The following is a 576,716-nucleotide window of genomic DNA, read 5'->3' on the forward strand; positions in this document are numbered from 1 at the left end:
GTGGCACTTAATGCAGCAGGCATACATACACATAGTCCCCCCACTGGCTCTTCAGTCCGTGGGTGAGAACTCCATTGCCTCCATTACATATTGCTCTGAGTGGGTATGGAAATTATACCCTGGAGTGTGGTATGATGTCTTAATGCTAGTGTGCTGATTAAAATCATGGAACAATTTATGTATTGGTCAGGCATATTTCCATATTAAAGAAGGTCAGATGATGTTAAAAGAATGCACTGCAAAATGACTGCTTTTGAAATAACAAGTCAGTAAAGATAAAAATTACCTTGCAGTCCTGAATTTGTAGTTCTTCATCAGGAAGATGGCTCAAATCAAGTAATTTAAATGCGATACCAAGGTGATAGACATAAAAGATATACATCATAATATAAAACTGACTTTTCAGAAATCCAAAGATTGTTCTTAAGAACAAATAGGGACTTGTCACTAATGCTCACACCTCATGAAGAAATAAAAAACGTTATGTCATGGTTACCACATACACTGCTTTTATTATCCACTGTCTTTTACGCTCCTGCTTAGATTTCATTTTCAGTGCATGTAGCTTGTTAGAATTGGCTACATGGTTATATTAGACCGGAAGTATTTTTCATCTGCTTTTCCCTTAATGCAATGCCATTGTATGACTTACTATAAAATATTAGACTGATTATATTCCCTTTGGGCAGAATTTACCTTTTTTCAATTAAAGTATTCTTGATTAACCATTCTCTTTCACTTTTGACCATGTCTATAGACAACTGTTGATCAATTATTACTGGCCCACTGTCTTGGTCATCATCTCTATAATATTTAATGGTAATTATTGAAGATCTTGGCCAGGCATATAGTTGCCTTCTCTGTCAAAAGTTTACTTTGAAAAAAAAAACCAAAGACATATTACTTTATATTGATTGGCTGCCTTGTCAGTGGAATGGTAAGGGGCCAAGCATGTGCAGGTTCACTACAGGACATGAAGTTCTTGTGCAATTCCTGTTTATATTAATCATTATGTCTGGAGGATAACCTTTAATTGAATGACCACTCTGATTTCAAAGTTTTCATTTTCAAAGCTGGGACTTCTACCTTCCTAAGAGATTTTGCCTCCCCTTCTCTTTTAATCTTATTGATTTTTTTACGTCTTCTAAGAGGAAGTAAGCAGTTTACTCCTCCACCTCTCCCAATTTAAAACAAGCATCAAGTAGTGAAAGGCTTTTCCTGGTGATTGTTGCTATTTTTCCTTCCCTCTTGCAGCAAAGTATGTCTCACTGAAGTTATTTCAAAATGGCACAGCCAAGACCAGGAGCCAAGCTTGGTGCAATACCACAGTACACTTCGGCACTACTGCATTGTGCTACTTTTACTTATTAATTGGCAATAATTACAATTTTTTTCTAATTAATCATACATACAGACACAAATGAGTGTTCCAATTAGTGCTTTTCTTTGGGTTGGGGAAGGAAATATATACCTGGACAGAACTAATAAGTCTCGACTATGATGCTGTCTGTGCATTGTTTTTCATCCGATGCTTTCTTCATTTGTGAACAATTTATCACCATCACTAGGGATTCTCCATGAACAAAGATGGTTTTTAAGAATGCATTTATTGTGCAAAATAATCAATGATTCAGGGTAGAACAAACACTAAAAACTTAATTAAGCTGGGACTACCTAAAAATCTGTAATTTATCTCAGCCATTCATTGTACATAATAAGGTGGAAGTTCTGCAGGTCTTTTGAGGGTGATCACTGATAGGCAATGACCAGAGTGGTGACTGCCAGCTCGGGATGGGACATCCAAGGCCCCAGTCACACCTGAGTAAAAAAGTGCTGCTTCAGCTATAAAAAGCCTCCCAGCCCTCGCTGCTCCTCATCGGATGTCAGAAGGATAGCCTTGCATTGTTTCCACACCGCGCCTCTCCCCCACCCACCCCCCCCGATAATCCCTGCTTTTTGTGGCCATGTTCCTTCTGTCCACTGTTTGTCTAAATGAGTATCTGGAGCAAACATCTGGTGGATCTACATCCACTTCAATTTTAGCCTTTTCCCTTGGAATTTTGCCCCAGTCCTCTTGCCAAACAGTTGGAATTTTCACCCCAAAATGTATTCAGGTTGATGAATTTCTATTTCTGCAAGTACAACATTTAATAGGATGACCGTGATTGTCAGAAATCTGAACAAAAAAAATTCAACATGTAACCCATGAAAAGAGTTTACGATTGCAACAGATGATCCTTTCTACTCATCAATATTTTATGCAATAAGCAGATTAAATGTAAAACAGATTTATTCAATGGTTGTATTTATAGAGCTTTAATATTTTCATACAAAATCAAGTAACCTATTACCTTTTGCTGCTTAACATGTACTGGTTGAGATTCATGTCTGAAACAGCCAGTCTTTTTCAAATGAGTAGCACCCACATAATTATATGTGCGAAAATAATGTTAAGTTTTACAAAGTACAAAAGCAGCTTTTCAAAAATTCTACAATTGAAAGACTTGGGTTAAACAATCATTTTAAAGTCAAATGAATTGGCTAGATAAAATGCCAAACCTTGGAATATATTAACAAGCTTTACGTTGAATACTGTTTTGAGGTAGTAATTATTTTCTATGAAGATTTTTGATTTGCTTAAGATTAGGTTGATGTTACAATAAGAGTTTCTGACATGGTCTCAATCAGGAAATACTGCCAGAATTGCCCATGTTTCCACTGAGCAGAAAGTCATAAAGTTATCACTAAATTTTATACTGCTGTTTTTGAAACGCATGCATCGTTGTGATGATATGCCGAGCTTTAATGACCTATGTTATTTCCGTTTCACTTTGGAACCCCAAACATGTTGTCGGTTTCGATTGTCTCAAATTAATGTGATTCACCATCACACTAATGATCGAGACATTGAGAGTTTAGAGCTACCAGTCTTCTTTCTACTCGGGTCCCTTGGGGCAATTAATATTGGGATCCAACTGCTTTCTTTCTGAAAATGTCATATGGTGGGAAAAGCCTTATTATTATGAAATGATTGTTAACTGCTTCAGCTTCTGTGGAAACATTGATGTAGAGTGGTATTAAAGCAGCATTTATATACGTATTAATAAAACAACCTGAACGTCTCAAATTCTGTGTGTCGGTTACTAAAGAATAAGTTTTGCCATTTGTCGATATTGTGAGAATGGTTCCAGGCTCATTCTAATGCACACATTTGACAGAATCTTGTAAATTAGTATAATTCTTTAGAGAAAAGTCACGAATAAATTCCTTTTCCAGTGATTTAAAAGATGATGAACATTGAATGGAGCCGATTTCAAAACTGCTACTGGACCGTTACCTATTAATATTTAATCAAAGCAAACATTCAATAATAGTGATAGTAAGTTTAAATGTATTCCTCTTCATAACATTTAATCTTAGTGAATGATTCTGATAACAAAAACTTCTTTAAAAAATCCTCTTGAATAAACTGGTTTAAAACTAATATTGCAAATTAATATCTCTCTACAGCGTTATTAACACATATTATTCCTGGATTAAATGCTTTTGCCTAATGGATGCTTAAAAACCTTTAGAATTAATTGGCTGCTTCACAATTATATGTATTTTAATATTTGACAATATCATCATCTAGTGGCCGTTTGAACAATTACAATTTATCATTTGCAGGCTAGGATGGAATTGCCTTCACAGCTCAAGTCCTCTTAGCAATCATAAAACAATCCTATCCCCAAGAAGAAGTTTCATAATCCAAAATGTTAAGTTCAGTGGATTGTACTGTCAACCAAAAAAACATACACACATGCAAAAATATACCTACGTTTGTGTCTAGCATGTATTTGTTAAAGATACATTTTACATACATATATTGTCAAAAATGTTAAAATATAGAAAAAATATCTGACATTGATAGCCTGACTTCTTTTACAAAGAGTTCAGAATTTACATAGTGTTACAAATGTAGAGCAACTTCCCTTATTGATAAGCCTCTGGCTGACCTCAGAGTGCTGATTTCCTCACAGCTGTGGCCTTAAACTTACTGAACAAGTATGAAACAGCAATATCTTAGCAACTATATCAAAGGGCCACATTCTAGATTAGGCTCTATCCAGGAACAATGCTACAGGTGAAATGCTATTTTCACTAAATTGTCCCCCTTTTTATTGCAAGTGCCATTTTTTCACATTCCCTAAGGCTGGTAACTTTTTTTTATTAATTAATAGGATTTGGGCATTGCTACCTAGGCCAACATTTATTGCCCATCCCTGAGGGCATTTAAGACTCAATCACATCACTGTGGATCCAGAGCAGGTAAGAACAGCAGATTTCCTTCCCTAAAGGACATTAGTGAATCAGATGGGTATTTCTGACAATTGACAATGGTTTCATGGTCAGCATTAGACTTCTAATTCCAGGCTCTATTATTGAATTCAATTTTCACCATCTGCCATGGTGGCATTTGAACTCGAGTCCCCAGGGCAATACTCTGGGTCTCTGGATTACTAGTCCATTAACAATGCCACTACACCACAGCCTCCCCTAAATACTTTAAAAAAGTAAAGATTCAAATATGCAAAGCAACATATGTAATTAATATTATTTCCAGACACGCCTTAGAAACAAATGGATGGAAAATGTCACTTTTTTTTGTACAATGTATAGTTATGTCATAACTATTTCAATTTCTTCCAATATGGAATAAATGTGTATGCACAATAAATTTTTAGTTGGACTCACATGCCAGGATTAGGCTGGTATTCACTTAAAACAATTCAACAGTATTGCATCTAGTCTGTGTTAAGATACATCTTTTCTGGCAATACTTTTGAGTAGAGAACTCACATGAGTAAGTGGGACAGAATAATTTACCATCGCCTCGAACATTTGCTTCTTCTGAAAATTATTAATTTTAAAATAGTTTTTAAAAATTATTTCCCTTCCTCTTTGCACCTATTTTTTCTCCCTCGCCTTCTCTCCTGAAGGCTGACTTGGGTAGGTTGGCTAGGTTCCATGGGTGCCATTGCCACTTACCATATGGACCATTTTTCAGAGATGGCCCTAGATGTTCACTTTTTAGCAGGTTATTCAAGTACAGAAGAGTTAGCTAAGCCTACTTATGTCCTCCACCTAATGACCCACATATGTACATTTTGATTTGATTTATTATTGTCACATGTATTAACATACAGTGAAAAGTGTTGTTTCTTGCATGCTATGCAGACAAAGTTTATAGAGAAGGAAACAAAAGAGTGCAGAATGTAGTGTTACGTCATAACTAGGCTGTAGAGAAAGATCAACTTAATGCAAGATAAGTCCATTCAAAAGTCTGGCGGCAGCAGGGAAGAAGCTATTCTTGCAACGGTTGGTACGTGACCTGAAGACTTTTGTATCTTTTTCCCGATGGAAGAGGGAATGTCTGGGGTCCTTAATTATGCTGGCTGCTTTGCCAAGGCAGGGGGAAGTGTAGACATTTCCAGAAAGGTTCAGTGGCTAACAACCAAGAGCAAGGATTCTGGCTGAGTGCCCATCCTAATGGAAGACATGGAAACTAATTATAGCATTTGTACATGGCTAACTCAGGAGAAACAACATTTTATGTTCCAGGTCAGTATTGCTCAATTGGTGATCTCAAAGGATCCACCTCCACAGACAATTAGCGCCCAGAACAGTTTAAAAATAAAAAGGAAACAGATTAAAATAATATTAAACTCAATAAAACAAATGTCAAACAGTACTAATGTAATAACGTGCAAAAATCAATTTATGATTTTATAAGGGGTATTACTTTTACTTGGCAGAATGTATTTTCAGAACTATTTTAATTAAATTGCAATTTTTAGGATGAGATGAACAAAGAATGATGAAAAGTACAGCACAGAAACAGGCCCTTCGGCCCTCCAAGCCTGCACCGATCATGATACCTGCCTAAACTAAAACCATATGTGTCATTTAACATTTGTTACTATCTCTGTGACCAATCTGAAACCATTAAAACTGTAAAATCAGACAAGTAGGAGAGTCAGCTGCCATTGGCCCTAACAGCTTGTTGACGGGTGGTTCAGCATGAGGCTCTACACAAATGCATGGAAGTTATTGATAGATATGTATGAAAAATAATTTATACGACTCAGGCAATCCTAACACCAGCATGATAGCAACAGATGATTGAATAATTCTTCTGCACCTTGATCCTTGTAGCCACAATTGGTTTATCTGCTCTAAGTTACCATCTATTTGATTGATTTAATTTGATTTATTATTGTCACATGTATTGGGATACAGTGAAAAGTATTGTTTCTTGCATGCTATAGAGACAAAACATACCATTCATAATGTGCATAGGGGAGAAGAAAAGGAAAGAGTGCAGGGTATAGTGTTACAGTCATAACCAGAGTACAGAGAAAGATCAGTTTAGTGTATGGTAGGTCCATTCAAAAGGGAAGAAGCTGTTCCTGATTTGGTTGGTACATCATCTGTTAGGGAGGATATTCCAGGATTTTGACCCGGCAACAGTGAAGGAACAGTGATATACTTCCAAGTCAAGAATGGTGAGTGACTTGGAGGGGAACCTTCAGGTGGTGGTGTTCCCGGGTTTCTGTTGCACTTGTTCTTTTAGATGGTAGTTGTTGTGGGCTTGGAAGGTGCTGCCGAGGGAATCTTAGTGAGTTCTTGCAGTGCACCTTGTAGATGGTAGACACGGATGCCACTGTTTGTCAATGGTGGAAGATTTGAATGTTTGAGGAAGGGGTGCCAATCAAGTGGGCTGCTTTGTCAAGCTCCTTGAGTGTTGTTGGAGCTCCACTCCTCCAGGCAAGTGGGGAGTATTCCTTTACACTCCTGATTTGTGCCTTGTAGAGGGTTGATAGGCTTTGGGGGTCACAAAGTGTGTTATTCACTGCAGAATTCCTAGCATTTGACTTGCTCTTGTAGCCACAGTATTTATATGGCTAGTCCGGTTCAATTTCTGGTCAATGGTAACCCTAAAATGTTGGTAGTGGGGGATTCAGTGATGGTAATGCCTTTGAATGTCAAGGAGCAATGGTTAGATCCTCTATTGTTGGAGCTAGTCTGAAAGCGGATTGTAGCCATTTGGTTTAGCTGACTATCATTCAAGATGCAGACTGTAAGTGAGGACCAAAGGACACAAACTCCAAGCTGTTAGTTAGGTCTCAGATTGTAAAAACAATGTGGGATTGCTGACCATTTGTTCTGACAGCCAAATGGTCTAAAAGGTAACATAGGAAGGTAACACTATCTGCAGTTTGAACATAAGAGTTTGTTTATTAAACCTCCCTAGCCTGAGAGAAATCATTAAGCCCTAGGAGCCTTAGATGGAAAGATAATTGATATCCACAAGTCAGATACAAGTTTTTAATCTGAAGAACAAGTTGTAAATGGTGGTAAATCAGACTAGGTAGTATGTACAGCCTTTATACTGACTGGATATTGTATTAAGAAGTTTCACAACACTGGGTTAAAGTCCAACAGGTTTATTTGGAATCATGAGCTTTGAGACCTGCTCCTTTCTCAGGTGAATTTATTATAATCAAGTAGACATGCACAGGTTGCAATTGGTTAGTTGTATTTAGCTTATGCATGATGTAAACCTGATCAATAACTGAGTGGATAGAGATAACATCTCTGCAAATGTACATCTCTGATTGGTGGATTTTAATCAAATATGGAAGTATAATCTGTGTGATCCTGGATTTAGGGATCTTGGCTGTGCCAGCTGGTGTGCTGAAACCTGAGCTATAACTTGTAATAAAGACCGATTTTAAAACTCAGAAATTCTTCATTTGGTCACATAAAGGGGACAAAGTTCAAAAACAGCTGGACAGTTACTTTTGTCCAGCAACATGGTTATTGGCAAAATCAGATGAAGCAGGAGAAGACGGGAGAGGATCTACCACAACACAAGCCCCTCCTTGAGTACAAGGGCCTCGGAGCTTGCAGGTGTTGAACAGGACTGAGCCATTGTGTCATGCAGAGCTGGGCCATTGCCTTCCACTGGATAAAGATGCTCCTGTTGAATGGGGCCTTGGGCTGGAATGTGCCTCCGACTCTGCCTTGGAGGCAGCTGATGCTGTCACTGGTGGCCTGCTGTCTCACTTGTACAAGGTCACAGGAGGAAGAGGAGGAGGATCCCATCTTCATCTTCATCCCCAGCCTCAGCTCCAGCACAGCAAGAAGGCAGGATAGAGTGCAAAATGGTGCTCCTCACCATTTGAGGCATCATTGTTTTCAATTGCATCCTCCACCAGCTCAGGTACATGCAGTATGGTGGGTATTAGTGATAGAGTACAAGTTGGATCATACCAACTGGTGGTTATTGCATATACACGTGTCTGCAGCAGGACAGGGCAAATTTAACTGAGCTCCCACAGCTTTCAGAAGACAGATGAGGAAGAGGTACCCAGTCTGATGATCAGCCTCTGGAATTGGTCTGCCGACTATTGGTGGAGAGTCTGCAAAAGGCTGAGTGACATACGGATCTGTTGGCTGCCACTAGCAATGTGGCATGCCAGTCAGAGGAATCCATCTGCCAGCTCTTTAAATGGTTCAGTTTTGCACATTTTGAGGATCCACTCCCATCCGCTCCCTTTCTCTATTCATCCCCACCCATTTCCCCTTTCCCTCTGTTGTCACTCACCTCAGTATTCATGGCCTTCAATATCCCTCATTTTTCCCTCTTAACATTTTTCACTACCATCATTTCCCAATCATTTCCTTTATCATCATCTAACGCCATTTCTCAGTTTGTCATGCATTTTTCTCCCTCTCCTTCCATGCATTCCTCAACCCTCTCTGCCTCTTCCTTGTGTTTGACTTGTGTTCCACCATTGTATTAAAGGCTTTGCTCTCTGTCCCCTCCCATTTCTACACATACACTTTCCCCTCCATGGCAGCTATTTCAACCACTTACTTTGAACCCAGCCCATTGGCTAATACAGCATGCTACTCAGCTACTCTGCTATGTATGCTTCCAACACTACAGTCCTGAACTGCCAACTCTGCAAACTAAAGATGGGAATTCATGTTTTCAGTAAAGATTTCACCTCCGAGGGTATTATGTCAGTTCTGTTAACCAGGACCTTTCTGCTTCATCTTGAGTTCTCTGCCAAAAACTGGGTCTAACCCACAATGCCACAACCTCTATCATGGGTAGGGCACGATCTAGGTTTCCAGGATGCGGTGTTTGCTGTAGAGCTGGCGTATAAGGTGATTGAGGAGTGCGAGAGAGGTGCGACAGCAAAGTCTCATCTTGATGTTGATGGTAGTCATGATGTGGTACGGACTCTACCTTGGTTTCCAGGATGAGGCGTTTGCTGTAGAATTGGTATATGAGGTTCATCAACACCACAAACTGCCGGCTCCAAGTGGAGAGGATCTCCAAGAAGATTGCGCATATTGACACAGACATCAAGTTTCTACAAAGATGCAAGAAAGCAGACACGATACCGAAAGGATTACAGATCATGAACCCACTCAGGTCAACCTATAACACAGACTACGCTGAGGGACATTGCCACCGCACCTCTCTCACACTCCTCAACCACCAGCTCTATAGCGAACACTGCATTCTGGAAGCCAAGATAGAGTCCATATACTAACTGTCCTGGCTGGAGACAATACACATCTCTTGCTTAACCCTCTCTCCACTCACATTGTCTGTACCTTTAAGACTTGGGTACCTGCAAAGACTCACATTCCAACCATTATTTGTAAATTGAGTTTGTGTCTTTGTATGCCCCGTTTGTGAACTGAAATCCCACTCAGCGAATGAAGGAGCAGCACTCCAAAAGCTAGTGGCTCGTGCTATCACGTAAACCAGTTGGACTTTAACCTGGATTTGTGAGACCTCTTACTATGTGTAGGACAAGCAGTTATGTCCTGAATCCACCCCAGCTGGAACAGGGATTAAACTCTATGCTGTTTCGGCATCAATCTGATCCATACCAGCCATCAACCAACTGGTCCTCCATGAATTATGAATTGCTGTGGCGACATACATTTAATGTCTATGTAGCCCACAGCTATGGAAAGCAAGGGTAATAGCTCCAATTTCCTTCCTCATTTCGCTGACCAGGAATCTGTTTTGCTATTAAGGCTTGCCATTGGTGTATGTTGGAAGGATTTACAGGTTGGGTATTGCTGAAAAAAAAAGAGACATGCCATCAAAGCTTTTTGTCTTGTATTCACCAGGACAGCTCGCAAATAATTACCGAACAATTTGTACTACATGAGAAGAGAGTGCTGATTGGTTGGCAAGTAGACTTTGATTGGTGGAAGACTGTTGTACAGCAATATCAGGGATCTTGTCTTTTTTATATTTTAATTTATATATCCATTCATATTTTATTTAATTTCAGTATAATACATACAGGGCTACATAGAGCTAGCCCAGAGAGCCAGGCCTCACCAGAGGGAAGTGAACCATTAATGCAGATAGCTAGGGGTCTGCTCTGCCAACAGACAATGATTAACGCATGCTAACAACTTCTGATGTGCAGGAGATCATTCCAAATTATCACGCACTGGGAAAGCCAGCATTAAGACAGCCATGTTCCATATAATTTAGGGAGGGTATAGTCTTTTGTAATACATGATCATCTAGCAGAGGTGGGGAAACAATTAACACATCAGTGCAAATCGGTTGGGCAAATACAACACTTTGACATTATAATTGGGTAAACAGAACTGTCCAATAACTGACTAATGAAGTTGTACTGAACAATGCAGTCTGCGTAACAAGATTACAAGAACCATCTTGTATCCAAGTCGAGGAATTAATATGCTAATATCAACCTTTGTGACTTGAAAAAGTATATAAGCAATAACAATCTACCAGGGTAGACAAGGTCTCACAGGAAACTTGAGGTTTCAGGCCCGAGTCCGGATCTCCCTCATGCATGTGGAATAAAAACTTTTCTTGAAATTCAACACAGTCTCCAAGACTCGATTTGCTTTATTTCCCTCCTACAATTGGCGATGTGAGCATGGTACATTACCGGATGACCGGCAACTATGTGGCTCCAAGTCAGGTGAGTACGTTTATTTTCCCACCTATAGTTAAGGGAGTGATTCCACACTAGTCGTTGGCCAGCTGTAAGTTGCAGTACTAAAAGAACTATATGCAGGAAGAGTCTGACTGTGTGAGCTTGAGGAAATCAAAGGATAATACCATGTGCCTTGGCATAGTATTGATGAGAAAACCTAAGAAGTTTTAGCAAAGTTTGCACATAAAACCCACGCCAGGGAAAAAAAAAGCAGAGAAAGGATTGAAGGGTCTCGCTTGCAGTGAGGAGGAGTAGCCACTTCGGAGGATTCCGTGAGAAGGTAGAGCCACGGGGAAAAGCAGCCCACGAGAGGGTGAGAGTGCAAAAGTGGCCAAAATGGCTGGGTGTAATAAAACAGGTGCCGGTACAGGGGATTTACAATGGGGGACCCAAGGGATCTATCGTACAAAGAACAAAGAAAATTACAGCACAGGAACAGGCCCTTTGGCCCTCCCAAGACTGCACCAACAATGTTGCCCGACTTAAGTAAAACCCCCTACCCTTCCAGAGACCATATCCCTTTATTCCCATCCTATTCGTGTACTTGTCAAGACGTCCTTTAAAAGTCAGTACCGTATCCAAATCCACTACCTTCCCAAGCAATGAGTTCCAGGTAACCATTACTCTCTGTGTAAAAAATCTGCCTCGTACATCTCCTTAAAAAAACTTGCCGTTCACACCTTAACCCCATGCCCCCTAGTAATTGACTGTTCCACTCTGGGAAAAAGCTTCTGAGTACCTACTCTGTCCATGCCTCTCAATCTTGTAGACTTCTATCAGGTCTCCCCTCAACCTCTGTCACTCAAGTTTTTCCAACCTCTCCTCACAGCTAATACCCTCCATACCAGGCAACACCCTGATAAATCTCTTCTGTACCCTCTCCAAAGCCTCCACATCCTTCTGGTAGTGTGGCGACCAGAATTGAACACTATATTCCAAGTATGGCCTAAATAAGGTTCTATAAAGCTGCAACATGACTTGCAAATTTTTAAATTCAATGCCCTGGCCGATGAAGGTAAGCATGCCGTATGCCTTCTTGACTATCTTCTTCACCTGCATTGCTACTTTCAGAAACCTGTGAACCTGTACACCCAGAAACCTTTGCCTATCAATACTCTTAAAATTTCTGCCATTTACTATGTATTTCTTATCTGTATTAGACCTTCCAAAATGCATTACCTCACATTTGTCCGGATTAAACTTCATCTGCCATCTCTCCGCCCAAGTCGCCAACTGATTATATCCTGCTGTATCTTCTGATGATTCTCATCACTATCTGCAAATCCACTGACCTTTGTGTCATCTGCAAACTTACTAATCAATCCAGTTACACTTTCCTCCAAATAATTTATATATATTACAAACAGCAAAGGTCCCAGCACTGATCCCTGAGGAACACTAATTGTCACAACCCTCCATTCAGAAATGCACCCTTCCACTACTACCCTCTGTCTTCTTTGACTGAGCCAGTTCTGTATCCACCTTGCCATCTCATGTTTGATCCCATGTCAAAGGCCTTACTGAAGTCCATATAGACAACATCCACTGCCCTACCCTTATCATATTTGTCACTTCCTCGAAAAACTTGATCAAGTTCGTGAGTCATGACCTCCTGTTTACAAAACTACATTGGACATATTAGTGAGAGGCACTTATTTCCAAGTGGGAATAAATCCTGTCCCGAAGAATCCTCTCCAATAATTTCCCTACCACTGATATGAGCTCACTGGCCTGTAATTACCTGGATTATTCTCGCTACCCTTTTTAAAGAAAGGAACAACATTAGCTATTCTCCAATCCTCTGGGACCTCCCCTGTCGCAAGTGAGGATACCAATATTTCTCTCAAGACCCCAGAAATTTCCTCCCTTGCCCCTCTCAGTATAATGGGGTATATCCATCAGGTCCTGGAGACTTGTCTACCTTAATGTTTCTCAAGTACATCAATCCTCCTCCTTTTTGATCTCAACATGACTCAAACTATCTACACACCCTTTTCCAAACTCATCATCCACTGAGTCCTTCTCTTTGGTGAGTACAAACTATAGTTGATCATAATATAAAATTGATGAAGAAAATGAGGGGAAAAGGTATTTTATTTGGATGCATCTGTGGCCAAGGAGAAGTCCTGGTGCAGGGGGCAAACTAAAGACAAGCATGGGAAAGGGGTAGTAAGTCACGATAGCTGTTTAAAAAAAAACGAGGGGCAAAAGAGCAACATGAAGTGAGAGTTGCAGTTAGAAGGCACACGCAGAAGGGGGAGAGGAAAACACAGCACAGACCATTTGAAGGGACTGTAATCACCAACAGAACCAAGATAGGAATCAAACTGGACTAAAATGAGCCCCCATTTCCTTGGAGAGAGCACTGCATTCTTCGCTAGAAGCTGCAAAAGACTCCCATTGATGTTTAGAAACTCTAATTCAGAAGCACCAGCAGAATTTTGTGCCATATTTTTCAGCTGAGACACAAGACTGCCTGATATTTTCCAACTGTTTGATAAGGCTTAATGTACAGTTTAAAGATGCTGGAAGGTGAGGAGATGAGTTGGCCAAATTCAGCTTAATGAATTTGAACCGCACTTTCTTTATATAAAACAACCAGTGGTGTAGCCAGGTTTGAAGGAGCAAGCACACAAAAAAAAAGGTGCCACGACATAAAAGACTGCCCCCTCATTACTATTCTGCCAATCCCCACCCACCCTGTCCAGGCCCTCCCCCACGCTGACATCATCACATTGCACGCAAAACGGAAAAATAAAATAAACACCAAAAAAAATTAAATACATTTATAATTTGTATGGATGCCCCTAAAAACCTAGCCTGTTGATCAACCTTTTGGTCACCTGTCTCTTTTTCTTTTTTGGCTTGGTGTCAATTTTCTTTTCTCAGTAAGTTTTAGTTGAAATATATAAAATGCAAGTTCTTGGTATTGATTCATCCTCTTCCTATTCCAAAACATTGAAACTCTAAGTCAAATTAGTTGATGTGTCATATTGACTGCGATCAGTCAATCAGGTGCTGTGTTGTATGCAATTGTTAAGCAGTCAAGTTACACTGAAGCAAGAAAAGGGGCAGACTGAATTTATCTGCCAACTTTGTTCAGAACAAACTCCTTCCACTGGTACATCAGGTGGACTTGCAGGCTTAACAGCATTTCAATACATTTTTGTTCACGGTTGCTGACAGCTAACAGAATACCTTACCCTGACCTGCACAATATTTGCTGTGAATGTTAAAACATTACCGCTTCTGAAAAATGATGACTGCTGAATCCCGATGTTCATCCACAGACAGAGCCATCACACTGATGGAATGGGGCTGAGGAGCCATGACCAGATTGGCAGAGCTTGTAGATGCGCCGTGCTGTGATTAGTGAACTCAGCTGTCAGTTAGCACTACGTGAGGTCCCGTGTACCGGATCGGCGGAGCAGGGGGTGATGTAGCATCCTAGAATTGGTTTATTGAGTTGTCAGTCAGAAGGTTGGGTGTGTGTGGGAGTTATTGAGTATATTTATCTCCTTCGCAGCCTCTGCAGGGGCCCGTGAGGAACGCCTTGTTGAAAAGATGTCACTTCTGAAAAAATGTGCTTGGGGGAGTGGTCGTTCGTTATGCAACCTCCTAGCTATGCCACCGAAAACAACACCTACAAAAGCATTGTTTTAGAATAGCCCAACTTTGCCTTTTTTATAGCTCGTGAAGTTTAAACTTGTCGAAAACATTGTGAAATTGTCACATTAATCAAATGTTTGAGATTTCAAAAAAACTACACTATGCCCTTAATTAATAGTTTGACACTCACTTCCTAGTATTACATGAAGTTTCTTTAACTTCTAGCAAAGCCAAGAATCAGCTTAAGCTTTGTCATGCATTCTTGTTTGTCTGGCATTATGGCAGATAGCCATGGTATATTTATCCTAATTTGCCAAAATAACATGTAGACCAATCTTGTGAGATTGAATCCATTTGATAGGATAGAAAACTTCAATGTGCACAGCAGAGGTGTCAAAATTTGCTGATGACACCAAGATTGGTGGAATGGCAAATTGCGCGGAGGATGTGGAGAGTCTGCAGAAGGATCTAGATAGGCTGGGTGAATGGGCCAGGAACTGGCAAATGGAATTTAATGTTGGCAAGTGCAAGGTGGCCCACTTTGGTAGGAATAATGGTAGGAAGGACTATTACTTACAGGGCGACGGTGCAGAGGGACCTCGGGGTCCTTGTGCATGAGTCGCAAAAACCCAGCCTGCAGGTGCAGCAGGTGGTCAGGAAGGCTAATGGGATGCTGGCCTTCATAGCGAGGGGGATTGAATATAAAAGTAGGGAGGTCTTGCTGCAGCTGTATAGGGCATTGGTGAGGCTGCAGCTGGAGTAGTGTGTGCAGTTTTGGTCGCCGCACTTATGCAAGGATATTTTGGCCTTGGAGGGAGTGCAGAGGAGGTTTAATAGGCTGATACCAGAGTTGAGGGGGTTGAGCTATGAGGAGAGGCTGAATAAACTAGGCTTGTACTTGTTAGAGTTTAGAAGAATGAGGGGAGATCTCATTGAGACGTATAAGATGATGAATGGGATGGATAGGATAGAGGTGGAGAGACTCTTCCCGCTCAGAAAGGGCAGTAGGACTAGGGGGCACAGCCTCAAGATAAAGGGTGGACGGTTTAGAACAGAGTTGAGGAGAAACTTCTTCACTCAAAGGGTGGTGAATCTCTGGAATTCTCTGCCCGTTGAAGTGGTGGAGGCTGCATCGCTAAATATTTTTAAGACGCGGGTTGATGGGTTTTTGATAAGAGAGGGGATTAAGGGTTATGGGGAGAGGGCGGGAATGTGGAACTGAGCCACGACAGATCAGCCATGATCTTATTGAATGGCGGGGCAGGCTCAGAGGGCTAGATGGCCTACTCCTGCTCCTATTTCTTATGTTCTTATTTGCTCTCTTCTGTCTCACATGTGATACATCTTGTTTGTTACAAGATGAATGTTTGAGATAAATTATATCCTGAAGTCTTTGATTGAACTTTATGCTGACTGTTTGAATATATTTACATTTCTCTGGTACATCAGTAGTCCAGTGATAGGGTAGTTAGATTTTTTATTACATTCTTGACATTTGTTTTTCCTTCACACAGCACTTGTGCCTCTGTTGTTCTGTTAACAACAAAGGTAAATTCAGCTCCTCATTCTCAAGGAGAGTGGTATTGAGAGAGGGCAGGATGAGAGAAGGTTGGGGCATCGACTCCAACCACAGGGGCTATGGGAACAAGTATAGGCAGACTTTTCTAGATTGCTCCCACAGACGCAGAACAAGTAGTATTACTTGGTGCTGATAGATAAGTTCACCCAGTGGGTGGAAGTATTCCCTGCAGAGACTGCTCAGCCAGAACAGTGACCAGGACACGAGCAGAGGAAGTAATCCTGCAGTGGGGTGTTCCACTCCAATTAGACTCAGACCAAGGCACCCATTTTACAGGGAGAGTAATGAAGCAGACTTGTGCTCTACTGGGAATCAAGCAGCGATTCCATGTCCTGTACCACCAGCAGAGTCCAGCGATGATAAAAAGGACAAACAAAGCTCTTAAAAAACTGTCTGACAAAGGCCTTAGTGGAGACAGGACAGGGTTGGGTAATAGTCTTGCCCGCTATACTCATGAAAATGCGAGCAACCCTGCTAGAGGGACAGGACTGATGCCCTTTGAGCTAATGACCGGAAGGGCCATGGTGCTTCCCTAGGATGTAGTGACTGGCAGCACAAAAAGATCTGTAAATGCAAGTGAGAAGGTGTTCAATTTGTCCAGCACCTGGCTATACAGTTTAAAAGGGGAGGTGGTAGATACACAGAGATTCAGAGACTGGGAAAAAGAGAGAAGGAAAGTATCCAAACCCAGAACCCCAAGGCAGGGGATAAGGGTAATGGTCAAAGTTCTACCTGAATGAGCAGGTTTGCAGCCCATGAGGTAATTAACACATCTGTGCAAATACAACACTTTGACATTATAAATCGGGTAAACGGTTCAAGAACTGATTAACAAAGTTGCACTGAACAATGCAGTCTGCATAACGAGACTTGAAGAACCATCTTGTACCCAACTCGAGGATTTAATATGGTAATGTCAACCTTTGTGACTTGAAAAAGTATATTAACCTGTAGCAATCTACCAAGGCTATTCATAGTGGTGTATATAACATCTGCATGGGGTGGGATGTAAACTGCCATCAGGATATTGGAAGTGAACTTCCATGGAAGGTAGTAGTAGCATCAGGTATTCTAGGTCTGGGGAGCAAAAACTTGCCAGTGTTGTTACATCTAGGCACCACGAGGTGTTGATTAGCAAGCAAACCCCACCTCCCCTAGCCTTGCCTGTGGCCGCTGCATGGTCCATTTGACGGATTGAGAAGCCCTTTAGTTGTAGGGTGCAGTCTGGTGAAGCAGGAGTGAGGCATGTCTCTGCAAAACAAGTAGCAGTGTGCAGTGGCTAGCTACTGGGCACTTTTCAGGACTAAAGTGGTGGCCTCAGGCTCATTTGTGAGTTTGTGTGATATATAGTGAACGACGATATGATTCCATGATTGGGGCAGCACTTGATAAACAATCCTGATTGTGCTCAGAGCTACACTGAAACTAATTTAAGATGGTCAGTCAGGCTCACAAGTGTGGCTCACCTACGCACACTAGAAGCCACATATATTCACACCAGGTTCTTGTCCATTGCAGACAGAAGGAACATGTGCATACCTTCCACTAAATGGAGGTTTTCAATATTCCCTGGTTCATTTCCAAGGAAAATGTCCTGACCAATAGATTGGCATGCCCAATTTGAATTTAAGCAAAGCTGAGCAGTTGACTGTTCCGTGCTACATTCACCATGACAATGCTTCCACAAATACTTCATTTACTTTTAAAATTAAGATAGTCTCCTTTATTGGCTTAGTATTCCTCGAGTGTAGTTGAATTCCACAAGTGAAGCAATTGGTGGGACTGTAAGCAAGCTGTGATGTGAAGCAGGATTAATCTGGGCAGCAATATATGCAGCAGAAGTTTGGCTTAGATAACTCACATTTGAATCGCTGACTATAACACAGTTTAGCAAGAGTGATACTTTACCTGAGTGGAATTATCAAAAATAATTGGCAGACATTTTGCAGTTGAAACATAATTATCAATTCCACTCATATCAACCATTGAACAGAAGGTCAGTTATCCAGAGAAATATTCATAAGAAGACTTTAATTGCTGTTTCATCATGTGATAGATTATATTGTTAGTTCCTACTTTTTAATATGATATTCAGTGTCTTGCCATTGCAGATTTAGTGACTCTATGTTAATATATGGAGGATTTTGTTTTTACAGATGTCTTGTGAATTATACATTAAGTAAATAATTAACTGTTTTATACTTTGAAATCACCGTCCAAAATAGATTTTTCACATAATGAACACAAAAGAAATTCCACATGTCCACAATGACTCTCACCAATTTTTACAGATGCACCATAGAAAGTATCCTTTCGAGATGTATCACAGCTTGGTATGGGTCCTGCTCTGACCAAGACCACAAAGAAACTACAAAGAACTGTGAACGCAGCCCAATGCATCACGCAAACCAACATCCCATCCATTGACTCTGTCTACACTTCCTGCTGCCTCAGAAAAATAGCAAGCATAATCAAGGATCTCATGCATTCCAGACATTCCTCCTTCCACCTTCTTCTGTTGGGAAAAAGATACAAAAGTCTGAGATCACGTACCAATCAACTCAAGAACAGCTTCTTCCTAGCTGCCATCAGACTTTTGAATGGGCCTACCGTGTATTAAGCTGATCTTTCTCTACACCCTAGCTATGACTGTAACACTATAATCTGCACCCTCTTTTTCCTTTCTCTCCTCTGTACTGTATGTTTGTCTGTATCGTGCACAAGAAACAATACTTTTCATTGTATCCCAATACATATGACAATAATAAATCAACTCAAAAAACATGCATAGAATCATAGAATCCATAGAACTAATAGTTTCCATGTTATATTTATGGAATGTGAAATATTTATATCTGCAAATAATATGACTTAATGAGTTTCATTCCAAATTAATTCCATCAAATAGACAGTAGACTTTGCTTACGAAAGGTTTTCATCTCATTCTCCCAGTTTCTGTGCCTTGTCGCATCTGTTTCGATGATGCTGCCTTCCAAAACAGTGCTTCTGACATATTTTCCTTCTTTCCCCTACTGTGGGTGACAGGGTTCTCAACAGTCTACCCCATCTCCCACACCTCAGCTCTTGCTCTTGCTCTTACTCTTACCCTTCCTCTCTCTCTCTTTCTCAAATCCATGATAGATTTCCCCCATTTCACCCACCAGCCCCAGCCAATACAGTCCCATGTTCCCTGTCTGGAATGGAGCTACATCTGATATAATCCTGTGTCCCGTGTTTCCCCTTTGTAACACAGCAGCAGCTGATACAGCCTCGTGTCCCGTATTCCCTGTTTGTAACACAGCTGTCGCTGATACAATCCTGTGTCCTGCCCTCCCTACTTGTAACGAAGCTCAGCCGATACAATCCCATGTCCTGCACTGCCTGATAATAAGACTTGTTTTCCTCACCACCCCGAGTGCATGTGAGGTAAGAACCCACCTCGTGTAAACCAGTAAGAGCAATAATTCGACTCACAAAACACAACATTGCAATGTATGAACTAGTCTTGGTCACATTAGTGGCGAATAGAAAGATTACTGCATTCCCAGCCTCAAATGAAGGAACATGCAAACTCTATGTATTTCTATTTTTGCTATTTTTAGTAACACACTTTGTAATAGATTCAGTTTGGAGCTTTGTGATTATGTACTGATTTGTTTAAAAATGTATCCTGCACTTCTACAGTTAAAACGGGTAACGTGTCTCTCCTTTGTTTGTTTATTATATAAACTGTGAGGGGATGCATGCCAAAATCATGTTTTTATAAAATTTAGATTTGATTTTAAAACCCCTAACATCAGCATGCTATTGTACCTGAGCACCGTAATTATAGGACTTCGCGGAGAAGGTACAACAGCATTGAGAGCGAATACTGAGCTAGCTGGTGTTTCACACTCATTACATAGAGCAAAACAAAAGCTAGAAATGCTCAGCAGGTCAGGCAGCATCTGTGAGCAGAAAAACACTTAATTCTGTGTCCCCCGGGGGGCCGCCCGCACATGCCTCCATTCTCTACAGAGACTGCTACTCCAAAATGTATACTACGTGCATGATTGCAAAGTGTTTACTCAAACTCATGACCTGTTGCTTATGAATACAAGTTTGTTTTAAACATTGGAGTTGATTGTTATTGGATATAAATTGATGGGAGCAGAAATGACCTGCGCTGGAACATCTGACTGTTCCTGTTTCTACCACCACTGATTGCAGCGGAAAGGGACCTCCATTTGCAAAGGAACAGATTCATCAACCCATTAATCACCTTTTCACAACGTAATCAGTGTTTCCTAAAAATAGCATAGGTACCAAGCCTAGAGCACTGTAAAGGCAAGCTCATTAAACATATGTCAGATTCAACATGAATGCCAACAGATGCGGTGAAAGTGTTTAGCCACATTACAGTTTACTATTAACCTGACAGATGAGGTGAAAAACATAATATTCCAGGTGTTGAAAATTTGCAGCAAAAACTAGTCGGGACGCACAGCGGTTCAGTCAATATTTCAAGATGTGGAGTTGCCGATGTTGGACTGGGGCAGACACAGTAAGTAGTCTCACAACACCAGGTTAACGTCCAACAGGTTTATTTGGTAGCACGAGCTTTCGGAGTGCTGCCCCTTCATCAGGTGAGTGCACGATTTGGCTCACAAACAGGGCATATATAAACATAAACTCAATTACAAGATAATGTTGGAATGCAATATCGTTCAATAAACAATATTATTGAATCAATGTTTCAAGGAGGATCCATACCTGTGATGCAATCATAGAATCCCAATGTTTACAGCACTGAGCAAAGCCATTCGGCCTGACATGTATATCTGGTTCCATATAAGAGCAACTTAGCTTGCCCACTTGTAACCTTTTCTCCTAGCCTTACAATTTTTTACTCCTCAGGTGCCTTTTGAAGGTCACTGTTGAATCTGTCTCCACCATCCTTTGTGGCAGTGCTTAGCAGATACTGACCACTGGCTGCATAAAAACCTTTTTCCTTATGCTGCACTCCTTTTGGGTTAACCAGATAAAGCAAATTAACAAATTGAGGGATAAGCTAAAAGGCAGCTGTATAAAGGGATAACAACAGAAGAATCATAGAATCCCTACAATGCAAAATAGGCCATTCAGCCCCTTGAGTCTGCACCGACTCTCCAACAAAACATCTTACCAGGCCCTATCCCCATAACCCACATATTAACCAGCCAAATTTCCCTAACCTATACATACTGGGACGCTAAGGGACAATTTAGCATGGACAATCCACCTAACCTGCAGGTCTTTTGGAGTGTGGGAGGAATCTGTAGCGCCCGAGGAAACCCACGCAGACATGGAGAGAATGTGCAAATTCCACACAGAGAGTCACCCAGTGCCAGAATTGAATCTAGGTCTCTGGTATTGGGAGGCAGCTGTGTTAACCACTGTGCCACCATGCTGAAAACAGAATCTCAAAGGAAACTTAAAAACATGAAAACAAAATGTGATTAAAGGTGTTGATAAGGCACTTTGGTACCTACATTGTCTGCCGGTAATGAGAGGCCTCAATCGTGCCTTGGTGGTGGACACTGTCGCCACCTGGCAGTGAACATAGCTGTCAAAGTGGCAATGCTGATCTTCAAACTGACAAGCTCCCATTTATTGAGTAGGTGTGTTAGCCAACCAAGTGACTGCACTGAGGCCTTTGCTCATGTTGTGCCTGATCCTTTTGCCAATCACTTTGAATCAACATGCACTGCTTCTCATCTCTCCAGCCAATGGGATCAATTCAATGGAACATAGAAACTAGGAGCAGGAGTAGGCCATTCAGCCCCTCGAGCCTGCTCCGGCATTCATTATGATCATGACTGATCCTCTGTCTCAAAGCCATAATCCCGCTTTCTCCCCATACCCCTCGCTTTCATTAAAATCTAAAAATTATCTATCTCTTTCTTGAACACATTCAGTGAGTTGTCCTTCACAACCTCTGTAGTAGAGAGTTCCACTGTTCACTACCCTTTCAGTGAAGATGTTTTCCCCCAGCTGAGTCCTAAATGGTCTACCCTGTATCCTAAGACTGTGTCCCCAGTTCTAGATTTCCTAACCAGGTAAAACATCCTCCCTGCACCTAGACTGTTCAGCCTGGTTAAAATTTTATAAGTTTAAATCAGATCTGCTCTTATCCATCTGAACTCCAGTGAATAAGAGCCCAGTTGAACAAATCTCTCCTAATTGGACAGTTCTGCTAACCCTAGTATCAGCCCAGTGAACTCCCACTGCTCTCCCTCCATGGCAAGTATATCCTTTCTTAGTTAGGGAGACCAAAACTGTACGCAGTACACCAGGTGTGGTCTCACCAAGGCCCTGTCTAACTGTAGTAAAATGAAATTCTCTTGCAATGAAAGCCAACATACCACTTGCCTTTCCTAATTACTGGCTGCACCTGCTTCTCCACTTTCATTGACTAACCTTAGAATCCCTACAGTGCAGAAGGAGGCTGTTCAGCCCATCATGTCTACATCAATTCTCTGAAACAGCATGCCACACAGCCCTCCACCCTATCCCCGTAACATTGTACATTTAGCATGCCCAATCCACCTAACCTACATATCTTTGGACCGTGGGAGGAAACTGGAGCACCTGGAGGAAACCCACGCAGACATGGGGAGAATGTGAAAATTTTACATAGACAGAGAGCCAAGGCCAGGATTGAACCTGGGTCCCTGGTACTGTGAGGCGCTATGTGTTCAAGGACACCTAGATTCCAGATTCTGTCCAGCCCTCATGATTTTGAACCGTCTGTTAAATCTCCACTCAATCTTCTCTGCTTTGAGGAGAACAATCTTGGCATTGCAAATCTATCTACGGTACTGTTGTCTCTCATTCCTGTAACCATTCTGAATCTTTTCTGCACCTTCTCCAATGTCTTAATTCACATCCTTCTTAAAGTATAGTACCCACACTGGACAAATCAGTGTTTACAAATATTCACTATAATTTTCTTGCTTTTGTAATGTGTGCCTCCTCTATAAAGCCTAGGACCCTGTATGCTTTTTCACCCTGCCCTGCCACTTTCAACAATTTGTGCACATGGGACATTTAATGACCAACCAAAATTATTTCCAGAATCTTCTGACCACAAGGTTGGTTGCTTAGTGCCTGTACTCTTAGCGCTAAGAGTGCCTTTACAAATCCAAAATGGCATCCAACTGCATGCGTACACATCTGGTGCTGTCCTCCATCCCGATGGCATCACCAGTCTGCCCCAAGTGGCCATTTAATTACCACTAATTGGCTACCTGCCATTGCTGGGCAGTTAGCCAGTTCCAGCTTGACCCCACCTCCAGCGAGAATGCTTGGAGGTGGGATTGCATCAGGTAGGTGACCCAATATATGCATTTTTCTAAAGGTGCACTTCTAGATCTCCCACTTCCAAAGCCACCTCCAGATGGCTGACAAGTTGTTTCCTTATTTTCTTGCTATTGAATAATCTTTGCCAGTGTTTCCAATGGTAACTTCCAATTCTGTTCTAATGACCCACAAATGTGTCTTTAAGGGGACAACATTGAGACTTTTTCTTCCAACTTCCCATTCCACAGTCACAAAATATTCTAATTAACTCATGAGCAGTTAGAACTCATGAACCAAAATAGATTTGGTAAGAATATCAGTACTGTAACCACTGAGCTAATATCTACAGTAGCTTTATAGAATTATAGAATCATACAGTGCAGAAGAAGGCCAGTCAGCCCATCGAGTCTGCACCAACCAATCCCACCCAGGCCCTAACCCCATAACCCCATGTATTTACCCTAGCTAGTCTCCCTGACACTAAGGGTCAATTTAGCATAGCCAATCCACCTAACCCTCACATCTTTGGAGTGTGGGAAGAAACTGGAGCACCCGGAGGAAACCCACGCTGACACGGGGAGAATGTGCAAACCCCACACAGACAGTGACCCAAGTCGGGAAAGACATCAACCCAACTTGGGAAACAAGCAACTGTAAGTTAACAAAGTTAGTACCTATGATCATATTTGCCATTTAGGTTTACTGGTGGATTCTCATAAATAAAGATTGAAAAGAACACAGATAAACATTCTCACTGTAGCACAGATTTAGTCTGACTCCCAGGGTCAGCATTGTACTGGGATTTTGAACTGGGTGGCACAGTGGCATAGTGGTTAGCACCGCTGCTTCATAACACCAGGGACCTGGCTTCGATTCAAGCCTTGAGTCACTGTCTGTGTGGAGTTTGCTTGTGCTCCTCATATCTGTGTGGGTTTCCTCCTGGTGCTCCAGTTTCCTCACACAGTCCAAAGATGTGCAGGTTAAGTGGATTGGCCATGCTAAATTGCCCCTTAGTGTTCCAAGATGTGGGGCTTAGAGGGGTAAATGCATGGGGTTATGGGGATAGGGCGTGGGTTAGACGCTCTGTTGGACAGTTGGTGCAGACTTGATGGGCCAACTCTGCGTTGTAATTCTACTCCAACTGTATATTTTCTGCCCTCTTAACCTCTTGACTCCAAGATTCTTTCCAGACATGTTGTATTTACTATTTTACAGGACTGGTTTGCGTTGCCTTCATTTCGAACATATGCTCGGATTACAGAGTGCATTGATTTCAGCTGTCATTTCAGAAATGATCCCTCAAGGCTTTAGCGCAGGCAGCAGCTGCATCTCGGAGATTACATTGCTGAGGTTTTTCACATTGATCTTCCTTGAAGACCCTGACTTTTGGCCCTTTGCATATTTTGTCCTCTCAGGCCGTGGCAGATGGTGGTGTTACCATGTTACTAATGTTCAGAGATTGGAGCAGCTAATGAGCAGATGTCAATAGAAAATATCATTTAACGGAGACTCATAAAGAAGGATAATCCAAACGGATAATCAAAGACTATCAATGTGCCAGGCTGGCATATGAGTTGAAAAGATTAACTTTTGAACGAGAGAGTAATTTTAGTCTCAATGTGAAGCAGAGCGTTTAAATTAATTCAGCTAAAGCTGTAGCTCTATAATCTTTTAATGCTATTCCTGTTCCAGTCCTACTAATCCATGACTCCAGGTTTTGATCTGGAGTACGGTCACCCAGCATCTCCCTTGAGGCAGGTAGCTGCACACTGATTTGCTGTGTAAGCCTGACTCAGTGTTAATAGAAATGAGCAGAATTTCACCAGCTTTCTGCTCACATTTCTAAAAATATCCCAAAGTCACGTTTCCCCTGCCTAAAATTATATATTTTCTTTGAAAGGAGGTGTTGAAGATGACTGCAGATGCTAACAAAGGATCAGAAATAGCTGCAATAGTGCCAGTGTCTTGAATGGAATATTGCTACTGGGAGTGGCACTTGCCTTTGTGTGCTTGAGAAGATTCTACAGGAGCAGCTGTAGGTTTGGTGCTGAGGACAGTGAGATGCTTCTCTGTCTGAGGGAAGAAGAGATGTCACTTCAAGAGCTCACACAGCGACTGGTCAATGTTATCACTCATGTCGGTAAGAAGCATTGTTTCAATCAATTCATTGTATTTAGTTCTGTGTGAAGGCTACGACAAGGTGACCAGCATTATAGAAGGATTCAGTTCAAACCTAATATATATGGCTGCATAATCATGTTTCAGCAAACACTGTGAAAATGGTCGAATTTGGGGAAAAGGGTTGTGAGATATTTGTCGAAGGGGTGTAAAATATGCTAGGAATAACCTTTTTAATAAGATCCCATCCAGCATCACAAAATAAAAAGCACATACCCAGGCGAGTAATTTGCGGCTAATCACTAAAGCACTCTCCTCTCACTCATGGCACCTTTGTTCCAATTCAGAAGGAGAATTATGAAGGAATTATGATTGATATGCGCTCTGTAAAATGAATGAAAGGAGTTTGGGGAATCCTTGCTCCTGTGCCAGTGAATCGTATCGATGGAACAAAAGTGCTTTCATTTCATTACTAATGTGTACCTACCCAACAATCCTGCTCTGAGGGACAGCATGGAAAGACTAACATGAAAGATAAATGTTGTACAGGTGCATATGACAGAGGCAATAACACAATGTTTGTGTACATGGGGAGGGATTAGATAGCTGATCTATGCTTGGTTTAACTTGATTGTTCATTAGATAATTGGGTTCAAAGGGAAACATGCCAAGTTTCTGGAAAAATAATATGTTTTTTCTCTCCCAGAATGGGCCCTTGTGCACAAGCAGAAAATAAAACATTAAATGTTTGGTTCCTTTGCTGAATGTCCTTTGTCATTCAAGTGATGATAATTTTCTGCAGGTGATGGTTTGCACTTTACTCTAGGTGCTTGTTAGAGTTTAGATGCTAAATTACACAATTCAGGTGGATCTTATTAGCCAAGCATCAGGACAGAAGAATATTGCAAAGAGAATTAACTTGGTCAAAGTCCACAAGTTACGAGTTTCCTTTTCTTTTGCAACAGCAGTAAAAGGAGAACAATGGATGGAGGATAATAATCAGTAAGCAGATAATCTATCAAGGGATTCAGATGATGTCATGAGATTGAGTAATTTGTAAATGTCCTTTGAATTTTAAGATTGGAGTATTGTCCTGAAATCACTGTGGTGTCTGTCACACTTTATAAACATTGATAATATTTCTCTCTGCTCACAAATGAGACTGAAAAGGTCAATGAAGTTTGCAGTGTTTTATATGTTCACATTTATTTGCTCCCAATACTAATCAGCAGGAAAATATAGTTAACGATATTATAACAATCTTATCCAGTGGGTTTTCAATTTGTTGTTGAAATAATTTTTTGTGAACCGCAACTTGTGTGATGTGTTCCATGTCAAGATCATGCATAAGAATTAATCATTTATTCATATTCTATGTCCTGTAAATAATGTGCAGAGAATTTAGATTACTGAATGCTAAATCATCCAGTGATAGCCAGCCCATAAATCCACAGAACTATGTAGGTCAGATTTACTTGTGTTTTTTCCATAAGTAATAGCTCCATCAAGTGGGATTGGCTTGGTGAGGCTATTTCAGTGTTACTAGGAACTGATACGATGGAATGCTTTCTTATATTAGGAATTGACATTACACATTTGTTGTTGCTGTTCTACTCTGCAGTCATGGAACAGTTGGGTTCAATGAATGGGTGGAAGTATTGAAAAAAGAACAATATTCTTCAAATATCTCGAGGCAAGATAGATAACTGTATCTAACAGAAAATGATTGTATGATGGAGCACAATACAAAAGGTAGCCATGACTGTCTTGGCACTGTCAACCATGACTCAGTACTGGCACTCTCACCGCTGAGTCAGATGGTTGTGGATTCAAGCACCACTCCAGAGACTTCAGTTAGGTACTGAGGGTACACTGCACTGGATTTAATGCCTTCCCCCATGGTGGGTTTTATGTTCATGGGGCATTTAATTGCATAGGTGGGTGGTAGGTCTGAATGCTACCACCTTTCTGCCCCACCTGCCCGCCCGATTAAGTCCCTGGCAAGACAACCCACAGACAGTCTTCCCACTGAGCCCTTCAATGCCCACTTTAGGAGCTCACCCTGGTGCCGCTGATATTAACCCAGTGTACAGGGGGCGCGAGGGGTTAAAATGCAGAGAACGTGACAGGTAAACACGTGGGGTTGTTTGTGGACTCACTCATTTAAACACACTTGGTGCCTGATTGAGGAACCTGGCATTAGAAGTGGGTGGGGGGAGGGAGTGTTGCCTGATAAGAGAGCCACACCTTGGCTTTGCTGCTGACACCCTTTCCCATTATGAATGCTACCTCTCCCATCATTCATTTGTGGTTTGGGATGCAGCAATGACACTGGGCCTCAGGTGGGTGTCATAACAGCAGCAACCACTGTCGCTTCAGTGGTGCTGTTGTCCAATGCTGGGCTCTGATGGGGTCAGTCACTCTCAGTAGGCAGCACCTCCATCCCTGGGTCCTTGACCTTGGGGAAAGCCTACCACTGTTCAGCTAAGTGCCTGAGTGACACTTCATGTGCTGGCTTTCCTGAAAAGAGGGAATGCGGGGCTCCCTCAGGCAGATGAGACTCAGATTACTGCATTAAACCCAGCTTACTGTCTGTGAAATAAATTAAGATCAGGGGGATGCGGACTACCCTACAGTACTATTTGAAGAAGAGCTGGGCAAGCATCTTGCCCAGTACTTTTCTCTCAAATCAATACCAGCAAAAGATGACCTGATCATCGATTTTATTCAAAGCATTCCAATGGTTGTAAAATTCTTTGGGGTTTCCTGAGGTTGTGGGAGGTGTTTATATAAATACATTTCATGTATTATAAGATTTGACAAATCATAAATCAGTGACATAAAAATGTTATCAAGAAAGGCCAAGAATATCAAATCATGTCATACTGCTTTAGAAAAAAATCTACTGAAGTAAAAAGTCAGATTGCAATATAAATGTTTCTCTTACCCGATTTTGTGTAATAAAACATAATTCTTCACATTTGAACTTTTAGAATTGATCAATTCAGAACTTTCTGGAATTTAATTGTCTGCTAATTATTTTATTCCAAATCCATTTATTTAGCAATTTAAACCACATTTTTATAAAGAACATAATTGGATAGATAAATCAAGAATACTAAACCATCCCAGTGGTTTAGTATTCATCATGGGTAATAGAAATAATTCACATTTACATTTTTATGCAAACTTATCCTTTCCTGACCAGAAATGTTATACTTCCATTTGGATTTATTTCAAAACGTGCAAGAATTCATTCAGTAACTAATTGTGAAAGTAGGGTTTGCAGTGAAGCCTATTGATAAATATTGTGATATCATCTGAAATTGTAAGGGCATTTGGGAGGTTTGATTGCAGTTGATGGAGTTTGAAAGGCAAAATGCACTCACGATAATGCCTGCTGAATCTGTGAAGTAATTCCATCATGTAAAAATTTCCAGGGTTAACTTTATTTTCCAGTAGTCTGAGTATTTTATGTTGAATCAATGTACTCGAGGAGGCTGCACCAGACAGGATTGTACAAAGTCTTCTGATGTAAACGTCAGAAGGGCTTAGCTAAGAAATTACAATGTAGTAACCATAGCAACATTGTAGTGAGTACAAATCATTTGTGATATGTATTAAATCAATTGTAGCAAGTTGTGTGGTTTTACTTAGCTAATTTTTGCTGTTTTGTATATACCAGAAGATTATTAATACTGACTATCAAATTTCAATCTGGAACCCATGCAGACATGGGCAGAACGTGACACTGATAGGCACCCAAAGCCAGAACTGAACCCAGGTCCCTGGAGCTGTGAGGCAGCAGTGCTAACCATTGTGCCACCATGCTGTTAATCTTAGCCTTCATGTAATTGCATGAATTCCAGCTCTTGCTGCTTTACTCTTTAACAACTGCCAATTATAAGTGGTGGAACAAACAGCTAACACTCTTTCTTCTGCCCAGAACTAACCATTGCAATTATTAGAAGTCACCAGGGACTTGGGGGTGATTCTCCTATCCTGATGTGCTGATTTTCTAGTGCAGTGCACCGGGAGAATTGTGCGGGGATGATTTGCGGGATTCCTGTAAGTGTTCACGCGCTGCTAGCAACTCCCAGTGCCGGATTTCCAGGGCGGTCCACTCCATGCTGGAAATCAGTGGGGAAGTGGGGCTAGTATTGAAATGATATTTTACATATCATTTAAATGCTATTAGCAAGCCCAGCCCTCAATTCTCTGGGCTTGCTAGCCTCTCCCACCCCACTAGATTGTTTCAATCCAGCGGGGATGACACTAGCTCCACACTTTTGATCCCGCTGGAGTGAAGGTTGGATGGCAGGGGGAGCCCTCTGGACTTGGGCATCCTGGCACTGCCAGCCTGCACCCTCGACACTGTCCAAGGGGCAAAGTGCCTATGCCTAGGGAATACCGATGGGCAGTGGGGGTGGGGGGGGAACATGTGGAGGTGGTATATAGGGGTGGGAGCTATTGGGGAGGGGCCTCAGTGAGGATGGGGTTTCCACTGCCACTGCACTGGGATCAATGGGGATGGGAGGGAGGCCCTCATTTGGGGCGTGGTGGGGGGTGGGGTCTGCCGGGTGGAGTGGGGGGATTGGCGCTGCAGGGGATGGGGGGGGTGCTGGAGACTGGGGCAGTTGGTCCGGAACAGGTGGTGTTGGGAATTTTTGGGGAGCCACGAATGGGCTGTGGGGGAGTTGGGGGGTGCAGCATTGTGGGCGTCCTGGGCTGGCCAGCAATTGAGCTGAAAAAACCAGCGTGAATTACTCCAGTTTTCCAGCAAATTCAACACTCAGAATTTTTCGGGAGAATTCTGCTCTTTATTTAACTACATCCCTCCAAACTGTGAGAAAACAAGGTTTGCCAGTGTCCTTTTCTGAATGTGCGATCATGACTTTGGTGTAGTGGTGCATAAATCCCAGGAAGTTATGACATTGTGAGAATCGTGGCATTACTCACTAACACAGTTATTTCTAGGGTTCTTTATGGCTGTGACAGTGGTGCTCATTATAATGTTTCTATTGCTGTGACAGTATGACTCAACAAGTTGCTGGTCTTTATTGTGGTTAAGCCAACGGTTTAACAATAGGGACCCTGCATCCTGAACTGGATATTGCGCCTTTCACACACACTCCATCATTTCTTCATCTTTTGGAAGGAGCATTGAGAAAGATTTTGGGCTGGAATTTCACACTTCCGTGTTTATAGACAAGGTGAGAGTGTGAAATTGAAGAAGTGGGATTCCCTCTGGGTTCCTACCCATCCTGACCATGCAGTGATTTTACACTGGAATGGCCAAGGACGCAGATGGGAAGAGGTGGTGTTGGTTGGTGCCTCCATTTAAAGCCTCCTTCTGAAGTTGGGCACCCTCACCCCCTAAAGTTTGGCAGCTGCCAGGCCTCCTTCCAGCCTCTTCCTGAGATCCCTATCGCTCCATTCTCTCACCGCACCTCCCCACTCCTTCCCCCGCTTTCCCTACTTTCCCTGCTTTTTTTATTAGTGTGACAGGTAGGCTTACATTAACACTGCAATGAAGTTACTGTGAAAATCCCCTAGTCACAACACTCCGGTGCCTGTTTGGGTACGCTGAGGGAGAATTTAGCATAGCCAATGCACTTAGCCAGCATGTCTGTTCTGAATGCTCTGGGATCCCTTGAGCTTTCCTTGGCCTCTCCAATTCACTGCAGCTCTTGTCAATGCAGCAACTTGGGAGCTGCAGGCCAATCAGATTGGTCAGTCAGTCTCGAAGGCTGGATTTTCCATGCTCAAGTGATTGTTAAGTGGTTCCAGCCCGTACTCGAGAGAATGATAACAGGGAACTCAGAGTTGATGGGGATGCGTTCCCCGCTGACTGCTCAGATTGCAGCTTGGGACCTGTCTGACATCAATAAGATCCTGACAGCTCCCCCAGTCTGGCCCAAGGGATCAGTTTCTTGCCACTAAATTGGCTATCCACTCCTGCCGGGAGTATCAATTCTTTCAAAAAGAAGATTTCTAATTAAAGGGATCTCGGAGCATGTCAGAAAGGATTTCCTAAACTTAGATTCTTTAGGCTGCAGCAACCATTACAGCAGGAATGGAGAGGAGATCTAAATCACACAAGACTAGGAACAGGAGTAGACCATACATTCCACCAAGCCTGCTCTGCCATCCAATACAATCTTGGCTGATCTTGGCTTCAACTCCTTCATTCCCGTGTACATCCCAGCCTTAAATATATTCAACAATGAAACATTTATAATCCCCTGGGGTAGAGAATTAAATAATTTTCCTTCATCTCAATCCTAAATGATCAGCCCTTACCCTAAGACTATGCCCCTGTGTTTTAGATATCATCTAACCCCTTCAGAATGTTGTATATTTCTATCAGATCACCTCTTGTTCTTCAGAACTGCAGAGAATATAGAGCCTAGTTATTCAACCTCAATGTAGTACAACCCCTTCATCCCAGGAACCAGCTTAGTGAACGTTTGCTGTACCAGCTCCAACACAAGGATATCCTCTCTTAATTATGGAAATGAAAATTGTACACAAAACTGCAGATGCAGTCTCACCAAAATCCTGTATAAATCTAGCAAGATTTCTTTAATCTTGTACTCTAATCCACTTGCAATAAAGGGCAACATGCCATTTGCCTTCCTATTTGTTTGCTCTACCTATATGCTGACTTCCTGCATTCCTCATATGAGCACACCTTTTGCAAGTTTCTCTGAATGTAAATGTTTACAAGTTTCACACCTATTAAAAAATATTCTGCTTTCCTAATCTTCCAAGTGGATAACTTTACATTTCCCCACATTATACTCCATCTGCCTTCTTATTGCCCATCTGTCCATATCTCTTTGCAGCCTCACTTGTGTCCTCCCAGCAGTTTAGTTTTGCACCTAGCTTTGTGTTATCAGCTTAGATACTTTACTCTCTGTGTCTTCATCTAAGTCAGTAATCTAGATTGTGAAGCTGAAGCCCCAGTACTGATCCTTGTGCTACTCCACTCATCACAACCTGCCAATTTGAAAATCCTTGCTTATGCCCATTCTTTGACTCCTGTTTATTAGTCAAGCCTCTGTCTGTGCTAATACATCACCCCCAGTTCCATGGGCCCTTCTCCTGCCTAGTAATCTTTTGTGTGATATCTTATTGAATGTATTTTAGAAATCCAGATATACTACTGGTTCCTTCATTTACCTTACTAGTTACAGGCTCAAAAAAGTTAATTCATTTCTCAAACAGGATTTAGTAAAACCATATTGACTTGTTCTAATCATTCTATACTTTTTTAAATGCATTCTTAAGGCTTCTTTAATAATGCATTCCAGTATTTTCCCAATGGCTGATAATTAGGCTAACTGGCCTGTAATTCATTGATTTCTTATTTCCTCCTTTCTTGAAATGTTTAGTTTATTTATTAGTGTCACAAGTAGGCTTACATCAATTTTGCAAAAAAGTTACATTCGCCAACTTCTCACTCCCAACAGACCTCTGCCTGAATGCCAAGCGATGGAAAGGACCTCTTCACAATGGGGGTGCTGGGAGAGACACGGATATAAGGGGGGAGGGATGTTATGATGCCACAAGGGGGTCATCAATAGATCTATCTGTGACTTTGTGGAATAGGCTCTGTCTTATTGAATGAGCGGGTGTTTGTCCAATGGTGAACAGTCAGCTGGGGTTTTACTTCACTAGAATCAGTATTGTAGGCCCTGAGATGAAGACTACCTGACTGTAAGCTGCGAGAGCAGCCTTTTCCTTTGGTTGTTTGGTGTCTCGCATAGAGATCTGGAGGCTTCTATGGTTGAACATTAAGAGATTTTCCATTCTTGCTCTCCAACAGAAACTTCCGTCAAAAGCCAAAACCTTTTGTTAGTCCATTAAATTTTTCATCCCATGTACTATGATTCCCGAGGGGGAGGTATGCTGGAAAATTTAGGCCTAAGTGTTTATTAACAACTCATAACTTTATACATCTCCAAGGTATGACCCTGCATGGGTAACGTCTCCAAGCTGGCTTCTGCCAGACTACTACTATTCTCAATTTGTATATATTTTCTGATGAATGAATTTAATGATGATGGTGGTGTCGAAACTTGTGCCTGATTTGGATTAAAGTGAGGGAGAGTTGCGCAGCGTCAGCCTCACTCTCTCTTCCCAATTCCCATCTTGATCCAGTGGCAAGACAAGAGTTGAGGCTGGTGATGGGACTAGGCGCAGCGGATGACTAGGACGTCTTCTGTGTCTTGTTCTGCTCTTTGCGTTCCATGACGCTTGCAGAAACCACCTTCTTGATCGTTGGACCTTCCACTGGTCTTGTCCGCTCATTCCGCTGGAGTCTGTCTTCACATGCTGGGATAGACATCTCCCTATCTCACCAAGGGTTGAAACCCGTCGGCTACCCTCACCTGGTTTAGCCAGTTTGTTGAAGCTGTTGCCTGGGGTGTGGCTGCTGTCACATGTAAACAGCTACAGGGAGCCACAGGTGAGAGCTGAGTGCTAGGTGGGGACAAAGGTAGACAAACTGCCCTGAAAAGGACGCGACATGTTCTAATATGGAACGTGGAATTTAACAATATACTACTTAAGGGAACCACTTGTTTCAAGGAGATGTTGAACATCCTTTTTGTAAAGCATTCCATCACTCTCCTTTTTGCAAGAGAAATGTTCTCTAGAATTACATGGAGGCAGCTTTGAAGGTTACGTGTGATTTATAAAGAATTAGCTGGTCCAAGACGGCCAAAAACATATCTGAGACCAATCAGAGATCTGGCTGGTTTAAATTGTTACCAACTATTTAAATTTTTTAAAGGAAATCCATAGTTTGACAGCACTGTAACCCAGTTAAAATGTCTTTTTTGATTTCACAAAGAACTGTTTTCTATTGGGTGAATGATTAATAACACATCAAAGTAGATTATCTGATGGGACACTGACTTTATAACAGTTACTCCAAAGGGTGTTCCCTTTACATTGTATTTTGGAGTATTTTGTGGCAACTGGTGAGAATTAAGATCTGAAAAATCTTCTTTCTGTAAAGATGATGATCAAACATTTACTGGCAATGGGTCAGAAGTCGGTCAAATGTATAAAATACCAGAATGTTAGAGTTTGTTGATTCTGACAGTTCTTAAAAATTGAAAAGTAATTTTGGAAGATTAGGACCTTGGGAGCCTTTCACAATATTTGTGTGTGGATAATTTAAAATAACACATTAACATCTGTTTACTAGTACATTTTTGAATCATGCTGTGCAATTAGGATGCTCAAGCAAACAGAGCAAAACAAAGAAAATAATATGCACTTGTAACTTGTACAAATAACCATTAATGCTGCAACATTCAGCTCCACAGTGCTGTTCGTGCTGGCACTACACAAGCCAGCAGCAGCACCTTTCACCTTTGCTAGTCATCCACTACAATGGCTGGCTGCTTAGTTCCATGAACTACTCGCTTTACACGTGACCCATGACTTCCCTCTGCTTCCATGTGTAGCTAGCACACCACCACCCTGAGCCCAGGAACAATGTGAAGCAAATGATTGGCAGCAGTCTGAATCAGCAGTTTGGCCTTTTGGAGAACATTCTAGGATTGTTTCCAAGCTCGCGGTGATCTGCTGCACCTTCCTTGCTCTCAGGTCTACCTGGTTGCTGTAAGAGGAGGGGACATCCATAATCCCTTTGTTCTGGAAGGGATTTTCCATCAATGGCAGCACGGACTCCAGTTCCCCGCACCTAAGTTCCCATCCTCACACTATTATTTCATAATTCTCCACCTTTCTATCTTCTTGCCCTTGGATCGTCACACCATCTTCTTGATCAAAATTCTGAAATAAAAACATCATTCCGTAACAACCTTATCTAACGACACTTCTAATAATCCTTAATAACTATAATTATTCACCCTTGTACATTCCTTTAGTAACTGCCTTGTGGGTACCTTTGCTTGTCGCAGTGCTTCTATGCAGTGCTACCCCAGTGGCTGCAGTATGGCTGTGGGAGATTGGTGACTTTCAGTGGGACATGCTGCAGATTGCCCAACAAAACAACCTGAAGTAGCTCTGAACTGTAATGGTCTGACTTTGAACAACACCACATTGGCACAGTCTGGGTCATTTGGATGAAAGGCAGAGCCTGACATGTACTTAATCAATCTGTGCTTGTAAAAATCTGAAGATGGTGTCCAAAGATAGATGTTATTGTGCAATTAGACAGCACTTGCTGAACAATCCTGTGGGTGTGCAAAGAATTACACTGACAACCAATTTAGTATAATCAGTCACGATGTGACTCTATTACATTTGCCAGAAGCGACATGTTTTCATATGCCGGGACCTGTCCTCTGCAAACAGAACTGGTTTGATATTCTTGTATCTGTCCTGATGAGTGCAAGATAAGAAACTTCAACAACCTGTTTCTTTTTCCGCAACGCTATCATATTCTTGCTGTTTTGAAATGCTGTTTTAGGAAATGAAAGCTTCATAATTAAAATAATTAGCTAATATGCAGAAAGGCTCCTGGACCAGAATATTAAAGGAACATTTAACAAAAACATTTTGCAGTTATATATCAACTGTATTGTAATAAAACGTCCCAAGATGGTTTCTACCCTTGTGTGAAACGCCACTTGACATAAAGGCAGATAAAAAAGTAGATTTCAAGGAACATCTTAAGAAATGAAAGAGAGGCAGAGAAGTGGAACTTCTTGAATCAGAGGTGACAGTGTTCCAGAGCTTAGGGCTTTGGCAGCTGATCACACAGCCACCAGTGGTGGAATTAATAACACTAAATGTGTTCAAGAGATAAGAATGAGAGGAGTGCGAATAGTTTGGAGGATTGTGCAGCTGGAGGAGATTACAGAGATGGGGAGGGGTTAAGGTGAACTTCCTCCTGTTATTTTGAGCTGATATGTTCAGTTAGACATTTTTGTAAACCATTAAGTTGAAGCAATAGGATAATATTGGGAGGAATTCTACCATTTTGAGATGGAGAGCCTTGATGGGCAGATCCATCAGTGTCTGTCTATTTGGCCAGAATGTTGGGATCCCGCACCAGAACCTCATTAATTCTGCACAGGCCAGAACTCCTCCTGCTTTCCTGGTGAGCCGGCAGCTGATTTGTTTACCCGCCCTCAGCTGATGGTTTATGGATCCTGGCACCATATTTAAACACTAGCCCAGTGCACTCATATCACTCTCTCCAGCCCATCTGAGTTTGGTGGTGGGCAGGAGCAGAGAATTTAGCGGGAGTCATAAAAAGGGAAACCCACTGATGTAAAATCATATTGGAATTTTTCCAATGGTGTGTTAAAGGCAGAGCGGACTTCTCGTTGCCTGGTGGCACGAATGTCATCTCATGAATGCTCATTGGAACAGCTGCCTGCCGGAATCCCATCAGCCTTTTCAATCTTGTGTCAGATCAGATTGCGTGAACTCACATTGCCATCAAAATTGATTGTCAAGGAGTGGCGTGCATAAGATGGTTCTCAGTTGGCAAGAGACTTGGGGGTGAGTGCAACGAAGCTTTCTGCCACAGTGCTGCAGGACTCCTGCTGTACTGTTCACTATTCTGCCAGGGGCAGACTGGTTCCTGCCTCCATCTCCATGTCGAACTGCCCTTCATAGACAGTACTGTGCTGCTGGACTCACGGACCCTCCTGTGTCACTGAGTTGGATCAGTACGTTGCCTGAGGTTGGAGAGTATTGGGATCTCCTTCTCCCTGGTGCCACACACCAGTGTCTATCTGGACAGAACTGTGCTGCAGGAGACAGCAGCCCCCACAACAAAGGTCTGAAGTTCGATCGGGGTGGTGTGCGAGGTGAGGTGAGGTAGTGGTGGTGCCTGGTCTGAGGAAGACAAAGGTGGGCAATGTGGAGGGGGGGCTGTGCAAAGAGGTGGTTGGGGGAAGGGTAAGGACTCACAATGGCAGGCAGAGGGGCAAGGAGGTGGCTGAGGATGACGAGCAATGGAAGACAGAGGGAAGGGAGGCTGCACGAAAAAGCTCACGTACAAGGGGATCAAAGGGATACTACATTGGTTACTGGGAAGAGATGGATGGAGACACTGAATGTGGTGGTTGGAGGTCGATGAGGGGCACGAGTCTTTGCAGGTGATGGGCTTGGGGAAGGGTGGCAGAATCAAGGAATAGATGTCTTCTTGAGGCTGTCGACCTTTCTGTTTTGGTTTGCTGACATCCTGCACAGTCTGGTGAAGATGAGATGGGTGAATCCCGCTCATTACTATGATATCCCTTTAAAATGTCCAAAGTATATTCACTAATACTACCATTTCTTCTTTAATACTTTGTATCTGATTGAGGATCCTCTTACAGCGACCATTATATCATGTTGGCTTTATGTTCATAGACTGCAAATTTGATGCTTTGTTTGAGATGAAACCATGCCCAGTTATTACATTTGTTATGAAATGGTGTGATATGGTGGACACTGGACATTAAAGCAAATCCTTTTTTCACTTCGGTTCAGCTTTGGAAAACTTCATCCCTTTGAAGTTTATCTGATTTATATTATTCCCAGCTGAAAGGCAACCAAGTGATCTGGCAACGCTAATACAGCAGGATGTATGTGAACAAACTTGTTTAACTTGCGTTGTGTAATTTACTGTTCCCTCTGGTGTCTTGGCTAATATTGGAACCCCATTAGCAGATGGTTATACTTTTACTATTAAAATGAGCTCGTGATATTTTGTAGAAGAAAAATGGAATAAACGTATTTACTAATAAATAGTACTTTGCAACAATGATTGTTAGACGTATATGGTTTAAAATTCTCAGAAAGAAGGTTTTACTTTTCAGTAAGCATTTTTCTACATTTAAAATCACTTTTTTCAGTTGTTTTACAGGATGATAAAAATATATTTTGAACTATGAAACACAATTATTTGCTGTAGCTTCCAACAGGGGGAATGCTTTTTTCTGGTTAAACCTCTAGGGAAAGGCTGTATGTGGTCAAAAAGGGGTGTTCGGGGGTATAGCTCAGTGGTAGCGGATTTGACTACAGACCATAGTGGTCCCTGGTTCAAATCTGAATGATGGCTTTAGTAATTGCTTGACATGCTCAAGGAGAAAATAATCAGTTATGATTTAACTGAGTGGCAGAACAGACTTAGGAGCTGTTACTGACTGCAATATAAATACAAACATTCAGAATCTTAGCATGTCCACAGAATCTAAAACAGTTTTATCTTCAATCTGCAAGTGAATATATATATATATTATCAGATGCACTTTCTTAAGAATTCCTCTCTACACATTGATGTCATGCAAGTGCAGGCTAACAGCAATACAAAATTTGAGTTATCTTCCATGTGACTAAGTGTTATAATGGAATATAAAAGCAGAACTTTACCCTATCTGGATGAGGGGGCCACATATAAGCAGTATCTTGATTACAATGCAATTTCTGATCGACTCTCAAATTATTTAACTAGTCTCATTTCTGTAGTCGTGGTAACTTATGAAGAATCTTCCGATTAATGATGACTTCAAGAAAATTGATGGGAAAAATACATGTATTGTGAAACCCATGTCCTATTTTCTATATATAATTGAATCATTCTACACAATGCATTTAAACCACACCCTAGGCCTCTTTGTAAGCCCTTTCATGTTCTGATGATATAAATGAATGGGTCAGGCATCACCATAATTTCCCATGAAAGTTTTCCTTGGGGCTGCTATCTTAGATTACTTTGTCTTGGCAGGTCCTTCTCGTAGAGGGGGGATGACTGTCTCTGAAATGTCTAGTGTTAAGAAATGCCAATGTGGCAAGTGAACCACTTTCAACTATTAAATTACCAGTTTCCCAGGATAGCAATAACAAAGCAATGTCCTCTCTCCATTGGTTTTACACCTTCAAAAATATTTAAGCTATCTATGTGTTAATGATGTCTACATTATGGGGTACTGCTTTCAGTATTTCCTATGCAGTGCTTTCTTACTGATTTCTTATCCAGGTGGAGGTACATGTAGACCAGTTTTCGCCTATCTGCCATACAATTTCCACCTATATATTTGTATCTTCTCCTGTGAAAACTTTTATATAACAAAAAATCCTTAATTTAGCTGAGTCAAGTTTATAGCATGATATTTTTGGTTCATTGTGCCAAGATCATGTTCATTGCTGAACGAGGTAGTTTTTCCCCCAATCTAGTTCTCGTAAAAAAATCCTATAAGCCGTCGAGCTTTCCTTTTATTAGGTTGCTGTTAATAGTCAGTTCCAAGCCTATTCCCTTATTTCACCAGAAGGTTCTGCCTTAAAATTGTTATTGTTTATTTCTCTCCTCCTGCTTTTAGCCTGTGACGTCTCTGATAAAAGAGTCCCAGGCAGTTGGCTGTATCAGAGTCTGTGCACACCAAACAAAGATAAAAAAGAACATACATCACTGTTCCCACTCACCCTCCTCTCACCTCACCTCTTTACTCCCACTTCAACACTTTACTCATCTCTCCTCTCCCACTTCTGCACTCGTTTCACATTTTTCCTCCACTTCCTCACTTTATTTACTCCTTCACTCCCACTTCTCCTGCTCTCTTCTCCCCTCTCTGCGCCCTCTTCTCCCCTCTCTGCTCCACTTTCCCTCCAGCTTCCCCAGCATTGGGAACTGGCCCACAGATTCCAATATTCTGGAGCCTGAACATAAAACAATTGTGGTATGAAAAGTTTATTGGGTCAGCAAGTCTGCAGCATTCACTTTGAATACCATGCAATGTGTATAATTAGTTCACAAGTATTGACACGTATGACCCTGGAATACAATATTTGTCACCAAAACATGGGACGGTGCAAGTCGTCTCATTTGAGTGGAATTCATAGAACACACCCAGAAGGAACAATTGTAATGTCTTTCCTGTAGCATTGAGAACAGGATCGATGGTCACAATTGGACAACTTTGACACAACTTCACAAATGCTGTCAATGCACTGACTTTATGAGGCTTCGAATCCATCAGTATCAGATGAAGGTGACATGCTGCTGGCACTGATTGTCACTGAGGGAATACTGGCAACAAAACTCACAAGCCAACTGCCAGGAGTGATATCCATCAAAATCCTGTTGGCAATTCCAACAGCGACTAGATGCCTCTGGCAAGGTGGCTCATTATTGCAGGATTTCCTTCAGGTTTCCCAGATACAGGTTTGTTAAGACAGCTCGATGATCAAACCTAACTGTTTGCTATTGAATGGTGTTGAGCGTCTTCAGTACTGCCAAAGCTACACATCCAGGGCTTAATACGGTTAAACGAATCAATAAATTCAGTGTGAACTATGCAGAGGAGTAAGCGGAGTAAACTGGTTACCTCTTTTGGAAATATTTCGTTTTACAGGCATCTCATGACAAATATTACCATTATCCACAGAGTTTTGCTTATTCTAAATTTCCATAACCACTGCATTATTAGTATTCCGTGAATGCTCTTCATTTTTTCAGTTAATGCATCATTAGGATGCATCCTCTGTGTGCTGGCTGTAAAATCATTATCCCAAAAATCAAAGAAAATGAAAGACTTGCATTTATGCAGCGCCTCAACTTCAACCACTGAGGTACTCTCTGAAGAGTGAAGAACAGGTTTATGGATTTCCCCACACATCAAAGACAGACAGAACAAATCATCTGCTGATTTCCCGTTAGATCTGAAGATTAACTTTACACAATTTTTGTGAGGTGCCGTTTAAAGACAAAATGGCAGCCCTTGATCATTGCATATGCGAAGAAGCAATGTGGAGCTCTGTGCCAGTTTGAAGAGGTGCTTGATGAAGATTGTATGTCTCAGCTCAGTGGGGTGTCTCTGCTTTGCACCTGCTTTATTGAAATGGCTGCCACAGGTTCTCTGGGGGGAATGCTCATCAGTTGATCTGCGTACAATCGGAGGCCATTATCAGTGCCTCAAGGTGTTCTGTACAAACAGGAGCAGCTGGGCTGACTCGATGAAGTCACACTTCTGGCAGCAAGCTTCATATCCTGGGAGCAAATATCAGAGACTCAAATTCGTGTGCTCTGTGCTGAAGCTTGGGGTAATTTATTTATTTTATTCATCACAAGTAGGCATACATTAACACTGCAATGAAGTTACTGTGAAAACCCACTAGTTGCCACACTCTGACATCTACTTAAGGAAGGAAGAAATTATCACGGCCAATGCACCTAATGAGTGCATATTTCAGACTGTGGGGGGAAACCTGGGGAAAACCCACATGGGGAGAGCATGCAGATTCCTCACAGACAGTGAACCAGGAATCGAACCCAGGTCCCTGTCACTGTAAGGCAGCAGTGCTAATCATTGTGACACCATGTTGCCTCGGTATAATAGAGTAAAATTGGTTCTTAAACATACGCATTTCCCAAGGTCAGGGATGTACAACTTCATTTTGTTAAGACCCACTGAGATTTGCAGTGATTTTGCATGGCAGAATTGTATCAACAATTAACAAGGTATTTCAGACAAAAACAAGTTCAGTCCAAAGAATGGGAAAAAAAAACTTTTGGTTGTTTTTTTCATTTGAACAACTCCTGTTTTTTATATATAAAAACACAATGGCTGAACGTTCAGGCTCACCATTGTTTTAACGATGTTATTGTCAATATGGGAGACCTTGGGGGGAAACTTCCTCCCTTATGTAGCACTGCTGTGTTATCACAGCAATACATTCCCAAGCATCCTGGAGTGAATTTAGAGGAAGTAGTAGACATTGTGATTGTAACAATCTGACTGCAAGCCAGTCTCGGGTCACCTGCTGAATTGTGGCACATTATTGGAGATCAGTTCCTGCCAGATTGTAGCAAAAATCAGAACTCATTCACCCACCTGCTACTCTGATTTGGTGTGGCACAAATATGACTCCAATTCTATGATAAATGCTTGGCTGTCAATTGGGGGGGGGGGATTCACAGCCCCTCTCCACTGGTGGCGGGAATCCCGATTGTCGGTGGCAGGAATCCCGATTGCCCATAGCGGGAATGCCAATTTCCTGCTGAAGTGGGCATAGGGGCTAAAATCAGGATTACTGCTGGGCCTAAGGGCTGTTGGGATTCACCTGATTTCCCCGATCAGGGTCCCACCCAGAAAGAGTGACAACCTGATAATTGTGCAAACCCACTCATTGTAATATATACTTAGCGGGTTTGATGACCCATTCACAGGTCCCTGCGATGCACCAGTCCCCCAGTGGGAATGGTACCAGGCAAGCTTTGATGTTGATCATCACCAATGTGGACATGGTGTGCTGGACCCCGAGGTCTAACCTCTCAGCAAATAGGGGCATTCCCCACTCCCCAAAACAATTACGTTATGAGTCACCCCTCTCCACTGCACCGCACATGCATGAGGGTGACCCAAACCCTCCTCAGGCTCCCTCCACCCTCAGACCTCCCACTCAGCCCACCTTCACCCTCAGACTCCCATTCTCATATCCCATCCTCAGACCCCTCACACAGTCCCTTCCCCCTCAGAGTCCCCCCAATCCACTTCAAGGGGGTAAGGCAGCTGGTTCCATTATCCACAGCTGTGTATCCAACCCCAACGTATGCACACGGCTTTGATTTGAAATCTCTGAACTTTCCTAGTAAGCTGAAACCTTTGAAACCCTCTCCATTCCATTGGGAACCTTTGATCTCTGTTAGTTTCAAAGTGCAGTGCATTGAAAGAGGCTTCCAGTGACAGTAGGATGTATTTCTACATAGGCTGTATTGAACTGTGTTTATTTACACTCCCCTTTGTGCTTGAATGCACCTCAAGTACCTCCATTGATCCTAACCGTAATGTAAACAGAGACTCTAAGCCTGATTGACAGCTGTGGTTTCTTCAAAAGGAATAATTGGTCTGCAAAAGAGGAAGTTGCATTACGTTCCCTTGGAAGAAACTGCACATTTTTACAGGAGACAGAAGAAGTGCAGAAATTGATCGCAGGACTGCCTGAAAACACCAAACCAGGAAGCCCCTCTTTTGTGAGGGTTGGGTGGTGCTCCCCTGTTCAGTGGGAGATGGGGGGGTGGGTGTCACCATTTCCTTTCTGGGGGAGAGGCAGCTTGTCTCCAAGGAGATCAGGGTGCCAATTTCTGAAGAGCAGGGCTGGCTGGCGGGTTCAGTGAGATGGCCTCATTTACATCTTTTGGATCCCACCTGACAGACGCTGCCAGCACCAGTGGGAAACACTCCTGTTTTCCCACTGGTATGGAGGCACTTAACCTGAAAATGGGAGAATTCGCACAATACCCTTTAAAATGCTATAACAAGTTATCCAGTTCAGTGATAGGTAATGACCAGTGGCCTTGCTAATGGCATCTAGAACTCAAATCATAAAATTGTAGAAAGAAAGTATAGAAAGAGGCTATTCATCCCATCATGTCAATGCTAGCCTGCTGCAACACCAAGTCAGCAATCCCACACCCACAAATGAAAGAAAATGTGCCTTTGTGTTACATGGACACTCGGGGTTAGAATGTTGGAAATAGGAGCTGGGAAGGCTCCATGGCTCCTTGAATCTGCCCCACCATTTGATGGCTGATCTTCTGCCTGAACCCTACTTTTCCATCATTGTACAAATCCTGTGATTCCCTTGCTTTTGACAGTATTAATGAGCTGATAGTGACAGACCTTTTGCCCTGAACTGTTTGAATTTAATGACCCAGGTCTTCAGGGGGGTGGCAATGTTGGCACTTTCTCTGCTAAATGATGCTCTGTATTTCTGATCAAAACTTCTGAGCCCGATTTGTGCATGAACACAGAACATACAATCTTTGGAAGAACTTTATTGTGGTGCTGTCACAACAGGGGAAGAGAAGGCAAAACTCCCTTTTACCCCTTCTTTACAGCACTAGTCAATGTTTTTGGATAGCAGAGTGGATGGACAGAATGGTAAGATGGCTAGGTGGTTAACATAGGGCTGGAAGTAGATAGCTGGGTAAACGGGTAGGGTAGGAGGCGGGTAGAGTGGTAGGTGGATAGGGTGTTAGTTGGGTAGGGTAGTAGGCGGGTAGAATGGTAGTTGGGTAGGGTGGTAGCTGGGTAGGGTGAATGTGGACAGGGTGATAGTCGGGTGAGTGAATAAGTGTGTGAGGTGGGTGAGTCAGTAGGTGGGTTGTGCGGTAGTATGGTCAAATGGGTCAATCAGATTGGTGGCTAGTCAGGTGGGTTGGAGGGTTGTCAGGTCTGGTCAAATGGGTCATCAGAAGGTAGTGGGGGGTTTGGGGTTAGCATGGTGGACCGTCCCCCAGGCCCTGGCTGTCCAGGGGAGAACAACCAACCCCTCACCAAAGAGCGGCTTCCTCTCCCCAGCACTCAAATAACGGGTCTACTCCACACACCAGACAGGGAGATGTTGTTGGGTTAGGTTGGATTTCGCGGGGTGGGGGAGGAGGGGTAATTGGGTAGTTGAGGGAGGTGTCTGGTCAATGTGAGTGACTCAATGGGTGGGATTTTATGGCCTTGTTCATCCCAAAACCATTCTTCATCCCTTGCCTGCTCCGATTCCCATGTGGGCAGGATGGTAAAATTCCTGCCCGATACTCGGGAGTTAGAGTTGGGTTTCTTCCCGGGTAACTATTCAGGTAAGTACATTGGAACTGTCCAAATTGTCTAGCTGCGAGTTGGAGACTTTTGCAGAGACTTCCAGGAAGCAGGAGAATTGTGCTTTGGAAATTCAGACTTCCCAGGGAATTCCCATGGAGGTCAATGTGTTAGGAATTCCAGGTCCCAATGAACATCTTGGGTCGCACATGCCATCTCCAATGATCCAGGGACTGGAAAGATTTCTTGTGTAGTGTAAAATCAGGGTGAGAAATGGCCATGCTAGTTTCTAACAGTTTATCCACTAGATGGCATGCTAAGCAGCATTGTGTATTCTCTATGGCATAAATCTATCTGGATCAGCAAAATATCAGTGAGCTATCAAGATGGATTCTTCATCAAGCATTGGATTGTGACTGATCACTGAAACTGTCAGTATTTGCGGATAGTGACCCTCTTTCTTTAGTTGAATTGTAAAGTGTATTTTTCAAAGCTATGCCATTATTTAAAATGTGGCACAACAACAGCCTCAAACCAATCAGCAAGAGCTACAAAATTAAGACTATGGGCCCGTTTTTACCATTGCGTCTCGTCTGTTTCCGGGTGGAAAAACTTGGTAAAGTCAGACATGAGGCGATTAGTGCGATCCGCACCTGCGTCTGTGCAAATCCCCACTTTACCAAGGCCCGAAAATGGCCACGATCGGAAATGGCGCGACGTCAATTGAAATGCATTTGCATGTATTTAAATTGACCTAATGAGCTGGACGCCCAATTTTACCTGCATTCCTCCCTTTACCATCGCATTCACCTGTCCAGATTCGGCACAAAACAGACATGCTCGGCAAAGATCTGTTTCGGGCACTCCAGCTTCTGAAGGGGTAAGTTCAGAGCTTCTAACAGCTCGCTGACTCAGATCGGTGGGGGTGGGAGACAGGGGGAGCGGGACAGAGGGAGGTGGGCCTGATCATTCTTTGGTGGGGGCAGAGGAGGAGGAGGAGGAGGAGGGTGGGCCAATGGATCTGTGTTGGTGGGGTGGGGGGTGGGGGGGGGGTGGCTGCAGGGGCAGGGGACCCACGGCCACTCTGTGGGCGATTGGTGGGAGGGAAGTGGGTAGTGGGGAGGTGGGTGAATAAGGGGGACAGTTATGTTGTGGAGATGGGCGATATCTGTGGGGGCCATTGTTCCTGCTTTTTGCTCCCTGGCTGCTTTATCTGCTTTTTTGCGGTGCTGGAATGATGTGACAGGGGAATGTTTTTCAAATTTGTTTTCACTGCGCGTGCACAGTTGAAGGCTCCGATTGGAGCAGCAGTGTTTTGGGCCCGATAAGCCCCACCCACAGTGTGATTCAGACCTGTGGTTTTCTTTTCAGGCTAAGTGCGTATGGGAGTGCCTGAGAACAAGTTTCCAAGTTTGATCTGAACTGCGCCCAGATTCAGCGCGTAGAATCGAAATGGTATAATCACCCCTTGTGGCCCTTATTTTACCATTTTGATTCCAAGTGCTGGGCGGACTTGAAACAGGGTGTGTTTCAGATGTGAATTTCAGACCCGTTCTGAGGCATCCCAGACACACTCTGCCTGAAAAAGTATCAGCAATTCCGAATCGCGTTGCAGAAGCCTGTGGGCGGGGCTTAACACGCCCAAAATCCTGAAGCTCCAATCGGCGCCTCCAACTGTGCGTGCGGAGGAGAAAAAACTGTGGCCGCCCTGCCACATCGCTCCTGGGCCAGATAATGCCTCCCCCTGACCCCCACAAACATTGCCCCACCCCCATAACATTAGTGACCCCCTTATCCCCCCCCCCCACCTCCCCCACCCCCCGGCCCCCTCTACCACCCAGAATGACCGTAGGCCCCTCCCCTCTGCCCCTCACTGATCACAGGCAGAGTGGCAGCAGACACCCCCCTGCTTTTTCCCCCGCTGATCTCTGGCAAAGTGGCAACGGATCCCCCTTCCTTCCCAATGATCATAGGCAAAGTGGCAGCGAGCCCCCCCTTTACCTGCACTGATCAGGCAAAGTGGCAGCGAGCCCCCCCTTTACCTGCACTGATCAGGCAAAGTGGCAGCGAGCCCCCCCTTTACCTGCACTGATCAGGCAAAGTGGCAGCGAGCCCCCCCTTTACCTGCACTGATCAGGCAGAGTGGCAGTGAGCCCCCCCTTTACCTGCACTGATCAGGCAGAGTGGCAGCAGACCGCACCCCCCCCCCCCCCAATTCCGCTCCACTGATTACAGGCAGAGTGGTAGCGGACTCCCCTCTCCAATCTCAAGCAGAGAGCCATCAGACTCTCTCAGCACTTAGCTCCTCACTAACTGGAGTGCCTGAATTGGACTTTTGTGGAGCATATTTGTTTCGTGCCGGGTCTGGATGGGCGAGCACGGTGGTAAAGGGGGAAGTGCTGAAAAGGTTGGGCATGCAGCTCATTAAATCAATTTAAACGCATGCAAATACATGCGCCACGATCGGGCGAGGTCCCAATTTTGGCCATTTTCGGGCCTTGATAAAGGGGGAACCAGCGCGGAGGCGGGCACGGATCGCACCACTTGCCTCATGCCTGACTTTACCACGTTTTCGTGTCCGAAAACGGGCACAACATGGTAAAATTGGGCCCTATGTACTGAATGTGAAAGAGTTTTGCAATGGTGAGGAACTTCCAGAGGTCAGCAAATTCATGCAGGATAGATGTTTTTCTTCAATTCATTCATGGGATGATTGAGTGGCTGGCTGCACCAGCATTTATTACCCATCCCTCACTGTCCTTGAGAAGGTGCTGGTGGGCTGTCTTCTTGAACCACTGTAGGTACACCTACAGTGCTGTTAGGAAAGGAGTTCCAGGATTTTGACTCAGTGACAGTGAAGGAATGGTGATGTATTTCCAAGTCAGGATGGTGAGTCACTTGGAGGGGAAGTTGCAGCTGGTGCTGTTCCCATAAATCTGCTGTCCTTCTAGATATTAGAAGTTGCGGGTTTGAAAGATGCTGCCTAAGGAGCCTTGGTGAGTTCCTGCAGTGTATCTTGTAGACGGTACACACTTCTGCCACTGTGTGTCAGTGGTGGAGGGAGTAGATGTTTGTGGAAGGGATGCCAATCAAGCAGACTGCTTTGTCCTAGATGGTATTGATCTTTTTGAGTGTTGTTGGAGCTGCACTCATTAAGGCAAGTGGAGAATATTCCATCACACTCCTGATTTGTGCCTTGTTTTAGGTAGTGGACAGGCTTTAGGGATGAATTACTCACCACAGGTTTCTAAGCCTTTGAGATGCTCTGGTAGCCACAGTATTTATATGGCTGATCCAGTTCAGTTCATGGGCAGTGGTAATCACCAGGACATTGATAGTGATGTAATGACATTGAATGTCAGGGATTGATAATTAGATTCTCCCTTCTCAGAGGACTCTGCGACCACCCACATCCCACATCAGTACATCAACAGTAGGAGATGCAATCACATTGCTGCACATTCTGTACAGACAATATTCTCAGAATTGAGAACCAAGTGATGCATACATGAAACCTGCCCACTCTGCATACACAAAGGCTGGTCTGTGCTTGAGAATCCGAATGGCAGAATATTCTATAATCACAATGTTGATAATGTGAGAGAAACAATTCTATAGGTGGACATTACCTGATTCCGGTAGGGGACAAAGTTCGCTTTCCAGAAATGCCTGCAACCATTGAAGCAATTGGAGATAAGATGAGAATCCAGGACATTTGTAAATGGTGCAAATGAACATATTTTCTCAAAAGTGTACACGATGGTTTGTATATCCGTGCAACCTTGGTGCCTTTAAAATGTCTTTATCTTTCTTTTCCTATGGCTATGTATAGGTGCAGCTCTGACATTGATGACTGAGTCTGAGGCATCCTGCTGATTATACCCTACTGACTGTAATGACATTAGCAGATGCTCTATGGTGGCCTGAGGCTTAGTGGGTCCTAGCCTGTTTAAGGGATTTCTGTGCAGATGCTAGTGCTTGACCTGCTGGAGGTAATGGGGCCGTTTGTGAAGGGGAAGTAGAAGGCAGGGAACACTTTGAGTGTCCTGGGATGAAGCCGCTTGGGTGCCACGCTAGCGCTGGTTATGAAAACCAGCTTACCATCTCATAAAGAGCAAAGGTCAGGAATTATTGTAGGTATTCTTGACCTACAGACAGATAGAAGGATTGAGTGTCATCTGAGTGGGTACATGAGCAGTTTAGGAGCAACATATCTATAGCAGCTCCTGGTCCAGGATCATAATGTACTCCTCCTCCCTATCTGTGCAATGACACCTCCCTGACTCCTTAAGGAGATGGGCACCTGGAAGAAAGTTGAGATTGCTCATCCCCCTGTCACTTAACCACTTTGGCAATGCATTGATGGCTTGAGTAATGGAGTGCAGTTCCCAACACATATCCAGCAACAAGTATGTGTTCTGTTGGACTTGACTCTCCAAGGTGGTTGCCACCTTTCCATGGAGGTGGCCATGTGCTTGCATTCCAGAACCACGACAACAGACAGAACATGGACAGATTCCTGCAGCTTTAAGTCTAGTTTGCATATGGCCTTTGACATTTCTGCCTGATGTTCCCCTGCCTGTCTCTGGATCTCTGACATGTCTGTTATGACTGAGTCTAGAGGCTCGTCATATGCATGAGGGACCTGATCTTCAGCACTCCTCTGAGTGACAGAGGCATTCAATGTAAGAGCAGGGAGGTTCTGATGGAGCTGTTTAAAATGCTGGTTAGGCCACAGCTAGGGCACGGTGTGCAGTTCTGGTCACCACACTATAGGCAGCAGGTGACTGCACTAGAGAAGGTACAGAAGAGATTCACCAGGATGTTGCCTGGGCGTGACTGTTTCAGCTAACAGGAGAGACTGGATGGGCTGGGGTTGTTTCCCTTGGAGCAGTAGAGGCTGAGCGGGGACCTGATTGAGATGTATAATGAAATGAAGAAAAACTTTTTCACCCACTAGATTCTAGTGGGAATCTAGAATTCACTGCCTGAAAGGGTGATAGAGGCAGGAACCCTCACAACAGTTACAAAGCATTTAGACGAGCATTTGAAAGGCTATAGCATACAATGCTGCAGGCCAAGTGCTGGAAAATGGGATTAGAATAGATAGGTGCTTGATGGCCAGTGTGGACATGATGGGCCAAATGGCCTTTTTCTGTGCTGCTAAACTCTATGACCTTGGCTGCCACTTCCTCCATCAGCTGTGTATCGATATCTGAGGTGCTGAGCTTGTGACCAAGAGCCTGCTCTAAAACAGGCACTCACCAAGGTGGATGTCTCTCTATGCTGGTAAATCATCATCCTCAGAGGTGGGATTGGAGATGGAGCTTTGGTGGTCTGCTTTATTTTCCTTCTCCTTTTCCTGTTAGTTCCTGGAATGGTGGAAAGAAAATCTACTGGAAGTGGTGGCAGGCTCCCTCCTTGAAACTCTAAACAAGGGCGGCACAGTGGTTAGCACTGCTGCCTCACAACGTCGGGGATCTGGGTTTAATTCCTGGCTTGGGTCACTGTCTGTGTGGAATATGCACGTTCTCCCTGTGTCTGCGAGGCGCTACTCCATGAGACCTGGTTTCCTCTCACAGTTCAAAAGACAGGCTGGTTAGATGGATTGGCCATGCTACATTTCCCTTCAGTGTATCCAAACAGGTGCCGGAGTGTAGCAACTAGGAGATTTTCACAGTAACTTCATGCAGAGTTAATGTAAGCATACTTGTGACACAAATATTAAATTAACTTTAAAATAAATTTTAAAATGTTGCATTCTGTTGATGCAGATTGCAGCAGTCCTCAGTGGCTTGCTAGGAGACTCCTGTTTTAACATTGATACAGACAGGGTCCTGCTCCTCCACAACCATTTCTGCAGCTTCCTCTTCAAAGGTGGTTAGGACTTGAATATCTGGAATGCCGCTGCCTGTCTTGACCCGCTCCCTCTTGTTCTGTGGGTTCTTGTGCTGCAGACAGACAGAAGGGTTGAGTGCCATCCTAGGGGGTACATGAGCAGTTTAGGAGCATGTATGCCTAAGGCTTGGACTTGCCTCTGTAATCGATTAACAAGCAGCATGTCCTGCAACTGATGAACATTAAGAATATGAAGTGACTGCTACATACTCAGTGCAAAATATCCCATCTACTGCTAAGCCCTGCAACCAACCTCCTGTCTGACATGCCTCTGCACTCGCACACTTACACTGCCTGATAATTTTGAGCATCGGTTTGCAGTGAGCAGACAGTTCACTTACTCTGGGAGAGGGTAACAGATCATTCATTGTTTTTCTACACCTTTGGGTGTTTCTGTGCTAGCACCCATGGGTGATAATAATCATGGTGACCAGTGTTCAGGTTGCCATGGTCAACTGGGAGGGTCTGCTGCTGCCATCTTTGGTCAACAGGACTTCCTACCTTCCCTGAAAGGAGAATCTGCAGGGGTCATTACTGAACCATGGAGCCGAACCTTGTTGGCTCTGGGACATGGCGAGAGATTCTGAATCTGGAGCACCTGGCCTGCAGTGAGTGAATGGCTCTCCAAGTGCCCTTTAGGTATGGCACCATGTTTCACATGGCTGTCTGTTTCCATGCAGGTTGCACAGATAGTACCTAAATATTTTCTCTGATAACATGGTTGTAAGATCCTCATACGTGAAAAAAAGTTAAAGCGATTAAGGAATCACCTTTTAAGGAAGTCATCTTTTAATGACTTATGGGTCTGATGATCAAAATGTTCTTCGTGTAGTTGGGGTTATATTCATAAAATCCTTACTGTGCAGAAGACAGCAATTAGGCCCATCAAGCCTGCACTGACAACAATCCCACCCTTGCCCTATCTCCATAACCCCACATATTTACCCCGTTAATCCACCCATATGCTAAGGGACAGTTTATCATGGCTAATTAACCTAATGCACACATCTTTGGCATGTGGGAGGAAACCCACACAGACATGGGGAGAATGTGAAAACTGCACACAGTCACCCAAGGTCAGGATCGAACCCAGGCCCCTGATGCTGTGAGGCAGCAGTACTAACTACTTTGCTGCCCATGCACACCTAAGCAATGGACATTTCATTAGCTCCTAATGATCCTGTGACTACCAATTATTTCTGCAATGAACTTTAATGTTTCCACCAACATCAAATATATGCAGATATACATGTCTCAGAGTCCTTTATAATTTTAAAATGATTCTGATTATCTTTCAGATTAATTGTTATTTGTACATAAAATAATGTTCACTCTTCAATGTGATCTAAGCTTATGTTTCATGTACTTGTATCTGAAGCTTGATACAGACAGTTGGATGATATTTTTTGTATCCTTACATGAATCAAAAGGATTATTTAGATTAGACTCATATTAATCGTACCTATCTCAAATGGCTGTCTGTTTCCATGGAGATTACTGTCACCACATGACTGCGGATTCTTCAATCCTTTGCCTGTCACATTAGCTTTACACTGTGCAATGATATTGATGTCGTCGACCAGTTAAGACTTGCTCAGAGGATGGAAAACAAAAGCCTGCATTTTCTGATGGTCATTACGTTCATAGCCAGTTAACTAATTCTTAAATTTGTTAAATATGTTAAAATGGCACCAATTGGAAAATCTGTGACTTTCTCAGTCTAATTTAGCTTAATAATACAATTTATTTTGTACAAACTGCTGCAATGTTTCCCCGGTGCTGCCTTTAAATTACAGAACAAATCAAATGAGTACATTATGAAATCTTGCATAGGCTTATCAAATAATTTATTTGTCAAATATTTGTCAAATAACCTTAAAACAAGAATTTGATGAGTGCCAAGCCACCTGATTTGAACCAAGGAATTGTACGTTGCTACCACTGCTTGACCATCTTTTGGTGAAGCAAGAAAAAATCTATTTTCTTTCTCCTAAGCAGAATTCTGTGAAAGTGCACAAATTGACAGTCTATGTTATAGCATGAAGAGTTTATGAACATGTATCTATCATGGTAAAGAACTGACATCAATTGTGAAATTCTACCTTAGTAAGGGTTAACATCATAGAAGTGCAGAGTATCATAGGGATAAACACAGCAGCACAGTGGTTAGCACTGCTGCCTCGCAGTGCCAGGGACCTAGGTTCAACTCCTGGCTTGGGTCACTATCTGTGTGGAGTTTGCACATTTGCTCTGTGTCTATGTGGGTTTCCTCCCACAATCTGAAAAATGTGCTGGCTCGGTGCATTGGCTATGCTAAATTCTCCCTCAGTGTACCAAACAGGTAGCAACTATGGGGTTTTCACAGCAATTCCATTGCACTGTTAATGTAAGTCTACTTGTGACACTAATAAATAAACTTTAACATTGGCAGAAAAAAATAAAGCACAAAAGTTTGATTTTGCAGCTCTTTCATTGACATTGTATTAGAAGCATTATCCTGATTCATTTAATACGATACCCACCTCTGAATGGGAAGATTTTGAATACTAAATGCCTTTCTAGTATTTTAACACTCAAATAAGGCTAAGACCATTCCTTCCACACTGATCTATATGTTTTGAGACATTCCTGTTAACAGTAGTGAAGCCTTGTGTGTAATGAAATAATGTACAAATACCTAAAAAAAAACACTCTGGAGAACAAAGAATAAACAAAAGAAATACATGTTTGTATCCTAAGAAATATTTATAATCCAAATAATTTGCCGGGTGTAAGCGATGGAAAGGTGGTAGGACTGGAGGGTCTTAATGACATTACTGTTACTAGAGAGGCGGTGCTCGACAGACTGGAGGGGCTGATTGTGGACAAGTCCCCAGGACCGGATAGAATGCATCCGAGGGTTCTGAAAGAAATGGCGGAGGTGATAGTGGATGCCTTGGTGGTTATTTTCCAGACGTCGCTGGATTCCGGGGAAGTGCCGGATGATTGGAAAACGGCTAATGTTACGCCGTTGTTTAAGAAGGGTGCCAGGCAAAAGGCGGGGAATTATAGGCCGGTTAGTTTAACGTCTGTGGTAGGTAAAATGTTAGAATCTGTCATTAAGGAGGAAATTGCAAGGCATCTTGAAGGGAATTGCTTGATAGAGCAGACGCAGCACGGTTTCCTTAAAGGGAAGTCGTGTCTGACAAATTTACTGGAGTTCTATGAGGATGTGTCTAGGGCGGTGGATAGAGGAGAGCCGGTGGATGTGGTCTTTCTAGATTTTCAGAAGGCGTTTGACAAAGTACCTCACAAGAGGTTATTGCAGAAGGTCGAGGGACATGGAGTTGGGGGTAGGGTGTTAGCGTGGATAGAGGATTGGTTGTCAAATAGGAGGCAGAGAGTGGGGGTCAACGGGTGCTATTCGGATTGGCGGATGGTGACTAGTGGAGTGCCCCAGGGGTCGGTGCTGGGGCCTCAGCTTTTTACCATTTATATAGATGATCTGGAGGAGGGAACCGAGTGTAGGGTGTTGAAATTTGCTGATGACACCAAGATTGGGGGAACGGCAAATTGTGCGGAGGGTGTGGAGAGTCTGCAGAAGGATCTAGATAGGCTGGGCGAATGGGCCAGGAAATGGCAAATGGAATTTAATGTTGGCAAGTGTGAGGTGGTCCACTTTGGTAGGAATAATGGTAGGAAGGACTATTACTTACGGGGCGAAAAACTGCAGCAGGCGGCGGTGCAGAGGGACCTCGGGGTCCTTGTGCATGAGTCGCAAAAACCCAGCTTGCAGGTGCAGCAGGTGGTCAGGAAGGCGAATGGGATGCTGGCCTTCATAGCGAGGGGGATTGAATATAAAAGTAGGGAGGTCTTGCTGCAGCTGTATAGGGCATTGGTGAGGCCGCAGCTGGAGTACTGTGTGCAGTTTTGGGCGCCGCACCTGCGCAAAGATATTTTGGCCTTGGAGGGAGTGCAGAGGAGGTTTACTAGGCTGATACCAGAGTTGAGGGGGTTGAGCTATGAGGAGAGGCTGAATAAACTGGGCTTGTACTCGTTAGAGTTTAGAAGAATGAGGGGAGATCTCATTGAGACGTATAAGATGATGAATGGGATGGATAGGATAGAGGTGGAGAGACTCTTCCCGCTCAAAAAAGACAGTAGGTCTAGGGGGCACAGCCTCAAGATAAAGGGGGGGCAGTTTAGAACGGAGTTGAGGAGGAACTTCTTCACTCAAAGGGTGGTGAATCTCTGGAATTCTCTGCCCGTTGAAGTGGTGGAGGCTGCCTCGCTAAATATTTTTAAGACGCGGGTTGATGGGTTTTTGATAAGAGAGGGGATTAAGGGTTATGGGGAGAGGGCGGGAATGTGGAACTGAGCCGCGACAAATCAGCCATGATCTTATTGAATGGCGGGGCAGGCTCGAAGGGCTAGATGGCCTACTCCTCCTATTTCTTATGTTCTTATGTTCTTATATGATGAAAATACGGTTGTGGAATATAGAACAAATAGTTACTTCAATCTTAATCAAGTTCTGTAAAGTGTAAAATGTAATATTTATAATACCATTACCTATGTACAATGTGTATCTTTCAATATAACACGTGTAATATTGTCATATTTTGAGAAGTTTACTCATTTTTAGAATCATAGAGGTTTACAGCATGGAAACAGGCCCTTTGGCCCAACTTATCCATGCTGCCCTTATTTTAAAAACCCTTAAGCTAATCCCAATTGCCCGCATTTGGCCCATATCCCTCTATACCCATCGTACCCATGTAACTATCTAAATGTTTTTTAGAAGATAAAATTGTACCCGCCTCTACTACTACCTCTGGCAGCTTGTTCCAGACACTCACTACCCTCTGTGTGAAAAAATTGCCCCTCTGGACACTTTTGTATCTCTCCCATCTCACTTTAAATCTACGCCCTCTAGTTTTAGACTCCCCTATCTTTGGGAAAAGATATTGAATATCTACATTGTCTATGCCCCTCATTATTTTATGGACCTCTATAAGGTCACCCCTCAGCCTCCTATGCTCCAGAGGGAAAAGTCCCAGTCTATTCAGCCTCTCCTCATAACTCAATCCATCAAGTCTCGGTAGCATCCTAATAAATCTTTTCTGCACTCTTTCTAGTTTAATAATATACTTTCTATAATAGGGTGACCGGAATTACACACACTATTCCAAGTGTGGCCTTACCAATGTCTTGTACAACTTCAACAAGACATTCCAACTCCTGTATTCAATGTTTAAGCAATAAAACCAAGCCAAATGCCTTCTTCAGCACTCTGTCCACCTGTGACTCCACTTTCAAAGAGCTATGAACATGTACCCCTAGATCTCTTTGTTCTGTAACTCTCCCCAACTCCCTACCATTAACTGCGTAAGTCCTCACCTGGTTCAATCTACCAAAATGCATCACCTTGCATTTGTCTAAATTAAATTCCATCTGTCGTTCGTCAGCCCACTGGCCCAATTGATCAAGATCCCATTGCAATTGGAGATAACTTCCTTCACTGTCCACTATGCCACCAATCTTGGCGTCATCTGCAAACTTACTAACCATGCCCCCTATATTCCCATCCAAATTATTCATATAAATGAACAATAACAGTGGGCCCAGCACTGATCCCTGAGGAATACTGCTGGTCACAGGCCTCCAGTTTGAAAAACAACTCTCTATAATTGCCCTCTAATTTTGTATCCATTTAGATACCTCACCCTGGATCCCGTGAGATTTAACTTTATGTAACAACCTACTATGCAGTACCTTGTCAAAGGCCTTGCTAAAGTCTATGTAGACAACATCAACTGCGCTGCCCCCATCTACTTTCTTGGTTAGCCCTTCAAAAAACTCAATTAAATTTGAGAGACATGATTTTCCACTCACAAAGCCATGCTGACTGTCCCTAATCAGTCCTTGTATCTCTAAATGCCTATAGATCTTGTCTCTCAAAATACCTTTCAACAATTTACCCACCACAGATGTGAAGCTCACTGGTCTGTAGTTCCCAGGCTTTTCCTGCAGCCCTTTTTAAACAAAGGCACAACATTTGCCACTCTCCAATCTTCAGGCACCTCACCTGTGACTATCAATGGTTCATGTATCTCGGCTAGGGGATCCACTATTTCCTCTCTAGCCTCCCACAATGTCCTGAGATGTACTTCATCTGGCCCCAGGAATTTATCTACCTTGATGTGCTTTAAGATTTCCAGCACCACCTCCTCTGTAATATGTACACTCCTCAAGACATCACTATTTATTTCCCCAAGTTCCCTAACATCCACGCTTTTCTCAACAGTAAATACTGATGAGAAATATTACTTTAGGGTATCACCCATCTCTTGTGGATCTGCACACAGATGACCTTGTTGATCCTTAAGAGGCCCTACTCTCTCCTTTGTTACCCTTATGCCCTTTATGTATTTATAGAAGTTCTTTGGATTCTCCTTTGCCTTATCTGCCAAAACAAGTAATACCCATGGATTTTATTCTATAAGCACGGTTTGTAATTAAGCTTTTCAGATTTGACTTGTTAGGCAACTAACAGATAGTTAGAGATACTGGAAATCTAATGTGTGTAATTAATTTAGCAAGATATGGCAAGTTGATGGTATTTATATGGTTGATTGTATAAGGGAGTTTTATCGCGCTCTCCAATGGCTCAATGAATTCAATATCCAGTGGATAGCTGAGTCATCTGAACCACAGAGGTCCTAGAGTGAACCTGTGGTCTTTAGATCACTTCAGGCAGGAGCACTACCGTCGGCTGAACCTATTGGTTAATGGGAGGGAAAAACGGCATGACAATCCGAATTCTGGGATCGCATTAGACTTCGTTGGGGTGAGGGGTGGGGCAAAGTCAGTTGAGATGCTGAAGAAAGTATCTATGAACCATGTTCCAGGAAAATAAATACTTTTCATAAGAATGTTAGAAAGAAACTGATAGAAAGAGAACAAAATATAGGAAGAAGGTAAATGACATGACTGCATGAACAAAGGTAATATATATTGGTTCATTTTTGATACACAGATTGAATTTTTAAAAAAATCTTTTGTGGGACAGATACATTGATGGTTAGACTGGCATGTGTTGCCCATCCTTATTGCCCTTGAGAAGGTTGAATCGCCATAATCTATGTGATGTAGGTACATCCACAGTGCAGGTAGGAAGAGAGTTCCAGGATCTTGTCCCAGTGACAGTGAGAGAATGGTGATGTAGTTCCAAGTGAGTGTGGTGTGTGGCTCGGAAGGGAACTTGCCTTTTCAGTGGCAGTAGAGCTCAGTCCTGGGAGGTAACTGTAGGCTCAGGAGACTACAAGAGTGGTAAGATAAGGCCCTAATCCACTTACCTTGGCAGTGATGGCAGGGTAAATTGGAGGTCATACAGGGACAGAGGGCAGTGTTCCAAGATGACATTGCAGTTCAGAAAGTGATGTGAACCAACAGGAGCAGCTGATTGGTGAATAAGTCCTGGTGGGTATTTTCAAACTATATTAAGTTCTAAGTCATTGTTAAAGCAAGGGTAGGGACTTATTTGATTTATTTTACTTGATAAACCATCTTCTAAAGTTGTTAATTTAAAAGTTTAGTCATGGCAGGAGAGCACAAAGCTATGCTTTGCTCTTCCTGTTCTATGTGGGAAGCTGGGCAATTTCCAGTGCTCAGGACCAGTGTGTCTGTCGGAAGTGTATCCAATTGCCACTCCTGGAAGTTTGAGTTTCAGAGCTGGAACAATGACTGGGGACGTTGCAGAGCACCTGCGAGTCTGAGGGGATTGTGGATAGCACATTTAGGGAGATGATCACACTGCAGCTGAAGGGACTTGAAGGCAAAGGGAATGGGTGACCACCAGGCAGCCTGAGAGCAATGGGCAGGTAGTCAGGAAGTTCAGGAGTTCCCTGGAGTCCCACTTGCAAATTGGTATTCCATTTTGGAAGATGATGAGAGTGTTCATTCCTCTAAAGAATGCAGACAGAGCCAAACTTCTGGCACCACAAGTGGCTTGTCTGTACAGTTGTGGGGGGGAGAGCAATTGATATAGCAGATTCTATAATCAGGGGTACAGAGAGGTGCTACTGTGGTAATCAACGTGACTCCAGATGGTGTGTTGAGTGCCAGGATCCAGGATGTCACTGACTGGCTGCAGGACATCCTAAAGTGGAAAGGTGAAAATGCAGAAGTTATCAATGACTTAGGTAGAAAGAGGAATGAAGTCTTGCATCAACAATTCAGGGAGTTAGGCAGTAGGTTAAAAAGCAGGACCTCTTGGATTGTAATCTCTGGATTACTCCCAGTGCCACGTGCTAGCAATAGGAGAATAGTGCAGATGAATGTGTGGCTTCAGAGTTAGTGCAGAAGTGAGAGTTAGATTTCTGGGTCACTCAGATCATTTCTGGGGAAGGCGAGACCTGTAAATATAGGATAGTCTACATCCGAACCAGAGTAGGACCAAGATCCTTGTGGGATGTTTTGCTAGTGCTGTTGCAAGGAGTTCAAACTAATTTGGCAGTGGGAGGGGACACAGACCATTAGCAGAATAAGGACGCAGCATCATACAGTAAAACAATCAAGTCAGAGGGAGTACAGCTGGATTAAGTTTCGGGAGAGTAAGGCAAGGCTGGACGGACTCTGCTTTAATGTCAGGAGTACTACAGATAAAACGGATGAGTTAAGGGTGAGAATTGATGTGGAATTGTGATATAGTAGCCATCACAGAAACATGGTTTAGGGAGGCAGGATTGGCAACGAACCTTACATGACATATAATATTCTGGCAAGACAGGGGAGCGTGGGTAAAAGGGGTGGAGGCATTCATTATTAGTTAAGGACTCAGTCACTGCAGTAAGAACGATATCTTGGACGGGGCATCAAATGAAACTTTTGTGGGCAGAGCTTAGGAATAAAAAAGGGCAGCCACATTGCTAGGTTTTTATTATAGACCCCCAGATAGTTAGCAGGAAATAGAAGAGCAAATGTCTGCACTATTCACAGAGGGTGGCACAGTCGTTAGCAGCTCCAACCTCAGTTGCAGGGATCCAGATTCAATTCAAACTTCAGGTGATGGTCTGTGTGGAGTTTGCCTGTTCTCCCTGTGTCTGCGTGAGTTTCCTCCAGGTGCTCCAGTTTCCTCCCATAGCCTAAAAATGTGCAGTTGGATTGGCAGGGTTACAGGGATAGGGTGGGGAATGGGCGTAGATGGAATGTTTTTTCAGAGCATCGGGGCAGACTGGCTTCCTTCTGCATTGCAGGGATTCTATGAGATGTGTATAAACAATAATAGAGTAATTATATTTGGTGATATCAATTTTTCCAACATTAATTATAATGATAATCAAAGCTTTGTAACTTAAAGAATCGTGCTCAGCATAAATGATAACAAATGTGGAAACCTGAAAGAAAATATAGCAAAAGCTGAAAATATTTAGCAGGTTGGGCAGTGTATGTGGGGAGGAAATTTGAATTAAGGGGGATGTTCAAACCATCATTATATTACAATCTACAAAATTCAACTTTTCCTTTCTTTCTTCGTATCCTCCTTATTGAAACCAGTTTTATTTCACAATCATGGTAAATCACAATCACACAACAGGAGAATGTGGAATGAAGCCCTTTATCCTTATCTTTCTAATTCAAACATGTAACTGGGTCTGGGATCTACTCTGCCAGGTCCGCTGCCCATTTTGAGGCACTTCTTTTTCAGAATGAAAGGCAAGAGTTTGGGAAAGTAAAGGATATGCTAATGTCATCTATGTAGTTCTCAGAACCCAGAGTGCACCCAACAACAAAGTCCATTCTACAAACAGGGTAGTAGAAGGCTACAAAAATTGAAACATAGGAACTAGGAGCAAAAGTAGGCAAATTCGACCCTTTAAGCCTGCTCTGCCATTCAATCAGATCGTGGCTGATCTCTCCCTGTTTTCAAATCCACTTTCCCAGCAGTTCCCTATATCCCTCTTTCCCTTTTGTTTAGAAATACGTTTATCTCTGTCTTGGTATCCCATTCAACCAATCAGACTCCTCCACGCCATGTGGCAATGAGTTTCACAAATGGACCACCCTCTGCGAGAAGTAGTTCCTCCTTACCTCAATTTTAAATATGCTGCCTCTCAACCTATACCTGTGACCTCTTGTTTCAGAATCTCCCATAAGAGGAAACATGTGGTCTATATTTATTTTATCAATCCCATTTAAAATGTTATATACCTCGATCAGATCCACTGTCATCCTTCTAAACTCCAGTGTGTACAAGCCCAAACTGTTTAATCTCTCCTCATACGTCAACCCCTTCATTCCCAGAATCAATCCAGTGAACCTCCTCTGTACTGCCCCCAGTGCCACCACATTCTTCCTTAAATGAGGAGACCAAAACTGGACACAATACTCCAGATATGGTCTGACCAACATGCTGTACAATTGTAACAATACTTTTATACTCCAGTCCTTTTGCAATAAATGCTAACATCCCATTTGCCTTTTTTATTACCTGCATACTGACTTTCTGCAATTCATGAACATAAACACACAGATCCCACTGCGTGGATGCGTTTTGAATCTGCTTTCCACTTTGGTAATAAATTTCTTTTCTTTTTTTTGGCCAAACTGGATAACCTCACACTTACCCACATTAAGCTCCATCTGCCAAATGTTGGCACATTCTCCTAGCTTATCCATATCCGTCTGTAGAATCTTTATATTGTCTTCACTGCCTGCTTTCCCACCTATTAAGAGTAAGTAATAGTCCTTCCTACCATTCTTCCTACCAAAGTGGACCACCTCACACTTGCCAACATTAAATTCCATGGGCCAGGAAATGGCAAATGGAATTTAATGTTGGCAAGTGTGAGGTGGTCCACTTTGGTAGGAAGAATGGTAGGAAGGACTATTACTTACGTGGCGAAAAACTGCAGCAGGCGACGGTGCAGAGGGACCTCGGGGTCCTTGTGCATGAGTCGCAAAAACCCAGCCTGCAGGTGCAGCAGGTGGTCAGGAAGGCGAATGGGATGCTGGCCTTCATAGCGAGGGGGATTGAATATAAAAGTAGGGAGGTCTTGCTGCAGCTGTATAGGGCACTGGTGAGGCCGCAGCTGGAGTACTGTGTGCAGTTTTGGGCGCCGCACCTGCGCAAGGATATTTTGGCCTTGGAGGGAGTGCAGAGGAGGTTTACTAGGCTGATACCGGAGTTGAGGGGGTTGAGCTATGAGGAGAGGCTGAATAAACTAGGCTTGTACTCGTTAGAGTTTAGAAGAATGAGGGGAGATCTCATTGAGACGTATAAGATGATGAATGGGATGGATAGGATAGAGGTGGAAAGACTCTTCCCGCTCAAAAAAGACAGTAGGACTAGGGGGCACAGCCTCAAGATAAAGGGGGGGTGGTTCAGAACGGAGTTGAGGAGGAACTTCTTCACTCAAAGGGTGGTGAATCTCTGGAATTCTCTGCCCGTTGAAGTGGTGGAGGCTGCCTCGCTAAATATTTTTAAGAAGCGGGTTGATGGGTTTTTGATAAGAGAGGGGATTAAGGGTTATGGGGAGAGGGCGGGAAAGTGGAACTGAGCCACGACAGATCAGCCATGATCTTATTGAATGGCGGGGCAGGCTCGAAGGGCCAGATGGCCTACTCCTGCTCCTATTTCTTATGTTCTTATGTTCTTATGTTCTATTTTAGTATCATCTACAAATTTTGCTGTTACACTGTGACCCTGCTTGCAGATCATTTGTATAGATTGTAAACAGTTGAGGTCTGAGGATTGACTCTGCTAGTTACATTTTGCCAGCCAGAAAAGGACCCATTTATCCCAACCCTCTGCTTTCTGTCAGTCAGCCAATCCTCAATCCAATCTAGTACTCTATCTCTAATCCCCTGGGATCTCGCCCTCTGGATCAGTCTTTTATACTACATCCATGGGCTCCCCACTATTCACCTGGTGGGTTATGTCCTCAAAGAACTCAGGCAAGTTTGTCAGGCATGACTTTCCCTTCATAAAACCATGCTGACAATGGTGAATTGAGCTTTGTCTTTCCAAATGCTCAGATACCTCCTCCTTAATAATTGATTCCAGCAACTCCCCCACCACAGAGATCAAGCTAACCACCCTACAGTTTCCTACTTTTGCCTCGCTCCCTTTTTGAATAGGGGTGTCACATTAGTGTGTTTTCAATCCACTGGGACCTTACCAGAATCCAAGGAATTTTGAAAGATCACAACCAATCCATCCATGCTGCTACCTCTTTTATTGTCCTAGGATGCAGGCCATCAGGTCCTGGAGACTTATCTGCCTTCAATCCCATTAGTTCATTCAATACCTTCTCCCTAGTGATGGTTATTGCACCAAGTTCCTCTGCATTAACTACAGTTTTTGGAAAGTCTTCATTATTCTCTGCCGTGAAGACAGAGGCAAAGTGTTGGTTTAGTGCCTCTGCCGCCTCTGTGTTCCCCATTAATGCCTCATCAGTATCGTCTGCTAAAGGGCCAACATTTACTTTAGCTATTCTCTTCCTCTTTATATACTTATAGAAGCTTTCAGTATCTGTGTTTACGTTTTCTGCTAGTTTCCTTTCTTGGTTCATCTTAGCCCTTTTGATTCTATTTTTAGGAGCCTTTTGCTGAACTTTAAAGTTCTCCCAATCCTCCAGCTTGCTGCTAGCTTTTGAAGTTTGGTATGCCCTAGTTTTTATATTTATGTCCTCTTTGACTTTCTTGTCTAGCCATGGAACTTTGTTTTTTTCTTTTACAATTCCTCTTCCTTTCAAGAATATACTTGAAGTGAGAGATATTCAATATCTCGCTGCCCATCCACCATTCTTCCTCAAATGTCCTGCCCTCGATTATTATGCTCAGTTTACTTGGGCCAACTCTTTCCTCAGGCCTGTATAGTGACCTCTGCCGAATGCTAAAATTCTACTATAGCACTCTGACTTGTCTCGCTCGACCTGAATCTGAAATTCTAACACATATCGCATGAGTTTTATAATACAGTCAGTGCAAGTGTCAAGGAGAGCAGTCATGTGCTGCATGCTACATAACCTTGTGGCCTTCCATAAGAAATTTTCCATTCCATGCAATACCTTCCACCAAATTTATCACCATATAAGAACATAAGAAATAGGAGCAGGAGTAGGCCATCTAGCCCTTCGAGCCTGCCCTGCCATTCAATAAGATCATGGCTGATCTGTCGCTGCTCAGTTCCACATTCCCGCCCTCTCCCCATAACCCTTAATCCCCTCTCTTATCAAAAACCCATCAACCCGCGTCTTAAAAATATTTAGCGAGGCAGCCTCCACCACCTCAACAGGCAGAGAATTCCAGAGATTCACCACCCTTTGAGTGAAGAAGTTCCTCCTCAACTCTGTTCTAAACCGCCCCCCTTTTATCTTGAGGCTGTGCCCCCTAGTCCTACTGTTTTTTTTGAGCGGGAAGAGTCTCTCCACCTCTATCCTATCCACCCCATTCATCATCTTATATGTCTCAATGAGATCTCCCCTCATTCTTCTAAACTCTAATGAGTACAAGCCCAGTTTATTCAGCCTCTCCTCATAGCTCAACCCCCTCAACTCCGGTATCAGCCTAGTAAACCTCCTCTGCACTCCCTCCAAGGCCAAAATATCTTTGCGCAGGTGCGGCGCCCAAAACTGTACACAGTACTCCAGCTGCGGCCTCACCAATGCCCTATACAGCTGCAGCAAGACCTCCCTACTTTTATATTCAATCCCCCTCGCTATGAAGGCCAGCATCCCATTCGCCTTCCTGACCACCTGCTGCACCTGCAGGCTGGGTTTTTGCGACTCATGCACAAGGACCCCGAGGTCCCTCTGCACCGTCGCCTGCTGCAGTTTTTCCCCCCGTAAGTAATAGTCCTTCCTACCATTCTTCCTACCAAAGTGGACCACCATGATTTCTGTATAATTCAGATGAAGTACAGTTACTGGGTAGGTGACATTGGAATAGGGCAAGCAGATAGATTTTTTAAGTTGATTAATATTAATAATCTCACCACACTGAAACTGATCAAACAATTTTCTAGATTAAGATAACTAAGACAATTAGCATACATCCGTCTCGATAATTAGTTGTATGGCAACTCTGACCTGCATAATGAATTATATGCATATTAGAAGTTAGATTCCCTCCCTGACCCAATAATAAGTTATATTTGTTATTCGAGTATAGAATTACTTGAGTGTTCTGTATGAATCATTACCAATATTATATTGTGGAATTGCCTCAGTTCTCAAACTAGTAATCAATTCTGCTTCATGTTACGTAGAATTATCTCCATTTTTGGCATCCCTGATTCATTTTTACAGAGAGTTATATTTTTCATCATTCTTTTCATTAAGAGGCTTACCTTTTATAATTGGGAGAGAAAATCACACCTTTTTTTGGAAGAGTTAAAAAATGGAATCTTATCTCGCTCTGCAAAAAAAATGAAGCAAAATCTTGTTCTTGCCTGCAGGGGGAGGGGGTGGGGCCTAAGCTCGATAAAAGCCGGCAGAGGGCACCACTGCACATACTCAGATCTTTGTGTTCTGTGAACAAGAGATCTATCATTCACTGTCTCCCCCCAGCTACTGCTGGCCTCTGGCTAATTAACGTGAGGCCAGGGCTGATCAACTTCTCCCACGCATGGACCATCTGTTCACTCTACCCCCATAAGCTATCACAGGGCTCCATGGCTGAGCTACCCCACTACCAACGCATGGACCAACCAATCGCTGGTTGCAGAGTGCGCAGCGTGTCGTTTTCCCCTGATCACTGTTGCAATGTATCCTCCCCAATTAGCCTGCCCCTTGGGTCCCACCCCTCCCCATAAGCCCACCCCTTGGGGGCCTGCCCCTTGGCATTGTTCAGTGCCCGGTGGATACTGCCAAGATGCAAGTCTGGCAGTGCCAATGTCCCAGGCTGGTAGTGCTAGGTTGCTATACTGGCAGTGCCCAAGGGGCACCTCCTGTCCCCAACCTCCTGGGGGAGGGGGGCCTCAATGGCCTCAAATTCTACTAGTGAGATCATCACATCTGGTCCACCTAGATGGGGACCATACATGATCTTCTCCAGAGAGAACCTTTACAAGCAAGGCTTCAAAGGCAAGTGAGCCCGAATGACCGTGTTCTGGGCTCCTTTGTAATATTTGAATTCAATTTTAAACAGAATTTAAATAATGAGATCAGCCTCACGCCTGAGAAGGGCACGAGGAAAATCTTGTCGGATATCTGGTGCCGGTAAGATTGCGAGAGGCACTATTGCAATCTTATTGGTTCACCCTGGCCATCAGCCAATGGAACAAGGTCGTAAGATTGCAGTAATTTTTTCACATTGAGGTAACAGGGGTGACTCTGTGCATAATGATAATCTTGCCTGATGAAATTTGGGATAACAACCCAACTGACAATGAGACTAATTGGAGATCTCGGTAGGGTTCCTCAGTCACCTCTCCATTTTGTTTCTGCTCCCTCTCTCTCCTCTTGCTTACCTGTTTTGGCATTCTCATTAACTGTACCTTTTATTTATGTGGAAAAATACCCTTTTCTCAGTTTGACTGGATAGCAGCAAAATATTTATAATAATGCTTCTAAATAGCGTTAGAAACAGCTGGCTAATATTCACATCTTGATGAACTTTTCGATGTTGATAGCTAGAAATAGTTAAACTTTGAAGGGCAAAATAAAAATGTTGTAAAAAATCTATCAGAAATAAATAATTGTTGATTATGAGCTTTTTTCACTTCATGCGTTTTTTTTAACCGCAATTTTATTCCTGATGTCTATTTCATATATATTTATTTGGAACAGTCATACTTTGATATACCACCTGACCACTTTATGGCTGGATATATTTGAACATTGGTCCCTGCCTGTCCTATAGATCACCCATGCTTTCCCATGCTCAATATATATTGGCAGCATCACATATTACTTAAGGGAGCTATATTGGAATATGTCAAATCGTTTCTAACAAAAGTGTCAAATATTTTCCTTGCAGCAACTGTAACAAGAATTAAAAAAGGTCTGAAAGATAGAAATCTGCCTAGCAACAGTAACAGCATTTCCAGCAGCAGGCAAGCCTCTAAAAGTGATTGGGGCATTCCAAACATATGATTGCATCTAAAGATGATCAGATGTGAATTGCTGTAGTGGTAGAAACAGATTACTTAGATGACTGCTACAGGAATGTTAAGTTCCCCAAACAGAAACATTTTACCTAACTGACTGGGTGATTCAGGGCTATAGAAATGCTAAGCTCCACAAAAAGGAAATAATTTGAGATACGTAGACAGCTGGCTCTCAACTTTGAAATAACAAAAGGGGAGACAGTATAACTGTTACCCATCTCAGAAGGAGACTGGCCAGTCCGCAGCTCACATCCAGAAACCAGTCTGGCATTCACAGCCCGAAGGCTAGAACCCATTTCACAGCATGGGGTCCCGTAAGATCTTTTACTTCTCAGATGCTATAGGGTTGCATCTAGGTCTTAGAGTTTTGGCATTGCAGAAACCTTTGTAAAGGCAGTTTAAATATCTTCACTAGACCAAGAAAAAATAATTACCAGACCTGATCATCAGCTTTGTATTGTGTGGTAACTATAAGCTGGAATTGAATAATGGGAGTTATTTAATTTGGATGTTGTTTGGGAAAGAGAAGTCTTAGTGAATTCAGGGATCGTAGAAGTATTTTGGAACAATTTGTACATAAACTGTGTGTGTGTTTAGTTATTCATGTACTTAAATGTCTTAGAGTATTATTGTCCTTTTTGTTGTGGATTTTTCTTTTCTTTTTAGTTAATAAATGTTCTCTAATAATTGTTATGACTGGGCTGATTCCTTGCAGTAGTTTTACATGACTCCTTACAATAGGCCAAAAACACCATATGCCACCATGAGCTGGTATTTCAAGTTGAGACTCTTGCAGCTAACACCAGCATGGTTCATGACAAATGTGATAGAAAAACAAATACTTGCAGCTACAAGGAAAAATACAAACTCCTTAAAAAAATCCAACATAAAGATATAAAATATATCAATCAGCAGAAGGTGCTGGCTGTCAAACCCAGAAGAAACTGTGCTTAATGTAGAAGATTTGCCGTGACCTTACTGTATGGAACAGCAGGCTCCAAGGCCAATAGTCCTACTCCTGTTCCTATTTCTTACATTTTACAGACATTGAGGTCAATTAGAGTGCATTGACTGTTGAAAAGAAGCTCAATATAGACATTGAATTGACTTTGGAGCCTTCTAGTTTGGAAGACTCAGTATCAGAGGATTTTACATTTTCTACTCAACAATGTAAAGGTGCTTCTTGGCACAAATGTGACATAAGATGAAACATATAGAAATAATGTGGAATGCTTTGGCAGAGATCTTCTAATTAATATATGATACAACCAATATTCTAAAAGCTCAAATTATTTTATTAATTACTGTATACTAAGTGCTGTGTAAAGCCACAACTGGGCCTAACTATTTGCTGGTAATTTATAATCAATGATTGCAGCTGATATAATTTAGTAAAATGAATACCATGATATATAATTTTGTTAATGAACCACTAGTTGTTATTTTGATGAACTACACTTCAAAGATTACTCTTTGTATTAAAATACTCAACTATTTCATTCCCAATTATATTCCTGGTCAATGGGTAGAATTTTATAATTGAAATATATTGCAATAAAAAATATTCTGGATTCTAAAGTCCAATTGTATGAAAAGATAAAGTTTTGATACTGGTGAATTATATCTGTTGTTTTCTGGAGAACAACACGATTTAATGAAATGTTTATTTTCTATACTCATTACTTATCTAATGGACATCATGGCCCATTTTGGAAGTGCATTATGTTTGTGCTTTGATTGAGTCATTCTTTGTCCCTCCCTATAATTAGATTGGTGACTTTTACCTAATGGTAGTTTTCACTGAATTCAGAACCTGACTGTTTATTCAAAACCAATTGCGACAAATATGGAGCATTTTAAAATTTGTTTCTAGGTTTTCATACAAACATACAACTTTGGAGCAGAAATTGGTCTGTTTTCTTCTATACCGCTCTTCTTATTTTAAAACAAAGTTATCCTCAGAAGGAATCCAATTCCAGAATGGCTTTGCAGGTGGCTGTTGGAAATACAGTTTATGTTCTTTTAGTTTGCATGAAGTTTGATCAGGAAATATCTTTATGCCAAATACAGTAATTGCTAACAAGTACATGCAAGTGTTAGAAATAACTGACAAATCACCAGGGTATTAATCAACAACTTCCTTGATTAGTGTAGCTTTAACACAAACTGCTGTTATTACACCCAACAGGTGGCCATCCCTTCTGTGTGTATCTCATGATCTTTTGTCTATGTCATTTGAGTAAAGTGTTTGTCTTGTAATCTGACTCTGTAAAAATTAGAGCATAGCGTATTATTTTAAAAAATGGATGTGCCATTTTTGATATAATACATGATTATGGCGTCGACTGACACAACAGATGTGGAGGCAAGATGCATCTCAATAGATAGGAATTCCTACACAATTCCCAGATAGATCACAACAGATGGAAATTTATATGCTCACACCTTTCTGAGATGTCCATCCATCTCTCTTGGAAAAACCAAAACCAGTTAATTGAAAGATCTTAGCTCATGTGTTTTTCTACTTATTTATTTATTCGTCACAAGTAGGCTTATATTCACACTGCAGTGAAGTTTCTATGAATATCCCCCAGTTGCCACACTCCGACACCTGTCTGGGTCCATTGAGGGAACATTTACCATGGCCAATGCACTTAACCAGCATGTTTCTGGACTGTAGGAGGAAACTGTAGCACCTGGAGGAAACCCACGCAGACATAGGGAGAATGTGCAAACTCCACACAGACAGTGATCCAAGCCAGGAATTGAATTTGGGCCCCTGGCACTGTGAGGCATCAGTGCTAACCACTTTGTCACTCTGCTGCTCCCATTTAACCTTTTCGTGATCTGTTGCCTTCTTTAAATAATTATCTGCAAAATAACCTTTTGATAGCTCATTCTGATATAAAACATGCCCAAGAATGATAGGTATTAACATCTTGTGAAGTTATATGGGTAAGTGTCATATGAAGTCAAATGGGCAAATTGGTCATCCTGCCTTGAAACATTAGCTCTATTCAATCTCCACAGTTGCTGAGACTTTAATACATTTTCCATTTTTGGTTCAGATTCCAGCATCCATGGTAAGGTGCACACATCTCAGGAATCCCTTTCTCCGGAGTCTCCAATTTTGTGATTGATCTGGGCCTTGGATAAGTCAAAATTGATTTGGATCCATGTTTAAAATTTTTAAATTGCAACTTCAGCTTTCATGAAGTTTCAAAGATGGTGTCATAGAATCCCTACGTTCAGCCAATCGAGCCTGTACCATCACTCTGACAGTTTCATACCCAGACTCTCTCCCTGCAACTACCCTTGCAACCCCACACATTCCCATGACTAATCCATCTAACCTACACACCTTGGGACACTAAAGGGCAATTTAGCTTGGCCAATCCACCTAATCTGCACATCTTTGGACTGTGCTAGGAAACCAGCGTACCCAGAGGAAACCCACGCAGACACGTGGCGAATGTGCAAACTCCACAATTAGTCACTCAAGGCTGGAATTGAACCCGGGTCCCTGGAGCTGTGAGGCGGCAGTGCTAACCACTGTGCCACCATGCTTCTTCATAAAAAGGTTTTCCTACACTTGCCAGTTTTAGCAGGCTCCTGCAGTAATATCATTCATAATCTCAGCATCTACATTATTTCAACAATGGCTGTCAACTGTTTAGAGTTTCCTTTGCCTTAGCACAATGTTCTCTGGATTTAGTATTAAATTCAACATTGGCTGAGTTTTTAAATCTGTCTACTTAGTTGCAATTCATTTTAAATTCAGTAGTATTTTTTCTTTGTTTGTGTGAGCTTGGCCACCACATTTTTAGGTGCTGACTCAGGAGTTGATTTCTCGGATTGCGATTTAAACAACAAATTTTGATCACTGCAATATTTAAATTTTTCTGGACTGGTGTTGTCCAGGAATTTTTAAATTTTCGCTCACCCCTGTTAGGTCTGCTGCCTCTGTATACTCTGGGTAATGTACCTGGACTTCCATAGGATTCAATGAAGTCTTCTGCTGCAGTGAGGAATTCAATTTTTCCTGCCGCTCCCAAGCCTTTCTTTGGAACTTTTCTTTGTTGATTTCCTTATACACCTCCGGTTCTTCAGCTTTCCTTCAGGACAGGGTGTTTCTTTGATTCTTTTCTCTTCAATTTTCTAGAATTTTAACGTTTTTTTTGCAGTCTCTGCAAGGTTTTGACTTGCTCCATTCGCTGCGACCATGTTGTAAAAGTGTTGGGCATCATTCAGTAAATCTTATTAAGGTTTTTGTAGTCTTGGGTGGTTCAACAGTGAGTATTTATTAACCACCATAAACTACATATATAGGTACAATAAAAATCCAAGCTAAAAGCTGTCTCCATGCTTGCTTCTATTCATGTCTTTGTTCAACACTATACTGACACATTGGAGCAGGTCATGTGTTCCCTTGCATCACTGTGTGGAGGATGCTATGCAGACTCTCACTTTAATGCTTTATGTGCTAGATCCTTATACGACAGTTAACATCTGTCAGAAGCATGCAGAGCATTAAGATCATGATGTCAATCAGTGTACGCTTATTTGTCATCAAAGCTGCTAATTAAGAGCTAGTGCTCCCTTATGTTCACAGAGCTGAACACATGTCAAACAGCTTGAAGGGCCATTCTCCTCTTAATTCTACCTAAAAAGGTCACAAACTATTTACAGGTTAGTTGCTGGGAGTTTTTTCCCTGGATGTTGCAACAATTCGACAGGTTTTTGGTGCTTTCCAAAGTTGTTTCAAGTTCCAAAAGTGTGTAGTCACCCAACAGGGCAATAAATATTGGCTAGCTGCAGAGTTTGTAATGATGAGTAGAAGGAACAAAGATACCATGCTGTCTGCATCATATCAAACACGTGTGGGGTCATCACACATCACGTGCCCTCTCCCCTTTTTGAAGGATATTCAATACGGCTCCTTGAAATCATTATTTACTCACTGAGCACAAGTATAATTTTTAGAACAATGTAATTCTCCTAAATTTCTTTCCTTGCTCTGTTACCAGCCAAATATGAGATGCCACTTTGTGAGGGCGGTGGTGGGGGAAGAAGCCTCATTATACATCTATGTCACTGTAATGACTCTAAAAGATACAAAGCCTAAATTATATTTTACTCTACCTGGTTGGTGCGCTCGCAACAAATTCCTATTTTAACAATGTTGATAATCTGTTAATGTAAATGGGTTAATGTGTTTGTGCAAAATGGTACGTACAGCAATTTGATGCTCATGTATTAATCGATGTACTAAAAATAATGGAGGGAGATTTTCAATCCCTTGAGTACTCCTGCCACTGGTTTTGCTTTCCACTGTACATGAAAGAAGTTGACCTCCACTTGCTCCTTCACACTGCAGCCCCAGCAGAGATGAGGAACCTGTCATGTGGTGCAAGGTAGCCAAAAGCCTACATAGCTCAATACTCCAATAAACTGATTTGCTGACCCAGTGATATACATTTATATCAGGAATAGTTGCACTGTCACCCACAATGGAGATAAAAAGGTAGTCAGTGCACTAAAGAAAGGGAGATCCCAGTCAGTGAGTTTAATAATATTTTGTGTTCCATAAAATCTACTTTATAGTGGGCAGGGTTGTATTGCGAACATGGTGGCGTTGTAGTTCTGTTATTGGACTTGTAATCTCAAGGACAACAAGAGCAGAAAATGCTAGAAAATATCAGTAGGTCTGATAACGGCACATTGCCAATGATTAGCATTGCTGCCTCCCAGTGCCAGGGATCCGGGTTTGAATCCTGGCTTGAGTCACTGTCTGTGTGGAATTTGCACATTCTCCCCGTGTCTGTGTGGGTTTCCTCCGGGTGCTCCGGTTTCCTCCCACAGTCCAAAGATGTGTAGGTTAGGCTGATTGGCCATGCTAAATTGCCCCTTAGCGTCCCAGGATGTGTATATTAGGGAGATTAGCGGGGTAAATGTGTGGAGTTGTGGTGATAGGGCCTGGGGTGGGATTGTTTTAGGTGCAAACTCGATGGGTTGAGTTCTGGATTGTAGGGTTTCTACAATTCTATTCTACGACAGCGTTTGTGGAGAGAGAATAGAGCCAACATTTCTAGTCTGGATGACCCTTTGTCAGAGCTGTAATCTCAAGACTTTGATTCAAATCCCACGATGGTGAGTGGGGAATTTAACTTCACTTAATTAAAAAAATGGAATAAAAGCACCAATATCCTTTGTGGTGACCATGAGCCTGCTGGATTGTGATGGTGCTCACTGTGTTCAATACTCATTAGGGAAGAAAATCTGCCATCCTTGCCTGGTCTGATCTATGTGTGTTCATACAGTAATGGTGACTTTCAACTACCCTTTGAAATGGTCCGGCCAGCCACTTAGTTGTTTTAAATCACTACAACAGAGTCTAATAAAAATAAACCACCCAGCATCAACTTGGGCACCTGACACATCAAAGTTCCACACAAACTTTCAAAGGCCTCCTCTGGGCACTTGCGCCAAAATCAGGAGGGCAATTCCATAAACTAGTCAAGCAGCAGCCTGGCCTAGCGGGCAAGATATTCCTGCTGCCGTCTTAATCCCATTGTCGGGCCCAGAAGCCTGCATGGTGTGGGGAAAGTCACTCAATATGGTGCAGCCCGGAACAGCCAATTAAAGGCCAGAGGCTGGGCTCACTGTTCAGTTCAGCATGATGGGGTGGGCTCTCAAAGCTGGAAGCCAATCAGAGGGCTTTATGTTTGCCCCTCTATTCTGCCTCCAGGAAAATGGCTAAGGGTGGGATGGATATGGGAAATGGCGCTGAGGTTCCTTTGACCAACATACAATTAAATTCTGCATTACTTTCAAGGGCAGTCATTCTTTTTTTATTCATTCATGGGACTTGGGCGTCACTGGCTGGCCAGCATTTATTGCCCATCCCTAGTTGCCTTTGAGAAGGTGATGGTGAGTTGCCTTCTTGAATCACTGCAATTCAGGTGGGAATGGGGAAAACGCTCCACACTTTTGTGTCCTGGGCCCAACCACCTTCAAATGCTTCATCGTCCCTTCCGTCATAATATCAGATGTGGGGGCATTCACTGTTGGTGGCATGGTGTTCAGTACCATTTGAAACTTCTCATGCTGATGTAATCTGTGCCCACATAATCTGAACAATATTCAGATTTGAGCTGAGAAGCAGCAAATAACATTCATGCGATGGAAGTGCCAGACAATGGCCACCTCCACAAGGGAGAATCTCACCATTCCCTTTGATATTTAACAGCATTACCCTCACTAGATTTCTCTACATCAGTATGCTGGAGATCATCATTGACCAGAAACTCAACTGCACCAGCCATTTAAACACCAGCTATAAGGCCAAGTCAGAGGCTGGCTATCCTGCAGTGAATAATTCACCATCTGACTCCCCAAGCGCTGTCCACCATCTACAAGTCATGTCTGTGACTTGTAGATGGTAGACTGAATGACTCACTGAAACGCTCCAGACAAAGCAACCCAGCTGATTGGCATTGCATCAGCCATTTTAACCATTCATTTCCTCCTGTATCAGTGTACCTTGGCTGCAACAGCACCTCTCAAACCTGGGATCCCTACCACCTAGAAGGGCAATATCAAATAAGGCAGAGAACACCACCATTTGCAATCCAATTTGCACATCATTCTGATTTGTAAATACATCACTGTTCCTGGATTATAATCATGGAACTACGTACCAAGCAGTACGATGATGTATCTACACAGGGAACGCAGCAATTCAAAAAAATCAACTCACCTTCACAAGGGCAATTAGGGATGGACAATAAATGCTGACATTTCCAGAGATGCTCAGATCCCAAGGATGGTTTTTTAAAAAAAAAAATTAACAGCATTACCATTGCTCAAATCCCCTTCATCAGCATGCGAGGATGAGGGGTTTGTCATATGAAGATAGACTGAACATTTTAGGCCTGTACTGTCTGGAATTTAAAAGAATGAGGGGAAATCAAATAGATGTGTAAGATAATAAAAAATATGGATAAGGTAGATGTGGAGTGGATGCTTCCTCTTGTGGGGCATTCTAGGATGAGAGGACTTAGGATAAGGGGTAGCAAATTTAAAACAGAGCTGAGGAGAAATTACTTTTCCCAAAGGGATGTGAATCTGTGGAATTTGTTACCCCAAAGTGCGGTGGAGCTGGAACAGTGAATAAATCGATAATGGATTGAACGGTTATTGGGAGAAGGCAGGAAAATGGGGATGAGGAGCATATCAGTTAAGATTGAATGGCGGAGCAGACTTGATGGGCCGAATAGCCCAATTCTACTCTTATATCTTATGAACTTATGAACCACTGACCAGAAACTTAACCCTTCTGAACAGTTAATCACATTCTCAAGGTTATTTCAGGACGGGAGATTAATGCCAGTCTTGACAGCAATGCTCACACGAATGAAAAAAGCACGTGAAAATAGATTTTGATCACTATTCTCAAAAATCGGAAGATCCGATTAAGCATAAATAATTTGAGAAGCAATTAACAACATTTAAATTATTAACAAAGAATAAGAAATGTTAATATTACTTGCTGCCAGTTTTAATCTCCCAACATTTAGAGACGGCAATGTGATGTCTGGACCAGCAGGGAAAAGGCCATCTGTGTTGTCTGATATATAGCTGTTGGTACAGTGACACAGCAGGATAGGATTCAGAAACGTGAACTAAAAATAATTTGGTAAGAATATTACACTGTCATAGCCACAGTCACTCTCGAGTTACTCAAGTTCGACTTGATGAACCAAACTTCAGGTTTAAAATTGTACTTCACAGATTTATAAAAATCTAATTGTTTAAGCCATCATTAGTGATGGACAAAACTGTTGTCATCTCATAATTAAAGCATTTGTAAAGAATATATCTTCATTTGAATACAGAGCTTTAAATTAGATTAAAACTTTGTTGAAGCTTCCTTAAGTATTTACTCGTTCCAGAACTTTGGATCAGTTTCAACTTGCAAATGGAAAAAATCTAGTCAGCATTACATATGTTGTAATGGACCACAGTATGTGGTTACAGCATGTATATGAAATATGCACTTGGGAAATTGTTAACTAGCTTAAAAATCAGGCCATACATTTTTAAACAATTTTATAAAAATATTTGCAAAAACATTGGCTTTTAACTATAGGTGCCTTTAATCTTCTAGAATAAAAGGTAGGCACGCAGGAGAACAGCTAATTAGAATTAGTCTCACAAGCCAATAAGCTTTGCTGGTAAGATTTCCTTAGCGTATTGGCTGCTGTCATGAGGCTAATACACGACCTTGAGTAAGACAGTAAGGAGTCATATGACCGTGTAGCATTGCAATTGTTTCCCTCAAACAGGTACACTAAGGGAGGACATAAGCTTTGAGTGCAATCGATGACTTACCGATATTGTGACTGTGATTGTTGTGGGAACTGGGCTGTGCCTTTTAATGTTGTCCGGATCTCTGAAGGGGAAATGAGGTCTTACTTCCACTTTGTACAAACATGTCGACATTTGGAAGGCAAAAAGCAGAAACGTATGTATTCAACTTTTGACTACCATTTAATGAGAATTCCTACCTTTTTATGGTATACTTTAGGTTGATTAAAACTAAATATATTTCCAATGGTCCAATGAAGATCATGTATTATACATTGTGAAGTAGAGTAGGGATGGAAAATGAGATGTTGCATTTGTATTTCTGAAATTTAAAGTGGGGTGCATAGATAAGAGACGTTTTTTTTAATTTATGCATAATTCCAAAATATAGATCACTTGGAAAAATAAGTAGACAGGTTAAAGCTGTTCAGTACATTGCAGAATAATTAGTAGCAGTGTAATGTTATTAATTAAGTTTGGTTTTAACCTACTTATTAGTCCCTATTATTCTGGGTACTCATGAAATTGGATTTGAATTGTGACAGCTTGTACTTCCGCTATCGAGCAGATTAACTCTCCCATCAGTGGTATTTACAAATAACGAAGCAGACAGGATTTAAAGAAGCTTCTGCTTTACCTGTCAGTGGCTGCTGGATGAAGCTAGTCAGGTCCAAGCAATAGTGATAGCACCAGAAGCCAATAGCTGTTTGATCCTGTGGTTCTGTCAAGGCACTGGAATAATTGCTGATGTTTCTAATGCCTTGAATGTGTGATACGAATCTGTAATGCCATTGGAGATAGTGCCATGGAAGCTAGATGTGCTCCTAATGGGATACATTGTACCAGGTATAGTCCCTGTGCACACCATGGTGAGAAGGGCACTCACCTTGCTCCCCTAGCGTGGACTGGAAGCACTGATCTGGTGCTGTCATGATGTAAGGTTCAGCTTTCAAAATTTGATGACACGTTCATTGTATGTATTTGGCCGCCACTTACCAAAGTTTTCAGCTGCAAGAGGGGCCCAGCACTGATGTTACATAAAGGGCCGAGCAGGCAAATGACAAATATTGTAATTTGGTACAAGTTCTATTATAACAAGGTCTCTGGAGGGTGATTTTGGAAATGTATAGTATATTTTTGGATTCAGCAAGGGGTGTTACTGCCGGGAGGGTAGAAGATTTAGTGATCTGTTAATACAGAAATGTGTCTGTCCATCTACATTGCCAGGATCTCCCATGTTGTGACTGTCAATCTAGAACCCAGCGTCTTCCTGATGTTCCATTTTGCTGGTTTACAATTGCTGCAATAGTCAACAGCAATCTCCTGCAATTCAGCGCAGCTTCTCTACCAGAGGAATTGATTGCTTTTAAGATCAGAAGGCAGTCTGCTCCACGTGGCTTGATCAATTTTCTGAACACAACCTCAAGTTTTAGTTTGGCAGGAGGAATTCCCACATGGGGTAGGGGGTAGCCCAAAATTACAGCTCTTTAGGGCAGGACGTCCTCCCAAGTGAAGGGTGGAAGTCCTGCCTGCAGCCAAGTGATGCTCGTTCAAGCATGAAATTGTTACAGGGCAGGCAGTGTCACCAGGGATCCCAATGTCTGAAAGATTCTGGCCGTAGAATCTTATGGCATGGAAGGAGGCCATTCGGCCTGCTGTGTCTGTGCTGGCTCTTTGAACGAACTTTTCAGTTAAGTCCCTTTTGTCTGTATTTTTCCCATAACTTAACAATTTTTTTTAATGCATAACCAATTGCCTTTTAAAAGATCGTATGGAATCTGATTCCACCAGGAAGGGGCGGCTGGTGCAAAGGTCCGTTGACCTCAAGTGGGATTTTCCAGGTTTGGGATGAACATGGGCAGGAAATTCTGCCCATCATCTCTCTTTTTCCCAAAGTGCAATTATTAACAATTATTAATAATTATTCACATTAAATTGAATCTGCCTTATTTCTGGTATTGCTCGCACCGTTGCAGAGGTGGCTATTTTAGACCTTCTGTAATTTTCATGGGGTCCAGCCAGTTTTGGAAGGCAATGTGACTCATATCGTAGCACATGAACCGTGGTTTGAGTTGGGATCCATATTAAAGGTAAGTTCAAAAGGTGTTGCCAACTCAATATTTCATGATAAAATATTATATCCTAATTTATACACATTTTTAATAAAGTGATAAGATTTTGTGTTGAAAAATATGAAGTAAATATTAAATAATGTAGTCGCCCAATTGTCATTTTGACGTCAGAAGCTGTCAAGGAACTGAACAGCATTCAGAAAGCAGAAAAACGTTCAGATGCATTAGAGTATATCATTCACTGGATAAAATGCTATTCTGCATTTTTACAACCACAAAATGCAGAGATGGTGGTGTGAAATAAGGTATCGTGTATTGATATTTTCTTGAAGTACAACTCAGCCATCAGTTTAGCCATTTCAGATGGATGAGCCATTTTCAAAAGCTCAGAAGGGATAGTTGACCCAATTGTTCAATGGAATTTCATTATGAATGTTCAGCTGACTTCAAAATTTACTAATGTATTCAGCTCGGCAGGGGTTGTTTATACAGTCATTCAATGGAATTTCACTATGAATGCTGTGCTGACCTCTATGCTCATTAATGAATTATTTTCAGTAAAGGTCATTGACAGTTGTCAAGGGAAAAAGAGATTGTTTATTTTAGCAGATTTATGAGCTTCCCAAGAAACTTTCCAATGTTATTAGAGGGGTAATGAGTTCTATTTACATTGCATGTTGGGTGAGTTGGATAGGGGGATTTAGAGGGGCTGACAAGGGAGAGATGGGGCTAGGGGCTATGGGGTTGAGAGGTGTATGTGTTTGAGTGGGGGCATTGTGCTAAAGGTTATGGGGCATCACACACATCTCCAGAACTGGGCCAATATCTCAGTAAATGGAGGCAGATCTTGTAACTTGGAGGCAGGTTGATGCCAAGGTGGCCATCTCTGTTGGGGGGCTGCTGCCAAGGTGACAAGTCTTGCTCTAGACCATTCCTGACTCCTCACCATGAAAATTGCATTGGCACATAGACCAGTCCAGAGTTGGGATTGCAAAGTTGGGAAATCTCTTGAGTCCGGATTCCTGTCTCTAAGGTGAAAATCCATCTCCAACCACTCTGAGCCTTCCTGATTGCTTGTTGTACCAACCTACTTTGAATCATTTGTGCACCTGGTTTCCCTAATCTTATTGCTCCTCAACACTGTCTAATTTCTCATTGTTTAGAAAATACTTCAATTTATCTTTCTTGGGTCTGAAGTTGACCACCTCACAGTTTCTCACATTGGACTCAATTTGCTATGATTTTGCTTACTTATTTAATCTATGTCCATTTGAAACTTCCTGCTTCCATCTGAATTACTAATATTCCTCGGATCCTGCGCTAACTAGGATATACAGATCTTTATATCTTCAAGTCATTAATAACTATGGTAAAAGTTTGAGGCCCCAGAAGGGATCTCAAGGGAACGCCAACATTTCCCCTTTGTTCCTTCTTTCTCTCATACCACCTAACCAATTGCCAACCCAAGTAAAAAGGCTACCTCCAATTCTGTACACTCTTATTTTTGCTAATACTTGCTTTATCGAACCTGACCTCCACAATTAATGTTGGAATCTTGGCCTAATTCTTGGGAATTTTCTTTATGTAGTCCCTCCATTTCTCTCTCCATGTAAAAACCTTCCCAAAATCCATCTTTGTTATTTAATTGATCAAAAAGAATTAAACCCATCATGACTACATTCCAAACCAATATATGATGTAGCAAAGTAATAAAAAAACTTCTGATGATTACTAAATTAATTTAGCTACATGTCCTGCATGGAACACTGGGCTGTTTGCATTCTGGCCAGTTCTAGATTATAGTTTATAGTTGATTTATTAGTGTCTTAAGTAGGCTGACATTAACAATGCAATGAAGTTACTGTGAAAATCTCCTAGTCACCACACTCCTGCACCTGTTCAGGCACACTGAGGGAGAATTTAGCATGGCCAATGCACCTAACCAGCACATCTTTCAGACTATGGGAGGAAACCAGAGCACCCGGAGGAAATCAGATACGGGGAGAACATGCAGACTCTGCACAGACAGTGACCCAAGCTGGGAATTTGAACCCAGGGCCTTGGCACTGTGAGACAGCAGTGCTTATCATTGTGCCAACATGTCGCCCTCAATCATTCAAGTTATCGAGTAATCATTCAAAATAACACCACAGTTCAATATTAATTAATTAAATGAAACCAGATGAATTTCTAGTAAGTGAACATTTCTTTAAAGGAACTAAAAAGAAAAGCAATATGTTAACTAATGTGACAAACTATTGTAAGAAATACCTTTAAAAACCTTTAAAAATTGGTTTGTTTGATGAAGTCAATAGAAATAAAAATTAGAGAGATCTAAAATAGGCTGCTGATTCACGATCACCTGTTTTATATTAACTCAAAAAAAATCAAAATTCTCCCAAGGATCTGCAAACATATATAATAGTCAATCAAAATGCCATCTTATATCACCTTAATTTTGTTTATAGTTACAATACGAAATGTATTGCACATTCAGGGAGCAGAGAAGTAGATGTTGCTGGTATGTGGATATTTCTCTGCAATGCAGTTGAGTAGCTGAGAGGTTCAGAACTTAGTGCCCTTGCCGGGGGGAGGGTACAACTACAGCATGACAAAGTTTCATATGCAGTCTTCATGAGCAATGTGGATGTAGGAAGTTATGTAGGAAAGATTGATGAGAAGTGAATGGAGATGTAATTTTTAAAATATATTAGCCATTAACCCAATAACCTTTAAGATTCAAATATGAATACTCATTATGCTTCCTGACATTTTATGATTTAGTACCTTCTACAGCTGAATTCTCTGGATGATCCAGTGCAATTACTAATTAAGATATCAGCAGTGGTTAGCACTTCTGCCTCACAGCGCCAGGGACCCAGGTTCAGCCTCTGGTGACTGTGTGGAGTTTGCACATTCTCTTTGTGTCTGTGTGGGTTTCCTCTAGGTGCTCTGGTTTCCTCCCACACTCCAAAGGTGTGTGGGTTAGATTGATTTGCCATGCTAAATTGCCCCTTAGTATCAGGGAGATTAATGGGCTAAGTACGTGGTATTACAGGGATAGGGCCTGGGTGGGATTGTTGTCGCTGCAGGCTCAAAGGACTGAATGGCCTCGTTTGGCACTGTGTTTCTGTGAGAAAAACAAGCCATACATATATCTTTAAAATTATTTGAGGACTGAAGGCAATGTGGTGAGGATTTTCTTTATTGTAGCGAGATCCATTTTTCGTTTCTGAGTCAGGGTCACATAACTGATCTGTGAGTCACTGCAGCACTTCAGACAATTCCTGCTTGTTTGGCTGAACATGTTATCTATCTGTGTTGGGGGAGAGCTCAGAAAAGAAGCACTGTACTTTTATTTGAACAGAGTACTGTGCTTGTATCAATTTGTTTTTGGAGTCTCTTTCTCTCTAGCCTTAACTCGATACAGCAGCGGAAACAAGGTGCACGCACAATTAAAATTACCCAAGTTATTTACCCACTATGGAGCTGCTAGGAGACAATTGTTTCCAATCTGAATCCATTCCGCCAATTAGGCAATATATACAAAATACATTGATGTTTAAGGCCCTGATATTAACCAGGCCAGATTATGTAGATAGTGGGGAGAGGTGTGAGGGGGATGGGGATGTGTTTCAGACCAAAATCTCTCAAGTCCAGCTTTCTCCACAATGGGGTCTTTAAGCCCTGATACCTGCCCTGGCAGTGCCAGAGGTATGTGTGAGTGTGTCTCCTTTTTGTTGTCAGAGATCTCAGGATTCTGGACATTGCCAGCTTTTTCAAGCCCCAACCTGTTAGCATGATAGGATGGGCCACACCCCTCTTTTTGCACCGACTGCTAGATTATCTGGCAAGAAATGCCATCTATGTGGCTGCTGAGCTGCACGTTGGTTTCCTCGTCTCAGGTAGCACTTGGTGCAAACATGATAAAATTCCGCTGGTAATGCATTGTTTCCCCCGAACTGTAATCCTCGAGCTTAAAGTTTTCTTGTACCAGAACTCTGATTTGTGGTTGCTGTGCTTTCTATGGGCAGAATAAAACTCTAGACTGTTCTTTAAAAATGAAACAATTTGAAGTGGCAGAGGCTACAATTAATGAGATCCAGCTTTAACTCTCAGACATAACCATGGAAAGTTGGTAAATATAACACTTCAGTTCAATGCCAACTGGAAATACAGTAGTCAAATCTGTATGGATTGTATGCCATCTTTTTGTGGCCATCATCTTCTTAAAAAATAAAACCATCTAGTATTTTTCCATTTAAAATGTGCTGTGCATGTTAACACAGGGCATTTAAAAGTTTTCTTAATACCTTTGTGTTGGCTGAAGGAGAATAGTTGACAAAGCCGTACTGTGCCAGAAGAGTAGCAGCATGTGGGCTTGTATCCATGATCAACATCTGGTTCGGGTTGTTGAAAATGTGAAGTGGAGAGTGAACAAAGGAGGAGGCTCTTCTGGACAATTCACAGGAAGTAACAGAGAGCGTTGTTGGAAGAGACTAGACGACTAGGACACTCGGGGTAGTTTTTTTTAATGTGAAGGAGCTGCAATGTGCTTTTTTAGCATTTGAATCCATCATTGAATTGACTGTAATTTTCACACCAGCTTGGTTATCAGGGACCCGTACATCCACTAAAATAAAAATTGTTAACTTTTATTTGGTAAAGGAGGATTCTGTCCCTTTGCACTCTCTTCTTGCTCAGAGAGAATAAACAAATATACAGGTGGAGGCTTGAGCAGCAAGTAGGAATAGCAGCCTGTCCGCCTCCCTGTCTTAACTAATTGACTTGCCCATTAACATTATGTGGGTGTCAAGGATTTGCAGAACACTAATCAATCCAAAGCAAAACGTAGTTATTGTCTCCAAGTTAAAATAATTATCTTGACATGGGACAAAAACAGTTTTAGAAATGTCAGTGTTGAGCTGAGTCATGCAGGATTGAAAGTTCATAAGAAATAGAAGCAGGAGTAGGCCATTCAGCCCCTCGAATCTGCTCCACCATTCAGTAAGACCATGCTGCCTTCATTCCAATTTCCTGCCTGCCCCCCATAACCCTGAACCCTCTTGTCAATCAAAAATGTGTCTAACTCAGTCTTGAATATACTCAATTCCACTGTTCACTGGAGAAGAGAATTCGAAAGCCGAATGACCCTCTGAGAGAAGAAATTACTTCTCATCCCCCACATAGGACACCTCTTGACCGGAATTTTCCCATCCCACCAGCAGCTGGAATTTTAGCGGACAGGTTGTGGAGAATGTGAAATGCCATTGACGGTCAGGTGGGAATTTCCAGCTTTTAGACCAGCGCAGCTGGAGAATTCCACCCCTTATCTTTAAGCAGTAAGAAGTCTCACAGCACCAGGTTAAAAGTCCAACATATTTATTTGGTAGCATGAGCTTTCAAAGCACTGCTCCTTCATCAGGTGACACTCACCTGATGAATTTTGATTGGTAAGCTTGCGGATGACACAAACGTTGGTGGATTTGCAGATAGCGATGAGGACCATCAGAGGATACAGCAGGATATGGATCAGTGGGAGACTTGGGCGGAGGAATGACAGGTGGAGTTTAATCCAGACAAATGTGAGGTAATGCATTTTGGAAGCTCTAATACAGATAGGAAAGGTATAGTAAATGGCAGAGCCCTTCAGAGCACTGATAGGCAGAGGGATCTGGATGTACAGGTACACAGGTCACTGAAAGTGGCAATGCAGGTGGAGAATGTAGTCAAGGCATACAGCATGCTTGCCTTCATCGGCCAGGGCACTGACTTTAAAAATTGGCAAATCGTGTTGCAGCTTTATAGAACCTTAGTTAGACCACACTTGGAATATAGTGTTCAATTCTGGTTGCCACACTACCAGAAGGATATGGAGGCTTTGGAGAGGGTACAGAAAAGATTTACCAGGATGTTGCCTGGCATGGAGGGCATTAGCTATGAGGAGAAGTTGGAGAAACTTGGTTTGTTCTTGCTGGAATGACGGAGGTTGAGGGGCGACCTGATAGAAGCCTATAAGATTATGAGGGGCATGGACAGAGTGGATACTCAGAAGCTTTCTCCCAGAGGGGAAGAGTCAGTTACAAGAGGGCATAGGTTTAAGGTGTGAGGGGCAAGGTTTAACGGAGATGTACGAGGCAGATTTTTACACACAGTGGTGGGTGCCTGGAACTTGCTGCCGGGGGAGGTAGTGGAAGCAGATACAACAGTGACTTTTAAGGGGTGTCAGGACAAATACATGAGTAGGATGGGAATGGAAGGATATGGTTCCTGGAAGGGTAGGGGGTTTTAGTTCAGTTGGGCAGCATAGTTGGTGCAGGCTTGGAGGGCCAAAGGGCCTGTTCCTGTGCTGTAATTTTCTTTGTTCTTTGTGTCAGTAATTACGAGAGGTGATGGCCTAGTGTTGTTATTACTAGATTATTAATCCAGAAACTCTGCCAATACTCTGGGGACTCGGTTTCGAATCCCACTAAGACCAGATGGTAGAATTTGGATTCAATGAAACATAACTGGAATTAAGTATCTACTGATGACCAAGAAACTATTGTTGGAAAAACCTATCTGATTCAATATTGTCCATTAAGGAAGGAAATCTGCCGTGCTTACCTGGTCTGGCCTACATGTAACTCCAGAGCCACAACAATGTGGTTGACTCTCAACTGCCCTCTGGCAACAAGGGATGGGCAATAAAGGCAGGCCAACCAGCGATGCCCACGTCCCATGAATGAATAAAAAAAGGATCACCTCTCATTTTTGTATATCTTCTTCCATAATCATTGAATTGCAGAAATCACCGGATGAAAGGAGGACATTCTGTCCATCATTGTCAGTACTGGTACTGGATCTGTTTCTATCTAATGTAATTCCATTTTCCTCTCTTTCCCCATATGTTGCAATCTTCTCCCTTTTCAAATTCTTAATAATATTTAGTCTCTATCCCAAAATTCATTTATATTAGAGCAATCCATGTCCATACTCTCTGTATGGCAAAAAAATGTTGGAACTTCCCCAATGTTCTTTTAGTTATTATACTCCTCAGTCTGTGCCCTCCTGTTATAGGTCAGCCAAGCAACAGAAATAATCTTTCACTATTGACCCTGCTGAAGTCTTTTTATTATGTTGAACTACATGAGGCTATTGCAGTTTGAGACACATTCCTAGTGCATTGCCATTTTTGATTGCAGGCCAGTCTTGAATGAAACAGACAGGAGTTAACACTCAACCCTTCCCACCAAAAGAAATTGAGCGTAAAAGTGTAATGGAAACATATTGGAAGAATTATATACTTCTAATTTAGTTTTGATACTACAATCATTCAATGGCACCAGATACAACAACACTGAGGCCCAAAGTAACTGAAATATGTGCCCTGGAATTTCTTGGATTGCATGCACACAGAAATTATCTCAAAACTTTTGTCAGTTTCTGCTTTGATTTTATGAGTGAGAAGCTACACCCAGATTTCCTCCAGAGCCTCACTGCACCCAAACATTAAACGCAACAGAAAGTAAGTGAATATTCTATGGGATTATCATACATTCTAATATCTGTATTCTAAATGGCTGGAAAGAGGCTTAACTTGATGAATAATTTAAGCATATCCTAATAAAGTTCATCAAAGCAAACACTTATATGGTAACATTTTTACTTCACTGTATGTTAGAAATAGTTAAACACATTAATAAATTTAACCATATATATTCACTGATTGTTCATCCTTAGTTAATGCAGTTATTACAGGGAAGTCCAGATGTTAACCTTACAGAAAACCAAATCTGAGTGGTAGCTATAAGTGGATCATATGGTTTTGTGCAATAAACTTTAACATTTTTATTGCTGAATTGGACCAAAGTTTACTTATGTTAACAAAGTTGTGAAATCTCGCCTATCCAATGCATCAATGTCTATTTTAGCAAATCAGATTTGTGATTCTAAAGACAGAAATTGAGAAAAATTGGAGGTTGGAGTTGAGGGGAGGTAAATAAAAATCAAGATTGTCATTGTGATGATCTATCAAATACTTAATGGAATGGTCTAATTGCTCAGAAACTGTAGGAGTAACAGACTGGAATTATAAAGCACATTTTCTGTCAACTGGGGGAGAAAGTTGAAATCAAGAGCTCTATAGAGTCATAGAGGTTTACAACATGGAAACAGGATCTTCAGCCCACCTTGTCCATTCTGCCCCTTTTTTAACCGCTAAGCTAGTCCACAGTGCACACGTTTGGCCCATATCCCTCTACACCCATCTCACCCACGTAACCATCTAAACACTTTTTAAAAGACAAAATTGTACCCACCTCCACTACTACCTCTGGCAGCTTGTTCCAGACACTCACCACCCTGTGTGTGAAAAAACACCCCTCTGGACCCTTTTATATCTCACCCCTCTCACTCTCACATTAATCAATTTTTAAAAAAAACAAATTCAGTTAGGGACATGGTCTTGATTTTATTTATTGGCCAGAGTTTTGTTAGCTACAAATGTTCAGACTTCATTGAAATTTTATTTGTGAATTGGCTTCTTCCAAGCACAGCAAATTGATTCTTAGTTATTTTTGGGCCTGACTAGCACTCTTTATAATATTACGCATGACCTGTCTGATGACCGCTCGTTTAAAAAGTGCCGCACATTAATGGCTCAGCACCCCACCACAAAGTAGCTCTTTTATTTTCTTGTTTAGCCTGAGCTCATTACTACTTAGAAAGCCACCAGACTCAGTCAGTCACAGACTGTTGCTCTGTGTAGTCCTGAAAAGAGGGGCAGGGAGATGTGAACTTCTGGATGTTTTGCAGACAGATGAAAATCCAGGCAAGATGAGCAGTGAAATATTTTATCAGTTTGCGGAAGAGATTGAGGAGTTTTTATCTTTTGGAAAATGTCTCGGTGTGTATTTATTTTGATTCAATTTTGAGCATAAGTAGTACAGGAAAAGAAGATTTAATCATTGACTCAGGCAGACTGCTGTGTCATATTTGGTCAAATTTGTGTCTGCGGTTCTGCTCTTCAGCAGATTCTTGGCTTTGTTTTCTGTGAAGTAAGTTGAAAATTCATAACTCAAACATCTTTCTGCAAATGTTAAATGATTTTTAAAGAGTGGAGCTCTATATAAATCTTTCATATTTATATTAATTTTCATTTCAGAATAAGTAGCTCAGATTTTGCTCTCAATGATGAAGGAACAGCTTTTGCTGTCTCCCTTGTGTATAACTGCCCACAGACTATTCGAGAGCTAGTCAGCAGAGGTGATTACTAATCCACTGCCTGTTTCAGTATTGTGCATTTACTGTGTCTATAGACAGGGCAAGCAACAGTGAGGCTCTTCAACCAATCAGATTGATACATCCACATTAAAGTAAAGTTTAAAGTTTATTTATTAGTCACAAATAAGGTTTACGTTAACACTGCAATGAAGTTACTGTCAAATTCCCCTTGTTGTCACACTCCAGCGCCTGTCCAGGTCACCTAACCAGCGCATCTTTCAGAATGTGGGGGGAAACCGGAACATCCGGAGTACACCCACACAGATATGTGGAGAATGTACAAACTCCACATAGTTAGTGACCCAAGCGGGGAATCAAACCCTGGCACTGTGAAGCAGCAGTGCTAACCACTGTGCTACTGGGCCGCCCCAATCATACAACTGAATTGAATCTGTATTGAGTCGTGCAGACTGAAGAGCAGGAAGTAAAATAATAGAAAATAAAGATTACATTCACATCATGTATGGGAAGTTAAATAAACGGCAGAATTCTCCCATCTGAGGATTAAGCCCCACGGTAAGGTTGAGGACCTGAAATGTTTCCCGCTGCAGCGGCCATTGGGAAACATGCCAAATCTTCCGGCCCAGACCTTATTAATTATGGACTCGGGTGTCTTGCGCCATATTCCATGGTAGGACAGGCCTAATGGCATGCCATCCTATCCAGGTGCCATATTAAAGAGACACCCAACATCACTGATCCATTAGTGAAGGAAGAAGATAGATCATTTGAAAATGAAGCTAGATTTCCAGGAACATTCTGAGGCTGGAAGATGAACCTTCCCAATCCTTGACATACTGATTTCTAAAATCAATAATTGCCATGGTGTGCCTGCAGCATTGCCCAACTGGGCAATTAGCTATATCCCCTTAGAGAATTGGCAAAGGTACACTGCCCTAGGAAAGGGTACCTAATGTTTGGCTGTGTGCTAAGATTACTGACAAGTAATTCCCATTGACCAGTTTGAGTGTCAAGCCTTGGAGTAAAGATAGGGACTAGGCCTGCAGCTGTGATGAGAGCTCAGCATGCAATAGAGTGGCCAAAGTTGTGGCCACTTGGCCATGTAGAGTGGGGCAAGAGTGACTTGGACTCTTGCTAAAGCAGGATGCAAAGTAAGAACTGGGCATCAATGTTGTGGCCAGGGCTTGAGTCAGTGGGTATTGAGAGGCAAATCAGACAATGAGTGGAAAATGAGCAGTCCTTAGGAGACAAAAGCAAACCATCAAATCTCTTGGCCAGAACTCCACACCCTACTGCCTTGTGTAGTTTTAGGCAAGAGGAGAGTGTGAAAATGATTCCCTTCGTGTTCTCGCCTCCCCAACTATGCAGCAATTTTATGCTGGGTGAGTGAGGCCTTGGATGGGAAGCCTGCCCTTGCACCATTTGAGGGCCAATTATTGGCCATTTAAGGTTTGCTGACCAGCTCAATTTTTAGGTTGGCAGGAGGAATGACCATGTGTGTGGGAAGCGTGAGGCTTCCTTCTGAAATCGGACACCCTCCTCCCTTAACTCTCCTGCAATCAGTGAATGCTGGTTTGAGTATGAAGTGGCTGGGAGGCACTCGGAGTTGGTGGGGAAAGGAAGTGAGACACTGCCATCTGAAAAAATTCAGGCACTCGAGTTTCTGGAATGTTCTTGCTCGGGAATTCATGAACTCATTAGAAAACAACATCAGTTGAAAATCAAATACTTGGCTGGAGCTTCTATTTCCCTTAGTGAAAATGAAACATTTCACACATCATAATGAATATGGACACAAAACTATTTTAAAAAATTAAAGAACAATTGCAATTGAAACTTTAACTAAAGTGTAAATACAAGTCATAAGAAATATTTTTGTGGTAACATCTTGTTTTATTGCTAATTTTATATTTATGAATTTGTCAAATTTAATAAGGATGTTTGTTTGCAATAATTATTTGAATAATGGTTTAGTTATTTGAATCCTCATTTGAATAGTGGATGAAAGAAAGAAACAGCTGCACATTTACCTTCACAATGAAATTCCAGGTTCCTTTATTAAAAAATTCTGAAGTTAGCTAAGCATTTCAGATAATGGTGACTGGATTAAACATTCTGTAATTACGTGTAGAGAAAATAAATAGTAAGGATGGGTATGTTATTTAGAAGAGAGTTTTTCAGATTAATTTTAGTTATTTATGTGCTAATTTGAGTTAATATTTCAGATTTGCCATCCAAACCCTTAGGAGAACAAAGAACAACCCAGCACGGGAAACAGGCCCTTCAGCCCAACAAGCCCGCGCCGCCGCATCACCCTACACCTATTCTACCCTGCGTGTCTACAAATAGAACCCCTGACTTAGCCAGATTCAGGGGAGAATAGTGTCAATTTGGTAAAACCAATCAGCCTAAGAGCACATCTTTGGGGTGTGGGAGGAAACCGGAGCGCCCGGAGGAAACCCACGCATCCACAGGGAGAATGCACAAACTCCCACAGACACAGGCCCAAATCCATGTATCTGCACAGCTAGCAGTGCTAGTCACTGATCTGTTGCGGCGCCCGTCTACCGGTCCATGATCAAGCACACACACCGACACGAAGTACTAGGCCACTCCAGGAACCTCCAAGAGCAGCCCACGCACGACCCACCGTGTGCATTCTTTACTACAATGAAGTGTATTCTGCTCCCATGGTGGCACAGTGTTTAGCCCTGCTGCCTCACAGCACCAGGGACCTGCGTTCAATTCCAGCTTTGGGTGACTGTCCATTTGGAGTGTGCAATCTCCTTGTGTCTGCTTGGGTTTCGTCCAGGTGCTCCGGTTTCCTCCCACAATCCAAAGATGTGCAGGTTAGGTTGATTGGCCATGCCAAATTGCACCCCCCCCCACCCACCTTGTGTCCAAAAATGTGTGGGTTAGATGGATTAGATATGGTAAATTTTGTGGGGTTATGGGGATCAGGAGGGAGTTGGGCCTAGGTAAGATGGTCTGCTGGAGAGACGGTGTAGGCTGAATGGCCTCCTTGTGCATTGTAAGGATTCTGTGGTCACGTTCCTCACATTGACACATCAATTTCACCAGTTTTGCAAAATTTGGGGTGGTTGCCAGTTGCAATCTGTCTCAAAGAGTCGCAAGAGCTGAACTGACTGGAAGCAGACAGTATCATTGAGAGGGTAGACTTATCAGCATGGATATCGAATTCAGTCATTGCACAATGCAGAAATAGCAACCTTAAACTCTACATTAACCTTAATGCAGTCAACAAAGCTGTCATTTCAGACAAGTATCCACTTTTTACAACCCAACTGTCAGCAGCATTTCAGGACACAGTCGTCACAAAGCTTGACAAGTGACAAGTGTCTTCAGATATCGCTAACAGAACAAAGCCCATATCTTACAGGTGGATTAGCCATGGTAAATATGTGTGGATACAGGGATAGGGTGAGGTTGGGAGGGGGGTTGGAGCTGGATAAGATGCTCTTTCAAAGAGTGGATGCAGATTCAATGGACTGAATGTCCTCCTTCTGCAATGTAATGATTGTATGGTTATGTAAAGTGCTGCAACTGGAACAGAATTAATTCTTGTGAAATTTAAAATAAAAGCAATTGCTCCTCAGCATCCACTCTGTGACTCCTGGTGGCAAAGGGACCTCAGATTGACTCCACATGTGTGAAACAGAATTGGCCTCGGCTGTAATGGTTCTTGTTGTCAAGAAAGTTGCTTATAATCAAAATGACAATGGTCTGTTAGACTTGTGACAGCCATTGAAGTAAATGATAAGGGAGGAACTTTCCCATTTTTTGACTAAGTGTCAACTCCGATAGGAAAAGCAGTAACCCGCTTGCTCCATGCATATGTTTTGACACTTGGTCAAAAATAATCTTGGAGGAGGGGTCTTACTGGATCACTCTGAATGAGCCCACCCGACCAGCAATATTGCCCTCGAGATCAGAAAAGGGCACCCTGATCTAAACAACATAAAAATAAGAAACAGGTTCCAATCCAGGGACACGGGAACACACTTCAGCCCTTCGGTCCTCACCTGCAATGCTGCCCCCATGGCCCTCCCATGCACTTCATGCCTTCCAAGATTTCCCCATGCTCCACCATACCTCACGCCATCTCTTTGCCAACGCACTCATTTTCCACCATGGTCAGGTCATCCGAATCATGCAAAGGTGAAAAACAATCTAGTACAGCGTTCACCCCTAAACAGTTCAGAAGGAACAAAAACTCCCATTTGACAAACCCTCATTTCCTCAAATGATTAATCTCTTGTAAAAACAGATATCATTTTAAAACCCCATCATTTGGATGGGTGGTGATGTGCCCCCTCTCCTGCCACAATAACCAATGCATGCAGTAATTTGTAAGCTGTAGTCTTTGAATCCTGAAATGGCTATTGCCTATATGTTCATGCAGAGTTTCATATGATGTTCCCATTTGAACTACATGTGCATAGCTGTTTGAATTTATTTTAAAACCTATTTGCATTGGCATCTGCTGCGTTTTGTTAGACTGCATTGATTGAGATTATGATGTGTGCATGAATTTTATTTGGTGGTTTTTCTGGCAGCACTTTGGAGCTACAGTATGAGTTGACTGTGCAGCAGTTTTACAATGCGATGTAATTTTCAACATAGAACATTCCACACTGGGTGTTTTAGGTCCATGACTAACTTTCCAGTTACTGTCTTCCTGAGATATTTGGCGGTGGGGAGGAGGGCTGGGATGATGGTGCTGCTGCAACAAGGGTAACAAAAGCTGGGAGATGGCAACACTTTTACAGCAGCATTTTCCTGCCACTGTACACAGTAAAGTTATTGCCAAGGTTCACAAGTATTGGATTGGAGGAAGGAAATTTGAAATTACATTTCCGCTTCCAACTTTTGAAGTATATAAAAGGAAAATCAAGCCTGCTGTTCTTTTCTGAGTTCAAGTGGAAGAAATTTTTATGTGTGTATTTCACATTACTGGTATGTACCCGATTTTACTATCTTCATTTTGTAGTTCTAACAATCTCGGTCATAGGAAAGTTATTCAGTCAAGAAACAAGTATAAGAAATTAATTGTAGTGTTAAATGTACTTGTCTTAGAACTCTTTAAAAGCATATGCACAGAGACTATTTGTCACCATTAGAAAAGTATGAACCTTTCTCTTGGCTAAGTATAGTTCAGCTGTTGATTTATTTTCCAGGAAATGCCCAAACTGTGGTGTAAATTTCCACATGACGAGTTTACATAGAGTTAACCTCATTTACTATATTCCTGTTAATGCACTTCAGTTAAGTATTTTTAAAATTCCTAGTCATAATTCTACATCGTAGGGAGCCATGGATTGAAAATAAAAGCCTTCACAGTAAAATTGTTTTTCAAATTAATTTTTGAAAAACTGACATGAGTGGAGATGGAAATGTTTGTCCAATAATGGGAAATTGAGCTCCAGAAATGGAAAAATGCTTTTAACAAAATTTGCATGTGGTGGATCTTCTGACGATGATGTTGTTTTGCTTTATATAACGAAGATTGTAAAATGCCAAACCTTATTTGAATTTACAAGTAGTTAGTCATTGTTCCACTGGTTCGAGGTACTTTCTAGAATAAATATCGTGGGTTAAAGTTTAAAAATGTTCAAAATATTGCTTGAAGTTATAATTGCTAACATTGTGGGAGCAGATGCTGTAAATATTATGGACTGATCCTTTAGCTGGGTGAAATAACTTTTTGAATAAGGCAGGTGTCAATAACTCTATGTAAAGGATTTTCATGTTCCAATAAACATGTACATGGCACAATTAACCATGAGTGGCTAGTGAAACCCAATTGTGATATTTAAGAAGGGCTTGGGTAAAGACATGCAGACATGTGCAGAAGGCATTGAAATGAGCAAGGAGATGGGATTGAGTCGGTACCCTTACGGAAAACCAAATGGTATCTATTTGCAACAAAGGTCTCTCAAAATAGTGGAACAGTCACTTACATATTTTGTTGGTTAAATTCAAGGTTAAAGTTTACAATTCAGCTCTTTTTTTTTCAATAGCGTCATTGTGATCTTTTATCAACAATAACATAGCAGATGATTTCTGAGTTGGGATGTATGCCACTTGAAAAATATATTTGTGAGGATCTTTTTATAGCTTCAAACAAGCCCTTATGAAGTGGCATAGTGGTTCTTACAGTATTCATCTGTGGTCTTTTGTTGTCTGTATCATCCTGTGTAAACAAGCATTTCCTTAGGAAGATTTTGAAGCAGCAACATTGCTGGAACTGTGCAGATATTTGAATCATTATTAAATGTTCATTTCAGGACATATATTTTGGTTTAGTTTTGGACGTCTTTGCGGGTGATTTGATTGAAAATCACTTGCTGTTATCGAATACAGTCTATTTAACCTAAACTCAAAGCCAATTTTTCTATGAAAGGAACTGAATCATGCAGTAGTGCAAACAAACTGAGTTTAAAGGATTTTCAATAGAAACATATGTTATAGAAGGACTTTAAAATCTCAGACAATGTCAAACAATAACAATTGAAATGTCCATTGTAGAATGTTCATTACTATACAAGAAGTGCAATGTACATTTTAGCCATTTTACAGAAAATGCCTGACAGTTTATTTCCTGCTAACAGCACATGTATTCAGAAAAATCTCCTGGTCTACATCATGCAGAGAAATTGTTATATATTTAAATGGTTGCATGGTTGCTTTAAGAGCTGATTACATGATTTGATAGTGATGTCATTGGAGTGTTCCTGCTTTTAGTTTCAATTTGTAATCTGTATGGGCAAGAGGTCCTTGAATGAATCTTTTGTTGTTTGTCTGAATGTACATGTGCAAACCACGGGGGCGATTCTCCTATCCTGACACGCTAATTTTTTAGCGCGTTGGGCTGGGAGAATCATGTGTGAGCCGATTTGTGGGATTCGCGCATGCATTCCCGACACGTACATGTCTCCCAGCTCCGGATATCCGGCACGGTCAGGGCCATGCTGGAAACTGGCGGGAACAGTAGGCAGGTTATTTTAATCTTATTTTAATGTAATTCAAGTGTCATTATTGGGCCCAGGACTGAATTCTCAAAGCCTGATAGCATCTCCGACCCCGACAGTACAATTTCATTCTGCGATTTAGAGTGGCTCCCCAATTTCAGGGAACAAGTGGGAGACCCCACTGGAATAAAGGGGGGGCAATTGGGGCCCCCCCTGGGGGGGGGGGGGTCGGGTGGCAGGGGATGGTGCCCCCTGGGCATCAGCACCCTGGCAGTGCCAGCCTGTACCCTATGGCACAGCCAAGGGGGAAGTGCCCATCCCCAGGGAGCACCTTGGCACTACCAACTGGACATTGGGTAGTACCAAGGGAGCAGGGCGTAGGGGCAGAGCCTAAGGGGCGGGGCTTAGGGGTGATCAGTGGGGGTGGGGAGTCCCGCTGCCACTCTGCCATTGGGATTGTTCAGGGCTGAAGGGAGACCAGTGATCAGGGAGATGGTCTGGCAGCATGGAGGAGAATCATCAATCCTGGGGGGGCAGGGTGCGCTGGAGATCAAGGCTTTCCTGGACAGGAGGAAGGTTGGGGCTGACCTGGGAATGGCCGGGGGGGGGGGGGGCGTGATCGGGCTGTGGGGGGCACCTGGATGAGCAGCACCGCAGGGTGGCCAGTGATCAAGCTGGCCAGCAAACTGCAGGCTGACAGATCGGGACCACTGTGCATGGGCAGAGTTCCAGAACTGCCAGACTCTAGTATGAATAGGCCCCCCCACCCCCAACCCCGAGCTTTTAATGATATTCACAACTGTGATCTCTGCATTGCACAGAGTGTGGGAGATTCGAGTCTGAACTCCCACTGAAAAAAAGGCGTGAATTACACCATTTTCCCCTTAAATTTAGGGAATGTTTTGGGAGAATCAGGCCCGCTCTTTCCATCCTTGAAAATACTCGACAAAGTTTTCAACCACGTAGGATGTGATTTTATCCTTAAGTAGAAAGTTGGAATAATTAATTTTAAGCTTTTTAAAGCAATGATTCAAGATCGAATCCCGATTTGTATGGAAAATAAGCTTTTTTAATTATTTGGTACTACTGTGGCACAAAATATGTGATCTAGTAAAACATATGGGTACATGGTTGATTGGGAGAGGTGAAAGCTCTCTAAATCATCTGCTAAAACAATTGCAGTCAACATGACAGCAACAGGAAGTAGCCCGAAATAGAATAATGCATTCCCAGAGATGGACAGACTCATGTGAAACTCCTTCAGTGATGACGGGGAGAATAGCTACTTCCATGTCAAACTGGTAAAATATTCCAGAGACTGGAACCATTTGAAAGGAATTGTGTGAAGTTATCTTAGCAGATAGAACCTTTTCTAATATATTGTGGGTGCATAAAACCAAAATAAACTTTTTACAATAAAGACAATCTTTAAGGATGACATCGTTTTGTAAATCACAAGGTTGCACTTTCTTTGAGGTAATGCATCACGGACAAAACTTTCCCACTGGGATTATTAAATTGTGAACTTAAAAATAAGCATCTTTAATTTTTACACTGCAAGAAGTTAAATTTGATTCAGGTTCCAGTTATGATTGGTTCTCAGTATATCAAATTACAGGAGAATACAAAGGCAATCTGGAATTACTCCTATCATCTATCGTTTAGTATCAAAATGATTTCATTTGAATCCCTGATGTAGGCTATTTTGAACTTGTAAGAACAATGATGGAAGTACTCAAAATACCTGGTCTAAAGATATTGCAGATTCCAAAGAACACATACTATATTCAACTCAGCAATCACAATTTGATATTCTCTAAAACCATATTCATTTCAGCCTACTGGCTTCCAGCTCCCAACGGACTATAATGTTGAAACCTTCTATCACTATCAATAGCTCTCAATGCTATAGGTTGAATATTACAAATCGCGCAGTGTCCCTGAGTCAGGAGGCAAACTGCATGAACAGTGCAATGGGAGCCCAGCCTCCCAATTTAGAATAGAATAGAATCTCTACAGCACAGAAGGAGGCCATTTGGCCCATCAAGCCTGCACTGCCAACTATCCCACTCTATCATCGTAACCCCACATACTTTCCCTGCTAATCCCCCGAAACCAGAGTCAATTTAGCCTGGCCAATCAAACTAACCTGCACCTCTTTTGAACTTTAGGACAAAACTGGAGCACCCGGAGGAAACCCATGCAGACACAGGGAGAACGTACAAACTCCACACAGACAGTGACCCAAGCCGGGAATTGAACCCAGGTCTCAGGCACTATGAGGCAGCAATGCTAACCACTGTGCCACTATGCTGCCCTTACGCAGCCAATTGAAAGCTTGCTTGAGAAGATGGCTCATTGCATGAGGAGTGCAAACTCCCATCAGTCAACAGTGGTGGCTGAAAAGAGAGTATTTGTTCACAATTGATCAAACTGTGAACCCCTCATTTTGTTGTTTGAATATAAATGATTTGCTGCCATATACGAAAGCAAAATGAAAACTTGGAAGTTTTAATTATTTACAATATAGATTCTCTTAGTCCTCAGAGTTTAGTTTTATTAAAAAAAGGATTTAATTTGTGATTGTAAATATAATACTTTTTAAAAGTAAATTTAATATTACGGACATTAAATAAGTTTGCTGTGCAGATAAAACAAGGGATTACTCGCAAACAAACATGAACAACTGAATAGCTACGTTGGTTCTATTGTTAAGATAATTATTTTCACTGCCTGCCATTTACAGTGTTACCTGCTTTTATCAATCAATGCTGCACCTGCTCGATCTTGCAATTTTAGATACTGATTAAAATATTCCAACAATGATATTTCCAAAATAAATTGGAATGTGTTATTTCGTTTAAAGTAATAATGCTCTATATTTTGAGAGAACTTCTTAGGCATAACTGGATATTTTTGGTTTGTATGCAAGTAATCTCTTGTTTTATCTGCAAACCAAACTTATTTATTGTCTGTAATATTAATCTACTTTAAAAAATATATGTAATTATATTTACAGTCACAAAGTAGAGCCTTTTTAAAAATAAACTCGGAAATCAAAGAGAATCTATCATGTAAATAATTAAGCTTCCACAAATATGACCTATGCAGAAACAACATCCTGTAGTATAAATGAACAAACATTTATTTTATCAAGAAGGAGAGAAAAGAGCTGATGTTTTAAGTCCAGATGACCTTACGCCAGCTTTGACAAAGGGTCAAAGATACAAACTTCAGCTCTTTTCTCTCCTTACGGATGCTGCCAGACCTGCTGAGATTTTCCAGCATTTTCTCTTTTGGTTTCAGATTCTAACATCCGCAGTAATTTGCTTTTATTTCTTTTATCAATTCTTGATTGTATGTAAAAATTACTAGTATGCAAAGCATCTAACATGTTCTTTATATTATTGACTGAAATTCCTTCGCTAACTGTCTAGGAGGATTCACTTTTCATTCATTCATTCGAAATATTGCACCAAATGCGTTTGCTTGTTTTTCATTTTCGACTAAAACTAGAATCATAATGCCAGGGAAAGAACCATTTTTGATTTGATTTATTATTATCACATGTATTAACATACAGTGGAAAGTATTGTTTCTTGTGCACTGTACAGACAAAACATGCCGTCCATAGAGAAGGGAACGAGAGAGTGCAGCATGTAGTGTCACAGTCATAGCTAGAGTGTAGAGAAAGATCAACTTAATGCAAGGTAAGTCCATTCAAAAGTCTGACGGCAGCAGGGAAGAAGCTGTTCTTGAGTTGGTTGGTGTCTGATCTCAGACATTTGTATCTTTTTCCCGAAGGGAGAAGGTAGAAGAGAGAATGTCCGTGGTGCGAGGGGTCCTTAATTATGCTGACTGCTTTGCCGAGGCAGTGGGAAGTGTAGACAGAGTCAATGGCTTGCGTGATGGATTGGGCTACGTTCACGACCTTTTGTAGTTCCTTGCAGTCTTGGGCAGAGCAGGAGCCGTACCAAGCTGTGATACAACCAGAAAGAAAGCTTTCCATGATGCATCTGTAAAAATTGCATTATTTAAAAAAAATTATTTTTCCAAACATGGGAAAAAGAATTTCAGGGGGGCTCATAATTCTGCGCATGGTCACATCAAAGCTGCACAATCGTGTTTATATATATTTTGCATGAGTATATTACAGCTTTCTGCACTTAAAAACAGAGACTTTCCAAAAAACTATGAACACAATGGGTGTGATGTTCCACAACCCCCGCGGTGTGTTTCACAGCAACGTAGGTGGTCTGCCGTTGGTCTACAGCGGGATCTTCCCACATTGTCAACGGGGTTTCTTGCTCTATGCCACTGCACCCGCCACCCCCCACTCTCTTCACTTCCTCCCCATGCCACCAGGTTGTTCACTCTCAGTGGCACTGAAAGATCCTCTCGGTGAGAATGCCTGGAAAATTCTGTCTTACATTCCTTTTAACATACAGACAGCACGATTTCAGTGGTTAGCACTACTGCCTCACAGTGCCAGGGACCCGGGCTTTGGTCACTCAGTTTGAAGTCTGCATGTTGTCCCCGTGTCTGCGTAGGTTTCCTCCAGGTGTTCCGGTTTTTTGGGCGGCACAGTAGCACAGTGGTTAGCACTGCTGCTTCACAGCTCCAGGGACCTGGGTTTGATTCCCGGCTCGGGTCACTGTGTGGAGTTTGCACATTCTCCTCGTGTCTGCATGGGTTTCCTCCAGGTGCTCCTGTTTCCTCCTGCAGTCCAAAGATGTGTGGGTTAGGTTGATCGGCCATGCTAAAATTGCCCCTTAGTGTCCTAAGATGCTTAGGTTAGAGGGATTAGTGGGTAAAATATGTAGGGATATGGGGGTAGGGCCTGGGTGGGACTGTGGTTGGTGCAGACTCGATGGTCCAAAGGGCCTCTTTCTGCACTGTAGGGTTCTATGATTCAAGTTCTATGATTCAAGTTCTTCCCGTAGTCCAAAAGATGTGCTGGTTAGGTGCATTGGCCATGCCAAATTCTCCCTCAGTGTACCCAAACAGGTGCCGGAGTGTGATGACTTGGGGATTTTCACAGTACTTTCTTTGCGGTGTTAATATAAGCCTACTTGTGACACTAATAAATAAATTCAGACGGCCCTCAAAGAAGTGATTCTATGTTTTTGTGCAGTTGCAGGAATAACCAACTTTACTTGGTATATTTTTGAAGACTTGGATAATTTAATTGTGCATTTTGTTTTGCATAATTGAAATGGCCAATCCAAAAGCACCTTTGTGATTGTTATTTAGACAGATTAAACACATGGTCAGTTACTGGTGAAGAGACTATTCCTGGGGAAAATGGAGGGATGCAGAAGGCAGGATTTGCAAGTACCGCAGTTCAATCAATGAGGAGGTTAGATCAAGTGGTAATAACGCTGCGTCGTACATGGCAGCAAATCATTTCCATTCAAACAGCAAAACAAGTGTTTGGATTGATAATCTTTTGACTGGAAAAAATGTGAACTAACAACATACTTCACGGGTTAAAATAATAAATGAGTAAAGACCCAAACTGGATCCCATCATAGAGGAAACATTTAGTGATGTGGCGACTCTGTAAATGACAAAATGTTACTTCCTTATGAATACAACAGCTTTTCTTTCAAATCGAAGATACCAGCCATTAATACTGAACCCAAGCAAAGCTAACAAATGCTCTGGAGAGATGAAAGCTCAGCAGAAAAATACCATGATAGTTGATGATAGAATAACTGGCATTAAATCCTCTAAGAAAGAGAAATAAATCCAGGAAGTGCTAGAAATGCTCAGCAGATCTGGAAACATCTGGGGAGAGAGAAAAACAGAGTCAACATCTTTTTCAAGAACTTCAGAAAAGTATTTCCAGCACCTTTTTGTTTTTATTCCTTTTTTTTCTAGCATCTTGCTAGTATTTTAATTCAGTGATAAAGAAGAGGAACTGGTTATTGGGAACTGCAACCACACCCCACCCCAAGCACAACCATTTTCAGGGAGGTTTCATTCTGCATGTAACCGACAAAAAGCATGAATGATTGGTGCTGTCTTTGAAGAGCGATTGTGCTACAGTAATTGACTGAAGCATGGCATCACAAGCCATGAAGATCCTCTAAATTGTTAATGGCAGCATAGGGATGGTGATCGGAAATTTACCGGCACGTCTGTCCCGATTCCAGGGCAGGTAAAGCTCACAGAACGGCATTCTCTGTTGGCCTTGGGCAGCATTTACGAGCCTCGAATGGGCGAGGCTGTAAAATTCCAGTACATGTGTTATCCCTACATCTAAGAGTGACGTAACTAATGGTTTTACCACAATACAGAATTCCTATGATCCCACCATAAGATGTTGTTTGTTACTTATGCTTTGAAATAACATAAAGAAAAGGTTTGTAATTAAACTATTTTCACACATGATGCAGTTGTACCATTTTCATTGGTTGTTCTGCATCCATTCAAGAGAGGACAAGAGAAAAATCATGATACATCGCTGTGAACTCCTCCCACCAGACACAGTAGATATCTGATATGACTGAGGATACAATGCAACACTCATGCATTCAGCTCTTTGCACATATGAGTTCTCCATAGCTTCTGTCAAAGACTGCAGTCTTGCATTTAGTGTTGATAAGAAGATCCTAATATCCAAATTTCCAACCAATGCAGGAATTGTTTCTCATTAACAACAGCTGCACAGCAACATGAGGCAAAGACCCAAACATATAGGGGCGATTCTCTCATCCCGCTAATTTTCTAGTGTAGCAGGCTGGGAGAATCATGTGAGGTGGGGGAAGTGATGTGTGGGATTCCCGTGACTTCTAACACTGCGCGAGCGTCTCCCAGCGCTGGATTTCTGGCGCAGTCTGCTCCACCCTGCAAGTTGGTGGGGAGAAGGGACTAGAATTTAAATGATATTTTGGATATCATTTAAATGCTCTTAGTGGGCCCATTCTCTGGAGTGTCCTCTGGGGATGGGAGGTCTGCTGGGTGGGGTCTGCCTTTGTGGGGGAGGGGGGTGGTTGGCACACCCGTGGGGGTGGGGAACACTGGAGTTTGGGGTGGTCTGAAATGGTGGGGACCAGGAATGATTTGGGGGGTGGGGAGGGCGGCCGTAATCAGACTGTGGGAGGTTTGGGGGCCAGCACTGTGGGGGTCCCGGGCTACCAGTGATCGAGCCAGCAAATGGGAGGCTAACTGTGCAGGGCCACTGCAAGTGCACAGAGGCCTTCTGGATGGGAGTAGGCCTCACCCTTGATGTTCAAGCTGGTGACCTCTGCAGTGCCCAGAGTGTGGGAGATTCTAGTGTGAACTCCCAGTGAAAAAAAGTGTGAATTACTCAAGTTTTTCTGCAAATTCAACACTTCAAATTTTTTTGGGGAGAATTCTGCCCAGCATCTCTGTAGTAATGTCTGTGAAAAGTGATTTTGAAAATGATGATCTTATAAAAGCCCTAAGTCTAAAGTAATAGTTTTTTTAAAAAATCTATTTTACTTTGCTTCTATATTCCAAACCAAACAGTGATAATGGTTTTGTGTAAGAGGGTGACTCTAACCTTTAGAGTGCTCAGAACAGAAAATCTGAGTAAAGCTAAGAGTTAGTGTGCAGATTATGATAAATTGACTATACAGGTCATTTTCTCCTCCATGGAAAGAATTTTGAAAGGAAAGAGAGGTGGGTTTGGATCTATGCACTGAGTTAAATCCCCTAAAAGTGATATTGAGCTAGAATCATTCTGCCTCTGCTGTGTTTCATCAGGGTGGGTTTGATGACAAGCAGAGAACACACTGTCAGGATGATAACTGGAAGGGTCTCTTTAACTACAGTGGCACAGTGGTTAGCACTGCTGGCTCACAGCACCAGGGACCTGGGTTCAATTCCGGCCTCAGGTCGCTGTCTCTGTGGAGTCTACACATTCTCCCCGTGACTATGTGGATTTCCTCCGGGTGCTCCAGTTTTCTCCCACAGTCCAAACATGTGCAGGTTAGGTTGATTGGCTGTGCTAAATTGCTCCTTAGTGTCAAGGGGATTAGCAGGGTAAATATGTGGGATTGTGGGAATAGGGCCTGGATGGGATTGTGGTCAGTGCAGACTTGATGAGCCGAATAGCCTCCTTTTGCACTGGAGGGATTCTACGGATTCTATGAACTCTGCATTCTGGCTCTAATAGCCAGAGGATGTATTTGCTGAGTTGTCAGCAAGTCAGCCAGGGTCACGCGAATGAATTGACAGCAGGGAGAGCTTATGCCAGGCAAGAGTGAGGAACCTGGTGTTAGCCTTTCCAGGTCCCCTGACTGTTCATGTGATTGCTGCAGCCTCAAATTTCTGAGTTCTGATGAGCTTTTCTGAAATATGCTTCAGTCACATTAAACAGAAGACTTGCCTTTTTCAGAATAGACATGTCATCCCGTTTCCCCCCTCCCCCTTAATTGGTCAGGGAACCTCGAGGCAGACTGTAAATTTAGCTTGATTTGTTAAAGGGTCCCTGCTTGGATTTGCCAAGCAGGGAATCGGGTTCCAAATCCAAAGAAGGTCCTGTCATTGTGCCAGCAACTAAGGTGATAAAATTCCAACCCACACATCATGTATTATCCTGTCCTTGCTGGATGTTGTATCAATTGGTACGGAACAGATGTTTAGCTTTCTGTAATGCGTTTCAGAATTATTCGGAAGTCCTAACATTCTGGGTTCATTAAATTGCTACAGATTTTGATTCATGCATTAACCAGTCTGTTCACCCATCCCCTCTATGCCAGACTGCCCGCTTCCACACCCCAGTGCCCATCTGTTTGACCAAGGCAGTTTCAGGACCAGGCAGAGCTAAAGTTTTTATATAAAATTTAGAAAGCTTATTTATTCGTGTCACATGTAGGCTTACATTAACACTGCAATGAAGTTACTGTGAAAGTCCCCTGGTCGCCACACTCCGGCGCTTGTTCGGGTACATTTAGGGAGAATTTAGCATGGCCAATGCACCTAACCAATACATCTTTCAGACTGTGGGAGGAAACCGGAACACCCAGAGGAAACCCATGGGGAGAAGATGCAAACTCCACACAGACAGTGACCCAAGCCGGGAATTGAACCCAGGTCCCTGGTGCTGTGAGGCAGCAGTGCTAACCACTCAGCCACCGTGACTCCCATACATTGTGTTCTTCACAGTTTACAATACTTCCAATTTTAGTATCATCTGCAAACTTTGAAATTGTCCCCTGCACGTCAACATCTAGATCACTAATATATATCAGGAAAAACAAGGGTCCTGATCCCAACCCCTGGGAAACACCATTAGAAACCTTTCTCCAGCCCAAAAATATCCATTGACCATTGCTCGCTGCTTCCTTTTAGTCAGCCAATTTTATATTCACATTGTTACTGTCCTTTTTATTCCATGAGCTATAACTTTTCTCACAAGTCTGTCATTTGACACTTTATCAAATGCCTTCTGAAAATTCAGGACTATATTAACAGCATTACCATCATTAACTGTTTCTCTTATCTCCTCGAAAAACTCCAGCTAGTTAGTTAAACACTAACCCTTTCGCCTTTCCCAACTAATGCCATCTCTTCCTAATTGACCCACATTTTTCCATGTGACTACTTATTCTATCTAGAAGCTTGCCCACCACTGTTGTTAATCTGATTAGTCTGTAATTGCTAGGGCTGTACATGCAACATTTTTTGAACAAGTGTGTCAGTCCTTATGGCATTTCCCCTGAGTCCAGAGAAGAGTGGAAGATTATGGCCAGCACCCTGTTCCTTACCCATTGATGCAGATTGCTGCTCCTCTCAAGTTGGAAGGCCTCTGAGTGATGCTCCAGCTTCAAGAGCCCTCCTTTCATCTTTAGTTGGATAGAGAACCTGTCTTCTTGCCAGTTAAAGAGACGCACTCGTGAAAATTCCAGGTCAGCGACTGTCCCTCCCCTGGAGACAGATTTGGTGTTTGGAAACTATCCCGACTCCTGTTTTCTACCCCAAAATGAAAATCAGCCATATACGTCAATGGAAAATGTGCTATAGTTTGCAATCTTCCGGTGCTGGATTCCGGGGAAGTGCCGGAAGATTGGAAAGCGGCTAATGTTACGCTGTTGTTTAAGAAGGGTGGCAGGCAAAAGGCAGGGAATTATAGGCTGGTTAGTTTAACGTCTGTTGTAGGTAAAATGCTCGAATCCGTGATCAAGGAGAAAATAGCGAGGCATCTTGAGGAGAATTGTTTGATAGAGCAGACGCAGCACGGTTTCGTTAAGGGGAAGTCGTGCCTGACGAATTTATTGGAGTTCTATGAGGATGTGTCTAGGGCGGTGGATAGAGGAGAGCTGGTAGATGTGGTGTTCCTTGATTTTCAGAAGGCATTTGATAAGGTGCCGCATAAGAGGTTATTACAGAAGGTCAGGGAGCATGGAGTTGGGGGTAGGGTGTTAGCGTGGATAGGGGATTGGCTGTCAAATAGGAGGCAGAGAGCGGGGGTCAATGGGTGCTATTCGGATTGGCGGTTGGTGACTAGTGGAGTGCCCAAGGGGATCAGTGCTGGGGCCTCAGCTATTTACCATTTATATAGTTGATCTGGAGGAGGGAACCGAGTGTATGGTGTCGAAATTTGCTGATGACACCAAGATTGGGGGAACGGCAAATTGTGCAGAGGGTGTGGAAAGTCTGCAGAAGGATCTAGATAGGCTGGGCGAATGGGCCAGGAACTGGCAAATGGAATTTAATGTTGGCAAGTGTGAAGTTGTCCACTTTGGTAGGAAGGACTATTATTTATATGGTGAAAAACTGCAGCATGCAACAGTGCAGAGGGACCTCGGGGTCCTTGTGCATGAGTCGCAAAAACCCAGCCTGCAGGTGCAGCAGGTGGTCAGGAAGGCGAATGGGATGCTGGCCTTCATAGCGAGGGGGATAGAATATAAAAGTAGGGAGGTCTTGCTGCAACTGTACAGGGCACTGGTGAGGCCGCAGCTGGAGTACTGTATGCAGTTTTGGTCGCCGCACTTACGCAAGGATGTTTTGGCCTTGGAGGGAGTGCAGAGGAGGTTTACTAGGCTGATACCGGAGTTGAGGGGGTTGAACTATGAGGAGAGGCTGAATAAACTAGGCTTGTACTCGTTAGAGTTTAGAAGAATGAGAGGAGATCTCATTGAGACATATAAGATGATGAATGGGATGGATAGGATAGAGGTGGAGAGGCTCTTCCCACTCAGAAAGGACAGTAGGACTAGAGGGCACAGCCTCAAGATAAGGGGGGGCAGTTTAGAACGGAGTTGAGGAGGAACTTCTTCACTCAAAGGGCGGTGAATCTCTGGAATTCCCTGCCTGTTGAAGTGGTGGAGGCTGCCTCGCTAAATATATTTAAGATGCGGGTAGATAGGTTTTTGAAAGGCAAGGGGATTAAGGGTTATGGGGAGAAAGCGGGAAAGTGGAACTGATCCACTTCAGATCAGCCATGGTCTTATTGAATGGCGGGGCAGGCACGAAGGGCTAGATGGCCTACTCCTGCTCCTATTTCTTATGTTCTTATGTTCTATAGACTGTTAAGTGTTGGCCACCAGTCTCTACAAACTTCAGAACCATAGGTGGAAAACATTTGACTCTTCAGAGGCCAGCCTTATGGAAAATAAATAGTAAAGAGAATACATTTATGCATTCTTAGTAGATCCCACTGGCAATTGATAAACACTTTCAAAGTGTAGTCTTCAGCCATAGAAGTTTACAGCATTAAACATGAAAATGTAGTCCATCCAGCCAATGTTGGTTCTTTGCTAGAGAAATCTGAAACTATCCACTTCCTTTGCTTCACATATTTAGTACCTATGAATTAGGGGCAGGAGTAGGCCCCTCGAACCTGCTCTACCATTCACTAAGATTGTGGCTAATCTGATTCCTGCTTACAGTCCTGATAACCTTTCACCCCCCTATTCAGTTTTCCATGAAAAGATTATGCCCTATGATTAAAGCCACAAGAAAACATTCCTCCTCCTCATGCTACAATGGTGGCACAGTGGTTAGCACTGTTGCTTCACAGCACCAGGAACCAGGTTTCGATTCCAGGCTTGTGTCACTGCCTGTGTGGAAAGATGTGCTGGTTTGGTGCATTGGCCATGCTAAATTCTCCCTCAGTGAACCTGAACAGATGCCGGAGTGTGGCGACAAGGGATTTTCACAGTAGCTTCATTGCAGTGTTAATGTAAGCCTACTTGTGACATTAATAAATAAAACAAAGCGTAAAAACACAAAGGACAGGATTTTCCATGTGCCCTGGGGTACGTTTTGCGGTGGCCATTGGCTGATGATGGAATCTACTGGTCCCACTGCTGCCAACCCGCAGTGGAGGGTAGCCATTAGTGGAACTGGAAGATCCCACTTGCGGGAACAACTGGAAAACCCCACACATGACATTACATATCCATATAACATCTGGAAGTTACATTTATTGTTTCTATATTCCACAAGGAACTACAAATCACAATTCATAGTTATAGGCATGATCATGCAAGCTAAATTGTGCATTGTTCTTTTTGTATGGCCTCTCCTTCAACAACTAATAGGCAAATTTGCCAAATAGCAGTTAAACCTTGCAACAGTACGCACCATGGATCTTTTCTTAACAATGATGTTATATTTGATGTAAAACACTGAGAAATAATTTTTCCATTTGCTTACAAACTAGCCCATAATTATTTAAATTAATTAGAATTAGGCTTACATGCCCCTGACATGAAGAAGATCAGCATTATACTGATTAATTGTGACCAAATGCGTTATTCTCCTTTGTTGAAGGGTCAAACTTAGTCAGGAATGACATGTTTCCTTGCCCATGGGAAAATTGGCTAAAGAGTGAATCCATACGCCTTTTTAAGCTGATTACAAAGAACTACTAACCTACATTCTGTCATTTTTATTTTGGGTTCAATGCACTTTCTGTTGTATGATAAATTCCATGAATTTGCTGTAGGGTTCCACATGGACCAGTAATCTTTCAGTACCTCGTTTAAGAGAATATTCTTCATTTTGCACTGAATGGTAACAGGCTATTTTTTTTCAAATTGGACATTAAGATGCGAGCAACACTGACGAAGTTATATTTATTACTGATGCCTGGTTGCACTGAGAAGGTAGTTTGTGGACCTTCTTGCTACGATGCTTGGTGGTCAAATCAAAAATGCAGTAATGACGAATGAGTGGCTTAGATGGTTGATGTGCAGTTCAAAGTAACGCCAGCATTGTGGGTTCGATTCCAGTTCCAGCTGAGATGGACTGGGGACCTATCTCTTTATCATGCCCCTGAGAGTGGAAGGCGAAAGCAAACTACCACTGACAAAAAGTGACAAGAAAATAGCTCAGGACGAAACATCAACAGACAGTGAGTCTTTGGGCAGAGCTCACACAACATGAATAGACAGCGGCGATCTGTGTACAATTTGGTTCCAACACTCTCGTGTACCTAGAGTGCCCAGTTTTAGCCTGTTAGATCTTGGTTTATCATCTTTATCAAGATGGTAATTTGTGGTACACTGCACAATGGAGGACATTGTCCAAACTGACTGCAGTGGTCATTAATTAAAACATTAATCCATAACCAGCCAATGCACTCTGCACCAAGACAACATTTTACCTCGCCTATATTAGCAAGAATAATTAATGTTGATCCAAAACTGGATTGACCTGCACTACAGCTTTATCATAAAATCTCTACAAAGCAGAAGGAAGCCACCCGGTTCATCAAGCCTACTCAGACAAGTATCAAACTGAGGCTCTATTCCTGTCACCCCACATATTTACCATTCCGTCTATGACTCCTATGGACTAAAATGCCTATGGCAAATAAATTGAAGAGAACAAGTTGAACAGATTACAAACTTCTATTTGATTAATGAGGGAGTATCACAGCTGACCCTGACCCTGTGTTCATAGATAAACAATTTTTACCTGTGTAACCATCAATAGTCACAACAATTGGCATTTATCGAGCACTTTTAACATTGAAAACTCCTAAACTGAGCTATTTTTAGAAAAAGGGACCTTGCCTGAATTCTGATGAACATCCTCACTATTTTAAAGATCAATTGTAATGTCCCTCTCACTGCCTTATGACCAGCCAGCCATGCCAGCCCAGTTGCGTGTGTGGCTCAGTAGGATTTACCACTAATTGTTAGAGGGAACTGCTAAATTGCCTTTTAGTGTCAGGGGATTAGCAGGGTAAATATGTGGGGTTACGGGAATAGGGCCTCGGTGGGATTGTTGTCGATATAGGCTCAATGAGCCGAATGGCTTCCTTCTGCATTGTAGAGATGCTATGATAAAGCTGAAGTGTAGACCAATCCAGCTTTGAATCACCATCAACTAATTTTGCTAAGGTCGGTGAAGTAAAATGTTGTCTTGGTGCAGAGTACATGGGCTGGTTGAGTACTAATGTTTTACACCCATTTTTTGGGTATACAATGAGGTCCAAATCTAAAATTGAAACTGACATTCTGTAAATCACATGAGAGATCACAAATGGAAGACTCAAGTCTGGGCCTCTGCACTCAGGGGAAAAAGACAGGTACTGAATAATAAACAGATATCGTTTCATATTATTCAAATTGTGACTTACTTTATTATTCATTGTTGTATTGGAAAAGATCCAACTCCAGCAGAAGAAATGACTTTTTTCTTATTAATATGAATGTAACATGTAGGAACATGATTTGCCTTATGGTATCCACATAACAATGAAGCAGAGCATTTTCCTCCTATTGTGCGGCACTGATTGATGAGAGCTTCCAGATATAAGCACAAACATATTTTTAATTCAGCTAGGTTCCTGATATTTCTATTCACCACTTTCACTTTCTACCTTCTGCCTGAATTCAATTTTCTTGGATAACCACGTGCATATTTCCACAGCAATTTATTCATTTATCATTTTGAGTGACATGCAGTCTTGCAGCTTTTGCAGTCCATTGTGTCATGTTGTAAGAGGTTACACCATGCAGCATTTACTAATTTAAAATCTAGCGTTGCTGCATTTCAAATCACATGGTTGAAAATTCTAGTTGTCGTGCTGCTCTGCATTTAATCATCCTCTTGGTCTTAACAGTAGCCATTAGGGCAATTATTTAGATTCCCAGCACAGTTTGAAGTAGCAGCTGAACAAATGCAATTTTAACAAAAGCAGTATCTTGCTGCGGTGTGTATAATTACCGATAAGAGCAACCTGTAATTTATGTATTTATTATGTTGCGTGGATGGACATAATCTATATTTATGTTTAATAAGGTCTAATCAAGGTTCTAAGTTGTGTTCCCTTTTTCTAGTACTTTCCTTTTACCAAATGAACGGGTTTGGTTGCTCAGGGTAAAGAATGGCCACAAAGAGGAGATATTCACAACCAAAGAATGACCTTTATGTCACACACAGCCACTGGAGGGAAAAGGGAGCCATAGATTCTGATAGTCTTGTAATGAAAATATGGGTATGCAGGATGTTACAAGGAAGGCAAATGGAGCCTTTGCCTTTATTGCAAAGGGTCTTGAATATAGAAATAGATAAGTATTGTTACAATTATATAAGGCATTGGTGAGACCACACTTGGAGTAATGTGTTCAGTTTTGGCCATCTTCTTTGAGGAAGGATGTGGTGGCACTGGAGGTGGTTCAGAAGAGGTTCACTAGATTGATTCCAGATTTGAAGGGGCTGTCTTATGAGGAGCGGTTGAGGAGCTTGGGCTTGTACTTGCTGGAGTACAGAAGAATGAGGGGGGATTTGATTGAGGTATATAAAATACTCAACGGGATCGATAAAGTAAATGTTAACCAAACGTTCCCTCTTCGAGAACAGTCTAGGGCAAGTCTAGTTGTAGAGTAAGAAGCGGGAGTTTGAAGACAGCAATACTTCTCACAGACAGTTGTGAATCTATGGAACTCACTGCCCCAGAATGCAGTGGATGCAGAATCAATCAATGGATTCAAGAAAGAGATAGATAAATATTTGGCCACTAGGCAAAGTGGTATTATCATTAAACAATTAATCTGGAAACTCAACTGGAGACCTGGGTTCAAATCCTGCCATGACAGTGGTGGAATTTGAATTCGAGAAAAAATATCTGGAATTAAGAATCTACTGATGACTATGAAATCATTGTCGATTATTGGGGAAAAACCCATCTGGTTCACTAATATCCTTTAGGGAAGAAAATCTGTCATCCTTACCTGGTCTGGCATATATATGACTCCAGATCTACAGCAATGTGGTTGACTCTCAATTGCCCTCCAAGGGCAACTGGGGGATGGGCGATAAATGCTGGCTAGCCAGTGATGCCTATGTCCCATCAATTAATTTTTAAAAAATTGATTAAAAGTGGGATAAAGGGCTATGGGGAAAAAACAGGGAAGTGGAGTTAGGATGGGATGGAGATCAGCCATGATCATATAGAATGGCGGAGCGGACTCAAAGGGCTAAATTGTCTACTTATGCTCCTCCTAATTCCTATGTTCCTAAAAGATGTTTTGTCTGAAAACAAAACATTTAGTACAATCTGATTGAAAAATTAAAGTACGTTTTTGATCAGAGAACAGCAGCCCAGGCTCAGCTGATTTACTCGCTGCACATATTCTTCAACTTTGAAAGCACACTGAATATGTACCAAGTATGTGTGCTGAAAGCAGTGAGATTTTCTTTCCAAAATATCAGAACACTTTTGAGTAATAAGATAGCCCCCTAACTGAAACCTAAGTAGTGTCTTGGGAATTTTTTGTTGTCTTTGATGCCTGAACATTTCTCTTACTTGACAATGTAACTCTGTCTCAGTTCTGAACTTGACTCACTATGAATTGGACTTACTCTCTCCACAGATGAGATCATGCAACAGGAAATCAGACCCTTGTTAGCGGTTGATATCGTTGAACAGTTACAGAAGCAATTTGCTATCCTATCGGGTAGGAAAATTAGCTTTATTTTCTTCTTTCGTGTTGTTGGTGTTGTCTGAACACGATCAAAAAGTTTTTTAGTTCTGAATTTGATGGTTAATGCAGTTCAGTGCTACAGGCAGTCAGCTAAACTCATGATCTGCTTGGTCTCATGTCTAACGAGCAACCCTCGCAGAAAAAGATATCTATGTTGTAGTTACCTAAAATAATGCTGAATGGTACTCAATAGAGAATTTCAATGATTTTGCAATTCTTCTCCAGTTTTCCCATTTTATGCTTTAAGCTTCTTTAACTGTTAACTATGTGTTAAAAGAAAGACAGTAAGATTTTCATTTACATAATGGGGTGAATTTTTCTGTTCCACCCGCCGTGGGAATTGGAGCAGGGTGAGGGGCGGACAATGCAAAGGTCCATTGACCTCGGATGAGATTTTCCAGGTTGGGGGTGAGCATGGCTGGAAAATCCCACCCCATGTCTTTCACAATCTCAGAACAACGTGAAGTGCTTTACAGTCATGAATTTATTTTTATTGGTTTAGTCACGGTTGATAATGTCGTGAACAGAGCAGAAACTTGACGCCATCCAGGAAAAAGCAGCCCACTTGATTGGCATCTCATCCACCACCTTTAAATGTTCGGTCATGCCACCACAGTGGCAGCCGTGTGCCTCATGTACAAGATAATACTTTAGAAACTCATTGTGTATCAATTAACATCATCTTCCAAATCCGCAATCACCCGCTACCATCTAGCAGGTCAAAGGCACTAAAAGCATGGGATCGCCACCAGCTACAAGTCCTTTCCAAACCATATATCTTCCTGACTTGGAATGATATCACTGTTCCTTCACTGTCACTCGGTCAAAACCTGCAACACCATACCTACCAGTATTGTGGGTTTGCCTACACCAGATGGACTGTAACAATTCAAGAAGATGACTCACCACCATCCTCTGAAGGGCAATTAGGAATGAGTAATAAACACTGGTCTTGTCAGCGATGCCTACGACCCATAAAAGGAAAAAAAAGAGATAACTTGCTGGCCCACAAACAGCAATAGGATCATTTGTTTCTTACTTATGGTTGAGGGGTAAATATTTTGCAGGACACAAGGGAGAATGCCCCTTCTCTTATTTGAAATAGTGTCATGGCACCTTGTACATTTACCCGAGAAGACAAATTTGGTTCAATGTATCATCTAATAGACAGCTGAAAACTCTAGATTTACTCCTAAAAATAGCTGTGGTTCTGGTAATATGAACATTCTACTCATAACATCATGCTTTTACGGATACGATTTTCTGGCCATTTGATCAGTGGAGCAGGAGATTCAACATCTCTCAGTCGCCATCCACTATTCCATTAGGGAGAGGTCACCGAGGCTCTGTATCACAAAGGGTTTCTGATTTTATGCTGTCTAATCAGAGGAAAGCAAGATTGCCTTGATTCTGTTGCAGCTGCATTTGAGACACCATGACAAAACAGAGAAACAACCACTGGGTCACAAGGGCTATTGTTTGATGAAATGTCCCCCCATACATAATCCCTACACATGTGACAGTACTGCTCCATCATCACTGTCTTCGTGTTCTTCCATCTCCTGCTCTCCACTACTACCTGGCCAGCTTGCAGTTCTCTGGAAGGGAAAAGGCACAAGATGATGATGCCAGGAGAGAAGAAGGGAATGCAAGAGGAACATGTATACAGCATCTGCAGCTAGTTAAGCAGAAAAGGTTGTGGGATGAAGGGGATGTTGGATGTGAGGAAGATTAGGTATGAGGATACTGTGGCTCCAGTGAAGATAACCACCACCTCATCCACTGGAGTAGTCACATGCAGCCATGCTTGACCTCAACATTGCTTAGCTTCTGATGCCTCCAGTTATGCATCACCATGAACTGCAAAAGAGAGGGAAATGCATCAGCGAGTGTGAGATAGGTCAGAACTCTATCACCTCTCTCACCACGGAATTAGAGCAGGCAAGGGTCTGACAAGGGAAATCTTCATTGAACTTGGGTGGAAATTTCCAGTCTCACCCGAGCAAAGCCGTAAAATCCCATCCATAATCTGAATAGATGGCAGTGTGTATAAACTCTGAGCCTTCTCGCGGTGCTACGGTCAAGAGGGTGATGAAGCTATGAATGTTAGCTATGAGTCATGATTGTTGGATATGATGTGGTGATGTCGGTGTTGGGCTCGGGTAGACACAGTAAGAAGTCTCACAACATCAGGTTGAAGTTCAACAGGCTTATTTGGTAGCACGAGTTTTCAGAGTGCTGCCCCTCCAGGCACTCAGTTGATGAAGGAGCAGCGCTCCGAAAGCTAGTGCTACCAATAAACCTGTTGGACTTTAACATGATGTTGTGAGACGTCTCACCATGATTATTGGAGATTGGTGAAAGGGTATGGTATATTGAGCAGTGTGCGAAGTTAATGGAATAATTGGTGGGGTATGGTATTTGAAGATACATTGACCTTGTCCATTTATGTGAGGGCATTGAACTTCTTGGAGAATTGTATCAGGTCTTCTCAACCAGAATCAACCGCCACTGCTCTCTGGGCCCATTGCTTTTGCAAAGTTTGTTTAGCGAGCCTCCTGTTGTGGATGGGGACACATCTCTTAAAGTTACAGTTGAAGTTTATTTATTAATCACAAGTAAGGCTTAAATTAACATTGCAATGAAGTTACTGTGAAATTCTCCTAGTTGCCACAGTCCAGTGCCTATTCAGGTCAATGCACCTAACCAGCATGTCTTTCAGAATGTGGGAGGAAACTGGAGCACTCAGAAGAAACCCACGCAGACCTGGGGAGAACGTGCAGACTCCACACAGACAATGACCCAAGCCGGGTATCAAACCCAGGTCCCTGGCACTGTGAGGGAGCAGTGCTAACCACTGTGCCGCTGTGCTGCCCCACCCCCTCGCCAGCTCTTGCAGCAAGGCTTCCAGTTGAGAGTTGGGGAATCTTGGAGGCCACTCTAAACCATGTTATTACATTCCTGTGCCTTTTCCAGATATTGTATAATGACTTCCAGTACAGTGCAGCTGCAAGTACAGTGCAGTCTCTCAATGTGCTTGGTGCCTTCCCCAAAGAGCTTTCTCCATTCTGATGAGTCACAATCCCAGGACTCTCATGGGTCGGCAGGGATGCTTTGAGGACATCCCTAACGTGTTTCCACTATCCTCCTGGGAGTCTCTTGCTGTGACTGAGTTCCAAGGAAAGCAGGTGCTTTGGGAGATAGGAGTCAGGATTTGAACCCAAGTTTGTATTGTCAGCAAATTAATAATTGCGTCAGGGCAGTCCCAGCATCTGTTCTGTAAACACACACAAAAAAATGCATGCTAAATATGAACCAAAGAAAATATTAAGAAAAGAGGTTTGTTGTAAGAAGTAGGTGGCACTGGATCCAGCAAAAAGGGGATGTGATTAAAGTAGCATAGAGGAACTACTTCTGGAGAAACCAGAATTTTCCATAATATTATTTGATGATAATGTTCAGCAGAGTTTTTTAGTTGGGTAGGGAAATTGGGAGTAGGGTAAGAATTCCAGAGTGTGAGATCTAAGCAGCTTGTTTTAAAGTGAAAGGGAGAAAGTATGCATAAGTGTCTGAGAAAACTGGAGCGGTTGAGGGATGGGTATTGCTCATGGAAGTTACCCTGAGAGAGAGGGCAGGCCAGTCAGGAATTTAAACACAGAAGGGAATTTTTAAAATTAGAGGTGTGGTGGGACACAAGGACAATGTAAGTGGGTGAAGGTAGAGATGTTGGGTGAATGGGGCTTGGCATGGCGTAAAATGAGTACACAGAGTTTTGGATAAGCTGACACGCGTGAAAGGTGGAGATTTGAATAAAGATGCTAGTCAGGAGAGAATGAGATTAGTCAAGTTGTGGAGGTGACAAAGGCTTTGCTGATTCTCTGCAGCTGAGGAAGAGATGGGGGAGTTACAGAGACAGAAATAAGTAGTCATTCCAATGGATAATTCATGGGGTCGGAAGTTTAGCTGAGAGTCCAAACAAATAGAGTTTTGGTTCTGCCAGGGCCATTCAACTCCTGACTTCATTGCATTCTTGGTCCAAATGCAGACAAGAGCTGAACTCAGGAGGAGATGTGAGACTGACTGCTTTTGACATCAAGGCAGCATTTGACCAAGAGTGGCATAAAGGAGCCTGGCAAAATTCAAGTCAGTGATAATCGGGTAGGGCCTGTGGGGGGAGACACTCATCACTGGTTGGAGTCATATCTAGTACAAAGGAAGATGATTGTGATTGTTGGAAGCCATCAGATCAGGAGTTCCTCAGGGTAATGTCCTAGACCCAAACATCTTCAGCTGCTGCATCAACCTTTTTTCAATCATAAGGTGAGAATTAGGGTTATTTGATTGTACAATATTGAATACCATTTGCAAATCCTCAGTTACTGAAACAATTGGTACCAATATGCAGCAAGTCCTGAACAATATTCAGTATGGGCTGATGTGATAAGTAGCATTCACATCACACAAATGCCAGTCAGTGACCATCCTTAACTAGAAAGAACCTAACTACTTATCTTTGGCATTCAATGGCATTAGCATTGCTGAATCCCCCACTATCAAATCTTTGGGGTTACCATTGACCAGAAGCTGAACTGGACCAACCATATAATAACTGTGGCTACAAGAGCAGATTAGAGTCTGGGGATTCTAAGGCAATTAACTCACTTCCTGATAGCTAAAACCTGTCCACTATCTTTAAGGAACAAGTGCAGAGGCTGATGGAATGTTCCCCACTTGCCTGCATGAGTGCAGCTCCAACAACACTCAAGATGCTCAACATCCATTTGATAGGCACTCCATTCATCTACTTACACTTACACTCTCTCCACCGCCAATGCACAACAACAGCAGAGACTATCATATACAAGATGCACTGCAGAAATTTACCAAGGCTCCTTTGACAGCAGCTATCAAACTTCATATTTTATAGTTAAATTTAAATTTTATAGTTATTCTGTAAAAACCACTCTTGATTTTGAACGTCGACCAAATCTCGGTTCAGCCTCAAAAGGAGAATAGCCCCAGCTTCTCCATATAAGTGGAGAAGGGTAATGACTGCAGTTGCATGAGAACATCACTACTCACAAGTTCTCTCCAATTTTCACACCGTTCTGATTTGGAACTGTATTGCTGTTCCTTCACTGTCTTGGGATCAAATTCCTGGGATGTCTTTTCCAGCAGTCTTGTGGAGATACCTACACCAGGTGGACTGCCGCAGGTCAAGAAAGCATCTCTTCACCACCTTGTCAGAGCTAGTGAAGGATGGGCAGCAAATACTGACCTTCTCAGTCACACCCACATCCCGTGGAAAGATTTAAAAATTCCAATTGCAAAAATCCGTATTGTTGTGCGGGTACTGGGAGCTGACTGTCCTTTTATTTTTAACATTTACTTTCAACAGCTTCTGTAGGATGACTAAAGGCAATAAAGCAGATATTGTAAACTAATACAATTCAACAGAGATTGCTGGGAGCCAGTTTTCAAAACAGAGACAAAAATAAGCAGAAACAAATGTCAAAATTTATACGTGTCAGAACTTAAACATGTTAGACCTTTATCCCACATAGAAAAAAACAATTTTGTAACCTTGCCAACTTCCCACATTTGTCAATCTGTAAAATGCATTACATAGAATCATAGACTCCCTACTGGTGCAGAAGAACCCACTGAGTCTGCACCAACTCTCTGACAGAGTATGTTACACAAGCCTGTGCCCTACCCTATCCCTGTAACCTCACACATTTCCCATGGCCAATCTACCTAACCAACTCATCTTTCGGGGCATTCAGGGGCAATTTAGCATGGTCAATCCATCTAACCTGCACATCTTGTGGGAGGAAACTGGAGCACCTGAGGTAACCTGTGCAGACACGGGGAGAACGTACAAACTCCACACCGACAATCACCCAAGGCCAGAATTGAATCTAGGTCCTTGGCGCTGTGAAGCAGCAGTACTAACCACTGTGCTACTGTGCTGTCCTCAGAGGTGTTTGGAATTTGTGGGATTGGGATGGCATGGGAGAAGTGGGAAGGAGGAAATGCCATCAAAAGGACAGCATGGGAAGGATGGATTGGCATGGAATAAAGGTGCCAGGAAAGAAATGGCATCAGTGGTGGATGCAACAATGAAATGAATATTGACAGCAAATATCTTGCAAGTCTCTGTTAGTTTTGTAAGAATCTTTCCAGGAGTTCTGAGGTTAGAATTAAACACAAAATAAATATTCATGAATGAAGTGATTAATTTTGTATTTTGATTGATGTTTATTATTAGTCCCATTTTCTAAGCTTGTGTGATCTCTCTGCTTCAGAACCCTATTTTTCACTTGACAAGACGTATACAAAGCATTTCCATTATTCGTCTGTGGAACTGTTTCCACAGATGGTGCAGCATTTTGAATATCATCTTTTTTACAGTAGCTATTATCTCTACAGATGGTGTTGTCCATGAATTAGAAAATACCATCAAAGTGTGCGATTTCTAGGATGCTTGTGCTGCTGGTGACCGAAGGAAAATCAGGAATAGGCAGTCTGTAATGTGGAATACTTAAAAAAAAATAACAACTTTCCTCTTATTGACGTTTGACTGATTGCCTGTTTCTGATTTATGTATTGCCTTGAACACTGGACATTCACATTCACTCGGGGTGAAATAATTCCTGCAGATTAATGTGAAAGAATGCTCAGTGGCATCAGTTACGCCATTGGATCTTCTCAAATGGGCAGCACCATGGTCAACACGGTGGCACAGTGTTTAGCGCTGCTGCCTCACAGCTCCAAGGAGCTGGGTCCAATTCCGGCCTTGGGTGACTGTCTGTGTCTGGAGTTTGCAAGTTCTCTCTGTAACTGTGTGTGGTTCCTCCAGATGTTCCAGTTTCCTACCACAGTCTAAAGATGTGCAGGTTAGATGGATTGGCCAGGCTAAATTGCCCTTCAATGTCCCAGGATGTGAAGGTTGGAGGAATTAGCAGGGTAAATATGTGAGATTACAGGGATGCCCTGTCTGAGAGTTGGTGCAGGCTCGATGGGCCGAATGGCCTCCTTCTGCACTGTAGGGTTTCTGTGATTCTATCTGATAATACTTAGAAAAGCAGCCAGCATAATTAAGGACCTCACACACCCCACACATACACTCTTCAGCCTTCTTCCATCGGGAAAAAGAGACAAAAGTCTGAGATCACGTACCAACCAACTCAAGAACAGTTTCTTCCCTGCCGCCATCCGACTTTTGAATGGACTGACCATATCTTAACCTGATCTTTCTCTACACCCTAGCTGTGACTGTAACATTATATTTTGTACTGTCTCCTTTCCTTTTCCCCTATGTACTCTATGAACGGCGTGTTTTGTCTGTATAGCATGCAAAAATCAATACTTTTTTCACTGTATCCCAATACATATGACAATAATAAATCAATCAAATCAATAAATCTTAAAATGAATTTAGTTCCTTTCCTTTGTTTTAGAATCAATTTCCTATATTAATCTTGCAAGAAGTCATCGGATTCGATTTTGTACTGAGTGGCAAGGGAACAACACAGGCCTATCACTACACTCTCACTACATGCTCAGTTACCCACAGACTTTCTGTGGAATTTTTGACTGGATCTAACATTCTGATGCATTGGAGGGAATCTGGGATCTGTATGAACATCTGTATGGCAAGCAAATAGGAATCTCCTTTGCCAATCAGATTGGAAAATCTTTAATGATCGACACAGGATCTGAACAAGGGTGTGTCAGTTGGAATATTGAATTCTATGTCAAATCAACGTAGAAAGCATATTAGATAAAAACAGATCTGATTATGAGAGGGAAAAATAACAGGAAGAAAAGATTTTTAAGAAGTTTCATTTACACTTCTTTTATTTTCTACATCTCCAACAGTAATTAAAACCTGAATCAGACATAACACTAGCAAAAGTTAATTTTCAATGCCAGAGGGGTTGTTTGACAGTAGTTAAGATTTATCATGCCATTTAAAAAAAAATTCATTTTATATTGGGTAAGCCCAGCAACTTCATGTTGCTCAAGGTATTTGTATGGCGAGTCACGTTATGAGATACCACTATATTTTTGTTTCTTCATTTATGGGATGCGGGCATTGCTAGTTAGGCCAGCATTTATTCCACACGCCTAATTGCTCTTGAGAAGGTGATGGTGAGCTGCCTTCCTGAAGCACTGTTGTATAGGTACACCCATGGTGCTGTTAGAGAGGGAATTCCAGGATTTTGACACAGAGACAGGGAATGGTGATATATTTGCAAGTCAGAGTGGTGAGTGGCTTGGAGGGGAACTGCTGCCCTTGTTGTTCTGGAATGGAAGGTTCTGCATGAGGAGCCTTGGCGAGTATCTGAAGTGCATCTTTTAGGTGGTACACATTACTGTCACTGTTTTTTGGTGGAGCGAGTGAATGTTTGTGGATGGTACCAATCCAGGAGGTTGTTTTGTCCTGGTGTTAATATTCTTGTATATTGTTGGAGCTGCACTCACTCAAGCAACTGTAAAATATTCCATCACAGTCCTGAAATTGTGCCTTGTAGGTGGTAGATAGGCTTTGGGGAATCAGTAGATGAGTTACTCACTGCAGTCTGCTGACCTGCTCTTGAAGACACAGTATTTATGTGGCTAGCTCTGTTTTTGGCTGATGGTAACCCCACAATGTTGATAGTGGGGGATTCAGTGATGGTAATGCCATTGAAAGTCAAAGGTACAATGATTAGGTTCTCTCTTTTTTGAGATAGGATGGTAGCACAATCCTATTATCACTGGACCCATTATTCAGAGACCCAGGATAATGTTCTGGGCAACTGGGGTTCAAATCCCACCACGGAAGATGGTGGAATTTAAGTATGATAGAAAAACATCTGGAATTATAGGTCTAACAATGACCATGAAACCATTGTTGTTTGTCGTAAAAACCCATTCCATTCAGGGAGGATACCTGATGTCCTTACCAGGTGTGGCCTACATGTGACTTCTGACCCATAGCAATGCCCTCTGAAATGGCCCAGCAAAGCTGTCGAGGTCAACTAGGATAGCAACAGATGGGCAATAAATGCTGACCTAGCCAGCAATGCCCAAATTCCATTAAATGAATGAAAAAAAATGTTACTTGCCACTTATCAGCCCAAGCTTGAATATTGTCCAAGTCTTGTTCTATTTGGACAAGGACTGCTTCAGTATCTGGGGAATCACACATGATGTTGAGCATCAGTAAATATCCCCATTTCTGACCTCATGATAGAAGGAAGGTCAATGATGAAGCAGCTGAAGAAGATTGGGCTATGACTCTGAGGAACTCCTGTAGTGATATTCTGGAACTGAGTTTTTTTTACCTCTAACAACAACAACCATTTTCCTTTGTGTTGGGTATAACTCCAAGCGGCAGAGAGTTTCATTCGCCCTCGATTCCCATTGACTTAAGTTTAGCTAGGGCTCCTGGATTCCACATTCAGTGAAATGCTAGTTGATGTTAAGGGCAGTCACTCTCACCTCACCTCTGGAGATCAGTCCTTTTGAATAAATGCTGCAATGAGGTTAGCAGTGGAACCCAAACTGAGTGTCAGCGAGTAGGTTATTGTGGAGTAAATGCTGCTTGATAGCTCAGTTGATGGCTCCTTCCATCACATTACTGATGATAGAGGGTAGACTAATGAGGCAGTAATTGGCCGGGTTGGACTTGTTCTGGTTTGTGTGTACAGGAGATACTGTTGCTTTTGAAGTAACAGTTTGTCTTGGGCAGAAAATTCCAGTTTATCATGTTTAACTTGGCATGAGATTGTTAAATTTGGCTGATTTGCACATAAATAGTTGGTGAGTGCCATTAGTTTACCACAGCATTTAGCAGTTTCTTTACAATGTGATAATACTTTAGTTGCTTTTAGAAGAGCAACAATCAAGATAGCAGAAGTATTTCATGACAGACAGTAAATATTTGATGGTAAATATTCGTCATGGAGTTCAGTTACGAGTGGTGTGCCTCAGGGATCTGTTTTGGGGCCACTGCTGTTTGTAATTTTTCTTAATGATCTGGATGAGGGTATAGTTGGGTGGATTAGTAAATTTGCTGATGACACCAAAGTCGGAGGTGTGGTAGATTGTGAGGAAGGGTGTCGTAGTTTGCAGGGTGACTTAGACAGGTTGCAGAGCTGGGCCGAGAGGTGGCGGATGGAGTGTAATGCGGAGAAGTGTGAGGTAATTCACTTTGGTAGGAATAACAGGTGTGTTGAGTATAGGGCTAACGGGAGGACTCTGAATAGTGTGGATGAACAGAGGGATCTAGGTGTATGTGTACATAGATCCCTGAAAGTAGGGAATCAAGTAGATAAGGTTGTTAAGAAGGCATACGGTGTCTTGGCATTTATTGGTAGGGGGATTGAATTTAGGAGTCGCAGCGTCATGATGCAACTGTACACAACTCTGGTGCGGCCGCACTTGGAGTATTGTGTGCAGTTCTGGTCCCCACATTATAGGAAGGATGTGGAGGCTTTGGAGAGGGTGCAGAGGAGGTTTACCAGGATGTTGCCTGGTATGGAGGGGAGGTCCTATGAGGAGAGACTGAGGGATTTGGGGTTGTTTTCGCTAGAAAGAAGGCGGCTAAGAGGGGATCTTATTGAAACATATAAGATGATTAGAGGTTTAGATAGGGTGGATAGGGATAGCCTTTTTCCTTGGATGGAGAAAGCTAGCATGAGGGGGCATGGCTTTAAATTAAGGAGGGGCAGTTATAGAACATAGAACATTACAGCGCAGAACAGGCCCTTCGGCCCACGATGTTGCGCCGACCAGTTAAAAAACAATGACCCACTAACCTAAACCAATCCCTTTTCGTCCATAAACCTATCCACGGATCTCTTAAACGCCCCCAAACTAGGCGCATTTACAACCGCAGCAGGCAGGGCATTCCAATCCCTCACCACCCTCTGGGTAAAGAACCTACCCCTGACATCCGTCCTATAACTACCCCCCTTTAATTTAAAGCCATGCCCCCTTGTGCTAGCTTTCTCCATCCGAGGAAAAAGGCTATCACTGTCCACCCTATCTAAACCTCTAATCATCTTATACGTTTCAATAAGATCCCCTCTTAGCCGCCTTCTTTCCAGCGAAAACAACCCCAAATCCCTCAGTGTCTCCTCATAGGACCTCCCCTCCATACCAGGCAACATCCTGGTAAACCTCCTCTGCACCCTCTCCAAAGCCTCCACATCCTTCCTGTAATGTGGGGACCAGAACTGCACACAGTACTCCAAGTGCGGCCGCACCAGAGTTGTGTACAGTTGCAACATGACGCTGCGACTCCTAAATTCAATCCCCCTACCAATAAACGCCAAGACACCGTATGCCTTCTTAACAACCCTATCTACTTGATTCCCAACTTTCAGGGATCTATGTACACATACACCTAGATCCCTCTGTTCATCCACACTATTCAGAGTCCTCCTGTTAGCCCTATACTCAACACATCTGTTATTCCTACCAAAGTGAATTACCTCACACTTCTCCGCATTACACTCCATCCGCCACCTCTTGGCCCAGCTCTGCAACCTGTCCAAGTCTTCCTGCAAACTATGACACCCTTCCTCACAATCTACCACACCTCCGACTTTGGTGTCATCAGCAAATTTACTAATCCACCCAACTATACCCTCATCCAGATCATTAATAAAAATTACAAACAGCAGTGGCCCCAAAACAGATCCCTGAGGCACACCACTCGTAACCGAACTCCATGACGAATATTTACCATCAACCGCTACCCTCTGTCTCCTATCTGCTAGCCAATTCCTGATCCAATTTCCTAGATTACCCTCAATCCCATACATCTGCATTTTCTGCAGAAGCCTACCATGGTGAACCTTATCAAACGCCTTACTGAAATCCATATATACGTCAACTGCCTTACCCCCATCCACCTCTTTGGTCACTTTTTCAAAAAACTCAATAAGGTTAGTAAGGCACGACCTACCCGCTACAAAACCATGCTGACTATCTCCAATCAATTCTTTACTCTCCAAATAACTATAAATCCTATCCCTAATAATTTTTTCTAAAACCTTGCCCACAACAGAAGTGAGACTCACCGGCCTATAATTCCCGGGGAAGTCTCTGTTCCCCTTCTTAAACAATGGGACAACATTCGCTAACCTCCAATCTTCCGGTACTATACCAGAGGCCAACGACGACCTGAAGATCAGAGCCAGAGGCTCTGCAATCACTTCTCTTGCCTCCCAGAGAATCCTAGGGTAAATCCCATCCGGACCAGGGGACTTATCTATTTTCAATCCCTCAAGAATATCCAGCACATCCTCCTTATCAACTGTAATACTGTCTATTCTACTCCCCTGCAACCCAGTGTCCTCCTCAGCTATATTCTTGTCCCCCTGCGTGAACACCGAAGACCGAAGAGGACGGATGTCAGGGGTAGGTTCTTTACCCAGAGGGTGGTGAGGGATTGGAATGCCCTGCCTGCTGCAGTTGTAAATGCGCCTAGTTTGGGGGCGTTTACGAGATCCGTGGATAGGTTTATGGATGAAAAGGGATTGGTTTAGGTTAGAGGGTCATTGTTTTTTAACTGGTCGGCGCAACATCGTGGGCCGAAGGGCCTGTTCTGCGCTGTAATGTTCTATGTTCTATGACAGTGGAAAAGGAAGAATAAGAGAATGTATTAATATTATCAGGTCATCAAACTGTCGATAATGATGAAAAAAGCTTTCTGCTACATCGGACCACAAGAGGGCAGCAAACTCCCACTCTCAAGAAATTTATCTTAACATAAGCAATGTGATATAATTAGCACATCAGTATGTGGATATACACTAGCACGTCATTTTTAAATTGCATCCACTGGAACGATCTTTCTCGGTGATTGATGCAAACCTAACCCCTTTCTCTGTTATAAACTTTGCTTTTGGGTGAGCCTGTTATTGATTCAATACCAGAGTAAACCTTAAACTGGGAAAGTTAAAGCCAGCGAAAGGGTGTTGTGGTGGGACGGTTGCAGCGATGTAGTAATAATGTGACATTTAACGAAGGTTCTGCTGTTACTCTTTGCTGTTGTTGCAAACACGGGACAGCCTCCCTCATGTGCAACAACAAATTGCACGAATAAAGCACCTTTAATGTAATACAACATCCCAAGGTGCTGCAGAGGAGCATTAGAAAACAAACTTTGACGGCAAGCCATATAAGGCAACATTAGGGCAGATGGCCACAATCTTAGTCGAAGCGTTAGTTTTAAGAAGCATTCTAAAGGAAGGAAGAGAGGCGGAGAGGCATAGAGAGGGAATTCCAGAGGTTAAGGACCCGACAGATCCAGGCACACCTATCAATGGGGAGTGATCAAAATTGATAATAACACCAAGGTCAAGAACTAGATGAGTGCCAGTGGAGGATTGTAGGGCTGGATTACAGAGATAGAGGGGAGGATCTGACTATGAGGATGAGAATTTTAAAATAGAAGCATTGTTCAACTGGGAGTCAGAGTAGTTTTGTGAGCTCAGTAATGTAACAGTGTGAGTAAGGACGGAGACAGCAGAGGTATGCATTAGACCAAGTTTACAGAAGTGCAAGAATGTGGGATGCCATCCTGGGGTATGCTGCAGTGGTCAAATTGAAAGGTAACAAAGTTTATTAATTTATTCACCAGTGTCACAAGTAGGCTTACATTAACACTGCAATTAAGTTACTGTGAAAATCCCCTAGTGACCACACGCTAACACCTGTTCGGGTACACTGAGGGAGAATTTAGCATGGCCAATGCATCTAACCAGCATGTCTTTCGAATGTGGGGAGAAAGCAGAGCGTTCGGAGGAAACTCACGCAGACACAGGGAAGATGTGCAGACTCTGCAGTCAATGACCCAAGCTGGGAATTGAACCCAGGTCCCTGGTACTGTGAGGCAGCAATACTAACCATTGTACCACCATGCATGTGAGTGGAAAATCACTTCTCACAAATTTGATTGAGTTTTTTGAAGGGGCAACGAAGAAGGTAGATGAGGGCAGTGCAGTTGATGTTGTCTACATGGACTTTAGCAAGGCCTTTGACAAGGTACCACATGTTGGGTGGTTGCATAAGGTTAAATCTTACAGGATCCAGGGTGAGGTAGTTAAATGGATACAAAATTGGCTTACCAACAGAAGACGAAGGGTGATTGTAGAGGGTTGATTTTCAAACTGGAGACCTGTGACAGTTGGGTGCCTCTGGGATTGGTGCTGGTTACACTGTTATTTGTCATTTATGTTAATGATTTGGATGAGAATTCAAGAAGCATAGTTACTAATTTTGCAGAAGACACCAAGATTGGTGCCATAGTGGACAGTGAAGAAGGTTATCTAGGGATCCTGACCAATTGAGCCTCTGGGATGACAAATGGCAAATGGAGTTTAATTAAGATAAATGTGAACTGATGCATTTAGGTAGATTGAACCAGGGCAGGTCTTACTCAGTTAATGGTAGGTCATTGGGGTGAATTATAAAACAAAGAGCTCTAGGGGTACATGTTCATAGCGCCTTGAAAGTGGAGTCACAGGTGGGCAGGGTGATGAAGAAGGCTTTCGGCATGCTTGGTTTCATTGATCAAAACATTGAATACAGGAGTTGGGTTGTCTTGTTGAAGCTGTACAAGATATTGGTAAAGCCACATTTGGAATACTGTGTACAGTTCTGGTCTTCCTATTACAGAAAGGATATTATTAAACTAGAAAAAGCGCAGAAAAGATTTACTAGGATGCTATCGGGATGTAATGGATTGAGTTATAAGGAGAGGCTGAATAGACTGGGACTCTTTTTTTCGGGAGCATAGGAGGCTTTGGGGTGAACTTATAGAAGTCTATAAAATAACGAGGGACGTAGATAAGGTAGATAGTCAATATCTTTTCCCAGAGCTAGGGGAGTCTAAAACTAGAGTATGCAGAAGGCAATTTCCCTACCAGCAGGGTCACGTTAAAGCTTCATTCCATGGTTTACTAACATTCTCTCTCTGGCAGTCCCTCAAAATGAGGAGGTTGCTTGCTTTGAGTACTGCAAGCATCCTTCTCACTGACAAGATCTTGCACATGAAATGTTTTAACGCAGGGGCGTGGTAGGCTGTTCTGCAGGAACAACATGGTTCTGACTGGCTAGGAAACTCTGCTGCTCTTACTGCCTGCTATTGGTATATTGCAAAGATTTACACGTTATAATGGCATCTTTTGTGGCCATCAAGTCCTGGGACGGGACTGCCCTGCCACGCCGTGCTTCCCAGGCCATTTAAATTGCCATTTCCTTGGGCAGGACATAATATCCCACCAGGCGGGAAGGAGCTGTAAAATCCTGGCCCTGGGGATAGGACTTGACCCCAGGGCTTCTGGCTCAAAATAGGGGACATTGTGCACTGTGCCACAAGACCTCCTGTTCATGCTAATAATTTGCTACATGTTTATCCAGAATGAATTTGACTTCCCGGTTATTTAGAAATTGTGAACCAAAACAGGTATTATCAGGTTACTGCATATATTACAGGCAGGTATTATATTTCAGAGATATCAAATGGCAGGTTTTAAATGAGCACTTTGCGTCAAGCTTATTTTAATTTGTATGATTTGAAGTAGCTTGAAAGTGGCATCAAGAAGTTGCAATGATTATTTTTTGCAATGTGTAGTTCGTGCATTTTTCCTGAATTGTCAACCATAGCAACAGCTGTCCACTTCTCTCGTAGCAACGGGAAGTCCGCATGTAGGAAATCCTTTAACCATCTGGACGTATGTCGGGAATGAATCCTAGCTCTGGGAGATTCACCTTCATCGACATAAATTGCATGGCTCAGGACAGTAAAAATAGAAATCTGCATTTGGAAGCCGAAGTATGAGCTCTAAGGATTGCCTGGAATGTGGACAAGTGCTTCCCACTGTAGGCATGTCATGATGGCAGCTTGAAGCTGCTTTTCCACCACCACAACACATAAAATCATTGAATCCCTACAGTCCCTGATTTACAGCTATTGCTGGGAAATTACTGGTGTCCTCCACAGTGAACTCCAATTCAAAATATCTATTTAATTCATCTGCTGAAGCCCTACTTTCCATTTCCAATTCCCCCCCCAGAATTTTCTGTAGGGCCAATCCTCACCTTGATAAATCATTCCTTATTTAAATATCTATAAAAACTCATTATCTTTTTTTGTATCACTTTCACTCATAACCTAGCTTTTCCTTCCTTATCAATCTTTTTGTCACTCTTTGATCTTTATATTCTTTCCAGTCTCCTGCTCTGCCACTTGTCTTTGCACTAACATATGCTTTTTCTTTAAATTTAATGCTTTATCTAACTTTTTTAGTTGACCATATATGATTGGATCCTTCCTTTGCAATTTTTCTTTCTCATTGGAATGTGTCTATTCTGTGCCTTGTGAAATATCCCTTTAATGCTGGGAACCTCTGAGCTCGTTCATGGCTGGGATTCTCCAGTGCCGCTGCAGTGAATAGAGCTTTGGCTGGGCGCCAAATTCTCCATTCTTGCGGGGGCAGAGCGAATGAGATTGGTGAATGTCTGCCACTGAACCTCTATTGTTTTATCCCTTTAGCACATTTTCCAATCACTCTATCTAGCTTCATAATCCATAACCACTCCAAGATGCACTTGAGATTACCAACCATAACAAGTCCAAAGATGTGCGGGTTAGATTGATTGGCCATGCTAAAAATTGCCCCTTAGAGTCCTCCGGTCCGTAGGTTAGAGGGATTAGTGGATAAATATGTAGGGATATGAGGCTGGGGCCTGGGTGGGAATGTGGTCAGTGCAGACTCGATGGGCCAAATGGCCTTTTTCTGCACTGTAGGGTTTCTATGATTCTATGAAGTCCATTGCTAAGGTGATTATGGAAATGGTAATCATTAACAGCCGATTTACATGAGAGGGGATTTAAAATACAACACAACAGGTCTGAAATGAACTAGTTATACAGGCCCAAAGCAGGAACTGGCATCAAGTTACTCAAATATTTGAATACGATTGTAACAAAGAATGTTCTACCTATTCCACGTAAAGATTTACATAATTAGAATTCACATGAGTCCCATCTCATTATCCTTATTTGGAGGAAGTGAGAAGTGACAAAAACTTTTTCAACCAACAAATCTCAAATTTCTTTCTGTTTCATTGACCTGAGATGTTAATTTTTTTATCGCTTCCCAGACACTGACAGACCTGCTGAGTACTTACACAATTTTCCATCTTTAATTTCAAACCTGTCCTCATCTGATTTGGAGTACTGAGGGACAGGTTTAAGATAACAACAAATATGCATTTTACCTCAGTACAATTGACAACAAGTGATATATATACTTGTTATGGTTCAGGTTAGAAACTTCAAAGTGTTTTATAAAGTCCGCCGGAATCATAAGTTCTGCATTTTGAATTTGGCTAGGATAAACATAAGATGGTTCACTTCAGGTATGATTCAAGTGACCCACTACGGGGCTTTTATCAAACAAAGTTTATTTAAGAATGTAGGTAACATGTATAGTAAGAAAATTAGCAAGTACTTTTACCAATTACAAACAATAACAAGACAACCATGATAATGTATTAGCCTTAGGATAGCCAACAACACCACCTCCACAATCATCCTCAACACGTGTCCCACAAGGCTGTGCTCACAGCCCCCTACTATACTCCTTATACACCTATGAGTGGTGGCCAAATTCCACTCCAATTCAATTTTCAAGTTCGCTGATGACACCACAGTAGTGGGGCAGATTTCAGATAATGATGAGACAGAATACAGGAATGAGAGAGAGAATCTGATGAACTGGTGCAGCAAGAATAATCTCTCTCTCAATGTCAACAAAATGAAGGAGATTGTCATTGAATTCAGGAAGTGTAAAGAAGAACATGCCCCTGTCTACATCAATGGGGATGAAGTAGGAAGAGTCAAGAATTTCATGTTTTTAGATGTCCAGATCACCAACAAGCTGTCTTGGTCCTCCCATGCCGACACTATAGCTAAGAAAGCCCACTAACGCCTCTACTTTCTCAGAAGACTAAGGAAATTTGGCATGTCAGTTATGACTCTCACCAACTTTTACAGATGCACCATAGAAAGCATTCTTTCTGGTTGTATCACAGCTTGGTATGGCTCCTACTCTGCCCAAGACTGCAAAAGAACTACAAAAGGCTGTGAATGTAGCCCAATCTATCACGCAAACCAGTCTCCCATCCATTGACTTTGTCTACTCTTCCTGCTGCCTCAGCAAAGCAGCCAGCATAATCAAGAACCCCACGAACCCCGGACATTTTCTCTTGCACCTTCTTCCATCGGGAAAAAGATACAAAAGTCTGAGGTCACGTAATAACCGACTCAAGAACAGCTTCTTCCCTGCTGCTGACAGACTTTTGAATGGACTTACCTTGCATTATGTTGATCTTTCTCTGTACCCTAGCTGTGATTGTAACACTACATTCTGCATGCTCTTGTTTCCTTCTCTATGAATGGTATGTTTTTGTCTGTAAAGCACACAAGAAACAATACTTTTCACTGTATGTTAATACATGTGACAATAATAAATCAAATGAAACATGGCCATCCTCCTAACAATGCAAGATTGGAAAACTAACCCCAGAGTAAGCACAAACAACCTCATTTACCACTTAGGAAGCAATAACAGCATTCATAACTATCCCAGCAACAATGACATCACTGAAGCTATGAGCTGCAGAAACCATGTTTTTTAAAAAAAACTTTCTTAAAGATACACTGATGTCACACACTCTGGCTGCTCAGGTTGCTCTCCTATGTTTACATGTTTCAAAACATGTACCATCAGCGAAAGCTACCACCATGAAAAGCAATTTCTCCCATGGCTTTGCCACTCTACTGGGCAGATCTTGAAATCAGTTACCACGGGAGTAACGTTTGCAAAAACAGGCAAGATCTGATTTGGTGTCCATCAGTGCAAAAGCTGGGCTATTTTTTTAATTACGTGAAAACATTGAGACAGAATTTTCAATTTTCATCATTTATTGCAATGTCCATCCCTCCACTTTTTGAATTAATCTGGCATGGTGTTGGCATGAAGGTTCAATCGTTTTCCTTTTACGCTGCAGACATCAAAGCTTCTACTTTGCTCCCTGCATTTGCTGAAGAAGACTCACATTTGGTATGCTTTTTCTATTTTTTTTCTGAGATGTGGGTATCGTTGGACAGGTCAGCATTGACTGATCATCCCTAATTGCCCTTGAGAAGGTGGTGGTGAGTTACTTTCTTGAACTGCTGTAGTCCGTGTAGTGTAGGTGTGCCTACAGTGCTGTTAGTTGTGGAGTTCCAAGATTTTGGCCCAGCGACAGTGAAGGAACAGTTACGTATACCCAGGTTTGTAAAGGAACAGCCAGGTGATGGTGTTCCCATATGTATGCTGTCCTTGTCATTCTAGATGGAAGTGGTCATGGATTTGGGAGGTGCTGTCTAAGGAGACTTGGTGAGTCACTGGTTTATAGCTGTCCACTGTCACTTAGTATTATGTCAAGTTGATAGTCTTTATGGGTGAACCTAGAGGGTGAGTGGTGCCAGGATGTTCAACCATGGGAGGATATTTTAGCTGAATCAAATCATGTGTTCCCAGCAAGTGTCCACGAAATAGCAACCCTGGCTATTTTCTCACATCATTCAGGGAGGCTGAGTGCACCACTGAGGTTCCTGCTGTGAATAGCTGATGGGATCCAGACGATAGCCAGAACATGCTTCATATTTGAAGCACAATACAATGCATGCTAGAAATTTGAAATCAAAGAGGAAGTGCTGGGTATAGTCAGAGGTCCAGGCAGATTTTATTTTCAAATTTCCAGCATCATCAGCGTTTTGCTTTTGTACCTGGTCTGTATGGTTCAGTGTTGTGCCACACATTTACCAAAGTCAGTGGGAAAATGTTAATAGTTGTTTCACTCTGTACTATTTGTAAATGTTATTACTGTGAATCATTGCAGATTTTTCACTCCTTTAATTACCTTCTACATCCAATAACTTTAACACAGGGGGACGAAGCGGAGATGGTGCGCCAATCATCACTTTCCCAGAACACACGGCCTTTGGCGATCTTTCTGAAGAAGATTTTCTGAATGTTGTAACATATTTGACCAGCATTCCAAGGTGAGCTGTGCTTCTGCTGCTGTCAAATTTAACTGCAAACTTTGTATTTTATTCCACATTAAATCATAAGACATAATTAATACATTTTTCATTAGAGTACAAGTGCATTCAATTTATGTCTATGGTTCTTGGCTACACAAGTTTGGGGCTTTCCATTTTGGAAGTTTATATCAAAGCAGGATTGGGAAAATATCCATGGAATGAAAAGTTCACTGGAAAATCCTGCAAATAATATTTGTACTTGTCATTTCCACGTGCATTGTGACAGCAATTTCACATTCAAAACATTCCACTCAAATGGAACGAATGCTGCTTTCATCCTATTTGCACCTGTTTTATCTCATTTTCCTATCTTGTTATTTAAATGCTATCTTACAGCAATTTTGCAGATGAAGAGTGGACATAGTTGATGGGTAGGAATTTCTTTGTTGCCAGGAGGCACTGCAAAGTCACTTCAGGCAGGAGAATATAAATACAGGCCAGAGTTTTCCAGTCTTGCACGCCCTGATACTGCTGCCAGCGAGAACGGAGAATTTGGCACTCAGCCACATCTCCATTCACAGCAGCGGGACTGGAGAATCCCAAGCATGGGCAAGATTGGAGGATCCTGGCTTGTGTGAGGAGAAGATAGAAGACATTCTCTTTACAAACATTGGCAGAATTTGTGTGACATTATAAATGTAGGCATAGGAAGTTCCAGTGGAAAAAGCTGATGCAAATTATGGGAAAAGGTATCTACAGCTTTGGAGATAAGGGCTGAAACTTTCCGGCCGTACATGTTGGCGACATTCTGTAATGAGCTCTAAATTCTCTGTCCTTACTTGTAGTGGCAGTGGGACGTAAACGGCTTGAACATTCCAGCCAAGAATTTCACATAAAGCCAAAACTTTAACATATTGATATTTAATGCAATCTTTTATCAGCTTATACCCCTCAAAATTTCTTTATATTTAATAATCCAGTTTTAGAGGAAAGAGAGTTAACTAAATGAAATCATGGTAACTATTATCAAATCCTCATGTTTTTAATAACATCCTATTTTTAAAAATATAATTGAGTTATTAATCCCCAAAAGCTATGGGCCATTCTTCCAGGGATGGCGAACTGATGTATGAGGAGAGATTGACTAGGTTATGATTGTTTTCGCTTGAGTTCAGATGAATGAGGAGGGATTTCATAGAGACTTATAAAATCATAACAGGATTAGACAGGGTAGATGCAGGGAGGATGTTCCCAGTGGTGGGGGAGTCCAAAACTGAGGGTCACAGTCTGAGGATTCAGGGTAGACCATTTAGGATGGAAGTGAGGAGATATTTCTTCACCCAGAGAGTGGTGAACCTGTGGAATTCATTACCACAGGAAGTAGCTGATGCCAAAACATTGAATATATTCAAGAGGCAGCTGGATATAGTGCTTGGAATGAATGGGATCAAAGGTTAATGGAAAAAAAGCAGGATTAGGCTACTGAGTTGGATGATCAGTTGTGATCATAATAAATGGTGGCGCAGGCTCATAGGGCCAAATGGCCTCCTCCTGTTCCTATCTTCTATGTTTCTATATTTCAAACGTTTTGTAAAGATCGAGTATTCCATAAAAAGGTCTATCCTGTTTGTGTTTATAGTTTTCACACTAACATTCAAGAGCTTTGTGATAATATGATGTGGAATGAAAATCTGTTGACATTTCTTGCAATGACATTAAAGGGAACAATAACTATGTAATTATTAAAATTCTGTTTTCATACTGTGACAGAATCACATTGCTTAATTCATTATTAATCTGAAAATGTTCAGAGCTTGCAGATATACCCTTGTAAGATGAAAAATAGAACTGTCCTTAACTTTTAGATTTGTTTCAGTTAACTATGATGGTTAATTAAAACAAAAATATATCTTTTATTACGGAACTAGTATGATGTACCTTCATACATACTGATTGATCACATAAAGAATAATTTCTCCATCTGAAGAGAGATGATAACCTCTAATGTTTCAAACAACAGGATATTGATCCAGAAGGAATTCTTCTAGTGTAGGCAATAAAAATATAACAAAACTTACTCCAAGTTATAAATCAAAGAAAAGATTTAATAACAAAACTTCATTACTCCAAATTTGAGGCTTCACCCTGGGCCATTCTGAGCACTTTAACAATTCCCAGCAGGTTCTTATTTATACTGAGTCAGCTAATCATCCCATCATTCTGTCATTGGTTATATGGTTTACTGTGTCAGTTGACCCTTACAGCTTGTTACCATTGGTCACATTACAATAGATCCAATATTATCACTGGTTACAGCCTAACAGAGGATTTTATTACTAGATCAGACAATTGTCAATTGTAAGTGCCAAGGGTAGAGGTATTGCTGTACCTGACTATGAATAATTAAATAAATTGGAAGAGAGAACTAAATTTGGGTGAAGAATGTGGGAGAAGCGACCACAATATGATAAGGTTTAGATGCTGATTCTCTTTAATGCTAGATTAAACACCAGTGAGTCCATGGGGCCTAGGTTTCCTTTCACTGGATCTCCTCACAGATTACGTACAAACACCTGGATTACACAGCCAAAATGGTGAGATGTGATTTGATATATTTGCTGACATGGAGGGTAAGCGCCAGCATAAACAGGTTTGAGCTGAATGGCTTGTTTCCATGAAGTAGCTTCTCAGAATCACAGCATTGGTACGATGCAGAAGGAGACTATTTTGGCTAATTGTGTCTGCTCCAGCTAAATAAGCAACTTGCCTAGTTCTACTCTCCTGCCTTCTCCCCGTAACCCTGCATATTATTCCCTTTCAGTTAATAGTCTAATTCCCCTTTGAATGCCTCAGTTGAGCCTGCCTCCACCATACTCTCAGGCAGTGCCTTCCAGACCCTCACCATTCGCTGCATGAAAAGGGTTTTCTTCACATCACTATTGTTTCTCCAACTAATAACTTAAATGTTGCATGCAAATATTAGAAAAACTGTGAAAGATCCCAAACATATTGTGTTGAAATTTTTATAGACTTGGCATTTTTAAATTGAAAAGAAGCATTCACCAGACAGGAGAAATTTCCTGATGATTGCAATTTGTCAGCAGGTTTCCTGATGATTGCAATTTGTCAGCAGGTTTGTCAGTGAAGCAGGCAGTGCTGTAAAACTAGCATCACACATTAGGGCAAGTAAGAAATAGTTTGGAGTTAGTACAGTGTAATCTTTTGCACTGCGTCAACACCTCATGTTTAATTGAAAAAAAATGTAGACAACTGTGTGCACTTGAAGGAGTTGATCCCATACCAGAGCACTGGTGCACACACGATGTTGAGGTTTGAAGGTATAAAAAGAAATTCAGGCAGCCCCATGCAATGTCAGCTCAATTTCCATTGATAGGAAACAGCTGACTATCTGCCAGTTCTTTTCTATTGCCTATTCTAGAAGATTTGTCCTAAGCATCAAAAATTGCAGCAACAAATGCAAACTGATTGATGGCAGTCTGTGCATGGGCTTTCAGCAGAAATAACTAGAACTTTGCCTCTTCCCATTCAGCAGCAAATGAGATTTATCATTCGAACTGGATATCTGCTCAGTCTGCTGTTTAAAATGCAGAAAAAGCTGCACAATATTTGAATCAGCATCTGTAAAGAGGAAAAAGGAGCTGATACTTAGGGTTTAAGATCCTTCCTCAGAACGAAATTTTGAAGGTTAATTAATTCCCTTTGGCAGATAGGAGAGAAAAAATTACAAACCAGAGGGAATGTTAAATAATACGCTAATATTCCTGCATAACTTATATAATCACTGAGAAAAGGGAAATGTAATTTGTATGGCTTCACAATTCATAAGGGCCCAGTGGTTAGCACTACTGCTTCACAGCTCCAGGGACCCAGGTTTGATTTCTGGCTTGGGTCACTGTCAGTGTGGAGTTTGTATATTCTCCCTGTGTCTGCTTGGGTTTCTTCCGAGTGCTTCAGTTTCCTCCCACAGTCCACAAAGATGTGTGGGTTAGGTAGATTGGTCATGGTAAATTGCCCCTTAGTATCAGGGGGACTAGCTAGGGTAAATGCTAGGGGCTATGGAGATAAGGCCTGGGTGGGACTGTGGTTGGTGCAGACTTGATGGGCCGAATGGCCTCCACCTGCCCTGTAGGATTCTATAACAACACAACTGCTAGCCAAACCAGAATCTGAATTGAACTATGACCGCAGTCATTTAGTTTTCTTCTGAGGCTTCCCCATTTAATTATTTATTTTAATTACACCAGGAAATGATATCACTGGAGTAGAGATCTTGAATTTGGTCATACAATAAAATTCTAATAAAGGGTTTTTTTTTAACAGATCTGAATAAAATCAAAGATAGAAGCCTTGCAGAGACACAAACAATGTCTTAATAATAGGCTCCGCCCGCCCCCCCCCCCCCCCCCCACTTTCAAATAATAAACATACTTTTAATCAGTTACAGGACCAACACAAACACGTGCTTTATGGATGCCTTCCGGTTAAAAGGTTGGTCTCTTATTGTAAGCTTATGTTGGGAATCATTGGATCCTTTTTCTTGAAGAGATCTTGCTGGAGGCAATAGTCTTTTGGTCAAACCATGCATTTACATGCTAACTGTTTACAAAGATTAAACAAGACCAAGACACAGCTGGAGATGATCTTTGAGATGCTTCACACTCATCTTCTCTCATTGGGTGACACCAGTATGACATAGCTTTTTACTCACATGCTCAGTGGTCATTGTAAGTGTTATCCCTTATTTTATACCTCCCTGACTCCTTATCCCCATACTATTACACACACATTATCCTGTATCCCCATACTGTTACACACACATTCTCTTTTATTCCCATATATTACACACACATTCTCTTTTACCCCCATTATATTACACACACGTTCTCCTATATCCCCATACTATTATGCAAACATTTTAATTTACTCCCATATTATTACACACATTCCCCTTTATCGCCAAACTATTACACACACACTCCCCTTTATTCCCATTCTATTACACACATTCCCCTTTATTCCCATTCTATTACACACATTCCCCTTTATTCCCATTCTATTACACACATTCCCCTTTATTCCCATTCTATTATACACATTCTCCTTTATCCCCTCACTGTTACACACACATTCTCCTTTACCCCTATACTATTACACACACATTCTCCTTTACCCCCATACTATTAAACACACATTCTCCTTTACCCCCATTACATTACATACACATTCTCCTTTACCCCCATACTATTATACACATTCTCCTTTGCCCCCACTATATTACACATACATTCTCCTTTACCTCCATACTATTACACACACATTATCCTTTATTCCCATACTTTTACACAGACATTTTTCAATGTGTGGGTGGCATGTAGCACATTGGTTGGCATGCTGCCTCACTATGCCAGGGATCTGAGTTCGATTCCCAGCTCGGGTCACTGTCTGTGTGTAATTTGCACATTCTCCCTGTGTCTGCGTGGGTTTCCTCTGGGTGCTCTGGTTTCCTCCCACAGTCCAAAGATGTGCGGGTTAGGTTGATTGGCCATGCTAAATTGCCCCTTAGTGTCAGGAGGACTAGCAGGGTAAATATATAGGGGTATAGGAATAGGGCCTGGATGGAGATTGTGGTCAGTACAGACTCGATGGGCCAAATAGCTCCTCCTGCTCTGTAGGGATTCTATGATTTCTTTACCCCCATACTATTACACAGACATTTTCCTTAATCTCTATACTATTACACACACATTCTCCTGTATCCCCATAGTGTTACACACACATTCTCCTTACCCTATTCTCCTTACAGTCGCTTACCCTATTGGCATCAGTCTCCATCTGTATTCTCAGCTCTCTTTTGAGGACCTATAGGATGTATGCTCTGCAGAATCTTCTCCTTGGAAGACAATGACCTCCTCAGACAGAGATTTCTGCTTCTGGTCTGTAATATAAAGGTGATGAAGAGATTTTTTTCTCTTTTTCTCCTTTCCCTTTTTGGTACTTTGGGAAAAAGCTGGACTTATGGTTGATCTTGGGTGAAAGAATGAAGCCCACTCAGCTCCTGTGAAGACTTGTACAGCAGTAGAGTGTCGACAAACTTCTACCACTGCGAGGAACAAAACATTATGTAAAGCCTCATCCATGTGCAAATCCAATGGGCAAAGAGAAGAATGAAGAATATACCAAAGAGAAAATGAATGTCCTGCTAATAGTGCAGGAATTTCTTTTTCTGTAGGCAGTCGTTCAGCTTGCACACTCTCTCTGGTGTGAGTTTGTTCCGCAGTTGGCCTGAACAATTCTGGCATTTCATCAGAACGTATCAAAAAGTAAAGCAAAATTCAGCATCTCTTCCTGTGACAAATCATTGATATCCATGACATTTTGGTTACTATTCTCTTCCACTATTTCCCAAAAGAGAAAATTAAGGCCTAGAATGTCAGCTTGTTGTTTGTCGTCTTCATCCTTGGTGCCCCTGAATTCTATTGCATCTAATCTCACCCCGAAGAAAAATGAAACATCAGCGATGTTCTTCTGTGGCCATAGGGACGGATATTTAACTATGACAACTGATTCACAGTGATTTGAATCAATGTGAGTTTCTTGGATAGAGGTTACTTTTAACAGGTTTCTCCTTCTGTCTGGCAAGTACAGATATCCCAGAATGGCAGATCACTTTAAAATGGCCCAAGTTGTTACACCCATGGCATTGTGTGATTCAGGTGGGGCATTCTATAATTGACATGTAAAAAGACTTTGAATACTCATTTCAGGACTGATGGCTGCTGAACAGAGTTACGATGTGGGTATGCTCAGAGCACCCTCCGTGCTCTCATTCCACGTACTCCCCGCATTGGAGATCTCTACTGCCTCCCAAAGATACACAAGGCAAACACACCTGGCCGTCCCATTGTATCGGGCAATGGGACTCTGTGTGAGAACCTCTCCGGCTACGTCGAGGGCATCCTGAAACCCATTGTACAAAGAACCCCCAGCTTTTGTCGTGACACTACAGACTTCCTACTGAAACTCAGCACACACGGAACAGTTGAACCAGGGACACTCCTCGTCACAATGGATGTCTCAGCGCTCTACACCAACATCCCCCACAACGATGGCATTGCTGCGACTGCCTCAGTACTCAATGCTGACAACTGCCAGTTTCCAGATGCAATTTTACAACTCATCCACTTTATCCTGGACCACAATGTCTTGACCTTCAACAACCAGTTTTTCATCCAGACACATGGAACAGCCATGGGGACCAAATTTGCACCTCAATATGCCAACATCTTCATGAACAGAGTTACCACAGAGCATTGACAGAAGCAGGCCCACAGCAAGATGTTAATACCCTCAGATGAAGGGAAGAGAGGGCATAGAGAAAATTAGCAAGGAAAAGAAAACATAATCAATAGCCCAAATCCTATAGAGTGACTCCCTTATGTTATTCCCCTGCTTTACTGAAACACTACTTGAACTGAATTCATTAGAGGCAATAATGATCAGGCAACATGTTCTACACCAGAATTTAGGGTTCTATTAAAAGCAAATTACTGCGGGTGCTGGAATCTGAAACCAAAAGAAAAATGCTGGAAAGTCTCAGCAGGTCTGGCAGCATCTGTAAGGAGAGAAAAGAGCTGACGTTTCGAGTCCAGATGATCCATTGTCAAAGTTGTCAAAGGGTCATCTGGACTCGAAACGTCAGCTCTTTTCTCTCCTTACAAATGCTGCCAGACTTGCTGAGATTTTCCAGCATTTTCTCTTTTGGTTTAGAATTCTATTGTCTGCATGATATTGCTTATTTTTCACACAATGTATTACCCCTGCAAATTGGTTGTTAATTCTTTCAATGTAATGCAAAAGGTGTATTTCAAAGAAATGGAAAATTCTCTTTCCTACAATTTGAAAGGTCTACTATGTCACCGATTATTTGTTTCTATTTTATTGCAGTCTGGATGCTGCCAGTATTGGATTTATCATAATTATTGACAGAAGGCGAGACAAATGGAGTGCTGTCAAAGCATCTTTAATGCGTATAGCAGTGAGTAGAATTACAGTTACTATATTTAAAATTATTCTGAGATATGTGGATCTTTCTCGTGTGCCATTTTTCAGAAATAAGGAGTCTTCTGTAAAGCAATTACTGGTATCTGTGTTTTATTATTAGATATTCAAAGTTTACATCATGCACATTACAGTGTGATGTATCTAATTAGGATCATCCAATTAATCAACTAGCATCACCAAAAAAGAGATGTGATATCAAAGCTTTTCATCTTACACTCATCAGGATAAAGTGCAAGGAATTACCAACAGTAATGGTGCAACAACAATTTGTACTGCATGAGAAGAGAATGCTGATTGGTTGGTACGTGAGCTCTGATTGGTGGAGGCATTGCCATGGAGAATGCAGCATGGAACAGTTAACTTCCCAGCTTTGTTCAAACTTAAACAGGGCTTGTTGACTCTGATTGGTCAAGGCATTATCCTGAGCAATGCTCAAGTTAGATATTACCTAACAACTGTTAATCAACTAGCTAATACAAGTAAGGTGAGAATGGTGAGGCATAAACATGAACATTTGGACTCAATGGGCGGGATTTTCTGGCCCTCATGTACCCCAAGGCCAGAAATTCCTGCCCGAGGTCAACAGATCATTGCATGGTCCGTGTCCCGCCTGCTATGATTCCCATGGCGGGCGGGAAGGGAAAATTTTGCCCAGTATCTTTTTCAAAGATTTACTTTATGGTGTAATTGGCATCAACAGCACACAATTTCTGTTAATAATTAAAGCTCATATAAAATGTTAGTTGTCCGTCCTGTCAATTGTGGTTAGAGAATAAAGCTAAGAGGAAGTGGTGATACTAATGGAGGCTTTAATAAAGCTCCATTTTTAAATTCACATTATTCATTAATAATTAATCTTTCCTTCCAGATTAGTGCACTGATTAACTTGTGATTATTTAATTAGTATATACAAATTTTCTACTATGCAAAATGTAATGTGAAACAGCCAATCTATTGCTTTCTCATGTGAATAGTTCTACTATTCTAACTTATTTTTCTGGCAGGTAAATAAGAGTATGTCATCGTACACTGTGATAAATTCCTGCAGTTAATATATAATGGCATTGAAATAGTGACGTAGATTTGTACAATCCCTACAGTGTAGAAGGAGACCATTCAACCCATTGAGTCTGCACCGACTCTCCAACGTTGTATCTTACCCAGACCTTATCTCCGTAACCCCAAGTATTTACCCTGCTAATCCCCCTAACCTACATGTCTTGGGGCATTAAAGGGAGATCAGTCGACATGCCCCCCTCCCCGATAGCTGGCCATGCCACCGCCCCCTCCCCACATCCTCCTGATGGCTGGCCCCACTATTAGCCTTCACATGCCTGGTAATATCACGTGATTGAGTCACAGAGTTCTGGAGGGCAGAGAAGTTACAACCTCACGCATACTTCCCAGAGTTCTTTTATTCACACCAACCATTGGCATTTATGCTGGTGCTTTCTTTCATCTCTGACCCTCTCCCACCCCAGTCAGTTAATGTTGGTGCTTCCATCCCTCAGCTATTCTGAAGGCATTGCTCCCATCTTCTGAGACTTCTGTCTTCCTTTCACCATTATTTTTCCTCTTCCCTTCAGAAACAACTATTTCTTCCCCTTTCATTGCTCCCATTCATCTATCTTCATTCCTACCAATTTCTGCTGGGTTAAAAAAGTACAATGGCTAAGAGTGAGAGAGGGGGGATTAGTTTCTTCTCCTTTCGATGTGACTGTTAACTCTTTTATATTGGAAAGGAGGCTTTCCCCCTGCAGTGTACAGAGGCTGTAATCACTACTACTTTTCAGAACAATGTTATGGCGAGATGGATCCGACCAGCAGCCAAAAGGGGCTGAGATTGCAAATGTTGATTGACCCCTTGTGCTGACAGTTACATGTAAAGCTCCAAGGACACTTCCGAGCCTATCCCTTCTTTTCTTTTAGGGAGCATTTCCAGGGAACCTGCAGCTAGTTTTTGTCCTGCGCCCTTCCCGTTTCATTCAGAGGACCATTGCGGACTTTGGCATCAGGTTTCAGCGAGATGATTTTAAAATGAAGGTACCGGTAAGCATAGGCTTTTATCTTGTATTCTTATTAACTTTCAAGTATACTATTCGCAGCATTTAATGTGTTACATAGAATTGTACAATGTTTGCAGCACAGAAATAGGTGGTTCCATGCAGATGTATGTCATCCACAGCAGCCCTCTCCCACCTACTTAATCTAAGTTTATCTACGTATCTTTCCATTCCTTTCCCTCTCAAGTTATTAGCTAGATTTCTCGTAAGAAAATAGTCAACAAAGGAGGTTTTTATTACTGATGACTTGACATGTTTAATATTGATTGGTGCTGTGAAATGTAATGGTCAATTTGATTATAAGGATTCAAAGATTAACTGTTCTAATTGATTGAAATTGATAGAAAAGTTGCTGCTGTAAAGTTCAGGCACTTCTAAGATAGAAGGAAACTATTATAATTGATTTGTGATGCAACCATTATTGATTTATTGTGGCTTTGAGTTACATTTGTTGAATCAGTCAAAAAAGAGGAACAAATAAATGGATGTCCAGACTAGATGTCTTATAGAAACCTAGAAAGTAGGAGCAGGAGTAGACCATTTGGCCCTTCAGGCCTGCTCCACCATTCAGTATGATCATGGCTGATCCTCTATCGCAACACTATACTCTCCGCTCTCCCCCTATCCCTTGGTCTCAATCTGTTTTCTTATTAAGTATATTCATTGATTTAGCCTCCACAGCCTTTTGTGGTAGAGAATTCCATAGGCTCACCACCCCTAGTGAAGCGGTTTTTCTTTATCTCAGTCCTAATGGCCACCACCATATCCTGAGACTGTGACCCTCTTGTTCTGGACACTCCAGACAGAGGAAACATCAAACCTACATCCAGTCTGTCCAGCCCTGTCAGAATTTTATATGAATGAGATCCCCTCACATACTTCTAAACATTGGTGAATACAAACCTAGTCAACCTAATCTCTCCTCATACAACTATCCTGAGATCCCACAGTCAGTCTGTTGGATCTTTGTTGCACTCCCTCTGTGGCTAGTATATCCTTCCTTAGATAAGGAGACCAAAACTGCACACAATATTCCAGGTACAATGTGGAGATGCCGGTGTTGGACTGGGGTAGGCACAGTAAGTAGTCTCACAACACCAGGTTAAAGTCCAACAGGTTTAGTTGGTAGCACGAGCTTTCGGACTGCTGCTCGTGTCCGAGTGAGTAAGGGATTTGTTTCACAAACAGGGCACAAAGTCAATTACAAGATACTGGTTGGAATGTGAGTCTGACCAGGTAATCAGGTGCAGACAATGTGAATGGAGAGAGGCTTAAGCACAGGTTAAAGAGGTGTGTATTTTCTCAAACCAAGACAGTTGGTGAGATTTTGCAAGCCCAGGCAAGTTGTGGGGGTTGCAGATAGTGTGACATGAACCCAAGATCCCGGTTGAGGCCGTCCTCACGTATGTGGAACTAGGCTATCAGTTTCTGCTCGGTGATTCTGCGTTGTGTGTCTTGAAGGCCGCCTTGGAGAACGCTTACCCTTAGATCAGAGGCTGAATGCCCTTGACTGCTGAATTGTTCCCCGACAGGAAGGGAACACTCCTGCCTGGTGATTGTTGAACGGCGTCCATTCATCTGTTGTCATAGTGTTTGCATGGTCTCCCCAATGTACCATGCCTTGGGACATCCTTTCCTGCAACGTATCGGGTAGACAATGTTGGCCGAGTTGCCAGAGTATATACTTCATCTTCCAGTACTTCCCTGGAGCGAGAAGCTATGACATCTTCTCTGGAGCCTTCAACATGTCATCAATGAAGACGAACATCTCGCCAAAGTCATCCCCACACCCCCACTACTTGCCTTCAAACAACTGTGCAATCTCAAACAGACCATTGCCTGCAGCAAACTACCCAGTCTTCAGGAGAACAGTGACCACAACACCATGCAACCCTGCTACAGCAACCTCTGCAAGATGTGCCAGATCATCGACACAGATGCCATCATCTCACGTGAGAACACCATCCACCAGGTACATGGTACATACTCTTGCGACATGGTCAATGTTGTCTACCTGATACGCTGCAAGAAAGGATGTCCCGAGGCATGGTACATTCGCACCTAATTTTGCGTTATCTGCAAACATAAAAAAATTACATTTGGTTCCATCATTGAAATTATTGGTAAATATTGTGACTAGCTGGAGCCCAATCACTGATCCCTGTGGTTCCCCATTAGTCACCGCTGGCTGCTTGGAAAAAGACCCATTTCTTCCTACTCTCTGTTTTTCATTGAAATGTCATAATCAGGATTTCCATGGGATATACTTTTGGGATTTTATATATGGTGGAAGGACAAGGGCAGCAGGCATCAGGAACAGGCCAGAGGAGCACAAACTGTTTGGAGCTGGGCGCGATGTTGATTTTTAGGCCAGCACATTGTTCTCCAGCAGCAGCGTGATCTGTTAGTAGCACAGCAAAGCCAGAGAATCGCTCCTAAAGTATCTATTTCTTCCTACCCCATCGCCCAACTGGATTTGTGGGAATTTCTTTCTGGATTCATCCATCTGTTTACAAATTTTGTTACACAATATTCTAGAGATCCATCAATTTGTGTTACAAGTGCACCAGAGAATTACACAAATGATATTAGCTTTATGTTTTGTCAAATGTAAGTTTCTGTAGAATCTAGTGGTGTGGAACATCTTTCCCCGTCCAGGGTGTGAAATGAGACTTTTGTTTCTGACTGGATTTGGATTCCTTCATTCCAAAATACTATTGTATAGTTCCCAGTCTGGAAGACATAGTTTGTTGAACATAATTATTTCTCAAAAGTTGTAAACATTTTTTGAGAACATTGGTTAACTGACATTTTCCCTGTAAAATGCTAGTAAGACGATTTTTAACAGCTCCCAGTCAGATGATCTTGGATTTTGCATATTATGGTTTTAGCAGACCACAGCCTGTAGAGGGCATCTAAACTAGACAATAAAGAGTGAGCACGTACAATGTTAACACATTGAAGGATTATCGTGCATTTACCACAGTCTGATGTAATGAAAGGGACACGACTTAATCTGAGCCCTTTTATACACATGGTCTTACAATTAATATCTAGGTAAAATTTCTATTGAAAAATTGGATTTTTCTGCTGCATAAATTAATAATTCAATAAGAATGGTTGTAGATGGTGTCTTTCATACGTCAAGACAACTATAAATGTTTTTTTGTATACTTCTGATGGGTCTTGGAACAGAAATCTGATTTGCTTGAGATACATTTCTAGAAATGGTGTGGGGGTTTATAAAATCTTTAACACTTAATTTGCTTACTTTACAAGTACCATAGCTATTTGTAAACTATATTGCATTAGGACTAATCCATTATACGTATGCATGGCTTATTTGCATCAGATGTAATGGTGTGTTTGTGTTTCAGATATTTAAACTAGTTTTGCTGCTTTGTGGAAAGTGAAGAATGGTTTGATGGCTCAAAATGCCATTTCTTAATGCTTCTGTTCCAGATCATCATGTTGAATACTATAGCGGATCTGCACAGATACATTGAAAAAAGTCAGTTGACAAGAGATTTAGGGGGCACTCTGGAATATTGTCACAGTCAGTGGATTCACCATCGAACTGTGAGTGCAAAAATGGAAACTTTGTTCTTTACTTTCTTTCTGGTCTTCCTTCCTCTTGATTTTCTATTTTTCTTTTGTTACTTACCTAACTATAGTAAGAAATCTCACAACACCAGGTTTATTTGGAATCATGAGCTTTCGGAGCGCTGCTCAGAGAAGTGCTCTGATAGCTCATGATTCTAAGTAAACCTGTTGGACTTTAACCTGCTGTTGTGAGATTTCTTACTGTGCCCACCCCAATCCAACACCAGCATCTCCACATCCTGGTTACCTAGCTACAGTACTGATTTTTTATTAAATTGTTAATAGACATGTTTTAGATCACCATTCCCCCCTATTGCCGCAGGAAGATGACTACTTCCACAAACCATATTCCAGTAAAACTGACTGCAAACACCAACAGTGGTTCTTCCTTGAAATGTTGGATAATATCTTTTTTATGCCTTTGCCTTGAAGAAGTGCAAAAACTATAACTTCTTCCCATTGCTTGGAAGTTTGAAAGCCACACGCACATTTCCCGCTGTCCAGTTTACAGCTCATGCCCAAAAATTCAACTATCATTTGCAGGGATCTTTCAATGTAACTGCTGTTTACCTTTCCTTGACACATCAAATACTGTCACCTCATTCCTATTAATCATATCAGCTGCAGGCAATCTGATCAAAACCCAAGGCCCTTTACTTCCTAATTTTGTATGTATTATTTTAACCCCTTGATTACTACAATATACATTAACGGTTGCTGACTTTGTATTTTTCAGTTAACTGAAACTTTTATGCATTTGTTTTAATAAAGACAAATTATCATTCATATTTAGCTGTATCACTGACTTCCAAGACTTAAATATTTAACATAAAACAGTCGTACAGCAAGTAAAGCAATTTACAGTGAAATTGAGATAAAATATATTGGCCTGTGCTTTGGTTGTCTGGTCTTACTGAAATTTCAAACTTTTCTTTTCAGGCCATAGAAAATTTTGCAATGACAGTGAAGGCAACAGCACAGCTATTACAGTCATTTGGCACAGAACTTGCAGAGACTGAATTGCCCAATGATGTCCAGTCCACAAAAGTACTGCTCACAACTCACACCGAAAAACGCGATGATCTAAAGGTACTAAATGTTACGTTGGCATGTCAATATCATGAGGAGAATGAGAAACACTTAATGTCTGTGAAAACAGCTCTGGAAAACCAGTATTTATTTTCTTGCTTTCTGACAAATGCTGGTGGTATAATACTTAAGCCTAGAAATTACTGTTAACAATATTAGCCGATAATGCTTCATACATTCAAAAAACAAAACAAAGAAACAAAGAAAATTACAGCACAGGAACAGGCCCTTCGGTCCTCCAAGCCTGCACAGACCATGCTGCTTGTCTGAACTAAAACACCCTACCCTTCCAGGGACCATACCACTCTATTCTCATCCTATTCATGTATTTGTCAAGATGCCCCTTAAAAGTCACTATCATCTCTGCTTCCACTACCTCCCCCCAGCAGTGAGTTCCAAGCACCCATCACCCTTTGCATAAAAAACTTGCCCCATACATCTCCTTTAAACCTTGCCCCTTGCACCTTAAACCTATGCCCCTTATTAATTGACTCTTCCACCCTGGAAAAAAGCTTCTGACTATCCAGAGGATGTACTTTGGCTATTGTAGTATAGCTATTACTCCATTCAAAAATTTATACCTGCTGTAAAATAGCTGACAGAGAAATACAAGAACACAAGAAGTAGGAACAGGTGTAGACCACATGGCCTGTTGAACCTGCTCTGCCATTTAGTGCAGTCATGGCCGATCTTGGGCCTCAGTGCCATTTTCCCACTCCCCATATTTCTTAATTTGCTGCAAGACCCAAAATCCAACTATCCCAGCTTTACTTATATTCAATGATGGACCATCCACCATCCTCTGAGGTAGAGAATTTCAAAGATTCATAAAGCTTTGAGTGAAATGATTTCTCTTCATCTCAGCCCTAAGTCATTGGCCCCATTTCTTGAGACTGGTAGCTGTATTTTGGACCCCCAATCAGCAGAAACAATGGCCAGAATTTTCCATTGTCTCTACCGTGGGAAAAGCGGTATGTAGCCCATTCGCTGCACTGCCAGCTTTTCCTACCAAATTTTTAAACACTTTGGGGGAAAAAAATTGCTGAAGGAGTGTCGCACGACAACACCCTCTGAATAGGGCCCCCTGTTGTAAACTCCATCAATGTGACATCACATTGACTGGGGGGAGAGGGGGTGGAATCCTAAAGTGGGGGTGATAATGGAGTAGGGAAGCCCACAATGATATTAAAACATATGGTAATAGGGGTCCCATTATTGCATGGTGGGAACTTGATTATGTCATTGACAGGAGGCAGGGACAATCCTCCGAGGAAATCTGTCCGATGTAGGAGTCTGTTTTGGGAGTCCCTAGAAAATCCCAGCAAATCCCGGCCTATCTCATTTTGTAGATATTTTGTCATGCACGTACAGGAAACATCTATTATCATTTGATGACTTATGTATTTAATTGCAACAAATAAGTGTAAACATTAGGAAAAATGTGGAATTCTGTTATTGCAAATGACCTCAAAATTAGTTGGACACTGCAGAATTTTGCAGTCTCCAATTGCTTAATGAGAATTGAATTTTAAAATGGATTTAAACAATATATCTAAAAATGACTTTGCTTATGAAAGAGAGCAGTTGAAATCCAGTTTAACAGCAGAATGTGAATTTGCCACGTTTTGTGAATCCCAGTGGGTGACCTTGTTCTGCTTCTGTCTGCATTGAGGTCAGGCCCTAGCTCCAGGTTTAGCATCAGTGTGAAATAGAAATTGGTTCACCTCAACTTTCAGTTTATAGGTTAATGCAACATTAGTAACAAGGTTGAATTAAGATTACAAGGACTGTATTTGATAGGAACATCCAGATGACTTGATAGATTGCATGTAATGTTTCTGAAAATATTTAAGTCACCAATGCTCTTGGCAGTTTTATTTATTCCATTTTCCCCATGAATATAAGACCATAAGATATAGGAGCAGAATTAGGCCATTTGACCCATAACGTCTGCTCTGCCATTTGATCATGGCTGATGTGTTTCTCAACCCATTCCCGGGTCGCCGTAATCTTTGATCCCTTTACCAATCAAGAACCTATCTATTTTTGCTTTAAATACACTCATCGACTTTGCCTCCACAGCCATCTGTGGCAATGAATTCTAAAGATCCACCACCCTCTGGCTGAAGAAATTCCTTCTCATCTCAGTTCTAAAGGGTCAACCCTATACTTTGAGGCTGTGCTCTTGAATCCTAGTTTTCCCTACGGAAACATCTTCCCCATGTCTAGTCTGTGCAGGCCTTCAATAATCTTAGAAATACTGCATTCCAAAAATTAGCGAACAGTAGCTGTACCTTTTAGCTACTGATTAGTTTTGAACTTTATTAAATTAATGAGTCACGAATTTTTTGATAAATGGGAAATATATTTGATATGTAATTAAGCCACGTTAAGATGAATTTGCCAAGGAATATCATGCTTGGAAAAAAACATGTTTACAACAGGAATGAGCAGTAATTAACCATTAAAATTGTGTACAGAATTACCCAAACCTTCTTTTGTATAGATAATTTGGAATTTCAGTTGAGTACATAAATCATAAAGAATGCAAAGATTCTGCAAATCATGGATTTAATTTAATTTCTGGGAAAACTTTGTCTTGTGCCTTTATCCATAGTATTGCCAAAGGCTGAAGGCTGAATCAAGTGCAGATAGAGAATGTTAAACCATTAGCTTCAGCCCACTGGAATAAAATAATGAGCTTTTCATCGATTTGTATATTACTTTGTCTGAACGAATGTGCATCAGACAAACAATCTAAGAACTGCATTGATGGCTCGGAGAAAAGAAAGAGTGTGGAAGAGAGCCATACTTCTCTCTTCCAAATCCCTAGTCTGGCACATTTAAGGTGACAATGGATTGTCCCATTGTCTATAGGTTAAGGAGGGTAAAATAAGCAAGCACTTTCACGCAACATCTTCATTTATTATCCTTTGCTGAAAATGTGAATGGGTAGACACTGGATGAGTATACAACTGGACTCAAATGTGATGTTTCCCTCAGAGTAAGGCCTCTCTGCAAATCAGCCTATTTTTCTTTAATGTTGCTTACTTTTTAGGACCATTTTTCAGTTTACATTGCTTTTTTTTTGGTATACTCACCTGCACGCTGACCCCACTGCCCCCATCACACTGCTGGGCGATCCGTCACCATGTTCTGAATTTTCTTTTATTAATGCATGCGACATGGACGTCACTGGCTGGCCAGCATTTATTGCCCATCTCTAGTTGCCCGATGGCAGTTGAGATCAACCACATTGCTGTGGCCTCTGGAGTCACATGTAGGCCAGAATGGGTAAAGATGATTGAATTCCTACCCTAAAGGACATTAGTGAAGCAGATGGGTTTTTCCAACAAGTGACAATGGTTTCATTGTCATCAGTAGATTCTTAATTCCAGATTTTTTTTGTTGAATTCAAATTCTGCCATCTGCCGTGGAGGGATTCGAACCCAGGTCTCCAGAACATTAGCTGAGTTTCTGGATTAATAGTCTAGTGATAATACTACTCAGCCATCCCCTCCATGTGGGTGTGGGTGTGGTGTGTGGTGTGTGCGCGCGCAGTGGGGTAGCGGGAGGAGTGGGGAAGGAACAGCCCCTGCCAGCTTCTTCTGTAGCTCCCATTCCCCTCCACCCCGCACTATGTCCTTCCAGGTCCATGAAGATTCAGGTTTGTGTTGCAACTTTGAATTAATGACAATAACCTTGTGCATTTATAAAGTACCTTTGCTATAAGAAAAAGGCCCAAAGTGCTTCATACAAGTGTCATCAGATATCATAGAATTCCTACAGTGTAGAAGGAGGCCATTCAGCCTATCGAGCCTGAATCGACAATAATCCCACTCAAGCCCGTAGCCACACGTATTTATCCTGCTAATACCCCTAATACTAAGGGAAAATTTCACATGGCCAATCAACCTAATCTGTACATCTTTGGGTTATGGGAAGAAACCCAAGCTCCCAGAGGAAACCCATGCAGACACGGGGATAATATGCAAATTCCACACGGACAGTCACCCAAGGCCAGATTTGAACCTGGAGTCCCTGGCGCTGTGAGGTAACTGTGCTAACCACTGTGCCACCATGCTGCCCTAGATATAAATTGAAACTGTGCCAAAGACAAAGATATTAGGTCAGGTCACGAAACATGTGGGCAAAAACAAGGAGAGGGCAAGATGTGCAGATTGAGGGAGGGAAGTCCAGAGCTTGAGGCCTAGGAAGCTAAAGGCACAGATCTTCTGCAGTGAACTTCAGCAGAACTGTTCAGTACAGTAGATCCTCACTTAAAGTTGTGATTGTGTTCCTGAAAATTGATTGTGAATTTAAGTAAAGCAACTTTATATGAATAAAAGGTTCCCATAAGAATCAGCGTTAAAGTTGGAGTTAGGTTTCTTCAGACATTTCTTGCTGGAAAAGCCAATGTACCCGCTGAAACACTGGGCGAATGTCTCTAAACTATAATCCAGGTTGTGGCTAATCAATTTAAGCCCAACACCAGATTTTAAAAGAAGTTGTAAGAAACTACATGTAAGGCAGCCATGTTGTTCTCCTTATTTAAACATATAAGTGTCATTTGCATAATCTGGTTCACTAACGTCCTTTAGGGAAGGACATCTGCCATCCTTCCCAGCTCTGGTTTACATATAACTCCTGACCTTTGCTGTGAGCAAGACCACACATTCACTAATTGATTTAAAGATGTTCAAAATTGCATTTTAAAATAAAAGATTTGCACTTTCCCTACCTGCCCAAGTGACTACAGTCCAACAAGAAGCCGCTTTCCCAGACTTTGACAATATCACCAGCAGTAATGTGTGCACAGCTTCAGAGCTGTTATAATGAATTAAAGGGTTAAATTGTGTTCCTTTGATGTATTCCCATAACTTTGAGAATTAAAGTTCTTAGCCCCTGAAAACATATCTTATTCAATTTAATAATACATTATCATTTGAAATTAAAACTTGTTCGAATTTCTTCAACATAATGGAATGGCTACCAGCTTTTATAGAAATTAGCAAGGGTTCAAAAGGAATTTAGATCTATTTCTGATTCAGAAAAGATTAAACGATGGAGTTACACAGGATTACATTGATTATACAGAAACAGGCCGTTCAGCCTAAACAGTCCATGTTTGTGTTTATGCTCCACTCGAACCTCCTCCTACATTTTGTCATCTAAATCTTCCATTATAATCATTGACTCCCTTCACCCTCATTTGCCCGTCTAGTTTCCCCTGAAATAGGTCCATAATATTTGCTTCAATGGTAATGAGACAAGATTTCTTCTGAATTACATACTGGATTTCTTTTTATTGGGATGTGGGTGTTTCTGGCTGACTAGGCCATCTCCACAGAATAAAACTTATGACTCTAAATCCCTGGAGGTTCAGACTGGCATCAAAACCCCTTGCTGAGATTATTCCCTCATGACTGCTCAAAACAGTTTCCTTCCACAGTCCAAAGATGTGCGGGTTAGCTTGATTGGCCATGTTAAATTGCCCCTTAGTGTTAGGGGGATTAGCAAGGTAGATATGTGGGGTTATGGAGATAGGGCCTGGGTGGGATTGTTGTCAGTGCAGGCTCGATGGGCCAAATAACTACCTTCTCCACTGCAGGGATTCTATGAACATGTTCCAGTTCTCACATCAGTCTCACACCATTTATAATCAATCATTCACAGAAAATGCAAAAGCATTTACAAGAAATGGCAAAGAGTTTACAATCACATCATACATCCATTCAGAAAATGCATGGCTTTCAGTTAATGAATGTAAATGCTGCCTATTGCTTTTTTTTTTGCAAAGGATTACAATGAAGGCTTCCAATTGTCATTTCAAAGTGAAGATTACTAACTTTTTATTTTTACTTCTCAGGAGAAATTGAAACTGGCAGTAAAAGAAGGCAACACTTTACTACTATGTATTAAAGAACCACTTACTAAAAATCCCAGTTACACTCTGAATTCTGATGAGCTGGAAAATAATGCGACTGTCGAAAGGTTAGTGACAGAATCTTTAAACATCAGAACATTTTCTTCACTATCCAACTGTTATCTGAAACATGTGGTAAAATGTTTTAGCAATTAAACAATGCTAAGTTTTGTTTTTGTAAAGATACGTTACAGTTCAAATAATTTTTCAAAGTTTCTTTATCGCCTTTGGATTAAAGTGATTCCATACCAGAAACATCAACATTCATTTTTATTAAGGATAAAAGCTGACTTATTATATTTGGTCCATCGTGCATTAATTCACTACACAAATTTATATATTAGAATCATAGAATCCCTACAATGCAGAAGGAGGCCATTTGGCCCATCAAGTCTGCACCAACCACAATCCCACCCTGGCCCTATTCCTGTAACCTCATATATTTAACCTGCTAATTCCTCTCACACCATGGTCAATTTACCATGGCCAGTCAACCTAACTTGCACATCTTTGGACTGTGGGAGGAAACCGGAGCACCCGAAGGAAACCCACACAGATATGGGGGAGAATGTGCAAACTCCACACAGACAGTGACCAGAGGCCGGAATTGAATCCATGGCGCTGTGAGGCAGCAGTGCTAACCACTGTGCCATCGTGCCGCTCACTACTACTTTTCAGACCATAACTACAGCAAGGGTTGCTAAAAATATAAGATTCCCAAGTTGAGAAAAGGATTAGTGTTCCATCCAACAAGTATCTAACAGGACTGGTAGACTGAGTCTCTTCTCTCTTGAAAAAAGAATGCTGAGGGGTGACCTATAATAAAGGTCTTCAAGATTATGGGGAGGTTTTGATAGAGTGGATATAACAATGTTTCCTCTAATGGGAAAGTGCATAACTGGACGCTATCAATACGACAGTCAGAGGGGAGGCAATGACGTGATGGTATTGTCTAAAGAAGAGCACGTTAGGTGGATTGACTAAATTGCCCTTAGTGTGGGGGGGACTAGCTAGGGTAAATTCATGGGGGTAGGGTCTGGGTGGGATTGTGGTCAGTGCAGACGTGCACTGCAGGATTTTATGATTGCCACTGGACTAGTAATGCGGAGACCCAAGATAATCTCTGGAGATCCAAGTTCGAATCGCACTATGGTAGATGGTGAAATTTGAATTTAAAGAAAATCAGGAATTAAAAGTCTGATGATAACCATGAATCCATTGTCGGCTGTTGTAAAAATCCATCTGATTCACTAATGTGTTTTTGGGAAGGAAATCTGCCACCCTTACCTGGTCAGCCAGAAACACCCACAAAGACTAAACAAAGAACAAAGAAAATTACAGCACAGGAACAGGCCCTTCGGCCCTCCAAGCCTGCACCGACCATGCTGCCCGACTGAACTAAAACCCCCTACCCTTCCGGGGACCATATCCCTCTATTCCCATCCTACTTACGTATTTGTCAAGACACCCCTTAAAAGTCACTACCATATCTACTTCCACTACTTCCCCCGGCAACAAGTTCCAGGCATCCACTACTCTCTATGTAAAAAATCTGCCTCGTACATCTCCTTTAAACCTTGCCTCTCGCACCTTAAACTTGTGCCCCCTAGTAATTGACTGTTCCACCCTGGGGAAAAGCTTCTGACTATCCACTCTGTCCATGCCTCTCATAGTCTTGTAGACTTCTATCAGGTCGCCCCTCAACCTCTGTCGTCCCAGTGAGAACAAACTAAGTTTCTCCAAACTCTCCTCATAGCTGTGCCCTCCATACAAGGCAACATCCTGGTAAATCTTTTCTGTACCCTCTCCAAAGCCTTCACATTGCAATAAAAAAAAAGTAGGTAATTCAGAAGAAATGTCTTGCTGCCATTGAAGTAAGTCGTATAGACCCATTTCAGGGGAAATTACACAGGCAAATGAGGGTGAAGACAGTAGATGGTTACAATGGAAGATTTAGATGAGAAAAGGTGGGAGTGGAGCATAAACACCAACATGGACTGTTTAGGCTGAATGGCCTATTTCTGTATAATCAATGTAATCCTGCATAGCTCAATCATTTAATCTTTTCTGAATCGGGAATAGATCTAAATTCTTTTGAACTCCTGGTAATTTCTGTATAAGCTGGTAGCCATTCCATTATGATGAAGAAATTCAAACAAGTTTTAATTTCAGATGATAATGTATTATTAAATTGAATGAGGTATGTCTTCAGGAGCTAAGAACTTTAATTCTCAAAGTCATGGGGATAAATCAAAGGAACACAATTTAACCCTTTAATTCATTATAATAGCTCTGAAGCTGTGTACACATTACTGTTGATAATACTGTCAAAGCCTGGGAAAGTGGCCTGTTGTTGAACTGTAGTCATTTGGGCAGATAGGGGAAGTGCAAATCTTTTATTTTAAAATGCAATTTTGAACATCTTTAAATCAATGGTGAATGTGTGGTCTTGCTCACAACAAAATTATTTTTCATTCATGGAATTTGGGAATCACTATCAAGGTCAATATTTGTTGTCCATCTCTAATTGCCCTTGAACTGAATGGTTTGCTGGATGCTTTCAGAGAACAGTTAAGAATTAATCACATTGTTGTAGGTCTGGAGTTACATGTAGGCCAGACCAAGGAAGGACAGCAGATTTCCTTCCCTAAAGGACGTTTCTATACAATCTATGATAATTTCACGGCATCATTATAGAGCTAGGTTCTCAATTCCAGATTTTTAGTTAATTGAATTTATAAATTCATTGAATTTAAATTCCACAAGATGTTGTGGTGGGATTTAAACCCATACCTCCGAGGCCTTTGGACTACAGTTTATAATAGAATTGCGTTGGAGAGTAGCTAACAGGTGGGTTCAGTATGGGGATGGGGGACAGAGCAGAACAGACGTTGGATATTGTCACGGGGATGCGCTTTTTTAAGATATGGGGTGGAATTTTTCCAAAAGATTACAATAAGCATCATTCAGGAAAACCAGTGTGATTCATGCCAGACACACCAACATGAATCAGATTGCAATTTTCCCACACTTAAGTCACTTCTTGGAAGAATAGTGAGTTTTGAACTGGTTCTGAGAGAGGTGGGCGTAAACACACCAATAAGCCTGGCTGCAGAGAAATCAGGTGCTGTTTTTAAAGGGCACCCAAACTCAAAATTGAAACTGGGAACACCCCTCTCCCACCACTCCCACCACCCCTTCCGCCCTCTCCTGCCCATGGACATTGGGGCCCCACCCCCTCCCCCCTCCCCCCTCATTGAAGAGGTGTTTACCCACTCGCTCCCTGAAAAAGATCGCTGGCATCGGGGCATTACCCTCTTCATAACCCACCTTCATGACGCCGTTATGATCATCTCATACCCTGGCCGCCTCAGGATCCACCTCCTCAGGTGACAGCTCTGTTGGCATTTCTCCTGGCACCCTGGAAGTGTCCACCTGGCAGTGCCCTTCGCCAGAGCTAAAGAGGCATCCCGACTTGAAATGTTGGTTCTATTCTCTCTCCACAGATATTGTCAGACCTGCTGCATTTTCTGTTTCCATTTCAGATTCCAGCATCCCCAGTATTTTGCCTTTATCTCGGCACTTCAAAGGAATCCCTGTCAATCAAGAGAGAGGAAGAAATGAACGGGACAATGGTCTTGCTTTATTCAGAATTTTATGCTTAATATTTTGTTCAAAAGGAACTATTATATAAGTATTTAATAACTTAAGGTATTTTATTCATCTATATCCACTGAGGCACAAGTTTTAATTCTTTTCTATCCCCAAATTTTCTTTGTGATAGATTACTGATACAATTGGATGAAACTGAAAATGCCTTCGACCAGTTTTGGTCAAAACATCACCTCAAACTTGAACAATGCCTTCAACTGCGACATTTTGAACAAGATTTTCGGGAGGTATTTTTCATCTCTTATAGAGGATATAATTTCTTTGTTGTGAAATGAATTGGTGCTTTTCCATAAATTTCAAGTGTTGAATTACTTATATCAAATTAATTGAAACAGCAGATATATTTCAGATTGAAACAAATTAAGTTTCTTCCTAATTAAAATTAGAGCAATTGTCATTTACAAGTTTGGTTTCTTGTTGGGTTGGGAGCAGTACAAAATGCACTCATCTTGTGTTGGTGGTGTGGAGCCAATGTGAAGTTTGGTGGCAGTGGATGTCAGAGGGGTTTCAATGGGGCTTGGGGGTTGATCAGAGTTTGATCCTGGTTGGGAGGGTGTGTGCAGTGTGGATTTCAGCGTTCCTGTGAGTTAGAGTGTTTGAAGGCCTCATGGTGAAGCTGGGAGATCAGTAGTGGCTATCAGCGAACTGTCAGCTACCTGGGTAGGATTGGGGTGTAAAGAGCAAGGAGAGCAGGGTTGTAAAGAACAAGGCCTTAACGAGGAGAGCAGTGCATGAAGAGTGAGAATTCAGTGAGGAGAGCAGTGTATAAAGAAACGCTTCAAGGACACCCTCAAAGCCTCCTGGGAAGCCCTGGCCCAAGTACATCCAAAGTGGAGAAAAGCATCTGGAAGGGAGCTGAAAACCTCAAGTTTCATCACTGACAGCAAGCTGAAGCCAAGTGTCGACAGTGAAAGGAGCAACTTGGAGGATTGGAGGAGCAGCTAGGTGTGGCAACTTGGGTACCACACCTATCTGCTCCTCCAATCACCTTCTCCCGCACCTGTGACAGATATTGGACTCATTGGATTCCTCAGTCACCTGAGCACTCATTGTTAGTGCAGAAGCAAGTCGTCCTCGACTCTGAGGGACTGTCTAAGAGAGTGGGATTGGAGACCTCATGTCCCCATCATGTGGGGAGGTGGCAAATGGGGCTCAGTGGAATGAGGATTAATCATTGATCTGGGGTTATGTCATTGTTGGGCTGGGGATCTTTATCTATGGAGAGGTCAGAAGGATCTTGTGGCAATTAGATCAGTGACCTAGGGTGGGGGAGGAGAAACAGAGGCCTGCAGTATATGGGAGGCTCTGGGGAGGGTGGAGGGCTTGTGGGGTAGATCAGTGTCAGACTGGAAAGGAATGTTGATTGTCCAATGGTGGGCGAGTGCCTGGGGAGGCATGTTGGATCCAACAGGTCATTGTAAAGGCATTCACCTCCCTGGTTCAGCAGCCCTTGCATGGATGTAATTTCCCAAGGCCATCTGTAGTTAAATGCAGAAGATGGAATCCCATTGAGAATTACAGCCTTGATATAATATTTATCCTGACTTTGGTGGTGAGGAAAATGCTGGAGTCAATTTTAAAGGATATAATAACTGAGTATTTGGAAAGCGGCGACATGGTCGCTCTAAGTCAACATGAATTCACTAAAGGGAATCATGCTGGACAAATCCTCTGGAATTTTTGAGGATGTGACCAATAGAATGTACAATGGTGAACCAGTGAATGTTGTATATCTCAACTTCAAAAAGGCTTTTGACAAGGTCCCCCCCCAAGAGATTAGTGAACAAAATTAAAACTCATGGTATTGGGGATAGTGTATTGACATGGATAGAGAATTGGTTGGCAGACAGGAAGCAGAGAGTGGGAATAAATGGGTCCATTTCAGACTGGCAAGCTGTGACTAATGGGCTACCGCAGGGTTCAATACTGGGACCCCAGCTGTTCACAATATCCATTAATGGTTTGGACGAAGGAATTGAATGCATTGTTTCCAAATTTGCAGATGATACTAAGCTGACTGACAGTGTGTGCTATAAGGAGGATATAAAGAGGCTGAAGGGTGACTTGGACAGGCTGACTGAGTGGGCAAATAGTTGACAAATGCAATATAATGTGGATAAATGTGAGGTTCTCCACTTTGGTGGGAAAAAGAGGAAGGAAGATTATTATCTGAATGGTGGCAGTTAAAGAAAAGGAGAAGTGCAATTTGACCTGGGTGTCATGATGAGAAAGTAATTGAAGGTTGGCATGCAGTTACAGCAGGTGGTGAGGAAAGCTAAAGTTTTAAAGTTTAAAATAATTGTTAGTGTCACAAGTAGGCTTACATTAATACTACAATGAAGTCACTGTGAAAATTTCCTAGCTAATGGCATGCTGATTTGAGTATAGGAGGAAGGATGCCTTGTTTGATTTGATTTGATTTAGTATTGATTTGGCTTATTATTATCACATGTATTAGTATACAGTGAAAAGCATTGTTTCTTGCAACTATACAGGCAGAGCATTTCGTACATAGGGAAGGAAAGGAGAGAGTGCAGAATGTAGTGGTACAGTCATGGCTAGTGTGTAGAGAAAGGTCAACTTAATGTGAGTTATGGCCATTCAAAAGTCTGATGGCAGCAGGGAGGAAGCTGTTTTTGAGTCGGTTGGCACATGATCTCAGACTTTCTATCTTTTGGAAGATGGAAGAGAGTATGCCCGGGTGCATGGGGTCCTTGATTATACTGATTGCTTTTCTGAGGCAGCAGGAAGTGTAGTCAGTGTCAATGGATGGAAGGCTGGTTTGAGTGAAGGACTGGGCTTCATTCATGACCCTTTGTAGTTTCTTTCACTCTTGGACAGAGCAGGAGACATACCAAGCTGTGATACAACCAGAAAGAATGGTGAGATTTGCAGCAGGCATGCTGAATTTCCTTAATTTTCTGAGAAAGTAGAGGCATTGGTGGGCTTTCTTAACTATAGTGTTGGCATGGAGGGACTAGGACAGGTTGTTGGTTTTCTGGACACCTAAAAACTTGAAGCTCTCGACCATTTCTACTTCATCCCCACTGATGTAGACAGGGGCATGCTCTTCACTATGTTTCCTGAAGTTGATGATTATCTCCTTCATTTTGTTGACATTGAGGGAGAGATTATTGTCATTGCACTAGTTCAGCAGATTCTCCATCTCTTTCCTGTATCCCATCTTGTCATTGTTTGAAATCCAACCCACAACGATGGTGTCATTAGCAAACTTGAAAATCAAGTTGGAGGGGAATTTGGCCATTCAGTCAAAGGTTTATAAAGAGAATAGTAAGGGGCTGAGGACACAGCCATGTGGAGCTGCAGTGTTGAGGGTGATCATGGAGGAGGTGTTGTTGCCTATCCTTACTGGCTGTGGTCTGTGGGTTAGGAAGTCTAGGATCCAGTTGCAGAGGGAGGAGCCGTGCCCCAGGCAATGAAGTTTGGAGATGACCTTGTAGGAGTGAGGCTACACTTTGAGTACTGTGTGTACTTTTGGTCTCCTAGTCTAAGCAAGGACATTCTTGCTATTGAGGGAGCCCAGTGAAGGTTCACCAGACTGATTCCCAGAATGGCAGGACTGACATAAGAAGAAAGATTGGATTGACTGTGCTTGTAGTCACTGGAATTTAGAAGGGGGGGATTTAAAGGGGGGAATCTCATAGAAACATATAAAATCCTGATGGGGCTGGACAAGCTAGATGTGGGAAGAATGTTCTCAATGTTGGGGAAATCCAGAACTAGAGGTTACAGCCTAAGAGTAAGGGGTAAGCCATTCAAGACTGAGATGAGGAAGAACTTCTTCACTCAGAATTGGAATTCTCTGCCACAAAAAGCTGTTGGGGCCAGTTCATTAAATATGTTCAAGAGGGAGCTAGATGTGGCCCTTGTGGTTAAAGGGATCAAGGAATATGGAGAGAAAGCAGGAGTGGGATACTGAGAGTGCATGATCAGCCGTGATCATACTGAACGGTGGGTTAGGCTGGAAGGGCTGAATGGCCTATTTTCTATGTTTCTATGTTTATTTGAAATGCCTAGCCATCTCCTTACAGTAGATGGTTACTTACCCCCCATTAAAACCAGAAAGGGATGGTTGGAGTCAGGATTCTGATTTTTAAGACTAACCTCAACGCCTGACCCAAATCTGCCCAGTTTTTATGGTTAAATTGCTCCCCTTTGTTATGTATGATTGGCCTGTACAGGTTTCTGTGCTGTTTCATGTATCCAGGAGACAGAGGTGGCAATAATCGTTGATCTCCAGAACATTTCATACTAAGCTATTGATTTCAGCTTGTACAGTAAAAGAATGCTCTTTAGGTTATATAATAATACCTGTAAGCAGTGTTGATTTGGCAGCTAGACAGAGAGCAAATAAAGCAGGTAAATAAACAGAAGTATTAGCTTACAACGGACTAAGTAACTGATTCGAATTTATACTCAGCCCCGTGCCACTATCGGTTGACCGAGACCCCGAATAACCTCCTGTTTCATTACAACACACTGCTGTTTCATGCTTGCATTAAAAGTTCAACGTTCCCATTTCAACACTCAGTGTACACTGGTTCAATGTACAGTGTATCAGTGTACAGGGGTTCAGCGTATAGCTGTTCATGTGTACAGTGGTTCATGTCCACAGTGGTTGAGTGTGCCAGTTTGAAGGTAAACATGACGACAATATGCATATCTGTGCTGTACTGTATGCCCTTTCATACTGATTTCTGAGAAGGGAAGGGATCTTCCAGCCGTTCACACTGACGGGATTCTCTGGTCCTATTACAGTGAATGGAGATTTGTCTGAGCACCAAACTCTGTCTTCGCTTGCAGTGGCAGTGGGGTGTGAGCGGCTGGTAAGATCGTGCCCTTAGTATTGTGGTGGCACAAAGGTATAAGTCAGAAGATGTGGATTCAAGTCCCATTCAAAAGAGAGAAAAATCTTTAAGTTGAAATTCCAGGGCAGTATGGTGGAATGCTGTAGTGTTAGATGTGCTGCTTTTTTGTAAACACATAATGGGTGGGATTTTCTGGCTGCGCTCACCCCAAGACCAGAAAATCCTGCCCGAGGTCAACGGATCTCTGCCTGGTCTGCCCCTGCCTGCTATGATTCCCGTGGCGGGCGGGACAGGAAGGGTCCGCCCAGTGGCACTGTTATCCCTCAACCAAGATGATCAGAACCATTTGCTTATCATGACATTGCTGTTTGTGGTCGTTCCTACATTATAACAGTGCCCAGACTTCAAAAATGCTTCTTGCCAGGAAATACTTGGGAACAACCTGAGGTCATGTTATATAAATACAAGTCTCTCTTTTTTTCTTAAAACACATTAGTTTCACCAAAACAAAGTAACAATATTGACCAAAAGGCTTTAATCAGTGTGTGCAATGTAAAAGCCCATTGCTTGCAGATTTCGCTAAACTGTCTCTCCCCTTTATCACATCTCTGGTCTGAGCTCAGAATATACCTTAAGAATTGTACCTTCTCCCTTCCTATTCCCACAATTCCCAAAACATCCTAATGTTCTAGCACTGTGATATTCATTATCTCAACCACCCAATCCCATTTTCTTTACTCCGCCTCTCCTGAAAAATATTCTGACCAAGTATTTTATGAAACAGAAGAAGTCTGTTAATATTTTACTTCAGTCGTGTTTTCTTACAGGAAGCTCCAATGTTTACTGTGGGCTTTCAATTTCCTTCTCTTCCTAACTGCTCTTAGTGTTCTCATTTCAAATCAGGAAGCTTTTACGGAAGTGCTTTACGGCTTCTCCATGTGAAAGGGGGAGTACAAATTCCTCGGCCTCCTGCACAGAAGAAGTGGGGGGAGGTGAATATCCTAGCATATTCAAGAAGGGGACTAAATGAAAATTCCAGTAAAATTCTCAGTTGCTGAACTATTAGTCAGCTTGTTCCCTCGTTCACTCTTAGTTTTGAAAATATCCGTTTTCCAGAAACTTTCTCTGCAGCTGAACAAGCTAGTGCTATCAGCTATCAAGAATCTTATCTCTAAATTATTCATTTTCTTCTGTGTCTTCCTTCCTATCTGATTCAGCTTATTTTCATCCTCTTGTAACTCCTCCGTTAAACATGTCGGTGAGATTCTCTGGCCTCCCAGCCGCGGTTTCCCGCTGGCAGGAGGTGGCCAGGGGCAGATTAACTACCACCCAGACCTCTAGCTGAGCTTTAGTAAGGTCCCCTGCCCCCGCCCCACTCTTTGTTGAATAAAGTGACGTTGGATAACTTATATCGTTGTACTATGTATAATGTACTACATGTATAATATCATAGTTATATGAATCAATTACAGTCCTTTTATTCATTCATTTTTCATTTTCTTTACATTTGTACTTCAAAAAGCTTCCGTGTTTTTGGGTTTATAAAAGTGTCGATAACAGCCTGTAAATCAACAGGTCAAAGCATGTCTGATTCAATGGCATGAATACCAGATGACTAAGTTTCTCATTGCTCATTGTTGACCGCAAATAGATTTTGATCCTCTTCAGTGCCACAAAAGGTTAAACCAATTTTCTTTTTGCCCTCGGGGCCCCCCTCCCTTCCAGACTCCTAGGCTTAAGCCTACCCAGCCTATGGTTAATCCGCCACTGGAGGTGGCGCATTATTTGCTATTGGTGGGATCCTCTAATCAATAGGAATTCCCATTGACGTCACCCCATGCCAGCGGGAAACCAATGAGCATGGGTGCACTGTAGGCTGGACCAGAGAATCCCACCAGCGTGAACGGCCAAAGAATTCCGGCCGTCATTCGTGGAATAGGGCCATGGCAAACACTGAGTGCTATAATAATCTTGGTCCTGTCCTCCTGAGAAACTAACATCTTTCAACTGCTTACAGTCTTTCCTGAAATCTTTATTTGTTGCGGAAGGTTAGGTTCTTCTTTCCTGCAGCAGACGGAGACCCATCCTGTTTGGGTTTGCTCAAGAATTCCTTCTGCAGTTCTTCTTCAGTAACCCTCCATGAGGTGGCCAAAATGTGGATGGGGGTGGGTGGTAGGAGTGTGTGTTTGAGCTATATAGTCCTCTAATTTACTTATTGACTTTACGTCCACAAGGAACATATTTATCAGTTTTACGACTCTACTGGTCTTATTAAATCAGAGCTAGCTTGTCTCTTAATTTGACGTTAGGAACTATAAGTTTTAACGCCTGGCAAACTGTTCGATAAGTTATTGACCCTTCAAGCTCTCCAAGCTCCAAATTCTCTTTGAGCTGCATTGATCACTTTGTATTGTGCAGTAACTGGATTCCTCATCCAAGGTGAAGCCAATGCTGTGTGCGCTGCTGTAGTCTACAGCCCACATAACAAGGCAGTCACTACCTTTCTTTAGACAGCCCTAAGTATCTGCACTTTCTAGACACCTCATTCCCTCTAACTGCACCTTTGGATAATTTGCAAACTGTTTGCATAATTCCTGGAAATCTAATGCTACATGTGTTGATGTTTTGTCTCTTTTACTCTGCAGGTGTGTTGGTCCACCTTGTTGTCAAACGAGGGGCATGCACAGAGTGGGTCGTGCGTGGGCTGCTCTTGGATGTTTCGAGAGTGGCCTAGTACTTTGCGTCGTTTGTGTATGCTTAAAACTGGACCAGCAGATGGGCACCACAACAGCTCAGTGACTATCGCTGCTAGCTGTGCAGATACATGGATTTGGGCCAGTGTCTGTGGGAGTGTGCGCATTCTCCCTGTGGTTGCGTGGGTTTCCTCCCACACCCCAAAGATGTGCTCTTAGGCTGATTGGCATAACAAATTGTCCCTAAATTATTCTCCCATGAATCTGGTTTCCAATGGGGGTACCATAAGCATAGACACGGGTCAAGGGAGGTGTAGGAAAAATACATTGTTAAGATGGCGGCGCGGGCTCATTGGGCCGAAGGGCCTGTTTCCCGTGCTGTGTTGTTCTTTGTTCTTTGTTCATCATCCAACAAGTCTCTCACATCCACTTTCTTTAAGTCAACAGGTAACAATGGTATTGCCATCATCACAGCAACTTGTTTGAAATAATGTCACTACATTTGGCCTCCTGACATAAAATACCAATCTGAAAAACCAAACCATATTCCCCTCTGATTTCCAAGTTTATTCTTAGCTGAACATAAAATTTAGTATCTTTATAATTTAATTCCTTTTTGATTCTGCTTTAAGTAGAAAGCGTCCATGGGCCTTTGAGATCAGTTGCTGTTAGTAGTGCTAGGGTTCTGATATTATATCTATGCCTGTCCCTGTAATTGCTAAAAATAGTCCCTGTAATTACTAACAGATTGGGCAGAATATCCTGCCTGAGTGTCAGGTTCAGAATGAAATGTATCTCTATAGATCCACAGCTGAGTTTTCACTCCAGAGTTCTGGTATTCAGTACACAGAGAATCTGAGGGGCATGGTTTGCTCTGGTGGGACCCGATATAGCCAACAAGGCTGGCACCACAGAGATCAGGGTGCCATCTTTAAAGGCACCTTGATCTGCAATAAAAATAACCTTCCTCCCCACCCCACCCTTAGACATGGAGAACACACTCTCCCCCACAAGCATTGGGGCAAACCCCATCCCTCTACCCACCCACCACACAAGGATCTGGGCACTCCCTCCCACACCCCCCAACCATGCAAGGATCTTGGCATTTTTCCTCCCCATGGGGGCAACCCTCCCACCATGCAAGCTATCAGGACAGTCCATCACAGGCATAGGTATTCACCCCTCATAGGTATTGGAGTGCCAGGTTGGCACTGCCAAGGGACAGTGCAAGGGCACTACTCGGCTATGTCCTTCACCATCCAGGTGGTCATCACAACTGGTTTTCAATTTTGAAAACCAGTAGTGATTCCCTGGCATGACGTCATGCCATCTGGCTGGGACAATGCAGGGACAGAGGAAGTATCAGTGTGAAGCCCTATAATTAGATGTTAATTTATTTTAAAATAAGTTGACTTGTGTGAACCTGATCAGGGCATCAGAGGGGGTGGTTTGGAAGATCCCAAACTGGTACAAACCCAGATTTGGGCCACTTGTGGGATTTAGCGGCTATCACGGGATTTGTGCCCACGGCTAGTGCAGTGAGAGATTGCGGCCACTGTTTTTATACCTTTCCTGCATTCTGTTTATGCCAATTCACCTGATTTTCTTCTTGAATTGCATAGAGTAAAGACGTTTCCAATTTATCTGCACAGTACTTGGGTCCAGTATGTCAGAAATTTGGAGTACAAAAGGAAGAGAAAATTTCTGAATTGCACATCTCCATCAGTCCATAATTTGCTCATTCTTCTTCATTATCCTGTTCAGATTTGTTTATGCTGCATATCAGATCCAGGTTTTTCCATCTAATTTGACTCTGATGTTCAAACAATTGATGAATGCTAACTTAGCTGCCTTCATGGTATGATGATGTATGAGGAACATATGCAGGGGAAGGGATGGCCTAGTGGTATTATCACTAGGCTACCAATCCAGAAAATCAGCTTATGTTCTGGAGATCCGGGTTCGAATCCTGCCACAGCAGATGATAGAATTTGAATTCAATGAAAAAAAGTCTTGAATTGAGAAGCTACTGATGTCCATTATCGATTGTCATAAAAACCCAATCTAGTTCAGGATGGGAAATCTGCTGTCCTTATCTGGTCTGGTCTACATGTGACTCAGCAATATGGTTGACTTTTAACTGTCCTCCAGGGGCAACTAAGGATGGACAATAAATGCTGGCAGCCAGAGACACCCATGTCCCACAAGTGAATAAAAACAAATAAAGGTTAATATGCATGAGCAATGCATGAGAAAGAGAAGTAATGAAACACTCTGGTACCTCCTTCCTAACTAATCACAACACAATCTGTCTCAGCAGCAAGGAACATCCATACCATAGTTGCAATTTAAAAATAATTTCAGTCTTCATACATGATGAATTTAATCAGAAATTAACTAAATTTATAATCCATCACATCCTTCAACGACCAAAGGAATTTCTCAGTGTCCTGACCAACTATCTTTAGGATTACTATCACCAAAACATTTAACACACTCATGGTACCTTGGTGACAGCAAATTGGCTGCTGTGTTTCCTCAGAGTACAATGACTTTATTAGCTGTGTATCCCTTTAGGATGTGATGCAAGAAGTTTCTGTACAAAATGCTAGCTCTTTATAGTGTGAGCAAAGATAAACGGATCTGATAGCTTGAAATATAAATCCAACACTGGAAAAATTTGTGAAGTTATATGCATTTAATGGTTTCTAACTTCATATGTATCATGGTGTTATTGTTGGAATGCATTAGAGCATCCCATTTACAGATTTTACTTTATTTTCCTGACTTTTGGTACTGCAGCTCAAGTTATGTTATACTAAAACATGAGGTGTGCTTACCTTAGCTAATCATATAGTGTCATCTGAGTACTAACCATTATCAGAATCAAATAACAACCACCAGAGATCAATTTGGAGATATATGTTCATGCTGCACACTGTTGAAATTCAAGCAAATATTGAATGTATGAATTTCTAGATGTGATGATAAGATTGAAATGAAAGGCTGTGAAATAGCTACTACTTGTTATTTATTTGCAGGTGAAAGTTATTCTGGATTGTCTAATAGAAACACAGGCTGCATTCACTGACATTGGAAACAGTGTAGCCTGTGTGGAACGCCTTTTAAAAGAACTACAACTGCAGGAAGAGAAAGCACAGGTAAAATGGCTAAAACGCCATTCAGACTTCCAGAAGTGAATCTCTACACCATATTTACTCTTGTAAGGTCCTGTAATCCTAGAACCAAGTGGAGCAAGTCGTTTAAAAGTCAGTTAAGTCGCTAAATTATTTAATCTGTCAGTTCTACGTTGCAAATATATTTGATTTGTGTTTTATTCACTTATTGCTTCACCATCTAGTGCAGAATTCCATAAACAGGCTTGGTTAACCTATTTTCTGAAGGCCCAGTGATATTTCTAAGTTTGCTAAAACATTCTTTACAAACAATGGTGTTCTGTGATGCTATATCAGTGATGTTCTCATGAACCTTTAGTAAAGTTCCTAGATTTGCAATTTCTTTCACATTAGGGAATAAAGATTGAGTCTTGACAACATGGCAGTAGGAAGAATGTTTAGAACGCCGATTTAACTGTCGTTAGATTGTTACAAATGTTGCATTGGGATGCAAAGCTGACAATGTCATTGATGAGTCACCAATTCAGCCCTCGCCATTCGTTCATATATCTAATTTGGCAATTTAAAAAGTAAAAGCAGATTGGAAGTTGACATATTTAATTGAAGATGTCAATTTTCTAATTATACCTGGACAGGTGACAGTGCATTTTGGAAAATGATGTCCACATTGGTTAGCACTGCTACCTCCCAGCTCCAGGAACCTGTGTTCAATTCCGGTCTTGGGTAATTGGCTCTGTGGAGTCTGCACATTCTTCCTGTGTCTACGTGGGTTTCCTCCCACGCTTCAAAGATGTGTAGGTTAGGCGGATTGGCCATGGTATATTGTCCCTTAGTGTCCTGAGATGTGCAGATTAGATGGATAAGCCATGGTAAATGTGTGGGTTTTCAGGGACAGGACAGGAGAGAGGGCCTAAGTAAGATACTCTGTCAGGGTCGGTGCTGACTTGAAGGACTGATTGATCTCTTCTGCCTAGGTAGGGATTCCATGTTCTTACTTTTAGTACAACAAATAGGGATACGTATTTTTCCGTGATTATGAAAATCATATTTGCAAATGCAAATTAAATGAGCTTTATCACAATAACTATCCAGTGCATTCAATGAGACATTTTAAAAAGATATTTCTATCATTGTAAAAGTTAGAAATACAGGCTGTATTAGCAAGGAAACCAAAGATATTCGGAGGAATCCCCACTATAATCAGGATATCTTATTGGTTTTTGAGGGCCATTGTTCTTGAAGTCCTGTAATGGTAAAATAACATGCAAGACATTGTCTCACAAATAAATTTTGTCCTCAAATATTGGCACAGAATTTCTAAGTTTAAAACGAGTAGCTTGTTTTACTGCTGATCGGTTCAAACAAATTGATTCTGCAGCTCACGTGTTCTCGCTTTGTTATCTCATTGTCCGATATCTTTCCATCTTTGTTCATAGGAATCATTAGAAAAAGCCCAGTTGTTAGCAATGCGTGGAGACCAACTTATCCAAAGCAACCACTATGCCATTGACTCCATCCGACCCAAGTGCAATGAACTCAGGCGTATATGTGATGATTTTACCAACGAAATGAAGAAAAAGCATGACGTGCTTGGAAAATCTCTTGAAGTCCACAAGCAACTGGACAGTGTAATGAATCCATTAGTCTTCAACACAATCACGAAATGAATAACTTTATTGAGAATATTTTTTTTTAATTATTTCATTTTGTTCTTTAAGGCCAAGGAATGGTGTGAAACGGGAATCTATCTTCTGGCATCTCAAGCAGTTGATAAGTGCCAAACACAAGAGGGAGCGGAAGCTGCACTCCAAGATATTGAGAAGTTCCTTGAAACTGCCAAAGATCACAAACTTACCAATCCTAAAGAATTTTATAAACAATTTGAACTGTTTCTTACTTCAGAAGTTAAGGTGAACTAGAAACATTGACTAAATCAATATTATGGTATTAATTTTTCTGGAATCATCTGTTAATAAACAAAAATAATTTAACATAAAAGAAAATGCAAGTATTTTTCAAAGCATGTCAGTAAATAATTCTGGGTTATTTCATTTTTGAAGGCATTAAGTTCAACACATTCAAACATATTGGGTGTTTTTATGTTTCAGAGTAAAATATATATACACATTATAGACAGTTCCCTTCAGCAGTAACCATCACCATTAGAACTCTTGGAAAATTGAACAGTTGTAAAGGATTGCCATTACCCTTAACAGCCAGGTTTTATTTTAATAGTTTGAACAGTGACCGGAGTTATATAACTGGCAGGTGTGACTAAGAGAAGTGAGCTTGATACTTTGAGGGGAATGATTGGAGATTTGTATTGGAATTTCTTGGTTGATCTGGAAGTTTGAAATTAAAAGTCTGCGGTGGTTGGGTGGAGATATTATTAGTCACAAAATTAAAAGATAGGTGAAAATTGTGTTGTGGGTGATCATTGAAAAGAATTGTTGTTTGAGGTTTAACTGTAATAAGGTTTAATCATAGGAGATAGTAATATCCCCACAATAGACTTGGACATGCAATTGGGATAATCTGCATACAATTTTGGATTCACTAAGTACTTATCTTTTATGAAGCAATAGGTCCTCTCCATAATTGGGAGAGAAGAATTGGATTTATTACTAATTAATGAGTAATAAATATTCTTCTTCTTGGAATAAGGGTAATGTCTGCAGTTTAGTAGACATGGTTCTACTTTTATGGCTGAAAGGAGGACTGAACAGGTAATAAGTCTATGAAGAAAATGCATCTGATGAGAGCAGATTTTGGGAGGAAAAACTTACAAAGAAAATGTGAAGAACAAGTTAAAAGGGAAGGATGTAGAGGTAAACGGAATTACTTTAAAGAGGTTGGATCACATTGCAGAGGCACTTTATTCCAGAGACACGTTGTGTTCAAAAGAGTTGACATGAAGGACAAAGGAAGTCAGAAAAGGCATTTGGGAGATAGAAATAAAGAACCTAGAAGGCTAGGGATTGTGATAACTTCAGAATCAAGTTGCAAAATGCTACACAATGATAAATATGTAGAGATGTCAGGAGTGAAATATAGTGGAACATGTAAAAGTAATAACAGTGTTCTGTAAATATATCAAGAACAAGAGAAGGTTGCAGAGGGGTATTATATTGTTTACAACTGTCAGTGAGGATTGTGAGGATGGAGGCGAGGTGGAGAGGGAAGTGGCAGATTTGCTGAGTCATTATTTTGTGACCATTCTCACCTCTAAAAAGCAGGAACCAGCTGCCTAACATTAGGTAGCAGGCAGGTAACATCACAAATAAGGATACATTAGATAGGGTAAAAAAAAGCATAGCACAAATAAAGGTTTGAATATCTTCATTCAAGGATACCAATGGAATTGCCAAGCAAAGTGATTTTACAGGCTACATCAGTGGACAGCAAGGTGTCAGGTGGAATTCAGCTCTGGTAAGTTTAAAGAGATAAGATTAGTTCTAAGGGTCAAGAATGTGGATTATATATTGACTGCCTGAGATAATAGAACAGGAATTAGATCTTGATGATTTGATGGAAAGGTCAATATATAGGATTACATAAGGTATTCAGGACAGAAACAGGCCATTCAGCCTATGCCAGCATTTATACTCCACTCGAACCTCCTCATTTCCTTCCTTATCTAATTCTAACAGCAAAACTGAAACCATAACTGCCACCTGAGATCAACAGATTTTTCCATGTTTCACCCCTCACCTGCTCTGACTCGCTTTCTCTTTCAAATACTTATTGAACTCCTTTAAATGCACCTATCTTATCTGCTTAACCACTTCCTCTGGTAGCGAATTCCACAGTTTCACCACTGTCAGATGTTACATCTAATTTCTGTGTTTGGTTTCTTAGTGATACTGATGGTCTCTAGTTTGGTTCGTTCTTACAAGTGGAAACGCTCTGGGGGTGATTTTCCATTCCCACTTTTGGGGGGCTGGGTGGGAGAGGAGCGGTGGAAGGGGTGAAGGATTGAGCAGGCATCTCATAAAGGCTTTTACAGCAGTGGGATTTCCCCACTCAGTTGTCCGCCTCCACCCCCACCCCCAATCCCAATCCCAATCCCAAAACAGGAATCCCAACATTAAAAGTCAGGATCTCAATTTGCATCTGTTTAACTATGCACATCAGGACTTTATTCCTGATAGATCCCCCACATTAAATTGTGGGCTCAAGGGGGGTGTGGAATGGGGAAATAGCTTGCATTTTTTTTTAAAAACATCGGGGAAGACTCACCCCTGCAATTTCTTTCAAAGTGTCTACAAATACACTGAAAAAGCCAGCAGCATAGTTGATGGGCTACCTTTCACTTTTCCTGCCTGAGTTGTCATTTGGATAAAACATTAAGTAAACTCTGCCCTCTGTCAAAATTCTTAATTTTAAAGACCTCTAATAGGTCACCCAGGGTGACCAACCGGGCTAATGACTGAGAAAGAAAAAGGCACGAGGAAGAATGTGCATTCACGGACATGCTGTGCATGGGCAACAAAATAGAAGTATGTAACTACTCGACAAATAGCATGAGACACCCTGGGACATGGGACAGGAGTTCAAATACAGATTGGTCCCAGAAAATCCAGGATGATTAGTCACCCTTCAGACTTCTCTTGTCTGTCACTCTTTTCCAATAGGTATTACCTCAATTCTGGTTATGAATCTTTTCTTCACCCTCTTCAGGGCCTCTGTAGTCCAACAATATTGTTGGGATTATTCCCTTCTGTGTAACTATTAAGTAGTCCTCTTCTGATTCATGCTCCTTTAACATGCAGGGTAACAGACTGTGGGAATTGTGTTAATGCAATGGATGTGGAAGGATAGTTGTAGGCCTTGCTATCTTATTTTCTTTCTCCGTTGCTGACGACTGCATGGTCATCCATTGTGAGAGGTGCTCAGACATTGTGCACCTTAGATCCTCTGCCCAGCCCTTCTAGAATTGGGGGAATAAGAGAAACTTAGGAATTTGCTGGTTTTGGAAAGCAGCCAAATGCTGGTCATAGAAACTAAATGAGTGGATAGAAAATTAGGTGGGCCCCATTGGTGTTTCTATCCCTTCCTCTCCAATTTTCTTGGATACACTGTGCCCATGTGATCTAATAGCAAATGACACAGGAAGAAAAAATATTCCACAATCACTCAAAAGCATCAGTCACAAATGTGTTTTGATCAGTATCCCAAGTGGATATATGTATATGATTTTATCACTGACCATGACCCATATAATATAAACTGTAAACAAAGATTTTTCTCATATTTCAGTTCTAAAGCAATGAAAAATAGCCTCCACAGTTCCCAAGTCAGACATGTGGCATGAATTAAAGTCATCATTTTATTTTGGTCTGATTATCTTTATGCATGTTGTTGAGCTGGATTGAGGGGATTGGGAGGAGAAATGAGGAAACTGGGAGAAACATTTGTTTGGTTCAAGCCATTGGGGATCAGTGTTCACAAGCAGTCAAGAAAGTATTAGGGTTTTTAACTCCAGCTTCTGCTTTCTAAGTCAAAGTAAGACTGGTTCATGTGAAATTCCATACTGAGTAGTGTTCAATTTTGGTTTCATATGGGCTTGAGTTCAGTAGAAGATTACAAGACTCTGTGACTGTAGCATCATTTCCTCTTTTTTTCCCCAATTCCCTTGAGATCAAAAACATTCCAATGTCTATTTTGTAGATATGTGTACTAATCTTCAGTGATCAGTGCATATAGACCCACACATGCCTTCACTTCACTACAGCTCCTAGACTTTCACCATTAAGGAAATATGCCAATAATTTTTTCTCCATTTAAGGCTGATCAAATTACACATCCACACATTGAACTCTATTTGCTAGACTATGCCTTTCATTTCATCCATCTAGATTTCAAAACTAAACTTTATTTATTAGTGTCATGAGTAGAATCCATTATCACCGCAATGAAGTTACTGTGAAAAATCCCCTAGACACCACACTCCACGCCTATTCGGGTACACTGAGGGAGAATTTAGCATGGCCAATGCACCTAACCACGCATCTTTCAGACTGTGGGAGGGAACTGGAGCACACGGAGGAAACCAATGCAGACAGGGGGAGAACATACAGACTCTGCACAGACAGTGATCCAAACCAGGAATCGAACCCGGGTCCCTAGCACTGTGAGGCAGCAGTGCTAACCACTGTGTCACCATAGCTGACCAATTAATTCAGTGAGAATCTGAGCTGTAATATTAGGGTATCAAAAAAAAATGAACCAGTGTTGCCTCCTGTAGATGTGTCTTGGGGCCAAAGTTGAATTGCACTAGCTGTTTTAAAAAAAAACACACATCAAACTCAGATGATGCACAATACTTGAGCAAGGAGTAAAACAACAACTCGCATTTATATAGTACCTCAATGGTGCGAATGGCCCCTCAGATAATTCTAGAGTAGTAGCTGGAAGTGGTACAGAGGAGAAAAGTTCTGTTGAACCTGAATATATAGTCCAGACAGATCTAGCATTGGATGGCTGTACTTCTTGTGCTCAGGATTGTATGCCTTGGAATGGAGGAAGCAATTGTGGAAGTTCCAAATGAAAAAAGCTAATAGGATACAATTGTCTATTGCGGATAAGGACTAGAATGCTGGAGGAATGAAGTGACAGCAGAATAACAGGGTGAATGTAGAATGGAAAGCCAGTCACAGTGGTGAACAATGTGGAAGCAGAGAGAAAAATAGCAAAGGAGGTTGAGGTAAAATAATTTTGAAATCAAAAATGGAGAGAGAAAAGCCAAGGTATGGAGAGCAGAAACTTGGTGACATAATGTCAAAGAACAAATGCTTTAACTCTGCTTTCATTTCCAGGCCAACATACAGACAATCCTTCAGAAACTGGGAAATGTCCAGGAAATGTTTGAAAAACGTCAAGCTAGTTTAAAGAAGTTAGCAGCCAAACAGACTCGACCTGTTCAACCTGTGGCCCCACGTCCTGAGTCATCTCCAAAACGCTCTTCACCCAAACCAGTCCGAGCACCTGTTCTCAGTAAGTGGCACGCAAGCCCTTTCATTCCTCAGCAGAAAATAATTGTGATGTAGCAGTTTAGAGTTCAAAACAAGGTGAACCAAATATCTGTTTGGCTTTATAGATTTTGACATCCTTACTATCCCATTCAGCAATGAAATTCAAGTGAAGTAATTGATCTCTTTTATTTCAAGCCATCAAATCTTGTATCATACTGGGCTGAGTTTACAGACATGTTTCCTGCAGGGAGCATGTAAAATTGCAGGAGCACCCACCCCCATCTTCTCATTGACCCTGAGCTCAAGCTCATATGTGATGCAGGCAAGCACTGAAGTCAGCTACGATTTTTAACCTCAAATGGTTCAAGGGTGGGAAAGAAAGAGGGAGTGAGTGTGGCTCTTCAGGGCTTGCCCTTTGTGGGATGGTTCCCCTTACACTGAACACCCAGCCCCTTCCTTCCTTCCTAAACCCACACTTCTCCCCTCCAGTTTTCCCTTTCCCTAATACTCCCAAATCTTCCTGGTCCAAGATGCTGGATTTTCCTACTCCAGGGATCTTCGGCTCTGGGCTCCTCTCTTCAGCTGCAGTCCAGGCAGCTGCCCTTGACACCCTCCTGGTACTGATGGAGCTGTTAGCCAATTGGATTGGCCAACAGAAGCTGGGATTTATCTAATCAACGCTGATTAATGAGCCCCACAGCACTTTATTACTGTGGAGCTGCTCTGCCTCTAGCTGGTCAGCTTCGCACCAGTATGGTTTTCAGGGGTCATGTCATCCGCCCTCCTGTATTATTCAGCCCATCATTAAACACACAACAATTCACCTGTAAATAAACAGCAAAGGCTTTTATCTCATCACTGAATCTTTCACTTCCCCACTTATGTCTCTGCAGTGTTTTATAATTACCCTGTAACGCATTGCAGCATCATAAAAAGGTTGCTTTTTAAAAGCAGACACAAGAACTATTTATTAGAAAAAAACCTGGGTTACACTTTACCACAGTCTCTGTTCTATAATATATTTTGGACAAAATATGGGCCAGAAGTTTCCAGCTGCCCTCCAGCAGGCTTTTCTGCAGCAGAGGCAGGTGGCCATCAGAGAGATCTTCCAGTCAGTGCCAATTTACATAGTTTGCTGGTCCTACAGCAGGGGAGTAACTTTCTACCAATGGAAAGTGCTGAAAAATCCCATCCATTATCTTTACCATAATCCTAGTACAAGTATATTATACTACAATGGTAGTGTCTACAATTTTCTGATATGATGGGCAATGTTCCATAATGTTTGTTGAAATAAGGAATTGTTCTCAGTTATTTTTGAACACTGAGGCACATTAGTATAACAGACCTCTCCCTTCTGTGTTTCACCGTTTGCTAATTCTAATGCACTCTATCATAGTTGAGATCCAGTTGTGTTACTCCTTTGCTTTTTCAACCTTGAATGAAAATGAAAGTCTACTATACCTAAATTACCCTAAAAGTAAACACATTCCATTCTTATTCTGTGCAAGAACAAAAAAAAATGAGACAGCTGGATTTTGTTTTGATGCACAATAGCATCAGGGACAACATTTTTAATATTAAACAAAATCCTGGTGTCCCAAGGCAGCTCATCTTGAAGTCAAATTCAGTTATTGTGGTTTCTATCTTATCTGTAGTCAGTAATACAGAATTTAAACTTTGGTATTTTCAATTGGATATGAAGCTATCTTTACTAGAACAGTTCACCCAATCTACGTCTTCACATAGCTCTCAGGTTAAACAAAGTTATCATTTACCACTACAATCGGCAGTAGCTTTCTTAACACTGCCCTCAGCACAAACAGCTGGATACAGAAAGGTTATGTCATTTGTGTCAATTTTCTAAATTCAAGAATGCAAAATTACAGATTTTTCTGTTGGTGAACTGTTGGGAATATTTGAGAGGTTTTACATACTTTTCTTAAAAAAAAAGAATGGTTTTACTTACTGGTTCAAAGTAGAAATCTTTATTTGGATGAGATATGGATGTTCTAGGGCTTATCTGTTTCTTAGATCTGAAATGGCAATTCTATACTGCTTGTATTATGAATGGTGGGAGGAAATTTATCTGGAGGATAAACATTTGTCTATATCTGTTGGGCCAAATAGTCTATTTGTAATCTGAACATTCTTATGTAGCATATGGAGAAAGGCCAAAAACGGATAAGAGTTATGTTACAGACAGAGGGAGATTAATTTAAACTGTACTGATTGCTCCTCTCATTACCTGTACATAGAGGTATTTTGATTTTCTTCCCCCTTTAAATGGTGGCATATTTCCCAACGCCTTAGTTTTGGTGTGATCCAATTTCTATTAATAACCCCACAGAAAATCGTGATATACGAACTCAAAAGGATGGTTAATTTGCACACACTTGAGCGGTCACAATATCGCCCCTTTGCATTCATACGGCAAGAGAAAGATGGAGAAAATAAAGTAAAGATCATAGAAAAGAAACGGTGTTTTACTTGGCTTCCAGTGTCCAGAATCAATGCCAAATGAAGTATTAAAGTTTATTTATTAGTCACAAGTAGGCTTATATTAACACTGCAATGAAGTTAGTGAAAATCCCCTCGTCACCATACTCCTATGCCTGTTCGGGTACACTGAGGGAAAATTTAGCATGGCCAATGCACCTAACCATCACACCTTTTAGACCGCAAACTGGAGCACCCAGAAGAAACCCATGTAGACATGGGGAGAACATGCAGGTTCTGCATAGACAGTAACCCAAGCCAGGAATCGAACCCAGATTCCTGGTGCTGTAGGGCAGCAGTGTTAACCACTGTGCCATCCCTTCACAGAGGTCAGCAGGCTGAAAACCATTGCTGTATATTTCAAAAGATAGGCATTCAGAATCAATCAATCTTGTAGGTGACAGTACAAAGGTTCCAGCAGAAACAGTACAGATGTGGCTGGGTTTTCAACCTGGGCAGAGCTTTTTTCTATGTTGCTGCTAGTTAGATAGTAAAACAGCAGACTAAGATTTTGCAGCACAGCGAGCCAATATTACTAGTTGGAAAGCTAAACATCCATGTCACATGTCTCCCAACTCCTCACAAAGTCTTTGAGTAAGGGTGTGCATCCCCCATCTGGGTGCCAGAGATGCTCAAAAATCTCAACCATTAAAAAACAGAAAGGCATGTGATTGGACCTTTTGGCCTAGCAGATAGCTAGATTCTGGTTGGCCAGCTAGGTGAAGAAATGCAGATGTTTGCATAGCTCACTTTGAATTTGGTTTCGGCAGCCCATAACATATCATTACTGTCTCTTTAGAGATAATGGGGTGAAATTTTCTTTGATACTACCATATAGCTCCTTTTCTTTGGGGGTCACCGACATAGATTCAGCCAATTTATAAAAGAGTCTTTGTCCAGCTTTCAAAATGTTAGCAACAGCCAGGAAGATATCTACATTTGATCTATTAACGGTCTTAGCCTCGCACAATGAAAGATGGTTCATGAAGAAGACATAGCTGGAAACACAAAAGTTTGTTCAACATTGTAACAGAAGCAAACCAAGGTTGCAATGCAGAGGTGGCCCACTAAAAATGATAATTGTAAAGTGATGTCTGAATGCAAACAAATTGCTGCAATACTTAACCATTATTTTCAAACAGACTTCCAAAAGGAATTGTGGGGTGGAATTGCACATGGAATGCCAAAACTGGGGAGCAAGTAAAGCGATTGTTGTCTAAAAATAGGTTTTTAAATAGAGATATAGCAAATATTGCTCAACTTTTCTCCCATGAGAAATCAGCTCAAATTACAGGATAATATCTGTAAGTTCTTTCACTGAGCTCAGGGTAAAGCACAAAGACTAAAACATAAGCCTTTGGTTTGAAGACAGGAATCAGTGTTAAGGGATAGAGCCATCAAGTAACGGACTTGTAAACCTTCTCCCAGGTTAGGAATGCATTAATAGGGGTAATACAAGGAAGCATGTTGAGGGTCATGAGCTAATTAAGGTAACAGCATGGTTTTGGGAGTGAAAACTCATTCTTGACTAAATTATTTAGTCTCTTTGACATTCACTCCTCCCCTTCTCCTAAATCTGTCAACTTTTTAGTGTTCCACATAGTAAGCCATCACATAAGACCCATGCCCATGGGATAGATGAAAACACAATGAGTAGTAGGCAGTTATCTGGTTAGAATTATTAAAACTTATAATAATTAGGAGCAGTAACAAAATTCAGAATGATGGTGAATCACTTCTCTTCACAGGATGTGACATTTGCGCATATGTATTGATACCAGCTTCTACTCTTTATATTCTATGCTTACTGTCTTCCCTGAGGAAAAGTTAAGCCTTGTTGAATGAGGTCAAATTGTGTTAACATAATAATTGAACAACCTTAGGTTCTAACATTTGTGGAGCATGTTGCTCCCTTAACCAAATATCTAATCTGTCACTAAGATCACTTATTTCCCATCTTTGTAATATCACCTATCTCCACCCCATTTCAGCTCTTCAGCAGCTGAAAGTCTCAATGTCTTTGCAGAATTGACTATTCTGGCAAACCCCTGGCTAGCCTCCCAATACACTATTCTCTGTAAAACTTGAACTCATCCCAAAGTGCACCTTTTTAAACACCATGAAATTAAACATCCCACCATTGTAGCCTTCAGCTGCTTAGGCCCTAAAGTTCCCTCCTAAAACTTCTCTGCCTCTACATCTTTAGATCCTTTGGCCAAACATTTGGTTCACTTCCCTGGAGTTTCAGAGCTCAGCGTCAATTTTGTTGTACGATGGTTCTGTGAAGCCCCTACAGGAGCTATAAATACGATTTGTGGCTCTCCTGTCCATATTTAAAACAACTCTAGAATTTGAAAGTTTTCTAAGCTTACGGTCCATGTGTACCTCCCAGGTTTTAATTCATTTTCTAAAATTGAAAAGGATTTAAATTGCTGGATAGAAGTAGTCACTTCCAGATTTGCATTGAAGTTTCTTTAATGCAATTAGCTGTGTAGCCTGCTTGATAATTTCATTTTCACTGAATTGCAGCGATCCCTGATAGCTAGCACGATCTGGTTTGCTAATGTCCTTTGGGGAAGGAAATCTGCTGTCCTTACGTGGTCTGGCCTACATGTGAGTCCAGAGTCAGAGCAATGTGTTTGACTCTCAACTGCCCTCCAAGGGATGGGCAATAAATGCTAGTCATCCAGAGATACCCCATGTCCTACAAAATGAACTTAAAAAAAGAAATCACCACATTGAAGAAAGCTGCCCCAAAGAGTTAGTGAGCTCTATAAGATGAATTTCACCTTTCCCAAAGTCAGCAAGGGCACCGCAACTGTCCTCAGGATCTAGGCTGCTATAGGCACAGGGGTGAAACAAGAAACCTTATTAAGTTCAAGTAAAAACTAAGAGAAGCTCCTCAACATCTGTGATTCAGGGTTAATATGAAATGTACCAAGGGACTATTGTGTTGTGAAAACATGGGCTAGATGCACTAATTGTCTCCGGTGTGAAATGGTTACTATTTATGCTGTTACATTGAACTGCTGTGAGGCAACGGTGCTGGCCTCTGTGCCACCATATCCGCATCTCTTCTTTTGTGTGTTTATCCAGCTTCCTTCAAATGTAAATCTGTCTCAGTGGCAGCAAATTACAATTATCAGTACACTCAGAGTTACTGAGTCATCTTGGAAAGGAGGAGGCCTTTCTCTGGTTGAAGCAGTTTCTCCTCCTCTCCCCCACCTTGGTTCAATACCAATGATAATCAACTCTTTCCAATTGAATATGTGCACAGCCAAAGTTAGCAAATGTTCCACCCATTGTGGCTGAGCCTTGTTATGTTTACAGTGATTCTAACAGGGTCCAGTACTGAGATGATAACGTCCAATCAGGGATAGGTAGGTTGTTAATTTGATCCCACTCGCGCTATGGAGATCTGATATCATTCATCCATGACTGCATCCTTGCTAACAACACAACTGGATTCAGTTCAGAGAGAACTTATCCACTTTGGCAGGGATAATAGTAGGAGGGATTACTATTTAAAGGGCGAAAAGCTGCAGCATGCTACGGTGCAAAGGGACCTGGGGGTCCTTGTGCATGAGTCGCAAAAACCCAGCCTGCAGGTGCAGCAGGTGATCAAGAAGGCAAATGGGATGCTGGCCTTTATAGCAAGGGGGATAGAATATAAAAGCAGGGAGGTCTTGCTGCAACTGTACAGGGCACTGGTGAGGCTGCAGCTGGAGTACTGTGTGCAGTTTTGGTCGCCGCACTTGCGCAAGGATATTTTGGCCTTGGAGGGAGTGCAGAGGAGGTTCACTAGGCTGATACCGGAGATGAGGGGGTTGGACTATGAGGAGAGACTGAATAGACTGGGTTTGTACTCGTTGAAGTTTAGAAGGATCGGGGGGATCTTGTAGAGACGTATAAGATAATGAAGGGGATGGATAGGGTAGAGGTAGAGAGATTCTTCCCGCTCAGAAAGGACAGCAGGACTAGAGGGCACAGCCTCAAGGTAAGGGGGGGGGGGGGGGGGGGGACAGTTTAGAACAGAGTTGAGGAGGAACTTCTTCACTCAAAGGGTGGTGAATCTCTGGAATTCTCTGCCCGTTGAAGTGGTAGAGGCTACCTCGCTAAATTTATTTAAGACACGGGTAGATAGGTTTTTGGTAGGCAAGGGAATTAAGGGTTATGGGGAGAAAGCGGGAAAGTGGAACTGATCCACTTCAGATCAGCCATGATCTTATTGAATGGCGGGGCAGGCTCAAAGGGCTAGATGGCCTACTCCTGCTCCTATTTCTTATGTTCTTATGTTCAACTTTGTTTGGCAACTGGATGGGTACATGAATAGGGACGGAGTAGAAGAATATGGACAAAGGGCAGAAGTTTTTTTCCAGTTTAGGTGGGGCATCATGATCGGCAGAGTTTGAGAGTCAGAAGGCCTGTTCCTGTGCTGTACTTTTCTTTGTTCTTTGTACAGGAAGCTAATAATGAATCAGCTGACTAGTTTACACATGACCACTGAAACCGTATGATTAGAGACTGGAAGTTTTAGTGGCGTGTTGGGTTCTATAATTCAATATGCAGCAATGTTAAAATTATTACTCTATGTTGTTCATTATTTATGTCAACTGTGCGAATGTACAAAAATTGTCAAATCTGATTTTATCTATATAGCTAGCCAGTTTAAGGGTCTTTTTTAAAAATTACAGTACACAATCAACATTTTTGCAATAAGGTGCATTGTTAGCAAAAGGGAATAATCAGCTTTTCATTATTATTCCCACAGCTCCCAGCAGAAGGAGTTTAGATAACATTAGCAACTTAAAGCCACTTACAGAAACAGAATTAGCAAAGAAAAGAAATACAAAGAAACCAAAAGGAAATTTAAAGGTAAGGAAGTACCTATTGACGTTTGCAGATTAATGTCATGACAATATTTATACACTGAAACATATACAAGAGGGTGTGATAAAAATGAACAGTTTCAAGCAAAGCATGACTGATTCCAATATTTATCTGAACATATTTCTTCAGGATAATTTTCATTGTTGAAGAGAAACAGCAGTCTGATAACGGATTAGATCTACTACCAACAATTTAGTAAAGGAGAATGGCAAGTCTTATTTCATAACACTTCCCTCAAATTCACCTTTGAAGGTTGAGCAGTCAAACCATAACAAAGTCAGTTTTGAGTTGAAGAGAAACAGATCTAAATGTAAATGGAGACAAACGTCTATTATTCAAGCAGAAAACTGTTTAGGTCTCCAGGCTATAAAAAACTGGCCTCATACTTACCCACTCATGAAGTGGCCATGCTAAATTGCCCCTTACTTATCCTGCAGGTTCTGCTGACACTATGTGGGGTTAGGGCCTGGATGGGATTGTTGTCGGTACAGGCTTGATGGGACGAATGGCCTCCTTGTAGACTGGGGATTCTATTCTAAAATAGAAGCAAAATACTAAAAATGCTGGACATCTAAAAGCAGAAAATACTGGAGAAGCTCAGCAGGTCTGGCAGCATCTATGGAAAGAGGGAAACAAGGTTAACATTTCAATCTGTCTCTCTCTCTCCACAGATACTGCCAGATCTGCTGACTTTATCCAGCATTTTGTACCTGAAATACATAGGTTATTCCTTTCACTTTCTTTTTAACTGCAAGTGGCAACTAAAAGAATTTAGGTTAGAAGTGTAGCTAGAAGTAGACCATTACATAACTCATGAAATACAAGTACTGACAAATATTCGAATAGCAAATGAAAAATAGTAGCCTGCAAAAACAAAGAGGTGGTTCTGATGTGATCTCATTTTTGTCAATAAAGAAATACTTTTGAATTGTATAAAAATGCAATCCAGCCTGACGTTTGGACTACTTGAATTTCTGGATAAACATTTCTAAATTGTCAGTAAAGACAGAAACTGTATTAAGTATAGTTTAATATCATCTGTTTAGTATGATAGCTATATATTTATTGAATTCAGCCAGCGTTAAGTCCTTTGCTGCTTAAGGGATCTATGTAAAAAAAAAATGCTGCCATGACCTATGCTTCCCTCTCCTTTTGTCACTTTTAGATTGAAGTGATGCATGAAGCCAGTCAGGGAGGATCCAGTCATGTTCAAGTAACAGCTGAAAGTGAAGAGAACTTGTCAACAAGGAGAAGGTAAGATAACTATCCAAATGTCCTCATGTCTGTGTCAGTCTGTGCTGGACACACTTATACTTTGTGTTTTCCAAATAATTTTGTCCATCTATATTGTAGGGCAAACATATAAATGGTGAACTGAACCTTTCATAAACATTAAGTTTTAGGAAAAGAAGTGCCTCATATTTTAACTTGCTACTCAGGATAACAATAGTTCATACCACAGAATAGTTGTCATAATTTAACAGTTTTATGTGGTGCTTATTAATGTTTTAGAGCAGCACAGTGGCAGTAACGCCTCTGAGCGCCAGGTTCAATTCTGGCCTCAGGTGACTGTATGGAATTTGCACGTTCTTCCCGTGTCTGGATGGGTTGCCTCTAGGTGCTCTGGTTTCATCTCACACTCCAAAGATGTGCAGGTTAGGTTGAGTGACTGTGCTAAATTCCCCTCAGTTCAGGGGCATTAGCAGTGGAAATACATAGGGTTACTGGGTGGGATTGATGTCAGTGCAGATGTGATGGGCCAAATGACCTCCTTCTGCACTTTAAGAATTCTATGAACAAACAGGAGAAAGAAAAGCGTTGAACAGAAACATCAGGATGATATTTTCCAACTCTTCTTGTCAGCAGGATGTTCCAGTTCTGCTGAAGTCAACCCACATTGCCAGGGAACTCTCAACAGGGTGGGTGGTCTGTGCAAAACACCACAAATGTAAGTGCAGCCAGGTGGCCCCACTATCATCCAATGGCAAACCACCTCTACTGTGGGAAAATAAGAACATAAGAACATAAGAAATAGGAGCAGGAGTAGGCCATCTAGCCCTTCGAGCCTGCCCCGCCATTCAATAAGATCATGGCTGATCTGTTGTGGCTCAGTTCCACTTTCCCGCCCTCTCCCCATAACCCTTAATCCCCTCTCTTATCAAGAACCCATCAACCCGCTTCTTAAAAATATTTAGCGAGGCAGCCTCCACCACTTCAACGGGCAGAGAATTCCAGAGATTCACCACCCTTTGAGTGAAGAAGTTCCTCCTCAACTCCGTTCTAAACCGCCCCCCCTTTATCTTGAGGCTGTGCCCCCTAGTCCTACTGTCTTTTTTGAGCGGGAAGAGTCTCTCCACCTCTATCCTATCCATCCCATTCATCATCTTATACGTCTCAATGAGATCTCCCCTCATTCTTCTAAACTCTAATGAGTACAAGCCTAGTTTATTCAGCCTCTCCTCATAGCTCAATCCCCTCAACTCCGGTATCAGCCTAGTAAACCTCCTCTGCACTCCCTCCAAGGCCAAAATATCCTTGCGCAGGTGCGGCGCCCAAAACTGCACACAGTACTCCAGCTGCGGCCTCACCAATGCCCTATACAGCTGCAGCAAGACCTCCCTACTTTTATATTCAATCCCCCTCGCTATGAAGGCCAGCATCCCATTCGCCTTCCTGACCACCTGCTGCACCTGCAAGCTGGGTTTTTGCGACTCATGCACAAGGACCCCGAGGTCCCTCTGCACCGTCGCCTGCTGCAGTTTTTCGCCACGTAAGTAATAGTCCTTCCTACCATTCTTCCTACCAAAGTGGACCACCTCACACTTGCCAACATTAAATTCCATTTGCCATTTCCTGGCCCATTCGCCCAGCCTATCTAGATCCTTCTGCAGACTCTCCACACCCTCCGCACAATTTGCCTTTCCCCCAATCTTGGTGTCATCAGCAAATTTCGACACCCTGCACTCGGTTCCCTCCTCCAGATCATCTATATAAATGGTAAATAGCTGAGGCCCCAGCACCGACCCCTGGGGCACCCCACTAGTCACCAACCGCCAATCCGAATAGCACCCATTGACCCCCACTCTCTGCCTCCTATTTGACAACCAATCCTCTATCCACGCTAACACCCTACCCCCAACTCCATGTCCCCTGACCTTCTGCAATAACCTCTTGTGAGGTACCTTGTCAAACGCCTTCTGAAAATCCAGAAAGACCACATCCACCGGCTCTCCTCTATCCACTGCCCTAGACACATCCTCATAGAACTCCAGTAAATTTGTCAGACACGACTTCCCTTTAATGAAACCGTGTTGCGTCCGCCCTATCAAGCAATTCCCTTCAAGATGCCTCGCAATTTCCTCCTTAATGACGGATTCTAACATTTTACCTACCACAGACGTTAAACTAACCGGCCTATAATTCCCCGCCTTTTGCCTGGCACCCTTCTTAAACAACGGCGTAACATTAGCCGTTTTCCAATCTTCCGGCACTTCCCCGGAATCCAGCGACGTCTGGAAAATAACCACCAAGGCATCCACTATCACCTCCGCCATCTCTTTCAGAACCCTCGGATGCATTCCATCCGGTCCTGGGGACTTGTCCACAATCAGCCCCTCCAGTCTGTCGAGCACCACCTCTCTAGTAACGGTAATGTCATTAAGACCCTCCATTCCTACCACCTTTCCATCGCTAACACCCGGCAAATTATTCACGTCCTCCTCCGTGAAGACAGAAACAAAAAAGTTATTCAAGACCTTAGCCATATCCCCATCCCCTACCACTAGCTCCCCTTTCTCATCCTCTAAAGGACCAACGTTCACCCTAGCCAGCCTCTTCCTTTTTATATATTTATAAAAACTCTTGCTATCCTTTTTTATATTAAGTGCTAGCCCAGCCTCATAGCTTCTCCTACCCTCCTTTATCAACTTCTTTGTCAATCTTTGTTGACATTTAAACCTTTCCCAATCCTCTTCTCGCCCACTACTCTTAGCTACTCTAAATTCCTCTGCTTCTAATTTAACACTTTCCTTCACCTCCTTCGTTATCCACGGCTTATTACCTCTCTTCCTACTGTCCTTTTTAACCATCGGAATAAATTTCTGCTGAGCACCAAGAAAGATCTCCTTAAAGATCCTCCACTGCTCCTCAGCAGACCTACCTTCCAACGCACTCCCCCAGTCCACATTCGCCAATTCTTCTCTCATCCTACCATACTCCCCTCTATTCAAACAAAGGACGCGTGTCCGGGAACCCACTTTCTCCTCCTCCATCTGCACCAGAAACTCCACCATACAATGATCACTCTCTCCAAGAGGATCCTTCACCGCAAGGTCCCTAATTCTACCCGCCTCATTACATAGCACCAGATCCAAGATAGCTCGCTCCCTCGTCGGCTCCAACACACACTGTTCAAGGAAATTATCCCGGCAGCATTCCAAGAACTCCTCCTCGAGCCCACCTCGTCCAACATGGGTCGACCAATCAATATGCAGATTGAAATCTCCCATAACTACTGCCGTCCCATTCCTGCACGCCGCACTTATTTGCGTGTTAACAGCCCGCCCCACCTCCAGATCATTATTCGGGGGCCTATAGACGACACCCACCAGCGTCTTCCTCCCTTTGCTGTTCCTAATCTCCACCCACAACGATTCCACGTTCTGCTCTTTGGCTCCGATATCATCCCTTGCTACCACCTTGATACTATCCTTAATCAGCAGAGCTACGCCACCCCCTCTTTCCTCCTGCCTATCCTTCCTAAACACTTGATAGCCCTGTACATTCATCTCCCAGTCCCTGTCACCTTGCAGCCACGTCTCTGTAATGGCCACCAGATCGTATCCATTTGTGTCGATCTGCGCCACCAGCTCATCCACTTTATTCCGAATGCTTCGTGCATTCAGATAAAGCGCTTTCATCCCAGCCTTCACCTGGGTCCTATTTGCCGTAACGCCACCAATTGGGACATCCTCGGCCTCTTCCCTTACCTGTACCCTATCCTTAACTTTAGACCTCGTAGCGTCACCTACCCTCGCACCCTCCCCCCCCCTAATTAGTTTAAAGCCCTGTCTACAGTCCTCTTTACTCGATTCGCCAACACTCTGGTCCCAGCACGATTCAGACCAACCCCATCCCGCCCGAACAAGTCCCACCTACCCCAATACTGGTGCCAATGCCCCATAAATTCGAACCCATTCCTCCCACACCAATCCCTGAGCCACCCATTCACTTCCTTTATCCTGTCAACCCTACGCCCGTCTGCACTCAGTTCAGGCAGTAGCCCAGAGACGACCACCTTGTCGGTTCTACTTTTTAATTCCATTCCCAGCTTCTCATACTCCCTCCCCAGATCCTCAGTCCGCACTTTGCCTACGTCGCCGGCACCCACATGTACTACAACGACCGGGTTCTCACCCTCCCACTCCAGGTTCCTCTGCAGCCCAGCTGCGACATCCCGGACCCGAGCACCAGGCAGACAACACACCCTTCTGTGCACTTTGTCATTGTGACAAAGGACAGTGTCAATACTCTTCACCCCACTATCTCCAATCACTACTACGTTCCTTTTCCCCTTCTCTTTGCCTATGTCCTGCTGCATCACTGTACCGTGTGCAGTTTGCTCACCAACCTCACCTGCCTCGTCCTCTTCCAGACTGGAAGCAAGAACCTCAAACCTGTTATGCAGATTAAGAGGCTGAGGCCTCCGCTCCTCACCCCCCTTCCTCCTCCCAGCAGCCCCCTTTTGTCCCTGACCCTTAGATTTAGACAGTCTAGGGGCACCCTCTCTCCCCCTGATGAGCCTCAGTGTCTGTAGCTCAGAGGCCAGCTCATCCACCTTGAGCTGGAGCTCCTCCAGCAACCTGCACTTACTGCAGACATGGTCACTGGGAAGGACCCTGGGGTCTGCCAGTTCCCACATCATACAGAAACCACACATCACATGCCCCTCCATTATTCACTGTAATTTTTTATGGGGAAAAAATTTTTTTCCTTGTTTCTTGCTGTAGTAGTTTTGAAAAATTTTTTTTTTCCTTGTTTTTTTTTACAAACAAACTCACCTGGCCTTTTTTCCCTCAAGCCCTTTTTGATATTAAGCCCTATTAACTCACTCTGCTTCCCACTCACTCCGCTGCCCGCGCAGACGCTGCCCGCTGTCTACACCAGGCCTCCTTTTAAACCTGGCGCTGATTTAAAGCAGGCTGGTCCACAAATGCCTTTTCACCACACCCTCAGAATTCTTAAAGCAGTAAATACAATAAATAAATGCTTTAAACAGTTCTACAAAGAGTAAAGTGCTTTAAACTTATTTTAAACAGGTTTTTAACAGGTAAAATCTTAGCTCTCTCTCTCTCAGCTCCAGCAAACAATGGAAGGCTTCACCGTGTGGCCCCTTGATCTAACCCACCAGTATATAGTGAAACTGTATATACACTGACAGTCCTGAATGACTTCAAACTCATAAGATACAAGATGCAGTGAAACTGTGACAGTCTCAAATTATGAAAAATGGATAGTTTATTTGTGGGACATGTGTCACTGGCTGGCCAGGATTTATTGCCCATCCCTAATTGCTCTTGACAAGATGGTGAGCTGCCTTCTTGAAATGCTGCAGTCCACATGCTGTGGGTTGACCCACAATGCCAGGAGAGAGGTAATTCCAGGATTTTGACCTAGTGACTGAAGGAATAACAGTCCATTTCCAGGTCAGGATGATGGGTGCATTGGAGAGCAACTTGCAGGTGGTGGTGTTCCCATATATCTGCTGCCCTTGTCCTTTCAGATGGAAGCAGTTGTGGGTTTGGAAGGTGCTGTCTAAAGATCATTGGTGAATTTCTGTAGTGCATCTTGTTGCTAGTAGCAACAGTGTGTACTTAGTATTGGTGGAGGAGGGAGTGGATGTGGTACTAGTCAAGAAGGCTGCTGTGTCTCGGCTGGTGTCAAATTTCCCGATTATTGGAGCTGCACTTATTCCAAGCAAATAAGAACATAAGAAATAGGAGCAGGAGTAGGCCATCCAGCCCTTCGAGCCTGCCCCGCCATTCAGTAAGATCATGGCTGATCTGTCGTGTCTCAGTTCCACATTCCCGCCCTCTCCCCATAACCCTTAATCCCCTCGCTTATCAAAAACCCATCAACCCGCGTCTTAAAAATATTTAGCGAGGCAGCCTCCACCACCTCAACGGGCAGAGAATTCCAGAGATTCACCACCCTTTGAGTGAAGAAGTTCCTCCTCAACTCCATTCTAAACCGCCCTCCCTTTATCTTGAGGCTATACCCCCTAGTCCTACTGTCCTTTCTGAGCGGGAAGAGTCTCTCCACCTCTATCCTATCCATCCCATTCATCATCTTATATGTCTCAATGAGATCTCCCCTCATTCTTCTAAACTCTAACGAGTACAAGCCTAGTTTATTCAGCCTCTCCTCATAGCTCAACCCCCTCAACTCCGGTATCAGCCTAGTAAACCTCCTCTGCACTCCCTCCAAGGCCAAAATATCCTTGCGTAAGTACGGCGACCAAAACTGCACACAGTACTCCAGCTGCGGCCTCACCAATGCCCTATGCAGCTGCAGCAAGACCTCCCTACTTTTATATTCAATCCCCCTCGCTATGAAGGCCAGCATCCCATTCGCCTTCCTGACCACCTGCAGGCTGGGTTTTTGCGACTCATGCACAAGGACCCCGAGGTCCCTCTGCACTGTCGCCTCCTGCAGTTTTTCGCCCCGTAAGTAATAGTCCTTCCTACCATTATTCCTACCAAAGTGGACCACCTCGCACTTGCCAACATTAAGTTCCATTTGCCAGTTCCTGGCCCATTCACCCAGCCTATCTAGATCCTTCTGTAGACTCTCCACACCCTCCGCGCAATTTGCTGTTCCACCAATCTTGGTGTCATCAGCAAATTTCGACACCATACACTCGGTTCCCTCCTCCAGATCATCTATATAAATGGTAAATAGCTGAGGCCCCAGCACCGACCCCTGGGGCACTCCACTAGTCACCAACTGCCAATCCGAATAGCACCCATTGACCCCCACTCTGTCTCCTATTTGACAACCAATCCTCTATCCACGCTAACACCCTACCCCCAACTCCATGCCCCCTTACCTTCTGCAATAACCTCTTGTGAGGTACCTTGTCAAACGCCTTCTGAAAATCAAGAAAGACCACATCCACCGGCTCTCCTCTATCCACCGCCCTAGACACATCCTCATAGAACTCCAATAACTCCAATGGGGAGTATTCCATCACACTCCTGACTTGTGCCCTTGTAGATGGTGGGCAAGTTTTAGGGAATCAGGAGGTAATGCACCAAATCAGTTTGCAGGGCTTACATGAGGCAGAGAGGGTGAAGAAAACCTCTTATCCAACATCAACATCCATAGTTAATCAGGCAAAGAAGCCACTTTCTGGGATTGAAATGGTTTTTCTGTTCCTCGGTAAAGTACTCTATTGCACAAAAAACAAGAAGTGCCAGTTGGGAAGCAGTCCTGAATGATTCAGAAATTATGAAGGACAAGAGGTGGTGGTGAATTATACTGGGAATTTAGAGCTAGGCAGCAAGAAAGAAATGGAGAAAGTGGTTCACAAATAACCTTTCAGCCCTTCTCACACAACAGCTGATCCAAAATCAAAGATTCTCAACTACTGTGCAGGGACACAGCCTATAAAAGAAAAGGCAAATCTAATATTATTTGAAGACATGATTGTAACATAGCAAAAAATCAAATCTCTAGGAATGTCTCCAGAACTGATCATCCATTTCCACTGGAAAGTCATGTTCAGAGAGTAGCTAGCAGCTCACTTTACCACCAAGAACATTAACATTAGTCACTGCAGCATAAAGGAAAAAGGGTTTGAGACAGGGCTCTGCAGGACTTCCCCCTTATTTAGCTGGGATCTTCTGGGCACTCTGTCTCTAGAGTGTCCACATCACTTCATTGCAGTGTTAATGTAAACCTACTGGTGACACTAATAAACAAACTTTTTAATATTGTCAAGTAACAGATTCCAGGATCAGAACATACCTCCTGCTGTGGAAGAATACTCCAGGATGACACTGAATTGGAAAATCTAGTGAACTGAAATCACATTCTATTGATGGAGCTACAAAATTATCATAATCTAGCGGCGTGAAAAAAGGAACACCACAGGAGATGTAACTAACTCCCAAGATATTTGGTTTATCCAGGTTACTACACAGACAACTGGCATTTTAGAAACAATCCCTGCAAATAAAGGATATCCAAGCCCACATTCTTAATTACAGAATTCACTATGAAAGTTATTCAAGACAAAAAGTTTTTAAGTGATTTGCTCAAAGATACAAAGTCATGGATTCCTTCCCAAACCCCAAATTCTCAAGTCCTTATAAAACACTATCCCAGATCTAACCTTCTTTCCAGGATCCTTTACCAAGTGTTTGATTTCCTGTAGTCCAGCTTCTGCTCTGCCCAAAAGGAAAAATCTGTCAGATCCACCAGTCTCAATTCCAAGTTTCAGGCTCATGGCCACAATGATATTAGTCCTTCAAAGCATTATTCAGACTTGATATCAAATAATATCTAAAAGTTTGATAATTTTCTAAACAATAGCTACACAGCTAAATGTAATTTTGCTTTGGCTGGAGAATATAACTTTAATTCTTTTGTTCTTGTCTCTAAGAATAGTGAAGGAAAGTGCAATTTCTGGACAGCTCCACACAGCCATCCCCTGAAAATCAATTCCCTAATACGTTTAATACTGAGATTATAGGTTACTCTTATCTGAAAGATCACTGACCACATGTGCAGTATTCCTTGCTAACGAAAGACCTCTAATTCCAGGAATTTCAAACATTAGCAAGTAAACTTGATTTTATTTCCTTGGTGCAAGTCTATAAACTAGAATTTCCAGACCTTGAAGTCTCAGGTCAAATAGTCAGTGAAACCCCCTGATAACTACTTGTCTGACCTCCCTCCCACCCTTTAGTTAATGGATCAATATTCCATGCTAAATGCAAATTAAGGTAGCGTTGATGGTGACAAAGGCACTGTATTTGGGTGGAGACTGTCACCTAGGGTGGTTCAGTAGTACCACTACAGACTGAACTGGCCAAATTCTAAAAGACAACTGTCAGAGGGAACCAAGAGGGACAATCATACTTTAGCTCATCTTCACCAACTTCCCTAATGCAGATGCATCTGTCCATGAATGAGGAAAGTCCACCATATAGTCCTTGGAGATCAAGTCCCATCTTCACATGGAGGATGCTGCCTGCTGTCTTGTGTGGCACTAGTGTTAAATGGAATAATTTTGAACAGATTTAGCATCCATGAAGACCCATCTGTACTCAACCACAATTTGTACCTCATGGCTTGATATGTCCCCCACCTCTACCATTACCACCAAGCCAAAGGCTCAAACCTGGTTCAATGAAGAGCACAGGAGAGCATCCCAAAGCAGCACCAGGCATACCTAAAATGAGGGGTCACCTTAGTGAAAGTGCAGTTTTGATATGCTGTGCTTGGTTGAAGTCATTAGGTTATATTTCTGCTTCATTTGAAGCAATTTTTAAAAGCGGCATCTTGGCCTTTAAGCTCAGATGCAAATGAGATCAAGCCTTGGAGGAGGAGCTATGCCTACTCCAATCAGCTTGGAGCATGTAGCTCAAGCTTAAGACAGGTGAGAGCCCTGTCTTGTCAGCTTGGATCAGGAATGTCTCAACTTGTTGAGACTCTGAATTGGAATTAAAAAAAACAAACAGCATTAGGTAGAGTTAGAGTTAAGCAGTTCCACAACCAACATGAGATCTAAAATCTGCATTCTAACCAGAGCCATAAAATGTCAATCAAAAAAGGTCAGAAATGGGGATGTTCAGCACTATTTGATTCCACATATACTAAAGCAGTGTCCAGATACAACAAGAGCCTGGACAATACCCAGGGTCAGGATGACAAATAACATTCATGCCATAGTCAGGCAGTGCTAATCTCCAACAAGAGAAAAAAATGTAATCATTCCTCGGCATTTAATTGCAGTATCACTGCCAAACCCCCCATTATCAAGGTCCTGGCAATTACCATAAATTGAATTGGACCAGTCATAATACTATGGTTACAACAGGTCAGCAGCTAGGAATACTGCAGCAAGTAACACCTGACACCTTAAATCTTGTTCACCATCTGCAAGACAGTCAAGAGTGTAATGGAATACTCTCCACTTGCTTCTATGAGTGCAGCTCCAACAACATTCAATTAACACCATCCAGACAAAGCAGCCCTCTCAGCACCCCAGTTGTAAATAGTACATACTGCTTCCACTATCTACAGGATGGAAGACAGGGACCAAAGATCCTAGATAGCACTTATCAAACCCACAACCACCACCATCTAGAATGACAAGGACAGTAGATATATGGGAATACTACTGCCTCAAAATTTCCCCTACAGGCTACGCACCACCCTGACGCAAATATATCGTTCCTTCCCTATCACTGTCAAAACTTTGGAACAACCTCCATAAAGAGCACTATGAGTGGACACACACCACATGGACTGTAGCAGTTCAAGAAAGCAGCTCACCACCACAGGGGCAATTAGAGATGGGCAATATATGCTTGCCTACTCTATGAAAGAAAGTGAAAGGAAAGCAGGAAAAAACCTCATGAAAATAACCAATCCTACATTGAAAAATGGGAGGTCAGTCAGGATTTTCAATCTGTAAACTATAATTAATCCAAAACTCCAAAGCAAAACCATGATCATTCATCATTGAAGTGATGGCATAGTGGTTGTGTCAGTGGCCCAGTTATCCAGAGACCAAAGGCAATGCTCTGAGGACCTGGGCTCCAATCCCACCACAATAGGTGGCGTTGAAATCAATAAATATAAGAACATAAGAAATAGGAGCAGGAGTAGGCCATCTAGCCCTTCGAGCCTGCCCCGCCATTCAATAAGATCATGGCTGATCTGAAGTGGCTCAGTTCCACTTTCCTGCTTTCTCCCCATAACCCTTAATTCCCTTATCTACCCATGTCTTAAATATATTTAGCGAGGTAGCCTCCACCACTTCAAACAGGCAGAGAATTCTGGAGATTCACCACCCTTTGAGTGAAGAAGTTCCTCCTCAATTCGAATCTAAACTGCACCCCCCCCCCCTTATCTTGAGGCTGTGCCCTCTAGTCCTGCTGTCCTTTGAGCGGGAAGAATTCTACCTCTACCCTATCCATCCCTTTCATTATCTTATATGTCTCTAAGATCCCCCCCCTTCATCCTTCTAAACTCCAATGAGTACAGGTCCAGTCTATTTAGTCTCTTTTCATAGTCTAACCCCCTCATCTCTGGTATCAGCCTAGTGAACCTCCTCTACACTCCCTCCAAGGCCAAAATATCCTTGCGTAAGTGCGGCGACCAAAACCGCACACAGTACTCCAGCTGCGGCCTCACCAGTGCCCTGTACAGTTGCAGCAAGACCTCCCTGCTTTTATATTCTATCCCCCTCGCCATAAAGGCCAGCATCCCATTCGCCGCCTTGATCACCTGCTGACTGGGTTTTTGCGACTCATGCACAAGGATCCCCAGGTCCCTCTGCACCATAGCAAGCTGCAGCTTTGCCCTTTAAATAGTAATCCCTCCTATTATTATTCCTGCCAAAGCTAACATTGTACTCCATCTGCCAGGTCCTCGCCCACTCGCTCAGCCTATCCAGATCCCTCTCCACACCCTCCGCACAATTTGCTTTTCCACTCCTGTGTCATCAGCAAATATATCTGAATTTTTAAAAAAATCTAGGTGATGACCATGAAGCTGTTGTGGGGAAAAACATTTGATTCACTAATGTAGAATGGGAGATTTCCTTCCATAAAAGGACATGTGACTCCAGCAATGTTGTTGATTCTTAACTGGCCTACCAAGTCAGTCAGTCAGTTCAAGGGCAATTTGGGATTGACAAAATGTTGGCTCAGCCAATGAATAATGAAAAACTCAATAGCAACTTTGTGGATCTCCATATTTGCTTGCTGCGTCACTGGCAGTTGTACTTCGTTGCTAAAGCTGACTTTCTTTTCTACACATTAATATCTTATAACTTCTGATCAGATTTTCAGCCTCACCTCAATGCAGTATCTCTCCCATGAAACTTCTACACTTATAGGGATCATTTCTATTTCCCCCCCCACTCAAAATGTTTTCAGAGGTGATCAGTCTCGCTATTCCTTCTGAGCATGAAGCAGGTTAGCAGTATTGCTTTTGGCAAAAGTTACTATGGGTCATCATCCAAATAGGAGGCAGAGAGTGGGGGTTAATAGGTGCTATTCAGATTGGCGGTTGGTGACTAGTGGAGTGCCCCAGGGGTCGGTGCTGGGGCCTCAGCTATTTACCATTTATATAGATAATCTGGAGGAGGGAACCGAGTGTATGGTGTCGAAATTTGCTGATGACACCAAGATTGGTGGAACGGCAAATTGCGCGGAGGGTGTGGAGAGTCTGCAGAAGGATCTAGATAGGCTGGGCAAATGGGCCAGGAACTGGCAAATGGAATTTAATGTTGGCAAGTGCAAGGTGGTCCACTTTGGTAGGAATAATGGTAGGAAGGACTATTACTTACGGGGCGAAAAACTGCAGCAGGCGACGGTGCAGAGGGACCTCGGGGTCCTTGTGCATGAGTCGCAAAAACCCAGCCTGCAGGTGCAGTAGGTGGTCAGGAAGGCGAATGGGATGCTGGCCTTCATAGCGAGGGGGATTGAATATAAAAGTAGGGAGGTCTTGCTGCGGCTGCATAGGGCATTGGTGAGGCCGCAGCTGGAGTAGTGTGTGCAGTTTTGGTCGCCGTACTTACGCAAGGATATTTTGGCCTTGGAGGGAGTGCAGAGGAGGTTTACCAGGCTGGTGCCTGAGTTAAAGGGGTTGAGCTATGAGGAGAGGCTGAATAAACTAGGCTTGTACTTGTTAGAGTTTAGAAGAATGAGGGGAGATCTCATTGAGATGTATAAGATGATGAATGGGATGGATAGAAGTGGAGAGGCTCTTCCCGCTCAGAAAGGACAGTAAGACTAGGGGGCACAGCCTCAAGATAAAGGGGGGGGGGGGCGGTTTAGAACGGAGTTGAGGAGGAACTTCTTCACTCAAAGGGTGGTGAATCTCTGGAATTCTCTGCCCGTTGAAGTGGTGGAGGCTACCTCGCTAAATATATTTAAGACGCGGGTTGATGGGTTTTTGATAAGAGAGGGGATTAAGGGTTATGGGGAGAGGGCGGGAATGTGGAACTGAGCCACGACAGATCAGCCATGATCTTATTGAATGGCGGGGCAGACTCGAAGGGTTAGATGGCCTACGCCTGCTCCTATTTCTTATGTTCATCGAGGAGGAGGAAGGAGGCAGAATGCATGTTATGTGACGTATCAGCTACCTTCATCCTCATGACAGCAGTGGCAGAATGGTTATCACTGGTACCTCACAGCACCAGAGACCAGGTTCAATTCCCTGTTAGAGTCATCATCTGTGTGGAGTCTGCATGTTCTCCCCATGTCTGCATTGGAGTGTTTGGGAGGACCAAGGAAACCCAAATCTAAAAAAGGTATGCCAGTTAGGTGCATTGGCAGTGCCAAATTCTCCCTCAGTGTACCCAAAGCAGTACCAGTGTGTGGCAACTAGGGGATTTACACAGTAACTTCATTGCAGTGTTAATGTAACCCTACTTGGGACACAAACTAAACGTTCAATACACTCCCTCTATGGCAGTCTTGCACCATTTTCTAAACTTAATGTGTCATCATGGCTAGCAATGACTATCAGAGTAATGCCACTGCATTATTATAGTGTGCTAGGAGCTGGTCATTTCAGATTCCAAATTGTTAGCTTCAATACTTTTAATTCTGGAGAAATAATCTTTCATTTGCTAGAGTGAAATGGAGCAGACAAAAACAAAATGCTGGAAAAACCCGGTAGTAACTGTGGAGAGAGAAAGAGTTAACATCCAGTCTTACGTCATTATACTTGAAGCACTGAGCATGATTTTATTGGTATGACTTTCTGGCCTTTCCTTATCAGGATCTTCTGGTCCCACTGAAGTCCCTAGGCTGCAGAATGGACAAGCCATGCAAATTGCCACTGTGCTGTGGGAAAACCTGTCAGAGGAACTGGAATTAACGCAGTTTCACTCTCCACATATGCTGCCAGCCCTGCATTTTCTATTTTAGATGCTAGATCTGTCCACCCACAGTAGTAACAATGTGCAACAAGCACATTGCAATGGCCTCTCCATGATAACAGTTGAGGAAATTGAAGGGGAAAAGAAGTAGAAGGGGAAAAGAAGTAGAAGCACAAAGAGTCAAGATGTTAATCAAATCACAATGCAGAAGTAATTCAGATCAAAGTTCAAGACTTCTGGCAAGAATTTCATTTTATAGTTTTATTTTTTCAGACAAAATAACCAGAAAAAAATTGAAAACTTCACATATAAAAATAAATTTTCTAAGAAGCTAGCAAACAAACAGGTGCAAAATTGGCATGAGGCTCAAAACTATTTAACAAAAAACATCAAATCACTTTAAATACAAGTAGGTCTACCATAGAGTAAAAATTCTGGTAAAGTACACATTTGTTACAGAGCTAGACAAATCTCTATCTTAATGCATTTCATACCACTGTTGTGCTACTATAAAAACTACTTGGCTTCAAAAAAAAAACAAACTTTCAAATTATCTATCCCTGAAACAAAGCTTGTGCGAGGTAGGTCACAAATATCAAAAAAGGTGAAAGAAATTCTCCTGTTTTGAGTGCAGTCCTTTATCCCTGCAAAGGGAGTGATAAACAGCTAACAGTACAAATAATCAAAATCCTTTGCTAGCAACACGTCTGAAGGATGTGTACATACGTACAACTGGTAAATTTGAAGGGAATATAATGTAAGCCTTTAGGGGCACGAGGTCAATAGGTTAAACAGCAACAGTGGTGGGAAGTGCTAAAATTTAACAAGTGGCAATTTTAATGTTTCTTGTTCCAGAATCAGTGACAAAAATGATAATTTATTAGGCTTAGAGAATTTAAGGTACAATTCAGAAGTTCTTTGATCTTAGCTGACATATTCTATTTTTAATTACCCATAAGCCCTTTTGCACAAGTAGCAAAATCATTTCACATGGTATCCCTGTTCTGACTATACTGTAGCACATGTACCTTATTCAAGGCAATTACTTGACTAGACTGTTCATATTGCTGATAACCAGTTCATATGTGAATTTTTTGCATGGAAAGGTACCAGTAATGCAGAAACAAATGTATATTTTGTTACTGAGAACAAACCTCAGTCTTACAATTTAATGCAGGGGAAATGCGAGGTGACTTCTAATTGGATGTGCCAGAGATGAGTTTGACTTAAAAGCCTCATGTAGGGCATGATAAACTTAGGAATTTCTAGCATGCAGAGGCACTGCATATCCATTCAACACTGGGCTAGGTAGTTGGAGTTTATACCGCTATGGGGATTCTATTTCATAAAGAATATGTTAAAGTTACCCATGAGAGAATAGGTTAAAACACAAAGACCTATGTAATGAGAGAAATTTATAGGTTTTACTAATTAGACCCAACTTTCCCAAAAATCAAGAATGTGAAACAAGTCTGGTGGCTGTTTAGAACTGAAGTAAATGCATGTGGTGGTAGGATGCTAGGCATATATTCTACTCCATACATTTGAGGGTAAATTAGATTTTGTCACCAGTACACCTTTAAATTTGATTATGTTTACTAGTATCATGCATTTAAAAACAAGTGTTAATCAGGTTACTACCAGGAAACCATCATTTACACAGTTTAATGCATGCATTAATGGAAGATTGGTTGTACATAAAGTTTTTCTATAAAATGTGCTTTAAAACTTAAAATCTTGTCAGCTACATTAGAGGCTAAACAATACAACTCAGTTGTCCAAGAACTTATCAAATCTGAAAGTTTAGAAATGTACATCTCTTGGCTATTCATTGCTTGAAGTACCAAATGCTTTACAAGCATAAACTTCAAACTGCAATCATCCTGCCGTGCTGACTATCAAGTAACCATTGACCAAGACTGCCCAGCTCTTCATGATGGAGAAAATACCATAAAACTGTACTTTCCTTCCATTTTTTAAAAGCCTTCATGGAAATAACCATAGTTTTCACAGTTGGAACGACTGGCTTAGAAGCTATTTTATGGCATGTGGAAATCAAAGCAGCAATGATAGGTACAACATTTAGAACTTGGCATAAATCTTAACATCCCTCAAATGAATCAGACTGTTTACATAGAACTAGTTTAAACAAATTATATTAGCTAAATACCAAGTTTTTTTTTTAAAGACTTTAATCAAGAATGCAGACCTGTTTACCAATAAGTCCATACATTTAGGAAAAATAAATGTTACTACCCAGTTTTAGTGTTACAACACCAGCAGATTGGAAGGGTGTAGAATTCAATGTAAATTATCCTCTAAAAGAGATGTGATCACACATGAAAGGAGTTACTTAATATTTGCACCCTGAATATGCCAATCAAGTTAATACAGGAGTTACTGGTCAGTTTGTTACTAGTCAAAAAAATGTAATGTGCTTTATTCAGATAAAGTCTTGTACTGTTATGCAGTAGAATTAAGCATCTTTCTTAAAGAATGAGCAGAAAATGTGCACAATTTAGAGTTTACAGGCTAGTTGGTGAAATGCTTCATAGTAGAATAATTTGAGATGGTCAGATAATGCTGTCAAATTTCCCTACATTTGTTCATTACTCACCATTTCCCCCAGCTAGATTTTTCAGATGCAACTCTCAAAAAAATACAATAGACTTACTGATAGCACACATTTTTCAGCCGCTTTTACCCTTTGCCATTCTCTTCACAAGTTATGGGTGGACAAAAACACTGGCAAGAATAGTTAAAAGTTAATTGTCCAAAATGACAACCGTTTCCTTGGAGGCTAATTTATTGCCAGCTTGCTCCCACCCCCAGAAAGTAAATCAGAGTGCTTTTTTTTGTACAGTTACTGCACTAGGAGAATGCAGCAATACAAGGATATGTGTCCACAAAGTATGGTTTGCACAGAAGAAATACTTTGACTAATCGACAATAAAATTGTCCCCAAAATCCAGAGGAGAGAGAAGTCACTTTTGCATGCGTAGCCTCCTGCCACAAATGGTGGATATCATTCACGTGGCCATGAGAGGTCATCATTTTATTATAAATACAAGGATGATAAGGGGTCTTTCCTTCACCAGCAAAATAAATGTGTGGTTGTGGTGCTACTCCCATTTTCTTGGCACATAGACCCATAAAAACATCATCTATATAAAGACTGCTGTTCAGGGTCATTACAGCCTCATAGACTTTTGCTGCCACATCCTGGGAAACAACGTATGCAGCACCTGCAGTATAATCAGGATATGATGGCCACCGATACATTTCGTAGGAAACATAGTATTTGCTTTCTTTGTTCCTTATAGGAGGTGCACCTCTGTGTACTCGACCAATCCAGAAATTACTTATCCCTTTATCCAGCTGTAGCAGGTAGTTCACCAGATTTGGAGTGTGCACAAAAACATCATCATCACAGGACATGACAAATTTAGCATTTTGGCAGAAAGAATTTGCCCATTTGAACTGGAAGATTAGTTTCAAAGTCAGATTGTGAAAGTCATCATAGAAATCCTGCTGGATAAGGTCAGAATGTTGTTGATCTTCCATCAGTAACTTACTCTGTAGGAGATCTCTTTGGGAGAGATCTTTATGTACACCTAAAACAAAAATCACTTTTATAGTCGCTTTTAACTCTGAATTTATATAGTGTTCATTGCCCCATGTCTGACGAATAGCATCCCGCCGCTGATGATTTTCAGGAGCAGTTTTCACAAACAGAAGGAGCAACACGTCCTGATTTTGGCATTTGTCTGCATGGGTTATCAAATACTGGTAACTGTGAAGGCTAGAAGCTGTCTCCTTGTCCAGAGTCAGGCTATCATTCAAAAAAGTATATTTATTAATGAGATATCTGTACGAATAAGACTTCACATGACTAAGAACATTTGCATCCAGCTGCTCCCAATAAATTAGAACAAAGCAGCAGAAAAAACAAGTAAAAATTACTTGCAGAAACTGACGTTTTCTTCCTCTTCTGTGTATAGTAGTCATTCTGCAAGTTTAATTGTTGACAGCTATGAAGAATTCAGGATGTTTACGTGCATTTTTCTGAGAACTTAGTGATGTTGTGCAAAGCTAATGCAACCAGAGATCTGAAGTAGAACACTATACAATTAGACAAAACTATATGCAAATTGAATTATATAAATCAGGGAATCACTTCCTGTTTTTGGAGGTGCTTTATAGAGGTTGCATTCCAGTTCCCTCAGGTAGGAAGGCCAGGCAAAAAGTCAAAGTCCATGTCCACAGTCTTTGTTGCAAATGTCAATCATACCATTTCACTTCTGAACCATTCCAGCATTAATCACAGAACCTGTCAAGTAAACAATTAATGAAGTTTAGAAAAAAACTGATAGAAGTTATTAGAAAATAGCCAAAAGTTTAATCCAGTATAATACAGTTCTTGGAAACATTCCCTGGAATATTAGATCTAAACTAAAGCATTGCTTATTCAAAATAAATCATTCAAACCTGTAATCTATATTTTTAGTTTTACAAAATACCCACTTCTCGGGAGGGCAAATATTTAATTTGAAGGTACATGTTATGCCAGTAGCTCAAAGCTACAATTGCTGACAGTAAGGAAAGAAAAAAATCAATGAAGTGCACTTGTGTTTATTATGAAATTTTAGTCCAACGAGGCAATTTTGGACTCATTTCACTTTTGGTACATGTAAATTGTACACTAGGAAATAAACTACATAGCTACAAGGATTAGAGTGGGAGAAATGGCCTACTTTTGTGCAATTATAATTTTGAGAAGTCACCCAGCACCCTCAATCTCATCGCAACTAATCCACTTTCACAAGCCTCATCTGACAGTCTTATATACACACAAGACAATTTCCTCCTGCTAAACAAGGGGCAAGACTAAATCTACAAGTCCAACTGCAAATTCAATACCTTTATCAATGACTTTAGAATTTCCCCAAATTCCTCAGCTTCACATCCATCCCTCCCCTGCAATTGAACACTATTACAACTGACTGATCTGTTTTTTTTAAAATTATGACTGCAATTTTTATTTTTGATTATGCTTTAATTCAAATTCCTTGTGAAAATACTAATTTGTTGCCTAAAGCTCGCAAAAGCAGCAACTAACCTGTCATTGGATGAAGGGGAAAAGTTTGAACTCTGCAAACTTTGAGTCAGAATGAGCTAGTTAGTCACTCCTTTTACCTCCCTCCCCCCTTCATTCAAGCTGTCACTGTTCCAAATGTGCATCTATAAGCAAAATGTCATTCATGCATGCATTACAGGCTCATCACTATCAAGTTAATGAAACTGATGAGTCAACTGTTTCAGACTTAAGTTTTCAATTTGGATAGTCAATGTTCTAAAGTCCTTAGGTGAAGTCCAAGTATCTTTAGCTCAATTGTAAAAATGTTTATCTAAATAATTAGCTCCAAGTATAAGAACAATTACAAGGGATACCAATAAGTTATTTGGATTTGTTGTAAGCAGTTAAATAAATGCTAACTCAAACAAGCATTTTTACTTTAAATTTAGACTGTCAGAGATAATGTCACATTCTAATTTGCTCAGTCGACTCAGAGTGCATCTGAATTTATACCAGATCTTCACACTGACTCCATGATGAATTGCAGCAACTTAGGCAAGCAAATGACAGCAATTCAATAAACCCGATTTCAAAACTGATTCAGATTATAGTTAGGAAAGGTGAAAAATTCTCCCAACAGTACAACTCACTTTATCCTGGAAATATTTCCCTGACCCTCAACATTCAGTAAATAGTTTCTTAGCTCCAAGCTTATAAAAAAGCCAATGATCATTGGAAAGAGTCTGCAGAGAACAGCACACATTTGCTAGTAACTCACATCTGCTTTATGAATATGTGAAAGGAGAAAGAGTACATAAAAATGATAAGTTTAGTGTTACAGACAGACTTAATTAACACTGCAATGAAATTACTGTGTAAATCCCCTAGTTGCCACACTCCGGTGCCTATATGGCCAATGCACCTAACCAGCACGCCTTTTGGACTGTGGAGGAAACCCACACAAATATGGGAGAACATGCAAACTCTGCACAGACAGTAACCCAAGCCAGGATTTGAACCCAGGTCCCTGGCACTGAGGCAGTAGTGCTAACCACAGTGCCACTATGCTGCCTGACTGTATAGTGATCAGTAAAGTGACATTTTCTATTAGAAAATATCTGTGTGGCTAACAAAACCCAAAATTTATAGGCTCATCGACCCAATTAGACACTAATACTATAGGAACAAGACCCATTTCAAATTTAAAAATTGCAAGTAATTTAAACCAAGGATACTTATAAAATGTTCACATCTCCCAAAGCCAATTTCCATTTATTGTACAAATACTTTAACAAAGCCAAGTTTTAATTTGTACACAAGAACTCACGTACCATGTTTCTAGCCTGTTTGGTTTTGCTCTCTTACTTCAAGAACTTACAGAATGTTTACATTTAAAAATGAATAGGAGACTTCAGTTTTGACCATGACTTAGAAAAAGAAAGTACTAAAACAGCTGGTAACTTACAGAACAACTTGAATTGCTGAGTTGGTATTTTGGAAACAGTCAGACTGCAGTTTCCATTATCTGGCAACAACATGCCAACTCGGGGAGACAAAATAGCAAAGCTTCAACAGAATGACAATTTTATTCTGAACGTTATATAGAAATCAGCCAAATTTCTAGACACCCCCCACCATCACCATCCAAGGGCATGTCCCACTAGCAGGGCAGATCCAGGGGTGGTGGCACAGTAGCCCTGGGAATCTTCATTCCCACAAAGTCAAAAAGGTAAGTCAAACACAGACCAAAAAACTTCCTACTGATTACCACCTTTTATTCTTTGTTAAACACCACAAGGAATCACTCACTGAAGAATAGCAGGGTGCTGATTATGCTCTTAGTCATGGACTTGAATGTCCATCACCAAGAGTGACTTGGTAGCAATAGCATTGACCAAGTTGGTCACGAATTGAATACAGCTGGCAGGTTGCTCTGATAGCTGCCAAAACTCAACAAGTGGCAATGGCTAGAACACTCATCTCGTCTTTAATCACTAACCAAGTTTCAGAACACAATAAGCACACAATGAAAAATTTTGAAAGCATGTCTTTTTCTTCCCTGACAGTTCTGTACAATCAAGCAGTTGATTAGAATCATAGAAACTCTACAGTGCAGAGAGAGGCCATTTAGCCCACTGAGTCTGCACCAACCACAATCCCACCCAGGCCCTACCCCCATATCCCTACATATTTACCCGCTAATCCCTCTAACCTACACATCTCAGGACACTAAGGGGAATTTTAGCATGACCAATCAACCTAACCCATACATCTTTGGGCTGTGGGAGGAAATCCACATAGACACAAGAAGAATGTGCAAACTCCACACAAACAGTGACCCAAGTTGGGAATCGAACCCAGATCCCTGGTGCTGTGAAGCAGCACTGTTAACTACTGTGCTGCCCGCCAGTTTTTAATGTTGTGTCTCTTGCAACTAATGTGCATCTCTAATAGCCACATTCCCTTTTAAACAAAAGGGGTATAGAGGAGCAGGCTTACTGTTTCATGAAGGAGGGTCACTAACAAAAAGAACCATTAAATTTAAAACAATATAGCAAGAAGAGATAATGCACTTCAGCCCCCATGCATTGTGGAAGATCCTGCCTCTTGAGAAGTGAGTCATCCCCTAATAATGTGCTCTATCTGAATAGAGATAACACTATAATTGATATACAACTAACAGACAGTGAAAGAACTAAAATACAAGGGAATAACCCACTTGACCTTATCCTCTGATCTACTTTCATGGATACATCTGCCCCTGACAGTGTTGGTAACAAGGACTGAGTAGCATGCAATGCTTGAATATCAAGTCCCTTCCTTAAAGTAACATTGATAAGTTGGATAAATAATAGGTCTAACAGCTCAAAAGCTGGTGACCTACGAGACAAAACTGTGTGGAATTTGTACATTCTCCCTGTGCCTGTGTGGGTTTCCTCCCAGTACAAAACATGCAGGTTAGGTTGATTGGCCATGCTAAATTGGTCCTAGTTTCAGGGGAATTAGCTGAGTAAATGTCATGTTACAAGAATAGGGTGGAGCTGTTGTCAGTGCAGACTCAATGGGCCATATGACCTCCTTCTGGCCTGTACGGATTCTATGATTTCATCAGTCAATTTATACTGCACCAAAACACACAAGGCCATGTGTATCACTCCAAACCAGGTCAACAAGCCTGGTTCAATGAAAAAGCATTTCAGCAGCAGCATCAGGCATAACTGAAAAGCTATGGAGCTGCATACCATTGGACAGAGCAAATCAATTCATGACAAACAGGTCAAGGATAAACCCAGAGGAGATCTAATTGTGTACAAGGGGGATTCCTCTTATAGGGCACTCTGGAAAAAGACATTAGCTTTAGGATAAAGGGTGGCAGATTTATAACAAATATGAGGAGAAATTACTTCAGTGTTGCAAACCTGTGGAATTCACTACCAAGTGCAGTGGATGCAGGAACATTAGGGAGCAGTGAACAGATTTTTAACTGGTAAGGGTTTGAAGGGCTATGGTGTGCAGTCAGGAAAGGGAAGTTGAGGCTGAGATGAGAGCCATGATCGTATTGAATGGCACAGCAGGCCCAAGAGGCTAAACTGCCTACTTCTAGTTCTTAATCCAAGTTTCCCTCAAATGATAATTTCCCACAGCAAAGCAATCCACATCCTTAACATCTTTGCGCTGTAGACCTCTTATGATTATTATTCTCATTCCTCCATTTAGAGGAAGAATCATTCAGACTCATGAATGGTTTCCCTCCAGAGATGCTGCCACTCCCACTGAGTTTTCCAGCATTGGTTTTATTCCCTCAAGTATTGTTTGGCCTGGTTTTAAACCTATACATCTTGAAATTTCTCTATCCACAACTGTTCTTTGAACATCATGGAAATGCAAAAAATGTTTGATATTCAAATGTAGCACTTCTGAACAATGATCTGACTTGTTAACTTATGTCTGGTTAATCTAGGCCAGATGTCTTCTAGTATTATTTTACAAATCAGTATCCTTAATGAGCATTATGAATTAGTCATGCTCCTGCCTTTCACAAATAGTGATATAATGCCCTCAAATGCCTCAACTAGACTTCCAGGCAGTGCATTCTAGGCCCAAACCACTCACTGCAAACTCACCATCTACTCTGTCCAGCTCCCACAATTTTTATCAAAACACCTTCTACACTCTTTGTTGCAGGAGAAGTTTCAATATTTCCTATCCATCCTCATAATTGAAGTTTATCCCCAGAATCATTCTTGGACACCTCTTCCACACTATGTGTTCACACCTTTTTTATAGAATGGTGCCCAGAACTGGACAATACTCCAACTGAGGCCTGATAAGTGTCTTGTATGTTCAGCATCACCTCCTTGCTCTTGTACTCTACGTCCATATTAATAAAGCCCAGAATAGTGGATGCTTTATTAACTGCAGTCTTGCCCATTATCTAAAAACCACTGAAGATATCTACTTGCAGGTTCCTCTGCTCTGTGACCTCTTAAAAATTGTACCGCAGGCAGCACAGTGACAGTGGTTAACACTGCTGCCTCAGCTCTAGGGACTGGTGTTCAACTCTCAGCTTGGGTCCCTGTCTGTATGGAGTTTGCACATTCTCCCTGTATCTGCATGAGTTTCCTCTGGGTGCTCCAGTTTCCTCTCAGCCCAAAGATGTGCAGGTTAGATGGATTGGCTGTGCTAAATTGCCCATCAGGGGGCACTAGCTAGGGCAAATGTATGGGGTTACATGAATGGGGCCTGGATGAGATTGTGATTGCTGCAGATTAATGGGCCGAATAGCTTCCTTTTGCCTGTAGGATTCTACCTACATCTCATTTCTTCACACTGAGCTTAACTTTTGTCTTTTTGACATTCTACACTGGCTCCTCAGTTTACAATGCTTCCCAGTTGTGCCCTGCACACCAAGATCATTCACATCAGGAAAAGCAAGGGTCCCAATACTAACCCCCAGGGAACTTAGCTACAACTTTCCTCCAGCCCAAAAGATATCTACAGATCATTAGCATTTCCTATTACTCATCCAATTTTGTACTCATGTTGCAACTTTTTTAATCTATGAGCTATAACTGTCAGGTTTGTTCTGTGGCATGGCATAGGATGGACTTGCAAAACACATCCAATGTACATGACATCAACAGCACTATCTTCATAGATGCTTTGTTCACTCTTCAAAGCTCTCCAGCAAGTTAGTTGAATATTTTCACCTTTATTCATGCTGCATTTCCTAACCAACCTGCTAATTCTATCCTGAATAATTGTTTCAGGAAGTTTCTTCACCATGGAATTTAAACTGATTGGTCTGCAGTTGTTGGGTTTATCCTTGTACCCTTTTGAAGAGTATAATGTCTGCAGTTGTCCAGTCCTCTAGCACCTCCTGAGTCTAGGAACAGATTACTGCCCTACAATTTTCACCCTCAAATCCTTAAATATCCTTGCATGCATCTCATCTGGTGAATGCTTCATCAACTTTAAGCACCAACAGTCTAACAAACATTAAAGTGAGACCATGGCATAGTGATATTGTCACAGGACCAATAATCCAGAGCCCAAGGTAATGCTCTGAAGTCCTGGGTTCAAATCCCACCACAGCAAATGGTGAAATTTGAATTCAATAAAAAAATCTGGAATCAAGCAGTCTAAATGATATCCATGAATACATTTTCAGTCATCATAAAAACCCATTTGGTTCACTAATGTCCTTCAGGGAAATGAATCTGTCAGCTGTACCCAGTCTGGCCTACATGTGACACCAGACCCACCAGCAACATGGTTGGCTCTTAAATGCTCTTTGAAATGGCCTAGCAAACCACTCACTTCAAGGACGATTAGAGATAAGCAACATCGCCCAGCAGGCAATGCCCACATCCACTGAAATAAAAAAAAACTTCAATTTTGAACCCTTTTGACACCCAATGCATATCTGGTCACAATGTCCTGGATAGCATCTTATTGATGAAAATTATTCATTTAAAACCTCAGCCAAATTCCCCAACTCCATGTGTAAATTCCTTTCTGGGTTGCTAATCAACCTTATTCCTTCAACCACTTCTATTTTGTACTATTTATATGCCCACAGGAGACTTTATGCTGGGTGCCAGTATTCTCATTTCCTCTTTGCTTCTCCACCTCCCCTCAGTACTTTCTGTATTCCTTGATTCTCAACTTTATTTTCTACCCAACATCCATGAGCATATTTTCTTCATCTTAATTTCTATCTTTTTCATCCAGGGAGCTCTGGATATGTTTGCCCTAAACTTAGTGTCACAAATAGGCTTACATTAACACTGCAATGAAGTTACTGTGATATCCTCACCTTGAGGAAATAGGCCAACTGTGTCCAAAGCACCTCTCTGAAGACAGCAATTATTCAGCCATGGTTTTTTCCACAAACCTTTTGTTCCAGCCTATCCAGCCAGACTCCATTCCTGCAGAATTGAAGTTTGCTCTCCTCTAGTTATTCTTGCTCTGGATTGGCTTTTATATCTTTTTCTACCACCACCCCCAAAGGCTTATTTCCTTGTTAGACCACAATCATTATTCAAGCAACAGTCTTGAATGCTTTAAAAGGGTTTCCCACTTGGACCACATGCATTCACTTTTATTCTAATCTAGATAGTTCAAATGATCCAATCATTACTCTAGCCCATTGCTCTTTTAGATCTTTCTGACCTTATCAGATCTCCTTTCTATCCTTTTTCCACTTTTCAGTGGTTGGTTATGCAGAAGGATTTTTAAATTCACTATCCTATTAACAAGGGATAATGTAGTTGTCTTAAGTGCCCTCTGAAATGGCCTGAGTACAGTAATGATGCTGACTTCAACAATACCCAGCTAATGTCAAGAATAAAAAGTTACAAATCCCAGTGAGACATGAATACAATCCTCTGCCTGGAGATTAATCACCCAAAGTAGAACTAGGATTTCCTTATTGCAGTCTACACTGACTACTGATTCATAATTCATGAAACAAAACTTCTAAAGCAGCTGTGGCACAGACAAAAAAAAAATCACAAATGCTTACTGTGTCTTAATGGAAGGTCTGTAGGAGTTTTTACAACCATGGAACTGATTAATGTCAAAAGTGGCTTTAATCACATTTTTACCACTACAAACCTCTTGAACTAGAGTTTGAAATAAACATAATACAGAGCGACCCCACCTGAAGGGCAGGTTTCTTAAAGCCAATTCAGACACCACCAAAAGACACAGATGTTATTATACCAAGACTGCCAAAGCAATCTGCTTCCTAGTTTAATGGTCACACATTAAACAAATATTTCAATTTCAAACTCAAAGATTGTTCTTTCATGGAAAGTACTCACATAGGAGAAGTATCCACACTTTTAAAGTTATACAAAACCTTGTTGGGATGGAGGTGGGAGGGTTGAGTTTTAAAACTCAACTTTTGTAATCAGATGAAATCTTGTGCATTAACAATTGTGAAATTACATGCACTGTTTCTGGAAAACAAAAAAGTAATGCAACACAACCACTTTGGAAGTACACAATTTACACCAATTCTTTAATGTAGAATATGTCACAGCACATTTAACAAGCATAATTAGACAAATTAATGTCAAACTAAAGCACATGACAGAGGGTGAGAAAGCTTGATGGAAGCAAGTGCAAGGTGGGTTTTCAAAGGAGTAGAGGACCATAGAGAAGTTTTGCAGTAGAGCTGCCTAATAGACTGAAGGCAAGACCAATGACATGGCTGCAAGAAGTGGGGATTGCAGAAAAGACCAGTGTTTTTGCTATGTTCCAGACAGGGATGAGAACTGAAGCCTCTTCACTTCTCTTACTGTCCATAATCAATGTTTTTTTGAAAAGATGAGCATTTATTAACCAGTTGTGAACAATTTAAATAAACAGCAGCAAACTGTTCTATTTTGATCCTAAAAATATCATACTACATCACCCACAAACTTGATGAAAATACAGTTAGTAATTCACATGATTGGTCTGCCTTGGAAAAATCTTCCTAGCTACTGCATTTGCAAAATTTTACATACTTTCAGTTGGTTACTGTGCATTATACAAGGTCCACAACTGACTTATACAAGTGTATCACGAGCTGGATAGAAACATTTTAGAAGGAAAGAAAAATGAACACATTCTGCATTGTGAATGCAAGTATACCGTGAAGTCCAAGAACAATAAAGTTAATGTAGGCAAAAATAAAATGCAGGAAATAAATAAAGCTTCTTAAAGTTTAAAACTGGCTACAAAAGTCAATACAAATGCAAAGATACAAGAGAGACAGACTGGTCAGAGTAATCAATGAAAACACCCACATTGCAAATAAAAGGATAGGAATAGATCTTTTAAATATATGTCAGGCTGCCAGAAGATGGTACAGTTTGAATATTTGCCTCATTCTATCATCCCAGTAGTAATGTGAAATAATGGTGTTAACAATCAATCTACATGGATGCAGATACAGAGGAAAGCACTATGTTCCATTTTGTACATAGACTTACCTAAATGATCTGATCCTTCATGCATTGCTCCTTAAATGTATATTTGCCAGTATTTACCAAAGAAAAGTTTTTGAATGGCTTCACAGGAGCCCACGGGAAGCAAGCATTTCTGATATTACTCAATTGACTTGACTTATGGTTAACGTACCACAAAATGTTTGCCTTTTAAATGGATTGAATTAAAAAAATTTAACTGCCAAAGCTGCTATACTTTTTCTTACTATCCAGAAGAGATAGCCTCTCCAATCAGCATGATGTATCACTATAGCTTTTAATCCTCAATAACCCTGCAAAGACCATTATTTCACAAGGACAAATATACTTAGATCACTAAGGTTGTTAGAACATACTTTTTTCCTCCAACCACCCCATTTTAACCAGGTGAACATTTTATATTAGGTCAACTGACGGTTTTGTATTCATATTTAATTCAGAATAATTGAGTCACCATCTGAAACCAAAATCCTTTATCTAACCCAGTGATCCTCTGCCCTTCAAACAAGTGGATTCACTCATCCTGTACAAAATATCTGTAAACCCCATGTGAAAGTCCATCTCTACACCAACGTCAAAGTCAAATAGAATCACAGAATCCCTACAGTGCAAACAGAGGCCTGGAGGATAGCAAACGTTGTCCCCTTGTTCAAGAAGGGGAGTAGAGACCATTCTGGGAATTATTGACTGGTGACCCTCACTTCTGCTGTGGGCAAAGTTTTGGAAAGAATTATAAGGGATAGGATTTATAATCATCTAGAGGGAAATAAATTGATTAGGGATAGTCAACAGTTTTGTGAAGGGTAGGTTGTGCCTCACAAACCTTAGAGTTTTTTGAAAAGGTGACCAAAGAGGTGGATAAGGGTAAGGCAATTGATATGGTGTATATGGATTTTAGCAAAGCATTTGATAAGGTTCCCCGTGGTAGGCTACTGCAGAAAGTGCAGATGCATGGGACTGAGGGTGGTTTAGCAGTTTGGATCAGGAATTGGCTAGCTGATAGAAGACAGAGTGGTGGTCAATGGGAAATATTCAGCCTGGAGTTCAGTTACAAGTGGTGTACCTCAAGGATCTGTTTAGGGGCCACTGCTGTTTGTCATTTTTATAAATGACCAAGACAAGGGTGTAGAAGGATGGATTAGTAATTTGCTGATGACACCAAAGTTGGAGGAGTTGTAGACAGTGAGGATGGATGTTACAGTTTGCAGAGAGACAAAGATAAGCTGCAGAGCTGGGCCAAGAAGTGGCAGATGGAGTTTAATACGGAAAAGTGAGAGGTTATTCACTTTAAGAGTAACAGGAGTACAGAATATAGGGCTAATGGAAGGACTCTTAGTAGCGTTGATGAGCAGAGAGATCTCGGGGTACATGTGCATAGCTCCCTGAAAGTTGGTACCCAGGTTGATAAGGTTGTTAAGAAGGCGTATGGTGTGTTAGCTTTTATTGGTAGAGGGATTGAATTTCAGAGCCGTGAGGTCATGTTACAACTGTACAAAACACTGGTGCGGCCGCACTTGGAGCATTGTGTACAGTTCTGGTCGCTGCAGTATAAGATGTGGAGGCATTGGAAAGGGTGCAGAGGTTTACCAGGATGTTGCCTGGTATGGTGGGAAGGTCTTATGAAGAAAGGCTGAGGGGCTTGAGGTTATTTTCATTGGAGAGAAGGTGGTTATGAGGTGACCTAATTGAGGCATACAAGATGATCAAAGGATTGGATAAGGTGGACAGTGACTGCCTTTTACCTCGGATGGTGATGGCTAACACGAGGGGACATAACTTTAAATTAAGGGGTGGTAACTATAGGATGGATGTCAGAGGTAGGTTCTTTACTCAGGGTAGTAAGATCGTGGAATGCCCTGCCTGCAGCAGTTGTGGACTCACCAACTTTAAGGGCGTTCAAATGGTCAGTGGATAGGCATATGGATAACATTGGAATAGTTTAGGTTAAAGGGGCATTAGATTGTTTCCACCGGTCAACACAACATCGAGGGCCTGTACTGCGCTGTAATGTTCTATGCATAAACGCAATGGCAAACCACGTCAGTACTTGCGAAGCATAATCATGGACTAATCCAATAAAAATCCATCGTTGCCAATGCCTTCTTAGGGAATGGTACCAAGAGAAAGAGGAAGAGTCCCGGATTAAGCAGAAAAACGGTAAATGGAATTGCAATACAGAACAGCCACATTTGAATGTAATGAACCAGCATGAGGGCTTATCACTTCCTAGTTCAAAGGGTCAGATACCAAGCTTGCCCATGCTTAACAACTTTAACTTTGGAAAAAGAAAGCAAGGGTAAATAAAGCAAGGGTGACAATGAAAATGAAACCAAGGATGTGCAGAAATGGAGACACCCAATGTAGATGCACACAAGCACAAAAGATTGCAAAGTAGTGTTTTTTTAAAAAATATAGAATTGTCTAAAAGTACAAAGCAGTTACACTAACTAAACATTTAGCTCAAGTATATGCAGTGACTGAGTATTTTGTGTTCAGTTCTGGCCAGCACACATTAGGAAGGAAAGGATACAGAGATTGACTGCATGGCCAAAAAGAATGAGGGACTTATGTAGAAAAACTGGGATTGTTCTAACAGCAGAGAAGATTGGACAGATCAAGAAGCTTAGTTTATCCCCATTGACAAAGGCTGGTTACCAGAGAACACATTTAAAATAATTTACAAAGGAACTAAAGGTAACAGGTTAAAAGAAATGCCACTAGTTCTTGGGATCTGGAATGCACTGCCAGAAATGTTAACAGCTATTTGAAGAGGAATGCATTTACAGAGCTACAGGGAAAGAGCCAAGAGTCAAACCATTAGGATAACTCCTTTTCATGGGTCCCCTATGCTAGATCACTTAGTAAAAATTTTCAAAATGACAGTGAAACAAAATTAACCACTCCCCCCCCCCCCACCCTCTCAAATTAGGAGATCAACCACAAGGTCTCTAAAATATCAGCTCTATCCAAAATAATTCATTTTTATCAATTGGTCCTTAAATCCAGTTCCTTTCGGATTGTGCTGTTTCACTTTGATACTATGTTGCTCAACAAATGAAACTGAGCTCAATTTGGCCACTGGAACACAGGAGCACAGGTACAGCGTTCAGCCCATCAAGCTTGTAGGACTAGGGGGCACAGCCTCAAGATAAAGGGGAGGCAGTTTAGAACGGAGTTGAGGAGGAACTTCTTCACTCAAAGGGTGGTGAATCTCTGGAATTCTCTGCCCGTTGAAGTGGTGGAGGCTGCCTCGCTAAATATTTTTAAGAAGCGGGTTGATGGGTTCTTGATAAGAGAGGGGATTAAGGGTTATGGGGAGAGGGCGGGAAGGTGGAACTGAGCCATGACAGATCAGCCATGATCTTATTGAATGGCGGGGCAGGCTCGAAGGGCTAGATGGTCTACTCCTGCTTCTATTTCTTATGTTCTTGTTCTACCATTGAGTAACATCCACTTCGCTACCTCACCTCATGCACCCCCCTCCCCCCCCCAGAAATCTGGTCATTTCTATTTTAAAACAACTAAACAACCACAGCCCTCTGGAGTACAGCATTCCACGATGTGGAGACGCCAGCATTGGTTCACGTCACACCATCTGTAACCCCCGTGACTTGCCTGGGTTTGCAAAACCTCACTTTATGTACTGTCTGGAGACAATACACATCTCTTTAACCTGTGCTCCTTCCACTCACACTGTTAGCCACTAAGACTTGAATAGCAGGTTAGGTGTAAAGATTTGCGTTCTAACCAGTAATCTGTAAACTGTCTGGGCTTTATATGCTCTGTCTGAGGCCAGAACTCTTCATTCACCTGACAAAGAGGGAAACCTCGCGAGTTTACTATCAAATAAATTGGTTGGACTTAAACCTGGAGTTGTCAGACTTCTTACTGTACAGCATTCCAACCAGCAGAAACATTTATGCTTTTTAAAAAATTTTGTAGGTTTCAACAAGATCACCTCATTCTCTGAAGAACTCAGGCCCAGTTTCCTCCATTTCTTTGTAGGACTATCCTTTCATTCTAGAAATGAAGTCTATTGAACTTTTGTTGCACTCTCTATGGCAATAATATCCTTCCTAAGGGAAGGAAAAGTGCATACAGTTCTCCAGATGCACTAACCAAAGTTCTATACAACTGATGCAACATTTCACTACTCCTGTACTCAAACCCTGTGATAAGGCCAACATACCTATTAGTCTTAATTGCCTGCTACACCTACATGTTAGCCTTTAGTGACTTATTGATGAGGACAGCCAGGTACTTTTATAGATCTGCATTTTCCAATCTCTTACCATTTAAGAAATACCCTTGCACATCTGTTCCTCCTACTAAAAAGTGAATAATCTAATTTTTCCATATTAGATTTTATTTGACATTCTTGCCACTCAAGTCTGTCCAAATCCTCTTGAAGCCAGTTTACACCTTGCTTATATTCCTACCCAGCTTGTCTCATCAGCACACTTGGAAATATTACATTTGATCCCCACATCCAAATCATTGTTTTATAGGTGAACAGCTGCACCCCCTCCTTCATTGATCCCTTCAGTACCCCACAAGACATAGCCTGCCAACTGTTTTCTGTACATTAATCAATTCTTAACCTATGCCAGTAAAATACTTTTGTGCTGCAATTTTGCTAATCAACTGCCTAGGGGGAATTTTTCAAAAGCCTTCTAAAAATCCAAGTGTTCTATATCCACCAACTCCCTTTTTATCAATTCTGTTAGCAATAAAAATGCCAACATTTTTGTCAAAAATGATTTCCCATAAATCCATGTTGACTATGCCCAGGTTATGCAAATGTTTGTTTATCGCATCCTTCATACACAGATTCTAGCATTTTTTCCCCACTACTGATACAAGATTAACAAGTCCATAGTTCCCCATTTTCTCTCTCCCTTTCTTCTTGGAGAGAGAAGTGGCATTTGCTACCTTCCAGTCTGCAAGAACCTTTCCAGAATCTACAAAAATTTTGGAAGATGATCACCAATGCACCGCTAATCTCCATAATCTCTTAACTCTCTGGGATCTAGGTCATCAGGGACCAGGGAATCATCCTTCAACCTCTTCAATTTTTCCAAAACAACCATATCCTTGGCCATTCGAGAGAGAAATCTTACTTAAAATTGTTAAACCACATTATTGCCTTAAACTTAGTTTGCTCTAATACATAGTAATCAAAGACAATTGTAATTAGCAGTTCCAGAACAGAGCATAATCGCTACCCCAAATCAATGTTTTACACTCGATGTGGAGATAAATCAGTAAAAGTGTTCACATAATATGGTTTTAAAATTGAGGCAAAGCTAAAGGAAATAATTTTTGAACATATTTTAAGACTTGAAATTAGTTCCAGATTTAAAAAATAAGGTAATGCTGTGGCTATCTTATCAGGTTTATAAGACAGAGGCTTGCAGCAGGAGTAATTGTTCAGAAACCAACAGATAAAAATGACGGTTTGACTATCTGAACTCAGTTAAATATGCTGGAAAATAAAATACTGGTAGAACACGACCACGAGAGTTTTCGTAATGTCTTGTAACCGGGTTACTAACATCCTTGCGGGAAGGAAAGGCTGCCACTCCATTCCTCCTGGCCCCTACACACATTTAACGTGCTCTTTGAAGTGGCCTCGCCACACCCGTTCATTTCCATTTGGGTATTAAACAAAAAGGGGGTGGGGGCAATTAAGTGTTGATAAACACACTCGCAATACCCAGAGCTTGCGAAAGAAACCGGCACGGGAGAGAGAGGAAATCTCACTCAGGTCGAGAGGGCTGACTTTTTGAAAAACAAACAGTTCCTGTATTGAGAGATCACTAGTCTGGTAATGCCGCTCTTACAGGTTGGTTCCGAGACATGTACTCTGCAGCAAACAATCCCAGATCCTGCTGGCAGTTAAACCCTACTGATTTCTAAATAGCGATACGCCCAAACTCCCGAGCCGGCTGCACACTGGCTTGGTTACCGTTTACATTTCCTCCATCACCGGCCTCGCCCCACGACAAGTTTTCCCCGCTAAACTTCCAGCCCACTTGGGGCATTCCCGATTTGCTGAGATCCTACACTCGGAGCCACACAGGGATTATAAACACAAACGTAAGCGATCGAAGCCGCTTTCGGCAGACAAAGATGCCGTGTGGGAGGTTGAAGAGAGACTCGCCAGTCCTTACCCGCGCTCTCCCGGTGTCGCTGTGTCAGAGGCGGCTGGAAAGCGGCGCCTCAAATAAAGATGTCCGCCCCACGCCGATAAGCGCATGCGCGGGCCGGGCTGTCAATCAAAGCGGCGCCCGCTGTCGAGTTGCAACTCGACTTACAGCAGCAGCACAAGCCAGCACGTGGAAGCACAGCTCCACTTCCTAGCAAGTCATACCTGGCAGTCCCCTGCCCCTACAAACAGGATCTTTCCAATTCTGTGCAGAACGGTCCACCAAGATCCTCTAGCCTATGTTCACTTAGCTCTGCAATTTTCCCTCCTTGCATTTCTTCTTCTGAAACAGAATTTACCGTTTCTCACCAATCCAAAAGATTGACAGTTTAAAAAGCTCCCACCACCCATCGCACGTTTTTAAGCCGCTGCATATTTCTCACCTTAAAATGTTTCCGATAAATCGTACTACGGTACCAGATGAGGTTGAGAACCTATTTCTTAACCACTGATGAAATGCTTAAAATACTGAGTCCAAAACGATTTGGGGGTGGGGGTGGGGGAAGCGTCCTTTCTTTGTGAAAGTGCAAATTTGCAATGTTTTGGAAACAATTTATTTTGGTGTTTATATCCTTACTGAATTACCCATTGAAAATCAGAAGAGAGGTTTATGGAGGTAATTCCAGATTTTAAAGCCTATACAGATGAAGGCATGACTACCAGGGGACAGGAGCTAAGGAAGTGAGAATGCCCAGAAAGCAGAGGTGGACTTGCAATTTGTGAGCCCTCGGGCCCTCGCCTTCATTTCTGGGCCCTCACAATGATGTCAATGCCACCCCCATGATGTAATGCCCACTCCAATGATGTCTCAGAGTTTCAGTTTCAAGTAAGTTAACTTCCTTATATCTTCTGACAAAATCAAAGAAGTTTTCTTTGGTACCTTTCGGCGCTTTTATTCTAATCCAAAAAAAAATTCAAATGAAGTCCAATCATGGTGCCCACGTGAGGGACAAACCAGATCCAAGCTGACAAGAGGTTGCACCCCATCTTGTACTCGATCAAACATAAGAACATAAGAAATAGGAGCAGGAGTAGGCCATCTAGCCCTTCGAGCCTGCCCCTCCATTCAATAAGATCATGGCTGATCTGTCGTGGCTCAGTTCCACATTCCCGCCCTCTCCCCATAACCCTTAATCCCCTCTCTTATCAAAAACCCATCAACCCGCGTCTTAAAAATATTTAGCGAGGTAGCCTCCACCACTTCAATGGGCAGAGAATTCCAGAGATTCACCACCCTTTGAGTGAAGAAGTTCTTCCTCAACTCCGTTCTAAACCACCCCCCCCGCTTTATCTTGAGGCTGTGCCCCCTAGTCCTACTGTCCTTTCTGAGCGGGAAGAGTCTCTCCACCTCTATCCTATCCATCCCATTCATCATCTTATATGTCTCAATGAGATCTCCCCTCATTCTTCTAAACTCTAACGAGTACAAGCCTAGTTTATTCAGCCTCTCCTCATAGCTGAACCCCTTCAACTCCGGCATCAGCCTAGTAAACCTCCTCTGCACTCCCTCCAAGGCCAAAATATCCTTGCGTAAGTACGGCGACCAAAACTGCACACAGTACTCCAGCTGCGGCCTCACCAATGCCCTATACAGCTGCAGCAAGACCTCCCTACTTTTATATTCAATCCCCCTCGCTATGAAGGCCAGCATCCCATTTGTCTTCCTGACCACCTGCAGGCTGGGTTTTTGCGACTCATGCACAAGGACCCCGAGGTCCCTCTGCACCGTCGCCTGCTGCAGTTTTTTGCCACGTAAGTAATAGTCCTTCCTACCATTATTCCTACCAAAGTGGACCACCTCGCACTTGCCAACATTAAATTCCATTTGCCAGTTCCTGGCCCATTCGCCCAGCCTATCTAGATCCTTCTGCAGACTCTCCACACCCTCCGCACAATTTGCCGTTCCACCAATCTTGGTGTCATCAGCAAATTTTGACACCATACACTCGGTTCCCTCCTCCAGATCATCTATATAAATGGTAAATAGCTGAGGCCCCAGCACCGACCCCTGGGGCACTCCACTAGTCACCAACCGCCAATCCGAATAGCACCCATTGACCCCCACTCTCTGCCTCCTATTTGACAACCAGTCCTCTATCCACGGTAACACCTACCCCCAACTCCATGTCCCCTGACCTTCTGCAATAACCTCTTGTGAGGTACCTTGTCAAACGTCTTCTGAAAATCAAGAAAGACCACATCCACCGGCTCTCCTCTATCCACCGCCCTAGACACATCCTCATAGAACTCCAGTAAATTTGTCAGACACGCCTTCCCCTTAACGAAACCGTGCTGCGTCTGCTCTATCAAGCAATTCCCCTCAAGATGCCTCGCAACTTCCTCCTTGATGACGGATTCTAACATTTTACCTACAACAGACGTTAAACTAACCAGCCTATAATTCCCTGCCTTTTGCCTGGCACCCTTCTTAAACAACGACGTAACATTAGCCGTTTTCCAATCTTCCGGCACTTCCCCGGAATCCAGCGACGTTTGGAAAATAACCACCAAGGCATCCACTATCACCTTCGCCATTTCTTTCAGAACCCTCGGATGCATTCCATCCGGTCCTGGGGACTTGTCCACAATCAGTCCCTCCAGTCTGTCGAGCACCGCCTGTCTAGTAACAATAATGTCATTGAGACCCTCCAGTCCTACCACCTTTCCATCTCTAACACCTGGCAAATTATTCACGTCCTCCTCCGTGAAGACTGAAACAAAAAAGTTATTCAAGACCTCAGCCATTTCCCCATCCCCTACCACTAAGTCCCCCTTCTCATCCTCTAAGGGTCCAACGTTCTGGTCCAAACCAGACCCAAGCTGGCAGGATGAAGCATTAAAGTCCCTCCCGGGCTTGATCTCTGCTTCATCTTAGCCAAAAGGCTGAAATTGCTTTGAAAACTTGCATCAGGTAAAGCCTCAGTTTAATCTCATTGGCTACCCTGACCCTTTACTCTAGCTTGGGCAAACCACGATCGCACACCCCAAGTGCATTGGGCTAGCCTCGAGCCCTGCCTGATCATGGTTTCACCCCTGCCAGGTTATTGCTATAAATTCATATCAGTTCGGTGTCCAATGAATCCAGGTCCAATACGGCTTTGTCTGGCAGGATTCTCTTCTTTGCCCAAGAGGGGACTCTCTGAAGGAGATTGATGAGCAGTGGTGATTAGAACTATCTGCATGTGACCAGCAGCAATTATATCAGACTAGCAAATGGTCCCTTTTGAAAAATCAGAACTTAAGCAAAAGAATATGGAAGAGGGACAGATTTTTAAGATTTTTGTGCTTTATCCCTTGTTGGCATGACAATTTAGGTAGCTTTTCTGCTACATTTTTCTTCACAGCCTTGCTGCTGGTTCAGACTGGCTATGGTTTAGCTTTGTCCTCACCAGCCAGCCTTCCTCAGCCCTGCCCTGGTGTCAAGTTACTCCTGCTGTTGCTCCCTCAATGACCATGCTCGGCTCACTGCTAGCTCAGGCTGCCTGCCTGGCTATCTGACCTCTTGCTTCACCCTCAGTTGCCCAGCTCACCTTAGCCCTGGCCTAGGGGTCAAGTCACCCCATTGCTTCCCTCGACAAGCGCCAGCGCCTTCTCCTCAGCCCTCACATCTCACCTCAAGCTCGATGACTTTGCTGTGCTGGCTCCGGCTACTTGCCTGGCTATCTGACCTCGCCTCACACTCAGTTGGCCAGCTTCCTCATCAGTGGCCTGGGAGACAAGTTGCTCAGTTGCTCCCCTCGATGATAGCTGTCACCTCCTCCCAGGCCCTCGCATCCCTCAAGGTCAATGACCCTGCCTGCCTATCTGGCCTCCTCAGCCCTGGATCAGAAACCTGACTGCTGTTTTTTTAAAAACACTTTTAAGGAGATCTTCGCTACTGCTTTCTCTTCCTCCATGTCATCTTCACATCTCAACTACTTCAGACAGTGTTTTCCAGCTCTAAGGGGACTTGACCAACCAGAGCCCAGTGTTGCTCTGCATTGTCTGCTGATAGGCTCATTTGTATTTCTTGAGCCTATCAGAACTTGAGCCAAGTTCTGAGCTATCAGTCTCTGACTGGTGTCCCCATAGCCATCCGCTAGCATCATCCATTGGCTGGGCCCTTTGCCTAGGCACAATGTGTTTCAGTGTAAATCCACCTCTGACACAAAGCTAGAGTTGGAGAACACAAAGTTGTAATGGGATGCAGGATGTTTCAGAAATTAGAATGGTGAAGCTGTGAAGGAATTTGAACTCAAGGGTAAGAATTTTAAATTGGAGATTTTGGGGGACCGGGAGCCGCTGTATGTCAGCAAGTACAGAGATGAAGGGTGAGAGGGATAGTAGAGATTATGATATACGGAGCAGAGTTCTGGATGCGCTGAAGTCTATGCAGGATGGAGGATAGGAGTCCAATCAGAGAGTTGGAATAGTCTGGTGGTTCAATATCTCATCAGAATTACGGCAACTCTAGAGCACAATAATCTTTCAGTATTATACCTATGTTTCAGTCTGGATATTGGGCTCAAGTCTCTGGAATGGAGATTAAAAACCCTGCTGGCTCAGAGATGACCAGTATTGCCAAACTAAAGTTGATATGAAGCCACAACTTATTTCTTGGCAGCAGAATAATTTTGAAATGTGTTGTGTATTGAACACTGCATTGTGTGTTTTGTCCACTTAAGGCTTTTTTTTATTCCTGGGATGTGGGCAATGTTTGTTGCCCATCCCTCATTTGTCCCTGAAACATCTTGCTGGGCTATATCAGAGGGCATTAACAGTCAGTCATATTGCTGTGGGCCTTGAGTCACACTTAGGCCAGACCAGGTAAGGATGGAGAGTTTCTTCTCTGAAGGACATCAGTGAACAATATGGTTTTTTTCACAACAATTGATGATAGTTGCTATGGTGACCATTACTAAGTCACCATTGCTTTGTTTTCAAGATTTATTAACTGAATGCAAATTCCACTAGTTGCTGTGGTAGGATTTGAACCTGTCTCCTCAGAGCATTAACCTAGACCTCTGGATTACCAGTCCAATGGCATTACCACTCTGTCATTACATTTCCCTGTAACACATGTACCAGCAGAGGGAGTCTGGAGGCAGAATAAAGGAATCCGTGTTTTGTAAGCATGTGCTGCAGTTCTGATTCATATTGAATCTTGCTAAATCTTACTATTTCTTCCCAAGAACTACACAAAACTCTTTTCAGAAATATTCAAAAATCATTAAAAAATTCAGTTAAATTATAGATCAGAAGATTGTTTTCATTTCCATTCCAGCTGGCATCTTCATATCCTATGATAAGAACATAAGAACATAAGAAATAGGAGCAGGAGTAGGCCATCTAGCCCTTCGAGCCTGCCCCGCCATTCAATAAGATCATGGCTGATCTGTCGTGGCTCAGTTCCACATTCCCGCCCTCTCCCCATAACCCTTAATCCCCTCACTTATCAAAAACCCATCAACCCGCGTCTTAAAAATATTTAGCGAGGCAGCCTCCACCACCTCAACGGGCAGAGAATTCCAGAGATTCACCACCCTTTGAGTGAAGAAGTTCCTCCTCAACTCCGTTCTAAACCGCCCCCCCTTTATCTTGAGGCTGTGCCCTCTAGTCCTACTGTCCTTTCTGAGTGGGAAGAGTCTCTCCACCTCTATCCTATCCATCCCATTCATCATCTTATACGTCTCAATGAGATCTCCCCTCATTCTTCTAAACTCTAACGAGTACAAGCCTAGTTTATTCAGCCTCTCCTCATAGCTCAACCCCCTCAACTCCGGTATCAGCCTAGTAAACCTCCTCTGCACTCCCTCCAAGGCCAAAATATCCTTGCATAAGTGCGGCGACCAAAACTGCACACAGTACTCCAGCTGCGGCCTCACCAATGCCCTATACAGCCGCAGCAAGACCTCCCTACTTTTATATTCAATCCCCCTCGCTATGAAGGCCAGCATCCCATTAGCCTTCCTGACCACCTGCTGCACCTGCAGGCTGGGTTTTTGCAACTCCTGCACAAGGACCCCGAGGTCCCTCTGCACCATCGCCTGCTGCAGTTTTTCGCCACGTAAGAAATAGTCCTTCCTACCATTATTCCTACCAAAGTGGACCACCACCACCACACTGCTTCATATGTTTCTAATATATTCCTCCAAAGTTGAAAGATGAAGGTGTGAGAAGTCATGAGAAAACCAGTGTCTAGATCAATCCTGTTCTGGACAGGGGCAACTTCAAAACAGCTTACAACACCCAAAAGTTTAAAATCAAGCAGCAAATGTCATCTCTCACAAATCTGCTGCAATAGGTGTTGATAATACTGGGAGAAGGCGTTGCAGGAGTGAGCAGGAAGAAACTGTTGAGGTCGGGGCTGAAGGGCCGTAATAGATCAGGTGGTTGGGACTTGTGAGCAAGTAAGCAGAAGGATGGGAGCTGGAGCTTGAGAGAGAGCAAGTAGAAATATGATGAAGGCAAGCCTGTGTGGGAGTATTTGCATATGGACACATGGGGAGAGATTTTCCCAAAAAAATTCTAAGTGTCAAATTCACGCAAAAACAGAAGTAAATCCCATTGTTTTTTCAGTAAGAGTTTCAAAATGGATCGCCCACGTTCTGTGCACTGCAGAGTGCACTAGTGTGAATCACGTAAAAATTCAGTGGACTATTCCCACTGCCAAGGCTGACAGCATAGTGCTGAGCGGGCCACTGCGCATGTGCCAATCGATTAGGACTGGGATCAGAGCATACATAGTGGCCCTGCATTACCAGCCTCCCAATTGCTGGGCTGCTCCTCATCATGGCCCTCCAACTCCCCCACAGCCCAAATGTTGGCCTCATGGACATGTCCGGGCCAGCCTTGACCTCACCCGACTGCGGCCTGCCTTGATCTCCATCCCCCCACCCTGGTAGCCCCAGTCTCCTCACTCTACCCCTCCCCCCCCACCCACAAGCCAGCAGCCCCAACCTCCCCCCTACCTCCTGCAGTCCTGACCTCACACTGGCAATCCTGACTCCCACCCACTGTCCCGACAGCCCCCAGCAGGCCGACCCTCCCCCCAAGCCCCCAATCCCAATGCCCAGCCCGATCACTGGCCTCTTTCCCTCTGTCACTGATCACAGTGCAGAGTGGCAACGGGACCCCCTACCCCCACCGATCACCCCCATCAAAAGGCCCACCCAACATAAGACCCTACCCCCATCAGGCCCTGCCTTCTTGGCACTGCCCACTGCCTGATGGGCAGTGCTGAGGTGCCCCCAGGCTGTCACCGCCAAGATGGCAATGCCCAGGGGGCAATACCCATCCCCTGACTCTCTGGGAGGGGCCTCAATGGCCCCCCCCTTCACTCCAGTGGGGCCGGGCCACCAGCTGCAAGTTGGTAGGGAGCTATTGTAAACCCCGCTGAAGCGAAATACTCCTGGCAGGGAGGGGAAGAGGCTAGCAGGCCCGGAGATTTCAGTCCTGGGCCCGCTAATGATATTTAAATTGTATTTAAATGCTTGTTTAAATAATTTATGCAGGTCTGTGCCAATTTCTGGCATGGTGATGTCCGCCCCAGAAATCCGGCTGACAGAGACTTGCAGAGGCCGTGGCACCCAATGAGAAGCCCGTGAAATGGCCTCCATTTGGGTCTCCCAATCCACTGTGCTGCTAAAGAGGCGGGCTGGGAGAATCGCCCCCATGGCGTGGCCGTGGGCATTGGAAATTTCAATGTTGGTGTCTTGTCAAGCAATTGTGAGACTATGGGACCTGGTAGTGGAACAAACAGCTCTGAGACCACTTGGAAGTTAGGCTTGAGGCACTCAGGATACGGGCGCAGGGACAGCAAAGGTAAATTTAAGAGCTATTTGTGAGAACATCTGCGGTGAGCACGGGGACGAGGAACTTTCAAGGTGGATATGGACGTTGGGAGATCTCATTGAGTGTGAACCTTGGACGTTTTTGCAATAAATGTGTGAGTGAAAGAGGAACAGTTGTACTTGGGAGTATTTGATGAAATTTAGGGCCTGCTATTATCATAAAGGAAGTGAAGCCAAACCAGCCAGGTAGAGCAAGCTGCAGAGAAAAAAAAGGACCCTGGTCATTTGGGTGAGGTACAGAAACAGAGAACAGAGTAATGCACCTTTTGGGGGAGCAGGCAAAAAGGGGGAGGAAGGCTTGGAGTTACCCAAGGTAAAAGCACTTCAGAAATGAGCAGCAGAGTGTGGCGTTGTTTGGAAAGAAAGCATTCAAAATCAGGGGTTGTAAGGAAAAGTAAGGAGAATGGGGATGAGAAAAATATCAGCTATGATTGAATGGTGGAGCAGACTTGATGGGCCGAGTGGCCTAATTCTGCTTCTATGTCTTGTGGTCTTATGAAAGATAGGAACAGGCCCTGAAATTACCCATTAGATGTAAGATCATGACTGCAAAGCTCAAGCGCTCACAAAGGAAGTCACTTTACCACACTTTGCACAGATGTCTTGGTCATCAGAACAAGAGAGTATGGGACTCAGCATGGGAGCGACCAGAGAAACAAAGAGTTCAAAACCAATCAGGAATGGAAAGGAATAGTACTTTAGCGAAGGATGGCTAGAGAGGGAGAGATTGAGGTTGCAGTGCAAATGTAAATATTTGTCCCTGAGATCTACATGATGATCATGCATGCATAGTCACATAGTTAAGATGGGGCAATAGTTCTCATTTTCTGAAATTAGCTTCAGAAGCTGATTTGCAATGAACATTCTGATTTGCCATAAGGTGGGTGACGAATGAGATAGGAGGTGTGTTGTTGTTATGGGTGTTGCATTCCTGCAGCAGCTTAGTAAAATGGCTGAGCATTACCTTCTCATGGCCAATATATGCTGGCCTTGCTAATAATGCCCATACTAAGAATGCTTATTTTTCACAAACTGTTGCATGTTTCCACCTGTTCCCAAGCAAAAGTACTCTGCTGCTCCCTTTAGGGAGGTCCCCAGAAATGCATAAGGAAATATGCATCACTGAGGACAGAAGAGAGAAAATTGGCCCTGATGTGTTGCTTAAGGTATACCAAGGAAAGCCTTAAAGTGTTAGAGGAGGAAGAAGTAAAGAGATATGGAGAGAGAATTCCAGCTCTTAGGGCCTAGGATACTGAAGGCATGGTATTCCATGATGGAGCTATTAAAATTGTGTGGTCAAAATTAGATGTGTGAAGATATCTGTGAGAGTTGTGGGACTTCTGGAGATATAGATGTAGTGAGAGAAGAGGGGTAAGAAAACAAAGATGAAAATTTTAAAAGCAAGAACGTGCTTTTCCAGGAATCAATGTGAGTCAACAAACACAGCATGTCTATGTCGCCTCATCTCATGGTTTAGCTAGCACTTGATGCAAAAACAATCTGTAGGCGTGGCCCATGCCATCACAGTGGTGAGGCAGGGCAGGAATCTCTGATAAAAAACAAAGCACGCACCTGTCCATGTACATGGAACCTCCCTGCCTCCGCACCCCCCCCCCCCACACACACACACACACACACACACACAGGGGGAAAACCCCATCCCATAGATACAACAGCCCCCCCAATGGAGTTCCCCAGTGGGTCTCCCCCTTGCCATTACCCCCAGCACTGCCTCTTGGCACCTCAATACTGTCAGAAGACAGTGCCAAAGGACAGTGCCAGGGTACTGCCCGCGCATTTCCCTTCCCCCTGGGAGGTATAGTTACCAGTGCATTCCCAGTGAGTTCCCTTTGCCTGGTTCAAGTTTTAGAAGACCTGTAGTATTCCTTGCTGAAATAAGAGGGACAATACAGTGGGAAAGCATGCCAATTATATTTAAACTTATGGAGGAGAGATTTCCCAATATTCCTGGGCGCCCGGTGGAAGGCAAATATGGGCAGAAAATCCCAGCTAATGTCTGTGGTCTTCTCTATATCTAATTGGAATACAATGCTGCTAATTCTGTACTGGATGTCAATTAAGTAGGCTGATAATTTAACAAGCGTGATGGAGTCAAGAGAGATTCTGGTGATTTGGAGCTGAGTGTCAGGAATCTGATGAGAGCAATCCCACCCAGTCGGACAACAGTGGAGAGGATTGGAGGAGGTTGGTGTGATGAACACATTGAGAGGATAAGAAAGAATATTTTGTCTTTGTCATATTCGCATAGGATATCATTTGTGACTCTGATTAGTTTGGTACTGTGGCAGGGATGGAAACCTGATTAAAACATGGGATTCCGAGAAATATAGACACAGGTTTAAGAGGAGACAAAACAGTCAAGGACTTTGGAAAGTAAAGGGGGTAGGGCAAGGAGAATGGTGTGAATGGTTGTTTTTTAGCAGAGAATACTACTGTTGGGCATTCCTCTAATCCTCACTGCTATGACAATTGTGAATAAGAAGCATCTTTGGAGGTGCTTTGTTTAATTCTGTGAACTCCTGAGAGGAAGTCCCAAAGTTGCAGAGGTATTTAAGACAGCAGCACCAATGAGGCATATCAAATTGAAGCCCCATGAGATATCCAGGAGATGTTTGTTTATAAAAGAAATCAGGCAAGTTCTTTACAGTGCAAGGTTATGATAAATTATGGTAAATGTCATTAAAATTGCATGTCCAAGTTATGATTTGCATTGTTGATCATTGTCATACGCACATAAGAATTCTGGACCTGTATAATTTTGCCACTTTGTCATGGGTGGATGGGTTTTTGATAAGCGAGGGGATTAAGGGTTATGGGGAGAAGGCGGGAAAGTGGAACTGAGCCACGACAGATCAGCCATGATCTTATTGAATGGCGGGGCAGGCTCAAAGGGCTAGATGGCCTACTCCTGCTCCTATTTCTTATGTTCTTATGTAACATCACAGGTGACCATGCAAACCTTAACCTTAACCTGGTTCCAATGAAGAGGCATTGAAGTTCCATGGGTAGACTGAAGAAACTGGGGCTGCTTTCCTTAGGGCAGAGTGGTTAAGATAAAATTTGTGGAGATATTTAATATCATGAAGGGTTTAGAAAGAATAAATAAAAACTCGGGCTGCAAAATTTTACTCTGTAGTGCCAGTAAATTCGGTGCTATGGGTGCCAGTTCTTGCACAAATTGATAGTCATCCCTTGCCTGATCATGTCCAGTGTTGCTTAGAAACATAAAAACATAGAAACTAGAAGCAGGAGTAGGCTACTCGACCCTGCGAGCCTGCTCCACCTTTCATTTTGATCATAAGAACATAAGAAACATAAGAAATAGGAGCAGGAGTAGGCCATCTAGCTCTTCGAGCCTGTCCCACCATTCAGTAAGATCATGGCTGATCTGAAGTGGATCAGTTCCACTTTCCCGCTTTCTCCCCATAACCCTTAATTCCCTTGCCTACCAAAAACCTATCTACCCATGTCTTAAATATATTTAGAGAGGTAGCCTCTACCACTTCAATGGGCAGAGAATTCCAGAGATTCACCACCCTTTGAGTGAAGAAGTTCCTTCTCAGCTCTGTTCTAAACTGCCACCTCCTTATCTTGAGGCTGTGCCCTCTAGTCCTGCTGTCCTTTCTGAGCGGAAAGAATCTCTCTACCTCTACCCTATCCATCCCCTTCATTATCTTATACATCTCTATAAGATCCCCCCTCATCCTTCTAAACTCCAACAAGTACAAACCCAGTCTATTCAGTCTCTCTTCATAGTCCAACCCCCTCATCTGTGGTATCAGCCTAGTGAACCTCCTCTGCACTCCTTCCAAGGCCAAAATATCCTTGCGCAAGTGTGGCGACCAAAACTGCACACAGTACTCCAGCTGCGGCCTCACTAGTGCCCTGTACAGTTGCAGCAAGACCTCCCTGCTTTTATATTCTATCCCCCTCGCTATAAAGGCCAGCATCCCATTCGCCTTCCTGATCACCTGCTGCACCTGCAGACTGGGTTTTTGCGACTCATGCACAAGGACCCCCAGGTCCCTCTGCACCATAGCATGCTGCAGCTTTTAGCCCTTTAAATAGTAATCCCTCCTATTTTTATTCCTGCCAAAGTGGATAACCTCACACTTGCTAACGTTGTATTCCATCTGCCAAGTCCTCGCCCACTCGCTCAGCCTATCTAGATCCCTCTGCAGACTTTCCACACTCTCCGCACAATTTGCTTTTCCACTTATCTTTGTGTCATCAGCAAATTTCGACACCCTACACTCAGCCCCCTCCTCCAGATCATCTATATAAATGGTAAATAGTTAAGGCCCCAGCACCGATACCTGCAGCACTCCACTAGTCACCAACCGCCAATCAGAATAGCACCCATTGATACCAACTCTCTGCCTCCTATTAGACAGCCAATCCTCTATCCACGCTAACACCTTACCCCCAACTCCATGCCCCCTAACCTTCTGTAACAACCTTTTGTGCGGCACCTTATCAAACGCCTTCTGAAAATCAAGAAACACCATATCCACCGGTTCTCCTCTGTCTACCGCACTAGACGCATCCTCATAGAATTCCAATAAATTCGTCAGACACGACTTCCCCTTAACGAATCTGTGCTGCGTCTGCTCTATCAAACAATTCTTCTCAAGGTGTCTCGCTATTTCTTCTTTGATTACGGATTCAAACATTTTTCCAACAACAGACGTTAAACTAACCGGCCTATGATTACCTGCCTTTTGCCTGCTACCCTTTTTAAACAGCGGCGTAACATTAGCCGTTTTCCAATCTTCCGGCACTTCCCCAGAATCCAGCGAGGTTTGGTAAATAATCACTAAGGCATCTACTATCACCTCTGCCATTTCCTTCAGAACCCTGGGATGCATTCCATCCGGTCCTGGGGACTTGTCCATATCAGTCCCACTAGTCTGTCGAGCACCGCCTCTCTAGTGACAGTAATCGCATTCAGGCCCTCAACTCCTACCATCCTTCTATCTTTAATACCCGGCAAACTATTCGCGTCCTCCTCCGTGAAGACCGAGGCAAAAAACTTACTTAAGGCCTCAGCCATTTCCTCATCCCCCACCACTAAATCCCCCCTCTCATCCTCTAAGGGTCCAACATTCAGTCTTTAATGATCATGGCTGATCATTAAAATCAATATCCTGATCCCCTTCCCCCCATATCCCTTCATCCCTTTAGCTCCAAGAGCTGTATCTAATTTGAAATCACACAATGTTTTGGCCTCAACTACTTTCTGTGATAGTGAATTCCACAGATTCACTCCTCTCTGGGTGAAGAAATTTCTTCTCACCTCAGTTCTAAAAGCTTTATCTCAAACTATGACCCATAGTTCTGGTCTCCCCCACCATCGGGAACATTCTTTCTGAATCTACCCTGTCTAACCCTGTCAGCATGTGCCAGAAGTATGCCAAGCGGCTAGACTATGATGACAATCAGCATCTAACACTGATTTAGAGTCTAATCTGCTATTTTGGGCAATGCCAATCAAGTTAATACCTTTTTAAAACATACATTAAACAATGTGGGGTCCCTCTATCAGTGCTTTTTAAAGACATCACCATCCAACTAGCAGATCAGCTGCTTTTTAACTATCTAATTGCTCATGCAGGGTTTGTAGAAGTATGGGATTGTTGGGAGAATTGTGAAAAGTTGGTTAAGTCTTTAGGAAGATGGTGCTGGACATTGAGTAGGCATTGTGTACTTCTGAAAGGCTCTGAGCATGCCAGTTTCTCTCAGTCATGGTGTGACATAGGTACAGTTCCTCTTGCACTGCAGCATCAGAGGGCAGAGACACCAAAAAAGACAAGTCGAGGGCAGAGAGAACTCTGAAGGAGGACTTTGTTACATAGGGTCTTCACGGAACACTTCTCCTATTTCCACCTACGGCAGGTGTAGGGTTTGTAGAGGCTGCACTTCACCAATGAAGTGGTCAGAGAATTTTGCCACCTCTTGGAAAAGACCTGCAACCACAGAGTAGGGTGAGGGGGGCACTGCCAAAGGGTGCAAAGGTGATTGTAGCCCTGAATTTTTCCACCAACTGATCCTTCCATCGCAAGCGTCTTGCAGCCGACCATCCATTGCTGCATCAGGGAGGTCACTGAGGATCTATGTGCCAGGAGAATGGAGTTCATTGTCATGTTTCTAAACAGAGAAGAGTAGAAGGAATGGAGAAATGGCTTTGCCAGAATCGTAGACATTCCCATGATGCATGGAGCCATCAATTACATGCCTGTGGCTTTACTGGTGTTGCATTTCAATGTAACAAATTACAAAAGGGTACTACTATCCATTCAATTTGTGGCCACACTGAGAACACCTTGCTGGTGAATGCTTGCTGTTCTGGTGTAGCCAAGATGTTTTCATGGTTATGCACCAGTCTGCAGTTGCAACAATCTTCCCAGCCACGACAAGATCAACTCTCCACTGGCTGGTGACTTCCCTCTGCAAGCACCTCACATGTGGCCAACACTCAAGGAATGAGAGCCATGTTGCCACAATGAACATCATCAAACAGACGGGTGCTGAATTAACTGCTGTATTGCCTTGTACACTCAGGGGCAGCCCTCTAGTACTGGCTGGAGCAGGTGTTTACTACCTGACCAAAGTGAGGGCACAATCCTTGCCACAAAGCATTGGGCAACCAGATCAGGAGGAGGAAGATGAGGAGTAGGAGGAGGAGGAGGGAAAGGGCCCACACTTCTAGTTTCTGGATGGGCTTTCCACAAGTGCATCATTAGCCTCTGATTCATCTGAATGAAACTCAACGTTCACATTGCTCAACACATCCTTGCCTTAGTATCACGCTGTTAGAGTCACTGCATCCTCTTAATCACAATCTGAAACAAAAGACAACCAACATATCTCATGTGTGGGTGATTTGTTAAGTGCAAAATCTTTCAAGTACAAGTGCAGTAGCATCAATGGGCCGACTTGTGCACAGTTTGTGCAGGAAGTTTCAAGTTGCTGGGCAGCCATATAGCTTAGGGAGGGAAATTGAAAATAACCACACCACACTAACTTTATCCAATGACTCATCCAGTAGTTCATACAATACTCAACTAATGGCCCTTGTGTATTTCCTTAGTATCTGTCTTGCTGGTCCCTTTGTGTAGCATGCTCCATATGCTAACCCAGCGTTTGCAGCACAGTTGTTAGAAAGTTGCTGACTTTCGAGTGTGACACAGTAGATAACTTTGTAGGATGCCCTCCCACAGCTCTCGGCCCAGAAAGGCCAACTTCAGACAGGTATCTGTATATGACCTGTTTGAGAACACAATCCTCACTCACCTGATGAAGGAGCCTGAGACTCCAACAGCTAATGCTGCCAAATAAACCGTTGGACTTTAACCTGGTGTTGTGAGACTTCTTACTGAGGAAACAACATGGCATTGGTAGATAGTCAGTGGTGGGAGAATGATTGCTGTCATACTAAAAGAGGAGCACAGGTTTACCACGGAGCCTCAGTCACTCCCTGGGACGGCATCTGTGGAATCCTAGTAGTGATTGCTACACAGCTAGGACAGCCAGTAAGCCTCTTTCCCCTATGGACATTAATATTGCAGCCTGATGCAGCAGAGTGAGCCGGCACAGCACCAAACTGGCCTTGCATGGCAACAAGTAAAGATCTTGTGGTCTCAGCGTTCCACTGCAGCATTTGGATATTGGGTGGTTTCTGCTCATTTTGCAATGGATGCAGAGACTTCAGCATCAGTAGTGGCATCAGCGTCAGGTCCACAAAACGTCTCAAGGATTTAACCACCACTGGAAAGGTTGGAGTCCAAGAACAGCATGAAGCCTTTCAAGTTGGAGATGGAACCTTTCATCCACCTTGACAATGGAAACAGACCTGCCAATGCATACTATCAAACTTTCTCTGTGTGCCACTCCACTGAGTTCCTGATCTCATGTGTGACCTTACCCTCCTGCGAACTGGCACTTGTGCTGTGCTTCCTTTCTAATCTTGCAGCTGACCATTCCTGCTCATTGACATGCCATGTGTAGATTCTGCCTCAATATAATTCTCTAAAACACATGCACTGCTGGTGCATCAACTACCTCAGTTTGGTTTCCCTGCTGCAACCAAAATGCACTTCCCCTTTAAGGTGTACCACCTGCCTTTAAGTACTGCAGGTCTATTTTAAGCAGTGTTACTCTTTTCATGAACCTGTGTCCCCTGCTTGACATCCACACCTTATTGGGATCATTTCCCTGCCTCTGCTGCATGTATTCCTGGTCCATTGTTGTTTTTTCTCCCTTCCCCTGTTCTCCATAACCTTTATCCTTCTACTTGTCCCAAATCACCTTCCCACTTATTCATTTTCCACCGTCCTCTCTATCCTCTCCTATTCCATCTTCTGTAAGCAAATAAGATTAATTGATTTGACTTTGTTACCTCTTACTTTTACTTTTAATGAAGTCTTATTCATCTTTGATAACCTAAGTCACATGATCAGATAGAGTGTTTATTCTTGTGCTAAAGATGGAAATTAATTCTAATAATAAGGATTTCTGTTCAAACCCCACTGAAAGTTATATTTTGGTTTACCATGAACAGAAACTTATTGAGAGTGGCATTGAGCCCAAGAGAATTATCTAACTAGAAGCCAATGCAGACTCAATGGGCTGAATAGCTTCCTTCTGCACTGTAGGGACTCTATGATCTGGTCTATGATCTGGTCGCCAGGACCTACAGCATACCCTGCCTACACTGTCAGAAAACACGACATTGGAGGGGGGAATCTTGCCCTTGATCTTTGTCCAATCTCTTTCCAAGATGACTTAGTTCAGGCTTCAAAACTGACTTTGGGAAATACAGGGAAAATTAACTCACATGTAATAATGACATTGGGTACTGATGCCACCCACTGCAAGCTTCACAGCTCCAATGCTTCAGGAATTATGGTCCAATGATGAAAAGTTAAATTTGAAGTTGGTTCCCAGAAAGGATCTGTGATTACTGTTAACTTTTGAAAATATTTAATTTCCATTTATCAATCAATCTGACCAGTAGATGTTTGTGAACTGTACACTAAGATACATTGGAATTTATATGATGGCGTTGCTATCTCAGCATTGTGTGATGTTGATAATTGTATCACTGTTATGAAAAGCAAAATGTAGAAGGACAGTGACTAGAATTTCAGTCCGTTGCCTTCTACATAATTATAATTTATTAATGATGTACAAATTATAACACAAAATTTAATACCATTCATCCACTTCCCAGGCATATCATGAATGAACTGATTGAAACAGAACGGGTGTATGTCGAAGAGCTTCTGAACATCATTGAGGTAGGGAAAACGGCTCATTCAAAATTCTGAAAAATGTGATCATGTATTTTTAAGAGCTTTGTTTATCTCAATGTTTCATCTGGATGACAAAACTTATTGTAGTAATATTTGACATGGCTTTCCTCATCAGTAGGATAAACTGAATTTTGACTCAAGTAGGGATCATTGGCACTGCTACCTCACAGCTCCAGGGATCTGGGTTCAATGCTGGCCTTGGGTGACTATGTGGAGTTTGCAAGTTCTCCCTGTGTCTGTGTGGGTTTCTTCTGGGTGCTCCAGTTTCTTCCCACAGCCCAAAAATATGCAGATTAGGTGGATTGACCATGCTAAATTGCCCCTTAGTGTAGGTTAGTTGGATTAGCCATGGTAAATGTGTGGGATTACAGGGATAGGGCGGGGAGAGGGTCAGGGCAAGATACACTGTCAGAGATTCAGTACAGACTTGATGGGCCAAATGGCCTCTTCTGTACTGCAGGGAATCTATGATTCTGTGATTATCCGTTATAAATAGAAATTTTATCTGAACAGTCATTACAGTCAGCTTTTAATATTTCTGAATTATGAACCCTCAGGTATTGTTTGAATGCAGTGAAGTTAAGTGTCCTCCACATATTTACTCGTTAAAAAACCAAACAGCGAGCAGAATTTAAACCAACTTGTCACAGCAGGAAACATAGCAGCCAATCCAAGTTAATCATTGGGAGAGGCCACACACCAGTCTGCCAGTGGAGGGAAAATTTCCCACAATTAGTTCAGAGGTGGGAAAGAGCCAAGGTAATAAATACACCTGCTTGAAGTGGGATGCCAATGAGACTCTCAGTGAATCAATAGAAACCAACTATTCCTGAGCCCACTGGAATTTACTGGTGGCTTCGGAATTAGATGGACTTTCCCTTCCCTCCTGAAGGCCTCCCAGCAAACCCTGTTGGGTTTGGCAGTGGCCTATGGGGGTAGGAGCGTGGGGTGGGGATGTCATCATTGTCAGGTAAGCAGTGCCTGCTTGAAGGATCCAGCATTAGGAAGGGGAGGGTAGACCACTGAAACCCCTTTGCCTTGAACTCCCTGCCCCACTTCCTTGACCCATGTCTGTGACTCCCATCCTGCCGTCACTCATCTGTGTACAGAGATCCAATGATGGTCTCTTGTGAAACCTCCCATGGCTTTTTACCCACTCCTGGTGGGTAAGTGAATTTTGGCTTGAATAGGGGTCATTAGCCCTAGTGCTCCAGCAATGGAGAGCTACCATCTCTGATAGGCTGGCACTTGTGATCCTGGATTCCACATCCTGGGACCTAAATCCTGGGGAACATCCGACACTGGCCACTTAAATGCCTCAGTAAGAAGTCTCACAACACTAGATTAAAGTCCAACAGGTTTATTTTTAAATAATTAAATTTTAAATAAACCTGTTGGACTTTAACCTGATTTTTTAAGACTTCTTACTGTGTTTACCCCAGACCAACACTGGCATCTCCACATCATCACTTAAATGCCTGACAGGCACTTAGTTTAATCAGGCCTCCCCCATGGAAGTGATGCAAGGTTCCCACTGGTTCTCCAACAAGAAGACCCCCTTTGCCAATGATAAATCCGCCCCAGCATATTTTATTATCATTAATAATTGGTCATGGCTTCTTTCACCTATAAATATGTGAAATTAAAAGAGAAATCATAATAGTTTTCTCTTTGATATTACAGTGTTTCTCTTTGAAGCCAGAAATCATTACTGGGAATTAGGAAAGTCATTTTATCTGAGGGTGGAATGGGAACTTCCGTGCAGTTTTTCATCGCTCTGCAGGCTTATCAGTTTTACTCTGTTGCCATGTTTTGTTTCGGACAAAACCAATCTTTGGTAAAGAAGTATTAGTGAAAGTGCATCAAATAGATCTTTACCTTTTCACTGTAACTTATCACCAAATAACTAGCTGGAGGAAATGCAGGAGAAGTTGAATAGAGGCTGTGTAGCACTGTTCTCATGATCAGGAGTTCAGAAAAGTGGCTGAAACTAGCTTCTGTCACACATTCAACATTGCTCTGGTGACTGCTTTAAAACATAACATGAAGACAAACTACATGGTGGCTGTAAATCTAAAATAAAAACATAAACATGCTAAAAGTGGATCAGGGACAGGTAGTTTTGAGGAAGCGGGGGCAGGGTGCTGCAGAGGACTTGGACAGGCTAGGAGAGTGGGCAAAGAAGTGGCAGATGGAATACAAGTGGAAAAGTGTGAGGCTGTACACTTTGAAAGGAGGAGTGGAGGCATAGACTATTTTCTAAAAGGGAAAATGCTTAGGAGATCAGAAACACGAAAGGACTTGAGAAGTATTGTTCAAGATTCTCTTCATGTTAACATGCAGGTTCAGTCGGCAGTTAGGAAGGCAAATGAAATGTTAGCATTTATGTCGAGAGAGCTAGAATACAAGAGCAGGAATGTACTTCTGAGGCTGTATAAGGTTTGGTCTGACCCCATTTGGAGTATTGTGAGCATTTTAGACTGACCCCATATCTAAGGAAGGATGTGCTGGCCTTGGAAAGGGTCCAGAAGAGGTTCACAAGAATGATCCCTGGAAAGAAGAGCTTGTCATATGGGGAACGGTTGAGGACTATGGGTCTGTACTCACTGAAGTTTAGAAGGATGAAGGGGGATCCTTTTGAAACTTACAAGATACTGCGAGGCCTGGATAGAGTGGACATAGAGAGGGTGTTTCCACTAGGAGGAAAAGCTAGAACCAGAGGGCACAACTTCAGGCTAAAGGGATGATCTTTTAAAACAGAGATGAAGAGGAATTTCTTCAGCCAGAGAGTGGCGAATCTGTGGAACTCTTTGCCCCAGAAGGCTGTGGAGGCCAGGTCATTGAGAAACAGATAGATTCTTGATTAATAAGAAGATCAGGGGTTATGGAGAAAAGGCAGGAGAATGGAGATGAGAACAAAATCAGCCATGATTGAATGGAGGAGCAGACTCAATGGGCCAAGTGGCCTAATCCTGCTGTTATGTCCCATGGTCTTTTAGGCAGCATGCAGAGAGAAAACAGGGTTAATGTTTCAGGTTGATGATCTTCCCTAATTCAAACTCTGTCCCTTATAAGCCCACTAGGAAGACACTCCTCAAATAGAGGATTTATGGTCACCACCTGAGAAATTGTGGATTCACCTCCTTCTGCCACCATTTCTCTGAGTCCTACAGTGATTACCACATCTTAGCTGAATCTTTTGGTAAGAATTCACCGCACTTGACCATGTTGCCAAACACTGGAAGATTAAACATGCACAACTCATCAACTATGCTTCCAGCAATCTGTTGTTGCCTTTAATTGTTGTACCTTCCGTGCCCGTTGGGCACCGCAGGGGCTGAGGTGCATTATAGATGCTGACAATCACATTTTGATTTGACGTGTCTTAATTTTCCTTTGTACTTTTGTTTCTGTTCGGGCTGTTCCCCCTTCCTTTTGGGAAACTGCCCCTTTTTCTTTGTCCTAACGTAATATGAGTTTGTTTACTTGGTTTGACCTGAAAGAACCCCCCCCCCCCTTTAATTGTTGCAGTAATTAAATAGCACAGGAACAACCAGGAACACCTGTTTGGTTTATGTAAGATTTAAGTTCCTTCCCCACAAGTCATCATTTATTCAAATCCTAGTTTCTCAGAGTTAACTCACTGATGGTCAGAAATTGCTATAGATTCCATAGTTCAAAACACTAAAGCTAGTTTCAGGAGCACTGTGTTGTTTGTGAACTTAAAGCTTAGGATGAAAATCACTCCAGGTTCCAATGTGTCTGACTTCTGGAAGGTGGCTTTTACCTTGCATTTCTATACAGTATTAATATGCTAATACAGTTCATGTCCAAACGCAACGAGACCTGGACAATATCAAGACTTAGGGTGCGATTTTACCTGCCGTTCACGCCATGCTCCCGCTGCAATGAAGTCAGAGAATTTGGCAGCCACCCAATTCACTGTTCACTGCGGCGGGATGGGAAAATCTTGCCGGTGTGAACGGTGGTAAGATTCCATCCATGGACTGGAAGTGGCAAGTGACATTCATGCCATGCAAGTGCCAGGCAGTTACTATCTCCAGCAAGAAAGGATCTAACCATTGCCCCTTGACACACCAGGGCATTACCATTGCTGAATCCCCCCATTATCAATATCCTGGGGGTTACCATTGCCCAGAAACTGAACTTGACTAGCCATCTAAATACTATGGTGACAGAACAGGTCAAAGGCTAGAAAGCCTGCAGCGAGTTTCTCATCTTCTGGCTCCCCAAAGACTGTCCACCACCTACAAGTCAGGAGTGTGATGGAATATTCCCCACTTGCCTGGATGAGTGCAGCTCCAACATTCAAGAAGCTCAACACCATCCAGGGCAAAGCAGCTTACTTGATTGCTATCCCTTCTACAAACATTCAATTCCTCCATCACTGACAAACAATGAGAGCCACGTGCACAAGTTGCACTGTGGGAACTCACCAAAGTTCCTTCGGCAACACCTTCTGAACCCACTAACATCTAGAAGGACAAAGGCAGCAGATACGGGACAATGGGGCAGCACAATGGTTAGCACTGTTGCCTCACAGCGCCAGTGACCTGGCTTTGATTCCCGGCTCGGGTCACTGTCTGTGTGGAGTTTGCACATGCCCCGTGTCTGCGTGGGTTTCCTCTGGGTGATCCTGTTTCCTCCCACATCCAAAGATGTGGGTTAGGTACATTGGCCATGCTAAAATTGCCCCTTGGTGTCCTGGGATGTGTGGGTTAGAGGGATTAGCGGGGAAAATATATGGGGTTGTGGAAATAGGGCCTGGGTAGGATTGTTGTCGGGGCAGACTCAATGGGTTGAATGGCCTCTTCCTGCACTGTATGGATTCTAAGATACCTACTGGAAATTCCCAACCAAGTCATTCACCATTCTGATGTGGGAAAATATTGCTGTTCCTTTACTGTTGCTGGGTCAAAATCCTAGAATTGCCTCCCTCACAGCACAGTGGACACATGTACATCTCATGGACTGCAGCTGTTCAAGAAGGCAGCTCTCAAGGGCAACTAGCAATGGAGAATAAATGCTGGACTAGTCAGTGACACCCACATCCATAAATTAATTTTTAAAAATTAGGTCAGGAAGAAAATACTTAGGTATTAGATACCACTCTTCTACGAACAATTGACATGGTGATTCAAGGTATAATCTGATTAATAAGCATTTTTCCAAATATCTTATGATGCATTCCTGGCAGATCAAAGGTTGGTGGGTAACTTATGGGCAGAATTTTAGCTGCATCGTGGCAGTGGGAGTGAAGGAGGCAAAACTGTAATGGCCCGTGTCGAACCTGCTGCCTGACATTGTCCCACAACCGAAAAGTACCATCCCAGAACCAAACTTGCAGTCCCTTATAAGAGGCTTTTTCTATCTCTCTGAACATGTTATTGCTATTTACCTTTAGTCAACATAAGTGCTCGTGAGATGTTTACAGACCGTCCATGTAGTTAACTTTACATCTGGCCACTGCCAACTTGTGCACAAAAATAAATACACAAGTTGTTATACATTACATCACAACACTGCTAGCTCTCGTGAAACTTAAAGATTGCTGCATTGAATAAATAATTATATCCTCGTGAAACCCCTGGTGCTAGTCCATGAATGTACCTGCTCGCCGACGTCAATTTCCACAGGATGCTTTCCGTGCACCTAGAGTTGGCGTAGAGGATGATTGCTGCCTTTCTTGGTCTGGTGTATTAGGTGGCCATATCCCAACAGACGTTCACAAATTTGCCATTGCTGCTGAAACTTCTGCTGCTTCTCTCACACATGAACTGCTTGTCCTTACTTCTCTATGAGGAAGTAGTTGTAGTTACTGCTACCACAACCTCTTGCTACTTCCTCCTGCCAGCCTGTGCAATATTTAGCACATTGTATCCCTCGTTCTACACATGCAACAACATCCAATGATGTGAGTGTGTCTGCCTGGTGGAAGGTGCACTGAAATGAAATGTCACAGTATCTTGAGATGGCGGCGGTCCTGTGTGTGTTCCACTGTGGGGATGAAATCTCACAACATGGCCTTTCAATAGGGTGCTCTAAAATAGTAAATTAATTTCCAGCTGAGCAGCAGTATGAGCAGCAGAATGACAGGAAAGAAATAGTAAGATTTCTTGAAATGCACCAGGGGAAGATAAAAGTGCAGTTCAGAAAGCTGATAAAGAAACCCAAGAGTGATGTGAAATTTTAGCTGCAAAATGTAACTAAAAGATGTAACCCTGATTAGAAGGAGAACAAGCAGCAACACAGGGAACTAATAAAAAATACGAGGAAGAAGTTAAAACGAGAGAAAATGAACTAGCATGAAAGGAAAGAGAGTGCAATAAATTCAAAGCATCTACAGCAGCAACAGAACTTCCAGGAAGTGGTGATCAGGGGAGGATTGCAATTCTGCTTCTTTCTCACACGGCAAACTGACTCAGGCCAGCTGAGAACTGTGTAGTGCAGTGTGCTCCTGAAGCCTTCGCTCAAGGGCTGGCGAGTTAGAGGGGAGGAAGCCACGCCCCTTTTTATGGTACAAGGTGCTATAAAGCTGATAAATTTAAATGTCCAGCTGCTTTCAGAAGCCAGGGACAAGATGGGTTTGTAAGGCAATTGGGCAAAGTCGGCATGGGGGAGGGGTGGTAATAAGAACATAAGAACTAGGAGTAGGAGTAGGCCATCTGGCCCCTCGGACCTGCTCCGCCATTCAATAAGATCATGGCTGATCTGTTTGTGGATTCAGCTCCACTTACCCACCCGCTCACCATAACCTTTAATTCCTTTACTGGTCAAAAATTTATCTATCCTTGCCTTAAAAACATTCAATGAGGTAGCCTCAACTGCTTCATTGGGCAGAAAATTCCACAGATTCACAACCCTTTGTGTGAAGAAGTTCCTCCTCAACTCAGTACGAAATCTGCTTTCCCTTATTTTGAGGCTATGCCCCCTAGTTCTAGTTTCATGCACCAGTGGAAACAGCTTCCCTACTTCTATCTTATCTATTGCCTTCATAACCTTATATGTTTCTATAAGATTTCCTCTCATTCTTCTGAATTCCTGTGAATATAGTCCCAGTCTACTCAGTCTCTCCTCATAAGCCAACCCTCTCAACTCTGGAATCAACCTAGTGAATCTCTGCACCCCCTCCAGTGCCAGTATATCCTTTCTCAAGTAAGGAGCCCAAAACTGTACACAGTTCTCCAGGTGCGGCCTCACCAGCACCTTATACAGTTGCAACATAATCTCGCTGTTTTTAAACCCCATCCCTCTAGCAATGAAGGACAAACTTCCATTTGTCTTCCTAATTACCTGCTGCATCTGTAAACCAACTCCTTGAGATTCCTACACAAGGACACCCAGGACCCTCTGCACAGCAGTATGTTGCAATTTTTTACCATTTCAATTACAGTCCATTTTGCTGTTATTTCTACTAAAATGGATGACCTCACATTTACCAACATTGTACTCCATCTGCCAGACCCTCGCCCACATACTTAGATTATTTATATCCCTTTGCAGACTTTCAGCGTCCTCTGCACACTTTGCTCTTCCACCCAACTTACATAAGAACATAAGAAATAGGAGCAGGAGTAGGCCATCCAGCCCTTCGAGCCTGCCCCACCATTCAATAAGATCATGGCTGATCTGTCGTGTCTCAGTTCCACATTCCCGCCCTCTCCCCATAACCCTTAATCCCCTCGCTTATCGAAAACCCATTAACCCGCGTCTTAAAAATATTTAGCGAGGCAGCCTCCACCACTTCAACGGGCAGAGAATTCCAGAGATTCACCACCCTTTGAGTGAAGAAGTTCTTCCTCAACTCCGTTCTAAACCACCCCCCCTTTATCTTGAGGCTGTGCCCTCTAGTCCTACTGTCCTTTCTGAGTGGGAAGAGCCTCTCCACCTCTATCCTATCCATCCCATTCATCATCTTATACGTCTCAATGAGATCTCCCCTCATTCTTCTAAACTCTAACGAGTACAAGCCTAGTTTATTCAGCCTCTCCTCATAGCTCAACCCCCTCAACTCTGGCATCAGCCTAGTAAACCTCCTCTGCACTCCCTCCAAGGCCAAAATATCCTTGCGTAAGTACGGCGACCAAAACTGCACACAGTACTCCAGCTGCGGCCTCACCAATGCCCTATACAGCTGCAGCAAGACCTCCCTACTTTTATATTCAATCCCCCTCGCTATGAAGGCCAGCATCCCATTCGCCTTCCTAACCACCTGCTGCACCTGCAGGCTGGGTTTTTGCGACTCATGCACAAGGACCCCGAGGTCCCTCTGCACCGTCGCCTGCTGCAGTTTTTCGCCACGTAAGTAATAGTCCTTCCTACCATTATTCCTACCAAAGTGGACCACCTTGCACTTGCCAACATTAAATTCCATTTGCCATTTCCTGGCCCATTCGCCCAGCCTATCTAGATCCTTCTGCAGACTCTCCACACCCTCCGCGCAATTTGCCGTTCCACCAATCTTGGTGTCATCAGCAAATTTCGACACCATACACTCAGTTCGCTCCTCCAGATCATCTATATAAATGGTAAATAGCTGAGGCCCCAGCACCGACCCCTGGGGCACTCCACTACTCACCAACCGCCAATCCGAATAACACCCATTAACCCCCACTCTCTGTCTCCTATTTGACAACCAATCCTCTATCCACGCTAACACCCTACCCCCAACTCCATGCCCCCTTACCTTCTGCAATAACCTCTTGTGAGGTACCTTGTCAAATGCCTTCTGAAAATCAAGAAAGACCACATCCACCGGCTCTCCTCTATCCACCGCCCTAGACACATCCTCATAGAACTCCAATAAATTTGTCAGACACGACTTCCCCTTAACGAAACCGTGCTGTGTCCGCTCTATCAAGCAATTCCCCTCAAGATGCCTCGCTATTTCCTCCTTGATGACGGATTCTAACATTTTACCTACAACAGACATTAAACTAACTGGCCTATAATTCCCTGCCTTTTGCCTGCCACCCTTCTTAAACAACGGCGTAACATTAGCCGCTTTCCAATCTTCCGGCACTTCCCCAGAATCCAGCGACATCTGGAAAATAACCACCAAGGCATCCACTATCACCTCCGCCATTTCTTTCAGAACCCTCGGATGCATTCCATCCGGTCCTGGGGACTTGTCCACAATCAGTCCCTCCAGTCTGTCGCGCACCGCCTCTCTAGTAACAATAATGTCATTGAGACCCTCCAGTCCTACCACCTTTCCATTGCTAACACCCGGCAAATTATTCACGTCTTCCTCCGTGAAGACCGAAACAAAAAAGTTACTCAAGACCTCAGCCATTTCCCCATCCCCTACCACTAAGTCCCCCCTCTCATCCTCTAAGAGTCCAACGTTCACCCTAGCCAGCCTCTTCCTTTTTATATAGTTATAAAAACTCTTGCTATCCTTTTTTATATTAAGCGCTAGCCCAGCTTCATAGTTTCTCCTACCCTTCTTTATCATCTTCTTTGTCAATCTTTGTTGACATTTGAACCTCTCCCAATCCTCTTCTCGCCCACTACTCTTAGCTACTCTAAACGCCTCTGCTTTTAATTTAACACTTTCCTTCACCTCCTTCGTTATCCACGGCTTATTACCTCTCCTCCTACGGTCCTTTTTAACCATCAGAATAAATTTCTGCTGAGCACCAAGAAAGATCTCCTTAAAGATCCTCCACTGCTCCTCAGCAGACCTACCTTCCAACGCACTCCCCCAGTCAACATTCGCCAATTCCTCTCTCATCCTACCGTACGCCCCTCTGTTCAAACAAAGGACACGTGTCCGGGAACCCACTTTGTCCTCCTCCATCTCAACCAGAAACTCCACCATACAATGATCACTCTCCCCAAGAGGATCCTTCACCGCAAGGTCCCTAATTCTACCCGCCTCGTTACATAACACCAGATCCAAGATAGCTCGCTCCCTCGTCGGCTCCAACACACACTGTTCAAGGAAACTATCCCGGCAGCATTCCAAGAACTCCTCCTCGAGCCCACCGCGTCCAACATGGGTCGACCAATCAATATGCAGATTGAAATCTCCCATAACCACGGCCGTCCCGTTCCTGCACGCCGCACTTATTTGCGCGTTAACAGCCCGCCCCACCTCCAGATCATTATTTGGGGACCTATAGACGACACCCACCAGCATCTTCCTCCCTTTGCTGTTCCTAATCTCCACCCACAACGATTCCACATTCTGCTCTTTGGCTCTAATATCATCCCTTGCTACCACCCTGATGCTATCCTTAATCAGCAGAGCTACACCCCCCCCTTTTTCCTCTCGCCTATCCTTCCTAAACACTTGATACCCTTGGACATTCAGCTCCCAGTCCCTGTCACCTTGCAGCCACGTCTCTGTAATGGCCACCAGATCATATCCATTTGTGTCGATCTGCGCCACCAGCTCATCCACTTTATTCCAAATGCTTCGTGCATTCAGATAAAGTGCCTTCATCCCAGCCTTCACCTGGACCCTATTTGCCAGAACACCACCAACCATACTCACCCCCCCACTCCCTTTATTATTGGGACATCCTCGGCCTCTTCCCTTACCTGTACCGTCTCCTTAACTTTAGACCCCGTAATGTCACCTATCCTCGCAACCACCCCCACCCCCCCCCAATTAGTTTAAAGCCCTGTCTACAGTCCTATCTACATGATTCGCCAGGACTCTGGTCCCAGCACGGTTCAGACCAACCCCATCCCGCCCGAACAGGTCCCACCTACCCCAATACTGATGCCAATGCCCCGTAAATGCAAACCCATTCCTCCCACACCAATCCCTGAGCCACCCATTCACTTCCTTAATCTTATCAACCTTACGCCCGTCTGCACTCGGTTCAGGCAGTAGCCCAGAGATAACCACCTTGTCGGTTCTACTTTTTAATTCCATTCCCAGCTTTTCATACTCCCTCCCCAGATCCTCAGTTCGCATTTTGCCTACGTCGTCGGCACCCACATGTACCACAACGACCGGATTCTCACCCTCCCACTCCAGGTTCCTCTGCAGCCCAGATGCGACATCCCGGACCCGAGCACCAGGCAGACAACACACCCTTCTGTGCACTTTGTCATTGTGACAAAGGACAGTGTCAATACCCTTCACCCCACTATCCCCAATTACTACTACGTTCTTTTTCACCTTCTGTTTGCCTATGTCCTGCTGCAAGACTGTACCGTGTGCAGTTTGCTCACCAACCTCACCTCCCTCGTTCTCGTCCAGACTGGAAGCAAGAACCTTAAACCTGTTATGCAGATTGAGAGGCTGAGGCATCCACTCCCCACCCCCCTTCCTCCGCTCCCCACCCCCCTTCCTCTGCTCCCCACCCCCCCTTCCTCCGTTCAACAGCCCCCTCTTGTTCCTGACCCTTAGAGTTAGCCAGTCTAGGGGGAGTGGATGTCACTTGCCCCCCATTGACAATGGCACCCTCTCTCCCCCTGATGAGCCTCAGTGTCTGTAGCTCAGAGGCCAGCTCATCCACCTTGAGCTGGAGCTCATCCAGCAACCTGCACTTACTGCAGACATGGTCACTGGGAAGGACCCTGGGGTCCACCAGCTCCCACATCATACTGAAACAACACATCACATGCCCCTCCATTATTCACTGTAGTAATATTGAAAATTTCCACACGAACTTACCTGGCCCTTTTTCTCTCAAGCCCTTTTGATCTTAAGCCCTAATAGCTCACTCTGCTTCCCTCTCACTCCGCTGCCCGCTCCGACGCTGCCCGCTGTCTACACCAGGCCTCCTTTTAACCCTGGCGCTGTTTTAAAGCCTGCTCCCCCACAACTCCCTGCAATCTTAGCGTCATCTGCAAATTTTCACACACTACACTTGATCCCCAACTCCAAATCATCTATGTAAATCGTAAACAATTGCGGTCCCAACACTGATCCCTGAGGCACACCACTAGTCACAGATCACCAAACAGAAATACACCCATTTACCCCCACTCTTTGCTTTCTGTTAGTTAACTAATCCTCTATCCATGCTAATATATTATCCGTAACACTATGCACCTTTATCTTAAGTAGCAGTCTTTGGTGCGGCATCCAGTCAAATGCCTTCTAGAAATTCAAATACACCACATCCACAGATTCCCCATTGTCCACTGCACATGTAATGTTCTCAAAGAATTCCATCAAATTAGTCAAACATGACCTGCCCTTCATGAACCCATGCTCTGTCTTACCAATGAGACAATTTATATCCAGATGTCATCTTATTTCTTCATTCATGATAGATTCAAGCATTTTCCCTACTACAGAAGTTAATCTAACCAGCCTATAGTTACCTGCCTTTTGTCTACTCCCTTTTTTAAACAGTGGCATCACATTTGCTGTTTTCCAATCTGTGGGAACACCTCGGAGTCCAGCGAATTTTAGTAAATTACTGCTAGTGCGTTTGCTATTTCTCCTGCCATCTCTTTTAGTATCCTGGGATGCATTCCATCAGGACCTTTAGCCCCATTAACTTGCTCAACACTACCTTTTTCGTGATAATGATAGTTTCTAGGTTCTCACCTGCCAAAGCCTTTCTGTCATCAATTTTTGACATGTTATTTGTGTCTTCCACTGTGAAGATCAACACAAAATATCTGTTCAATGCCTCAGCCATTTTCTCATTTCCAATTATTACATCACCCTTCTCGTCCTCTAAAGGACCAATGTTTACTTTCCCCACTCTTTTTCGTTTCATATGTTTATAGAAACTTTTGCTATTTGATTTTATATTCTGAGCTAGTTTACTCTCATAATCCATCTTACCTTTCTTTATAGCTTTTTTTCATGGCTTTCTGTTGATCTTTAAAGATTTCCCAATTCTCTAGGTTCCCACTAATCTTAGGTAGGGGATGAGTGGTCAGGAATGGTGGTTGGGGGGTGGTCAATGGGGTCTAGTGCACAGTTGGGTTTTTGTGGGAGTTGGGGGGGCATTGGGGGGAGGGGGGTTAAGGGTCGGACGCGGCCAGTGCAAGTTACCCAGAAGGTAGAAATGCTTTAAATCCTTTTTTGTTTTTCTGGGTAACTATTACCGTCAGGCATTTGAAACCATCCAAAAGTGCACTTCCCAAGCACATCCTTTGGGGTGCCACACAAGCCCCACCCCTACCTCCACCCCCACAGAAAAGATTGAGTTGATTAGGATTATATTCACCGGAGCTCAGAAGAATGAGGAGGCATCTTACTGAAACCCATGAAATTCTAACAGGACCAGACAGGGTAGATGCAGGAAGATTGTTCCCGAAGGTGGGGAGTCTAGAACCAGTGGTCATAGTCTAAAGCTTGCGTAAAATGGTCTTTTGGAGAGACGGTGCAGACTCAATGGGCCAAATGACCTCCTTCTTCACTGTAATGATTCTAAACTGGGTCTATTTTGTACAATGTTTTAACATTCCTTCAAATGATGGCTCCTTGTAGGATTGTTCTGATTGTGCAGTGGGCAGAAAATGTATATTCTGATCATTTTTGAATTCACTGTTCATTTGCTGAAACACCAGCATTCATTGATGCACTTAAGCTTGATAAAGTCAGAATGGAGATCATCAAAAAATACCTGACAAACGAGGGAAGGGCTGTGGATGTCGTCCACATGGATTTTAGTAAAGCGTTTGACAAGGTGCCTCATGGCAGGTTGGTGCAAAAGGTTAAATCTCACAGGATCAAAGGTGAACTAGCTAGATGGCTACAGAACTGGCTTGGCCATAGAAGACAGAGGGTAGCAGTGGAGGGGTCTTTTTCTGATTGAGGTTTGTGACTAGTGGTGTTCCACAGGGCTCTGTACTGGGATCCCTGCTGTTTGTGACATATATAAATGATTTGGAAGAAGATGTAGCTGGTGTGATCAGTAAGTTTGCAGACGACACAAAGATTGCTGGAGTTGAGGATACTGATGAACATTGTCAGAGAATACAGCAGGATATAGATAGACTGGAAAATTGGGTGGAGAAATGGCACTTGGAATTTAATCCAGATAAATGCGAGGTGATGCATTTTTGTAGATCTAATGTAGGGGGGAGCTATACAATAAATGGCAGAACCATCAGGAGTATAGACACTCAGAGGGACCTGGGCGTGCAAGTCCACAAATCCCTAAAGGTGGCAGCACAGGTGGAAAAGGTGGTGAAGAAGGCATATGTCATTCTTGCCTTTATTGGACAAGGCATAGATTATAAAAATTGGCATATGATGTTGCAGTTATATAGAATGTTGGTTAGGCCACATTCGGAATACTGCATCCAGTTCTGGTTGCCACACTACCAGGAGGATGTGGAGGCTTTGGAGAGAGTGCAGAAAAGGTTTACTAGAATGTTGCCTGGTATGGAGGGTCTTAGCTATGAGGTGAGATTATGTAAACTAGGGTTGTTCTCCCTGGAAAAACGGAGGATGAGGGGCAACCTAATAGAAGAGTATCAAATTATGAAGGGTATAGATAGGGTGAACAGTTGGAAGCTTTTTCCCACGTCAGAAATGACAAACACAAGGGTCACAAGTTCAAGGTAAGAGGGGGCAAGGTTCAATACAGATACGCGGGGGACGTATTTTACATAGAGGGTGATGGGGGCCTGGAATGCACTGCCAGGCAAGGTGGTTGAGGCAGACACACTGGGATCGTTTAAGACTTATTTAGATAGTCACATGAACAGACTGGGAATAGAGGGATACAAACGGATGGTCTTGTTAGGAACACATGATCGGTGCAGGTATGGAGGGGCCGAAGGGCCTGTTCCTGTGCTGTATTGTTCTTTGTTCACCTTCTGACTGGGAAAAAGATCAACATTTTATCACTGTTTCCTAGTCAAGATTCTAGGAGTCCTTCTCTAACAGCAAGGTGGGTGTACCTACACCTCAAGGACTGCAGCAGATTCAAGAAGGCAGCTTACCACCACCTTCTCAAGGGGCAATTAGGAAGGGGGTTATAAATGCTGGTCTAGCCAGCGACCCCCCCCCCACATCCAGTAAACAAATCATAAAAAAGATATTACTTGAAGGAACTCAATCCTCAAGAATAACTGAAGTCAGAGGGTAGTAAGGGCATGGAATGCCCTGCCTGCAGCAGTTGTGGACTCGCCAACTTTAAGGGTGTTCAAATGGGCAGTGGATAGGCATATGGATAATATTGGAATAGTTTAGGTTAGAGGGTCATTAGATTGATTCCACTGGTCGGCGCAACATCGAGGGCCAAAGGGCCTGTACTGCATTGTAATGTTCTATGTTCTATGTTAAACTTTAGAAATATATTCTTAAAAATTTGTTTTGGAATGCCCCCTAGCTCAGGACTCACCCATCAAAGGAAGCATCCCTCCCATATCCAACTTGTTAAGGTGATTCAGAATCTTACATATTTCATTCAACTGAAGCATAACATCCTTTTTTATGTTCAATTCTTCTCATAGTAAAGGACAGCATTCCATGAGCCTTCTTAATCACTTTCTGTGTCTGCGTATAACCTTCTGCAACTCACACACAAGAACTCCTAGATTTCTCTGCACCTCAGAATTCTGCAGCCATTCTCTGTAACAGTAATGGTCTGCTTTCTAATTCCTTCTGGCAAAGCGAACAACTTCGTATTTTCTCACATTACACTCCATCTGTCAGAATTTTGTCCACTCACTCAACTTACCTCTATCTGTTTGCAAATTCCTTGGGGTCATTTAGCGGGCTCCCCTCTGGGCGCCATGCCCTCCACGAGTCTCCGGGCCCCAGATTTCTGGCATTGTCAGCTCTGCGCTGGAAATTGGTATAGAGTTGATTTTAACATGGTAATTGCCATTTGAATCCTATTAGTGGGCCCAGGACTGAAGTCCCCAGGCCCGCAAGCCTCTTTCCCCCTCTACCCTCACCAGGAGTAGTTCATTCCAGTGGGGTTTACAATTGCTCCCCACTGAAACAGGGAGCTGGCTGCCCATCCTCACTGATGTGAAGGGAGGTCATTGAGGCCCCTCAAAAGGTTGGGAGTAAAGGGGGGGTGGGAAACGCCCCCAGGCAATGCCTGGCCCCCTTGTATTGCCCAAGGCTCAAAGTGGCAATGCCCAAGGGGCACCTTGGCTCTGCCCAACAGGCATTGGGCAGTGCCAAGGGGATGTGGCTAGAGGAGTCAGGGCCTTTTGGGGTGGCAGGGCCTATGGGGGGGTTTTTGTGGGGATGGGGGTTACACTGCCATTCTGCATAGGGGATTGATCAGGGCTGGCCTTTGGGGTGAAGGGGGTCAGGACTGCGGTGGGGTGGGAGGCGGGGGGTGCTGGGACTGGCCCAGGACGTCAGCGAGCGGGGAGTCGCATGACCAGTGATTTCACTGTTTTCAATCTAAGATTAGCCCATAAATTACCTTATTTACTAATTAAAATGCCTGAAGTGTCTTTTGAACTTGGAACCTGTACATAGTCTGATATGATGTGTAGATGCCGGCGTTGGACTAGGGTAAACACAGTAAGAAGTTTCACAACACCAGGTTAAAGTCCAACAGGTTTATTTGTAGCAAACACCACAAGCTTTTGGAACTGGCGGTTCCTTCATCAGGTAGGTGGGAGTCATGGGAGTTCCCACCCACCTGACGAAGGAACAGCCAGTTCCGAAAGCTTGTGGTGTTTGCTACAAATAAACCTGTTGGACTTTAACCTGGTGTTGTGAGAATTCTTACTGTGATAACCCGATATCACAAGTCACGATATCCATTACAAACTGTAAAATGCTTATCGACAAATAGTTCATTGTAATGTTTCCTTTACCTTGCAGGGTTATGCAACTGAAATGGACAATCAGGAGCTGGCTCCTCTGATCCCAGCTGCCCTTAAGAACAAGAAAGATGTCCTGTTTGGAAATCTTCCAGAAATCTATGATTTTCACAATAGGTGATAATACTTTTAAATTACATGTAAATTTGATCTTATTTATTTTTCATTGTGATCATCTCAAAGATATATCCAGACAATTTTGAAAACGAGAAACGTAAAATTGATTTTTGCTGAGGAATATTATAAGTCCATCATGAGAAATTATTTCTGATTTGGTTGTATTCTAATTAGGACTTGACCTGGATTTCTGAGTTGAAGAAATTGCCGCCTTTATTTTTCAGTTGCTAAGTTACTGCTCTTGGGCTGCATTTTCAGGAAGATAAATTCAAGGGAGTGGAGGCTAAGTATTTCCCTCCGAGAGAGAGATTTTGGAGCGAATTATTGCATTAATTTATAATAAAGCTGCAATGATAAATATGGAAGCCCATTGAAAGCTTGGTTCTGAATCACTGGTAAAGCACAGGCATCATAAATAATGTGTCTTATTATAACTCATAGTGCTGAAATATTTCAAATTAAATCTTATTTCTTCAAGTGCAACAAAACCCCATTTTGCTTTCCTCCTTTTTCAGCATAACCTGCAACATTAAGGCATCACGGTGGCACAGTGGTTAGCACTACTGCCTCACAGCACCAGTGACCCAGATTCAATTCTGGCCTCAGGTGATCGTCTGTGTGGAGTTTGCACACTCTCCCTGTGTCTGCGTGAGCTTCCTCCGGGTGCTCCAGTTTCCTCCCACAGTCCAAAAATGTGCAGGTTAGGTTGATTGGCCATCCTTTTTGCCCCTTAGTGTCAGGGAGATTAGCGGGGTAAATATGTTGGTCATGGGGATAGAGGCTGGGTGGGATGTTGTTGGTGTAGGTTCAATGGGCCGAATGGCCCCTTCTATACTGTAGGGATTCAATGATTTGCTATTGCGCAGAAAGAGAAAATGGTTCTTAAAAAGTTATAGGTCACTACTGTTGTATATTATTAAGATGTTGTCTTCAGAATGTGAATTCTACACAAATTAATTTGAATTGGAGACACATTGGGTAATATTTGCCTTGAATCATAATGCTGGAATAGGGCAAACTTTCTATCATTTGTGTAATTGTGTGCTGTTGCAATCAAAATAAATTTATTCTCCTCTTTCCAAAACTCTTTAACGGCATGCCACAAAGAAGCAACTGATTCAATTGTCAGAATTTGTTTCTCATGTATTATCCCTAATCTGTTTTTAATGTTAAAGGCTAGTATTATATAATATTTTTCGGCTGACTGCCCTTTGGAATCCTGATGCAGTGCCACGTACACATAACAGAACTTGATGTAAATAAATCTTGGGTTAAGACTGAATAGAACCCGAATCTAAGACAAGTTTAAATTGCTGCCTTGCTTTGTGTGCCATTCATGTGTATGTACTAGTATATTGTCAATGCACTACATTACTAAACAACTGGCAAAAATGTAAAATAATATAAAAGCAAAAAGCTGTGAATATTGGAAATCTGAAATAAATTCAGAGGTCCAGATTTTGCTCTTGGGTTGGGTGTGCAGAGAATAAATATGGCCACCTGCAGTTGGGATTTTCATTCTAGGGGGTGAACTTGGTTTGAACTTGGGTGGCCTCTGAGACCCAGCATTTTGTTTAAGTTATTTTTAGAAAGACTAAAATGAAAAACAGCCTTTCTGCCCTCACCCATCACCCCTCACCCACTGCACACTCCCTGTGCCCCGTCCATTCAAATCTATGCCACCTCATATCTCCTATGCCAACCCATGCCCCTCCACGTTCTCCCATGGCCCCTCATAAACCTAATACTCCCCACCTTCTCATGGTTCTTTGTAGCCCATATGCCAACTTAGTACCAACCTATGCCCAGCATTTACCTTTACCCCCTCCATGCTAACTCAACTAGTGCCCTTTGACAGCTTGATACTTCTATGGTGGTTTTGACAACTTGAAAGTTATTTGATAGCTTGACACATGCTTCATAGCATGGCAGTTGCTTGAGAACTTGACAGTTCTTTGACAGTTACTTGACAGCTTTGACAGTTCCAATGAGTTTCTGTACATTTTACACACAATCATGTTTACTTTTAACAATCCCAAAGGGCAATTTGTCTCTCCCAAAGATGTTTCAGGACCATATTGAAGAGGTGCCTTATCTCTTCAAAACAATAGCCTATCTATCCAAATGAATCCACAAAGTTCATTCCTCCTGCACTTAAATGGGATTTAAATGACCTGCTACATCTGTAAACTGCACATGCATGAACTGCGGGCCTGACTGCAGTCCAATCCTGCAAAAAATAAGAAATGCCATGTTTGAGGATAGTCCTTAGAACTGCCAGCCATTTATGGGAATTTTGCTACAGCAGAGAGCCTCTCCAGTGTGGCAAAAATCTGGGCCAGAGTTAACTTTTTGAATTGAATTTGAGTCTTCTTCAGAACTGAGTGGAAGTAGAAATGTGGTGGTTTTTGTGCTGTTGAAAGAAAATGGTCTGGGACAACAGCGGGCTTTTTAATATAGTGAAGTAATGTACGATCATACCAGATTGATGTGCTGCCAAGTAAAAATGCATGAGTCTGTGCCAGTTATATTCCAAGCATTTCAGACAAGATAAAGGGTGGCAGCAGATTGGAAAAAAATGCTTTTGTGCTGCAGGAAGTGGAAAATTGGATGGCCAGTCAATTATATTAAAACAGACCATTTTGCTCACCTGCTGTTTTTACTCCACATAACCCTCCATCCTCTCCTGTTCATCTGACCAATTAGTATAATCATGTATTACTTTCGCCCTCAAATGTTTATCCAGCTTCCCCTTAAATGCATCAATGTTATTCAGCTCCTTTTGGTAGTAAGTTCCACATTCTTTTCACGCTATGAGTAAAGAGATTCCCCTGAAATCCCATTTAAATTGATTAGTGACTATCATATGTTTACCAATATACGTTTTGTCTCCCTAAGTGGGGCAGACATTTGCCTCAACACACCCTCTCACAATCTTAAACATTTCTATCAGGTCACCCCCAGCTTTCTCATTGTTGAGTAAAGAGCCCCCTTTTCAGTCTTTTCTGATGTTATAACCTCTCAGTTCTGGTGTCATCCTTGTAAATCTGCTTCACACATTCCTTGTATATATATACATTGAGACTGACACTGCTCAGTACTCCAAGTGTATTCGAATCAAGATTTTATATAATCAAGATTTGAAATAATTTCTCTGCTTTACAATTATAATATTCTAATATTGAATTCCAGTGGTTTTTTAAATGGTTTTATTAATCTGTAATCACTTTCAGTGATTTGTGGATCTGTGTTCCTTGATCCCTTTCACTTTGCTTATCTCTTATTATTCAAGTAAAATGTACTATCCTTATTCTTCCTCCAAATTGCACCACCTCACACTTGTCTATATTGAAATTCATTTGCTAATCCTTTGTTTCCTGTATTTTATCACAGTTCCTCTTAGTATTAAGTACGGCACCAAATTTTTTTATTTACAAATTTTGAAATTGTATATTTTAATTCTTAAGTCCAAATCATTTATGTCCAGCACCAATGTTCCATCTAATTTCATTTTTGAGTGCATGGGCAATGTCTTTAAGTGTATGGCCCCTTTACAACTTTTGTGTGGCAGTAGACTTGTGGCTACTTAAAGGGGCCAGCTTATGGGTGACATACACAGGAACTTCTGGGTTGCTACACGGTAACACAGATTTGAAGGATCATTGCCCAGAACTGATCTCTGTCCAATACCACTTCACATCTTTTGTTAATCCCAGAGACTACCCGTAACCCTCACTCTGCTGTATGTTATATAGCCGAATTTCTATCCATTTTGTTACTTCTCCTTAGGCTTCGCAAACTCAACTTTAGCCCAAAGTGTCTACGCAGTACTTTGACCTTTCAAAAATTCAATATAGAACATAGGACACTACAGCACAAACAGGCCCTTCGGCCCACAAGTTGCACCGATCATATCCATACCTACCAGGCCATAGAACTATCTGTAACTCCCAATCCCAATAAATCCCATGTACTCATCCAGAAGTCTTTTGAAAGACCCCAGCGAGTTCGCCTCTGACAGCAGCCGATTCCACTCACTCACCACCCTCTGAGTGAAAAACTTACCCTTAACATCTCCTCTGTATTTGCTCCCCAGCACCTTAAACCTGTGTCCTCTTGTAGCTACCATTTCAGCCCTGGGAAATAGCCTCTGAGAATCCACCCTATCTATTCCTCTCAACATCTTATAAACCTCTATCAGGTCACCTCTCAACCTTCGTCTCTCCAGGGAGAAGAGACCTAGCTCCCTCAACCTATCTTCATAAGGCATGCTTCCCAATCGAGGCAACATCCTTGTAAATCTCTCTGCACCCTCTCAATAGCTTCCACATCCTTCCTGTAGTGAGGCGACCAGAACTGTGCACAGTACTCCAAGTGGGGTCTGACAAGGGTCTTATAAAGTTGCAGCATTACCTCCCAACTCCTAAACTCAATCCCTCAATTAATGAAGGCCAGTACACCATACGCCTTCTTGACCACATCCTCCACCTGCAAGGCCGATTTAAGAGTCCTATGGACCCGGACCCCAAGGTCCTTCTGATCCTCAACCCAGCTAAGACTCCTACGCTTAATATTGTACTCCTTCATCCCATTGATCCTGCCAAAATGGATCACTACACATTTATCCACGTTGAAGTCCATCTGCCACTTCTCCGCCCAGTCTTGCATCCTATCTATGTCTCGCTGCAACTTCTGACATCCCTCCAGACTATCCACAACACCACCAACCTTCGCATTGTCGGCAAACTTACTAACCCATCCCTCCACTTCCTCATCCAGGTCATTTATGAAAATGACAAACAGCAAGGGTCCTAGAACAGATCCCTGGGGCACTCCACTGGGGACCGACCTCCATGCAGAAAAAGACCCATCCACAACCACTCTCTGCCTTCTGCAGGCAAGCCAGTTCTGGATCCACAAGGCCAAAGCCCCTTGGATCCCATGCCCTCTCACCTTCTCAAGAAGTCTTGCATGGGGGACCTTATCAAATGCCCTGCTGAAGTCCATGTAAACCACATCCTCCGCTCTTCCTTCGTCAATGTGTTCAGTCACATTTTCAAAGAACTCAACTAGGCTTGGAAGGCACAACCTGCCCTTGACAAAGCCATGCTGACTATTCCTGATCATGCTAAACTTCTCTAAATGCTCATAAATCCTGTCCCTCAGAAGCCTCTCCATCCACTTACCAACCACTGAGGTTAGACTCACCGGTCGGTAATTTCCCGGGCTATCCCTGTTCCCTTTCTTCCCTTTCTAGGAACCACCTCCAATCCTCCGGAACCTCTCCCGTCTCCATCAATGACGCAATGTTCATCACCAGAGGCTCTGCAATCACTTCCCTCACCTCCCATAGTAACCTGGGGTACATCCCATCCGGTCCTGGCAACTTATCTATCTTGATAGAATTTAAAAGTTCCAACACATTCTCTTTCTTAACGTTCGCATGCTCAATCTTTTCAGTCCACCGCAAACCTGCAGTACAACCTCCCAGATCACTTTCCACCGTGAATACCGAGGCAAAGTACTCATTAAGCACCTCTGCCATTTCTTCCAGTTCCGCACAGACTTTTTCCCCTTCACCTTTTATAGGTCCTATCCCTTCTCTTCTCATCCTTTTACTCTTCACATATTTGTAGAAGGCCTTGGGATTCTCCTTAATCTTACCCGCCAAGGCCTTCTCATGACCCCTTCTCCTAATTTCCTTTTTAAGCTCCTTTCTACAAACCTTATACTCCTCTAGATCCTTAACATCTCCTCGCTCTCTGAACCTTTTGCACGCCTTTTGTTTCTTCTTGACTAGGTTCATCACAACCTTCATGCACCACGGTTCCCGTGACCTACCAAAACTTCCCTCTCACATCGGAATGTTGTCATGCAGAGCTCCAGACAAACATTCCTTGAAAATCCGTCACCTTCCTTCAGTACTTTTCCCCAAGAATGCCTCCTTCCAGTTTACTTGTCCAATTTTCTGCGTGATGTCTTCATATTTCCCCTTACTCCAGATATGCCATACCTACCACAGGGAGGCGGTGGCCTAGTGTTATCATCACTAGACTATTAATCCAGAAATCCAGCTAATGTTCTGGGACCCAAGTTCAAATCCTGCCATGGCAGATGGTGGAATTTGAATTCAACAAAAAATATCTTTAATTGAGGATCTACTGATGACCATGAAACCATTGTTAAACCCATCTGGTTCACTGATGTCCTTTAGAGAAGAAAATCTGCTACCTTACCTAGTCCAGCCTACATGTGACTCCAGAGCCACAGTAATACGGTTGATACTCAACTGGGCAACTAGAGACAGGCAACAAATGCTGGCCAGCCAGCAATGTCCCACAAATGAATTTTTAAAAAATTATCCTGTCTATTTCTGTTATTTGCATTAACTACATTATCCTTGCCAAACTCTTCTAGCAACTGTTTTCAAAGCAGCATTGCCACAAGATGTGAGGGTGAAGGTTTCCAACCCGTCCCTATGGATGGAATCTTCTGGTCCCACCAAAGATGACTCTCCCCTCGCACTGTTGGTGTCTTGGCGATGGGGTCAGCTAAATTATGCAAATTACTGTATGGGACCAGAAGATGCCATTGGCAGCCAATAGTGAGCCGCTTCCTCCATGGGAAAATTCCAGCCAGAATCTTTCCTCAGCACTTTGAAGGCCAGAAAGTACCTTTGGAGTATTCACTGATATAATGACAACTGTTTTGCAGTCAGTATAGCCCCACAAGCAGCAGTGAGACAGTAAGAAAAATAATCTGTTCAAATGAAGTTGATTGAGGAATTACTGGGAGATTATCTGTCTGGAAAGACTGAAGAGACTGGGGCTCCTTTGTCTAGAAAAGAGAAGGTTGATGGGTGACCTAATAAAAGCCCTTAAGAAATGAAAAGTTACAATAGTGTAAATGTAAATAAAATATTTCCACATGTGGGGAAGATTTGAAATATGGACGATAAATATAGGACAACAACTAATAAATCCAATACAGAATTCAGGCAAATAGCATATATAGATTTAAGAGGAAGCTGGATAAATGCATTATGAAGAATTGAATAGTAGGATGTGTCGATGGGGTTAGATGAAGAGGGGTAGGAAGTTGTTCATGTAAAATATTAGTTCCAGCAAAGACCAGTTGTGCTGAATGGCCTGTTCTTGTGATGTAAATTCATGTAGCTCATCTGTTTTTCTTCTGTTAATGCCATCCAAATATGTACATAGTAGTTTGTACATAAGTAGTAAGGCTGATGAATGACGAGTTAATCTGCATGTTTGTGTGGTTGTTAAGAGAGGAATACTCAACAGCAATTTGAACTCCCCATATGGGAGCATGGTGACCTTTATTACCAAATAATAACTTGGCTTCTCCTCCTACTCCATGTGCTTTGCCCTCATTTAATGATGTCACTTTGTTCAATTCCTGTTACTAACCTGTAAAATCTCAGTTGTTTAACTGTCTCAAACTCAATCTGAGTTTCTCCCAGAGTTATGTCCCATTCTCTCCTCCCTCAGGACTCAACATCTGAATTGACCGACCCCTCATCCTTGGTGATATCGATCATGTAATTTTTAATAAAATCTCAGCATTACTGGCAATGGTGACATGAGTTGCCCATCCCAAGTTTCTCTGAGAAGTTGTTTTTGAATTGCTTAAATATTTCGCAATGAGTTGATGCAACTGAGTGTCTTGTTAGAGCAGAAATAACAGCAAGGGTAGATAGGGGTATCAAAATTGATGTTGTATAAATGGGCTTTCAGAAGTTATTTGATAACATATCACATAATGTACTTAATGGCAAAGTTGGAACCCCTGTAATTGATGGCTGCATAGATATACTATTGATTAAGGGACAGAAGGATGGGGGTAATAATAAATAATTATTTGTCTGACAGGAGAGAAGATACAATGTTGCCCCCACAGGTGTCAATATTGAGATCAGTACTCTTTTTGATATATACTGATAGTGTAACTAAGTGGAAGCATTCCCACTGGCAGAAATGTTAGTTACCAAAGGAAAAGTAATTGACAAGGGAGCCTGAGGCAAAATGAGGGAAAAGGTTATGCAGTATGTTGGGATGATGCATTACTGAAAGGTTGGCAGAATTCCTCAAAACAGAATTTTATAATTTTTTGAAAAGGGAACACTTACAGAGCTTTAGAAAAGAGCAATTACATTGTACTAATTAGATAACCCTTCCAAAGAGTCACCAACAGGCATGATCAGCCAACTGACCTCCTTCTGTGCAGCATCATTCTACAACTCTATGATGTCAGAGGGAAATTAAAAGCCAACTGAGGCTGTGTCGATTTGAAGCACTTATAGAATAGATTTTGTAAGAATGGTTGGTTCCTTCTCTTAAGGATATGAGTGTTAATGGCAATCCATCTGTTTCATGGTCATTTATTTTTACACTGAAATAAAATTCTCGAACACTGCACTACCACAATTCCATCTCAATTTACTTTGCCTTCTCTCTTCTGGGTTCACTGACAACATGATTTCCAACAACATAAACTCTTCTACTCACAGTCACCATTCAACCTTGTCATCTTCCATGACCTCCAATGGCCTCTCTACTCCCATGGTCTTTATCATTGGCAAGGTCATTTCCACCGATTTGTGACATCCCTCACCACCTGCATCCACCCATCCAGCTACCTTCTAACCAAACTTCAGATCAAACATTAAACCAGGGGTCCCTTTGCCCTATCAGACAACTGCAGAAGATCCCATGACACTACTGCATTTCTAAGAAGAACAGGGCACTCTGGGGTTCCAACCAATCTTTATTCCTCAATCAACATCACAAAAACAGATTTTCTGGTCCTTATCACATTTTCAGTTTGTTTCGTTGTCTTTCCTACTTTACAAAAATGGCTACAAATCAGAAGTACTTCATTGGCTGTAAAGTGCTTTAGGATATTTGGAGTTTGGGAAAAGTTTATTAAATTTAAGCCTCTTTGATCCTGAAAAAACACCTGCTAAGTCACTTACAACTCCCAACCATCTAACCTTCAGTTCTCCGGTCGCCACAATACTTCTTCAGCTATTATTCAGCTCAGCTATTCCATCACCTCCAGCTGTGACTATCTTTGTTCAACTAAAACTGAGCAAATATTATGAGTTTGAGCAATTCACTAAGCCTTTTCGACTGCTCCTTCAAGACCCATAACTCCTACCACACAGAAGGACCATGGTGGCAGATGCATGGGAACACCATTACTGAAAAGTTCCCCTCCAATGCCAATTTGGAACTATCTCACCATTTCTTCATCATCAGTGAATCAAAATCCTGGGACTCCTCCTAACTGCACTGTGGATCTACTTACACCACAGGGACAGTTCAAGAACGTAGGTCACGACCATCTTTTCAAGGGCAATTAGTAGGACAATAAATACTGACTTTGTCAGCAACACTCAATCCCATGAAAGAATAAAAGAAATCTCCACCAAAACACCTCACTAATTCAGGATCATCCTACAAAGCAAGGATAGACTTGCCTCATTTTCACCATGACCAACCACCAGCTAATCTAATTTCCCCTGCCCCCAGCATTTTCATCTCCAACAAGAAGTTTAGGGATTTCTTCATCACTCAGATTGCTGCTATCTCTAATTGCCTCGACTGCGTCCCTCCTTTTTTTGTTTTAAGCCAAACTTCTCCCTTTCCCAGAATGCCCCCATTTTAACCCTGAACTCATGTCTCATATTTTTCTTCTCTTTCCCTTTAAACTGCATCTTGTTGATCCCATTCACCAGAACCACTACATGCACCCTTCTTAACCCTATTCCTGCTAAGCTGCTAACCACCCAGCTTTTTATCCTGGCTCCCAAGCTGGTTAAAGTTGGAAAGCGCTCCCACTCCTCGGATACTGCTCCTTCCTTTCAAACCAGCAACACTCCTCTTCAAAATCCCATCCTCAACCCCTATTCCCTTGCAAATTACTCGTCTTTACTAAGCAGAATCCTTGGCCATGTTATCTATGGCCAAGGATTCCCATAATTTCAGGTTTGAATCTTTCCAGTCAGATTTTACCTGAGCCAAGCAGATATACAGAAGTATAAAACAAGGAAAGATTATTAATCCATCAAACTCAGAACATGCACTGTTAGTCCTGCCACAACACTGTGGTGCATAGAGCAGGGAGGAGCTTCTTCTCTCTATGGAACCCATGGAAATTCAACAGAATGAAAATCAGGCAGATTCAGCAAAGAGTATGCAATCCACTCTGCCACATGCCCTCCCAGGCAACGAAGAAAAACTTCTTCCCCATTCCCCGACCCAATTTTTCAATCTGAAGGAAAGTGAATAAAATTCCCAAGAGAGATTATGTGAAGAAATTTCTCCTTAATCTCAGGACATGATTTTAAAGAGAAAAGTTCCAGGCTTCCGATAATTTAGATGAATCTATTGCATTGTGTAATGATATTTCTCTGTTTGGGACATATTGCAAGAACAATCAGCCAATATGCCTTTATTTAATAATGTGCTCTTTCTTTTAAGGATATTCCTTAAAGAGCTCGAAAATTGCATGGAAAACCCTGAACTTGTAGGAAAGTGCTTTTTGAAAAGGGTAAGTAAATCACTTTCATTGCCAATTTCCAGCAGATATTTTTTAACAAAATGATAAGATGACTTTCATTTTTTTTATTTGATTTGATTTATTATTGTCACATGTATTAGTACACTTTGAAAAGTATTGTTTCTTGCACACTATACAGACAAAGCGTACTGCATGTAGAGAAGGAAAGCAAAGAGTGCAGAATGTAGTGTTACAGTCATAGCTAGGGTGTAGAGAAAGATCAACTTAATGTGAGGTAAGTCCATCAAAAGGCTGATGGCAGCAGGGATGAAGGTGTTCTTGAGTTGGATGGTACTTGACCTCAGACTTTTGTATCTTTTTCCCGACGGAAGAAGGTGGAAAAGAGCATGTGCAGGGTGCGTGGAAACCTTGATTATGCTGGCTGCTTTTCTGAGACAGTGGAAAATGTAACTGGAATCAATGGATCGGAGACTGGTTTGCGTGATGAACTGGGCTTCATTCACAAACAGTCCAATTAGAGTGCTTAATGAATACTTGTTAGATATTCACAGGTGGGTTTTTGCTGAAGGACTGTTTTGCTCATCAGTCTGAAATCTACAATGTTTATCACTTATTCCCAAAGACAATTTCCATGCTCTAATGAGAATGGCGTCTTGTAACAATATGCTAATTACCTAAATTAATTAACTTTGATATTTGTAATTTGCAGTTTTTTGTGGTCTAGGACAGAGCAGGAGCCATACCAAGCTGTGGTACAACTAGAAAGAATGCTTTCTGTGGTGCATCTGTAAAAGTTGGTGAGAGTCGTAGTGGACATGCTAAATTTCCTTAACCTCCTGAGAAAATAGGGGCATCCGTGAGCTTTCTTAACTATAGTTTCAGCATGGAGGGAGCAGGACAGATTGTTAGTGAACTGGACACCTAGAAATTGAAGCTCTCAACCATTTCCATTTTGCCCCCATTGATGTAGACAATGTCTTTCACTATACTTCCTGAAGTTGATGACTATCTCCTTCGTTTTGTTGACATTGAGGTAGAGATTATTGTTGTTGCATGAGTCTCACCAGATTCTCTATCTTTTTACTGTACTCCATCTCATCATTATTTGAGATCTGACCCACTACAGTGGTGTCATCAGCAAACTTGAAAATCGAATTGGAGGGGAAGTTGGCCATATATTGTAGGTGTATAAGGAGTATAGTAAGGGGCTGAGGACACAGCTTTGTGGAGCAGCAGTGTTGAGGATGATCGTGGAGGTTTTGTTGCCCATCCTTACTGATTGTGGTCTGGAGGGTATAAAAAACTAACTGTAGCAAATTGGCTTGACTGATGAGCCTTTCCATAGTCTACTGCCAGTTTTTGACATCCACAGAAGTGGAACAATAACTTTACTGTCTCAAGCTTCTTTTAGAGCATGTTATTCTGTATACCATGATTGAATAGTATATCTCCATTTGGAAGTTTGTAGAAAAGACAATGGGACAATTTTCTTTGGATCTGTGTCTTGGGCATGCCTATTTCCCTATTACACTATGATCTAAGAGATAATTTTGCAAAAATGCAAAAGGAGGTTTGAAGAGGCACATTTCACCTTTCTCTTTCAAACTCTCTCGCGGTCCTCGGATCTGTTTGCCTCCTATCTGCTGTTTTCCAGTAGAATGTGGAGACCCTGACCATGGTAACCACTGGTGCCTCAGAAGCCCTCTCAGATTTGCAGCAGTGTCAAGGGGAGCAGGAGGATCCTTCCAGAGCCTCACCAGCTTTGGCTTTGTTTCTCCCTTCTCACTTTATCACTGTCTCTAATAGCTCCCCCAAGCACTAACCGTACTGGGAGTTGTTCACCTATTGAGCATGGAGCTCAATATTGTTCAGAGCAAACAAGTTTCTATACACTGGTCTCTATTGCAATATGAAACATATTGAAGTGAATTTTGCAGAATTACACAAATCTTTTTTAAATTTAGTAAGCAGATAACCATAAATTGGAAATCGTTAATTCTGGGTACACAACTCTGCGGAGGAAAGGCAATGACGTGGTGGTATTGTCACTGGTCTAGTAGTCCAGAGAGCCAGAGCAAGATCTGGGGACCTGGGTTCAAATCCTGCCACGGCAGATGGTGAAATTTGAACTCAAAGTCTAATGATAACCATGAAACTATTGTCGATTATTGTAAAAACCCACCCAATTCACTAATGCCCTTTAGGGAAGGAAATCTGCCGTCCTTACCTAGTCTGGCTTACATGTGACCCCAGATCCACAGCAATGTGACTGACTGACTCTCAAATGTCTGAAATGGAAGGCAGTTAGAGACGGGCAATAAATGCTCACATCCCACAAATGAATAAGAAAAATGGAGAATCCAAAAAACCTTCTGGATTAAAGGAAATCAGGTCCACCTTCAGGAACCAGTAAAAGTCCAATTTGGTTCCAAAATATGGCTGACTAATAGCTGGAATGGTTGGGTTGTCTTATGAGGAAAGGTTGGGCGAGCTAGATTGGTATCCGCCAGAGTTTAGAAGAGTAAGAAATGACTTGATTGGAACATACAAGATCCTGAGGGTTTTGACAGGTGGGATGTGGAGAGGGTCCTCTTGTGGAAGAATCTCAAACTAGGAGTCACTGTTTAAAAATAAGGCGTTGCTCACTTAAAACAGAGTGGAGGTGAAATGTTTCCAATCAGAGTGTTGTGACTCTTTTGAACTCTCTTCCTGAAGGAGTGGTGAGAGGGGAGTTTTTGAATATTTTTAAGGCGGAGGTGGCTAGATTCTTGGTAAGCAAGGGGGTGATAGTTTTTCAGGGTTAGGCAGGACGCAGATCCGAGGTTGAAGTCAGATTAGCCATAATCTTATTAACTGGCAGAACAGTCTTGATGGGCTGAATGGCCTATTCCTGCTCCTTGTTTGTATGTGCTCTGAAGTCCAGCATCAACTGGAAACAAATGTACCTATACTAATCTTAGGCTGGGGTTTTCTGGCTTCTCCACGGCAGGTTCTCCTGCAGACGATTGACTACTGGCAGGATTTTCCAGTCCACTCAAGTCTGTGGTGTGCCTCGCCTGCCCTGCCACTAGAGAACTTGGCGTGGGGTCACCTTCAGCAGGACTGGAAGATCCCACTATCAGGAAGTGACAGAAAATCCCACTCTCCATATCTGTATACAATCATTGTATACCACTAATTATTCAAGTAAAGCTAATTACATTGCTTTTTCAATTCCATCCATCTTTCAGACATTTTTATGATCAAGAAGGTTTCTATCTTTTTTTCTACAGAAAGAGGATTTACAGATTTATGAAAAGTATTGTCAAAACAAACCTCGTTCAGAAGCTCTCTGGAGACAATGTGGAGACTGCCAATTCTTTCAGGTACAAATTCTATATCATTCTCAGGATAATGTTGCTGTTTGGTAGTGCTCATGTAGTATATGGCACATTGAAAAGCACAACAGCAACCCCAGCAAAAAGAACTTGGCAGCCATTCTGCTGGCTCTGCAATGTTGTCCACTGTTTCCACTATGTCAGTGATTGCTGCCTCAACCCTTAACATTTTCCAGTTCTATAATACTTCCAGAACTCTTCTGGTCTCTTGTGCACTCCCAATTGCCTTTGTCAATAGCACTCAAATAAAGCTCTAGAATCTCCTTCCTAAACTCCTCTGCCTTTTCAGCACCTCTCTTCATTTAAGAGCCAATCCTAAAATCGTTTCTGTGCCCAGGTTTTGGCTGCCCAATCTTATATATCACCCTCTACCCACATACCTGTTTCACCCACTGCCATACCTACCTTTCAACCCCTCACTCATCTCACAACCTACCACCGATCAACCTCACCCAACTATTACCATCCATTTACTCACTCATTCATCCACTCACCCCATTCAATCATCCTTTCACTAAGCTGCACTCGTTCATGAAAAGAATTGGACGCCTAAAAAGTTACCTGAATGTGGCAGCTCGTGCTATAAAAAGGTGGTGTGTCTCCCCATACCCTGATTCTACAACACTTGCTGGACTTAGACAGGAGGCACTGTGCTGCCCAGTTCTGTGACCAATGGAATCGGAAGATTCCAGAAGAAATGGGCAGTATTATTGGGTTGAGAAAATCATCCTGGGTAGTGACAATGCATCCAGCATTGCTGTTGATAGGAAGATCTATTATGGTATTGTATAGACATGGATAATTTAAAATGCATACAATGGAAATATGGCATTGAGGTAGAGGATCCATTACGATTGCACTGAATGGCTCGAAAAGCCAAATGGCCTATACCTGCTCTTATTTTCTATGCTTTCATGTTAGCTAATTGACATCAGATCTCTAAGATCCCAAGATCCCAGAGATTCCAATGTTAAATCAGATACATGTGGGTAGATTTTCCAGTCCCACCCACCATGGGATCATCGCACTGAAGGTCTGTTAACCTTGGGACAGGAATCTCCTGTCTTGGGGCGGGGGAAACTGTAAAACCCCACCCATAGTGGTTATAGTGGTTACAAAAATAAACATTAACATGATTAAATGCTGATCATAAAGGACATTAATGACCAGATGAGTTTTTAGGGAAGTCTGGCAACCAATACTGATACTTTTTATTCCATATTTATTTAATTAACTATATTTAAATCCTGCAGCTATCGTAGTGGGATTTGGATCATTTTCTCTGGATTATTATTAGTCTGGACCTCTGGATTACTAGCCCGTTACAAAATGCTACCATTCATTTCTCATAAGAAAAGGATAATTCCAGATTCCTCCTTCCATCAAAAACTACCTATTACATGCAATCTCCCGATGCTTTTCACCATTATCTCAAGGACTAAGTCTCATAGGAACTTCTCATAGTTACCAAAGTCTTGGTAGCTTGAACTTTTAAACCTCTTTCCATTCTGTTTGCATATTGCTTCTCTAAGTTGTGTTTCTAGTTCCATCTGGCTCTTACTCTGTATATGTTGTTGTTTGCCATGTCTGTGCATGTGAAAGAGCTGGGACACTATTTAATACAATAGCATTTCCTTAATGGTTGCTAAGTTCCAAAGCTTTATTTATTTTTTGTTTGTTTTTCAGGAGTGCCAACGAAAACTGGATCATAAACTATCATTGGATGCTTATTTGTTGAAGCCTGTCCAAAGGATTACAAAATACCAACTCCTCCTAAAGGTAATCAGGATTCTTGGCAAAGATTTATGGTTTCAATGGCTGAAGATTAACAGAGGCCAAAGACATTGCACTACTTTTTAGAGTGTTTTAATATAACAGGCACCATGACTCTGATTTTGATAGAAATCATAATGAATGGCTTATGTACAAATTTGATAAATATTTGTACGTAAGCTTGGTCAAAGAGGTAGGTTTTAATGGCCTTCTTAAAGGCAAAAAGCGAGGTGGAAAGGCAGAGAAGTTTAGGGTGGACATTCCAGTGCTTAGGTCTTATCAGTCAATTGTGATGCTGTTATCATTGGAATGACAAAGAGGCCAGAATTATAGAGGCACAATCTTTCAAAAGATTGTGAGATTGGAGGGAATTGTAGAGATAAAGAGGGGTAAGGCCAATGAGAGATTTGAAAACAAGAATGGCCCTTTAAACACACGGCAAGCAGAGGGATGATGAGCAATCAGGATTTGTTGTAAGTTGGTACACAGGCTGCAGAGTCTTGGATCACATCAAGTTCACAGAGGGTAGAACATTGGAGACTGATAAGGAGCTATGTTAGAATAATCGCATCCGATGAGGCTCTTAGTAACGGATTATATAAGAATTGAATAGTGTGAAGTTATAGAAGTATAAATAGACGATCTTAGTAATGGAAATGATCTGTGGTCAGAAGCTCTTTTTGTAACTACATATAGAACTACATAAGGCAACAAAGAGTCTGGGTCAGACTCTTTGTAGCCTTTATATAGTTCTATATGTAGCTGGGTCAGCCTGTGACAGCTATCAAGCAAAAGGATAGGCTCAGTGGCTGGAGAGCAATGTTTGTGGTGTGAGGAGAGGGCAATGGTTTTACTCTCCAATATATTTAATGGGAGGAAATTTTTACTTAGGCAGTACTCGATGTCAGACAAATGATCTGACAATTTAGAGATAGTGGAAGGATCAAGAATAGTGGAGGGTCAAGTGTCACCAAAGTATTCAAGGCAACTGACGTGTTTTCAGATGATGAGGGGCAGATGAGATAGGAGGGGGTCAAGGATAGGTCCTTGAGCTGCACCAGGGGTAATAATACAAGAACAGGAAGAGAAGCGACACAGTAGCACAGTGGTTAGCACTGCTCCTTCACAGCTCCAGGGACCTGGGTTCAATTCCTGGCTTGGGTCACTGTCTGTGTGGAGTTTGCACATTCTCCTCGTGTCTGCAGGGTTTCCTCCGGATGCTCCGGATTCCTCCCACAGTCCAAAGATGTGCGGGTTAGATTGATTGGCCATGCTAAAATTGCCCTTAGTGTCCTGAGATGTGTAGGTTAGAGGGATTAGTGGGTAAAATATGTAGGGATATGGGGGTAGGACCTGCGTGGGAATGTGTTCAGTGCAGACGTGGTGGGCTGAATGACCTCTTTCTGTACTGTAGGGTTTCTATTATTCTATGAGAAGCCATTGTAGATGTTTCTTTGGCTACTATTTAATAGATAAAAAAAACAGGAAAATAATATAGTCAACCATGTCAAAGGCAGCAAATAGTTTGAGAAGGAAGAAGGTGGATAGTTTACCTTTATCACAGTCACATTGGATTCCAATTGTGATTTTGATAATAGAGTCATAGGCCCTGATTTTACTGGCACGCCTGCTCTGAAATCAGGGTGGGCGGGGCTTGCAGAACAGCATTCACGAACTTATGAGACGTGGGCGGGCCTGCCTGTAAAATTCTGGCCATAGAGGGTTATAGCATGGAAACAAGCCCTTCGGCCCAACTTGTCCACACCACCAATTTTTTTAGCCAGTCCTAATTGCTCGCATTTGGCCCATATCCCTCTACACCCATCTACCCATTTAAATGTTTTTTAAAATACAAAATCGTACCTGCCTCTATTACTATCTCTGGCAGCTTGTTCCAGACATTCACTACCCTCTGCGTAAAAAAATTGCCCCTCCGAACCCTTTTGTATCTCTCCCCTCTCACCTTAAAGCTATGGCCTCTAGTTTTAGACTCCCCTACCTTTGGGAAAACGTAAGAACATAAGAAATAGGAGCAGGAGTAGGCCATCTAGCCCTTTGAGCCTGCCCCGCCATTCAATAAGATCATGGCTGATCTGAAGTGGATCAGTTCCACTTTCCTGCTTTCTCCCCATAACCCTTAATTCCCTTGTCGATCAGGAGCCTATCTACCCATGACTTAAATATATTCAGCGAGGTAGCCTCCACCACTTCAACGGGCAGAGAATTCCAGAGACTCACCACCCTTTGAGTGAAGAAGTTCCTCCTCAACTCTGATCTAAACTGCTCCCCCCCCCCCGCTTATTTTGAGGCTATGCCCTCTAGTTCTGCTATCCTTTCTAAGCGGGAAGAATCTCTCTACCTCTACACTATCTATCCCCTTCATTATCTTATATGTCTCTATAAGATCCCCCCTCAGCCTTCTAAACTCCAGTGAGTACAGATCCAGTGTATTCAATCTCTCCTCATAGGCTAACCCCCTCATCTCCAGTATAAGCCTAGTGAACCTTCTCTGCACTCCCTCCAAGGCCAATATATCCTTCCACAAATGCGGCGACCAAAACTGCACACACTACTCCAGTTACGGCCTCACCAGTACCCTGTACAGTTGCAGGAAGATCTCCCTACTTTTATATTCTATCCCCCTCGCTATAAAGGCCAACATTCCATTCGCCTTCTTGATCACCTGCTGCACCTGCAGTCTGGGTTTTTGCGATTCGTGCACAAGGACCCCCAGGTCCCTCTGCACCATAGCATGCTGCAGCTTTTCACCCTTTAAATAATAATCCCTCCTACTATTATTTCTACCAAAGTGGATGACCTCACATTTGCTAACATTATACTCCATCTGCCAGGTCCTTGCCCACTCACAGCCTATCCAAATCTCTCTGCAGACTTTCCACACCTTACATGCAATTTGCTTTTCCACTCATCTTCGTGTCATCAACAAATTTCATTACCCTACATAAGAACATAAGAAATAGGAGCAGGAGTAGGCCATCTAGCCCTTCGAGCCTGCCCCGCCATTCAATAAGATCATGGCTGATCTGTCGTGGCTCATTTCCACATTCCCGCCCTCTCCCCATAACCCTTAATCCCCTCTCTTATCAAAAACCCATCACCCCGCGTCTTAAAAATATTTAGCGAGGCAGCCTCCACCACCTCAACGGGCAGAGAATTCCAGAGATTCACCACCCTTTGAGTGAAGAAGTTCCTCCTCAACTCCATTCTAAACCACCCCCCCCTTTATCTTGAGGCTGTGCCCCCTAGTCCTACTGTCCTTTCTGAGCGGGAAGAGCCTCTCCACCTCTATCCTATCCATCCCATTCATCATCTTATACGTCTCAATGAGATCTCCCCTCATTCTTCTAAACTCTAACGAGTACAAGCCTAGTTTATTCAGCCTCTCCTCATAGCTCAACCCCCTCAACTCCGGTATCAGCCTAGTAAACCTCCTCTGCGCTCCCTCCAAGGCCAAAATATCCTTGCGTAAGTGCGGCGACCAAAACTGCACACAGTACTCCAGCTGCGGCCTCACCAATGCCCTATACAGCTGCAGCAAGACCTCCCTACTTTTATATTCTATCCCCCTCGCTATGAAGGCCAGCATCCCATTCGCCTTCCTGACCACCTGCTGCACCTGCAAGCTGGGTTTTTGCGACTCATGCACAAGGACCCCGAGGTCCCTCTGCACCGTCGCCTGCTGCAGTTTTTTGCCACGTAAGTAATAGTCCTTCCTACCATTATTCCTACCAAAGTGGACCACCTCGCACTTGCCAACATTAAATTCCATTTGCCAGTTCCTGGCCCATTCGCCCAGCCTATCTAGATCCTTCTGCAGACTCTCCACACCCTCCGCGCAATTTGCCGTTGCACCAATCTTGGTGTCAAGAGCAAATTTCGACACCATACACTCGGTTCCCTCCTCCAGATCATCTATATAACTGGTAAATAGCTGAGGCCCCAGCACCGACCCCTGGGGCACTCCACTACTCACCAACCGCCAATCAGCTCCCTCCTCTAGATCATCTATGTAAATGGTAAACAGTTGAGGCCCCAGCACCGATCCCTGCAGCACTCCACTAGTCACCAACTGCCAACCAGAATAGCACCCATTGATTCCAATTCTCTGCTTCCTATTAGACAACCAATTCTCTATCCATGCTAACACCTTACCCCCAACTCCGTGCACCCTAACCTTTTGCAGCAACCTTTTGTGAGGCACCTTATCAAATGCCTTTCAGAAATCTAAAAACACCACATCCACCGGTTCCCCTGTCTACCGAAAAGATGTTGACTATCTAGCTATCTATCCAAGAACTGTTTCAGTACTGTGGGAGAATGAAACCCTGACAGGGGGGAATCAAGCATGGAGTTCTGAGAAACGTAGGCATGGATTTGAAAGGCAAAAATGTATTCAAGGATTTTGGAGAGAAAGAAAAGTTGATTTTTTCAAGGGGAACAAGAAGCATCTAATTAAATATTTTCAGTCTTAGTGACAAGAAATTCATGAGCTCCTCACAAGTAATGAGGGATGGAGGAGACAGAGTAGAAGGACTGAACAAAATAGTTGGCAGTAGAAAAAGTACATGGGGAATTAATTTGCAATCTGAACTGATTCTGCAGCACTCCTCCCACAAGAGCAGGATCCAATAGTGTTCCTTGTGGTACAGCCAGATCCAGCACCAATTGACCAAACTGGTATTCACTTTATCCATTTGAAATTGCCTGCCTTGGATTTAATGGAGCAGAGATGGGGGCTGTACCAGCGGCAATGAGCAGGGTGACGCAGAGTGTTCACATCAATGCACATAACCAGCATGTCTTTCAGAATGTGGGAGGAAACTGCAGCACCCGGAGGAAACCCACACAGACACGGGGAGAACATGCAAACTCCACACAGACAGTGACCCAAGCCTGGAATCGAACCCAGGTCCCTGGCACTGTGAGGCAGCAGCACTAAGCAGTGTGCCACCATGCCATTCAGAGAAAAATAAACGTGAAAAGGTGGAGATTTAAATCATTGAGGATGATAGCGAGGGGGATTGAATATAAAAGTAGGGAGGTCTTGCTGCAGCTGTATAGGGCATTGGTGAGGCCGCAGCTGGAGTACTGTGTGCAGTTTTGGTCGCCGCACTTACGCAAGGATATTTTGGCCTTGGAGGGAGTGCAGAGGAGGTTTACTAGGCTGATACCGGAGTTGAGGGGATTGAGCTATGAGGAGAGGCTGAATAAACTAGGCTTGTACTCGTTAGAGTTTAGAAGAATGAGGGGAGATCTCATTGAGACGTATAAGATGATGAATGGGATGGATAGGATAGAGGTGGAGAGGCTCTTCCCGCTCAGAAAGGACAGTAGGACTAGGGGGCACAGCCTCAAGATAAAGGGGGAGCGGTTTAGAACGGAGTTGAGGAGGAACTTCTTCACTCAAAGGGTGGTGAATCTCTGGAATTCTCTGCCCGTTGAAGTGGTGGAGGCTGCGTCACTAAATATTTTTAAGACGCGGGTTGATGGGTTTTTGATAAGCGAGGGGATTAAGGGTTATGGGGAGAGGGCAGGAATGTGGAACTGAGACACGACAGATCAGCCATGATCTTATTGAATGGTGGGGCAGGCTCGAAGGGCTGGATGGCCTACTCCTGCTCCTATTTCTTATGTTCTTATGAGAAGTCATAAGCTGAGGGACGAAAGAAATGAGTTTGGTATGAAAATTGGCATAGAACTAGGGTGGGCAGTAGAGAACAAATGAGAAGCAAATGGGATAGAATGAGGTGAGATGCTTAAAGGAGGAGAAAATATCAAAGCGTTAAGGAGACAGATGAAGGCGTAATTTAGTTATAAGAGGCACACCAATGCTATGATGATTTGGGCAAAACAGATGATGAAAGATAAGTGATGTTTATTTATTAGTCACAAGTAAGGCTTGTATTAATATGGCAATGAAGTTATTGTGAAATTCCCCTGGTTGCCACACTCTGGCACCTGTTCAGTTCAATACACCCAACCAGCATGTCTTTCAGAATGTGGGAGGAAACCAGAGAAGCCAGAGGAAACCCACACAGGCACGGGGAGAACGTGCAAACTCCACACAGACAATAACCCAAGCCAGGAATCGAACCCAGGTCCCTGGCACTGTGAAGCAGCAGTGCTGACCACTGTGCCGCACTTATGCAGGCTATTGAAGATATAGCTAGGTGGGAAGGATTCAGCTGGAGGAAAAGTTTCAAAACCCGTCAGCCAGGTTTCCTTCCAGCCCATCATGTTGCTGCAAAGAGCAAGGGCAGAAGTCTGAGTCATCAAGGGCAGAAGTCTGAGTAGTGTTGAGGAGCAGAAGGATCTTGGGGTCCGGGTCCACAGGACTCTTAAATCGGCCTCGCAGGTGGAGGAGGTGGTCAAGAAGGCGTATGGTGTACTGGCCTTCATTAATCGAGGGATTGAGTTTAGGAGTCGGGAGGTAATGCTGCAACTTTATAAGACCCTTGTCAGGCCTCATTTGGAGTATTGTGCGCAGTTCTGGTCGCCTCACTATAGGAAAGATGTAGAAGCTATTGAAAGGGTGCAGAGGAGATTTACAAGGATGTTGCCTGGACTGGGAGGCATGCCTTATGAAGATAGGTTGAGGGAGCTGGGACTCTTTTCCCTGGAGAGACGAAGGTTGAGAGGCGACCTGATAGAAGTTTACAAAATGTTGAGAGGAATAGATAGGGTGGACTCTCAGAGGCTATTTCCCCGGTTTGAAATGGTCGCTACGAGAGGACACAGATTTAAGGTGTGGGGAGGGAGGTTCAGAAGTGATGTTAGGGGTAAGTTTTTCACTCAGAGGGTGATGAGTGAATGGAATCGGCTGCCGTCAGTGGTGGTGGAGGCAAACTCGCTGGGGTCTTTTAAAAGACTTCTGGATGAGTATATGGGGTTTAATGAGATTGAGGGTTATAGATAGGTCTGTAGGTTGGTAGGTGATGATGTGATCGGCGCAACTTGTGGGCCGAAGGGCCTGTTTGTGCTGTAGTGTTCTATGTTCTATGTTCTATGTTCTAAATCTTCACCAAAAGCTCAAGCAGCAGCAGCTGCCTGTTTAATGCAACGCTGTTCCGAACCTGTTAGATTATTTGATCATTTGGGTAAAAATAAATGCTGGTGATTTGAGGAGTGTGGAAAGGGTGACATTGTGAACAGGTTGAGTTATTGGTGAACACAAGCAAGTAAGGAAAATCACTGAGTAAAGATTTGAAAAGGTAGAATGGATTTTTAAAAATCACTCTCCAACTCTGTTTACACCGAAAAATGGGTGGTAGCGCCATGAAAATGGAACAACCGTGATCGTGATGTCTCGATTGGATTTGAATCTAGCAGTTAGCTCGTGCTGCTATCAAAGAGAGATGTGAGTGTCATTCATCTGTGCAAATAGGCATCAAGACACTTCGTATCTCTGATGCCATCTTCATCTGTGCCTACTTCTCGCTCCTGAACCATTTCACCAACCGTGGCTAGTTCAATTTGGGGAGCAGCGATACTTAAACTAATCCCCAGCTATTGTCAGGTAACACTGGAAGGAAATTTTGAAGACATTTTTCTTGTCAGTTGCTTGTGGGTTTTCACCATAAACACTTGTAGTTTCTGCTGTAGATTCTGCATTCACATTTCCTCTGATTCTATGGTTTTATTTCCCTCTGTCGGAATGAAATATTCACCAGCATCGAAATTGCTGCTGCAAACCTCTGACCAACGCCTGCAACACCCGATTTCCTGCCTTTGCTTTGACAAGCTGTCTAACCAGAGTGTATTTTGTGTTGGCACCTCACTGACTACATGATAATGTGGGTTAATCATGAAAAATATATAGGTTGCTCTTTGAATTCTCCAGGCACTTACCACACACATTCTGCTCTGTTTATTGCATGAATACGGAAATTGTCCCCATAAGATAATTTCTAGATAGATGACACATTATGACTGCCTATTAACAATAAAGTGATTATTCCTACTAGGAGATGCTAAAGTGCAGTAAAAACTCAGAAGGCACTGCAGAGTTAGAGGAAGCACTGGAGACGATGATCAGTATAATTAAATCAGTGAATGACTCCATGCACCAAATTGCTATCACTGGGTTTGAGGTAAGAGCAAAATGTGATATCTAATCTACTCTGTTTCTGAAATTAATTGTGACTTATAACAATAGTTCCATTGTGGTATTGCTTCAATTTTATTTATGAAGCTGAGAAGTTAACACTGTGACAGATGCTGAGAATCTGAAATAAAAACAGGTAATACTGCAAGTACTTAGCAGGTCTATAGATATTGTCAGGCCCTCCTAAGTGTTTCCAGCATTTCCTGTTTTGAACTTCATAGTAAATGTTCTATCCGTTTGCACTGCCAATCAGGCAAGAATTTTGATCAGTAGCTTCTCTAGAAAAATGCTGATTTTAATTTGGCCCTAACACAATAGAATACTTCAGGTTATATTGCAACCCTGGTTGGTGGTGAATTAATTTTGTTTAATGTTTGGAAATGTATTACTTTTACAGGGAAACCTAAACGACCTTGGGAAGCTCTTGATGCAAGGATCTTTCAATGTGTGGACAGATCATAAGAAGGTTCACAGCAAGGTCAAAGACTTGGCACGGTTCAAGCCAATGCAAAGGCACCTTTTCCTTTACACAAAATTGTTGCTACTCTGCAAGAAACGAGAGGAAAATGCGGATGGACATGAGAAATCTCCCTCGTACAGCTTTAAGCATTCATTGAAGGTCCGTAATGCCATCAGCAGTATAAAAAGAAAGACTTTCTGCTATAACTGCTTTCAAATCATCAACTTGTCTCAAAAGTTTGTTACAACCAATGAAGTACTTGTGAAGGGTAGTTGCTAATGTAATGAAAGAAACACAGCAGCCAATTTGTGCACAGCTTTCACAAACACTAATGAGGTAATGACTAGATATCTGTTTAATGGTGAAGCTGTCAATGTCCATATGCAGCAAGATCTGGACAATATTCAGGCTTGGGCTGATAGTGGCAAGTAACATTCGCATTAAGTGCCAGGCAATTACTGTCTCCAACAAGAGAGAATCTAACCATCTCCACTTGATATTCATTGACCAAGGCTGAAGCCACAAACACCAACATTTGGGGATTACTATTGACCAGAAACTGAACTGGATCAGCCATATGAATACTATGGCTATAAGGGCAGATCAGTAGGTTTAGGGACTCAGCAGTGAGTAGCTCAACATCAGACTCCCTAAAGCCTGTCCACAGTCTACAAGGAGTGTGATGGAATACTCTCCACTTGCCAGGGTGAATATAGTTCCAACAACACTCAAGAAGCTCCATCCAGGACAAAGCAGCCACTTGATTGGCACCCTTTCTACCACATTAAACATTCATGCCTTCCACTGTCAGCGCACAGTGGGCGACAGTGTGTACTATTTACAAGATGCACTGCAGCAGCTGACCAAATCTCCTTCAACAACAGCTTCCAAACCCATGACCTCCACCACCTAGAAAGACAAAGGCAACAGATGCATGGTAACACCACCACAAGCCATCTCCCCTCCACACACGATCCTGACTTGGAACCAGCTCACTGTTCCTTCACATTTGCTGGGTCAAAATCCTGAAACACTTCCCCTCACAGCACGATGGGTGTATCTACATCAAATGGATTGTAGTGGTTCACCACTATCACTCAAAAGCAGTTAGGAATGGGTAATTAACATTGGCTTAGCCAGCAAAACCCAAATCCTGTCAACAAATATACTTTAAAAAGCAGCTGAATCAGAAATAAATATTGGCCAGGACACCAGGAATAACTTCATTCTGCTCTTCATTAAGACAGTGTCATCCAGTCTTCTATATCCATCTGAGACAGCAGACAGGACCTCAACTTAACATCTTGTCCTTTATTAAAGGTTTTAAGTGTAAGCTGTTATAAAAGAAACCGGGGTAGGATTCTCGTAAAAAAATTCTAAGTGTCGAATTTGCGTAAAAGCTGGAGTAAATGCCGCTGTCTTTTTCCAGCAGGAGTATTAAAATGAATCACCCGCACTCTGTGCACTGTAGAGTGCACTAGTGTGATTCACTCCAGAAACCAGGCCAATTCCCCTGGAGAGGTTGGCAGTATCAGCACGACTGTATATATTAATACATGTGACAATAATAAATCAAATCAAATCAAAATCAGCACTGAGATCAGCATACGCGCAGTGGTTTTCTGTCTGCCGGCCTCCCGATTGCAGGCCAGCTCGATCGCTGGTCAGCCCTGTGAGCCACGCATCATCGGCCGTGTGACAGCCCCCTCCCAACCAAAGGCCTGATTGCTGGTTCCCTCGAACATGCCCAATCACTGGCCTCCCTCCCTCCCCCACCAGTCTCGACTGCAGAGTGGCAGTGGGATTCCCCCCTCCACCCCCACTGATCTCCCCCCTCAGAGGACCCATCTCCCCATCAGACCCTCTCTCCTTTTAGGTCCTGCCCCATGCCCAATGGGCATCGGCACTTTACTCCTTGGGCAGTGCTAGAGGGCCAGGCTGGCAGTGCCCAGGGGTAACCCCGGTGCCTGATCCCCAGGGGACCCTTCACTCCAACGGTGTTGGGCTGCCAACTCCCCGCAAGTGTGGGGAGCCATTGTAAAAGCCCGCTGAAGTGAACCACTCCTGACAGGGGGAGGAGCGGAGAGGCTAGCGGGCCCAGAGATTTCAGTCCCAGGCCTGTTAATTGTACCACAATTTACCAGCTCTGTAACTAACAATGTGAATACTGTGCTTTCAGATGAGCGCTGTTGGTATCACAGAAAATGTAAAGGGGGACATTAAGAAATTTGAAATCTGGTACAACGGCAGAGAGGAAGTGTACATTATTCAGGTAAACAATGCTGAAAATTGGGCATAGTTTTATTACTGAAAATATCAACTTTACAGCCGATTTTAGTTCCTGGAGAGAGTTGTATAGTTGGGGCTGAGGGCATCCACACCAGAGGCTTGACATATCATCCAAGGCATTTTTTGATTAAATCCTTGTTGGTCTATTATCAAACCTGATGGGAAGTGTCAGCTGGCAGACAGGCGAAAGCGGGATCTCGGGTGTCAGGAGAGTACTGCCAGGGGCACATGGAGTGGATCCCGACTACCGGGTAAGTCCTGGCGGCACAGGGGTGGTGGATAAGGGCATTGGGACTAAGGGTGAGGGATGGCCCAAGACTTACTTACAGGTTCAGAGGAGCACTCATGCTCCATCTGCAGCAGGGAACAGCTTTTTTTTAAGATTGTTCACTTTTCAAGCTCTGGTTCCTCTTGCCAGAGGTTAACCTGGTGAGGAAGCCACGATTGCTTCTCTGCGCAAGCCTCAGGTTAAAATTGCAGTCAAACTTTAGTTGTAGCATCAGATGCTGATCTGCACACTTAAGGGACCAATGGGTGTCTCTCTCGCGAGGAGGTTAAAATTATAATACATGGGGGCACAATTAGTGGGGGTACATTCCCTGCCAACTTTATCATTGGCGGGTAGGGGTGCCAGCCCTCCAGGATTGGCCTGGAGTCTCCAGGAATTGAAGACCAATTTCCAGGACGCTGTGTGCAATCCTGGAGAAACATCACTGGGACATTTAAAAAGATTCAATTCCCAGGTATCAAACTATTAAAACAAAATTAAAAAGCAATATTCGGGCATCACTGCATTGGGTATTGAGCCTTTTTGCTTTCCAGTTGGTGTAGGAAGGCAGTGGTTCACAAGGATGAATGTGTAGGCCGACCAATGGCTGGAACGTTATGTATATGTTAAGTGATAAATATCCAGGTACATACAATCACAATTGATAATCCTCGTAGTGGGAACCCTGGATAAAGAAACCTTGCCATCTGAAAAATGCTGGCTATGAAGAGTGTTTTTCTCACAGCAGAAGCTTCCTGATCTGCTGAGTATTTCCTGCATTTTCTGTTTATTGTCCTAATCATGGGCTCCAATGTGCTCCCATGCTAAATGTTCACAAATAACAGACAGTACTGGCTCCCTTCATCTGGGCCAGTAGTTAACATTGTATCTGAATACTAGGTGCACACTGTGTCTTATAGCACCGAACACTGCTAGGATCCAAAAGCTGTGCAACGTGTTATCTAATTTGAAGATCATAGATCATAGGGATCACAGAATCCTAGAGTGCAGAAGGCCCTTCGAGTCTGCCCCATTCTCCATAATCCCATGCATTTACCCTAGCTAGTCCCTCTGACACTAAGGGGCAATTTAACATGGCTAATCCACCTAACCCACACATCTTTGGATTGTGGGAGGAAAGCTGAGGAAGCCCACGCAGACACAGGGAGAATGTGCAAACTTCACACAGACAGTGACCCAAGCCGGGAATCGAACCTGGGTCCCTAACGCTGTGAGGTAGCAGTGCTAACCACGGTGCCACTGTGCTGCCCGATGTCCGCCAATATTAGGGAGCCTGTCCCTGTTCGTTTTGAGGGAAGTGGCTAGGGGGATGGTGCAGGAAAGTGGCTCCCCAGATGATTCCGATCCCATCTATTGGAGGTGGAATACCTTGTCTATTTTTAGGTAATTTGTTCTATGTTGCAATGTTCTACTGATTTGAAAATGATCACCTAATTACAGGCATCATCTGTAGAACTGAAGAATCTTTGGGTTTCTGAAATCCGGAAAGTACTGACAGGACAACTGCAAGCTTACAGAGGTAAATGGAAGGACAAATCAAGGTTTGAATATTTAACTAGAAATGGACTGTCTGTACTTTTCTCTATAACATTAACCTCCATTCCATTCCTTGTATTCATCCATCTAATTTTAATGGTGTCAATCGATACTGGCATTAACTGCTTTAATTGGAGGCCCATTCCACTTGTGGGGACTATTGTTCCCTCGTGCATTCTCCGTGGAAACCTCTCTATCAGTCAGAGTCTAATAATCAGAACTCTTTTATCATGCAGGATAAATTATTGTCATCATTTGAGATTCTGTCCTGATGTGTAGAAGACACAAAGCTTCGACAACTTGTTTATTTATTTCAGCAATGCAGGGAGACGTGCACATCCCTGACAAATTCCACATAGATCTGGCAACCATTAATTTAAATGGACAAAAAAATCAGAAGCACTCCCTGTCAGATGTGTGCTTCCCGACTGATTTACTATGCCCAACAATGCCAGGTGCAAGAACAGGAAAATCTGCCTGAAAATCCAACAATGGATAACTTAAAGATCCCAAGAAGAATTATCTAAGACCACAAGCTCTGTATAATAATTATTTTTTTTCTCACTTGTATGATAGAAGCAAGCCAACTAAACCAGAGGATACAGGAACATGTTTTCCAAGCTCCACTGAATACACCCAACAGGTAGAGTAATATCTACTCTTTCTTGGTAATTAATCATTGCAGAATCTCACTTGACTCAATCCTGAGAGATTCCCAAGCTTGATTTTTTTCTGATCAGTGATATTAATTACAAGAACATCATCACAGCTAGTATATAGAAGTCATTAGAATTGAAAATACATTAGTTATCAGTTTTGATAAAATCCTAAAACTTAAAAAGTCCAAACAATGCCATTCAGTAATCATTTTATTCTTCATTCATTCATGGGACATGGGTGTCGCTGGCTAGCCAGCATTTATTGCTCATCCCTAGTTGTCCTTGAACTGATTGGCTTGCTAGGCCATCTCACGTAATTGAGAGACAATCATATTGCTGTGGCTCTGGAGTAGGTCAGACCAGGTAAGGTTGGCAGATTTCCTTCCCTAAAGGACATTAGTGAATCAGATGGGTTTTTCTGACAATCAACAATGGTTTCATGATCATCAGTAGATTCCTAATTCAAGATGTTTTTTATGGACTTCAAATTCCACCATCTGCCATGGCAGGATTTGAACCCAGGTCCCCAGAATGTTAGTTGAGTTTCTGGATTAATAGTCTAGCAATAATGCCACTAAATTATTGGCTCCCTCAGAAGTCTTTCTTCAGAAACCCTTCACTAATTTTCTGTGAAGGGAATCTAGAATAGATTATACAGCCACCTTTTAATTTGCTTAAACTCATTGGTATAGTCATGTTGGGGAAGTGATGGCCAAGTAGTATAATTTCTAAACTATTAATCCAGAAACTCAGTTAATATTCTGGGGACCTGGCTTCAAATCCCACCGTGGCAGATGGTGGAATTTGAACTCAATAAAAAATATCTGGAATTAAGAATCTGCTGATGACCATGGAACCGTTGTCGATTGTCGGAAAAACCCATCTGGCTCACTGACCATATCACCATACTGGGGACTCAGCTCCACCCTATCTTCCTCTGAATGCTTCTCTCAATCAAGGATTTTCATGACTTTATTCAGCATTTTGTCCCAAAACTTAACCAGAAATCAGACATAGGATGGAGTTTTCACTCCAGAACTAGGTAATTATGGGCTGTGCATCAAGATTAATGAAAGGATTAAAAAGTGAGTGGTTCCAGAGTCTACTGAAACACAACCATTCCTGCATTCACATGACTTGACTCCACTCCCCCATACGTCATTCCTAATATTCACCAATACAGGTATAAATCCCTTACAACTCCCTTTGTTTTCCTAACACAAGTTCAATCTCCACTATGACAAGTTATGGAACTGAATTTAGTTATTTGCTAATTGATTGGTTAGCATTAGAAATGGTTACCAGGCAAGTTATTGAATTATCATTAAAAGGACTCAACCAGTTCACACATTAATACCTGGGAGAGATCGACTATCCTCCCCACTTCTGGTCAAACGTGTGACTCTAGCCCCAGTTAGGTCAGCACAGTGGCACAGTGATTAGCACTACTGTCTCACAGTGCCAGGGGCCCAGGTTTGATTCCTAGCTTGGGTCAGTGTCTGTGTGGAGTTTGCACGTTCTCCCGTGTCTGCGTGGGTTTCCTCCAGGTGCTCCAGTTTCTCCCCACTGTCTGAAAGACATGCTGCTTAGGTGCATTGGTCATGCTAAACTCTCCCTCAGTGTACCCAAACAGGCACTGGATTGTGGCGGCCAGGCAATTTTCAATGTAATTTCATTGCAGTATTAACATAAGCCTACTTTGTGACTAATAACCTTTAATTAACTTAGATTATGTGGCTGAATCATAATAGCCAGACCAACTAAGGACTCTTGTTAGTCACATTCAAAAACACATTAAAAGTAACAATCTGGACATCTGTGTAACACCTTAGGAAGTTCCAGTTAGTTCTGGAAACTTTAAAGAAGTTCCAAATAAAATGTATTATGAGTCTTGAAGTTCTGCAGTATGTAAAGTCAGTAAATATACACTGAAGGATAACTTTGCATAACTTAAATCACATTGAATAGGGCTGATTTTAATTTTTGCCAGTGGCACAAAATGATCAGTGCAAATTGTTCACTGGGAAGGGCAAGAGAATGTTTTCTGCCACCATTGCAAGTTCAATTTAGTCCTAATGTTACTGAAACAAGGCCTGAAACATCCTCAGATACAGGACCAAGCAAATCATGGGAATTTTCTTTTGCATATTACTCACCACTGTTCTTTCCTAGCCATTCATAAAGATAGTTTTTTCTCAGTTTTTGCCAATGAGCAGATGGCTTATTGTTTATTCAGATCTACAATAGTGACATAGAGTCATAGAAGTTAGAATCAGAGAGATTTACAGCATGCAAACAGGCCCTTCAGCCCAACTTGTCCATGCCGCCCCTTTTTTAACCACTAAGCTAGTCCCACTTGCCCGTGTTTAGCCCATATCCCTCTATAACTATCTTACCCATGTAATTATCTAAATACTTTTTAAAAGGCAAAATTCACCCGCAACATAATGGATGAATTATTATCACTGTTCACACCAGTGAAATTTTCCCATCCCACTGCAGTGACTAGAGATTTGACTGGGTGCCAAATTCTCCGGCCTCGCTGGAGCGGGAGTGTGGCGTGAATGGTCATAAGATCGCGCCCGATCAGTTTATGACAATCAGAATTGATGAAAACTAACAGGGATTAAAAGGCCACATTGAGATTTAAAAGAAAATACAGGCATATTTCCCATTATAACAAAACAGGACAAAGCTCTGAAATGTGGCAGTCACGTGCCAGAATTTTCTGCTAATCATCACAAGGAAGTTAACTCTCATGAGATGTGGTGACAAATGGATTGTGATGCTGCTTCTCCACCTTTCTTCAGATAAGAGGGGAAAAGGATATAAATATATCTGACCGCAGTATTAAAATGCTGAACAAATGGCTAAAATACATCCTGTGATATCTTTTCATCACTTGCATGATATCCTGAGTGTCAGAGCTGAGAGACTGAGGTCACAGCAGATAACCAACTTGAGGACAGAAAAAAACAGTTGAACACATCTTCACCAATGTCTTGCCACAAGGGCATCCGTTCATGACAGCATTGGTAGCAGTGAGCACTACAAAGTCCTTTTAGAGACACAGGGCATAATTTTCCAAGACACGTGGGGGCAACTTACCGAACCCCACCCTACCCCACTACCCCACCACCCCCACCCTCCTCCTCACCCCCCGCAACTAGAGCAGAACTGATCAATAGGTTGCAGCAATGGCCAACTATTATCCTGAGGAGGATTAGATCCTTCACAGGACTGGCTTGGCAGCAATGGCCAGAACTTATTTCTAATAAATTAAAACTTCTTCAAAGAGAGCCTCAAAATGGAGGCTTCCTTGTTGTCCCCATCTTGCAGCAGAAGCTGCACCTCTGCCAACGGAGCTGCTTTTCTTTTAAGGCTGCCAGCCACCCAATGGAGCCTGGAGCCTCAAGAACACATCCATGCCCTTAATTGGATGGTGGAATCTGAGATGGCCTCCTAATTAGCTGACTCTGGGCGATCTCCCGGGCAAGCTGATGATAGCAAGTGCAGGGTCAGGACCTAGAAATCGTCCCACCCATCAAGTATTTTTAAAGAGCACAGGATTCCAGCCAAGTCTCAGGATTAGCACTCTAAACACTAGAAAGACATAGAAAATGTTGAGATGACTGAGTATCAGTAACACACACAAACTGAATCTTAATCTGCAATTTTTAAAACTATATTATTCACTTCATATAACAGATTTCCAATGAAGTACAACCTCTCTTGCACAGGTATAATAGGAAATCATCTTTACAGCAACAGGACAATAAGTGTGATTCATTAAGTTCTGAAGCAGTTGAAAGACAACATGAGAACACCAACTCCAATAACAGGCAACGGAGAGGTAATACTATTGATGTGTGTTTCATTGTGCTAACTATATAAAAGTATTGACAGACAACAGGTATTACCTCTGCAATTTTATGATGCACGTAAATGCTGAACTACCTTTCAACTCAAACCTTGAAAGTTCATGTTCAAATGAGTTATGCGTTTGCAGACTATAAATCTTTCCTGAGTGCTAATGCCTGTGTTATACGGGTAAGGACACAGATACAGAAAGAATGAATCCCCTAGTTAAATATATAACTAAATTCCAGCTTTCATTAAATGGAACTGGTGCCCACCACCTGCCCTGTTCCAATTAATAATTTCATTCCTAAGCATTTGACACCTGTTAGCTCAAATTTGTAAAGGTCACAAATGACTTTACTAGTGCGAATAAAGCAATGTAAAAGTGTGTTGCCCATAATAACTACAATCAGAGCATTGGCTGCTGTTGTCCATTTTTGCATCTTTTTTGTTTCATTATTTGTGAGATATAGTTCATCTTGCATCAGCATTAAAGAGTTCATTGCTGTCAGGGCCAGATGCAGAATTAAGTTCCATTTACTCTTTTATGCTTTTATCTTTTATGCTTTTATCTTCCATTTAGTCTTCTCCAACAATGTGCTTTCATAGTAGAATATCGCCAACCATCTCAATATTTCTCAGTGAAATGCTGGTGCCAAGGTGTGCTAAACAATGAAGAATTTTGTGCTCTGACAAATAATACAAACGTAGAGTGTTTCTTTCAGGTTTGCCATTTCCATCAATCAAGTAATGAAAAATTATCCTTACTAGTCTGAACTCAATTCTGTGGGACAGCATTTTCAACCTTTCTCAATCTAAGCAAAACTTAAATTTCTCGTTCATTAGTTAATTTTTAATGCATGCTGCTGCATTCGCTTTTATATCACACTTGAATATCTATAACAAGCTTTCAGTGAGACACCCGATCAAACACATTCTAAATATCAATAGAGAACACCTGTAATGCTTCATTTTTATCAATATAAATCAGCCACTTCTTTAATAAGACCTCATGTTCAGGAAATTCTTCAGAGCTGATGCCATCCCACTGGCACTATTTTTACATAAACGCAATTTCCACTGCATGCTTGGCAAAGTAATGCTGGAAGATGAGCAGCTCTGAGGAAATTTTCTGTCCTTTAAATATTTCAAACTCAACTTGTTCTTAATGATTTTATGCTGGCCGTTCTTGATTATTCCATATGTGTTCTCTAATTTAACCTCAAATTTGCTCACAGCTGATGTTTGACTAACTGAACTCTAGTTATTTGTGTCTTAAACTTTCTTCCCCTTCTTAACCAGATGTTATAATGCCAACACTTCATTCTTTGACACAGCTTTCATTTCTAAGGAGCATTGAAAAATGTGACCTGATCCTTTGCTAACTCCTCTAATTTCCTTCAGTAGCCTTGGATATATGCTGTTAGTGGCCAGGTGATTTAGCCAATTTGTTTTTTTTCATAACCAATTTCATTTCTACAAGGTTCTCCAATATGTGTTCCTCACTTTCCTCCAGTACACCTACATTCTTACCTCCATCGTTGTTTGTAAGTACATCATCTACAGTAATTGGTATTATTTTTAACTGGAAGCCTTTACATACATTTTTTTTCTCCTTTAATCATTGTGAATTCTTTCCTTTTTAAGCAGCAGTTTCAAATTTATTTTGATAGTGACTGAAGGTCTCACGTTCAATTTTTACCCAAGTACTCAGCACTATGATTCTTGTAAGCAAACTGAGTGTGACTTTATCCACACGTTATCTGCCTGGGATTGAAATGTTGCTATAATAGCTTTCTGCAGGAGTATATATTCCAGGAGTTCACTTAGTCATTGGAGAGTGTAAGTGAAATATTTGTCAACATCCTTTTTCATCACCTGAGCAGTAGTCTGACAAGATGGATCACATACCCTTTATAGGAGCTGCCATATCTTTATTCCACTAATTGTAAAGGAACAAAAATAAGGTATGCTGTATAAGGGGTAAATGGGCAGTCTGCCCTGACAGATTCCAGCCCAGATGGTGAAGATAATCAAATCTACTCTCCCAAATGGTGTGACACAGATTCAGTAAACATGAATCTCTATAAATCACTTCCATCAAAAAAAGGGTAGTATTCAAAAAAATACTTTAGCAAGGTTCACTACATAGTAAAATGTGCTTAACTTGCACTTCTTCTAATTACAAAAATAACGAATAGATGGCAATGCTAAACTCACTGAACATGTATCATAATTCATGTGTGTGGCATCATCCACAAACAGTATCCCAGGGCTAATAAACTGCAGGTAACACTCTGTCCATGATATAACTTTCATTCCTTCTCAGATTAAAAACAGGGATCTGGAATATCAAACTATATTTCCACAGATGAACGTTACTCCAACCAACAACCTATCAGATTGTTTCGATGGATTTTTAGATTTTAACAAATTAAGAAATATTATACACTAAAAGCCATTATGAAATTTATCAAAACATTAGACACCATAAATTATGAAATTGTTTCTACCTGATGGTTTGTTGGTACAGACAGCATCATCTATTTATCCTTAACAAATGAATCCCCATAATCACAAAGTAGTTTACGGTTTAATTTGATTAACCATATGTTTCTGCTAATTCATGGCTTACCTGGAATGTTATAAAACTATTACCTAAATGTATTCTTACAATCTTCTCTGCATATTATTTGGAATCACATAGGAGGGATGATTGCTGAGATGAGACAAGGCTTCCCAAAATGTGTGTCGCAACCTCTAGTGGGATCACAAGATGGGATTTTGGGGTTGTGGACTGTAAGGTAATAGTGGCTGCTATGGAGCTCAGACTGATACCTGGGAGCTGTGAGACCTCTGTAAATCCTAACAATTATTTCCTATTGATGTTCGTGGCGTAATGATCTGCTCTCTGAGGCCCGATTGCTTATCTTTTATTCCTTCATGGGATCTGGCTGTCCCTGGTTAGGCCAGCATTTATTGCCCATCTCTAATTGCTGTTCAGAAGGTAGTGGTGAGCTGCCTTCTTGAAGCTTTGCAGTTTATTTGGTATAGGTGTGGCCAGAGCACTGTTAGTGAGGGAATTTCAGGATTTTGACCTAGCAACAGTGAAGGAACAGGGATATATTTCCAAGTTAGGATGGTGAGTGGCTTGGAGGAGAACTTGCAGGTGGTGGTGTTTCAATGCTTCTGCTTTCCTTGTTCTTCTCGATGGTAGAGGTCACTGGTTTGGAAATTGCTGTTCAAGGGGCCTTGGTGAGTTGTTGCAGTACATCTTGTATATGGTACACACTGCTGTTGCTGTGTGTCAGCGGTGGAGGGATTGATGGTTGAAGATGGTAGAAGGGATGCAAATGAAGAGTATTCCATCATATTCCTGAATTGTGCCTTGGAGATGGTGGACAGTCTTTGAGGACACTGGAGGTGTGTTACTCACTGAATAATTCCAAGTACCTCACCTGCTCTTGTAACCTTGTACAGTATGTATATGGTTGGTCCATTTAAGTTTCTTGTCAATGGTAACCTCCATTGTTGATATTAGGGGCATCAACCGTGGTAATACTATTGAATGTCAAGTGGAGATGGTTGGATCATCTCTTGTTGGAGATGTTCATTGCCTGGTACTTACATGGCACAAATGTAACTTGCTACTTATCAGTCCAAACCTAAATATTATCCTGGTCTTGCTGCATATGCTGCAGTGTCAGAGAAGTCAAAAATGGTGTTGAACGTTATGTAATCATCAACAAAGATCCCCACTTCTGACCATATAATGAAGAGAGGATAGAACATAGAACATAGAACATTACAGTGCAGAACAGGCCCTTCGGCCCACGATGTTGTGCCGACCAGTTAAAAAACAATGACCCTCTAACCTAAACCAATCCCTTTCCATCCATAAACCTATCCACGGATCTCTTAAACGCCCCCAAACTAGGCGCATTTACAACTGCAGCAGGCAGGGCATTCCAATCCCTCACCACCCTCTGGGTAAAGAACCTACCCCTCACATCCGTCCTATAACTACCCCCCCTTAATTTAAAGCCATGCCCCCTCGTGCTAGCTTTCTCCAGCCGAGGAAAAAGGCTAATACTGTCCACCCTATCTAAACCTCTAATCAGCTTATATGTTTCAATAAGATCCCCTCTTAGCCGCCTTCTTTCTAACGAAAACAACCCCAAATCCCTCAGTCTCTCCTCATAGGACCTCCCCTCCATACCAGGCAACATCCTGGTAAACCTCCTCTGCACCCTCTCCAAAGCCTCCACATCCTTCCTATAATGTGGGGACCAGAACTGCACACAATACTCCAAGTGCGGCCGCACCAGAGTTGTGTACAGTTGCAACATGACGCTGCGATTCCTAAATTCAATCCCCCTACCAATAAACGCCAAGACACCGTATGCCTTCTTAACAACCTTATCTACTTGATTCCCAACTTTCAGGGATCTATGTACACATACACCTAGATCCCTCTGTTCATCCACACTATTCAGAGTCCTCCCGTTAGCCCTATACTCGACACATCTGTTATTCCTACCAAAGTGAATTACCTCACACTTCTCCGCATTAAACTCCATCCGCCACCTCTCGGCCCAGCTCTGCAACCTGTCCAAGGATCACTGACGCTGAAGATGGTTGTGCTAACTTGAGGAATTCTGTGGTGATGTCCTGGGACTAGGATTGAGATGATTGACGTCCAACAATGACAAGCATCTTCCTTTGTGCCACGTATGACACCAACCAGGGGAGGGTTTTCCGCTGATTACCATTGAGTCCAGTTTTGCTGGGGCTCTTTGATGTCACACTTGGTCACACGTTGCCTTGATGTCAAGGGCAGCCAGTCTCGCCTCACTGCTGCTGCAAAGAAAAGCCCTATGAAAAGTTAAGTGTTCACTTTTTTTAGAAACCTTGCTTTTTCATCCATTCTCCCATGTTATTAGTCAACATCAACCCAACACAAACCTACAATTTGGGTATTAAGATCAATGCAACAAAATCACCACCTCTTCTATCGTTCCAACATCTAAAGTTTGTGAAAATTTGAGAGATGCAGTTTTAAATAGTACACATTCATGCTTACTGAAAGACATGGATCATAATTAACCTTAACCATAACATTAATGACTGTATATCACACCAATATTTTCTATCATGTATAACTCTATTGTGGTGACTTTCTGGTTCTACTTGTAATCACATATATCAAATACCCTGTAGATGCAGATGTGGAACTTGAAGATTTTATGTAGCTAGAGAGTTTAAAGAGAGTTAGAAAGAGTTCATTATGCACAAGTCCAGTTTACAAAGTAGACTCCACATTTTGTTAAATTCCAGTGCCAATTACTGCATGTTTCTTCTGCTCCTCACAATAATGATTGCACAGCTGTCAGTAGTCCCCAACAGAATCTACCCCAACCCTCATGGCTCTTCATTCTCCATGCCAAAATTCCCTTTACTACATCCTTGGCTGAAAGGCCATATGTCCATTACTTGGCTGAAGCAACTGCCCATGGAAAACATGGTTTAATTAACAGCTATTTCTCTCTCATATTCTGTCAAGTTGTCCAATGTTCATTTGCACAAGCTGAAGTGATTTCAAGTGCTTGCAGGTTATGCTACTGATACTTTACAGACTGGATGATTGACATTTTTATAGGAGTGTAATAAAGGCAATTTTTACAATTTTTTGAATGCTTCTTGACACATGCTTTCAGATTCAGTTGTTCTCTATAGAATGTATACTGGTGAATGGGCATAGAAGTACCAATTAGCATAGAGGGTATGAGGTACCATGGAGTGTGGATAGAGGTCATGGTTTGGCATGTGTAAGGCCTTTTGAACTTATCTTTAAAATACTTCCCTCATCCCCCATGGCTCAGGAAACATTTGCGTGGCCATGAATCATGAGTCCTTGAAAAGCTGATGTGACTCCACAAAAATTGCAGAGGTTGGCACGGTGGCATAGTGGCTAACAGTGCTGCCCCACAGCTCCAGGGAACCCGTTTCAATTTGGGCCTTGGGTGACTGTGTGGAGTTTACACATTCTTCCCATGTCTGCCTGGGTTTCATCTGGGTGCTCCAGTTTCCTCTCACAGTCTAAAGACGTGCACGTTGGGTGAATTGGCCATGCTAACTTGTCTCTTAGTGTCCAAAGATGTGTAGGTTAGATGGATTGGCCATGGTAAATACGCAGGGTTGTGAGGATCGGGTGGGAGGGGGGGACCTGGGTGGGGTGCTCTTTCAGGGAGTTGTTGCAGACTCGATGGGCTGAGTGGTCTCTTTTGCACTATAGGGATTCTATGGCTCTATGGCTAGGAAATCCAACGCCCAAAATGGAGCTAGCCAGGTTGGGAGAGCAGAGTGCAGGCTGGTGTGAATTGTGACCAACCCTTATCCTGCAGGAGTGCTTCCCACCTTAATTTTACCGGCATCCCTCCCCATGTTCAGACCACCACAATTGGCTGAACTCCCCCCATATGATCAGATTCCTGGTCTATTCTGTGGGCCTTGGCCTTGTGAAATCTGATGTGCAATTCACTCTCCACCCTCCATCCTGACCCCACACCACCACTGACAACTTATCTCAGCTGGGCTCCCAGAATGCCTTCCCGGCTAACATCCTCTCAATCTGGCTGGCTGAAACAGGTCAGATCTTTAAATGTTACAGGCCCTCATGCTAATCCTAGCCCCAACTTCCACCCCTTCTCATTCCATCTTACCACCTTCCCTCCTCTCAGTTATTATCAGGGTTAGTGGGCCACTTAAGAAGCTTTTTTTTAAGTTTATTTATCAGTGTCACAAGTAGACTTACATTAACGGTGCAATGAAGTTACTGTGAAAATCCCCAAGTCACCACACTCCAGTGCCTGTTCAGGTACACTGAGGGAGAATTTAGCATGGCCAATGCACCTAACCAGCACGTCTTTTGGACTGTGGGAGGAAACCGAAACACCCGGAAGAAACCCACGCAGACAGTGACCCAAGCCGGGAATCAAACCCGGGTCCCTAGCACTGTGAGGCAGAAGTGCTAACCACTGTGCTACCGTGCCACCCAATTTCCCATTGAAGGGATACAATTCACAAAGGCAGCAAAAATTCTAGATGAACTCATCTACAACTCTATCTCACTGCTGCTAAAGCTTGAACTTTGAGGAAGTTCGCTTTTATAATGGCCCCACAGTGCAAGCAAAATTTCACTTTCCTCACTCCTCTTAAAATGTGAATATGATTTATGAGATGTTGATTGTCAACAGACTCATAGTTTCTGGGGTGTTGTTTTTGTATTATCAACTGAAGGCTATCATTGAATAGGAGCCATTGTATTTCTTTCCCACCTAGTTAGCTGTTATTTTGTTGCTGTTATTTTCTTTGGCAGTGATTCCTTGCCAGGCTGTATGACATAAGATTCATGACTGCAGTGCTTGAGCAGTTTGAGTAACTACCTCAGTGCATGACATGGAATGTACAGGACTGTTAAATCAATAGGAAAAGATAGAGAATATGTGACAGTACTATTCCATTTAACCACCTCAATGGATTGAGAGAAGCTTGATTGACAGGTCTATACAGTCGATTTCCATGTAAATAATCTCTGTTGCAGAATGCGGTGAACATGATTCACTGCCTATTAAAAACATTTATCATTTTATCATTTATTTTCATATTCAAGATAAGTGGTTAATGAGGCTACAGGATCCTTGGTTTCATAATTAAAGGCGTTGAGTATAAAGGCAAGGAAGTAATCATGAAACATCACAAAACACTGGTTTGGCCTCAAGTGGAATATTGTGTCCATTTGAGAAGGAGATGGTGCCGAGAGTATTACAGCAACGGTTTAAGGGAAGAGGGACTTCAGTTACATAGGTAAATTGGAGAAGCAGAGTCTGTTCTCCCTGGAGAAGAATAGGTTGAAAAGAGATCTGATAGATGTGTTCAAAATGATAAGATCTGGGCAGATTCAATAGAGAAAAGTTGTTCCTTTTGGCAAAAAGGTTGAGGCACTGGTTTAAAGTGAAAGGCATAATGAGGAAACACCTTTTTATACAGCAGGTGGTTAGCATATGGAATGTACTGCTTGAAGATTGTGGTGGAGGCAAGGAATTGGATAGTTACCTGAAGAAAAAATAATTGTGATACTACAGGTAAAGGATAGGGGAGGTAGTGCTAGCTGAGTTGCTTTTCTAGAGAGCCGACATGGATGTGACAGACTGAATGGCCTCCTTCTATGAAGTAACCCTACTATAGACTGGATTTTATAGGTTGTGGCTTCCTTGTGTTCCTACGACTCCTATCTCCTGGGCTGAAAAGTCAGTCAAGTGGCCACCCATAAAGAAATGGGCTGCTCTCCAGCCATTTTACAGTCAGCAGCGTTGTTAATTGGCTCAGAGCGAGAATCCCACAAAATTGGGCCTTCCTTTGCTGCGGGAGAGTTAAAATAGTGGCAGGCAGGTTGAGGCAGTTAGGGGGCCATTAACTGGCAGTTCTAGCCATCGCCCCATTTCCCCCTCAGCCATTAAAAGGGGGCATTGATCAGGGGCAGGCAGATAAGCATAGAGCAGATCATGTGTTGCATTTGACGAGCCCCCTGCCCTTCAAACACGCCACGTGGGGAGTGTAAAATCCAGCACGATGAATGAAAACCCAAATGTTTTATAGAGTTCAGCTGTAAACTGTGGTTCCAGAGAAATTGTATTTTAAATTTGAATATGTGCCTTATCCAAATGCTGATCTTGCTGCTAGCAGATCAGCTTCCTTTTATTTACAGTCTACAATATTCATTGAATATGCTCTAGTGCAAATGCATAAAGAGAATGCTGATGACGATATATTTAGTACCGGCAGGATTAGGGAAGCTTTGTTCCCATACAATACTGGATTTAGTGCTATTCTGTCATTAGGCATACATCAGCATTCTCCATCAGCTTTGGCCATTTTTTTTTTGACTTGATGTTCCAAAATCCTTATTTAATTTCCAAGGTATCAATTCGTAATGTTTAGATGGTTACAAACATCTCTTTAGTGGTGAATCTAACGGCAAATTATTTCAAGACAAGTGGCAAGACAATAGTAACACGCAAATATATCTCCAAATTTCATAAATTTGTGTGAGATTGCCGATGGTTTCGAGTGAATTCCATAAGTGTAAACACCTCAGGAGCGCTTGCTGAATGCAAATCAGAGTTTTATTTTAATATTTAAATCTGTTACAGGATGACGCATGTTAGCAGACATGCAGTTATCTCTAATTCTTATGGGTTTGTGCTGATGTTTAATTATATAACATCAGCAGTGAATTCAGGGCTGACACAAGGTCCACATTCAGTGGGAGACTTATTGGCCCCATAATTCCAGATAATGACTTGCTCCGGGTCTGTACCAATTGAATCACAAAGTGCACCTACTGACGTTCTGCAAATCCACCAAGGTTTTTGTGACTCAGTTCATTTGCACATCAGGTGAAAGTTCCATTAACACAAATCCTGACTAAAATTAAACTGACCTGCATAAGTGAGATCATAGGGCAATGCAGCATGGAAACAGGCACTTCAGCCCAACTGGTCCATGTCAATCATGACAGCTCCCAGCTAGTCCCAATTGCCTGCATTTGGCCCATATCTCTCTATTCCTTTTCCAATCATGTACTTATACAAATGTATCTTAAATAGAACATAGAACACTACAGCACAAACAGGCCCTTCAACCCACAAGTTGCGCCAGTCATATCCCAACCTACCAGGCCTATGTTGACATTGTACCTGTTGGCCTATCTGCTTCGATCTTTTTACTTATTGTTAATGTGGATGCTGTAACTGGTGACTCAGTGTGTTGGTGCTGGAGGATTGACAACTGTCAGTTTCCCAATGGAGGCTGAGGACCTAGAATTCCTGATACTTATTGAAAAGGAGCATTAGCATTCCATGCATCCTCTGAGTACAGGCTCCCAGCACGTGCAACAGCTGACAGCTATGTGGTTTTTGTATCTGCAGCCTTTGTTTACAACGTCAGAGAGGCTTTGTCTTTATTGCTGATATCAATGGAGTGTGCACTTTACTTACATCAAACCTGCAACAGATCTACACCCAAAAAGCACCCAGAACCAACTGGTGTTTCCAACTCCATTGAAATGCAGCCCCATTGGCTATAGAAGGCAGAACTGACAGTGCCCCGCATTCTGGGTCCCTTACTCTGGTAACCAAGGTGTATTTCGATGTCTAAGGTCTTCCCAAATCTTAATAGCTGGTATTGGGCAAGTTAGCTTACTAATCAGTGAAGACAGTGGTGTAAAGTTCAATGCCACACGTGTCCTGTTTGATGCTGACACCTGTCAGGACAGTAACAGTGGTACATAAGATCTGATACCTAATTGTCAGTGAACAAGCTGCAGAGTTACATCTAGGTGTCCCTTCAAAGTGAAAACTGCAAATTGAGGAAGGCTCCCATGGTTCCATGACTCTTCTCTAGCACAAAAGCAGCCAAGCAACTGTTACGATACTGGTCCCCATCTTGCATCCAGCAGAAACTTTGGAAATATGACTCAAGCAAAAGACATCCAAGTACTTAGGCAATCTGCCAATCCGCCAAAAACATTGGGCCATTTTACATGGCGATGTTAAGCTATCATGTAGAGCAACCCTAATTGTCCAGCTCATAAAGCAACAAGAAGGCAGGGAGACTCCAGGCCAAGGAAGGCAATATCTAAACAGACCACAAGATAGTGGGAGACCATGTCAATTTTGAGGAGCCAAAAACCTCACAAGCGAGAGCAATTTCCATCAACACTGCAGTGCAGTGTCTCAATTGCAAATGGCTGGGGCACTTTTGAAAAGCTCTCTCGGAACCTGCAATGTGCAGGGGATCTCAAAATAGTCCACGAGGTTGACGTACCACATCAAAAAGAAACCAAAATGTGCTTCTTGAGTGAGATCAAGGAGCCTGAATTTTTTAGGATGCTGCCATTTCTGTAAACGTGTCACCTCACTAATTTTAAATTAGGCATGGAAGCCAAAATGACAATCATCTCAGACAAGGAATTGTGGCTGAAGTACTCCTGTGAATGGGTGACAGACACAAACATCATAGTCCTGGAGGAATCTGGCTCTTGGTCATGGGCAGGATTCTAGAACCACTCCACTATGCCGACAAGCAAATATTCAAGATTTTGTATGTCGTCTGAAACTAATCTTTTTCTCTCTTGTGCAAGGATGCTTGCGTTGTGCTTACCTTCACAAAACTGTACAAGATGTCAAAACAACTAAATGAAATAGCAGGTTCTTTGAGGTCCACAAGTACAGACACTCTTGCCTGAGAATTCAGCTCTGTATTGTATTCATTTTTGCATGGTCTGTTAATCTAATTCCTTTGCAGCTGGCAGCAAAAACCCCTGTTCAGTCGGACCAGATAAACCTTCAGTTTCGCACCAACCTTCTCCTGTGCACCAATTGAATGGAAGGTGAACCTCAGAGTCCAAGAATTGCTGTCAAAAACCATAGCAGTGAAGCTGAGGTGTCACCTCAAACATACAGCAGCAAGTCAATGGAGCAGAAAAAGAGCAACCACCAACTCATCAAATCACACCTCAGCAAACCACATAGATTTGGAGATAAACAGTGTGACTGAGGAAGACACACTGCAGGGTAAGCTCATGGATGAGAAACGTTCGGACATGAGAGAGATACACCGTCAAATCCCAGCAATATCATCGCAGACACTATGGAAAAAGGAAAGTCTGAGTCCGTTCCATGAATGAATGGAGTGAGGATTCCCTTCAGAAGGAATGGGACAAACCCAGGAAATCTGAACAAAACAAGCAGATTGTTGATTCTGAGAAATCTAACTGGAAGGAGTGCAAAAAGCAAACTGGGTGGAAATGACTAAGTGCCAGAAACTCAGAATATATGATTGCAACTCCAAACCAAAAAGTGCTACCCAAACCAACTGAGCCCACCATTCCTCCAAACATGACAAGGACAAAATTTGGAAGAATAGTCAAGTCTCAAGACCATCTGAATTTATAAAGTCAGATTTGGGGAGGCAGGCATCAGAATTCTACTGTCCTGCCCGCCACAGAATCAGAGCGGGCGAGGGGCAGACAACAGAAATGTCCATTGCCCTTAGGCGGGAATTTCCGGTCTTGCTTGAGCCAGACGGCAAAATCCCAACTGGAGAATGGGAAAAGGAATAGCTCATAGAGAAAGATTGTATTGTAAGTATATTGGGTAATGACTTGGAGAAGGTTTAGGATAAAGATGTTTGATTTAGCAAGGGTTAATGTGGGACTGGAGAACAGAACTGCTCACATTGTGGTGTAGAGAGTCACGTGATAGTACAGAGTCATATGATTGTGTATAGTGAGAATCTGAGAGAAGTTGACATGAAGATAGCACCTACATGGGATTATACCTTGGAGATAGTATATAGTTTTATGCTAACAATAAACAGTTTATGTTCAACCACACGAGCCTCTTAGTGTGGCACCAAGCAACCTTTATAACATTTTGGAATAGTGTAGGCTGAGAAGAATGTATTTGTATTGATGTTGGACAACATTACCAAACATATGGCTCATATTCAAGCACAGCCACATTTCAATACCTTATTTTGGCCCAGAAATACCACTAAGAAAACCATGAAGTCAATTTTAACTCCCAGCTACTTTCAGGTGAGTGGGGCAGGGCAAGTACAAAAGGCCCAGATTTGAGGCTGGGACATTTTAATTGCTGGGTCCCATTGGCATGTTGAACGTCTGCAAAGAGTAGATTGTTGCAGTGAAAGCTCGACTGTCTGATGCCTGTCTGGGACCAGAATAAGGCTCATCATGAAGAAGACGATTCTGAAAGAAACTCTCAGAAAGGGGAAGAAAGGAAGACCAGCCCCTCCCAAACCTCACCAATCCATTTATCTTGGAGGAACTCTTTGTGCTTCTGACCTGCTTTCACCTGGTGGGCATGTCCAGTGACTTTCTTGCTTTGGCCTGGGTTAAGTTCAAGTAACATGGAATTCTGCCAACAGCTCGTAAGCACCTCAACCATCAATCAGCAATGCGCATTTATAGTGTCCAGCAAGATTCCAGTAGTCAAGAGGTGGAAAGGCTGAAGCTTCCATTACAGAGGCTATCATGTGTCTTTCCAGCAGGCAATGTTACTTACAATTTCCACCTATATGCCAAACAAGAAAAGCCCAAGTTTTGCATAGCATTAAGTGGAAAAATGTTGATATACAAAATGAAAATGCATTATGTTACCATGACACTATGAAAATCTATGGCAATTGAATTGAATACCAAGCTCTAAAAACAATATGTGCATTTACATATGTTCATTCAAGGATTAATAATTACACCAGGAAGTGAAATGTTTCAGGTGGTTTTAGCCCTGAATCCACATTAACAATTCTAACCTAAGAATTCAAACTCAGTGTCAATGCATGACTCCATTGCAATTTACAATATAGTCCCTGTTTTTTTCAGTTCAGTTAATAAGATAAAATAATCCAAAAATTAGACCATGAGAATTATGCTGGATTAAACTTTCCAAACTGACCAAAGGACACTTCTCCTGTTTTTCCGCCACTGCTGCAAAATTTGGCCAGAAAATATGGTGCAAAAATGTCTAAGAGATGCCCGACTGGAAAAAAAAGCATGTGTTTTGGTGCAAAGAAATGTGCACTTAAGGATATTTCAGTTTTCCTTCTTACCTCTTCCTCTTCCTCTTTCCTAGCTGATGTCCCTTCCAGTCATAACCTTGATCGTTCATCTCTTGCTAAAAAGCGATTTACATTGCAGGGTCTTTCCAATCGCAGACCACAGCAGAAAGGTAAAACAACTAAGTGGAACTGGTGTAACTTCAGTGTCCGTCCTATACCGCATGGCTCTTCACTTTTCCAAACAACTATCACTTTTCCATACAACTATCACACACTATTACATACTTTACCCATGTGTAATCTGTCAGGTATATTTCCTTATGTTTTCTGTATAAGTTGTGTGGCCTAATTTTGTCATCTGACTTTCATTGTATTTCTTCCGTCAGTCATTTAGTAAAATCTCATAATGCTCACAAATGTGAATATTGCTGTCATTGAATCACAAATCCTAAAAGATAGACAATTAGCTTTAAATTTGTGAAACATACAACTCATGGTATTTCATACTTTTTCACATTAAAATTGGTGAAATAAACTTTGCAGGGATGTCTTATCTGTAAAGTCATGAGAAAACTATTTTGCCTAAGTTGATAAACATGTCAAGCTTTGATAAGATACATTCCAGACCAAGAGGTGCAAAGGAGGAAATAGCAGAGACTCTAACAATTATTTTCCAGTCCTCTAGAATTACAGGTATGGTGCAAGAGGATGGGAAGATGCCAACATTTGAAACATTGATTATAAATGGAGGAAGGACTAGATCGACTGAGTACAGGCCAGTCAGTCAAACTTGGGTGGGGAGCAAATTATTGGAAAAAATACTGAGGGACAATATGAATTATTATTGGAAAATCACAGATTATTCAAGCTCAACCATCATGAATTTGTTATAAGGGAAGGTCAGATTTGTCTAAGTTAATTGATATTTTTGGGTTTTTTTAGGAAGCAATAAGGCAGATTGATGACGTAGTGTATTTGATGTAGTCTTTGTGGATTTTAGCTAGGATTTTGACAAGGTCCCAAATGACAGACTGGTCAGGAAAGTAAAAGTCCGTGGGATCCTACAGAAAGTACCAAATTGGATCCAAAATTATCGGAGAGACAGAAAGCGAAGGGTAACAGGTGTATTTAAGCTGGAAGGCTGTTTCCAGTGGAATTCCATGGGGCTCAGTATTAAATCCCTGACTAAAATATGGTTTGATATGCATTTAAATGCCAAGACCTACAGGATTATAGAGCAAGATTTGATTTGATTTGATTTTTGATTTGATTTATTATTCACATGTATTAACACAGTGAAAAATAGTGTTTGCTGAACACGATACAGACAAAGCATACCGTTCATAGAGAAGGAAACAACAGAGTGCAGAATGTAGTGTTAAAGTCAGAACTAGGGTGTAGAGGAAGATCAACTTAATACAAGGAAAGTCCATTTAAAAGTCTGACAGCAGCAGGGAAGAAGCTGTTCTTGAGTCAGTTGGTATGTGACCTCAGACTTTTGTACCTTTTTGCCAACGGAAGAAGGTGGAAGAGAGAATATCCAGGGTGTGTGGGGGTCTCTAATTATGCTGGCTGCTTTGCCGAGGCAGCGGGAAGTGTAGACAGAGTCAATGGCAAGAGCTTGAAATCGGAATTAGGTTGGGTAATTCATTTTTGGCAGCACTGACACAATGGGCTGAATGACCACCTTCTGGGTCATGCTTCTTTATGGAGGGATTCTTCAACATCAGTAGGGATCACAGTATAAAACAGTGGAAAATGGGATTTGTAAGGGCTCAGCAGACAAGTGGTATTCCTCCTGCCAACAATCCCACCAAGGCTGCCATTGCTCATTCCTTTCCTGATATGCTGTATGGTGGTGAAGGCAGGGGTTGGGAAGGTCTGGGGTCACGGTAGATTTCATGCTTTCTGCCACACTTACTATCACTCCCTAAGGCCATATGGAAATTAGGGACAAACTCCAAGAAGTGGCAGTAAATATCCAAAGGATAAAGATGGCCTCAAAACAATCTGTATTTCCTCTTACAATCCAAGAGACAGCAACTGAAAATGTTGGTCTTGGCCTCATTCCAATCTTTGAACACTCCTGCCCCTTAAGTTGGAAGGCAGATTTTCTGGAACAACAGCAGCCCCCAGCATTTTCTCCTTGACTGAGGTTCCCTCTTAACAGCAGGAACCCCTTCAAGAGCTTTGAGCTGGAGAAATACTTCAGGGCCAGTGTAGAAATGAGAGTACTGCCCTTAAAGCACTGCCCTGAAGAATAGTCAAACATTATCCATTTTGCAGAACCATTTTCATGATGTGTGGCTTTTATGACCTCTCTGTTCTGCAAATAATGGCAGCCATTTTGACTTTTCCAGATATGTGAACTCTACTTTTTTTTTCAGTAATGTGATTTTCCAGAACTGAATGTAATTTGCAGATGAGAATCAGAAAGTGCTTTGGAGGTGACGGCAAAGTGTGACAAATCCGTTAAGGGCTAGACAAGGTTATGTTTTAAACCATTTGTGAACGCTCTTACTTAAACTAGCAGTGAACAATTTCAAGTAATAAACAGTATTTTTTTTAACTATTTACATGTCATCACATGATGTCAAAATATATTTTAAAAAGTCCGAATAACTTTCCTTTGGGTGGTGTTACTTATTCTTGAAAATTTGATGGGTTTTATTAAAATTGTATTCGTAAATGGTACTAATTAAGGGAAGAGAACATTTTGGAATTTGTCAATGTCCCGAAACCAAACCATTTGCTTGTTGTAACTATTGACTTTAACCACATTTAAAATGTGAGCCAAGCAATTAGTTTGTGTTGGACTAGTTTAGAAACAGAAAAAAAACCACAACTGAACCTCACAAGTTCGGTACAAGCTAGAAGTGCCAGTAAAACCCGGGCAAGTGCGTATAAATGCCAATGAATCTGTGTGAACTCTCAGTCGAAGATAGAAAACCAAATGAAAGGTAATTTTATACAAATAATAATCTAATTTCTTCTGAAAGGATTGATCCAATCAATAAGACGAGACTGATGTTTTTACAGTTTTTAATTCAGAGTTGAACTTTATTCTGGTGTCTCACTGTCAGGAGGTGACATGGGCTTCATTTCACACTTACACTTAGATGTTTGGTTGCCCTCGGGAGCTGCCAATCAATCACAGGATTGGCCAATCAGCAGTGATACTGGCTGCTGCTGGGGCTGCACCTGAAAGAACAGAACACCAGGGAAGGACAGCAAGCCTTTCCACCAAGTGTGTGGCATCTGGGCCAGTCAGACAGCAGGACCCGGTGAGGTGGGAGGAATGGTGCTAGTTGGTGCTTGGTGAGGGCGGGCAGTGCAATTGGCATGGGCACCTCCCGCCCTCCGTTAGTGGCTCAAATGGGAATCAACTGAGAGACAAACAGCAATAGGACAATAGGAAGTAATCATTAACTGGCTATGACTCATTTGGTCTCTGGACAGAAGGCCCATCTGCCATCTTCCCTGCCATCAATTCCGTGGCTATATTCTTCAAATTCTCCTTAAATACAGAAGTGGGTGCCAGAGGACTGGAGAATGGCAATAAGACCATGAGACATAGGAGCAGAATTAGGCCACTCAGCCCATCGAGTCTGCTCTGCCATTCGATCATGGCTGATAATTTTCTCATCCCCATTCTCCAGCCTTTTCCCCTTAACTCCTGATCCCCATATCAATCAAGAACCCATCTATCTCTATCTTAAAAACCCCCAATGATCTGGCCTCCACAGCCTTCTGCAGCAAAGAGTTCCATAGATTCACCACTCTCTGGCTGAAGAAATTCCTCCTCGTCTCTGCTTTAAAAGATCGTCCCTTCAGCCTGAGATTGTACCTCCTAGTTCTAGTTCTAGTCTTCCCTACTAGTGGAAACGTCCTCTCCATGTCCACTCTATCAGGGCCTCACAATGTTACACTCCGGTTCAAAAAAAGGGTGTGAAGGTGAACCCAGCGATTTTTTTGCCAGCCAGTTTAACCTCATTGGTGGGAATGCTTTCAGAAATAAAAATTCAGGACAAAACTGGCAAAGTGTGCATTAATTAAGGAAAACCAGCACAGATAAGCCAAACCATGTATTTAAGTGACATCGTTGAGTGTTTTGATGAAGTAACAGAGGATTGATTAGGATAATACTGTTGATGTACTGGGCAAGGGAATCCAATCAGCATTTGATAAAGCACCACATAATGGGTTTGTCAGTAAAGTTAAAGCCCATGGAATAAAAAGGGACAGTGGTGGCATACATACAACATTGGCTGTGTGACAGGAAACATAGAGCTGTGATGAAAGATTTTTTTCCAGACTGGGGAACGTTTACAATGGATTTACCTGGGCTTTGGTGTTAGAAATTTACACAATAGTATAGTATATATGAATGATCTAACTTAGGTGCCGTTCATTCACTCGAGTGTGCACTGTCCAGTTGTCTGCTGATCTTGATCCTGAGCTGCTTCCTTGGCAGGTTTTCACTGGGGTTTGCCATTGCTTTCCACTCTCTGGACGAGGGCGAGGTGGCTGGTCAAACTTGGGTGTGTGTAGGGCACAAATTCAAACTTTGCAAATGACACAAAACTTGGAAGTGTTGCAAACAATGAGAATAGTGATTGACTTGAAGAGGTCATATTTGGGTTGCTGGAATGGGAGGAGGTGTGGCTGATGAAATTTAATGCAGGGAAGAGTGAAGTGATACATTTTGATCAGCAGAATCAAGGGAGGCAATCCAAAATAATGGATACAATTCTGCAGATGGTTTGGGAACAGAGAGACCTGGGAATTTATGTGCACAACTCATTGAAAGTGGCATAAACAGGTTGAGAAAATCGTTAAAACGACATACAGAATCCTCAGCTAAATTGAGGCTTGAAAGGAAGAAATTTATAACGATCCTTATAAAAGATTGGTTTGGCCTCAACTGGAGTATTGTACCTATTCCTAGGCACCACACTTTAGGAAGTATATAAAGGAATAAGAGAGGATTCAGAGAACGTTTACCAGAATGATATTCAAGGATAAGAGACTCAAGTTGCATGAATCGATTGGAGAAACCAGAGTTGTTATTTTTTAGTGAAATAAAAGTTTGGCATGAGATTTGATAGATGGTCAAAATCATGAGGGGTCCAGATAGAGAGAAATACTGTTCCCATTGGCAGGAATATCGAGAACCAGAGGAGACTGATTTAAGGTGATTGGCAAAACAAGCAAGATTACTCGAGTAAGAATGTTTTAATGCAGTGAGCAGTTAAGATCTAGAATGCATTTCTCGAGTGTTGTAGAGGTAGATTCTATAATTGTTCACAACAGGGAGTTGGATAAGAACTTGAAAAGGAACTAATTGCAGGGCTGTGGGGAAGCACGGGAGTGGGGGCTGGGGGGGTGGGCAGTAGTAGAATTGTTCTTGCAAAAAGCCAGCACTGACTTAAAGTGGCCTCCTTCAACGCTGTAACTATTCTATGACTCTACACGGAGGTTGATTCTTGCTGACAGTAGTGCTAAATGGTGGAAATAAAGAAGAGAATAGATCCTCAATGGAGTGCCAAAGGTGACATTGCACCAAGGAAAGGTAAGCAATTGCTTGAAATGTGTTCAAACCAGTGGAAATGGAGCCATGTAAGGGCATCCCAGGGGAGAGATGTAAAGCAGAATGGTGTAATGAAGCATTGTGAAAAAACTTTGGAAATATTGAGGACAAAGAGCAATTAAATTGCAGTGAAAATATGTTTAGCTGTGCAATATTAACACAGGGCATTAATTAGAGCCTTGAGTTTAAAAATGGCACCATTGGCATTACATCAATGTTACACACTAAAGGATATTCCACCCTGCAGTTTGCATTCCCTTGGACTATATCACGACAGAGAGAATGAGCGGATGATTCAGAACAGAACAAGCTGCTGGGAAAAGGAGGAAGATGGTAAGAAGGGCTTTCAGCCGGAGGCTATAACCACTTGAGGGTTCAGATCAAACTTCTTCCACCACATCCTCAGTGGTACAGTATATCAGATGTTTCTACTTCACTGAGGAGCTCATCACTGAAATCTGCCATCTGCTGTAACCACCACAGCCTCAGCGTACAGCAAAGACAGCATTGACCGTGACTGCAAGGGTGACTGTAGCCAAGAAATTATATGCATCTGGCTCACTTCAAACTTGATCAGGCAATATTTGCAACATGTGTTAGTTCACGACTAGATCCCTGATTAGAGACTGATAACTTTGAACAAGAGATTTGGATACTCAGTGACCAATTTAAAGGAACTGCACAGACTTTTACTATAACAAAATTAACTAAACACTACTTTGTAAGCAATTAATACACTACGCTACACAGTTACTCCCCCCCCCAACCAACTTTAATTATTAACATAACCGGAAACCCCAAGCCAGTTATACTACACGTCCTGCTCACTACAGGTGGAGAAGGTTCTGAAGCAGCCCTGGGCCTACACAGCCCAGCTGTGATCCACAACATCCCAGTGTGGATGGCAGCAGTCTGAGCTGGCTGGCTGAGAAGTAGAAGCAAGGACATTGGCAGTGATAGTAGTGGGAAGGTGAATGCTGTTCTCCTGAGAGAGGACAACAGGCTGATGCTCGACGGGGTCACTGCTGTTCCCTCCCATAGCACTTTAACAGTTTTGGTAACCCATTGGAGGACAGATTGCTGGACTGCTGAGCCAAGCTGCCCCTTTTGAACACCAGTGCTCACGGACATGACAGCAGCTGTCTGAGCTTGCATGACTTCAGTCTGAGCTTCCACTGCAGAATGCAGAATCTGGGTGCCTGCTGCTTGTGCTGCAATGGAAACTGTGACATCCAACATTGGCCATCAGTCACTACAGCATGGTTGAATCTGGAAGTATGCAGAGGATGTTGGCCACCCCCGCCACACAGGGAAAGACAAGCTCCAGGTTCTGTACAAAACCCTGCGCCATTAATGCTAGATTCCTCCATTCTTCTTGACAATGAATACAAACCTTCTGGCAGGCTTCCCAATGATCCAAGCATTTCAGTGTGCATATCCATAAGTTATCTCCTGTGGGCTTCCCCATTGAAATCTTCATCTGAGTCCTCTGCAGCAAACACTGTATATGACCTTACTCCTTTGGAGAGCTGGCTGCTAGCTGCCCTGGCTGCCTGACACTTGTGCCCAATATCTCACCACATGCCTATCCCACCTCTATGCCATCCTCCAAAATATGTGCCATGTCAGTTTCTAGGCTGGAAGTTGCGAGTGCGAAATTTAAGTGACGACATGCCTTCATCATTACTTCATCTTGTTGTTTCTCTACAACCTGGCCAGGTTGCACTTCTTAAGTATCCGAAAGGAGAAGGATACATCTGTAAGTTTAAGTTTTAAGTTTATTAGTGTCACAGGTAAGCTTATGTTAACACTGCAATGAAGTCAATGTGAAAATCCCCTCGTTGCCACACTACGGCATCTGTTTGGGTACACCGAGGGAGAATTTAGCATGGCCAATGCACCTAACTAGCACATCTCTCAGACTGCGGAAGGAAACTGGAGCACCCGGAGGAAACCCACACAGACAGACGGAGAACGTGTCAACTCTGTACATACAGTGACCCAAGCTGGGAATCGAATCTGGATCCCTGGCGCTGTGAGACAGCAGGGCTGACCATTGTGCCACCGTGCAGCATGTTGTAACTTGGAAGAGAGTGTGGGTTCGGAGAAGATGGGATGTGGTAAGAATGATTAGATATGAGGGTAATGTCATGCTTGATAACTTCAATCGTTCTGCCGGTCATAACCTCAACAACAGGAATCATAACGGTAGCCAGCATTGTCTTCTTCATGATAGTTCAGAATTGTAGCTACAAATAGCTCCTGCTACCTCCAATTGTGCACTGTCTTATCCTGCAGGAGAGGGAAGTGGATCAGTGAATGCTGTGTGATCTGTTTGCATGATGTGATTGTCGTAGTTAACTATTGGGCAATGTGTGCGCACTATGAGGTGTAATCATGAGGCTTGCAGCACTGCTATGCATATGAGGGTGCATTGGAGCTATGAATCTGAGGTTGAATTCTAATGGAGAATGTTGGTTGGGTGAGTGATGGGAATGTAAATTAACCAATGTATGAGGTTAGTGCCGCAGTTGGTAGGATGTGATTTATAATGATGCATTTATTGACCTCAACTGCTGGTGGTTGAAGTTCTTATGGCAATTCACCTCAGTCATCAGAGCCTAAATTATTGCCTTATGAACATATGTTTGAAGAGCCTCCTGTAAATACAAGATGTCTCTTCTAATTTCCACCTTCTTTATCAAGACCCCCAGCGTTATGCTGTTATACAAAATGCCCACGGTCAGGTGATGGCCTAGTGGTATTATTGGTAGACTATTAATCCAGAAACCCAGCTAATGTTCTGGGGACCTAGGTTCAAATCCCACCATGGCAAATAGTGGAATTTGAATTCAATAAAAAATCTGAAATTAAGAATCTACTGATGACCATGAAACCATTACCAATTTTTACAAAAACCCATTTGGTTCACTAATGTCCTTTAGAGAAGAAAATCTGCTGTCCTTACCTGGTCTACATGTGAGTCCAGAGGCTCAGCAATGTGGTTGACTCTCAATTGCTCTCCGAAATGGCCTCACAAGTCATTCAGTTCAAGGGCAACTAGGGATGGGCAATAAATGCTGGACACCCATGTCCCATGAATGAATTTTGTTTTAAAATTCAATTGCAAATGACTTCCAGCACCTACTCCAGCCACAATTCATTAAAGAGGTACCAGTTAGTTTCAAACAGTGCAGGTGAGCTTTAAGGAATACAAGCTGGCCTTAAGTGCTGCGAGCCACTCATGATATTGCCCCCTGCTGATGTATCCAGCAAACAATAGTTCAGTTGGTGTTGGCCAGATATTGTAATCATTCAAATCAGCAGGCAGCACAAAGTGTAGGTTTTGGATTATTTTGTGATTTGAAACTTATGGCACCGTGCAGTAACGCTGTAAGCTGCCACCCCCACTTTACCCTCCACCACTCAATGATGCAGTCTTGATTTTTGAAAACTGAACCAGGCCAGGAGTTAAGTAGTTAGCCCAGTTCCAAGCTGTTTTGCCAATGAATCAAATGTACAGCTGTTTGACTTGTGTAGATATAACAAAATGGAATGCTTTTTAAAATATTTTTCATTTTTTCTCTTTACCACCTTTCTTATGTCACACATCCTCACTTGCTGAGATTTTATCATCATGTGCTACGTACTAACTGCTGAAGCTTTCCAAATGGTGACTCATTCCCAAGCGATGACGTATTTTTATTCCACAGGGTCGGTCCACCTTGTTGTCAAACGAGGGGCATGCACACGGTGGGTCGTGCGTGGGCTGCTCTTGGAGGTTCCGGGAGTGGCCTAGTACTTCGTGTCGGTGTGCGTACTTGATCCTGGACCGGTAGACGGGCGCCGCAACAGTTCAGTGACTACCACTGCTAGCTGTGCAGATACATGGATTTGGGCCTGTGTCTGTGGGAGTTTGCGCATTCTCCCTGTGGTTGTGTGGGTTTCCTCCGGGCGCTCCGGTTTCCTCCCACACCCCAAAGATGTGCTCTTAGGCTGATTGGTTTTACCAAATTGACACTATTCTCCCCTGAATCTGGCTAAGTTAGGGGTTCCACTCACATACACACAGGGCAGGGTAGGTGTGGGAGGATGCGGCGGTGTGGGCTCGTTGGGCCGAAGGGCCTGTTTCCCGTGCTGGGATGTTCTTTGTTTGTTCTTTGATGACTCATTCTTCAGTTGTCCTTCCTTTTCTGTGGAGAAATATGCTTTACGATGATTTTAAGATAGAGGTTGTGAACATAGGGAGGAGATTTCTGGGGGTCAACACCAGCTGAAGAGCTGGCGAGAGACCTGGATTACCTCCTGTGGGGAAAGTCCCGTCAAATCAGACAGTTAACAGGCCATTGGTCCTGGATCAGGACCCGAGGGCCGGGAACTCCTACTTGCCAAGAGCTGCCAGCCAATCAGAGGCCATTGAGGAACGGTGGCTTCTGCAGCTAGTTCACCCACTGCAGGCCCCAGAACAGCAGGAGGGGTTTGATGTGGTGGGGGTCTGGGGAGAAGTATAATGGGTCAGCAGTAAGGGAAAGGGGTTGCTCGCACCTTCCCCAAAACTGGGTGCCTGATCAGGCCTTTGAATGAGGTCCTGCTGACCCCAGAGAATCACAAGTAACCTGCACAGCTTTGCTTGTAATGCCACCCACATGACGACAGGGCCACCTGCTGCTGGTTTAATACCAGGGAGAGGGCACAAAGTACCACCTGTAAAGTGTGATAAATTAGTCACAAAATGTGTCCTGTTGTTAAAATAAGTTGAGCCACGGCTGCAACCCTCACTTTCCCTTTAATGATCTTTTATAATTCATTATCGGTGAGGGCTGGTTAGCTGAGGTGCCAAGATGACAGAGTGTGATGCAGAATGACAACAAAAGCACGGGTTCAATGCCAGTTTACAGAGGCCTGTCTTCTCACCTTGCCCCATGCTTGTGGAGTGCAGCATGTACCTCAAGCTAAATAGGACTGAATAATCTGGGAGTAGGAACGGAAACCACATTGACATGGAGCCGGTACGCTCCGTGCTGAACCGCCCGGCAGACACAGAGCGCTGCAGAGCAGATTATTGAGGGCCAAATGGGGAATACGTTTCAGTATCTGGAGCTGACATCCAATCCAATTGGCTGTCAGCTCCAGCCCCAGGAAAGCTGCCAGGACTAGAGGGGAGGGAGGGAAGAAGATCAAGGTCCATGGATCTCCAAATCAGATAAGTCTACGGTCTTGGGTCAGAACGGTTTTGGTAGCTTAGGGAGGGGGAAGCGGGTGGATTTAAGGAGGGAGTGGATAGGAAGGAAGGGAGAATTTAATCTCAAGGGGACCCACATTCAGCAAAGGGCAATTGTCAAATTGTGACACTTTTTCCCAGGGCTGAAATGGTTGCTACAAGAGGACACAGGTTTAAGATGCTGGGGAGTAGGTACAGAGGAGATGTTAGAGTTAAGTTTTCACTCAGAGGGTGGTGGGTGAGTGGAATCGGCTGCCGTCGGTGGTGGTGGAGGCAAATTTGATAGGGTCTTTTAAGAGACTTCTGGATGAGTACATGGGACTTAATAGGATTGAGGGTTATAGCTAGGCCTAATAGGTAAGGATATGATCGGCGCAACTTGTGGGCCGAAGGGCCTGTTTGTGCTGTAGTTTTTCTATGTTCTATGTGACGGCCTCACCCTTCCTTGCTGCCCTTTAAGTATTTGACCATAAAAACTGGGCTTCCTGCTCCCATTGGGCTGCCTGCTCCAAATGTTTTATGGCATGGGCATCGTACCATCAGGACCAATCGGTTTGATAACAAGCCTTTTTGATCCTTGATTATTCATTTAGACATGGCAGGCAGACTGCTGATTTTGGTGCCCCCCTCTTCCCCCACAGTGCCTATGTTGTGGGGCAGAACTTGGGAGTAGGGGGGAGGTGGTGCCCAACAACCCTCATTTCCCCCCCCCCCCCCCCCCCCACCCCAATCCCACCTCCTACAGATACACACATGCCGGAGGCACCAAGAATTCAGTACTATTGTCTCTCTAAAGAAGCCATGATGTGGAGATGCGGGCATTGGGCTGGGGTGGGCACAGTAAGAAGTCTCACAACACCGGGTTAAAGTTGACTACCAGATGAAGGAGCAGCACTCCAAAAGCTTGTGATTCTGAACAAACCATGTTGGACTTTAACCTGGTGTTGTGAGACTTTTTACTGTCCCTAAAGAAGAGATGTGGTCTATGGCTAATTACCTATTACCTACCCATATAACAAGAAGAGCTACACATTCCTCCTGAACTCCACACAGCGACAGCTCTAACGTATTTAGCTGCTATTTTGTCAGCTGCATAAAATAAAAAATGCTTACACTTTGCACAGTAAACATTTAAGATAGATCTTCCATTGTGGTTTTGTAATCCTGGTAATATTTGGAACTGAAATCATCAATAGTGTTTTAAAAGCAGCTTTCATTAATCTCTGGAGCAAAGTGAGAAACAGCTTGTTGATGCTTAAATTATATTTTATTAACATGCATAACAATGTAAACAGATATATGCAATTAGGCTTACATGACAAACATAATGATTTCATTATCTTCATTCATACCATAAAAAAAGAATGTGGATTGGAGAACAATTTATTCTATCACTCTCTGTTGTGTGTTTTCTACTTATTGCGTGCTATCGTATTTAATATCTCCATCTTTTGTCTCCTTTATTTAATGGAAAATATTTCCAACTATTCAGTGTAGTTGATGTGGAGTGTCCAAAGTTTGCAAACAGCATTTCCAATACTACTCATTATTTTGCTGTGTAAATACAGTTCAACTGAATTCACTTCCGCCAAAGCAAAATAATGAAGAACACACTCATTTGTGTCTTGCATGAAGTAGGTTTCAAGTGGTAGAAGGAAAAAGCCATAAAATACGGGTTTAAAAATAAAAGTATATGCTGGAGAAAATTTAACAAATGTTTTGAAGAAAAGAATGTATTTTGTAAATCAATTGTAGAAAGAAGTGCAGGCAGAGCATTCTGCTTTTATGTACAGTATCTGCCCAGTGTTTGCCATTACTTTCCTGCTTGCTCTTAATGATCTTTTTCTAACCTTCACATGCATTGATTTTCTGTATTCTCAGAATCACAGTCTAAGGAGCCAACTGTAATTCGCCGCATTTCCTTAGCTTCCTCTGTCAGTGCTTCACGAGGTAAACATACATTATAATTACCGTTCCATTCTGCTCCATTCCCAGTTTTGACTAAATCTGATTATAACACGGGCTGTTGCATTTCCAAAGCCCTGCGTATATCATAAAAGTGGGGATGCTGGCATTGGACTGGGGTGGGCACTGTAAGAAATCTCACAACACCAGGTTTAAATCCAACAGGTTTATTTGGAATCATGAGCTTTTGGAGCACTGCTTCTTCCTCAGGTGGGTGATGAAGGAGTAGCACTCCTTCATCATGAATTAGCCACTCACCAGATGAAGGAGCAGTGCTCCAAAAGCTCGTGATTCCATGTAAACCTGTTGAACTTTAACCTGGTGTTTTGAGACTTCTTGCTATATCTCAGAAGAAATCTTCCAAGCTCCTTTGCTTTTGATTTGCAATCATATTCACATGGGAAAAAACTGCCTTAATAAATCCATTTATAACTAGTTAGATATCCCCTTGAGCAGACCATAAGCTGGAGGATCATATTGTAGTTTCTGCCGTTCTAGCCCAATTGGCAATGTCGCTGTTTGTTAACTGGGGATGGTGGGCGAGCAGCAGATAATCAGAAGATAACTGCGTTGTAAGAAAAATCGTTACCATGCACTCCGTTCCAACTGAGCCTCACTTCTCATTTGTTGGTGACAGAAAAATGCTGTCAGTTATACTACCCTGGTCCACGGCCCAGAATACTAGTCACCGCAGACTGGTCAAATAGCTTCCTTCCTTCTGTGTTGTAACAATTCTACAAATTGGAGCGAAGCGCACTGTGATACATGTGAAAGAGAAAAAAAAGTGTAGATTTGAAGACAGTCAAGGAACAAACCTGTAATAAATTATACAGAACAAAGAAAAGTAGGGGTATAGGAACAGACCCTTGGACCCTCCAAGCCTGCACCAATCATGATGCCTGCCTAAACTAAAATCATGAGCACTTACGGAATCTGTATCCTTCCATTCCCATCCTCTTCTTGTACTTGTCTAGTTGCCCCTTACATGCTGCCATCATACCTGCACCCATGACCTCCCTGGACAGCACATTCCAGACATTCACCACTCTCTGTGCAAAAAACGTGCCTCGAACATCTCCTCTAAACTCTTCCCCGTGCACCTTAAACCTATGTCCCTTAGCACTTGACTTTTCTACCCTAGGAAAGAGCATCTAACCATCTATTCTGCCCATGCCACTCATAATCTTGGAAAACTCTATCAGGCCACCCTTCAATCTCTATCATTCCAGTGAGAATAAACTGAGTTCATCCAACCTCTCCTATTTTCCAGTGCTACACAAAAATTGCTGCAAGTTTTGTCTACGTAACCTGAAATTAGGTGTACATATATCACAACATAGGGGTAAGTTTGGGAGAAAAGGAAGAAATCAAAATGTTTAGTAACATAGCATTAATCAGCTTATTCTGGAGCTCATTTTAACGCCGTTGTTTAAGAAGGGTGCCAGGCAAAAGGCGGGGAATTATAGGCCGGTTAGTTTAACGTCTGTGGTAGGTAAAATGTTAGAATCTGTCATTAAGGAGGAAATTGCGAGGCATCTTGAAGGGAATTGCTTGATAGGGCGGACGCAACACGGTTTCATTAAAGGGAAGTCGTGTCTGACAAATTTACTGGAGTTCTATGAGGATGTGTCTAGGGCAGTGGATAGAGGAGAGCCGGTGGATGTGGTCTTTCTGGATTTTCAGAAGGCGTTTGACAAGGTACCTCACAAGAGGTTATTGCAGAAGGTCAGGGGACATGGAGTTGGGGGTAGGGTGTTAGCGTGGATAGAGGATTGGTTGTCAAATAGGAGGCAGAGAGTGGGGGTCAATGGGTGCTATTCGGATTGGCGGTTGGTGACTAGTGGAGTGCCCCAGGGGTCGGTGCTGGGGCCTCAGCTATTTACCATTTATATAGATGATCTGGAGGAGGGAACCGAGTGCAGGGTGTCGAAATTTGCTGATGACACCAAGATTGGGGGAAAGGCAAATTGTGCGGAGGGTGTGGAGAGTCTACAGAAGGATCTAGATAGGCTGGGCGAATGGGCCAGGAAATGGCAAATGGAATTTAATGTTGGCAAGTGTGAGGTGGTCCACTTTGGTAGGAAGAATGGTAGGAAGGACTATTACTTACGTGGCGAAAAACTGCAGCAGGCGACGGTGCAGAGGGACCTCGGGGTCCTTGTGCATGAGTCGCAAAAACCCAGCTTGCAGGTGCAGCAGGTGGTCAGGAAGGCGAATGGGATGCTGGCCTTCATAGCGAGGGGGATTGAATATAAAAGTAGGGAGGTCTTGCTGCAGCTGTATAGGGCATTGGTGAGGCCGCAGCTGGAGTACTGTGTGCAGTTTTGGGCGCCGCACCTGCGCAAGGATATTTTGGCCCTGGAGGGAGTGCAGAGGAGGTTTACTAGGCTGATACCGGAGTTGAGGGGATTGAGCTATGAGGAGAGGCTGAATAAACTAGGCTTGTACTCGTTAGAGTTTAGAAGAATGAGGGGAGATCTCATTGAGACGTATAAGATGATGAATGGGATGGATAGGATAGAGGTGGAGAGACTCTTCCCGCTCAAAAAAGACAGTAGGACTAGGGGGCACAGCCTCAAGATAAAGGGGAGGCGGTTTAGAACGGAGTTGAGGAGGAACTTCTTCACTCAAAGGGTGGTGAATCTCTGGAATTCTCTGCCCGTTGAAGTGGTGGAGGCTGCCTCGCTAAATATTTTTAAGAAGCGGGTTGATGGGTTCTTGATAAGAGAGGGGATTAAGGGTTATGGGGAGAGGGCGGGAAACTGGAACTGAGCCACAACAGATCAGCCATGATCTTATTGAATGGCGGGGCAGGCTCAAAGGGCTAGATGGCCTACTCCTGCTCCTATTTCTTATGTTCTTATGTTCTTATGTTATGTTCTCATTTGGAATTAATCCAGTTTGGGTCAGGTTGCATTAATAATTAACTTGCACTCTGCAGTCATTTAAAATTTACTTGCACTGTCCTGTTTTTCTCCCCCTTCTTTTATCTGCTATCATAAAAGTACTGATTTTTGCTCATGTACATTTCCATAGAAACTAGCAGCCTTCTGGTACCTAACCCCAAGTAGCCATTCTTCTGTGTGAACCTGAACTAAGATTGTCAGCTAATTTTTCACTCTCCTATGAAACTAATTGCAGCACCCAACTTTACATTTGGCTTAGATCAGCTAACTTGGTACAAACTTCACCTATGGAACTTCAAATCTGAAGCAGAGAGGATGAGTTCATAGAGTGTATCTGGGACAGTTCCTTAGTACAATACTTCTGGAATCAACCAGGAAACAGGCTACTTTAGTCCTGGTAATGTATAATGAGACAGAATTAATAAATACTTCGTAGTAAAAGATCTTCTAGATTAGAGCGATCATAACGTAATAATATTTCACATTCAGTTCGAGGATGAGAAAGTTAGATCTGAAATGAGTGTCTTGAACTTAAATAAATGCAATAACTCGGGTATGGAGACAGATGGCTAAAGTGCAATGGGAAGGTAGGTTGAAAGTTAAGATGGTAGAGAAGAAAGGACAAATGTTGAAGGAGATAATGCAGAACTCTCAAGAAATATATATTCAATTAAGAAAAAAAGTCTCTATGAAAAGGATGCACCACTGGTGGCTAAGTAAGGAAGTTAAGGATTGTATCAAATTGAAAAAGATGTGCAATGCCACAAATATTAGTAGTAAGCCAGAATATTGAGAAAATATTAAAAACCCACAAGGGGTGACAAAATAAAAGAGAAGTGAGAAATTGGAGAATGAGAGGAAGCTAGCAAGAAACATAAACAGACAGTAAAAGCTTCTACAAATATTTAAAGGAAAAATGTAGCTAAAGTGAGCATTAGTCTCTTAGAGGCTGAGACTAGGGAATTAATCGTGGGAAAAAAGGAAATGGCTAACGCTTTGAACAAGTATTTTTTATCTGCCTTCATAGTGGAAGACATAAAAAAGCATCATAAGAATGATAGGGGCAAAAGGGAAGAGCTTTTTTAATTCATGGGAATGGAGACCTCTCAGGTTAGAATCATAGAATAGAACCATCAAATCCCTACAGCACAGAAGGAGGCCATTCACCCATCAAGTCTGTACTGATCACAATCACACCCAGGCCCTATTTCCATAACCCTCATTTACCCTGATAATCCCCCTGACATTGGGGCAATTTAGCATGGCCAATCAACGTAACTTGCACATCTTTGGACTGTGGGAGAAAACCGGAGTACCCAGAGGAAACCCACGCAGATATGGAGAGAAGATGCAAACTCCACACAGACAGTGACCAGAGGGTGGAATTGAACCCGGGTCCCTGATGCTGTGAGGCAGCAGTGTTAACCACTGTGCCACCGCCTAGGCCAGCATTTATTGTCCATTCCTATTTGTCCTTGAGAAGGAGATGATAAATCACCTACTTGAACTGCTGAATCCATCAGGTCCATGTCAGAATGCTGTGGCTTGGAGGGAAATTTGAAGGTGATGAGTGTCCCATAAATTTGCTGCCCTTCCCCTTCTAGCTGCTACAGGTCATGAGTTTGGAAGGTGGTGTTGAAGGACCTTTGAATCTTGTAAATGTGTATGTTGTTACCACTGTGAATCACTGGTGGATGGGATGTCAGTCAAGTGGGTTATTTTTCCCTCGATGGTGTTGAGCTTCTTATGTGTTGTTGGGGCTACAGTCACCCAGGCAGGTGAAGAATATTCCATCACATGCCTGATTTTTGTCTTGTAGATAGTGGACAGACCTTGGGGAGCCAGGAGGCAAGTTACTCTTCTCAAAGTTCCCAGCCTTCAGTGATAGCAATGCCATTGAATGTCAAGGGGAGATGGTTAGATCCTCTCTTCATGGAGATGGTTCTTGTCCAGCACTTATGAATATTTCTTAAATAAAAATACACAATCATACAAGAAAAAGTATTAAGGAGATAGTAGCAGGGCATTTCGAAAATCAGAATGCAATCAGGCAGAGTTAACGGGATTTTACCATGCTCCATGCCAGTCGATCGGTGTAGCAAGCCAATGAGATAGGGCAAGAGGTGAAAAATCAGGAGATTTTCTCACCCATTTTCTCAGTGAGCTAAGTCATAGTAATTTATAATGCATGGGGCTGGTAAGATTGCAAGAAGTAAGATATCGGGCATGAACCCAATTTTTTGCCTCTTGTGATCTTTCAGCCCCTGTTCTGTCAATGAAATCAACCTCATGCCCGGGAAGGGGTTGTGGCTGCTTTAAATATTAATGACATGCTTAACATGCTTAGATTCAGCCAGAACCAGAACAGTGATCAAGAGACTGAAAGATTAAAGCCTCACTCACATGTGCCATCTACAGTTGGGTTCATGCGTCATCAGTTGATATCATGGATTTGATTCCTATTCTATGAATACAGACAAATTGTTTTTTTCTGCTAAACTCATGCGCCTGGATTTTCCCAAAAAAATCTCCCAAAAAGATTCTTCCAAAAAAATTCTAAGTGCTGAATTTGCGTAAAAACTGAAATAAATACCACTTTTTTTCAGCGGGACTTTCAAAATGAATCTCCCACATTCTGTGCACTGCAGAGTGCCTTGGCGTGAATTACAATAAAAATCTGTGGCTGAGGCCCATTTCCACTGGAGAGGCCGGCAGTATAGCATTGAACAGACCACTGCACATGTACCAATCTGTCAGCACTGTGACCAGCGCATGCCCAGTGGCTCTGCACTGCCAGCCTCCCAATTGCTGATTGCTGGCCATTCCCATGACCCCACAACACTGCCCTTCCGATCCTCCTAATGTCCCGATCATGGGCCTTCCAGCTGTCTCCCAGCCAGCCCCAAAAACCAGCCCCTCCACCCTCCTCGGCTGCCTCGATATCTCCCCCTCTGTAGTCCTAATCTCCCAATTCTGTCCCCCCCGCCGATACATGCAGTCCTGAACAGCCCCTCCCCCACACACAGTCCTGACATCCCTGGCAGGCTGAGACCCCTGCCCCCTCCCCCCCCCCCCCCCCCCCAATGGCCAGTCCCGATCACTGTCCAGCCTCCTTCTGCCTATGATCCAAAATACAGAGTGGCAGTGGGACTCCCCCCTGCTCCCATTGATCTCCCTCCACATAGGCCATGCCCCAAATAGGCCCCACTCCCTTGGCACTGCCCAAAGCCTGGTGGGCAGCACCAAAGTGCCACTTTGTCCTGTGGGCAGTGCCAGGGGACCAGGTTGGCACTGCCAAGCTGACAATGCCCAGGGACCAACCACACCTTACCCCCAATCTCCTGGTGGGCCTCCATGGCTGGAATGAAACAATCCTGGTGAGAGGGGAGCGGCTAGAAGGCCCAGATATTTCAGTCCTTATAATGGGATTAAATCCTGTTAATAGGATTAAAACTTTAATTTAAGTATTTTAAATCAGCTTTACACTGTTTTCCGGCACGGAGCTGACAATGCCAGAAATCTGGTGGCCAGAGACGTGTGGAGGACACGGTGCCCAGTGGGGAGCCCACTAAACAGCCTCTGCTTATGTATCTCAGCCAGCGCAGCAGGCTGGGAGAATTGCCCCCATGGCATTGATGCTGTCCATTCAGATCTCCAAAGCACTGTCCAAGGATTGATCTGCCAGTAAGCTTGCTTGACCAGTGTGGAAGGTGAGGGGAGAGGGGGGGTCCTGCAGGATGTGAAAGCACCCTCACTTGGTTTTCCACTTTCTTCCAGTCGGTCAATGGGCCTCATCATTCCCTCTTTCTGCTGCAAAATAGGAGTTGGGTGGACTAATTTCCAAGCAGCATTCCTCTCACCTGCTCCCTTTCACAAGATCCAAGGGCACCCACCTAAAACAAACATCAGGCAGAGACTCAGCTGAGACTTGTTGCCTGTTTTTGAATCCTGAAGCTGAATTTGGTTCAATTTTTATGGACTTACAGTAGTCCCAAAAAGGCCACCAGAATAGGTCATTTAATTTTTTTAAAAACTTCCCTTCCTGGTGAGCTAAAATGAGCAGGAGTGTTCCTCTGGCCTCTGATCACCTATTTCCCAATTATCTCCCAAATCACTCCAAGTCCCCACTGTAGACTAACACTGCAACTCACTAGCATTATGTAGACGTTGCCCAAAGTCCTTTTTCCAATAAGCTTCAGGCCTTCATCTCTCGATGCAAGTGGCATCCACCCGCTTTGTGCCAGCTTTTCTACAGAACAAATTTCCCAACCTACATAGCATCAGAAACTGTGTCAAAGGTTTGCAACTCATTTGGTTTGCGTGCATTCGGCATCAATTAAGAAAAGCAGTAGCAGAAATAAATATTAAAAAACAAAAATTGGAAATGCAAAATAAGAAGAAAAGATTTTCATCAGTGAGGGTTTTCAGAGTTAATGTTTTTTTTTCAGATGGGATACCTTTTCCTCACTATGATGTCTCTTTTAAGCAGTAACAGTTCATTGATGGTACAGGCTAGAGCAATGCATGAACTCAAAAGAGAATTCTTGTTTATATCAAATCGTATGCTTCTGTTAATGAGGATTGCATTTGCTTTCTCAGCCCTTTATTAACAAGAAGCGTTTTACCACTAATCAGTGCTTTAGCTAAAACTTCTCTAAGGATTAAACATTAAGCTCAATGGATTTTATTCAATGATCTTTCTTAGTCCCAGGTTATATATCAGACAATACTGCTACTTGTATTAACTGAACCTGTGCTAGTTTATTTGTTGTAAGGTATAAATAATAAAGTAATGAATTATGGAGCTGTTCTTGATATGTTTTCATGCCTCTGCAACAGGATCACTCTCTGGGCCAGATGTTAAAGCTAAGAGATATGAAATAAAGAGTGACCCAACTCCACTGGGGTTTGAAGGTACAGCTGCATTTGATGTGGGGAAGTGCATGCTGCGATGTACTTTGCTAAACAGAAGTGCTTATTTGTTCTCATTTCAGGAGAAGTTCTTCATTTCATTGCGTCCCATAACCATGTAGTGGGAGTTGACTGTATTGTGGCTGTAATTGTGTTCTAGCTGTTTGTGATTGTGTGTCTGGTGTTTGTGACTGTGCTTTTGACATTTGTGATATTGTTTCAGACAAAATAGACCGTTTATTGTCTCTCATTCATAATGCATCATACAATTGAAAAGTTGAACTGAATTCAAAAGTTTTTGCAGGAAAACATTGGAGTCCAATCCACTTTCTGTCCATTCCGCATTCTGCATACTGTTCTTGCAGTCAAAGTTCGAGTGGGAATTTCTGTGCATGTCCTGTTGAGTAACCTTGGAGCTGCATGACTGATAACTGCGGCCAGTTTGAACTTCACTGTTCACCCACAGGAGCTGAAGGAGTAAGCGCCGCAACAGCAGTTAAACTGGGGGAAGAACCTTTCCAGAAAATAAAAATGGAATCATCACATTTTTGCATGTCTTTTTTAAAATCGGGGCAGAATCTTCTTAAGGGACTCAAGGAAACCTGACCTACATGCTTTCATGCTTATAACGTGATTGGCACAGGCTTTGAGGGCCGAAGGGTCTGTTCATGTGCTGTACTGTTCTTTGTTCTACAAGCTGCACACCTGATCCATGTGTGACAATCCAATTGCCCTGTAAAAAAAGGGTGTTGCTGTTTGCGGGCCAAACAAAAACACCAGACAAAAATCTGGCCCTAAATGTAACCTTTAGATGTTTAGCGTTCATTTTTAGCCCCTTGGTTAGTGCTGAACATTTTCATCTGCAATCTGGCAAAAATATAATCTGGTGGGTTAATTACCTTGAGTAATTCTTGTTCACATTCTAAAGGCTGCCTCAGCAGTTGTATCATCAAATATCCAGGAACATGCTTCTTTCTTGTTTGTTTGATGATCCAAGGTGGCGGGAGGGTTGGGGGAGAAAAGGTTAATAAATAAAATGCAAAAGTGAAGCCAGAAATATTTATCAAAATATGCACAGAAAACATGAGTTGAACAAGTAAGAAAATGAGTGAAAGGTGACCACAATGATCAATTAGAGGGGTCAGTGATAAGTATAATCAGTGATATTTCAGTTCATTTACTTTTAAGTGAAAGTCTACAGGAACAATGCAATGGTATTCTAAATCATGGAACCAGAAGTCCAAATTCCATGTGTTCTTTTTATGCTTAGAAACATTTGCAGAAAGACATGTATTTTTGCATCTATGTTTTATTTACTAGCATTTTAATCGTATTTAATATAGTGTTAATGTTACTTGTACTATGCGACATGCATTTTCTGTCAATATCAGAAAGGACAGTTAATCACAGTGCCAAATATAATCTTAACCTCTGCCGCTATACTGTATGCATTTTTAAAAGATATTTTCCTAATGTTTGCAGGAGCCTATTGATTTGTCCTTCCTTTTCTCAATATCTCTCTATAGAAATTTTGTACTTTAGTACCTCTACTGTGTCAATGAATTGCATTTCATGAGCTCCCTTGAACTAATTCCCCTACATCAGACAAAATACATCCAAAACCAGTTTATAAATTCCAGTCATTTTAATTGTACGACAATGATCGAGTGATTAGTAGATCAACCAGAAATACAAACAAGCTTTAAGTTTAAAAGTCATCGCAGCCACTGATCCTTTATGACATCTGGTGACAGTTTTAAACATATTTCACTTACCAAATATTATGAAGTGTAATTATTAATTTCTGAACAACAGTGGTGTCCTGAATTGCAATAAGCCATGACTGATTAACAACTTGGGCTATTGTCAGTAAAGGAGCCTTGAGAAATAAACTAGCATTTCTCTTTTATACAATAAGATTGGAAACCAGTTTTTGAAACTTTTGTTGTTTTTTTCTTCCAACGTTGAAATTATCAACTACAAAATAATGGACCAGGTGAAGTGTAAAATATTTAAATAAATTAACGAAAATCCATTTGTTTATCAAGGTGACATTAATTAGCATTTATATGAAGAATTTATTTTGTAAGGATGAGCTTCTTTGTGCCAAAGCTGAAGTTTATTCATCATTCTTATTATCTCTGCAGCAATCCTTGATAAATGTTAGCTTTATGCTACTAAAAATATTCAACTTCTTCTTGCAGAATCACTTCCGGATCCCTTCATGATTGCAAGCAAGCGTCACAGCACCACCAGCTATGTAAAAAGATCGATTTCCCAGACAGGTAAAGCAGATTGAGGAACATATCTCTGGATTAGTCATTTATTTTTCTTAATTTCTGAAAATGTTGATTTGAGAGGGAAGCATATTCTAAACACACACAGCACCAATAATCCAAGATCATGTTGGTGCATCTGGTAACAGAACTTGTAAAATCAGACACAGAACTGCAAGGTCAATAATGTGCATAATAGGCTCATTCTTCTAAACTTCAATGTGTACAGGCCACAACCTACTCAAACTTGCCTCATCAGAAAATCCCTTCCACCTGGGATTAACCTAGTCAACCTTCTCTAGACTGCCTCCAATGCCAGTATATCTTAGGAAAGGAGACCAAAACTGTTTACAGATCATAGGTGTGATCCAACTAGTGCCTTATATAGTTTTAACAAGACTTCCCTGTTTTGATAGGGAAATTGTAGAGGTGTTGCACCTTCTATGATTACATTGGAAGGTACCATGCGCAGGGGATGAGATGTTGGATGTGCTGGAGGAGTGGACCAGGGTGTTCCGGAGAGAACGGTCCCTGTGGAATGCTGACAGAGGGGCGAAGGAAAAATGTGGGGTGTCAACAGCTGTAGTCAAGGTAGCTGTGGCAGTCAATTCCTCCCATCTGGACTCCATTCTCTCTCTTGTCCAGTTTTTTCCCACTTACATCCGCAATTCCTCCATATCAATGACTTCCAGTTCCCCGGCCCAAACCACCTCCTTTTTCACCATGGATGTCCAATCCCTCTACACCTCCATTCCCCATCAGGATGGCCTGAGAGCTCTCTGCTTCTTCATCGAACAGAGGCATGAACAATGGCCATCCACCACCACTCTCCTTCATCTGGCTGAACTTGTTCTCTCACTCAACAATTTCTTCTTTGTCCCACTTCCTCCAAATAAAAGGTGTGGCTATAGGAAGCTGCATGGGTTCCAGTTATGCCTGTCTCTTCATGGATATGTGGAACATTCCCTGTTCCAGTACTACTCCAGCCCCCTTCCACAACTCCTTTATCAGTACATTGATGACTATTTCGGTGTTACTTCATGCTGTCCCCTGGACCTGGAAAAAATATTCAAAGACTCCGCTCCCACTATCATTTCGGGAATAGAGTTCCAAAGACTCATGAACTTCTGAGTGAAAACATTTCACCACATTTCTGTTTTAAATGGGTGACCTCTTAATTTTAAAAAGTGACCCCGAGTTCTAGATTCTCCCATAAGATGAGACATCATCTCCATTTCCACCCTGTCAATACCCCTCAAGATCTTATGTGATCCTATCATAGCCTTTATATTCTGAAGTGAGGATACAGTCAGATGGATGACATTCGCCTCCTGCATTACTTTGGCTCTCTCTTCTTCAACCTCTTCCTGCATCAAGTAACATGGAATCCCCAAAGGAAATCCCATGGATATTTCCATTGAATCTATAAGGTGGCTAAAATAACAAAGTAAGAAGTCTCACAACACCAGGTTAAATTTCAACAGGTTTATGTGGTAGCAAATGCCACTAGCTTTCAGGGCTCTGCCCCTTCGTCAGGGGAGTGGCGTTTGCTACCAAATAAACCTGCTGGACTTTAACCTGGTGTTGTGAGACTTCTTACTGTGTTTACCCCAGTCCAATGCCAGCATCTCCACATCATAAAATAACAAACCCACAGAGGTAAGTATTCAATCAATAGGTAGGAGAAAAATAAATAATAAATTAAAGGAATGGTTTGTAACAGTAAGTTTTGTGACATTAGTGCTGGTGTCTATTTAAATATTGTTACAACAAAAGCAAAATGCTGGAAACCTAAAATAGAAACAAAAGATATAGGAGACATTCAGGACAACAGTAAGTGTAAAGAGGAAAGCAAAGTTTATGTAAATATTGCTGTCTGCTACCTAACCAATTGTACCTCTTACACTCTGACATTCATCACAATGTGACTTGCCTTTCTAATCAATAGATCCGTCCTGAGTATAAAATATTTACTCAGCAAATCTGTATTGATAACAAGTTTGACCTCTTGGAGCAATCTAGAATTTCCTATTGTGCCTAATCTGTTTGATAGGGTGACACAGCGGCACAGTGGTTAGCACTGCTGCCTCACAGCGCCAGGGACCTGGGTTCAATTCCCAGCTTGAGTCACTGACTACGTGGAGTCTACACATTCTCCCCGTGTCTTGTGGGTTTCCTCCGGGTGTTCCGGCTTCATCCCAAATCCGAAAGATGTGCTGGTTAGGTGCATTGGCCACACTAAATTCTTTCTCCATGTACCCGAGTGTGGCGACTAGGGGATTTTCACAGTAACTTCAGTGCAGTGTTAATGAAAGTCCACTTGTGACACTAATAAATAAACTTTAAACCTTTGGCAAATAGTGAATGTGTACAGTATAGAAAAGAGACTTCACTGCTTTTGGCATTGACAACAAATAGAAAAAGGGGGTAAAAAAACAACTTAAATTTATGTAGTGCCTATTATGACCTCAGGAGATCCCAAACCACTTTACAGCTAATTAAGTATCTTTGAAATATAGTCGCTGCTGTTATGTAAGAAACGTGGCTGCCAAATTCTGCACAGCAAGCTCCAACACCAATGAGATAAACGACCAATTAAATAGTCTTAGTTTTCAGGCATAATCTTAGTGTGCCAAATTAAAATCAAAGAGTTTTTTCAATTGCTCCCTGATACCTATTTGACAATGCATGAAAACATTTTATTGCTCCAATATAAAGTTTTTTGAAAAACCATTCTATATAGAGATAAACAATATTTTGGCAACAGTAGCAAGGATGGTAAGTTTTATAATACAGTCCATATGTAATCCAATACAGTTTATTGTATCTCACTAGGGGGTGGAAATTGAAAATAAGAATTCACTCTGCTCTAAGCACTGAGACTGACCAGTTTTGAAGCTCTCTACGCTGCCAGCGATAGGAAACTCTTTTGACAGCATGCCTGCGCCATCTACTGGTAAATGACTGGCACATGATAAACAACAAAAAATCCTGGGTTTGAACCTGACTGCAGCTTCTAAAGTCAGCCTAGTTTAAATAATGATATTCTGCTAATTTAGTGAGCCAGGCATATTTTACCTGAGCCACACTCATCCTGTTAGACAGTTGGCTGTGTGAGTCACCTTAACCTAAGTCAGGTAATGCAGGCATAATGCTCACAATTCTGAATAATTCCATTCCTATCACCCTTGTTGCCATGTCTCCACTGGCCGTCTCTGAGGGCTTACCTTTGCTTTGCTGCCCTACTTCTTCCCTTTTTATGTTTATCGCCATCAGATAATTGAAACAGACAAGCCTGGGTGTGAGCAACACGTTTACTGGATTAAGTACTTAATGCAATCACAGAATATGTTATTCTAGTAACCCAGAAAGTGCAATTAACAATGTAATGGCCTGCAGCCTTGGTTGCTGATGCAGGGTACTGCCCTGGGATGAGCTGGAGGGAATCTGGAGGGAATCTATTCTCTTGGATGTGTGTGTGTGCAGCTGAGATGCCAGTGGCAACTGTCCTCATTGTAGATCTGAAGGTCCTTCCAGAGGCTGCTGCGTCAGTGTTAATGCACAGGGCTAGCTTACAGATGTAACAGCATGGATAGTCTCTCATTCAGGAGGGTTAAGGAGACAGGACATGATGATGGAACCCCCATGATGGATGCCCCCTCTCCCATTATCATCTATGACAACCACAACCCTCTGATAGCACTCTGGATCATTAAAGGGAACTGCCAGCTAGGAAGTAAGTGGCATCCACTCCATCTATCTTTGTGTCTTCAGTGCCACTGACCACTTAATGCTGCAGAAAGTGCCATATATTTTTTGAATTTCAATACGCTTTTCTTGTATCTGCTCGGAGTGATTTGATTTGATTTGATTTATTATTGTCACATGAATTCGTATACAGTGACAAGCATTGTTTCTTGTGCACTATACAGACAAAGCTTACCGGAAAGGAGAGAGTGCAGAATGTAGTGTTATAATTATAGCTAGGGTGTGGGGAAAGATCAACTTAATGCAGGGTAAGTCCATGCAAAAGTCTGACAGCAGAAGGGAAGAAGCTGTTCTTGAGTCAGTTGGTAAGTGACCTCAGACTTTTGTCTCTTTTTCCTGATGGGAGAAGGTGGAAGAGAGAATGGGTGCATGGGGTCCTTAACTACGCTGGCTGCTTTTCCGAAGCAGTGGGATGTGTAGACAGAGTTAATGATGCCACTTCCGACTCTCCACAATGTTGGTCACTCCCTCTGTGGAGAAGCTCATGGACTCAAAAGCCTGAGGTATGGTGGAACACACATGACGAACAGCCACCTCCATTCTCAGCCATTTCTGCACTGCCTCAGGGAAGCCCAACACATCTCACGCTGCTGCTCCAAGTATAACCATCTTGTGTGTTACTTCCTACGTTATGGATCAATCCCCAGTTGTCTGTGTCTGTCCTCGGGCCTTCGAGTGCTGCCTCCGCCTCCCTCACCTTGTCTTGCCCACTAGTGAAGTGCGATTCACTCAGTGCCATCCATTCTAAACTGGGTTGAGGACCCATTGAGAGTGAGATGATGGAGGGTGATGAGAACAGTATGATGGTGCAGGCTTCGTCCTCACAGAAACCCCGACAATATCCCTCCTCAGCAGTAGGATCCACTCCCCACCCTCCACTCTCTTCTGACCCGTTATAGACATGTGATAAGGATAGATATAAGAACGTGGTCATGGGAACTTGCTTCCAATAGCAAATGCAGTTTTTTAAAATTCATTTATGAGATGTGAGCCAACATTTGCCCTTGAATTTCAGAAGGCAGTTAAGAGTCAACCACATTGCTGTGGATCTGGACTCACATGTTGGCCAGACCGGGTAAGGTGGCAGATTTCCTTCCCTACAGGGCATTAGTAAACCAGATGGATTTTTATGATAATCAGCAACGGTTTCATGATCAATGTTAGATTATTAATTCCAGATTTTTAAAAAATTCAAATTCTACCATTCACCAGCTGTTCAATGGCATGGGCAATGTATTTTTGGGGTCAGTTGGCATGTTAACAAGCTCAACTGATCCTTGATTGTTTATTTTAATATGGTGGGTGGGCTGCTGGTTTCGAGAGTGAGCCTAGGGGTAGAGGGAAGGTGGTGGGGTGCCCTCCTCACCAAAAATACACCCACAAGGGAACATAAAATACAGCTCCTGATCAGACCATTCAAAAGCTAGCAGCACTAAACCCACATCTTCCTCACAATGCGACAGCGACTCCAGCCATCCCTGCCTCGCCTGCTGGCTGACATACTCCTGGCACTGCCAGGGAACAGAGCACTTCACCACTCTCCCATCTCCTTCAGAAGAACCTCGAGGGAGGCATCTGAGAAACCTGGGATCGCCCTGATATGGGCGCATGACCTGATGCTGTCCTGCTGCTCTCCTCTGGCTGAAATAGTCACCGCAATAACAACAAGCTGCTGTTTGCCTGTTAGACCTGGCCAGCTGTGCGAAACTCACCTCTCCTCTCCTCGCCTGGCACTCCCTCATTGGATGGCGATCTTGATAATGAGTCAATTATGGCCTTTGTTTCCAAAATCGCATCAAAGCCAGCAAGCATGTGATCTGAAATAAAAAAACAGAAAATGCTGGAAACACTCAGCAAGTCTGGCAGCAGCTGTGGAGAGAGAGAAACAGAGTTAATGGCCGTGATTCTCCCATCGTGACCCACAACTTTTCTGGCGGGTCGGGGTGGGAGACGCGCATCGCTGGCCTTGTCCCGGGATTTGCGCATGCACCGGGAATGCATGCACATCTCCCAGAACAATCACCGGTCAGATCATGCTGGAAATCAGCAGGAACACAGATGAGTAATTTAAATCCTTTTAAAATGTATTTTAAGTATGTTTATCAGTTCATTATCGGGAACTTTCAGGTTCCCATTGAATCTCCCACCCCACAGGAGCACTTCATTCCGGCAGGATTCAAACCAGCTCCCCACTAGGGAGAACTAATGGGACACCCCACTGAAATGAAGGGGAGGCAACCGGGGTCCGCCCCAGAGGGTCAGGCTGTGGGGCGATGGTGCTCCCTGGGCATTGGTGCTCTGGCACTGCCCAAGGGGCAAAGTGCCCATGCCCAGGGGCACCTTGGCACTGCCAATCAGGCGTTGGGCAGTCAAGAGGGTGGGGCCTATTGTGGACGGGGCCTAGGGGTGATCAGTGGGGGTGGGGGTCCCGCTGCCACTCTGCAGACAGGATCAGTCTAGGATGAAGGAAGGGCAGCCATTATGGCAGGCTGGGAGGGGTGGTCTGCCGGGGGGGGGCTGCCTCGGCCTGGGGGGTGGGGGGTGGGGGTCGGGGGGGTTACTGACCCTGGAGAGGAGGCAGGTCTGCCAGGATGAGGAGGGTGGGGAGATCGCCACTGCTGGGGAGGTGGGCTGTGCATTGGGGCGCTCCGGGTCAGTGGGGTTCAGGGCTGGCCCAGGAATTGCTGTGGGGGCTGCAATCAGGCAGTGGGACGGAGGGGCTGGAAGGGCAGCTCTGCGGGAGTCTCGGGGGTTGGGGGCAGGATTGCTGGGGAGACTGACAGATTGGAGCCACTGCACATGTGCAGAGTTCCACAACTGTCAGACTCCGGAGTGAATAGGCCCCGCCCTCCGGGTTTTTAATGAGATTCATGACTGGGACCTCTGCAGCGCACAGAGTGCAGAGATTCAGGTGAGAAACTGAACTGACAGAACTGTCAGGATTTACAACTGTTTTCCTGCCAGTTCAGCACTTTTGGGAGAATCGCCCCAATGTTTCAAGCTGTAAGACATCGCAGGAGGGATTTTACGGCCTTGCTCGAGCAAAACTGAAAATTCCTGCCAAGGTCAACAGACATTCCCTTTGTGCGCCCCTCACCCGCTCCGATTCTGTGGTAGGTGGGACAGTCAAATCCCAGTGCATGCATTTTCCCAGCATTTCCTGTTTCTACTTTAGATTTCCAGCATCTGCATTATTGTTTTTATTTGAGTGCGGGGCTGAGACATTCTTACATTTTGATGATAAAAGTTTAAATATGCCATTCCATGAAATGAACGTGTTCTTCAGCATATGTTTTGTTTTTGCAAATTGAAGGACTACCAAAGTTTTGTGAACTGATCCATCATCCTCATCCATAGCTTCCTCTACGGGCCCTCAACTCTTAATTTCTGTGCTATCCTTCTTAAAGTGCGATCAGAACTCAGGGATTCAATGACCATATCTATTCTTTAACTCCCTCTTACTGGCTGGAATCTTTCGATACTTTTTCAGTGTTGATTTCAATGAGAAATGAGCCACACTTTCTCTCCAGATTCTCTGTACACAGGGGGTTGAGGGGAGAGGGGGGGTTGTGTTCTGCTGTCAATATGGAGCCTGATAGAGCCAACAACACCAGGTCCACAGAGATCAGTTTGGCATCTTTAAAGGGCGCCCCAATCTGCATTAAAAAGAAACTCTCCCCGCTCCCCAAGGACAGGGGAGCGGGGCAGAGCAATAGAGCAGTTCCTTCAACACAAATGACAGCATAAACCCCCTCCCACAACTAACAGAGCAATCCCGCCCCCACCCCCGCAAGCAATGGGGCAAACCTCAAAAAAACAATGGGACAAACCCCACCCACAAGCAACAGAGCGAAACCCCCCACCCCCCAATGCAGGCAATGGGACAACACTGCCGCCCCCCCATACATAAGCGGAAACCCCTCCCTCAGTGGGACTCCACAGAGGGCCTGTCCATGACACAGGTTGGCATTGCCAGGGGGTAGTGTCGGGGGCATGGGCATGTCCCTCTCCCCCTGGGGGATAGATTAACCTTTATGCCCCCAGCAGGTTCCCCTTGACAACTTCCTGTTTTGCTGAAGCTGGTGTAAACCTGGTGATGCTGTAGTAAGTCCCGCCCCTTTGTGTGCAAATATTTCACACAACAGGTTAGGACGTTGAAATTATTCGGAGCTCAGGCAGTGATTCTTGAATGCAATTATCTTGGGTGTGAGTTCATGAGCATGGATAACGCTAACAGGGTCATGTTAAAAAAATTCCCAGCGGCAGCGTATGATTCAAAGGAAGGCACTTTAACAAGTGAAGGAGTACTCTGGTATTGGATTTGTGTGTATGGATTTTCATAAATGTTCCATTTAAGACTGGTGGATAAAATTAAGGTTGACAAATGTGAAGCATGGATGGGAAGTTGTTTAAAGGACAGAAAGTAGAGGGCAAAGATATGGGGGGTGGGGGGGCGGATTCTCCCAGTCTCCTGCGCTGCTCTAGCTGCGTAACAGATCAAGAAACATCAGTGGAGGCTGTTTAGCGGATTCCCATGGCCTCTGCACATCTCTGGCTCCAAGTGTTTTGGACTCATCAGTTCCACACTGGAAATCAGCATTTCCACCCGATTAGCGAGCCTGTGACTGAAGTCTGGGAGGAGGCTGCCAGGATGGGGGGGAGGGGGGGGTCAGGACTGCGGGGGAAGGGGGTTGTATTCTGCCGTCAAGATGGGGTCTGATAGAGCCAACAACACCAGGTCCACAGAGATCAGGTTGGCATCTTTAAAGGGCGCCCCAATCTGCATTAAAAAGAAACTCTCCCCACTCCCCAGGGACAGGGGAATGGTGGAGCGCAACACAGCAGTTCCCTCAACACAAACGATAGTATAAACCCCCTCCCACAAGTACCAGGGAGACGGAGTTGGGAGATTGGGATTGTGGGGGAGACATCAGAGCTGGCCGGGAGAGATCTGGGAGGCCAGCAATCGGGGGAGCTGGGCGGGCGGGGGGTGGGGGGTGGGGAGGGGGAGGAAGCGAGGGGGGGTGGTATTGGAGGGACAGTGATGCTGGGTCGCGGGGCTGGCCAGCAATCGAGAGGTTGGCAGTACGGGGCTACTGCACTTGCGCCAATCTCCACTATGACAGATTGGCGCATGCACAGTGGCCCGCTCAGCGCCATGCTGCCAGCATCTCCAGCAGGGCTAGGCCCTGCCCACTGATTTACAGTGTGAATTTTGCTGAGGCACTCTGCAGTGCTCGGAGCATGGGAGATTTATTCTAAAAATCATGCTTTAAAAAGCCAGCAAGAGTTACTCCAGTTTTCACGTGATCTTGGCGCTTAGAATGTTTTTGGGAGAATCGCCCTTGATGTTTTTCAGATTGTAAGAATGTTGAAAACAGTTCTCCAGAGGCCACCAGCTATGCAAACTGTTACAGCTCTCAGAATGATCTGAATTCAAGTCTAGGGAAATAATAAGGGGCTGTGAATTATCTTAGACTCATATTTCTCATTTGCTACTTACTACAATGACATGACTTAAGTATTACAAATTACATTCATCACTTTTAACCTCTACCTTGATACCTTTTTCATTGATAATGTTTTTACTCTCTTCCATTGCGGATATTCCCCTGCTATGGCTCAAATCATGTTCCTTCAAATTCACGTGATCCGAGTATATTGGGTGTCCAATTGTTTTGTTCATCCAGCTTCAGGTCTGTTGAACAACAGCAAGTGCTAGCAACACAACAACAGCAACTTGCATTTATATAACAGCTTGAATAGAGATGAATGTCCCAAGGTGCTTCACAGGAGCATAACCAGACAAAGTTTGACTTCAAAGCATCATAAGGACAGGATACCAGCTGTTTGGCCAAAGAGACAAAAGGAACACCCAAAAGGAGGAGAGATGTTTAAGATGGGGATTCCAGTCCTTAGACCCTATAAAGCTGACAACATTACCAATAGTAGTAAGGCAAAGGAATCTGAGGAAGCACAATGTACCAGAAATAGAAGACAATTACTGAACTCTCAGAGGAATGTTTTTCTACACTGAAGTTTCTACATAAATTTTGTTGTTGGCAGATATTAATAAACCAGACATATTTATTTGTAATTTCAGGCTGGTCATGTAAACCAATCCCATCACTGGACACATCAGAAGATTTTGAAACTATTCCTTCAAGTATGGATGAACTTTCTAATTCTGATATGGATGATGAAACATCTAATAAATCTGTAAGCATATTTTTGTTACAAAGGAAACCATAAGGTTGATCAACCTAACCTCACTTTCAAAAGAGACGTTACAAGAAATGTCATATTATTGCAACCTCAGTTAAGATGTTCTTGATCGACACTAGTTGTTATTAAAGTTATTGAGTTATTTGGCAAGGGTGCTGTATAAGGACAGTGGTTGGGCTGAGATCTGAATGAATACCATGCCATGCGTTGAGTATAATAATCACGTTTGGACCCTGAAATGCCACAGGGATTCTCCTGGTTCTAACAGTAACTTTGGCAAGAAGCTAAATAAAACAGGGAGTCTCTAAGACTATACAAGATTAGTTGCAACCTCAGCATCCTAATTGATCCTGAGTTGAGTTTCCAATCCCATATTCTCTCCGTCACCAAGATGGCATACTTCCATTTGCATAACAGTACCCATCTCCACCAATGTACCTTTCACTTCTGTTTGGCGTGTGTAAGCAAGTTATTTAAGTGAATGTGCCCTTTAAATGTGCTTGCGTGACTGCACATTCATGATAACTGAAAGGGCCCAGGTGTACGCAGCTTGAGGAACTTCTGGGTTGTTTTTAAGAACACTGGTTTCTTCCCCTGTCTTGGCACATCCACTGCTGAAACTCTTACTCATGTCTTTTTTTAAACCCCCAGATTTGTCTTTTCCAATTCTCTCCTGTCAATTTCCCATCTTCCATAACCTTCAATTCACTGCTGCGCGAATCCATGTTCGCACTAATTCATGCTCACTCTTCACCCAGTTCCTGCTGATCTGCATTGGCTTCCAGCTCAGCAACACCATAATTTTAAAATTCCCATCCTTGTGTTCAAATCCCTCTGTGGATCACATACTGTCCATGTCTGTAACCTCCTCCAGTCTTACAAACCTCAAGAAACTTATTTACCCTTTATTTCCTCTTGATTAATTCTTCATTATCACATTCCATCATCTACCTTTGATGTTTGACATGCCCTAGCTGTGTGATCTTGGGCTGCTGCTTCCGACGATTGATGTTGTTGAATTGCTTGGTACCACAGTCAAGGTTCAACTTCTGATTTCATTTACATTTCTAAGGAAAGAAATTATAGGGCCATTTGAGTGCAGGGTATCAGCAATTCATATCAAGGCCGGCTGTACACTGGATGTTATGTGCTTACTAACCGATAAATTATTGTTGTAGTTAATAACTTTGATTTCTGATTTCTCTTTCTGCTTTATCAATCCCATGCCTTTTGGGTGTTACCCAATGATTTTCACTATGGCCACATCAAAGGCGGTAAGTTCCCCTATTGTGGTTAGAATGTTCATCTGTTCAAATTTTTTCTGAGAAAATGCGTGTCATTTTTGCTTTTACAGGAAACGGTATATCATTAACAGGACATGTATGCAAAGCTGCAAAGTGCTTTTGAAAGTAGGTTGGCATTAAGGTGCTAACTTTTTTTTGAGGTGTTGCAACATAACAACATGGCCAGCTCCTGTTTTACTTTATTAATTTGAATGTTTTTGGTGAGCTGTTTGATTTTGAACAGACCTTATAGAGAATACTGTTTCAATTCACAATAACCTGCAATATGAAATTGTGTCGTGTTCTTATATCAACACAATTTGTTTATTTCTGCTGAACTATGTCAATTAAAAATATTCTCCATGCAAATATACTTGTCAGTAACATTAATATTCATTGCAATTTTCTTCATTTCAAACATTTTTCTTAAACTTTATTCCATGTCCATTAAGCATGTCATATTGCATTAAACAGCTCAGGTTATTTTTCTCACACTTTTAAAAGGCCAGCATTTGTTGCCCTGCTCTTGACAAGATGGTGGTGAGCTGACCTTTTGAACCAAAGCAGGCACATCGAACCCTGTTATCAGGGTTGAATACTAAGGCTATCTTTGAATGCGTGGTACCCCTGGGAGAAAAACTGGAGACACTGAAATGTATTTTAAGGTTTAAGTAAAAGTCTGTGGGAGCCTTATATCTAAAAGATTAATTGCTGCTTATTACACTAGTATGGACTTGGCAACTTTGGAAATATTTTGTGACAAATCTGAAAATAGTTAACATATTTCTATTATTGAAATGTCGCTACAGATGATTTGCAAGCAAATTGTTTTAACAAAAACTTTGATTATAAGCCTAAAATACTATGTAATGGCAGGCATTGGCCTCATCGTATTATTGCTACATTATCAATCCAGAACCTCTGCTAATGTTCGAGGAACCAGGGTTCGGATCCCGTCACAGCAGCTGGTGGAATTTGAATTCAATAAAAAAATTCTTGAATTGGGAATCTACCGATGACCATGAAACCATTGTCAATTGTCAGAAAAACTCATCTAGTTCACTAATGTCCTTTAGGAAAGGAAATCTGCCATCCTTACCCAGCCTGGCCCACATGTGACTCCAGAGCCACAGCAATGTGGTTGACTCTCAACTGCCCTTGAGCAACAAGGGATAGGCAATAAATGCTGGCCAGTCAGTGACGCCCATGTCCCACAAATGAATAAAAATAATTGATAAATGTCACTCTGTTAAATAATTCATTTCATTTCCATTCTTAAGAAAATCTTCATGTCACGTTTCATTTAATTGCTTGGACTGCAATAAATAACCACATGTCCTGATATAGCATTGTATTCCTTCTGCAAATCTTTTCAAAACTGCATTTTGTACACTGTTTTTGCAAAACTACAACACTGCATTTGGATTCTTACCACCAGTCTACATTTCACACATTTTTTCATTTCAGGCTCAAAGTCTGTTCCGAGTAGAAGGCACTTATGAAACTAAGTCCAACGAGGAACTTGCAGTGCAGAATGGTGAAGTGGTTGAGGTACTGCAAGAGGGAGAAGAGGGACAGTGGTAAGTTGAATGATAAATGAAGGAATAGTTGACAGCAACAGCACCTATCAGTTTGGCTTCCAAGTCACATCCAAGTTAAATTAACTCAGACAGTATTAAATAGGAGGTGGAATAAACAAAATTTAAGGAAATAAAGAAATCCAAGGGAAGCCAAGAATATCAACAGAAAAGAGAGCCATTAAGCCTCCTTGATAAAGATTATGATGTTATAAACATGGGCAGTTACTTAGTTAATTAATCTTTCTGCTATCTATGTTGTACTGATGCTATACTATGAATGATTGCAATCATTGTCAAATTACAATGGCTTAATTAAAAACTGAACATTATTTAATGCAAACAGGAAAATAATTGCAAGAAGATAATTGAATGAACAAACAAGTTAGAGCCAAAGATAAAAATTAAATATATAATCCATTGATTTAAATATGATAATCTTATGACTTTGTATTTAGCTCCTTTTCTACATTCTGTTCTGTATTCAGAGCTTGAAAAAGATCGGAAGCAATAGTTACAACATGACCAGATCCCATCCTGATTTTCAGCCTTTCTCTTGCACTCCTGCCATTGCAATGACTGCCATACAATACAGAGACAGAGGATTCCAGGTCCCGACAAGTTTCATCATAAATGTGACCATTCAATGCTTAATCCTTGGAGTACTTAGACACCAAGAACCAAAGTAGAAGTGTTCAATTACAAAATGCTAACACGCCTTGTCCTTAGGTTTATTCCAAAAAAATTAAGAAAAAAATTTTCATGACTCTTGCAATGTGTGACAATCAGTCCTGCATTGAATGTCAGACTCTACATATTCACCAATAGATTGTAATCATTATTTCTGCATTGCGTCTGTTTCAGGAAAGTGAGAAGTTTGGTAACTTATAAAACAGGATGGATTCCTTCCAACCTTCTACAACCAGTTGGTTCAGAACTGAAGCCTGATCAGACTGATAATAATTCAGGTCAGAGTTCTTTGTTTAATTTGAAAAAATGATGCATTGACTCTGATAGATATCCTTTCAGAATGCAATTAATGAATTTAGTATTTAAATATTCACTTCATGAGCAAATATAGCCAAGATTTTCCACCACCCCTCCCCCCCGACCTCCAGCAGCGTGATCCCCACAGCAGAGGTGACTTGTCATTGGCTAGTCAGTGGGGTATTCTGGTCCCACCAAAGTCTACGACATTTTGCATGGCTCACCCACTGCTGGGAAGCCCACACCAGGGAACCCTTCAGTGGGACCAGAAGATCCCTCTGGCAGAAAGGGGGTTGGATAATTCCACCCATAGCGTGGAAACAATATTCCTTACATAGTTAGACACATAACGATGGGCGGCACGGTAGCACACTGGTTAGCACTGCTGCTTCACAGCTCCAGGGATCTGGGTTTGATTCCTGGCTCGGGTCACTGTCTGTGTGGAGTTTGCACATTCTCCTTGTGTCTGCATGGGTTTCCTTCCAGTGCTCCGGTTTCCTCCCACAGTCCACAGATGTGCGGGTTAGGTTGACTGGCCATGCTAAAAAATTGCCCATTAGTGTCCTAAGATGCTTAGGTTAGAGGAATAGCGGGTAATAATATGTGAGGATATGGAGGCGGGGCCTGGGTGGGATTGTGGTCGGTGCATGCTCGATGGGCCGAAGGGCCTCTTTCTGCACTGTGGGGTTCTATGATTCAATGTCTTTCAATATTCATGTGAGGAAGAATGTTCCATTATAGAATGGTTGCTCCTGTGCACTAAATTATTTATACCTGGGTTTTCACAGGTCAAAAGGGCAGATATAAATTAGCTAATGCTCTGGGCTGTAAGTTTCTACAAGAGATGCTTTCACACCAACATCAGAACTTCACCACAATCTCTCCATGTGTAGGGGCAGCTCCCCTACATTCCCAATTCTTGGAGTTAGATGTTTCTGCCTGGGTTTTATGGACTGTTGGGTACAACTTGAGTGGAATGGATCAGACAGTGCTTGGGAACCACACCCTCAGCTGCCAATTCATCCCCAGATGTGAAATCGGATGTATAATACATCTGCCCAAATAGGCCTGTTTTAATTAGAGACAAACATATCACAGGATTTTTTTTCTTGTTATTTGGGCTTTAGTAATGTGGGTGTAATGGATTTGGTGCTTCCTTGTCTTTCAAAGTTGCTATGGGTATTGCATAGGAATTAAGAAGTCTAGCTAATTGATTGCAAAATAATCAGTTGCATAAGCAACGAATATGCAACCCCAAAGCCAACTCCCTGACAGCGTCATTCTCTGAATACTCCAATACAAGCTTACAAGAAGATGATGAGCCTGCTGATGTTATTTAAATAGCCTTGGAAATTTTCTGGGGTTGGAGTATGCATCTGTTGCACTTCCACCAGCATTACAATGACATGGGAGATCCTCACCAAAAGATTTATAATGAGTTCTTCCAATGGCAACTGAGTAAAGGCACTGTCATAAAAGGGTCTGGCACATACAGGGTTAATGTGCTACCCATGTAATGAGTATAAAGGCAGATGACCCAGACCAAGAGTCAATGTTAAGATCTAGAAATGAAGATACCTCTGTACCCTTTACTATATATATGAATATTGTTTCAAGTAGTTAAGAAAGACTTGCTGTTCACTTACAGAAGACTGCAAAGATTTTTTACCAGATGCGTTCTGTAACCAACACCATCCCAACAGGCGCCACCCACTGAGTTGTGCAATTAGGAAGTCTTAGGGTTGATTCTGGATCTTGGCTAAATTTCCTAATCCTTTCTGGAGAAGTGGGAGCTAGAACCTAATGCAACAGAGGAGTACGTCTGTCAGGATTCTTGTATCTATCTCGTCTCAAGTGACTCTTGTTGTAAACATCAGGGGCAGGATTTTCCAGACATGTCTGCCCCAAGACTGGAAAATCCCACCTGAGGTCAAAGGATCTTTGCATAGTACTGTCCCACCCGCTACAATTCTTTTGAAGGGAGGGGGAGGCGCAGGATGGGAAAAATTTGCCCTCGCTATGATTATAATTGGGCTCAGTTTCAATAGTCCACTGAAGAATTATACCCCAATAAGAGTCAGAGGGTGGGGTTTTCTACACTTTCTCCCCACCCTCTCCACCCCATGACATTTCTCGGCAGCAGGAGATAACCCGCTATTGACCAGTGGTGGGATCTTCTGGTCCCACAGCCGTCAACAGGATTTCCCACTGAATCTACCCCAGCTGCCAGGAAACCTCCAGCATGGGTCTGCTGTCAGCGGGACTGGAAGATCCCACTGACGGGAAGGGCAGGAAAACTCCGCCCAGTGCCTTTGGTGTAAGAGAACAATGGGAAGAAGCTTGAACTGTGAGAACCTTGGATCCAGATCTGTCTCCATTTTACTAATCCTTTACAGTGATAAATACACTTTAAATGAAATTTGTAACAACATATTCACTTTTACAGATTTTTACAGCGATATGTGCACAGCAGCATTTGCTGATAGTGAAGACAAGGAGAGTTCAGACGCAGGAAGCTATACTTCGGGAACCAGAACTGAAAGCTGAGCTTGTTACTTCCTACAACACCCCTTAAACATTAGGCTTCAATCGGGCCTACAACAGTCAGCATTCTGCGTACACTTCAGTAGCTGGGCACATGAAGTGGGAATAAAGTACTCCGCTGCTGAAGAATCATGTAGCTGTGTATAAAGAATTGAGTTTCCTTGTTTGTAATGAGTTGATGACAAATGCTCTTCGGTGGTATAATAGAATGAGTATTAGCGGGGGCTAAGTTTTTTGAATACATATCCTATTTCATTTTCTGCAGATTTTAACATTTTGAATCTCCAGTCGTTTGAGGAAATAAACCACAGTAAATACAGTTCAGGCGGCATAACTAAAACTGGAGTTCAAACTCCTGGCATGTTGTGACTAACCAAACCAGTATTTCATGCTATTATCTCTATTCCTATGTTTCCAAACGCACATAATAAGCAGCCCGATTCATTACGTGACATCTAAACCCTAGCTGCCTGTGGAAATTGCCCACAAACAAGACGCAAGCATGCATAAAGATGCCTATACATACTCACTTATTGGTGCACTGAGAAGAGGTTGCTAATTCCATTTGAAAAGATAATTTTCTCAGGAAATGGTTTCTGATCTGCAGGGAAAAACCGCCATCTTTTTACTGCTGTAAAATGATTGCGTTTTCTATTTATCGAACATCTGCTCTATTAGCAGTGGCCTTTAGCTGCATCCTTGAGACAACTACTGTGGGAAAAGCTGACGAAAATTAGCATGGAACATAGGCAAACAAATATGGCTGGTAAAAGGTGTTGCAGACTGTTGCTGATACTTCAGTTTAAAGTGCTGTGTGGAAGCTGTATGCCAATCAGATTGCATGCTGTAATTGTATCTTATTGCTATTTGGACCACAAGGTAGTTATACTTTCAAAAGAATGTTTCAATGATCTTCAAAAGCATAGTGGACCTTCTAAGGTATAAAGCTGATTGTTGTGAAAAGTTTTATGCCTCTGAAAGAGGGGCAGGTATCAATTTGTGTGAGAAATGTGTTTTTTATATGGTAATGGTTGAGTCAAACATAGGGGTATTTATCCAGTTAACCCATGACTACCAGTGAATAAAAGGCAAGAGAGTAATGTTTGAACATAAAGTTTAGACAAATCATGCAAAATATGGTGTTTTGTGATCTTTTTAAGGTGAAGTAGATTTGGAGAATACTCCTCTCTGGTGATCAGAATGTCAGCCATTGCAGTCTGTGTTTAATGAGAGTTCAGAGCCTAAAATTGTTTTCTCACATAGGGGTGTTGTTTTCCTAACCTCCATGAAATATAAACATTTTAATCTAGCTTTTGGTGAAAAATTCCAAGGAAACGCATTTCATAATGTGACAATCTGTGTCCTCATGTACACAAAGAATGTGCGTGTGCCAACCTGCAATCATTAGACTGATTTTGGCTCCATAAATATCCAAATTATAAACTTAAATGTGACAGAGAAACTTTTAGATACCTAGGAGTTACACTCTAACCTATTTCTTCCCCAAACCGATCAAGGTAAACCAGCAGGCACTGACCAAAGCACTCTCATTTGCACAACGCGTTTACCTTTTCTGTGTAGAATGGTTATCTGGCATTTTACTTGTTACAACAGGCTTATGATTCTGACCCTATCTGGCAGGAGATGAATGTTAATTAAATTATTTACCGTCATCTATTTTACTTGTATGGTAACCGTATCGTAACACAATCCAAATGAATTCATTACTGTGATTTGCACAAGATTTTGTTGTCACACTGTATCGTTTTTGAATTTTCAGTGAAAATGTCTGCCAGATCCTTCCATTATTTTAATATTTCCGTTGCTCTGCAACAACCTTTTGTGTTGTCCGTCAGATATAAATGTGTATGTTAACAAAGATTATATTGTGTCAGAACAAATTTATTATATATATTAGAGATCAATCATTTTTTTAAGAAGTTTTATGTTTATTTTTTATGCATAGTTGTGCATTCAGTCGTGCAATCCAGCTTCAGCATTGAATTGGTGCAAGTGTGCTGCAGACATTTTCCCTATCAGTTAGACACGTACGTTGAAGTATCTGTATATGTTGTTACATATGTTGTTACGTGCTGATATTTATGTAATAATTCAGAAGCCTGGAATCTTGCTATGGAAGAGTTGCTTTGATTCATTGTGAGAAAAGTTCAAGGCTTACTTTGAAACCTTCAAGTGGAACAAGCTGCATTTTGTACATCTAATCCCTTTTGGCACCAAAAAAAACCCCAAAATCATTGTTAAATACCTTATCAGTGTATATTTCCAAGTTGAATATTGTAACATTAGCAGTAAAATGAATCCTGATTATTTACTTAGCTTGTGAATTTATTTAAAGTAAGACCAAATGACAGCAACTGTGAAAATAAATATTACAGAAGTCAAAAAAGGAATTGGATTCCAGATAAAAACAAAGTAAAATCAATTGGATTACCAGACTGCAAAAATGCACAATGGGAGCAGACACTGTTTATAAATTTATTGAGAGTTCCAGTACTTTTGGCATGCGTTGTTTCATCTGTCGAGTTTCCAAGATCAGCCAAGCAGCACGAGTTTGAATAAAAGTTATTGCTGAAGTACCTGTTTAAATAATCAAATTCAAAATACAAACACTTACATAATCAGCATACTGAAAAGAATTTGAATTGGCGAACTGGTCCCATTAAGTCTGTCACGTAGAAAATCATAGAAACCCTACAGTACAGAACGAGGCCATTTGGCCCATCAAGTCTGCACTGACAACAATCCCACCTAGGCCTTAACCGCGCCCCCCCCACCTCACACATTTACCCCACTAATCTCTCTAACCTACACATCTCAGGACACTAACGGTCAAATTTAGCAAGGCCAATTAACCTAACATGGTGACACAATGCAATTTGCATCTACTATCAATCCTCCCTCCCTACATTACAATAGTGTCAACATTTCAAAGGAATTTCATTGCCTGTAATGTGTTTTGCAACGTTCTGGAGTTTCACCTCCGCTCCTGCCTGTGCTGACTTTGGACGTGCCCCAGATGTAAAATTCAGACCTAAATAATTCCTTTCTAACCATAAAAGGCAATCAAAGAGGCCTCAGGAGGCTGCAGCTACTGACATCAATTATCCCTCCAACTACCAACTCCAACTAAAAGGAAATGTTGTTAATTCTTACAGGATTCATCCAGCTATTTTTGAAGGGTTGGAGTAAATCTGTTCTTACCACATTTGGTAATTATGCCATCTTTCACCTCAATATTGGGGATCAGGACTGGGAATTTCATCTTGCTGGCCTGCATGTCAGATTGCTGGCATCTCGCCAGCCCTAAACCATTTCAAGGAGGCGGGTTGGGGTGGAACAACTACCTGCCGGCAAGCAGCAGGTGGACTACTGAGGTAAAAGGACCTTCTCCCGCAATGACCTATATTTTCCAATCAGCAGACCAGCCCCACGCTTAAACAGAAGGTGATCTCCAGGCAGGAGACTTGGGAAGGTAATACTTCCATCTGCACAGATTCCACACCCCAACCCTCACAACTACAGCTGCTGGCTCGCCAGGGGAGGGATTGTCCCTCTATGATCATGGCTAGCAGTTGTGGCAATTTTTAAATCGAGTCTTTTTATCTTTTTATCTCCATTATGAAGAATCCTCTTTCTCTCTGCAGGCATCAGAACTCTTTGGTCTGACATGCCCCACTGCCAGTGAGATTTGGTACTCAGCCAAATCTCCATTCATAGCAGCAGGACTAAAGAATCCCAGCTTCAGACAAGGTTGGAGAATTCTGGCCGACAACTCCGATCTCAAATGGTGGGGCTGCTGAAGGGTATCACCATCCTTAATGCCAAGCATGCCATCTGTCCATTAATTGATCAATCCTATAAAAACCATGACTGGTGTTTAGCCACGACACAGAGCTGGGTCGGACCTGCATTTGATCCTGATGTCAGTGTCCTGACTCCAAATGGAAGATCCGACCCTTTTTATCAAATTAAAAATTTCTGTCATTCAACCTAACGTTATGCTTCTGTATTTCATACGGACGCCTCTTAGTTTTCCCATTCATTTTCAACTAAAAATATCCTGTCTATCCCAACAGAACCAACTCTCTCATTTTAAAACTCAGGTTATCCTGAAGTATACGCTTTTTCAGTGAAAGTAGCAGATAGTTCCCTGAGCTGACCTGACAACCAAATGCCAGACTGGGTATCGCTGCAGTGGTTCTTGATTTTCTCCATGGCCTTAATGTCATCATAAATACTAAATATAAAAAGCGCATGAATGTAACACAAATACTGATGCATACAATTTATGAATATAGCACAGTCATTTTCACTCACGCTTTATTTCTGCTTCTAGCCATACATCTCGTAATTACTGCAATTCATTATAAAAATCAGTGTTAGTATGCAGATTTCTAACTTTCAGGATAACTAAGGTGTTACAGTTCAGATCTTTGAACAGCACATCTGCCTTGCATTCATGACAAAAATATGTTACAGTAAGTAGGCCAAGCCACACCACAGCTCCAAAACCTGAATCCTTCTATGCATCATGTATGTTCCAAGATTAACACTTACACGGGTTGCAATGTAAAATATCTGAAAACCATCCATCGCATTCTGAGTTGATCAGATTTACTTATAGGTTACATTTTACACATGAACGGAAGAGCACAGAAAAATATTTCACAACATTCAGACTGAAATCAATATCTTGACATTAAAACCATGTTTTAGAAGGTATTTTTTACTGAATCTACTTTTTGGAAATATTAGTCAGGCTTTCAAACTAATTTACATGAATGGAACAACCTATCCATATCATAAGGTTAGAAAATCACAACAAAAATGAAAGTACTCATATAATTTTTGTACTTGTTCAGGTGTTGTAAATCAGCATTCCAGTGCAGCTATTCACGGGATCCTTGGGTTTGTGTGGTTAGCATGAATACACATCAGATATCCAAACATAAAGGAAAGATTCAGTCTTTCAGTGAACAATCTTCCTCCAGAGCTTAACAAATTTGTATCTGATCAGCCCCAAATCTCTAGCTGTGAAAACAAACCAGAGTCTGTCATACGAATCCGATGTAGCTTAGCCTTTATAGATCCCTAGAAAATATCCACAGAAACTATCAGTAATAATGATAGCCGAAAGTCAGGAAAAGATCGACATCTTTCAGGAACATTCCCAAAGGTTATTGACCTATTTCAGAGAAGAGCTACAGGCCTATTTACCGTAGGAGTATTGTAAATGACTTGAGAATTTCCAACAACTGACAGACGAGCTTCACCTTGCCCATGCTGATCAATGACCAACCACATTTAGAATATTTAAGTATGAACAAGCCCTTTTAGTGCTCTGTCATTACTGACAGCAAACCAGCATTAAGATGGTGCCATTCACTCCAACATATTTGCTTCCAATTCAAAAGGCAACATGAAAACATTAAAGGGGCCTTGGATCAACGCACGTGCCATGAAATTATAGGGTGGGCATTTTTATATGTGCTGCACTTGATTGGAGATATCTACGTACCTGGAAATTGAGTCTCAGATCTCTTCAGGATGAATGAGGGAGGAACCTCATGTGGACAGTGGCACAGTGGTTAACTCTGCTGCCTCACAGACCCAATGACCTGGCTTCAAATCCATGACTCTGTTCAGAGTTGCATATTCTCCCCATGTTTGTGTGGGTTTCCGTCAGGTGCTCTGGTTTCCTCCCACAGTCCAAAGATGTGTGAGTTAGGTGGATTGGCCATGCTAAATTGTCCCTTAGTGGCCCCAGATGTATAGGTTGATGGGATTAGCCATAGTAAAATACATAGGGTTATGGGAATAAAGCAGAGGGGTGGGCCTGGTAGGATGCTCTTTTAGAGAGTTGGTGCAGACTCAACGGGCTGAATGGTCTCCTTCAACACTGTCAGGATTCAATAGTTCTCTGGATAGATTGGGGATGGGTGACTGCGAACACTACAGTGATAACTTTGGGGATGGATTACTAGCTTTAGGACTGGGGCAACAGGCGTGATTACTGTCCTAAGTATGCAACGTGGTCCTCAGGATGGGGATGGGGAATGTGAATCACTCGATTTGCTGGACAGGGGAAGTGATTAACAACGTGGAGTTTGTTATGGCGGCAAGCTGCAAGATCAGGATTTGGGCCAGAGGAGAGAAATTGGGGATTGAGGTTCGCAAAATCACAGGTGCTTGTGACAAAACATTATGATGCTTAGTAGAGAGCCAGGAGGAGCAGGCATCTGGCAGTCAGCAGAGTTCTTCATGTGGAGTTGGGAGGAACATGGCGGCTCCTCTTAATTCCCCATTAAGCTGAATAACTTATCTCTTCGTTACAAAGTTTATTTATCGGGGTCACAAGTGAGCTTACATGAATGCAGCAATGAAGTTGCTGTGAAAACCCCCGAGTCACCACACTCCGGCACCTGTTTGGGGAGGGAGAATTTAGCCTGGCCAAAGGACCTACCCAGCACATCTTTCAGACTGTGGGAGGAAACCAGACCACCCGGAGAAAATCCATGCAGATACGGGGAGGATGTGCAGACTCCACACAGACAGTGACCCTAGTTGGGAATCGAACCCGTGCCCCTGGTGTTGTGAGTGCTAACCAGTGTGCCACCATGTCATGGCGAAAAACTGCTGCAGGCGACGGTGCAGAGGGACCTCGGGGTCCTTGTGCATGAGTCGCAAAAACCCAGCCTGCAGGTGCAGCAGGTGGTCAGGAAGGTGAATGGGATGCTGGCCTTCATAGCGAGGGGGATTGAATATAAAAGTAGGGAGGTCTTGCTGCAGCTGTATAGGGCATTGGTGAGGCCACAGCTGGAGCACTGTGTGCAGTTTTGGTCGCCGCACTTACGCAAGGATATTTTGGCCTTGGAGGGAGTGCAGAGGAGGTTTACTAGGCTGATACCAGAGTTGAGGGGGTTGAGCTATGAGGAGAGGCTTGTACTCGTTAGAGTTCAGAAGAATGAGGGGAGATCTCATTGAGACATATAAGATGATGAATGGGATGGATAGGATAGAGGTGGAGAGACTCTTCCCGCTCAGAAAGGACAGTAGGACTAGGGGGCACAGCCTCAAGATAAAGGGGGGGGCGGTTTAGAACGGAGTTGAGGAGGAACTTCTTCACTCAAAGGGTGGTGAATCTCTGGAATTCTCTGCCTGTTGAGGTGGTGGAGGCTGCCTTGCTAAATATTTTTAAGACGCGGGTTGATGGGTTTTTGATAAGCGAGGGGATTAAGGGTTATGGGGAGAGGGCGGGAATGTGGAACTGAGACACGACAGATCAGCCATGATCTTATTGAATGGCGGGGCAGGCTCGAAGGGCTAGATGGCCTACTCCTGCTCCTATTTCTTATGTTCTTATGTCGTTCTGGCATTCTTAGACTTAGTTTCCCTATGTGCAGTCTGCAATACCAATGCACCAAAATGACATCCCCAACTTTAAAGAGCACGCCTACTTGAAGTGAGCTATTGAAATGACTGTGACGCAATTCTCTAGCCATGGAAGATGTGCACACCTACACATTTGTATTAAAGGGGTCTGACACATAAAGAATAGTGTGGGACAGAGTACAGTACCGCTCACACAATGATGTAAGTGGGCACATGACTCACATCCAGGATCAGCTTAGTGTTGGACAGATCCATGTGTACCAGCAAACATAGAACAGCTCCTAACTTTTACTCTACTCTGTACATTTGAAAATGGTTCTAAGAGCCAATATGTATGATACAAAGACTTCTTCAGACTGACCAAACTGTAACCAATACCCCACAAAAACATTCACCACTGTAGAATACTGTTAAACTGTAAAGAATCACAAAAGCACAGGTTTCCAAATCTATCGATATCTTCATAATTTCAAGAGGGTTTTGCTTGTACCCTCCCCCTAGTCTTTTCTGCAGGTCCATCACTGCAACATGGATAAAGCAGATGGTTGGAAAGGACTAACAGCAGGAAGAGCAGATGGACGAGCAGGAAAGAAGGGAAACCATTAATCATCATTAATTATGGTCAAGATGCCAAGGATTTGAGTGGGGAGGAGAATGTGAATGTCATGTTTATCCCTGGACACAGATCATGTCCTGTCACAACCTCCTCCATCCCCACTCTCGCATCACTTGCTTTTTCACTATAATGGTCAAACCCAGCTTCAACTCTGTTCCTTGCGAAAGGTGTATATATTTAACGTTAGATTTTCCCCTCATGCATAACACTGTACTTTCTTAAGTTAAAGATGATTTCCCAAATGCAGATTATCTTTCAAATATATCAAGATTGTCCTGTAGTAGCTTAATATCTTTTACAGTCTTAACTCTGTATCTTGCTTCATATTGCGTGAAAAAGTACAAAGCAACATTCCAATATTTGCATGTAGATTAGCAATGGAGATAGCACACAGCAAAGATTTCAACATCAATCATTGTGGAGACACCACTGGTTACTAGCCTCCAACCATATCTAAATCTATTGACATCAGCTTACTGCCTACGAGCATTCAACCAATTCTTGATCCATCTCAAGTCCAGATGTCTATTGCATTGTCCTATTCTAGTAAATTAGTTTAAAGTTATTTCATTAGTGTCACATGTAGGCTGACGTTAACATTGCAACTATGAATATGCCCTAGTCACCACATTTCAGTGCCTGTTCGGGTACATTGAGGGAGAATTTAGCATGGCCAGTGCACCTAACCAGCACGTCTTTTGGGCTGTGGGAGGAAACTGGAGCACCCAGAGGGAACCCACACAGATACAAGGAGAAAGTGCAGACTCCACACAGATGGGAATTGAACTTGGCAATGTGAGGCAGCAGTGCTAACCATTGTGCCACCATGCTGGGGGGCAATGAGTCCAGTTCTCCACAACACACTCAGCTGAAGTACAATAAAGTCAGTGGCACCATTTATTGTAAAAAAAAGAATGAAATAGTGTACAAGAAAACAGTGAAATGGCTCCTGGAATATTTTGCCTTAAATCTTTTTGAGTTGGTTGCTGTATGAGGGTGTAAATTTTTGGGACTCACAAAATTTGCAACAGAAAATGCTGAAATTACTCAACAGGTCAGGCAGTCTTTATGAAAAGAGAAATGGAGTGAAACTGATTGGGAGACATGGGGGGGAGACAGTGCTGTAAACTCAATGCAAATCAAGAGACTAGTTTATTTCACATTGGTCATAGATTTTATACAACCTTTTGGACTAATACATCACTTGCTTTGAGAGAACATGCATTCAAACCAATTTGCATGCATCATAGATCAGTTACATTTTCCATTCTGGGCACTTAGTGTCAGTATTTCCCTGCCAAGGTTGGCGTGTTGTCCCAACAATGTACTTTGACCCCAATCTGAGAGAGATAAAACCATTCCTTACACAAACATCTTTCCACTCCACCCTAAGTGGGGTGGTCAGATTAATGTCAAATGAGGTGTAGTTTTATGTCTTGAATCTATGCTGCACAGACTTGTCTGTGTATGCTTCTTATGGGGAGGCTTGCACGCTATTAATCCACACTGAGTTTGTAAGCCAGGTTTCAGAGGCGCCAAGATCACTGCCCCTTTGTGTTTTCAACTGAACTGTGAAATCATTCATTGATCTTTCCCCTCAATACTATCTCGTGTCCTTAAACATTGCTCTTTAATCCTCCTTTACCGAGGATAACTTTGTAAAGGGGTGCAAAATAGAAATGGAGGAGTCATTTTAAGGGCGGAGCTTGGGTAAATTGTATCTACCGTTGAACCCATTCTCGTTGCTCCCAGCCTCGTTACATTTTCGCAGCTTTAACTCAAGAGAATTGGCTGCCCAACGTTTGATCTCACTTCCTACCTGTCCCCACCCTTCCACTGTCCCGTGACTAAAAGCTGTTATTATTACTGCGCAAGTAGTTAATAGTGAGCAGGTTAAAAGTGAAACAGTTTTCAAAAAAAATCGGAACTGCTTTGGAGGGGAAAGCAACATGAAGAGTTTGGTGTTGGTTGTTGCTATCATTGTTTGCGGTAAGTTAATTTAAGCTTTTTAAATATTTCCAGTTCTTCTTTTGAAAGAAGAAGCAACTTTCGCTGCTGGGTGACTCTGAAGCTGGAGGTCGCTGAATGCGGTAAGAGGTTGCAGACAGTGTATATTTCTCTGGAACTTGTTAAGTGATTTTCTTTTAATTTAACACTGAGTAGTAAATGAAAGCTACAGCTCCTTATTGGGCGGGGGGGTCCTGGGTCCTGAGCGGTGACTCCATGCAGCAACGCTCGACCTTCGGCTTAATCAGTGATAGGAAGAGCTTCCTCCATCCCAGCAGAATCCGGAAAGTGCAGGAGGTGTGTAGTGAATCCCTCTGATCTGCAAAAGAACACTATTGCTTTTGTCCTACAACGTATCTCAAATCTCTTGGCGCTTTTAATGCTGTTACAGGTGCTTGCTTTTGCAAATAGCCTTAGCTATTTCCAGATTACCACAAAAACTTTGAGGGGCAAATGTTGACTCTTAACTGTGTTCGACACGAAACGTGTCTTCTCTTGTACAGCAAGATCCTACAAGTCTGTTAGTCCCAGCTGCTGATGTGGAGAAGTCCTAGCTGAGGAATACTTGTTTCCAAGGCAGTTGGGAACACACTCCTGCTCTTCAGCTGCCCTTTTGGGATGTTTAAAATCCACTGGATTAGTAGATGGTATTTAATGTCCTGTCCAAAAGAGTGACTCATCTTAAATGAGTAAAATTTAATTCTGGGGTTTGTTTCTGATTTGAGTCTGTGGAATTTTAATGAATCCTACATTGATCTTTCACAGTATCTTAATTGCAGTGTAATGTAAATTTCTTTTTTGTCTTACTTTATTCCAATCCAGTCAAATTAAAGCCAATTCAGAGTCCCAACTTATTGGGACATTCCTGATCCAAGCTGACAAGACAGGGCTCTCTCTGCCTGTCTTGGGCTTGATCTACATGATCCAAGCTGATTTGGAGTGGGTGTAGCACTTCCTCCAAGGCTTGATCTAATTTGCATCTTAGCCAAAAAGCTGCTTTAAAAAATTGCTTCAGATGAAGCAAAATTGTAACATAATGATGACTTCAACCAAGAGTAGCATGTTGATACTACACTTGATCTTAGCCAAAAAGCATGTTAATTTTTCACTATTTTGAAGCCATGATCAGGCAGATAGTTTGCCCAGGGCTATAGCTTTCTGTTCTTATCAGAACAGATTCCAGGCATCAGTGAGTTTATGACTGTCTACAACACTTGAGCTCTGCTGCTTTTGGTGGATTTTCATGCTGGTTTCAAGCCTCTGGCTTGGACATAATGCTGGTACAGCAAGACTGTGTTTTCAAGCTATGGCTGCAGCTGCTCCGAGAGCTACAGGCCAGGGATTGCCCAATGCCCTCTGGGTGAAGTCTTCAGGAGAAGGCTTGCCTGTGGGTTGCAACTACCTCGTCAAGAATGTATTGTTCGAGTGCTGTGGATTCCAAGCAGCAGACATCTACGGTGTGGCTGAATACAGCAACCAGCCCTATGCAGATGTCAGTTTCAGGAGCCTGTCAGGATGCATTAAGTTCCTGACAGCCTTGAAGGAGAAAGGCACACAAGCGTTACTTGTGACAAATGTGACTGACTTGATACAATCTCAGCTGTCCCTTGGCCCTGTGGATTTCTAGGTAGTTATGCTTCCTTTTAACTTGTCTTGTAATTCTACAAGTTTCTTTATTGACCAATGCTTTGACGATTAACCCAGTGTAGCATTGTTTAAACTGGTTTACAAGTATAACTATTGTTAAGTAAGCTGAAGTCTTAAAATTGATATCAGAACGTCTTGCTCAGGCATCCAGATTTTCATTATCACTGTGCAGCTTAGCAAAACTTCCTTGTACTGTGACACCACAGGGTGGAACAATTAAAACTTAGTGACTGCTCTCCTCCCTCTATTACTGGTGAAATCATTCCCTCCCACATCTGCTAATTTGAATTCTTTCTGTTGCATGACCATTACAAACCACCTTCACTAATGCAAATACTGAGTCAGTAGTCAAAATCTTTCAATTTGGCCTTAGCTTTCAACTTGTGACTTGTTGTTTTATTTCTATGCGTGTTATGCTGAAGTTAATACTTCTGTCTCTCATACCAACAAATCCTGCTTTTCCACATACTTCAATCCTTTGTCAGTTTCTTGTCTGCAGCTCATGGTATCCTTCTGCCTCTGAAGGTCAAACTTTGTGAAAGCTTCAATACAGCCCTAGCTTTAGCTTGCTGTCTCAGCCTGTAAATTTTTTAATATCACCTTTTTTCTGGAAACCTTCACAGAAAATGGCAAAGTGCTGCTGATTTTACACAATTTAAATTGTCCAGGATTATAATCTTCATATTGTTCTTCCCAAATAAAGAGCATCATCCCACTGGAATCTTCTTGCATATATATCAGCTGATGTGTAGTTTTTACCCCTTTTTACTGGAGCAGTAATCCAACTAGTGGCTGAAACAAGAGGCTATCAAATGAATTTCTCCACTGTATCAAATGATTTTATAATCAAGCCTAGGAGAGATTTAACCCTTAAGCATTTTAAAAAGTGGGATGGAGGAGAAGATATTGAAGGGTGGAATGTGTTAGGATTCCAGTTGTTGCTCACAGGTTTCAGTGGAATCAAAAGATTGTAACTTTGTTTTGCATGTGGCTAACAAAAAGAAACATGCATTAGAAGTTTGAATCCCTCCTTAGCTTCACAAATGTATTCAGAGATAACAGTCCACTCAAACCAAATAGCTGATACCACTTGACCAATCTTGTGAATTTCTTCTCTCTATCCCCCAGATAGTTGCATAAATGTTTCCAAACTCCACTCCCAAAACAACATGCTTTAAATGTTTCTTTCAAACAGTGCTTTCCTTGAGCTGCCTGAATTAAGAATTTGCTCCATGTTTTCCAATTACCATGTTAAACGAAGCGTCTTTCCACTGTTATAACATGGGATCCAGCTCCAGATTTTCCACCTTAAGACTTTTTGTCTTGAGTGCTTTACACATTTGATTTCTGCAATTGTATTGAATAATATCACGTTCTGACTTGAGCCAACTTGTTTCATGTTCCGTTTCCTCTCTTCCTTCAGCCTTAGAAATGTCTCTTTACTCTAGTTTCCCTCCTTAGCTGTCTATACCCAATTGCTGTGAAATCAATTCACAAAATATCCTACCCCAAAGGTGGAAATGGTTGAGTAATAACTTTTCCCCCAGTTTTCTGTTTACTTTTCATGCTGTAAACCCTTCTAAGTGCAATAGAAATGCAATTTGAGCTGACCACATCCAAGTTTTACTCTTTCTTAACCACAAAATGCATTTAAATCTATACTTTTATTTCTAATTAACAGTACAAATATAATGACATCTGTTTCCAGGTATAGGGACAGGGGAGTGGGTTTCTTCCATGCTGAACATTTTGGCAGGAATCACTAATTCAGAATTTGCTATTTGACTGTCTTTTGACCATTAGTTTGGAAGCTTTTTGAAGATCTATTTGCTCAGCCATTATAGCATTGTGATTACTTGTCCTTGTCTTGCAGGATTCCATTTAAGTTCTGCTGTTTTAGTAGAAGATGCTGCATCATCAGAAATGCCAAATCTAGTGGCCAGCAACCTTAACACAAAAAAGCCCACTACGACAGCGCACGTGACCAACACGACAAAAAAGCCCACTACGACAGCGCACGTGACCAACACGACAAAAAAGCCCACTACGACAGCGCACGTGACCAACACGACAAAAAAGCCCACTACGACAGCGCACGTGACCAACACGACAAAAAAGCCCACTACGACAGCGCACGTGACCAACACGACAAAAAAGCCCACTACGACAGCGCACGTGACCAACACGACAACAAAGCCCACTACGACGGCGCACGTGACCAACACAACAAAGCCCACTACAACTGTGCACGTGACCAACACAACTGCACACGTGACCAACACCACAAAGCCCACTACAACTGTGCACGTGACCAACACAACTAAGCTCACTACAACTGCACATGCATCAACAACTGTGCTTCCTACTTTGACACCCAATTTTTCACTACCAGAAACTGGACATTACAATGTTTCTCTCAAAAATGCTGTTTGCATCAAGGCAGCAATTGGAATACAGCTTATTGTCAAACAAAAGGCAAAGGTAAGTTTTTTTTAATTCCATTCAGGCTTTCACTTGTACATGCTAAATTCTTCCTCAATGAAGCAATTCCGAGTAAGTACTAGCCTGATTTTTTTTTGCACTGACTGAGCTGTGATAACAACTTATGGGCAACTTTAATTGTAATAAACTTCCTATGGGCTTTACCACACATCTAGTACTCATCAAAAACCATCTCATGCCCCTTAAGATCTGTAAACTAATCCAATTGCAGGATCCTTATTAAGACACTGGGCCAGAATGTGTAAATTAAAATATTTGCTTGACTGTCTAATTGTGTACAGGAGGTGCAATTAAGGCAGAATGGAGGGAATAATCTTCTGCTGGGGCCCTGTTAACTTAATTAGTTAAATGGTCAGCATATGGTTCATAACAGGGTTTGGTTCCTGTTAGGGTCTGCTGCTACCTCTGCCAGTCCCATGGTAAACTTGCAGCCTAGGCTGTGATTCAGTACCCTTGAATAATCATAGATGCCATCTGGAGGAGATAGTCATGCTTAATTTTCTGTACCACCAATTCCAATGCTAAATATCCTGGTGAGATTATGACTTGTTACTTCCTTAGTGAAAATCAGCAGCAGGTTAAGTAGTTATTAGTGTCACAAGTAGACTTGCATTATCATTGCAATGAAATTACTGTGAAAACCCCCTAGTCACCACACTCTGGCACCTATTCAAGTACATTGAGGAAGAATTTAGCGTGTACAGTTGCTATTCTGCAGCAACTTCTGTATATCACTGAATTCCAACATGCCTGACCCAGGCAGAGTGAAACTGAAGGTGTGAAGCCAAGTCAGCAGTGAAATACAAAAGGACTAGACAGAAGAGAGCACAACTCCTTTTGGCACTATTGTAAGACAGGCAATTTAAAGACTCCATTAAAAGGAGAAGGTAAATTATTGGGATGTGGGGGAGAAGATCTTTGGATGAGTTGGTGAGGGAGGGTTGGGTGTTTAAAAATTAGTTGTGCTGAAGGTAGTGTTCTTATTCCTTTCAAAGTAACAGATTAAAATTGGCAGGTTAGCAATTAATCACTTAGAAAAATTTCCAGGTCAACATAATTGTGGGGGAGGGGGGTGGTGGTGGTAAACCCTTGTGGGAATTTCCAAGAGGGATTCCCCAGCATGTTTTTGGGTACCCCCAAATGTAACACTGGAGAGCCAGCAAAGCCTCTGGAGGAGCAGAGCAATATTGACAGCAGCTTCCTAGCTCTAGTTGTTGACAGGTGTGAATACAAAAATTGCTGTAGGTTTAGCGATAGTGAGCACTCAAGCCTCTGCATCAAATTGATCAAATGGGGCAGGGTCTATAGATCTGAGTAATCTGGGTGAAAACCATTGCACGGCTGTTTGCTTTAGATGTTGCATGTGTAACCACAAAGCTACTGAGCCATCTCTAATCTTTTGCAACTGTACAAGTCTCTAGCCTTTGTCCCAACTCTTGCAACTACCCACCAGTTGTTTGTTCAGAGGATCGCTTCACATTATGATTTTTAAAATAGAACATAGAACATTACAGCGCAGAACAGGCCCTTCGGCCCACGATGTTGTGCCGACCAGTTACAAAACAATGACCCACTAACCTAAACCAATCCCTTTTCGTCCATAAACCTATCCACGGATCTCTTAAACGCCCCCAAACTAGGCACATTTACAACTGCAGCAGTCAGGGCATTCCAATCCCTCACCACCCTCTGGGTAAAGAACCTACCCCTGACATCCATCCTATAACTACCACCCCTTAATTTAAAGCCATGCCCCCTCGTGCTAGATTTCTCCATCAGAGGAAAAAGGCTATTACTATCCACCCTATCTAAACCTCTAATCATCTTATATGTTTCAATAAGATCCCCTCTTAGCTGCTGCCTTTCCAGCAAAAACAACCCCCAAATCCCTCAGCCTCTCCTCATAGGACCTCCCCTCCATACCAGGCAACATCCTGGTAAACCTCCTCTGCACCCTCTCCAAAGCCTCCACATCCTTCCTGTAATGTGGGGACCAGAACTGCACACAGTACTCCAAGTGCGGCCGCACCAGAGTTGTGTACAGTTGCAACATGACGCTGCGACTCCTAAATTCAATCCCCCTACCAATAAACGCCAAGACACCGTATGCCTTCTTAACAACCTTATCTACTTGATTCCCAACTTTCAGGGATCTATGTACACATACACCTAGATCCCTCTGCTCATCCACACTATTCAAAGTCCTCCCGTTAGCCCTATACTCGACACATCTGTTATTCCTACCAAAGTGAATTACCTCACACTTCTCCGCATTAAATTCCATCCGCCACCTCTCGGCCCAGCTCTGCAACCTGTCTAAGTCTTCCTGCAAACTATGACACCCTTCATCACTACCTACCACACCTCTGACTTTGGTGTCATCAGCAAATTTACTAATCCACCCAACTATACCCTCGTCCAGATCATTAATAAAAATTACAAACAGCAGTGGCCCCAAAACAGATCCCTGAGGCACACCACTCGTAACTGAACTCCATGATGAATATTTACCATCAACCACCACCCTCTGTCTCCTATCTGCTAGCTAATTCCTGATCCAATTCCCTAGATCACCCCCAATCCCATACATCTGCATTTTCTGCAGAAGCCTACCATGGTGAACCTTATCAAACGCCTTACTAAAATCCATATACACCACGTCCACTGCCTTACCCCCATCCACCTCTTTGGTCACTTTCTCAAAAACTCAATAAGGTTAGTAAGGCACGACCTACCCGCCACAAAACCATGCTATCTCCAATCAATTCATTACTCTCCAAATAACTATAAATCCTATCCCTAAATTTTTTCTAAAACCTTGCCCACAACAGAAGTGAGACTCACCGGTCTGTAATTCCCAGGGAAGTCTCTGTTCCCCTTCTTAAACAATGGGACAACATTTGCTAACCTCCAATCTTCTGGTACTATACCAGAGGCCAACGACGACCTGAAGATCAGAGCCAGAGGCTCAACAATCACTTCTCTTGCCTCCCAGAGAATCCTGGGGTAAATCCCATCCGGACCAGGGGACTTATCTATTTTCAGACCCTCCAGAATGTCAGCCTTGGGTTTAATCTTGGATTAAATTTTAATATTGGGGTTTAATCCCTACAGTGCAAAAAGAGGCTCTTCAAGCCCACCCAGGCCCTATACCTGTAAATGCCATGTATTTGCCCTGCTCCACATATTCACCTTGCTAATCTCCCTGACACTATAGGGGCAATTGAGCTTGGCCAATCCACCTAACCTGCACAGCTTTGGACTGTGGGAGGAAACCCACATAGACATGGGGAGAATGTATGCAAATTCCAGATGGTTACCTGGAATTGAACCCAGGTTCCTAGTGGTGTGGGGCAGCATTGCTTGCCACTGTGCTACCCTCAATCTTTTTGAGCAGTCATGTAATTTTTTTCCTTAATAAAACCAGACCCACTTCCTTTTCTTGGAAAGGAATGACTAATTTATGGCATTTAAAAAATTTTGCTTGGTTTTCCTAAATGAGTGAATAATTGTTAAATGAGGCAAAACTTGAAATTTCATGATGCAATATGATGTGCACTCCTTGGATTTTGCAATTTCAAATCATTTTTATTTTGCTCAAAAATAAACCTTATTAAACATGGAATAACATCTGTCAGGGTGGTACAGTGGTTAGCACTGCTTCACAGCTCTAGGAACATAGGTTCAAATTCTGGCTCGGGTCACCATCTGTGTGGAGTTTGCACATTCCTCTAGGTGCTCTGGCTTCCTCTTGCAGTCCAAAATGTGAAGGCTAGGTTGATTAGCCATTCTAAATTGCCCCTTAATGTCCAGGGATGCATAAGTTGAAGGATTAGTGGGTAAATATGTAGAGATATGGGGATAGGCATGGGTGGAATTGTGGCTGGTGCAGACTCAATGGGCTGAATGGCCTTTTTCTGCACTGATCAAGTGTCTGCTTCAGTTATGTTATAATAACAGTACTGATCTGGCTACAGGTTTTATGTACTTGCCCTAACCAGAAAATTGGAATTTTTTCTAATTTTACCATAATATGAACATTCCTACCTCTGCAGTTGTAGACATGGATGGAAGTGTATTCTGTAACATTTGTTTTTGGGCTGCCCTTGCATCACAGCATCTCTTGGAGAGAGCTAATGCCACATTTGAACATGTGGCTCTGTCATATTTTGTTGACACCACCGCAGGATGTTTTGTTTTATGCTAATGCAGCATCTTTGTTTTAATAGGCAATTTCTTTAATATGTTGTGCTGGCTGATGCATGTGTGGTGTTATTTGTTGTGAAATCAAAGCTAAGGAATCTGGCTGGCATGGTTAGCTCTACCAAAATTCATTGGAGTTTGGAAATAGTGGCCTTGTTTAGTGACTTATGTTATGTTGCTCAGCTCAGTTGAGCATCACCTAGGAGCCCTGGTCAGGCAGGATATCTTTGCCATCCTGTAGAAGAAAGTCGTGGGATTATGTGCATGATTTGCTGACCTCTTTTTCACTGGGTTATGACCACCTAACTCCAGAGAAAAGCTAATCATGTTATAGCGATTTAAAACACACCAGGATGGTGACTTGCATTGCTTTGGAACAATATATGAAGCTTTTAAATCTAATTTGAATTGTTTCCAAATTTCTTTGACTTGTGGATCTGATCTATCTTTGGCTTGTCCTTTTTTAATGGTGTGTTATGACATTGTTTTAAATTGTTTCATCCATATAAAATGTTTCAGCTTGCTCTGAAACACTTGCCTTCAATGCATTAACATAATGTGCACTGTCTTCACAGGATCTGTACTTCAATATTCCACCAACTGAGACTGCAGCTTCAGGAAAATGTGGGAATGCTGCCTCCTGGATTATCTTAAAATTCAACTCTGGGTTTGTAAACTTCACTTTTGTGAAGGTGAGTTTCTGTACACAATACTGTGCAAAGTATAGAGAACAACAGCTGTGGTTGAATTCATGAAGCTGGGAGAATATCTGTGGCCCATGATGCATTTGTAGTGGGGGGGGGGGAAAAAAAACTCCCAAAAATTGAATCTGTAATATTGTAGCAAGTGGCAAGATTCTTTTTGAAATAGTACACTATTTATGTGGTGAACATTTTGGATTGTACTGTTGATCAGATAATTGGGTTTCTCATAGTTGAAGCCAACAAAATATTGGTGTAAAATAGATGGCTTTAAACATACTTATTTTTAATTTCAGATTTTTTGCAGAATTGTTCTTTATTACTTTGTGGGCATTGTTCCAATAGCACCCAATTGGATAGCTAGTGTTATGTTAAGAATTTTGCACCTAATATAAACTGCTCTGTATTGGAATTTTAATGCTGAACTCACACTTCTATCAGCTTGAATTAACATTTCCTTCCTGATGTAAGAGCATTATGGATATTGTAAATGGTTCTTCCTCTTCAGTTTTGTCTCTCTCAATCTGTCATAACCTCACTTCAAAAAAAAACTCTTGACCCCTTCCTTTCCTTCCAGAAGTCCTAAAATGTGCTGTCATCTCCCAAATCCGTTTGGCTGACAAGCCAACAGGACGAGCAACCAACTGCTGTTGCAAAAAGCTATTTTAATATTTCCCATGTACAAAGTTCCATTCTTGTACTGTTCCTCTGCGCAACATTCATGAAAAATGAATTGCATTGACCTAATTTCAGGACCAATGCTGGTTTTTGACATGATCTTATGATTCTCAATTTTGTACCCTCCTTGTTGAAGCAAAATATTGTGGATGCTAGAAATCTGAACAACAAAATGCTGTATAATCTCAGGTCCAGCAGCATCTGAAAAGTGGTCCAAATGACCGTTCTGCAGAACCGTTCCCCCTCGGATGCAGCCAGACCTGCTGAATTTATCCAGCATTTTCTGTTTACAATTACTTTATTCAGTGAAAAATGTTAGTATGGGGGTGGGACATGACTTTCTGCATTTCATCTGATCTAGCACAGCAAGATGTGTATTTTTGTTCTTTCACTTGGCAGCAATGTGCCTCAGTCATTTGGCAGTGTGCTATTTCCCACGTTCCTGAGCGACGCTGACCGATTTTAGTATGTTGCAAATCACCTTTGAATTTTGTTTCGGACCCTGGTTAGAATCCAGGCCTTGAAATAGAATACGTCTGTCAAATCTCTGCCACCAAGTTGATAGTCTTTCCTACACTTGCTTAACTGTCCAGCTTCCCCCTCCCAAATATTTAACAGCATTTCTTTGTATGAATATTTGTAAAAGGATAATGAGAAACTGGGAACACAAAGGTAAGGGGCCTAACTTGAGTATTTGAGTGATTGCTGTAAGCTTTGCATGGTACCTAGGGTGTAGGACCACTAATTAGAGCCTCTGAACATACTGGGTGGTTGAATTGAAGTTTTGGAATGTTGGTAAAGTAGCCTGAGGGAGGTCCTGGAGAATTGGTCAAGTGTTGTGGCGAAAGGGAGTAGTAAAACTTTACAATGAGCCATTGTTAGTGGATGTTTTGGCACTTTTCCAAAACATCCCTATTTCTTTTTCCTCCCCCACCCACCCCATTAGTTCAGTGCCTACCTTTTAATTCATAAGGGGATTAGTTTGAACATTTTTCTGATTTAAAGCTTGGTATTCCTATTAATTTTATCTTAACCCTTGTTTGATCTGTATTGTGTGCTATGTCGTCTATTTGCAAATATAGCATAGAAGATGGGAACAGGAGGGGGCCATTTGGCTCTTAAAGCCTGCCCTGCCATTCATTACAATCATGGCTGATCATCAACTCATAGCCTAATCCTGCTTTCTCATAACACTTTGATTCCATTAGCCTCAAGTGCTACATCCAGCTGCCTCTTGAATGCATTCAATGTTTTGGCATCAACTACTTCCTGTGGTAATGAATTCCACAGGCTCACCACTCATTGGGTGAACTGTCACCTCACCTCTGACCTAAAATGGTCTATCCTGAAACCTCAGACTGTGACCCCTCGTTCTGGACAACTCCTCCATTGCAAACATCCTCCCTGTAAGAATTTTATACAAGTTTGAGATTCCCCTACCTCTTGTCTGAACTCCAGCAAAAATAATCCTAACCTAGTCAATATCATCTCATACATCTGCCCTGCCATCCCCAGAATCAGCCTGGTAAACCGTCACTGCATTCCCTTGAGTAAGAACCTCCTTCCTCAGGCAGTGACAAACTGTGTGCAATACTCCAGGTGTGGCCTTGCCAAGGCCGTTTATAGTTATTGCTCTGTACTTGCAACCCCCTCATAATGAAGGCCAACATGGCATTTGCCTTTATCATCTGCATGCTTACCTTCAGTGACTGGTGCACAAGGACACCCAGGTCCTGCTGCACACTCCCCTCTCCCAATTTACAGCCATTTGGGGAGTAATCTGCCTGCCTTGTTTTCAAAGTGACTAACCTCACACTTATTCAAATTATACTGCATCTGCCATTAATTAGCCTACTCACTCAACCTGTTCAGATCATTCTGAAGGATCTGTCCTCGTCATAGTTCACCCTCCCTCCCAGCTTTATATCATCTGCAAACTTTTGAGCTGTTGCATTTTGTTTCCCTCCTCCAAATCATTAATATTATGAATAGCTGGGGTCCCAGTACCAACCTCACTAGTTACTACCTGCCAATTTGAAAAGCATCCAATAATTCCTACTTTGTTTCCTCTCTGCTGACCCAGTTTACTATCCATCTCAATACACTTCCTCCAATTCCATGCACTTCATTCTTGTGCAGACTTTGTCAAATGCTTTCTGAAAGTCAAATATGACATCAACTGGCTCCCCCATGTCAACTCTGCTAGTTACATCTTCAAAGAATTAAACAAATTTGTTGAGCCTGATTTTTTTTTTCCTCTTTCATAAATCTGTGCTGACTCTGATCTTGCCACTACTTTCTAAATGTTCTGCTCTAAGTCCTTGATGAATTTGAGGATTTTCCCACTACTGATGAGCTAACTGGTCTGTAGTTCCCTGTTTTTTTTTCCTCTACCTTTTTTGTCACTCCATCCTGCAGTGACTTTCAGTCAGTCCCAAATCCTGGAAGATGACCACCAATGCATCCACTATTTCTAGAGCCATGTCTTTAAATACTCTGGCATGTAGATTACTCGGCCCTGGGGATTTATCTGTCTTCAATGCCATCAACTTTGCCAGTACCATTTCTCTACTAATAGCGATCACCTCAGTTCTCCCCTCACTAAATTTTGCAATCACCAACATTTCTGGCATCTGGTTGTCCTCAAAGCATGTATTCAGTTGCTCAGCCATTTCTTTGTTCCCTGTCATACATTTGTATGTAGGGGACATTCACTTGTCTTAACCAACCTTTCTCATTCTATAACTATAAAAACTTAGTGTCAGTCTTTGCCTGCAAGCTTGCTTTCATACTGTAGTTTTCCTTTTTAATCCCTTGGTCCTTTGAATTCTGAACTGCTCCCAATCCTCAGACCTATTTTTCTTGGCCAGTCTGTATGCTTTGTTAGATCAGATACTCTCTCTAATTTCCTTTTGTATGGCATGGATTGGCCCTCTTACCCATTTTGCTTTTGTGCCAGACAGGAATAAACAGCTGCTGCAGTTTCCCCCATGTATTCCTTGTCTATCCACTGTTGTCCCTTTTAAGTAACTCCCCAGTCTATCTAGGCCAACTCATGCCTCATATCTTCATAGTTTCCTTTATTTTCAACACCCTAGTCTCTGAATCAACTGCTTCACTCTTCATCTTGATAGCACTCAATGTTTTCAGTAGACTTTATGCTGTAGCTTGGGGCTAAAACAACTGTTGAATCCATTACCTCTTGCATCCCCAAATGGCCAGGCCTTTTGCTATGAATTGAACCAGACCTTTGAAACATAGTTGACAATAAGGTGACTTCCCTCTTGCTCCCTTCCATTGCTAACCAAAGTACTTCAACTGTATATGCACATGTTTAAGATGGCTTCTACTATTAATGCAGCAATTGAGATTTGACCCCAACTGAGGGGGCTTTCAGATGGCAGTAATCCCTCTTCCCACCCAAGATGGGGAAGATGTAAATGTCACTTTCCCACCTTACCACTCCTCCTACCAGTCTTAAATTTTTAAGCTAGGTGGGATAAGGCCCTTAGTGGCTGTTTAATAGGTCTGTCCAAGTATGAAACTGCACCAGCGTTTGGATGGATGGTTTCCTGGGGAATCATGTCCATTCAATTTTAGCTTTTATTCCCCTCCCACCACCTCCATTCTACCTCTTGTGTAAAAAGACTCCTGTGCTGCGTTTTAAAATGCATCCTCTTACTTGCAGGATGAAAAACATTATTACATCAGGGAGATCAGTGTTGCTCTGAATGTCCTGAATAACTTGGGTAAGTTTTATAATATCAACTTGTTGGAATGTAATTCATTTGAAAAAGCTTTAGTGTTTTGCTTGTTTCTCAACTGTATGAAAAAGTTGGACTCTGTGTGGTGATCTGTAGTTTCATATTACAAATCCAGTGTCAATTTTTAATCTAGCAAGAGGGATGACCTTTAAATGTTGCAGTATAATGCTGCACTGTATTGAGATCTTGTTAGCTGGCTGTCTACAAACCTGAATAGAGAAGAACTTGAAGTCCAACTACAGATCTCTGAATACCATTTGGCAGGCTGATGTACAAAATGCTCCTGCACAACTGCATGCTATTGGAAACTCTCCAGTGTTTCATTTGGAAATTTTTGAAGCATCGTCTTAAATCAGCAATACTTTGAAACTCCTGTCCACCACCACCACCCCCTCCCCAAGAGAGCTGCCATTCTTTTATAAGATGCACATTGCATATTCCATTTTTAACCCCTGACAAATGATCATGAATTCATTGGTTTCACTAGTTTTCTAGGGGATAAAAATCTGATTTTTACACAGCTAAGCATTCTATGCAAAAATTATAATGGAGGAAAGAAAACTGCACTGGTGGTTCTGCTGACAGCAAATGTATAATTATCCAGCTATGCTAGGTAAGTTCATGTCGTCATTAGTTTTGATGGTTTTGTGTTTTAGGAACCTCCTATCATGGCACCATGAATCACATGAAACTGTTCACAACAAAAATTGGACATTCCTACAAGTGTGTTAGCAAGCAGATTCTGGCTTTTGCAGCTGATTCATTACAGATTCTGATGGTTAATACACAGCTTCAAGCATTTAACATTCCAGATGGAAAGTTTGGTCAAGGTAAGATGCCGGTTTTTTTCACAAGGCAAGGAATAGTGTTGAAAACAACCCATGTTTGTCCTAGCAAACCAATTTTGTTCACTGATGTAGGGGGATTATTTAATGGTTAGTCTTGCCTAATGCAAGCCAATTAGAACACAGTGACATCATTGATCATGCTGTGGCTTGGAATGAGTTGATGAGCAACAGTTTTCACTGACCCAAGTTGAACACCAGTTTGTTCATAGTGTCTGCTGGCCAAAGAGGCAGAGGACTGGGTACTGTATGTCAACTTGAGCCCAATGACAAACAAGACTTGAGCCCCATCTTGTAAAGATTTCCTGAGCTCAACTGCCTCCTGTTGCTAAGAAGGCTTGCACTCAAATGAAAACTATTAAAATTCAAGTTCTGATACCTCTATCTCCCATTGAATAACTTCTCAGCTATCTTGCATGAGAAATGTAGTTATATTTGGATTGGCTGACAGCACCATTCCTGGTTTTCTTTTTGTCTCTGGTTTACACATTATGCATTTCTTTGCTTCAATATTCATGTATTTGAGCAGCTAACTTGATGAAATTTTATTAATATAGCTGAAAATGGCTTTCAGGTGAACAGTGATTAGTCTGTAGTCCACACTAGTTACATTATATACATTAGTCAGTTGGTTCACTAACTTGTATTCAACAGGTTTTATAGATGCTTGTTGGCACATTTGTACCAACAACCTGCTTGAAGGCCCTCACAGGCCTTTGGAATGGTGCTAAAGATGGTCTTTGTTAGAAGTTTCCATGGCCACACAATGAGCCACCAGAGTCTTAGGGACATAATTGTTTAAATTGGTTCTGTTTTCATCAATGCAATATTTATTAAACCCTAGACCTGTGAATGAACAATCATGTTCAGCAAACACCTAATCATTCCAACCCATAGTCTACGTACAAATCTATCTGCATTTGTGTGCAAGAAACCACTTCTGTTGCTGTTCACAATGTCCTGCTCTTCAAAAGCTGTGAAGAGGCTTTTTACTGATGTCTTGTCCAATCATCAGCATCTTTTTTTATTGACACAGCAAGTCAAGTCACTATCTTAAGTATTTTTAAAACAAAAATTGAGCTGCACTTGTAGATGACCAAAAAATGCTTGCTTGAGGTTGTGAATTTAAGGAAAAGCAGGAGATGGTTTTGAGGAGAAAATGTTCTAGTTTAGGCTAAGGCACAGCCACCAATGATGGAGCAAATAACACTAAGATGCTAAAAAGGCCAGAATTGGATAAGAGTGGATATGACTTAAGGTTGGAGGTGATTGGAGAGAAAGTGGTGTTTCATTCCTTAAGCTATTAACATTTGTAAATGTTAAAACACTTCTTCCTTGTTCTGTTACCTATGACATTGCAGTCCTTATTCTGACACATCCTGGTTCAGTTGTTGCATATCCAGTTAGACTGAAGATATTTAATTGCTCTGCTAATACAGGTTTTAGATGACTTTTGAAGGGCTCTGCACTCTGATTTGCAACTTGGAATGCACAAATAGCTGGCAGATATGTTTGTTCAGCATAATCTGACCAAGTGTCACTTGGATTCTAAAGTTTCTCCTGCTGTTATTCAACAAAGGTCTTTGCTTGCATGTCATTAAACTAGGAACTTGTCTTATTTTTGAAAGATCTTTGTGTAATTTTGTTTTTGAGTCTGCATGACCTATCAAGTTTGTAACCATTTTGGCCGTGGGTAGCTCAATGGCAGAAAATGCCAATCCAAGATGTAATGCAATATTGTTTCACTCATGAGTTTGTTCTGTATATGGTTTTTGTATCAGTTTTGTTATTTCACTGAATATTTTTGCATGCCAGAACAAAATTATTGGTTTTTTAAATATCCTAAAAGTTAATACTGACCTCCAACTCGCTTGCAGCAGGAAAATGTGAAGTGGATGCTGAGAGTAAAGTAATTCCAGTCTTAGTGGGAATTGCTTTAACAACATTGATCCTAACTGTGGTCACTAAGTATGCAATTGATAGAAGACAGACATCAAAAGAACATGAAGCTGTTTAAAGGCTGCTGATTTTTGATCAGGAAGATCTTAGACATGTTGAAATGGACACTCAATTCTGATTAGTTGTGTAAAATGTCATAAGTTGCAACAAACGTTTTTATCTTTTGGGAAAAGTCAAATGTTTACAATGTAGGCAGGAATAATTAAGAATAGTGAGGTTTTTGTTGAACTGGCTGTATGCAGATCACCCCACTTAACAAATGCACTTGAAATAAAATGTTTTACTAATTGTCTATTGGTAGAATTTTTTGCAAAGAAAAACTGGTTTATGGTTATTGCAAAAACATTTTTTTAAACAAATGGAGTTCTCGAGTTGTCAGTGGTGGAAGTTTTTTATTCATAGAATCCCTACAGTGTAGGAGAAGGCCATTTGACCCATGTCTGCACTGCAAAGTAGCTTGCCCAAGCCCCCACTTGCATGGCTAATCTATCAAACCTACACCCCTTGGAACACTAAGGGGAAATTTTAGCATGGTGACTGGGAGGAAACACATGTAGATGCAAATATAGATACTTGAAGTAGGAGTGGATCCTTCAAGCCTGTTCTACCATTTCATTTTTTTGATCATATTCAGTGTCTTGATTTTTGTGTATGCGTGCGCGCACACACACACACACACACACACACACACACACACACACACACACACACACACACACACACACACACACACCCTTCATTCCCTGATCCCTTTTAGCCCCAAGCACTCTGATTTTTAAGGGGGGGAAAAAAAATCTGATGCTCTGGCCTCAACTATGTTGTTGTAGTAGTGAATTCTACATTACCATCTCCTGGATGAAGAGCTTTCTCCTCACCATAGTTCTAAAAGATTTACCCCTTTTTTTCTTCAAACTATGACCCCCTAGTTTTGGACTGCCCTCCTGCCCCCAACACCATTGGGAATGTTCTTTCAAAATCTAATCTGTTAGGATTATATTCACTGGAGGGGGGGAAAAACTCAATTCTAACTTCCTTAGTCTCCATATCACAGATCAGCTTGGTAAACCTTTGTTGTACTCCAAGGATATGAAAACTGCACATAGTGGCCTCACCAACACCCTATATTCATTCTCCAGCTATGAAGGCCAACATACAGTTCACCTTCTTTACTGCCTGCTGTACCTGGGTGCTTCAATCTAGTGATTGCACAAGGACTCAAGTCTGAGTCTCAGTTGACACCATTTCAAGTAATGTCTTTATTATTATTACTACCACAATTGATAACTTTAACATTGACCCCACATTATACTGTATCTATCATCCAGATGTCCACACTCATAGGATTGTAATCCCTGGCCCTGAGGCAGCAGTGCTGATCGCTTAGGAACATCACTGTTGAGGCCAAAATTTGTTGCCTATTCTTAATTCACCTTTAAGGGTGATGAGTCACCTTTAACTGCTGCTGTTCATGTGATGTAGGGACACCCATAGTGCTGCTGGAAAAGGAGTTGCAGGTTTTTGACCCACTGGTGAAAGAGTAGTGATGTAAATGGAATTTGCCTGGGTGTCCAGTTGTAATCAACCCAATAAGCCAGTAACTGATTTTTCAAGTTCAAACAACCTTTTAATCCCCAAAAGGTAAAGACTTTCAGATTCAACATAGAATTATTGAAGGCAACATTATGGGGGCTTGTGCAGGCATACAAATGTTTTTCCATTAAAACCCATTCACTATCTTTTTGAACATAGTTCTAGTTTTAAAAGAACTTTCTTTGTTAAAAAAACATACAGAATGGAATCAAACTTCTGCTACTGACATTAGCATAGGAGTTAGCACTACTGCCTCTCTGCACCAGGGGCTTAGATTCAATTCCTGACTTTGGTCACTGTCTGGTATCTGCATATTCTCCCTTTTGTCAGCATAGGTTTCCTTTCAGTGCTGCAGAATCATAACTGACTTGTCACATTTTTATTGACAAGTATTTATGATCAGAATACAGCTAGCAACAGGACTTCCCTGCAATGCTACTATTCCTATTGGTGAACACCATGTAATTTCAAATCAGCTCATTAATTTTCCATGGTTTTAAAGCCAATTAATGGTTCTTTTGGCCTATTTGTGCTGGCTGAAAGAAAAAATTTAAACTAGCTGCTCACTGTAATCCCTTTTTGCAGCACCTGGTCTGTAGTCTTGCAGCAGTTTTAGATGCAGATTGAATCATGTGACTTGGGCATTTGAGCCTCAACCACCAACAATGGTAGAGAATTTCAGATGCTCACCACCCCTCTGTAAAACAGGATTTATTTTCTCATTCCCTTCCACTCATTCTATTGATCACCATAAATCTATACTCCTGGTAATTGACCCCTCCAGCTTGGGGGAAACAAGTCTTCCCTGCCTGTGCCCCTCAATTGGATCGTATCTTGGCTTCTTTCATTCTAAAGAAAACAACAGTAGCCTATCCAGTCTCTGCTTGGATGCAGTTATCAAGTTTAGTAAATTTCCCCTGTGCTCTCTGCAGAGGTATTATGTCATTCCTGTAATGTGACCAGAACAGTGCACAAAGCTCCAGCTGTGGCTTAACCAGTTCATGCTTTTTTTAATTGTATTCAATATCTTGTCCAATAAAGAAAAGCATTCATATGTTATCTTGATGGCCTTGTCCTTCTGTCCTGCCACCTTGAAGGACTTGTGGACATCCTCTCCAATGTCTCTAACTTCCTTAACCCTCCTCTGTTTTCCCATTTTTTTAAAGTGTTCCCTTGCTTTGTTTGCCCTCTCCAAATGCAATACCTCTCATTATTCTTGATTGAATTCTTCTGTACCCACTCAAACAAACCATAAATATAAATCTGGACAGCTATCCTCTTCACTATTAACTACACAGTCAATTTGTCATCTGCAAATTTCCGTATTTTAACTATTGTTGGGCTAATCTAGATCAGATTATGAACAATGAGCTCTATTCTTGAGCCAGGACTTGGCAGACCATGATGTTCTGAGTCTTATCAAAAGTTGGATATAAATGGCAGCTGGAAATTGCTTCCAGATGCTCTTTATAGAAAGCTATAAAATTTAAAATAAACTTAGTTTTCTTGATTTATAGATGATATTAATTGTAACTTAATCAAGATACATTCCTTAAGGAGCCTTCTGTTTTATGACTGGCCCCAGATACAAAATCATATAGAAAAAGAACACAATGGTTTGTGGAATCTGCAGGTTAGATTTAGAATGGTTCCCTTTGATCTACTTAGCTTGCCTCAGTAAGAATAAAATGGGACTAGTTTTTTTTTAAAAAAAAAAGTCAACGTTTTGCCAAAAATCTATCCAAGCTTTTGAACTTAGTTCCAAATCTGGTTGGTGCTTGGATTAGAGGAGAGCTTGCAGGTGATGCTGCCCTTGCCCTTTTTAAGTGGGAGGGGTTGCAGGTTTGGAAGGCACTATAGTGCATCATGTATATGGTATGCTGTTGCCAGTGTGAGCTAATGTTGGATGGGTTGCTGATCCACCTTGTCCTCGGTGGTATCGGACTTCTTGAGCATCTAAGTAAATTGAATATTCTGTCACACTCCTACCTTTTATAGGCTCTGGCAAGTCAGGAGACAAGCTGCTCACCACATAATTTCCAACTCCTGACCTGATCTTGTAGCCACAGTATTTCATGTGGTTGGTTTATAATCAATGGTAACTGACCCATTATTGATGCTGGAGTGATCAATAATGCCATTGAACATGAAGGTGGTTAGATTCTCTCAGTGATGGCACTAATGTTATCTGTCAATTTGAACTTGTAGGGATTATTACTCCAGTTGTATAAATATTAAGACCAGTAACCAATCTACTATAACCAATTATGAGCAGAAAGTTCATGTGCACAAGTAGTATGAATCCCATGTCAGTGAGCTCACTCTTTTACAGTAAACTAAATACAGTTGTTTTATGGGACTTTTCTCAAAGCTCATGTCAGAATTCTATCAGGCCCATGGATTAATTATAACTGTAAAGAGACAGTAATACTAAAATAAATGGCTTATGTTGTCTAGGATGAGAGTTTCAAAGGTAATTGTGATTGAAATAATCAAGGAAATGAAATGTTTTCTTTTGGAATATCCAAATTAAGTTGACAATCCTAGAATCCATGCTAAACTGGCTAAGAGTGAATCTATAGTACATTACCCTCGTTGGCAATAGGTATAAGATAAATTCCAAGGTTTGAATGTTATACTGAAGTAAAGCTATTGGTGTGTGTTGTACGTCTATTTCTAACATATGAAAAAAGCAATTAGAACGAAAAAGAACTCCCACTTTTCAAAAAAAAAGGCAGATTGATTTTTCCTGATGACTTCCTGCTATTTTGAAACATTTAGTCTCACATCATCATCATGAGATTGTGCTTTAAGGATTACATTTTGAAAATGCATTCTCTCTTTAATTGAAACCACAATGAGAAATGAGTGTTTTTGTCCGTTGATAATATCAGCATGTTTGATCAGTTGGAACAATAGTGACATTCAGAAGCACTTTTATTCTTGATTTTGGTAGATATTATTTTCTTCAAACTTCCAGGCATTTTGTTCTACTTCATGATGAAGCACATTGTTTGCCATATTTGATTATAAATGATTATTTGCTTTTTAAACTTTACAAATTGAGCTTTATTTGTTTTCTTTCTTTCTTACAGTGGACAAATGTTCTTTGGACGGTCGATTTATTATGCCCATCCTATTTGGAGTATCTCTCTTTGTGTTGATTGTTGCTGTAATCATTGTGTACTTAATCTGTCGGCATCGAAGATTTGTGGGCTATCAGCGTATCTGAGGAAGAAGTACCAGATTGTCGTCAGAAGATGCTTGCTCACCTCTACTTACTTTAAACTTCTGATTATTTTTGAAAGTCTGGGGCTGAACTAAACTCTGCTGAGTTCTCATTCATCTCCCACCCAGATTTGGTTTTGTTTAAGTTTTTGCATATTGAGGTATTGGTGGAGAATTAGTTTCCAATTTCAACTACACATTTTTGTGTGTGTTCCTTTATTCCCTCTATTCAAAAATTGTTGAGAACTAAACCCATATTGTTTAATGCATTTTGGAGTAGTATAGCATTTTCTTGACTCAAATTTAACGCTTTGCGTTTTGGAACTTATATTGTGAGAAAATGCATTTTGAAAATATTCCCTTGAATATTCATTCAAAGCAAAATAAATGTACAGGGATTCTGTTCTGTACATAAGTTTGATTTAGGTTCATCCAAAATGTATTTTTCTAAAATATTGTACAAGCATTGAAGAAACAATTTATGAAAATTGTGGAAAACTACTGATAATTTCGTACTTGAGATTGGTTGGTCATAATGTTTTTAGGGCTTTTAAATTTATTGGTTTTAACTTGTTTCATGGAATTCCTTTCTTTGCATTATATTGAAATGTTTTTTCATGAATGATGTGTCTTCACAGTTGTCAATAATTGGAAATGGCACTAGAAGCAATTTAAATCATTGATTTTGTTTACTTTGAATTGCTCAGAATTTTTAGAAATGGAAAGTGATTTGTTGCTAATTCATTGAGAAAGTTAAGCTGCCACCTGTATATGGGTTACAACTCTGACAAGTAATGTCTTTAAAAATATTACTGGATGATTATGAAGACATTGCCAGAGTGTAAAGATTCTTAATGATTGCTGAGGGATGCAAAAAAAATCAAATTTGTACTGATCCTGCTTTGCTCAAGTACATGATGCACTCCAAGCTCTGTTTAACTAAGTTGGTGAAAATGTATCAAAGCACTTTACTTTCTGCCATCACCCCTCAAATTTGACTTGTACTGAGCCCACAGCCTACACTGAATAGAAGGTGTCCCTCTTCTGGACTCTTTGGGCTGCATTCTCTGACCACACCTGCAGCTAGCATTCTCTTCTTTTTTAGCAGCTAGCATTCTCCAGTCCCGCTGCAGTGGCTGAGTGCCAAATTCACCAATCTCACTGGCAGCGGTGTTGGGGTGTGAACGGCTAAAGAATTTCCACCCTTGCTGTTAAAACATCGTGATTTGTTTGAATATTTTTGTGTGGTGGTTACCAGTAATTGTAGAAAATTGATAAAGCTGTATCACCAAGTGGATCTACTGTGGACGGGAAATTATTACTAGTTAGACACGCTTGCTTTCCCAGCTCCCAAAGCAATGTTTGTTAAATTCAGTTTATTCTAGGTTTAGAAATGCTTTTGACAAAGATAGGTTTGAATTGATTTTTGCTGCTTCGATTTCACCAGTGAAACTCTTCTGTTTGATTACTTCATGGCTGCATCAAACTTTGTTTGAATAATTGCGTGGTCATTCTGAGGTTGTGGTAAAGAACAATACATTTTCATGTCTAAGTTGTAAACATTTTTAATCTATGTATATTACAAAAATTTGATATTCTATAAATGTGATATTCTTTACTTTAACAAAGGCCTGTCTGTTAGACTGGGTGTAATTATTATACATGGTTACAATATGTGGCTGATTATTAACTTCATGTCCATTTTATTTCACTTGTCATTATGGTACAGAAGGAGACCATTCAGCCAATAATGTTCACATTGGCTCTGTAGAAAAATGTAGATGGTTCCATTACTCCACTCCACTATATAAATAAAACTGGGAAAAAGATCCAAATTTTGCATTCTGCAATATTATTGATTGATTCATGTTTAGTTATAGTCTATAAATCTTACAGATTTTTATGGTTTAAGCTTCAAGCTGTAATTATCTCACCATTGTTTTGGCTGGTTTAATGGAATAGAATAATTAGAATGCCATTATTCATTTACTAATAGTAGCCACAATGTCGTCTTGTGAATAGGGCTGATTTATTTTCATAAAAGTCAAATCCTCTGTTTGGCATCTCATTCATTCCTGTATCATTGGGCAGGATTTTCCAGTTGCACATATCCTGAGACTGGAAGTACCTTCCTAAGGCTGTTGGACATTTAAACAATCCCTCCCACTCATGACCATTCCTGCAGAACCGAAAAATTTGCCCCTTCCAACTTCATGCTTATCAGATACGTTCCTTATTCCACCTTTTCTCTGCTTTTCCTTCTTTTAATTGCACTTAGAATAGAATCCCTACAGTGCAGAAGGAGACCATTCAGCTCATTCTGTCTGCACTGACAGAGCCCTATCCCTGTAACCCCATGTATTTACCCTGCTAATCCCCCCCCCCCCCCCCCCCAGTTTACGCATCTTGGAACACTAATGGGCGATTTAGCATAGCCAATCCATCTAACCCACACATCTTTGAACTGTGGAAGGAAACCATCGCACCTGGAGGAAACCTACATGAACACAGGGAGGGAGAATGGGGTAGAATCATACCCAGGTTGCTAGTGTTATGAGGCATCATTGCTAACCAATGTGCTATCATTCTGCCCCAATGATTAGTAGATGTATTTTAAGTAGTTAAACTTCCTGAGGAGCAGTGCAAAATAGATTTTATTTTTCAAAACAGACTTTCAAAAAATATGAATGTAAAACAGATCTGTTTAATTAACGATTTCCAGGATAATTTAAAATAATTCCTTTCCTATGGCCTAGGAGGCTTCAGGCCTACATGTTTTTGGCAGGAAAACTTCCCACTGGCAGTAAAACAACATAGATGTCAGTTTCAGTGCCATAGGCCCCTTTGATGAAGAGGTAGAGAGCTGGATACCTATTATAAATTTCACAGCTTATTTGGCAGCAAATAACATGTGCAGTATTGGTCGTCTTGATGAGTGTAGGGAGCAAGACCTTTGTTCTGAGGAGACTGGTAAAACCAGACAAACTGGCTGGGAAGACTTATTAAGAATTGTGAAAGGTACTAAAGGCTTATTTGACTCCAAAGCCATTAATGATTGCTGAGCTTTCTTGATTCAACAAACGAGACCAACTCAAAGGGGAGTCCATTGTGCAATTGGTGGCAACCCTGAAAAGACAGGTTGAGCACTGAGAGTTCTGAAACAGACTTCAGACTGCTTCATGGGACAGGCTCGTTTGTGGCCACTGGCGTGAAGCCATTCAGCGGAGGTTTTTGGATGAAGGGAATTTATAGTTTGTCTACATTAGAGATGGTAACTTCCATAGAATTCACTGCCAGAGAAGCAGCACAGTTGGGTGTCAGCACCCCAGTACACAAAGTAGCAGGAGCCCAGTAGATTTCAACGCTGCAAGTGGAATGCTGCTGATGTGACAACACAGGCTACAAAATCAAATTATTGGGCATGAGAGGCCCAATGTCGCAAGTGCAAGCAAATAGGTCAAATTGCCCAGAATGGCTGGATGCAACTAAATCCAGAGAAAAACAAAGTCCATGTTGCCAGCCATGTCAGTACAAGGTGAAGCTGATTGGTTCTGAGTTCTCCCTGAATTGGAAGAGAAAACTATGGAAGTGGACGTGGGGGCGGCTGTGTCTTTGATTCCCGAAGTAGTATACCAGGAGAAGTTAAAAGCACTGCCATTGAAGTCTGCAAAGATTACAGTACGGACATGTACTGAGCATGTGGTTCCCCTCGAAGGTAATGTACGGGTGAAGGTACGGTTGAGAGACCAATATTGGTACATGGTATTATACACAATAGACTGGGGATGAGCTAGTCTGGAGGAGACCTGAGGATCAGTTCGTTGCAACAGCACCAGAGGTGGGAAGTCCCACAAACTGTGGAACTGTCCACGTTGAAGCCAGTGGGGTCACCCAAGTCTAGTGTTTCAGAGTCAGAGTTGATCACTCCAAGTGAGGCAGCAACATCTGTGGCATCAATCACCAGCAGCCTATCACACAGGGACCCTTATGCTGAACAACAGCACCGCCCAGAATCCTAGGAGATAACTCCGAAGAGATTTTGGCAACAAGGAAACAACCCCTATGAAACCACCATTCCCTTGATAGACTCATTGTGTCCATGTGAACTGTCGGAAGGGATTTAAGTTGAGGACTATGGTAGTTTGCAATGCTCTGTATAAATAGTAGTCATTGTATGTAAATATGTTCGTGTGTGTGTGTGTGTGTGTGTGTGTGTATTATATATATATATATTATGTTTTCAGTTAGGAAGCATTGATTTAAAGGGGAGGGGTGTGATACACGTGTGTGTATATAGAAATATACGATGTTGGGCTTTGAGATGTGGACTGCCCTTTAAGATTTTGGGTCAAGTGACTCCTGGGCTATGAGCTCTGTCTGGTGTAGGACTCTATTGGGCAGTCCAAGACCTGACTGTGAATGAGTGCACACCTTCAATATACAGCTCTCAGCATTGAAGTATTCAAGCCTACCTTGTGATTCTTTATACTCCTTTGTCCACACAGACAAACATAATAGTGCGTTTGATTTCTTCACTGTTTTGGCTTTAAGTGTTCTGGCATTAGGAAGCAAGTGTTTTTTTTAAGAAGATGTAATCGACAATTTTTTTAAAAATTCGCAATATTCAAAATATGTCACAGGAAATACTGAGATGATTCCTAGCGTTGTTAAACTGGTGATGCTAATTTGGTTGACTCACTGTAATTAATCTACCAGGCACCCTTTCATATCCTGTAGTTCAGGAGTGCATAATGAAATATTCATGCTTTTATCATGTACATCGAGCCAAAGTCACCCAAAACATCCCTGAAGAACACAATAAATACACATCAGTGACACAAGATGACTTGTTCCATTTGAACAGCAGCACGGTTGTAGAGATTCAGGTAATTAGTGGCTGCTTAGCAACAATATTGAATCAGTTTTAATGCCCCAGTAAAATTACATTTTCACACAAAAAAAGTTCTATTTCTCAAGATTCACACCTCACCCATAACATCAACATTCATTTGTTGTTTTACATAGAAACATAGAAAATAGGAGCAGGATAGGCCATTTGGCCCTTTGAGTCTGCTGTGCCATTTATTATGATCATGGCTGATCAACCAACTCTATAACTTGTTCCCACTTTCCCACCCTCCCCCCCCCCCCCCCACCCATATCCTATGATCTCTTTAGCCCAAAGAGCTACATCTAGCTCCTTCTTGAAAACATACAATGTTTTCAGTGGTACAGAAATCACAGGCTTACCACTCTCTGGGTGAAGAAATTTCTCCTTATCTACTAAGAATTCCAGTAAATGTGTCAAACATGATTTCCTTTTGTAAATCCGCAGACTCGGTCAGATCCTGCCACTGTTTTCCAAGTGCTCTGCTATTAAATCTTTTCTAATGGGCTCTAGTATTTGTCAACTACTGACCTCAAGCTGACTGGCCTTTAATTCTGTTTTCTTCCTAACTCCCTTTTGAAATAGTGGGGTTTAATTTGGTACCTTCCAATCCATGGGAACTGTTCCACAGTCTATAGAATCTTTGAAGATGACCACCAATGCATCTACTGTTTCTTGTGCCACTTCCTTAAGTAGACTTTCAGGTCCTGGGGGCTTATCGGCCTTCAATTCCATCAATTTCTCCAACACCATTTCCTCACTGATTTCCTTCAATTCCTCCTTCTTACTAAACCCTGTGTTCCCCAACATTTCTGGTACGTTATTTGTGTCCTTCTTTCTGAAGACAGAATCAAAGTATGTATTTAGCTGATCAGCCATTTCTTTGTTCCCCTTAATAAATTCCCCAGTTTCTGACTGTAAGAAGCCTACATGGGCCTTTACCAATCTTTTTCTCTTCATATACCTGTAGAAGTTTTCACAGAAGAAGCATCTGTGCTCATTACAGCCTTAGTTCAAACATGGACAAAAAAGCTGAACTTCAGAAGTGAGGGGGAAGTGACTGCCCTTGATATCAAGGCAGCATTTGACCGACTATGGCATCACATTCCAGGGACCCAGGTTCGATTCTAACCTTGGGTGACTGTGTGGAGTCTGAACATTTTCCCAGTGTCTGCGTGGTTTCCTCTGGGTGCTCCAGTTTCCTCCCACAGTCCAAAGATGTGCAGGTTAGATGGATTGACCATGCTAAATTGCCCCTTAGTGACCAAAAATGTGTAGGTTTGGTGGGTGCTAATGGGAAAAGTATGGGCTTAAGGGGATAGGGTGTGGAGAGGGCTTAGGTAAGGTGCTCTGTCAGAGAGTCTGTGTGGACTCAATGGGCCGAGTTATAGTCCCAGGCTAGCTGCATGGACTCCCACTGGCTATGGCAAGGTCTGCAAGACATAACAGGCTACGAGATGGAAGACATGTAAGATGCACCTCTCCCTGGTCAGCTCAATGCATTCTATGCCCTTTTTAAGCAGCGGTCAGCGAAGCACGCTCTCCACCCTGGAAGCCGATGAACCTGTTTCCAAGGTCACCATTTCAGACATCAGAGCAGCCTTCTCAAAGGTCAAACTGTGGAAAGGAACTGGCCCAGATGGGGTAACCAGATGAGCATACAGATCCTGCACAGACCAGCTGGCGGGAGTAGTTGCAGACATCTTCAACCTCTCTTTACACAAATCTGAGGTCCCTATCTGCTTCAAGAAGACAACTATTACCCTGGTACCAAAGAAAAGCCAGGCAGCGTGCCTTAATAATAGTCATCCGGTGGCTCTAGCGTCCATCATTATGAAATGCTTTGAAAGGTTAGTCATGGCACAAATCAATTCTGGCCTCTCAGATTGCCTGGCTTCATTACAATTCATTTGCTGCCGCAATAGGTCCACAGCAAACACCATTTCCCTGGCCCTACACGCAATCTTGGAACACCTAGGTAACAAAGACACCTATGTCAGACCCCCATTTATCAATTACAGCTCAGCCTTCAACACTATTATTCCTACGAAACCCATCTCTAAACTCTGTGGCCTCAGCTCCTCTCTCTGCAATTGGATCTGAACTTCCTAATCCACAGACCACAGTCATTAGGATAGGTGACAACACCTCCTCCACGATCATCCTCAACCAGTGCCCCACAAGGCTGTGTCCTCAACCCTTTACTAAACTTCTTATACACTGATGACAGTGTGGCCAAATTCCTCTCCAACTTTTTTCAAGTTTTCTGATGACATCACCATAGTGGATAGGATCTTAAACAATGATAAGACGGCATACAGGAGATAGAGAACTGTTGCGACAACAATAATCTCTCCTCAATGTCAACAAGTTCAGGAAGTGCAGTGGAGGACATACCCCTGTCTCCATCAATGGGGACAAAGTAGATATAATTGAGAACTTTACATTTTTAGGTGTCCAGATCACCAATAACCTGTCCTGGTCCCTGCATGCCAATGCTATAGTTAAGAAAGCCCACCAACGCCTCTACTTTCTCAGAAGACTAAGGAAATTTAGTATGTCTGCTACCACTCTCGTCAACTTTTACAGATGCACCGTAGAAAATATTCTTTCTGGTTGTATCGCAGCTTGGTATGGCTCCTGCTCTGCCCAAGACCGCAAGGAACTACAAAGGGTTGTGAATGAAGCACAGTCCATGACTCAAACCAGCCTCCCACCCATTGACATTGTCTAGACTCCCTGATGTTTTGGAAAAGTAGCCTGGACATACTCTCACCTTCTTCCGTCGGGGTAAAAGATATAAAAGTGTGACGTGATGTACCAATCAACTCAAAAACAGCTTCTTCCCTGCTGCTATCAGACTTTTAAATGGACCTACTTCGTATTAACTTGATTTTTCTCTACACTCTAAATGTGACTGTAACACTACATTCTGCACTCTCTTCTTTCTCTATGAACGGTATGTTTTGTCTATATAGCGTGCAAGAAACAATACTTTTTACTGTATACAAATATGTGACAATCAATCAAATCAAATCATCACTATTTCCCCACAAATACTGATTTCCTTCAGTTCCTCCCTCTCACTAAACCCTCTGTTCCCAAACATTTCTATATGTTATTTGTGTCCTTCTTTCTGAAAACAGAACCAAAGTATATATTTAGCTGATCAGCCATTTCTTTGTTCTTCATTTATACTCCAGGTAGCAACTGCGGAAAGAGTTTGATAAGTTCAATCCTCCAGTACTGATATTATTAAATATTAATCTAAACTATAGTGGAGACAGGAGTAGATTGTCACCCTCCTCTGAAATGAAGGTCACAGCTGGGGTTTCTTTGATAGAAAGCGGCCCTTAGGACCCGAGGTGTTTCTGTCCGACACGTTCTCCGGATCTGATTGGCTGTCCAGGTTCGGCCCCTGCCGGGGCTGAAAGATGATTGGTTACTGGGCAATGGCAGCGTCACGGCTCGGGGAGGGCGGGAGAGCGGAGTGATTGGGGAGTGGGAACCAGGACCAGGGACAGGCGGCCGGGGGGAAGCTCCAGCTCGGGGGACAGGCGGCTGGGGGGAAGCTCCAGCTCCGGGGACAGGGGGCCGGGGGGGGAAGCTCCAGCTCCGGGGACAGGCGACGGCCGGGGGGGGAAGCTCCAGCTCCGGGGACAGGCGGCTGGGGGGAAGCTCCAGCTCCGGGGACAGGGGGCCGGGGGGGGAAGCTCCAGCTCCGGGGACAGGCGACGGCCGGGGGGGGAAGCTCCAGCTCCGGGGACAGGCGACGGCCGGGGGGGGAAGCTCCAGCTCCAGCTCCGGGGACAGGCGGCCGGGGGGGGAAGCTCCAGCTCCGGGGACAGGCGGCGGCCGGGGGGGGAAGCTCCAGCTCCGGGGACAGGCGGCCGGGGGGAAGCTCCAGCTCCGGGGACAGGCGGCGGCCGGGGGGGGAAGCTCCAGCTCCGGGGACAGGCGGCCGGGGGGAAGCTCCAGCTCCGGGGACAGGCGGCCGGGGGGAAGCTCCAGCTCGGGGTCTGAGGCAGTAATCGGTCGCGGGGCCGCCTCAGGCCGATCCCCCTCTGCGGCTTGCAGCCCCGTCTCTCAGTCTGTCGGCATGGCGGCGGCGTTGGTGAGTGAGTGCGGGCTGCGCTGGGCCAGGAGAAGCCTGAAAGAGTGAGTGTTCAAACCACGGCGGTGATTGCAGCTCCAACCCCATCCAGCAGCCTGCCCTCCCCGCGCTATCCACTGCCAGCCACCACCCCACTCTGTATCCCAGCTGCCAATCCCCTGGATGTGTTCGGCTGCTTTAAGCCAGGATATATCCAGCTGCCAGGCTCCAGTTCCCAGACAGATGCAGTTCCACTGCCAGGTTCCAAATCCAGGTTGTCCCTCTCTAAGCAGTCACTTGCCACCACCAATTTTGCACTATGTCTTTTGCAATTTGTTCAGTCTTGGGGTTCAGGTTTCTCCAGCACTCTTAGCCCTGTACCCAGAACTCCCTCCCAGCAGCACTATGGTTGTATCTACCACAGTCCAAGCAGCTTCACCATCTCTTTCTCACGGACAATTAGCCAAGAAATTCTTGTCTAGCCAGAGGCGCTCACATTCCAAGGACAAATTTTTTAAAAATCTACCTTGCCTCAAGAGTTTGTTGAAGCCTGATTGATATCTCTCCAATTTAGCATTGGTGATAACACAACTTTGCATGATGAAGTTGCTGTATGAATTAATTGTGGTGGCTCTGTCTGCACTTTTAATGCCCCAAGTTGAGGGATAAATGAAGTTTTAACTAGGTGTGTGCAGGACTACTCGTTGACTATGAATCCATGTAAAACACCATCTGTTGGAGGGGGGGGGAAACTGTCAGCTATGATCAGAGAATGTGTTTGCATGACAACATTGGAATGAAAGTTCAAAAAGTTTGTTTTCTACCGTTTGCACTTTTGCTGAGATCATCCATTTGATTTCTTACTCCACGCAAAATCCCAGGTTATGAAAACGTTGGCAAGGACACCAGAAAAATTCCCTTACTCTCTTTGTACAGTGACATGAGGTCTCTTACATCCACCTGATAGGACAGATGGAATCTTGTTTAAACATCACATTGTAACATCAGCAGCTCCAACAAATGCAGTATTATTTCTGCACTACACTGAAATGTTAGCCTGGACTTTGCAGTGGTAATTAATGATAATAAAACTATTGCTCTTCACTGTCGTTGCTCCATTGAAACTAGCAGTAAATTCTGAAGTCTGTACGTGTGCAAAATAATGTGAAAATCCAGGAGTTGTGATGGTGATTCTATACTTCTCCAGAGGATGCACTGTTGAGGTGTCTCCCTTCCTCTGTCTTCTCCCCATACTGCAATTAGCGGATAATCTAGAATTGATGTGAGCTCCCAATCTTACACTATTAAGCTTCCAGTAAAAATCTTTGAAAATATTACAACTTATTGAATGATATGTAAGTGTTTTTTAGCAAAGTACAGATTTCAAATAAATGTTAAATATTCTCACTGACCCTGAAAAGTTTGTGGAATGTCTGTCTGTGTCAGTTCTCTACAAGAGCAACTGGGCTAGTCCCATTCACTCCCAACTCCCCCCCACATCTTTGTAGCCCTGCAAACCTTTTTGTTTCAGATGCTTTTCCATTTGATTTCGGAAAGCCATGATTGAATCACACTCATCAATGCATTTCAGATCCTAACGTCTGCTGCGTTTAAAAAAAAATTCCTCATTGGATACAAATAATGGACTAATAATGACAGCTAGCAAGGTTTGTTTAATGCATATTGTGTTTGATTACCCTTCCTGGGTTCTTTGGTGAAGTAACAGTGAAGGTTGAGAAGGGTAGAATAGTTGTATGTATAGGCCTTTCAAAAGCGGTTTGATAAAGTATCACACAATAGACTTGTTAGCGGAATAAAGGGACAGTGACAACCTGGATACACAATTGACTAAGGGACAGAAAGCAGAGGGTAATGGTGAATGGTTGTTTTTCAGATTGAAGGGAAAATGGCTGTAGCAAGAGTATTGAGACCACTGCTCTTTTCATCTGTATTAATGATCTAGTCTTTAGTATGCAGGCAATAATTTAAGTCTGTAGGTGATACAGAACTTGGAAATATAGTAAACAAAGAGGTGGATAGTAATAGCCTTCAGGAGGACATAGCTGGACAACTGATGAAATAAATCGATGCTTAGCAGATGAAATTTAACAGAGAGGATTTTGAAGTGATGTAATTTGTTAGGAAGCATGAAGAGAGGCAATATGAGAAAAGACTTGCTTCATAGAGCACTTTTCACAACCACCGAGCATCTCAAGGTGTCAAACAGTTTTTTGCTTTTGTTTGGGTTAAGAGGAAATTTGACAGAGGTATTCAGTGGTTTTAATAGAATAAATGAAGAGAAACTGTTTCTTATGGCAGAAGGGTCCATAGATCAGAGGGCAAAGATTTCAAGCAATCAGCAAAAAAGAAGCTGAGGCAATATGAGAAAACTTTCTTTTACGTGGCAAGTGATGCGATGTGGAATGCATTGCCTGAAAGAAAATTCAAAAGAGAAATAGATAAATAATTGAATTCATAAAGAATACAAGGCTCTGGGGAAAGAACGAGGGTGTGGAACCAATTGGATAACTCTACCAAAAAGCTGGCCCAGGCAAGAAGGGCCGAATGATTCTTTTTGCTGCATCATACTCATTCTGTTGCAGTCATAGAATTGTTACGGTCCTGAAGGAGGCCCTTTGGCCCATGGTGTCTGCATTGGCTCGCCATTGAGCATCATGACTTTGTGCCATTCCCCTGCCTTCCCACATACCCTTGCATGTTGATTCTATTTGAGTAATTATCTAACGCCCCATTGAATGTCTCAATTGAACCTGCCTCCACTAGATGGTGCATTCTAGACTCCAACCACTTGTGTGAAAAAGTTTTCCTCACACCGCATTTGCTTCTTTTGCAGATCACTTTAAACCTCTACCCTATGACCTTTGGCTTGTACAGGGTTAGAATTTATGTTTTGTGGAAAGCGGGTAAACAATGATAAATCTATATAAAATGGGGATCATTTAACTTTGTAATCCAACATGTTCCATTTTGATACTGGATTGTACTGGAGACGTAATATAAGAACATAAGAAATAGGAGCAGGAGTAGGCCGTCTAGCCCTTCGAGCCTGCCCCGCCATTCAGTAAGATCATGGCTGATCTGTTGTGTCTCAGTTCCACATTCAAGGAGCGGTTAGATAAGCTGGGACATTTTCCCCCTGGAATCTAGGAGAATGAGGGGTGATTTTATAGAGGTTTATAAAATCGTGAGGGAGGCATAAATAAGCCAGGCTTGTTTTCCCAGGGTAGGGGGGTCCAAAAAGGGTGTAGGTTAAGGATGACAGGGGAAAGATTTAAAAGAGACCTGAGGGCAGCTTTTTCACACAGAGAGTGGTGCATGTATGGAATGAGGTGGGTACAATTCCAACATTTAAAAGACATTTGGACAAGTACATGGATAGGAAATGTTTAGAGGGAGATGAGATTAGTTCAGTTTAGGAAAACTGGTTGCATGGATGAGTTGGGCTGAAGGGCCTGTTTCCGCGCTGTGTATCTCCATGATTCTAATAGGTAACAACGACAATGGTAAATTCAAGAAAGCTCATGTTTCTCTGAGATGTTTGGCTCAGATTGACTGCTTATATGAAGATCCAGCTTTCAAGTTGATTTAAATCAGATTTAATATAAAAGATGTCAATCCCTAAACAATTTTATGCTCTTCTGCCAGTTGTTGCATGAGTGGTAACAATCCAGTATTTTTCTAAATAGAGCCTTCTGATCTGCATGGCCTGTTAAGAAAATAAATAGTATTGGCACAGTTTCTAGTTAATTTTCTTTTCCTTTCTATTTCACAGGCAATGGTTTTGTGCACTGACTTTCTTAAGAAATGCTTCAACAGGTACTTTTTTTGTGTTATTGATGCTAGTTTCACTGATGCCTTTTGCCAATTTGTGACCAATATGTAATTTGCATTTGGCCTCCTGATAAGATGCATTCCATTTCAAACATTGGTTTCCAAGTATTGTAAGGAAGAGTGGACATTCAGGACAGTGTCAGTGCACTACAATATAATAAATAATTAGTGAGTTTAGCCCAAGTGACGGTTTTTATGTTGCATAAGCATTCAATGCAATATTGAATAGAATTATGCACTTCTGCTTGCAGAAGGAAGTCTCTTCAGGGCCAAGCACATTTCTGTTAAATTGTTCTGGACTCTTGTGAACATCTGATAGCCATTGACTCACTTGGCTGGTGTTTGCATGCTTTGGTCCTTCCTGCTTGCTGATTGCAAGCTATCGATTTGTTAGTCTCCAGTGTAGCAGTTTGGAGTCTGATTTTAAAGGAATGCCCCACTGCAGAGTTTTTTTCACAATGTTTCTATTAATAAAACGTGCCGCATCTGAAGAAAATCTGCAGTGCCTACTTTATCAACTCATGGATTTTCTGCTGTTTACCCTTCTGGTTAGAGTTGTTGTGGAGCTGAGATGGGTTGGATTGGCATCTAACTTGAGAACTTGCTGCTCCTGTGACTCAGTCTGATCAGTGTAGCACCTATCCACTATTTAAAAAGCTAGAGCTTTGAGTTGTTTGTGTACAACATATAACACTGGTATTACAGCCAGGAGATCAGCCATTTCATTTCTGGATGGCAGCCCAAAGCTTGAATTAATTGACATCTAATGATGTATCAAGTATTCACCCTCCACATTCTAGCAAAAGGCTAGCTATTCTTAGTGAAAGAAGGGTCATCACTTTAATATACAGATAGTCCTCAGCCTTATGACAATTGGTTCCTGAAAATCACATAAGTGGAAATGTTGTAAGTCAGAACTGATTTCCCCAAATAAAATATGATATAAATGGGGGATTGGTTCCTGAATCAAGGCTGGTGTGGAGATGCCAGCTTTGGACTGGGGTGGGCACAGTAAGAAGTCTCACAACACCAGGTTAAAGTCCAGCAGGTTTGTTTGGTAGCACGAGCTTTCGGAGTGCTATTCCTTCGTGGTGAAGGAACAGCGCTCCTGAAGCAGGCAATCCAGAGCACTTGATGGAGGGGCAGCACTCGGAAAGTTGGTGCTACTAAATAAACCTGCTGGACTTTGACATGGTGTTGTGAGGCTTCTTCATGAATCAAGGCTAAATGCCCTCAATCTTTGTCCAGTCAGATTACTGAGGCAACTGTTGATGCCTCCTCGCCTTAGCACAAGTTCCTTGGTTAGTGTGGGGGATATAATGTTCCCTGTTTAACTTTGAATTTCCGGAGGTCTGCATGCATATTAAATACAACATAAGCATATAAATGCATTAAAATAATGACAATTGCACCAAAAAAATTAACTGAATAAAACACTAGTTTCCAACCTCATAGAGACAGTTCAACCAGTCCAGCCATAAAGATGGGCAGTGCAGAACATCAGTGTGATCGTATGAATGTGCTGGCGTAAGTTCGAAACCAGCCTCGTGAAGTCGAAATTATAAATGTTTTAAGTACGATTCATCGTAACTAGAACGTTGTAATGTTGGAGACCACCTGTAATATGAAAGCAAAAAGCATTAGGAGCGTTCAGTGGGTCTGACAGCATTGTCCTGAGGAAGGGTCACAGACCTGAAACATTAATTCTGTTTGTCCCCCACAGATGCTCTCAGGCTTGCTAAGCATTCCCAGAATTTTCTGTTTTTATTTCAGATTTGCAGCATCAGTAGAATCTTGTTTTTGTCATCATTTTATTGTTGTGGAAGCAGAGTTTGTCAGGTTTATAATCTGATAGATTTGATAGATTGTAGATGATTGCTAATTATGAACTAAGTCTTGAGGCTGGTTTGCATCTTGCCACTTGTCATCATTCTGGAACACTGGTAGCTAAAACCCGAACAGAAAGGAAATTGATCTTTTTAGTAATAGTTTTATACCGGCTTGTTTTCTAAACATTTGCTGTTTATTTATGAATACATACAGCTGCCTCGGGTAAAATCTAAATGGATTTTTAATTTGTTTAGCAGGTGGTTGCAGAATCGAGAAAGTTCTTATTGCGAATCGGGGAGAGATTGCCTGCAGGGTAATGCGGACAGCAAAGAAGATGGGTGTTCGCTCCGTAGCAGTTTACAGCGAGGCGGACAAAAACTCCATGCATGTCACAATGGTATGCCATGATGTAGGAGAACACATGACATGAAGATATTTCAAACTATATATTGATTCTTTATATGGATTGATCCAATCGTGTGATGTCATGTTTGCTTATCAGAGTGAATAATGCTAGTGCTGCAATTTAGACGGAGGTACTATTTAACTTCACTGGAGGAACATGACAGTTGTGAGTGAAACAGTTGTCCATTACATCTTACATGATATAAATACTAAAATCAAATAGGAGTGTATAACGAGCTGATGATCCCCTACTGCCATATGCAACCCTACAGAATGTGCATCTTACCTCAGAATTATTTCCTTTTGTGCACAACTAATAGTTTTAGGCACTCCAAGTTCGGGTGCATACTGTTGCATTTCTCAGGCTAGATTCTTTGCTTGTTATCCCACCATTCAAAAAAAGGTGTCTATTTACTCCAGATGTACAGAATCGCTTACCTGGGTGACGTGCCCTTATACGATCTTTGCTGAGAGCTGGTGGCATGCTAAAGCACGTGATAGTAGCAGATACTAGCGCATTGGCACTGAGCATATCATTCGTGCTTATATGAAGCAGATGGGAAAAATGTATTTTGGGGAATCATATGTTAAAACCCCTTTTGTTTCTTCAGACTGTTGTTATTTTAGACTTGGAGTCTGAATTTTGATTCTCTTCTATATGCTGTAATGTGTTAGTCAAGATTATTGTGAATATAAGAACATAAGAAATAGGAGCAGGAGTTGGCCATCCAGCCCTTCGAGCCTGCCCCGCCATTCAATAAGATCATGGCTGATCTGTCGTTGTTCAGTTCCACTTTCCCGCCCTCTCCCCATAACCCTTAATCCCCTCCTATCAAAAACCCATCAACCCGCGTCTTAAAAATATTTAGCGAGGCAGCCTCCACCACTTCAACGGGCAGAGAATTCCAGAGATTCACCACCCTTTGAGTGAAGAAGTTCCTCCTGAACTCCGTTCTAAACCGCCCCCCTTTTATCTTGAGGCTGTGCCCCCTAGTCCTACTGTCTTTTTTGAGCGAGAAGAGTCTTTCCACCTCTATCGTATCCATCCCATTCATCATCTTATACATCTCAATGAGATCTCCCCTCATTCTTCTAAACTCTAACGAGTACAAGCCCAGTTTATTCAGCCTCTCCTCATAGCTCAACCCCCTCAACTCCGGTATCAGCCTAGTAAACCTCCTCTGCACTCCCTCCAAGGCCAAAATATCTTTGCGCAGGTGCGGCGCCCAAAACTGCACACAGTACTCCAGCTGCGGCCTCACCAATGCCCTATACAGCTGCAGCAAGACCTCCCTACTTTTATATTCAATCCCCTTCGCTATGAAGGCCAGCATCCCATTCGCCTTCCTGACCACCTGCTGCACCTGCAAGCTGGGTTTTTGCGACTCATGCACAAGGACCCCGAGGTCCCTCTGCACCGTCGCCTGCTGCAGTTTTTCGTCCCGTAAGTAATAGTCCTTCCTACCATTCTTCCTACCAAAGTGGACCACCTCACACTTGCCAACATTAAATTCCATTTGCCATTTCCTGGCCCATTCGCCCAGCCTATCTAGATCCTTCTGTAGACTCTCCACACCCTCCGCACAATTTGCCGTTCCCCCAATCTTGGTGTATCTGATATAATATCCTGAATCTAAAAGTGGGGAAAGCAATTTTTTATGTATAGTGATCCAGGCACTCATGCATTTGATTTTCTCAGCATGTTTGGAGTAGAGGTTGAGGAATAATAAAAGCCAATATACTTCCAATTAAATGTCATTTAGAATTTCAGTTGCTGTGTGTGTATGTCTCTTGATTCCACTCATTTATGATTAATGTTTGTTTTCAATTCTCAATCTGTTTCCTTCACACAAACTATGTGAAAAAGTTGAATCAGTCAGTGACTATTAGAAACTTGGGTCAAATTTCTAAACATCTCAACCATCACCTTGTTTTTTTTTCTCACAAAACTTTCAAAAACCATGTTGCACCCTATGTTGAATTCTGAAGAAGAATCCTATTGGACAGGAAATGTTAACTCTGTTTCTGTCTTCTCAGATGCTGCCAGAGCGGCTGAGTTTTTCGAGCATTTTCTCCAATCTCCATAAGAACATAAGAACATAAGAAATAGGAGCAGGAGTAGGCCATCCAGCCCTTCGAGCCTGCCCCGCCATTCAATAAGATCATGGCTGATCTGTTGTAGCTCAGTTCCACTTTCCCGCCCTCTCCCCATAACCCTTAATCCCCTCTCTTATCAAGAGCCCATCAACCCGCTTCTTAAAAATATTTAGCGAGGCAGCCTCCACCACTTCAACGGGCAGAGAATTCCAGAGATTCACCACCCTTTGAGTGAAGAAGTTCCTCCTCAACTCCGTTCTAAACCGCCTCCCCTTTATCTTGAGGCTGTGCCCCCTAGTCCTACTGTCTTTTTTGAGCGGGAAGAGTCTCTCCACCTCTATCCTATCCATCCCATTCATCATCTTATACGTCTCAATGAGATCTCCCCTCATTCTTCTAAACTCTAACGAGTACAAGCCTAGTTTATTCAGCCTCTCCTCATAGCTCAATCCCCTCAACTCCGGTATCAGCCTAGTAAACCTCCTCTGCACTCCCTCCAGGGCCAAAATATCCTTGCGCAGGTGCGGCGCCCAAAACTGCACACAGTACTCCAGCTGCGGCCTCACCAATGCCCTATACAGCTGCAGCAAGACCTCCCTACTTTTATATTCAATCCCCCTCGCTATGAAGGCCAGCATCCCATTTGCCTTCCTGACCACCTGCTGCACCTGCAAGCTGGGTTTTTGCGACTCATGCACAAGGACCCCGAGGTCCCTCTGCACCGTCGCCTGCTGCAGTTTTTCGCCCCGTAAGTAATAGTCCTTCCTACCATTCTTCCTACCAAAGTGGACCACCTCACACTTGCCAACATTAAATTCCATTTGCCATTTCCTGGCCCATTCGCCCAGCCTATCTAGATCCTTCTGCAGACTCTCCACACCCTCCGCACAATTTGCCTTTCCCCCAATCTTGGTGTCATCAGCAAATTTCGACACCCTGCACTCGGTTCCCTCCTCCAGATCATCTATATAAATCATCTGCAGTATTTTGCTTTTATGATTACATTGGGTGTCTTGAAAATTATTATATGTACGTCTTGAGAATTATAATTTCCTAATTCTGTATAATATGGATTATTTTTGTAAGATATTTTTCATTTGATGTATGCGAAGCAATGAAATCAAAGCGTTAGCTCCAGTGGCAGTAATTAATTTTACAGCAGTCTTTTTGCTGTATAGAAAATTGGAAGGTTGGCCATGATCCCTGTGTTTACACGAGTTAGCTCATTTGGACTGATCATATATAGTTTCTACGCTAATAATGTTTTTGTTAGGAAAGCAGTTGCAACTACCTTCTACCTTGCTGGCATGTTTTGTAACTGAACACCAGGTGAATCCCGATGAAAGGGCAGCACTCCATAAGCTCGTGATACCAAATAAACCTGTTGGATTTTTAACCTGGTGTTGTGAGACTTCTTACTGTGCCCACCCCAGTCCAACGCTGGCATCTCCATACATTGGATTCAGATTTACCCTGGATATTTTTATTGTGCGCTGATCCTTTCTCTTCCATCAGGCTGACGAAGCTTACCACATTGGACCAGCAGCCTCCCAGCAGAGCTACCTAAATGTGGAAAAGATCATTCAGGTGGCTAAAACAGCAGCAGCACAGGTAATTTTGTTGAATAATTTTGTGATTCTTAATCTGATTAAAACTGAGAACACATGTGAAATTCACTTTCACCTTGCCTTGGTCTGCATTATAAACAATGGGAGTTCCTGCCCCTTTAGATTGTCTCATCCACCCAAGTGACCTTCTACACACTGACCATGCAAGACAAAAAAAACCCCTATTAAATTGATGACTAGATCTTGAAGCGTCATCTTGTGAACCATGAATTGTTGTAATTTAGTACATTTGATTTATAATAGACGCTGAATGACTGTATAAGTTAAAATTACATTTTTTTCAGTTGTATGTGAGATAAATGCAAACTCACGCACTGTGAAGATATATCTTGCAACCAATAATGTAGTACGGGATTTATTACACTTGCAAAATGACTCAAATTCACTTGCAAGCACTTGTGAAAAATAATAGCTAGTGTTTTAAATGTTTGTTCTGTATGAATTTTTTCTGTTTTTTGCAGGGATGGGCTACATCTGGATTTTTCAGTACATTATGTTTTGCTGTGTTTACTTATGTTTGTAAGGTTGAGATGTGATTTAATTGATGTGTTTGGAGAGGGTATAGAAAAGATTTACCAGGATGTTGTCTGGCATTGTGGGCATTAGCTATGAGGAGAGTTTGGAGAAACTTGGTTTATTCTCACTGGAACGATGGAGGTTGAGGGGCGACCTGACAGAAGTTTACAAAATTATGAGAGGCATGGACTGAGTGGATAGTCAAAAGTTTTTCCCGGGGGCATAAGTTTAAGTGTGAGGGGCAAGGTTTAAAGGAGATGTATGAGGCAAGTGTTTGACACAGACGGTGATGGGTGCCTGGAACTCGCTGCCGCGGGAATAGTGGAAGCAGATACGACAGTGACTTTTAAGAGGTATCTTGACAAATACATGAATAGGGTGGGAATAGAGGAATATGATCCCTGGAAGGGTTGGGAGTTTTCGTTAAGTCAGGCAGCATGATTGGCACAGGCTTGGAAGGCTGAAGGACCTGTCCCTGTGCTGTAATTTTCTTTGTTCTTTGTTTAAAGTGTAGGTAAAAGTCATTGCCTCTTGATGTGGGAATCCAGAACAACAGGGCAAAATTCTAAAATGTATGCTAGACTGGTTAGAAGAACTTTTTCATATCCCAGCTAGTGAAAATTTGGAATTAATTTCCCCAAAAGACTGTCTCTGCTGGGTCGTTTGAAATTTGAGTGACAATTTATTGGGTAAGGGTATTAAGCGATGTGGAGCAAAAGCCTGTGAATGGAATTGAGGTACAGATAAGCTGTTATCTAAGTAATTGGGGAGGGTGGGGGGGTAAAGCAGCTCGAGGGACTGAATGCATTAATTCTGATCCCATCAATCTCTTGGTATTGGCATATGGACTGTGATTTGCTGATCACCTTGACGTATAACCCAATACATTGGAGACCCTCTTCCATTAGTTCTTCACATTCCATTTTTATTTAGTAATAATTTGTGTTCTTAAAAGCATCACTCATTATAAGTTTATCAATTTAAGTATAGTACTAAATCCTAACACAGCTTTGTTATTGCAATCTATCTACTTTGTTTCGTGGTTGATTTCTTGCAGGCCATCCACCCAGGCTACGGATTCCTTTCAGAGAACACAGAATTCGCCGAACGTTGTAAAAAAGAGGGCATTGTTTTTATTGGACCTCCTTCCTCAGCCATCAGAGACATGGGCATCAAAAGGTAATAAATTGATCTTTATTACCTTAATAAAGGCATTTAGTGTGTAAGAAATTAAATATAAACAGTCACTTGTCGAGAAATAATGATGGTGCAGATTTAATAAATATTTCTTATTAACCATTAAGAATTTCAATGATACTATCCAATGCTTTCAGTTCATTTGTGAAGCTGAATAGTTGTTTGGGATCATTAGCGTATGCCACGCTTTACCATGGAGGGAGTAGTTGAACACGCATATCTGATTCACAGTGATCACACTAAGGGGAAGAAAATAGAGCACTACATTCTCCTATGTGCTTCTAGGAGATGCACTTAGGAAGTTATCCAAAGTACCCAGGCTTTGTTAGAAATTTGAGCATATTTTGACAAGGGACTAAATTATGTTTACATTTATTTTCTGGTGGACTAATTAATATTTTTTACACTGTCCTTTGTCAGACAGAGTCCAGGATTGTTACGATGTTGTGATGTTAGTCAAAAACTAGACACAATTCTTTTGAATTAAGAGTAACTTGCATTGCCAAATGGGATAATCAACTTTTTATTCCATGCCATTTTCTACATTTTTTGAGATTATGAAGGTGAAATATGTTTAAAATGTGCTGCTGATGCATTACAATCACGCAAATAGGCAGGGAGACAAAATTTGGATACTGCCTGTATCGGAAAGAGCAGGTGTGGACGGCTGGTACATTGTGGCCCCAGCGCTGCTTTCTAGGTCTTCTACAGTTCTCCCCCATGGCACAGCACAGTAGCACAGTGGTTAGCACTGCTGCATCACAATTCCAATGATCCGGGTTCAATTCTGGCCTCGGGTCACTGTCAGTGTGGAGTTTGTACATTCTCCCCATGTCTGGGTGGGTTTCCTCCACGTGCTGTGGCTTCCCTCCACACTCCAAAGATGTGCAGGTTAGGCAGATTGGCCATGCTAAGTATACCCTTAGTGTTGGGTTGATTAACAGGGTAAAATTTGTGGGGTTACAAGGATAGGGTGGGATTATTGTCGATGAAGGCTTGATGGGCCGATTAGTCTCCTCCTGCATTGTGGAAATTCTATGATTCTATAATATAGTTCCTATGTCTACAAGAGCACCTCCTAGTGCAGTAGTTTTTATTGTTCCAAATTGTGGTGCCCCACAAGTATATGTTCTCAGCCCCCTACTTACACTCCTTATGTGTGGCCAAATTCCCCTCCAATTCGATTTTCAAGTTTGCTGATGACACCACCGTAGTGGGTCAGATCTCAAACAACGGTGAGACAAAGTACAGGAAAGATAGAGAATCTGATGAACTGGTGCAGCAACAATAATCTCTCCTTCAATGTCAACAAAATGAAGGAGATTTCAATGACTTCATGGAGCCTAAAGGAGAACATACCCCTATCTACATCGATAGGGACGAAGTAGAAAGGGTCGAGAGCTTTGAGTTTTTAGGTGTCCAGATCACCAACAACCTGTCCTGGTCCCCCCATATCGACACTATAGTTAAGAAAGGCCACCAACTTTTTCAGAAGACTAAGGAAATTTGGCATGTCAGCTATGACTCTCACCAACTTTTACAGATGCACCATAGAAAGCATTCTTTCTGGTTGTATCACAGCTTGGTATGGTTCCTGCTCTGCCCAAGACTGCAAGGAACTACAAAAGTTTGTGAATATAGCCCAATCCATCATGCAAGCCAGCCTCCCATCTATTGACTCTGTCTACCGCTACCTCGACAAAGCAGCCAGCATAATTAAGGACCCCACAGACTCTGGACATTCTCTGTCTCACCTTCTTCCTTCGGAAAAAAGATACAAAAGTCTGAGATCACATACCAATTGACTGAAGAACAACTTCTTTCCTGCTGCTGTCAGATTTATGAATGGACTTACCTTGCATTAAGTTGACCTTTCTCTACACCCTAGCTTTGACTGTAACACTGCAGTCTACACTCTCTTGTTTCCTTCTCTATGAACGGTATACTTTTTTTTTAGTGTGCAAGAAACAATACTTTTCACTGTATGTTAATATATGTGACAAATTAAATCAAATCCATTCTGATTTACCTAGCATTCTTCATTGCAAAAAACTTTTGTAGCATGTTAATTGTATTTTTTTTAAGATTTCAGCCATATTGAAAAGCACTGAGAAACCTACAAACGTAATGTATTTGTGCTTGTCTTATTATTTTTAACCAGCACATCAAAGGCCATAATGTCAGCTGCAGGGGTGCCTGTAGTCAAAGGTTATCATGGTGATGAACAATCTGATCAACAACTAATGGAGGAGGCCAGTAGAATTGGTTATCCCGTGATGATAAAAGCAGTTCGGGGTGGAGGTGGCAAGGTAAGACATTGTCAACTTGCATGAATAAAATAGGTATTATTTTATTTTACTTTCATACAACGCAGATACTGATGGCGAATTCATTTGGAGTTCCAGGCTGTTTGCTGGAACTCCAAATGAAAAGTTATAGGGAATAATATTTGGATGTAAGAAAAACTATTTTGATAAAAGTTATTGCAATGTTATTATTTCCGCTTGTGCAGTTTACTGGTCGATATAAACAATGAGTGGAATTTTTCCAAAAAAAGCCAAAGGGCTGATTTTCCAAGCTCACTGCACTGATTCTAGAGAATAGTGTGCAGGCCTAAAAATAGCTTTGCGCCCAGCAAGAAACGGTTTGCAGTCCTCCTGGCCCCTTTCTAATGCGAACCAGATCACACCCAGAAAGGGCGCAAGGCCGATTTGCATATTAAAATAGCTTTAAATAAGCATAGCCCGGTTAGCTCCCAGTACATAGAACCTATCGGCCTTCGGGCGTGGTGCAATAGGCCTGCACACTGTTTTCCCAGATTGACGTGATTCACACCAAGCCTGCTGAGGTGGGAAAACCATCCACCACATCTTTGGGGGAAATTCATTGGGATAAAAAAATGACAAAAGGCAGTTGAAATTGATATGCAATTGTCTTTATTTATGTTGTGAAGTGGTGCAGTGATGACTAATTTAGCAATGCAATGGGCAACAGCTCATTTGTACATCTGCTTGAGCCGCAGCTAAAGCCTTCAGAGCCTTTTTTTCAGATGTTTCTGCTGGCTGCCTAAAACAGGTGTTAGACCCCCTGTAAATGTTAATGAGGAGCCTACTGTTTGTATTAACACCCCTGTACCAAATTGGATTCCCCATCACAGGCTTATATTTTTCTGCTGCTGAAGCAGCCTAACAGGTGTATGTTGCCTGAATGTTCATTTGGAAAAACGTTTTTTAAAACTTGATGTAGTGCCAAGAAGGGCAGGAGTGAGAGACCATGGTTAATACTCCCATAGAACTGTAGAACATTACATAAGAACATAAGAAATAGGAGCAGGAGTAGGCCATCTAGCCCCTCGAGCCTGCCCCGCCATTCAATAAGACCATGGCTGATCTGTCGTGTCTCAGTTCCACATTCCCGCCCTCTTCCCATAACCCTTAATCCCCTTGCCTATCAAAAACCTATCAACCCGCGTCTTAAATATATTTAGCGAGGCAGCCTCCACCACTTCAACGGGCAGAGAATTCCAGAGGTTCACCACCCTTTGAGTGAAGAAGTTCCTCCTCAACTCCATTATAAACTGCCCCCCCTTTATCTTGAGGCTGTGCCCTCTAGTCCTACTGTCCTTTCTGAGTGGGAAGAGCCTCTCCACCTCTATCCTATCCATCCCATTCATCATCTTATACGTCTCAATGAGATCTCCCCTCATTCCTCTAAACTCGAACGAGAACAAGCCTAGTTTATTCAGCCTCTCCTCATAGTTCAACCCCCTCAACTCCTGTATCAGCCTAGTAAACCTCCTCTGCACTCCCTCCAAGGCCAAAATATCCTTGTGTAAGTGCGGCGACCAAAACTGCACACAGTACTCCAGCTGCGGCCTCACCAGTGCCCTGTACAATTGCAGCCAGACCTCCCTGCTTTTATATTCAATCCCCCTCACTATGAAGGCCAGCATCCCATTCGCCTTCCTGACCACCTGCTGCACCTGCAGACTGGGTTTTTGCGACTCATGCACAAGGACCCCGAGGTCCCTCTGCACTGTTGCATGCTGCAGTTTTTCGCCATGTAAGTAATAGTCCTTCCTACCATTATTCCTACCAAAGTGGACAACTTCACACTTGCCAACATTAAATTCCATTTGCCAGTTCCTGGCCCATTCGCCCAGCCTATCTAGATCCTTCTGCAGACTCTCCACACCCTCCGCACAATTTGCCGTTCCACCAATCTTGGTGTCATCAGCAAATTTCGACACCATACACTCGGTTCCCTCCTCCAGATCATCTATATAAATGGTAAATAGCTGAGGCCCCAGCACCGACCCCTGGGGCACTCCACTAGTCACCAACCGCCAATCCGAATAGCACCCATTGACCCCCACTCTCTGCCTCCTATTTGACAGCCAATCCCCTATCCACGCTAACACCCTACCCCCAACTCCATGCCCCCTGACCTTCTGTAATTACCTCTTGTGCGGCACCTTATCAAACGCCTTCTGAAAATCAAGAAACACCACATCCACTGGCTGTCCTCTATCCACTGCCCTAGACACATCCTTATAGAACTCCAATAAATTCGTCAGACACAACTTCCCCTTAATGAAACCGTGCTGCGTCTGCTCTATCAAACAATTTTCCTCAAGATGCCTCGCTATTTTCTCCTTGATCACGGATTCTAACATTTTACCTACAACTGACGTTAAGCTATCCGGCCTATAATTCCCTGCCTTTTGCCTGCCACCCTTCTTAAACAATGGCGTAACATTAGCCGTTTTCCAATCTTCCGGCACTTCCCCGGAATCCAGCGACGTTTGGAAAATAATCACCAAGTCATCCACTATCACCTCCGCCATTTCTTTCAGAACCCTTGGATGCATTCCATCCGGTCCTGGGGACTTGTCCACAATCAGTCCCTCCAGTCTTTTGAGCAGTGCCTCTCTAGTAACAATAATGTCATTCAGGCCCTCTACTCCTACCATCTTTCCATCGCTAACACCCGGCAAATTATTCACGTCCTCCTCTGTGAAGACCGAAACAAAAAAGTTATTCAAGGCCTCAGCCATTTCCCCATCCCCTACCACTAAGTCCCCCCTCTCATCCTCTAAGGGTCCAACGTTCACCCTAGTCAGCCTCTTCCTTTTTATATATTTATAAAAACTCTTGCCATCCTTTTTTATATTAAGCGCTAGCCCAGCTTCATAGTTTATCCTACCCTTCTTTATCAACTTCTTTGTCATTCTTTGTTGATATTTAAACCTCTCCCAATCCTCTTCTCACCCACTACTCTTAGCTACTGTAAACGCATCCGCTTTTGATTTAATTACAGCACAGAAACAGGCCTCTTGGCCCTTCTTGGCATTTTTCTGCCTAGTCCCACTGACCTGCACCTTGACCATATCCCTCCACACCCCTCTCGTCCATGTACCTGTCCAAGTTAAATGTTAAAAGTAAGCCTGCATTCACCACTTTATCTGGCAGCTTATTCCACACTCCCACCACACTCTGTGTGAAGATCCTCCCACACCAATATTCCCCTTAAACTTTTCCCCCTTCACCCTTAACCCATGTCCTCTAGTTTTTTTCTCCCCTAGCCTCAATGGAAAAAGCCTGCTTGCATTCACTCTATCTATTCCCATCATAATTTTATACACCTCTATCAAATCTCCCCTCATTCTTCTATGCTCCAGGGAATAAAGTCCTAACTTATTCAACCTTTCTCTGTAACTCAGTTTCTCAAGTCCCGACAACATCCTTGTAAACCTTCTGTGCACTCTTTCAACTTTATTAATATCCTTCCTGTAATTAGATGACCAAAACTGCACACAATACTCTAAATTCAGCCTCACCAATGTCTTATACAACCTCACCATACATTCCAACTCTTATATTTAATACTTTGATTTATGAAGTTCCAAAAGCACTCTTTACAACCCTATCTACCTGTGACGTCACTTTTAGGGAATTATGTATCTGTATTCCCAGATCCCTCTGTTCTACTACACTCTTCACTGTCCTACCATTTACCTTGTATGTTCTACTTTGGTTTATCCTTCCAAAGTGCAATACCTCACACTTGTCTCATTAAACTCCATCTGCCATTTTTCAGCCCATTTTTCTAGCTGGTCCAAAGCTTTGAAAACCTTCCTCACTGTCCACTGTACTTCCAATATTTGTATCGTCAGCAATTTTGCTGATCCAATTTATCACGTTATCATCCAGATCATTGATATAGATGACAAACGACAATGGACCCAGCACTGATCCCTGTGGCACGCCACAGGCCTCCACTCAGAGAAGCAATCCTCCACTACCACTTGCTGGCTTCTTCCATTGAGCCAATGTCTAATCCAATTTACTACCTCTCCATGTATACCTAATGACTGAACCTTCCTAACTAATCTCCCATGCGGGACCTTGTCAAAGGCCTTACTGAAGTCCATGTAGACACATCCACTGTCTTCTGTTCATCCACTTTCCTGGTAACCTCCTTGAAAAACTCCAGTAGATTAGTTAAATATGACCTAACATGCACAAAGCCGTGTTGACTCTCCCTAATAAGTCCCTGTCCATCCAAGAATTTGTAGATCCTATCTCTTAGTACTCCTTCCAATAATTTACCTACTACTGACATCAAACCTACCAGTCTATATTCCCCTTGTCAAACAGGAAAGCTGTCTCTCTCTATCTCTCAGTTCGCCCAAGTCCTGAGCCCCAATTTTGGGTGAGCTTTGAACATAAGAACATATGGATCTCCTTGTTTGGTGTATAGGTTGTCTGAACACCATTGGTTATGTGACTATAGCTAATTCCTATGCTGAGGCCCTATCTTGTCACCAGTTTATTCCATACTTCTAAAATTGAGATGTGACAATTATCTTCATACTTCATTTTGACCCATACCCTTCTCCCTCATAACTCACCATCAGATATTATTCACCTTATATTAGAAATGTAAGAGATCTTGTGCCCCTGTCTCTGAGTCAGAAGGTCTGAGTTCAAGTCCTCCTCCAATTAAGGGGGGGTAGTTATAGGACGGATGTCAGGGGTAGGTTCTTTACCCAGAGGGTGGTGAGGGATTGGAATGCCCTGCCTGCTGCAGTTGTAAATGCGCCTAGTTTGGGGGCGTTTAAGAGATCCGTGGATAGGTTTATGGACGAAAAGGGATTGGTTTAGGTTAGTGGGTCATTGTTTTTTAACTGGTCGGCGCAACATCGTGGGCCAAAGGGCCTGTTCTGCGCTGTTATGTTCTATGTTCCAGGACTTGATGGCCAAGGAAGGTTTGGTGATAACTTAACCAAACAGATTGAGTATCAACATATAAATTCTTCCAACATACACCAGTGGCAAGCACGAAGAGGGAGAGAGATTCCTAGTTAGCCAAGTGATGGAAAGAAAATTAGAACATCTACCATCACTAATTGTTGGCTCAGTTGGTTGGACAGCTGGTGTGAATCAGACTGATGCCAACAGCTTAGGGTTTGATCCAGCTGGGGTTAATGCAGGACTTAACCCCATAGTTTTTTCTTATTGCATATATTACATAAATAAGGGCCCTACCCTTGGTGGATACTGTGGTAATGTGGATCTGACCTGCCTTCAGGCCAGGGACAGACAAAGGGTCATCTGGACTCTCAACATCAGCTCTTTTCTCTTCTTGCACATGCTGCCAGACCTGCTGAGATTTTCCAGCATTTTCTCTCTTGTTTTCAGATTTCAGCATTTTGCTTATATTTCCATTGATTACCTGTAATAAAGTGTCTAGACGTCTGACTTTTTTTCCTTGTGTGAAGCTGACCCAAATCAGTTAAAAAACAGTCTGATTCACAAGAGAAACTGAAAACTATACCACCTGTGTTTGTGACTATCATACTGTGTTCTGTTTAAAATAAGTTATTTTATGTAAGAAAGCCAGGGTGTGCCATTACTCTTCATCCCTCATCCTTCCAGATACCATACAGGGACTGGTTCTGCAGAAACAAATGTAAAGAACACACAATAAAACGTAATTGGTGTTGGAAATAGGCTGCTGCTTGTGGGTCTCTTACTGCCAAAGTTAGGACAAAATTTCCTGATCGTTTACAACAGTAAATTAGATGAGATTTAGGTTCAATTTACACAAGGGTTAAATAGAAGCAAAGTGTTACACATTGAAGTCAAAATTGCAGATATAACATATGTTGTTGAACCCTGAAAGAAATCTGCAAATGAGATTCAACAATGCTTTTAATGGTGTCCAGTTGTTCAAGAGCATCAAATGCAATTTCAGATATATTGCTCAATTAAAAAGAGCACTCTAAGCTAATCCTCATGAAGCTGAACATTATGTTTAATTCTTGTCACTGAGGCACTAAAGAAAACTAGTTCTGGAATCAGTGCATGAAATACTGATCTCTAGTGTGGGAAGGGCAAGTTATTAGGAAAAATTCGAAAACATCAACACGATCAGCTTATAACAGAACTATATGAGATATTAAATGGGACCGAAGAGAACAGTTTGGAGCATTGGCTTTAATTTATCTAAAAACACAGTATAATAAATCATGGAACAATATTTTACAAGTCCTAGCCGACTAATTTGTAGGTAGTGGGGGCCAATAAAGTTTCTCGGGTGGCCTTACCACAGCCCACCCACCTGACTGCGGCTGGCGGGATCTGGGGCGGCCTTGCCCACATTGTGCCATGGAGGCCCTGCAGAGGCCAATTACTGACCACTTAAGGGTTACTTCCTGCCCAGCCTTAATTTTGTGGCAGGTAGGAGCAGGCCAAAGACATGGGGAGTGGAAAAGCCCAGGGGATAACCCTGCTCAGACTTCAGGTGGAATGGGATTTTTTTTTGCTTGTTTCCCTTCCTGCACCTGGTGGTGCACAAAGCAGACATTCATCTGATTCCATAGCGGCTTTTACCTGGAGCAGGTGGTCAGCACGTCACCAGAGGCTTATAGCTTGTGGGGCATCTCTCCAAAGTGAGCCTAGCTGTCCAGGAGTCTCTCCTGCTCCTGCCGCCTGCCATTTGTGTGTTGGAAGGATTTTGCAGGTTGATACTCGATTCTGCTTTGAGGAAAGAATGAGTCTGAAGTCAGTCTGTACCTTTAAACAGATTTATTTCAAAACCTGCAGAATAAAGACACCGACTCTTGTCCCTAAATCAGATTCCCTCAATCTGGATGGCCATAAAACATTAGACAGGGGTTGTGGGTGGAGAGGGGGACTGGTGGTGTTGAGATGGCGACGCGGGCTCGTTGGGCCGAAGGGCCTGTTTCCCGGGCAGATTTTGTTCTTTGACCCTTTGAATTTCCTCCAACGCCTACTATAAAGTTTATCTTTTATATGCTCTTGTAATGAAAGCCCTCATAGGTTCCCAAATGGGGATAGCTGCTCGTGATTACCGACTTAAAACATGTGCTGTATTGCAGCACAATTTCAACATTAGCAGGGGTGCCTCTCTCACTGGCTTCCTTTCCTGATCAGGAGTCCTTCTCTTCAAGGACTGACTTCTTCACCCCGTAGTGCTCCCTCCCTCCAAGACCTTTCTATTACTGTCCTCTCCCTCTGCACAGCTTAAAGGGAACATTGGTGGAAATACAGCAATTCCACATCCTTTCCCCCTTTTTCTTCTCTTTGACTTCCTGGAAACAGGTACATTAGACCAAGGAAAATTGGGCTCTCCATCCAACACTTTATATTTGAAGTATTAAGGTCTTAATTGCATGTATGCGTATGGGATTTAGGAAAATCATATGTCACTAAGGTATCATTTTATGTTGTGTGGAGGCTGCATATCAAAAGAATACAGGACCTGTAAAATTACAATATTTTACAATGTTAATAGAGAAATTTAATTTTTAAATCATCCCATTTCTAATTTCATATGGAATCCTGAAACTACACCTCATTGCTGTTGTATCACACAGATTCATAATTTGAATTCATTTATTCTATATTTGTGCTTAGGGTATGCGCATTGCTCAAACAAAGGCCGATTTCCTTGAACAATTGGAATCTGCACGCAGAGAAGCAAGGAAGTCCTTCAATGATGATGTTATGCTGATAGAAAAGTTTGTAGACAATCCCAGGTATGGGGCTTCCAATCTGAAATTATGCCCTTATTTATTTATTTTTGAGTTAAATTTCATAATTCTGAATATCATAAATGATCCATACTATGCAAGTTCAGTATTTTAAATATGATTTGAATACTATTTATAGAATCATAGAATCCCTACAGTGCCGAAGGAGGCCTTTCGACCCATCAAGTCTATGCTGACTCTTCCCAGGTTTACCCCGTAACCTCAGGTATTGACATTGCTAATCCCCCTAGCCTATATATCTCTGGATACCAAGGGCAAATTCAGCATGGCCTATCAACCTAACCTGCATATCTTTGGAGTGTGGGGGGAAACTGGAGCACCCAGAGGAAGCCCACGTATTCACTGGGAGAACCTGCAAGCTGCGCAGAGGCAGACATCCAAGGCCGAAATTGAACCCGGGTCCCTGGTGCTGTGAGGCAGCAGTGTTGACCCCGTGCCACCATGCTGCCCTATTTCATCAGCTTGGTAAAATGCCACCATTGTCAACAGCTAATAACTAGTATAAGATTTAGGGAGAAGATTTAATGAGATATACTTGAACCTGTTGCTTCCTTTCTTGTTCTGGTGTTTCAATAGACTCCTGTTCTTTGTTTTAGACATGTAGAAGTGCAAGTGTTTGGAGACCAGTATGGCAATGCTGTTTATTTGTTTGAGAGAGACTGCAGCGTACAAAGAAGACATCAGAAAATTATTGAAGAAGCACCAGGGGTAAATTATTTCAACTTGGGGAAATTTGCATCTGGGTAGCTTAAATTTAGTAAGCAGAAGTTCCCACTATATTATGCTGGTTTTTTTCGGCACAATTCACCCAAAGACTAACCGGCACAAAAGATTGCAAAATTTTAAATGCAGATTATGTTCACACAAATCAAGTTTCTATGATCGTTGGCATATGAAGCTGCACCCAACTCAAAACCAGCCACAGCCCCAGATTGAATTAATCAATGGGAGTTACCACAGATTGCATTCATTTAATGGGCTTTTGAGGACGTTCTAAAAATTAATTACGTTTTTAGGGTGCAAGCTATATTTTAATAATTTCCCAGAAACTGGTATTGAGCACCAGCATAAATAGCAAATTGTTCAGTATAATTTCTAAAGCTATTTTTGGTATTTAAAATGGGGCTATTTATAGGCTGTGGATTAAACACTGATTAAACTGCATACTTTTTATGATAAAACTATTTTTTGCATCCAGATTCATTATTGTACCTAAGCTGAAACTCTGCTCCAGTGACTTTCTTTAGCATGAACCTGATACCGCATTTCAATTGTATTTTTTTAATGCACTTTTACAAATAATAAGTATTCCATACATGATCCGGATGCACATCCATTGGTCGAATCCTCTCCTCTGTGGATTCCATAAGAAATCCCTTTGCTTCCAATGTATGGAATTCTGGAGCGTGACAACGCCAATATTCAGCTTACATTTATAGCTAGTGCAAACGCAACTTGCCCTCTTATTGTGTCAGATAGATTGTTATACTTGAAAATGCTGAAATCAATCTCCCTGTCTTTGATTTCCCCAATAAATTCTCCTGCATTAATCAAATACGTGTGAGTCATTGATGAAACTTCATACTCTATAATCTGACTCACTCACTTTTCTCTGGTGCATTGTACATCAAATGTATGACATAATTTCTGTGTGAATCTTGTGCATGAAAAGCAAGTATAGACTGGTCAGGGTATTATGAAGTATGGGGTACAGATTTACTAATAATAAATAGCCATGTAGTGAGTGAATTGGGGAAACCAGTTGCTTACTCTGGAGGGTGGAGAAATGAGAGGTATAACGAGCTTGGTTCACATGGAAATATCTCTCAACAACCAGTAAATTAATGATCTTAATGGAGACACAGGATTAGTCATGATTGCCATGAAAATTTTCAGGTAGGAAGATCATTATAGCCTAAAAGGAGATGCGCCCTCAAAAACAATTTGTAAAGACTGAAAAAGTTAGTCCAGTAATTTGGTTTTAAATACACAAGTTTTTTGTGCACATCGTGCATAGAAATTCTTTAAAACTCGCTATAGCCTTATTTGGATTCAGATGTTTCTGTATTTCAAAATACTGTTTCATAAAATGATTGATGATAATGTTCTTTTTAAAATTCATTACCTAATGATGGTGTTGTTGGAAAGGTCAGCATTTATTGCCTGTTTCTACTTGCAACATGAAGGTGGATGTGGGCCTTCCTCACAAAGTGTTCATTGGTTTGATGTGTCTTGGTGACTTGCTTAGCAATTTCAAAGGACAACTAATAGTCAACTATCTTGCTTTGGGATTGCAGTGACCAACCGGCTCAAGCGAAAGATTATTTGTGAACAAGTTAAATTTTTGCAACTTTTACTAAGCACAGCCTTATCTTTACTTCCAGATTTCTTTTTAAACTGGATTCAAATTTTCAAACTGCCACGGTGGGATTTGAACTTGTGTTAGCTGGATTATTAGGCTCAAACTTTGAACTATTCATCCAGTAGCATAGCCACTATACTACCGTACCTACATTTAAATTTTAATAAACAACACTTGAAGCAATTTTTTTTTGTTCTTTAAGTATCCTGTGGATAAAAAATGTAAATAATGTTTATTGAATTTGCCCCTTTTCGTTTGTAGCCTGGAATTAGCCAAGAGGTGAGGAGAAGACTTGGCGAAGCTGCCGTCCAAGCTGCTAAAGCTGTTAGTTATGTAGGAGCTGGTAAGTAAACACTCGCCATTAAAAAAAGGATTGGATGCTCATTGACCTAAAGAAGTCTAGAGTCTATAGGGGTGCAATTGAGAACTGGGAATGTGGTGTAGGCAGCCTGCTCCCCTAACATTGCTGATGCCATTCTGGATCAGCTGCTGAAAGGCAAGAATTAGTCAGTGAAAACTTCTAATTTGATGTTCTTCTGTTTATAGGAGCGCAGTGCAAGTAGGAGCTCAGCAGGGAGGAACGTGACCAACAGCAGCCTCTTGTATTTATATAGCGCTTTAAACATAATAAAACATCTAAAAGTGCTGCACAGGACTATTGCCAAACAAATTTTGCCACCAAACCACATAAGGAGATATTAGAACAGAAGCTTGGTCAAAGAGGTATGTTTAAAGGAGTGGAGTAAAGAAGTAAAAGAGAGGCTTAAGGAGGCAATTTCAAAACTGAAAGCAAGGACAGCAGCAGCAGTGAAGTTATTGAAATAGGACATGTGCAATAGGCCAGAATTGGAAGAGTGAAGATATCTTGGAGGGTTGTAGCGCAGGAGATGATTAAGGAGACACGCACAAGAACGGGACTTTTAAAATCAAGGCATTGCCAGTCTAGGAGGCCAACAATTACAGTGGCAAGCTTGGTATGAATTAGAGTACAGGCAGTGGAGTTCTGGATGAACCCCAGTTTATGGAGGGTGGAGGTAGGAGACTAGCCAGATTAGCATTGGAAAAGTCCAGTGTAGAGGGAGCAAAGGTTTGGATGAGTTTCAGCAGCAAATGAACCAAAAGAGGGACAGAATTGGAATATTACGGAGTTGGAAGTTACTGGTCTTGGTAATGGAATAAAAGCAGAAAATTCTGGAGATACTCAACAGGTCTGGCAGCACCCATAGAAACAGAGTTACTGGGAAGAACTTTTCCAAGTAGGTTGGACTCATGCTAGCCCGACCTGCAGGACTTCCCCTTTAATGGTGGCAGCTTGTGAATAAACTGCCTCTGATGTTGTTGTCCAGTTTAGGATGACCGCTAGCCCCTGAGATCTGTCGATCCAATCAGATTGCTGGTGGGGAAACCCGTCTGAGATAATTGCTAGTTCCCTGGGAACTGCCTTCCCTGTCTATGGCCCCCTGTTTGAATAAAGGCCAACTATCCACCCCCAACCATCGAGTTGTTGGCTGGAGGGGCACGGTTTGCTATTGGAAAATTGCTGACAGCCTGATAAAATGACCCTGAATAAGGCATTTCCACATTTAAATTTGCTTCTCGCCTCCTTATAGCAGGAAACTCTTCAGTTCCACTGTTGGTTAAAATGGTGGGACGTTATCAGGGGACCAATCTAACACAGCTCCTCCACCTTTAACCCCACTGTCACCACGTTCTTGCTACGTGTGGGGCAGTAAAATCCTCCCCAAATTCTTTTCAGGTCAGTGAATGTTTATCATAGAAATCTTTGTATTGATGTGAAATCTGAAGCTCATCTTGGGATCTAATACCCTACCGAAGTTCTGAATATTCAAGCTGATTATCATTATCATCACAAAAGAGGCAGTGTTGGGCAAGCTAATGAGGCTAAAGGTAGACAAGTCTTCTGGCCCTCATGGAATGCATCCCAGATACGAAAAGAGATGGCGGGAGAAATAGCACATGCACTAGTGGTAATTTACCAAAATTCGCTTGACTCTGGGGTGGTTCCTGCAGATTTGAAAACAGCCACTCTTTAAAAAAGGAGGTAGACAAAAGGTGGGTAACTATAGGCCGGTTAGCTTAACTTCTGCAGTAGGGAAAATGCTTGAATCTATCATCAAGGAAGAAATAACGAGACATCCGGATATAAATTGTCCCATAGTATGATGCAGCATGGCTTCATGAAGGGCAAGTCTTGTTTGACTAATTTGGTAGAATTCTTTGAGAATATTACATATGCAGTGGATAATGGGGAACCTGTGAATGTGATGTATCTTGATTTTCGGAAGTGATTTGACAGTGTGGCGTACCAAAGACTGCTGCAATGAGATAAAGGTGTACGGTGTTACGGGTAATGTACTGGCATGGATAGAGGATTGGTTAATTAACAGAAAGCAAAGAGTGGGGGTAAATGGGTGTTTTTCTGGTTGGCGATCAGTGACTAGTGGTGTGCCTCAGGGATCAGTGTCTGGACCACAATTGTTTATGATTTACATTAACGATTTGGAGTTGGGGACTAAGTGTAGTATGTCAAAATTTGCAGATGACACTAAGGTGAGTGTTAGAGCAAAGCGTGCAGAGGATGTTGTAATTCTGCAAAGGGATATAGGTAGTCGAAGTGAGGGTCTGGCAGATGGAGTACAATATTGGTAAATGTGAGGTCATCCATTTGGTAGAAATAACAGCAAAATGGGCTATTATTTAAATGGTAAAAATTTGCAGTATCTTGCTGTGCAAAGGGATCTGAGTGTCCTTGTGCAAGAATTGCAAAGAGTTGGTGTGCAGGTGCAGCAGGTAATTAAGAAGGCAAATGGAATTCTGTCCTTCATTGCTAGGATGGAGTTTAAAAACAGCAAAGTTATGTTCAGCTGTATAAAGTGCTGATGAGGCCACATTTGGAGTACTGTGTACAGTTTCAGTCTTCTTCCTTGAGAAAGGATATACTGGCAGTGGAGGGGGTGCAGAGGAGATTCACTAGGTTGATTCCAGAGTTGAGAGGGTTGGCTTATGAGGAGAGACTGAGTAGACTGGGGCTATACTCATTGGAATTCAGAAGAATGAGGGGAGATCTTATAGAATCATATAAGGTTATGAAGGGAATAGGTAAGACAGAAGCAGGAAAGTTGTTTCCGCTGGCAGGTGAAACCAGAACTAGGGGATATGGCCTCAAAATAAGAGGGATCAGATATAGGACCGAGTTGATTTCACTGAAATGGTTGTGAATCTGTGGAATTCCCTGCCCAGTGAAGCAGTTGAGGTACCTCATTGAATATTTTTAAGGCAAGGATAGATAAATTTTTGAACAGAAAGGAATTAAGGATTATAGTGAGCGGGTAAGTTGAGCTCAGTTTATAAAAAGATAAGCCATGATCTTATTGAATGGCGGAGCAGGCTCGAGGGGCCACATAGCCTACTCCTATTCCTTGTTCTTATGTTCTTACGATCTTCAAAGAGTTATGATGTGGAGAAGCCAGCGTTGGATTGGGGTAAACTCGCAAGAAGTCTCACAACACCAGGTTAAAGCCCAACAGGTTTATTTGATAGCAAAAGCCACTAGCTTTTGGAGAGCTTGCTGCTCTGAAAGCTAGTGGCTTCAAAGAGTTGCCAGAGAGATTGCTGCCATTTATTTGATTCATATGTAATGGAACTTTATCTTATAGTTGATCAAGTTATTTGATTTTGGAACTGGAGCTTTAAGTTTAGGGTAAATGAATGTGGGTCATGGGAACTGCAGGATAAGAATGGAACCAACTGAGTACTGTCCTGCCCAACTGGAAGACAGAGGAGAGATCATGCGGTCAACCATCTCTGAACCTACTGACAGGTCAAGAAAAATAAGGTTTACCACGATCACAATGACATAGGATGTAAATTGTGAGTTTGGTAAAGACCCATTCAGTACTGTGGCAGAAGCAGAAACCTAATTTAAATGATTTAAACATGTTCCAGAAAAAGCAGTCAGGGTTTTGGGAAGTGACAGCACATTCAAGATGGTAGCTTCAAGATAATCGAGAATCAAGAATTGAGCGGTCAGAGATAGGCTTATTGAGGAGAGGGTTGATGATAGTAGGTTTGAAGGGGAGAGGGAACCATTGATAATATCAGTTAACATGGTGGCCAGAAGGTGAGGTTGGATGGTCAACAGTATAGTGGGCATCGGGCTTCAGAAGCAGGACGTGGATCTCAAGAACAAGATCAGAGAGGGCATAAGAGAGAAGAGAAACTGGAACAAAATGCAAATATAAACCAAGACTAGGTGGAATTTTCAGGGAGATTTAACCAGGTGACATTGGAGAGGCAGTTGATCAGATTGTCCCAATCTGGCAAAGAGCCCATGAAATCCTCACAGTTACAGTTGGGGGTGAGGATGAAAAAGGCAGTGTGGGTTTAAGAAGATGGTTTGTAATGGTAAAGAGAAGTCGGAGGTAATATTGTGTTCCAGGATGCTGTCAGAATAATAAGCACCTCTGGCAATACCGAGTAGAGCAAGATTTGGTGATGAGTGGCTAAACCAATTGTCTGCCATAAAGATTTATATGTATGCCCCATGGATTTAAGGGAATGGCTATGATGGGGTAATGACCAGGGTGAGAGGGAGTGTGATGGTTTTAACAGAGGAACATGACAAGAGGACAGAATCTGCATTACCCCATTCTGCCATACTTTGTATTTGTACTTCAATGCATTCTGTTCCTTGAGTTTCCAGTAATTGAAAGTAACAAGTAATGTCACGATAACAATACTGTTCTTCTATCACCCAGATCACCTACTTCCATTTCCTTAATAACGTCCACGTTCGTCACTACCTCAGCTGAAATCCTCAGTGTTGTTTTTCCTGACCTCCAGGTCAGATTATTCCACTCAAATAAAAGCAAATACTGCAGATACTGGAAATCTGAAGTGAAAACAGAAATGCTGGATAAGCTCTCAGTGGGCTAGCAGTATCTGTGAAGAGAGAAACACAGTTGGACATGCTTCTCTCTCTCTACAGATGCTGCCAAATCTGCTGGTTTTATCCAGCATTTTCTGATTTTTTTTCAGATTATTCCATTGCTGTCTTTGCCATCTACCACCTTCTGTAAGCTTCAGCTCAACCAAACTTCTGTTGCCCGTGTCCTAAATCGCTCCGTGCTGTCTGGCCTCGCGCCGTGCTCTCTGGCCTACATTGGCTCCCAGTCAGGCACCATGTTGAATTTATAATTTTCATTCTTGTCAGCTCCATCCTGCATGGCCTTGTTCCTCCTTATCTCTGTTCCCATCTCCAATACTGCAGCATTCCAATTCTAGACTGCATGCTTCTCCGATTTTAGAGTCTTATGCATTTCCAGTGCTGCACATTGGAAGTTGTCTTCGGCTGCTTACACAATAAATTTTTGGATTCCCTCCATGAAATGCCCTGCTATCTTAAAGACACTATGTAAATGCAAGTTGTTGTTGTCACTTACAATTTTTTAAAAAAATGCAGGTTTGATAGGACGAAGAAAAGCTTAGTTTTTAAAATTTGCTGTAGAATTCTCTGATGTCACTCTGTAAAGCTTCAATGACAGTATTGAAATATCATAAATAGGAGCATCTGACGCTAAGTCATCCAGCTGGTTAGCTGATGAACCCAAATGAGTTTAAATATCAGTAACTAGCTCCTAAAAGAAAAATCAGGTTAACTAAATAGAAAAGTTTGATATTCTTCCATTAATCAAAAATTTTAAGTTAAAGTGTGATGCTATAAAGCCCAGTTAATCAAGAATTAGAATATTGTTTCCACACCTTGGGAGGCTGTTCTTTGCACTTTCTTACATTCCTGGATAGAATACATGGAAAATCTGGTCTTCTGATGGCCAGTCCCTCTTTCACTTCCAAGATATTTTTCGATAAAAAGCATCTTGTCTTTTTAATCTAGACTGCTGTGGTCACTGCCTCTGAACTTTGTTTCCTTGCTCACATCAATTCCAAACATGTCATTGGGTTTAATTTTGTTCCTTGCATCCCAGTTTGATGAAAAGACACATTTTGAGACACAATTTTCAACTCTAACTCATTCTTTCAAGACCATAAAGCTGTGGGATCTTTACTTCCCTCAACCTTTCATTTCTTTTCAAGTTATACGTTTTTTAAAGCTCTGCATCACTTGTGAATCTCATTTAATCACCATTTCCTAATATATTTTGCTTTATCCTATACTTTTTTCAGAAGGAATTACATGGTATCATGCATGGTCCCTTCACCTTGCCTTGATTTTCCAATTAAAATCCTTCTTTTAGTTAGAAGTCACTTGTATTGAAAACATTTTATTATAATGTACATTATTTCCACTTTTGTAATTCCTGTTTATAAGTGCTATTTTTAATCCTATCAAATTTAAACCACTGTAAAAATTCATGTTGTACCTCTTCTTGGAGGTTCAAAGAAGTTCAAAATTTATCTCTCATCTTGTCTTTGAGCCCCTCCCTCCCTCCACCATTTCAGAAACAGCAATAATAATCCCAGAAAATGAACCTAATTCTGAAATCTTAATATAGGAATGTGGTGACCTTGCTACTATTGGCTTCACAGCTGGGTTTGCATTAAATGGTAACTGAAATTGTCGATAATAATGTGACCTGCAAAATGTATTTGATATCAACTGAGCCATTTTATTTTAGATAAGAGCCTCATCATGCACTGTCATGTTAGGAAAAACCATATGTTTTTCTGAGATATGTAAAGTAACCCCACACAGTGTCACTTCATGAACTGCTCCCCTGACGGACTGTAATGCCTGGATGCGTGCAGCTCCAACAACACTGAAGAAGCTCAACATCAGGACAGAGGAGCCCTCTTAATTGGCACTCCATCCACAAACATTCACTCCTCCATAACCGATGCACAGTGGCAATAGTGTGTACCTTTACAAGAGACACTGCAGGAACTAAGGCTCCTTAGACAGCACCTTCCAAGCCCACAGCTGCTACCATCTAAAAAGGCAAGGTCAGCAGATACCTGGGAACACCACAATCTGGAAGTTCCTCTCGCCATCCTAATTTGGAAATATATCACTGTTCCTTCACCATCATTGGTTCAAAATTCTGGAACTACCCCTTTAATGGCATTGAAGGTGCACCTATACGCCAGGGACTGCAGCAGTTCAAGAAGGTAGCTCACCACAACCTTCTTGGGCAAGTAATGATGGGCAGTAAATGCTGGCCTAGCTAGCAGTACCCACATACCATAAGTAAATAAGTAAAAGAAAAGCCTTGCCAAATGTTCTCACTGTCTCACAATTTATGGATAGTTCCCAACAAAAACATTTTGGTCTGGGCCTGCTGTATATATTTAACAACACTCCTCAATGAGAGAGATTTCTTTTACTTAAAAGGGAAAGCAACTAAATGGGAAAATACGTCAGATGAGTCCCAGTCATGATATTTTTGTTTTATTTGTTTTTTTAGTAATTCCATTTAATGGCTCTTCCATGCGATTTGTGCATTCATCAGTTTCCTCAATACAATGGATTACTTACGGCTTAGGGTGATGTTATCCATTGAGGAACTCGTGGATGTATCTGTTCTTTTACGTTCATTGGATTGATACAATTTTTGAACCAGTAACAGTCCTTTTTTCAGTTTTTGTACAAGTGTTATGTGCTCGTACTTTTGAATTTCAACTGTCAGTTGTATTTTCTGCAGTCTAAATAGTGACCTAATCAAAGAGTGTATCTTTGATGTTATACTCCTTAAAGAAAATATTTTTAGCAGCTTTTTAGGTAATCTTTCTTTCAATTTGATGATTTTCAAATCTCATTTTGCATCTGATTTTCTATTTACCGCAAACATTCCTACAAATTGGCATTGGTGTACTTGTGGAAAATGGAGATTCACATCTTCATGTGAATGTGAATCTCGATGCTCGTGCAGTAGTCTTTGCTGATGAGTAGTTTGTGCTGAATAGAATGATGAATCATTTGACTAATCAAACAAGCCACATGCCTGTGCAGTCATGATTCTGCACTGCAAATGTGGCTAAAATCAAATGTTGAGATGTATTGAAGATCTCTGAATTTGCAATCTAAACATTGTTTTTGTTTTCAGGGACAGTGGAATTTATCATGGACTCTCAGCATAATTTTTATTTCATGGAAATGAACACAAGACTGCAAGTGGAGCACCCAGTCACTGAGATGATAACTGGAACTGATCTTGTTGAATGGCAGCTTCGGGTGGGTGAGAACAGTTGTTTCCCATGGCTCATGTTCTATTGGGTTTGGACCTGTAGGTCATGACTACAGCAAAGCTGAGGAAAATAATAGTTAAATGGTTTGGTCTCAAACCACAACTATATTAATGTACCTGAACAGGTTATAAAATATCTAAAGGTTTCCAATTCACTGTTGCTCTGTGGCTCAAGAGCAATGTTCTTTCAGGACAGCATTGTGCAAGATTCTTTATGATGTTTAATTAGCTGAGAGCCTGGTGGCATCTGATACTCAAAAGACATCATAGTATCCTGAAGACATGGACTTGAAGGAAAAATGTAAGAGTTAGGGAAGCAGACAGCATGCTTGTGCTTGAGCAAGTTGCATTTTATGCATTTCACCAGCAGCTATTTCAGTGAAGTGTCGCACAGTAACTGATAATGCATCTACTACAGATTTCTCAGTTTGTAAGTTTGTATGCTCAATAATGCTGAAGGAGATTTTGGGGGATGGTGGGAGGGTTCAATCCGAAATGGGCTGTAGTCGTTCTTGGGAACTGTTTCTTCTCCTTGTCCCACTGTGATAACATAGAGCCATGATTAGCAACCCATGCATAGGCTGGGCGAATGGGCCAGGAAATGGCAAATGGAATTTAATGTTGGCAAGTGTGAGGTGGTCCACTTTGGTAGGAAGAATGGTAGGAAGGACTATTACTTACGTGGCGAAAAACTGCAGCAGGCGACGGTGCAGAGGGACCTCGGGGTCCTTGTGCATGAGTCGCAAAAACCCAGCTTGCAGGTGGTCAGGAAGGCGAATGGGATGCTGGCCTTCATAGCGAGGGGGATTGAATATAAAAGTAGGGAGGTCTTGCTGCAGCTGTATAGGGCATTGGTGAGGCCGCAGCTGGAGTACTGTGTGCAGTTTTGGGCGCCGCACCTGCGCAAGGATATTTTGGCCCTGGAGGGAGTGCAGAGGAGGTTTACTAGGCTGATACCGGAGTTGAGGGGATTGAGCTATGAGGAGAGGCTGAATAAACTAGGCTTGTACTCGTTAGAGTTTAGAAGAATGAGGGGAGATCTCATTGAGACGTATAAAATGATGAATGGGATGGATAGGATAGAGGTGGAGAGACTCTTCCCGCTCAAAAAAGACAGTAGGACTAGGGGGCACAGCCTCAAGATAAAGGGGAGGCGGTTTAGAACGGAGTTGAGGAGGAACTTCTTCACTCAAAGGGTGGTGAATCTCTGGAATTCTCTGCCCGTTGAAGTGGTGGAGGCTGCCTCGCTAACTATTTTTAAGAAGCGGGTTGATGGGTTCTTGATAAGAGAGGGGATTAAGGGTTATGGGGAGAGGGCGGGAAAGTGGAACTGAGCCACGACAGATCAGCCATGATCTTATTGAATGGCGGGGCAGGCTCGAAGGGCTAGATGGCCTACTCCTGCTCCTATTTCTTATGTTCTTATGTTCTTATTATGTTCTATCCATGCGAATGTTGCATGCAGAGAGAGAGAATAAATTGTGAAGTCGCAAGTTCTATATGCCATAGATCACACAAAAGTGTTTTACCTTTAGTGTTTAATTGTCACGCCCTACTTTAAGGTGGCTTTTAAATAAACATCAAAATAACTTTAAATGTATCCAAAGTTTAATAGAATACAAAGTAAGGAATACTACAAAAATTGGTTTATCTCACAGCTTAAGTGAAGTCTGGGATAAAAGTTGTCCCCTGTTGTATTGTGCTCGATGTCACTGGGCGTGAGTCAAATTTGGACAGTTCCAGTATATTTACCTGAATAGTTACCCAGGCAATAGACAGAAAAAACCCAGTCTAGCTCCTGGCTAACACTCGAATTGACACCCTGATCACACACCAATCCCCTGACTACCCTTAATTATCATAACTAACCCATTAATTACCATAACTACCCCCTTGACCACTCACACGACCCCATACCCACCACTCACCGGCCCATTCACTAACATTCACCCAGGATCTTTTAAGCTTACCATATCTTGTGCCATAAAGGGGTCAAAGAACAAACAACACAGCACGGGGAACAGGCCCTTTGGCCCAACGAGCCCACGCTGCCATTTTAACATTGAGTCACCCCTCCACCCGTGACCCTTGTCTAAGCTTATGGCGTTCCACATTGAAGGGAGACTAATTTAGGGACAATTTGTTACACCAGTCAACCTAACAGCACATCCCCGGGGCCCATATTCTATCTTCCCCTCAATTCTGTAGTTCTCTGTATTTCTGGGAAAGCTAGGCTCAGAAAACTCCACAAACAATTTGAAGCTCCCTCCATGCAGGGGAAAGTTCAAGTACAGTGGCAAAACAGCAATTATTGCTGCTTATTGGAACTTCTTGATATTTATTCATTTGGGTTTCACAATTTGCATTAATCTGGACCTCTAGATTGCCAGTCAGTACCATACCCACTACAAGGAATATTGATGAGTGAAATTAAACATAAGAACATAAGAAATAGGAACAGGAGTAGGCCATCTAGCTCTTCAAACCTGCCCCGCCATTCAATAAGATCATGGCTGATCTGAAGTGGCTCAGTTCCACTTTCCCACTTTCTCCCCATAACCCTTAATCCCCTTGCCTACCAAAAACCTATCTATCCGCGTCTTAAATATATTTAGCGAGGTAGCCTCAACCACTTCAACGGGCAGAGAGTTCCAGAGATTCACCACCCTTTCAGTGAAGAAATTCCTCCTCAATTCTGTTCTAAACTGCCCCCCCCCTTATCTTGAGGCTGTGCCCTCTATTCCTGCTGCCCTTTCTGAGTGGGAAGAACCTCTCCACCTCTACCCTATCCATCCCTTTCATCATCTTATACGTCTCAATAAGATCCCCCCTCATCCTTCTAAACTCCAACGACTACAAGCCCAGTCTATTCAGCCTCTCCTCATAGCTCAACTCCGGTATCAGCCTAGTGAACCTCCTCTGCACTCCCTCCAAGGCCAAAATATCCTTGTGCAAGTGCGGCGACCAAAACTGCACACAGTACTCCAGCTGCGGCCTCACCAGTGCCCTGTACAGTTGCAGCAAGACCTCCCTACTTTTATATTCAATCCCCCTCGCTATGAAGGCCAGCATCCCATTTGCCTTCCTGACCACCTGCTGCACCTGCAGACTGGGTTTTTGCGACTCACGCACAAGGACCCCCAGGTCCCTCTGCACCATAGCATGCTGCAGCTTTTCACCCTGTAAGTAGTAGTCCTTCCTACTATTATTCCTAAACATGGTAAGGAGTTAATTCTGTGGAGACATGATCGACCTTTAATGTGTCCATCAACGTGTGCATCAAGTTGCACACAAGCTCTGCATGCTGCCAGAGTATTGTTTGATGTGTATGAAATGGGGAACCTATAAATAATGGAACTTGAAATCATGTCTATGAAATGAAAACAAATTAATGTTTTTTCTTCAAACTTAAGGTGGCAGCTGGAGAGAAGCTTCCTATGACACAGGAAGAACTCACTGTCAAAGGTCATGCATTTGAAGCAAGAATTTATGCGGAGGATCCAAGCAATAACTTTATGCCAGGAGCAGGGCCTTTGCTGCATCTTTCAACACCAGTAGCAGATGCTTTTACAAGAATTGAAACTGGAGTCAAACAAGGTATTGAAGTCAAGGCAGATGACAAATCTTTGAACTTTTTTTTATCTCCAAAAGTAGTTGTTGGTTGATATGGTAGATGTTCATTTTCTTTTTAGGTGATGAAGTCTCTGTACATTATGACCCAATGATTGCCAAGCTGGTGGTTTGGGGAGATGACCGCACAGTGGCACTAAATAAATTAAAATATTGCTTGCGCCAGTACAATGTAAGTATGGAGACAGTTCATATTTTTTTAAAAACTGGATTTATTGTTGTATAATCAGTCCTTACTGAAGAGCATCACAAACCTGTATGAATATGACAGCAGTTGGTACGCCTTAGTACACCTTTACATAAGGAAGGTAATTTGCTATGAGGAGCAAATAAATTAAAATAAATTTAATTATTTTGGGATTCTAAAAGTAGAAATGACAAGCACAAAACAAGACCCAGATAAATGCATCCCATTATTGTAAATCATTGCGGCATCTCACTCAGTTGCAAAACTCATAGTTTGATATGATCCCAAAAGAAAGCTAGTCTATACTGCTTGGAAGTACATAATAATCCATGGAATGATTAAGGTCAGCGTCATACAGATTTGTCAATCACTCATAGCTTCATGAATTGGGTCTCCCGTTTAATCAGAGATGATGAGAAATGTTTTCAGTCAGATAGTAAAGTTTAAAATTTATTTATTAGAGTCACAAATAGGCTTACATTAACACTGCAATGAAGTTATTGTGAAAATCTCCTGGTTGCCACACTCCGGCGCCCATTCAAGTACACTGAGGGAGAATTTAGCATGGCCAATGCACCTAATCAGCACGTCTCTCGGACTGTGGGAGGAAACAGGAGCACGCAGAGTTGTGAGTCTGTGGAACTCTCTTGCACAGAGAATGGTGGCAGCAGGGTCATTGAATATTTTTAAGACTGATTTAGATTGATTCTTGATTGACAGGGGAATCAAATGATATAGGGGGTAAGAAGGAAAGTGTTGTGACCACAGTCGGATCAGCCACGATCTTATTCAAAGGAGGAGCAGGTTTGAGAGAATGATTGGCCTATTCCTGCTCCAAATTTATATGTTCATAACTATATAATGTTATTATTGATAGTTTGTCATCGGAAAATTTGAGAACATCTGATGAGTTGACAAATAGTATCTTCATATTTTACAGCTGGGGGAATGTTTCCTTGCTATGTTAAGCATAAATGATTTTTGTAAGTGGAACCATTGATATTATTTTCACTAGCAAAGATTTTGGGAAAGCTTGGTCATGCTCAATACAAGCTTGACTGTATTGGATATTACAGACTGTAAGATCATACTATGTGAAAGTGGCCACAAACCCTGTTAAGAAGGTTGCAACCTAACATGGACATTTAAACTGTGGGCAATATTTAATTCTGTGGCCAATATTTGGTTAAACATGGACCTGAATAAGGGCTCTTTGCAGCCACCAGTGAAGTTTAAAAACCCTGTTGTTTAAGGATGAACCAGCATTTCAGAAATATGGGATCACTAAACTGTTGATCACCGAGTGCCATATTGAATAAAGGAGAATATTTAAGCTCAAATTGAGGCAGAGATGAAAGTGAATTGATCATTGTGAACTGCTATTGTATCGTGGTGGTCTGGACCCCAGAGTATTTACCCTGCAGTCATGTGACTGAAACTAAATTTCAGGATTGTGGTTTAAAGTACTCCGAACAAAGCAAATCCAGCAGAACAAGAAACATCTGAAACATCAGAAATATCGAAAACAGCTGAACAATCAGAGTGGAAAGTCTTTTACTGCAGCCAAAGTTCTGTACTTGTTCTAATTTCCAAGTTCACCTGAGAAACAATCTACTGGCTATTTGTCAGCCAAAGGCTTTGTAGCTTTGTGAGGATCTTTCACGACCAACTAAAATATCAACTTGACCAAGAAGACAACAGATCCGCACCGATGTAGAAACTGAGTCAAAATTCAATTTTTATTCTCATGGCTTTAACCTATCTGTATCTAACCTTTGTGTGTGTGATAGTATGAGTGAGATGAGTTATTGAAACACTGCGTTTTAAGCATCCGGGGCAAGTGTGTGATAATAAATAGCCGCCTTTATTTTTTAAATCACCAGAAAGCCGGAATACATTTTAAATTAGGAAAAATCCTCTGAGGCTAGGAATACATCCACCAACATCCTGATTACGATCTGGAAGGGATCATACAAATTCTGATCATGAAGTGTAGGTAAGCATAATGGGGGTGCAAATGCAACCTGTAGGAAGACAGAACCCAAAATTACAAAATCAAAGATTTTTTTTCAAAGGAAGAAGGGAGGCTGTAATATGAATGGGGAGAAAATGCCATATGACAATAAAATGAGAAATTCCAAAATGACTGTTGTGTTCTTTGTTCTTGTCTGAAAAAGTATCATTTACTAATACTGAGCCTGTGTACTTACTGGATTTAACAAAGAATAGCAAATAGGTTAATAACTATCAACACAAAATATATATACTATCAAAGTGAATAAGTGTGCAGAGGTTTTTAGTTTTCTGGAATATTCTTCCATTCCGTCTTAATTCCTAGCTGTGCTACAGGAAAGGATCCCAGACCTGTACCAGGTATGGATTTGCTAGTTCTCATTGATTTTAGTTAAATGTAAACAAATAAGAAAGAACAAACAAACTGTATAATGGAAATCTTGGTAGGATATGACTGATCTTAAGCTTTGTAGATTAATATAGATCAAAATGCAATCTTCCTTTGTTTTTGTTTGTAATGTTGTCTCATACCTGAATTTTTGTACCTTGTGCTGACTAATTGGTTATGAAAACATGTAACCTGAACATAGTCATAATTACAATTACACCTTCTTGTGTCATTCTTGGAAAAGACCTGGAGGTTGGAAGAATGTCACTTGCCATCTGTATTAAAGAACATGTTATTTTAATGTTTTTACTTTTTTAATTAAAAAAGTGTGAGAATATTGTTTTTATTCACTAAACTAGTTTTGTGTGCTCAAAGTATAATTGCTGATAATTTTGATCATGAGAAGCTCTCTGAGAACTTTTGTCAACCACCTTTCCCTATTGATATATGAATGACCTAGATATTTGAACTCCTAGATATGCAAGTATAGAAACTAGAAGCAGGAGTAGGCCATTGCGCCCTTTAAGCCTGCTCCACCGTTCATTTTGATCATGGCTGATCATCGAATTCAATATCCTGATTCCCCACCCCCACATCTCTATATCCCTTGATCCCTTTAACCCTGATAGAAACTTGTCGAAAGTGTGTTTAATTTTGATTGTTACTGTGTTATGACAGATTGTGGGCTTAAGCACCAATATTGATTTCCTCCTCAACCTTGCTGCTCATCCTGAATTTGAGGCTGGGAATGTGCACACAGACTTTATCCCCCAACACTACGATGAACTATTCCCAGTAAAGGAAGCAACTAATAAAGATGTCCTCTGCCAGGCGGCCCTTGCTCTAATACTGCATGAAAGGGTTCAGACCAACTCTTTTAAGGCACTTTCACACGGTAGGAACTACTTGTGATCAACCTACATTCAAGCATTTTTAAAAGCTAATATGCATTCAAAGTTTTACTGAATTATTTTTCAGATCCATTTTCTCCATTTGCAAACAGTAGTGGACGAAGGTTAAATATTCTATACTGCAGAAATCTTGCATTGCTTGATGGACAGAATAGTAAGTATTATGTAGCCAGTACAACTATGGTGCAGGTTTTACTTTGAGCTCTTGAATTGTTGCTTCTGCTAGTAAGTTTCAGATGATTCTTCTCTCCAGTGATGCACACAAACAGAAGTAACAAAATAGTCATTTATAATAATTAAGCTACTAAAACATTCAAAATAGCTTTACTGTTGTAGAATTAATCTGAAGGTAAAAACATAATTTCACATAATGTAGTAGTAAACATTACCTGCACTTCCCAGCCACTCCGCACATATTCTCTGCATGAATTTATGACTTACTAATTGTATTAACCATTTCTTTTCTGCAGTTCTACATCATTTACTTAAATTTTTTTGCCTTCCTATTCTTGGCACCAACTTCAGAAATGATGCCAATTCTTTTTTAAAGAGAAGCTGTCTTCCCTGTATTTAATTCTATAGACGACACAAACCTTTCTCATTCAAAAGACAAACCTTTTAAACTAAAGTACACCATATCCATGATGATATTAATTGTAAAATTCACAGTAAAAGATATCAGTTGAAGTAAAGAAAGGTACAGAGCCAAATTTGGATGGAATTATTGGTAACCTGATATAGTGACTATCAACAAAGGATTATTATGTACACAGCAAACAATACAACACATGTATACAACTGTACTCCATTTTGCATGATGCACAATGAAATGCATTTAGTTTACTTTTGCTCAAATATCTGGAGAGCAGCTAACTAGGACACAAAGTATGAGAACATGCACCCAGAAAAAGAGCAAGCAACCATTTACAAAAAGTAAAATTTGTGATTTACTGTTAACAATGAATGTACATATGTCTTCACTGAAAATGTATGCTTCCTTTTTTAAGATAAACTTAATCTTGATTTATTAGCTTGGTAATATTAAAGCACATAAGCCAATGTACAAACGCTAAATTGTTCTATTACCCACAGACTGGTGTGAAAAGCGTCTCATAGCAGACCAAAGCACAATCTTCAGGGAGAATGTGCAGCACAAAAGACATTTTGAAACAGTAAAGCACCACCTAAAAGTGGCACTTTACAAGAAGAAAATGTTTTTGTCTCTATATCAGTTGATTTGAAACATATCATAATTTTTGAGTATATTCAAGATGGTGCAATTGAATTTTGTATACAAGAGGATTGGGAATAAGGGGAGACCACAAGAAGATAGAATTGAGGTTCAAGATCAGACATGATCTTACTGAATGGTAGAGCTGGCTTGCATGGTCAACAAGCTATTGCACCGATTTCTAATGTTTTTATGTTGTTACGTTAATAATACTCGTACCTGTTTCTTCCCTCTTCTTCCCCACATTTGATAAAAGAGGTGCATATTGATGTTACATACAACTCTGATGGGACTTACAGTATACAGGTAAGCTTGTAATTAGAATTTGTCTTACTATCAAGTTCGATGCAGAATTTGGTTTTATTGTATATTGATAGCAGATACTTGTGGAAGATTCAACCACATCTCTTTCTTTGAAGTTACTCATGCTATCTTCTGTCCTTTTTCTCTTGCTTGCTTAATATAGTTAGAGACCATCTTTTTCTCATTTCACCCACTTCATGCTTAAATCTTGTAGGGTATCTGATTTTCTTGGGCAGTAGCGCAACCTAGATGTTGGGCTGGACTCTACCGGGGCGATGGTGATCTCTCCTAGCGGCTTGTTGAGTCCCTTGCTGTTGTGCATCACAAGCTGCCATTGGCAGGGGATGATGTAAGTCATCTTGTTGTCCTGACCATGCTGCCAGTCAGCTTGAGGATCTCGGTGGTCAGGTACTCCAGGAAAGCAACCAGAGGAACAGGCTAACAATTTGATAGTTACAAGCAAAGAAAATTACAGCACAGGAACAGGCCCTCTGGCCCTCCAAGCCTGCACCGACCATGCTGTCCGACTGAACTAAAACTCCCTACCCTTCCAGGGACCATATCCCTCCATTCCTATCCTATTCATGTATTTGTCTTGACACTCCTTAAAAGTCACTGTTATATCTGCTTCCACTACCTCCCCTGGCAGCAAGTTCCAGGCACCCACCACTCTCTGTGTAAAAATGTGCCTCGTACATCTCCTTTAAACCTTGCCCCTCACACCTTAAACCTGTGCCCTCTAGTAATTAACTCTTCCACCCTGGGAAAAATTTCTGACTATCCACTCTGTCCATGCCCCTCATAATCTTGTAGACTTCTATCAGGTCACCCCTCAACTTCTGTCGTTCCAGTGAAAACAAACCAAATTTCTTCAACTTCTCCTCATAGCTAATGCCCTCCGTACCAGGCAACATCCTGGTAAATATTTTCTCTACCCACTTCAAAGCCTCCACATCCATTTGGTAGTGTGGCGACCAGAATTGATCACTATATTCCAAATGCAGCCTAACTAAGGTTCTATAAAGCTGCAACATGATTTGCCAATTTTTAAACTTAATGCGCTGGCTGATGAAGGCAAGAATGCCATTTGCCTTCTTGACTACCTTCTCCATCTATGTTGCCACTTTCAGTGACCCATGTACCTGTACGTCCAGATCCCTCTGCCTATCAATACTCTTAAGGGTTCTGCCATTTACTGTACATTTCCTATCTGTATTAGACCTTCCAAAATGCATTACCTCATATACATGCATTAACTTTCAAAATCAAAAATCACCGGCTTACAACAACAAAGGTGGATTAATTTTGTTTTATGAATTTAGATGTATAGGATAAACTTGTTAAATTATGCACCCTGAGGTATAGTGACAATAGGAACACCATACTCTATAGAAGAAGGCCAGTTGGCCTGTCATTTCTATTATGGCTCTTTGCTAGAACAATTCAAATCTAAATCCATTGTCCTGTATGTCTCAAAATCCTGTATATACTTCAGTCAAATGCCTTCTACTTATCCATTCACCTTTAGAACATGAGAATGAGTAAGCAATCAAGGGTAAATATTTTCTCTTCCAGATAAATGTATTGTTGCACCAGTTTCATTCAGTAAAACTACTACAATCATTGTGGTTGGCGTGTCTGTCTAATTTATAGAGTGTTAGATTTAAACCTAAATTTTGATTCTACCTCAGATAGATGGAGAGGTATTCCATGTATTTGGAGAACTGGATACCACGGGAGATGCCACATATCTGAAATGTTCAGTCAATGGAACGGTTTGCAAACCTAAAGTAGTTCTCACAGACAACAGCATTCATCTGTTTTCAATGGTAAGATTCATTCCTGTTTTAGGTACAAGGAATGTAATTCAATACACTGAGTAGAGCAAAGTAACATATGTTTGATCTTTATTTAGGAAGGAGCTGTGCAAGTTAGTAGCCCCGTGCCAAAGTATTTGGTTGCAGTTGATGCCTCTGGATCTCGAGGAGGAGCAGTGGCACCAATGACTGGAACTATTGAAAAGGTAACACTTCAGTTTTGACTTTGTGATTCTTAGTATGTTTGTCAGGTAGCACTTGATGAGAGAGACCTGAATCAAAAATTTCTGGCCAGTCCTGCTGTAGTGAACAGAAATTTGGCTAAGTGCCAAATTCTCTGTCTTTGCTTGCAGCAAGGGTAGGACTTGAATGGCTGGAAAATTCAGGCCTGGATTACTACCAAGTGACTGCTACAGGAAGGTACACATGCATAGACATTAGGTGAGCAGGATTAGGATCAGCTGATACCTTACAAAGTGAACAACCTGGTAAAATAAAGGAATGGCTACTTCGATATAAACATGAGGGATGTTGGCTCCTGTGAAGGCAAACCCCATTTTGGGTTGAGGCTTTTAGCAGATACGCGATCAATAAATATCCAATAAAAAGCCAACTGCATAAGCAGATACTAGAGCAAATGACAAAAAAACTTGGTCAGAGAAGTAGGTGTTAAGGAGCCTCTTTAAGGAGGAAAGAGAGGTGAAGAGATTAGAGAAAGGAATTCCAGAACATAGGGCCTCAGCAACTGAAGGCACGGCCTTTAATGGTGAAGCAATGCACTAGAGGCCAGACGTGGAGGAGCAGAGATAGCGTGTTGGACTTGAGGAGGTTATAGAGAAATGGTGAGGTTAGGCCAAGGAAGAATTTGAAAACAAGAATGTGAATTTTAAAATCGAGGCAAGGCTGAAATGGGAGCCAGTGTAAGTCAACAAGCACAAAGGTAGTATATGAAAAGGATTTGGTGCTAATTAGGACACAGGTAGCAAGAGTTTTGTCTGAACTTAAGTTTATGGAAATTGCCAAGCCAACCAGTCAAGTCTAGAGATAACAGATGCATCAATGAGGGTTTCAGGACGGTGAACTAAAGCAGGGACAGAGTCGGGCAAATGTGATAGCAAGTGGTCTTAATAATGGTGCAAGTGTGCGGTCGGAAGCTCATCTCATGTTTAGATATGACAACATTGAGAATACAGGGAACAAAAGGAAAGAACTGTAGTCTAAGAAAAATGTTAATCATAGGTACCATTCTTTGGCTTTTTTACAGCAATTTTAATTTTGATCAGAGTTATGGAATCTATGCAACTCCCAAGATTGAAGCCCATAATCGAAGAACATTAACACTGTCGATTTTTTTTTTAGTTGAATGAACTTCTGGAGTCAGCTTGGCCATATTGCCCTTTCACAAAAAATTTTGATTATTCTCTTCTTGGAGCTCCTTTTGTGCTAGCTTACCAACTTTCGTTACTCTAACTTACTGACATTGTTGTTGGCCCTGGAGCAGGGATTACTGCAATTTGGAGGTGTTGAGATCCAATGCAGTATTTTGAAGGGTGCTGAAAGATTTATCCAAGGAACATTAGAAGGGATTATTAGGAACACAGGAGAAACTTTGGGAGCTGGGGGCCATTGGAGAGGAATGTCTCAGGGCCCTGGGAGTGTCAGGGATCAGGGCTGTTCGGGGATCAGAGAGCGCAGGAAATGCTTTATATGCCCCGAGAGTATCCTGATTAATTCTGTGAATGAGGGCCCTGGATTGAGAAACATGCAAGTCTGAGCTAGAGGAGCTCATTCAACTCTGAGCCTGCATCACCATCCAGTAAGATCATGGCTGATTTTTTTGTGGTCTCAGCTCTACTCACCTCCACCCTAACACCTTAGACTCCCTTGTCTAACCAAAATCTAACTAACTCAGCCTCAAATAAATTCAAAGATCCAACTTCCATTACCTTCTGGGGAAGAGAACATCAGCAGCAGATATCAGAATGGCACTTTGAGTGCATTTCTTACCTAGCTACTATTCTGCAAAAAAAAATTAGGAAGCAGATCATTTTCACTTTGTTTGCTTTGATTCCTTGTCATCTCTCAAGCCGTTTCTAATTGTTGGCACATTTCAAGAAGAAATGGCCACATATTTACTTGGCGTTATCTTCTGGGTTTATATGAGGAATATGACAACGTGCTTGGTAGGTTCCTTCCTCATGTAGTGGTTGTTACGTTGCACGCCAAATCTGCCCTGCAATCTCCAATCTGTAGTGGGTGCATAATTAAGAAGAAAGATTAGGAGTCTGCTAGAATGGTGTTCTTGGTTTAATAAACACCCTTCACAAGTCATGAGTCCCTCCTCCTGGGTTATAGTGTTTCTTCTCGTTGGGGGATGGGTTGCTATTGTTAACTGGTTAGTTTCAGTTTAACTTTAGATCAGAACAAGTTGTCACAATACTTCAAGCCCTGTGACTTCATGAGGAACAGGTGTAGGAGATCACATGCAGCACCATTTGTCTACAACACTCTTACTTTTTTCACATGAGTTTCTACAATGGCTCCAGCTAGATTTCATTAGATTTTACAATCTTGGGAAATCATTATGTATTGGTTTGTGAATTAATCAAGATTTTAGAGTTTGGTTCAAGACTTCAAGAAGTCAGACAGTGAATATATTAGTGAGAATATGGCATAGCTTAACTATCATTAGTTTTACAAGTAGGTTTATACTCACATTGCAGTGAAGTCACTTTGAAAGCCTCCTAGTTGCCACACTCTGGTGCCTGTTCAGGCACACTGAGGGAAAATTTAGCATGACCAATGGATGTAACCAGCACATCTTTCAGACTGTGGGAGAAAACCCATGCAGACACGGGGAGAATGTGTACACTCTGCACAGATAGTGACCCAAGCCAGGAATCGAACCTGGATCCCTGTGCCTTTCTAAATTACAGTTAACTTGTCCTTCAGTGCTCACCACTGTGACCTCCATGTCACCTAGATATAGAATATTGTCCTGCCATTCCATTCTGAAATGTGCATGCAGGGCTATATTTTTGCTAATTGTAAATGAACTACGATCTATATTTTCAAGGTGTTTGTCAAGGAAGGTGATCACGTCAAGGCTGGGGACTCACTGATGGTGATGATAGCCATGAAAATGGAGGTGAGCAAGCATATTCCATTCAAAACAATGTGTGTTTTTCAAACATCTTTCACTTTATTTTGCCTTTGCAATTCTAATTTGAATTATTCCTTAATTATTGTTAAAGGGAGTATTTACATCACAAGTATCAAAATATGTAACATTGCAGACACTTTCCTACTGTAAGACAGGGACTCATCTCCCATCCGTGTACTGGTTTCTGTGTCAATACAAAGTAACAGCTATCCCATTAATATCATACAGGGATGAAAATAAAAGCACTGAAATTAGTGAAAACGCAAAACAAAAAGATGGGTTCATGTTTTGGACAGCGATTCTTCATTAATTTTAAATACTTAGAATATTACTTTTCATTTTTACTTCTATGTTAACTTCACATTAACAGAGATAATAGCCACCAGTTAACAGTTAATTGCAGGGCACTGTTGTATATCTTGCTGAGTGTAATCGTTTTGACTTGGTCTTTTCCAATGACAGTATTATTTGGGGAGGATTAGATACAGTGGGTGGAATTTTACAGCCTCGCTCGTCCCGAAACCGTAAAATCCCACATGTGGTCAATGGATCTTCCCATTGTCCGCCTCTCGCCCGCTGTGATTCGGGGCGGGGAGGGGTAAAATTCTGGCCAATATATTTTAAAGTAGTATCTTGGACAACAAGAGGCACTTAAGAATTAATTTCATACCTGAGCCTGTTTGGCTGTGGAACAATTAATATTGCAGGATCTCTATCTGAAACATTAGCTTATCGAGTTTTTATTTAAATAGTGAAGCACATTTTGTGCATTTCCAAAGTTTCATGATCAAAACAGCCATTATCCATATTGGCACATGATCAGTGATATCCAGTCACAGCTGAGTCTGTTTTGAATATGGATGCAATCCTGCCATTATAAATATATGAACAAACTCTCACGCAGAATCTTGTTTTCTGCTCAGATAGAATTATCTCCAATTTTTTTTGTGCCCTAACTTGGGGAGATGGTGGCATACTGATAATGTCACTAGACTAGTAATCCAGAGACCCAGGCTAATCATAAGACGTTTACAGCACAGAAAGATGCCACTTGGCCCATATCTGTGCCAGTCGAAAAATGAGTCACCCAGACTAATTTCATTTTCCATGATTTAGTCTGTAGCCCTGCAGATTATGGTGCATATCCAGAAAACTTTTATATTAGTTGAGGATTTTCACCCTTCAGAGGCAGTGAGTTGCAGCCCCCATGACACTCTGGGTGAAAAATCCTCCTTCATCTCCCCTCTAATATTCCCACTTTAAATCAGTGCCCCCTCATCACTGATCTCTCTGCTAAAGTAAGTAAGCTCTTCCCATCCATTCTGTATAGGGCCCCTCACAATTTTGTACATCTCAATTTAATCTCTCCCCAGCCTCCTCTGATCCAGGAAAACAACCCCAGTCTATCAAATCTTTCCTCAATGCTTCAATTTTTCAGACCTGGCAACACCCTCATAAATTTCCTCTGTGCCCTCTCTGGTGCAAACACATCCTTTATGTATTGAGGTGACCAAAATTGCACACAGTAATCAAGTTGCAGCCTAACTAGTGTTTTATATAATTCCAGCCTCATTCTATGCCTTGGCTAATAAATGAAAAGATTCTATATGCCTTCTTAATTGCTTTAACAACCTGTCTTGCAGCCTTTAAAAATTTGTCAATATTCATTCCACGTGTCTCTCTTCCTCTACACTTCTCAATATCCCCCCATTTATTGTGTAATCCTTTGCCTTGTTTGACCTCCCCAAATGCATCATCCTTCTCTGGGTTAAATTCAGTTTTACACTTTTCTGCCAACTGACCCATCCTTTGATACCTTCCTGCAGTTTACGGAAATCCACCTTGCTATCAATTGTGTAGACAAATTTTATGTTGTCTTTAAACTTCTTGATCATTCCTCCCGCCCCCCCCACATTTGTGTCCAAATCATTAATATCATAGAATCTTACAGTGCAGAAACTGGCCATTCAGCCCATTGAGTCTGCACCAACCACAATCCCATCCAGGTCCTATTCCCATAACCCTACGCATTTACTCTAGCTAGTCCCCCTGACACTAAGGGGCAATTTAGCATGGCCAATCCACCTAACCCACACATCTTTGGACACAATAACATGTCACAAAAAGCAGTGGCCTAGAACTGAGCCCTGTGAAACCTCACTGGAAACAGCCTTCTCATAACAAAAGCATCCGTCAACAAATACCCCTTGTTTCCAGTCACTGAGCCAATTTTGTATCCAGTTTGCGACATTCCCGAAAGTCCCACGGCTTTTTTTTTTATCCAGTGTTGAACTTTTTTAGATGTCTTGCTAAAACACATGTGAACCACATCAAGTGCATTATCCTCATCAATCCTCCTTTTCAAAAATTTCCATCAAATTAATCAAACATGACCTTCCCATTAACAACTCCGTGCTGACTGTCCTTGATTAATCCATGCCTTTCTAAATGACAATTCATTTATCCTTCAGAATTGATTTCAGTAATTTGTCCACTAGAGGTCAGACTGACTGGCTTATAATTATTCAGTCTATCCCTCGTTCCCTTTTTAAACAATGGCACAACTTTGGCAGACCTCCAATCCTCCAGCATCACATCTGTATCCAGTGAGGATTGACAAATGATGGTCAGACCCTTCACCATTTCCCCCCGGCTTCTTTTAACAACCTGGCTATATTTCATCCCATCCTGGTGATTTATCCAGTTTCAAGGATGCCAATCCTCTGAAAACTATTTTACTCCCTACATTTCCAATAAGAACATAAGAAATAGGAGCAGGAGTAGGCCATCTAGCCCTTTGAGCCTGCCCCGCCATTCATAAGATCATGGCTGATCTGCCGTGGCTCACTTCCACATTCCCGCCCTCTCCCCATAACCCTTAATTCCCTTGCCTATCAAAAACCTATCAACCCACGTCTTAAAAATATTGAGCGAGGCAGCCTCCACCACTTCAACGGGCAGAGAATTCCAGAGATTCACCACCCTTTGAGTGAAGAAGTTCCTCCTCAACTCCGTTCTAAACCACCCCCCCTTTATCCTGAGGCTGTGCCCTCTAGTCCTACTGTCCTTTCTGAGTGGGAAGAGTCTCTCCACCTCTATCCTATCCATCCCATTCAACATCTTATACGTCTCAATGAGATCTCCCCTCATTCTTCTAAACTCTAACGAGTACAAGCCTAATTTGTTCAGCCTCTCCTCATAGTTCAACCCCCTCAACTCCGGAATCAGCCTAGTAAACCTCCTCTGCACTCCCTCCAAGGCCAAAATATCCTTGCATAAGTACGGCGACCAAAACTGCACACAGTACTCCAGCTGCAGCCTCACCAGTGCCCTATACAGCTGCAGCAAGACCTCCCTACTTTTATATTCAATCCCCCTCGCTATGAAGGCCAGCATCCCATTCGCCTTCCTGACCACCTGCTGCACCTGCAGGCTGGGTTTTTGCGACTCATGCACAAGGACCCCGAGGTCCCTCTGCACCGTCACCTGCTGCAGTTTTTCGCCCTGTAAGTAATAGTCCTTCCTACCATTATTCCTACCAAAGTGGACAACCTCACATTTGCCAACATTAAATTCCATTTGCCAGTTCCTGGCCCATTCGCCCAGCCTATCTAGATCCTTCTGCAGACTCTTCACACTCCTTCTCCTTAATTATAATAATGCTCTGGAAATGTGTGTTCAAACTTCACCATGATAGTTGGTGGAATTTAAATTCAATTAATTTGAAAGATCTGACATTTGAACCTAGTCTCAGTAATGGTGTTAATGAAGCTATCATTGATTGTCAAACCATCTGATTCACTAATGTCCTTTAAGGAGGGAAATCTACTCTCCTTAACCTAGTCTGGCCCACATGTGACCCCAGACCAACACCAATGTAGTTGGCTCTTGGCCATCCTCTGAAATAACTAAACACGTCACTCAGGTGGGCAATTCGGGATGAGCAACATTTTTTTTTAGTTAGTGGGATGAAGAGTGATGGAGAGTGGGCAAGAAGATGGAGATGAGACCAAGATGAGATCCGCCATGATTGTATTGAATGATGGAGCATGCTTGAGGGGCTGAATTGTCTGTTGCTGTTCCATACGTTCTAAATGCTGGTCTTGCCAGTGATAACCACATCCATAGAACAATAGAATCCCTTACAGTAAAATGTGCAGGGTTATGGGGGTGGGGTGGGGTTGCGGAGTGCTGGGTGAGATGTTCTTTTGGAAAGTTAATGGACCTTTCGGCCCATTAACTCTCTGAAAGAGCATCTTATCCAGCACTCCCCAGTCCCACCCCATCCCCATAACCCTGCACATTTTACTATGGGTAATCTATCTAACCCACACATGTTTGGACACGAAGAGGCAATTTAGCATGGCCAATCCAGCTAACTTGCACATCTTTGGACTGTGGAAAGAAACCGGAGCATCTGCAGAAGACCCATGGAGAAACGAGAAGAATGTGCAAACTCCACACAGACGGTCAACCAAGGTTGGAATCGAATCTGGGCCCTGCTGCATTTAGGCAGCAATACTAATCACTGCCACTATGCTGTCCTGTGCTGAAGAAAAAAAACATTCAGCATAGTAAAACATAAATGGTGGCTCACCACTACCTTTTCAAAGACAATTAGGGGTGGGGATCAAATGCTGGCCTAGCTAGTGATGCCCACATCCTATGAAAGAAATTTAAAAATATATATCGAGAGCTGATCAATAACTCCCAATATGAATAGCAGGGACTCCCAACAATCAGATCTTTGTTGGGTAGATCAAGGATAAAAGAACTTGCATTTCTGTAGAACCTTTCATGTAATCAGGACATCTCAAAGTGCTTTGCATCCAATTGAGTACTTTTGAAGTGTCTTTTTTCTTTATTCTTTCATGAGCCTTGTGTGTTGCTGGCAAGGTCAGCATTTGTCCCTCATCCCCAATTGCCCTTGAAAAGATGGGGGTGAGCTGGCACATTTCAGAGGCAGTTAAGAGTCAACAGCATTGCTGTTGCTCTGGAGTCGCTTGTAAACTAGCCCATGCAGATTTCCTTCTCTCGTGGACAATAGTGAACAGGATGGGTTATAATGACAATCGCTGATCATGGTCACCATTTTTGAGACCAGTTCCCAGATCAATTGGAGTCATAGGAATACACAGCATGGAAAAAGGCCTTTCGGCCCAACTCATCCATACCGACCAGGTTTCCTAAACTGAACTACTCTTGTTTGTCTGTGTTTGGCCCATATCCCTCCAAACCTTTCCCACCCAAAATGTCCAAATATATTTTAAATGTTGTAATTGTATCCGCCTCTACCACAACCTCTGGCAGCTCATTCCATAAACAGACCACTATCTGTGTGAAAAAGTGGCCCTTCAGGTCCCTTTTAAATTTTTCCCCTGTCACCTTAAACCTGTGCCTCTAGTTCTAGATTCCCCTACCCTTGGGAAAAGACTGTGGCTATTTAATTGATTGAATTTTAAGACCAATCCCTTGTGGGATTTAAACACATGCCCACATTAGCCAGACCCTCTGGATTACTGCTCATGTGACATTACCACTATGCCATCTTCCCATAAGCATGGTCACTGCTATAATGTAGGAGGATGCAACTACCAACTTTTACTTAGCAGAATCTCATAAACAGCAATGAGACAAATGACAAGATAATTTGTTCTAATGATGTTGAATGAGGGATAAATACAGGCTAGAAAAACTCCCTTACTCTTTTCAAATAATCCTATAAATTTTATCCACAGCAGAGCAGAGAGGGCAGACAGGGTCTCAGTTTAATGTTTTATCTAAAATAAGGCACCTTTGCTTATGTAGCATTGCCTCTGTGTGTCAGCCTGGATTAGGTACTTAAGTCTCTAGAGTGAAGCTTAAATACATCACCTTCTGAGGCAGCCAAGAATGTTACCAATGTGCCAGGCCAGCCACGTAAGAGAACTTTTACATTTATTAATAGGCTTTTATTTGAAGGAAATCTGAAACTAAAGGAAATGCATCCCTTTCTTAATGAAAATTTTACTTGGTGTTTTTCTGCTTTTCAGCTGGTGCTGACTATTTGTTTCAGGAGTGAATGTCAGTGACATATGAGAAATACTGGGAGGTGTTATTGAGCGTGCATGTGAAAGAGCTAAATCAACATACACATAGCTTAATTATAAGCTCACAGAAGCACCCTGGGGTTCATGACAGCATCCAGTTGCATCATGTCTCTGGGTTTAGGAATTTGTCCAAGCCACTGCCACATTCAGGGCTACACAGTTTTTTGTTTAAAGAGAACTTTCTCTAAACAAAATCAATAGTGTCAAAACAAATTAAAAATTACAACATCAAGGTAACGAACACAAGTTTCATCACTTATGTGTGCTCTATTTGAAATAGTTGAGTTAATTTTTCTGATTCGTATTGCCGGCCAGATTATTCATTACCTTTTTGGAGATGTGTCATTTACAAAATTCAAGATTAAATATTTTTGTGTGGTGTGATAAATAATAGACAGTTGCAAATTATGGATGGATTATTAATTGGGGTTATGGATTAAATTGAGATCGACCTAGAGCTCTTTTTGGACTTGGTGATTAACATGTCTAACCACTGTAAAGTAACTGCTGAAGCAAATTCAACTGAATGCTAAATCAAAAGAGAAAACGCTGGAAAATCTCAGCAGGCAGCATCTGTAAGGAGATAAGAGTGCTGATGTTTCAAGTCCAGATGACCCGTTGTTGAAGCTGGATGCTAAATTATTTAAATAAACCATTAGACTACAAGTCAAAAGGCGTCACTCCCAACCTTTGCCTACGCATTAGTCAGATCACATCTTAATTGTTGTGTCCAGTTCTTGTTACCAAGACACAGAGGAAGACACGCAAGTGCTGAAATCATGAGGAACGATGAAAGATATTCCGATTTCTATAGACTTGAAAGCAGTTGACCAAGAGATATGCAAGATAATCAAATGTATAGAAATAGTAACTCGGCAGGATTACTTTAGGCCGAACTGAAAGAGTAGTTCAAACTAATAGCTTGTTTAGGGCTGATGTGCAAAAGATATTTACACAAGATGTGATGGATTTCCAAATACAGTAATGGAGGCAAACATTCTAGAATCATTTTTCATTTATTTATGCAATTTTTTTAAAAAATTCAGCGTTCAGTCAGAACAATGAAGGGAGTGTAGGGTCTATCTGGATGGATGAACTCAGATGAGGTGAGTGGCCTTTCTTTCTCAGCCATTTTTTTGGATGCAAACTTGAGAAGCCACAATCTTTTCTTTGCATTTCTTTTTCAGCATACAATAAAAGCTCCAAAGGCTGGTGTGATCGAGAAAGTTCTGTACAAAGAAGGTTCCCAAGCTAGTCGACACGCTGCATTGGTTAAATATGTGGAGGAAGAAAATTCACAATGAATTCCACTCAACTTATTTTGGTCAATAGTGCATAAGGACTGAGATTTAAAAATACCTTATTTTTCGAGCGACTATTGAATGAATTTAGGTACTGTTATTCCATTTAAAATATTTTGGACCACTTTCTGAAAGGAAGTCTATTCCTTTAGTTCAGTCTTTTATATAAGCGCAACAATAAACAGCATTTGTGTGCTGAACAAAAGCTGAACTGCCAATTTCGATTGTAAAATTACTTCAGAGAATTAACGTGCATCATGTCCCTTAGACAGAATCTCAGATACCTGGAAAAATTATGTTAATTTCATTAATGTGACATTCATCTAAAATCTAAGGTGGGGAAGGCAGAAATATTCATGTACATTTCATCCATTTTATCAAATAGTTGTGGACACGTTACGTTGTAGGATTTCTGACTTTTGCCAACATGGATTTTAACTTTTTCAATAATAAAATGACACATCAAATACGATTTAAGATTCCCAGCTTGGAGAAAATGTGTATTAAAGCTTACAAAAATTACAGTCGATGAGTTGTTATCATCAGGCATGAACTATGTTTCTATCAGCGATATAGAAGCCAGTCCTCCTCCTAAGCTATGCTGTTAGCCTCTTTCAACACAACCTGTGTGGCATGCGATCTAGAGAAGGAAGGCCCATGCAGGCATCACCTGTATGTCAAAAAGTGATCATGCTGGCTTGACACCACACAGCTGCACCAGCTGATGTTTTACCATCATCTAAACTTGGACTGTGCAGGTCCATTGGACAAATTCATACAGCACTCACCAAATATCAGATATTCAGCTGCAAGAGGAGCCCACCACTGGCGTCACTAAAAGCACCAAGCACCGGGTAAGATGTTTTTGAGGAACCTCTGCTTTCGCAAAATGCCTGGCAGTTTTCTGAGTGTGTTGGAGATGTTGTGCTGAGTTAGAATGATAGAACAGTAATAAGCAAGAAGCCAGTCGCATTCTCGTGCTGTAGCCCTGAAATTATTGTCTTCTCAGATGCTAATCCAATTCCTTTTTGAAAGCCACGAATGAATCTGCCTCCACCAATGCACCCAATGCATTCTAGATTTTAATCACTTACTGCGTGAAAAGATTCCTCCATGTATTGCTGCTTTTGCGTTCATCCTAAATCTGTTTCCTCTTCTTCTTGACCTTTCTATCAGTAGGAATGCATTTTACCTACTCTGTCTAGACTCTTAATGATTTTAAATACTTCTATCAAATCTCCTGTCTATCTTCCTTATTCCAAAAATACAACCTCAGCTCTGCCAAACTGTCCACATTACTGAATTCATCATTCTTGGAATCATACTCAGAATTCTTTACTGCACCTTCTCCAAAATCTTCACATCCTTCCCACAGTGTAGTATCCAGAATTGGGTACAGTACTCCATTTGAGACTGAGCCAGGCTTTTACAAATGTTCATCATCATTTTATACTCTGCCTCAATATATAAAGGCCAAGATCCACTATGACTTACTAATCACTTCCTTGACTTTCTCTACCACCTTCAACACTGTGCACATATACTCCAGGGCCAGAATCATTTACTCTTTGCAGCTATGAAAGGAGGATGTCTCCATCAGAAGCCCCCTTCTGACTGGGGGACACTCTCCCCTTAGGGTTGTGACCCGTTACTCCCTTGACCCTCGCCACTTGTCTTCCTGCGGATCCTGGCAGTTTGATCTGGGCACCAACAACACTGTTACTGGATTGGGTAGGGGTGTAAATGCTGCATCCTCACAGGGAGGGCAGAATATGAGATGACCTCCATATAAAAATTGCAACAACTATGTGGTCTTGGTAATAGCCAGCCCTGCGTAACGTCATCTGCTAAGCTGGACTTCTCCATTTCTTTGACAGTGACAGGAGGCTGTCTGACAGGCAGTATAGTCTCCCCACGACTTAACTTGTGTGTCCATATTCATTCTGCTGCCCCATCTGAGTCCTCTGCATTAGAACCTTGCTGTGACCTCACCCTTCAGTGATCTGGCAAATGAACCTTCCTTTCCTCTGGTCTGGTTGCAGTCTACTTGTAACCAGTGATTCACCACATGCTGATCCCAACTCTGCTATTCAATTTTTAGCCAAATGACCATTACTGTTTTAATTCCAGAGAAACTAGCTGTACCATTTGGTACGATGGTATTTTCATGTTATTAGCTCACTCCAGTACAGAGATTGGATAAGTAACTACGTGGCTTCTTTTCTATGAGCTTTTCAGACACTTTGTAGCCAGCATCTTACAGAAGAACAGGACATAATTTCTTTAGAACGTTCAGGGAGGGTGGAGTAGCTTGTTTGATTGGCAGCTGTACAAGCCAAACTCCAGAGAGAGTCAGGGGTCAAGCTGCGGTTTCCAGTACAGACAAGAATTATCGAGGCAAACGTGACAGCCCAGAGAGACAAGGTGGGAAAGAAAGATAACACTGGATGGATTCCTTTGGCAAAGTAAAACAAGCCTGGTAATCAGCTAACAGGAGCTTGTAGTATTTGTTGGTGCTTTACATGTTATGACCAGCATTATAAAATATCCTTTTTTAAAAAAACTGGATTTACTATCCTGTTTCAGCACGCACACAATATATGGAGCCTGTTTTTTTTCCCACTAGCTTTGTTTCACTAAAATATTAAATGATCTGCTCTTTTGGAAGACGAATGATTACACAAGATGGGTTATTGGTTCATTTAAGATATTTTATGGCCACAGATGACTAGATATTGAGCAGAAAAAGTGAAACTTTGACTTTATTCCAGCATGTCCAATGATCAGAAATTGCTGGAAATACTCAGCATCTCAGGCAACATCTGTGGGGAGAGAATTGGATAATGTTCCAGAACTGATCGATTTTACTGACCAGTTATCACCTAGAATGTTATGCCTGTTTCTCCACAGTCATTTTTAGCATTTCAGGTGCTGGTATTGTCACTGAACTAGTAATCCAGAGACCCTGGGGACACAGGTTCAAATCCCATAATGGCAGATGGTGAAATTTGAATTTAATAAAAATCTGGAATTAGATGTCTAATGAAGACCATGAAACCGTTGTCATAAAGACCCATCTAGTTCATTAATGTCCTTCAGGAAAATCTGATGTCCTTACCTGCTCTGGCCTACATGTGACTCCAGGTCCACAGCAATGTGGTTAACTCTTAATTGCTCCAATAGGACAATTAGGGATGGGCAGTAAATGCTGAACCAGCCAGCAACACCCACATCCCATGGATGATTTTTTAAAATTCTCTTTTTGCTTCCCGCATCGCAATATTTTGTTTTCTTACTGGAGCATACAGGAGCTGTCGGCAGGTAAGACTGGTAGTGCTAAAACAAACAGACTGTCTTAAAGCAAACCCATAATTTGTCATAATACTTCTGTTAATATTGTTCCTGTCCAGTCATCTAGTGACATAGTAGGTTACTTATAGCTCCTGATTAAATCTCTAGTGTATGTTCGTTGGATGCCTTTCAGATCATTTTGAGTCTTCATTATCTATCTCTTTGGTTATCAGAGGCTAGAATACTGGGCGAGTAACTGACTCCCCAAAGGCTATCCACCGTCTACAAGGCACAAATCAGGAGTGCAATGGAATACTTCCCACTTGCCTGGATGGGTGCAGCTTCAGCAACACTCAAGAATCTTGACACCATCCAGGACAAAGCCCACTTGATTGGCACCATATCCACAAACATCCACTTCCTCCACCACCAATGCTTAGTAGCAACAGTGTGTACTATCTAGAAGATATACTGCAGCAATTCACCAAAGTTCCTTAGCACCTTCCAAAACCCCAACCATTTGCAACTAGAAGGACAAGGGCAGCAGATATATGGGAACACCACCACCTGCAAGTTCCCCTCTAAGCCACTCACCATCCTGATTTGGAAATATATCATGATGTGAAGATGCCAGTGTTGGATTGGGGTAAACACAGTAAGAAGTCTCACAACACTCGGTTAAAGTCCAACAAGTTTATTTGGTAGTAAACCCACAAGCTTTTGGGGTTTGCCCCTTCGTTCAGGTGAGTGGAGAGTTCTGGTCTCAAACAGGGCATATAAAGGCACACACAGTTTACAGAATACTGATTAGAATGTGAGTCTTTACAACTAATCAATTCTTAAAGGTGCAGACAATGTGAGTGCAGATAGCAATAAGTATAGGTTAAAGAGATGTGTATTGTCTTCAGACAGGACAGTAAGTGAGATGTTGCAAGCCCAGGCAAGTCATGGGGGTTACAGATTGTGTGACATGAATCCAAGATCCCGATTGAGGCCATCCTCATGTGTGCGGAACTTGGCTATCAGTCTCTGCTCAGCGACTCTGGGCTGTCGTATGTCATGAAGGTTGCCTTGAAGAATGTTTACCCGAAGATCAGATGCCGAATGCCTGTGACCACTGAAGTGCTCGCCAACAGAAAGGGAACAGTCTTGCCTGGTGATTGTTGAGCAGCGTTCATTCATCCGTTGTTATAGTATCTGCATGGTCTCCCCGATGTACCATGCCTTGGGACATTCTTTCTCACAGCATATCAGGTAGACAGTGTTGGCCGAGTGAGAACACCATCCACCAGGTACACAGCACAAACTCTTACAACTCGGCCAACATTGTCTCCTGATACGCTGCAGGAAAGGATGTCCCGAGGCATGGTACATTGGGGAGACCATGCAGACACTACGACGACAGATGAATGAACACCGCCCGACAATCACCAGGCAAGACTGTTCCCTTCCTGTTGACGAGCACTTCAGTGGTCACGGGCATTTGGCATCTGATCTTTGGGTAAACGTTCTCCAAGGCGGCCTTCACGACATACGATAGCGCAGAGTTGCTGAGCAGAAACTGATAGCCAAGTTCCGCACACATGAGGATGGCCTCACCCGGGATTTTGGGTTCATGTCGCACTATCTGTAAGCCCCATGACTTGCCTGTGCTTGCAACATCTCACTTACTGTCTTGTCTGGAGACAATACACATCTTTTTAATCTGTGCTTAATGCTATCTCCACTCACATTGTCTGCACCTTTAGAATGTGAGCCTTTACAGCTAATCAATTCTTAATCAGTATTCTGTAAACTGTGTGTGCCTTTATATGCTCTGTTTGAGACCAGAGCTCTCCACTCACCTGACAAAGGGGCAAACCCTGAAAGCTTCTGGGTTTACTATCAAATAAACTTGTTGGACTTTAACCTGGTGTTGTGAGACTTCTTACTTGGAAATATATCGATATTCCTTTGCAATCACTCAGATTTGACAATCAGGTCAAATTCCTGGAATTCCCTCCCTAACAGCATTGTGAGCTAACCCACAGCATGTGGATTCAGAGATTCAAGAAAGCAGCTCACTATCACCTTCTCAAGGGCAACAAGCAGCTACAGAAGTGAATCAAAGGAAAGATCTTTCTTGACATGGGAGAAAAATGAGGAAGAAGCCACCCGTCAACCATCAGGGCAAGGAGACGTACTGGCACAAGAGAGCCACAAATAGCAATAATTGTCTTCTCTCTTTTTGACTCCCTGCTTAAAATTCCAGATATTCCTGCTATAAAAATTTGCTGTGTAGGTTTAGTTGCATAAATAGATTTTTTTACAGATTATTTTCAAAATTTGTACAAAATAATACTTTATGAAGTGGTGCAACAAACTTCCAAACCTTGGAATACAGAACAGAATCAAAATGGGGCTTTTAGATTAGTGCTGTTACACTGATCACTGCTTTTATGTTAAATCACTAACAATCTTCTTTATATTCTTTCTGTTTTGTCAGTTTTCTGTACCAGTTTCCTCCCTTCCGCTCTACTCCTAAAGACGTTGATTCTTTGCTGAGGTAAAGTTCTTCAGAGCCTAGCCATGTTTCAGTGCTTCATCATTGTTTATGTGAGAGCCTCACCACTGGTGTGTTGGCACCAGTCAAGTCTGATCTTTTAGTTTATTTATTTATTAGTCAGAAGTAAGGCTTATGTTAACACTGCAATGAAGTTACTGTGAAATTCCCCTAGTTGCCACATTCTGGCAGCTGTTCAGGTCAATGCTTCTAACCAGCACATCTTTCAGATTGTGGGAGCAAACCCACACAGAGAGAATATGCAAACTCTGCACAGTGACCCAAGTCAATAATTGAACCCAGGTCCCTGGCGCTGTGAAGCAGCAATGCTAATCACTGTGCCGCCCCTTGTGAAAGGCATCCCAACTAATTCTGTTCGCATGAAGCATCCACAAACATGTCTCCTTCATGAATTGCTGTATGCCCATTTAGATTGGAAACTGTGCTTGAATTTCACTCCCCCACCAACCCCCTTTCAATTGCCACTAACATCCTGTCCCAAGATCAGTTAATCTGCTGTAGCATTGAACCTGGTCTTTTAGCTACTCGGGATAAAAATTGGTGGAACACATTTTGTCATTTTTATTGAAGAAGCTTGAAGTTATGAATTTTATTTTAAACTCAGAAATTTCTTGCTGATGTGTACTGAGCAGCCGGATGATACTAAACTCTTTTTAAGAGTTTGGAATTTTTTTACAGAACGTATTTATTTTGGATAGTGAATTATTTCACAAACATATGCCTGTAAGGACAGAATCACTTTTATTCAGGCCGTCTGTCTAATGTGGAAGTAATTAAGAGTGGAACAAAACTTTTGAAGGAAAACAAAGCTTGCCAGATCTTAAGATCAAAATCACAATTGCTGTGGGATCAAAGTCACAGCTGAACAGAGTGGCTGCAGCGGAAAGTGGTCATGAGTCAGAACTGGTGATCAAAGCTGGCTTTTTATCTTTTAAACCTGCGCCCAACATTTTAGGATGAGGAACAATCGCCACTCTACCTGCAAAGTAAACACAAGTGCTGGGTGGAAAATTTCACCATGTTATTATTACCTTGAGCAGGGCAGTCTTCCTGTTGGTGCATTGCTCTGCTCTGAAACTGAAGCTTTAATTACTTGAAATTAAATTGAAGCTCTTTTTACATAAATGGGATTATAGTTTTGGCAATCACTTTTAATTTTTGTCATTTTAATTCCCGATATTATCACACGCTAGATCTTTTGGTTTGCACAGATTTGCAACATAAAATGCTTTCTATATTGAATTCATGTTTTGTATGCTGGTAGACCCAAGCGAAACAAATCCAGTTCATTTCATTTTCGGCAATCTCGCAATTTCTAACTTCTCTAATTTTGCACCTGCTTAATCAGTATATGTTACGATTACACTGTTTTTGTTTCAGTGATCAACCAAAATGGCTTCACTTGTTAGGTGTTCCCTGAGTTTGGTGTTTGGTACGCAGTTTTTTTCATACACGGCCTATTTATTGTAAGCAACTTACAAGCCCACCAGGACAGTGGTTTGGGGGTTTCTATCTCTGCTCACCAATCTGCTATTATCAGCCGATTCATGTGAATAGGTGAAACATTGAATGCTGGTTTGCAAAAGGAGAGTCGTAGGTAAGAAGTTTGGATATTGTTGCTTTATTTATTTCACTTCATATCTCTGTGACCAAAATAAATTCATTTCCATCCACTTGCACACTGTCTGGATCATCATGCAGTTACCTTGTTGTATGCTAGTTGACTAGTTGTGTTTTCACCAAACAAGGACCATCCTACTATTCTGTCTGTACGGCTTCTGAGAGGGCTTCAAGTTTTGTGATAGTGGATGCATGGAAAGGCTATCAACTCGTTAATGATTCATCAAATCTTTTGATGTCCTTCAAGCCAAATTTTAACACCTCCTAGAGAAAGTGGTATGCCGTCTGAAAAAAACTTCGCCGAACCAATTTCAGATGCCCTTAGAAACATTAATGCAGAAAAAAATAGGTGTAGAGAAACCAATGGAGCAACGTCCACCAGGTGACAACTGGATCCTAACTTTGACGTGATTATGGCCTTACTGGGTATTTATAAAGTAAAACAAAATGCATGATCATTCTTATAACCATCTTTCTTGAAGACTAAGACATATGAATTTCCATCAGAAATGCTCTAATCAGTGTATACCAGTATTTGAATGACGTCACCTGTTTGCCTTTAATCAAGGTTTTCTGTTGGAACCACTGAGCTATTTACTGCTTCTCATCCAAAAATGGCACTTCAGCACTTTAATTTCCACTGCCACGCCTCAAGTGTAATATGTGAATTTCCATGCCTTTGGTTCTATTTCACTTCCTTAAATATTCAGCGACAGTGCATTCTCGTAACTGCTACACAATTAGCTGAATCAGAGCTGTATAAATAGCACAGGAATGTTTGGAATTTTTTTTGTGGATTTTGTTGATACCAACCTCAAGTATTTAAGGATCTACATGAAGGTGTTAGTCTCACATTCTATTTTAGGCATCCGCTATGAGGGTTAAGCATTCCAGTATCAAGTGTAGCAGTTAGTTACAGAATTCAGCTGCCTCCACCATCTACCAAAGTGATGGAGACCCCCAAAAGAAAAGAAGTTGCCACAAGCTGAGAGAGTTACAAGTCATCAATCTGAGCTGTGTTTATACACAGATCATAGAATCCCTACTGTGCAAAAGGAGGCCATTTAAAGTTTATTAATCACAAGTAAGGCTTACATTAACACTGCAATGAAGTTAGAATGAAGAAAATTACAGCACAGGAGCAGGCCCTTTGGCCCGCCAAACCTGCACTGACCATGTTGCCTAACTGAACTAAAACCACTATCCTTCTGGGGACCATATCCCTCTATTCCCATCCTATTCATGTATTTGTCCAGACACCCTTTAAAACTCAATATTGTATCTGCTTCCACTAACCACCCCCCCTCCCCCGCCCCCAGCAGCAAGTTCCAGGCACCCACCACCCTCTATGTAAAAACCTGCCTTGTACACTTCCTTTAAATCTTGCCCCTCGCACCTTAAACCTATGCCCTCTAGTAATTGATTCTTCCTTCCTGGGAAAAACGCTTCTGAATATTCACTCTGTCCATGCCCCTCATAATGTTGTAGACTTCTATCAGGTTGCTCCTCAACCTCCATTGTTTCAATGAGAACAAATGAATTTTCTCCAATCTCTTCTCACAGCTAATACCCTCCATACCAGGCAACATCCTGGTAAATCCTTTCTCTACCCTCTTTAAAGTCTCCACATCCTTTTAGTAGTGTGGCGACCAGAATTGAACACTATATTCCAAAATGCGGCATAACTGAGGTTCTATAAAGCTGTAGCATGACTTGCCAATTTTTAAACTCAATGCCCCTGCCAATGAAGGCAAGCATGCTGTATGCCTTCTTGACTACCTTCTCCACCTGCATTGCCACTTTGTGAACTATGTACCTGTACACCCAAATCCCTCTGCCTATCAATACTCTTAAGGGTTCTGCCATTTACTGTATATTTCTTATCTGTATTAGTCCTTCCAAAATGCATTATCTCACATTTGTCCAGATTAAACTCCATCTGTAATCTCTCTGCCCAAGCCTCCAACCTATCTATATCCTGCTGTATCCTCTGATGGTCCTCATCACTATCCACAAATCCACCAATCTTTTGTATCGTCCACAAACTTACTAATCAAACCAGTTACATTTTCCTCCAAATCATTTATATATATTATGAACAGCAAAGGTCCCAGCACTGATCCCTCAGGAATGCCACTTGTCACAGCCCTCCATTCAGAAACACACCCTTCCACTGCTGCCCTCTTCTTCTATGACTGAGCCAGTTCTGTGTCCACCTTGCCAGCTCACCTCTGATCCCATGCAACTTCACCTTCTTCACCAGTTTGCCATGAGGGACCTTGCCAAAGGCCTTACTGAAGTCCATGTAGGCTACATCCATTGCCCTACCGATCATCTTCATCATTTCCTCGAAAAACCCAATCAAGTTAGTGAGACATGATCACCCTTTCACAAAACCATGTTGCCTCTCATTAATACATCCACTTACCCAAGAGGAAGTAAATCCTGTCTTGAAGAATCCGCTCCAATAATTTCAGTACCACTGACATAAGGCTCACTGGCCTGTAATTACCTGGATTATTTTTGCTATCCTTCTTAAACAAAGGAACAACATTGACTATTCTCCAAGCCTCTGAGACCTCCCCTGTAAGTTGGTGAGGATACAAGATTTCTCTCAAGGTCTCAGCAATTTTCTCCCTTGCCTCTCTCAGTATTTTGGGGTATATCCCATCAGGCTCTTAGGACTTGTTGACCTTAATGTTTTTCAAAAACCCCATTCCTCCTTTTTGATCTCAACATGACTCAAACTATCTACACACCCTTTCCCAGATTCATCATCCAACAAGTCCTTCTTTTTGGTGAATACTGACGCAAAGTACTCATTTAATATCTCGCCCATTTCCTCTGGCTCCATGCATAGATTCCTTCCCCTGATGTTGAATGGGCCAATCCTCTCCCTGATAACCCTCTTGCTCTTTATATATGTATAAAAAGCTTTGGGATTTTCCTTAATCCTGCTGGCCAATGATTTTTCATGATCTCTTTTAGCCCTCCTAACTCTTTGCTTAAGTTTCTTTCTACTTTCCTTGTATTCCACATTTGCTTTGTGTGTTCCGAGCCTCCCAACTTTGACAAATACTTCCTTTTCCTCCTTGACTAGGCTCACAATATCTCTCGTTATCCAAGGTTCCCAAAACTTGCCATACTTATCCTTCATCCTGAATCCCTATCAACTTACACTTGAAAGCCTCCTATATGCCAGAAGTTGATTTGCCCTCAAACATTGGCTCTCAATCTACATTCTTCAGTTCCTGCCTAATATTGCTGTAATTAGTCTTCCCCCAGTTTAGCACCTTAATTTGAAGGACTACACTTATCTTCATACATCAGTACCTTAAAGCTTACTGAATTGTGGTGATTGTTCCCAAACTGCACCCCTATTGAAATGCTGACTACCTGGCTGGGCTCATTCCCCATTTCCAGGTCCAGTATGGTCCCTTCCCTAGTTGGACTACATACTGTTTCAAGAAGCTCTTCTGGATCTCCTTACAAACTCTGCCCCATCCACGCCCCTAGCACTAAGTCCCAGTCAATATAGGGGAAATTAAAATCTCCCACCACAACAATCCTGTTACTTTTACACCTTGCCAAAATCTGCCTACATATCTGTTCCTCTATTTCGTGCTGGCTGTTGGGCAGCCCATAGTAAACTCACAACATTGTGACTACGTCCTTTCTATTCCTGAGCTCTACCCATATTGCCTCACTGTATGAGTCCTCTGAGTGTCCTCCTGCAGTACAGCTATGACATTCTCCTTAACCAGTAGTGCAACTCCCCTACTGCTTTTACTTCCCCCTCTATCCTGCCAGAAACATCTGTACCCTGGAATGTTAAGCTGTCAACCCTTAACCAAGTTTCTGTAATAGCAACAACATCATAGTTCCAAGTACTAATCCAAGTTCTAAGTTACTGTGAAAACACTCTGCACCTGTTCAGGTCAATGCACCTAACCAGCACATCTTTCAGACTGTGAGAGGAAACCAGAGCACCTGGAGGAAACTCATGCAGACGCGGGGTGAACATGCAAACTCTACATAGTGACCCAAGCTGGGAATCGAACCCGGGTCCCTGGCTCTGTGAGGCAGCAGTGCTAACCACTGTGCCACTGTTGAGCCTCCACTGACAACAATTCCACCCATGCCCTATCCGCATAAAACCACATATCTATCCTGCTAAATACTCCTGACATTAAAGGGCAATTTAGTACAGCCAATCAATCTAACCCACACATCATTGGAGTGTGGATGGCAACTGGAGTACCCAGAGGAAACCTATGCTGGCACGGGACAATGTGCAAACTCCACACATAGTCACCTGTGGCCAGAACTGAACCCAAATCCCAGGTGCTGTGAGACAGCAGTGCTAACCCCTGTGCCACTGTGCTGCCATGTGTCACCAATCTCCATGAACGGCATGGTGGCACAGTGGTCAGCACTGCTACCTCACAGCGCCAGGGACCCAGGTTCGCTTTCCGGTTTGGGGCAATGTCTGTGTGGAGTCTGCACATTCTCCCTGTGTCTGTGTGGATTTCCTCCAAGTGCACTGGTTTCCTTCCACAGTCCCAAAGATGCGCTGGTTAGGTGCACTGGCCATCTAAATTTTCCATTAGCATACCTGAACAGGTGTCTGAGTGTGACGACTAGGGGACTTTCACAATAACTTCATTGTAGTGTTAATGTAAGTCTACTTGTGACACTAATAAACAAAATAACTCCAAAATCAGGTCTGCATCTTTGGCAAAATGCATTCTATAATCTGGCAAGGAAGAGCAATGAAAATTGTGACACTAATCAGACTCGAATGCAAATATCATTAAAAACTGCGTGAAGCATCAAAAGGGATGGAAGAGAATAAGAATTTGCATTGCCAACAATAAGTGAGTACCAACACAAATTGCTGTTTCCTACGAGAGAAATTTATTTGTGAATCATACAATAGAAGATAAAATGCACGAGTGTAAGCATAAATAAAAATGGGAAACAGTGGAAATATAATTGGTGGTCAACACTTATGAAGAGAAAAAAACAGGTTAATATTTCAGCTATTTAGCCAATGGTACGAAGAAGTGAGTGGCGGATGCATGCGAGGAGAGAGTTAGAGGAATACAGAATTCTTGGGAAATCGGACAGTTACAGGAGGTTACCAAGAACACAAGGATAAAAATGTGAAGTCAGAGGTGCGATGAGGGGGAGTAATTGTAGGTTGTCATCCACAAGGATGATGGTGAATGAGCCATTATGCAGGTTACAATAAAGGTAGCAGAGTTTGAATGGGTTTGTGTTTATAGAGGTTTAGAAGCTGGCTGGGAATGTGTTGAAAGAGTTGAATTTTTGGCAATGAAGACTCGGATAAGGGTTTCAGGAACGAATGGACTAAGGCAGGGGTGGAGATGGATAATTTATAGAATTGGCGAGCTTTGTGATGGAAAGGATGTGAGGTCAAAAACTTAATTCTGCTAAGGGCCAATTAGGACATTGAATTTGTTACAGCAAACTTCAACCTGAGGCATTATTTGAGTAGGAAAGGAATCAGTGAGAAGTTTACTGAGTTTGCATTGCTGATCTTGGGTTTTTCCTGTTTAAATGTAACAAATTGCAGTGCATCCATAACTTGATATTCGACAAGGAGGCTGAGGTGGCTGGAGTGGATGATGTGTTTTCTGTACATCTGAGACCTGGTGTCACATCTTCCACTGATGCCACTGAGGATCTGTCTAGATGAGGAAGAGCGTGGTGTCAGGTATAAATCCTTAGGTCACTTGAGCTGATTATATAGGGACTTAAGAGAAGCTATTGGAGATGTTGGAAAGTTAATTGAATGACTAAGACTGAAACTAAATTAGGGCAATTCCAGTAGCTGAACAATGAAGGAGAGGATGGTACAGCCAACCATGCTGAAGGCTACAGAGGGGTGTCAGAATTAAATGTGCTTCTTTGACTTGGGTGATTTTAGGGGTGGAAATCTAATCTGAGATTTAAACATGAAATTACACGGAGAGTAACCTTTATTCTGGATTTGACTGCACCAACATTTTAGTATTGCAGAACTTGTGACTAATAACAGTATAAATAAATAATAATGATTGCATATTAAAATATAATAGGAAAGGAAGAAGGCCATTCAGCCTTGCTTTGCCATTCAATAAGATTAAGGCTAATCTGATTTGACCTCAGTTCCACTTTTTTAAATGTGTGGGTCACTCATGTTGATAATTATATTCATTATTAGTGGAATGCTAAGAGTTTATGGGTTTATATTTTTACATGCTCTGTGCCACATTTTAAATGAGGAAAATAGTAACCGATTAACAAAGTCATATAATAACATTGTTACCATACTGCAGAGAAAAGTGGCCAAATTAATTAAAATATAATGCAATAGAAGTCTTTTCACCTCTTGAAAGATGATATGCAAGCACTGGAAATCAAATAATTTCTGCTTTTGTTGCATTATATTTTTAAATTATTTTTTAAAGTTGACCTATTGAGCATTAAGGTACTCAAATTGCTGTCTTAAATGGTCAGTATCTGGATGAAAAATAATTAGGCAAATCTCTGTATATGAATAAAAAATTGATCATTTTCATCTTCAAATGACTGACCAATCTATCCCTTGGTGATTTGTGGTATTGTGTATTGTTTGCCCTCTTGAACAGGCGTGGTAAATGTTTTCTTATGAATCGAATCCTCCTTTAACTGTATTATTGGAACAAGGCCTTCAGGACCCAGCTGCAAGTCATAAAACACTATGTAAAACCACCTACTAATGCTGCATACACACAATTTTAGTACTGTTTAAAATCGAAGATCCAGTTTCCAGTTTCTGGAGAAATTCCAGTTTCTGCCGCTATCACATAAGACAACTTTCACTGGGATATTAACTGACCTTCACATTCCAGAGATTACGTCACCCTTTGTCTTACAGTCTGCCATATTTAAGGGAGATCAAAGCTTATGGGCAGTGAAGAAAACTGAATCACATCAGTGGCCCTCATCAATACTCTACGGTTAGATTTCGAAACCACTGTAGGGTCTGCATAACTATATGCCTTGTACTTCCACTGTTTACTCCTGTCAAAAGCTGTGTTGCCTGGACAATTGTTCTGTGTTGAGGGAGCACTCTCAGCTTTGGGAACCTGTTCAAAAATGGGAGGATGTTCTTCTACCATTCCACATTTAGTTACATTGTCTGAATCCTTAGGTTGAGTGAACATGGCCTTCTGTTGATGATCATCTTTTACTTCCAGCAATTCATTGCATGGGAGTGGCAGAGTTTTAGCAGATTGCAATTCTTGCGGAATTTCATTCAGCTTTTTATTTTTGTATGACTCAGGGCCCTTAGTTTGTGAAATTGTTGTTGCCTCTGCAATTTCCTCTAGTGTTTCTTGAGGCTGTTCATCTTGCACAACTGTGAATTGTACAGTTGAGTTAAGTGAGTCACTCGGCTTATAGGGAATATATTGCTGGTGATTATTATCCTGTTTCTTTTCTTGTGATCCATTTTCTGGGAGAGTGTGAGTTTTAGTAGAGATAGCAGACTTGGATTTTTGTGGAATTCTCTCCAGCTTTTGTTTCCCACAGGAGTCAGCGAATGACTGTGCGCTTCTAGTCTGTGAATTAGCTTCCGTATTTTCCTTCTGTATTTGTTGGAGTTGTTCCTGCAATACAACTGTAAGCTGATTAGTGGTGTTGATCAACCCTTCAGAGTGATTTGAATTGTATTTATTTTGACAATCCTCTTCTTTCATTTCTTGTAATTCATCGCACTTTAGAATTTCAGGAGATGTCGCAAGCTTTGATTTTAGAGCAGTTGCTTTTAGAGTTTGCTTTTTGCGCAAGTTGGTGGACGGTTCGAAGCTTTCTGTTTTCTCCACATTTTCCTTTAGTACCTGTAGAGGTTGTTTCTTTGGCTTGACAGTGTTCTCTTCAGCTGTAATAGTCACATCATGAGACTGATGGAGGGTGTACTTATTCTGCTCCTCACACAGAGTTACAGTTTCAGTTGTGAGAGCTGGTTTTGACTTTTGTGGGATTTCTGTTAATGTTCGCAGCTTACACGTGTCAGAGAGTAATTCTGGGCTTTTACATGGTGATTTGATTATTTCCTTGGTATCTTCCTTCCCTTTTTGGGCTGGATTTTCCTCAGTGTTATTTGTCACAGATAAACAGTTTTCAATGTGTTGCAATGAAGAGTGCAGTCCACCATTCGTCATAACTTGGGAAAGGTCATTAACATTAGGCTGACAGGCATCTCCCATCTGAGGTGGCTTGGAGTCTTCTTGGGTATGCTTGGGTATCTGGAAATTGTTTTCATGGATATTGGTTTTTTCAGAAGGATTTATTTTAGAAACACATAATGAAGAGTTCATGACCGTTTCTCCTAAAGGAAATTTCTGGTTTGCATTTTCAGCAAAATTTACATTTTTTTCATTATTTTCACCAACATCATTACTGGTCCCACTAGAATCTACCAGATTATTTATTTGACAGCTAGCTTGGAATTGTGTAGCTGGAGATAACATTTCAGTGACCATTTTCACAACTGGTTCATCCAAAGTAATTCCTTTGGAATTTTTAGCCTGAGAATCTAGCATGTCAAATTCACTGACAGTCTCTGAACTCGTTTCATTGGGTTTATGACATGTTTGCTTTCCCACCGGTTGTGGTGTATTTGAACAAAAAGGCTGGGTACCACTTTCAGCACTTGACTGATTAAGGGCAGCATCTTTCTTTGTACCGACTGGAAACTGGTATTTCTGTTGAATCGCTGAATCAATATTCTGCTGCATTTCAGTAAAGTTGGTGTGCCTACTGTCTATGGTGGGAATTTCAGGATTAGTACCGTGAGTTTGTGCAGCAACGTGACATGGAGTTGTGATCTCGCCTTCTGCCGTTGGTTTCTCAAGAACACGATCTTCCATTTTACCATCTAGAGCTTCATGTTTTTGTTTAGTCAAGTCAGTAAGACGGTGTGCTTCAGGAAAATCGGTGGTTTTTTTGTCCACTGTTGAACAGTTGACTGCAATGCTCTGAAGATCTGCAGCACTTTTGCATTGTTTTGAAACTGCTTTCTGCTTAGGCTCAGGAGGCTGTAGTTTCTCCAGTTTACTTCGAAGACCGATTTTTGTAAACCTTGACTGTAGAAGCTGAAATCTAGTGGGCCTAGGCTTTCCTTCTGCATTAGATGATTTTGCTTTTGTGCTGACTTGTGCTGCGGTCAACTCATTTGTTAGATCTACAGACTTTTTGGCATTGGCATTCTTTACCTTTTCCAGCAGAGCTATGTAATTGATCAGATTGTTGATTTCATCTGTTGTGCGCTTGTTCACAAATGTCCTGGCAACTGGATGCACGTTTATAGACTCATCACCTTGGATATGATCTGCACTGAGGCACAAGGATCTGCAAGAAAATCAGAGTTTGGGAACTATAATCAGAAGAGTTCTATAATTACAGCTGCTTGGTAGCACAGAGCTTGAATATTGTTGAAAAGGGCGCCCATCAAACCTCATGCAACTTTCTCCAGCTTTACTTCTCTTCCATACTCTTCAATCCTGTTACTTTGGACTTGCATGCACCCCCCACCGCCCCACACCCCCACCCTCTTTCCATCCACAATTGCTGACATTGCTCAGCTGTCTTGGTTCTTCTCGCTAATAATCCCTCCCTACATAGCTTTCCCAGATATTTTTGTTCTACCTTTAAAGCCTATCTCTTTAACCAAGCTTTCAATCATCGCTGTTAATTCTTCCATAAAAAGTTGGCATCCAGAAATTCTCCTCCTCTGAAAAATGAATGTTTTTAATAGTAAAGGTGCTGTATCAAGCATCAATTAATCAACTAGAGGTGAACAAATTAAAAACAGCAGAAGTGAGGACCAAATAACCAGTGTTATTGCATTTTAGGAAGATACGTAAATTCCAGCATAGGAAATAGAGGAAAATAAATGTTTATTCTATAAATAACTACAAATAAAAGGGTTTATTTTCTGTGGGGAAAGGGGGGAGGAGGGTGGCAAAATTATTTGGACATTAAGCAAGTTTATAAACTAAACATACTGAAAATGCCATGTGTACCATATCTTTCAATGTACCAGAAAGAGAATTTAGAGTTTTGTTAGATGTTTCTGAATGTTGATTTACTGGTGTTTTATGCCTGTTCTATATTAATAAACATTTTCTACATGGGATTATTTTCTTTCAGGTAGTTTCCACCCCCCCTCCCCATTTTGAATAACAGATTCAGTATCCCCAGACGTCTGTAAATATGTGAATGGGGATATACCATTCAACTAAACTTTACACAAGTAACATGCAGAAAGTACTCCGTGTGAAGGCAAGCTGGTAATTTATCTGTTCAAGTTGCTGAAAATTGACGTGCAAGTTTTGCAATGTTCGTGCAGCTGAAGTTTTCTTAATTGGATTGTAACTCTAGACTTTGACTGATTTTATAAGTTGGACTTACCTGTCTGTGCTAGCAACCTCGTACAGCTGTTTCCCCAGCTGTTCTAGCTGGCCTCTGAACTCCAGGTTCTGGTAAAGGCTCATAGGAACATTGTCAAATCCATAGAGAAGGCCATACAAAGAGCCTGCAATGGCACCTGTTGCATCACTCTCCCCTAGAAGGGCGATAGTATAATTTGCAACATGTAATAATTACATCTTGAGGTATGAGAAAGTATTTGCTCATTGTGTCTAGTTTGGTGATCAAGAGAAGGATTAAGCCATTCACTTTAACTACAAGCAGTTTGTTGGATTAAATATGTGTGTGTGTGTGTGTGTGTGTGTATGGCACCTTTTTGAGTTTAATAGACATATTAAAATGCTTGTGCTTCATAAAATATTACTTTGACAGTACTTTTCTATAGCAATAAATGTGAATATTCACTACAACAGTAAAAGATAAGTATAACATTCCTCGCATAAAATTCATTATATAAAGATTTATTTTATAAAGCTTGAATTTTTACATTGCTTCCATCAGTCCTATTGGTCCAGATCATTCATTTAGCATTGAGGAAATATTTCCCCAGCAGTGTCCAGTCCAAAATTCTATTCAATTCTTACCCCAATGAAACATGGCTGAATAACACAGCTTCTTCCAATCTTCCCCAGCAAGCAAAAGTGCATCATAGGCAATCAATGTGGTTTCAACTCCTTTACTCATTCCACTTGATTCAGAACGCCAGCGTCTATACAGCTGTCAGATTTTTTAAAAAAAGGAGCAGCTGTCATTTTCAATCCAGCAGTATATGTCAAGGTAACCTAATTAGGGATAACGTAATGTGATGCAATAGAATTGGCTGTTACAGCTATCCTGCCTTGTTTTACAAGTGTTCACAATAAACTTATAAGCATTCAAATCTAACAATGATACACAAAGTTTATGAAGAGTTGAATTTAAAAATTGGGTGGCACTGTACCTGTTTTGCAGGTGTAAAACCGGGATTTAAATGTCCAATATTGGGGGAAAGAGGAGGGGGTGAGGCAGAGGGGGAGATGGAGGGGCTGGAGCAGGGGGAGGAGGAGGGGGGAGAAGGAAAATGAGAGGGACACATACACTCACTCAATCCTCACTGGAAGTGTGGTCTCCCTTATTGGTTGGGGTTCTTCCAAAGGTAGTCACAGTGCATACCTGAAACTAGTATCAGGCCCCCTCCAAAAATGAATGAGGGGCCCAACACCTATTTCAGGCCCCTTTGCAAAAGTGGTCTGTGAATGAATGTGGCGCGCCTGGTACCTGCTGCAGACAGTTTTTTCAGGTGCTCAATAGTCAAACCAGTGATCCTTAAAGGTACTGCTGGAGGATGCGATCTGAAAAATAACTGTAGGTGTGTGTTTTCCTTACTGTGGAGCCTAGAAGAGCATATTCAAGATTTCTACCCCCTGCCTGAGACTGCTGTCAACCTTTGACCACCCAATTGCTCCTTGGGCCATGAATGGTGCCCAAATCTGACTGATACTATCGTAATGAGACCCTCCTGCTGGTCTCATTGGGCACATACAGTGTGCGCTGCATTGGGATTGCATACCAATTTGACTATGGTCCAGTTTCCAGAACACTATGTTTTACTGAACTGCTGTGCACCCTCAGCGCTCAAAGCTATCTCTCCCAGATTAGTGAGAGGAAAATCAGCCAGAGTTCAAATTCCTGATCACTGTCTAGTGCGGGTTCAATTCCTGCCTTGGGTGACTTTGTGAAGTTTACACTCCCTGTGTCTCATGAATTTCCTCCAGGTGCTCTGGTTTTGTCCCACAGTCCAAATCTGTGTAGTTTAGGTGGATTGCTGATGCTAAACTGCTTCTTAGTGTGTCTAAAGATAAGCAGGTTAAGTGGATTAGCCATGGTAAATGTGTGAGGGGTTACAGGGATAGGGTGGAGAGGAGGGCCTGGGTGGGATGATCTTTCGGAGAGTTGCTGCAGACTCGATGGGCCGGAAATTCCATGATTCTATGTGTGAGTGCGGAATGAGGACAGGACTGGGCATAGTTTTGATGTCCCCAGATCGATCATCTTGCTGTTACTCACTGTCTGGGCTTTCAATATTTATGGAACCTGAGAAGCAGTCACATTCGCAACAAAAAGAGAAAGGCAATTTCGAATTTAATATTCTGAAATGCAGGATATAAGTTGTCAACAGGAACCACATTCATGTTCCCGTTGTTTAGCTGCAATAGTATTGGTAAACTTAGTCCTGTAAACTTCCAAGATGAGTGCAAATAGTAAAGCAATGTGGTAATGAACTCCTCCGTCACAGGGGAAAGAGAAACTTGATTGCTGTGAATGCTGTTTGGATGATGAAAAAGGTTATATGTTATTGCATATACGTCATACCTCTGTGCCTCTGTGTTTTAATTCCTGCTTAAAAATGTGCTGAGTTTTGTCAGCCATTAGCCAAGTCACTCTGCTGCAGCACAGAGAGATCTGATAACCTTGCCTGATTGGTGTCATTGATGCCTGCTTACACTGTTGGAAAAGCCAAGAAGTCACTTTTGAAGCACAAAGAATCTAATTCTCTGCATTCCTTCAATCTAATTAACAAATTTGTAAATGTTGACATGATTATGGCAATGATTGAGTAATGTGAGCTCACTTAGAAATTGGCCAACACACAATCTGGCACAGAACAGATGGCTAATGACAATGTATTACGATGAATAAAATCAATAATTTTCCAATGTATTATTTTGCCTGACATAGAAAAAGGAATGAAGGATTATCCAACATGTCATCACAATTTAATTTGACAAGACGGTCTGTTTAAAAAAAATTCATAGGATATACTTTGGAGAGATAATGAAATGTTGGGTTAAGAAGAACTTGTATTTATATATTGCATTATTCAATGATGACTTTTAATTTTGTTTTGCAAACAAAAACAACGGCAAATGTATGCACAGCAAGGTCCTTTAACTGCAAATGATTAATGAAACAAAAGAAAAAATGCTGGAAAATCTCAGCAGGTCTGGCAGCATATGTAAGGAGAGAAAAGAGCTGATGTTTTGAGTCCAGATGACCCTTTGGGATCCCTGCTGAGATTTTTCAGCGTTTTCTCTTTTGGTTTCAGATTCCAGCATCCGCAGTAATTTGCTTTTATCCAATGATTAATGAAACAATCTGTTTTTTGGGAATATTACTTAAGGGAGGAATGTTGGAGTTAAAAATGCTTCCATTTGTATAGCGCCTTTCAAGACCAATAAGTACATTTGAAGTGTAATCACTGACTATAATGTAAGAAACATGTCAGACCAAGTTGTACACAGCATGATAGTCAGAAGTTTTTTCCCAGGGCAGAAGAGTCAATTACTAGGAGGCATAGATTTAAGGTGCAAAGGGCAAGGTTTAAAGGAGACGTACAAGGCAAGTTTTTTACACAGAGGGTAGTGGGTGCCGGGGGAGGTAGTGGAAGTAGATACGATGGTGAATTTTAAGGGACAAATACATAAATAGGATGGGAATAGAGGGATATGGTCCCTGGAAGGGTAGGGTGTTCTATTTCAGTTGGGCAGCATGGTCGGTGCAGGCTTGGGGGGGTGCCGAAGGGCCTGTTCCTATGCTGTAATTTTCTTTGTTCTTTGTTCTCTTTGTTCAAAATGTGATAAAGATCAGGTAATGAGTGATGGTCATTTAGGGATAAATGGTGTTAGGTTAGAGAGCTACCAACTGAACCACTGTTGACGTCTAATGTTCACCTGGTGTTCTCCGGAATATGGGGAGAATACGTTATTTCCATTTGAATTGTATTTTGAGGTCATTTCTTCTTCATCCGTTCTCTGAACAAAGTAGGTTCTGACCCACAGCACCGTGATCTCCATCACAGATAGGTGACGGGTCCCAAATTTACCCCAGCTAGAACAGGGATCGAACCCTCTGCTGATGGCACCAATCTGCTCTATGCCAGCATGGACGAACTGAATGTATCTTCCTTGGCCATCAAGTCCTGCAGTGGAGCTTCTGCCTCAAGGCAGGAACAGTACCATTATGCCACAAAATCTCAGGAAAATCAGGCAAGTTTAGCATTTCATCTGAAGGATGTTATTCCCTTTAGTACTGCACTGAAGTATCAGATGAGATTATGTGCTAAAACATGTAATTTTGACGTTTGTTATCAGAAACAATGGTTGGGAGGGGGCAAGAGAAATGTAGATTGAGAAACAGCTGCACAAAAGTGCTTGAATACTTAAGATTTCCTGAGAACAATCCCATCTGTTTTGAATAAAATTATGCAAACAAATCAGAAGATTCAATCCCCATATGCTCATTCAAATCTTATTTAGTATGCACAATACCATCTCCAAGTTTTAAATTGATATGTTTCTTTTCTGTTCAGTTCTTTTCTCTGTTTCTGAAGGCCACAGTTTCTGCTAAATTACTTGTTAGATTACACCAGTGGGACTATTCTTAATGTGTGATCCCAGAGAATAAATGCGTGCAAGGTATTTGGCAACACAATTAAGCACTGTCCTGTCCTTGCCAGATGCCAATATGTCTGCTTTCAGACAGAAAGTTGGAATCCTGTCTCATATTTCTCTTCAGTGTCCCAGCAGCGCAAGCTAATGGCATCACCCCAAGGTGGCTTCAGGGAGATGCTAGAGCCTCAACCCACTGACCCATCTGAAGCCCCTAATTGTGCTCTATTTTGTAAAGGAAGTTTTCACGTTAGGGAGAAAAAAAAACTCAAAATATTGTTTTAATTTTTATGGAATTACTTTAAATATTAAATAGCAATGACCTCTGAGCAGAACAACTTAGAGGAACAGTGGACCCTGGCAATGCAAGGCACATAAAAAGGATGGTTGCTGGAGAGTGATTAATGAACCTTACATCACTGTCTCTTAATTCAGCTGTCTGACACTTTCAAGGTCACGAAGCTGCTTGTCTTGATTGTAAACAAAAATATTCACAAAGCAAAAGGCAAAGACAAAATTATTTTCAAGTTAACGACAACACCCTGTTTACATTTTGGAAAAAGTTATTGGAGGTGAAACTCAGACATGGGCCAGAATTCTCTGGTCTCATATGCCCTATCACTGCTGCTGGCGAGAACGAAGAATTTGGCACTCAGCCAAAACGTCATTCATTGCAGGAGGACTGAAGAATCCCAGTCGCGGGTGAGCACAGAGAATTATGGCCATGAACTTACATTTAAGTTCCCATTTTAAAGGGTGTCTCTTGTCCAGTATATTATTCTAATTCTTAATTCATCCTCTAGGACAGCAATGTCCACTTTAGCTGCAATTATTATTTATAAATACTTCTGGAAACTTTTACTGTCTGTTTTTATGCTGCTTGCTAGTTTTCTCTCATACTCAAAATTTCTCCCTCTTATTGGTTTGGTCATTCTTTTCTGGTTTCTAAAGTTTTCTCAATTTTCTGGGTTACCACTAATATTTGCAACCATGTATGACTTTTCTTTTGATTTTATACCATCTATAACATCCACAGTTAACCACAGAAGGTGTATCCTTCTCTTAGTCTATTCTATTCCAAGGAATATCTTTTTGAGTATTATGAAAGATCTCCTTAAATACCTGGCACTTCTCTGTTGTGTTAACTTCAATCTATTTTCCTATTCCGCTTTAACCAAGTCTGCCATTGTACGCTTGTAATTGCCTTTATTTAAGACTCTAGTTTCAGACTCACATTTCTCATCCTCAGTTTGTACTTGCTGCAATTCCAGTGAGCTGAGTCAGTCACCTCTGGCTAAGGAACCAATTCTAGCTAACACCCTGAATGCATATTTCTCCATATATGATTAAGATAGAGTGTTAGCTGGAACATAAAACTCCAAAATGACACCATCATGATCAGCCTGCTTTCCATACTTCCAGCATCTATTCAGCATGCACATTAATGCCTTCATTGATATGGCGTCCAGTGTATTATGCCCCAACAATGGGTGCTCATACTGTGGACGCCATTTTGGATACTGAAAACCACTCAGTGCTACTGATATCTAAGTCTCTTAGGGCTCTTTCAACTTCATCCTTCACAATTTTAATACCAAGTTAGTGCATGCGTTGCCCATTTTTCCATCCCATTCCACTATATGTTTGCAGGTATTAAAGTTAAACTGCCATTGTTCTGCTGGCTTAACCATTTTGTCTAACTCATTTTTAATTTCTGGTTTTCCTCCTTTTATCACTGTCATTCTAATTTGGTATCATCTGAAAACTTGGTCAATTATTTGGATTTCTGGATTCAAGGCACTAATGAAAACTGGAGATGAATGTGGTCCCAAAAATAAATCCCTACTGAAGCACCTTAGAATCACTTGTTCTTTATCCACAAGCAAGTATTATACTAAATACCCACAGCTTTGAAATTAACTAATAGCTTTTCATGTGGAACTTTGTCATTTGTCAGAGGAAGTCTAATTATTACAATTTGCAGGGTTTTTTCAAATACATATAGGAGTCAAGAGGGTTGTTGAGGAAGGATCTTCCCTTAATAGATCCCTGTCAACTGTTCTTCATTATGTTACTAAAGGTGTCAGTCTTGATGTCAGTAGTAGCACTCTCATCTCTGAAGTTCTGGCTTCATGTCTCACTCCAGATGTGGCAGTGAGAGTGTGCGGCACTATTGGTGCTGTCAGGTTTTGGAACAAGACATTAAATGGTGGTCCTTTTTGTCCTTTCAGATGGATGGGAAAATCCTATAGCACTATTCAAATTGTAGGGGAGTTTACCCTGATGTCCTGACCAATATTTATCCTTCAAGCACCATGGATGATATGATCATTAGTTAATTGCTGTTTGGGCAACCTTGCTGTGTATAAATTGGCTGCTGTGCTGTAAGTTCCAATGCTAACTATACTTGATAAGTACTTAATTGGCACCTGGGGATTTTCTGATGTTGTGAAAGGTGCTATATAAATGTAACTTGATTTTCTTTATTATACAAATAATCACATTTACATCTTAGTTCCGTTATTTGAAATGGGATCCAAATAACACTAATGGATCTGGAGTTGCCTGTTTCAGACAATGCCCTTTTCTACTGTGGCTACAAAGTTGATCTACAATCCATCCACAGGTACCTTTCCGCTGACTAGTGACAACATTCAAAAGTATTTCCTTGTCTTACACATCTACCCTTTATTCCCATTTAGCACTTTGAAGTCATTCCCTTTGTTTTTTATTTCTTCCCCTGCCCCAATAAAATGCCTTGCTTTGTTTTCTATACTAAAGTCACTACATAAATACATGTTGTTGTTGATTGTATTTCTTACAAAAACCTTTTGTTCCAAGTCATTTATTCTTGTTTTACATTTCTGGACCTTTACCAAAAAGTTTGTTTTAAGCAGGTGATGTCGCTACTGTTCCTGGAAGCTGATACAAGTAAAAGCCTCGTACTTCTCTCAGCAGTGCCTGTTATCTGTAAACCACTACTGATACAAACCATTTGTGTTTTATAAAGGAGGTCACCGACACACCATAAATGATTGTGATTCTTAAAGAGGCAAGTTGGATGATGTCAAATCATTTGTCCATAATCTTGCTACTATTTAAGGTCTGGTGCTCTTGTGACAATGGGAAGCATATTCCAACTGTGATGTGTGAGAAAACTATTCAATACAGTAATACACCCAGACTTAACTAGCCACTTAAGATGTCTGCGGTATGTTCAGTAATGCCTCAGCTCTGAACAAGTAGATTTAAGTTCAAGAAGTGTGCGACCAGGGGTTGATCCATAAAAAGGATGTGAAATAATTTATTGTGACAATAATTCATAGGATTAAAATTCCATTGCCAGCATCATCCTACACTTCATCTCCGCAATCAGAATTGGACACTTGATATAACAAGTAGTCATTTACCTCTATTCAGAGATAATTATGTGCATTTCAATCAGTGCATCCCAAACTAATCTTCTAATTAAAGGGCTTTTGGCATCTTTTCTTTAAGGTGGGAGATACCTTGACTGGAGGATATCAATGACAGTGTTCATTTTTCTAAAGGGAGATAATCAGTAACGTGCAGATTATTTTTGACAAAGCTGTGATTTACTGTATCGTAGTGGCTGCTTCCTGTTCCAGGGCAAACGTCTGCAGTTCTTCTGTCCACTGATATGGTTAAAGATACGGTCATCATTGGCAAGGCCAGCATTTATTGCCCATCCCGACTCTCAAACCGATACCTATACTATGTCCATTGCTGTGACTAATTTTTGTGCAGATTCTAAATCTATGAATTGGATGATTAGCAGTCCTCCTAGGCCATTACCGCCAGACGAATCAGCCTCGTTAGCAGTGCCCACTGGGTGCCGGGAAGAGGAGGGGGCGGGCGGTGGGGCCATCGATCGGGGGTGGGAGGGGTGCTTGGTGATGGGTATGTCCAGTTCTGAGGGGGAGGGGTTGACAGATCTCCTCCCCCAGTATACGGGAGATCAGGGTGCATGCCTAACAGTCTAACTTCGCAGTGAGCTTAGGGTCCCCACCCCACACTGGCATGAAACTTGCAGCTGACAAAAAAAATGACAGAGCGTGGGAAAATTGCACAAGGTAGCTCGCTGAAAAAAATAGTGAAACACTCCAGTTTTCAAGCTTTTGTGACATTTAGAATTTTGGGGGGGAAATCCTGCCCATTGAGTTTATTGCAACATGAAAAAGAAGGGTAATTACACAGAGGGCTATAAAATAGCATTTTCAGCACTGATGCATTACAAATAGAAGTTTGTTTCCCACAGAATCATTTGAGTCAGTTTCATGTTATCCTTTGAGTCATTGATAATGGATAGGATCTTGAGCCCACTCTCTCTGTGCACGGGATCATCAGCGAGGATGCAAAATTCACTGAAAAGCAAAAATCCTGAATCTCACTGGCGAGATTGGTGAGTTCCGATTTTTACCACCCCTCACTGGCGACATAATCAAGTTCACGCTCACAATGGGCATGAACTTGATTTTACTACGTTTTAATGAGTTTAAATATTATTAATGGGTTCTCTCACCACACGATTTCCCCCTCACTAATATATTCCTACCTTGTTGCTGTGACGTCACATTGGCGAAGTTTACAATAGGTTTGGCCAGATGGGGAAAATGCCAGTGATAGTTTTTTGAAGAGTGGGGACTGATGCTGATAATTTTTATGTGTGTTGGGGTGAGGATGGGAGTTGGAGAAAAGGCCAGCGATGATTGTTGGGTGGCTGGGAGAGGGGGGGGAGGAAGAGCCCACAATACCTCCACAGTGGGGGGGAACAATGGGGGAGAGAGTTTATTTGTAATTCTGATCAAGGCACCCTGGTCTCAGTGGAGCCTGTTTCTGGCTCTAAGATTCCACCCTCCCCCCCCGCCCATCAGAGTGTAAACCATACTCACTAATTTTTTTTTTGTGCAACTGGAGAATTAAATACCAGTTTTTCTCTGGTATTTTTGTCTAATTCTGATAAGATCGTCCCCAATAACTCTGTACATATCCTTACAGTCCACTAACAGTATGATGTATTATCAAGATGAACACTTATCATTTCAAAATTAAATTTTCTATTTCATTTCTTGAATATTTAAACTTTGTTCATGAAAGTTTCTGCAGATACTTAATGAATACACCCATTTCACAATATCCACTTCACCACATTACAAATTAAATCTATTTCCAACAAAATTTAAACAGTAAGAAAAAAAAATGAGTATGAAAAATATGACTACATCCTTTATAACAGATCAGATACCTTGTTTTCATTAGTATAGAGTCTCCCATTCCACTTCCCTTCCCACAGATGGTGGTGCACTGAGGCAGACTTGTGTCTATTTCCATAGCTAATTCGTGGAACAGGTCCGCTAGTCTGTCGCCAGTGGCTCATAGCTTGAGGGGCATCATTTCACATCAAGTGTGGCTGACCAGGAGTCTCTCCCTCTGTGCATTTCTGTGTTGGAAGGATTTTGCAGGTTGACACTCAACCTGGTTGGTCGCATTATGAATGCACCTTTCTTGGCCATCAGGTCTTGGGGCGAGACTCGAACTAAGAGTCTCTGGTTCAGAGGCAGGGACGCTACGTATTGTACCATAAGACATTGCAGAGTATGCTGCATTTAAAATGTTAGCAGTAATTTCAGTTATTTCAACTTCAAATGTCAAAGTTTGCAGGTACTTGGATATAATGATTAGGGGAAATGAGAGATAAAGAGATAGAAATACTGATCAGAAATAAACAAAATCTTTATTCCTCAAATTACCAGGCATTCCATTTTTTATCAGATAGTACCTTATTTTGTTCTTCAATGTCATAGATTTGAGGAAACGTCGGATTATCACAGCCATCCTTCTGAATTCCTCTCAGCTGAAGGTAAAATTGCCATTTGGTTTCAAAAGAAAACCAGTTTTCACGATAATCTGTGAATATGAGCAAATATAAAATTGTGCAAATGAAATAACTCACAAAAGGTGTAGCCTTTAAATCTGCACCTAACAGGAATAGATGGCCTGTAAAAATTTACACCTGAAAACACAGGTATTGCCGATACTTTTATCAGTATTATCCTCCCATGGTCTCGCTCCACCCTTGCTCTGAGCCAGAGGTTCTGGATTCGAGAGCCTGAACCTGAACCAGGCCCAGGACCTGATGGCCAAGGAAGGTGCATTCATAATCTGGCCAAACAGGTTGAGTGTCAACCTGGATAATCCTTCCAAACACACCAATGGCTGATGGTAAGAGTGGGCTATGCTAAGGGTGGGAAAGTCTCCTGGGATATGGGGACAGAAGTAGGGGGGAATCAGGATATTAAATTCAATGATCAGCCATGATCAAAACAAATGGGGAGCAGGCTCGAAGGGTTGAATGGCCTACTCCTACTTCTACTTTCTATGTTTACTGAAATCTTCAGGTCTATATCTTGATTTGGCTCGGCATTACTAAAGTGGGTGTTGTTTGAGAAAAAGGGTGTCTTAGTGAGTTCAGAGAATGTGAGTATATTTTGGGAACAAGATGTAATTTCAGATAAAATGAAGTGTTTGGTTATTATTATACTTAAGTGTCAAAGTATATATTAGTCTTTGTTGTGTGTTTTTCTTTTCTTCACTTGAATAAATATTCTATTAATTATTTACACAAAAATGTGACTGGATTCTCACTGGGCTACACATTGTTCCTCACATCATTCCAAACAAATATACACCACTAAGAACCAATGATTCATGTTATAGTTCAAGGTTCTGAGACACTCCTGCAGGGAACATCAGCAGGGTTCTTCACAATTATCTTTCTCTTCTTCAAAAGGCACCTGAAATTCTCTCTTGGTCCTTTCCTTTAGCATCTCACAATGTCTGCTTATTGTCCAATGTTGCTCCTGTCAAAGTCATTCTGATGGATTTTCAGGAAAAAAGAGATGCTACAAGATACAAGTTGTATCCAATGAATTATATTGCATTATGCCATGACTACATTTTATTTTCAACCTTTGGCATTGAGAAAGGGACTGGCTGCTTTGCTGACTCAACCATCTCTCTGATTGGAATTCAAATCTTGTTCAATAAATACAAAAAGTCCTAACTGAATGTCTCAATGCAAGCAAAACAACTTAATGTGGCACTATATTGCAGGACTCTGACCTTCCCATTGCTTGCCATTTTAACACACGATCCTACTCCCATGCCCACATGTCTGTCCTTGGCTTGCTGCAATGTTCCAGTGAAGCTCAACGCAAACTGAAGGAACAGCATCTCATCTTCCAGCTAGGCACATTACAGCCTTCCGGTCTTAACATCGAATCCAACAACTTCAGGTGATTAGCTATACCTCACCTTGACCTTTTTGTTTTCATTTCATTTAATTTTTTTCTGTTCTCTACTTTTTATTTCTTTATTATCTTTCTTCATTTTTTCTTCCCCCCCACTCTTTCCTCCTACTTTGTCCCCCCTTTCCTTACCTTTTCTCCCCCCTTGCTTCCCCCTCCCGCTTTTTCTAAATTTTACCTCTTTCTCGCCCGACCCCCCACATCTTTATCTGCTTACCCTCCGATTTCAGCTTCTCTTGGCCATTCACACCCTTTATTCTCTCTATGGACTGCCATTAGCAGCCTTTCCCCTGGTTTCTGTGGCTATGACTCATCTTTCATTCCCTCACCCTGCAGTATAAATATCTCTCACTTTTTATGCCTTTAATCTTTGACAAAGGATCATCGGGACTCAAAACGTCAGCTCTTTTCTCTGCCAGACCTGCTGAGATTTTCCAGCATTTTCTCTCTTGGTTTCAGATTCCAGCATCTGCAGTAATTTGCTTTTATTATATTGCTGGTGTTTTACATTAAGATACTAACACTAGCAGAAAGAAATCGAAGTGCTGCACTGCTACTCTAAGGTTGTGAAGATGACAGATTTTTGAAGAAAGATACAAGTTTTCTTTACCTTGTATCTTATTTATGACATGCCTAACCTGGGATGGTCTGATGCTTAATGCAATAAGCAGATACACATTCTGTTGTCTAACTGCCATAGCTCTTATGGGGATAGCCATTAAAAGTATTTACTTATAAGGGAATACCTTTCATGTCACGTTAGCACCCAAACTTAGGTTGTGTACGTTCGAGAGCTGAATTAGTAATGTCATATTCTATAATTATTATGTTATAATTACCAGGAGAGATGGTCTCCAAGGCAGCTGATTTCCCAATACATCATGTATTGGGATTTTGGATTAGTACCAGCTTTGATTCATTGGTTGCACTCAGAAAGTCATGGATTCATGTTCCGCTTCTGAAAGTGGAACATACAATCAGGGCGATATTGCCATATGATAACGAAGGAGTGCTATATTTCAGATGAGACATTCAACCAAGCCTGCCAATTCAGTACAAAAAAAACACAAGCCCCTCAGGGCCCAATCTGCATATTGAAAGGAGAACCCTGCCAATATTAGCAAGCTCTGCCTCTTGCCTGGAAAACACAGTAAGAAGTCTCACAACATCACGTTAAAGTCCATCCAGTTTATTTGATAATAAACCTACAAGCTTTCGGAAACGCTGTTCCTTCATCAGGTGTGTGGAAAGTTCTGATCAGAGAAGGCATATAAAGGCTCATGCAGTTTACAGAATACTGATTAGAATATGAGTCTTTACAGCTACAATGTGAGTGGACAGCTCTCCATTCACATTGTCTGCACCTTTAAGACTTGAATAGCAGGTTAGCTGAAAAGACTCACATTCTAATCAGTATTCTGTAAACTGTGTGTGACTTCATATGCCTTTCTCTGATCAGAACTTTCCACACACCTAATGAAGGAAGAGTGTTTCCGAAAGCTTGTGGGTTTACTATCAAATAAACTGGTTGGACTTTAACCTGATGTTGTGAGACTTCTTACTGTGTTTACCCCAGTCCAATGCCAGCATCTTGCCTGGAAAACAGTTGAGATTGGAAAAAGCTGCAAAATTGATGTGAGCCATCAGCGAGTGAACCATACAGGTGATTTTAACTACTTGATTTCTGCTGAGCAGCAAGGCTTAAAACCTCCCCTACTTTGTCACACTTGTCCTGTTTATTCTGAGAAAAGCAGGAAATAGTTTGAGCTGATAAGCACCTGATTAGTGTATGTGTCTAAATTTTGCTTGCCGAGCTGCTCTTCTGATCAATCATATTCAATAGTAGGTTTGATCAGCTGCTAGTCTGGAAATTACCAGACAGGGCTGGGCAGTGCCCCTACTTTCTGCGAGCCAGGATAAAAGAGAACAAAGACTTATACATTAAGGAAAGAGGTCAACTTTGACTTGGGTGGTTAGCCATGCTCAAGTTGAAAAGCTCTTAGAAAACTGGAATTTCCTTAGACTACAGAAAGGGGGTAAGCAAGATGCATTTTGTATGATTTTGCTTATTCACTTGGACAGAGATTAAGTTAGCAGAAAAGCTAAGATTTGGTCAAAATCGTTACTCAGTGCATTTGCTGTAAAATAGTGAAAGTTAATTAGTTATGGCAGATTTCATCTTACTAAGCTGTTATCAGTCTGCCTACTGATAAATTGAAGAAGGACGCATCAGGAAGACATGACATCCAATTCAGATCACAAAGGAGTCTTATTATTATGCCCTCAACCTGCATCCTTCATCCATTGGACTATGGTATATTTTGTGTTGGGCAATATGGGTATACTCTTGGTCACACAATGTAGAGATCAGTTAATGGCACAAACAGTACTGCTGAATCTCAAGGTAATATCCATGGCAGACCCAATACCATAATTCTAATTAAATTATTTTTGGAACTATTATTAGATAAATGTGCGTTAAGTGCAAAATCATTTTCTTAACCTCCACAAGAGAAGTATGAAAAAAGTTGCAACATTTGAAACAGAAATGTTTTAGTGATCCGAACATTCTCTAATGCAAGTAAGTATCAAAATGTTTTCACAACTGATGTTTACTTTGACAAAAGTTTTGTACTATACCCATCGGCGTTTAAATATTGTCTGAATAAGTGGAAAAAAGTCTTATTTAAGAAATAGATTGCTACGCTGAAAGCCCTACCTGAAAAGTGCTTCATCTTCCTTTCACAGTGCTGTTCTGCAATGGGCATCACTTCCATCATACTACGTCCCCACTGAACAATGGGCTTCCCTTGAATAGCATACGATGCAAAAAGTGCTGTACAGAAAGTACCTAGAAACCCTACAGATGAACATGTTTTAGCGTCAATGTTTCAGATAGTAAATTAGAACCAGTCTGAAGTGTTTTGAATAAAGTATCAGCTTTTTACATTGCATATTTTCAGAACAAAAAACATATATCTGTGTAGTGACATGCTCACTATACAGTTTGATTCCATAATAGCAAAAATAATACAACAAAGTTCTGACTGTTTGTCTGCCACTTTGGATCTAGCTTGATTGCAAAACTGGTGCATGAAAGGTATTAGACTAAAATCATTATACATAATAATGCGGTATGGTGTGTGTAATATATTAAAACAAATAATGCAATGCAAAGCTAAATATAATGCAGGTACAAATCTCAAATGTATAAAAGATATATTGTCTTCCCTTTCAGGTTTTTCTTCTCATGCCAGTCCCACATGATGCACTCGAATCATCCACTGCATAGCAATGAATCATAGAAACCCTACAGTGCAGAAAGAGGCCACTTGGCCCATAGAGTCTGCACCAACCACAATCCCACCCAGGCCCTACCCCTATATCCCTACATATTTTACCCACTAATCCCTCCAACCTACACATCTCAGGACTCTAAGGGGCAATTTTAGCACGGCCAATCAACCTAACCCGCACATCTTTGGACTGTGGGCAGAAACTGGAGCACCTGGAAGAAACCCATGCAGACATGAGGAGAACGTGCAAACTCCACACAGACTGTGACCCAAGCCAGGAATCGAACCCAGGTCCCTAGAGCTGTGAAGCAGCAGTGCTAAGCACTGTGCTACCCCTATGAATCAGAAGACATAACCTAGAACCTCTGCATTCTCCTAAAGTCTTCATACTAAATAGCCCTTGGTGACATAGCTGAGTTTGAGAACTCATTGTGCAGAGAAATGAGAAGATAAATTATAATCCTTCTCATAAGCAATGGGCGGAATTTAACAGCCAAGGTGCTGGGTCTATCCATCGGCTGTTGAACTGGTGGCAACTGCACTGTGACCATTCCCAGGAACCTTGTTGGAATTAAATCCTAATTGCACAGCCTACTATCTACCATTGAGGTATCCAGCTCCTGCAGGGCAAAATGTCTTCGGCCAGGCAGAGAGCTTCTGACATATCAAAGACCTGCAGCTCTCCAGTATGAGGAGTGCCATAGAAAGTGGTGGCCGCTGTCAGTATTGCGTTAGGTCTGAGGCTGAGATTAGTTATTAGAAACCTGTAATACAGGTAAATGAGGTGGGATTACTGAGGTGACAGAGAGGGAGATGCTTTTGAGCAGAAAGGCCATTCTTGACCCACCTCGCTGCAAACTTAATTGGGGGGGAATGAGTTAGGAAAGGAAGGGGCTGTCTACCCGACATTTTCCCACCCCATTATGCTGTACCCCACCCCAGAACCCTGCCCGCTGCAGGTTGGGAAGATGGTTTTGGAGGGTGGGGAGTGCACAGCATACATTGTAGGAGACAACACAAAGGTGAGAGTGACATGCGTACTGGGTACAATTAAGGCCACTCAATTATGAAAAGGATTTAGGAGCACTGGACAGAGTGCAAAAAGGATATACAAGAGTAATAGCAGAAATGTAAGGTTATACCTATCAGGATAAGTAGAACAGGCTGAGTCATATCTTTTCCTTGACATGCTTTAAAATTATGAAAGTTTTTGATAAGAGTAAGATCAGATGTTTCCATTTTTGGGAAAGAGCAAAAATAGAGGTTATTAATTATCAATATGATAATTACCAAGAAATCAAATAGGAAATTCAGAAGAAACTTCTTTACCCAGAAAATTGAGAGAATGTAGAACTCACTACATCGATGTGGCTAATACATGGGGGCCTGAGCGGCTAATATACCTGGGCATTGAGGGGGCATAAGCGATCTGAGAGAGCTCAGGCTGACATGGGGGTTGGGGGGGGGTGCAGGTGGATGAATGATGACATTTATGGGACTTAAAACACTGTTGGGAGCTGGGGTGCTGTGTTGGAGAACTGAGACAGGCCTTCGAGCTAGCCCACCTTCACACCTACAATCTTTACGCACTCCATCATGGCTTTCAAAATACACTGCAAACTAGACCCTGGAATGAAAAGACAAAACTGGCATGTGAAGACATGCTTGGATTGGGTGTGCAAGCCAGGTTTTCTCGAACCCAGAGGAATATTTGGTCCTGTATGTTCATGTAAAGGCGGGGGTGTAGTGGTGGTGGCGAGATAAGCATAGGAGGAAACACGGGTTACTCTGGTCGAGTTAGATGAAGAAGGATGGTGGCTGGCTCATGTGGAGCATAAATATCAGAAATGGTTGAGTGGAACAGCCTGTTTCTGTGTTATTTTAGGTTATATAAATGAGATTTTAGACGACAACTTTTGAGTGAAGAGGATCCCTGCTCTTTGTTCCACTTTTTTACATTTAATCTTGAATCTGTGGCCTCTCATTCTTTATCGCAAAGCGCATGGAACAATCTGTATCTATCTCATTTTTTATAATTCTAATCATATTACATTGTTCTGTTATCTACATTTTACAACAAATGACTCAATGTTTTAAATCTTTTAGGGGTGGCACTGTGGTACAATGGTTATCTCTGCTGCCTCACAGCGTCAGGGACCCCGGTTCAATTCCTGGCTTGGGTCACTGTCTGTGTGGAGTCTGCATGTTCTCACTGTGTCTGTGTGGGTTTCCTCCAGGTGCTCCAGTTTCCCTCCACAGTCGAAGATGTGCAGATTAGGTGCTTTGGCCAAGCGTACCTGAAGAGGTGTTGGAGTGTGGCGACTAGGGGATTTTCACTGTAACTTCATTGCCGTGTTAATGGAAGTCTACTTGTGACTAAGAAATAAACTTTAATTTTACTTTTAAAAAAAATGCAATAAAGCAGACTCTGATTGAATAATATATTGGGTAAAAGAAAGTTACATTCGTTTTTATTTTTCTAAATTGTTTTACTTGTGAACACAGATTGTAAATTTGCTGTTTACTTCAATGAAGTGTTGTCATTTACAGTGTCTACATTTTGCAACATTACACAGCTGATGTGAGCCAAGCTGCAATAAGTGCTTTGCAAAATGCAGTTTTCAGTTTGTTTCCGAGTATAGTATTAGAACTAACGTCTCGCTATAAATCTACTTCCACACATCTTAAATGCTATTGACAAAAGATGTGCACAAATTTTTTTTGTGGCTGCTGTTGTCATATTGGAACGATTCTGTTGATGATCATCAGACAAACGCATGCATTGCTGAAAAGGGGATTACTTTATCCTTTGCATGTTACCTGCTGGATAACTGTGCGTCATTTGACCACATTCAATGCTGACTTGCAGGAGGTCATTCAATTGCTCTGGCTTTGAATAGCACATACCAACACACATTGTTCTTGCGGCTGCTCCAAATTTAGGTTCTGTGAATTAGCATGTGACAGCCGGTTAATAGTGGCACTTCAAATTCCACATGTCCAGTACATACCAATGTTCCTAAAACAGAAACTAATTATTATTACATTTTAAAAAGCTAACTTTTAATTATACTGATTTGCAGTAATGTTGAATGATAAAAACTTGCATCGTTCCTTTACTATTGAAGTAGGGGAAACCATTCAATGTGCTGACTCAATTATTAAAGTTCATGTTTATGTTCTGATGGTAAATACAAACCTATTAATTAATGTATAATTTGTATACATATACACTACTCAAGTTCTATAGAAGTGAAAATCAGTAATACAAGGTTCAAACGTAAAAGTATAAACTGTACCCTCAGCTTTGAATGGAATTTCCACTCATATCATCACAAAGTTGCTGTATATATCAGACTATTGAAAGGACAATTATTAGAATAATTCAACTGAGTTACATACAATCCCAGATTTTTACTTATAAAACACAACACTAAAATTGCATCTTTTTCTATCCTTGTCTTCTCTGCTTTCCCAGAAGATATCTGCTTCTGTCTACTTAGTTAATAATAGCCAAGTAAGGTATTTGCACAGTCCCTATATTTCAGACTGTAACATGAATATCTTGTCAGAGATTGGGATTCAATGCAATAGTGATACTGAACAACATCACCTCGAACATTGCCCACCCAACTTCCTATCCCCCCCCTCCCCAGCCAGCCCCCCACAACTTTTGAGTGAAGAGGATTCCTGCTCTCTGTTCTACTTTCTTACATTTAATCTTGGATCTGTGGCCTCTTATTCTTTACCTCAAAGCTTACGGATTACTCTGTTCCTATCTCATTTTTCATCATTCTAATCATATTGCACTGCTCTGCTATCTGCATTGTTATAATAAATTACTCAATGTTTTAAATCCTTTTTTCATACCAAACAGCCAATCAATGTTGGCCCTTTTCCAAAGCCTCAATATCCTTCCTATTTGTTCACTATGATCTTAAGATTTTACGTAGACTCATTGTGACCACTTGGCATTTATATTCTGTACCTTTTGAGATAAAACTAGAATGCTGTTAGCTGTTCCTCACAGCATGATGAACCTGAACTGGTTATGGCAACACGGTGGCACAGTGATTCTCACTGCCGACTCAGTGGCAGGGACCTGGGTTCGATTCCTGGCTTGCGCCACTGTCTGTGTGGAGTTTGCAGGTTCTCCCCATGTCTGCATGGGTTTCCTCAGGTACTCTGGTTTCCTCCCACAGTTTGAAAGAAGTGCTAGTGAGGTGCATTGGTCATGCTAAATTCTCCTTCAGTACCTGAACAGGTGCTGGATTGTGGCAACAAGGGGATTTTCACAGTAACTGCAACTGCAAAATGCAGTCTTAATAAATGCCTACTTGTAACTAATAAATTAGCTTTAAACTTTACTATTCCTTATACGCATATCCCCAAAATCCTTTTCTTTTCCATGACACCAAACTTTCTTTCCATTCAAAGTACAATTAAAGTTCTTTTTAAAGAACTAAGATAAATTACATTACACTTATCAACATTGAATTTCATCTGCCACTTTTCAGCTTTTTCCCTTATCTTGTCAATATCCCATCACAGCTTCCTTTGATCTTCTAAAGAATTAACTGTAAATTTAATTTTGAACTATCTGCAAATTTCAAAACTATTTCCTCTTGTCCTATAACCAACTGATTGATATATATGGTGAATGGGAGTGTTCCGAAACTGAATCCTGAGGGATTCACTATCCAATTCCAACCTAAAATTTTCTACTCTTCATTTTCTCCCTTCTAAAAAAAAATGATTTTTCTGTTCTCTAACTCCATATCCCTTAAATTTCATGACTAATTTCCCATATGGTACCTTGTCAAATACCTTCCTGACATTCATGCACACTACATTCACTGTCATTTTCCCATCTACCATGCTGGTACCTCAAAGAATTCAATGAGTTTGAATTATCTCTTTTGAAGTTTGTGCTTGCTGCTTCTAGCTATTTTTTGGTATTTAGAATCCAGATAGGTAGTCATTTCATCTTGAAAGACTTTGCCATCCATAGATGTTAAACAAATCAGACTGTAATTACCCAGATTCACAGTGTTTCCATTTTAAAAAATGAGTAATCTTTTTGCCCCTTCCAGTCCTCTGGCACTCAATTTAATTTCTAGAGAATTTCCAATTTCCTCCTGCAACTACTTCAAGATCCTAGCAAGTACCTGATTAGATTTTCCTAGATTATAGAATCCCTACAGAAGGGGGCCATTCAGCCCATCAATTCTCCACCGACAACAATCCCACCTAGACCCTATCCCCGTTAGCCCACATATTTATTCTGTTAATCCCCCTAGCCTACGCATCCCAGGACATTAACAGGCAATTTAGCATGACCAATGCATCTAATCCACACATCTTTGAACTGTGGGAGGAAACCCATGCAGACGTGGGTTTTGACACATGGTTATCCCTTAACTTAATGAACATTTAAGATTTTCATTTTATCTGCCACAGTATTACTCATCTATCTAGTGGGATATTGTTAGTGCAGATGACCACCAACCTTTCCCACATAAAAGTCACTGCATCCAGCAAACAATTTATTCTGTGGTATTTTGAAGTATAGTAGGGATGTTGTGAAGAGCCATAAGTTTCAGTGCAACTGTTCCATGCGTGAGCCTAGTTTTCCACTGTCTGAACAGTAAATTGGGAGAAACTGTTCCCCTTGGAGAAAGGATCAAGAACAAGAGGACACATATTTAAGGTAATTGGCAAAAGAAGCAATGGTGATGTGAGGAAAATGTTTCAGATCTGGAATGACCTGCTTTATAGTATGTTGGAGGCAAGTCATTTAAAGCTTTCAAACAGGTCAAATTGGATCATAGGACTGAGGGAAAAAGGCAGGGCAGTGGCACAAGGTGAGTCTCTCGTACAGAGGGCCAGCACAGACATGATGGGCTGAATAGCTTCCTGCTGTGTTGTAAGCATTCTATAATCTGGCATAATCACATCCAACTGTATCACACCACCCTCTCCAAAACTAAACTTCTTATAACATGAGGAGCATTATGAAAGGGACCAATAATCCTAGATTCCCCTTCTCAAACACAGACATTCCTTCAAATTCTTATCTCTTCCAACCTTAACTCCAAAAATATTGCAAAGAAATTATGGAAATTTTTGTCTCCAAATGGAAGACCATCCATGTCGGTGCTTCAACCACTACCTCCTTCTGACCTCATGTCCATCTCCAACCTTCTCACAGCCTCTCACTTATTAACCCTGATCATTTATAACCCTGTAGTTTCTTCCTTACTGTTCCCAATTCTTCTTCCAAATTCATCTTTTTCTACAAGGACCATCTCCTACTCTCTCAAGCCTCACTTATCATTCAGTTATGTCTCTTAATCCTATGTTCACTAATATTGTAAAGTAGCTCCTCTGGTCAGGTTTCATCCCAACTTATTCAAAAATGCTAGCATCTCATACTCTTCAAAAGGCACACCCAAGCCATTTTGTTATCACAACTACCATCCAAACTCCATTTTCCATTTCCACTCCAAATCCTTTGGTATGTCGACACTTCCCAACTTTGTTTCATTTCATCCTTAACTCCATGTTTGAAATGCGTTACTCCCTTCCCGCCTTACTGTCAGCACCAAGATGCCCTAATCAAAGTCATGTGATATTCTGAATTGCAGAAGATATCTTCTATGACCATAACCAGGTACATTATGATGTTCAGCACAGTTGATCATTTTCCTCCACATATTTCAGACAACACCTGGAAGATTTGTCCTTATTCATGAAAGCGTTGAAGCTGACTTGTGAATTGTTTTCATTTATGCAGAGTTCACTTGCATAAAAGGAATCTTCAGTCAGATTAAGTAATGATCAAACTGAGCTTTGGTGTTAACCAACTGTAATTTAAAAAAAAATACTTTTACTAGATGTGGTGTCACTAGCTAGGCAGCATTTATTGCCCATCTCTAGTTGTCCTTCAGAAGATGGTGCTGAGCTGTCATCCTGAACCTTTGCAGTCCCTGAGATGTAGGTACACCAACAGTGCTGTTAGGAAATTCCAGCATTTTGACCCAGTGACAATGAAGGGACCAACATCTCTAAGTCAGGATGGTGAGTGACTTGAAGGGAAACCTCCAGGTAGTGATGTTCCCAGGTATTACTGCTTTTGTCATTCTAGACGGTAGTGGTCATGGGTTTGTTAGATGCTGCCTAAGGAACCTTGATGAGTTCCTGTAGTGCATCTTGTAGCTGCCACTGTTCCCCAGTGGTGGAGAAACTGCCACTGTTCACCAGTGGTGGAGGAACTAAATGTTTGTGGAAGGGGTAGCAATCAGGCAGGCTGCTTTGTACTGTATTGTGTTTTGCTTCCTGAGTGTTGTTAATGCTGCACTCATTCAGGAAAGTAGACAGCATTCCGTTACACTCCTGATTTGTGCCTTGTACACGGTGGACAGGGTTTGGGGAGTCAGGAGATGAGTTATTCTCCAGAGGATTCCTAACTTTGACCTCCTCTTGTAGCCACAGTAATAAATGGCTGGTCCAGTTGAGTTTCTGGTTAATGGTGACCCCACTCCCCGGCAAGATGTTGATAGTTATCACTTGATTAACTTGCAGTCAGTCTCTAACTCTTCATTGTGAAAATTGTCATACATTAACTGAAAGGAGCTTACTGCCTATTCAAATCCAACAGCTGGTGACAAAACAGCTCAAAACAGTCACACATAAACCTAACACATAAAATAGATAAAGGCAGCGCATTCAATAACAAAGTTCCAAAACTGTAATCTCATTTCTGGTTCAATTGAGAACAATAGTATCAACTAAATCAATTTGAAATCTGAACAATATTGGTTTAAACTAAATCTCGGTCATTTATTCTTCTTTATTTTCATTCTATAATAACTTTAATTTACCTACATTTCCTCCTATCAGGGCATTAATATTTCCTAAAGCAAATTAATAGAAATATAAAACTGCAGATGCTGGAAATTGGAAATAAAAACAGATAATGCTGGATAAACTCAGCAGATCTGGCAACACCTGTGGGGAGAGAAAACAGAGATATAATGTTTCGAGTCCAGTATGGCTCTTTTTCAGAGCTGAAGCTCTGTAGAAGAGTTATATGGACTCAGAACATTAACTCAATTTCTCTCCATTGTGGCATGGTGGCAAGTGGTTAGCACTGCTGCCTCATAGTACCAGGGACCTGGATTTAATTCCCGGCTTGGGTCACTGTCTATGTAGAGTTTACACATTCTGCCTGTGTCAATGTGGGTTCCCTCCAGATGCTCTGGTTTCCTCCCGCAATCCAGAGATGTGCAGGTTAGGTTGATTGGCTGTGCTAAATTACCCCTTTGTGTCCCAGGATGTGTGGATTAGTGGGGTAAATGTGTGGGATTGTGGGGCTAGGGTCTGGGGTGGGATTGTGGTCAGTCCAGACTGGATGGGCTGATTGGCCTCCTTCTGCACTGTAGGGATGCTATAATGCTGCCAGACCTGTTGAGCTTATCCAGCATTTTCTGTTTTTATTGTGCAGCTGATAGACATGGAGTTGCTTAAAATTGCATGGAATTCTTCTCACCTTTTCTATTTAAGGGGGTGTATCTTTTGGAAGTGTAGTCTTTTGTCTGAACTTTGGCTCCGTCTGAGACCGATTTTGATTGACGTTTCTGGTGTCTATGCAACATGATGAGGTATCTCTTTGCTGCCTGGCTGCAGAGTTCCTGGAAGGTGTCCCATCCTGGTAGAATAGCAGATTGCTGATTACTATTAACACACTAGCAATAAGGACATTGGATAAAATCTTAAACGCATGAAAGAGCTACTTTAAGATGTGCAATCCATTAAAAAAAACAGAATGTAACAACAAAATGCAACGGAAGATGCTGGAAACAAGCATCAGGTTCAAGGTTCTATTGAAGGATCCATCCCAGGAGATGACCTGCTTTCTCTGACGAAAGATCATCCAGAGTCGAAACGTTGGCTTTATTCTCTCTCCATAGACGTTGGCAGATCTGTTGAGATTTCCCAGCATTTTCTGTTTTTGTAACCTGCTTTCTCCTGGCGAATGAAGGTTCCCCCTTCCTCTGCTACAATTTATCTAAGGAGGTAACTCCATTGTTAAAGTGTTTTGTGTCGAAAATGTACTCTGTACCGTACAATTAAAAATGCTATCGTCTTTGGAAAGGGAATTGGTGAAAATTACGTCTTTATTTTGCTACCAAACTACTGCCCGGTTATTATCCCCCAACTCTAATTTCAAATAGGGTTTAAGTTAGTCTTTGGAGGCGCTTCGAAGTTTACCTTGTACATGCAAAGAAAAGATAGCATGCTGCTTGGGATTTTTGTTTGTAAGATGCTACTTTTGATAAATGAGTTTAATGAGCATTCGAGCTTGCTACAGTACATGAAAAGGACGGGGTCGTGTTGGTCGTTTCAACCGGGCATTTAGCTATCTTACCAGCAACTGCAAGTTGCCCTTGCGAAGTCGTTCTTTAGCGGTCCGAAGTCTGAGGCTGGAAATACTGTGGGTGTCAGAGCCACACTTCAACATTCGTATCTCCACAGGAAGGTTCTCTGTGCAGTGGGGTCGTGTGAATGAGTTGCGTTAATGGATGGGCAGACATATCAAGTTGTTGGACAGCAATGCTTCGATATCACCTCGAACCGGGACAAAAGACAAGGAACAAAAGGCAACTCACCCGAAGTTAACGCTTCAGCAGTGGCCATGTGCATGAGAGTGTCAAACGGAGCCTGCCACTTTAATGATTTCAAAACCATCGTGTCAATCTGGTCTGATAAATCCGTCTCCGTCAATCTTAGTCCAGGTTTGTTGCACTCATGACAAACGTTATGATAACCCATGGCATCCCCAAGCGCTCCCAGGACCATGGCAGCTTGATACCTCTCCATCGTGACGACTCCAACCCACAATCTCAGAGCCAGACTTTCCCCGACTGTTCTCAGCCCAGGAACTGGTTTAAATGTATCAGTCTGCAATCCCGCCCCACTCACCGGCGATTGGACCTTCAAAAATCACAGACGTCCTATCTGAAACGCGCCAACTACAAGTTTCGTTCACAGCGACTTGAGAAGTTCTGGTCAGTTTAGCCACTGCCGTTTTGTTAACTGCAGCCATTTAAAATAGTGTCAGAGCATCAAATGTGTCCAAATCGCGAACCGACAGTTAAAACTTAACTGGGGTTAAAACTGTACTTATCACGCCCAATTCAAGCTACTCATGTATGTTTATGTGTGAGAGAGAAATCGATCAGTTCAGTGTGAATTTCAGCCCGGATGGAGGGAAGTAACCTGATGGTTTTGTTTGCTACTTAAACGAGTTCTGAAACCAATTCCCATAAGATGCAAGTTCATAAAAACAAATCCACATGTTGCAATGAGACTGCATTAGTAATTACACGTATTTTTAAAAAGTTTAAAAGTTTTTTAATTCAAATAAATATTTAAAATGATTAATATGATGTAAAGTTTGGAATACGTAAACATGCGAAGTAATTTAAAGCATTTGTACGGAGTTAGTTAATTGGAATCGAATTAAAGGTGAGTGCTGTGATATTCATCTAAACAATTCTGAGCATTAGTTGTCCGCAGGTATTTTAACTTGTTTTTATAAATTCAACTTCCAAAAAGAAATAGGTTCGCCCGTTATTTTCTATTTCGTCGTTGACATCTGATGTTTCATAATTGCAAAATTAGTTTGGTTTTAGTTGGGATTGTCACGAGAATGAGATTGTTAACATGAGATTCAATAGTCGCGAACCTGTCTGCAGTGACATGCTGTTGTTCATGTGCTGATGGTGAATAAAGTCGTTCCACATTATAGTCTTGTGATTTTTAAAAATCCGCATCTTTCAATAGCCAGAGGCCTCAATAATTTGAAATAATGTGCGTGCTCAGATTCAATACGAACATTCACAGCATAAACACAAGAGGGGAAGATTTACAAGGCAGGCGGGAAGGTCTGATTTCACCTTTAGCATTTCATTTCCATTTTGAAAGGGGGAGAAAAAACAGAAAATCTGGAAAATCTCAGCAGGTCTGGCAACATCGGTGGAGTGAACGGTGGCTCTACTCTCTCTATTCGGGTCATATGGTGGCGCAGTGATTAACACTGCTGCCTCTCAGCACCAGAGATCCTGGCTCGATTTCCGAGTTGGGTCACTGTGCGGAGTTTGCACGTTCTCCCCGTGGAGCATGGCAGGACCCCGTGTCTGCGTGGGTTTCCTCCGGGTGCTCAGGTTTCCTCCCACACTCCAAAGGTGTGCAGGTAAGGTGCATTGCCCATGCTAAATTGTCCCTTAGTGTCCCTGGATGCATAGGTCGGAGGGATTAGCGGGGTATAGATATGGGGCTATGGGGATGGAGCCTGGGTGGGATTGTGGTCGGTGCAGACTCTTCCTGCACTGTAGGGTTTCTCTCCACCGATGCTGTCAGACCTCCGGAGATTTTCCAGCATTTTCTATTTTTGCTTCAGGTTCCAGCATCCGCAGTATTTTACTTTTATTGAAGCTTTCTCTTCGCAGGTATAGATTCGGGTGAAATACAGAAATAAACACATGCATGACAACAACCGCGTGCATCGCATCTTACAGACTTCACAGACTATTGTTAGCAAACCATTTACAATGTAATCTTCAGGCAGGGCACAAACTGCTTATCTAAATGCATATATGCTAGGAATCTCTCTAAACTACAGCATACTGTTACCAGCGTGTCTTTTTCACACTCCATATGTCACACACCAAAACTCCCTGGCAAAGGGAACAGAAAATCAATCGTCCACACGAAACCTGAAATCCTCAACCTACCGAATCTCCGCACCAAACACCAATTAAACGTTGCTTTAAGGCTGTGTTTACTTAACACTTACACTAATTGTATATTACATGATTTGACACTCACTTAAGTATTAATCAACGATGTCACCGTGCCATTAAAGATCCGTTCCACAATAAAACTCATCTTAAATCTCTGCGTCTCCTTATTTGAGTCTTCAGACTTAACAGGTTCCCCTGCTTGTTGCAACAAAAATCCATCAACTGCCGCTTTCATGTTAGTTGTGAGCGGAAGACATCCTCCACCTATCTCCCAGGTTTGATTTTCACCCAAAATGTAGCCATGCGACGACCAAGGTCCATACTTTGTAGAAGTATTGATTGCAACTAAAACTTGGAGATCGGATCACAAAACCCATTTTTGTATGGGCAATATAATCACGGTTTATGGTTTCACTTTTTTATCCTGACTCGAATGTAAAGGCGAGTAACCAGAGGAACTCATGCACAATGCTGGTTTGGTTTGGAAAATAAAGACGGAATGTACAAGATATAATGAAGGATGTTGGGAAACGTACATATTTATTAATATCTATATTACTAAGTCAACAACTTAGTAGCAGATGATTCAAATAATATGCCGAGTATGTTGTGAATCGTGCCATTTCAATGTTGTCTAAACAAATATTTTACTACGAGGGAGGTTCTGTTTATTTCAGTCTCGTCAAATTATACCACTTTACATTTTCTACGAATGCGTTTTCTTGGCTGGAAAATGCGCAGTGACAAAGAAGGTTGACACCTGACATTAGAGTGTAATTCATTTAGCCAGTTATGAATTGATCTGTGACTCCCCAAAGCTCTGTAAATTTGGTTTTGAGGAGCTGTTACATCTTATATCAAAAAGATGTGGAAAGTTAGGTGCATTGGCCACGCTAAACTGTCCCTTAGGATCAGGGGACTTGCAGGGTAAATACGTGGGGTTGGGGTGTATGGCCTAGGTGGGACTGTGGTCAGTACAGACCCGATGGCCAAATGGCCTGCATCTGCACTGAAGGGAGTCTATGATTCTATGAATCGTGCAGAATGACCTTTGTATATGTTGATATTATTTGACGTGCTAACGACAGGAGCATTTCACACTCAGATATAGTTATAAAGCACTCTAGGACAGCTTGAGTTCGTGAAAGGCACTATAGAAATGCAAGTTCTTTCTTCCTTTATGTAAAAGTATTTGATAACCTGAGGCAACGGTTTACAGAATGGATCCCAATTTCAAGGCACTGGAGTACTTCATTATATTTATGTGAAATTCTGCCATCATTAAAGCCGGTTGCTTTACCGTGGGTGAAATTTTCATAATGACATTTCCATGGTTACAACAGGCAAGTTTGATCAGTGCAGTTCCAACGTTCACACAGACAGGGCACACTCACCAAAACAAAACTAACGCGCATTTGCTGTTTTGAAAAGAACAGGTTTATAATATAAATTACACGCCAGTTGAATTTGTTTTTTTATGGAAGCGATTATTTAAATAACATTCAACTCCATGACCAACGTCCTGGCTGAATCTGACTTCCAGTTTTCACTGGATAATTAATTACACCTTGAGTTAGAGAGGGGTTGTAAACAATATATATGTTCTGAAGAAGATTTCGTGTTCGACTCGAAATGTTAGTTCTCTCACGGTACAGAAATTCAGTAAGAAGTCTGACAACACCAGACTTCTTACTGTGTTTACCCCAGTCCAACGCCGGCATCTCCACATCATCGGCACAGAAATTGCCAGACCTGCGAAGTTTTTCCAGTACCATTTTTATTTCAGATTTCCAGCAGTAGTTTGCTTTTATTATCGTAACGTATGTGAGGAAGTATGTATTATTCTCATCGTTACCAGGCAAGGCTGCCTAATCTTGAAGGTTTATTATACCAGCTGTGAAGCTATAAGAGCCAAAGAAAGAAGATGGATCTTGGCCCCTCGCTAGACATTTTTCAGAATATTTACATTTAGTTTAAGAAAAGGTAGGCAGTACTTACACCAACAGATCACTATTTTACCTATAACCACCATTAAGTATATATATATTTAGTCACATGACATTTTCTCATTCAAAGAAGATGACATTGACCAGTGCAAAAGGTTGGAGATATGGTGGCGGGTCTACAACTTAGAAACAAGAGGTGAGGTAGAACCTCGCATTTTATAATACAAAGGGAAGGCTTGCATTTATTAACATTTCCAATGCCATAGAACCTCTCAAAGACAGAGGCAGAGAAGTCAAAGACTTCTGAAGCGCAGTCACTATTGCAATGTAGGGAACATAGCAGTTAATTTGCAACAGGAAGCTCTCACAAGTAATAATGTGGTAATGACCAAGTTATCTGTTTTTTGTGATATTGAAAGAGGTATAAATATTGTAAGAAGTCTCACAACACCAGGTTAAAATCCATCAGGTTTATTTGCTAGCATAAGCTTTCGGAGTGTCACTCCACCTGAAGAAGGAGCGACACTCTCGAAGCTTGTGCTACCAAATAAACCTGTTGGACTTTAACCTGGTGTTGTGAGACTTCTTACTGTGCTTACCCCAGTTCAACGCCGACATCTCCATATCAAGTATAAATATTGGCCAGGACACTGGGATAATAGCTACCGCACCCCCACCCCCCGGAAAAAAATTGCCCTGGGATCTTTTATGTTTGCCTGAGAGGGTGGATGGGGCTCCAGTTTAAGATCTTATCCAAAACAAACATCTGAGCCAGTGTAGACCAGCCTCAATTTTTGCGCTAGTAAGTATTTAAATTGGGAATACAATTGACAACCTTGTGACTCACTGCGCTACTCGTCAACTGAACGACAGCTGACACTATGACATGGCATGTAACACGCAGGGAAAAGTAGGAGCATAGTGAACTCCACCAATTCATTTTTAAACAGATCGGAGATGACCAGATAAGAATATTTTAAATTTTCTGCGCTGTGCCAATCATCTGATGTTGAGCAAGCGGAGTCCCTCCCCTGACACACTGACGCAGGGAGACGGTTAAAGGTTTTTTTCCCCTTTTTGGCAAGTTACAGCCTGAAGCTGTGTGTGTTTGTGTGTGTGTGCATGGATCGAGGTGGTGCATTATTGTCTATTAATACAGATTAAAAAAAAACTTCCCCTCTCAAATTTCTCCTCTCACGAGCTGCACAAAAACAAAATATCTTTCATAAGGAGAGAAAATGAAACTTCCCCCTTCTCCGATGCAATGATAATTCAGGAGCAGAGAGTTTTTTCGTAATAATGAGAGAGAATGAAAAATTTTCCCCCCTTTCCAATGCAATGATAATTCAAGAGCAGAGAGTTCTTTAATGAGAAAAAAAACTCCACCCATTCTCTCCCCCCCCCACCCCGCCACTTTTCCAATGCAATGGTAATTCAAAAGCAGAGAGTTCTTTAATAAGGAGAGAGGATGAAACTTTCCCCTTTCCAATGCGATGACAATTCAGGAGCAGGGTGAGTTTGCTGCAGAGACCGAGATGTTGCTGCAGGTTGTGAGTGAGTGAGGTCCAGGAGTTGGGTTTGCCAGTGAAGTTTGGCTCATCCTCCCCCACCCCCACTCCCAACCCCTCCAGTGCTCCTTCCCCGCCCCGTGGCCGCAGTGACCGGGGCTGCAGGCAGCAGCAGTGAGTGAGTGAGCGGCGGCTGGTTGGATCTAAGTTTGCCCTCGGAGTGTCTCAGTCTCACAGAGAGAGAGTGTGTGTGTGTGGGGAAGGGGGAAGAGTGCGCTGCACTGCGCATGAGTGTCACCCACGGTGACTGCTAATTGTCCGTTTTTTTTTCTATTTTATTTTTTAAAGAGGCCCGAGCGCTTGAAGATGGTGAGTGTTTCTCAAAATGGTCTTTCGCAATTGTGATCGCGCCGGCTGAGTGGAGAGGAAGGGCAAGATGGGGAGGGAGGGAGGGAGAGAGAGAGAGGAGACCCATTCCCTGATAGCGGGAGGCCCGCTCGCTGCCTCGATTTACTCCGGGCCCCCCCCCCCTCCTCCCGGGCCTGCTCCTCCGGTTCCGCCGGGCCCGGCCTCCTTCGGTTCCCCCCCCCCCCCCTCCATTGAATAGCTCTCTTCCCCCCCCCCCCCTCTCTTCCTCTCGCCCTAGTAAGAGAGGCTCCCCGCAGCGACAAGTCCCTTCCCCCTGTGAACTCTTCACCGGAGCTGAGGCCTCAGCCAAGCAGCCAGGCGCCATCGCCACTCGAGGCCCGCTGCTTTCCTCCGGGCCTACAGCAGACGGATGTGTGCTTTCCTCCCCCCCCCACCCCTCCTGCTCTCCCTCCACCTCCTGCTCTCCATGATTTATTTTTAAACTGAAATGTGGACGGTGTTTGTGTGGTGGTGACTGAGGGTCGGCTGCCCTTCGTATTCTGTGTTATATAAAAACTCCGCTGTCATCTTCTCCGTCTGAAGTGTCGAGCTTTTCTGTGCTTTTTTTTAAAAAAACAAAATGTTCTGTCTGCTTTCCCCCCCCACTCCTCCACCGCCCGCCTTTCCAGGTCTAAACTGCGCCACTCTACAAGGTTTCTTGGGTTTATATTTATCCGGCAAATGGAAATAGCAACTAATTTTCTAATACTTTGCCAACGCTTGCAGCAGCCATTCGTTAATGTTAGCCTTTCACTAGTTCTGCTTTAGCGTGTGGGGGAAGCTTTACCTTATTAAAAGCTTGACAGGGTCGTATTTTGGATATATTTTTATTTATGTGGCTCATAAACCTTGCTTCTAGTCCATGACTCTTTCCTCGTCTGATTCATCAAACAGGACTTTATCAGACTTGAACAATGTTAACATTTTGTGGCAAGTTTGATTTTGGTGAACCTGGATGTACAGTTGGCAAAGAAACCACCTTTTATGTTGAGAATTGCTTTGTAAGTAGGGATAAAGGTAGTTGCTGCAAACGTTTGTGCTTTTGTATTTACCAAGCACTTTTGTACCCATATAGAGAAAAAAAATCTGAGTGAAGAGCACAGTCATGTAATCAAAGGTTTCAAACCCAGAAAGTTTTGCGCAGCTCTTGTGCCTTTGACTTAGGCCATTTGTGACAGTATTAATGCTTTATAGGTTTAGCATGATTTAAATACTGAATATTGCTGTTCTGCTCTTTATCTTGTACAATAATGGGCACGATGACATATATTTGCCTTGGAATTTCTTAGTGCTTACTGTTTCTAAATGCTGTCACTACAATGATGCCTAATCATTCAGTCCTTGTGTTAATGTCACAGAATATCAAGAACATGGAATATGATAAGTTAGTGTCCGTGTTGATAGCTAAGTTAGTATGTCTTGTGAAATGCATCTTGGGGTGTCTTTGCAACGTGCTTGATCAGAACCCCAGCTAACAGAAAATTTGTTCCTTCCTCCACAAGTGTATTATAACTGCGATGTGTCTTGTCTACAGATACACTGCAGCAAGTCTTTGGCAAATTATTATTTCACTCTGTCAGACTTTGGCAACTCCTCCCAAAACTTTCCACTGAGACGGATGGGAACAGGTGTGTGGGAACAACTATCACCTCCCATGTTCTGTCCTAGTTATGCAGCATCCATGCTTGGACGTATATTGCTTTCTCCCTGGGTCGAAATCCTTAAACTCCTCTGACAGTCTTGTAGAAGCACTGTCAATACTGCAATGGTTGGAAAGGGGTGGTGGATTCTCCTTTCTCAAGAATAACCAAGGATTAGGCAAGATATGCCAGAGATGGCTGTATCTTGAAAGTGAAACACTATGAAAAAGCTGAATTGAAACTGATGTAAAATAGAACAAAATAACCTGTGTAATACCAGCAAATGCTTTACAAGTTGTATTATCATTGCATTCTGATAATTTTGCTAAAATACACAAGCAATCTTTTCACGCATCTCTTGTACTATCATCATACGTCATTTCTCTCCGTTTCACTATATTGAACCATTATTTTTATTTTGGCAGCAATTTGGTTAGAAATTCCTAAGACTTTTCAAAAGTTAGCAAAGTGAACAAATCGAATTGATTTCTCAGATCAGACTTTGTAATATCAGATCTTTAAAATTTCCAAAATGTTTGTGGTTTGTTTTTTGACTAATTTAGGCAGAATTTTACATTCTGTATGCAAGTAACCAGTGTTTATCTTTAACATTGGTTTTTAGTATTCCTTTCTTCCCTAGGTCCTAGGTTTTATCCTCATTTAAGTTAGTTGATCTCAGCCAAATTGCAATTTGGGGTTCTAAGGTAGATTTGAGCTGTTACATTAGAGAGGACAAAATGAGCCAGGGTTCCTGTTCCTGAGTGTTGTTCAAGAACCTAACCTGGAAATCCATATGTGTGGACATCGGGTAGGGATATCTGGATTGGGATTAGCAGTGAGGCACCCAGTGTTTGAATAGTGCACTGACACTTGCTGTTCGAGACCACCTGGAACTTGTGAAAGTAGTTAGCAGTCTGTAATCAATGAAGTGGAGAGGTAAATGTATTGGAAAAAAGAAAAAGCAACTCCTATTTTTGGAAGGTGTTGAGATTGGCAAAATAACTGATGCTCTCTTATTGTCTTTTTGCAATTCTTTATTTAGTAAAGAGTTATTAGGTAATCAGGCAAACTTTGTTACTTCATTTCAGTTGCACGTTAAATTGTGAGTTCTTTGGTATTTTGAAGAATAAACATTTTCAATCCCAGTAAGTAACTTGGGGTTCCAAAGCTATTTTTTTAAAGCTACATTTTGCAATGAAATACAGAACATTACAAAGTGTTATACTTTTGAGTGCTTTTCAGTAAGATTTTACATTCATTGAGAAAGTACAGTAACAGATCCCATTGATTCTGCAACTTTTTCCTGCCAGAAATCAAGTTTCTCAACATAGTAATATCATAACTGCACAGCTGTGTTCCATAGTTTTGTATCATTGGTGAATTTTATAGTTAGTTAGTGTCATAAGTAGACTTGGATTAACACTACTGTGAAAATCCTCTAGTCACCACACTCCGGCGCCTGTTCAGGTACACTGAGCGAGAATTTAGCATGACCAAGGCATCTAACCAGCATGTCTTTTGGATTGTGGAAAGAAAATGGAACATCTGAAGGAAACTCACATAGACATGAGGAGAACATGCAGACTCTGCATAGTGATCCAAGCTGGGAATCAAACCCAGGTTCCTAGTGCTGTGAGCCAGCAGTGCTAATCACTGTGCTGCCATGCATTTTGATCTTTTGTACAAATTGTTTAAATCTTCCTTTTCCTGATTTTAAAACATCCACAACTTAATAATTGACTCAATTAAAAACATACATAATTCAAGTGAACCATACTATATCTACTATCATCTGGAGCTTAACATTTTGAATAGAAAATTCTGATCTACACATAAAGGATTTGCCCCTTTATATAAAGAATGGTGATTACAATTTACTTTTGAAAACTAATTACAACTGATATCAAATATTTTTTCTCTTTTATATTTTGGCTGACTTGCTGAATGGTAGGCGAAGAAAAGATTTTAAAGTTGATTTATTTTATTTGAATTAGATTTATACAAATTGTTATCATAAGATCTTAACCAGTTTAAAAAGGTTTAAAACTCAGCCTTAATTTGATCTGTGTGATTAGTGCCTGAATCAGTTTAAATGATTGGAGTTATTCCATTTTATTTATTACTCTCAAGCACGTAACACTTGGTAAACCATGATGTTTAATTAAGAAGTTGTAACATTTTGAAAACTGTTCTGTCCCTCACATGACATCAAATCCATTTGCCAGATACACAGCATCTTGGGTGTCAGTCCAGAAATACATGCTGTGATGTCATTGGGATGTGCCAGATCAATCTTTTTTTGGCACTGGGAAGCTATTCTTAGTTTCTAAGAGGGGGAACAAAAACATGTTTGGTGATGTCTATGACAAAATGTTAGCACAATGTGCATTTTGAGGGAGGGAATATACCTGTGGCTTATTAGTCATTTACACAAGCATCAACATACAAGTATTGATTTGATTGGATTGTGTTCGGGTAGAATTGGGTTACATTTTGTGTGTTCAGTTTTTCTGTTTTGCTCATGTTTTAGATTACATAGACATTTTTGTTTTATTCATTCAAGGGAATGTGTGCTTCACTGGCTAGGCCAGCATTCATTGCCCATCTTGAATTGCCCTTGAGAAGGTGCTGGTGAGCTGCTTTCTTGAACTGCTGGAGTCTGCATGGCATAGGTACACCCAAAATATGGGTGAGAAGGTTGTTCCAGGATTTTGACCCGGCGACAGTGAAGGAACAGGGATATATTTCTAAGTCAGGGTAGTGAGTGGCGTGGAGGGGATTTTCCAGGTGCTGGTGTTCCTTGTTGAAGATTAAGATGGTGTTATTTAAGCTGTATTCAAACTTCAAATGTTATTGAATGGAAATATTTTTTCCACCTGAAAAACAACTGTATAGTTGTTGCGCACATTCTGATAAATATGTTACTGAACAAAAATGTGGCTTTTCCACTTTACTTTGTTGCTACATTGGGCCTTGGATAGAATTTTTCTTAATGTCATCCCATTTCTCTTAACTTCTGAGTCCTACTGTAACTTGAACTTTCCTACTGTATGTTGAGACTATTTGTTGGATTATTTCTGTTCCACTACTTGGTGCTCTTGTAGACTTGGTTTCTGCTTCTTACCTGAGTTTTTTCACTCTGTCAGGCTGGGTCTGATCTATTCCTGCAGGTTCCCATCCTATTCTGATGCTGTTCCTATGGGGCTCAATTATTTCTGTTGATAACTTTCCTTCTGTGGTTCCTGCTTCACCTTCTATAATTTTTAATCTTCTTTCAAACTCCTCTAAGCTGTCCATTGCCAAATCTGGCTGGTGTTTCATTTCATGTGTTTCAGGGCCGTCTTCCCTCCAAAAATGCTCAGTACTCTCGGATTATCCTGTGCAGTAACGATAAACCACACTGATGATTGCTTCCAATAAACAACTCTCCCCTGCCCATCACTCTCCTCTCTAACAAATCTCTGTGATAAAACAAGTTGATTTTGCATTATTTGTTTTTTCAAAAATATATTTATATTGAAGATTTTTTTCCATTTTTACAAATAATGCAACAAACCCTCAAACTGGTACAATACAGCTTAATTATTTTTCAACATGTACAGATAACGGCAGGAAAATAACAACATAATTTGGATTAATCATTGTAGCTGGTGCTTCTCATGATATATAAAAAAAAGAGACAATGGGATATACCTAAGATAACAACAGAATAAAGCCATGAGTATATGGCGTAGCTGTGCAAACCCTTGCTTTCAGAATCTTGTACCACATTTGGGCGTGCACTAGGATGTGCTTTCCCATATCCAACTACACTGAGAGCATCATTGATACAAAACACTTTTTTTTTTCCCCCAGTCAGAGGAAGTCAGAGGTTCTTTATCCCCAGAATAACAGAAATGCAAAAAATATGCAACACCGTTATTTCTACGGTAGTTTTTCTCACCAACTGTGAGGATTCATAGAGCCATACCCACAACTGCTATACTAAGCCACTTATTCACCTTCCTACAGTGGTGCTACTCACATTAGACATGATTAAAGTGAAGGATACCATAGAATATATGCCATAACTATAAATACAAGGATTATTAGGTATCGCACAGCCCTAGTACCATACAGCCTACACTGCACACTCGTTAACCAAAAGCTTTAAGCTGAGGGATGCGTTCCATTAAAGATAAATGGACGTCCCTGGTTTTAAAAGGACAACAGGTGAAATTTGCCTCTGTGCTAATTACTAGATCACCTCTATCAATATGATTAACAAAACAGGATCAGAAAGGAAATGTAATGACAAGGGGTAAAGTCCAGTATTAAAAATGAACTGCAGATTGTGTTTCCAAATTATTGCCTTCCGTGGAGGTTAGAAAGATCAAAGCCTCAGTAAGATTGTTAAGCATCCTTGAGGATCCGTCATATGTAACCCTCAGAGGAGCAGAATATAGCAAGGCATTCTGTATTCGGATAGCTTTCAGACATTATCTAACTTCACTGAAACCCCTGTAGCATTGCTGATGAGAAGTCTTGGAAGAACCAGACCTTTGCTCCAGCACAGAGCAAGGCCCCACCATGCCTGGCCACTTACGATACTCTTTTGCAATCTCTGAAGTTATGAAAATGCATGATAATAGGCCAGTGTCGTTGAATGTCCCTAGGACTCCAAGACAGGACACGATGTGCCCCATAAAGTTAAATACTCCCAGCTTTTGTGTTGAGAGTAAGAAAATATTGCAGCCTGCCCTCAAAAAATTTAACTGGAAACTCACCTTCAGCTTCTTCTGGAAAACCTATCTCTCTCCAAGTCAATCATGGTATCTTGACACATCATGTAGCTGATTTTCCAAGGATTGTAAGCGGGCCTCAACTGAGGAAGTTGCGTTCTCGACAATAAGGATTTTTTCCTCCGCTTTGTTTAAACCTCTTACTGGTACTTTGCAATTCAGAAGTGTGAGCACTGATATTCTATGCCAAAAAGCTGAGTTTATGATCGCTAACTTTAGTAAAATCAGCAGTCATCATCTGCAGTGCTTTTGACAGTGCTGGATTAAGAGCCCATTCACTAAACAAGTTGCCGTGTTAAGGATTTGGCTCCACCCCAGTTGCCTCTAACTGCTCGTTTTTATCGAGGATTTTCTCGACATGTCTCAGCATTTTGTCACCAATGCTTGACCAGAAATCTTCCGGAGACATAGCGTGGCGTTTTCACTCCAGGGTTAGGTAATTATGGGCTGTGCAGCAGGATAAATGAAATGATTAAAAGATGAGTTGTGTCAGAGCGCACGAAAACATAGCTATTCTCGCGTTTGCATCATATGACCCCCATCTGCATTGTTTGGTGGACTGTGAAGTGCTGTCAAAGCAGCTGATCTTTTTTCAGAAGTGTAGCAGTTGCATTCATATGTATAGACAACAGGTAGATGTTGTCCAATAAAGGAATGTGTTACTTCATACTGCAGCAATAGATGTATATATAAAAAAAAGTACAACTTCTGAAAAATCATTTAGTGTGAGTTTACTCTTTTCCATAATTTTAAGTACATGCATTTATGGAATTAATATTATCCTAATGGACCTCTTTGGCATTTAAAGCAGAATTGCAGCACTTTTGGTTGTGTTATGTAGAACCTGTGTACTTAATTTGGAGAAGCTGATATTTGCACCTCATTTTGCAAATGGTTGGATTGAACATTTAGGAGTTGCATGTTCTTGAATCACAGAAATGTTGTGGCAGAGCAAAAGGCCATTTGGTCCATTGTAGTCGTGTTGGCTCTAAAAGTGGGTCAGCTAGTTCCACTCTTCTTCCTCTATCCATAGCATTGCAAATTTGTTATCTTAAGATAGTTATCCAATTCCCTGTTGATAATCACAGTTGAATCCGGCTCCACCTCGCACTCTAGCAATGTATTCCAGATCCTAATCACTTGTAGCACAAAGAAAATTCACCCATGGCCTATCATTATTTCCCAAATCGCTTGCAGTATAACATCTGATGCTGTAAGTTTTAATTTAACCTCTTCTTCCAGCTGACATAGGTGAGATGAAAGAGGTGGGTTTTACAGCATAATGGGAACTGTTCTGTCTCATTATTCTTTGTCTATATTTAGAAACAAAGTATCTTCAAATTAACACTGGTTTAAAAAAACAGTTTACTGTATAATGCTTATTTCCCCTGGCTTTCCCTAGTTAGTTTGACAGTAGTCTGAATTGAAGATTTCCCAGTATTAACACGGTTCCTCTCTGATCTCATGATCTGATCTGAGCTGCTGAATTAGCCAAACTACACTCCCAACTTCTAATGGTGCAATGTTTTAATAATATTTTGCTTGATAGTTTGATTTAAACCAATGAATTGTAATTATGAAAGTGAATTAATCTGCAACTGTTGAACTTCCACTGTTTCACTTTTCTGGAAAGTTCAATCTACAAATATTTGGGCACTACAGTAACTTATTTTGTGCTATTAAGGCTTATAGTTTACACATTTAACCAATTCTATATTGTTGCTAAATTTAGTGAAGAACAAGGCAAAAAATGAGCCAAATTTGATACTTCCAATTATGCAGGATTATTACATTTGGCACTTGTCATTAAAAGGCTGATTTTTAAAAGAAAACTCTTAAAGTTGGCTGTGTCAGTTTATTTTGGAGTGACGTTTCCTGTATGCTCGGGGACTTGGTTATGTGTCTAAGTATCTGTGTATTTGTGAAACTTGACCAAGTAATCAATGCATAAGCTAAACACTAACAACTTGTTCCCTTATTCTATGCAGAACAAGCTGAAGTCCTCACAGAAGGATAAAGTGCGTCAGTTTATGGTCTTCACACAGTCCAGTGAGAAAACTGCAGTATGTTGTTTATCACAGAATGACTGGAAGTTAGATGTTGCTACAGACAATTTTTTTCAAAATCCAGAACTTTATGTTCGTGAAAGTCTGAAAGGTTCGTTGGATAGAAAGAGGTTAGAACAGTTATACCATAGATACCGAGGTAAGTGTAGTTTTTGTATTTGTGAAGCATAAATTAATTTTCTTAAAGTGCGAGGCTTCTTTCAAATTTCAGTCAACAGTGTTGATCAGTAACACTTTGCTTTTAGGATCTTTTTGGAGATATTGAAATAAATGTCTGGCTTTTTATGTACAGCTGCTGTAGTATTTGAGTCATTATTGTCAAAGAAGGAACTAATTGGACTTATTGTTTTAAGTACTTCAGTGCCTTGATTCAATGGGCAGATTACATTGAAATTGTTATGTATCATAGATTATACCTTTTGCACAAAAATCCACGTTATTAAAACTAGGCAAGGCATATTTGCAAGAAAATACAAATCGTAAGGCAAATTAATCCATGCGCACTTTTAGTAACTGGCTGAAAAGGCACTGATATGAAGCAGTGTAGATGTATTAGCATACACACATCCACATTGCGAGCAGGATTCCCAACATTTGTTTTCCTAATGTGTGCAGTTATACGGGGCAGTAAACATGAGTATGAGTTTGACTCATATCTGCTAAACTACCACACAATATCAGATCATGCCTAACTAATTTGATTAAATTTTTCAAGGAGCTGATTGGGTGTGTAGATGAACGTAGTGCATTTGATGTAGTTGATATGGATTTCAGCAAAATCTTTGACAAGATAAAGAAGGTAAAAGCATATGGGGTCAAGGATAACTTGGCAATTTGGAACCAAAACTGGCTTAGTTGTAGGATAAGGCAGTTGATGTCTGTGTCGATATGCGCAATCTTCTTGGAGATCCTCTCCACTTGGAGCTGGCAGTTATGCATCTCGTGTGCCTTTGCGACGCACGACAATGCAGAATCGCTGAGCAGAAACTGATAGCCAAGTTCCACACAAAGGAAGACGGCCTCAACCGGGATCTTGGGTTCATGTCACGCTGTCTGTAACCCCCACAACTTGCCTGGGCTTGCAAAGTCTCATTAACTGTCCTGACTGGAGACAATGTGCATCTCTTTAACCTGTGCTTAATCTCTCTCCAATCACATTGTCTGTACGTAGAACAGTACAGCACAATATAGGCCCTTCGGCCCTCGATGTTGTGCCCAGTTTTTTCCGAAACAAAGATCAAGCTATCCCATTCCCTATCGTTCTGGTGTGCTCCATGTGCCTATCCAGTAAACGCTTGAAAGTTCCTAAAGCGTTCAACTCCACTATCACAGCAGACAGTCCATTCCACACCCCAACCACTCTCTGGGTGAAGAACCTACCTCGGACATCCCTCCTATATTTCTCAACATAAGAACATAAGAACATAAGAAATAGGAGCAGGAGCAGGCCATCCAGCCCTTCGAGCCTGCCCCGCCATTCAATAAGATCATGGCCGATCCGTCACTGCTCAGTTCCACTTTCCTGCCCTCTCCCCATAACCCTTAATCCCCTCTCCTATCAAAAACCCATCAACCCGCGTCTTAAAAATATTTAGCGAGGCAGCCTCCACCACTTTAACGGGCAGAGAATTCCAGAGATTCACCACCCTTTGAGTGAAGAAGTTCCTCCTCAACTCCGTTCTAAACCGCCCCCCTTTTATCTTGAGGCTGTGCCCCCTAGTCCTATTGTCTTTTTTGAGCGGGAAGAGTCTTTCCACCTCTATCCTATCCATCCCATTCATCATCTTATACGTCTCAATGAGATCTCCTCTCATTCTTCTAAACTCTAACGAGTACAAGCCCAGTTTATTCAGTCTCTCCTCATAGCTCAACCCCCTCAACTCCGGTATCAGCCTAGTAAACCTCCTCTGCACTCCCTCCAAGGCCAAAATATCTTTGCGCAGGTGCGGCGCCCAAAACTGCACACAGTACTCCAGTTGCGGCCTCACCAATGCCCTATACAGCTGCAGCAAGACCTCCCTACTTTTATATTCAATCCCCCTCGCTATGAAGGCCAGCATCCCATTCGCCTTCCTGACCACCTGCTGCACCTGCAAGCTGGGTTTTTGCGACTCATGCACAAGGACCCCGAGGTCCCTCTGCACCGTCGCCTGCTGCAGTTTTTCGCCCCGTAAGTAATAGTCATTCCTACCATTTTTCCTACCAAAGTGGACCACCTCACACTTGCCAACATTAAATTCCATTTGCTATTTCCTGGCCCATTCGCCCAGCCTATCTAGATCCTTCTGCAGACTCTCCACACCCTCCGCACAATTTGCCGTTCCCCCAGTCTTGGTGTCATCAGCAAATTTCGACACTCTACACTCGGTTCCCTCCTCCAGATCATCTATATAAATGGTAAAAAGCTGAGGCCCCAGCACCGACCCCTGGGGCACTCCACTAGTCACCATCCGCCAATCCGAATAGCACCCGTTGACCCCCACTCTCTGCCTCCTATTTGACAACCAATCCTCTATCCACGCTAACACCCTACCCCCAACTCCATGTCCCTCGACCTTCTGCTATAACCTCTTGTGAGGCACTTTGTCAAACGCCTTCTGAAAATCTAGAAAGACCACATCCACCGGCTCTCCTCTATCCACCGCCCTAGACACATCCTCATAGAACTCCAGTAAATTTGTCAGACACGACTTCCCTTTAATGAAACCGTGCTGCGTCTGCTCTATCAAGCAATTCCCTTCAAGATGCCTTGCAATTTCCTCCTTAATGACAGATTCTAACATTTTACCTACCACAGACGTTAAACTAACCGGCCTATAAATCCCCGCCTTTTTCCTGGCACCCTTCTTAAACAACGGCGTAACATTAGCCGTTTTCCAATCATCCGGCACTTCCCCGGAATCCAGCGACGTTTGGAAAATAACCACCAAGGCATCCACTATCACCTCCGCCATTTCTTTCAGAACCCTCGGATGCATTCCATCCGGTCCTGGGGACTTGTCCACAATCAGCCCCTCCAGTCTGTCGAGCACCGCCTTTCTAGTAACAGTAATGTCATTAAGACCCTCCAGTCCTACCACCTTTCCATCGCTAACACCCGGCAAATTATTCACGTCCTCCTCCGTGAAGACAGAAACAAAAAAGTTATTCAATACCTTAGCCATATCCCCATCCCCTACCACTAGGTCCCCTTTCTCATCCTCTAAAGGACCAACATTCACCCTAGCCAGCCTCTTCCTTTTTATATATTTATAAAAACTCTTGCTATCCTTTTTTATATTAAGCGCTAGCCCAGCTTCATAGTTTCTCCTACCCTTCCTTATCAACTTCTTTGTCAATCTTTGTTGACATTTAAACCTCTCCCAATCCTCTTCTCACCCACTACTCTTAGCTACTCTAAATTCCTCCGCTTTTAGTTTAACACTTTCCTTCACCTCCTTTGTTATCCACAGCTTATTACCTCTCCTCCTACTATCCTTTTTGACCATCGGAATAAATTTCCGTTGAGCACCAAGAAAGATCTCCTTAAAGATCCTCCACTGCTCCTCAACAGACCCTCCCTCCAACGCGCTCTCCCAGTCCACAACATGAACCTTATAGTTATGCCCCCTAGTAACAGCTACATTCACCCGAGGAAATAGTCTTTGAACATCCCCTCTAACTATCCCCCTTATCATCTTATAAACCTCTGTTAAGTCACCTCTCATCCTCCTCCGCTCTAAAGAGAAAAGCCCTAGCTCCCCCAACCTTTCCTCATAAGACCTACCTTCTAAACCAGGCAGCATCCTGATAAATCTCCTCTGCACTCTCTCCAATGCTTCCACATCCTTCTTATCGTGAGGTGACCAGAACTGCACACAATATTCCAAGTGTGGTCTCACCAATGTCTGATATAGTTGCAGCATAACCCCACAGCTCTTAAACTCTAACCCCCGTTAATAAACACTGACACACTACCAGCCTTCTTCACGGCTTTATCCACTTGAGAGGCAACCTTCAGAGATCTGTGGATATGAACCCCAAGATCTCTCTGGTCCTCACGTTCCTCAGAACCCTGCCGTTGGCCCTGTAATCTGCATTTAAATTTGTCCTACCGAAATGAGTCACCTCGCACTTATCATGGTTAAACTCCATCTGCCATTTTACGGTCCAGCTCTGCATCCTATCAATTTCTGTTTGCAGCCAGCAGGAGCCCTCTACCTCATCCAGTACTCCACCAATCTTGGTGTTATCAGCAAATTTACTGACCCTTCAGCCCCCTCCTCCAAGTCATTGATAAAAATCACAAATAGCTAAGGACCCAACACTGATCCCTGTGGTACACCGCTGGTACTGGTCTCCAGTCTGAAAATTCTTCATCCACCACCACCCTCTGTCTTCTGAGATTACCAGTTACTTATCCAATTGGCCACATTTCCCTCTACCCCACACCTCCTTACTTTTTCATGAGCCTACCATGGGAACCTTATCAAATGCCTTACTAAAATCCATGTATACGAGATCAACTGCTCTACCTTCATCCACACACTTAGTTACCTCCTCAAAGAATTCAATCAAATTTGTGAGGCAAGACTTACTCTTCACAAATCTGTGTTGACTATCCCGGATTAAGCTGCATCTTTCCAAAAACCTTTAATTACCTGTAAAGACCTGCATTCCAACCATTATCTTGTAAATTGAGTTTGTGTCTTTATATGCCCTGTTTGTGAACACAACTTCCACTCACTTGATGAAGGAGCAGTGCTGCGAATGATTGTGGCTTATGCTACCAAATAAACCTGTTGTTGTGAGTGGTAGGAGACAGAGAGTGGTGGTAGAAGGGCAGTTTGTGTGATGCTAAGTAAGTTTGTGGATGACACAAAAATTGGCATGGTGGTTAATAGTGAGGGAAAAAGTCTTTGGTTGCAGGAAATTATAGATGGGCAGATCAGTGGCAGTTAGAATTTAACCCTGAAAAGTGTGAAGTGATGCACTTTGGAAGGAGTAACAAGACAAGGGAATACTCAATGAATGGCAGGATATTAGGAAGCTCAGGTGGACAGAGGGATCTTGGGGTGCTTATCTACAGATTCCTGAAGGTGGTGTAGATTAATAGCGTAGTTAAGGCATATGGGATACTTGCCTTTATCAGTCTTGGTATAGATTAGAAGAACAGGGAGATTATGGTGGAGCTGTGCAAAACACAAAGGAGATTCACAAAAATGTTGTCTTGGATGGAGCATTTGAACTATGAATAAAAGCTGGATAAATTCGGGTTGTTTTCTTTTAGCGCAGAGAAGCTTGGGGGAGCAGCTGATTGAGGTGTATAAGATTATGAAGGAGATGGATAGGAAACAGCTGTTCCCACAGTTAAAGGGTCAATAATGGGGAGAGGGGGTTATAATTTTAAGATGATGGGCAGAAGATTTAGAGGGGATTTGAGGAACGTTTATTTTTAACCCAGAGGATGGTGGGAGTCTGGAATGCACTACCAGGGAGGGTAGTAGAGGCAGGAAGCCTTACAACCTTTAAGAAGTACATGGATGAGCTCTTGAAATGTCATAACGTTCAAGGCTCTGGGCAAAGTGCTAGAAAGTGGGATCAGTATTGACTTAGTGTGGTTTTGTCAGTGCAAATTTGATGGATCGTCTAGCCTCTTCTGTATTGTATAATTTGATGACTCTTATGATACAATTGGATATGCTTGAAAACTTTTCTGTTTGTGAGGCATGTTGGGATGTACATAACAATGTGTTATGTTGTACATGATTAGATTTGAGGAAAGGCTCTTTGCAAATGATCTATATCTAGGCTTTCTTTAACTCACAATTCAGTTTTTTAAAATATTGATTTGTAGAACGGAGGGAGCTCTTAGATGAGATGGTAGTTTACAAGGATGGTGGAGTCAAGAATTTTCTTTTGAGGAGTGGGGTGATGAAGACAGATTTAAAAGAGAGGGGCAGTGCCTGAAGAACAAAATCTGTTTACAAAAAAGCCTAACATGGGGACCAGATGAGGGTGGGGGAAGCAGAGTTGGTGATCAGTTTAGTGGGAATAGGATCAAGGGAACAGGATGCAAGTCTTGTGGACAATATCAACTCAAGAGTGGGCATGGAGAAAGTTAGAAGCGAAAGTAGAGAAATATGCAAGTTCAGGATTAGGGCAGGGAGGGAGCATTAAAGGAAGTTTGGCCTGCTGATGAGTGAAATGGGAAACAAATGGGTAAAAGATGTTGATTAATGTCTTTCTTCATTTCATTAGGGATAAGATGACAACTTAGCAGGATATATTCGCTCTTATAATTGTTTATGGGAGTTGGTTTGTCTTGAACCGTTCAAAGTGGGTTGTGTGAAAAATGTGATGAGTACTTTGGATTTTAAATTGTCACAGTATTCTTTTAAGAAGTGGAATGCAATACAAGAGATCAAAGTTATAGCTTGCCCCTGTAACTGAATTAACAGCCGTGCAACTTCAGATTGGTTCAGGTTTTCTCAGAATAATGGAGAAGATATCATGAAATTTACAATGGCCAGTAATATTCATGAAATGCATTTGTGATCTTGTTGCTTTTAGTTAAAGTGATACTGAGTCCACTCCTTGAATACATTTGAAGTAAACTTGCAGATTGACAGTATTGCAGTTGTATTAGAGACTAATGTTTGCAAAACTCTTGCTGCATCAAAGTTGTGTGACCTCGATACTTGATGAGGGAACTTTAAATACTAGTGTATTTTACTCAACTTCTGGCATATTCAAAAAGATGAGTTCAAGTTTATCAACATTCTACATACTCAACTAACTACAACTAGAATTTTTAAAAATGTAACTACACCAAAAGCTTCTCTGCTTATAACTACGATTTTACTTTATGAAAAGTTTGATGTCTTAGCATTTAGTATTTTGCCATATTGTGTCATTCATGATTTTTCCTTCTTGCAAGTACATCTTCCTCTTTTTTTTTGTGAAGGGGGTTCATTTTTATTAATATTTGCTCCACTGTCTGCGTTAGAGATGGAAAGAAGACTTTTGTTTCAGGATTGTCTGAACACGATGTTGGTATCGCAAATTAAGTACAGCATCAGAAGGTCCCAAAGCGTTCCACAGTCAGTGAACTACTTTTGAAATGTGTTTAACTCCTCTATCCTCTTGACATTATTTGCTTCTGTCAATAATGAACATGCTTGAGATTTAGCTCTATTCACTTGGATCTTTGAGGGTCGAAAGAATAGCTCCAGTGTATTAAACTGAAAATGATAGGTTTGCAGCTAATTGTTGTTAAGATTCATGTTTCCTGTAAGTTCATTTTAACCTCCAATTATCATAGACTATTTCAGCAGTTTTCAATTTATCTGAGTGTCAGCTCTTGTTTTGATCAAATGCCTGATCCCACCCTGATCACAATGTAAGTTTTCCTGGCAATCCAGGCAGTTTGATTTTTATCTCATACTGTGTTTGGTCAACTTTTAATCCTTTGAGTGGGTGGATGTATTGATTTTTTTTTCAAAATGTTAGCATAAAGACATTTTTTTTTGGATTTGTCAGAATAGCTAGTTGCTATTAATACTTTTATTTCCCTTCACTATTTTTTTCCCTGCTCTCATGTTCCTGTCACTAAGGACAATGATCTGGAATTCGCCAAACTTCATTCATCCAGGGTGCTGTTCAGTTTCCAGTGATGAATTTATGTCAGTTTGATGAAGAATAATTAATATTTTCCATAGCGAGAATAGCAGCAGATCAGGAATCTTTTATTCATTCATTGGTTGTGGGCATTGCTGGCTGGCCCTGTATTTATTGCCCATCCCTGAGGGCACAGTACTGTAGATCTGGGGTCACATGTAGGCCAGACCAGGTAAGGATGACACGTTTCCTTCTCTAAAGCACATTAGTGAACCAAAAGGGTTTAACTTTTAAACTCTTAATTCCAGATTTTCTTGAATTCAAATGTCACCATCTGCCATGGTTGGATTTGAACTCGAGTCCCTACAGCACTATCCTGAATCTCTGGATTACCAGTCCAGTGACAAAACCACTGTGCCACTGCCTCCACTGAATATTTCAGAATTTATTTTGCTGCTTACTTCTGTGGCATTTTCAATCTGTTTTATTTTGTTTATAGCCAGCTACAAGGTAATAAAATATGTAAATAGAAATGAAAATTGGCATAAAAACAAGGAATATTAGAAAAATAGCAGTTCATCTCCAAATATATCTCAATACTGACCGTGAACTGTTGAGTGTTAGGAAGAATGCTTGTATTGTACCAGTGAAATCTGAGCGATTTCAAGAAATGGAGCAGAAAACATCCATCCCAAGAGACAATTTCAATGTGTTTCAAGGTCTCACTAATTTAACTGAGTTTTTTGAAAGTGACAAAAATGATTGAAGGAAGGGCTGTTGATGTTGTCTACATGGACTTTAGTAAAGCACTTGACAAGATCTCTTATGGCAGGCTGGTGCAAAAGGTTAAATCACACAGGAATGAACTAGCTAGATGGATTCAGAACTGGCTTGGTCATAGAAGAGGGTAGCAGTGGAAGGGTCCTTTTCTGAATGGAGATCTGTGACTAGTGGTGTTCTGCAAGGATCAGTGCTGGGACCTCTGCTGTTTGCTATATATATATAAATGACTTGGTGGTCTCATTAGCAAGTTTGAAGATGATACTAAGATTGCTGGAGTTGTGGATAGTGATGAAGGTTGTCAGAGAATACAGCAGGATATAGATAGGCTGGAAAATGGGGCAGAGAAATGGCATTTGGAATTCAGTTTGGACAAATGATGATACATTTTGTTAGGTCCAATTCGGGTGGGAGCTATAACGTAATTGGCAGAACCATCATAGACATGTAGAGATCTGGGTGTGCAGGTCCACGGATCTTTAAAAGTGGTAGTGCAGATGGAAAAGATGGTGAAGAAAGCATTTTTTTTTCCCAAAAATATACTTTATTCATAAAAATCTCAAATAAACCATTACATGTCTTTGAATTGCAAACAGTGCAAAATTAAAACTTTTTACAGTTCTATACAAATTGTAGTCATAACACATTTCAAACCTTAAAACTATATACATGCCTCAAAAATTACTGTGTGCCTTTATTTCTCAGATTGGCGCACAGTTACGCAGGTCGAAGATGTTCTACAGTTCCCGGGCCCTCGGTCTGCCTCCGTTAAAAGGCCTTATAGTGTGGCCTTTCCCTAACCACCTTTTTTCCAAAAATATACTTTATTCATAAAAATCTCTAATAAATCATTGCAAATCTCCATGACTGAATTGCAAACAGTGCAGAATTAAAACTTCTTACGGTTCTATACAAATTACAGGTGAAGAAAGCATATGACATGCTTGCCTTCATTGGACAGGACATCGAGTATAAAAGTTGGCAAATTACATTACAGTTATATAAACCATTGGTATATAACCATATTTGGAACACTATCCAATTCTGGACACCACACTACCAGAAGGATGTGGAGGCTCTGGAGAGAGTACAGAAAAGGTTTACCTGGATGTTGCCTGGTATGGAAGGTATTGGCTATGAGGAGAGATTGAATAAACTGGGATTGTTCTTCCTGGAAAGATGGAGACTGAGGGGTGACCTGATAGAAGTTTATAAAATATTGAGAGGTATTAATAGAATTAACAGTTGGAAGCTTTCTCCCAGAGTGGAAATGACAATTACAAGAGGGCAAAGGTTCAAGAGGGGAAAGGTTCAGTAGAGATGTGTAAGGGAAGTTTTTTTACACAGTGTGGTGGGAGCCTGGAATGCACTGCCAAGTGAGGTGGTTGAGACAAACTCGTTAGTAACACTTCAGACTTATCTGGATAGACATATGAACAGATGGGGAATAGAGGGATACAAGCATTTGGTCTAGAGAGGATAACACAATTGATGCAGGCTTGGACTGTGCTGTACTGTTTTTTGTTCTTTTCCATTTATGGTATCCAACAATGTAAGGAATAAGGGGGCCATTTAGTACATTGTGCTGGCCCTTTTGAAGAAATTATCCAACTAGTCCCATTTCCCTGCAATTTTTTTCCTGTTCAAGTACTTATCCAATTTCTTTTTTGGAAATTACTGCTTCCACCACCCTTTCAGGCAGTGAATTCTAGATCATTATTTGGTGCGAATATGAATTCTGTTCATCTCTCCTGGTTGTTTTGCTAATTAAGCAAAAGTTATCCCTGATTAATGCAGTAGCAACAGTTTATCTATTATCAAAACCCCTCATTATTTTTTAATACCTCTTAATTTTCCCTCAACTTTCTCCTGCTCCAAGGAGAGAGATTTCAACTTCTTAATCTCTCCACACAGTGTAGTTGCTCAACCCTAGTAGGATTCTGGTAAATCCTCTCAGCATTCCTTTCGAAGCCTTGACAGCCTTCCTAAAGTGTGGTGCCCATAATTAGACACAATACTCTCACTGGGATCTAGCCAGTTATTTATAAAGGTTTAACGTAACTTCCTTGCATTTGTACTGTGTCTCTATTTATAAAGCACTTCCCAGATGCTTTTTTAATAGTTTTATACACTTGTCCTGACACCGACAGGGGTACAGTAGCATAGCACTTATGGTACTGGTCTGGACTAATGATCTGGAGATGTGAGGTCAAATCAGCACCATAGCTGCTAGAGTATTCCTGGAAATAAAATCTGGAACAAAAAGCTAATATCCGTAACGGTGACTACTTTTTGTTTATAAAAAAATCTCATTCACTAATGCCCATTTGTAGATGGCATTCTCCGTCCTTACCTGGTTTGGCTTATGTATTCCTCCACAAGCACATGTGAATGACTCTTAATTGACCAGTGACATTCAGATGTAGTGACTGAATTTAAAAACAAAATATGAACTACCCAGTCTCTGTAACTGCACCTCTTTTAAAATTTACCATGTAGTCTATATTGCCTCTCCCCATTCTTTGTCCCAAAAAGCAACTATTATTTGTCTAAAAGTAATGTTGCCTCAGTCTTGTATACTTTGCTCACTGATACCATCCTGTAATGAAAATGGCACAGATGGAATCAGTTTTAAATTCAGCAAACTCAGCCTCGTTGTTGATTTTAAAAGATGAGAATTACAATTCACAGTTCAACTTATTGAAAGAAACAAAATGTTTCAAGAAATTATGAAGTGGTGTAAGTAATTATTGAAGTAGCCCTACTATTTCCTGGGACTTCTGGGACTGTAAGGGTCCTACTTATGGACCCTATAGTGTTGGTGTGTCTTTACAATGGCAAAAATCCCCTGGCAATTCTGAAGCTTTGACTCATTGCAGGCACTGATTTGAACTCAATTCCAAGGCATTAATCTGGACCTCTAGATTACCAGTCCATCATCAAAATTATTCTAGTCAGAAAAAGGAGCGTTTTGCCACGTGGAATTTAGGTTTGAAAGAGGTTAGTTTCTAAACAGTTTGGTCTCTTGATAGAGTCAAGTGCTTGTTGTAAAGTTGCATTTTCACTTACTGTTAAGAGCAAGTTTGGACTGTTTGTAACTAGGTAAATGCAATACCATTTGTATGTTGAGTGAAGAATATGCAATTCAAAGCACAGTTATACTTCCTTGAGGAAATTAGTGTTTCACAGTGAAAATTTGTTTTTATGTGCGATTTGCACTAAATTACAATCATGTGACAAATGTTTGACATCTAGTTCTGGTGCATGTAAGCTGTCCACCTGCTTTAGGTTTGCATACATCTATGATCACTTAATTAACCTTTCTATAAGTTTAAGAAATGATTCAATATTTGTGATAAAATATTGGAACCTGAGTTGAAAATTATATCAAAGATTGTCAGGAACATTGCTTTTGAGGTGCTAAATTCCACTTTTTTCTTTTCCTATTTGTACTAATTGCTGTTTTATTTTAAACCTACATGAAGTTTTGAATCCAAATATAGATTTGTTTCAAATAGTAAATACAGTAGTCCTGAAATCTGTCTCCAGAAGTTGTCTAAATTGTGTTCCTAATTAGCACCACATGAATCATATTGCCTTCAGGGTACATCCTCTGCTACTGCCAATTTTGGTATGTGTCAGCAGGATCAGGTGGCTTTTATTGGAATCCTTTCCCCTTTGTATCTTGTGTGCTGTATCTGATATGTGTTTTCCCTGACCACTTTATCCCCTACACTTCTATGCGGTTTTGTATGCTGTGCATACATGGTGTATGATACACAGGAATTAAATATGACATTGTTTTCCTCAATCCATTTATAATATTATTATTAAATCCTGATTAATCTGCAACCTGGCTTCTGTAGTGACTTAAAGCCAATGACTTCTCAGTTTTGCAAAATACTTTGTTTATTATGCTGTTGCTAGTTAAACTAGGGGAATTTCACAGTAACTTCATTGCAGTGTTAATGTAAGCCTTACTTGTGACTAATAAACTTTAACTACTTTAAACTGAAAATATCACATTGATATGTTTTCCCACGAACTTTTACACTATGCGGATTATAAAGAATGTATAACCATGCCGGTTGTATTCTAATAAAAGTTTATCCCTGCCTGACAAGGACTCATTGACAATATCGTATTCTAGATTCCTTGTTTTAAGTGTCTTGCCCTCTCCATACGCTCCTCACAAATACAGAGCAACTGTCCAACTACCATGTCTTTGAATTTGATCAGTTTTCTATTGTTTCTTTTCTTAAAATCTGTACACTTATCAATTAGTTTTATATCTTTGGAAACCCAATGATTTGTTCTCCGATGAAATTAGATTTTTATATACCTATTTACAGTCTAGACTAAAACCCCAAACTAAGAATTTTTTTTTCTTGTCTCAAAAATATGAAACTGCTAAGGGAAGTATTTGATTGAGGTGTTTTCCACCTGAATGAGGAGTCCATACTAAAATTACCTGGAGGGCACATTACATTTGAAACTGTTCTGGAGCTAAGCAATCTTATTCTTTGTAGTTTAGATTAGATTTTTTTAAAAAGGAAGATACTTGATTTGATTACCAAGGTTTTTTCTTAAAACAAAAGGAATTGATATGAATGTAGAAATGTTTTGAGTAGATCTACAGTGAGGGTAATGAGAGCAGAAGGAATAGCCACATGGAATATATCAGTTCAGATTTTGTAGTCAGAGGCTAACACTGTTTGTTTGCCATTATACACTTGTCTGCACATTTTTTATGGGTTTTTGTATGAAGATTTAAAGTTATTAAAACTCAAAAACAGTGTGGTGTCTTCTACAGAGACCTGGAACTTGTGAAAAGGATCAGCAAAAGTCTGTCTCAATCAGCCAGATTGAATTATCTGAACTGAGGCAGACTCTAAATGAGGATGTGTAACTTAGAATAGTTAATTCAATAGAAAATGACATTATAGAAGGCAAAATAAAAATAGAAAGAAAGATGGGATTAGGAGAGAGAAATAAGAGTCAGAAATAAAAAGGCTCAGATTTTGCTGTTGTAATTTCTGTGCAACTATCATCTTTTACTGTTATGCTGAAATTGATAGCAGCTTCTGAAGTGCACACATGCATGGTCTCCCCAGACTACGATCAAGTAGAAGTCAGTGAACTGACCAGAGCTTATCTTTTTATGCTATTAGTTTTGCTGTAAAAGCCCTGGAAACAATTGCACTCATTGAATGAGGTGCAGCTAGGTTTTTAACAGCAAACTAAGTTTATAATTACTGCTGAGAAACTGATTTTGTGGAAGGATTATCAGTGCACTTTGCCTCCTGGTTTGCTTTGAAAATACTTCAGTGTCATTGGTTGATTATCCTGCTTGATGACATTACTTTTGCTGGATGCCTAAAATCTCCATTTAACTTGGTCAGATTCAAATTGATACCAGAAAAGGAGAAACCAAGCCACAGAGAGCACGAGGTCTTTGTGTGCATCTGTCTTTGAAGTCAGCTTCACTGCTGACTGCAAAATCCAGACCAATGTTAAATTTTAAAAAAAGTTTTAAAAATTTGTCAATGATAATTTAGATCCACTAGAATGCGTCTCCACATTGTAACAGTTAATTTTTGTGCTTGACAGTAATTAAAACTTATACAGTTTAAAAATTCACTTACACTTTTCAACAAACTCTAACCTTTTCTGGTGTCTTTATTGGGTACCTATCACACAAGTGCCCCAACTTCTCACAGTTGCATCTGTTTTAATGCTGAGTCTTTCAATGAGATATCAGTTTAACAGTTTCTTAACAGAGAGAGCGATTTCTGTATTTAACTGCATATGTGTTGAATCTGGAAGCTGCGGTCTTATTCAGACTTTGATTGTGAGGAGCACTGATTATTTATTTATCAATAATATGAGTATTTATTTCTACCGCAACATCCAGTACCTGGAATAAGCTGCTATTTAGTACATTAAATATTTGTCCAATTTGAGCATTTCAGAAGGAATGTAGATTTCATTTAGTTGAGTGGCTTCTGACATCAGATTTTCTGCTCTGGGTATGAACTACTGTTGCCTAAAATTGTGGTACAGATAGTCATTTGATTGCACAGAACTGAAGTAGCGCTGAAAAAAGAGATGTCAAAATTTTTCACCTTGCAGCCATCAGGACACTTAGCAAGAATATCAGTACAAGTGGAAAGTAACAATTTATACTGTATGAAAAGAGTGTTGTTTGTGTCGATTGTTTGTCAAGTGGATTGATAGAGGTATTGTCATGGAGAATGTACCAGTTGATGGTAGACTGATAGTTAACTGCCAAACATTGTTTGAAATTTACACCAGGCAACTTGACCCTGATTGGTCATGGCATTGCCCTAAGGAATGAATCAGCAAATGGCTGCCACTTATTTTGTTTAACTAAATAGGCACGATGTGTGTGTATATGTTCTTCCTCTCTGCAAAGTACAGGGTGTTGTGTTAATATAAGTAGCTTCCAGTACATGTAAATGTGCCACACTGCAAACTCGACTGACACTATTAATGTGGTTGTCAGCTTAATTCTTAATGAGGATTATTTAGCAAATGTTGTTCAATCATATCTAGCGCTGGACAGTGTTTTGAGTTTTGCAAGCCCAGGTTGGTTATGTACAGTTTGTACCTTGCTCATTGTGAACAGAGGCTGGGGCATGCTGTTTGATACGATGCTCCAATTTTTTGGAAAGTATGACCTACATACCTAGTATAACACTGCCACTGAAATTTATGTACCACATTTGTGTGATAGGTAGCAAGTCATTTTGGCTTGATGGCAACTTTCTGTTAGTGGCAGTTGCCACTTGTATAGCAGAATGTCTAACAGCTGTTGCTTAAGCTTTTGAGATATCTTACCCTTCCAGGGCAATCCAAAATTGAATGGGCACCTTTTGGAGCCGAAGTGGTGGCCTTCAACCCATTCACGAATTTGCATGATACACAGTGTGAGATGAGATGAGCTGATCAGCGTAGCCACTTTCCTGCAGGATGCCTCTAACGCACCCTATTTCAGCTTCAAGCTTGCATGGTGATTAAATGGCACAAGCCCTATTTATAAGGTTGCCAATAAGACCAAGTATGGAACTATAAGAATCCCAATTTGTAAATTGACTGTTGACATGCCTCTTTTTTTCAACAATAATTGTGCTGGGTTTTTTTATTTCTCCTTTCTTACACTTTTTGCTTTTGTGGCCAGGTGTGGCTGCTGTTGTGTACTTTATTGCAGTTGGACTAAAAGTGGTTCTTGATTGAAAGGCAGTGGCTCAGGAAAATTGGCTCATGTGCCTCTAAGCAAATACTTACTATTGACAAAACCACAGGTAGGTGCATACCAAGAGATATAAAAATGTGGGAATATTTGGTAAAATCAGATGTTGCAGCATTATGGCTTTTGTGTATAAAACTGGATCATAGAGAATTATTGAGTCCCAAAGTACAGAAGGAGACCATTTGGCCCATCGAACCTGTAGCAGCCGCAGTCCTACCCAGGCCCTATTCCCATAACCCCATGCATTTATCCTGCTAATCCCCCTGACACTAGGGTCAATTTTAACACGGCCAATCAACCTAACCTGCACATCTTTGGACTGTGGGAGGAAATTGGTGCACCTGGAGGAAACCCACATAGATATGGGGAGAATGTGCAAACTCCACATGGACAGTGACCGAGGCCGGAATTGAACCTGGGACTGTGGCGCTGTGAGGCAGCTTTGCTAACCACTGTGCTGTCCCAACTACTGTGTCACTGTGACACCTTTGAATGAACGTTGTCTCATAGCATCAGGGATCCAGGTTAGATTCCGGCCTTGGGTAACTGTCAGTGTGGAGTTTGCACATTCTCCCTATGTCTGCATGGATTTCCTCTGGGTGCTCTGGTTTCTTCTCACTGTCCAAAGATATGCAAGCTAGGTGGATTGACGATGTTATGATAGTTAGGTTAAGGGGCTTAGTGGGGACATGAGGTTAGGTGATAGGGCGGTGGATGGCCCTGGGTAAGATGCTCTATCAGAGAGTCAGTGCAGACTTGATGGGCCAAATGGCCTCTTTCTGCACTGTGGGGATTCTATAAAAAGAGAAGATTGAAATCTGAGAGCTGATAACTGTCACTGATAGAATTCCTACAATGCAGAAGGAGCCATTTGGCCCATGAAGTCTGCATCAGCCACAAACCTAACCAGGTCCTATCCTGTAATCCTTATTTATCCTTGCTAGTCCCCTTGATACTAAGGGGCAATTTAGCATGGCCATTCAATCTAAGTTGCAAATCTTTGGGCTCTAGTAGAAATCGGACGCCTGGAAGAAATGCACACAGACACAGGAAAAATGTGCAAGCTCCACACGGTGTGTGACCCCAGGCTGGAATTGAACTTGGATTTTGGTGTTGTGAGGCAACAGTGCTAAGCACTGTGCAACCGTGCTGTCCACTCAGGCTGGAAAAATAAATAACTGCTTTTATATGCAAGAAATAGATGACACTTAAATAACGAGGTCGTGACCTCCACTCTGTAAACCAGCATGGTGTAGCAAGACAAATCTGATGGTCAGGGCATTTAACTATATATCTGAAGATTGACATCTTTGAATGGTGATGGAATAGATCCCGTCTTGAAAAAAAATGAATGAGCAACACATGGGATGATACAACTATGAGCAAAGACTTGACTGGAAGAATCAGTGTAAGTGCACTGCTGAGAGAGATAGTTCTAGGGGCTAAAGGGATCAAGGGATATGGAGGGGGATGAAGGGGGGGATCAGGCTATTGAATTCGGTGATCAGCCATGTTCAAAGTGAATGGCCGAACAGGCTGGAAGGGCTGAATAGCCTACTCCTGCTTCTAACATCTATGTTTCTATGGCAGAGTTGTGGTATACGTAGCCAATTTTACAGCTGTCTGATCTTGGCAATGCATGTTAAATTTAAGAAAAAATTGACTGAAAAATGCATGTTGTAATGTAATTGTGTGTTTATATCATGTTCCAATAAGGAAAGTATTAATTTTATAACATTCAGTATTAGGCAGTGTAATTAACTTTATATTCTGCTTATTGGAATGGAGCTGTGCCTTATGACCAAATCCCAATTGTTAAAAGAAAGTCTCAGATCATTGGACCTTTGTTTGTTCAGAGACATTTCTTATCATCTGCAAGTGCCAACCTAGAAATGATAGTATTTTAAGATTCTTTTATGCCTGAGTGAAAATGTGACTTTTTAATATTTTAGTATAACTCCTTTCCTTAGTGAAGGAAATACTATTTTGTTTTATGTAATTATACCATTATATCAAGATACTGAATTATTTAAGTTATGTTTTTATTAAATGGGGAGCGTTAGCACTTTTTTCTGGTCCAAATTAAGTGTTTATTTTTATATTTTTGTGGAAAGTATGCATCAACAATCTTGATTTTTTAAAAAAATTTTGGTCAACTATGAATTCAATTCATTTGTAAAAACTTGTTTTAAAAATCCACGATATAGTGAAAGAAGGTGGAATAAATGCTACTTTTGTGCAAAAGTGGTGTGGCATTCACACTTACCCCTGGGATCTGGACAGGAGCAATCTAAAGGTTATGTGGAGGAGCATGAGAGTTTGGGAGAATCTTAGAGATGGATGCTGCGTTCTTGGAGGCATTCAAAGTAGGGTGATAGAATGTAGGAGAATGGAAACTGTCAGCTTTTCACCCATCTATCCACCCTTCCATGACATTTTAACAATTTGGACTTGTAAGGGCAGTTTCTGAACCATGAACTGGAAACTGACTCTTATTTTAAAAGCTTGGTTTGCATTTACTGTGTGTCGACTGTCTGTCAGCTCTCTGAGCTTTGAAAAGCCATGGCACCTCTTCCAGCAGAAAAGCTTTGCTGGCCACTTCACTCCTAGAAATGACAAGATTTTTAATTGAACACCAGCTTTAAATTCTTTGAAATGGTTCCTCTAAAGATAATAGCAGAAGTCCTTCAAAAAAACTGAAAAGCAGGTGCTCAACATGTCCTTATCTAGGAGGTGGGGAGGCTGATAGGGCCGTTGATTCTTGGGTTGTGCAAGGAACAGGTTGTGCCAGTAGAATCCTGGTTAGGCAAATCTCCAGCAACAGATGGGTTAAGCTATTAAGAATAGGGTCACCTGGCCTTAACACTGTGAACACTGTTGAAAGATGTTACAAAGAAACTAGAGTATTTGAGTGGGAGAGAATTGTGGGAATAATGAGCCAAGCTAGTTGAGAGTTCTTAAAATAGATTGTATGCCATTTACAGGAAGTGTGTGTTATGTAGAAGTTTTAATATAATGATGTTTAGATCTCTTGTGATGTAGCTCTTTGTCATAAAATTGTACAACCTCTGATTAAGGGCAGATTATCAAGTAATGTGACTTGCGAAAGTGTGTGTGCTACTTCTGGGAAGCGTTATATACTCAACATTGTTACCATGTTCTCAGTGAGTAAAAGAAATGTTTGGGGATTCTAACTAAATCTTTTATTAGGTTCTAACAATTCTGTAGTAATTTAGACTAAAGTTGCTACACCACTCTAACCTTAGGTGTTACAGATTCCTTAGAATTATCATTGCAATACCTGTTAGATTTTTTAGACTGGTTATTGCCCAGCTCCAGCAAGTTTTTGTTGCTCATAGTTTTGGCTCATCAGCAAATTTAATTTGAGCCACTCACAAAATAGGCTTACAGAGAACTTTTATTTAAATTGTAGGTCTTGTGTGTGAGAGTCTGCATTTTGTTCCATTCCTCTACCTTTGTTGTATGTTGCAAGCCTTTTTGGCTTGTTCCATCTTTTCTAGGTTGATATTAACCTAAATGTAGCCTACTATTTGAATATCAAAAGTATGAAATAGGTAGCTGGAAATGTTCTGTTGGAATCACTACCATTTATGCAGAATGTTTTATTTGATTAAGTGAGTTTGTATAGAATACAAAATTTTGCAGAGCATAACATTCAGGTGGGAAAGCTGGTGATCTAGTGCCATGATAATAGGAAAGTCCAGCGTTAATCAGAGGAAAGTAAGGCAGGGATATAACCTCAACAGATGGCATTGTAGGAAAGAGTGAGATATTTAATTAATGACACTTAAAGGCTGCTAAAGGAAGAGGATGTTGGGTGTGTAGTTATGAACGTACATGTTTGAAATGGCAAGCAAATATAGAGCATTTCTCAGCATATGCTGGGGGTAGGTGTTGTTATTGTTCCAGCTTTGTTTACATTGCACCCTCAACTTCTGTAAAGGTACTGGAATGTTTCTTTAGTGTTTTTTTTATATTGGGAGTTCCTTGGTATTCTTTGTTTATACGTATCTGAGGCCAAATTAAATTTAGGCATTGATGGGAAACCAGCTTTTTTGCATATTCTGCAATATAATTGAACCTATCAATGTTTTAAAAATTATTTCCAAGGCACCAGTTAGCTTGCCTATGAGTACTCCTACGCTTCATTTTAAATTTGAAATCTTGCCAAGAAGCTTACATCAGATTTCCCGATATTTAATTGTAGGAAATTTCTGCTTATCATAAGGAGATGCGAGGACAGATGACTCAAAAGGTCAGAAAGACAATTTAAGCCATGTTTTAGAGGAGGAGGAAAGGGGGAGGCAGAGAGGTTTAGGACAGGAATTAGAGTTTAGGTTCCAGGTAGCTGAAGGCACAGTTGAAAGCATTTTTAAAATATCAATATGAAGAGCTTTTAAGATGTTTGAGAGACATAGGCTACTCATTCCATCCCTCTCCTTGACATCCGTTCGAGGCTGAATCAGTCTGTCCACGGCCTTGCTGTCGTATTTGACCAAGATCAGCTTCTAACCATATATTCATGCCATCATTCAGATCTTCCGACTTCACACCGTTTTGGCTCACCTGCTGTTTTAAATCCTTGTTTATGTCATTGTTGCCTGTAGACCTAATTATCATAAGGGGGTGGCACGGTAGTACAGTGGCTAGCACTATTGCCTCACAGCCCAAGGGATGTGGGTTTGATTCCCAGCTTGGGTCACTGCTGTGTGGAGTTTGCACATTCTCCTCTTGCCTGTGTGTGTTTCCTCTGGATGCTCCAGTTTCCTCCCACAGTCTGAAAGATATGCTGGTTAGGTGCATTGATCCGAACAGGCACCGGAGTGTGGCAACTAGGGGAATTGCACAGTAACTTCATTGCAGTGTTAATGTAAGCCTTACTTATGCCTAACAATAAATAGACTTTAAAACTTTGCTTCATTGACTTATAGCTGGTCTCCCCTATTCCACCTTCCGCAATTTGACATCACCCAAAACTCTGCTTTCTGCTCCAAGTCCCATTCACTAATGCCCCTGTATTTACTGACCTACATTGACTCCCAAGCAAGGACTTGATTTTAAATTATTCATCCTTTATTTGAAAGTCCTTCTATGGCCTCGCCCCTCCCTATATCTAATCTCCTTCAACACTACAGCCCTCATATCTACATTCACCTAGTTCTGACCTCATGTACCTCCAGTTTTAATCACTGCACAACTGGTGACTGTGCAGTCTTTTGCTTAGGCCCTAAGCTTTGGAATTTACTGTACCACTTTGATTCTTTTTCTACACTGTCTCTCTCTTTTTCTCTCTCCTGAGCTCCTTGGGATATTTTATTACATTAAGGTGCTATCTAAATACAAATTTAAAAATGCAACTTGATTGTTTTGGTGATGGTCACTGAGGGTAGAATATTGGGAGAATAGTTCTCCTTGGGTACTAGGAGATGAATTCACTTTGGATGATGTTTGCAATTTTTAATGTTCACTTCAATCCCATTACAGGTCTTTAATTTAGCATCCCATTTGAAACATGATATTTCAACATTTGAACACTCCTCTGATGACACACTGAAATGTCAACCTAGGTTATGTGCTCAAGTGTAGCTTGAACTCTCAAACTTCAGACTAAATTGCACACATGCAATCAATTGGGTTAGGCAGACATTTTTTTGAGAAAGGTTAGCATATTCTGGTAAATATGTGCTTTCTTTACTTATAGATCCGCAAGATGAAAACAAAATAGGAATAGACGGTATTCAACAGTTCTGCGATGATTTAGGATTGGATCCAGCCAGTATCAGTGTACTGGTCGTTGCATGGAAATTCCGAGCAGCCACACAGTGTGAATTCTCAAAACAAGAATTCGTAGATGGTATGACAGAATTAGGGTAAGTAAAATAATGTATTTGTACATGTCTAGAAATATGAATTCATCTTTGACGAGCTTCTGTTAATGTGCCCACTATTAAACCCTACAAAGCCATGTTGCAGTTACATAGATTTTAATAACCATTTCATCATACTAAATTTCAAAAATTGGTTTTGTTGATCAAAACCTTGGACTTTCCTTCCATTAAAGCATATTTCCATTTTATGGTAACTTTAATAGCAAGGAGAATAACAGTACAAGGCCATAATAGCTGTTAGCCAGAGTATTGAAGCCCTCCTGCCATTTCCTCCATAGAGGATGGATTCCACAGCTGCATTTATACAGGGCTTCCCCAGATTGAAATGCAAAATTGAAACTATATATGCAAGTAGTAGTTGCTCAAAAATGTAATCTTTTTGGACAAGATTTGTCGATGTTTGTTTTAATAATTGCAGTTGCCGAATCAGCGCTATACAGTGAACTGATAGTGAAATTGCTTATATTCTGTAGGGCGTGGGAATACTTCAGTTATTTGAATTAGTCCCTTGTTTTGTGTCCTATGCCTTTGATTTCAGTAATGTTTCTATTTATGCTGAAGACAGGATTCTAGTTTGTACCTCCTTTTGTTTGGAAAATAAATCATATCGGTCAGTTGTACTTGTCTTTCAAAACATATTTTTCAATAACATAGAGATCTTTTAATCCGAACATTTCAATTTTTTGCTTTTCAAGCTTTTTTTTTGCTTTAAACCACATCGGTTTGTGTGATGGTTTGTATTGAACTGCCATTCATTTTATGAATTTTGGAATTTTTTTTAAAAGGTAGGTTAAAGAATGCTATCTATTTAAACAGGTTCTTATCTTCAGTCTTACTCGTAAGGGCTGAATTCTCTCATCCTGCCTGCGGTGGGTTTGTGGGGGTCGGGGGGGGCGGGGCAGAGCAGAGAATCTATCAGGAGCTGTAAAGTCAGAAACCTAACACTGTAAGATTACATTGCAATTCTCCCAGATGGGTCGGCTATCTTCCATTGGACTGCTTGTCCAACTATCAGTCTTTGGTAAGCCACAATTTCATCCAGTTAAGCTTTGTAAAAGCTCAAGTCATTGTCTTTGGCTCAAAAGCAACACTTTATAACACATTTAAAGTAACAAAGTGTCCCAGTGAAATATGATGTGGCGATGCCGGCATTGGTCTGGGGTAAACACAGTAGGAAGTCTCACAACACCAGGTTAGAGTCCAACAGGTTTATTTGGTAACAAACTCCACTAGTTTTCGGAGAGCTGCTCCTTTATCAGGTGAGTGGGGAGTTCTGAAATATGAGCTGCATTAGGAAATATTAAGTCATATAGCCAAAAGCTTTATCAAAGATATAGTTTAGGGAATATCTCAGCAGAAGAAAATGAAGCAGAGAAATGGAGGGGCTTAGGGAGGAAATTCCTGTGCCTGGGGCCAAAGCAGTGGAAGACATGATCACCAGTTGCAGAGTGATTATAATTGGCAATGAAGCACAGCTATCTCGCATTGCTGTGAGCCGGGAGAATATAACAGAGATCAGGAAGGATGAAACTACGAAGGGATTTTTTAAAAAATGAGAATTTTGACTCCCAGTCAAACAAGATCTTGGTATTAATGTCGATCAGTGAGCACAGGAATGATGACAATGCTACTGGGTGAATGGGACTTGATGGGAGTTAAGTGTTTGTGAACAGAGTTTTGGATGATGTCAAGTTTACAGAAGTTAGAATGTGGGAGACCAGCCAGGAGTCTAAATAATCATGCTTGAAGGAACAAAGTCATGAATCAGTGTTTCAGCAGCAGATAAACTGGGAGGGGGTGGAGTTGGGCAACATTACAGAGGTTGAGACAATAGGCAGTCTTTAGTGATGAAGTGAATATATGGTCAGATGTTGATCTCTGTGTGACAGTAGAGTTGGAAACAGACTGGATTTTCAGGAAAGATAGAAACTGATTTGGGAAACAACATTTGTGGAAGGGAGGAAGGAGGCAGCATCAGCTCATGAAATGGTCTTGACCTTGTGAACTCGAAGATGCTTGCTGTTGCTTGCAAAGAAAACTGAATGGAAAGTTTAGCAATTCCTGTGGCCTGATTTCTCCTTTCCCAAAATTAGTTTGAATCTGGCTCCAGGTCAAGGGAATCTCCAGGTGACCACTAGCATTAATGTCATTATAGATCTATAAAAGAATGCGGACTCTCCAAATGTAAAAGATCCTTTATTGGAGAGTTAAATTATGAGGACAGATTTCGCAAACTTGAATAACAGTGCTTGAGAGGTGATCGATGTGTTTAAAGTTTTAAAGCAACATTTTCTACAGTCAGGTAACTGGTGGTAGAGTGACATGATCTTAAAATAAGAGTGAGGATCTTCAGGAGAGAAATCAGGAAGTTTTTTTCCACACAAAGGATGGTGAAAATTTGTATGTTCTTCCCCCTAAAGGCTGTGATTGGGCCAGTTGCTGCTGTCAGGACTGAATTTTTGTTTGTTACATAAAGGTATTTGAGGGATTTGGATGGAGCAAAGGTGGGAAAGTGGTGTGGAAATGCAGAGCAGCCATGATTGAATTGAATAGTGTAGCATTGGACTGAATGGCCAGCTCTTATCACAAAGTAAAATACTGCAATTGTGGACACCTGAAATTAAAGCAGAATGTTGGAAATACTCAATGTTGCATAGCATCTGTGGAGAGAACAATTAACACTTCAGATTGATGACTCTTTGTCAGATCAGATGGAACGTTGGCCTGAAACATTAAATTAACACTTGTAGCTTTCTCCTGATCTTCTATCTTCAGCTTCTGTGGCGATGGAGGTACTTGCAGTGGCTGATAAATTTAAATGCCAGGAACAATTTATGTTTTGACAGTGGTTAATCAGTAAGAGTGTCCTACTGAGGTGTGGAGTGCACCTGCATGGTGAGGGGATAGGAGTGAATGTGCAGATTAATAAACCAGTGCTCGAGGTTGGTGGGAAGAGGAAGAGGAGAATGCTATTGGTTGTAGGATATTTGAGCAATCACATTTGCCTCGTTTATATGACAATATTTTCATTGCATCTTATCCTGGAGTGGTTTACTGTGTAAACTGCTGATATTGAATTTAATGATTGTACAAAATCAAGAATATGTAAGGTGGCAGAATGGCATTGTCCAACAAAAAAATCTTATTAAAACGCTGGTCTGAGATCTTTTTCATGTGTCGAGCTTCAGCAAATGAAGATTCATATGGAGGAAGAGGAATTTAGCGTCCATAGCATGATGTGTGACAAAAAGCTTTGAAATTTGTATACATTTTGAAAATTGCTGATGTGGTTGCTTTCTTAATGAAAGTGTATAAATTGCTAAGATTCTTGTAAAGACTGATAGTTTAAAAAAAAATTGAACTTGTAATGACTGACTGAAAAGATTACTTGACAGGATTTCAAGTTTTAAGACTTACTGTAACAGACAGCAAGTGAGGGGAGTGAGAGGAATATTTGTTTAGCGGTGGCATCATGCTGAAGTTGGTGAAATGGAGGAGGATAACCCTTTGAATGTGGAGGCTAGTTGATTGATTTTGCTTTGTTTCCACCTGTCTCTCACCTTCATATGGCCTACTTCCGACACCTCTCATCCTTTCCTTTCTCCATTTCTGACGATAGACTGACTGCCAATATTCTTTATGAACCCCCTACTGACTCTTACAGCTTCTTTGACTGTACCCTCTGCTGCCTGTAAGGACATCATCCCCTTCTCCCAGTTTCTCAGTCTCCACCACCACCTTTGAAAACACAGCTTCAAACATGTTTGCCTTTTTCCTCAATCAGGGGTTCCCCCCATACTGTGGTTGCCAGGATGTTCGAACCCCCCGTCCCTGCTGCATTCTGCGGTGACTGCTTGCTACGCGCTGGTCTGCTCCTCCCATCCGCTGACCCTTGTGCGTGGCCTGCTGCCTTAGTGGTTAGCATTGCTGCTTCACAGCCCAGGCACTTGGGTTTGATTCCTGGCTTGGATCACAGTCTCTGTGGAGCCTGTATGCTCTCCCCACATCCGCGTGGGTTTCTTCTGGGTGCGCCAGTTTCTTCTCACAGTCTGAAAGAAGTGCTGGTTAGGTGCATTGGCCATGCTAAATTCTCCCTCAGTGCACCCAAACAGGCACTTGAGCGTGGCAACTAGGGGATTTTCTCAGTAACTTCATTGCTGTGTTAATGTAAACCTATTTGTGACACTAATAAATAAACTTTAAACTTCATCCCCTTCCCACTGCACCTCCCCATGCAATCACAGAAGGTGCAACACCTGCCCCTTTGCCCCATTCCTCCGCATTGTCCAAGGGCCCAAACACACCTTTCAGATTAAGCAGGATTTCTCTTGCACCTCTTCCAGTTTGGTATTCATTGCTCTGCATGGAGTCTCCTCTACATCGGGAAGACTATTGCAGATTAGGGAACCACTTTGTGGTACACCTTTGTTCAGTCTACAAGCATGACACCAACCTTCTAGTCATTTGCCATCTTGATCTCATGCCCACATGTCAGTTGCAGGCCTGCTTTAGTGCTCCAGTAATGCCCAACGCAAAATGACACCTCATCTTCCGATGAGGCATATTACAGCTTTGAGACTTAGGCTGTAAACTTTCCCCTCCGTTTGTACCCCCACCACCACCAAGCTCATCCCACCCTCCTCTACATGACCAATGTCCCTTGTTGTTCAGTTTTGCTGCCACTGAGCACTGACTTCTGTTTTCCTATTAGCGCAGTCTGCTATCCTATTTTTGCCACTATTAACACTCTTGAGGCCGAATGGCACCATCAACGGCCCTTTTTCTCATGTCCATGACAGTTTTGTCAATTTCTACTTAGAACTATCACTGACTTTCCATTCTGTCCCTCCCCATCTCTTAGTATGCAATTCATCACATTTCTATCCCTTTTTTAGTTCTGTAGAAGGATCACGTAGAATCATAGAAACCCTACAGTGCAGAAAGAGGCCATTTGGCCCATCGAGTTTGCACTGACCACAATCCCACCCAGGCCATGCTGCCATAACTCTGCATAGTTACTCGCTAATCCCTCTAACATATGCAAGTCAGGACACTAAAGGGCAATTTTAGCATGGCCAATCAACCTAACCTGCACGTCTTTGGACTCACCATTTTACATGAACACACCATTAACTGTTGCTCTCCCTATATGCTGCCACACCAAAGTTATCCAGCATTTTCTGTTTTATTTTCTTTGCCTAGGTTGCATTCCCAGTCCCGTCTCCTTCGGCCCTACTCTCTGTTCTCTCTCTCTCCCGTACCTTTTCCCTTGCTCTCTGCTCTTTCTCTCTCTCGCCCTTTTCCTAGAAAAACTCCAAATGTATTTACATGGAACAGAGTGAAAGTTCTAAGGGATGGAAATTTCTTTTCCCTTCTGTTCCAAGCTACCTGTTTCCCTTTCCGTAGGCCAAAGGAACTGACCTTGCACAGACTCTTAACCTCAGTTGCAGTTAGAGCAAAAACATGTAGATAAATTAGAAGTAGTCTTATGGTAACATTCTAAAGTCTGTGGACTCCTAAATGTAGTCTGTCCAAATTTTACAGTAAATTTTAATTATTTGTATCTTTCATACAAACAAACACTTTCTGAGAATTGCAGAATTCTGAATCATCTTTTAGGAGTGAGCATGCAAATATTTGAATATTTCAAAACGTTCTACATATGACACGACCTCTCAATGGCTGCCTTTGCTTAATTTGTTGGGCTTTCGTTGTGCAGCAATGTATGTTGTAAATCAGATCTTTTCTTTTAAAGTTTATTTATTTGTCACAAGGCTTACATTAACACTGCAATGAAGTTATTGTGAAAGTCCCCTAGTTGCCACACTCCAGTGGCCATTTGGGTCAATGCACCTAACCAGCACTCTTTCAGATTGTGGGAGGAAACCAGAGCACCTGGAGGAAACCCACATAGACACGGGAGAACGTGCAAACTGCACAGACACACAGTGATGCAAGCTGGGAATTGAACCTGGGCTTCTGGTGCTGTGAGGCAGCAGTGCTAACCACCGTGCCACCCCCATCTTATCTGAATGCCTCATGAAGATGCTACAGCTTTGAGGTTGGGAAGGGAAAGGGATCTTAATAATTTCATGAAAATTATGGATGAGAGCATAGAAATGTATGATATATTGATTTTAAAATAAAAACATTTTTCTTATTGCTTAAGGTGTGACAGCATAGAAAAACTGAAAATCCTACTGCCAAAGTTGGAACTAGAATTAAAAGATCAAGCAAAGTTTAAGGATTTTTACCAGTTCACGTTCAACTTCGCAAAGAACCCAGGCCAGAAGGGCTTAGGTAAGTGCAGCATAAAAGATCTGTTGACATTCAAAAAAAAATCAGTACATAAGTAAACTAAGAAGGAACAGCATTCTGATAGACTTTATTTATGGTAGTTGCTTTGGAGTAATGAAACTGCTGGGGAATGTATTTTTCACTGAATGCAAAGAGGAAATTTACAATTGCACACAGAACGTCTAATGAGTCCCAGTCCTGAGGCTTGAGTCATCATTTGTTCTTAACTGTTTTGGAAGGGACTGTTTAATAACAGGGCTGGAAAAAGTCATGTGACAGATTACTGTAATCTAGCCATGCATTGTTTTATGCATCAGCCACATAAATTGGAGTTGGTGCATTGGTTGTCTAGATAGAAGTTAGGGCTGGTAAATTTACGTCGTTAGTCTTGTTTACATCTTAAATATTTTTTACCTGAACTATTTTTGCCCTAGTCTAGTACTTTTACATCCAGGCTAACATTTCTACAAAACATTAATACTAATGGTTTGTTATTTTCTATCTTTGGTTACGTTGATGAAATTGAGGTCATATTTCGAGGAATGTAGATCAATGGAAACATGAATTTATTGATAAAATGCTCACTTTTGCTCTTACCATTGCTACGCAGGAAGATATTCTTTAAATAATACAGAAGGTATTGTCAGTACATTGAGTTCTTAAAGGACAAATAATAAAAATGATCAAAGCCGGGCCACATCTGATAGTTTTTCTCTCTCTCTAAGTCTGCTACAGCAGTTTGGGCAGGTAAGAAATTGCCTTAACTCACCAAGTGGAGCAAAACAGTCATCATTCTGGTGCTGCTGTTAAACACACATTTAGGATTTGGCCTTCCAACAAAATTGGTGGTTGGGATGGAAATGAAAAATGTCCCTCTGAACCCACAGAAACAACCTGCCCTTCCTAGATTCCCAAGTTGGACTATCTGTGAATATTTTATCGTACCATTAGTCCAGAAAGAGATGCTTCATTAAACATGCTATTGCAAGTTCTCTATTCACATTGGCACAATAGCGAACACTCAGAAGTAATCACCAAGCAGATTCATTTAACTGGCAAAAAGCCCTTGTCTTTTGGAGTAAGAGAGCTTAGACAAGACCTTCCAGTATCTTACCTATTTCACTTTTTCTGAGACCAAGTGATTATCAACTCCAGCGCAAATTGACCCATCTAATCTATTTACCCACGCTCTGGAAAATCTCCAAATATATCTGCGCCATATTTATCTCCATGTCTGCAGACAACACAGAAAATCTAAAGGAGGCTTGGGAACAAGACCTAGGCTGCCATAACGAGGAATAGGGAGAAGTGTGGAGGCAGACCTACAGGACCTTCACATGCAACAGAATGCAAGAGGGGCAGGACTAATTTTTCAAAGGTATAAACATAGATTAATTTTAGCAGAATGTTTAAAACAAATATTGATTACCATTCATGGCTTTACAATGCCACGTAATAAATTAATTTGTTTTTTTTAATTTTAATCCTTTGTGATCTTTGCATTATAAACTGCAAAGTTAATCAGAGAGAGCAAAACAGTTTAAATGTTGAAATACTCTGAAGATCCTTCATCTGAAAAGACAAACAGCATGCCAAAGTTTTATGTGGAAATTCTGTGTCAGCACCGATTCAAATAAATACATGTGGATTGCTAAACATAAGCTGATACATACTTGATGGTTTGATTTTTCCACTGCAGGTGCTAATTCTACAGCTGATGGAAGGGACCTTGTGTTGTGATCTTTCATTGCATGTGTACACATGATTAGTTGAAGAAGTTCTTGATCCTTTTGGCCAAATAAATACTTTTACTTCCATGCATTCTGTCTGATCTTATTGCTATCAAATAAAGTTCATACTTTAAACATTGACTAGCCACAAAAGATCAAATTAACTGCCAGTTAAAAATTAACAGTCAGTGTACTCTGAAATTACTCCACTCCAACTTATTCCGAAGAGCGCAGATGTAGGGGAAAAAAAACACTTTTGGTGCTTGACTATATTTAAAAACAAAAACGTAATAGAGCACAAAATGTGGTAATTTGGATCCCTGAAGAAATAGGCTTTGATAATGCCACTTACCATGCCTTGTGTTAAGTTTTTGGTTGATTTTGTTGGTTTGGTTTTAAAATTCTAGATTCAAAATAGGTTTTGTTTTATGAGATCACACAGAATAGAGAAGAATGAGGTGCCCCTAAGTTTTCTCCTGACAGTGTAGCAGAATGTGAAGTATATCTTTGTTTACGTGACTCATGGAAGGCTCACCAGGGCAAGGCCATTAGAAATCTGTCCTAATCTTTATGAACCTCTGAATTTGTGTTTCTACACTCTAGCACACTCTACCTAACAGGAAATTAACCTGCCTGTAAAATTAACTTTTGTTAAGGTGACAACAAACAGAATTATGAATGTATTAGGCAGTTTGTTTCTACTGTAAGCCCATCTTCTAGTAACCAGTAACAAACCACATTAGTGATTGTTCTCCAATAATTTTCGTCTCAGCTACATGATGTAGTCAGTGGTCCTTTGATTAAAAGGTAAAGCCACTATAGTCCCAGATGACCGTAGGTTTGTCTCCCCTTTGAGGGGGAGAGCTGACTGGTAGTGATTTAACCTGAGGATCACTACACCTCAGGTAAAGGATAAAGTTGAGATGGTGGTGCCTTCATGAGTAACCTCAACTGGTGTGGGAATTGAACTTGTGCAGTTGGCATTGTGTGGATCATGAACCAGCCATTCAGTCAACTGAGCCAACCCTTTCTTAGAGCAGCAGCAAATAAATCTTCACTGTGTTGGTTCAATAAAGATGCATGGAGACCTTGACCCCTCCAATTTGTACAAATTTATTTGCAGATTCAAGAAACCTGGGAGTAAAAAGAATCAATCTACCTTCAAAGCATTCTATCCAACATGGCTCCCAGTTTGTAAATGTGGATTGATTCAATACACCTGTTGCACACTAAAATATTTCCATTAACTTGTGCAGTTGTTTCTAAGATCTGGTGACATGATCTAGGTTTTGCAACCCAGTTCAGTTGATGGCACCTGGTAAAATCAAAGATTTTGAGTGGCAAATTTCAAAAATATAGAAAAAATATAGAAGAGATTTAACTCAGATCTACAAAATGCTGTTCCTGGCATCTCTGTGCTGCAGTACAAAGCAACCTGCATTTGGTGCTCGAGGCACATGAGGATAACAGTCGAAGTGCCCTATTCCGATCAGACTATAGGAACAGTAATTATAGTGGGAGCTCTGTTCTGCAGCAAGCCTATGTTGTACTAACCTGAGAATGTTATTCAGTACAAAATGGTGCAAAAGATAGAAAATATTTATATTGATATCCCTCCCAGTAACAAAAAAGTCCACGTAAGCAGAAAAGCAAAATTAGGCATCTGTTTTCATTACTTGGTAATTATTGATGCTTATAAATGAAGCAACATTTGCATGTTGGGGCGAAGTTGCATACAAATGAAATTTAAAAATGTACAATGAATCCACAATATCTATTAATATTAAACATGTTTTGCTACTGCATGTGAACATTTTTTAAAAAATCATTTTTTATGCCTAGCTATTTCTATTTAATTTTAAGATGATTGGCAAACTGATACTTGGCTAATTTGTCCTCATTCACCCATCTTGTTTGCTTTGGATGGGCATGGTGAATTCAAAGTAGTAGATCATACTGAATCCTGTTATCCTTTGTAAGTAAAGCAGCATCTATGACATTGAGTTTAATGAGGCTATCAACTAGCATACAGTTCAACTGTAAATACCTAGATTACATCAAATATTTAATGAGAACAGTAATGCATCTAACTATTGAGACTTAAAATGTTTAAGTACTTTCCTAAACCTCCTACAGGTGTATCTGTCATGAGCTTAATCTCTAGACATTTCCTCCTGATCTGGTTCTGAAAGTGTTTTAAATTACTGTTTTAATTAGTTTTTTTAAAATCACTTTTCCTATACTTAAATAGTTACAGCAGCCATGCTAAAATGGAGGAAAGTGTCTATAAAGTTAAAAATTTAAAAATGTTTAATAACAACACCTATAGTGCTGCACTTTACTCTTGTTATTTTTTTCCTGAAGATGTACTTCATTTTTTTTTGCAGATTTAGAAATGGCAATTGCATACTGGAATTTAGTACTTGCTGGGCGATTCAAATTCTTAGATCTATGGAATAAGTTTTTATTGGTGAGTACAAGTATGAACATTTCTAACTAATCTATTTTGTGCTTTGAAAATTAGTGATTTCTATTCGGACAGTCCCTAAAGATCTATGCAATGCAGACATCATGGAAACAGAGAAGATAGAAACAGGAGTAAGCCATTCAGCCAATCAAGGTTGCTCTACCATTCAATATGATTGTGGCTGATCCTCTATCTCCAAATATCTTAACACCTTTAGGTTCTAGAAATGTACATATTTACTACTTTAACATATTGTGATTTGGCTTCACAGCCTACAGTGATAGAGAATTCCATAGGTTCATCACCCTTGTAACCAAACCCACATCCTTGAGATCACCCTGCTGAATCTTTTCTACACATCTCCATAACCTTGATGTTCTCCTCAAAGAAAGGTGCCCAAAACATCTAAGGCTTGGGTTGACAAGTGGCAAGCAACATTCATGCCACACAAGTGCCAGGCAATGACTGTCTCTACAAGAAAGGATCTAACCACCGCCTCTTGACATACAATGGCATTACCATTGTTGAATCTCCCACTATTAACATCCTTTGAGTTACATTGGCCAGAAACTGAACTGGGCTTGTAAATACTATAGCTACCAGAGTAGGTCAAAGGCTAGGAAACTTGCATTAAGTAACTATCTGATTTTCCAAAGCCTGTCCATCATCTACAAGACACAAGTCAGGAACGTAATGGAATACTCTCCACTTGCCTGGATAAGTGCAGCTCCAACAACATGGAAGAAGCTGGACACTGTCCGGGACAAAGCAGTCTGCTTGATTGTTACCTCTTCCATAAACAATAAATTTCTCCACCACTATCAAACAGTACGTACCATCTACAGGACATACTGCAGGAACTCACCAAGGTTCCTTAGGCAGCACCTTCCAAACCCGTGATTATTACCGTCTAGAAGAATAACAGCAGATATTATCTGGGAATAACACCCTTGAGAGATTCCTGTCCAAGTCACTGACCATCCTGATTTGGAAATATATCGCTGGTCCTTCACTTTCACCGGGTCAAAATCCCGCAAGTCCCTCCCTAACAGCACTGAAAGTCCCTACACCTTAAGGACTGCACGCGTCCAAGAAGACAGCCTGTGTAATATTTTAAAGAGCTGCACATTTGTCTTTTTCCCATAACAGTACAAATTAATTCACATAAAATACATGTGTAATTGTCTTTCAACAGTTTCTCTGGAATCTGCCTCCACTACAATTTCAGGATGATAATCCTCGCAATGAAATAATTTGTCCTTATTTCCTTCCTGATACTTTTACCAATGAATTTAAATCTGACCACTGGTTACTAACCTACTTGTCAATGATGGTAATTTCTTCCTGGTGGGTTTGTCAGATCTCTTTTAATTTTGAATACTTCTAGTAGATTTCCCCTCAACCTTGCACACTATATGGAGAACGATTTCAGCTTCTCCAGTCTATCTAACTGAAGATCTTCATAACAGAAAATCAACACAAGCTTCAATTCCTCTGCACCAACTCTGCCCCTCTCCCAGAAATATTTGAGGTTGAACCATATTGTTTGTAACCTTGGTCTTGCATTTGACCACAAGAATATTTTCCAACCATGTCATTACGTTTGTGCCCCCACTAAAATTAATTTTTGCCATCTCTGTAACATTGCCCAACTTTATCACTGTTGAAACACTTATCAACGCCGTTGTTACTACTGGATTGACTATTCCAAGAACTAATAGCCACTCTACCATCATCCTACTCTTAATAAAATTAAACTCATCCAAACTCTGCTGCCCATATTCTAACTTCCAACTCCTGTTAGCTAATAAATCTTACACCCTTTCATCTAAATTTGCCCCTGCTAAAGCAACAATTTGATTTTAAAATCACGTTTGTTTTCAAATCGCTGCTTGGTCTCATCCCTGTGTCTAACTTATAACCATCAGAGATATCTGTGCTCCTCCAATTCTAGTTTCTTGCACTTCCATGATTTTAGTTACTCTACTGTTCTGGTTGTAAAATAGTGCGTGTGTGTAGAGTGTAAAATTCTCAATTTAATGATGAGGTTGGGATTCAGTGCAGAGACGGAGTAGGAGGTGATTTATATCTTCAGTGCTTGTGATTCATGTTAACTTGAGTCAGCAAGTATTTAAAGCAACTTGTTCAGTGCTTTGGTGTTTAGTGCAAGTTGCTGTGTATTTTTAAAAAAACGACAAAGACAAGAAAAATTACAAATATATATGATCTGGACGAAGATTTGACAGAACAGGTTCTAAGTCTCAACTGCAATGTGTGGGAGTTGTGGACAGCATAACTGTCTTAAGTGAACAAGTTGGCACGAAATGTCTGCTGTCTTAAATCTCTCTGGCTCAGAGTCATGGTGAGTCGAGAGTGAGTTGGAGCAATCTGATGCATAAGAAAGGGCAAGAAGTATCTTGACAATTTGCTTCAGACTTCAGTCACAACTTGTCAAAAGATGCAAGGTTGGAATGAGGTTAATCTTTTGCGGAAGCATGGGTGTGGGAAAGAAAGGTTCAGTTTTTTGGGACATTGGCACCAGTACTGCATCAGGAAGGATTATAGCTGAATTGGGCTTGGACCAGAGTTGTGACTGAAAGATAAACTGGTTAGCACTGCTGCCTCACAGCTTCAGGGACCCAGGTTCAATTCTGGCTTGGATCACTGTGTGGAGCCTGTGCGTGCTCCCCATGTCTGCATGTGTTTCCTCCGAGTGCTCTAGTTTCCTCCCACAGTCCAAAAGATGTGCTGGTTAGGTGCATTCGCCATGCTAAATTCTCCCTCAGTGCACCCGAACAGGCGCTGTAGTGTGGTGACTAGGGGATTTTCACAGTAACTTCATTGCAGTGTTCATGTAAGCCTACTTGTGATGCTAATAGATTTAAAAAAAATAAACAGAGTGAACATAGAGCAGTACAGCGATGTTGTGCCGAGCTATGTCCGAACCCAAAATCAAACTATCCCACTCCCTATCATTCTGGTGTGCTCCATGTGCCTATCCAATAACCGCTTGAAAGTTCCTAAAGTGTCCGACTTCACTATCACAGCAGGCAGTGCATTTCACACCCCAACCACTCTGTGTAAAGAACCTACCTCAGACATCCCTCCTATATCTCCCACCATGAACCTTGTAGTTATGCCCCCTAGTAACAGTGATCACCAGGACTTTTAACTTGTACATTGTGGGAGCGGGTCTGGTGGCAATAATAGTTTGAAAACAAACGAAAGGGAAGAGTGTTCAGTAATAGTGAGAAATTGTGCTTTAGACGCTACAAGTGTACCATTTACAAAATCTAAAAGTTGTATGCAATGAGGTGCATTCAAAAAATAGTATAATGTGGTACAGAACCAGAGTATGCCCCTAAAAGGTAAGCACTCCACTTGCCAGAGGAAATAATTAATAGATGACTAATGAGATAAAATATATCATCAAAGATGGGACAGCACGGTGGCACAGAGGTTAGCACTGCTGTCTCTCAGTGCCAGGGATCCAGGTTCGAGTCCCGGCTTGGTTCATGTTCTCCCTATGTCTGCTTGGGTTTCCTCTGGGTGCAGTAACTTCTTTGTGATGTTAATGTAACTCTACTTGTGACACCAATAAGTAAACTTAAACTTATAAAAACTAAAAATATGCAAAGTGCGAAAACCATGCAGCTTAGCAATTGGGAAAAGTGCAAAGAACAGCAAAATCCAACACAACAGTCAGAGTTACAAAAGTAGAGTATGAAGAAAAGTTTGCAACAGGAAATGCAAGTCATCCACAGGAAACTGATATTGAAACAGGACAGGATTCACCAAAATTAACATTGGCAAAATAACAGTGATGAAAATAAAGGTACCAAAGAATGATAACTCCCCAGGACCAAAGGATTTCCATCACAGAAAGTAGGTTGAAAACATTGCAAATGCCTCAACGATAAGTTGTTTTGATGCAGGAGCTGTTCTTTAGATTGGAAAAATGAAAGTTTCTCCAATATTTAAGAAGGGAGAGTTGGAAAACGAGGAAATTATTGGCCAATTAGCTCTAACGTCAGGGAATGATTAAAGTTTATAATTAAGGATAGGGCGTCTGAAGACCTTGATTCTTTTCAGCTGATCAGAGAGAGAGAGACCGTGAATTTGTAGAAGGTAGGTCATATCTTAAAACCTGATGCAGTAGATATTTTGAAGATTGGTGCTTTAGATGTTATGTTCTTTGTATGGACTTTCCAGAGGTCATTTGATAAAATCCCTCAAGAAATGTCTCCTGGGCAGTACCAGAGGGGGCAGGGCCAAATGGGAGCCGTTGGTAGGGGTAGGGTGGACCTGCTGTCACTCTAGGCTGGGATCGCTAGGGATTGGGGCTGGCCATGGGGTGAGAGGGGTGGGGTCGGAGCTTGCCGATAAGGGGGGAAGAGATCAGGGCTGGCTGAGTGAGGGGAGGGGGTCGGAAGGCCACTGATGGAGGATTGCGGAGCTAGCCAACGATCGTGCTGGCCAGTGATTTAGAGGTTGGCAATGCAGGACCACTGTGCATGTGCCAATTTCAGCGCTGACAGATCAGTGCATGCGCAATACTCCATTCAGCGCTATGCTGCCTGCCTTTTGGGTGGGATTAGGCACCACTCAGATTTTTAGAGTGAATCATGCTAGGGCACTCTGTGATGCACAGAGTGCCGGAGATTCATTCTGGAAATCACACTAAAGAAACTAGCAGGATTTACTCCCATTTTCCCATACGTTGGGGACTTGGAATAGTTGGCATTGTAAGCACAATGTTACAAAGAGATATTGGGTAGATGAAGTGAATGCGCAAAACTATGGCAGTGGATTTCACTGTTGGTAAATATGAGGTTGTCTATTTTCAATGTAAAAAGGATGTAACTAGGAACTTTCTAAATGGGGTAAAGCTAGAAACATGAAAGTCCAAAGAGTCCAAGTACTTAGATCATTGAAATGTCATGGACAGATACTTAAAATAATCAAAAAGGCTAATAGTGCTGCTCATTATATCAGGTGGATCAGAATACAAGATGATAGAAGCGACACCACAGCCACACAAAGCCTTGGTTAGATCACCTAGCTGAGAATGGTCCTGGGCACCTCACCTTTGAAAGGACATATTTGCCTAGGAGGCAGATTTACTGGAATGATGCCTTGACTCTAAGGGTTAAATTGCAGGAGAGGTTAAACAAACTGGGGTTGTATTCACTGAAATTTAGAAGGTTTGGTATGATTTAATCAAAGCTTTCAAAATATTAAAAGGAGCAAAATAAATAGAAACTATTTTTGCTCCTGGGGAGCCTAGAACTAGCAGGTACAAGGTTAAAAATTAGCTTGAGACCTTTCAGGACTGAAATTAGGAAGCATTTCTAAACACTCGGAAGGTGGAAGTTTAGAACACCCAACTGCAAATGGCAACTAATGACAGATCATTAATTTTAGATCTGAGATTTGTAGATTTTTATTAACTAATGGTATTGAGGGATTAGGGCAATTGTGAGTTTGTGGAGTTTGCTTGCAGATCAACCCTGATCTAATTGATTGGAGGACCTGTCTTCTCATAAGTGTGCTGACCACAGCGGGATCCAATATTAGTCCTCCATTTTCAGGCCAACAGGGAATATCATAAAACCCACTTTACACAAAAGTCAGGAAAACATCAGCAAAGGTGAAGATTAAGATTAGAGTTCTGATCTCCTGCTTGAGATTGACGTTCCAGCAATGTCGCTGAGGCATTTTTTCAAGCATAAATATCAAAATGCAGGTTAACTTGAGTTGCTGGTTAACAAATAGGGAATTAAAGTTCATTCATAGTCAATGTTACTGTAGTTCCAGAAATATTTTAGTATGTTGCTGTAGTTCCAGAAATATTTTAGTATGTTGCTGTAGTTCAAGTGTATACAGTGAACATTGGTTGAGAGTAAATAGATTCAGAAGTAAATGTGATCTTTGATACTTGAACCTATTTCTGTTTTGCTGCTAAAAATTGGGGTTTATGATATTTTGTAGTGTCACTCACCAATGTCATGGCAAGATCTGCCTAAGGTACTATACTTGCTTAATGCATTTTGACTTTTTCAGTAAAGTTCTTAGAGAATTTATGGTAAATACGACAAATCCTTGTTTCTGTTTATAACTTTGAAGTCTTTAGCATTAACTGAATTGCGGTAGATTGCTAAAATGAGATAAATTGCATAAGTAAACATTACTTCACTGTTTCTCAGTGCTTTTGAGCCACAATTTATGGTGTTGATATCTAAGAACTGTTGCATATTTGTCTTTAGGAACATCATAAAAGATCAATACCTAAAGACACCTGGAACCTTCTGTTAGACTTCAGCTGTATGATTGCTGATGACATGTCCAATTATGACGAAGAAGGTATGCTATCTAAAATAACCATCATAAGCTTAGTCTGAAGCTGCGTTAGCTTACATGAGTATTATTCTCCAATTGCCAAACTATTTTAGATATTTTGGAATCAGTCACTAAGATTTTCACTTCGTAACTTGGTATTGCGAGCTACCTACAAGGTAAATTTGCAGCTTATCAAACAGTCTGTGTTAATTATCAAAGTGGGTTAGTTTAAATGAGACAAACAGGCTAGTAAATATGTCAGAGAAATGGAGGTCACAACAAATCAATTTGTTGTTCAGTAGTTTAATTTGTTAGTAAAAACTGCTAAGATCACATCAATTACTATGGATGTTAAAAATGAGTTAGATTCTGGGTGGAATGCTGGTCATTACCTCTGGCCTGAGGTTGAATCCAGTTTGACTTGATAGGTTTTTTGTGCCATTAAACCTTGAAGTCTGGAATGTGTATTTGGCTAACCTGAATTTAGTCTTGTCAGGGTGAGCCAAACAGACTAACTGTGCTGAATTTGTTTAAAAAAATTAGCATTCACTTCAAGAAGCTACAGAAATGTTACATTTGTGCAAGGGTTTAAAGTTTAAGAGTGCGAGAGTGGTAGACTGCTCATTTGAAGCAACAGTTGAAGTGCATGTAACATTTGTAATACCTGATCCGAGAGCGTTTTCTGTTGAGTGATGGTACAAGTGAAATTTTCCGGTTTTGTACTCATCTCCTTGGTGAACATGATTCATGAAATAAAAGCTGACAGTTTGTGTCTGGTAACAGTTTGCTGTATTGGCTAATCTTAAATGAAGTGAAAGCACTTTTGTTTTAACACATGCACTTTTCTGATATGTTTCAGGAGCATGGCCGGTGCTTATTGATGACTTTGTGGAATTTGCACGACCACAAATCACTGGGACAAAAAGTACAACAGTGTAGCATTGGGAAGCCTTGTCGCAAAATGTACATGATGTGTACAGAATGAAAAATACAGCAAATAATGCACAGTCATTTCACAATTAGTTAATAAAATGCAGATCAATGGATTGAAGTGAAGATCAATCCTTTTATTCTATCCAGAGGGTTGTTAACACCAAAAAGGACTTTTCTTCAATCATATCGTATTCATTTAATGGTGGTTTGGGCTTCTGTCTTAGTCAGGACCTCTTTATGTAATTTCATCAACACTGAGTGTGAGTTCCGTCTGTATATTCTTTGGAATCCTGTTTGGAGGACTTTTCTGAAAGGATAATTTTATAGTGCTTTTCGACATCAAGCACATTGCTGCCTTCAGTTAGGAGCTGAACAGCATTCTCGGACACCGGAAATCTGTGTTTGAAATGGAAACCTCGATTTGATCTTAGTACTTTTTAAATTATGTAAACAGGCAGTTAGACCATCACAGAATCTTACTTTAGCTAATATTTCAGCTGTCTCGTTCTATGGCAGATTACATGTCATAAAGTCTTACTTTTCTATGAAGACTGGATCATACCATGCCTATGCACGAAATTCGGTCCTGCTCCATAATGAAAATGGCATTTAGAATGGTGAAATTCTACAAATGAGATCTGTGGTATTTACTGTTTGTTTTTCTTTCTTTTTGACAAGAATAAAGTTTCCCCACCCAACCACCATCTGATATTAGCATATTGCTAAACATATTTAGGTCGGGTATAATTCAAGAGGCACCTTGTCACCATTCTGATACTGGATTTTGCATCTTGGCCTAGGATATTTGCAATATGCTGTGCCCTGGATGGTATTTCATGTTTCCTTTACAACTGCAGTATTATTATTAAAATTAGGTTTTGTGCTGTTGATTAAAAGAAACTGAAATTCTTCCTTTTTTTTCAACTGGGGCAGACCATGCGTGATATAATGAAAACAGTACAGACCTTCCTATCTTTTCAATATCCGAGGGAATTCATGGACAATTGACTACAAACGTCTCTGTCTATTCATTGGTGTTTGTGGTCATTCACTTATTTGAGTTTAAAATGGTCTGTGCTTTAAAGAAAGTACTAAAGGCAAATATTTTATACCTGTTTTGATCCTGCAACCCAGCTCATAATTCATTTGTATGACAAGTGGGATGTTTATGTTGACTTGGCAACCATTATTGCTATTAGGGGGTCGGGGGGAAGAGGGGATGGGGAAGGAAAAGAAATGAAAATTTCTGTTTATGTGAGATGAATATTGATGCTTGTACACTTAACATAATTTTACCAATAGTTTCCCAAAAGCTTTCACATAGGTTGCCTTTTCTGTTGATCATTCCCTCTATACATATGAATGAGTTGTAAAGCAGAGGATACTGAAATGTTTCAAAAACTAAGTTCTCAGGTCAGTGTTCCATGCAGGTTTAAGATGAGCCTTTTTATTAACTAGACACAGGCTTAAAATATGTGGAATCATCATTTAAATAATCAAAACCTGATTCTTACTGTAATGACTCCCATGTTGGTCTAATGATGCATTATTCAGGTAAAACTTACAGCTGGAAGAGACTATAGTCATTGGGATGTTTTGTTTTTTATTACATATCCTTGATCTGGATTTCATACTTGGGTCTTCAATGAAAACAACCTGTATGTTATGCCCTGTGCTAATCTCAAATGCATTTTAAAATTGTTTAATAAACTTTAATTTATAGGTGTTTTGATGTTACACTGCCATCTAATGCAGTTGACTTTCAATCAGTTTTCACTCACCTGTGTTTTGAATCCTGAAATTGTGTTACATGGCTCTTTTGATTTATTTGTGGTGTGCAGTCAACGCAAAGACATTCAATTAGGTTCCACAGTTTGTTACATGCCCAAATGAGTTTTTGACTTTGACCATTTTATTAATCTGAGTGAAACTTGTCAATCAATATTGATGACTAAAATACACTTAAAGAGTAAAACAAGTTTGTTCATCTTGCTTAGCATACTGGAATACTAAGTGCCGCTCTTAGTTGAGCAGCATACTGTTTTTTCAAAAGTTAATGGCCCAATATTTTGAGCTTTGCCACTGTTTTGAAACTGAACTGTTTCTTTATTAGTTAAAATGCATTACTTTAATTCAACACTGATGGGTAATTGAAAAAATTCTGGCTTACCTTTTATTCCACTGTATTGAAACAATTCAAAGACATTTAAGTGATTATAGAAAGTTCACCATTTTAGAAAACCTATTTTCTCATTTTAATTTGGAAATTATAATTTCAGTAGTTTTCTTTTGAAGATGCATGGTACATTTTAAAGTGCAGTTCTACTGTTTGTTTTGGTGACACTAAGTTTGCAGATGGAGTCGACCCTAATTAAAATAAGTACATGAAATATGGAAAATACAGCTTTATTGTGCAGATTGTTTCTAATTTGCAACTTATACTGTGCAAACACAATGTACTTGAGTACTGTATGAACCATGGAGTCAGTTAGAACTCCACTGTCATTTGCACATGAGATTAGAAGATTCCTAAGAAAAGGAGGCTTAGCTATTAAAATGAGCTTATATAAACAGTGTAAGCTAAGGAAATTTTGAAGCTAAGGTTCGCAATGATTTTTGGTTATGGCTTGAATTTAGGTACTTCTGATGCCAATATAGACTTTTAAATCAAGATATTAAAGATGAATCACTTTCTGAAGTGGTAAATTTTGATTTGTTGCTCACCAGTGCAATCTTCTTGCCTGCTTCTTCCAGCGTGCACCTCTTTGAATCTGGAGAAATTCAGTTTACTGGCACAGTGAACAATATATATCAAATGCATTAAATATGCAAGAACTCATAATGCACAATTTATTTTGTGCACTGAGTAGAGCGGGTGATGGATCTTACCAAGTCTGTTAATGTCTGCACATTATTTCCATCGTCTCCATTCATTTTGATCTTGCGGTTTCTTCCCATTTGTTTTTATAAAGTCGCAGTTGCAGTGAAGGATTCCTCCCTCACAAAACCATTCAGTAACCAAGATTCTAATGGGAGTGTTCTTCAGTTGGACATACAAACTGTTATGGATCTCGAGTACTTTTGTGTGTGCACTCTCTCTCATCTGGAACTTCTTACGATGATGAGAACTGCACCCCTCTTGAGTAACCAGTTGTATGAAGGAGAAGTATCACCTCACTTTAATTTTTTAAAAGTTCATGTAAACTTGAAAACAAAGCAACTCGCACAGAGCGGAGCAAGCAGGACGGCGAATTGTTGGTGAGTAACCAATCGTGGAATTTTAAACAGAATTTAAGTTCCACCTTCAGATTGAGGTGGTTGTCTTAAAACTTAATTCAGTGCTATCCAGTTGAATGGCCTGAACATTGCTTCGCTACATCTTTGGATTATTCTCCAGCTTTCAACCCTGATAGAAACTTGTTGAATATTCTCACTTGCCCCTGTGGGAGAATTATCTGTGTGCTGGATTGGTGGGAATGTATTTCAAATGAATGAGAAAGGTACTTGTACATACATACATACATTTGTGCATGCCAGGCCTTGTTTGATGTAAAAAATGCACTTACTCTTTTTTGGTCTGTTTTAAGAAAAACATCAGAATATTTGGGTTTGATCTTTGGAACTATTGAATAGACTTTACTTTTTAATTAACTGCGGCATAACTGTTCATTTTTAATTTTTGGTGATCTTGGGGAGCCTGATATCCAGCTAGTAATCTTTGTATTTTTACTTGCTTTCCCTACCATTTAGTTCTTCCATGCCACAGCAGTTCCTAACCAAGGGTAGGCAGAGACCTGCCTCCAGAACTTAAACTTGCCATTAGTTTGTTAACTCACCCTAACTGTTTTTCCTTTCCCGTGATGAAACACTTGTATAGGGCACCCGTGCCCAACATACCTGTACATCTGTGAATCTGAGCTTGCATCTTGTCACTCTACTCCCACCAGTGCTTATTAAACTGGGAATTTGCTCATGCAGATTAGTACTATTTCTGTATGCACGAACAATGCTGGTGTAACTAACTATTGCACTGAGCTATTCATAGTGATTTCAGATTGCACCAAACTGTTCAGTGACAGAGATTTTGTACTACATGGGCGCAAACTTTTGATGTCCTTTCCGAAAGCTTGAATCTCATTATGTTTTGTACTGCGGTATTAAGCATTTTTGTCTGCACATTTTTTCCTGTACATTTAAACAAAAATATGATTGCTGTTGTGGCGTGATGCACATTTTAATATCAAAGCTGACTTAATTAATAAAACTACCATAGAACTAGTTATTTAAGATGCGTAGTCACTTGAAGGGATGAGTGGTTTATTTAAAATTACTATTCGATCATTAACAACACTTCAAAGAATGTTAATCAAATGAGAAAAATTTGGGGAGTGAGTGGGACATTAAAGAAATTACCTTTTTTTCATAAATTTGCACCCTCCTGTTTAAAATTTGCTTTGAATGTTCAAACTTTCCTCATACAACTACATGAACATATAAAGTGGAGATCTAGTTTTAAAGAAAAGCATCGACATTTGAATCTATTGACCCCCTTCCAGAATTGTCTGCAATTTTTATGTAGTGTGCCAAAACCATTGTCTTTCATTGCTTGGCATAGAATAAACCAACATGGTTCAGTGTATTTTTGTCCTGTTTGGCCACATCCTTGAATATGACTTGATAAGGGTCCATCTGCTCCTTTTGTGGTATTTTAAGGATAATATAAAATTGAACATTTGTTCAAACTGAACAATTGTTAACTGTGAAGTCTTCATCCTCGGGTATGGGACAGGAAAACAGTATTGTAATTCAGGCCTAATATAGTGCTTTGTACGTATTGCAATTCTGTACACTTGTAGGTAGTACATTTTAGAGTATTGAAAGCTTGTTTAGGAAGAGCTTGTTTAAATGGATGTCTTGTAAATTATGTAAAATTTTTATCTCATTATGGGCAAATGTATTGTAAATTGACACATAAGATGAAAATCTACAGGGTCCACTGAGAAATGCCAATAAAAGGGTTGTAAAAAAAATCAAATTTTAAGTATCTCATTGCCTGTTTGCTAAACATTGAACAAATCAAGAAACATGTTCTGAAAATTGATAAGGTGTAATAAATGCTCTGGATCAGAAGTCAGATGCTTGAGTTAAATGTCCAAAATAAATGTGTGGGTAATTGCCTTTTTTTCCAAGGTCGCAAGTGTTGATTTTTCTCTCATCACCAATTGCTTCCCCACTTCATGTGCACGTTGTCATCTTCCACTCTTTTTGTCAGTCTTGTGCAGTTGTGTTTTTGTTAGATCAGTTGTATTTTCCTCATTCAGAATTTTTAACAACTGGAAAAAAATTCAGTGAAGTAATCCTGGCCCTTTTTTTAAAACCAATCTCATCCACAGACCTTGCCACAACCCTCAACACCTCAACAAATTTATTGTTTCTCCCATGAACACTGCCCATAATTACTTTTTTAGTAACTTATTTCAGGCTACCCTGATGTAAAGTAATTCTGTTGACCTGCCTTGTCTCGAATATTTGAATTTTTAATTGATGACCCATGACGCCAGTACACAATTTGCCTGAAGTAATTTAGCTAATTTCCTCTATAACCTTGAAAACTTCAATTAAATCACCTTAAAGTTTCTTCCAAAGAAAGTAAGTTCAACGTTAACCTTTGACCACAGTTTAGCTTCCCGGTTTATTATTTTGCCGCTTACCATTCATAGTCGATAATAACGTTCTTATAAATGACTGACTAGGCTGCAGAAGGTAATCTCAACAGTGGCAATACATTTACACTCATTTGGCGTGAAACACCAATACAACATTTGCCTTTTAACTAGCTATTTTGATATATATCTACTGCAGCCCTGAAATCTTTTTAGCAGCACTTTTGCTCCCATACTAATCATTTTACATGTACAAGCATTGCCCAATACAATCACGGGAATACTATTTTTATAATTCAAACCAAAACAGTTAATTGTAATTTGATTTTTCATTCATTCATGGGATGTAGGCATTGTTAGCTAGGCCAGCATTTATTGCCCATCGCCAGTTGAGTAGGTGGAGGATTAATGCTTTCTTGAACTGCTGCAGTCCATATGTTATAGGAACACCCACAGTGCTGTTAGTGTTCTGGAATTTTGACTCAGCGACAGTGAGGAAGCAGCACTATAGTTCCAAGTCAGAATGGTGCATGACTTAAGAGGGCAACTTTCAAGTGATGGTATTCCCATACATCTGCCTGTTTTGAGGCTATAGGCCTTTATTTTTTTCAACAGTATGATTTTTCAATTGATTGGAAATTTTGCAATATGAACAGAGATGGAGCAAATGTTCAACACAAGGCTACATTCCAAATTGAAGGTGAGAAATCATCCTTGGGGGACTGTGAAGCAAGACGTTTCTTTTAATCCAGCCACCCATCAGAATTTATAACTGTCAATGGAAGAGATTAAAAAGGCAAAGTGCTGGATATTGAAACTGTAGCTGCCATGGACAGGCCCACCCAAGACAGCTTGGGAGGGGTGGGGTGGCGGGGGGCACAATAGGTGAAGTATTTAAAGGCTAGGCAGTCCAACCATTAGACATTGCAAGTGAAAATAGGTGGTGTCAAAAAAGACTATAGCAGAGGAAAGTGTTGATTTTTCTCTCATCACCAATTGCTTCCCTGCTTCATGTGCACGTTGTTATCTTCCACTCTTTCTGTCAGTCTTGTGCAGTTGTGTTTTTGTTAGATCAGTTGTATTTTCCACTTTCCCTCTTGGAATAGTTGTGTCATCTGATTCAAGGAGCCAACTCTACCACAAAGCTACCAGCGAACCGCGAACCAAGATCTTGTAATAATTGCAGCATCTTCTACACCTGACCGCAGCCAAGAAACCAGCTAACCCAAATTAGCCTCAATGTTTAAAATATATGGCTCAAGGACAATTGAAGGATACTTAACCATACGTCCTTCTATCCTTTTTATTAAACTTTAGTCCCTTATTTCTGAGAGGTATGTATGTTTGTGTTTGGTGGGGGGGGAAGCGGTGAGGGGGGAATGTGACAAATGACTGAGGGCTGAATGCTTGATGCGTTTTATTGCTTTCTTCTGGTGTACTGGTTAATATAATCTGCTCTTTGACTCAAGAAAATCTTGTTTGCTTGGATCCTTATTCCTCACAGCTTAAGTAAAGTTTCAGTGTCACAAATAGGCTTACATTAACAGTGCAAAGAAGTTCCTGTGAACATCTCCTAGCCGCCATACTCCAAAGTCTGTTCGGGTATACTGAGGGAGAATTTAGCATAGCTAATGCGCCTAACCAGCGTTTCTTTCGGACTATGGGAGGAAACTGGAGCACCCGGAGGAAATCCACGCAGATGTGGGGAACCTGAGTCCCTGGTGCTACGAAGCAGTTATTGTTAAATCCTTTCTGATTGGGAAAAGGCATATCCTTGTGAAAAAGAAACAAACCTTCGTTGTGACCAGCAGAGGATGTTGAACCAAGGGGAGCCACTTATGTGATTGTAACATGCCTTTGTCCTAGGTGGTAGTGGCCTGAAGGAGACTTGGGGAGTCGCTGCACTGTGTTTTATAGTTGGCACACTTCTGACACTGTGCGTTGATGGCGAAGGGAGTGGATGTTGAAGGTGGTTATATCAAGCAAGCTGTTTTGTCCTGGATGGTGTTGGGTTTCTTCTGTTGTTGGAGCTGCTCCCATCCAGGCAACTGAAAAGTACTCCATCACTGTCTTTACTTGTGCCTTGTAGATGGTGGACAGGCTTTGGAGAGTCAGGAGGTGAGTTATATTCTATAGCATTCTCAGACTCCAGTGGCTACATTATTCTTATGACTAGTCCAGTTCAGTTTCTGACCAGTGGTAAACCCCAGGATGGTGATAGTGAGAAATTCAGCAAAGGTGCTATCATTGAATGTCAAGGGGTGATGGTTAAATTCTTTCTTGCTGGAGGTCGTCATTGCCTGTCACTTAAGTGGCAAGAAATATTCACACCACACATCAACCCAAGCCTGAATGTTGTCCAGGACTTGCTGCAGATGGACATGGGTTGCTTCAGTATCTAAAGAGTTGCGAATTATGCTTAACATTTTACAATCATCTGTGAACATCCCCACATAAAACCATAGTTATATAGTGCAGAAAAAGCCCTTCAACCCATCCAATCTCCACCAGCAGTAACTACGTTAATCCCTTTTTCCAAGCATATGTCCCATATCCTTGAATGTTACCATGCTTCACGTGCTCATCCAAATACTTATTAAAGATTATAAGGTTTCCAGTCTCTGCTACCTTTCTGGGCAGTGCATTCCAGATTCCCACCACTCTCAGTGAATTTTCTTTTTCTCATATCCCCTCTGAATCTCCTGCTTGCTCACCCTAAAACTAAGCCTCCTTATGATGGACCCCTGAACCAAGGGCAACAGCTGCTTCCTATTCACCCTTTCCATACCCTCATAATTTATATGCCTCATATACCCCCTCAGCCTTCTCTAGTCTAATGAAAACAATCCAAGCCTATCCAGCCTCTCCTTGTAGCTCAAATACTCAATTCTTGGCAATGTCCTGGTGAACCTCCTCTGTACCCTCTCCAGTGCAATCACATCCTTCCTACAGCGAGGTGATCAGAACTGCACACAGTACTCCAACAGTGGCCTAACTAACATTCTGTACAGTTCCAACATAACCTCTTTGGTCTTGTACTCTGTCATGACTGAAAAGCAAGTGTCTCTTATACCTTCTTAACTACCCCATTCACCTGCCCTGCCGCCTCCAGGGATCTGTGAATATGTACATCAAGACCCATCTGTTCCTCTGAGCTTCCCAGTTCCTGTCATTCATTAAATACTCCCTTGTTACTTCTTCCAAAGTGCATTGTCTCACACTTACCATGGTTAAATACCATCTGTCACTGCTCTGCCCATATGACCAACCCATCTACATCATGTAACCTATGACGTTCTTCATTATTAACTACCCCACTAATCTTGGTGTCGTCTGCAAATTTATATATCATTTGCCCCACGTTGTCATCTATATAATTTATATATATTTATATAAAACAAACAATAAAGGTCTCAGCACTGATCCTTGTGGTACACCACTGGATACTGGCCTCAAGTCACTCAAACAGCATTCTACTCCACTCCTTGTGTCCTATTACTAAGCCAGTTTTGGATTCATTTTGCCAAGTTTCCCTGAATTCCATATGCTTCAACCTTCTCGATCAGTCTCCCATGTGGGACTTTGTCAAAGGTTTTGCTCAAATCCATATATACATCATGGCACAGTTGCACAGTGGTTAGCACTGCTGCCTCACAGTACCAGGGTCCTGGGTTCAATTCCTGGCTTGGGTGACTGTGTGGAGTTTTCACATTCTCTCTCTGCATGGGTTTCCTCCAGGTGCTCCAGTTTCCTCCTACTGTTCAAAGATGAGGTGATTGGCCTTGGTGTCAGGAGGACTATCTAGGTTAAATGCCTGGGTTTATGGGGTTAGGGTCTGGGTGCAATTGCTGTCGGTGCACACTTGATGGGCTGAATGGCCGCCTTCTGCACTCTTAAGATTCTATGAGCTGCACTTCCGTCGTCCACATACATCCAACCCACTTCTGATTTTAAGATGGAAGGTCAGTCATTGATGAGGCAGCTGAGGATGGTTGGGCCTAGGACACTACCTGGGGAACTCCTACAGTGTTGTCCCTAAATTGAGATGTGTGATCTCCAACAACCACAATCATCTTCCTTTGTTCTCAGTTATGATCCAACCAATGTGAGTTTCCCTGATTCACATAGACTTCAGCTTGGTCAAGGCTCTTTGATTTTGGTCCAATGCTGCCTTAATGTCAAGGGTAGTCACTCTGACCCCTATTCCAGTTCACCTCCTTTCTCCATGCTTAGACCAAGGCTGTAATGAAGTCAGGAGCTGAGTGGCTCTGGCGAAACTGAGGGTTAGTGAGAAGATTATTGCTGGTGCTGCTTGATAACACTGTCAATGACGTTTTCCATCACTTTGCTGCTGATTGAAAGTACACTGGATGGTAATTGGCCAGGTTGGATTTGTGTTGCTTTTTGTGTACAAGACATATGGATAGATACCTGTGTTGTAGCTGGACTGGAACAAATTGGCTAGGAGTATGGCTAATTCTGGAACTCAAGTCTTCAGAAATGTTCCTGGAATGTTGTTGGGGCCTTTTTTGTATCCCGTGCCCTTCAGCCGTTTCTTGGTATCACATGGAGTGAATCGAATTGGATACTGACATCTGTGGCACTCGGGTACTTCTGAGTGAAGATTGTTGCAAATGCTTCAGCATTACCTTTTGCACTGATGCACTGATGCACTGAACTCTTCCATCTTCGAGGATGGGGATATTTGTGGAGCCTCCTCCTCCAGTGAGTTGTTTAATTGTCCACCACTATTGACAGCTGGATATGGAAGGACTCCAGAGCTTAGATCTGATCCATTGGTTGTGGGATCAGTTCAACTTTGTCTATTGCATGCTTTTTCTGCTGTTTAGCATTCAAGTAATCCTGTGTTGTAGCTTCGCCAAGTTGACACCAATTATTTTTCGGAATCTCTGGTGTTGCTCCTGGCATGCCTTCCTGCACTCTTCATTGAACCAGGGTTGACCCACTGGCTTGGTGGCAATGGTAGATTTGGGGATATGTCAGGCTGTGAGGTTACAGATTATGGTTGTATTCTATTTTACTGCTACTGATGGCCCACAGCAGCTCATAAATGCTCAGTTTTGAGTTGTTAAAGCTATTCGAAATCTATTCCGTTTTTGCAGTGGTAATGAAACATGATGGAGCATACCTTGAACGTGAAGATGGGACTTTATGTCCACAAGGATTGTGTTGTGCTCATTCCTACCAATAGTTATGGACAAATGGTAGGTTGGTAAGGATGGAGTCTGGTTTCGGTTGTTCTCCGGAGCAATGTACTGGTGGCTGGTGAGTCTTGAAATTGCGATTTACGTTAATTCTTCAGTGTATTGCCGGTTCATAAGAAATAGGAGCAGGAGTAGGCCATCTAGCCCTTCGAGCCTGCCCCGCCATTCAATAAGATCATGGCTGATCTGTCGTGGCTCAGTTCCACTTTCCCGCCCTCTCCCCATAACCCTTAATCCCCTCTCTTATCAAGAACCCATCAACCCGCTTCTTAAAAATATTTAGCGAGGCAGCCTCCACCACTTCAACGGGCAGAGAATTCCAGAGATTCACTACCCTTTGAGTGAAGAAGTTCCTCCCCAACTCCGTTCTAAACCGCCTCCCCTTTATCTTGAGGCTGTGCCCCCTAGTCCTACTGTCTTTTTTGAGCGGAGTTCGCGGAGTTTTTGTTTGTTTTTGCTTTCTGTAGCAGGACCTAGGCGCGGGGGCAGTCGGGAAGGGGGCGTGGGAGTACAAAAAGAAGGGTGCAATAGACAGCTGGCAGCGTCGGGATCGGGCAGTGGAGTGAGGTGGGTGCAGAGTGAGTGCTGCAAGGGCTTTGGCTCACAGAGCTTAGGCGAGAGCAGGCTTAGGCAAGGTGAGTTATTGGTCCAATTTTTCCATCTGTGTCCATAATTCTAAGGGTGGTCAAATAAATGGCGGGGTCCTTGGGGAAACGCGTCAGCTGCGTTAGGTGCAATATGTGGGAGTTCCTGGAGACACTGCATCTCCGGAAAGTCCACATCTGCACCAAATGTCTGGAGTTGCAGCGTTTGAGGGCCTGGGTTAGGCAATTGGAGCTGAGGCTGGAGGATTTATTTTTAGTCAGGGAGAACGAGGCGATAATGAATAGGAACCACGGTCACGAGGGGATCCCAGAGCCTGGGGGGGGATGGGTGGGTTACAGTTAGGAAGGGGAAAAAGAAGAGGAGGAATGTTCCAAAGGCTACCCCAGAGGGTAGTCTCCCAAGATATCAGGGGTAAGGTGACAACTGGGGTGGAAAGGGCAAGAGAGGAAGGCCAGAATGCCTCAGAGGGAAGGAAGGGGGCTGGATGTGAGATAGTGGTGGGGGACGGGAGGGTTAAAGGAATTGATAGGCGGTTCTGTGGGCAAAAGCGGGAGTCCAGGATGGTAGTCTGCCTCCCTGGAGCAGGGGTACAGGATGTGTTGGAGAGGGTAGAGGGAATCTTGAAGGGCCAAGAGGCGGATATAATTATACATGTAGGAGAGAAGGACGTAGGAAGGAAGAGTAGGGGGGAAATACGTAGGTAGTTCAGGGAGTTGGCAGCCAGGCTGAAGTGCAGGGCCTCCAGGGTGGCGTTCTCTGGGCTGCTGCCAGTGCCCAGTAATAGCAGGGATAAAAATAATGAGATCCTACAGCTGAATGCGTGGCTGAGGGATTGGTGCAGAATAGAGGGTTTTAGTTTTGTAGACCATTGGGAAGCCTTTGCAAAGGAAGGGCACTTGTATAAGTGGGACGGGGAACATTTAAATGGGAAGGGTACACACATTTTAGCTGGGAGGTTAGCTGGAGTGTTTCGGCAGGGTTTAAACTAATATGGAGGGGGGGTGAGGAGGAGACAGACAGCTCAGGCACTGGGAGTGGGAGTGAGTTGGAGGTCAGGTTAAGTCTAGATGATAGGAAAATCTCCCAGGAGAAGGAGGATCCGAGTGGGCCTGAGGGTCTTCAGTGCATCTGTTTTAATGCAAGGAGTGTGACGAGTAAGACAGATGAACTTAAGGCCTTGATGTTCGCGAGGAATTTAGATGTGGTGGCAGTGACAGAGACGTGGTTAAAGGAGGGGCAGGACTGGCAGCTAAATATTCCTGGGTATAAGTGTTTTAGGCGTGATAGGGGAGGGTTGAAAAGAGGAGGGGGAGTGGCGCTCTTAGTTAGGGAGCAGATCACAGCGGTGCAGAGGGAGGATAACATGGAGGGGTTGGGAATTGAGTCTCTGTGAGTGGAGTTGAGGAATAGGAAGGGGGCCATTACTATGCTAAGAGTGTACTATAGACCGCCCGACAGCATGCGGGCCGTGGAAGAGTTAGGTTCTTTAGGTAGCATTAAAACTGATAGTGGAGGGGTCCTTTTCTAGCTGGAGGTCTGTCACTAGTGGTGTGCCGCAGGGCTCAGTACTGGGACCTCTTCTCTTTGTAGTGCATATAAATGATTTGGAAGAGGGAGTAGGTGGTGTGATCAGCAAATTTGCTGATGACACCAAGATGGCTGGATTGGTGGGCAGTGAGGAGCAGTGTCTGGCAATACAACGGGATATTGATAGGCTGGTTGATTGGGCAGATACATGGCAAATGGAGTTTAATCCGGATAAATGTGAGGTGATGCATTTTGGTCGGAATAATGTAGGGGGGAGTTATATGATAAAGGGTAAGCCCATAAGGAGTATAGAATTGCAGCGAGACCTGGGGGTGCAAGTGCACAAGTCTTTGAAGGTGGCAGTACAAGTGGAGAAGGTTGTGAAGAAAGCCTATGGTATGTTAGCCTTTATAGGAAGGGGTATAGAATATAAGAGCTGGAGTCTAATGTTGCAGTTGTATAGAACGTTGGTTAGGCTGCATTTAGAGTACTGCGTCCAGTTCTGGTCGCCTTACTACCGGAAGGACGTGGAGACTCTGGAGAGAGTGCAGAGGCGGTTTACCAGGATGTTGCCTGGTATGTAAGAACTGGGTTATGAGGAAAGATTGAACAAATTGGGGCTGTTTTCCCTTGAAAGATGGTGAGGGGGAATCTAATAGAGGTATATAAGATTATGGAGGGTATAGATAGGAAATAGCTTACCTCTGTTTACTCTATGTTAGAGACACATAGTACAAGGGGCCATGGGCTTAAGGTGAGGGGGGAGAGGCATAACTCAGATATTAGAGGGAAGTTTTTCACACAGAGGTTAGTGGGGGTATGGAATGCTCTGCCAAGTAAGGTGGTGGAGGCAGGCACACTGGAGTTGTTTAAGAGTAACTTAGACAGGCACATGAGTGGGTTGAAGAGGGGTGGATATAGGAGATTGTTTTAAATAAGGTTCATTAGCATTGGGACGTCCCTGGTAATGTAAAAGAATGTGGTATAATAATAATGTTTTTTCTCTTCTAATTCACAGGTTTTAAGTCGGTCTGCCTTGTCCAACGAGAGGCATATACGCGATGGGTCGTACTTGGGCTGCTCTTGAATGTTCGAGATTGGCCTAGTGCTTCATGTCGTTAGTGTGTGCTTAAACTGGACCAGATACTGGGCAAGGCGACAGCTCAGTGACTATCACTGTTTGCTGTGCAGACACATGGATTTGGGCCGGTGACCTCCAGCACCTTCTCTTCCGTAACATGGATACTTTTCAAGACAGTATTATTTACTTTGTTGAGTTCCCTCGTCTCCAAGTCTTTCTCTGTGCTAAATACAGATGAGAAATATTCATTTGGGATATTAACAATTTTTTATTTAATTGCTCTGTCCAAGGGCAATTGACGTGTTCTTTACTTGGGTGGAGGGCAAAAATTGAGAAATTACCCAGCAATCTGATCTAACAGTGAAAGGAGAATTGCATTGTCGCAGTTGCTACTGCAGATGTTGTAGTAGTTGCCTTTCTGCTGTGAACCTGGGTTTGCCAGTGATCGTAGAGTCATGGAGCTAGAACGAAACAGGCCCTTTGACCCAACCCATCTATGCTGACCAGGTTTCCTAAGCTGAATTAGTCCCATTTTGCACCCTTTCCAGTTTAAGAGCAGCCTTCCTAGAGCAAGGTGACCAGAATTGCACACAGTACTCCAAATGTGGCCATACCAGTGTCTTGTAAAGTTGTAACATAACATCCCAACTCCTGTACTCAATGCTCTGATTGATGAAGGCAAGTGTGCCAAATGCCTTCTTCATCACCTTTCCACCAGCTCAAAGTGCTTCAATAACTAAAATGCTTTAGGCTATCCTAAAAGACTCAATTTAAATGCAAATATTTTATAAGATGTACATGAGCGTACAAACAACTTACATGGCTCACAAACACACCCAGAGAACTACAGCTGTATTCACAAAATGGACAATAATAGTAAATAAGCTATTTAAATTGGAATCTTACAATATTTGCAATGGGGGCTACATGCTGATATAATTAAATGTTTTGTTGAAATGTTGAATCAAAATAGGAGTCTGAGTAAATGGTGCTGTGGATAATAGGTGGTGGTTCCTTGTGCATTCAATCCACTTTCTGGAAGAATTGTGAAGTGGGATCCAAAAGCAAAATCCTGCAGATGCTGGAAATCTCATCAGGTCAGGCACCATCTTGTGGCAAGAAACAGAATTACTCGTTTAGGTCAGTGACCATGCACCAGAAGGGAAAAATAGAACCTAGAACAGTACAGCACAGTACAGGCCCTTTGGCCCTCAATGGTGTGCTGAGCTATGTCCAAACCCAAGATCAAGCTATCCCACTCTCTATGCTTCCGATGTGTTCCATATGCCTAGCCAATAACCGCTTGAAAGTTCTTAAAGTGTCCGACTCCACCATCACAGCAGGCAGTCGATTCCACATCCCACCCACTCTCTGAATAAAGAATCTACCTCAGACATTCCTCCTATATCTCCCACTATGAACCTTATAGTTATGACCCCTGGTAACAGCTATATCCACCTGAGGAAATAGTCTCTGCATGTCCACTCTATCTATCCCCATCATCTTATAAACCTCTATTAAGTTGCCTCTCATCCTCCTTCGCTCTAAAAGCCCCAGCTCCCTCAACCTTTCCTCGTAAGACCTGCCCTCCAAACCAGGCAGCATCCTGGTAAATCTCCTCCCTGCTCTCTCAAATGCTTCCACATCCTTCTTACAGTGGTGACCAGAACAGAACGCAATATTTCAAATGTGACCTCACCAACGCCTGGTATAGTTGCAGCATAACCCTTCGGCTCAAACTCAAACCCCCGTTAATAAATGCTAACACACTATAAGCCTTCTTCATGGCTCTATCCACTTGAGTGGCAACTTTCAGAGATCTGTGGATATGAATCCCAATTCTTCCACATTCCCTGTAATCCACATTCAAGTTTGTCCTACCAAAATAAATCACCTCGCACTTATCAGGGTTAAGCTCCATCTGCCACTTTTTGGCCCAGCCCTGCATCCTATCAATGTCTCTTTGCAACCTGGAAGAGCCCTCCACTTCATCCACTACTCCACCAATCTTGGTGTCATTAGCAAATTTACTAACCCACCCCTCTTCTGAGTCATTGATAAAAATCACAGACAGCAGAAGACCCAGCATTGATCCCTGTGGTACACTGCTGGTAAATGGCCTCTGGTCTGAAAATTTTCCTTCCACCATCACCACCCTCTGTCTTCTATTAGACAGCCAGTTACTTATCCAATCGACCAAATTTCCTTCTATCTGACACCTCCTTATCTTCTTCATGAGCCTACCATGGGGAATCTTATCAAACTCCTTACTAAAATCCATGTATACGACATCAACTGCTCACTCATCATCTACACACTTAGTTACCACCTCAAAGAATTCAATCAAATCTCACAAAAATGTGCTGATTCTCCTTGATTAAACTGCATCTTTCCAAATGGTCATAAATCCTATCTCTCAGAACCCTTTCCATTAACTTACCGACCACTGAAATAAGACTAACTGGCCTATAATTACCAGGGTCATTCTTATTTCCTTTCTTGAAGAGAGGAACAACATTCGCCACTCTCCAGTCCTCTGGCACAATCCCCGTGGACAGTGAGAGCCCAAAGATCAAAGCTAAAGGCTCCGCAATTCATCTCTTGCCTTCCAAAATATCCTAGGATGTCTCCCATCTGGCCCAGGGGACTGATTGATCCTCAGGTTTTTCAAAATTGCTGATATATCTTCCCTCAGAACATCTACCTCCTCCATCCTATCAGCCTGCATCATGCACTGATCCTCAAAAACATGGCCCCTCTCCTTAATGAACACTGAAGAAAAGTATTCACTCAACACCTCACCTATCTCTTCTGACTCCACTACTATCGTTCCCACTACTATCGGTGACTGGCCCTAACCTCACCCTGGTCATTCTTTTATTTCTCACATAAGAGTAAAAAGCTTTGGGGTTTTCTTTTATCTGGCCTGCCAAGAACTTCTCGTGCCCCCTCCAAACTCTCCTAACCCCTTTCTTTAACTCATTCCTAGCTACCTTGTAACCCTCAAGCGACCCAACTGAACCTTGTTTTTTTCATCCTTACATACGCTTCCTTTCTCCTCTTAAGATATTCAACCTCCTTTGTAACCATGGTTCCCTCACTCGGTCATTTCCTCCCTGCCTGCCAGGGATGTACACATAGTATTTGTTCCTTCAAAAAGCTCCACTTTTTGTTTGTGCCCATACTTGACAGTTTCTGCTCCCATCTTATGCTCCCTAATTCATGCTTAATTGCATCATAATTACCCCTGCCCCAATTATAAACCTTGACCTGCCGTGTGACCCTATCCCTCTCCATTGCAATAACGAAGGACACCCAATTGTGGTCACTGTCTCCAAAGTGCTCTCCCACAAACAAATCTAACACTTGGTACTGGGTAAAACCAGGCCAAGTCTGATGTGGCCCCACCTCTTGTCAGCTTATCCACATATTGTGTCAGGAAACTCTCCTGCACGCACTGTACAATAAGTGTCCCATCTGAACTATTCGACCTATAAATGTTCCAATCAATATTTGGAAAGTTAAAGTCACCCATGATCTCCACACCTATCCATAATCTGCTTTGCCATTTCGTCCTCCACATCTCTATTACTATTTGGGGGCCTATAGAAAACTCCTAATAACGTGACCGATCCTTTCCTATTTTTAGCTTCAGCCCATATTAGCTCAGTAGGCAGATTGCCCTCAAAATGCCTTTCAGCAGCTGTTGAACTATCCTTGATTAACAATGCTACTTCTCCACCTCTTTTACCACCTTCCCTACTCTTACTGAAACATCTATACCCTGGAACTGCCAACAACCATTCCTGACCCTGTTCTAACCATATCTCCCTAATGGCCACAACATCATAGTCCCAAGTACCAATCCACGCTCCAAGTTCACCTACCTTATTCCTGATGCTCCTTGCATTTAAGTAGATACAGTTCAACCCACCATTCTGTCTGCCTTTACACTCCTGCAAACTTGATACCTTCCTCACTACCTCACGACCCTCAACACTGGCTTTTGGACTACATCTCATTTTCCCATCCCCCTGACAAATGATAGAAACATGATGGTTTTGAGCACGTGAAGGGAGAGGCAGACTTTATTTGGTCACTTTTTGAAACCACACTGTTTAGGTTGGTTGAAACCAGATTGTTTTAGAAAACAAAGCTTAAATTCAAACATTCAGGAAAGTGGTATATTTATTATTGTCATGCGCATTTGTATACAATGAAAAGTATAGTTTCTTGCGCATTATACAGACGAAACATACCGTTCATAGAGTACATAAGGGGAGAAGGGAAGGAGAGAGTGCAGAATGTAGTGTTACAGTCATAGCTAGGGTGTGAAGAAAGATCAACTTAATGCAAGGTAGGTCCATTCAAAGGTCTGATGGCAGCAGGAAAGAAGCTGTCATTGGAAAGAAACATTGATGAACTTCATTGTAAACAATATTATTCCAAAATTAGATTTTTTTTGATTAAATGATATAAGTCTATAGTTTAGATGGTCAGAGAAATGTTTTGTATTGAAAAAACAAATTTCAATCACTTTTGATTATTTTGTAAATATATATTGAGCAAATCACCTTTTGAGGATGTTATAGAATTATAGCAGGAAGCAGGGATGTTATTGAATATACTCCTACAGTGCAGGAGGTGGCTATTTGCTCCATCATTCCTGCACTGACCATAATCCCACCCAGTCCCTATCCCTGTAACCCCACATATTCAGCCTACTGGTCCCCCCGACACTAAGAGGCAATTTAGCATGGCCAATCAACCAAACCCACACACCTTTGGAGTGTGGGAGGAAACCAGAGCACGTGGAAGAAAAGACACAGGGAGAAAGTACAAACTCTACACAAGCAGTCACCTGAAGCCAGAATAGAACCTAGTCCCTGGTGCTTTGAGCTAACCGCTGTGCCACCCACAAATTGTGCAAATGAGATTTGGTTGTCTTAAAAATTATGATGGAAACCCAGAAATGTGCTGAGAGACAGGAACTGAGTGGTGTAGTGGATAAGATGTTTGCCATTCACCTAGGAAATTGATCTGAGTCTGGTCCAAACTGATAGGAATTTATGTCTTTGTAATGGTTGTAAGTTTTTTTTTCCAGACTGGCAGATTTTGTCTTCCTGAGCAGCAAGAAATGATTATGAAAAATGGTTCAAGGCTTTGTAGAGATATGTGAACTGATTGGGGGGCCGGGGTGGGGGAGGTGGGGGTGGTGAGAAACAGTAAAACCTAATAGTTCTTGGATCAGTGATTTGAGAGTTATTGTCCTGAGTATCTAATGTTAGAAGACATGCAGAGTGTAAGGGGTTTCTGACAATCCATCAAAGCACTGTTGCTGAAATAGATTCATAGGTGGCGTGCTTGATATCAATTTCAGTCAGATGAATATTTCAACCACTAGATGGCACCAAGTGGACCAGGAATACAATACTTGCTGCAAGTATAATCAACCCATCAAAAAAGCCAGGGAACAATTCCTTCATACGGAACACAATTTTCCACCACAAACTAGAAGCTGAGTCTCAAGAATCTTCTAAAATAGGATTAAATAGTTGCTTGAAACATAGGAATATTTAAAGCTATTCATGTGGGATCTCATTAAAGACTTTTGAACATTAAATAAAGACTTCAGAGGTTCTACCATTTTTATGTGACATTCTCAAAAAGATTAGTCCAGATAGATTTTCTCCTGAATTCATGCAAGTTCTTACTATGGTTTCCAAGATTAATATTAATCCAATGGGGCTGCCCTTGGTTGAATTTGTCTACTCTTTAGCCCTGCATACCAGTTCTGCAGAAGCTAATTGGTACTCAGAATATTTTATGGCCTTAGCCATTGGCCTTCAGTAGGGGGATGTGCATCATTCGGTCCAGAGATCCTTTTATTGGTTAAGTATATTCTGTACATTCAAATGAAAATCCATACAATACTAAAGTTAATTTATAATCACAAGTAAAGCTCACATTAACATTGCAATGAAATTGCTGTGAAATTCCCCTGGTCGCCACAGTCCGGCGCCTGTTGAGCTCAATGCACCTAAACAGCACGTCTTTCAGAGTGTGGGAGGAAACCAGAGCACCCAGAGGAAACCCATGCAGGCAAGGGGAGAATGTGCAAACTTCACAGACAAACTGAGGGTGAAACTGATTCTAGGTCTCTGGTGCTGTGAGGCAGCAGTGAAACAGAAACCCTACAAGTACAGAAGAGGCCATTTGGCCCATTGTGTCTGCACCAACCACAATCCCACCCAGGCCCTACCCCATATCCCTACATATTTACCCACTAATGCCCCTAACCTGTGCATCTCAGGATACTAAGGGCAATTTTTAGCTTGGCCAATCAACCTAACCCACACATTTTTGGACTGTGGGAAGAAACCCACGCATACACAAGGAGAACATGCAAACTCCACACAGGTAGTGACCCAAGCCGGGAATCAAATGTGGGTCCCTTGCGCTATGAAGCAGCAGTGCTAACCACTGTGCTGTCCCTACAGATATCTTTCCTGCGTGTGCCCTGTGTTGTATCAAAGGACTGGGTTAAATCGCAAAACTAGCTGATCCTATTCACTAGGGGCTATGCTGTCGGAACGTTTTCTTGACAGGTCTGAGGTTTTCCTCGTATAATCGTCTTCAGGTCACGTTATCATAGAAATCCTACAGTACAGAAGGAGATCATTCGGCCCACTGAGTCTGCACTGACCACAATCCCACCCAGTCCCTACCCCCATATCTCTACATATTTACTCACTAGCTCCTCTAACCTGTGCACCTCAGGACACTAAGGGCAATTTTAGCATGGCCAATCAACCTAACCCGCACATATTTGGACTGTGGGAGGAAACCGGAGCACCCAGAGGAAACCCACGCAGATATGAGGAGAATGTGCAAACTCCACACAGACAGTGACTCCAGCCGGGAACTGAACCCAGGTCCCTGGAGTTGTGAAGCAGCAGTGCTAACCATTAAAATAATGATAAACGCCAGCGATTTTAATTTAACTTTATTTTTCTCCTGTGGTTTATTGGTCAATAGGAACATAAAAGTTTTACCAACACAGCGTGACTTAGGAATGAGAAAGTCAACAGAAGATGAATCTTAATAAAAACATAATGAAAACACACAAAACAGTGAGAATCTGTGTCTGAGGTCCAAGATTCTCAGGTTTTATTGCTACTAATGTAAACATACCAAAAGCATCTGTACCAATGCACCTTTCAGACAAAAGTATCACTGGACACAAACAAGGCTTTGGGGTTCTCACAGACTTCTGTTTCATTATTTGCCACATGACGGTCAGTCAGTCATTTTCTTTTAAGCTAAAAACTGCCATTTCCATTTTGGAATAGAATTTTGGAAATACTTTGAAACAGAATAGGTTCAGATCACAGCAAAACTGGAGCGGATTTACAAAGTTTTTCAAGCTTCTTAAATGTTATATTTCAATAAACCCATTTTTTCCCCTTCTCATTAAACTACATTTGCAAGGCACATTTCGTTCAGAGTCAATCAGAATTAAAATCTCAAAACACATGAAAAAGTATTTTGTAAACATTTCAAATTTTGCACGACAGTCATTAAATTCAGTATTTAACTTTAATAGATATCCATGCAAAGCCAGCAACTGTTACAAATCTAACACTTCTAAAGTAGAATCTGCAACTTTCCCTTTTCCTGCTTTGGGTCTGTGTCCATGATTTTGAACTGAACATATGAATGAACAAATTAATTTACTGTACTATCAAAGATGTTTTCTGTCCAATTATAGAACTCTGCTCTTCCTAATTAGCTAGTTGGAGTAAAATTGCCATATCAAATGGTTAATTTTTTAAATCTCCTAATATTATCTTAAATAGGAGCGTGGCTAAGAGTGACATTCCAATAGCTTATTCACATACACGATTGTTCGTGCTGTGTATTTAGTTGTGTGCCCTCGCACATTGAATAATTGTTCACCAACAGGTAATGTGACTCTCATTTCTCCTTAACACTTGCCTGCCATATTCACAGACAAATCTTCCCACTGAAAATTGTACCAAACAGGATACAATGTATGAAGTACTTGACCACCTACATCTTGTGCCTTTACTGCTCCAGGTAATATATCCCACCTCAAACCGTTTTGTTGATAAAACCTGTAACTATGGAAGTCGAGAGAAAAAACTGTTTGTGCGGTCAACTTCTACAGCACAGTTTGGTCAGTTCAAAAACAAATAAAGTGATTGTTCTGAGAGCAATCAAAACCATATTTTTAATACTGCACTGACAATGGGGTAGATAACAGTGCCTATTTTGGGAGAGTATATTAAAATCTACAAATGTTTGATTACACTTTTACTAAGTCAATTTCAACAAAACTGGCACTTGCTAGAAATACATCAAAGGGAAATTCAGGAATTAAAGGTTTCTCTTCTGCCACTGGAATAAACTTTGAACTTCTGCTGAGAAATACTTTCAATTTGACAAAATGAAACTAAATCGACAAGTAATCTCATTTTGACAATATTCATTAATTGCCTTCTTTGAAAAAGCATGTTGCTGCTCTCCGATTATTAATTAACTGTGTGTTAACAAGTCAGTGTTGAGAACTGTTTATGCAATTCAGCTCAGTAATATGGAACAATATTGTCCAAAGATGTGCATGTGGGTTGCAAACATAAATTACCATTTGCAGTTTTTGACATGCAGTTGCACTTGATGTATTCTAATTTACCAGCATTAACATGCTGTCAATACAGGCAGTGTGTTTTTTTACCTAGAAAACACAAACCAACATGGAGCAGCAGTAGAACTAATTATTGTAGATGGCAGCAGTATGAGTTATAGATGACAGCATTTTTCTAGGTGCAAGTACAGGTACTGAGGAGTCTCAAAGAAATATTCCAGTATTATTTCCAGCACTGGTCTTAATTTGCGAGATATATCACTCCCCCCACTAACAGTTTCAAGCACTTTTTAAAAAAATAGATCTGAATCTAATTTTGGGGTCCCAATAAGCACCTCAGTCTTTTGGCATTTCTAAGTCTGCTACAGTACGGAGCTGGCAGACCCTGGAAGCTAAGGCAAGAAGTGCAGAGATATCAGACAGGGCTTTGCCACTTCCCCATTCACCAGCCTGCAATTTTCCATCCGTTCAGTTCAATTGCCAGAAAATTACAGGGAGAATGAACTCAAATTGAAAAGAGCTGCCCCACTGCTTTTAGTGACTGGTTTTGGAAACAGCACAAAACAAAGTTTCCGATCAAAACAGGCACTCTGCACTAAATTGAAGAAGTTGATCAAAAAATATTTTGGGAAAAGATTATAACTTGGCATATTCCTTGACTGCATTTGTTATGCTCATTCATAACACAGCTCCAGTATTAATGGCAGACTGCTTCAACCCAGCTGGTTCATTGTATTAGTCATCCAGCTAAATCCAGCCATTGAAGCAGTTAGAATGGTTTTGATGCCACCAGCCTTTTAAAGTTTACAAGAATGAGCCATATGCCAGAAATCCCACTTCCATAAAGTCACTTTTAACTGAATAACTATTTAAAATGTCAAAACTAAACTGGATTCAGCAATCATGCAGATCTAGCCCTAAAAAGGGGGATGTACCAAAGGGAAGTTACCATTATCCCATTCCCTTTCCTCTCCTATCCAAGAACTCAAAATAGAAAAATATAGCTTCAGAAATATGACATCTTGTAAAAAGAGGAAAATGTGGTAAGTTACAACTATTTACAAATAAATTACAATCTTAACTGTCATTTCCCGCCAGTTTTTTCGATAATGGATTAACATGTTTGAGCTGTGATTGGATCTACATGCAAAAATAAGAAATAGCCAAGGACAGACCTTTATAAATATACCTCCATGACTCCAAATTAAATAGTGAATTGAACAAAAATAACAGCAGAAGATAAAGACACAGTATCTACTGTGTCTTCACTCAACTGTTAAACCCCTGAAGCATTTGAGGAACCATCCATTGATGAGAGAGTTAAGATGCTTCTGTCATTTGTGTAGTAGGGATCCAGGTCATTCCAAAATCTAAAAAGAAAGAAAATATATTTGACAACCTGGAGTGCACCACCATATACAAACTATGCTGATTTAAACTTGGCCTAAGAGCACAGTTGGTCAATGCTTAAAAGAACTTTTATTCTAATTTCTATGTCCAAGTCCCTAATGAACTAATATTTAAATTAACAAAAATACATACAAATTCATTAACATTAGCATTAACTTTCTTTGTTAAAGATAGATTGCACTGTTGTGTTAAAATTTGTAAGAGATTCCTATTAACTATTCAAATTTTAATGCAACAATGATTCATCAGATATGGCGCTGTTCAAAGTTATGAACTCTTGACAGGGGGGCCTATTTGTTCTAAAGCTTTCAAAAAGAAAAGATATTTTCTTTCACGAATTTTCCAAACCAGCACTCATCTAAACTGCAGCAGTCATTTGCCTTGAGTGAGGTTGAAACTGCCTCAAAAGCCTTTCGATTCCTGAATGAACACTTTCAAGCTTTAAAGCATCAAGTGATACTCAAAAGCTTAAATTCAACCGCGCAACTCAATTTGCCATTTAGGTTTTAAATAGATAACTGTATTCATCATATAGGCTAACCTTATTTATAATGGAGAAACCTCGACGAAGGCCCATAGGTCAGGACACCAAGATTGAAAAAGAGGAAAGAAGATGAGATTAATCAAGTTAGGAGGTGCTAAAGTTAGGCGTTAAAACCATGCAAGGTACTAGGGAAAGCCAAAAGAGGCAAGGCCTCCCGAAGTTTTGAGGTACAGAGGAAGAATGAATTACATGACATGGCCTCTTGTTTTTAATACAGAAAGGAAGTTTAGAATGCTTGGGAAGATCAATAAGTGCAGAGAAAACATACTTACTGAAGAAATATTAATATAAAGCAAGACTGAGAAAAGATCATTTGAGTCAGAAACCCACATATTCCTGGCTGCATCAATCTGCAGATATAACGTTCTGCAAAAAAGTTCAACCTCAAAAAATTAAACAAAGCTCCAGAATGTTCTGCTCTGTTAAGCCTGAAGCATCCCACTCCCCCTCTTATAACTCAGGGCCTAACATTTTATGGAGTCCTGGTTCAGCAGTAGCACTCTTCAATGGTCTGAATCCATACTCTCAACTGACATGTCATTGCAGTATCAAGACAGTGCTGCATTACCCTGTCCAAATTGCCTTCTTTTAGATAAACGTAAAATTGGAGCACCTTGCCTGCTAGGGGGCAAAAATCCCATGACAGTTTTGAAGAGGGGCAGGGGAATTTGCCCCTTAAACACCTCACTGCTATCTGTGCAACTTTGCTGAACGCAAACTGGCTTCCATGTTTCCTGAAGTGCTTCACTGGTTTGAAGTGCTTCAGCGTAACTCGAGAATGTAAAAAAGCTTGCATAAGGATCCTTTGCTTCTTCATTTAATCAATTCCATCTGCATCAATCCCAATACCTCTAATCCCAAACAGACTACAAAGGTTAATTCCGACTGACAAAAATTAAAAATGATTTGTATTGTGAAAACAATGTGGAATGTTCTCTGGTCCCTGCATTTGAGAATGTAACCAAAGTACTGCCATTTAAAAAAAATTTCCTTTAGCTGTGTATTTTTAGTCTCCAAACATTCTAATGGGACAAACCACAGCTAATTTACAAGATAGAAAATTGATACCAGAAAAAATTTAAAAATCGTTTTTGATCACTTGACTGCTTTAAAAAGTAATTCCTGTCAAAAATCTGATGTTTTTTACATTTGTAAATTTGCTTAAAGGAAAAGTCTGCTTCTTTTGAAAACCCATGTGCATATGGTAGAATTTGCATTTAAGCATTAGAATACTTAAAGAAAATTGCGATAGGTTACATATTAATGAGGATGAGATCTTGGATGGAAATGGGTGAATGTTTCATTAATAATTCATTATGTCACTAACAGAATTGATTCTCAATCATTGTGATACTGAAAGTGGTAATATACAATTAAAGTACCAGCAAATACTTCTATAACCTAAACTATTTCTTTAGTCCAAACTTAATGAGTAGGAATATCTGACTGTTTTTGAAAAGTTGCTGAAATATGGTGTGATATTCTTTTTAATATAATGGCAGGGCAAATATATTTTTTTCTCGTGTAGATTTAGTTCAATACCTTGTTGTCCTGAATTTTTCACCCAAAGGGTCATTCAGTGGTGGTTGATATAGAGAAGGAAAACATAGTACTTGGATTGCAAACTACCATCTTATCACCTTGTTGAATAACTATATGCATAGTAATTGAGGAGCCTTTCAAAAGTGTTCGGATGATTTGTAACCAGCAACTCAGGAAAAGTGAAAGAGAAACAAATGCACAGACACCACAGATAAATTCTTTGCAGAAATTTACCACACAGAAATAGAACTCGAGAATGCTTCAGAAATTAGGAGAGATGGTGGGAAAACACCCACAAAATTATTTGCTGTTAATAACTATTTGCCAGCAGAGGAAAGCAAGCTCAACATAAACCTAAAGGTTCACGACGCTGCAAAGAACACAGTTTGAGACATTCCCAATTTGACAAAAAAAAGCCTCTGGTCACTTGGACAAAGTAAAGAATGACAGGAAATTTGCACTCACACCGAACACAAAAAACAGACACTACAAAGTACTTTGCTAAAACAAAATTCCCATTTTCTTTACTGCCGGGATCAACTTCCCCCTCCCAAATCCCAAAGCAGTCTTTAGCTTAATCAGGGCACATACAGCTGTTTTACACATCAACAGCTGCAGGGCCTTCATGCTCAAGTTTGTAAGGGAAATGCTTGCAGCACAGCCTATTTAGAGACATTCCACACCTGTTGACTCGCAAGGGGTTGCACCTTCCCATCATTTGGTCTAATATTCTTCTAAAAGGCGAACACGCTGTCTCCCCTCTTGGGTAACAGCAAATCGATTCCATACAGGTGATGCCAGGATTGGTCTCCAGGAGCTGAAGGACAAAAGAAGAAAAACACCTTTATTGGCTAGGAATATATAATGCAATGACATACAAGATGCATTATTTACAAGTGTAATGAAACAATTAAGGTATCACAATTTCATTATGCACATTTATTCTGGACTAATTATTGGGATAGCTAAAAGTGATCATTTGAAATTGTAATGTAAAGAAAAGGCTGGGATCTTTTAAGAACTGGACTCTTCAAATCTCAGCTTAACAATCATTCAAACTTTGATAATCATTTAAAGTGAACCTCCTAGATCTGAGCTGAGTTGTGAGATAGAAACATAGTAACTGAAAACAGAGTAGGTCATTCAGCCCTTCAAGCCTGCTCAAGCAAAGAACAAAACAGCACAGGAAACAGGCCCTTCGGCCCAACGAGCCCGCACCGCCATTTTAAAATTGAGTGCCCTCCTCTACCCATGACCTTTGTCTACATTTACTGGGGAAGATTGAGGGAAGACTAATTTAGGGACAATTTGTTACACCAATCAGCCTAAGAGCACGTTTTTGGGACGTGGGAGGAAACCGGAGCACCCGGAGAAAACCCATGCAATCATGGGGAGAATGTGCAAACGCCTGCAGACACCGGCCCAAATCCATGTATCTGCACAGCAAACAGTGATAGTCACTGAGCTGTCATGTTGCCCATCAGATGGTCCAGTTTAAGCGTACACTAATGACGTGAAGCGCGAGGCAACTCTCGAAGCAACATCCAAGAGCAGCCCTCGCACGACCCACCGCGTGTATGTCCCTTGTTGGTCAACAAGGCAGACCGAATATCCTGTGAAGTAAAAAAGACATCAATAAACATGTAAAACTTAGACAGACATTTACGGAATCCCCAGAAGCGCAGAAATAAAGCAAGTGAGCCATGGAATATGTTGGAAGGTCCATAGGAATCAATTGATTCCCAGGGACGTCCCAAAGCTCTTGATCTTTATTTAGAAAAATCTCCTGTACCCTTCCATCTGTAGTCCACTCATGTGCCTGTCTAAGTAAGCCTTAAACAACCCCAGCAAGCCTGCCTCCACCACCCTACTTGGCAGTGCATTCCAGGTCCCTGCCACCCTCTGTGTGAAAAACCTCCCTCTAATATCTGAGTTATACCTCCCCCCCCACCCCCCACCCCCCCCTCACCTTAAGCCTGTGGCCCCTCGTAATTATTGTATCCATAAGCCTGATCTGGTTGTGGCTGATTGTTCAGCTCAGTAATCAACTCCCACTTTCCCCATAGCCTTTGATCCCTTTAGTCCTAAAAGTTTTACCTAACTCCTTCTTGAAAAGATGCAATGTCTTGGCTTGCTTTTTGTGGTGGAGATGCTTTTCTGGGGAGTCAGAATGGACTTGATGGGCCGAATGGTGTCCTTCTGCATTAGAAGAATTCTAATCCCTTCTCATATGTTAGTCTCAGGAATCAACTGGAGTACTGTGTGCAGTTTTGGTCGCCGCATTTGCAGAAGGATATACTGGCCTTGGAGGGAGTGCAGAGAAGGTTCACTAGGCTGATACCGGAGGTGAGGGGGTTAGCCTATGAGGAGAGATTGAATAGACTGGGTCTGTACTCAGAGTTTAGAAGGCTGAGGGGGGGGGTCTTATAGAGACATATAAGATAACAAAGGGGATAGAAAGGGTAGAAGTAGAGAGATTCTTCCTGCTTAGAAAGGATAGCAGAACTAGAGGGCACAGCTTCAAAATAAGGGGGGGGGGGGGGGGGGGGTGCATGGGGGGGCAGTTTAGATCGGAGTTGAGGAGGAACTTCTTCACTCAAAGGGTGGCGAGTCTCTGCCCATTGAAGAGGTGGAGGCTACCTCGCTGAATATATTTAAGTCATGGGTAGATAGGTTTCTGACAGACAAGGGAATTAAGGGTTATGGGGAGCAAACGGGAAAGTGGAACTGATCCACTTCAGATCAGCCATGATCTTGTTGAATGGCAGGGCAGGCTCGAAGGACTAGATGGCCTACTCCTGCTCCTATTTCTTATGTTCTTAAAAGTCTGGTAAACCTTCTCTGCACTCCCTCCATAGCAAGAACATCCTTCCTCAGATAAGGAGATTAAAACTGCACACAATATTCCCAGTGTGGTCTCACCAGAGCCTTATATAACTACAGCAAAACATCCCTGCTCCTGTACTTGAATCCTCTTTCTATGAAGGCCAACATACCATTTTGGCTTCTTCTACACGCACCTACATGCTTACTTTCAGTGACTGGTGTACAAGGACACCCAGCTCTCATTATATATTCCCCTCTTAATCTATAGCCAGACAAAAATCTGCCTTCCTATTTTTGCCACCAAAGTCACACATTTATCTGCCATGCATTTGCTCACTCACTCAACTTGTCCAAATCACACTGAAGGATCTCTGCATCCTCTTCACAGCTTACTCCTCCTAACCAGCTTTGTGTCACGTGTAAATGTGGAGATATTACATTTAGTCCCCTCATCTAAATCATACATACATATATATAATATATATATACTGACCCCTGTGGTACTTCACTAGTCACTGCCTGACAAGACATTGCATCTTGATGGTTGGCAATGGAAGAGACATAATAGAAAAAGAAAGGGCTGAAGATGAGGAACCATCTACAGGGTGGTATATTTAACTTTATAAAAGCGTAGCTCATACGAAGACACATTAAAAAGGGTTCTACCCAGAATGGCTTGTTTTCTGGGTTAAGAGTATCGTGGAGGAAATGAAAACTGGTACCATTGGGATAAAAGCATTTGGGTGAAACAGGGATCTATAATGAAACTTATGCTCCCTACAATATTTACAAATATACACCATTCATCCACAAGGCATTGTACACAAGACAGATACACGGGGGGAAAAAAGACATTATTCATTAGAAATATTAACCAGCATGTGAGTAACTCAGTAACATCTTTCCAAATCGGATTTCAGCTTGAAGCATGTATAGTGCTGCTAATAACATTTCATAAATAAACATTGAATAATTCAAAACTACTGCATGTTCTTTACCCAGAAACTGCATTCAAGAACATAAGAACATAAGAAATAGGAGCAGGAGTAGGCCATCTAGCCCTTTGAGCCTGCCCCGCCATTCAATAAGATCATGGCTGATCTGTTGTGGCTCAGTTCCACTTTCCCGCCCTCTCCCCATAACCCTTAATCCCCTCTCTTATCAAGAACCCATCAACCCGCTTCTTAAAAATATTTAGCGAGGCAGCCTCCACCACTTCAACGGGCAGAGAATTCCAGAGATTCACCACCCTTTGAGTGAAGAAGTTCCTCCTCAACTCCGTTCTAAACCGCCTCCCCTTTATCTTGAGGCTGTGCCCCCTAGTCCTACTGTCTTTTTTGAGCAGGAAGAGTCTCTCCACCTCTATCCTATCCATCCCATTCATCATCTTATACGTCTCAATGAGATCTCCCCTCATTCTTCTAAACTCTAACGAGTACAAGCCTAGTTTATTCAGCCTCTCCTCATAGCTCAATCCCCTCAACTCCGGTATCAGCCTAGTAAACCTCCTCTGCACTCCCTCCAGGGCCAAAATATCCTTGCGCAGGTGCGGCGCCCAAAACTGCACACAGTACTCCAGCTGCGGCCTCACCAATGCCCTATACAGCTGCAGCAAGACCTCCCTACTTTTATATTCAATCCCCCTCGCTATGAAGGCCAGCATCCCATTCGCCTTCCTGACCACCTGCTGCACCTGCAAGCTGGGTTTTTGCGACTCATGCACAAGGACCCCGAGGTCCCTCTGCACCGTCGCCTGCTGCAGTTTTTCGCCACGTAAGTAATAGTCCTTCCTACCATTCTTCCTACCAAAGTGGACCACCTCACACTTGCCAACATTAAATTCCATTTGCCATTTCCTGGCCCATTCGCCCAGCCTATCTAGATCCTTCTGCAGACTCTCCACACCCTCCGCACAATTTGCCTTTCCCCCAATCTTGGTGTCATCAGCAAATTTCGACACCCTGCACTCGGTTCCCTCCTCCAGATCATCTATGTAAATGGTAAATAGCTGAGGCCCCAGCACCGACCCCTGGGGCACCCCACTAGTCACCAACCGCCAATCCGAATAGCACCCATTGACCCCCACTCTCTGCCTCCTATTTGACAACCAATCCTCTATCCACGCTAACACCCTACCCCCAACTCCATGTCCCCTGACCTTCTGCAATAACCTCTTGTGAGGTACCTTGTCAAACGCCTTCTGAAAATCCAGAAAGACCACATCCACCGGCTCTCCTCTATCCACTGCCCTAGACACATCCTCATAGAACTCCAGTAAATTTGTCAGACACGACTTCCCTTTAATGAAACCGTGTTGCGTCCGCCCTATCAAGCAATTCCCTTCAAGATGCCTCGCAATTTCCTGCTTAATGACGGATTCTAACATTTTACCTACCACAGACATTAAACTAACCGGCCTATAATTCCCCGCCTTTTGCCTGGCACCCTTCTTAAACAACGGCGTAACATTAGCCGTTTTCCAATCTTCCGGCACTTCCCCGGAATCCAGCGACGTCTGGAAAATAACCACCAAGGCATCCACTATCACCTCCGCCATTTCTTTCAGAACCCTCGGATGCATTCCATCTGGTCCTGGGGACTTGTCCACAATCAGCCCCTCCAGTCTGTCGAGCACCACCTCTCTAGTAACAGTAATGTCATTAAGACCCTCCATTCCTACCACCTTTCCATCGCTAACACCCGGCAAATTATTCACGTCCTCCTCCGTGAAGACAGAAACAAAAGCAGTTAATTAGGGAGAAGAGGAAATGAATTGAAAGTTAATGGGTGCTATATACAATGTAGGAAGTGGAGGCATTATTAGTATAAGAGGAATTTAATAGCATGTATAACACAAATCTATATTCTACGGTGCATCAAAATACAATCATGAAACCATGATTGTATGGTCTTCCTCAAGCATCACATGCAAACAGATCATTCTTATCCTTTGCAGGAACAACCGAGAATATTGTGCCAAAGAAATCTGAGCCCCATCTGAAGTGATGATCCCCTACACTGGTGTACGCAAGATCTCATCCCTCAGCTGTTCCCTCAGTTCAAAGATCAGAGAAAGCAACACTGGGAACCCAAATAACACAACAGTACTGAAATCAGTAAGGGTAATGGGGGCAATTTATCTGTAGACAATGAATTTGTTTCAAAGTGGAAAGAACACTGTAGGTACATAATTAATCTGATGTACTTCTATTTATTCAATTTCACATAAATACCAAATTAATACAGAAATCACTGCCAGTCTCCGAGGATAGCCTGAAGCTTAAACTCAAAGCATTTAATGCCCTGATCTGTCAAGACATGGATGCTCACTGAAAGCAGCAAACTGGTCTGGGCCATCGCTGAGTTGCATAGTTTGTTTTAAATGGTGAGTGATGAGTAATTGTCACCATTTACTCATGACAAATGGTGTAAATTCAGGGGGATCGAGGTGTCCTGCTATATAAATCTCAATGTTAACATGCAGGTGGAGCAAGCAATCAGGATGACAAACGTTATGTCCCTTTTTTGGAAATAGTTTGGAGTGTAAGATAAGGGAGCCTTGCTCCAATCATAATTAGTTTTTGAGGAGATCTCAGTTGGATTACTGCATTGAGTTCTAGCCTCACCCAGGGAAGGATATACAGGCTTTATAAAGTGTGCACTTTAACACATTTATTCCTGGGATGAATTGAGTAGAATAGGTCTGTATTCTCTGGAGTGGAGGAGAATAAGAGATGATCTGAGTGAAACGTATAACAGGACTTGACAGGATTGATGCTGAGACAGTGTTTCCCTGAACAGAAAGTCTCAAACTAGGGATCATAGTCTCAGGATAATCGGTCAATCATTTATGACTGAGAAGAGGAGAGTTTTTTTTTTTTACTCAGACGCATGGATCTTTGGGACTCCACCAAAAGAACTGAGAGTGCTTTGCTGATGAGTATATTCAAGACAAAGGTCAATAGATATTTGGATATTAAGGGAAATCAAGGAATATGGAATGTGAAGGGAATGAATGTGAAGCTGTATAAAATCAATCATGATATTGAATTTTGGAGCAGGCCCAATAAGCTATAATGACCTATTCCTCCTCCTCCTCCTTTGATTTATTGTTCTTACGTTGGGCAACACTTCTGAAATTTGGTCTGTGATATGATCACTGCTCAGATACAATAGGCTCCAACTATACTTGGTGAATCTAAACCTGGAAGCAAGGTACAAAGAAATCCATTCCACTATTAACATCTTCCAATTTCCATTTAGTAATTATTTCCAAGAATCTTCTCCTAAACAGGAAAATGCTTACCTACGCCGGTTTGCCTATGCATACTTATGAAAATATTTCAACCTGTGTACATAAAAATCTAAATTCCTGCTTACATCAACTAACAAGTATTTCATTTCAAAAGAAAAAACATCAAACTGTTGAATGCAAATTTCCTGAGATAACTGGAACAATTCTTTGCCCCAAATGGAATGACATTTGATAAACCATCTAATTTGAACGCAGGCAAATAAGGTTATTGAAACAAAACTCTCCCTTCTTTCTGATGCTGAGCAGTGGCACAGTGGTTAGCACTACTGCCTCACAGTGCCAGGGACCAAGGTTCAAATCCGACCGTAGGTCACTGTCTAAGTGGAGTTTTCTCCAAGCGCTCCGGTTTCCTCCCATACTCCAAAGATGTGCAGGTTAGGTTGACCGGCCAAAATAAATTGCCCCTTAGTGTCGGGGAACTAGCAAGTTAGATATACGGGGTTATGGCGATAAGGCCTTGGTGGCATTGTCAATGGTGCAGGCCGAATGGCCTCCTCCTGCACTGTAGGGATTCTATGATTCTGGAAAGCACTTGGTGTAGATTTTCCCCATGGGGCCAACTGCGATTTGGATTCTTGCTCAGGCGGCCATTATTTATTTGAGCATTTGAAGGCAAGAGTTAACAGGCCATCAGATCCTGGGAACATCAGATCAAAGTTCAGTTTTTCCCCACCCATCACCTATTCTAGAAGGTGATCACTGGATATTGAATTCCACTGACATTGTCTCACTACGTGCTCCAGATTAACGATGCAATTGGAGTTGAAAAATTAAGATCATGCACGCAGAAAAATCAGTATTTCAACTTTTACACTTTCTACATAGATCACGCTGAGGAATAAAAGATTTCATTTTCCTGCCAATGTTTGTAAATCCAGATGTATAGGGTAATTTCAATCTATCCCATCACAGATAAGTACTGGCTAGATAACAGTAGCAATCTGGACTCTGTGATCTCAAATAGATAGAATTTATCAATATGATTTTAGATTGGTATTTTTCAGTGTTTACCATATCTGAAATTCTCCTTTAAACATATTTCTTAATCAGTTGAGCAGCCTCCTAATATTTTCTTTTCTGGCTCTTGGCAATATTTTGTTACATATCAGAAGTGCTTAGAAAATTTTCTCTTGTTTAAAGTCACTATAAATATTTAATATTGTCACATGTATTAGTATATTGTGAAAAGTATTGTTTCTTGCATGCTGTACAGAAAGCATCCCATACATAGAGAAGGAAAGGAGAGTGCAAAATGTACAGTTAGTCATAGCTACGGTGTAGAGAAAAATCAACTCAATGTGAGGTAGGTCCATTCACGAGTCTGATGGCAGGAGGGAAGAAGCTGTTCTTGACTCAATACAAATTTATAATCTCGATAAAATTATTTGGAAAATGTAGATTTACTTAAAAGTGTTAAAGTAAAAACACATCCATGGCTCTTGCTGAAATGTGTAAATTCATCAAATGTCATTTGCTTTTCAGTGCTGCTTGCATTTTTAAGGTCACGACTGTCAGTGAAAAATTGCAATCTCAGTTCAGATTGTGAGATCATTGAAGCTTTTTACCATGACACAGCCCACCAGGAACATCACAAACCTGAAATTTAATTATCTGGTCTTGCTAGTCGTGTGTAAAATGTATTTGTGAAATAAAAGTTCACAGAAGATGATGAGAATCTGGAATGCACTGCCTGGGAAGGTAGCGGAAGCTGGAAACATTACACCTAAAATAAGTATTTGGATGAGCACTTGAAATGTCTTATATCATTGAATGTTAGAAGTGCTGGAAAATGGAGTTAGCACAACTTTAGTGGTAGTTGTCGGTGTAGACTCAATGGGCTGAAGAGCCTTTCCTGCACTGTACAGTTCAATGACTATGTGAGGATGTTCAAGGATGATTGCACTATGTTCATCCCTATTCATAACTCCTCAGATACTGAAGCAGCCAATGTCCATATGCAGCAAAACCTGGACAACATTCAGGTTTCAACTGGGACTAGCCATATACATACTGTGGCCAAAAGAGCAAGTCAGAGGCTGGAAGTTCTGTGCTGCGTAACTCATCTCCTGACTCCCGAAAGCCTGTCCACCATCTACAAGGCACAAGTCAGGAGTCTACTGATACAGTACTCTCTACGTGCTTGGATGAGTGCAGCTCCAATAACACTCAAACTCGACATCATCCAGGACAAAGCAATCTGTTTGAATGGCATCCCCCCACAAATATTTATTCCCTCCATCACCAATGCACAGTGGCAGCAGTGTGTACCATATACAAGATACAGTGCAGAAACTCATTCAATCCCCTTTAACAGCATCTTTCAAACCTGGCAACCTCACCCACTTAGAAGGACAAGGCAGCAGATACATGGGAACACCATCAGCCCTCCAAAACACACACCATATTGCCTTTCCTTTGCAGTTATGAATCCTGAACCCTCCTGGCTTCTGAAATCCTGAGGATTATGGATGTATGATGTAGAGATGCTGGTGTTGGAGAGGGGTAAACACAGTCAGAAATCTCACAACACCAGGTTTAAGTCCAACCAGTTTATTTGATAGTAATCCCACGAGCTTTCGGAAACGGTCTTCCTTCGGCACGTGTGTGGAAGGTTCTGATTAGAGAAGGGCATATAAAGTCTCACACAGTTTACAGAATAGTGATTAGAATGCAAGAATTGTGTAAATGCAAGTATTCTGTAAACTGTGTATGTGACTTTATATGCCCTTCTGTGATCAGAACCTTCCACACACCTGGCAAAGGAAGACCGTTTCCGAAAGCTTGTGGGATTACTATCAAATAAACTGGTTGAACTTAAACCTGGCGTTGTGAGACTTCTTACTGTGGCTATGGATATATCCATACTAAACAGACTGCACCAATTCAAGAAGGTGGATCACCATCACTGTATTAAGGACAATTAGGAAAGGGCAACAAATGCTAGCCTAGCTGGTGATGCTGACGTGAACAAATAGACGAACACAAATTAATTTTGTCCCCGGTTATTGTCTTTAACCACACATCTGTGAAAGAATAAAAGAAACTCTAACAAGAGGAAGACCAAATGCTGAAAATATTGAGCAACACAGACTCAACCTCTGTTCAGTACTTGCCACTTTAGTTTCACATTTAAAATGTTGGCAGACAATTCTTGTTATTACATATGACTTTTCTATGATCCACTTCTTTGACCAAACTTTTGGTCACCTGGTGGAACACCTCTATATTATTTGATGTTAAGTTGTGTCCAACAGAGTCATCTGACATTTTATGACATTTAAGGTCCCATAGAAGATGCTGCTGTCTCCTTCAATTAAATCATAGTATAGGAAGAAATTCCAGGCAGGAAACAGAGATCCCTCTTGAAGCTGAGAGCCCATCAAAAGATTATGCTAACTCTGCAGCAAATCTCAGGATTCTCTTGCAAGATTATAAGACCTAATGTTGTATAAACCAATCAGTTTGAGTAGTGTCTCGATTTGGCAACATGTTTACTTGGGCTCCTGTCTCTGTTCAAAACATCTGAAGAGTTGAATTGAAGAAATTAAAATAATCCTACAACCATAACAACAAATCTACATTGCAACCTCTTCTCTCTGTAGGTGACATAAAATTTAATGGCATCATAATTTTATGTAACCCAATTAAAGGAGTGCAGGCATCTTTTAGTTGTTCTTTTTCAATAGATGTCAAGCTGACTGCAGTGATAATGTTGACAAAATGGACGAAACATTTTGGGCCATTTCTGCATGAAAAAAATAATGGCCTATGCTACTCACATTTATTAATGTGTAAACTGGTCAACAGCTTATAGTAGTTGTGCAGTTAAATGCAACAAAGAGTAGTGGCAGTAGTGTGTATTATCAAGAACATGCATTGCACCAAGGCTCCTTTATCAGTACCTTCCAAACCAATGACCTCCCAAAATCAGTTACCTCTACCACATAGAAGGGCAAGAGCAGTAGCTTCATGGGAACACCACCCACTTGTAAGTTCCCCTTCAAACAACATACAAGACGTAGGAGCAGAAGTAGGCCATTTGGCCCATTGAGTCTGCTCCTTCTTTGAATTAGATCACGACTGATCTGATATACCATCCTGACTTGGAAATATATCACCGTTCCTTCACAGTCACTGGGTCAAAATCCTGAAATTCTCTCTTTTGGTACAGTTATACCACAGGGACTGCGGAGGTTCAAGGCTGCAGTTCACTACCACTTTTGCAAAGGCAATTAGGGACGGGCAATAAATGCTGGTCGAAGCAGTATTGTCCATGTCCCGTGAAAGAATACAGAGAGTAAATCAGGAAGTTGCTATCCAAAATGCCCTGCTTTCAGAGGTATCCATTGAAATACATGGAACATGAAGTTGTTACACTTACCTAATACCAAGGCACTCAACTTGCCAGAAAAGTATTGATTTGCTCATTCCAGGTAAATGCCCTGTTAATGGTGTAGCAATTCTTAAATTGAGTCAGACCTTTTACCTGTTGGCGCGTGGTATCAAAACTCCTGAATGAATACTCACATTTTTCAGCCTTCAAAATAATTGTTTACAATTGTCTGTAACGTTGTACAACCTTAAACATGACTGGACAATCTGTTTAAGTCAGTGCTTTAATCATTCAGAAAATCAAATGTTTCAGCTTCGGCATGGACACCCAATGTTACTAAATCAACGTTGAGCCGTTTCATGTTGAGGCTTGCAACTGGAATTGATCTGGATCAATAAACAATTTGAAGGTAAGGAACTGCTAAGAACTGTGCTCACAAAGCATTGAAACAGGTCGATTTCCTGAAAGCAACCAGAAGGCGCTACTCATTCAACTGGAATTGATGATGTTCAATGTAAGAGCAAAGTACTGGAAATCTGAACTAAAAACAGAAATTACTGGGACGCCTCACCAAGTCTGACACTGTCTGTGGAGAGAAACAGAGTTAATGTTTCTGATCAACAACCCTTCATCAGAATTGGGAAAAGTTACAACTGTAACAAGGTTTAAGCAGGTGAGACAGAGATCTGTGAGACAGAGATCTGTGAGACAGAGATCTGTGAGACAGAGATCTGTGAAACAGGAAAGGCAACTGCCAGATATCTTGCTGGGGTATAGAGCGGGTTAATTGGAGGAACACTTGGGTAAGAATGATCATATCACAAGGTTTAGATGAGCAATGGAAGAGTAAGGAACAATCTAAAGTAAAACTTCAGAAATTGCAAGAGGACTAACTGCAATGTGATGACAAGGGATCTAGTCAGGATGGAAATGGAAATGAAGTTTGAGAGGAAACACTAATGGAACAATAGTTCAGAAGGTTAGGGGGCATGGAGTTGGGGGTAAGGTGTTAGCGTGGATAGAGGATTGGTTGTCTAATAGGAGGCAGAGAGTTGGTATCAATGGGTGCTATTCTGATTGGTGGTTGGCGACTAGTGGAGTGCCGCAGGGATCGGTGCTGGGGCCTCAGCTATTTACCATTTATATAGATGATCTGGAGGAGGGGGCTGAGTGTAGGGTGACAAAATTTGCTGATGACATGAAGATGAGTGGAAAAGCAAATTGCGCGGAGGGTGTGGAAAGTCTGCAGAGGGATCTGGATAGGCTGAGCGCGTGGGCGAGGACCTGGCAGATGGAGTACAATGTTAGCAAGTGTGAGGTTTTCCACTTTGGCAGGAGTAATAGTAGGAGGGATTACTATTTAAAGGGCGAAAAGCTGCAGCATGCTACGGTGCAGAGGGACCTGGGGGTCCTTGTGCATGGGTCGCAAAAACCCAGTCTGCAGGTGCAGCAGGTGATCAAGAAGGCGAATGGTATGCTGGCCTTTATAGCGAGGGGGATAGAATATAAAAGCAGGGAGGTCTTGCTGCAACTGTACAGGGCACTGGTGAGGCTGCAGCTGGATTACTGTGTGCAGTTTTGGTCGCTGCACTTGCGCAAGGATATTTTGGCCTTGGAGGGAGTGAAGAGGAGGTTCACTAGGCTGATACCGGAGATGAGGGGGTTAGACTATGAAGACAGACTAAATAGACTGGGTCTGTACTCGTTGGAGTTTAGAAGGACGAGGGGGGATCTTATAGAGACGTGTAAGATAATGAAAGGGATGGACAGGGTAGAGGTAGAGAGATTCTTCCTGCTCAGAAAGGACAGCAGGACTAGAGGGCACAGCCTCAAGATAAGGAGGGGGGGCAGTTTAGATCGGAATTGAGGAGGAACTTCTTCACTCAAAGGGTGGTGAATCTCTGGAATTCTCTGCCTGTTGAAGTGGTGGAGGCTACCTCGCTAAATATATTTAAGACACGGGTAGATAGGTTTTTGACAGACAAGGGAATTAAGGGTTATGGGGAAAAAGCGGGAAAGTGGAACTGAGCCACTTCAGATCAGCCATGATCTTATTGAATGGCGGGCAGGCTTGAGGGGCTAGATGCCCTACTCCTGCTCCTATTTCTTATGTTCAATAGGTGATATTCAAGGCAACCAAAACTCGGGCTCCTTGGATAACAAGAAAGGTAGAGAATAGAATGAAATAAAAATCAGAGGATTTGAAAGTGACAAACATGATGTAAGGATATTCCTGGTAACTACTGGCTGAGTTGGTCACTTTAACAGCAGTGGTGGGTAAACCTTCAGAAACAATAACCAGACCAAAGAAATTGGGGAAGCTTGAGCTAACTAAGGAAACCAGCGCAGATGTGGAAATTGCAGATTATGCTTGACTAATCAAATTTAATTTTTTTCGACAAATAGAACAAGTTGATGAAGGGAAAGCAATGGATGTTGCCAAGTACTTTCTTAAAATCCATGCGGGCGATGTTTCTCTTATTCATTTTTAAAGGATGTGGGCATTGCTGGCTAGACCAGATTTATTGCCTATCCCTATTTACCCTCGAGAAGGCAGTGGTGAGCTGCCTTCTTGAACTGCTGCAGTCCCTGACGTGCAGGTACAGTGCAATTAGGGAAGGAGTTCCGGGATTTTGACCCAAAGACAGTGAATGAAGACAATATGTTTCCAAGTTAGGATGGTGTATGGCTTGGAGGGGAGCTTCTAGGATATTGTGTTCCCATATGTCTGTTGACCTTGTCCTTCTAGCATTTGCGGTCATGGGTTTGGAACGTGCTGCCTAAGGAGCCTTAGTGAGTTCCTGCAGTGTATTTTGTAGATGGCTGCCACTGTCTGTCAGTGGTGAAGGGAGTGAATTTTTGTGGAAAGGATACCAATCAAGTGGGCTACTTTGTCTTGGATGGTGTTGACCTTAAGTATTGTTGGAGCTGCACTCATCCAGGAAAGTGGGGAGTATTCCATCTCACTCCTAACTTGTGTCTTGTAGATGGTAGATAGCTTTGGAGAGTCAGAAAGTGAGATACTCACTGCAGGAGTCCTAACCTCTGACCTGCTCTTATTGCCTCTGTATTTATATGGCTAATCATGATGTGGAGATGCTGGCGTTGGACTGGGATAAACACAGTAAGAAGTCTCAACACCAGGTTAAAGTGCAACCAGTATATTTGGTAGTAAACACACAAGCTTTTGGGGTTTGCCCCTTCGTCAGGTGCGTCACCTGACGAAGGGGCAAACCCTGAAAGCTTGTGGGTTTACTATCAAATAAACTGGTTGCACTTTAACTTGGTGTTGTGAGACTTCTTGCTGTGTTTATATGGCTAGTCCAGTTCAACTTCTGAATGGTAACCCCCTCAGGACGTTGATGGTGGAAGGTTATTGCCACTGACTGTCAGGGAGCGATGGTCATAATCTCTCTTGTTAGAGATTGTCATTGTTTGGCAGTTGTGCAACATGAATGTTACTTGTCACTGATCAGTTCAAACCTGGCTATTTCCAGGTCTTGCTGCACTTGCACATGAACTGCTTCAGTACCTGAAGAGTCACAAATAGTGTTGAACATTGTGCAGTCATCAGTGAAAATTCCCACTTCTGACTAAATAATGGAGGGAAGATCATTGAAGAAGTAGCTGAAGATGTTTAGGCCTAGGGCACTCTCCTGAGGAACTCCTGTCATAATGTTCTAGAACCAAAATGATTGACCTTTAACAATCAGAACTACCTTTCTTTATGCCAGGTATGAATCCAACCAATGGAAAGTTTTCCCCGATTCCCACTGACTCAATTTTTGCTAAGGCTTCTTGATGCCACATGCAGACAAATGCTACCTTGGTGTCAAGGGCAGTCACTCTCATCTCACCTCTTGAATTCAGCTCTTTTGTCCATGTTTGAACCAAGGCTGAAACGTAATGACGTCAGGAGCTGAGTGATCCTGGTGGATCCCAAACTGAGCATCAGCGAACTGTTTATTGCTAGGGAAATGCGCTTGATTGCATTGTCGATTGCCCCTTCCATCATTTTGCATAAAATTAAGAGTGGACTGATGGGATGGTAATCAGCTGGGTTGGATTTGTCATGTTTGTTTACAGGATATACCTGTGCAATTTTCCACATTGCAGGGCAGACTTGACATGCCCCTATCCAAGAGTTAGTCATGCTGGGCCAAGGGGAGAGGTAACAGAGCAAGAAACAAACACAAACAGAAGGTGTGTCGAGAGCAGATGATGAACAGCTGCTGTCTGAAAGCAAAAACAAGAGAAAAACACGGGTAGCATTGAAATACGTAAAGAAAAAGAAACAAAATAGGAGCAAGAAATTACAGCCTGAAATTGTTGAACTCAATGTTGAGTCTGGCAGGCTTTTAAATGCCGAATCTAAATACAAGATGCTGTTCACTGAGCTTCACTGGAACACTGCAGCAGGCTGACAGATGAACGCGAGAGTAAGGTGGAGAATTATAACAACAGGTGATCCAGTAGACTGCGATCGTGTTACACATTGGATGGAGACGTTCCTCAAAATAAATATCCAGTCTGCATTTGGAAAGATTCACACATAAACCACCGTTTCACCTGGGGGTGGGGGGAGTTGCCTTTGGAATTTTGGATGGTGGGGAGAAAGGAGTTGCATTTCCTGTGCTTGGATGGAAAGGTGTCGTAAGAAAGGGGAGAGGTGTTGGGATGATTGTAGCATGGAGGGAATGTTCTCTTCAAAATGTTAAAATTCTGATTTGATTTGTAGTCACATATATTAGTATACAGGTAAAGTATTGTTTCTTATGCACTATGCAGACAAAGCATTCCGCACATAGAAAAGGAAAGAAAAGGGTGCAGATTGCAGTGTAACAGGGGAACAGAAGCACTATTTGGTGGCAGCATCGTGCTGGAGTTAGACAGAAATCGGATGCCGATGAAGAGGAGATGGTTAGGTCCTGAAAACTGGAAACTGACAAGAGGGGATTGGAAGAGTCACTGATGTAGACAAGGAAAGGCTGGATGAGGGGAGAAGTTGGGGCTGCTGAAGAGAGAAGTCAAGAGTGTGTATGTTGCAAGTGCAGTAGCCATGTGATCAATCTAATGCTGTATTCTATAATCTAAGCTGGCAATAGAAAAATGGTCTGGTACCACATCAAAAAGGATATACTTGGGTTAAGAGAAATCAAACACTAATATACTTACATTTGGAATAATGCGTCATATGAAATGTTAGCAATATCGGATTTTCGTGAAGGTAAAACGCCAAAAGCTATTTTAAACGAGCTCACCAATTTTCGTGAAACTTTTACCACAAAGTGGCATCACTGGTATTTGTTTACACTTTTTAATTAAACCGAAGGAAAATATAGTCCTAAATTTGATGATGAGCTTACCCAGATTTGGTCACTATTCAAGAAAAAAGCTTGACCAGTACATAAGAAATAGGAACAGAAGCAAACCTTCAAGCCTGCTCTGCCAGTTAATAAAATCATGGCTGATCTAACACTCATTGAAGTCCACTTTCCTGCCTTCTCTTTGTAACCCTTAATTCCCCACTGATTAAAAACCTATTGATCTCGATCTTGAAATTGTTTAAGGACTCAGTCTCCACTGCCTCCTAGAGTAAAGAATATTCCAGTAATGCCTCCTATGGGGATGAAGGCAGGTTTGAGAAAGAATTGGAAATCCTTCCAGTTTCAATAGCAGAATTATGAAATTGCTGCAGAGTTAGACAAGAAACCTGAACAAATAAGAGCAGCAACTCTGTTCTGTGCTGGGAAAGAGAGGTTAAATAAAGTTTTATTGTACTGTAATTTGTACTGTACTGAGGAACAGAAATGCCAGTCTTGAGAAATCTGAGGCCTTGAAGAGCCACTTTGAACCCTCTACTGATGTTATTTACAAACACTACATAATCAACACCAGGGCACAGGATGATGGGGAGAATATTTATCAGTATGTGACTGCACTGAGACATCCAGCTGAATCCTGTGGATTTGAGCAAATGAAGGCTGATCAATACAGTAATGTTGATTATCATTTATATGAAGAATTTGTACGAGAATATAGGACAAATGGTTTGTAAATTTGCAGATGACACCAAATTTGGCGGCGTAGTGGACAGTGAAGGTGGTTATCTAAGACTGTAACTAGATCTGGATCAATTGGACTAGTAGGTTGAGGAATGGCAGATGGAGTTTAATTCAGATCAATGTGAGCTGTTGTATTTTGTTAAGACAAACCTGGGCAGTACTTACACAGTTAATGGTAGGGCCCTAGAGAGCACTGTCGAACAGAGAGACCTAGGGGTGCAGGTATATAGTTCCTTTAAAATCATGGGTAGACGGCATGGTGAAAAAGGGCACTTAGCACACTTCCTTCATCAGTCAAGGTATTGAGTACAGAAGTTGGGACGTTCATACAACTGTACAAGACATTGGTATGGCCACATCTGGAGTACTATGTACAATTTTGGTCACCTTGCTATAGGATGTTAGTAAACTGGAAAGGGTGCAAAAAAGATTTACAAGGATGTTATCAGGACTGGAAAGTTTGAATGATAAGGAAAGACTGGATCGGCTGGAACCTTTTTCCCTGGAGTGTAGGAGGATGAGGGATGACCTTATAGAGGTTTATAAAATCATGAGGTACATGGGTAAGGTGAATAGCAAAGGTCCTTTCCCCAGGGTAGGGGAGTCTAAAGGCTTAGATTTAAGGTGCGAGGGGAAAAATTTAAAAGAGACCTGAGGTGGAGGGCAACTTTTCACACAGACGATGGTGCATACATGGAATGAGCTGCCAGAGGAGGTGGTAGAGATGGGTACAATTACAACATTTAAAAGACATTTGGATAGGTACATGGATAGAAAAGGTTTAGTGGGATATGGACCAAATGCAGGCAAATGGGATTAGTTCAGTTTAGGAAGCCTGGTCGGCAAGTTAGGCCGAATTCTGTGGAGTCTAAATGTCTGTGTATATGTCTTGCCCACGAGTGCTGAACAGTAAAGACTAGGAAGGCCTCAAGGTTTGCACTACAATGTAGGGGTTGTGATTGGTCCATTAACTGAACAATGTCCCAAGACTACAACAGCACAGACCCTTGCTTCTAAAATATTGTTAGCAATTCAAAACTCAGTGCATTTAAAAATGGCCCCTTAGCTTCATTCTAGAGGGTAGCTGGTACCTATGGAGCTGTTAATGGACTTGTAACATTTGTTACAACTCTATGTGAAAATGTGCATATATCACACATTCAAAGTTCAATTTGATCCAATGCTTGAAGGGTATGAGCGGCAGATGGAGATAGAATTAATTTTATGATGCACAGGGAATGGGTTTGGAATTTCAACAAAGCCAAAAAGGACTCCAAGGTTGTGAAGAGGCTGGTTCAAGGGGTTATGGCATCAATGGTATGGGAAATATTGCTATTTAAATAGCTCATCCATTACACTACATTTTTAAGGTCAGTACTGCTTTACAAAAACAAAAGGATTACTGTTATAGAACTACCATCTAAATACATGTGCTATAAAGTAAGCAATACAGTAAAAGGGTCAGAAGATGAAAGTGCCATTGAAATTGCAATTACTGCAATATCCATGTTTTCATTCACTAAAAAAAGCTCATCTCCAAAGGCATCACTTAACTGTCCCCCAATTGGATGAAACTCCCTGCGCTGTAGATGGTGTGCTGTTCTGCCAGATTGCTGTGTACCAATACATAATTTGGGCTTGTAAGACACTAACATTGCCACTCCAAGTATTAATGTTTAATGACATTATAAAGTACTTCATATAATCAAAATGACTCCTTCGCATATTGCATGTGAAAGACCCCAACAATCAATGTTAATTACCAAAGCATATATAATTAACAAATACAGATGTATATTTTTTCAATATATTCCCATGTTATTCAATTTGATTAAAACCAGATTATACCTGCTCTCTTTCACCTCTTATTTTTCAGTTATCGTTAAGTTGTCTTTTACTTTATAGTGTATCATTTTACTATCACCTTGGTTTCAAGAATGAGAAAATAATATTGTAGCACATTCTTAAAGTTGAATCTCTTTTTTAAACTTGGGCAGGAACACTGCTACTTGTTTTAAATGGAAAACCCGACAAATTGCGTGACAAAAAAAACTGAAAAAATTCCATTACCTGCTCTGGGAGTATGCCCAGCTTAATTCTTTAAAGATCAAACTTCACAAACAAATCGCTTGGGATGCTGTCCCTTTGTATTCTTAGCAGTCTGAAAATTTTAACCCATTCTATGAAAATACTAATCCCTCTGAGGTATTAAGTCAAGACAGTAGTGTTTAGTGGAAACTTTATCGAGCTTCACGCATCACTCTTTCAAAGGGCCTCAGGAGAATCCTTTGTGCTGTTGTATCCAAAAGTGGCCACTATTTCAGTAAAGCAATTGTAAAGTTCCCCCACTTCACTCTGCTAACAAGTAACACAAGATACATTCTGTATAATCGAATTTGATTAGCTCTGTTTCACAATCAGTTGCACCCAAGGATATCTGCAATGGGCTAGTTCTGATGTCAATGAGAATGTGCACTAGAACTTTGTGCTTATTTTATATTTTTGTCATAATTACCACTTGAAAGAACTTATTCTGTTATCCAGAATCCATAGGAGACGACTTATACTCTTGACTAGAAAACAGAACAATTTGTTTTGATGGGAAAAAATGAAAAGCCTGTTCTAATAAAAAAAAACTATTGTTACAAATTTCTTGGAAGTGCCATTGCCTGGTTGAGATTTCCCTTTGAGTTGGTTGAAATATTTTATTTAAATGAATGGCAAACTAGTGAGCTGTTTTCCAAATGTGGGTACTTTCTTTCCTTAATCACCTAATTACATTGATGTCAAATGCATCAACATAGTTTTGGTTTTACTGCGTTTCTGAATTTAATAGAAGTACATATATAATTTACAACCTTTTCTTAAAAGCATCTGAACTTTCCTATTAGAATGAGATGTATTTGTAATATGTTGATCTAATTAATAGATGAAAAGTATAAAATAGTCATTATGGAAAAAGATTCCTTTATAGTTTCTAAATAGAAACACACTATATATGAGCATACAAAATAACAGGCCTTTCTGTGAAAAAAATACATTGCATACTCCCAAAAGACAAAAATAATACAAGGCACTTGCTGACACAAACATATAAATGACATTGATTTCCAAAACAGCCCAAGCAGTTCCATCATCTGCTTTGATACTTTTTTGCAAGCTGTTTAGCCACATTCAATTCTGAGCAGAAAGGTTTATTAGGTCCATGCAATGCAAACAAAACTGTGCTGCAGCTAGTATTGGAGTTATTTTAAGCACACACAGACTTAGTACAATACATGCCAAGCAGAGGGGCAAATTGCACTTAGGTTTCCAATCATTTTACTCATGTCAGAATGTGAATTGATTTCAAAGAATTTAAAGCACAAAAAATATTAAATTTTTAAAACATTACTTTTTTGATAATAATGCACTTGTGTTATAATTAAAGCTTTTAAATATACCAAAAAATGTAAATCTGAATTCACATAAAAATCCTATTTATATCCTACGTAAACTTCATAATTAGAATCAGTTGCCATAACCGGCTAAATGGATCATGACATTTCGCAAAAATGTGCCTATTTTAAAGTTAGATACTGTTGCTCTACAATAAAGTGCACCAATTGTAAATAAATTATGTATGAAATTAATCAGAAACTACCACTGGATGCAATCACAATTAACACAATTATTAATTTTCAAGGTTCTTCAGTTTCAAGTCATACAGGAATTACATAGCAATTTGAATGCCAATTTCATTTTCACCAATGAATTAAATGCATGTGCTATTATAGAGTTCTGCACTTCACACTTCCATCTTTTGTACCTAAGTGTAGTCTTCTGAGAATTGTTAGATTGTTATTGCTCAGAGCACGAAAAAATCCAGACAAACTGGATTTCATTCTCAGGTGCTGAGGGATACAAGGGTGGAAATTTCAGATGCTCTGGCAACAATCTTCTAAACTTCCTTAATTACAGAGGTAACGCCAGAGGGCTGGGGGTAATTAAAATCCTTCTCAAAAAAGAGAGAGGAGAGTGATCAACCCAGCAACTGCAGGCTGGATAGGTGAGGTAATCTTTAGAGACATGAATCAGGGACAAAATTAAATGTAATTTGGCCAAGTATGGGCAAATAAAAGCAAATGATATTTGGCTAATTTGACAGAGTTCTTTGAAGAAGAGGAGTGTGGATGAAGGTAGTGAGATTGTTTCATGAGTGACAATCAAAAGGAAAATTTATGGGACAATAGATCTCTTGGCAAATTTGAAGCTCTTGGGGATTAAGAGAACAGCATGGATCTGAAATTGGTCCAGGAAAGAACGCAGAGAATAGTCATGACCATTTGCTTTTTCACTATTATCTTCTAGGGGTCAGTATTGGAGTCACTGCATTTATGACAATTTCAAAGTCAGAAGATGACTCATGAAGGAAGCCTTGGAGTGCAGTGAGCAGCCAGGAACTTAAGTTCACATTTGACTCTGGGTCTTGATAGGCAAGGGAGTACGATAGGATGAGAGAGGAATTGGCGAATGTAGATTGGGGGCGCAGATTAGGCAGTAGGACTGCTGAGGAACAGTGGAGGATCTTTAAGGAGATCTTTCTTGGTGCTCAGCAGAAATTTATTCCGATGGTAAAGAAGGATCGTAGGAGAAGAGATAATCAGCCGTGGATAGCGAAGGAGATAAAGAGAGTATTAAATTAAAAGCTGATGCGTTTAGAGTGGCTAAAAGTAGTGGGCGAGTAGAGGATTGGGAGAGGTTTAAATATCAACAAAGAATGACGAAGAAGTTGATAAAGAAAGGAAGGGTAGACTATGAATCTAAGCTAGCGCTAAATATAAAAAAGGATAGTAAGAGTTTTTATAAATATATAAAGAGGAGGAGGCTGGCTAGGGTGAATGTAGAGAATGAGAGGGGGGATTTAGTGGTGGGGAATGAAGAAATGGCTGAGGCCTTGAATAAGTTTTTTGCTTCAGTCTTCACGGAGGAGGATGCGAATAGTTTGCCGGGTATTACCGATGGAAAGATGGTAGGAGTTGAGCGCCTGAATGAGATCATTGTCACTAGAGAGGTAGTGCTCGACAGACTAGTGGGACTGATATGGACAAGTCCCCAGGACCGGATGGAATGCATCCCAGGGTTCTGAAGGAAATGGCGGAGGTGATAGTGGATGCCTTAGTGATTATTTTCCAAACCTTGCTGGATTCCGGGGAAGTGCCGGAAGACTGGAAAACAGCTAATGTTACGCCGCTGTTTAAAAAGGGTAGCAGGCAAAAGGCAGGGAATTATAGGCCGGTTAGTTTAATGTCTGTTGTAGGAAAAATGCTTGAATCCGTCAAAGATGAAATAGCGAGGCATCTTGAGAAGAATTGTTTGATAGAGCAGATGCAGCATGGATTCGTTAAGGGGAAGTCGTGTCTGACGAGTTTATTGGAATTCTATGAGGATGTGTCTAGTGCGGTGGACGGAGGGGAACCGGTAGATGTGGTGTTTCTCAATTTTCAGAAGACGTTTGATAAGGTGCCACACAAAAGGTTGTTACAGAAGGTTAGGGGGCATGGAGTTGGGGGTAAGGTGTTAGCGTGGATAGAGGATTGGCTGTCAAATAGGAGACAGAGAGTAGATGTCAATGGGTGCTATTCGGATTGGCGGTTGGTGACTAGTGGAGTGCCCCAGGGATCGGTGCTGGGGCCTCAGCTATTTACCATTTATATAGATGATCTGGAGGACGGAGCTGAGGGCAAGGTGTCGAAATTTGCTGATGACACAAAGATAAGTGGAAAGGCAAATTGTGCGGAGGGTGTAGAAAGTCTGCAGAGGGATCTAGATAGGCTGAGCGAGTGGGCGAAGACCTGGCAGATGGAATACAATGTTGGCAAGTGTGAGGTTATCCACTTTGGCAGGAATAATAGTAGGAAGGACTACTACTTACAAGGCGAAAAGCTGCAGCATGCTACGGTGCAGAGGGACCTGGGGGTCCTTGTGCACGAGTCGCAAAAACCCAGTCTACAGGTGCAGCAGGCGGTCAGGAAGGCAAATGGGATGCTGGCCTTCATAGCGAGGGGGATTGAATATAAAAGCAGGGAGGTCTTGCTGCAACTGTACAGGGCACTGGTGAGGCCACAGCTGGAGTACTGTGTGCAGTTTTGGTCGCCGCACTTGCGCAAGGATATTTTGGCCTTGGAGGGAGTGAAGAGGAGGTTCACTAGGCTGATACTGGAGTTGAGGGGGTTGAAATATGAAGAGAGGCTGAATAGATTGGGCTTGTACTCGTTGGAGTTTAGAAGGATGAGGGGGGATCTTATTGAGACGTATAAGATGATGAAGGGGATGGATAGGGTAGAGGTGGAGAGGTTCTTCCTGCTCAGAAAGGACAGCAGGACTAGAGGGCACAGCCCCAAGATAAGGGGGGAGGCAGTTTAGAACAGAGTTGAGGAGGAACTTCTTCACTCAAAGGGTGGTGAATCTCTGGAATTCTCTGCCCGTTGAAGTGGTGGAGGCTACCTCGCTAAATATATTTAAGACGCGGGTAGACAGGTTTTTGGTAGGCAAGGGAATTAAGGGTTATGGGGAGAAAGCGGGAAAGTGGAACTGAGCCACTTCAGATCAGCCATGATCTTATTGAATGGCAGGGCAGGCTCAAGGGGCTAGATGGCCTACTCCTGCTCCTATTTCTTATGTTCTTATTTCTTATAAGGAGCATGGTAACAAATCTTAGTGGACATAGACAGGGCAGATGGAAATTAGTACAGAGAAGTAGAAAGTGATTCATTTTTGTTGGAAGAATAAGAAGGCAATATAAACTAAAAGGTGCAATTTAAAAAGGTATGCAGTTATGTATGCATTAAAATCTTTGAATAACCTTGACTTTATAAGCAAGGAAATTGTGCCAAATGTTTAGAAGACATTAGTGAGGCCTCAACTGGACAACTGTGGCCATTCCTGAGCATCACACTTTGGGATGGAAATCAGGGAGACTTATTACAGTAAAAGCAAAATACTACAGATACTGGAAATTTGAAA

At 41.8% G+C, this 576,716-nt stretch overlaps 7 protein-coding genes and 1 long non-coding RNA gene across 29 annotated transcripts in view; 4 read left to right on the plus strand and 4 right to left on the minus strand.

Moving 5' to 3' along the window:
• The first annotated feature begins 25,602 nt into the window (after positions 1-25,602).
• mcf2l2 (MCF.2 cell line derived transforming sequence-like 2) lies at positions 25,603-338,624 on the plus strand. Of its 10 annotated transcripts, none has more exons than XM_080185715.1 (34): positions 25,616-25,708; positions 111,652-111,735; positions 131,770-131,884; positions 139,832-139,922; positions 141,878-141,997; positions 145,474-145,590; positions 146,554-146,703; positions 152,573-152,697; positions 156,414-156,528; positions 166,865-166,984; positions 168,397-168,588; positions 168,679-168,870; positions 170,309-170,389; positions 173,779-173,956; positions 181,205-181,308; positions 182,489-182,577; positions 233,301-233,367; positions 250,133-250,248; positions 260,754-260,823; positions 264,066-264,158; positions 265,857-265,949; positions 273,929-274,054; positions 274,466-274,687; positions 276,708-276,800; positions 278,547-278,625; positions 279,219-279,285; positions 283,042-283,154; positions 309,499-309,567; positions 317,328-317,402; positions 319,604-319,684; positions 329,547-329,662; positions 332,419-332,531; positions 333,393-333,496; positions 335,962-338,624. In XM_080185715.1, the coding sequence occupies exons 1-34, from the start codon at positions 25,630-25,632 to the stop codon at positions 336,060-336,062; spliced, it is 3,750 nt and encodes a 1,249-aa protein (XP_080041841.1). In that variant the 5' UTR covers positions 25,616-25,629; the 3' UTR covers positions 336,063-338,624. The 10 variants fall into 10 exon arrangements, 9 of the variants coding, with proteins under 9 accessions (XP_080041844.1, XP_080041841.1, XP_080041839.1 ...); XM_080185713.1 differs by lacking the exon at positions 25,616-25,708 and adding an exon at positions 76,493-76,714; XM_080185714.1 differs by lacking the exon at positions 25,616-25,708 and adding an exon at positions 76,493-76,714 and having other exon boundaries at positions 141,878-141,991.
• Positions 50,994-75,805, minus strand: LOC145341495 (uncharacterized). Its single transcript, XR_013886374.1, has 3 exons — positions 75,737-75,805; positions 69,080-69,184; positions 50,994-51,148 (listed from the first exon to the last, which is right to left on the minus strand). It is a non-coding gene; the product is annotated as an uncharacterized LOC145341495 (long non-coding RNA).
• Positions 196,740-216,247, minus strand: LOC145341020 (lactosylceramide 1,3-N-acetyl-beta-D-glucosaminyltransferase-like). Of its 3 annotated transcripts, XM_080185724.1 has the most exons (3): positions 216,181-216,246; positions 208,856-208,993; positions 196,740-200,780 (listed from the first exon to the last, which is right to left on the minus strand). In XM_080185724.1, the coding sequence occupies exon 3, from the start codon at positions 200,456-200,458 to the stop codon at positions 199,322-199,324; it is 1,137 nt and encodes a 378-aa protein (XP_080041850.1). In that variant the 5' UTR covers positions 200,459-200,780; positions 208,856-208,993; positions 216,181-216,246; the 3' UTR covers positions 196,740-199,321. The 3 variants fall into 3 exon arrangements, with proteins under 3 accessions (XP_080041850.1, XP_080041848.1, XP_080041851.1); XM_080185722.1 differs by lacking the exon at positions 208,856-208,993 and having other exon boundaries at positions 216,181-216,247; XM_080185725.1 differs by lacking the exons at positions 208,856-208,993; positions 216,181-216,246 and adding an exon at positions 215,976-216,111.
• A 7,278-nt stretch (positions 338,625-345,902) lies between the features above and the next one.
• On the plus strand, positions 345,903-369,047 carry LOC145341021 (lysosome-associated membrane glycoprotein 3-like). Of its 2 annotated transcripts, XM_080185727.1 has the most exons (7): positions 345,903-346,077; positions 349,616-349,692; positions 349,729-350,223; positions 355,023-355,139; positions 359,515-359,575; positions 360,247-360,420; positions 367,080-369,047. In XM_080185727.1, the coding sequence occupies exons 1-7, from the start codon at positions 346,038-346,040 to the stop codon at positions 367,214-367,216; spliced, it is 1,101 nt and encodes a 366-aa protein (XP_080041853.1). In that variant the 5' UTR covers positions 345,903-346,037; the 3' UTR covers positions 367,217-369,047. The 2 variants fall into 2 exon arrangements, with proteins under 2 accessions (XP_080041853.1, XP_080041852.1); XM_080185726.1 differs by having other exon boundaries at positions 349,616-350,223.
• Positions 369,048-376,079: 7,032 nt separating this feature from the next.
• On the plus strand, positions 376,080-429,888 carry mccc1 (methylcrotonyl-CoA carboxylase subunit). 4 transcript variants are annotated; one of them, XM_080185728.1, is made up of 19 exons: positions 376,080-376,258; positions 379,987-380,030; positions 382,130-382,272; positions 385,893-385,988; positions 387,579-387,700; positions 389,880-390,027; positions 397,663-397,784; positions 398,396-398,507; positions 400,423-400,504; positions 408,243-408,370; positions 411,797-411,980; positions 412,076-412,185; positions 415,280-415,496; positions 415,580-415,666; positions 417,000-417,049; positions 418,738-418,875; positions 418,962-419,069; positions 421,940-422,011; positions 429,303-429,888. In XM_080185728.1, the coding sequence occupies exons 1-19, from the start codon at positions 376,200-376,202 to the stop codon at positions 429,417-429,419; spliced, it is 2,139 nt and encodes a 712-aa protein (XP_080041854.1). In that variant the 5' UTR covers positions 376,080-376,199; the 3' UTR covers positions 429,420-429,888. The 4 variants fall into 4 exon arrangements, with proteins under 4 accessions (XP_080041854.1, XP_080041855.1, XP_080041856.1 ...); XM_080185729.1 differs by having other exon boundaries at positions 382,133-382,272; XM_080185730.1 differs by lacking the exon at positions 376,080-376,258 and adding an exon at positions 377,137-377,265.
• An 11,570-nt stretch (positions 429,889-441,458) lies between these two features.
• Positions 441,459-472,332, minus strand: LOC145341023 (uncharacterized). 2 transcript variants are annotated; one of them, XM_080185732.1, is made up of 8 exons: positions 472,095-472,332; positions 470,975-471,133; positions 465,244-465,369; positions 461,847-461,987; positions 457,600-457,727; positions 447,957-448,089; positions 447,355-447,508; positions 441,459-446,292 (listed from the first exon to the last, which is right to left on the minus strand). In XM_080185732.1, exons 1-8 carry the CDS (start codon positions 472,303-472,305, stop codon positions 443,826-443,828), a joined length of 3,519 nt encoding a protein of 1,172 aa, XP_080041858.1. In that variant the 5' UTR covers positions 472,306-472,332; the 3' UTR covers positions 441,459-443,825. The 2 variants fall into 2 exon arrangements, with proteins under 2 accessions (XP_080041858.1, XP_080041859.1); XM_080185733.1 differs by lacking the exon at positions 472,095-472,332 and having other exon boundaries at positions 465,244-465,442; positions 470,975-471,054.
• A 4,886-nt stretch (positions 472,333-477,218) lies between these two features.
• dcun1d1 (DCN1, defective in cullin neddylation 1, domain containing 1 (S. cerevisiae)) lies at positions 477,219-528,600 on the plus strand. Of its 4 annotated transcripts, none has more exons than XM_080185736.1 (7): positions 477,219-477,238; positions 486,502-486,718; positions 507,954-508,122; positions 514,310-514,440; positions 518,555-518,637; positions 524,901-524,997; positions 525,833-528,600. In XM_080185736.1, the coding sequence occupies exons 2-7, from the start codon at positions 486,544-486,546 to the stop codon at positions 525,910-525,912; spliced, it is 735 nt and encodes a 244-aa protein (XP_080041862.1). In that variant the 5' UTR covers positions 477,219-477,238; positions 486,502-486,543; the 3' UTR covers positions 525,913-528,600. The 4 variants fall into 4 exon arrangements, with proteins under 4 accessions (XP_080041862.1, XP_080041861.1, XP_080041864.1 ...); XM_080185735.1 differs by lacking the exon at positions 477,219-477,238 and adding an exon at positions 477,866-478,053; XM_080185738.1 differs by lacking the exon at positions 477,219-477,238 and adding an exon at positions 479,074-479,093.
• An 18,398-nt stretch (positions 528,601-546,998) lies between these two features.
• Positions 546,999-576,716, minus strand: part of atp11b (ATPase phospholipid transporting 11B) — a 165,331-nt gene continuing 135,613 nt past the window's right edge. For 2 of the 3 annotated variants that reach the window (XM_080185740.1, XM_080185739.1), the window contains 2 exons: positions 552,856-552,989; positions 546,999-550,046 (listed from right to left, as the gene is read on the minus strand). In XM_080185740.1, coding sequence (XP_080041866.1) covers positions 549,953-550,046; positions 552,856-552,989 — 228 coding nt within the window. In that variant the 3' untranslated portion in view covers positions 546,999-549,952. The remainder of the gene's footprint in view (positions 550,047-552,855; positions 552,990-576,716) is intronic. The other variant, XM_080185741.1, reaches the window with a different exon arrangement.

Source organism: Carcharhinus amblyrhynchos, chromosome 3 (assembly GCF_965287045.1).
Source record: "Carcharhinus amblyrhynchos chromosome 3, sCarAmb.v2.hapA, whole genome shotgun sequence".
Classification (NCBI taxonomy): Eukaryota; Metazoa; Chordata; class Chondrichthyes; order Carcharhiniformes; family Carcharhinidae; genus Carcharhinus; species Carcharhinus amblyrhynchos.

What these genes read in the sequence shown, in the direction of transcription:
- mcf2l2 (XM_080185713.1), top strand. Translation starts at nt 76,573, where the DNA reads ATGACTTACCGATATTGTGACTGTGATTGTTGTGGGAACTGGGCTGTG. An exon ending in TATTTGACCAGCATTCCAAG is followed by an intron (nt 131,885 to 139,831) that starts GTGAGCTGTGCT and finishes ATTTTATTGCAG; the next exon opens with TCTGGATGCTGCCAGTATTG. An exon ending in ATGAAACATCTAATAAATCT is followed by an intron (nt 329,663 to 332,418) that starts GTAAGCATATTT and finishes TTTTCATTTCAG; the next exon opens with GCTCAAAGTCTGTTCCGAGT.
- LOC145341021 (XM_080185726.1), top strand. Translation starts at nt 346,038, where the DNA reads ATGAAGAGTTTGGTGTTGGTTGTTGCTATCATTGTTTGCG. An exon ending in GAATGTCCTGAATAACTTGG is followed by an intron (nt 359,576 to 360,246) that starts GTAAGTTTTATA and finishes TTTGTGTTTTAG; the next exon opens with GAACCTCCTATCATGGCACC. An exon ending in AGATGGAAAGTTTGGTCAAG is followed by an intron (nt 360,421 to 367,079) that starts GTAAGATGCCGG and finishes TCTTTCTTACAG; the next exon opens with TGGACAAATGTTCTTTGGAC.
- dcun1d1 (XM_080185734.1), top strand. Translation starts at nt 486,496, where the DNA reads ATGCAGAACAAGCTGAAGTCCTCACAGAAGGATAAAGTGCGTCAGTTT. An exon ending in GTTATACCATAGATACCGAG is followed by an intron (nt 486,719 to 507,953) that starts GTAAGTGTAGTT and finishes CTTTACTTATAG; the next exon opens with ATCCGCAAGATGAAAACAAA. An exon ending in GTCCAATTATGACGAAGAAG is followed by an intron (nt 524,998 to 525,832) that starts GTATGCTATCTA and finishes GATATGTTTCAG; the next exon opens with GAGCATGGCCGGTGCTTATT.
- LOC145341023 (XM_080185732.1), bottom strand. Translation starts at nt 472,305, where the DNA reads ATGGAGAGGTATCAAGCTGCCATGGTCCTGGGAGCGCTTGGGGATGCC. An exon ending in TTCAGCCATGTTTCATTGGG is followed by an intron (nt 447,509 to 447,956) that starts GTAAGAATTGAA and finishes TCGCCCTTCTAG; the next exon opens with GGGAGAGTGATGCAACAGGT. An exon ending in GAGGTTGCTAGCACAGACAG is followed by an intron (nt 446,293 to 447,354) that starts GTAAGTCCAACT and finishes ATTTTCTTGCAG; the next exon opens with ATCCTTGTGCCTCAGTGCAG.
- mccc1 (XM_080185728.1), top strand. Translation starts at nt 376,200, where the DNA reads ATGGCGGCGGCGTTGGTGAGTGAGTGCGGGCTGCGCTGGGCCAGGAGA. An exon ending in ATTGCTTGCGCCAGTACAAT is followed by an intron (nt 412,186 to 415,279) that starts GTAAGTATGGAG and finishes GTGTTATGACAG; the next exon opens with ATTGTGGGCTTAAGCACCAA. An exon ending in GCATTCATCTGTTTTCAATG is followed by an intron (nt 418,876 to 418,961) that starts GTAAGATTCATT and finishes ATCTTTATTTAG; the next exon opens with GAAGGAGCTGTGCAAGTTAG.
- LOC145341020 (XM_080185722.1), bottom strand. Translation starts at nt 200,458, where the DNA reads ATGACTACTATACACAGAAGAGGAAGAAAACGTCAGTTTCTGCAAGTA.